General features: G+C 37.3%; 1 protein-coding gene across 1 annotated transcript; it reads right to left on the bottom strand.

The window, feature by feature from the left end:
• Nucleotides 1-93,852: 93,852 nt before the first annotated feature.
• CDH13 (cadherin 13) lies at nt 93,853-560,401 on the bottom strand. Its single transcript, XM_054389914.1, has 14 exons — nt 560,330-560,401; nt 468,168-468,279; nt 395,878-396,086; nt 364,300-364,416; nt 332,958-333,110; nt 284,366-284,510; nt 229,873-230,051; nt 182,010-182,150; nt 150,881-151,063; nt 149,269-149,522; nt 124,140-124,282; nt 111,180-111,413; nt 109,697-109,912; nt 93,853-96,116 (listed from the first exon to the last, which is right to left on the bottom strand). The coding sequence occupies exons 1-14, from the start codon at nt 560,372-560,374 to the stop codon at nt 96,109-96,111; spliced, it is 2,139 nt and encodes a 712-aa protein (XP_054245889.1). The 5' UTR covers nt 560,375-560,401; the 3' UTR covers nt 93,853-96,108.
• Nucleotides 560,402-576,716: the final 16,315 nt, after the last annotated feature.

Here is a 576,716-nt window from a genome sequence, read left to right as displayed (position 1 = left end):
CTGACTGCTATTGTCATCCATTCGCTGGTAGATAATGGCATTAAATTAGAAAATCTGGTAGAAAGAGTATTATTTAAAATAACAGAAAAGAGCAATTTAGCTCACACCTTTCACGTATTTTATTCCTGGGTGGTGCCCTACAAAAATATCAAGTCTAATAGGCAGACTGTCTCCAGGAGTCACAAATTATTACAGTTAGAATGGATTATAAATTTCAAGTAAAGCCTAGTCAATTCTACAAGTGAAATATTTCTTTTATTACTGACCTTTTATTGCTTCTCTCTCTCACATATATCTGTCTTCTTTTCTTGAGTAGAGGGGGTGTCACACTGCATTAATATTCTTCTCAGAAGCTTTTCTAGACAGCCCTATTTTCTTTCCTTCTTGCATCAGAAAATGTGAATCTCTTGTTTGTTTGTTTGTGATTTTATTTGTTTGTTGGTGGGCTTTTGTTTGTTGATTTTTTTTCTTCTTGTTGTGCCACTAGTGCTTCCTTGGCTATGTAACAAAACAGAGGGATAGGAAAGGTATTTTAAAAGGCAAACTGGGACATTCTGACATTTAAACCCCTCATTGTTTTTCTTTCCCAGAACACAGGGCTTCATTTACTATCACTGTTTATTTTAGGAGGGGAAAAAAAAAACATCCATTTCAGTTTAATGTTGCACTAGAAAGACAAACCTTTAAATTAGGGAACACTAATTTAATTTAACTGGGTTGAAATTACAAGAATGAAATAATTTGCTGTTTCTAAATAAGTATTCCCTGAAACATTTAATTCTCTGAAAAAGTTTTCTTTTCCAGTCTTTGTCTTGACTCACTTTGGGGAAAAAGAGTTGAATCATCTGTAGGTCTTGCAGTGTTCAAAATCTATTAGCCGCTCACAGCGTTCGAAGGAGTGAATTTCAAGGAGTGTGGGGGGTCTGGTAGGAGTCCAAATCTAAACACTGAAGATCTAGGATGTGATGGCCTCTCTGGTAACTGTGGTCATGAACAGTAAGCTCTGAGTCAGTTATGCATGGTTGTTTAACAGCCAGGTTGGATATTAGACACAAGCAATCAGAAAACTGCTGTGTTAAATCCACTTAGACACTGAAAATTTGTGTGGAGTCCAATCTGCACCACATAGCAGCAAAGAGGGTAGATAAAACCCCTCATGCCAGGTGCAGGATGTTGAGGGACAATATAGACTCTTCATACTGCATGAGGAAATCTTGACTTGCCACTGGCAACAGACAGGAAAGTTCTGCAAATCTCTTAAGTCCACACTGTTTTGCTGTCTGAATGAAACAAATATATGAAACATGCTATGCTGGAGAGAGACAAATCTCTCTTCTACCCTCAGGGACTGAATGCAACTTACAACTGCTGAGTGAATAATTAGTGGTAATTAGCACTAGAAATTGATGCCTTTGGAGATAGTCTGCCAAGTTTTTAAGCACTTTAATACTAATGGACTTTTTTTTTTTTCTCTGGGATAAATCTTTATAGAGGAAGCAAGTGCAAATTGATTTTTAAAGAGCTTGTCCAATGTTGAATTTATCTTATGAAAACATTGGGTTTAAAAACAATTACATTTACCTTCAGTGTATTTTAACGCTTTTTCCAGTGGATTCATTTCTCCTTAAGTATTTTTGCTGTCACTTTTTGCTGAGTTTCTTGGAAAATGAGTAGATTTGCATCTTTAGGAGTTGTTAGGGTAAAGTATGACACTATGACAAGTTATTTAGTTCCTAAATCATTCTTCAGATATGAAAAAGTGTTCTGCTTTAGTGATAATGGCAAAATAATGACACTGAATAGTAAGAGCAAAGATTTCTCAGTAGAATAGAGGCAGAGACCTGCATGTTAAGAAAATTGTGCATGTAATTTCATGCCTTCTCTGACCAAACTTTTGTTGAATGAACTCAGAATCCTTATTTATATTTCTTTTCAGATCCTTTCAGGTAAAATCAAGTAGTAAAGCAATAGGACTTGGAAACTGCTCCTCTAACTCATGTAGCATATGGGATTTGGGCATTTCCATGGGGAAATAAGCATTAGATATATAGCCAGGGCTTTAGAGTTGGCACACGAAGAGGTCAAGGAATCAGAATCATAGAATCAATCAGGGTTGGAAGGGACCACAAGGATCATCTAGTTCCAACCCCCCTGCCATGGGCAGGGACACCTCACACTAGATCAGGCTGGCCAGAGCCTATGAGAGAATGGCAGATTGTGCTTTTATTGCACTGCTTGGCTTTCTGCAGGGATAGGGATGCACTTAGATACAGAGTCTGGTTCCAGTTATTTATCTAATGAAGACTAAAAAGATAAATACAATATCTTCATTTCCTGAAGTTTTAGGCGCAGTGACTTCTCCCTGGAGTTACTGAAAAAGACATATATTCAAGACCTCAGAACTCTGATTGGAGAAGTGTTAAAGATATTTACAGGCAGTTGATATCAAAAACTCTAAAACAGCACAGTAAGAAATCTGTCTTATTATATTATATGGTAGTCAGGAGTCAGAGTACTACATCAGTAAAGTAGTTGCTTTGTTGTTGTTACCAGCAATCCACTGAGGAATTTCCGGAGAAGTCAGAGCTGAAAGGAAGGTTTGAAACATATATTTGCTAAATATTAAGTACATTAATTACTGCAAAAATATGTGACTTTTATAGCAGGTGGTACATGGATTCCAGGCTCAGTGAAGCAGTTCTATTGTGGTGTTTTTTGACACTGTTCAGATTGTGCAGGCATCATACAAATCAAATTAATTTCCTGCAGCAAGAAAGAAGGATCAGTTTTTATTTACAGGGGGAAAAGGTTCTTTTTTGCTGCCAGCTTGAGATGTCAGGGTATTTGTTCATGGCCTTGTAGATATGAGAATTGCAAAAAGGCAGACAACAGCTTCCCTGCTCCTGCCTCACTTCCATGTTTAGAATAGACATATTTTCTTATAGGTCATGATCCAAAACCAGCCAAAATCCATGAAATACCAGTAGTGATTTCCACAGTCATTGCATGAGGTTCTCTTTGAAAACTATGTTAACTCCACCAGAGGACATAATTCTCTGACCCCACAGGGGACCTATGTGGACAGGATACATTTGCATTTGCCTCAATGACAAATTGAACTTTTGTTCATGAAGTGCATAAAAGGAAGACAAGCCACAGAATTTACCTTTTGGGCTATAGCAGTGCCAAATTAAAACCTGTCACCAAAGTCCAGAGATCATTCTTTACAAATTGAGTTTCTGAGCAGACTGCATTTATAAATTGGATGGGGTTTGGATAAACATCTGCTTTGGTGTTTGTCTTCTGGATGAACACAGTGTGTACCACAGGCTGGGTTTCCATACACAGTCATAGACATGTGGACCATAACATGCCTGTGACAGAAGAGTGAGATGGGGCAAGTATGTAAGGCATGGAAGCACAAATGGTGTGTGGCTGGCCCAGCCTGTGTGTCATCACTAGACAGAGGCTAGCATTGGAAAATTTCATTCAGAGCCTTCTGTGCAAGTTTTCACCAAGATACACACACAAGCATTCTGAGATGCTCTGAGATTCTGTGTGTTTTTAACACTGTAATCCTTTGGGAGCCTGCATGTAGTTTTGAGTTTTGTGTGCTTCAGAATAGCCTCTGCATCAGAACCTCATTCCTCTCTGCTTATTACCAGGAGATATTTCAGACACACAGTTGTGAAGATGTGCCTTTACACTTGTTTGGACTCAGGTTCTGTAGATTGATTGTGAACAAAACATCAAAGGAGACAAAGAGTGAATATTGAATTAGTTTTGTTTATGCCAGCTAACACTAGAGGTTTGGGGATCACAAGTATATTGTATGCTGGTATTAGGAAATTCACTACTACATCAAAATTTCAGGTTGGTAGTCTTTTTGAGAGTGTCCATTTTCCTTATTTTCTAGTGAAAAACTGTACCAAGATCCAGCACTCTTTGCTCACATCCTTCCCTCTGCTGCAGCCCTCCTCCTTCCCCATTCAAAAATAGCCTTTGCTCTTAAGTACAGCATGATTACTCTACAGATTATTTTCTCCTTTTTTATTGCTCTTGACTCTTTATTACTGCTTGTTATAATGCTATTAACTTGGCCTCAGTTATGACAATATTCAACATCTGCTTGATATAACAAGCCAATTTCCTTTCCCTTCCTCAGCACAGCACACCTGGGCCTTGAATTATTCCCTATGGCTGAGTTGAAAGGAGTGTGAGAGAGTAGGTCCTTGTTTTTTCTGGGGTAAGAGGCTTTTAATTTGTGACTCGACATGGATCCTGTTATTATTGATTCTGCAGTATGCTTTTGATCCTCACTGTACATAGTGACTGACACTGCAATTGTTTTGGAAGCCCACTGACATGAGTGGTATTTCAGTAGGAAAAAAACAGAAGCAGGATTTAGCCTGCTTTTAACTGAACTGGATTGTTTGTTGAAAAATCTCCATGGTGAGAACACAGACATATAGAGGCCTGGCTGTGGCTTGACTGGAGAGCACATGTACCAAAGGCCAGCAGTCCTCTGGAGCTCCAGATATGTTTTCTTTCCAACACTGTTATCAGCAGGTTGGAAGCAGAGGGTCACTACTTTCTTTTACTCAGTGAAGGCTGTGCAAAATCCAGGATTTTTCTCCTTGTATTTCTGATCCTGATGCTATTTAATGCTAGTGAAGCAGAGACATATAAGAGAAAAGAAAAAGCACAGAAGAAATGGAAAGCATCAGATGAGATTATCCTGCAAAAACATGTTATCTGAAAACTGAGAAAGGGTGCATTGTTTGCAGAGAAATGCTTCCCCACCCCTCTGCTGATGGCCATGGCTTGCAGATAAAGACCACAGGCACTTTCTCTTGAGGGTTTATGCTTTTCCCTTTATTTAGTCTGGGTTTTTTAGTTCTCAGAAATGGAATGAAATCACAGCAATATCCCACAGAGAGGATAGGGAGGGCAAGGGAACAGGGACAGTATCCATACAATTTAGATTTTTTTTTTTTTTTTTTTACTAAATTGTGAAGTACCAGAGCTTCTGCACCTCATGCACTGATAATCCTGAACCACTGCTATGGGAATAGGCAGCATTTGTAAGGAAATAAGCAGCTATTGAAATTCTATTTTTACCAGTGTGAGACACAAGCCAATTGGAGAGTGAAGTTGTGACAAAGAACACATTTTATAGCCCCTTTATCCACCAAAATTAGCCATTCAGTTCTGAATTCCAGTACACATGAAATCTGTATGTTCTTATGTGCTTGCAGAGATAGATAACAGTTGGACTTGATGATCTTAACATGTCTTTTTGAACCAAAATGATTCTATATGCTAAAATTTCTGCCCTGGCGTGCTTTCTTTCTCTTTATTTTGCTTTCAAGAAAAAATTGAATCAAATTAAAATATGCAAATAATGAATTTCTAAATGTATGGTTTGATACATACATGTAAATGTAGAAAAATAAATTAATCTTCTAAAGGGGACTTTTTGACAAAGGGAATTTGACATTTCCTTGGTAAACTAGAAAAGTATCATTTGAAGTCATTGTAGTTTATCTGTTATGAATTAGATTACCTTCAAGTAGTTCTACAAATCTTAACTAATTGACATTTCAAATTGAAAAATCATTTTGCGTAGAAAAATGAAGCATATTTTGGGGAAATGTATTCACTAAATGTACATTTTTTAGCATTCAGAGTTGAATTGTTGAGGTTGCCTTTTTGCCAGTTTGTACCCCACTACAGAATTTCTCTTATTATTAAAAGAATATCAACTGTGGTTTACTTATAAAATTGAGATGGGGAGAAGCCCAGAGATTCTAAAATGAAGTGCCACTGTGGAATGATTGAGGCAATCTCACCTCACTTGCACCAAGAATTCTCTGAACTACTGAACATGGCATCCTCACTTCTTTTAAGGTCTTTTCAAGCAGGCAGAGTGCCTTAACAACAAACAGCAAAACCATATTTTGATATCCTCACAAAGATCTTAAATAAAGTCCATACATCCTTGTGGTTGTAAGTGCTTTGACATCAGGGGGATGCTCCTTTAGTTTGTCCCATTCTCTGAAGAACTGGGTTTTAAGAACTCAGCTGAAGCTTCTGCTGGTTAGGAAGCTCTGAAAGTCAGAAAAATTGCTATAAGGAGGACTACCTTATCTCCTTTCCTTGATACATGGTCTTCTGGAAGAGGAATACATTCTCTGTTAAAACACAAGACCTCTTTGCATATATATGCATGTGAGCAGAGGATCTGTTGGGAAGTAGAGAACATGTACACATGGCATGCAGCAGACAGAATTCCAAATTTTATAAAGAGTTACTAGGCAGCATTTAAACATCCCACTTTTGGTGGATACACTCATTTTCTAGTCACAATAAAATGATGAAAAGGTCCAGGTTTTTCTTTATAGCCCCCAACTCTTTGACCCAGTCTGGCTGTATATCTTGATGCCTGCAAGTGTGAAAAGATTCAAGGCAGAATATTTTCATCCTAGGTCAGTTTTCTCCAGTACTTAATGAATACAAAGGAGGCCTTCAGGAGATTTTGCACACACTGGAGAATGATATTGAAAAGTATTTGCTTGTGGCAGCTCTAAATGTAGCATTTCTCACTAAGAATCCTTCCCAGCTGTATACTATTTTCTGCTGCATTTCAAGGGACAAGAAGGAAAGGAAATTCTCAAATAACCAACTCAAGATGGCACTAATGGTTTCCTCTCCCCTGGGCTTCATGAGAGCAACTGCTGTTGAAGTTACCCATGTAACTCTGTGAGCCAAAATTATTAATCAATATTTGTCCATCTGAACTAAAAAAAAGGAGTTAATAGTGGGCTTTAAAACAGAAATCTATCACCCACATTAGATATTTTATTATACTTTATTTTATTTAATTTTATTTAATTTTATTTATTTTTTGTCATCCACTGATAGTGATGGTTATTTAAGTACACAGTTTTCTTTACATTTCTCACCACCCATCTTTTTCCCATATTCATTCATAATAATGTGATTATTAGCCACAATAATATCTGGAGTAGCTGATTGTACTGCTGGAATTGAGACTATACTGATTTTTCTGTAATGAGCTGCCTTTTTTTTTTTTTCCCCTAAGGCTGTTAGTCAGATATGAAATAGCTAAGAGTGAGGCAGCAGAAGGTCATAATTTGGGAAAGCTTTTTATTTTTAAAGAAATATTGATATAATGAAATTGATTGTTGTGAAGTTAAAATGAGGCACCAGGCACATTTTCCACATTTATTTATTTATTTATTTATCCAGTCTGGATGAATTTTGTGTCTCAGGCTTTGTCTTTTCAGAAAAAGCAACTTTTGCAGCCTGAAATGCTGTGATTTAAATTGCTGTAACAATAAAATGGATGTCTGTGGAAGTACTTTTTTTTGTTGTTTTTGAGGAAAGGTGAATGGATTTTTTTATGTGGCATTATTAAAAAGTAAATTTGGAAACAGGAGAGATACCTATATTTAAACACAGGCAGTAATTTGGCAGGGTAAAGCTCTGAAACCCAGAAAGCCTTAGGACTGTTTCAGCTTGCTGTTTGAGCACCTTTAGAAACCTCTGGTTCCTTTGCTCTCCCTTTAGGGCAGAAAAGCAAAGTTTACTCATTTAGATTTTTGTAGAGCAGCCTCAGGTATACAATGCTGGGTTGGTTTCATACTTTCATTATGCAAGGGGAAAGACACAGATCTCCAAACTCTAAACTTGGGTAATAGGGCTGCAGTGTGTGAGGTGGGTTAATGCTGGCAGCTACAGCCTCATCTGGTGCTCTGTGGTGTTACACCTTTATTATCTCTAAAAAGTCTTCTTTAAATGCAAATTTTCTAAAGCTTTAGTGAATCCTATAGCTGTAAAAGTTACCAGCTAGGCACCAGTAAAACACAGAAATGGAACTTCTCAGCTGGCAGAAGTTGTCATGGTTTCAGTGGCTTCTCTGAGGCTCTTGCACCAGCTATGTGCTCATGGGCAAGCAGGGGAATCGCAGGGGCAGAGCAAGCATGTTATGGGCTGGTCAGTTCTCCACAACACATGCTGAGAGTTTACAAAGGGAACGGCCAGGATAATTGTGTGGCTCAGCATGGCTGAGTCCTGCTGCGATGCCCAGTAAAAGAGGATCGATCGATTTCTCACTCGAGCATGAACAAAATTCTTGAAGTAGCAAAAACATCACCTTTCAATTTGGAATCTTGCTTTTCTCCATGACTTAAACTGTCCAACAACATGATGATAATTAGATGAAGAGTGAGTTGCACTTAAAAATCGTTTGACATCACCTTTAGCAAAAAATGCTGTCATGGACACATTGTTAAAGTACAGGATATAATCTGATAAACATGGTCTATTTCAGTCATAGGAGGAAGGCAGCAATTGGACAATAAACCTTGTCCCCACACTGTAAAATTTACTTGTTTGGGACATGAAAGGCTGAATGTACTTAAATATCTATTAAGATAAAAAAAGAAAGAACCTTAGATTTGTATTTTCTAATTCTTGTAGTCCAGGCTGAATAGTAAAGAGCTGTCATTCTAAAATATTTGTAATACATTGAAGGTACTACATTGTGTCTTTTCAGTTGAAATTGTATTAGCACTTTCAACTGTGTGCCTGGATTACATATTGACAGATAGATTGGTACTTGATTGAGAGAGTTCTTCCTGATTTTCATGCAGGTATTTACTGTACCTTGTGTCAAATTGAAGGACATAAAGACATTGAGCAGACTGCTGGGGGTGTTTATTTATTTATTATTTTTTCCAGATAAATAAGCCACTGTTTGCTTTGTTTCATTTTGTCTTTGTTTGGTGATTTTTTTCACCTTGTTTTGGTTTGTCTGTTTTTTTTTTGTTTTGTGGGATATATAATAAAGTTCTTTGTATTATTTTTGATTGATTTCAGTTATTAGATTATATAATAAAATCATCCTGGTTTTCCTTACTGTTTAGAAGGCCCAGCTAAAATGTTTGAGGTAAAAAGGATTTTGGTTGTAGATTGAAATACTGAAAACAGGATTCTGGTTTTCCTTAAGAAAGACTTAGTACATTTTTAGGACAGCTGGTTCACTGGCTGGTACATTGATGTCAAAATATAAAAGTAAATAACACTTGTGTCTATCTTCAATTTAAGATGCATTTTTGGTTTCTCTCACCTGTATTGATTACTTTTATTTTTTCCCAAACACAAAGAGAACTCCATAACTACTGTCTCTGTGTCTACATGTGCCTGAATTTCCTTGTTCTTCTCTTGAAAGTACTTCTTTTCCAAATTCATTATTACATTAAAGATGGTTCATGCAGAAGACCCTAGTGATCTCTTTTGGGGGCAGACTTTAGTCATTCACACAGTGTACTGTCCATCCTGCCCTCTGCTCCAGGGCTATTCCAGACCATAGAAATTACTCCAGATTTCTGGATGTCTTGAGCATCTGGTGACATGCAGCAGATCCAGTTTTCCATTCAGAAAAAAACAGTGTGTTGTCTGTCCAGTTTCCCTTTTTTCTTCCTTTTTTTTAATTTTAAATTTGATAGGAAATAATTAGTTTTCTGCATAAAATACCTGCATATTTGCAAACCAAGCAAAAAATACTTTGCAGACAGGAAAGCTTAGCTAATTGGTGTGTAATGTGCATTTGCCAGCTCATGGAAAATCTTAACGCTGGCAGAACTGTGCCATAACTATAGGGCATGAACAGTTTTGTTTATTTTCTCTTATTCTACGTATTTCATGAAGTTTCACATCATGCAGACATGGAGAACAAACCAGGGAAAATGGCTGGGAGCCCAAATCACCGATGGAAAGAAATGTTAGATATCTTTATTCTGTAAACAAACAGATGAAGAAGGAGCACCTTAAAAACTGCATTTTGTTAATGTCTTATTTTTCTCACTGTTCGTTTGTTTCCCTTCTGATTCCACAGAGAAATCTGGGAATTGATATTATTTTTTTGTTTGTTTGCTTGTTTTGCCTTTTTTTTTTTTTTTTTTTTTTTAACCTGCAGTATGTGTCTGTACACAGCTTCAGGTACTGTGTTCACTCAGACAAATCCCACCTCTCCTCTCAGGTACGATTTCTATATCCTTAACTGCATAGTTCATTAAATTAATTTTTGCTGCAATACATATATTTTCTAATGCTATTTGCTGCAGTGATGGCAGTACAATAATTCTCTCCCAGTAGAAACGTTATGACAAACACTATCGTTGGCACAGAAACAATCACTCTGGTTTGATTTGTGTGAAGAATTGACACAGTTCCTGGAGACTTTATTTTAATTTCCCTCAGATATCATGAAAGTCAAATCAAATCATCCTCAATTTATTACTATGTTTAACACCAACACAGCAGCAACACCCCCTACTCACTTGTTTGAAACTGCTTTCTAGAAGACATTTAAGTCTCTTCCACCCCTCCTCCTTTGCATAAAGCTGTAACTGTAAAAGAAAAAAAAATTCTAGTACTGGAGGATAATTTGAACAGCTTCTTACTCTACTGCCTCAAAATTGGCTCCCCAGCCTATTAAAAGGAATTGGAGTCTTCCCAATGCCATTGCGTACTCTAGGTCAGACCTGAATTTTCTGGAATATGCCATCTCCGCTGAGCAGGCAGGCTAGATTTGCATGGGAGAGTTTCATTTATTGTGCCTTAACCATATTGTTTGTCAAGCTTAATATTTTTCCTACATTTTGATATGTCTGAAGTATTTATCAGACAAACTTACAAATCAATTCATCAGTCTTTCAACTGCCAAGACTCTTCGTGTTTTCTCTACACATGTATACAGAATAAAATTCCTGCAGCAAGCAGTGATGGGAGATGAGCCAGGATATAGCTTTGACTTATACTTTGAATCTGTTCCTAGATTAAAAGTGTATGTATATGAAAACATTTAATAATAACCTTTTTCATGGCTGAGATGATGTGCTTAGTGTTTTACTCTCACCTGCTTGGGGACTACTGGTTTTATTTCTGAGGTTAGATTTTGAATGCTGCATTTCTGAAGCCACACAGATATGGACATTATTTTAGTTGATGAGCTATAGGGAAATGTATTTGCAGCTGTGCTAGAATGGTTATAGCAGTAGCACAGATTATTACTCATGTGGTCAGGTGATGATGTGGGAAACATGACTATAAGTTACTGTGTAGTAATCCTTTTTGTCAATGCAATTAGCTTGGAGACAGTAAAGATTCCCTACAAAAATAATAGATAGCATTTTACAGCAACTAATCCAACTTGCATGACTGGTATCAGCACTGCAGCTCATCTTGGTTTGCTTTCTAGCTGAAATCTTAGTCTTATTATCACTTTATTCTAAGGCAACCAAGAGAAGAAATCTCATGGTCTATATGTACTATATAGACAGCATGTTGCTGGTTGAGGGAACTTGGTGGCACAGGAAATCACCTGTCTTCAGATGGATTTAAAGAGGAGATTAGGTTATTATATGAGAATTTTGTTGTAGCAGAAATGATAACATTCTTGTAACATTGTTTAAGCAGGGAATCTGCAAGTGGAGTGGATTATGGAGGTGAGCAAGTGTCTTAACACAAGGGCAAGGTAGAAGGAATTTCTACCTTTGAATCATGAATCAGAGGCCATTTTTGGAGCTAGAATATTAGATGTGACAAGCTGTTATCAGAATGACAGGGCAGAAAGGCCATCACTTGGACTATACTATTGCACAACAGACAGTTTCCTTTATTAACTATTCTGGCCAGGCAGTGTTATTCTTTAATAAAGCTTGCTGGCTAATGTCACTGTGGAGGAATGTTCACACATAACTGTACATCCAGCTGTAACCCAGGTGACTTGGACATGCCAAGTGTTAGCAGCACAGAAACTTTACAACGTCTTTTCTTCAACTTTTGAAATGTTTAAAATATTAGACAAATCCAACTAACACATGGAGCTCACAGATTTAATATGAATCCTGAAACACTTGCAAGAAAGAAATGTTAACAATATTATTTCACAACTGATAAGATCCCCTAATCCCTTGCAGTTGAAAAATTACAGAGGATTTAAAAGACTTCATGCTCCAGGTTATAAATTGACAGTGAGCCAGTCACAGTGAGAAGTTCTGTCTTACAGGGACACTAAACCACTATTACTTCAAGCTTTCTAATTCTCTGAAACCTAAGTCTTGACAGATAACTGGAAAGAGAAGGCAGGAATGTCACTTGTTCCACCCCTATCATGGTTTAGTTATTTACTTAAATGCTTCCTACAGCATCCTCCCAGAGAGATGGAAGAATAATGAAATGGAAAGGAAAGGTGTCTTGAAAGCACAGTGAACTCCTCCTGAGAATCTGCTTCACTGAAGCACGAGGCTGATTCCTGAAGAAGAAAAAGCATCTAGTTGATGGGGAAACCACAGAAAAGAGAGTGTCCTGCCTGCTGGGCTGCAGAAGGACAGACTTCAGGACAGGCAAGCAGAGTGTAGTTCATGCTGTAGACTGAAGCCAGTCTAAAACTCAGTCCCATTAAGAGGTCCTGGTGCACCTCTTCTGCCCATTAGGTAGCACTCATTTACATCTAATTGAAAGCCAACTCTGAGCTGTTGCAGTGGTGGTGGTTTTATGAGTGCTAGTGTCAGAAGAAGGGGGAAAGTGAGCAGCAGAGAAAGGAACACTTCTGTTGGGGGCTGCACAGAAGGAAGTGAGTGCAAGTGTACTGCTAGAATTACCTTATGCTGTGAATTCTGAGTTGGGCCAGTTGCAAAAGCAGAGGCAGTTTCTAGGAATAAAGATTTACTGTAGTTTACTTCCATGCTAGTTTCCTTCTCAGGTCCCAGTGGATTTAACACATTTCTTAAAAGAATTTTCATAGGTATGTAGACTTTCAAAATTCTTTTCAGGCCATTTATTGCCTGAAATAATCATCCCCCAACCAGATTAAATGGGTCCATCAGCTGCAGACCCCAGCAAGAGCTCAGGTGGAGGTAAGATGTAGTCATTACACTGAAATGAAGGCAGCTGGGCCAACTTGCACCAGCTGAGAATCTAGTGAGGTGAGCAGAAATGGTTTCCTTAATTTAAGCAGTATCTGGGATAGAAAAAGGCACTTTACTGGAGAGAGCCTAGAAGCATCATTTCTCCCCATAAATGCAAGAAGCTTTCTATTTTGTGTCTCAGCTTCACAGTGAGATCTCCAGGCGAGGTCTCTGGTGTGTTGAGTCAGAACTCATGGGTATGTTCAAGAAGCATAATGTAATGATGCAAAGATGCTAAGTTCTGCATTTATGGAAAAGGGAATGCTAATTTAATGAGTGCATGTACCTCATACAACTAATTTGGGGTTTTGTTGTTTTTCCCAAGTCATAGTAGTTACACTCTAACTGTCTTCTTAGGCTCATTCTTATTCTAAGTCCATCAGGATGATTTTAATCATAAATGTTTTTCATTTAGCTATTTCATATGTATGTAGAAAACAAATGCAGTCCTCCCCTGAAGAAAAGAGAATTATTTTATCTAAAATAAAAACAAAATGCAGTCCTCCCCTGAAGAAAAGAGAATTATTTTATCTAAAATATTCTTTTTCCTTGTGGATTACCACCCACATGTAACAGATTAGCTGGCTCATGGTTTCAATACATTCATAAGGGCTTTCAGCACAGCCTATATGGGTAAACACTTTCCAGGCATTAATCAAGGCCTGTTAAGGGGTGTTTTACCCCAATGAAAAAGAGGAAACACATGGATCTGCCACCTGAAATCTATTATTCTCTGGAGGGTAAAGCTTCTGGAGTAGTTAAAAGGCTGCTTAGAAGGTACCAGGTTTGGTGTTGTAGCAGAACAGAAGTGCTACAAACCTAGAGTGAAATATTTGGCCAGCAAGTCTTCTCATAAAGATATTCTTTGGACAAGAAGTGTGTGCTCTCTTTGGACTCAACACTCCTCTTTCCTGCTGCTGGAGGTCTGGGATGAAAAAGAAGGTATGTGGCATTTCTCTTTATTAGAGCTAAGTGAGACATCAACTCATAACCTTTACATATTGCTAGGCCTGCAGCTGATCACCAAAATCAGAAAGCTGAAGTAAAATAGAGATTAGCCCTTTAACTGCTCTTTTCCCCTCATTTTTCTTGGGTCTTTCTGCAGTTATGATTTGGTTTTGTTTTTGCTTTTTTCTTTTTTTCTCCTTTGGAAGATAAAGTTGCTTATGGATAATTCATGAACTGAAGACTGAATAATAGTTGGATGAAAGGTTTAAGATTTTTCTAAACACTTTAATGAAATGAGCAAATAATATATAAGTACTTTTCTTCCATGTGTCAATCATTCTCAAAGTATGTTGGCATCTTAAATTTTTTTTACATGTTAATGAGATCTCATTATTCCATTAATGGCCTCGAGCAGGATTATCTGTATTTATTTTCCATTAGTGCTTATGCATCTTGGTATGCTTGAACAAGTATTAGAAAGTTAAGCTTTGTCTTGCCTTGGAAACATGGGAGAACTGAAGTTTCTTGCAGATACCTTCTCAGTATGCATATTTCAATGTTAAGCTCTAATTTTTATTTCTTATATATTTCTGTAAACTTTGTTTTCATTTTCCCATCACTGATTGGTTGAGAAGTTGGTGGGAATATGAACTACCCTGCTATCTATCAGCAACCTTCAGGATTAAAGATATTTTTTTGTATCACAAAAATTAAAGCCTGTGCAATGATTTAAGCTTCTCTTAAGCAAGTGGAGACTTAATCCAGAGAAAAAAGTTGGTTTTGGGTGGGTTGTTTTGTTTGTTTGTTTGTTTGTTTATTGTTTGGGTTTATTTTTTTTCCCCCCTTTTGGCTGTTTTTTGTGTTTGGAGGAGGTTACCGTGTTCTAGTTCATAAAGAAATCTTCTGTTTGAGGCAGGGACTGAAGCCAGCATTGTGTTAGCTAGTCCAAAGCACTGCATTTCAGTAGTACCTTCATCTTTACTGATTACAAATTGTTAGATTAAATTGAAACTGCTGCTTTTGAAATATAAAGTCCTGTGTGGTTTGGGACTGCAGTACTGGAAATTTCTCTCTTCTTGTTTTGTTCTATACTGCAAGCATTGCAATAGGTAGACAGACTTGCTTTGGTTCTTAGCTACTTTTGCCCAAAGCAGAGGAAAGGTGGTAAGAAGCTTCAGCTGTTAAATAGACTTTCATCTAGATTTGCAAAAGATCAAGCATGGTGATGTCCTTGTTTGTAGTGGGTCCTGTGGGATAAGTTTTTGAAAGAAAACTAATATATGTGGTGAGGATGAGCTATATGAATTAGAGTGTTCATTTTGAGCAAGAACAGAAACTTTCAGGTGAAAACTTCTTCAGCAAATTGTTCAAGCATGCCAGCTTTAGGCTTTTATAAAAATAGGCTCATGACTGGTAAGGATTCAGTGCTACTATTACAGGAAATCAGTAGAATATAGCAGTTATAAAATCTTTCAGCTTTTTTCCCCCCAAGTTCTTCTAAAATATATCTTAGGTTGACCTTATTTCCTCTGTCTGTGTTAAGGCATTGCACTTCCTGCAAGCTGACAAGGTACCACTTACTTTGGCCCAGTTATCTGTGGTGTTTCTAAGCTGTGTTAGCCATCACATCCTGTGATGTCTTAGAAAAGCACATACCTTATTTAATCTGTATATTTATCAAATGAAGCCTGGCGTGAAGTCATTGGCTTTGACAAAAGATTTACAGTGGTTTCAGCTGCCTTTGTGTTAGCTTCATGATGTTCTCTGAGAATGTGTTGAGCAGAATTGGTTAATTTATTTTTAATTTTTTTTCTTTTCATTAAAGCCTTTTGTCCCATCAGGTTTCTAATCCAGTTCATAGACTATTTTCAGTCCAACTATCTAACCCCTACTAAACTTATGAACGCTTTCAGCCTCTGTGAGATGAGTTCTATAGACTTTTACCTACTGCTAACTTTTCTGCTCCCCATCTTGGCTCTTGAACACATGAGTTGCTGTTTCCCTCTCTTCACTTCTGTTTTTCTGCTCATACCTCTTTCCACAAATGGTCTGAGGCCTTGATGAAACAGATTTACAGGATGACTTCTTGGCTCATGAGGAGGAACAAAAAGTGGTAGAAAAGTGGTAAAGAGACAAATATAACAGGCATGGAGAAGAATATGCTTGTTTATATTTAAGTCCTTAACCTTTGATGACTTTCTGGAGGATTGGTCAGCATAGCTGTTTTGAGACAAGATTCAGCATGATTCTGATTCTGACTTTTCATGAGACCTTTAAAAGTAAAACTTTTCTAAAAGTAAAATCAGATATGTTTAATATTAAACTTTTTTTGTTAAATGTATCATCCAAGATACTTTGAGCTTAGAGTAGCCAGCTTGGGCCAGTTAACAAGTGATTGTAATAATGCAACAGTCAAAACAACCAAACTCAACAGCAATCCCAAAGCACCTTTTGCTCTCAAATGTAGAATTTGGGCAAAAGCTGCCCATCAATGAACTGTTAGTAATTGACTATGGTGCTAACTAAACTTCTGTGCTCTAAAACTATCTCTGTAATCCCACAGAACATCAAAAATCACTCTGGTAGATAATTTATTCTTTTACCAGGGCGTGGGCTAAAAGTTTGAATTTTTCTCTACTAGAGTATCAGACCTGAATCGAGGCAAGCTGATCAACTTTCTGGTGTCTGTCATATTTCTGGTAATGTTTAGATACAATCTGTGGCTAATTTACCTCCAGGAAAGAGAATACTTCCTTCCTTGCAGCATTTTTTTCTTATCAACAGATACTTTAGGGCTTGCATTTTCATGTGACCTTGGCTTGTACTGTAGCTGTGTCCAATATCTGACTAGAGGGATAGCTAATTTGGTTTGGTGATGACTGCCTTTTGGAGATGCATTTCCAGCAGGAGGAGTAGGTGATATTTTAGTAGGACTCAGTGGAAATGTTGACAGAATGTAAATAAATGTTTCTGTGGGAGGTGACAGCTATGCTAGAATTTACAGTGCAAATCTAGTGGTCTAACTAGTGAACTCTTCTGTATATCTAGTGTTTTCCCAGTTTGGGTTCCTTCATCTGCCTACTTATCTGTAGGTGTTTTGCTGGAGCATCAGGAACATGTCAAAAATGTGAAATTGCATCAAAACAAAACATATTCTGCCATGAGAAGTTTGGGTTTGGCTTTTACTGAGTTGGATTATAAAGTTGTCTTCTGAACGCTGATTTCTTTAATTTTGAAATGACAGAACGTCAAAATATATGCAAGTCAGAGTCTTCTGTATCTAAGAATAGTTTCAAAAAGAGGTGGCAAAATATAAATGCACGATGGAGCTAGCTAAGATGGTCCTTTGACCGTGATAGAGTGACATAATAGAAATAAATAGAAATGCTTTCCTGAAAAAGAATTTGCCCTCTGCCAGTACATCACAGATGCATCAGCTGAGGCCCTGTTTTAAAAAACATCTGAAGGATCTAATGTTAGATTTGCCCCCTCACAGCTGAATTCATAAAGCAGAGAGAATTTCTCACAATCCTCCAGTAGGAAAGCATACTAGAAAGCATGTAAGAAAATACCTGTAACTCTTTTCCTTTAGTGCAGCATTTTAATAACTTTTTGAATGCAATGAGGAAAAAAAATCAGATTTATTGTGCGTTTCAAAAACCCTCACCACATAGTTTTACAGCATTCATTTTTTTTCCAGTGTCAGTCATCAGCTGTGCCGCAAATCTATTTGACTATTTTACCTTTCTCTTTCTTTGTCTCTGTTACATTTGTCAGTAAACACAATGTGGTAGATGATTTTTACCAATCAGTTTGCAGAAGATCTCATAGAAGTTGTAAATAAAGAGTAAGCTATTGGCCATTGTGGCATAATTTTACCTTTACCTCCCAAGTAAGGAAGCCAACTTAATTAATGACTTCTCTCCAGCTGGAGAGGTGCAGAACAGTATTTTAGATACTGGCAAATCAGGGATTTATTGTCCATTCAGAAGACTGTGAAGTGCCAAGGCTGCAGTTCTCTACATCTCAACTTACAGCTGAAATCAATACTGCACTTGCAGATTCCACTTGTATACTTTATTTATGGAGCACATATTTTGAACCTTTTTTTACCATGTTATTTTCAAAGAATTACTGCCACTACCTACTTGGATTTAGGCTAGTGAGAGCTTATTTACTTTCTCTTGAACATGAGACAACAACCCCTAGTGATAAGGAGATGTGTGGTTAGCAATATGTGCACCTTTCCTCGTGTGTGGTTAGAAGTAACAGTACATGTGAATCTGTCAATTTTAATTTCATTTAACTTAATTTCTCCTTCAACTTCCTCTGGCAGTGCTATTGTCTTGAACACATTTTGTGGCAAATAAAGTCTTTGGTATGTGTGAGAATATATCTGGAAAATGCTATTGAGCTTTCTGTGTGTAACTGCCATTGGTGATATATTGACTTACATTGACACCAAGGTCACGCAGATCTGGATATCCCTTTCCCCTGGAGCTGAGGTCAGAGCTCCAGCTCTTTCTGTGATATGCTGACTCTTGTGGGTTATGCTAGGTGTTATATTTACTAAGGAATTATATTTCAAATGACCACTAAAATGGGAAGCACTACTTCCAAATCCGCCATGTGCATCTTGTGTGTCTATGTCAACAGATATTTACTTTGGGCAGATGTGGGAGGTATCCAGGTTCACAGTGCTCTTTTTTTGAGTTACAGATACAATAACAAACTGAAAACATAATGTAGCTGCCCTAATGGGCAAGAAGATGAGATCATGCAGTGGGTTTTTGTCCATGTCTTGCAAAAAAAAAAAAAAAAAATCCTAGTTAACAATGTGCAGGAAATAGGAAACTCAAGGAATTTTTAATACAGAAGTCAAATGAAGTAAACTTTGCAGTCAAATAGCAAAACAAAACTTTATTTTCCCTCCTTTATTCAGTCTCACTTATTATCTAGCTGTAGTTTCTCAATGGTGTCATTGATGCCAAGGCATGTAAGTAGGGATCAAGCAGGAAATATCTACAGGCTTGTCTTTATGGCAAATATTCCTATTTTGTGGGTAGAGAGTCCCTCTTAATAGCCAGCACACCAAGGAATTGGTTGAGCATTCTGTCTGCTCAACTGTCTTGTCTGCTGGCTTACCAATGCAAGATGAAAACTGAAGTGTGTGCTGTATACAGATAGATTAGATCACTAATTATTTGCCATAACAACCTCTCAGGACAGATAAAACTTGGCTGTAATCTTCCAGTAAATCAGAGGAGCTCAGGAACAGGAGTCCCAACTACCAAACTCATCTCATGTTTGCTGCTGAGCAGACACAAACAAATCAATGGGGGCTAGATTTCAAGCAGTAAGAGAGAAATGAACCTGTAAACCAGTTCATTATTAGTCCCCTTTACTCTCATATTATAATGATATGGAGAACCTAAAGTTGTTTAACAGAATCTCTGTTTTTCCACTTTTGAACCATAATTTTGTCTTTTTTGAACAGGAAAAAGCAATAACTCCCCAACAAAATGGAAATCAGATGGGTATACTTTTCATCCTGTGCCATTAATGCATTCACACTCTCTGGATTTTGTGCTTTATTTGTGATGATAATGATGTTCAAGCTAGTCACAATATCCATGGATCTCAGGGTTTCAAGAAAAACAGCTAGAAAATTTTAATTAAATCCTACTTTTTTTTTTTTTTTTTTTTTTTTTTACCACCAGATGATAGTCTGACCCTTCTCATCCCTGCCCCTAAAGAATACTTTTAGTTTTTCTCTTTTGCAAACCACAGCGTATCAGCTTGGCTAAAAGACATTGTGATGGAAGCCTGGCTATAGATTTGATATATTGTAGGAAAGCTGCATTCATGAATAGTAAATAAGAGCAACAGTTTTCCAAATATATATTGTCAGAGTTGATTTCTCTCCAATAACATTGCACATAAAATGTTACAAGTGTAATGGCTATTTTACTTGCAGTTAAAAAGTGCATACAATTGTAATATATCAGCTGTTGTTAAAATGACAGCTGGGAATACATGAAGGGTTTTTATTCTTATCCTGTTTCAGACTCCTTTACTACTGGTATTTGCTGTTAAGGTGTTACTATTGAGGAGTTACTAGAGAGAATATAACACCTAAATATGTGAGTGTGTGTGTATAGGTGCACACACCCCCTTCCACACACACATTACATATATTTGTTCTTAGTGGTTCGCAGGCTGTGCATTTAATGTCTGTTACTGTCTATGGAATGACACAGTAACATCTTTCCAGTTCAGACAGACCTCACTGTAGACCCTCATTTGCATCTGTCAAATGCCTAGTGGCAACTGTTGGTCTAGGGTCAATCTGAATAGCTGTTTGTTTCCAGATCTCTTTGACTTACATGGCTGATACTTCTTGTTTCTCCAAAGATCACTGAACCATAGGAATTATCTTGATTTATCTTATCCAGTAAAGTCAGCTGCAGTAAAATTAATTCTTCAGCTGCACTTCAAAGGTATTCTAATACAGGTTGTGGAAAGCTCTAAAGGTCTGACAAAGAAATGCAAAGTGACTTATAAAGAAGGATTTCTCCATTATAAGCAGACAGTGTGCATTCTGTGATCAGTTGAGGACAAATGCAAAACTCTTTCTGCCAAGGCCAGGATTTTATCTACAGCATAGGATATTTTTAAGGTCTTGTCATAGATGTTTGAAGTTTTTAACAGGAATACCAATGCTGAAAATCTCTTTTGATGTGCTGTGCATATGGCACACACAGCACATCCTGTTCCTACTGCTCATCCTTGAATAAGCCATTGCTTAAACCTAATGCCTTATTTTCACAGTTTCTTCTTAATCCTGCACAGGAGTCTGTACTTTCAGAATACAGGCCAGAGCCTCTGAAAGCATCTGTGTTAGCTACTTCCACTTTGGTTTTAGAAGGCAGATCCTCAAGAGTTGGTAACTGCCTTTATTCATTTATAAACCTGTAAAGCTTCTTGGCTTTAGGACCAGTGTCTAACACTGAGAAATATGGTCTGAGACTACTGGATCATCTTGAAAATGTTTCTCCAAACTTCACCTCCTTGACCAGTAGTCTCTAGCAAGCACAGTTTCCTGCATAAAATAATTTCAACTCCTTTGTGTTGCCTGGGAAGGAGATGCAAGTGACCTTATTTCAAATTCATAAACTAAGGGTCCATTATGAAAGTGAATATAGTTGAATATTCCTGTTTAGTCTGAACTGGCTTGTCCTCCTGCCTGCATTCTCTGGGTGCTTTGATACTGCAGCATGCACTTTATCAAGCTCTGTTCTGAACTCTCATAAGATTTAATGTTTGATTAGTGAGTCATTAAATACTGTATAAGACAGAATGCAAACTGTATTAATTTCTCCTTTTGGTTCCAGTAATGATGTGAGAAATGTTTGGAGTCCTTGTGATACACCTTTGTCATGGGCATGGCAGAGGGAGTTTCTAAACATCAATTCCAACCAAGTATTTTACAACACATCATCCAGTATGTGTGTGTGAGAACTGCAATTGCTTATCTAGGGGCATTTATTAAATTGCTAGTATGATATTTGGCAAGTTTGAAGAGGACCTTTATACTTTGTCTCTGGCAAGTGCCTTTTCTGGTTGTGTTGAACTGAAGCAACTGACTTTCACAGGACTCAGTCCTCCTAAGAGAGAAGCAGCAGAATTTGACCTTGAACCAGGGATACACCACAAGACAGTTTATCACCAACATCATTCTTCAGGTTTAATTGTTCTTCTCTGCCTTTACTCTTCTTCAACACCCCACTCATGAACTGCTTTTCCGCAAAGTAGTTTAGAACCAGCTGTTCTTAACATAATCATGCTGGAATTATGGAAAAATCAAGCAAAGCTATGATCAAAGGCCTGTGAGGTATATTTTTTAAGTTATTTAAATTTTTCCTCCTAAGCAGACTGTAGGCTATTTTTGACAGTAAAATTGCACGTGCTTCTGTCAAAAGGGAAGACACTATTGTTTTGTGTGGTGTTACTTTAATGGTGCTGCTGAAAATCTTAAGCTCTGTTTCTGAAGCACTAGCTGTGAATAGGATTTCCTATGCTCCAACATGCCTACCAGAGATGTGTCTCTAGGGAAGTGGTCAGTGGTTAACCTTGAACAGTGTGCTTGGTTAAACTGTAGATGGCAAGCTCAAGAAAAACGATCCACTAAATCCAAATGTAATCAACTCAAATGTGTGCTGATGCCAGCTAATGTACGTGGGGGCAGGTAGCTGTCTACAGATATTGTTGATGGGTAAATGTTCCTTTGCCCCTGCTTCCTGTGGTGAAGGAAGAGCCAGGAGCCTCTTACAGGATCAAAGGGACTATGTGGCTGATTTTCATCTTGCTGAGCAGCAGTGGCATCTTGTGCTGCTCTGTCTTTCATTAACAAGGAAGCTCTTGCACAGGGGGGAGATGAAACACTCTAAAAAATGGGACTAAGGTGTGAGAAAAGAGTATGTGCTGCCCCATTATTTAAATGCTATTTCTTCTGCCTAACCAGCCAGAGGCTTTTTGTGGATCACTTATGGTTGCTTCACTGTCCACATAGTGACAGAAACAAACAATGTCAGTCAGTGCATGTTCAGTTGCAGTGAGTGTTTTAGTCTGAGCTCTGGAATAGGCTGCCCAGAGAGGTTGTGGAGTCTCTTTCTCTGGAGACTTTCAAAACCCACTTGGATGCATTCCTGTGTGGACTACCCTAAGTGATTCTTCTTTGTCAGGGGAGGTTGGACCCAATGATCTCTGGAGGCCCCTTCCAACCTCTAGTATACTGTGATACTGTTTCTCCAGAAGCAGTCCAACCAAAATTGTTTCCACCTAACCTTTGGGTTTCTTACTTGAGGGGTAATAACAGCGAAATCTGGATGCTAGTGAGTTGGGTAGTGAATCTCAGTATGAGCATTAATAAAGCATGTGCAAAGTGCTAGCTCAGATCACAGAAGCCTCTGGCAAGGAAAAAGTATATTGTCTTGCTGTAGGTGTAGTTGCTGGCATGGAGAGAAAAATCCATACAATAATAAGCACTCTAAAAAGTTGTCACTGTGTTGCATGAAAATGAAGTCTCTGAACTATTTTTGTTTGTCATTGTATTGAGTAAAAACTCAAAACCCAAACAACAACAGGAGGCACTTGTTTCTGGGCTGTTGAGAGACAATAGGTAGTTTGTGGAGGGAACAGAGGAGCTGATCTAGATGAAAATATGCAGGAGGGAAACATGGGGAGAAACATAGCTCAAATTGAGAAACGGATCTGAAGAAAGGGGTTATAGCTGGACAGGATGTCTGTTGGCTTTGTAATTTTGCACACTGCACAGTCTCCTTCTCTGACCACTCTCTGTTTGTATGCATTCTCTATTTACACACAGGAATACGTTACTGTTTGTAGGATCAGTGCTCTCCAGAATTTATTAATGAGGTAAAAAGATGTATTTAATTGTGTGTCCTAGAGCGATTGAGGATGTGTCAACAATTCCTATCGAAAGCTCAGTCGGAGTGGTGGCAATAAGAGCTTTGGCAAGTATCATACCAGGCTGGTAGAGGGAAAACCCCCAGAAATGTAGCTTTTTAGTATCCTAAAATGAGGAATGAGTTGTGAGGGAAGCAGGGAAAGAATCTTTGTTCAAAAGGAATTTGCCCTAAACCAGTATTTGGCCTCTGGTCTGGTTTCACTTGGAAAAAAACACATTGATATCTCTTGATTAGAGTTCTGGTTTGTTGTTAAAACTAACAACAGATCCCTTGCTGCAGTGGTTGTGAGGAAAATTTTGGAAAACAATATGGCCAAAGCTGAGGTATTTCTGAAAGTCTAATGGGTATGAATGGCTGTATTTGTTTTGGTAAAAATATCAATAGTCAACTTCCCCCTGCTTTTAACTCTTCTAGTCTTTACAGAAAACCATACACACTAAGTCATCCCTGCAGGTACTTGAAATTTCTGAAATGTAAGAAAACACAGCTTTACTGCGAGTACAGCCCCATTTTGTTGTATGTTTGTTTTCTTTAGTCTACTGTTTCTCCAAAGAGGGAGATTTTCAAAGTCTCAGAGCGTTGTCCAGTCTCTCTTGCCTGACAAAGAAATTCAGGTGTTGGAGTCTTAGCATGTACTATCTTTTCTTGAATATCTGAGAATTTAGTGTGATTGTGCTTTCACATTGAGGTCTTGCACAGCCACAGGTCTCAGCTTAAAGGCCAGATGTCTTCCTTTGCTTCAGTCCTTGCCTCCATTTTGAGCTCTGACTAACATGCTCATCTTTTTCTCATGAAAGCTGTTATTTATTTATTCCAAATCACTAAAAAGATGAAAGCTACGAATAAAAGAAAGGAATACTTCAGTATATTTCTTACAGTTGTGCTCATGGTGATAGAAGGTCCAGGCAGCAGGAGAGGGGTGGTGAAACTGGTGGTAATTTAATCCTCTGGTTTGTTGTAGGAAAGGGTTTTTAATTTTAGAAGAACAGGCTTCATAAAAAGAAGTAAAATTTTGAGTAGTCAAGGGACATAAAATTACCTATCACCAGAGATGAGTGGGAGATTTCCACAGGGAATCCTTCCAGCAGTACCAAGTAGTGCCAGGAAAAATAGCCTCAACAAATTAAAAAGTAGGCTCTGGTCAAGGAGTCAACAGACTTATGATTGAATGCACATCCCTAGGCAAGATGTGGTTGGGGAAGAATATGAATTGCAGATAAATACCAGAAGAGGATGTAAAGAATGTGAAGAAATTGTGCTGCTGAGCTAGTAGAAAATAAAGATATTACTGAGTGTAACCAGGTAAATGTATGGTGCTGATGCTCTTACTCTACATGTTTCCTAGACATCACATGGGGAAATCACACACAGAGGGATAACTGCTGGATATTTGATGGCCTTGTGTTGTTTCTTGCACGCAAAAAATCCCATTAGTCTGCAGATAAGGACTGTGTAAAAGGAGTAAGATGCAGGAGACATAGATTATGATTATGCACCTGGCCCACAAACAGCTCCTTCCTTAGAGCAAAAGGACAGAGTCATAAACCCAAACTGCCCTTCCTTTGTTCTTTCTTTGCTTTGGTGAGGCCTGAACTGGAAAATGTCAATAAATCCCAATGACTTCAGTTTAGTATGCACAGGTGAAAGAGAGGAGATCCACTGACAGTCCTCTCTTCTGTCCTCTAACTTCCTTTAGGTGATAACTTTTAATGTTTGGAAAAACTGCTACTGCGTAAGCTATGCTATTTTGACAGGTTGAGATGATGAATAAGACAACTTCATCTTGATGGGGCCACAGAAGCTTTTAAAGTCTGCTTCCTTAGCCCTCTGGGGCTTGGAAGGAAGGACTCTCTATAGCTGTCTGTGCATTTCTGCCCCTTGTTGAATGCTCTGCTCTGCCAAGTTCATAACTGGGTTCAACCCCTCAGCAGTGGGGGTCTTACTGGCTGCATGTGATGACCATGAAAGACAGATGGTTAACCATTCTCTTTCATCTCTTTCAGTCAAGGGGCTGGAGTAGCTGGGGTTGGTAAGGAACTTTCTGAATCAGTTCCTTTATGGGCAGTAAAATTGTAGTGGTGAGAGTGGGGAGGCTGGACAACTGCCTTTCTCTCTGGCATGGTGAAGATAGAAGAATATCCTGAGACTCTTGTAGCTGAGCATGAGGCCCTGTGACAGATGAACAGTCCTAGGACTGTACAGCAGAAGGTAAAGTTCACCCTTGCAAGTTTTTTAGGGGGAGAACTTCCTTGTTCTGAGAACTTCATGGAGGGATGCTGATTAATTGAAAGGTGGGTTCCTCAGAAGTGCACTGAAAGAGCTGTTGAAGTTGCTTGTCTACTAGGGCAGCTGTTTATTCTCTCTAGATTTTTTTTTTTCCCCCTGCTAGACTGTTGCAAGTTTCCTGAGCATAAAAGCATTAAGTTTGATCATAGATGTGAGAGAAACGTTTTGACAAGAGCAGCATTCTTGCTCAGCTTAGGCTGCTGTACAGAGTAGATGAGGTCAACATTGATGTCATAAAAATACTACAAATGCATCTTTGCTGGAACCATACAGTTGTCTTCATAGGAGCTTTTTTCTTTGCCCTAGTGACAGCAACACTCCCATTCATTTTGATATCATCTTTCTAAGGAAGCTTTTGTTAACATCAAGAATACTTTCTAACACATGCTCAGATTCCAGATGACTATCTTAATCCTTTGCTTTATCATTCTTGAGTGCTAAGGATAGACAAAGAGCCACTCAGTCGAGACTTGGCCACAAGACACTAGATGAATAGTCATATTGGTTGGAAGTTCTACTGCACTCTGGAGGATGAACATCTCTCATGGTCTTTTTGGCACTGTGTGGCAAACAAACTAAAGCAGAAGCTGTCTAATAATTTGGATAAGTTTTGAGTTTCTCTGTTCACTTGTGTGGTTCCAGCATTGGTAACTGCAGTGGATTCCTGTGTAGTCAGTAATGCAGAATGATGCAGGTATATTCTGCTCCTGAAAAATACTGAAGTCAAACACACTGGTCTGGCCCTGTGGGACAGCTCTGCAGTAGATTATAGAACAAGTACTGTTAAAAGTGGGATTTTAGCCTGGTTGCATGTTTTCAGGACTGTGCAAACTCTGCTGTAGAGATGTTTGCTTGTTTAAGGTCCCCTGTGGGATGGGGAGGACAGGAAACAATGTTTCTAATCTCTTATCAATGCTCCCTGCAATGAAACAGAATTATCAATGAATTCGGTAATTTTGGTAGATTTATGAACAGGAGATAACACAAATAATGGGTTTTCTATCTTCTAGTTTGATGGATGACTGAGGACTACTTGTATAGGACTCTACTTACTGGAAATGCACAAAAGATAAGGAAAGATAGAACTTGTGTTCTTCAGAGGGTTTTGGAGAAAAAACTACTTTAGTTAAACTCTATCTAAAATATTAACTTGAGTTGGTCCTAGCTTTGGCAAAAAATACAGGCTCCAGCTGAAGGACATCTAAGCCACTGACTGTAAAATTTTGGATGCTACAGGAGGAAAGATGATTCAACCTCTTTTCTATTTTACTTTTCCCAAACCATCTACAATTTGCTGTGAATGGAAATAAGTTCCTGGGTTTTCTGAATCCTCTAAGCAGGTGCAGGAGAAGACCTTTCTCATAAAATTTGGAACAAATAATTTTTTGCTACTTTTTTGGGGTGTGTTGTGTGTTCACTTCCTCCTCTTTCCCCTTTTCCTGTTTTGATACATGGGAAGAAAAATAAAGGGCAAGGAAAATAACACACATATTGAAAAACCAAATGCTTCAAAAGCTTTTCATGGAAAATTTTTCATCTTGCTGTGAGTAGGGGACTGAGCTGATATGACATTGGTTTGCTCAGAATCCCTGTCATGGGATCAGGAACTAATGACTCTTCTTTACTTATTGAGATAGTGGCATATTCTATTTACTGTTGTCCCTTGTACAGCTAGGGCAAAGGGGATGAGAGAGGATGGGATAATCTCTTAAAAGGCAGCATTTAACACCTGTCTAGTAGGAGATAATTGCTGCGTTCCTGGGGGATTAGGACAGTGGAATTTTATTATAGCGTAGTGAAACTGTACCCAGTTATCTCTCACCAGAAGGATGTCAGAATATTTTGTCACAGAAGACAGTACACAGAATGAAAGATGCATGAATAAAGCATGTTTGTACTTCTGAAATGTCATTTGTGCCATCCTCTCTGCTTCAAAACTAGAGAGATTTTTCTCAGTGCTGTCCTACTTCATAACTGTTTGGGGAACACGTCTTTATTGCAGTCATGGGAGTAATTGTACAGGAGGCACAACTATCTGTCATCTAACCTGCTGGGCAAAACCCCCAGTGTTTCATAGCTGTGTGGCTTTTGGATAGGTAACCCCAAAAAAACAAACTCAATCAAGTCTGGGTCATCATGCCTGTGTTGCTTTGCACTGAGCAAGCAATGTTAAAGATGGCTTGGGGAACATTTGCTGCTCTGGCTAGTTCCTGCTGACATCCTTGGGGACTCATTGATACAGTGAGCTGTAGGCCAGTGTGCCTGAGACATTTAGGAAAAATAACTTTTCATCATCTGTACCTAAAGTAGTGTCCTTAGTGTGTCTCTTCTGCTATATAGACACATTATTTGGCATTTTTCCATGTATTGTCCTACTTTTCAGTGATACCCTTTAAAGTGTACCTTAAAAATCAGGCCCGTGCATTTCAAAAGGCTTCAGCTTCACATTTCAAAAACAAGGTTTTGTTTCCCCTGAGCTCACTACCTGTTTTAGAATATCCAGAAACATTCTCACAAGCTGGTAAAATAAGAAGGTCCATTGCATGTGCTGTTTTCAGGCTTATTCTTCAGCTGGTAAGTTAAACATAGGTAAGAAAGGGAGTTATGGTTTTAAGTGTGAGAAGGACCCTAGACCATCTGCATTGGTGCAGGTGTCCAAACACTTTGAGTCATAGACCATGGACATATAATAGATAGGAGGAATAATTACATTAGGTAGGTGTGACTTGGTGAAAGCTCCTGTATAAATAACTGCAAAAATTTCTCCTCGGAGCCCCCTGGGACTTCGGGAATAATCCTGCCCAAGGGTGCCTATTTAGTGCTAAATAAATGGAACTGCTGCTTCTTGCCTAAGAGGTTTTTCTATTCCAGTGTCACTACTGGTTTACAAATAAAAATAACTGTTTTCAAATGCATATCAAGAAAATAGAGCTTTCCTGCAAGAATGAAAGCCCCTTGATGCTGTTCAGAGGGTGTTTGTGCGTTTTCAATAATTGTAGTTTGCCTATAGTTGGATGTTCAGATAATATCCTTAGATAATACACTAAGAAACACCTAAAATAGAAAAGGGAAAAGAAGAAGAAAATTGAGCAAAGAGGAATTCAGGAATTGTCATATACTCTATAACCTACAGATATGCTTTGCTAGTTGGTCTGAACACCAGTTCCCTTGCATCAGCAGGAAGAACAAGTTGATAGCTTCCTCATTTTGTTGTTCATTTGCTTTTCCCCTTTGAGTCTTTACTGCACATGGCTTATAAAATACTGAATTGCTTTTTCTGTAAGAATTCTGTAGAATTGCATCATTTGTTGCACAGCATATAGGGCTTAAGTCCTCCAGGGAATGTTGAGCCCTTAGTCCAATTACTTAATCATACTGTGATATAAAGGAAAATATTTTGTAATTTTACTGTCTGCCCTATAACATCTTCACACTTTAAAATTAGGTGCTCAAAATGAGCAACTACTTAAAACCTTGTTTTGCAGTTCACTTTTGCTGGAATGCTGCTTGAGCAACAAAAGGTGTTATTTTTTGACACTTAATTTGCAGTATAGGCCTGATTTCATCCACTTAATGTCCTTCCCTCTATATAATAGTCTGAGAACTAGAAGTTCCTGAGAGATTTGTAAAAGCAACAGGATTCCAGGGGAGAGGAAGAATTGTTTACTATTTTTTTTTTTTTTGAAGACTAGACTCAGAGTACAGACTGATATAGAGTATTTTAATTTAGCAGTGAAATAAAACTCCAGTAAGATTTACAATTGTCATTATAGCTGAATGACTACAGTTAATATAGAGTACTAACAGTACTGTGCCAGATTAGTGTTCTTTACATGAGGAAAAAATCCCCCAAAAACATGGGGCTTAAATCTCAATGTTAATTTGCCCTGCAAAGTGAAGGGAGGTGAACTGGATGATCTTTATGGGTCCTTTTCAACCTCAAGTATTCTACAAGTCAATAGTGTTGACTGGCTGATTGCAATGGAAGAAGACAGTTTAGTTCTGTGGACTTTATCCTGACCTTGATCTGCTATTTATTTTTCATTATGCACAGGCTTTTTATCATTTTACAGTGAACCTTGTTGAATAAAGTTATGGCTTCTGAAATATAACTGAAAATCTGAAGTCCCTGGGATATATTTGGTGCTATATATGTATAACTCCTATCACAAATGAAATTACAAATAATTGTTGGAAATGTCCCAAGAATAATGATCCTAAATAATTCATCTGCATCCTGAGATCCTTTGTACATTGTTTTCCATCTTGTTGATGTTTTCGGAATCACTCTTTTAGCAGGCAAGATAAGTCATGACCCAACATACCCTGATGGCCTGAAAACACCTGATGTTAGAATAAAGATTTAACCACAGTGGGAAGGGGAAAATGAACTGTTTATGTTACAGTTGCTTTCCTGTCACAGAGTGTGAATGGTGTTAATAGAGAGGGGACCTTAACTTTCAAAGGTGTTTTCAGCTAATGTGTCCTACTCTGCATTTGTAATAGGCAAGAAATATGCAATGCAAGTTGCTTATTGCATGACTAAATATAGTTTTGTTTTGTTTTTTAAAGTGCATCATCATAGTTTCTCATCAATGGAGCCTTGTGTCTTTGCATGCTTTGAATATGCTGGCTTTTTTATCACACCTTCTCTCATGCTGGAAACATTCAGCACTATAACACTAATCTCCTGTGAAGCCAAATGATCAGAAAATAGTGAATGATCTAGTAATCAGAATCAGCAAGTGGAGTTTAATTCATTTGCCTGTAGAGTGCTTGCCAACACTGTCATGTAGAGCTTGCTGCTGTTCCAAGAGCCACTTGTGCTTATGATAATTAGAGTTCCAATGATCTGGAACTGCTTGATTCAGCTAAAGTTTTGGCAGGTGGTTGACACACTGAAGCATATTTAAACACTCTGCTAGCCTTGAAAAGTCACTTCAAATTATTTGTGTGCCTCTAATACTGTTACAGTCATCAAAAAAAAAAAAAGTGGTCCATCTATCAGCTATGATGTATAGTTATTATTTTCTGTCACATAAACATATTACAGATTTGGGGGAAATAAATGGGTTGGGAAACCTAAATTGTTTAGTTGCATTTAAGACCTTTACTATTATAAATTAAATTATTCCTCTCTTGGTATGTCGCATGATCACTTTGCACTATCAGTAAGCATTCATAACTGGAATTGTGCCTGATGAGCAGGTCTAGATGTGGGATTACCAGAAAATGAATTAAATTTATATACTACTTCTTCTAATACCAAAATTCCTATGAAATCTCATAATAATCCTTCATTTCACTTTTGAGTTTCAGATTTAGAAAGCCTTGTTTATCAGGAAATGTCAAGTTTACCACCAGATGTCAGTTAAGACTTAAGTTGCTACTTTTTTTCCTAAACCAAATGGTGTTGAGGAAATGTAGCCTCTAACCGTTCCAAACAACTGCCAATGGACTTTTCAGAACTGTTTTTTATCCAAACATTAGAATAGCCTTTAGATGAATATGGAATAACACATTTATTCATATCAGCAGTAAACATTCACTGATTTTTTTTTTTTTTTTTTTTTTTTTTTTGCCACTGTGTTGGTGTAAGGTTGTCTCACAAGGGGCTTGGGGCTATGCTTGATCTTTTGTTGTGTGTGTGTCTAGTTTTGTGAAAACATGGATGCAGAGCTATCGTTCTTAATGTGCACCTCAGAACCCACCGAAGTTTGGCCCAGGGAAGTTAAACAGGCCTTGACTGTCATGAGGGCAAGAGGAAATGGCCTTACGTTGCACCAGGGGAGGTTTGAAATGGATATGAGGAAAACTTTCTTTACTGGAAAGGTGGTCAGGCTTCCTAGGGAAGTGGTGGAGTCATCATCCCTGGAGGTGTTAAAAAATCATGTAGACACAGCACTGCAGGACATGATTTAGTGGCCATGGTGGTGTTGGGTTGATGGTTGGACTTGATGATCTAAGAGGTCTTTTCCAGCCGTTTTAATGATTCTATGATTCTAATTTCACATATAGTCTGAGTTTAACAGACCTGAACTCACTCTCTGCTCCTGGAAATCTGTATGACTTGATGTTTGGGCTGTGTTCAAATTCAATATTCCAAGGCTAGTGAAATACAGGTTACATAGGAAAACAGTGTGATGAGTGTATTGCTTTAGGACAGAAAGTTTCCTGCCAGTTATGGAGAAGTCGTTGGTGTAAGACACACTAACTGAGGTGGCTGGTGGCTTTTTTAGCATGATCATAAACTTTCTTGCAGCGTCACATGGGGTACCTGCATTAAAGTGGCTGCTAACAACCTATTGACTTAAGAATGGAGGTTTTCAGCCTTAAAGGATCTCTCTTTGTAAAATTTTGTACATCCTTCTCTGTGATTAATTCTACTATGTGAAATCACAATAGTGTTTCATTTGCTGTCAACAGCCCTTTGTGATATGTTGTTTACTTGTCAGGAGTTCTCTGTGGGGAGAGAACTCCAAGTGCTGTGCATTTCTCATCCAATTCACTTGTTAGTAACACTAGATGCTTATTTAGGAGAACAACAGGCAGAAAAGAAAATTAAATAAGCTTGTAGGTTTTGTTTGGTGGTGTTTTTTTAATGGTTGATTTTTGTTGTTTTAAAAACTGAAAACTCAACACTATGACAAAGCAGGAGCAACTTGCATTCTACATTTTGACCAAGAAAAAAACAAAACCAAGCAATTTTTCATCATGTTGAACTGCTGAAAGCAAAAAAAACCAAACCCAAACCAAACAAAACACGAACAAACAACAACAAAAAAAAAACCAGTACAAGTAAGAACTTGCTATGCAAAGGTGCCCATTTTGTGGCTTTTTGAGTCATAATGTCTAGCTTGTACATACACATTTGATGAGGTTCCAGCAGGAATATTTCTTGCATTCATTAGCAATACATCTTTAATAAAAACTGTCCTGATCTACTAGTCATAACCTGTCACCTTGTAGGAGTCATCATACTTCATCGTGTGATATTCATTAAATACTAATTGGCACCATCATGTAGCTGTGTTCTGGACTTGTGAGGAGGCTGCAGCCCATTTTACTGCTGTGCAAAGCTTTTCAGAACAACATGCCTTGCCCCCATCGATAACTAGGACATAGTTAAATAGTTGAAGAGCAGACATAGAGGTACTGTAGTTTTAGAGTTGACTGCATAGAAAAATTAAAAATTCAGAAAAGAGTTCTTGGGAATGACTTGAACATGGGGACACTAGTCCTGATATTCAGTCTTTCATTTATGAAGAGACATCTGGGGAAGAGATATCTGATAGCAGACAGTTTGTTAATCTTTGGAAAAGGTACTATGAGATTCAGTGACTGAGGGTGAAAGTATGTAAAATCTAGCCTATGGAATCCTTTCTAAAGGGTGTGTTAAAGCTCCAGCAGCAGTGAAGTGTCTGATGCAGAAGTTGTCTGAAAATGATTGAGCCATGTGTAGGCAAAGGGCAGAAAGAGTTCTTTCCATGATCTTAAGATCAGTGAAGAAAGTCTGAAGCAAATCAGTTCAGTGTTTTAAGGATCAATAAATGTGCTTCTGCAGTGGAGAAGCCCAAGTCTCCATGCTCCTGGATTCAGTTCCTATTTTGCTGCAGGCCTTCTGCTCTGTAAGCTGATTATAGCATCATTTCTTGGATGTCAGACAATGGACTAGCCGCAGAGGTCGGATGCAGAAATGTCAGTGCAGCCTCCGATGTACAGGCTGTTATTTGCTCTGTAAGCTTAGATGCCCGGGTCAGTGGTGATGTGGGAATCACACTTTGCCAGGACCAGAAGTGATGCCAATTTTTATCTTCTCCCTTTTCCTCATTATGTCCTCCCTTCATGTCTTTCTGCTTCAATTTTTACATCACTGGTGTTTTCTTTGTCTAACCCTTTGTCCTAACCCTTCCCTCCTTCACTGTCCTAAGTAACAGAAAGCTGACAGTTGTGAAGTTAACTACAGTAAAGGTTGTGAAGTACTTGCACAGCTTCTATTGTGATAGTGTGTAAGTACTTGAGTGATAGCAAGATACACATAGGCACAAGACCTGATGACACACATACTTATTCTTGGTATCAGTAACATCTAAGCTTCATTCTTTACAAAGCCTGGATGTATAGCACAGTAGTTTCGTAAGTCTTTTATCCTTTCTGACTCTAGTACTCTCTGAAAAAAGAAGTCGCTTATTCTCTGTCAGTGTCATTCCCCCAAAGGGAGAAAATGCAAATCATCTTCCACTCTTTCTGGTAATAACATGAAAGTTGGCTACTAAGATCCTGAAATGAAGTCTGAAAATTGATTCTCTGTAGAAGTGCATGATGGCTGTCATGCGCACGAATATCAGGCTCCATGTTATGTGAACTGATTTGTAATTTTGCAAGTAAAGCAGCAATGGACTTTCCAATGCTCAGAAAGAGGGCTGAGATCTTGTGCTCTGTGGTGATTCATCTCAACATTCAAATGTCAATGTGTACAAATCATTCCATGCCATCAGTGCAACACAACTGGGAGAGAAATGTGCGTGCACAGAGTTGCACACGCACAAATGGTCTGAACCAGACCTTTTTGAATATTCAGCCCTTAATGTGTAGCATTTAATCACTAAATACTGAGGTTAAATAGAGCTCTTTTGATGATGATGATGAAATGATTAATAATGTGGTCTGAAATGTAGTTCCTAGGCTCGCTCTGGGGAGTGTTGCTTTACCGGTTTTGGCAAGATGGCTTCCTACAGCAACAGAATAAGAAATGCCAGTTGTAGCTGAAGTCTTTTAATACATTTCTTGCTTTATCTCAAGGTAACAAGCACTTGTTTTGCTTTTTTCTTTCCTTTGAGTTGTTGTAGTGCTGAAAATCTGTACAGGCATCCCGTGAGCCTTTGGCTTTCTGAAAATAATAACAGATCTATACAAAGGAAAAAAATTAGTCCTTTCCAGAAATAACTATAGTGTTTTGCAAGCCTTTTCAAAGTTCTGTCATACCTTGTCAAGCATGCTAGAAGTTTATTTAAATGCAATCTTCAAATTTCACTTCATGTTAAAGGAAGACTTGAGAAAGTAGAGTGGTGCAGCTGAAAAGAATATGTGCCTGGGCTTTTCAACCCTCACTGCAGGAGCCATGTCTTAAGTCATGAAGAAAGGGAAGAAAGAGTTCTTAGCAAAACAATTTCTTTACTTCTTATAAGAGGTTAACACCACTGTCATCCTTCTCAATGCAAAGTAACACACAGAAGGGCCACTGGAAGGATGGGTGGTGTTACCATCCTGGCCTGTACCAGGAATAGTGTGGCCAGTAGGACTGGGGAAGTCATTCTACCCCTGTACTCAGCACTGGTTAGACCACACCTTGAGTACTGTGTCCAGTTCTGGACCCCTCGATTCAAGAAGTATATTGAATTGCTCAAATGTGTCCAGAGAAGGGCAACAAAGCTGGTGAGGGGTCTGGAACACAAGCCCTGTGAGGAGTGGCTGAGGGAGCTGGGGGTGTTTAGCCTGGAGGAGGCTCAGGGAGAGACCTTATTGCTGCCTACAACTACCTGAAGGGAGGTTGTAGCCATATGGGGTTTGGTCTCTTCTCCCAGACAACCAGTAACAGAATAAGAGGACACAGTCTCAAGCTGTGCAGTGGGAAGTTTAAGCTTGATCTTAGAAGTTCTTCACAGAAAGAGGCATTGCCTGTTGGAATGGGCTTCCCAGGGAGGTGGTGGGGTCAAGGTCCCTAGAGGTGCATGAGAGAGTGCCACAGCCTAGTTGATTAGATAGGGTTTGGTGATTGGTTGGACTTGTTGATCTTGGAAGTCTCTTCCAAACTGGCTGGTTCTGTGATACCAGAACAAAGCAGAAGAGTGAAGAAAGCTCATACTGAACTGGAGGAAAACATTGTGGTGTGGTCACCAGAGGCTGGAGCATAAGCTGCTCTTGGTGCTCTCCTCAGACAGTGTTCTGGCCTGGTCTCTGGACTATGCTTTGCTACACTTTTGCAACATGCAATTTAATTAGTTTAGTTACAGAGGAGTGTTCTTTGGAGTGATGGTTTTCACACATCTAGCCATTTTTAAATGTCCTAATGATTTTAAAAAGGTCAGCAGCAAAATCATAGAGCAAGCTGATGGATGTCAGTAGTTCTCACGTGTGGACCTGCTTGATAGACTGCAGCAAGGACTGGAGTAGCCTTTGCACTGGTCTGATATTAAATTCCTGCAAGTTGTACTCTACTGTTTCCTTTGTGTAGAACTGAGGAAGAAAGCAGAAATAAGCCTTTGTTCTGACCTTGTTTTCTCCTGTTTTCTTTTGCTGCACAGGAGCTGCACCAGAACCTCTCTACTACAGAGACATCTGTCATATCTTGTGTTCATCAGCAGATTTGCTGGTCTTCATAAGCAGTTGCTCTTCTTTTTCAGATCTGTTTCTGGAGATTAATACGATTCAGTACTGGCATTACCAAGTATAGATCATAATGTCTGTATCTTGCCACTGTCATGACCAGCCTTTCAGATGGGTTTAGTTCTGCTTTTCCTACTGAAATAGAGAAAGCAAGACTGAGGCTTTGGCCTGAAGACCTGCTGTTTGACAACTTTTACTTTTTTTTTTTTTTTTAATTTTTAAAGCACAGTTAGTTATTATGCTAGGTGTCATTCTGACAGACTGTTGGTACATAAAGGTAATGTATGTCTTCCTGAATGTGAATGACTCCTAACTTTTGTATTTGAGCTGGCCATGGTTTTCAAACTGAAGGCATGGATTGTTTCCTTAAGGAAATGCAATGAAAAGCATCACTTCTGTTATGGTTTTGCTTGTGATAAAGTTGAAGGTAATATTTCTTATGTGTAGCAGGATCAAATTCCTCCTTTATTTGTATTTCTGGCAGAGATGTTGCAGCAGAAATCTCCTTGAGGCTGCATTGTCAAAAGATCTCATCTCCTATTTGAGAATCAGTTACCCAATTTTTAAAATCAACCCAGCAAGGATACTTTGAACATGCAGGATCTATAAAAACATCTGGAATTTTAAAAATCTTGTTCATGGTTTAGATACATAAATTGTAGCTTAGGTTTTTAGAACATCTTATCACGGCAACAAGTTCAAACATGGATTTTAAAAATGTCAGCACATCATAAACATTAAGCTCTGTTAACTTCAGCCTAATGAAGCCAGTAGCTGTTTCTTACATTAGAGAATCGTTTCAAATATCTCTGTGAGAAATAAACAAAGTGTTCTTTTGCAGAATTTTCATAATACAATGTCTTTCCTTTTAAATTTTTATCAAATTTACAGCTCCTTTATAATTCTTACTTTTCAAGAGAATATCTTAGAGGTTCAGATAATTTTTTACACATTACTTAAAATTATCCATGTTTTAGATGAAAAATTTGTTTTCAAAAGGATATTATAACATGGAGGGGAAAAATAATTATTTTAAAACTCATTTAAACTCTATTACGTCTGAAAACAGTTGTGAAAGATCACTTAGTGTTCCTGTAAGTACGAATTTGTACAACCAGTGTTTTAGCAGATGATATCAAGGATATGTTTTTTTTTTTTCTGGCAATAAAAACGTTTCTTTCCCTTTCTGAGCAATATCCTGGCCTTGATTCATGTATGCATCAGTTTATGCTTTGGTTTTGGCTTCATTGAGATGCCAACTGCAGCAGAGGCCCTGGAGTGCTTTGTCTGTGTATTGTTGGTGCTTGTTCTACAACAGTTGTCTCTTGCACTATGAAGATGGTTTGAGTTAAGGCTATGGAATGTCTGTCCCTGGAGAGGTGGTCATTGGAAAAGGTCTGTCTTTAAGCATATGTGTTTGCTGTACATGGCTTCATGTGGATAAACCACATTATAGACTTTTACACTTGCCCTGGAAAACCCTCTTTGCATTCTCACCAGGGAAATAATTAGTGACTGTAGAGGAACACAGTAGTACGTGGGACACTACATACAGCAGTTATCTGTAGGTTGCTGCTTGCTTGTCCTCCTTTTATTTTGCCAAAGTGTAATGCAGCACCGCAATGTCAGGATAATCCCTGACATGCCTTGCTGCTACTGCCACTGTTTCATTTTCAGCTGTGAGAGGGAGTGTGGGGTGGTTAGAGAGCTAAAGCCCACAGAGCACATCACCTTGTTATGCTGTCAGTGGCCAGGTGCCCAGCAGGTGGCTTGCCCGAGTTGTCTCAATTGTGTCAATCCCATCTTCTTTCTCTCTGGTGCTTCTGTGTGTGGGGGAACATTGCCTACTACCACTTTAACATCTAATAAGGAGTCACTTTCAAGTAGGAATTTCCTTTGGAAATAAATAAAAACATAGCTACCAGCTTTTTTCCTTGATGATGAAGTAAAGAAATATTCATCAGACAGCAAAAGCTATTTTTGTTTGCTGATTTTTTTTTTTTCTCCGAGTTTGTTGTGCCTTGCTTGTGCTGAATACATAATTAGTATTCAAATGAAAGGAAAACCCAACCTTATTTAAGAAATTTTCTTCATGTGAACACAGTATCCCAAGGTAACAGTTGCAGATTCAGATTTCTCTATGGCTTAATGGAAAAGGGAAAGAAAGAGGCTCTAGGTTTTAAGAGAAACTTACATCGCTGGTGCAAAAATGAACATTTCGTAGCTCTTTTCATATTTCTTCTAAGGTATTACATTCACACTTAGCTTGAACGCTGATATCCTTTTTCTATAATGTCTCTGGAATACACAGGCTTCCCTAACTATCCCTGCAAGTAACATCCTCAAGGAAGTTTGTATTTAAGCTGCAGCACAGTCCCTTTCTTTTCTCTTGGTGTTTTTGCTTGAATCCATTCTTTTGCAAAGATCTTTTTTCCTTATCTGCCCCTTGGACCATTTCACTGCTCTCTATAGGTTCCTTCTCTGCTTTTTTCTTTATCGTATTAAAAAAAAGGTAAAATCTCTCAGGTTCACTTTTAAAGCTATCTGCAGCCTCTCTTTGATTTAACCCTTATCTCAAGGCTGGTATCAAAAGTCAGCTCCAGAGGCCAGTCTCTATATCCTGGCTGTTGAATATTATGAGCAAACAACTCTGCTTTTCCTTCATTCTTGGGAAAATATTCCCATGCTCTCAGCAAAGCCACATCCTGGTTCTCTTTCAAAATTACTCATGAAAAACAAATTTAGTTTCTAAAACTCTGGTTTGTTACAATGCCTTCAGAACTCCTTAGCAGCAGCTGCTGCTGAGACAGACCATGGGCATGTGATGTGCAATTAGTACTGTCTTGTTTATTTCTGTTCCTTTATTTGTCTCAATTCATCTGTTTCCTCCTGTGTTAGAGTCTTGGCATGGGCCATCTTTTTCTTTTCAGTCTACATAGACTCTAACTGGTTCTAAGCTATACAGAAATGCAAATAATGTATGTATGTAATACAACCAGAAAGGCTTATCTTCTTTATGCTATCCCTAAAATTGTGTTCCTTAACTATGTGTAATATCAGAAGGTAAGGTTGTTCTTTGCAACATGAAATTTCTCATGTCTCAGAGAGAGATGTTGAATTTCACTGTTTTAAGTACTTCATTCCTTCTAACTCCATTTGAAAACACCAATATAAAATAATTTATTCACACCATGTTGGGAAGTTAAATTTTAGCAACTTTTCTTGGTTTTGGTTTGAGTATTTTCAGGTGTATTGAGGCATGAATAGTTTCATCTTTCCTGCTTCCTCCCAAACTGATTTTGTCTGTGGAAGATAAAAGGTAGGGATAAAATGATCTGATAATAATCACATTTTTGTGTTTTAGTGCCTGGACCTGGGCTGCTGTCCTTGACATCCACTCTAGCCCACCTAGTCTGGTGCCTAGTGGCTGTGGAGCAGTTGCACAGGTTAATTTTCCTTCCTTACCTCCTTCCCAAGGTTTTCAGTGGCTCTCAGGGTTAGAATCCCAGATAATGTACCTCCTTTCTTGTGCCATACTGGCCATGTAGTTGCTCATAAATAATGGAAATTATCTAACTGAAAACCAATTAAAAATAGCAATTAAAATGAGCAACGTCCATGTAAGCTCTCTGCTTTGTCTTGGCAGGAGGTTGTGTGACACTGGTGCGGGCACAGGGATGGGGTGAAAGCAAGGCACCCACCAGCAAACAGGGGCTGGCTATCTCGTAACAGCAGCCAGCCCTTGGATTGCAGCTGTCATGGGTTGTGGCCTCCAAGCAGAATGCTAAAAAACTAGATAAAACTGAAACAGCAGAAGAACAAAAAATAAAGAGTGGGCATAAGAACTGGATGATATATCCACCACCACAGTGCTCCCCCAATGAAGATGGGCTGGAATTGTCCATCTTAGCATTTGATTGTCACTTTGGCAGAGCAAGGTTATACTTGAGAAAGAACTACTTTTTTTGCAGTTTAAATCTACAATTTTGTTTGTCATAGACATAGGTAGAACGTTTACCTCCCCACTTTTTAAGTATTTAAATATCACTATCAGTTTCCTCTTCTCTTATTTTTGGCTTCAGTGACTTTTATTCACTGAGCAAAGATGAGATGCGTTTTTGAGACATCTGAGCCTCACTGTAAGTTAGATGATTGTGGTGTTCATTTGTCTTCCAAGCTTGTATAAAATTTTACTCTTGTCTGCTGTGAAAACATGCACATGCTAAAAATAACATGCAGCTTCGCAAAAAATTTCTTTACTGAAGTCTAAAGCTTTAATGAGGAAAAGAAATTATTTCCACATGCAAAGTCAAAGACTTTTCCAAGTCCTGCAATACTAGATGAAAAAGGATTTCATTGAGAAGAGTTTTTGCAACAGAAGGACAAATGTGCGATTGAATATTTAGTTAGGAATTCAATCACTGTATAGATCCTCCTAGGCCTTAATTATACTCTTCCATGCATGATCCTGCAAGCCTTATGGAAGCAAACTTTCATTAAAGTTGAAGAGAAATTTTTATTGCTTGAGAATTAATAAATGTTAGGCTGTTGGCCTGGCATTGATCTGCTTGTCTAGTTTTGTGTGGTTTAGGTGTATTTCTAATACTTCTTTTTTTTTTTTTTTTTTCAAAGCTGCCCCAAACACCCAGTTCTACCCAATTTCTATGACATTAAATAAGGAGAAAACTCTGCTTTCAGCAGTTATTCAGTTATTCATTCAGTTATTAATAACCAGTTATTGTTGCTGGTCATTATACTTCATGTCTTCAGAAAAAAAATGCTTGAAAGCGTATCTCCATCCCTGGAGATATTCAAGGCGAGGCTCAGCAGGGCTCTGGACAACCTGATCTAATTGAGGATGCCCCTGCTCACTGCAGAGGGGGTTGGACTGGATGACCTTTGGAGGTCCCTTCCAACCCAGACCATTCTATGATTCTATGTGACTTCTTAGGTTTGACAGAAAATTCCTGTGATATGAGGTAGTTAAAGTAGATCCAGAAAAACAGTGAGCAAGATTCTGCATGATGTACACAGACAACAAAATCTAAATCTGCTTGCAGAACTGGAGCAGGATGCTGTACATTGGAATGCTTTTTGATAGTGTTCAAACAGGAATTGTAAAGTGGTGGTAAATCTTGCTAAATATTTAGCCTCATAGGAACTGCAAGCAAGGTGCAGAATGTCTTCATGAAGCTAGCTGACAAGGCTTTTTTTGCATTCTTGTATAAGGTTGGGGAAAAGTAGTTAGAGCATATATTTCCAATACTAGAATGCAAAAAATCCTGAATTTTCTATATTTTAGCATAGAGTTTTCTTCCCCAGTATAGGGGTGTACTTATTTTCCAAAAATGCCAAGTAAAACATGATAAAATTTCATTGTCTCCACTTTCCATGATGGTGGAGGGGGACACTTTGGATAATCTGTATACAAATAGGAAAGATATTTTGCTTGTATGAGAGACATGCTGTGTTGTAGGATGGCAGGGTGTGCCTTCAGTACTAGAGATGAAGTATTGGGTATCACAGAATATGTCTGGATGGAGGAGACCTCAAAGATCATCCAGTCCAACCTCTGACCCAGTATTGACCCCCTAAACCATGTCCCTAATGAGGTAATTCCCTTTATCATTTGAATATTGTATTGGACAGAAGAGTAGAAGCAGTAAGAAATGATATTGATGTTGTGGTGGTCTGTTCACTGCTTCTACTATGGAATGAGTTACACATCCTCTAGCATTTGCAATTGAAATAATTTGGAAATTATTCACGTAAGTAATATTCAAATAATTGTGTATAATTGAATGTATTCAGCAAAGTTGTGATTAGAATTGGGTAATTTGCAGAGGTTGAAAACCAGGAAGGCTAAGGGTTTGTCTGTGAGATGCATGATCCGCTTACAACATTCACTTCAGTAAAATGAACCCAAGGATGTGGCAAAGGAGGAAAAGCATGTGGTCAGGTAAAGTACACACCTAGCTGCCCTTGAGGAGCAGGTGTTGGTCAGATGACTCTATGGCTCTGGCCCCTGCATTCTGCTTTGCTACAAATATGATCCTGTTTCTGTGCCAGCTCTTGGGGCTTGTGAAGAAAACATATTCCTGCAAATTTGCAAGGTGCCCTATCACTTGCCTTGTCTGGAATATTGTCCACTCCAAGGAAATAGGTTTGCTTACTGAGTATTGAAATAGGTATGTTCTTCTTGGGACTGGGACTTGAAAGAGTTCAAGCTAATTGCTGTTCTGCTCCACAGAAGGAGAAACACTGCCTGTCAGTCCCTGGTTCATTAAATCCAGCTTCCAGGGACTGTTTGAGTAGGAGGCATACATGTGGACCTATGCTGTTAAGTTTACTGTCTCCTGTATTCTGGGTTTGCCTTGGTTGTTAACTTCAGTTCATTGCATTGTTTTTCCTTTCTTGAAATAGCTGTTTACATAGGCACACACACAGAGATATTAAAAATGAAATACACCAACTATATGTAGAGAGGGGGCTGCTCGTTTTCTCACCTGTCCAGAGTTTGCAGCTCTTACTCCTATTTTACAGCCTAACTCTACTCTGGGAAAAAATATTCTGTGAAGGGGGGGAAAACCAAGATTACTGTTTGTTCTTGATTGATTGTGGGTTTAGATCTTCGAAGACAAATGTTTCCTATATACCAATAGGGGAAAAACTTTTATTGTTTTTACCATTTAGTCAAACTTTAAGGGGGAGGCCAAAAATTTTATATTTCCTGGTAGTTTCTTTTCCCATTGTTGCCTGTGTTACCTTTTGTGGTGCCAACAGCTACCTCTATTACAAAACAAAATAACATTTCCTGGACTCATGAGAGATTTAAACCATGGTACAGGGCTTCAGGCACAAATGTGTGTGCAAAAAGGTACCTTGAAAAACCTGACTTATTTAAAATGTCTTCAGTGTTGCTTAGGACAGAAGGGTTTGGTGCAGCACATAACAAAAATCACAGCTACTTAACCTATACTTTAATATTTTATGCATTTTCATTTGGAATAAGTCAGAGCCTGTTTATACGTTCTCAAGTTGGACAGCAAAAGACTTACCAGGGTATACATTTCTTGTGAGGTTCTCTGTATTCAGTCATTGTAAGGTGCATATGTCTGTGCAATGGGAAAAACAATGTTCAGTCACCAGTTGCGTTGGAGTAGAAAGGGAGCAGCAGCTGAGGGAGGAGGAAGTAGGAGGAGATAAGCAGAGGAATCCTGTGGTGTTCAGGGTAGTGTATTCCCTCATGCCCAAAGGTGAGTGATGTGCATCCTACACACTGTGATACGATAACTAACCTAGGAAGTGGAGCCTAGCAGGGGGATGCTCACAGACATGATTTTGGCTCAGTGCATCACCAACTCAGTCTTTTCAGTACCTTTCTGTTCTGGATGCCATTGAAAGGCACTAGAAACAGCTGACTTTTCTTACTGGTCTTTCTTGAGGATTGTTTATTAATCCAGCTCTTATTCTCAAACCTCAGGAGGCATATTGCACTGAATCCTTGTAGTATATTTGCTCATTCCTCAGAAAAGGTCCTGATCCACTGAAAGATCAGGCTTGCTCTGACAGATCTGCTTTATTTATGGTTACAGTCATTGACAATTACTTTAGTAACTGTAACTACAGACTAATTAGGAAGAAGCACTATTAAAACACTAAATAGCTAAGGGAACTAGAATTCTTTTAGCTTGTCAAATTGGTCCATTAAATCTGTATGCGTTGTACCTGTAATTGCAAATCTCCAATTATCATACACTTAGCAAAAGGAGTGATAAGGTTTTCTGGAGTGGAAAGTGATAAGAGATAAAAGTGAAAAGTTGCCTAATAATAACTTTTACTAAAAGCTATCAACAGCAAATGTATACTTCTGATAAGAACCAGAAGCCAAGAACTTTAAATCCCCATATCTCAAAGCAAGCAAAATAAGGGAAAGTAGAAATTGGAAGGAAATGTCATCACCTCATTTCTACAGGTGTTTTAAACTTGTAAGACCCTCTTCATGGCCTACATATATTGCTCCTCTTAAGTGCTGTATTTGTGTCCATGTAGCACTGGCATAGAGACTATGGCCTCCAGAGAAGTTTAGTACTTAATGTTACCTAGAATAGAGTCATCTTCCACAAAAGTGTTAGAGAATGACAGACTCAATCTAAGGTGACATTCTTATTTTTCACTAGGGATTGTTTTTGATTGTAATCATCTCTGGGAGATGGGCAGCTCATAGACATGGTTATAGTTTGTTATGAAAACAGTGCTACCTTACAGATTCTCTTGAAAGTCTTCTGGTAAGATGGACAGGAATGACAAATATAGAGGTATGAATTCAGGCACTGATGAAGGCTGAAGTTTATGTAGAGATGAAGGGAATTAGAGGTGCTTCTGTTTCTGCCATAATTCGCAATGGTAGAAAGTTGAATGAAGTTATATCCTGTCTCAGTACCTTTTCACTGGTCTGAATCTTTGAAGTGGGAGCTGGAGAGGTTTTTAGAAAGACTGGAATCAATTTGTGAGGGGGTATAAAGGTGAAAGATTGTGTAAGAGACCAATAATTCTGAGAAATACATAAAAGGAGGAGAAGGGTAGCCTTAAGAGGAGGCAAGATAGAAAGGATTGTTATTGTTAAGCAGAGCTTGCTTCACAGAAAAACAATAGTGAGCTGACTGCTGCTGCTGAGAAGAGGGGAAGAAAAAGAATCATTCTGTTCTGGGAACCCAAGAGGGCTTTTCCATTTTAAAAACAATTCTGTGCAAAATGAAGGCAAGCAAGCATATATATATACTCTAAATAGCACTTCAACCTCCTCCAAAAAAAGTCATCAGTGTTAAAATAGATGTCAGTACTCTGTGGTATTGCTTCGTTTCTTTCTTTTTCTGTTGAAGAATTGCAAATGACAAGCCTTACTTCTAATTGAGTTTAGAGTTGGCAAAGTTTTACATACAAAGGGGAGGAAGCTGATTATTTTTTTTCTGCTTGTACCAAAAAGAAAGGGGAGGGGGAAAAAGGATAAATTATATAGAAAAGAAGTAAACAAGAAAAGTGTGATCATTTCTGCATTTGACTGCAAATGAAGGAATGGTTTATTTTAAATAGCTGAGATAAAACTATAAAAAGATTTTTTTCCACTGAGAAACCAAAATGTTTGTTCCATGTGAAGGAAGGCTGACAGTCAAAATATTTACAACTATGCTTCTAATGACTTCTTAAGCTGAATTCTCTCCACTCCAACTGATGGCAGTCACATGTGATACTGGGGGTTTGTTGGCAGCTGGAAGGAGAAAGGGAGTTGGGGAGAAGAGAGACATGCATGTAGTCAGATCCTTGTTTTATGTACATGAAATCAACACCAAAACAAAACGTGACCCAAAATTTCTACTAGCTGTTATAAAATAAAGTTTCTTGTTATTCCCTTCCTCAGTGTGGGCTTCAATGTCTCAATCTGTTGAGTCATGTGCTTTGCCTGCTTTGAGTCAAGCACTTTGCCTGTGCTTGAGTGTGCCTGTGGCCCAAGACTGAATCATGGGCTCTGACTGCTGATCCACCTCTTTCATCTGCAGGAAGCAATTTGTTTGTTTATGTGTTTGGAGATTCTGTGGGATAAAAAAAACCCAAAAACTTCATAATAAAAATAATACCTGAGAGGCTGCAGATATCACTGGGGACTCATATTAGCTAATGTTTTTTATGAATTAAAAAATGAATCAGCAAAGTCTGCAGTGACACTTGCAACAAACACTTCTATAGGATTTAATAATCTGTCTTGGCCAATTTGAAAATTAAACATAAACAAGCTTACACTTAGATCTAGGCACTTTGCTCTTTTTTGGACAATATTTTTTTTTTTTGTTGTGTTTTTGCTTGGGATGTGAAGGTTGGCTTTTGATCATGTAAAAAGGTTTCTTCAGGGAAATCAAACATTCTTGGTGGACTGCAAAATCTGAGCTGCAGCTGCAAAAGGAGTGCTTCAGACTATTGTGTCATGTTAAATGCTCACAGCAGGAAGAGAGCCAGGTACTTGAACTGGCATGATGGATTCCCCTTCACCTGCTGCCTCTATCTCATTAAAGTGCTGTGATTAAAGAGTTATCAAAATTTAATACTTCAAAATGACTGCACAAAGCAACTTCTCCTTATGAGACGCTGTCTTTATAAACTGTCACCCACATACACAGAATTTCTCCAACAAATCTCTTCCTCTGTCTACCCCTTCCCCTTCCACACATCCAGTCCTTAAATTTATGAGGAAGTGGTGAAACTTTTAGCCAGCAAGAACCACTTTTGAGAACAAATATGGGCTCTAAATTATTTGAGCCCATTGGGCATATTGGTTATTCAACCTCCTCTTGTGCAAGAGGGCAGATGGATGTGCTGTGTCATTGCCAGCTATATTAATTACATACTAAAGATTTTCAATTTTTTAGGTAGAAATATGGATTGGAATTATACTAGGATTATTCAGGTGATTCTGACAAGCTGTAACTTGAGAGATGCATTGCAAAAAAAAACTAGGAGCAGCTTAGTTTGATCAGACATTGAATGCTGTCACCTTGCTGCTCTCCTCTTTCTCTGTTCTGTGCAGTCTGTGTACAGGTGAGATTAGTCCAACAGAATACAAACATTAGAATTTGATGCTAAACCAGATCATTCTTAGCATTTTTCTGTCATTAAATCTCAGTGAAGTAGGTCTGTCTCTAGCCTCATTACTCAAGAGGAAACGTTAAGAAGCCAAGTGACTTGCCTAAAGCCACTTGGAGAGACTGAGGTGGCAGTGTTGCATATAGAGTCTGTCTCTTGAATCCCAACACACTGCAACGTTTCCCAACCTGTGCTGTTTCTCTATTTATAACTTCCTGATGTGAAAAGTACCTCAGGAAAATGGTACCTGGCCTGAGGATCAGTGCAGACTGTGCCAGCTAGTGGTGTGGCCTATGGAAAATATTGTTTGCTCATGCTGATGAGGGCAGCTTGGAGCTCTCTCTGCATCAAGCTGCAGTAGCAAGGGAATGAAAAAATGTGTGTGGGGGGAAAAGAAACATTGGAGCCTCCAATTCATCAACTCTGCCTGCAGCTGACATAATGTGATTTTTTTTTTTTTTTTTCCCCTGGATAGCAATAGATCCCATGCATTATGCTATAGATTCTGGCAAAATGCAGCTATATAACATGGGTACTGATAAAGCTGGCAGCCAGTGTAGGATGGGGGTCCATCAGTGCTGCTCCTTTTGCATTGCACTTTTACCATTTTGAGGTTGGATGCCTTCTGTGTTTAGGTATAAAACATTTTCATTAACAAAGTTCCTGGTGGCAAATAATAAAAGAACAACCTTCATCTAAGAAGAGGAAAAACTTCCTGCAGAAGTCCTAAAGGAAACAAATATTAGAGTACTGCTTTTGTAGGCAGCAAAATTCACAGTATTAGTAAGGGATCTCAAATATTTAGGGGATATATTTTAAAATGTAATATAACAAGGTCTAGGCTATATTGCAGGAGTTACTCTAAAGGAGTCCCATGTCTAAATGAAACTTTTAAAATTATTGCTCTTCATGCTACCAGTCCTACAATATACTTGTTTTGTGAGTGTGCTAGAAACCTCACTCATGCAATGGCTGGGGTGCTTGGGGGTTTGCACAAAGATCTCTGGCCTCAACACCTTTTAGCCTGCACATGGGAGAAGAAACAGCACATGGAACATGGTGGGGGGAATAGAGACAAGGCAGTAGTGTAGGTTAACCTGGTGGACAGTGGTGTCGGTATGTGGCTGCTCACCTACTCCCAGAATAAGCCATTACAGGAGTGTAATGCTACCCTTTTGTTGTCATCAGGGTCAATCTAGCTTGCAGAGGTGATGTCAAATGCAGAAACATTTGAACCATATAAATCAGCTTCAAGTTGCATTAATGGCTGTTTTAATTCCCTGTTCTAGTACTCCAGTTTATATCCCAGTGTAAGAGATCCAAATTTACATGGATGTTTTCTCATCTGCTTTGACTACATACTCTCACAGATTAGCTATAAGGAAAAGGAAACAAATGCCTAATACATATTTTAGTTTATTGAATTTAAGGGGAAAAAAGGCTATTTAATAGAAATTGGCCACTGTACCTTCTGTCCTCTGTTGCAGACTTTGTATAGCAGCTCACTCTTCTTTGTCAGACAGGAAAGATCTGCTTTTACATGTATTATTTATGTACTAAAAGGTTATGTTTAGTTCTTAATTTTCTTTCCAGTTATTAGCATGACCTCTTGGATGCCCTTTTGTTTCATATGTCAAAATATTACAGCCAGAGCAAATAAAGGTTAATCTAGGAGGTGTAATAACCGTTGCAGCACTGAGCTTGCTGCTCAAAAGTTCCTAATATAATTTTCAGAGCACATAAGTGTGTATAAGACAAGCAGTTTGATTATTTTTATGCACAGACATCTCTAACACTACTCTGGAAGCACAGAGTAGCCTTGAACATGAGTATAAATGTCTTTGTGCAGCGTTCTATGCTAATACAGAAACTCTTTTACCCTTGGAGAAATGTAGCTAGTGGCAGCTTGTGCAGCTTCTAAAGGCTGATGTTTTCCACTGTAGTGTGAGTGAAAGACGATTACAAATGACAGCCAGGATGGTATCAAGAGGTTTGTGTAGATGCTGGAATTTCTAAGTATGTTGCTTACTTGTGTTGTAACGTGACCAAAACTGAGGATGTGGCTGTTAACTGGATATCCCAATGATCCCATTCCTGTTGACTAGATATGAGAGTTGTAGCTCTTCTGTGCAATAAGGACAAGCACAGAAGCAGGAGTGTGATAATGATGGCATGAATATGCAAGTAGATCTCAATGCCATCATCTTCACCACAGATGTTCCCATGCATCTGGGGTCCATGCACGACTCATTCACTTTGCACATGTTCCTACTCAACCAGCTACTCTGAATATTTTCACTCAATGGAGGATGGCTTATTGTTCAACCTTTATCATATTTTCCTCAAGTTCAGTAACATCTGTGTTACAGTCATTACAGACCTGGCACTTGTTCTGAGTAGGAGCTGATTTTTCTCTTCTGGTGACAGGCAGTGCTCTCTTTTTCTATCCCTCTGAACATGTAGAATGAAGCAAACACTGCCAGCAGATACTGTCAGTCTATGTTCATTCCACTGCAGTCTTGAAATTTGGTTGTCTTACCACTTCTGTGTTAAGCTGTGGAGTACTTGTAAAGCTGGTGATGGCCCCTCTCTACCAGGAGACCTAAGCTGTGCTTTGGCTAGTGTTGACCTTAAACTTGGTTGGCCAGCTGGACATAATGCTACAGAGTCAGGGCATCTTCTTACCTTTGATACTGTGAGACACTCCACTAATATACTGATTAGATTTTTCCACTATTTTCTCCATTTCTAGCAAATAAAAGGAAAGATGACATCAGCTAATTGGCTGAATGGTTACAGAATTCTCCTGGGGTGTAGGTCTGGTGGAGTCAATCCTATTTTGGGTAAGGAAGACCTAGAACCCTGTTTCCCTTTTATGAGAGTTGGTGAGTGATTTACCTGTAAGGTAGTTGTAAAAAAATGACCTGCTGCTTCCACCACACTATAAGGAGAAGTGAATGCAATAGCTGCCAGCCCAACATGACCTTATTCTGTTCATGTTTGAGTTTTGAAGCAGTTCCAGTCATGATATAGGAGCCTCTGAAATCTAGCAGTTGAGGAGTCGGCTGCTGAACAAACAGTGATGTTTGTAAGCTCTGACAATTACTATAAAAACAAGATTTGCAGCATTCATTTGGATGTGTACTAAGGTACCTGTCTTCCTCTTGGGAAGCAAAGATATAGTTTAAATAAAGGAGCTAAACAGCTCTGAGGATCCTTTATTCCTAGGAGCATGATTGAATACACAGATGTAGGTCAGATACCAAAACATGTTTGCAGTAGTTGGGCTGTTTAAAAAGGAGATGGTTCTTGGCTTGCTTGCTAGTGGTGTGTGCATTCCATGAGCAGTAATTGAGAATAAATATTCTCTGTGGAAGCCAGTAATTTATTTTGTAGTAAACTGATATCTGTTGATATTTTAACATTGCTTACAATATTTATGTGTACATTTGCATCCATGAACTGGAGAATATATTTTATCATAAGAAAAGCAATTTAATGTTAAAAAAGTAATAAAATATTAATTACATATGAAAAGGTTTATGTGGCTCAGAACACATACTAAGTCTTATTACAAATTTTTCATGCTGAATAAACTGCTTTACAAAGCAAATGGGAATGTGTTAGCACAAAATAACAGTGATAAAAGTTGGCTGCTCTCTTTGCTAGACTGGCAGGTAGAGGTAAGCAAGTTGCACATTGCAGATTCATCTCCTGTACAGCAAAGCAGGAGAGATATTGGTGTTTCACAGCTCTCTATCCTTGTTTCTGAGATGATCTGCTGGCTAAAAGCTTCCTGACTGCAACACGCTGTATCGCTGCAACATTTTTGGTTTAGGTCTTTTTTGCTTCTGTCTTGTTGGAGTGTTTGAGTACTTGCAGCTGGGAAATGTTGGGGTTTCTAGTTCATCAGAACCTTAATGATTCAAGCAGCAGTGTAATTGTGCAAAGAGTTGGATTAACATTATGACAATTCATTTAAGACTTTAATTCCTGTCAGGCAAATGACAATTTTGGCTGGTATTGGGGAGAATAGTTAAATGGTGTTGGGAAGAGCATTTTATTTTGCTAGCAGTACCAATATTCTCTATTAGCAACAGATTTCACTGCAAGCCATCAGCACATGATTATCCCTGGGTTGTGCATTAATTTCTGTGTTGAGTCTCAGCCTCACTGAATGTTTTATGTGCTTAACCAAATGACATCTGAATCCAGGAACTGCTTGCTTAGATGGATAATCTTCTGGTAGCAAATGCAATACATCTGAAAGTTGTTTGAATAATGTGCATGCCCTCTCAAGCAGAAAAGCCTTCCTTACTTTCCTATGGTTGAGAAAACTCATGCTTTTAACTTTGCTTTTGGTCAAGATGGTTTATTCTGAAGAAATAGTATAACCTCTTGCACTCTAACCCTTGTGAAGCTTGTTCCATTACATGTTCAGAGCCTCTGCTACAGGAATGGTGGTTCACCTTCTGATGTGCTCTGTGACAAGGTCATGTTGTAAAATTTGAGGCAAAGATGAAAGTTCTTTCCAAGCCTCTTTCCTGAGAGCTAAATCCATCATAAACCCGGGGCTTTCAAGATTTTTCTAAGCTGAGAAATGTTGAGCACTTGGATAAAGATCAAACTTTTCATTGCAGCAACTGCGAAAAGGCATATGTATTTAATTCACAGATGCTCTGCATGCATTTGGGACTCTCTCTCAGCTCCCATTGCTTTCCTACAACCACTGTAAGACTGAGCTAATTTGAGTAGCTGTTGTCATTCTTATGTAACCTGTGTGTTTCTGTGGGCTGGTGGTTGATTAATAATGAATATTGTGTACACTTCCTCTGAATATCTCAAAGCTGATGATTTTTACAATATTCCTGAGTGCTTTAGATTTATCAACTGCCAGTTAAAGTTTGTGCACACAAAGCAATTGTAAAATTTATGAAGGTGAATTCTTGGGCTGTAGCTAACTATGTTTTAATAACATCCTCCACCAAGTGATATAAGAGCATACATATTCTGTATGCATAGCTGTCACTGCATGTCCATTCCTCAGGTCTTCCTTGTCTTCCTGAGAGCCTTTATATCAAACACCCTCTTGGATGCATGCAGTGATACATACATTTAAATTCGCCTTAGTGCAATGATTTTTCTGGTATTTCCTTGTGTATTTGATGATAAAATTTTAGTACACTACTTAATTATGATTCAGTATGATTTCTGCTTAGTTATCTCTCCAAATTGTCAATATATTTCACCTATATTCCTGTCTCTCTGAGCATCCAAGAATAGTGATTAATTCCACTCTTAAAAACATGCTGTCATCTGGCAACACAAAAACTAATCTTAACCTCATAGAACATGATGAGTTTGAAGAAGGTGCTTACATGTCAGTAGTTAGCCACAAAATATGTTCAGGGCAGGTGTGACAAAGAGTGTATGTGCTCTCAGAGCTGAAAGTTGGCTTCTGTATGGCTACAGCAGCAGTGAGTCACTGCAGATGGAAACAGAAATTCCTTTATTCTACTGTGTGTTCTCATGAACATATTAAATTAATGCATACCACTGAATCAAGATGTTCAGATATTTTCTTATAGGAATGCTATTGGAATTCTGTGTGCTTGTCATAACATTGATCTAAGCAGTCTGCTCCAATGGATTTGTTAAACAGGTTTTTACATCAGCACATAAAATCAAGAATTTATGGCTTGCCATAAGGCATACAAAGTGAGATTTCAACTCCCTGTGGTGCACAGCACATTGTGCATCAGGAATGTCACTATTCCTTGTAACATCTATTACTCCAACCTGCTGCTAAAATGCATTCTAGACTGTGCTTCATGTATTTCAGGAACTAGGATAAGACAAAAAGATAGATAAATTGCTGTGGGGTGATGGCACAGAGGTCATAAAGCCTATCATTCACCAAAACTCTCTAATTGTGTTTCTGAGCATGAACCTTTCTAAAACCACTTTTGATAACCTTAACTGGGCAGATGCCCACAAACAGCAAATTAAGAAGTGAAAAGTCAGTGAACACTTAACACACTACAAATAAATGATCATCAGTCTGAAATGAGCTTTTCTTTCGTGACAAAAAACTCTTCTGCAAGCTCCATTTGTATAGAGCACCTAGAATTAATTGCTGCTTAGAGAGCTGCTTAGGCTGTCTTCAAGTGCCTCTCTACTGAAGAACAATTTTTGTGCTCCGTACAGCTAGCAACATTTACCTCACTAACTACTTAAGCTTCTACCAAAACTGTACAATTTCCTTTCATCTACTCAAATCTCCAATCCAGTGCTCTGACAATAGCAAGTGTCACCAAAGAGATACTGAGTATGGGTGTACTTTTGTCATATAAAAATGCTCTAACATAATATCTTTAAAACAAATTTTCATAGCAGTTTGTGTTACACATGCTTTCACCACAACAGCCACTGCTCCATTCACATCACAGTCAAAGTGAGCTTGTTGTCCTTTACAAAGAGGGGGAGAATCTAGTGGTGGTGATACTTTGAGTGTCAACAGGCTAAAATCATTGTGCAGATTTTAATTACAAGTGTGTTTCTCTGGGAGTCAAGGCACCAAATCCATCTTCACATGTATCCAATGAGCCCTTGAGCTGAATCCTGTTTTGCTGGATGAATTTCAGCCTTGTTTCGTTTTCATTTCATGCATCAGTGTACAAATTTCCCATCAGCTTCTTGCCAGAGTACTGCATGTGCCATGGTGGAGAACTGGATGTCAGGGTAGCGGAGAAAGGAAATTGTTTTTCATTGCCTAGGCTTTGGGAAGGGGTAGGGAGCTGAAAAGCCTGTTGCATCCTGACCTCAGTTTCATGCACTTCTCATGTAGATAATGCCCACTGTCTGTGGGCTGCTTGATGCCCGGTATGAGGAAGAACAGCAGCACTTAATGCACTGAGGATTGTCAAGTCTTGTGCCTTTTACAGCTATGGTCATCACTGTCTTTGTAACCATTTATCAGCAGAAGGTGTCAGGAATGCCAGTGTATACACAATATATACTTGTACAGACTTCCTAAGCAAGCTGCTACTTAGTCCTTCTTCCATCACATCCCATCTGAAGCTTTCAGCCTTCAGTTCTTTGATGCAATCCAATATAACTCTGGAACGAGGTGGGTAGCAATAGAGGTACTGGTTAGGTGCTGTCTGAGCTCCATATAGCCTTCCCTTTCTTGGCCTTCTGGGCTCTTGCAACAACAGGAATTCACTTTCTTTCAAAATATACACCCTCCCTTTTATGTTGAAAACCCATCTTTCAATTAGGGGAGGACAGACCTTGAATGGAGTGACGATTTCTTGAGTGAGGATCAGTGACTGCAATAGTTGGCTCCCTTTAGCCAGTCAGGGCTTCAAATGTTATCAGCCATCCTGCTGAGCAGAGAGTAGGATATACCCATGCTCCAGACTGGGAATACATTTCCCCTGCTGTAGTTATTCTTTCACTCACATTTGCTAAAGAGACACAAACAATTATAGTTTTGCTTTTTGAACTTCAGCTCCAGCCTTCTATATTAATAGAGAATATGGATTAAAAAAAAATTACCTGTTTTTATTCACCATTATGTAATTTCTCTCTCCCTCTCATTTATTTTGGCATTGATAAAAACTGAGGAGAGGTTGCTCTATGACTGTGTTGTTATTTGGCTCAGTTTCAAGAGAAGCATAGCTGATTGAAGTTTCTGAGCTAAAGGCAGCTGGTCTGCTTGCTCAGAGGGATTTCAAATTAGCCTGCCAGCCTTTGCATGGGTCCATGCTCTGCTTCTCACACTCCAAGGCTGTGTTCCAATTACTTCTTCAGAAGGGCTGATTTAACAATGAGGATAAGCATGCCAAAAAGGCATTTTTGGTAAAAAGCAAAGAAGCATGTTTTAGTTTGCTAGCTAAAATCAGCAGGTATGCTGCTGCTCTGCTGCTTTCTGGCTATCTGTCACAGAGCAGCTTCCTTCAAGAAATACCAAGTATTTCCTTAGTGTGACTGTTTTGTAGAAGGCAGGGAATAAAGAGTTCTGGGTTCAAAGGACTTGGTTCAAGGAGGAATACAGGAGAGAAGTCTGCAAGGTTGTCACTAAGCTGAATCCTATCAGCCTTACCCATCCCTACAGTGTAAGCTACAACATAGAGCCAGAATGCCCAAGGTCCAGGGCTCTGAGTCACAATTAATGCTATGTGCTACTGGCTATTGGGAGCTGCTGCCAGCTGCATATACTGCTCTCTTTCACAGTGGTGGTGGTGGTATTGCTGAACTGATGATTGTATAACTTTTTTCAATATTTATACCTTGAGATGGAGCAAATATATAGTAGTAGGCCAGAACTGACCTAATGAAAGATCAATCAGAACTTCACTGGGCAGTATCTAAGTGTCTGAGAGAGCTTCTGAAGCAGTGGAGGCTTTCATTGTGTCTAGTGACATAGCGCTAAATCAAATCTTTGTCCACAATACCATCCATTTGAGCAACAGGAATACAGCCACTTCTCAACTCGTTGAAGCAGTCACCTTAACACAAATTTCAGGAAATGAACAGGAAGACAAAAAGAAACCCTGGGAAGTGATGTGCTGGCAGAGGCTGACTGCCAACATTCCACCCTCTATTACTTAAATTGCTGTTTGTTGTGTGCAAAAGTTTGGTCCAGCAACTATAGAAGTTCACCCTGTGGGGAGAGGAGTTAATGAAGCCTACTTTTCCGTGTATGTGGGTCTATGCTTCACTGATCCAAATGATCTTTTTTTCTTTCTTTCTGGCTACACTTCTGATCAGACACTTAGGGCAAATTCTTGGGGTGCTTTAAATGGTACTGTTGAGGTTTCTCTCTCCTCGGAGCTGAGAGAAGCCTTAAAAGTGTCTGACCCAGTGTCCAGTAAAGGTCTGGCTCTCAGGACAGCCTTTTCCTCAGTAGATAACCTGTATAACTTCTCTTCTTCATGTGCTTTCTCTTCTCATAAAGCTTGCAGGAACTTTTAATCTCTGAGATATTTCCCTCATCAAATTTAATTGAAGCTTGATGGACAGGCTTAAAAGCTTTTTTGGTGGAGGCAAGGTAAAGTGGTACACACAGTCATATCTTATTCCCTGATAAAATACCAGGCTAAAATCTATAAATCATAAAGAAGCCACCCTAAATTTTGGAAGTCAGGCTCTGTCTAACAAGGGGGAAGAAGGGATAAATGCATTTGTTTATTCTCTGGATAATGTTTCAGACATCATTATTCCTGGAACCCTGCAGTTTGCCACATTAAGTGAAGCATCAGTTTCTAGGCACCCTGCTGACCACACAAGAAAGAATGCCAAGTCCTTCCCAAACCCAGGACCTTCACGCAACAAACAGATGTGCTGCCTGCAGTGCTGAGCCACCAAATATAAAGGTTGGATCAGTTTCTAGGAAATTAACATTATTTAGCCTTGAGCAAAGAAATCCCATCCCTGGTACACTTGTAATGATTTTTCTAGTAACCTCTGTTTCATCTGAATGTATTCCTCATTGTCACATCTAATTTTGGTATCTGTATAGAATCCGTTGCAGAGGATCAAACAGCAGAGGCTGAAAAAAGCAAGCATATGAGCATGGGTGATATGGCACAGAAGTGCAGTCTCCTTACTCTGTTGGCTCCTGCTCTGAGCACCACAAAGAAAACCACTTTCAAAATACAATACAATGACTGTCTGAAGCCTATTCAATGCAGGACAAACCTCAGAAGGGCCTGAGGTTCTGTTTGGCTCAGATAAGCTTCAGAAAGCATCCAACCGTTTGATGATTATCAAACTCTTGCATCTGCCTGACTGGGTTGGAAAACTTCTAAGAAGCTCCCAGGTTTCTTAACAAGACTTTTTTTTTTTTTTTTTTTTTTTTGTGTTGCTACTACCTGCTTTGGGCCAGATGTGCCCCCGGAAAGTCCTCAGTAGTAAATATGATTGACACACTAGAAAAGACCAAAATGGACAGAAGTGTTTGGCCTCCAAGGAATGTGGCCCCTCATTTTTGGATTCCAGCTAGGAAGAGATATTAGAAAAATATGAAGAAAGGAGGAACAGCCATTACCTTTTGGGTCTCGGTTACAGTAATAAAATGTCCACTCTTCCTTCTATTTGCAAAACTTTTCATCTTTGTGTGGCCAGTTCTACATCTCCTGCAGCCTGGGACAGTTTGTGATGTCTTTCTGCACCTCTAATTTCATGTGGAACAAAGAACAGATTTTGTCTAGCATTCTTACAAAACATTGTAATAGAAATATGTGGCATTAATTTAATTGCTCTCTGTTTCTTCCTTGGTTTTGGTCATTCTTATGAGATTCCTAGTTCCATGCAGCTGACTTATTTTGTGTTTACCTTGCCTTTTTCCTCTTTGCCACCTCCTTTTTCTCTGGTAGCACATAAGGAATTGTCATGATAGTAGAAGTTTTAAAGAATTTCCATTTAAGAACATACAGAAAAATATCCTTATCTCACATCCTGGAGGTTCTGAACCTCATGCAGTATTTGTCTGTGGGAGCTGGACACACACACATTCTCAAGACAGCAGGTGAGAGAAAGTATTCTCCAAAGAAACTGTAAACATTTGGAAATACCAGTTATCTTTCCAGGCTTTTCTGGTCACTGAATTCTAAAATAGTTCTTTCATTAGTTATGTTTGTTATTAGGCTCCCCAGCTTAGTGAAGTTAGATACTTAAGAAACAAAGAAAAAAAAAAAAACAAAACAGTTTTCCCTACTGTATTTCACACTTCATCTCTGTGCTTTATGAAGCAGTTCTGATGACTGAATTATCTTTATCTTGTCTGTAGCACATCATGTGTTACGATAATGTATTTTATAGCTGTAAGGCTACCACAGTAAGTCCTAGCCTTCTGCTGTACATCTTGAGTGTAAGACCTATACAAATGACTCATGCTGCTCTCTCTGAAACTGAAAAACAAATTGCCCTGGAAATGTGGATGTTACACTGGGCAGTTGAAAGATTCACTTTGGCCCATTCTAAGTTGTAACAGACCTTTGTTCCCCTCCTCTGGAAGATCCACAAGATCCAAGTTGCAGGTCTGCAGGTGGTGTTCTTTTAAAACGTAGTAATTGAAATGTGGAGTTTGGGATGCTGACACCCACACAACCTTTAGAGCAGTTTTCTCTCTTAAATGGTTTGAAAAAAAAAATCCAGACTTCATTAACATTAAAATCAAACATTTTGATTAGAAAAAGAAGTAATTACTTCTCAGTTAACAGATTATATTACATGTGGTGAAGCTCCAGACAAGCCTAGATCTGAGAAACATTAATTATATGTGAGTATGAAATGGAGATGGTTTTGCCTGTGGGAGTTTCTCTGGCCTTGCTTGTCAGAGGCTTGATTTCAGAGGCAGCGTTTGCACTGTAGGCTGAAAAACATATTTTGAGACTCAAATCCCTAAAACATAATGGATGTCAGGTCTCAAAACCAGTATAGGGGCTATGTGAGTGAATTCTGAAGGAAACACTCAATGGATAAACTCCTAGTTTTCATCAAAATAGCCATGTATTATTCTTGCTTTCACTATTCTATCAATCCTTAGTCCAGAAAGGCACTGTGCAGTCATGTCTGGGTTTTCCTTTTCCAAAGAGAGAGCAGTAAGATTGTCAAGCAATCTTTACAATTATTAAATCTGTTTCTTCTGTTTTTATTCTAAGTATGTAGGGCTTTTGGCCACAACTTTATCCTTTGTTTCACAAAAGACCCACCCGTTAAGTCAGTGGGAATAGTCAGGGTTCAAAGACAAACTGCCATATTTCTAGCTTAAAAAGAGTAATTCAGGTAGGAAGATTCTATATTAATGCTTTTCTATCTTTATTTGAATGTATTCTGAGTTCACAGATTTCGATATATCATTTTCTTTGCTAATCTGCAATAATATATTTCACTTTAAAAAATAAAAGTTGCATTGTTTTTTTTTTTTTCTTCAAAGAAATCATTTGCTTGCCTTCAGAACTGTGACTGAATTAATTCCTGGTATTATCAAGTTGAAGCATCATCTTTATTGGAATGGCAAGGGAAGACCTCAGGGTTATTCCCTTTATATACAAAAAATATCTCCAGCAATAACATTCAGCAGTGTTTTCCATGTTGTCTGTGCTATTTTAAGTAACTCTTGTGCAAAAGGATATGTTGCTGCAGCTATTTTGTGCACAACATACACTCCTGATGGAATTTTTTTCATTACTCCTTCTGTTGTCTGCATTGCATTACTGGAAGGTGACAAACTCATCTGGCCTTCACTCTGTTATATTCTGGACAAGTAAATGATAAAGTGACTTGGAGACTTTGTTGTGTAAAAATGATATGAAGAGAGAGGCTGAGGTGAAGAATGGTAGCATGAATGGACACATGTAAGCAATAATAGCATTTTTAGCAATGTTAATGCTAAATTTGACCTTTCTTTTTCTTTGTTTTGTTGGGGTTGGTTTGTTTTTTCAAGCAGTTGTAACAGGGATTTCTATAGCAGTTACAGCAATGCTGTCCTCAAAAGTTCAGGTAGGGGCTTTCTGGTGGCTCACTCAGGACTGTTTATGTCATTCGTTTCATTGTAGCTTTGCAACACATCCTCTATCAACCCAGACTAAAATTAACTGTCAAAAATAAAAATTCTAATTTAGATTCTTAATTACCTTCCTTCAGGTATGCTCATGGATCATTGGAGGTGAAGGGAAGTCAGCAATGATTATGTAATAATTTTGGACTGGCAGTATATTAAACAAATATATTCAGCCACAGAGGTTTATTGGGACAGCTCCCAAAGCTAGCACAGATTTCTGTGGCCTCAAAGGCACTTGAGCTGTTGGAGATCAACAGCAGTTGTTATGTACCTGCATACGAATTCAGTACAAGGGGAGGCTTTAGTCATGATACTTGAATGTAGAAGTGCTTTGTAAGTTTTGTTCTTGTAGTGCAGACAAGAGGCTTCTTTTTGCCATCTCCCATTCTATCAACCTGCTATCTAGTGCCCATTCATAGCTCTGTTGATAGTTAGATAAAATTCTACACTGCTGTCCCTCAAGGCAAAGATGTTTAATCAGCCTGTCATTTGGAAGACAAATCCTGCTAATGTTACCCGTGCTGATAGCCTCCTTATCTCTAATGGAACAATTTCTGTGGATAATAATCTGGAAGGGTTTTTTTTTTTGTTTTGTTTTGTTTCACCAGGAGAATGATAGCAACAGCTCTTCAGTTTTTAATCCATTTAGATAACTACTGTAGTCAGTGCATCACAGTTTCACTTTCATCTTATTGGCAAACTTCTGGTATGCTATATTTAATTTACATGGTAATTCCAGTAATTTAGAAGAACTGTTGAATCAAGAGGATCTCAAATCTATTGCTGGAAGCTAGCTGGTAATGCCATTCACCTGGCAACAAGAACAAATAGTGTGAGAGAAAGTGCTGCACCAGTGGCAGCTGTAGAAGGGTCCTTTCTCAGTATAGCGAATTCTCTTTTGTTATGCTAAGAACCAGTGAGATTTCGTGCATGATGTTGGATGAAGGCTTTATGTCTGTTTTATGTTTGGGTTTTGGTGGGTGGTGTTTTTTTTTTTGTTTGTTTGTTTTTTCAGATTTGGCAAAATGCTTAAATGAGATGCTAATTTTTTTGTTCCCTTTATCAAAACAAGTTGGGTTTTTTATTTTCTTTTTTTTTCTTTTTACCTTTCTTTCAATATTTTTTCCTTATAGTGGACTCATTAGCCACTATATCTCAGAGATACTAAATGAAGCTCCAGTGAGTTGGGTTACTGTATTCCCTTGTACCTTACATCCCCTGAAAGTGCTGGGGGTTATATAGGATAATCAGGGGAGAAGATATTCCTGTTTCATAATTACTGTATGGCACTTCATGAAACTGTAATGGGTTGCACAGGATTTTTGCACTGATTTCCTGAAGTACCTCTTAAAATAAGACAGCTGATTAAAGCATGTCAGCTTAAGTGAGAGTACATAATGAGGGTCCACGGTTTAGGATCTAGTACTAGATAGTTATTAAACATAATCTAGCCTTATAGCCCAACCAGGAGTGAGGCAGAACTGAGGAAATAATGCTTACAAGAATAGATTTCTTCCTGGTCTCCACAGGAAGTTGCCATCTGGTGTGCCAAGGTGACTACCTGCAAAGCTGAACAGCACTGTCTGCTTTTGCTCTGACTTAGGTGCAATATGACTATGCAATGTCTGACTAAATTGTTGGTTTGGATGAGCTTAGTTTAGCATGGCAGTGGATTGGAGTGAGGGAGCGTGTTGTGAAGACTATGTGCATACTTCTGATCTCTTTGTTCAGCTATTGTCTTTGTAAAAACTCTGTAGGACAAATTGGTGTACTGAAGCACTGTTTGTGAGGAGGCTTCCTGACCTTGCTGCAATACAGTAATTGTATGGAATAATATTTTACTTGCAAATGCTTCTCCATTGAATCACTTGGCTAAGTTCAAATTAAATCGGTGTTCAGTGTGAATGAGGATGACAGAATTTAACCATCAGAGAATAAAATTCTACTGCATTTTACATTGTACTCCCTACCACTTGCCCACTTTCTACAGGAAAATGAGTTTCCCTTGTTTCCAAGAATAGCATGCTCTCACATTTCAGCTGAAGCACATAATGGATGAATCAGCCTGAGTTTGCCTTTGAACCAAAAGGTTCATTAAAGTCTACAAAGTGGTGCTGGGTTTCAAAGAAAACCCAAATCAAGGCAAAACTCTCCAGTTTTGATAAGTTCTAGTTTGAATTTTGGGTGCATCTACAGAGCATTTGCTTCAGGAAACCAGACAAGGATCAATCCATCCTTTAATAAATTTTCCCTAGATACATGATCTTAAAGAAACATCACTAAATTTAGAAATTTATCTGAAGGCCATTGGAGTTGATTTGGAGTTTTTACCACTGACTTCACCAAGCTGAAGCATCCAAGTGTCACAATGTAATGTAAAAATACATTGCAGTTAAGGAAGCCATGTTTGCTGATACATGCCAAGTAGCTTTTTACCTTGTTAATATAATGGAATATTCAATTTGAACAATAGTTTAGTTTAATTGAGCAGTTATCTGATAATCTGCACATGTTTAATGGGGTAAATGTGTGAAGCAGGTACAAAAAAAAAAACCCTTCAGTGTATTGAACTAAGACAGCATTCAATGAACTAATGAGGTGCTGTGGGAGTTGCATTTCAATTAAAAATCTATGAAGACATAAGCCACTTATGAAAGTTGTTTGTTAGTTCTGCCTGCTTTCAATGGAAAGGAGAATCAGTCAAAGGCTCCTTAAACACATGACTGAGTTGGAAACGAATGCTGAAAATATGATTTAATGAAGATATAACAGTTTCTTTTCCAACTGCATTTGGCAGTCCAGTTTCTTAACAACCTGCCTGGCCTCACTTAGGTTCCACATAGAGTGACTTGGATTTTCTCATAATGCTTTATGAAAGGGCCAACTGCAGAGAATGACCAACATATGTCTTAATTCCTACAGGCACAGCAGAGACTACATGTGTGTCTGGAAAAAACATTAGGTTTATAGATTTCAAGAATGAATAACTCCTGATATGCTTGCACTAAGCTAAGGGGATTGATCTTCAATGGTTTTCCAGATATGCTGAGAGTTATTCAGCAATTTGAAACTCCAGAGGCTGCAGATAAAGTGGCCAAGAACGTATCTGATTGTCAGCCTTGCAGAAACCCAGTAAGGATATAGATCAGTTGTGAGAGTAAGAGGTTACAAATGGGCTATTTGAAGAAAAGCAAAGCAATAAGGAGATGTGCCAAAAGGAGTGCCAACAGTAGGACTGCTGTGAGCCTGAACCAATTTTTCTTATAAGTTTTTGAGATTGCTGTTAAATAATATTCAAGTAAAAGTCATCTCCCTTTCATGATGATATAACAATGCTTTAATGAGTTATAATTGTACCACTCAAATTTGTGACCAATGTCTGCCTCTTCCTGCATCTATCATAGGATCAGCCAAGGTGAGGCAGAATTCTTTTTGGAGTGTTGTCCTTGTTTTGTAAAACGGGGAAGAATTCTTCTATTTTTATAAAATTTGTGACCTGTCAAGACCAAAGGGATCCTGATCAGTCTGTAGATCTAACAAACAGTAAATGGAATTAACGAAGTCAGCCACAGTATACCCACTTCATATACCAAAAGCCTTACTGAGAGAGTGGGATGGCCTTAGTAGTATTTTAGAACTCAGAGAACTCAGATTACTCAATTTGATTGCTCTGGTGTTTTGCAAGCAAACAGATCCCCAACTAGTAGTAAAATGATATTCCTGTCTGGGCTCATCATCTTGATACGCCTCCAGAGAGCAAACCTGTAAGTTGTGATCACAGGTTCATCCCCAAAATCAAGTAAAATTAATCTTTTTACAGGGAACCTAATGAGGACCTTTCCAGAAAAAAGGTTACACTTCGTTTTCTAAACCTGCAGAATGATCGGAACATCATTCTCTACTAGAGTAATTACCACTCACAAGATTAATGAATTTAGAATTTGCTGTTACTTTAATAACCTGAATGCCTATGTATGCCAATTGACATAGGATTATTCTTGACAGGCGGGTCTGTAATTCAGCACATTACTTTCTTTTTCTTTTTACAAAAATTATGTGTTATACTAGGAGGAATTTTTTTTTTCATACTTAATGTGTCAAAATATTTGGAAAGCTGCCCAATGCATGAGTTACCCAAACACCATACAACATTAGTTTTAATGTAGATTATGTTAGTTGTTCTATAAATTACACAGTGATTGTATTTCCCATATCTCTACTGGTTTATCCACAAGGAATGTGTCAAGCATAAAGACTGTTGGTGCAATAGGCAAGCTATACAGAAAAAGGCATAAGCTGTGCTTTTGAAGAGGATCAGACCCTGGGCTGCAGATGGTTGCCATCCAATATTCTGCATAAGCCTGTCTCCAAACTCACTGAAATGAAAGGGAAAACTGACTTTAGAGGCCATTAAATCTGTATAGCTCTCTGAAAATAGCTCAAACCAAACTCCCAAAGTCTTCATTATGACTCTTGTTTTAGATTCTGGTTTTGTAGGTCTCTTTGGTTTGCATATAGATATAAATTCAAGAATGAATGAAAAGTTTATGTAGCCATCAGCAGCTCGCAGCATGTGCTGCTGTGTTTAAAAATTCACTCTTGCTTTACCTCATAGGCTTCTCTTACTATTACTTACTGCAGCTATTTTTCTCAGCAATTTTTTAATGTCAGGTGGGCCCTTGTATTGTTATGCTTAAAATCAACATTTAGTCTTTTTTAATATGTTCTGTGACAAATGTGGAGTTGAAAATATCGACCAGTTTAGGTGTTCTCAGGGTGGCAAAGTATTTCAGAGATACCTGCAAGTAATCTATGAAAACAGGTATTTCAGAAACATAATTCTCTTTGACGAAGTGCTTATTTTAAAGCAGAGATGTTATCTGTAGCCCAGCCTTGTATGCCTTGGAGTTTTGCATAATTTCTAGCAATCGCAGCATCTGAATTCTTCTCCATTATGTATTCCGCTGCTTAATTTATGAAGTGTGAGGAATAAAGCTGGTTAAAAATAAATTTACTTTGGCAATACTTAATCTTTTTTCCACAATACGTGCTATAATTAACATATTAATCTGTAACAAATGCTGGAAGTCTCTTCCTAATCGCTTTGCCATACATTTCATTTGACATTTCAGTTATATTTCACTGGCTGTGACCTATGAGCATAAAGCGAATAAAAAAAAAAAATCAATGACATTGGACATATTCACACTAAGAATCTGATTTTTGTGTAAGATTAATTTGATTTTGTCTGAAAAGACCCTGTAGTTGGGAAGAATGTGACTTACATGAGCGAAAATCACCATTTGGTAGATGCCAGGAAGAGGGAACAGAATGAGAACTTGGAAATGATTATGTAACGTTTTAGATGCGCTCTGAGCTCTCTCAGTATAAGTTAAGTGCAAAGCATTACAGAGGCACATTAATTTGCATCTTTATGGGGAATAAAAGGCTTACAAATCACAAAACCTGCTCCACTCTGGAAATGAACGTATAAATATGCTGGCATCACACCATGCTGTGGGTCAAATTCCCCTCTCAGCACAGCAGCCCTACTCAGTTTAACTTTGGGACTAGTTTGGAGAACTTTAATAAGATTGATTGACTGATTTGCATTGTTACAACGACAGCAATATTTGGGACTTTAGTTTCTCCTTTCAGTGTTGGGAATTAAATACAGCAGTACTGAGCTTAATCTGTAAGAGTTGTAGAAGCAAGGTGATTACAAAAGTGCCTCATTTGCTTTCATCAGGGTTGTGTTGTATCAGCTCTTCTCTCTAATGGCTGAGAGCATTTTGGTAGGCAAATTATTATAGTTATTTTTTATTGTTTGTGTAGCAATAGCAACTTAACGTGCTGGTCATGGACAGTGTTCCACAGTGACAGACAGAGAATGTAAGACAATGAGTTGAGCTGTGCCACAAGCAGTTTATAATCTACTATAAAACAACACAGGAAGACTTTACAACAGAGTATTGAGATGTTATCTACAACACAACATTCAACATGGCATGCCCAGCTAAGCAAATTAACAGATCTATTTATTAGTTTTGAATCCCTTCCCCCAAAGCCTTCACAACAGATGTTTCAATTATCCTAGAAAGGAAAACCTATTTTCTTTGAATTCTGATTGGGGGCTAAGGTATCAAATTCTCCTCTACTGATCCTGCAGGAAAGGCAGTCCAAAACTCCAGATTCTCAAGATTATTGTTCATCTGTGGTGGTGGTAACCTGGCAGCCAGCAATTACATTTAATCAGTAAATGATCAACAAGTAAAAGTTGTGATCCTAGGCTGGAGGACTAGGAAAAGGGCATCTTTACACATCCTGTCAGAGCACTGAGATTAGAAGGGAAAATTACATCATAAATTGTTTTGTTTGTGGCTCCTTCCTGTCATCCTTTCCTGAATTTCTCCTGCTTACTCAGATGTTGTTTTTCTTGTGGTTTTGTTGTTGGTTGTTGAGGGTTTTTTGCTTTTATTATCTCCCTGATATCCTTTTTTGCTAAAGTGTTTGTTTAGATACCTGTCTACATAATTTTTGCAGTTTATGCTCAGACAACCCTCTATGGCTTACTTAACATGACTGCCCTGGGAGCTGGTTTGTTCAGCTAATGTCCACCTTCCTTGTAGTAACTGAATGCTGGATAGGAAAATGCATGTGGGCTGTCCATGGCCCACCAAGAGTTCAGTGCTCTGTGTCCTCTGCTCAAGCACTCTTCCCTGTGAAGCTCCATTTGCAGGCACCTCTTGAAGGTGGTACCTGGGTGCCAGACACGTCCAGGTGCACATCGAGCAGCATCTTCAGCACAAACCCTTCAACAACAGCTTCAAGAATCTATGCTGCTGTGTTGGAATTATTGATCAGAAGCCTGACTAAATTTACAACGTGTAACATCTAGTGCTCTGTCCATTAGGCGAGTTACCAAGCCAGAGATGGGAACCAAACACGTCTCCCATGAGTGAGTCTTGAAAAACATCACTCATTACTTCCCACTTACATATTTCCCAGGCACTGATACATTATTTCTCTAATAATTTGTACTAGTATTTTTCTGGGCACTGAAGTTAAGCTCATCTCCAGTTTTCTGTATCTTCCTTCTGACCTCCTAGTGAACTTGGATGTGATAGTTGTCAGCCTTATTCTTCTAGGGCCTCCCCTCTTCTTTGAAAGCAAGCCTGCTCATGGGAATTGAGTTAATCATCCCATTTTGGCTTGGAGTTACTGCTGTGGCATGACTGGCATTTGATTCAGCACTTCTCTGACATTATTAGCATTTGAGAGCACACAGAAGAAACTACTTGCTCTCTTTACTACTTAGTATTCAAAGAACGACAGGAGCAGAATAGACAGGGATGTCCAGGCTTAGCAGGATTATAATTAAAAGAGAACAAAGAAACTGAAAATAAAGGTGAAAAATAAGAGGGAGGAGTGAGATGGGGGGTGGGGGGGGAAAGATGTAAAACATCAAAGGGTAGCAAGAAGAGGATCTCTTGATTTAAATCACTGATACTTTTTTTTTTTTTTTTTTTAGGTCATTTTTAGCTTAAGGCCTTACAGTCTCATCCCCTTTTTTTGCCTTAAACAGAAAAAGAAAGTTTTACTGCATGAGGCTGCCATAAAATAGAAACATTTTCTCATTCTAGGGCACCAAGGTATGTTGCATATGCCTGTACAGAAGTGTATTTTATAACTAAATAAATATGCATGTATAGATACGTGGCAACAGTTGCTTATGATAACGCGAAGCCTCCAACCTACTAGAAACAGGTTTTACTGATGAGACTGACTATAACTCATGGCAGTGACTGCACATGAAATCCCAGTGTTTCTGAATTGTAGTTTAGCTGCTGAAAGAAAAATTCATTAGGGCTTAGCACTGGGCAGCTGGTGCATCCCTCCTTTGGCAGCATGGTGTTACAAATCTCCTCTAATACTCGGGTTGGAAGGTGGCTGCCAATGAGCTCAGCATCAGACCAGAGACCTGAGAAAGCAAGGGGTTTAAGTCCTCATCTCTTATGTAATATAACACTCTCTGATAAGTGATTTGGCTTTCTGTGCTTCAGAGGAAGAAAATTATTCTCTAACTGCTGTGTTTGTAGCTCAAATGCATTCCAGTGAGTTCACCACTGAAATTCTGCTTTTCTTATGCTCTCAGAACTGCTGATTTGGATGGTTTTTATTTTGATTTTTCTTACTTTTGTTTAATGACATTTTTTCCAGATAGGGTGAAGTAAATAGCTGCTTTCCATTTTCCAACTCCTTTTCCATGGAGGCACAGTAGAGAGACTCATTCTTCTAAAACAGTTGAGTTTTAGGGGTTTGTTTATTTGCTTTGGGCTTTTTTACTAGTTGTTGCGAGGAATTCTAAGACCTTTGCTACTCTTTTTTCCCCACTTGCTGTACAGTGCATTTTTCAGTTGAAGGGCTCACTACAGTTTGGAGGGAATATATTGCATATCTTCAAAAATCCCTCTTTAAAAAGGGGTAACCTTCAAAAGGCTCTGAGAAAATTAATGTATGAAAATTATCCACTTATTCTCTCATCTACAGTCTCGTACTGATTTCTGTTTGAATACAGAAGAGGTTAATTTAGTTATGCTAAGCTTTTCTGTTGTTCTACTTAATGGCATCATATATAGCTTTACTGCAAGCAGTGCAGGAAACTATCAAAGAGCATCTTCCCAGATTTACTTTTGGAATATGCATCATACATTTTCTAACGAGAGATTCTCAAACAGCTTTGGAGACCTGCATTACCTGAACTCTGCTCTTGCATTTGTGTGATGCTTCTGGTTTATTTGCAGAGGCGTTTTTACCATGCTAGTAACATGCCCTTTTGCGGTTGGCAGGGATGAACCTCACTGAAAGATCAGGAGTGGTTGCAGTGAGTTTTCAGAAAAGGTGGCTAATGTGAGATGAGCACAGGAAGGAAATATGTCCTGCCAAAAGTCTGTGTTTCAGAACAAGTTGTCTGGTGGATGGAGAAGGTCACTAGGAAGAGTTGAATGCAGGTTACAGAAATGAAGCCTCTAAAAGCAGCCTCCCACAGGGAATTTGTGATAGTTTATGCAAGAAGGGGTGTTCTTTTTCCAAGTAGAGCATGGCTAAAAAGTATAAAATCAAAGGTAGAAGCATGTCACCTTGACAGCTAGAAAGGAGAGGTTGGAGTTGCTGCTGGGCAGAATTGGAGGAGAATGATGTCTTACAGCCCTCCATTGAGTACCCTTCCCTAGTGATGGGCACCACCTGTTCAGGGCAGGGTGACATCTGTAGCCTAAGCAGCATGTTTCCTTGAGTTTCCACTGCTTCTGGGTGTCCAAGAAAGAACAGCTGTTTTCCATTCAACTTTTCTGAACCATCTGTGTTTCTGTGTGCTCCTGTCGCACACCCAGCTGAAGAGCCCTACCTTGTCTAACCACTGTCAGTCCAGAAGATGATCTATGCCTCTGTACTGGGTGCCCTTCTTTGTACATGTCTAATTCTGCTAAATCCCTGTGGTGAAAAACAAGGCAGTGAACCACCCTGCACATCAAAAAGGAGACAATAAAGGATTGATGACAGAAAGTCACACTATGGGCACAGGTACGAATTATGAGATTATGGCCGTAAAGACAAAAATACCTGAAGGAATGAAGTCTGGTTGTTGAATAATGGGGTAGTGCCAAAGATTTTCATGTAGCTGAAGCAGCTTGTACCCTTGAGGGGGAAGTGTTTCAGTGTCTCCTGGGTGGAGGTAGAAAATGGACAGCATTTCTAATGCAGTCTGGTTCACAAAAGAAAAGATGAATGTTGCACATAACACAGTAACACAGTGAAAGCTGTGTGCCATTGAAGGTACAGAGAGAAGGAATATCATTGCATAACTCCTGGGAGGGGGAAAAAACAAAACCCCGTTGTCCTATTGGATGTGTTCAACAGCTTCTAAACACATATATAGTGGGTGATCAGAGATGACTATACCATAGGAGTGCATGTGCTTTCAGGTGCTGGCTATAGACTTAGGGGATTTATGAAAGGCTGATCTATTATCAACAAAAATAAGATGTATAAAAAAAAGGCCAGAGAACGGTGGAGAAGCTCTTAAGGAAATTAGGTGCAAATTTATCAGCATATCTCTGTAATGAATTTGGAATAAGAGGAGAATAAAATAAAGTAACTGAAGTCTGGAGCAGGGGTAGGATTTGCCAAACACCAAGATATGGTTCTGCCATTTTACATGGCTACACTGCACTGTACCATTGTCACTAAGCAACACTATCATGGGGCTTTGGGCAAATTAATTCCCATCATCCTCTTAATTCTCCTCTCAAAGACATTGCAAAAAGCTTTCAGGCTGTTTGTGAGAATGTTTTTACATTATTAGGAACCAGAGGTGGTAGGATTCTCTAAAGCAGTGAATCCACAGGAATTGCTAAAAGGCAGCTCTGAAGTGGAATCAACGCTTTAAAATCCCACCCATCTATCTAAACTAACTTATATACTAAGCTGAAGGATGCTGGACAAATGAAAGAGTTCAGAAAGCAGGGGAGGATGAAATAAACAAAATTTTTCTAGTGATGGAATGTTCATACATGGTCTTTGAAGGATTTTTTTTTAATGCTGAGTAATGTAAGCATAGTTCTAGGTTTTTGCTTTGCATCTGGAAAGCAGAAAGCATACACATGGAACTCAACAATGTCACATGCATATTCGCAGTGAAACAGGCCATTTAGAGCTTACATGATGTAATTAGAGGGAAGTGAAAATGTAGCAAGTGCAGAGTTTTATAACAGAAAATTACATCAACAAAGATTATAGTTACTACTAGAAAATAGGAAGTGTGGCATTTATAGGTAATGGTGGGAAAGTATCCAAGGTAATTTGAAAAAATACTGATGTGAGGATTGTAATATTTAATACATTTTTTCTTAGGGGAAAAAAACTCTTAATGTGGAAAGGCTAATGTCTTTGGGGTGAATTCATATCTAACAAATTATTATACCTCCACTATTTCAGGACTATGACATCCTGTAGCAACTAAAGAATGTAAAATGTAAAAATGTACTGAAAGCAGCATCTAGAAAGAAAATAAGACATCCTGGTATTTAAACACCCCCAAATGTTATGATCAAATATCTAGAAATGTAAACTTGCTGCCAAAGTGTAGCCTGTTAAAACAGTGATTAAAAAAAATGTTCCATAGGCACAGTTGTAGAATCTGAAATTGATCTGATTTCCTAATTTTGCATAAAGTTTTGTTATCTTTTATCACTTTAAATAAACAATTTTTAATGAGATTTCATTACAAATTAAATAAAAAGAACTCCACACCTTACCTAATTTTTTTCCTCTAGAAAAATGGAATTCTTATCAGTGTCATCACTGACTGAATCCATGTGTACTCCTGCACAAGGCTGTTTTGTAGTACTGCATTCTGCAACGTCAGGAACCCAGAGAAGCTTCTGGCAGCGTTGCAGAACTGTCCGTGTGTCCATTTTCTGAAAACTTTCAGTATTCAAGGAAAAGCCCTTTACCATGGAAAACACATTGTCTAACACAGGTACAATTTCTAATTAATGCAGGAGATTTTCACTGTGCATTGAATCCCAAATTTGGAATTATCAGAGAGGAAGGTAATTAAAGATAAAACTGCTGGAGATAAGTAACTCTTCAGCCATCTTCTGGGTGACATATGAGAGCATCTAAATGCTACTGTGATCAACTAATCTTCTATAACTCACATAACATGCAGATTAAGAACAGATCTAATGCTGAGCTGCACACACATGCTGAAATTTTGAGTCTGTGCATATAGGCAGCATCCCATTTCAAGTTTTTCTTTGGTGGGCCTTCTGTAAAAGGGCAATTCAGGAGACAGGAAAAATAATCTATGCTGTTAGATTGTTTATTAGCACGAGAACTTCACACAGTGGAAGAAATGATTGTTTATTGAAACAAGGCCTTCAAGGGACTCTTTAATTATAAAACAGCTTGATATTGTAAGGAAAAATGACACAGACAACAGAAAGAACAATTTGCTGTGGGTAGCAGGTTGAGTATAGCTTGGGGCCTATTAATCAGTCATGCATAACAAGTATTTTATAATGAAGTTAGAATAAACATACAGAAAATACTGCTTCTGCAAGAGGATTGAAAGAAACATTGCTGGGGTTTAAAATGTACTTAGCAGTTGCATCATAACAGCAGTATCCATCTCACAATAGATGAATAAAATTAAGATGTTTCTCCAGCTTAGGAACGCTCAGATGCAAAATAATTGCAAGTTCTGAAGAAACTTGATCATGTTAGCTACACACCATTAGCAGCTGCAGGCATTGGTACTGAAGCACCAAGTGAGTCTTTGAAGCAGCTGAGGTTTTTGCTGGGCATCTCCAGTTTCAAAGCCAGAGAGATGGAAATGGAGAATTTTGTCTGGAAGTTTTCTAGAGGGTAAACACAGACCATAGCTCTTATCTTTTTTGAAAACAGCTTAATAAGGGGGAAAGAGATGTCTTCTCATCAAACCTGTGCACAGTGGTGTAATAAAAAAAAACAACCAAAAAACCCCACACAAACCTGGAGAGGGACAGTTATCCATATGAGTGGTGGTCTTGGTCCTTCCAGAGACATGATTATGGTTTTTGTTTGTTTGTTTTGTGGTTTTTGTTTCTTGGGTTTGGTTTTCGGGGTGTTACAGGATTTTGGTGGTAGAGACCAGACTGCTTACAGTGGTACTTGCTGGCTTCTCTCAGGCTAGAATTTTAGCCACTCTTGTTTGCAGCACCTCCTAATTAGATGCATTGCACCTCATTAATCACTGCTAGGAAGTACCACATCTTGTTCAGCCTGAACCCAGAGTCTGATCCCCATCATTAACTGCCATCTGCTACTTTGTGATAGAGTTATCCTCAGGTTTCTCCTGTCTGACTTAGGTAAGGATGCCAAAATGGCATTAATAAAATTGGATGATCGTGTTGTCGTTAGCATGCCTGGATTAAGAGACTGTAAAATAGGTGATGTAGGCTGTTTGGTTTTGTTAGTCAGAGGCTGTAGTGACAAACCCCCCTGACTTTGTCTTCAGTCTTTTGTAGATCTGTTGCTGAGGCCGAATCAGTGTACAGAACTGCCAAAGAGGGTGATGCTAGGCCTTGTAGTCTGAGATCTGGATGGATAAAACACACCCAAGAGGCAGGTAGCACTGTGCTATGTATCCTTGCAGCCTTTTATATTTGTTATCATTGGTAGTGACAGTTCACATGCCACACTGCTTCATTTTAGCCCAAGGAATTTTCTTGACTCCTCTTGCTTGCCTTAACTGCAGAGCAGTGGATAGCTAGGGTAGCAGCAAAACCAAAAAAATTATGTGGTTATTAATGATGGCTTTTTATTTATTTATTTTAATACTAACCATCATCCTTGTACTTATTTGGACTTGTTTCACTGAGTTTTGTGATCTAACATCTGCCTACAGTATATCTGGTAATGTTGAATGATACATACCTGGCAGAAGCCTGGTAAAGAGCTAGGCTAGATATAAAGTGAAATTGCTGATCACCCGGAGAAAAAAATGTTGACAACAAAATCAATTGCCATAAGCCAACCTCCAAAGCAGCACCATCAACACTGATATTGCAGCAGGAGAGTGGAGTGCCAAGATTACACCTCAAGCCCAAATTCTTGCCTGAGGGTGAAGATACCTGAAATAAGACACAAATACTAGGCAGTATGCTCTATGTTATAACTTTAATCGTGGTTTTAATTGTTACTCATTGTTTTTCTCTCTTCTCCTTTAATCAGAGAAATGTTGTGCAGGTGACAATATCACTGGACTAGTCTTTTGCTTAACTTTAATTGCAGTATCAATAAAGCCTTCTGTGTTTGTGTCCTATGAGGTAGATTTCCTTTTTTCTCATAGTTAGTTTTTGAATATAACTACTACAAGGGCCTCCTGAGTTCTTCTTTAATGTCCTCTGCTACTTCAAATATGTACTTTTTTTTAATGACCTTGTACCTAGAAGTAGTTAGGGTTTGTGAGGCATATCTGGTAGGAGTGGGGTAGAGCTTGTCCCTGAAAGGGCCAAGTAGATGTACTGAGCATCTGAGGTCTCTCCTCAGTTGTCTGAATTGAGACACCTACATATATGGCAGAATCAGTACCCTAGGCAAGATAAGTGAACGCATGCAGTGAGTCTACCCCATCCTTTGAGGATTTAGCATCAATGCTCTCATGCAGCTATACCTTCTGAGAGTTAATGAACATTAGATCCCATCTAGATATATAGCTGCAATGCACTGAAATTTCCTTAATAAATTTCAGGATAGACTTTAGTGCAGAATTACAGGGTAGATCTCCAGCCATTAAAAAATGGATTATTGTTACCAATGTAACTCAGCAGCAGAGCACCCTTCAAGCAATGGCCTGAGCTAATTCCCCCAAAGAGTAGTCTCTGTTCCTGAAAGATAAGTGCCATAGCCTTGTTTCCCTAGGTTGGAGTTTTATGCAGTACCTTGTGTAGCACTGCACTGTTTTCATTTGTAAGTACTGTGGGGGGCTGTATCGACAGTATCAGAGAAGGTGTTACATCACACCTCATTTGGAAAGCCTTGGTGAGGGTTATCTCTGCCTGAAGCAAAAATACTATTAGGCTGAATATAAAGCTGTCAGAGAAATTTCTAATGAATTATGTATTCAGCAATTTTACTTCCTCTCCCTCTGTGCATGAATCGTTTGAGAGTTTGGGTATTTTTTAAGGAAAGAGGAACTATTTAATAATGAAACTAGAATAATGTTAAATACAGAAGTTGGGTGACAGATCTGGAGACAGACTTTAATCTGGTTAGATATTTTAAATAAACTATTGGCTACTGTTCTTTGCTGGTGAGTTTTGATTTGCAGATCACTTGAGAATGAGCTGTTGCAGGCACCTGGCAGTGAAGTTTCAAGCTATTTTGACTGGATGTTCAATCATCTGTTGTTATTTTTCCTCCCAAAATGGCTAAAGGTGATTCTGTATGGTCTCATGTTTTGTACCCTTTATTTCTCAGCTTGAAGACGAAATTTAGTTTCATCTGAAGTGCCCATTGCTCTGGTTAGTCATTCCCTTTTGATTATTGGTACTTTTTGAAGCCAACAGAAATGAAACACAAAAAGGACAAGACACACAATTTAATTGAACATTTGTTCTTAACTCAGGGACATTTGGCATTAAAATTCCTACTGTGTTTGGGAAAGAGTCCCCTTGATTTCTGAGATGAAAACAGTTGCATGTATCCAGAACTAGATGGTTTAGGAGACAAAGGTAATCATGAAACATGTGGACATGGCACTTTAGGATGTGATTTAATGGCCATAGTTGTGTTAGATCAGTGGTTGGGCTCAATGACCTTGGGGGTCTTTTCCAACCAAAACAATTCTATGATTCTATACTGTGCAATTTCTCTGGCTCTTGGGGACAGGTAGAAATGCAAACTCCTTGCCCTGGCAACTGCAAAACTGACAGGGTATGAAACCTCTCATTTCTTTGGACAAGGTAACAGCATTTATGCATTTGCTTCATTCACCTTACTGAGCTGTGATGTGTAATTGCATCAGATAGGCTCTTCTCTACTGAAAAGACCTCATGACTCTAAAGCTAATATATGACAGCAATTGTACTGAACACAGAGGTTTCAAAATTTCATTCCATGGACTATTGGTGAACAGTCAAGCGCCAAATGGCTGCAAGATGGTGGTTCACTCTGTTTCCAGCTGTTAATATTTTACCAAAAGGCAGTCAAACACATTGTATATTCTCCAAATAACTCCAGAGAAAAGTAAAATCAATGGCAAACATCTAAACTGCTAATACCAAGCTTGTTCTCTCTTCCCTATCTTCTCTTTTGTTGTGGTCACATACTCTCAATTTTCTTGAACTTGAAGGCTTGGCTGTACTTGACCACAATAAAGTTATCTTTGTATAGCTGCATTTTCCTATTGTAGAATTGGGAGTGAGAATTCTGCATTCCCTCTGGAATTCATCAAAGAACCCAGTTTAGTTCTCCTATCTTCCTTTCTTTAGCTTTATGGCAAGTTTAGAGACAGCAGACAAAAGAGGTCCTAAAGTGATTTTTGAGGACTGAAGAGAAATTAATGTGATAAATGGCTGACAACAAATTCTTTTACAATGTAGAAATAATTTAGTAGGGGAAAAACACAGTGGGTACAAAAAGCTGCTTTTGCTAAGAAAAGAAATAACAAGAACTGTCTGCTAGTTAAAACCAGATAAATCAGGAGTAAATTTTACTGAAATGCTAATATTTTTGGCATATTCCTGAACTTAAAAGGGGCCTGTGTTCTCTTTGCTTTCTTGAAATGGTTCCTGTTTTGGGAAGCAGCTTCCTAAACTTCAGCTAACCTCTGAGTATCCTCTGTGAGATTTGAGAAATGCCAGAATCATTTACTACCACCTAACTACAGTTCTATCTCAGATTGCTGGTCTTGGCTTACTCCCCAGCAACTATTAAACATTGAGCCAGTCATAAAACTCTTATTCTCCTAATTAGTGTTTTGAATTCTGCTCATCCTCTTTTGCTTTCAGCACTTTTGGCATTTGTGCCCAGCACTGGTTCATAGCCATTCTGGGCAGGGAACACCCCTATTACCTAATTTCACCTAATTCTTTCCCTGATGGGGAAAGAATTACCTCCACACTAAGATATTAATTACATCATTGAACTGGTGGTACAGGTACTGACTTGTTAATAACTACCACTAACTAATGACTTGGCTGCTGTTAAGCTCTGTCTGGCATTAAGTGGCAGACTCAGTGAAACAGCTCCACATGCCCACAGCTATCTAAAGCCCTGTAACCTTAAAACTAGATTGTACTTTCATCTTCAGAAACAGGTTTCATGTAATGACGTTTACTTTTCTTGTAGATGTCAGTGAAAGGGCTGAAGGATTTTGTCCCAGCTGCATCGTCATTTCACTTGCTCCTCAGAAAAAATACACCTTGGGGGTTTAAGCTTTTTCTTGAAGCACTAAGCTTGCTTCTATATAAATTCAGAGATGGAAAATTCTGTTTTAAGGTTTGTTGGCTTGCTTTTCTGTTTTGTTTTCCCTTTTTTTTTTTTTTTTTTTAAATTTTTCTTTCATTTGGGGTTCGGTGCTTGTGCTATATCAGCTAATTAGTTTTTAGTTGAATTAATCTTCAAGTGACACTAGGAGGTGGGAAGTTAATTTTCTTCATTCCTTGTGTCTTTATAACTGTCTAATTATTCATGAATGTTGCAGGGGTTATGTTCTAGAAAGGCAACTCAGCATGGGGTTGAGTAGTGCCCACACAGAGGAAGAGGGTAAAAAATTTCCATGTTTGACAGTCTTACAGCTGCTTTGAGATTGCCATTCTCCAGTTTTCATTTCTGTACTGGTGATACTGTAAATTATGAATCAAACAATGATTACCTGTACAATCCCCTGAATTTCCAAAGAGTTTTGTTAATATGCACTAAGACACCTCTCATGTGCTCAAGAGAAGTTACGGTCTCAGAGCCCTCGAGTTACACCTATGAAACTTGCTTATGAATCCAGGGGGTTGGCATTCAGGAAGAATCTCAGTTTTGTTCTTGTGAGACAGGTTGGAATAAGGCCTTTTTAAGAGCAGAAGAAATGCTAGCTCAGGTGGTCAAGAAGGATCTGCACAACGTAGAGAATGAGTGAAAAGAAAATTCTGCAGGCGCTATGGTTTAAAGGACAACCCCCCAAATGGATAAAACAAATAAGAAGTTAAATAAAAGGCTTGGGAAGAGCAAGGAGGTATAAAGATAGTTGTGGAGGAAATAAAGTAAATGAGGCAAAAAATTAGTAAAGTCTCACAAGATTATAATTGAATTTTGGAGATATTTAATACAAGAAGTAAACATTGGTATACAGGATAAGTGATGGCATCAGATCATGAGAAAAGGAAAATAGGCTTGGCTGCAATTATCTGAGGCTTTCTGGAAAGAAGGAAGATGAAGCCAGACAGGTAGTATCAGGAAAAGTCTGCATTATCTTTAACTGGTAGTTGCTACAGGAGTATTTGATCTGCAAGGAGTGGAGATGGTCAAACATGTTCAGTGAGTAACCCCTAAAAGTACAGGCTTAGTATTCACAGTCAGGGAGATATTTAGTTTCTTTGAACTTTTCAGCAGGAATTTTTGACTTGACTAAACACAAAATATATTGGTTTCATTTTGTTCCACTTCAGCCTTGGAATTCTTCAAGACTGAAACAGTAAAAGTAAAAAAAAAAAAAAAAAAAAAAAAAAAAAAAATTTCCTCATTTTCCTCCTCTTCCTCCCTTTTGACCTTTTGGGAGGAGAAAGCAAAACTGTGGCCAGTGTTGAGGCTCAAAGGGATGAGATGTTTGAGAAAGAGACAGCAAGGTTAGCCAAAGGGATCCAAAAGTCAAAAGCCAGCCTTTATCTCAAAGCAAATCAGAACAGAGCAACATTTGAAATAGAGAAAACTCAGGAAGACAGATTAAAATGACAGCTCTCTCACTGTTTTCATGCAGGACCCTTGGGGTCTTTCTTACTCTGACAAATTTCACAGTGTTTTTTGTCTGCAGTGAGTTCTACCTTAAGTCCTCTGGGACATGGTGTTTTCTTCTTTTCATCACATCTAAAATTTGACTCAGCATCTGCTCCCTACCTAGACCAAGGGACTTGTGTTGCCAACTTGTTTTCTGCCTGGTTTTCTCACCTTGTATTCTGGATCTGCTTTTCCTCATGGATTTTTTTGCTCTTTCAGGTGCATTACAAGACTTAACAAATCCTGTTTGTGCCAGAGGGTCTCAGCTTCCCCTGGGCCACATAGATTAAACACAAAGCTTTCCTCCCATCTACCCCACTGCAGCATTTTTAGCAAAGCACAAACCCAACATATGCCATCCATCTTAGAAACATTTTCTTTCTCAATAGCTGCTCCACAATGCTCTCAATGTTTACTTTGTTATGAAGTGAATACTTGGAATATCTTGTTCTTGTAGTTCTGTTTTGTGGTGGTTTGTTTGTGTTGTGGTTTGGCTTTTTTGTTGTTGTTTTTGTTTTGTGGGTTTTTTAGATTTTTGTTTGAGTTCTTTTGGTTTTTTTTTTTTTGTTATTGCTAGGATTTTTGGTTGGTTGTTTTTTTTATTCTTAAAGGAAAAAATTAATAAAACTTTTCATTATTGCTTGATCAAAAAGCCACCTATAGCCGTGTGCTAGTCACTCTAAAGAGCAGATGAGTTGCCTGTCTCAGTATCAGGTAAACAAATGATGCAGGCATTAGTAACATAATAACACCATTGATTGATAGTTCAGAGACTAGAGAAGACAATTGGATTTTCAGTGATGACAGAAGAAAAGCTGAGGATCCAGGTACAGCAAGTAGTAATAATAGGTGAGGAGGTAATTAGCCTTCAAACTTGTCAGTAATCCTAAGAACTATAGGTAGGACTACAGGAAGAAAACAGTAGTACTAGTTTTCTCTTTCAGTTAATCATGATCTATCCCAGGCAGAATTTATTTTTCAAATTAATCCAGTCAATTTCACTACATCCTCTCCTCTTGTTAAAATCAAAGCAATATGGCTTTCTATAGCTACAGAAAATAAGAAGCCAGATATCTTGATGATTTCTTATGAGATCTCTTTTCACAGTTACAGGTATGTTAGAAAGGAAATTGATGTATCTTCCTTTTTTACTTTGCATGTTCTTGGTACCACAAGCTGTGCACAGCATGCTTTCAATTAATTTAAACTAACTTTCCATCTGCTCCAACAAATGTAGGCTTTCAGTGAAAGACAGTAATGATGGAGTGACGTGAGGTACGCTAATAGCAGACACTAATGTGGAAGCCAGTCTTCTGTGGAAAGTCTAATATCCATAGTGCACTCTTTCTGCACCATAATAAAGGCTCACTTTAGTGAAAAATGATTATTGTTTTCAATATTTGCCTAACTGAGATGGGAAACTAAAGCTTTAGTGATGTAGAGAGAAATTTACATTTTACAGAGCATGGTAATGTGAAGAACAGGATGTATCAGATCGATTTCTTTTTAATTGCCACTTTCATCAAGCTTTATGTTATGGAATTATTTCATTATGTTTCTACACTTAAAAGAACACAACTGATGAATATGATTAGAAGTTGGAAAGCATTGATTTTTTTTTTTATCAGTTTGATCAGAATACTGTGTGTTTTGCAAATATTCTATTTTTCCCCAACAAATTAAAATTCCAACAAAGGTATTTAAATTAGAAAAGCCAAGACCACAGCAAAACAGCTATAATGGCAACATTCAAGTAATGACACAGACTAAATTATAGTAACTGTGTACAACAAAAGCCTTTTGCTACTAAATGTCTGTACTCTACAGCTATTACTGTAGTCTTTTGGGTGTGTGGGGGTAGTGGTTCTTGGTTTGGTTTGGGGTTTTTTTTTGTGGCTTGTTGTTTTGTTGCTTTTTTAAAAAATATAAAGTGGAAGCCTAACTGTGATTCTGACACCAGCCTTTCAAGAAATAACTATTTAAAGCCATGTAGTAATTAAATTCTACCTACAGCCCAATCTTGTTCCCTACTGGACCTCTGAGAGCAGGGCTATGGCCTTTTCCCCCTAATTTAAATTAGCACATGGATTTGCAAAGTGGAATTTTTTTTGGACCCTGGTTCCTCCTTCCCATATTTCTTACATTAAGTACTGTACTTTTAACCCTGCTTTGAGCACTTCAGCTGATTGAATAAATGCAAATCAAACTTCTAAGCTTGATGACATGCCCAGGGAGGTATGGTGGCAGCATTACTGGGAACAAGAGCAAGTAAAAGATAATAAGCTTATTCTTGATAATTTGTATCTCAACTCAACAGCCCTTGCACTTAAAAGCAGAATTCTGTAGAGGATAATTCTCCATAATCTTGTGCAGATCCATGGAAAGTGATGTCATATTTTCATGGCAAATGTATACCCAAGTCCAAACTTGCTTCAAAGACAGATGCTTCTCAGCTGCTGCAGTCTGCAGCTGCCATCTCTTCCTAGGTTAAACTCCCCAATCACTGACAGTGTTTTGCTGGTTGCAGTCCTTTTTAGATGCACCTGGATGGCTTAGCAGAAGCTGAATTACAGGTGTCCTCATAGCCTACTTATAGATTATACAGTATAACAGACACCAAGTGGATGTAGGAGATGTGGATGTAGGTCCTTCAAAGTGAGAAAACCAATGTTGTATTTCATTCTTTCCACAGGACTATGCAAACATTCAGACCTCCTGTCCAGCACTTCACAGAAGTGTGCCCTCATCATCAATTTCTGGCAGTTTTAGGGGAGACTGCTTGCTGGATCTGTTCCATTCTGCAGAGAACAATTAAAGGTTTACCAGGGCAAGGAGCTAGGTGAGTAGAAGCTGTTTAATTAGTTCCTTTTTAGTTTGCCACAAACCAACAAGAACTCTGTTCATCTGATAGCTACTTTTCTTCTCTGGATGTGCTTTAGATGGAACAATGGTTTCAAAGATAGAAGGATATATGACAGGAAAGTTTTGTAATACCCTTATAGGACCAGTTGAGACATAAATTAGAATTGGACATAGAATAAAATCCTTCACTGATATCTAGCAAAGGTCCTGTGTGCCCAAAAGCCTAACCATTTTTCCAGTTATACCTTATGATCTAATAAAAAGTTATTATCTTACCCTACAGACCTTTCCTCCCTGCTATTCTACAGGACATTTACACACCCCACAGTAGATAACATCCTCAACCTGAAATCCTTACCTAGAGAATTAATCAGACAGGCTTAATTAGAGCTGGCATGACAAAATATGTCAGTAAACCTGCACAATTATGGCCAGAAAGGCATTTTCAAAAGGCTCTGACTGCTGTGTTAGTCATGCTCATTTTTCAGGTGGAATATGCAACAGTATAATAGTTAACCACCATTAAATGTTTTTCCACTCAGGACTGTTTCACATGTAACTCGACCATTTAATCAATCTATCTCATTCATTGTTAGATTACAACTGGTGTGACTGCAGAGTGAGAAGAAAGGAGAAAATGAGATGCTCCATTAGAAAACACTGTCCAGAAGTGACAGATTAAGCTTTTTGAAATGAAGGCAATCGTGAATGATTTTAGGGATATTTTGTGCATAAATTGGATCATTAGCTAAAAAATAATCACTCGGTTCATCAAAGACGTTACCCAGAAATGAGGTGGAAATAGAAGTTAACAGGGGATGAGTAATAGAGGCAAGAGATCAGGCATGAAGCAAGGCAGGGATGATAGTACAAGTTATTCAACACAGAAACCAATGGCAACCAATGGCAATTAGCAGTAAAACAAATGCATTTTTCCCTCATAAATCTGGTGCTGGTGTCAGTGTGACTTGCCTGACTGCAGATTCAGGACAGAACATGGATCTGAAATGCTAACAAGAAAGCATGAAAGAATTGTCAGAGCATCACTTGGTGGGGGGGGGGAGGGGGCGGGGGGGGGGGAAGAAAAGGGAAAGCCCAAGATTAGGGGAAGAAAAATCAGAAGAATGTATCAGGAACAAATGTGAAGGTATAAATGTTTCCAGATCTTTCATGTGCTCAGCAGAATAAAAGTCCCTCATGACCCTACCTGTAGAGATCAAGCTATATAGTTGTAGTCTGTTGCTTCCAAATTGCACATTAATAGTCACTGTTGAAAGAAAGATGGTTTTGTCATGGGACTGTGTTGTCATGTCTTTAAAATCATGCCTGATTTATTTTACATCAAGCAGAATTTCTTATGTTGCGCAGAATGTGGTATCTGCAAACCTTCAGTGTCATATGTTGGTAAGTGGAAGCTGACAAAGATGAAGCAGTGTTTTATTACAAAACCTCCCTCTCAGAAGCACAGAAAAGGAGATTTCTTCTTTCTCATGTATGAACAAGTATGTCTGAATGCATCACTGTTGTATCTAAGGCCTAACATCAGCAGAGGAGAACCCTTCTATGTTATTTGTGCTAAAAACTGTTCCTAGCTGTAATAGAAGAAATTACAGGGTTTTTTTTAAGTTTAAAATTTCTTTAAATTTTTTATTGCAATAGGAGAAATTATCCTGAGTAATAGCTCAGATGTGTAATCATAAATATTTATATAGATGTATATATATATAATTTAACATGCCTGTTTATAAGACAAATTACCTGGATCTATTATCTTGCTTTTCTGCTTGTTTCTTAGAAGCTTAATATGAAACAAACCATAAATGTGTAGTGTGTACACACACCTTTGTATGGTGTATGTGTGTGAAGACCTCTCCGTTGTTTTTTGAGCTATCTCTATATGGGAAATATTTTCAGACACAGATTATTCTGTGTAGCATACAAGAGACAATAATTCAGTTATCAAGTATTCAATATTGTTTATTCAGTCATGTAGTAAAATATTATTGCTGTCATCTCCCTATCCTTAAGAGTGCTCAGTATGTGAGATATTTTTTGTCCCCATCCTGGAGGATATAAGGATAGAATTTAAGATTAAAAGCAGCTCTTTGTGACTAGAAAGACCTATCAGTCTAGATTCAACCCCTCTAGATTCAGAGGTTAAATTTGTCTAGTATTATAAAGTGGAAATAAACCATCCTACTGCCAAAATAGTGAAATATTCAGGAGTAAGACCATGGTTAATAGGTTATCAATTATTACCCGTTATTTGGAAACAGTTTGGATAAGGCTGGAGGAATTATAAAAAAGTCTAAATGAGCTCTGAAAAAGCCATCTGAATTTGGGTGATAGAGCTATCATAGTGGACAGGAAGGAAAAACTAATTTGATAATGAGGAATAAGCAAGCCAGATAAGTGACAGACCTGTGGACTCTAAAGAGTGAATAACTCTCTGGCTGTTAATGACAGTTTGCTACATAGACTTGTCCACAGTCGCAGCCTCCTGGAAGTCTTTTGGTGACTGGCTTTGGTTTGTCCTTGCATCAGCAGGCTGGAGAGGCCACTGTATTTCAGCAGAACTCTTGCAACTCTTCAACACCTTCTTGAGCAGCTTCTCACAGAGATAATATGCTGCCTCATGGGGTGATTGAAGGGCTCACAGATGCTGTGAGGGTAGCCATGAAAGTGATCCCATCACAGACGTTGCATCAGCTCCTGATGGGTGCATGAAACTTCTCCAGAGGGGCAAAGAGTTGTTCTGTATTAATGCTGTCCATGAAGCATGTTCCTCCAGACCTCCATGTGGTATACATGAGTAAGAGCTGGATAGTTTTTAGGGCTGGGGCACTAAATGAATATAGATATCTTTTAATTTTATAGTAGGCTCTTCATAATACAAATTTATTTATAATGCAGGTAACAGTTTAAATCATGCAATACTTGTAAAATACTTTAAAACATCGCTGTTATGAGAAAGGTTTTCTGGAGCAATCTTTGCCATTTTCTTTGTTCAGCTTAATATCCTTTAAAAAAAAGCAAATATATCTTACATGACTGTAACATCTTAGAGGTAATCACTAAGATTAAGCACCTGGCTTATAAAAATTGGCATTTTGATTCACATTCAAGTAAACAAGAACTGCAACAAATAACAGGTTTTTCAAAGGCAAAGTTGTTTGTATGCTCCAGCTCTTCATAGTCTTGTTTTTGTCTTGGTATGTGAAGACTGGTTTTAAATTAGTAAACAGGCTTTTATGGCTTGTGGTAGGTCTTAGATAAGGTGCAAAAATGATGCTAAAATATGCAGTGATAATTGAGCGTCAATTTAAGAACATGTTCCCCCTTGAACAGGTGCCTGTTGTTTCCTGTGAACTTGAGGTTATTGTTAATACGCTGTTAACAGGTTCCCAGGACTTTCCATGCAGTTCATTTCACACTTAGACGTTGCAATATTTGCAACAATTCAGAGTTCAGAAATGTCCATGGGACTTTGGCAGGGACAGCCAAGCAAAATGCTAATAAGCACAACAGAACAGAAGCTGAGCCAGGATTTGACTGTTGCCAGACTCCATCAGTACTGCACAATGTGGACATGAAAAGAAGAGTTTTTTAATCTCTTACAGCCATAAACCAATGGGGATTTTATTTGTTTATTAACAGAGAAATAGCAGAATTAAATACAAGGGAAGGCTTGAAAGAAGCCCATTGTGTTAGGCCAGTGACATCTCTCTCAAATGAATATCTGTGAATGAGTTTTGGTTCCTAACACAACTACGTAGCACAGTGATCTAGCAGTCAGATCAGTGTGTGTCATCCTGCAGAGTAATTTACAGTTCCTCAGGCTGTGAGGAAAATACTGATGAATGAAAGCTCCTCTGATCTGGAGTGGTGTGCTTTGCTGTAAACGCACCAGCTGTGTAAATGCACACAAAGTGTGAAGCAAGAGAGATTCAGCTAACTGGACATCCTGAAGCTTAGGTCAGTCACACATCAGATGCTAAGAATGTTTTAAACCTACGCTTCAGTTCTTGTTGTAACTGTAAATGGTAAAGTTGTGTATTGTAATAAAAGCCTGACCTCCAAGGGGCAGAATTCAGAGTGGACTTGCTTCTGAAATTCACATCAATATATAACAAGACCCAGACTTTTATGGGAACAGTCCATAAGCACCAACAGCATCATCAAACTTGAGTTTAGCTTTTAGTCTGAAGCCCATCCCAGGTTTTGGTGTAAAGAGGTATTTTTAGCAAATCTCTGCAACAGGGCCCTTTGCTGCTTAACTACTTGTGGGGTGCCAGTGCTATCAAAAATGAGTGGCAAGTCTTCCATCTTGACTCCTGTGACATCCTGCTCTTAAGTGGGCTAACTTTTGGACTGAGTGCTTTTAAAAAAAGGCTAAAAAGCTGCTTCAATGGTGTTTCCTTAGAGATTTGGCTTCCTTCTTCCATCTCAATTATAAGAAAGGCGGCACAATACTTTCATGAAAAGTCTGGTTTATAACTGGCAAACGTCTTCTGACTCACAAGAAATTGTACAGCTTGTAAGAACACTTCTTGACACGGCAGCCTGTGGTAAGAACAAACTAACAAGGATGTCCCATTGGGAGAAGATGCTACATGATTGAGGAGCTAAGCAGGCTGAGAATTTTCTATTATTAAGCCTTAGAGTGTTTCAAATTTATTTGTATAAAGGGAAGGCACAGAGGCCAAGAGCATGTGTCTATAGAAACAAACTGAGCGTTGATGGTATTATGGATAGGGTAAGTAATATATGAATCCACTTCTTTCTTTTTTTTTTTTTTTTTTTTTTTCCTTTTTGTAGGCCCACATCAGAAAACATTTCTCCCCCCAGATTTCCTTTGAAGCTAAATCTGAAAATACAGAACCCTCAGTGAGACCCTGATAATAGCAGAAAATCCATCTGGTATGCTGATGAAGATGACTGGGATAAGTCTGTGCTACCTACTGTCCCCACTGCCATCCTTCTCTCTCTTGAAAGGTATTTGAATTGTCCCAATTCCCATATTAATTAGTCTGTAATACAGTTTAATTGCATCATACTATTTTTTTTTTCAGCTCAGTGAACTGTGCTGTTAATGAGTATTCACTCTTTAATAACCAATTAAAGAAATAGCCTGTTATTGTGTGTGTTGGGTAATGAAACTCATTGCCTTAGCTGCTTACATTTGTATATATATGCACACATTTTAATACTTTCTTTTCAACAATGAATCCATTAAATCCATGTATCTGTCTTTGCTATGACTTCACTAAATAATGACATTTAAATGCATATACTGATTCCTTCTCTTATTTAGCCTAAGCAGAGCAAGAGATGAAGAGGAGCTGCAGTAGCAAAAGGTCTTTTCTTTAAAACTGAAGAACAAACAAACTGAAGCAAGCCAGCCTTGGATTGTATCCACTCAATTGCAGAAGAGAGGGCTGTGTACAGCACACATTTTCATTAGCTTCAGGTACTGAGTGTTCATTTGCTAAAGAGCAAAGTACACAGTGCCAAGGAACAGAAATTAAGAGTGTGAGAAAGTACTGCAGCCCACACATTGGGTAAGTGGTGAAAGACAATGACAATTAAAAGTAGGTTTATCACAGAACTGATACAAGAGTAAGCCCTGATGGTTCTTTAATAAGGTGCCAAGCCAGAGCACCAGTGCAAGAGTGATGACTGGATGTCAGTGGCACAGAAACCAGATGATAACTGTCTGAACTGAGCGAGCAAGGTGGCAGGAAAAACCCCAGCCAAATAAAAAGCCTCCTCCTGCTTACACACTGCTGTTCCATGTGCTGGTGGGGGGAGGGTACTAGTCTTGCACAAACACTGGCAGTCCAGCAGTGCATGGGGCCTGTGCATCAAAACTGATAAAAGGTGCAATGTCTGGCAGCAGTTTGGGACAGTCTGACTGCCACATGACCACAAGGCTACTTAATCTCCCTGGCTCCATGTTTTGGTGGCTGAGGAGGTGGTCCCTCTTGTGGGAAGGGTTCTCAGACTGGTGTTGACTTGAGGTATTAGCATGAGGACCCTCTTAACCCTGTCTCTTTGGGCACCATGCTGAGGTGGCTGTGCTTGCCAAGAGGGTAAGTCTCCAAGTGGCTCTGTTGCCAGGATGGTTTTGAACTGTGCCTGTTGAGTGTTTCTATTCTTGTCTTGCAGTTCTGTCCCTATCACTGAAGCAGAGCAAGAAAAGGGCACTTTGTGCTCTGACAGGACTAAAGACACAAGAGAACATAATTTGATGGGTACATGTGGGTCAAAATTCTGCAGTTGACTCTGCCAGTGTGATGATGAGCAGCTGCACTAAGGCCTTGGCAGGGCTGAGGAAACAGGGGATTTTTGCCCAGCTCAAAAGATTTCTCTCTAGAGCCATTGTTGTTTTGGCTTCTCTGTGCAGTATCCAAGACCAGGAGGTTCTCTTATGGATTAATGCAGTTTTTGCTACTAGTAGCAACAGCAAAACTTGCCAGGCACTGTGCATGGGCTTTCCAGAACTGGTCTATCTCTTCCATGATGCAGCCAATAGACACAGCTTACACAAGTGAATTATATTGCACCAGAAAGACTAAATCTTTGCTTTAGACTCATTGTCTTTTAATGGGGGTTATTCGAATTACTGCAATATATTGTTTATGCTTTGCTTTATCTGTGGATTCTGCCATGTTCTCTATGATCCCCATATGAATTAGCTATCCTCAATCTTTTTCTTTTCAGCAACACAGTATATGGAAGGTTGAATAGCTGTTAATTGGGGCACATTCTCTAGAGGGTTTGCTGGTTTTGCTCAATATGAAAGATGATGACAACTAAGTTACCTTGGAGATACAGGAAACGTGATCAATGTATATTAGCTCACGATGCCTTTAAATTTAAGACATAGTTTATAATTAGATAATGTTATCTATTTGGGGTGGGGTGTGGAGTTTCAGCAATTAAGCTTCTGGCTTTTTAGTGATGTGAGTGGGAATTAGGTGTTCAAATCCCAGCAAAGGCTTGGTACTAGCCACATGGATAATACACACTGTAACCCCAAGGCAGGTTATAATCCCTGTTTACTTGGTTACTCGGAAGGAGTCTGATAGCACTCTTGCTTTGCTGCAGCTGATCTAGTAACACAAGGAATGAGAAGCAGCTGATGTGATTGTTTGTTTATTTGCATACAAATAAGCACTGTTTGATTTGCTGTCATTTCCAAGGGCAGGCTAGGTTTGTCATCTTGCTGTAACAGATCTGCTGGGGCAGTGGCAAGGGTGAAACTGGCAAGATAACTGGAATGGCAAAACTAGCACAGTATAGACTTTGTTCCTAAGTGGCTTCTGGCATGAAGCAAGGCAACAAGGTGTAAACAACAATAAATACATTTATGAAGCTAAGATTTTTAAAGCCTGGTAGTGACATGAAGATTTAATTCAAGCCCTAAACACTGTTTACATTTTTTTTCATTATCATTCTGATAAAAACTTGTGGAGTCAGTTTGAAATGACAACACTGTGAGTGTTTTGGTTTAGGTTTGGTTTGGTTTTGTTTTTAAAATGTATCACAAAATGCTGCTTATGAACTTCCCCCTTCCCAAATCAATCACTCCATTATTGTAACTGTATTGCACTGTTCACAAGCCACTCATTAGCTGTGTTCTACATTCTGATTTTTTCAGCATGCCTTGCAATACAAAGTTGTGTAAACACTTTAGCTGTTCTTGTTTTAGACAGTTAGTCAGAACCAGTAAATCCAGACACAGAAAAAATGACAAGTGCCCCACAAAAACCTGTAAGTTGCAAAATGAGTCATAAGCAATAAAATATACTGCCATAGAATGTTGAAGTGTACTGCACTACAGTAACTTACTTGTTTTTGGAACCATAGGAGCAACGAAGGTCATCAAGCACTGGGAGGTGGATGAGTAGAGTCCAGCTAGAGGCGTGGTGGCTGAAGAAGAGCATCCCAATAGTTTTACAGCAGGAGGAATGACCCTTGCTTTGTTTCTGCAGGTAAGAAGGTTTACTGAAGCCAGAAGGGACTGTTCTGATTTACTATTGCTGGAGAAAAAAGTGTATCTGGATTGAACTGTGCACAGTCATCAACTAACAGTAGACTGCAATCCAGAACTTGTGGTGTTAGATGAGACAGAGGAAGGTTGAAGGGGCAACAGAAAACTTTCATCTGGCTAAAAATGATTCAGCATTTTCTAATTCTGTTAACATTTCCTTGCTTATGATTTGCCTTTGTACTCTTTCAAACACCTCTCTTGAGGTACAAGGCACAGCTTAGTTTAGGGCAATGGTCTCAATTGAGATCAAAGGAGATGACACCTTTTTGCTGTGGCGTTCAGGTAATGACCTCAATGACACCACAAGTTTCATGTACGTTCTTTCTTCCTCCACTTATTATGGACCACATTAAAAACCCCCTCTAGATTCAAAGTCTGGTAAATCATCAGTAACAGGCAAAAGCTAGAGGTGGGTCTTGGTGAAAGCAAGCTGCTGTGGCTTGTACTCAAATGTTTCCTTCAAGTGCTGCCCTCCCTCCCCCAGCTTCCTCTATGTTCAGATGTAGTAAAAGACTATTTTCAGGGGTTATGCTATCCTTATGTGTCTCTGTCACTTTAGATAACGTCCCAGAAAACCTAAAAAAAAAAAAAAAAAAACTTGCAGGAATTTTGGAAAACAAACAGGCTCCAGCTTTGTGCTGGAAAAAAAGATATTCCTGGTAAAGAGGCAATAATGACTTAGTACAGATTTTCTGCAGGATTTTCACTCTACCTAGCCTGCTGTTCTAGGTTTTGGTGGTTTTTTTTTTTTTATTCTGGGCCAGAATTATTGTTTATTTCACCTGCTATCTGGGAGCAGCTGGCAGCACAGGAAAGCACACCCTCACTTCCTTTCCCTTCATAACTGTGGATTATGACAGCTCAATGAAAAAGAAAATGGTATCTTACAAACCTTAATTTCTCCTTCTGGGAGCACAGCATGCTGAAAGGATAAGCCTTGTCAGTGAGGTCTGGCTCCTGGTACAGGAGGACATTAAAGCAGTGCCAGCTTTTTTTGGGTGGTCTGGCCTGGAGCAGTTTAGGTTTGAAGGCAATAAGGGCTCTAAGTTTTTGTAATAAGGTTTTGTGAATGAGGACAACAAGCAGAGCACATGAAGGTAGCAATACTTCCATAGGAGCTAAGGACAGGGAGGGAGCACATCAGACATAACTACAGACTATGGCAGTACCAACTGTAACCAGCCATGACAGCAGTGACAGAAATGTGGTCCTGTAGCAGCCCACAGTGGATCTTGCTGATGAATTTGTCCAGCCTGCTGGTTCTGTGCCGTCTGCGATGTTTACATTTTGTGCCTGACTCTTCTACAGAAGCTGTGCTGATGGTGGTAGGTGGGGAAGGTGGCCAGGTGAAGCAGAAAGGACATAGAACAAAAATCCATTAAAGCTCCTGCACACAGCCCAGCCTAGGGACATCTGACCCAGCTTTGGCTCAGTACAGCTCTTTGCAACAAAAGTCAGGCAAATTGTTGCTGTCACCTGAAAGGATGCTGAACGGTCTGCTAGAGCTTTCTGGTGTGGCTAAACCTTATTTACCTCTCTAACCTCCAGACTCACATTCCGTAACCATGGCATGCTGGGGATGAAGGCTGCAATTTATCTCTTTTTACTTAGAGCAGTGTGGGAGTTTCTTGTAGGGTATTCCAGTCCTTTGGCAGTCTCAAGGTTGTTTTGTAGTCTTCCTTCAGTCCTGCTGTTTTGCATCAGGAAGGTCTACACCCAGACAAAGGTAAAAGCCCATACATCCTTTATTTGAGCATTTCACAAATAAATTACAAGTTTCTTTGCAACCACATCATAAATCAAAACGTTTATTTACACCTCAGAAACAGCAAGCAATTCAGCAACTAGGGTCCAAAGGAACAAAACTGAAAAAATAGCTGAATTAAGGAACTTTAAAATAAATTTAAAAAAAATTTTCCTCCTTGCTTGCACTTTAAAAATAAGGAAGAAAATAATAATAATTAAAAAAAACCCTTGGTGGTACCTTAGACACAGCATTTGTTATGGGGAAAAATATGATTTCACAGGAGGATTCTGTCTGAAATGGCAGTAACACCACAGCTTGTCGATACTGCATTCACCTCCAAGTCCACCAGACAAGCCCTCACTCTGCAGCCCCAGGCAGGGTGTGTATGCAGGGACACACACTCTGTCTGCCTTTGGGCTATGTTTGCTTTCACCCCAAGCCATTGAACACAGTCATTTGCTGATGCAGAGGAGGTGTGTGATGCTCAAAGGTCAGATGACACTTTCCCCAGTAGCTGTCCCACTGAAAGCACAGTAATGCAGAATGTTGGCTATAAACCCTTCCCTTTCCACTACTGGTGGTGACCCACTGGTACATGGACAACTGAAAATGAGTCAGTAGACAATTATGCATATCTTCAAGTGATATAATTGTGTTCAGAGGGGACAGCTAAAGGTAGCACAAATGCAACATGAGAGTTGGGATAAGTCTGGTGTTTAGTGTTTGGGATTTTTTGCCTTTTTGCTTTAAATCAGACAGGTTTGGCAGATGTTTGGCTGTGCTGTCCCTTAACTCACGTATTCATCCATAATTCATGGAATTAAAAAGCTTATTACCAGTCCTCGTGTTGTATTAGTCTCCCTCCATCTGCATATATTATATATATATATTTATATGTGTATGTGTATATCTCTATATATCTACATATATACACACACATAGCAATTGTGCAACTAGTAACTTTCCACTGAGTATATGAGTGTATTCCTTTCATTTGGATGAATAAATCCACCAGCTTACCTTGATGTGAGGGAATAGAATGGTGTAGTCAATGGGTTATGTGTTTTACACAGTAAATTGGCTTTAAATAGGGTAGTTGCAATGATAATTACTAATGTACTTTTCATATTAATACTAAAGATTATAGGCCACAGAATTAATTGTGAAAGAAAACACTTTCCATTTGGTTATTTATATTTTGTTAGCATTGGACAGTGTATCTCAGAGTTTCTAGGGAAGATCAGAGTTTGATGTTCTCTAGCTAATGTGACTTTAATATAATTTATCTTGTAGTTGTTTGGGCTTTCTTAAATTAAATAAGATATTATTAAACCCATCCAGAAAGAAACAGCCTTTAGACAAACAGTGATGTAAAGCTATTTGTGTACAAAATTCTGCTGTTTCAAGGGGCTGAGTGTGTCAATAGCAACGGAGAAGAAAATTGGCAGCTTTCTTGGTATTTCAGACAGGAGGTCTTTGCAAGAAAAAGACCAGCCATGTAGAAGCTGTTAATATAACATATGTCTGTCTTTTTGTAGTGCTAAAACATTTAAGCTAGGACCCTGCAAACTGATCTGTAAGTCCTTAATTTAATAAATGAGGTTTGTACTATAGTGATCCCTAACTTAAATGACTACGCCAGAGACCAGGATGAATTATTTGACCACAGGCCACAGACGTTTTGGGCAAAACCAAATTATGTTGGGTGCCTTAGAGACCCGTTAACACGGTCAGTGAAGGAAGTGAGTCATCTCTGGGAGGCATCTAAGCTGTAGGTTTCTCTGTATGTCATAAAAAGACAGACTTTTGATAATACATAAGCACTCAACAATCCCATTGCCACTTTGCTGTTCACAGCAGACCAATAAAAGCAATATGTGGGGAGGTTTGGATGATTAACTGAATCTCAAACAGTTCTAGTAATGGAGTTGCTCTTCAGTTTACACCAGTGTAAATGTGATGAGAACAGGGCTCAGAAGGTGTATTAGCCAGTGTTCCACTCTTACCTCATTTTCCTTAGTACCCAGTAGGAAATTCAGCTCATGTCCCTTTGTTTTAATCTCCAGACCTACAGTTACTGAACAAAATGTGCATTAACAGCTGCAACATAGGCATATTGTGAAAGCACATGTATGAGGTGTACAGAAAGGGGTTCAGTTAGCAAGTATACCACAAATGAGACCTTTGTCTTGCTAATAAACACTTACTGATGGTTATACCAAATTTGTGTTTTAACAGCAGATACTCATTTCAAGTGAAACGATTCTTCTTTTCACAAGAAGTTTTGTGTATGTTATAAAATGACAGTAAGTTCCCTGCCTTTCTGACTCTAGGTAGCATTATGTGTCAACAAATATAGGCTGAGATAAACGCTGTAGTGACTTAAATACATAGGCAGAAGTAAGTGTTATGATATAAACCCAGTAAGCTTGGCTGAACAAATGTTGAACATAAGCAGCTCTTTAAAGAAATGACAATTTTGTAACTTCTCTACTTCTTTTCATGATATTGTAGAAAAAGTAATAATTTATTGTTGCTCCTTTGTTTCAGGAAAAGGGGATCATTTTTGGAACCAGCGATGACAAGCTTATTCAGGTAGGAAAACTCAGACTCTAATGTGGTATAATGCTACAGAAAGTGCCACAATCTCTGGTTAAATGGGGTTTGTTCTCAGGCATATAGAGAGAGAAACAATAACATGGCAGCTTCACCTTCTCTTTGTGTGCTTAGCTACTCCAGTGATTAGCTCCATCTGAGGCCTAGAGGCACATGGTCAAGGCTGAGAGGCTTTAATCTAAGTGTGAAAATAGTGATGAATGAAGGTTTTGATGTGTCTTACTGAGAGCTTCAGCCATGATACTGACCCTCTACACATCAAAAGCTTGCAGTGTTATCCAAGAAGAAAGAACTCTTGTCTTTGGGTACAAAGTGGTAGAAAGAATCTCACCATTATTAGTGTGGTTCTAGGCAGGAGGGATTTTTCCTTTGTTCCTCATTTTGGATGCCTTTGGAATGATCCATCAAATTCTGCATGAGCCTTGTTTTAGGTAAGAAAGGGGTAGTTTCTTCTGGTACTTGGTAGAAATGATGCTAATATCAATGGGTGTCTTTCCAGAGGTGGCTTTTGTTGGATAAAGAGAGGAAGTAAGCAAGTAGAAAAAGAGTATTTGTGGAGGAGGGTATTATAATTTCTTTTATTGAAGTTAGAGGTTTTGTAGATCAAAGCATAGGATGCAGTTTATCTTTGGGTGCATGTGGATGCACTCATTAAGTATACATGTTGAAAATCCAGGCTGTTATGCATTTGGTGAATATTTTTCCTTTTGAAAAATTTACCTGAAAATTATATATATAATTTTTTTTGAACGATTGTTGATGATAAAGCAGCAGCATGTGATTATTACAAGGCATGGGCAGAGAAAGAGAACTAGAAGCATGCCCATGTTAATGTTTGAGATCAGGCACTTTCCTGCTGAAACACCTGCAGCTGCCTAACAGCCCACTCCTGCAGCCCTTGCTGGACAGAAACTCCCACCAGCCCCAAGGTACTGCCTTGGCAATCGGAACCTGGAGTGTACTGCAAGAGAAACAAGAGCAGGGGGAGATTCTGCTTGGTCAGGACTGCAGGAGTTAAGTTGGAATAGAAAAATAGGTTTGTGTCTGAAGGCAGCTTGTATCTTATCAAGAAATCTACAACGTTAGGGAAGTTCACAACACAAACTAATTTTTCCTCTGTTGCTGTTGTTATTACTCCTGTTGATTGAAACAACAAGAAGAAAAAAAAGAGACCTGTTTTGTATTTGGTACAATACAGGAAGTCAGAGAAAAGCTATTGTACAGCAATTTTTAACCACCAACACACATTTAATATCTACTGTAGCATTATGGCAAAGTAAATGTATGTTTGGACTTTTTAATGCTTCCAAAAAGCTTTACTATTGAAACATATACATGGTGTGGAAGATATGCTCATAATCTCACTGTAGGAAAGACAACATATACAGTATGACTTGTAGGTACTGTAAAAATGCTAACTAAAGAATGCAACTGCCAAGTTCTATTGCATAAGGAAGCTTTCGTGTTTAAACTTTAAATAAGCAAGTTTATTAAAATATTCTAAGACACTTACCTTACCCTAGTTACTGGCAAGCTCTAATAAAAGCCACAGTCTGTCACTAGTATACTCTTTGTGTTAATTTTATAAAAATTTGGTGTGAGCTTTGATGGATCATTTACAATTTATTAACAAGATCGTCATCTTGATATGGTTAGAAGTTTGTTTTTCTCTGTTGTTTCTGACCTTACATGCTCACAGAATAAAAAAGGATTTGTAATCATATACAACAAACACCCTTTTTTTCCATGTCTGCAAACAAGTGTGGTAAGTTTACACACACAAAGAAATGCTCGTGTTACTCTTGACTGGAAACTGTGTGTACATGTGTATGTGTATATGTGTGTGTATATATATATTCATGTGTGTGATTGTATTTATAGAACAGGGCTTCTGTTTTCCTCCTTGTCCTGAGGTCTGCACTGTCAGCTGCACAAGGGCTGAGAGAGACACCAGTGCTTCTGAGAAGGGTTTTGCCTTTGCTGTTCCCATCAGCTTCCCATCCACCCACTGAACTGTGTCTGCAGGGCTGACAAGAAGGCTTCAATTTTGTAAACTGCCCTGCCAATAATTACACAGAGGAAGCTGATGTTAGTCCCTTTAAACCCAGGTCCAGCTCTCCTATGGCTGTGAATCGTGACCCATAGGGTGTTGGTCGCAGCTGACTGCATCCCTGCTTGCTCACAAATCAGCTTCCAGCACCTCCCACTGGAAGGGGAGCCAACCATTCTGCTCCTGAAGGATTGTGAATCCCCTTGGGGCACAGGGAGAGCAGCTCAGCTCAGCAACGAGGCAGGGGGACCTGCATTTCTTGTTTGCTGAACCTGAGGTACAAGACAGTGCAGAGTCCTGGGCCTGCTTTGTCTGCGTCCACAAAGTGGCTGTCAGAGCAGCACGACTGCCAGTGGCTCTCTCCTCCTGGCCACGCTACCAACAGCAAAGACAGTAGGTTTAGCCGTGGCAGAGTAGTTGCAATTCATCTGTGGCTGTATTGCTCTGCCTTGTCCCTTACACGCTCCAGATGAATATGTTATAAAAGCTAAACCTCTGTATAACTCTTCTCTACATATAAATATATATATACATACACTCATACATATACAAATACTAACCCACAGACAAAATATTTTCTGAACAGTTGAATAGCAACAAGTCAACAGATAGAAAAAGAATGGAGTCAATCTGTTTTCTGCTCCCCCAAGGTCCAGTTTAGATGTCATGGTCTTTTAACATTCAGAGAAAATGCACATGAACCTTGCGTCTTGCAAGAGGAACCCATTCATGGACGGGCGTTAGGGCAGAGACTGTCAAACACCATGGAGAGTTGGACAGAGTAGTGAGGTTGCAAATTAAACTGAATCTGGAGCAACTGAGGCCTAGTAGTGAAGAACAGTAACTGTAAACTGCAATCTTCAGAGCTGACGGTTTCTTTTCTCTCGTTGCCATGGCAACTCGGTAGGACAGCTTCAAATGTCAGGAGTTCTTACAGACCTAAACGATGGGAAATGTGTGTGATTATTACTATGCAGATCACAGCATCTTTTAACTTCTTGGGGGGTTTTCCCTAGTCAAATTATTGATTGAGCGCATGCACATTTGTCAGTAATTAAATATAAATTATCCTGGCTCAGAAGCAATTATTTGTGAAAATAGAAATTTCCAAGAGGAACCCCCAAAATATCACCTGGGTCATTCAGAGACCTTTGTAGTGCAGTTCAGGTAGATGTAGTGCAGAGGTCTGAGCATAAATCTCAAGCCAGGACCTTATTCTCCCTGTTAGATACCTTGAACATCTATATTAGTGCAAAAGTGAAAGTAAAATGCCAGTGAGTCACTCCCTTATGTGCATACACATGGACAAGGCAAGAGCAAACAAACAATTATCTTCTTAAAAAGAACATGTTGTAGTGTCTTATAGTTTGTGAATGTGCCAGGGAATAACAGAGCTTGCATGTCATAGTCATGTTGTTACAGAAACATAAATCTTAGGTGGACTGTCTAGTATTTTGTTTTAATAAAGTGAAGGTAGCACAGCCTGAATGATTTTTATTTGTTTTAGGTGAGCACTCTGATAATAGGTAGAAAAGAAATTCAGGAAAATGGAGATTAGGAGTAAATGTATCATTACTTGTAGTTAATAGGTCACTTTCCTCCAGTACAGCTTGGGCACAGTTCAGCTGTAGTTAGGAATTTGCTTTTTCCTATACTAGTTTTTATCAGCTGAAGGTTAGCTTCTTTCTCTCCTGACAGAAAATTGCTTTGTTACCCCACCTCCCTCTTCAAGCACCACCTCAGCTCTTTCTTTCATCTCATAGTTCCATGGTCCTTGCCTAGCCTTTTTCTACTGAAATTGTTTCTCAGCTTCATACTTTCTGACCTTTCTGCTGCATTTCACCCATTTAATCAGATGCCTGGAAATCTGGTGCTTCCTTTGGCTCCTGTGATGACTCCTGTCATTTTATTATGATTTCTCTAATCATTTCTCTGGCATGTCCTTCTTTCTCGTTTCCTCAATCCTAGGTTTCTGGGGAAACCCTTTTTGTCCCCACTTAACTTTCTTCCCCTTCTCTGTGATATCACCTATGTTCAGCAATTAATTCAGTGCTGACAGTTTAGAGATCTTGCTCTCTTTACCTGCTTTTCCATTTAGACTGAAATGTAGACCTGTAGCTCTGATACCTTTTCAATGTTTAGCTGACAGCTCTGCAGAGCTAAAACTGAGCTCTTAAATCTTTACCCTAGAGTACTCCATTTCTTTGATTGCTCAGGACAGCACTATCCTTTTGCCCCTTATTCAGCCAGAAACAAACTGAAGAATTTTGCCATGGAATCTCCTTTTGAGGTGTATGCATTTGGGCTATGTCTTAATCTGGAATTATTTTTTTCACTCATCATCCCAAAGGGCTTTCTCTAGCTATTCAAACAGCTAAATCTTCCTACCCAGGCTCCCCTCAGTTAGCTGTTTTGCAACACTTTTTCCACAGCCTTTGACAAATTTAAGCTACCACTCTCTCATTCTGCAAGCCTTTTGCTGCAGAGAACTTTTTCCTAGTCTGCCACTTAGACAAAGTCTCTGCCTCTCCAGCTCCTTCATGGGCTTTTCCTTACTGCACATATTTTCCTGGATTATGCTTACAGGACCTGTTTTTCACCTCATTCATAGCTCAGGATGGCAGCTGTCATTGACATGTTCTCAAAGTAAACGTCTGGGCTTTTTCCCAGCCTTTCACTTGCAGTAGGAGGAGCTCCCTGCAAGCATCTATAAAATGCTGTTTCCTTAACATCTGCCTCTGCTGACACGTCTACAGCAATCTTTGCCAAGTGTGCCAAGACCACTATAGGTTCAGCTCAGCCCTCTCACCAGCCTTGACTGAAGCTGTTTTAAAAGAATTATCTTACTCCAAATGTTGTTTGAAAGGATAGAATATATCTCTCTGCTCCCTAATGATGACTTGATCCTCTGGTAAAGGTGGATTGCTGAAGGACTAGTTTGGGACTTAAAAAAATCATCAGATTCAAAATCAACATTTAAAATTGTGTGCTGTAAAATCTCAGTAGATAATTGTCTTTGGTAGTTTCCAGTAAGGAGATTTGAGATCAAATCTGTCCTCATCCTTGCTCATGAAGCTGACACAAGATTGCTTATGTCCAATAGAGAAATTAATCTTTTCATTTCTGTGGTTAATATCAAAGTTTATCAGGTACAAATTTGCTGTCTAAAAATATTCTGATACAGCTCTATGAGGTGTTATTGGACAAGTGTTCTGGCCAGGAATCCCCTTAATACAAAATCTACAGAAATTAAACTCAGCCAAATTATTGTGCAGAAAACTCAATGATGAATATAAGCAGATCTGCTGCAATCAACAGAACTGCTCCTTTATAAATTCTCCAGGGATACGGTAAGCATCTGGTCCATATTTAAACCCTCTTTTCCCAGCTGGATTGCTAGCGTTCTTTATTGTTTTCTGTAAAGGAAGTGTAGCTTTCTTGTTTGGTTGGGGTTTTTTCCTCCCCCTCTCTCCCCCTCTTTTTTATGGGGAAAATAAAGAATCAAATGAAACTTCCAGAAACACTCACACGCTGATAAATAATTATTAGGGTTTGCTTCTTATTTGAATCTCATTTCTAAACAGCAGACCTAAGGATTACTGACTTTTAGGGTTGTGTTCTACTGACTTCAATGAGGTTGTGTTGATTTTTAAATTTTATTATTTTTACCCATTCCTTATGTATTTTACATTCCGCATGATTTAAAGGTTGCATCTGCCAACAGCACATAAAAGATACTAGTATTTAAGGAATACTGGGAGTGTAAAATGTGCAAATAATGTGTGCAGGGAGCATGTTTGTTGATCCATGCTAACTCTCTCTCTCTCTCTCTCTCTTAGGAACTTAATGCCCTGATAAGCCTGTGCCTGACAGGTTTGGAGATCTGTACACTAATGAGCATTATGCCTGCTAATTATTTAATTTCTTTTGTATTGGCCATTAAGAACAACCTAGTCTCTACCAGTGGTCTAACACTCGACAATTATGACACCCCCTGTGTTGTTTTAAACATGATTTCTGTCTTCCTAATTTGCTGCATTTGGCTGCAGGCATGAAAGCCACAAGGGTGAGGTGTGCATTGCTGCTCTTACGTGGTCACCCTCCACCTTTCCCTACAGGTATCTGGGGAATGCAGAAGCAGCACAAAGCTGGCACAGCTATATATCACTTCTTTGTCCAGAAATGAGGCTCACTGAAGTCTCTAATGTTATCTTCACCACTTTCTATCTTACAGGTCTCATCTGTTCTGCCTTTTTGACACTCAAGAGAGACAATCAGCCACACTCCTTTTAAGAAAACAGCCAAAGAGGTAAGGGTATTTTTATGTTCTTCCTGGCTAAATTATTGCTGTTACGGTTAGTGGGTCCTGGGTGAGAATGCACAGCTTGTTATCATAAATAGATGATGTTTGTTGGCGCTGGTACTTTGGTGTCAGAAGATGCTGTTTGCCTTTGCTGGTCAAGAAAACTGACAGCCATTGTATGTGTTCATCTGGATCTAATGCAGCAATAGAGTGGAGTGTAACAATCCCATAGGAATACAGGTCTAGATGTGCAGTTTAAGGTAGGGAGATTCATGATGTAGAAACTTAAATAGAACAAAAGCCCATTTCTACTCCCATTAATGATGTTTTTATAGAATAGAATTGTAGAACGTTAACTGTATTTGGAAGGTCAAAAGAGTTGTTGAAGTACATGGCAACCTCCCCAAGACAAATAGGAATTGTCATCTACTCATGAGGATTTGGGTGCTGAATTGGTTGAGAAGAGGAGCAAGCCACCCAGTAGATTAGGTGCCTATAATATTGAGTTATGACTATCCTGACCTCTCTATGGTCTGGTTTATGTGATATATGCAGTCTTTCTAGATTTTCTTCTGACTCTTTAAAACAAAGTTTGTAATGCCCCATCCTAGAAAAAAAGACAGCTGGTAGCATATAACCTCATTCCCTGTGGTTCAAGTTGCCAAAACCTCCCATTCCAGCAGAATCCTTCTAATCAGGCAATAAACAATCTCATTTGCAAAATAACAACTCAGAAAATGCTTTGGCACTTCCCAGACATACAGCTTTCTCTGTTGCTGCCTTAGCTTTCTCTGAACATATTTACATATTATTGACCCAATTCACTGCTTATTTTAAAGAAAAACATCTAATTTGAGTAATGCAAAGCCTTTGAAAGATTGTGCCTTATGAGACCAAACTAACTTCTCATTATATAGACTATGCCTCCTACCTTGCCGTTAAAAACTCATAAAAATTAAAGGCATCTAGGTTTCATGCTGACCCTCTGTGCAGGAATGAACTTTACCCAAGATGCATTCATCCTTTAAGTCCCATTTAATATAGAGAAGAGAGTTAATACAGCTGGAGTTTGAAGTTCAACTCAGGCATGCTCCATTTCGTTCAGATTTCTTTCAATTACCCTCTCATCAGAATTATTACATTAATCTTGGCATAATTGAAAGCCTACATTACATCATGGACTTTATCAAAACCTCAGTAATGTTAAAAAGGCAAAGTGAAAATGGCAGAAGGGATCAGAACCATGTTTCTGATTAGGCAGCTAATCAACAGCCAGGTACTTATTTCCTGGATTTATCATTTACAAAAGGACATTAATTAGATACAGAGTTATTAGTTTAACCTTCACATAGAACTTAGGAAAACAAAAATGGTTTTCATCTGCAGCACTGGATGATTTATTACAGTTTGTTTTCAATACCAAAAGCATCTCAGTGTTTGCACCATGTGCCTATCAACTGTAATATTTGGCAGTTTTGTGTGAAATAATAATTGAAGAGCTATGCTCTTCTATGACCTCTTCAGTGGTCAAAAGTGCTGCCTAGGCTTTGCTGCAAGTGCCAAAATCTAGTGGTTATTGTTTTTTAACTACTCTGGTACTGTGTTCTCCACAAAGGGAATCTTTTCTCCCCAAATCTTACTGACTTTAAGGGACTGAAAGAGTTATCCCCTGAAAACTATTGTGTCTTTCTTCCCGTAATTAAGAAATTCAGGTTTAGTATCAGGAATAGCAGTAGGTATGCTTGTGACTGGAGCAAATTAGTGATTGCACTGACCATAAATACATTGTGGAAAAATTTATAAGGAAGAGAGAAGAAAAGAAGTTCATTCTGAAAATTTGTAACTTTTACCATCCTATAGAATTTGTTTCCCATTTATGTGAGGAAATGAGTTCAAAGGTCTTAACAACAGGAAAACCACAGTATGCATTAGCCTGGGGGGTGTGAAATGAGTCTCATCATTCTCCTCAGAGCTCCAGTAGGCTCTCATATACCAGTGTCAATATTTAACTTCAGGGGCTGAAATGCCAGTGTGTGCTCTGCACTTGGCCCCAACTGGCAAGACAGTGGAGAAAGATGCCAATCCAAACTAATCAGCTTCTGCAGGGGAATAAGTTCCTCAGGCTGAAGTAATTTTCAAAGGGGATCTGGTTGATGCCAGGAGATGCTTCCAAGAGTGCCTCTCACATGGCTAACTTCTTTAACTGGAAGGTCTGAAACAGTGCTGGTTGCTCTTAGTCTTCTGACCTGTGGCAAGAGCATTTCCCACTGTTGAATCCTTGTTGCCACTAACCCACACCCACTCACTGTGTAATGGGCTCTCCTGAAGAAGGGCTCAGAAATTTTGTGTTTGCTTAGAAATTCCGAACACCTAGTCCAGAGCAGAGCTGTGCTTATCTCATAAAGCTCTTTCTAATAAAATCCCTCTTCACTAGCAATATGAATTATCTCACTGGGGGTGGATCCTAGGGTAAAGCAGCTAAAATCTCCTAGCTTATTGTTGTTTCTGAAATTGATATGAATTTTAGCTGGGTACTTCTACAACGCAGTGTCACCTTCATTTGATCAATAGGAATATAAATGCCTTTTTTTCCAGTTCTTTGAAAACTAAACAATTGCAGAGCTTCCTACCTGCTCTGATGCTCTAATCTGATAAATTTAGCTGAATAGTTGAAGTAAGTGAAATTTAGCAAGTGAAATAAATAAGTATGGATTTCAAATAGTATCATTGAACAAGACTCCTAATTTTTCTTGTTGGTGCTGGAAATGAATGCATCAAATGTAACAACAGGCCAAGCCTTCTAAGCACTGTATAACTGATTAAGCAGTCAGGTCTCATCTTCCACAGCAGTACAGCTTCATTTACAATCAGTTTTTAATAAACAGAACACGAACATAAGTAGTCCAGGCACATTTGGATCTCTAGGTGTATTACCAATCCCATCTTGAAATACTAAAAGAATCATCTGAAAAAAATAAGGTAAGAATGAAGATGAGAGGAAAGTAGTATGCTTGGATGCCTTGGAAAAGGGAAAAAGCAATTAGGAAATTGCTAGGTTTGGTTATGATAATGTCAACCTAATTACTACAAAATTTTTCAAGCAGCACTGGGTAAGCATGACAGCTCATAGCACCACACAGTGCCATAGACATGTAAAGCTTTAAGATATAGTCTGGAATATTCCAAACCTCAATGGCATTTTAAAGGGCTGTGTTAAGTACCAGCTGTCTAGTAGAGAGGCGAAAGGAACATCACCTAGGCACAACAAATCTCCCCTATTCATCTTCAATACAACATTCTACATATACAGCTGAAGAGCAAGCCAGCTGCATGGAGAGCACATTCTGAGGTGTTTGGATGTCAGAGAGTGGGGAGATAGCTGAGGACAAGGAGGGTTAAAAGAAACAAAAATCCCATGCTGTACAATGGCCATTAGTGACAGAAAAAATATTTGAACTGGTAATTTTTTCAGTTCTAGTTTTCAGTCACAGCCCACTCCAGTACAATTCAGATGATAACTATCTGAAATTATATATTTATATGGCTTTAAGAGGTTGTTCAGAAAAGAAATAGGAAGTATTATATATCACCAGTTACTGTTGAGAAAATAAAAGTGTAAAATGTTCATTTGAATTCACAACACTGAATGGTCTATCAAACCAATCTCTTTAACTGTTCATTTCATGTCTACAGAATGACCATCAGGAACAATATTACAGCTTTTAGGGAAGGAGATGTATCTGCTAGTAACACTTTTCTCTTTTGCATTCCAAACACGTCTTCTAAATGGTCATATTTTTTCGTGTCTACACTTCTGGAACATGTTTGGATGGCTTAAAATGTGCATAAAATGCCACTTCCCATTTAACTGACTCAATAAAATGTAATGTCATTAAGTACACTTCAAATATGCTGACATACAATTTGAGGGTATTTATATTTGTCATGTCTATGTGACTAGGTATATAAACATCCTGTCTCCAATTATGTACATACACAGGGATTTCTGTGCCATTTCATGCCCCATTGACTTTAGGTGTGCTCCCAAAGCCATCTGAACAACAAACTGAAGGACTCATCTGCAGAGAGAATGGAAGACTGGACATAGAGGTCTGTGTTAAGAGTGAGACTCAATCTCAATTCAACTTCTTAACCCCCAAAGCATTCTTTCCTTTCTAGAGTCTAATCAACCAAAAGCTTTAAGGAGAAAAATGGCCTCTCTCATACAGGTAAATCTAAGAAAGAATCTATGTTCACTGGTGGTTTAGCACTAATAATAATATGAACAAACCCATTTGTAACACAGGTAATAAGCATTAAATTAATAGTGGATATTGCTGCTGTTACTTGGCTTGAGAAGTGGAACTCACTAAACAGCAGCAATTTCCAAATACTTCGGTAGCATTATTTAGCTGCCACTTTAAGAGCCCACATGGCACCTGCTTTAATACAGGAACATCATTTTGAATAGTGCAAACCCACCCCCCAATCCACCTGTCACAGAAAAACTCTCCCCCTTTGAGTACTTTTTGAAATTCTAACCAACATTGGGATATTTTACCTCTCGGAAATGGGAAATTTTATCTTGCAAACTTTCATATTCTAGCTAATGAAACTGATTGCTTTTTAATTAAATGCCACTGCTCTGAAAAGTAGAAAATTGCTATAGGGGATTAACATATGCTGAGACAACCTAAAAGATTAAAAATCCCAAACAAATAAGAGAGTATTGTTTTTAGCAAATTTACTTATTGGGAATGGTTCCTCTGCAGCTTCCTCTTTGGAACTATGTGGAACAGGGGTAAACTTTTCTTTTCTTGAGGAAAAAAAACCCAAAAACTCCTACTGTGAAAACTAGACTGTAGTTGAGCCCTGAAAAAAAAAAATGCATCAAATGTCTAAAACTAAGCCAAGTAATTCACAATAAAGGCTGCAAACTGTGAATCTGCAGGTAACAAAACTGCACTTGTGATGGAAAGAGCAGTGACCTTAAAGGGCTTTTCCATTTGCAACCTGCCATGATTTGTCTTAGTCTTATGCAATCCAAGAACACATTGCTTCAGTCTTCAAACATTTGATGTTCCTGCACAAATAACATAGGACATACAAGAGATTACAGATGCTTCTGTTTTGAAAAATGAGCTAGGTAAAAGATAACACTGTGGTTTGGCTGTCTATGTTCAGGTAAGTTCAAAGCTACCAGTTTAATATACTTGGAAACTTTGTAACAGCGTAATACCACATGAGTAATTTTCAAGGGAGAGGGGGAAAAAAAGATATATTTTGTCTATTGACCCTACAGCTGCATTTTTCAAATCAGAAAAGCATTACAGTGGGGACCAGCTGGCATTAAGCCAGGAAATTAACAGGGAGCTAAACTGAATGGTAGCTCTCAGCCTTCTTTGCAATCACAGTGCAAACATCTGTGCCAGCCTCTGTTTTTCAACATACCTGAGGCCTTTCACCCTCAGCTTAAGAAATTAATTTCAATGTAGAGACCTCCAGCTTATTTAAATTCTTCATAGCAGTACTCTGCATCCCACCCCCACAGCCCTTCCCCCTCCTAGTCTCTCTCTCACTTTAGTTTTGTTCCTAATAATGGAATACTTATTTAAGCTCAAGTCAACTTACAATTTTGGCTGGCCAGGTGAGCAAAAAAAGTTTATCTTAGATGACTGACAAACATTGATATCTTTTTTTTTTTTCTTCCCTGCAGCATCAGTTATTTCAAGTCCAGTCTTTTCATAACAAGGAAATATAAGTAAAATATTATTACTACTATGCCAGAGTTAAAAAAAAAAAAAAAAAAATCACTCTGAATTCTACTTGTCCGGGACATGACTATTGTGCCTTTGGTTCTTCTTTTAGTCCTTTGATTCAATACATTTGAATCTGACTTGGTCTTTTATGTGGCATATAAAAGGCAATATGAAATGCAATTATCATTCTATAATTACACAATTAAGTTAAATAATTATTGTCAAATCTAAAGTCCAGAATTCAAATACTCCTTTAAATAATAATTTGTAATGGATGTAAAGCCTGCTTTTTCTAGATGGAGCAATTTTCCTCAATCTCCCACAGGGCCTAGGGCAGTTTTTGTTGCTGACTTCCTTATGACAATATACACATTTGTTTGTTCTTACCTTTTTCAGTCATCTGCATGCAACTTAATTCCTGAAAGTTCTTTGATGTATGGCTTTTACTTGGCTTGTTCTGACTGAGTTTCTTACAGAAACTTACCCTGCCATGCCACTGCCAGTGGACAAAAAGAACAGCTTTACTGACCTCAATAAATGTTGAGAAGACACTGCTGTTAAATATTTGTTAAACGTCTATTTACAATGATTGTTGTGAAATCTATGATACTTAAGCAAAATGTTCAAGGCCTGTATTCTCCCTTTCAGGAATTGGTTCTCCCTTTTTAAGGAGATCAACCAATACCTAAATAATCAGCTACCATTTTGTAGGTTGCAATAAGTGCACGTTTCCCCCCCCCCCGCCTCTATCTGTCCCTTGTCCTTAGAAAAAAGTATTCTTGACCTTTCCAGAGAGAACTTGTTTACAATTCTAGTATTGCTGAACACATTTTAGTTACATTAATTCTGAACAGCTATTTTGACTGTGTGATTTGAAAACTTGTGATGACTAATACACTACAGCACCAAGGGCTTACATGGACAATCTCAGACCCAGCACCAGACATTGCATAACACAATTTCAGTTCCTTGAAAAATAGATTTCTTTAGTTCTCCTTCATGACAAGGAAACCCAGGTTTCCTTTATTGTTCTGTTCTTTTCCTCAATCTGAATTACTAAATTCTAAATGATTCCTGAACATTTTGGTCCTATTTTGGCTCTAGTAGTAGCTAGGAAAAGCTGACAGAGGACAAGATGCTACTACACTAGGTCTCATTTTAAAAACATGGTGCATTAATGACATAAGACTTACTATTCTTTCCAATATTTGTTACTCTTTACTATTATAACTGTAAAGTCCTCCACCTGCCCACCATACATCTTTCTAGCTTGACTTCACAGATTCCCCGAGGTAACAAGTTAGTTTAAGTACAAAATATGCAAATATGTTCTTTCCCCCCCCAATCAACTCTCTATTCACCATCTTTTAATTCCACCAAACACCTTACTGTGTGTTGCAGAAACCCAGCAAACTGCACCCATTTGTTATATTTTATATTTTCTGTTTCTGGCTGACAAGAACTGAATTTTTCTCATTCCAAATACCTCTACCTTTCCAAGGGCTTCTGGGCAATGCTGCAGTCTGTATACCATTATCCTTCAGTATACCAAGCACAGTAGGGCAGCTACAGAATAGGTGGAACTGCTGTTCTTTGCATGCATTACAGTTTTAATCAGGCCCTTCAGTTCTGTGCTCAGATCCTTCAGAAATCTACCACATATGACTTCTGCCATGATTTACAAAGGAGTCACAAATTCTAAGTATAGATAAGAATTGCACCATTTAAATGATAATACCAAGACATTTTGTAGGGGGAGGATTCATGCAGGGCGCTTTAACCATGAGCAGCTCTTTCATACGGCTATCTATCCTCACACCAGATGTCAAATACAAAAAAGAAATACTTTGGCATGAATAACAAAGTTCATTTGACTGAAGGATTTACCTCCTAGGAACAAGAGCCTCATAAAACATAAACATTAGGAGGGAAGTGAGCCACGTAAGGGCTTTTGCAAAAATTAAACCCATAACTTGCCACTAGAAACGGGATGAAAATCTGTTCAATAAACACTAAAGTTCTCTTTGTTTTTATGGCATCGTAATCTTTGATTACTCTGATAAATATTTGGACTGTACAAAACATGGCAATGGAACTACTCACAGTTATATAAAAAAAAACTATCTGTGAAAATGAACTGGGAATGCAATGATACCAACACATTTTAGAGAAGTTCAAATACAGAACCACATTATTCTAACTGGCTCCTGCTTCACTCTTTTATGCCTCTATGTACTCATTTACACCTGAGGAACATGGTTATGGATGTTGTTATGCTTCCTGGCTTTGCATGAGAGTGATTGGGTAACTACCAGACATGGAATACCTGCCTTGCTCTCTGTGGCTGGGTGCATCCAAACCACACAACCGAATAGCAGCATATTCTACCAAAAAAAACTCCACAACACACAAAACCCCACAACAATGTAGTCCTGTGTTGAGGATTAGGTCTCTCTTTGCTGAAGTCTGTGGAATTCAAGCTCTCACTCACAACTGTGTATAAAACAGCTGCTGCCCAAGGGGACATCTTTCCTTCCCCTTTTTTTCAACTTACTCACTTTTTCTCTTTGTTTTGGTTTTATTGCTCAGACAATGGAGCAGAACATTATCCTGCTGGCAGATTAGTTGTGTAATCTTACTCCTCTTTGTTTAAAATGACAACTCTATACTTATTACAGTACTCTGAAAGAAGGCAAGGCTGCAGAAAGGCTCCAGGCACATTTGCATTTCCTCACAGTGCAAAGACTGTTCAGTCCTATTTATTCTTTTACAACAGGAGAAGGAATCTCTCTGTCATTCAGAGCACTAGGGGCCTGTGTTCTGCCCACAGCTGAGGTGGAGAAGACCTACAGTCAAGAACAGCACCTCAAGAAGAGTTTCTCAATACCTAGAACTGTTTTTTATAATTCAATATAAAGAAAATGATCACACTTTTGGGGGGCTAGAAAAAGGCACCATGATTACTTGAAAAGGAAAGAAAAAAGGTTTTCTCTACCTCATTGTATTCTGAGCAGATGCACTAATGTAAATAAAGTTCAAGTGCAAATTATGTCAGATAAGGAAGTAATTCCAGTGGTGAAAGTCATGCCTAGTATAGCACTGACAGCATTTATGAAGTGGTAGCAAGAATACAGCTGACTCCACAGTGCTGCATATTTACATCACTGGTGCGATAGCGTCACGTACTGTCAAATATTTTTAACATATCACTTCTACCAGCTCAAGTCTGCACTTGGTTCCAGCACGCTCAACCCAGAATAACTGAACCAAAGCCAGTGGAGATACTTCAGATGTCACTGATTGGAACAAAGAATGTGAATTTGCACTTAGCATTTATATAGTCCCTTTAATCTTCAAAGAGCATCACAAACATTAGCTAGTTCTAATTTTCTCACAACGACCTTCATGCTAACCTCTTGGGATAAAAGTACTATACTGTACAAAAAAACCTGACAAGATGTGTAATCAAGCACAGACCAAGCTTCAGATGCGTAAACTATCTCTGCCTTGACCTCTCTCTCTCTGTTTCATGGTAGATTTTATCCCATCAAGAATATAAGGCCTTTTGCCATGGCTCAGATATTAATTTACCATACGACATATTTTGCTAACATAAGGTGATGATGATAATCACTGAATAGCTGATTTATTATTGTAGCTATAGGATACAGCTATTACTCTTTGAATAGATAAGAAACTCAAAATAATACTGCACCAAAAAAACTTGCTGGAAGCTGCCACAGGACAAGCCAGGGACACAAGTAGGTTAGCTGTTGGATTTCATGCCTTTGAAGACCTACTCTTCAGTCATTCTGGAATTTCTTTTTTTTACTCCTTGCAATCCAAATTAGGAATTTTCTAAGTCTCTTTCAGAGAGCTTTCTCAGAAGCAGCAGAAGCTTCCTTTACATATCAGTTCTCTCTGCCCTCCATCCCAGATTTTCAATCTGATTATCAATTCTGGGTGGCTTTAAGCCCAGAATGAGTTCCTCATGTTCCAGTTGCTTGCTCATTTTATACAGAGGAATAGATCGAAGCAGACAGTTCTCATTTTTATGGTGACCCAGAACAGCTATTGTTACAGGAACACCTTTAATCTCCTGTTTCTGTTTTTGAATTGAATTCAAGTGCAGGGAGATGAAAGAAAGCGGCTCACAAATCTGCTACTACAGCTGGTACTTCCTAGTTTATCATATGCTAGCTCTAATTCTTTTTGATTCTTCTTTAAATTATTGCTTCTATGTCTCAATTTGACAACCAGGCATTCGTTGCTATTTTTTGACTATGAAAACTCCTTTCCCTCCTTCTTTCTTACAGCTACTTCCTCAGGAAAATCACCAAACTTACAGCATTATGGGTTCAGTATATGAATTTAACTTCTCCCTCTGCAGGCTTGCTTACACAGCATACAAACGTGTACCTAAATAATGCTTCGTTACTTAAAGAACAGTTACTTACAAAATAAACTGAAGAGTGAAAGGAGGATGAGGGTCATGCTGATATGAAGAGCATCACTTGCACTGCAGTCCATTTTGGATTTCTTGCAGGAACACACTTGTAATTTCAGTTCTGTGACGTTAGTCAGAGGTGGTTTTCCAGAATCTGTCACTGAGATGGGGATGTTGTAATTGGCCTTTTTCAGGTTTTGAAGCAGGATGACCTGGGCATGAGTATCTGCAAAGGATAAGGTAACAATTAGCCAATTAGTGGTTGTGTGGAAGGGAAGAGGAATCTGCATAGAGTATCAGACATGCCACAGTTACTAAAAGAAATTAACAAGAAAATGAGGAAAGGAAAAGATTAAACACTTAAATTAGTGGTAAGAAAAGGCAGTACAAAAATTCTCTCATGGGCTGAGTGTTCATTGCAAACCTTGCAAACTTATTACAAACCTCATCAGAAGACAGATTTTTAGGAGCCCCTTTGGTTTAAATATACTGTTTGGTCTGCAAATTATTGGCAGAATTTTCTTTGGAAACTAATACACTCATGAAATGCTGAGGCATGTCATTGCCCAAGCAACACTCGAGGGAAGAATATATGTTTGCCAAAGGAAAAAACATCCAACCCTTCTTGCACGGAAGTACATGTCAAGCTGCTTAACTGCTTCCTCAGCTGGACTGAGGAGGGAAGTAAAGCCCCCTCTGATCCACAGCTTGGCTCCACTTGAGTGGGTCACAACAGCTATCAGTACTGCAGTGAGTGTGCTCTTTTAGGGGGGTTAACAGAGTGGTTGGTTGAGTGTCTGGAGAACAGTAAAGAAAATGACTCCTCTACTTTGTCCTGCAGGCAAGTACAGACATCACATCCACCTTTAGATTTTTTTCTGAGAAGAATATGAAATGAACTGCTAAAAGATTTGATAGCAACAGAGATAAATAAAACATGCTAGAAAACAAAAAGAAATAATGTGCATTAAAAAGAAACGTAGAACTTTGTGCCCACAATTTGCCGTATTTTCTGCAACTGCGTAGCATGCGCTTTGATCCTCCTACCAATAGTGCACAGTCCCAGTGCATTTAGGTACTTGCGAAGACTTCAAATACTTACAGTCAGGAAGTTTTTCAAGTACATTGCTAAAGCCCATGTAGAAGTTTCATGCAGGCCTACAGAAAGCCTTGTGTATCTCACACAAAAATTCTATGCTGTGAAATGTCAGTCCTTGCAAAATCTTAAGTCATTGTTAGCCCTTCTTTAATGCAAAGCTGAAGGAGAAATGATTTAGTAAACATAGTGAGAAGAGGACAAAGTTGAGATTTCAGAAAAAAGAAGGCAGCTGATCTGAGCAAAACCAGAGTGCAAAGCAGCAGCAGTGGGTCCATCCTACAAGAATTTTGTGCATGATAACTCTTGAATTCACCCAGTTGGTGGCCTCAGGGTGAGTGTACTGGGACACAGAGGTGGAAGGATTAAATACTTAAGAAAACCCAAGTAGACTTACTGTTAAGCTTGGTGATTCTCCACAGTTTTTCTGGACCAGATTGCTTACTCAGTTCAAATTTGAATGGGTCTGTGTTGGGATGAAGGTCTTTGTCTGATGCTCCTAGTACCACTACCCTGAGATCTTTTGCATCGTCACAAACTTTTGCCAGGGTTGGATAAAGGGATGGGACATTGTCGTTGACGTCCTCCAAGGTGATGTGTAAAGTTCCTGTACCCGTAGCAGGAGGGTTACCTATATGAAAACACAAACATGTTTATTAAATCATCCTTCCGTGACACTTGCTCTCATCTGTATCTTCATGCTTGCAAAGGGAAATTATTTTTATAGTTCTTACCTTTATTATATGGAAAGTTCCTATTGTAAATTTGTTGCTGTATTTTTCAGAATGCAGCCTGATTCCCTACAGTATGGATAATTATTCTAAGGACACCTCTGGGAGAGGAATATTTTGAAGTTACAATGAAATTAGGACATGAATAGATATCTGCAAAAGAATCTGTTCATGAACACATACCAAGACAAACATAATAGAAAGCATCCCCTAGATAGACAACACGGAATCAAGAACTAGTAAGAGCAAGAATGACAGCAGAGAATCAATTCACATAGTCAGTGCCCATAAACAGAACAGGATCAGATCATTCCCCACCAGCCCTTAGGGCCACATTTTGTTACATAAGCAGAAGACAAATTTGTCAACACACAACTCTGGAAAATGAGATCTTTCATTTACCCAGAGCCACCCTGTTTTATCAGTGAAGTTTCAGCCTTTCTCAGATTATTTTCCAGCCTGGCTCTACCTGAAAGAACCAGTTTTGGAGGTGAGAATGTTGATTATTCACCACCGTACTGCTATAAGCCTTTGTGCCAAGGCTGTGACTGACAAAGCAGCCATGGCACTGGAAGTGTTTTGTAACAGAGATGTCTGCCCATGGGGAGCCAGACCGAGATGAGCACCTCATTTCACAGAGGTCAGAGAGGAGCTGGTAAAACTTTCAGTCACTACAGATGTGTGCCATGGTTGAGCCAGTAACCTACTGCTCGGTATCTTCTCACAGATCCCTTTGCCATCCCAGTTTAAGAGATCACAAAGTTTTCTACATGCACATTACCTCATTGTGTACCATACTTAGGAACTTCTCATTCGAACTGCTGCACTTCTGGGCTGCTTGTTTTACTTGTTTTTCTGGTTTAGTACACAAGATCTATGATCTCTGCACTTCCCTTCGCTATAAACCAGTTCAAACGGATTCAAGAGGTTGCACTTAACCTGTAAAGCACTAGTGCAATGCGTCATGGTAGTTTTAAGTTCAGCACAGAAAGAGGTACACTTTAGCATAATTACCCTGCCTATAGCAGCCCAATAAACTATGGAATTATTACTGCACTGTGAGTGCATCCTAAGGGAGAAGTAAATACCCTGTGGTCTGGATCTGATAAACTACTTACTGCAGTAGAATGCAATTAGTCCTTTCAATAACAAATGTTACTGATGTGACACTTCATCTGTTTCATGCACACATAAATGCATAACAAAGGCAGAATTTTCACAGTCCTTTAGCTTTCCTCCCCTCTTCACTTGCACTTTGTCATCAGAAGGGCTAGGGCTGAGGTCTTTAATGAAAAAAATTATTTTTCACTTTTTATTGGACTAATTGAATTTGCAGAAAGACTCCAATAGGTTTTTTTGTTCTTGATATATTATTAAAGTCATACTGCAGAATGGATGAAAAGACATTTGAGTATTTGAAATATGATCATAAAAGCCAGCCTTTCATGCACTTAATTAAACTGCTGTCTTTAATTTTGAATGCATTATTTCCACATTGGACTGATAGTGTCTTATGCACTGCCCTTATCTTTCTCTGAAGTCAGTAATATTAAAATCTGCCATTTGAAATTACAAAGCCAACAACAGCATTATGAATGTGGAGTTATTTTGTCAAACAGATATGGCTACATTTTCCCTGTCATGGAAACGTTTGTCTCTTTTTGGATGGTTTATGGGCCACTCAACTATTACTCACAAACAGAAAAAAAGAGAAAAAGGAAATTGCTTCTGTCCATTTCAATGGTTTCTTCTCTGGTTGGTTTACTTATAACGATTTAAAAAAAAAAAAAACAACCTTCTGGTGATTTATGAAAACCTCAAAGAAAAATAAGCAGATGTGAAGGTCGTAAACTGAAGCTTGGTAACATGCATGTCAAAAACACCAACAATAAAATGAATCAAGGAAACATGATCCCAACATGTCCATTGGGGATATGTGACTTTCATAGATTTGACAGTATTATGTGCTTGAAATAATTCAGAATTCCCACAATCTCCAGACAGCTTTGCTTTTGAAATGAAAGATTTCTATAGCATATTTTAATTCTGAAATAAGACTTCTCTTAATTTGTGTTGTAAAAACTTGCAGCTGAAAGCTGAATTAATGCACAAACAAAGACATAGAGGGCTATGTCCAACAGCCCTTGTGACAGCTTTTCAAAAGAGCTCCACTCTAATTTTTGTAACTGAACTGTTCTGGCCATTCCTGAAGCTCAGAACTTTAAACATTTAGAGACATTTGGGGTATGGCTAATTTCAATTCCTGCTAAGCCTTCCACAAGTGGCACAGCTGTGAATGTGCTATGACAAACACATGGACAAAAAAGCATTACTCACGTGTGTAAAAGCTACTAAAACAGACTGATGGAAAGCAGATTCCATACTGAAAGAAGGTGACAACTTGATGGTATTGAATCCTGAGTTTAATAATCTAGGCTAAGACTGAGAACCTTTACAAACAATCTTCAACAAGACCAAAATGCAAGGTCTTTCAAGTTAGTTAATGTCTATGAGATTGGAAATTTGATCAGCAATACTTTAAAAAAAAAAAAATACAGATTCATCTTAGAACTTGCTGCAATTGGAAAGGTATAACAGACTTATCTGAATGGCATCAGGACTGGTAATGGCTTTGTACCCTGGCATTAGGCTGCATACAAAGCTTCTAATGGCAGCCTTCAGTTAGGCTACAGCTAAGATGCAACGAGTGAAAAGCAGACTAACAAAAGTAGTTATCTTTTATGAGTTAGGGAGTGCCACAGAATATGATGGGCTCTATTGTCTGCAAACTAGAATCTGTAATGCAAGGGACTATTACCAGAAGATGATGTAGGTGTTAAATTGGATTTTAGTGCTATTAGCATAAATGACCTTATTGCTTCCCTTAGTTAAAAGAAATAGTTTCAAAGAAACATTATAGAAACAGGTAATTTGTATACTTCTGTGCAGATTCATATTAGAATTATGAAAATCTTAAATTATAAGCCCTCTGTAGGAACACACAACCAAGCAATTTGAAAACTGGCATTCAGTTTTGGTATGAAAAGTTCCCATAGGAGCAATGATGGCATTCAGGTATCTAACTACTCAAAGGAGACTACCAAGCAGGTAGTTAGTTTCTTGAAAGATACCAATTATGCACAATGATGGCCATGGACTAATATGACATTTCTCTTGAGTATCAAGACTTACATAAAATGGCATATCTAACAAGCAATCATATGGTTGAATGGCTGATGATGCATTTAATCTGAGCATAACATTAGTGTGGACAGGAAGAGCCGTTTCATGTTCCACTTTCTAGTTTTCCTACAGAAATGTGATGCTGCTGTGTACAGATTTCTACCAGGGTTGAGCTGTGCTCCATGAAATTAAAGACATTATCTGGACTGCTTTGAAACTGAATTAAGACATTCCTAAGAGTCCACGCTGAAATACCAACAGCTTTCCTTTATTTGAAGTAACAGCAAAACCAGAGTTAGGAATTGTCACACAGCAGGTGAGATTTTCTGATATGTCTCACACAATAAGAAACCTAACAGCCCTAAAAAGTCAGTGAAAGGTGAGAAATTAATTTTCAGGAGTATCCAAAGAAAAACTCATAACATGACTGAGTGTTGTCTACACAGCATCCTATTTGTCTGCACGATGCAAACACACCTGCACTTCCATCTTGTCTTCCTGTCTTCGCATCATGAAAGATAGAAGGATCCAAATTGCATGAGTAAGCCCACAGTCTTGTCTTAATGGGTCACCTTATCTTCTGCAGGCATATCTACAGGAGCTTTAAAACAGTCAATGCAGATGCTAATAGCTGTGTAGCCTCAGGTTCTTAGTATGGAAGTTGGTTTTATATGCTTTAACTCAAGGTGTGATTTTCATGGAGCATATATAACACTAAAGGAGCCTTGAGGAACACAACAGTAACTACACTGGTGCCTGGGCCATGTCAGCCTGCTATTTTCACATTCAGTAATGTTTTTCTCCACTAACTGACCTCCATCAACAACAGCAACAGAGGGAGAAAATTTAGGTGCTTCATTGGTGGACTCACAATGGTTATATTTAGAGACTCTATTCTGTTCTAGGAGTACCACTGAGCATAAGGGTAGTAAAGAGGTACCATCCATCTACACTAAATTGTCAGTGCATACTTACAGAAGCTGGTCGGAAACATTGTTCTAAACTGGTAGCACATTTTCAAGATGAAGAGTTGTTTAAATGCATCTCAGAGGGAAATAAAGATTGAAACCTTTTCTTCCAGCTTTCACTTTCCCATTTGCAGCAAATCTCAAGATTAGCTTAAATGACCCTGATTACATTTTCCTGGCATTCTTAATCTTCTAACTTCTGAATGTGTTTTCTGAGAATCGGACATTTAAAACTACAGTAAATTTAGATCTTCAAAATGAAGATGAATATTCCTTAAAGCAGTGGAAAGGTTCTTAAAAAAAAATACCATAATCAAGTAAAGCAATTGCTTGAACATTGCTTCCTAAAACATAAAATCATATTCTTTGGTCAACAGAGCACCCAGAATCTGAGTTAAACTGATGTTGTTCATCCTACCTCATGTTTTCTGAGTTGTGGCATTTTTAAATCACTCTTTGGAATACTGAGGTTACTTTCCTTTACAGCTAATTTTTTTTTCTCCCCAAAATTTGACACCAAACTTCACTTGATCTAGAACAGAACAAATTGCACAAGGGAGTACATGGCTTATCAAACACAAGAAAGTAGATTTCCACATGCTATGTGAAAATGGGCTTTGAATCAATCAGATGAAAGTCAGTTTACTTGTAAATAATAGAATTTGTTCAAGGGCACAGCTAAGGAACAAAACATCAATAATCAACTAACAAGAAAAACACCAAGTACAAATCAAAAAACATTAAGACCGGGGGCGAGTAAGACTGCATGCTTTCACTTCTATCTAGAAAGTTCACTTAATGGCATAAAAATCTGAACACAGAAAATCTTCTCTATTTAGAGCTCTAATGGTTTGGATCTTGGTCATTACAGTGAAGGAGTATTTATGCAAATGCCTTCACATAACAAAATCTAATTAGAAGCAAACATGACAAAAAGGAATTTGAACTGTTTGCACATTTTGGGTTCTTTTAAAGAACATCAGAGACTTTGGATTCTATCAGTAGTTATCAAATTCCCTGAAAAGAAAACCGAACCATTCTAAAGCACCCAGCTGCCACACATTCTAAGCCACAGTACTGCTAGAAGCCAGAACAATTTTAGGAAGAATAGAGCATGAATCATCCCTCTCCACACACTCAGTACCTATGGTAAAAAGACTTCAGTACTCATTTCTTCTTATTAAACTAAGCTCCCAGCACCATCCAATGAATACATATTATCCATGCCATGATGCAGAAATTACAAGGCCATTTAATTCCAACAGCAAGCAATAGGGTCTCCGTTGCTATATAGATTTCCTCTCAAGCTGACGGGATGGAAATTCATTTATTCTACATCTTACTAGAATATTTATACTTTGCCAGTTAGCACCAGTTTTAAATTCGCTTACACTATCACTTACATAACCCAGAAAGCTCAACTTCAACTTTTTTCACCCCCATTTCTACACTTTTAGCTGGCTAACAAAGTTAGACTGGTACAAAATGGGTGACCAATTGGAGTAAGAACAATTTTTCTTCATATCTAGGCCTTTGAGAACATGGGTTTGCCCGTTTGAGTAAATTACCTTTCCTCTGAACCACCATGGATAAAGCCTTCTCTCAAACATCTATAACTGACATTTGAATCATAGTCATATGGAGGTCAGTTTGGAACTGCAATGGTACCTATATAGTTTCCCTCATTTTACTCCCATGTAACTGATGATGCAAAACAGAGCTGTCTAGGATCTATCCTTGGGTATGGATTTTTCACCAATTTCTCCATTTTCAGCTTCATATTTGCCTGAAGGTGGATACTCAAGAAAGACAGAGTAAAGAAAGAGAAGCATTCTAGTTCCCAGCTTGTTTGGGGGAGCTAAACCATGCAGTACATGGTTAAGCTAAGTAATGCATTCTCTTTTTAATTCACTAGACTTCAAAAACAGACCGAGAGAAGTAATGCTTCATTCTCTCTAATGATACCGCTATGAAAATCAAAACACGCATTTCTGTCTCCTCCCTCATGTATTTTTTCCTCTCCATATGCTGTTTTTCTAATCATAAAATGTGTGCACACTAGGTGATTTGGCAGCAGGTACCCTGCCTTCAGGCACAAATCCCATTCAGACAGGCACAGTCCATCACATGTTGTGTTCAAGCTGAAGTCTAATGGTTCAACCAAAGCAGAACGAGTAGAGTGGGAAGATACCAAGATTTGGGTGTGCTGCTGAGAATCGTATTTGAAAACTGGTCTCATAGATGCCAGATGCTGACATTTTGTCTAAAAGAGGCCCCAGATTTCCCAGGAGTTGAAATTTCCTGTGCAGTTGGCATATAGATATTTTTCAAAATTTATGAAATAAATAGTCTCTAAAAGTTACAATCCCTCATTCATTCACTCAGATAATATATGCAGATCCTATTTTTGAGTAATTACATTTCAAAAGAGCACAGCTCTTTCAGCATATCAAATTGCTGCTGACATATGCCATCCGTCTTAAATACTGTTTTCAGCATTCTAATTTCTTTTTCTAATCATGAGTCTGTGATGACAAATTAAAACAATATTTTGTGTGCAATTCATATTTTACCAAAATTTAAAATGGCAAGAAAAGGATGAGTATCCAATTTATTTTCTCTTCTCAATTAATACAGCAATTAAGATAAGGGGTATAAAACTGGATTAATTGGGTTGCCATGGCAACTAATTGCCTAATTTCTTCAAAAATAGCATGTTTTAGGTGGAATCAATCTGTGGTAATTTAATTATGTACATCATGAAGCAGGAAGACAGGTTAGATACACGTAAGAAAAGGTTCCAGTTGCAAACTGTTACACATCTCTTTGTTACTCCAGTTCTTCTAGATCCCTGTTACTGTTCATTAACGATATCACATAATGATTTTCCTTTTTAATGATTAGGAGTATCAAGACTTGCACAATAAATGAGATTCAGAATTGCTTGGGTGTAGTTTAGATGGTCCTTGGAAACAAGGGAAAAAGTGAAAACTAGACCATGACTCACTCCTCCCTCATTTTGCTGTGCATGTGCCCCAGAGAAATTGAAATGGTGTCACTCACCTAAGTAATTTAGACTCACATGACTGGCCAGGTAGAGAAGCAATACCAAGTTTGGTGGTGGGTTTTTATTTTTTTTTCCTTCAAACTGGCTAAGGCAGTAGCTCAAGGCAAACCCTCATATCACTCCAATCTAGAGTCGCCCTTTTTATAGTCCTCCATATCTCTTAACCTTTACCTTGCTGAAATACATGTACTCCATTAAATAGAGGTCACTGCTCCTGAAGCTCATTTCCTGCTGCTCAGCCTTCCTGGTGGACATCCTGCTTCTGACGGTGGAGAGCTGCCATAAAATGCTTACACTGTCAAGTGCTGGGGATGGTGATGTCATGCAGGAAGCAAATTACTTTCAGAAAAGAAAGCAGTTGTTTTCCCTCATTCAGTACTGCTGTAAGAAAGTGCTTACTGTGATTTAGTGCATTTAAAGCTGTGCCCTTAACTCCATCTCTGAGTATCTTTAGCATCTGGAAGAGATGCCATTCCTCTGTTTAATGCGGTAGAAGTACTCATATTTCCAATTTCTGTCTCAATAATTCCCTGGTGGTGAGAATAGCAGGGTAGGAAGGTAGCACACCCATGCCAGACAAGAGTACCTGCTCAGTGGAGAATGTTGTTGCTAGCTGCCTTTGTGTGGGTGCTTCTCCACCAGGGTGGCATGAGAAAAGGGAAGCTGGTAACGACACTTAACCAAGTCAGCAAGAATGGCTGTTAGTGTTTCATCGCTTGTCAACAGTAGCTGACACACTTGAACAGCATAGCTGATTTTTCCACGTATCAGCCAAAGAAAGCTGACTAAAATTTTTTCTTCTAAAGAGAAAAAGCTACACACTGGGGACATGAAGGGAGAAACCAATTTTAGCTTTCACACATTTTTGAGACATCTTTAGCTTCACCTCCAAAATTTTCATGTTTTACTTTCTTCCTTACTCTTTCTAAATTGTGACTGAAATACAGAGGAGAAGACCTCTCCTGGAGGGTTTTTAGCATGACTGACCTTATGAGAATCACACACAGGTATTCTGCTTTATGATAGTCACCCCAAATGCTCCAGTGTACAACAGAATCTGTAGGAAGACACTACAGCAGGGTCATGCAGATTTGGAAGGTCTGTTCCAAGCAGATTTCTCAAATTTGGATAGTTTCTTGTCTGTATTTAACATGTGTGCTTTACAGATATGCTCCAAATAATTGCACTGTATGCTTGCAATACTGCATTGGTTTTAGAGATCAGAATGCTAAATTCAGAAATAAAATGGTCACTATTATTGGCACTTCTGTGAACTGATGTTTTTCCAAGTTTGCATAAACCCGACTTCATCTCATTATGAGCTCATTCTCAGATTAAACACAGTTCATCACACTTTAATGTGTTAACTCTGCTTCATGATATTTCCTACTAGTGTTTAATTTCTTCCTTAATAGACCAGACTATGTCCACACAAGTCTTTAATAAAAAGTTTTCAAATTCTAGAGACATTACCTTGACCTTTACTGAAATCAGAAGCACAGGGAAGATTAGAATATTCATTCTAAAAAGTCCTTTTTAAAGGTGAAATTTCCCCCAATAAAAAGGTCAGCATTTCCTATCTATAAAATTAATAGTGTCCATCACATTTGTTCTTACACATTGCTTCAATTATGTTTGGGAAGACACAGGAACTGTTTAGATCAGAAATAACTACCTTTCTCTGCACTTAATTTGGTAGTGCTGAAAAATAACGTCATGAAGTTCAAAATCAATCTCATCAATAGCTAAAATATTTCCTGCAGTAGAGTGACTCCATTTTCTCTGGTCCATTTATGGTTACTGTCCTAATGGTAAAGAAGATTTTTGTGATTTACTGGGAAAAAATAATAAAGAAAAAGATAAAGATGAGATGTATTGATACAATGAATTACTAAGCATGAAGCTCCTGGGTTCACTGCTATAGAAATCCTCAACATTTTGCAAATAACAAAAATACCCTGGCACTCATTGCCTGCACTGAATAATGCTAACAAGATGCCCGTGTCTGTTGAAACTAGTGAGAGATTCTCTGTTGGCATCAAAGTTTTGCTTTCAGCTCTCTCTGCTCTTCAAGGATGGCACATGAATGCAAGGCCATTTTAACAAAGTGATCATGGAATAAGATAGGACAACAGCATCTTTTCCGTAATTATATTAACTCTATGTGCTAAGAAAATTATTAGAAAATAATCTGCTTATTTACTGTTTTAGTGTGTATCTAAGGTCCTCTAACAAGGTCTAAGGTCCAAGGTTTTATGTGACTTTAGAACCTTGCCTTATTACAAATACTGTTAACAACTGGCACACAGCTCCCAGACAGCCTTCCACAGTAAGCTTCATGTTTGCAATCCCTTATACTGACAATTAACAATGTTAATGCTGCTGAAGCTCCTGCTAATGCTGTCAGAACTTGGGAGAAGATAGATTAGGTGTTGCTGTGGCCACATGGATGCGTAGACCTGTGACTGAGCTGATTTGTCCAGGAAGCCTTGCAAACACCAGTGTGGTGCTGGGCCTGGACTGAGGTTCTGTGTGTTCTTGGAGCTGTGCTGGGTGCCAATTCACACTGCTGTACTGGGCAGTGGACCACACCTGAGCTCTTCTGTATTCCCCAAATAAGAAAAGGAAAGTCTATGGCACCTCAGACTGCCTTAGTGCGTGTGCAAACACATCTCAGCTGTGACTTAGAGATGAAACAATAGGCCAAAGGAAACAAAAACCTACACTGAATGCATTTGAAAGGAGCCTCTCTGATTAAGTACAGCTTCTTTTACTCTCCTCCCTTTTTGCCCCAAGTCTGTTAGCCCAAGCAAATGACTTGCTCTATTGGAAAAGCTTTTGAATTTTCAATTTACCACCCTATCTCACCTGGCAATTCTTAATCCTGCCTTTGGCTACCCTCTCATAAAATCCTACCCCATAGTTGGTAATATTAAGTAGGCTACATTTACTAACCTGAAGAAAGCGATTTGCAGTTTGTGTACAATGCTGTATTAAAGAGAATGCCTATACACTTCTGTTCAATCTGATTTTTCTTCCCTTTTGAAGTTAACATAACCTTCTTTAAAAAAAAAGAAAAAAAAACCTGAAATAATCCTGCATTCATTTCATGTTATTCTGTGACAATTTGGCTTGTCATCTACTGTAATGTGCCTGTTGAAGATGGACATTAGCTATGACGGCTAGAAAAATGAAGGTTTCACAGCTTTGCCTGTTGGTATTATCAGTGGCCTGGAAATAAGATGGGGAACACCTTCCATGAATATTATCAATCCCAACCATCACTGCAGGGGACAAGGCAGACCCTCAAACCTGCCCACTAAAATCAATTATTATAAAACTTCCTTGGCTGCCTTAGCCATAAAGGCTAGATTGAGACCATCTTGGCAGCACCGGTGTGCAGACATCATTGCTCCCTCTGCAAAGAGAGGGATCCACACTGCAAGTGGACTCTGTGTGAGCTGAAGATTACCAGACTATCACAGGCCTGCCAAAGTAAAGTGATGCTCCCCAGCATGCCCCAGCACTGACCAGGTGTGACCAGAGGCAAACATCTGCCCTTGGTTGAGCTTCAAAAAAATGTGTAGATGTGGCACTCTGGGATATAGTTTAATGGCCATGGTGGTGTTATGACCATGGTCAGTGGTTGGTCTTGATGATCTTTTCCAGCTGAAACAATTTTATGAGTCTATGAGGCTCCTGCTCCTCTCAACTCCCACAAATTCCATTCTTCCAGATTTGCACAGACCAGCAGATAATTTTCCATTACCAACCTGCTTCTGATGTGTTTTGGAAGCTGTTTGGTAGTGAATCCAGCATCAATACAGACCACCAGGTTAATACCAGCTCTGTAAAGTTCTGCTATTTATTGCCACTTCCATGTGTGGCTGAGCTGCGTGCAGTGAAGTAGAATACTCCTCCTGAATGTTCACTATTAACACCTTGGCATGACAGTATTAAACACACACACATGGTTTCTGATGACTTCATTCAAGGCAGTCAATAATGGTGCAGCAGATAAGCTCCTGTGCTAACAGTGCTACAGAAGTACAAATAAACACTCTAACTGCCGCTTGAATCAGATGCTGATTCAATACCTCAACCAAACAGGATTCCTTTTCTAATATACATTAATACCTTCTCTGGCTGTGCTGTCCAGTGCACAGCCACCTTTCCCTTCTCTTGAGTTTCCAGAAGAGAAAAAGTTCTGGCAGTTAGGAGGGTTCAGCTAGAATTGAAGAGTTCAGCTAGAATAAACAAGCAATGCGTCTTACTGCCCTAGGCATGACAGAAAGTATACCCAAAAATCTACTTTTGTTCAGACTGGTTCCCACATCGAGAAATATTTATCTGTTCTCTTTGAGGATATTTGTCTCCATCTTTAAAACTTTTTCAACTTAGTCCTTCTGATAACCTCACAATAATATTGTCCTGAATTTTTTCTTTTCATTGTAAGAAGAAATGTCCCAATGTACCAGATTTTAAGATGCATTTAAAAACTCCACTATCAAGTAAAAGACAGAAATAAGCTAGTGCTACATTTTCACATGGAAGTGTCCTAAGAAAAATATGTCTGTGAAGATAGAGGCAAATCAGCATCTCAGCAGATTATTATTTTATGCTTACGGCTGTATTTTATTTTTCCTGTCAGTCCCTGCAAATATTCCCTGAGTCATGTGGTTACAAAAATGTACAATTACTCTTCTAAAAGGAGCATTTTAATATTAATCACCAAGGCTAAACCAGCTGCAGCTGTAAAAAAGCTTTAGCTTATTAGCTGTTACATTACAGACAAATCTTTTATTTATTTTGTGCTTTTAGCCGTGAAGATTTGGAATGTTCAGGATTTTCTCTTTTTCTGCTCCAAAGCCACTCACTGAATTTTCACTAGATGGTTTAATTGTGATTATATTTGGCAGAAGGAACTTTAATCCACACAATATATAAAAAATATTGCATTTTAACGAGAGTTTTTCCTTATGTTTCTGTTGTCACTGTCATTGTATTGACTAGAACAGAATTCAGCATACCAGGGATGAGTTGTTATTTAGGTGCCTTAGGCTTACTAACTGCTCAAGTATTATGAAGTAATTAGCTCTGATAAAGATGATTTATTACTTTCCAAGAACGTGCATAGATTATTTGCATCTAGCATTAAGATGTCAGTACAGTAATAATGGTATGAGACATAATCTTAAATCAAAGCTGTTCCAAGTCTGGAATTTTAAGTAAATTCCTTTGCTTTGCTTTTGCCACAGTGGTCTCTAATATCTTTAGGTGGCCATCTAACAAAGCACTGTAGTGTATGCTTCCATTTACATGTACATCTCTGAACAACAACAACAACAAAATATCAAGTAGGAAATAATCATATACTTCAATGAATACAATCCATAATAGTTACTCACCACTGTCTATTGCCAGGAAGAGAGCAGTGTATATGTTATTCTGAACATGAGGGGATTCCCGATCCAGGATTGCAGTGGTGCTAATGGTACCATTGGTAGGGTGAATTTCTAGCCAGCTTGCTGGATCCTTGTAAACTGAATACCTAAACAAAGATAACAAGTGGTTAACAAATCATATCTAGACAAAAACTAATTCATTAATACAAAAAAAAAAAAAAAAAAGTCTTTGCTCTCACTGGCTTTCATGGGATGGATTTCTTAAAAAGACCCAACCCAACAATTCAAACCTTGTGCCTTCCCTTTGAGATGGTTCATTATTTTCAGGCTTCTCTGAGATACAGAGAAGTCCAAATCCATTTCTTTTGATACATATGTCTCAAAGTTGAGTACAGAAATCAGTATGTAAAACATTATGTAGGATGTTTCCTACTGCTGTGCTACACTTCCACAGTACCCAAACACTTTCGAGGACCTCTGCATTAACATTGATATTTACAGACTTCAAGAATCATCTGACAGTCCTCCCTTTTCCAGACTCAAAATTCAATACAGCCTAGGAGCTATATTTTTTAAACTTATTTTTTTATTTTTTTTCCCTTACAATTAGGTATTTTGGGAAACAATCAATTGTGGGGCTTGATGACGACAAGAGTTAGCTATGGATTCGTTAGGTCTAAGGGGAGCTAATTACGTACAGACCTGGTGTGCACACGTTTGTTCTGCAGTCTGCAATCTCTATTTTCCTGCTTCTGATGATTTCAAATGGATGCTCAGAATCTTGGAACCATTTAACCACATACATGTTGTCTAAATCAGGATTTGAAAATGCTGTCTGTCAAGATCCCTCAACACAGAATTCACTGTTGTGTTTTCTTTGCATTAATTGGCACAAATATTTAGACCCTGATACTAGAAATATTTAGAGAGATTGTGGAGTTTATGCACCAAGAACTTCTCTGCTTGGCTTAAGCAATATAAATAAGCATGTTCATGAATTAGGGCCTAATTCTATACTCAGTTAAATATATTAAGCAATATAAAAACACAGAGCTGAATTTACTGGCACCGATTCCCTCTCCAGGGAAATGTGTTAATATTTTAAACCAAAACCCCAATCATATAATCAATACTTAATATAATAACCTGTAGTAGTTAATTGTTATAGGTCATAAACAGCCACACAATCTGCTATAGACATTTTAAATTGTAAGTAATTATTGTGAAACCTGTTATTGTTTAATGACAAGTCCGTGTCTCACAGTGACATTCACCTGAAAGGTGTCCTGTGTGATAACACTGCCAACAGTAATTTAGCAGTGCAACTATTTCCTGAGGGAATAATCCAAAACAAGTAAAATGAAATCAAACAGCAGCTGCTAGAAGAGGAAAGAATAGAAACAGTCAAAGAAACAGTCTCATTGAATGCGTATTTTGGAGGCTTACTTTGGTCTCTTGTGCCCTCTGGAAAGTGGAGAAATGAATTGTGATTAGTTGCTAGATTCTTTTAGCACACTGTTAAGAGTAGTCCATTATCATTGCTAATGATGAGGGGACAAAACACAGCTGTCCTCTCCAGCTGCCTCTGACCCCAGTCCTCCTTTCAGACCTCTTGGTCCAGTGTAACTTGTGCTTTTTCACTCTCCACTTATTTTGATGAGGCAGAGTTTGAAAGCTTTGGATTTCTGCTGGGATCTTCGAAAAGCTGAGGCAGGGCCTCAGCTCCAAGCTGTCAGAGGCTGGAGCTGGTCATAAGCATCATTCATAATTCATGCCACAAATTTTGCTGTGTTTGAGCAGTAAGTCTGATAATTGGATGAACACAAACCAAAAGATTTAGTGTATGGCCCAAGCTCAAATTTTGCCGTCAGATGACACTGCGAAAGGCTGCAGAATGAACTGAAGATCTCTTCTACCTCTCATCCCAGGAACTTCCCCTCCAGCTTTTGGAATAATGACATGGGAATGTGTCATTAACCAAAGTTTTTTTTTTTTTTTGTTTTTTTTTGTTTTTTTTTTTTTTCTTTTTTGTTTGTTTGTTTGTGGTTTTTTTTTGTCCCATATAAGATTAGAAAAGAATTAGAACTTATAACAGCCTCCGAATAATGAATTTTGGTCACAGACATCAACCTGTTCAGCAGAAAGAAAACTCAGTTGTGATAAAAGGAAACATTGGCTTCCACATGCATAAGTGACACAGTGCACACATAGGGACTCAGGCCAGAAACAGACATCTTTTGCCACCCACAGAGCAGGTGACCATTATAACTGGATTAGCTGGAGGCAGCGAATGACTTGAATTTATTTAGAAAACACAGGACTCCAGAATCTTTATGAATTTACCATGTGGTCCACAGGTCCATTTAAAGAAACTGTTGTATAGATTGACATTATACTTCATAGATCCATAGAGTGTTCTTATTTCAAAAGAATGATAGACTGAAGAAAAAATACTGAATTTTGTCTTTGAAAAGCAAAATTGCTTTTAACAAAAAGTGTTCTCTTAATTCATCAGAGAAATACCTCTCACCAAAAAAAGTCATCAGTTGCCTCAAAGTTTCTCGGATGTACCAGGAGAGGAAGTGCTATTATCCTGCAGAAGAAGAGCATGGCTGGTTTCAGAGGTGCTAACAGATAATGTTGTCCACATGACTGTTGCTCTTTACCAAGACTTTGCTTCAGGCTTGAAAAACAGAGCCTCCTCAGGGCTGCTGAACCAGACTGAGTTTTCCATGGAAACTAGGAACATGCTGGTGTTCAGGCAGCCAGTTTCAGGATTAAAACTTCAATATATATAGCCACAAAAATTTCCTCATTTTTGTGAGCTATTATTATGTTAAAATAAATTAAAGGACCAACTTGGAACTAGAGCCTTTCAGAATTTGTGAGAAAGAGACAAGTGTTGAAAAAATTTGGCTTATTCATAGTACCACAAAAGTCACTCTGAGTTTCATCACTGGCTTCTCCAGGAACGGAAATTATCCCTTGGGGAATAAGCGGGAATGAATCAAAGACAAATGCTAGTGCATAGTGAGATATTCCATCAAGCCAACATCTTCTTCCATTTAATAACCATTTAAACATTAATCAATACCTGAGCTTTATCTCCCATAAAAAATGAGTTACTAGAATAGTAACAATGCAGATCATTATTTCATTTCACTTCTTTGGGTTTTTTTTATTGTTGTTTTTATAACTTTGCAACAAAGGTATGCACAAAAATATGAAACAAGGGCAGCCTAAACAATTCCCAGTCTATTGTAAAACTGCAAATTCTCAATTAACCCTGAAACAATTTAAGAAGATTCAACACTTGTAAAGTAATGAGAATTTAAAATAGATTGTATTATCTTCCCTGATTGCTCTACAAAGCACTGTTGGCTGTGCAAATAAAAAACCTGAATTGTATAACCTGTGATTTGGCACAGGATATTGTAAAAGTAGTGCTTTGTCTTTCCCACCACATTTTTTACTTATTGTAAGAGTATATTGCAGTACCGTTAAAATGATTGTTCATATTTTTTGAGGGCTCTGCTAGCAAACACTTTAGAATAGACTCATTAAGAAAAGTACTATAAAAAAATAGAAATATATAAAGTTTCACACTCTGCTTTTGACTTTAGAGGAACATGCTGATTGCACAACAGTTTTGAAAACAGACCATTATTTTAGGTGGTTCAGCATGAACCTTTGTGCCTGCAGGGACAAACTCAGTTTTGAGAATCCTAAGTAGGTTGACACACCTGTATGGATAGACACAGACCTGTCTTCTCTGGTGCACCAGGTACTGCTTATTTTGGATTTATTCTACATTGCAGTAGTGAAATGCAGTGCTGCTTTGTGGAGTTTATTTCATGGGATTTTTTGATTTTAAACCATGCCAACAGCTTACAGTTCCCAAAGGTTTATTTGACAAATAGGTGTAACCTATTCTGATTGTGATCTCCTTGCACTAGGTTCATGTCCTTGCACTATTGATAAGCTGTTTATTGCAGAGGAAGAAGGGAAAACAGTTCCTTTAGACTGGAAATTGTCTGCTGCAAAGTTGAAGTATGCATACAAAGGCAGAGAGGCTATAGCTGCAGAACAAGAGAACACAAACCAAAATATGCACTTGGTCTATTTGGTGCAAAAGTGAAGTACATGGAAATAATTTAGGGCATTATACTGAAATCTGTCCTTCTAACACTAGGAAATCTCCTAGCAAAGAGCATCTCCTTCTAACACTAGGAAATAACTTGGACAACACCTCCAGGGATTGCCAGCAAACATGTAAGGTGCTGGTAGCTGGAAGCTTGATTAGCACAGAAGATCATCACACAGAAGAGTGGTGATAACATGGAGATAGAATTCTAATCAGAGACACAACCTTGTACTAGCCACACCTCAAAAAAAAACCCAAAAAAATTGACAGCCAAAGTGCAACAGCCCAGGGTGTCACAGGAGAGCAGCCAGGCGTCTAGGCACGGAGTCAGACAGCACTATTGGCAGGGACTTTCAAAGGTTGGTAGTTGCCAGACTTTTCCCATGTGGAGCAAGAGGTCCTGGCTCTTATGCTTTAACAGAAAGAGAAGGCAGGCAAAAGGAAGCAGTGCCAAGCCTGTGCTGCATGATGCATCTGACAGGAGTTAAGGTGGGCAGTATAGGTAGGCTTGTCAGGGTGACAGTTTTCAGCCTCATGCACCTGGAGACTGTCTCAATCTGACTGACACGAATTAGTGTCAGAAATCTTTAAAACTTATTCATACATTCAATTTCCACTTATTTACTGCTTTTAGAGATCCTGGTCCCACTGACTTAAATGAAAAAAATATCAGTTGAATGGGCCAAATATTTCACCTAAAGAAGTATTTGTATTTTGAATAAAACACATTAATATTATCCACATTTCTGAATCCATACCACTTCACCTATAATTAGGTCAACATATTGAAGTTACCCTGTCTTCCTCCTTCTGAGACTCTAAAATATAGCAGCATTTCCCCTTAATATTTCTAAGCTCTTAATGAACTATTCAAGTAAAATGATCAGTGGGGAAGGTAACTTTGTATTGTTTGTGCCTAGGAGCTCAGCATGAGCATGCCCCTGCATTAAAACTCTCTAAATGCAGACTTTATGTAGACTTTAAATCAAACTAATACAAATTTCTTCTTATTATGTCAAGTCCACCTGAAAAACCAAGAGCCACTAGAGCAAAATATGTCATGGGTATCTGGGAAAGCTATGAAGCAATTACAGCATAAATATACATGCCTGTATAAACAAAAGTGGTTCTAAAAGAAAGGCAAAAACACCTCCCAAAATGTAAGTGTAATATCAAAAATCTGCATTAAAACTGCATAGTGTTTCATATGCTTTATGTATGGATAACAGAGCTTTAGAGATTAACCTGCTTCCCAGCACACTCCATCTTTTCCACTGTGCTATCATTACCTTTTGCCTGCACTAATTATGGCAGCATATGGCACCAGAAAGAGTAGGAAGGAAAACCTCATTGCCCACAGCAATATTCCAGCTGAAATCTATTCCAGACTCATTAATGATGACACACTGCAATTTTTCTGCTCTGTGACTCTATGACAACAAAGATATTCCTGCTTCCATACTGGCTTAGGTTGTAAGTTTTGGGAGAACAACTTATATTTCATGTATGTATATTCAAAGCCTTGCACAGCAGCATCTCTAATTGCTAACTCATGCTGGATGAAAACAGTGATAGCAATTCTCTAATGTATGTTACGTCTAACATTCTCAAACTACACTAATACTTGATTTTGGAAAAGTATTTTTTATGCAACTTCCAGGCTTGTGTTTGGTTGTCTATCTTTCTTTCTTTTTTTTTTTTTTTTTAATTTTAAAATGTTTGTGTCAGCGAAGCCACTGGAAGAATGTCTTTGGAGCACTTGTGCTTTTTCAATTCTTTCTGCATGTTGATGAATGAAATGGATTAATCTCAAGGTGCAAGTGAATATACAGATTTGTTTCCCATTTAATACCCAAAATCTTCTGCTGCCACCTCTAAATGCTGTGTTGCACAGGTCACTAACACATGACCAATGATCCTTGTGCTTAATGTGACACAGCATGTCCTAATATTAGTAAAGGATTAGGCGTTATCAAGGATAATGGAATTCAACATATTCACCATAAGTTCTGGCAATCAAAGACTGCTAATAAGACTCATATTTACCTTATCAAATCAGCTTGAGCAGTATGCAGCTGTGTGGAAGATCTTAGCCAGTTTTGGGGAATGTTAAATATAAGAGAACTAATGAAGATCCCTGATGAATAATGATAATAGGTTTGTAATCCAGTGTTCAATACATCCATAAGATATACCAACATACATAGCCCTACCAAGACAACCAGCAGAACAAGTTCTTTAGCTGGAGCATTTTTCTTTTCACCTCTGTACTAAGAAGTAAAAGGGAAACAGTCCTGCATTAAGCTCAGTGTTGTCAATAACAACCTGTGAGCAGCACCAGCTCATTTAAAGCTAGCTTAGTTATCTATCCATCATGCTGTGGTCGCAACCTAAAATAAACACTTCCATTGCAGGGTAAGACTAAAAAACAATCAGAGGATTTCATATCACAAGGAAAACAGAATGTTACTAAGACAAAATGTAAGTGTTTATACATCACAAAAGCTGCAGGTTGTAAGAGAAATTACACAGACAATGGTACTGCTAATTAATTAAAGAGCTTTCCTAGAGCTTGTGGATTACTGACCCTCAGGGCTTCAGAAACTGTACATCCAACTTTGTGATTCTACAAAATGCTCACTGGAAGTTTAAAAACCTGTTTCAAATCTTAAATATGATGGTCTTTGCCCAAAACCTTGATGTACACTTGTTCCTTGTAAATATGTTCTGTTAACACAGAGTTAAGAAGCCCCCAACAAATCTTCAAAAGATGATATTCAAAAGTCAGAAAGAAAAAAAGCAAGCTAAACTGCCAGTTCTTTGTTCTTCCCACTCCCTGTGTTTGACTCATACACCACAGCTGGCAAACTGAGCCTAGTTAAGCAACTTCATCCATTAAATATACAATCATACAAAATGCAGGGTTTGAAGTTGGATTGAAATGTTGTTACTAAGACTGTAGGTATAAGCTAAATACGCGGTAGGGTATAAAATAACTCCTGCAGTGCCCTCCTGCAGACATTTGGACATGCTCAAGTTACTTTGGTCAGTTTATCTGAAATAATAATAAAAAATAAACAATACAAAGGAGATTTAGCTGAATACGCAATTATTAACCAGAATAAACATATCATTAACACAATCTAAATCCTGAATTAAATCACATGTTCTAGTGATATCACTGAAAAAGGTTTCAGGTGAGATGCATTTTTAAACTTACTGAAAACAGAGGATTTATGCAACAACCATTTTTCAGCTTCAAGGAACAGATTTATAGGTTTGCAGACTCTGTGTTTTCACAAGCTGGAAATGTCAGCTTAGAGTACAATTTAAAAAATAAATTAAAATCCCCATCGCTGTTCTGCCACAAGCCACTCTGTGCATTTTTGAACACTGAAAAATCATGTTTCTCTTTGATAAACTGGACATATTCCAGGGTGAATTCATTAGCTATGCACCTGTGCATAGCTTAGCTCTGCAGGTCAGGCATGAGAATCTGTGTAGTAACTCCTGCAGCAGTTTCTTCCCGAGGGATCCTCAAGTGTCTTTCCAGTTTCTAGAGTTTGTGTTACAAACACAAGCATACTCATACTTTATTCTAACCCTATCTGAATAGGCATCACACCTCTCTGGCTTCAATGCCAATCTGGTGCATAAAATAACATAACAACCCTCTCCCACGTGCATGCACATCTGTTAGGGTGCACAACAGGCACCCTATACATTACTAAAGTATACATTACTAAAGTCAGTGGTGCTGCAAAAGACTGGCATATGTTGCTTTTTAAAGTTTAAAACTTCATACATACTCATGGTTTGGTCAAACGTGTGCTGTTAATATCAGTTTTCCACTGATTCAGTCTCAAGAAAAACTTATTTTGCTTGGCCTAAAGAAATGTGTAGCTTGCAGAGAGCCACAGCTGGGATGTTGTGGTACAGCAGGGCTGAGTATACCTGTCTACATTCATCCCCTATCTGGGGCTAACCCACAGCAGTTGCTCTATCACCTGGTGACCCCTCTCCAGCAGAGAAGAGGAATCAGAAAAAGGAGAGGAGACCCATAGCTTGAAATGAAAACAATTTTTATGAAACAACCAAAATAATATAAAAAACAATATAATGTATACAAAGTTATACTCACAAATGTACAGTGGTCACAACCCCCAGGAAAATAGTCCTCAAGAGCAGTAGATGGAAGAGGGAGAGGGAGAGGGGCAGGGGCAGGGGCAGGGACACAAGCAGTAACTACCCCCAGTAACCTTCACCCTTTCCTCCTGAGTGTGATATTCATGATCTGGGCCACACCTATAGCTAACTCATGTCAGCTGTCCTAGATGACTAAACTGTTAACAGCCTGTGTCTGCTCTGGGATTCTCCCCCACCAAACCAGGACAGTACTACTGAAGCAGCTCAGCAACTTTTACTAAAACTCCTACTATTCTGTACAACAGGCTTCTATTTGAACCTTCTTTTTTTCAGTTACCCTTTCAGTTTATGAATAATATACAGGTATTTATGGGAAAAGAAGTCTGCATATTCACAAAGGCAGAAAAGATAATAAAATAGAAACTCTAGATACTACTTGGTCTGTACCAATATGGCATGACACTGTAACATTCCATTTCCAGTTTAGAAAAGTAAATTTCCAATTTAAAATTATAACAATATAAAAAAGAATCTAGAAATAATAAAAACTAAATCCTCCTCCTCTCAAAGTATATTTTCTACAGTCAACAAATCTTGGCAGGAATAATTTTGATTAAAAATCAAAATAAACAAAAATAAGAAAAAGCTTACTTTAGCGTCTTCACTCAGTCAAGTGCAGACCCAGCAGAGAGAATTAAATAGTGTACCTCTTGCAGAAATTATTTTTTGTTTCATTGAAGCAAAAATGAAGTATGGTCAATGCAAGCAAATTGGATCATATGGGACAGCACAAAAAAGGTCAAATGAGAGAGCTTCAGGCATTCATCCTTAATGCTAATGACCAATCAATATAATACCCCATATTATCCCTGGCTGGTTACTGGTATCAGAGGGAGCACGATACAAATTAGAGCAGATGCTACAAAAACAAATGTTGGTGCTATTCTGCATCAGACTCAGAAGGCACTGAGTTCCTTTTCTCAGACACTAGTGACCAAGCATTTTTCAGGCTGTCTCTAATGGTGTAGATTTTATCACTGGAAGTGGCCCCTGTGCCTTGAGGAAACAGTTTGCAGGGCTGCAGCCACATTACAGGCAGTATTTGCTTCTGTTTCCACCTGCAAGCCTGTTAATAAAATTACGAACCCCATCACCTGATCAAAAAGATTCAGCATTTCAGCTTTATTCTGCTTGTTGTATCAGTGATTTAGGAGGTTGGCTTTCATGACAATTGTCTATCTACAAAGATACGAGTAAAACAGAAAAATTAAATTAACTTCTGTTTCTAGTCCCCCGCCACTGAGAAATATCATATGAGATGGTTGAGTAATTACTTATTTGTGTGGACAAAAATAGGAGTAAATACCCATGCTAAATAGAAAGTAACAGGAAAGTCATTGCACCTAGAATAAGAAAAGAAAAAACCCTACCAACAACAAAGCTGACCCAAAACCTACAGCAAGTAATCAAATGAAAAGAGTAAAATTATACTAATGAGGTCGTTAAATAATTATGAAAAGGAAAATATTTTCTGTTAATACTGTACAGTCTTTCAAACTTTTCTCTGCACAAAGTCCTATTTTCATTTTCTTTTCCTCTGGGGCAAAGAAAATCCTAGAAGCTGAGGTATAACAAAATAACATCCACAAACTCATTTATGTATTTTTTAATCAGAAGTGATTAGGCCTATGGTTAAATGAACCCAGAGGCTATAGCTGTCTGAATTATTCCTGAAGCTAGGGAATAATACACCATATCTGGGACTAACACACTAGTATAATCAGGTTGTTACTGTTAGAATAATTGTCAACACATGCAAATCAGTAAAAGTTTGTTCATTGTAGCAATTGTGCCTCAAAAGCTAATCAACCTGAGATGAGCTGGAGGTTCTTACATAAACTACCAAGAGAAGGTTCTGGCAGTAAAACTCTATCAAGTTTCTGTACATGCCAGTTCCTTGCAACTGTGCTTCCAGCAAAAGCAGCTTCTCCTGCTGCAAATCCATTTGCTCTGTTCTCTTTCAAGCAGGAGTCCCAATGGCTCTCAAAAAAAAAAAGGAAATTTTTAATAAAAGTCCAGCAGATTCACTACTAAAATGTCACTATTGACCAAAGCCATGAAATAGCACGTTTCTAGACTCAGTGGAAGTTATTTTTTTCTAAGGGATGGGCAGAAAAGAGGTGAGAAGTGGCTCACTACTGTGAAGCATTAGTCTATCCGGATCAATGCAACTCCCTTTGGACTGCGGATCCTACTGCCAGGAACTGGCTGGTACCAGCAAGGGATTACTTCTGCCAGCTGCCATAAAACCTCAGTTCTGCCCTGGCTAATACTAAAGTCAGAAAGAAAACACCCTTGCTTGGAAGAACTCCCAAAAAAGGCAGGGCAGGGGAGCTGTGAGGATTGTCTCCAGTACATGTTTGCAACCTGAGCATGAGGGATATAAACATATTTACAAGATCCACTCCCAGCCCCTATTAACATCTATGAACTTGGGGACTCATCTCATAAGGAAGGAGATTAACGTTTCTGCAAATTAATTTTTAAAAGGAAAGTGTAACAAATTGGTGAATATGCTGAATAATCATTTTAGCACAGTTTATGTCCTATGTCAATCTAAGGCCTTCACATTACTGATGCTTTCCAAAGCAGCTGTGAGTGCAGCAGCTGTCCCCTGTGTACTACTTCATCATCGTCTTTCACACTCACTTGCCTCTTCTTGCTTTCCTCTCATCAAAACTTTCCAAAGAATTGCATTCAGTATAAATCTAAAAGACACAGGCCTTTCTCCCTACTGCCAGATGAGCAAGAAAAACCAAGGAGCATTTTATGAATTGGTACTCACAGATTTAGTAGAGTGCCTGCTTTTGATACTAAAAGCATGAACAACTTTTCCGATTAATTACAGGTGTTTGCTGGGAAGTGAAATGACAGAAGTGGAAAGATGAGTGTCTAAAACTGAACATGAGTGGTATCTCTGGGACTACATCTTCTGCCTGTCCCCAAGGTGTTCAGAATTATTAATAGCATGACTTTCCTCTATATTATCCCTTAATACATGTAATCATTTTTACCTCTTCAGTACTGGAGAAAATGCTAAGAAAGACTGCTGAAATTATGAACTTAATTTGAATTGAAACTGAAATACTCCCTTGATTTATGTGGGGAACCTGCACAGGAATTTGAGACAGGGAAAAAATATGAGGTATTTTTGTCATGCTCACTAGTAAAGAAATAAAATATCGCCAGCAGAAGATTAAATTATGATTCTCAAGGTGAAAATGGTGCTCTGTCAGTGTTTTTCTTTTATAAAGACTGCCACTTTTACTAGGCAAAGGTATGGCCAGGTGAGGTAGATGAACTGCAACAGAAGTCAGGAAGTAAGTACTGGCTAAAACAGTGCAATTCCAAACAAAGGGATCTTCTGAGTTGTTAATATAGTTGAAAAAGACTGTAAGCATTGCTGAATGAATAGATACTTAATGAGACCCTGAAAACTTAGTAGCCCAGTGAAACGTGTTTTACCACAGTAATCTGAATCATAGCCACAAACAAAAAATAGTAACAAGGTAGGCATTCATTATAAAATAAATTCCAGACTAACAAAGCTCAACCTTGAAATCACCCAACAACATTAGTTAAAGCTGTAAAAGGGATGTAACGAAGGAAATGTCTGCTCAGTCTGTCAAGTCAAAGCCAAAAAAGATAAAGTGAAAGGTTCCAAGCAATGAACAGCAAGAGGATGAGTCTCTGTCTGGACAAAGTGGGAAATACTCATCCCTTAAAAAGGGATGTCAAGTATTAGCCACGAATAACATGTAATTACAGTAAAGGACAGACCCAGTGACTCAGAAAAGATACCACATTGATTATGTGGCAATTTTCTTATTCATAATAACCCTATGAAACAAAAAAGTCATTATAAAGGCCAAATATTTCAAAGTTACTTGAGGCTTTGTACTAATTCCTTGAGACTTTTCTTCAAGAAAATAAAAACATTAGGGCTTCTCTGGCTGTATCAGGTATTTCAGACAAAAAATTTCCATAGAAGTATGACTAGTGTGATGAACCAGCATAAATATCTTCACTACCTTTTTCTTAGCTTAGCAACAAAAGACAAAGAAATAAGGGAGTAGCATAAGGACAAAATTTAACACAGAATAAATTGACTGTGCAATAAGTAGCAATTCAGAAAGAAAATCTGTGAAGAAGCTGATACTGCCAGAAAAGTAATCGAAGTAGTTTCCTGTGCTGACAGAGCTGGGGCATTCCTGAGTTGGCTGATCTTGCACAGGACTTATTTGTAAGATTCAGCTATTTTTAAGGCGAGTGCCATAACACAGGAGATGATAGGAGAGCAATAATGTTCTGCTGACTTACAAAACCCTCTGATTTCTTGGCAGGCTGTAGTTAGGGGCTTGGCAGGAAAAACAGCTCATTCCTGCTCATTCCTTCTGATTTCCCCATCAAAACACTGTCCTCCTAGCTCTGCTTAAACTGCATGTATGTGTGATAGTGTAAAATACACAGCTGGTGTAGGGTTCCCTCTCCACAAACTTAATTTGGTGAGATACTGGTTGCTAATGCTATAAGAGTGTGTTTTCCTATATTTGACAGACATAATCCTGAGTGACAAAGATCCATGTTGGAATCCAGATTTCACTGAAGTTAAGCACTGATCCTGGGAGTTGAGCTGAACCCAATCTAGGCAAAAAAACTGTCTTGGGTCTTTTTTTTTTTTTTCCTCCTTAGAGCACTGAGCCATTATTTGTGATCTTTGCTGAATGTGGAGCTGATCCCCAGAAGTATATTTCCCATTACCAGTTCACAATAACAACTGAGTTAAGAACTGACATCTCTTAGAGAGGATTTGTTGAGCAGGGAGAGCTGTGCTCACTCACTGCAATCTGCAGCATCATCTCTCAGTCCCACATGCCATCACTCAGCTGGCAGGCTCCCACCAGTCCTGCCTTGTTACACAGACCTGGGCATAAAAATCACACATTTCCCATTACCCTGGTGTTTCTGTACCTCTGGAATGGGTACTTGTGAGTAGAGCTTTATCAGCAAGGCTGGATGGTTTCACTAACCCATCTCTTCTACCCACCACGACATTGATGCCAGCTTTAAACCAACAAAGAGCCTCTGCCCACCACCAGATCTCTGAACCAGGGAGCTTGGCAGAAATAGCAGCAGTGTGCTGGAAATTCAAGTTTCTGCTGGTACATGGCACTGGGAGGAGGAGATGGAGGATGAAAGGCTCTCAAGCCCTTCTTGTGGACTTCCTAAATGCTACTTTTCAGGGTGGAGATATCTGGAGTTAACAAACCCATTCAAAATATTTTACAATGAAACAGATTCAGATCAGAATGATTTTAGCGCCAGTTGATGAGTTGGTTAATTCTTTGCTTCCTATCTAATCTACTAAGCAGCTCTTATAAAGACTGAATTTAAAGGTCAGTGGAAGAGCAGGAAATAAGGATTTGACTTTTTAAAGTAGCCTACATTTTCCTTTATTTCCTCTAAATTCCTAGTGTTTCTTCATGAAAAATATTGTATACACACAGCAACACATGCAAATAAATTTGCCCAAAGAGGATTACTGATGCAGAGATGAGTGAATCCCTCTGTGCAGACATTACTTTTAGAAAATTATAGACACATCTGCAAAAACTTGTACCAATTTGATGTAAAAAACATATCCTTACCATTGCTCAGCATCAGATACTGTTTTAAGTTGCATATTGCAGTGGACATGATAATGTTAATGTCATGTTAATGACTATATGAAAAATACATGCAAGGCTGTCTAAACTTTGCTTAATGGTCTGACTTTATCTGGAGGAACTGGAAATTCTTACAGCATTTTATACATAAGTGAAAAGCCAACAAATTAATAACTTTGTTTCCATAGAAATAGAACTCAACTAATTCCATAAAATATGTCACTTTGGTATTATTATCACAGCAATTAAGACGTTTGTCCTTTCAGTTCTTTAGTTTAGCTTTGTTTAAAAATAACTGCATTCATAGTAGGAAAATAAACCCTCTTGGTTCTTTTGTGTAGATATGGAGACCAGAGGGATTAATACCTACTACGAAAAAACACTTTTCAACCTTGTAGGATTCGATAACAAAGAATGAAAGGGTAGGTGAGAAATTCAGAGTAGTGTGTGAGTACAATGTAAGTATGTAATATTGAAGAAAAATTCACCCTATTATCCAGTCTGGAAAAAAAAAAAAAAAGGCACATTTATTCCAGGATAGTAATAACAAAAATTAGTTTTTTTTGTTTTCTTTACCAGCTGATTTTGAATACACCATGCACTTCATGTGTTCAGTTCTTACAGAAGAAGCATAATTAATTCTCTTTTATTCTTTTGTAATAACAGGCAATATCCTATCTGAGGTTTATTTGACTGAGTACACTGAACTATGTGAAAAACATGCAGCTGCTCTCTGTCCTAAATGTTGAAGCAATGTGTGGTATCATGTCACATCTTTTCCTTTATTTTAGGCCAGTTTCTTTTGTTTGCCTAACTCACTACCTCTAATGTCCATGACGAATGAAAAGAGGAGGGTGATTTACCTTTTCTAACCTTTCTGAACCAGATTCTCAGGCATTCAAGCTGTCCAAATGCACTTTAAAACCCATGGACTTCCCTCTTACCTGCCTGGTCCTTATCAGTTTTCAAGACTGTGTATGACCATGTCTTAGTTTTTTATTTATAATGCCACCAAGTCTAGGCTGTTCCATTTGTTACAGGTTGCTGTGCTGAGTTCCTCCCCAGCCCCTTTTTGCCTCTGCTTTTAATTTGCTGAACAAAAGCACTGTAACATCCCTTGTCTAACTGTTTTTACTGCAAAACAAATTTGATTCTGTTCATGTAAATATTAACAGAGAATGCTAAGAGAAAGTAAACTGTGCTAGAGATTCTGAAAAGGATGTCACAAGGTAGAGCAGGATTGGGAAAATGGCTTTTCTGTAAGTATTTTGACATATAATGTATGACATATGAAAAAATAGAAAGTTAGAAAATTAAAGGATATTCTTTACAGGGAAAATTATCCTTTCTTTGCTAAAAGGTGAGTTTATGCTGAAAACTCAGCAATATTCCTGTGGTGGTTGAAAGCTTTTTTTTTTTTTTGTAAGGGTAAGTAACCTGTGTGAATCTGAATGCTTGGTCTGGTATATTACCTGGTATATATACAGCACAATTTTTATTTCACATTCATCCTCATAATAACCAAGACCCTTTCAGATGTATATTAAGCAACATGACATGCTGGCCAGTGATGGAAAATGGGAAGGATTCAGAGGAAAAAGCTCCTCATAAGTATTAATTTATACCATAAAAAGAGCTTCCATTACATGTTATGGGATTAAGTACTGAAAAGACTGGAAAAGGAAGGATTAGAGTTGTTTGTTTAACCTTAATTTGCCATATTGACAGCTGCTGGATTGACTGCAGTGTGATACCAGTGCAGCAAATACTTTTTCCACAGTCTTCCACTATTTGGTTAGATATAGTTTTATTTTGTATTTGATATCTATCAAATTCAGTGCACTAAATATCTAGTGCTCTGTAAACTGAGGATATTTACTTCTCTCCCAAATTTCTTATTAACTATTATGTCTTAGTTACTCTATGCTATTAAACTCTACATTGGATGCCCAGGAGTTATTCTCACACACTTTTCTATTAACATTAGGGATCCAAATATTTTGCTAGCCACCTTCAATGCATGTCCATAGCATCATTGTGGGATGAAATTTAATATTTCAGTTTGATGGGGGGGGGGAAATTTGAAAGCCTCAAGACCTTTAAAATGAAAAGTATCTGCCTTTTTTTTTTTTCTGAAATGACAGAAACTGAAATGAAAAAAACTCACTTGACTGCACAAAGAAGGACTCCTTCCACAGGATACAGTTTTGCAGTGATTACAGCTATTATGGTTTTTTTCTTCTTTTTTACCTTGTACCAAAAAGCCTAAGCTCTGTAAGAGTTTCCATGAGTCAAATTAACAACACAATTGACATGGAGATACACAAAACTAAGACACTGTTGTTTTCTTTCTCTTCTAAAATGTGTTTTAAACACTAGCCGATAACTTAGAAGCTTCTAGGGCCAGAAGCAAATTTTGAGTGTCCCATTTTGAAGCTGCAAACCCTGTGTCCTACTAGGATAAAAATTTCTTGGCTTAGCCTTGAAGCAGATAAACTCGGTGGCTGCATTTAGTTCTTATGTATAAAATACTACCAATGACCCAGGGCTGAATCTCCAGGGAAGCTGGGCCTTAGGCAGGTAAAATTCTATTGGAAATTCCTCATTTGAAGGGGAAAAAAAAGAAACATTACTCTGACAGGCCCATTAAAATAGGTAAATGTGTGAAAGTTCTCCAGAGTTTGGACTATTCAATGAAATCTGGGTGAGATGGGTTAGTATCTCCAAGGCAATGCTATGCTAAGCACTACCCAGTGGAGCTGCCCCAGGGGATCACATGGATGATAATTATCTAGCTATACATAGAGCAGGCATGCATGTCTCTGTAGGCATATTTACCTAGAGCATAATGGTTATAAAATTAGGAAGAAGTCAGTCCCTAGCAATTCACCTTTGAACCAAAAATGAATCTGCAGGCTTTCAGCTGCTTAACAAAGTGCATAATTTCACTCTTACTCAGAAACTATTTTACAGAAATTGGCATCCTTATTACTAAGTTAATAGAAAAATTCCAATTGAACTCTACAAGACTTTTTTCCTATTACAGTAACGTTGCAGAGCTCCATTTAGTAAAAATGAGTGTTTAAACCTTTTGACAATTTCTTCACTGAACTTAAATTCTGCTCTGAGAATAACTGTCTGTGAGTCTGAAAGAAGATGGGGTTCTTTATAACTTGAAATCTACAAACTAGGAATGTCTTGCAGCAGAGGAGCAGCTGTAAACATGCAGCAGTTCTGATTATTTGGGAAAACTTCTGCTCTGAGAGGCGTTTTGTCACTGAACTGACTATGCCCATGATTATTCTGTCCTTATTCCAAAAACAGCAAATTAGTGAAACAAAACATTAACACCTCTTATCTTCAGAGCAGGGTAAAAAGCTATGTCAAAGTTACAGAGTTTTCCTGTTCAAATCAGGATGTTAATGCCAAACCACACTTGCTTTAGTGTCACCTGCTTTAAAGACAGAAATGCTAAACTCTACAGCTTTCGCCTTCATCTAAACCAACACTGGTCACTGAAATTACAGCCTTATGTATTTTTAGTCCAATGAATTTCTGTCAAAGCACCACTTAAAGATGAAACTACATACAAATATGCACACACAATCAAACTTGGCTGAGTGGGACTAAATAATTCAGTCTTTAAAATATTAACTGAAATTCATCCCACCCCCTTCCCTGTCAGTTTGCCTCCTCACAGAGCATCCTCATACTTGATAGCTAATTTATTACAATCAAGATATTCTTTGCCTCTTCCGGGGGCAAAATCCTGCCTTTTCTGAAACTAGAAGAGAACGGTGATGACAAAGTGTGTTATTGTCAAGATCTGACTTCCAGTGAAAGCATAACTTGTGACTGATATGTCCTATTGTGTTATTTTTCAAGAAGATCTGCAATATTGTTTAATCAGTGACATGAAAAATGTACCCTATAATTTCACAGTTCACAGCCATTCATTCTGGGTGCTGACATGGTTGAAATCGTAATGCGGCATAATATTGTTATGAAGGATAAAGGCAGAAGGTATAATTAAACTCCCCTTAAATGTTATATTCATCCTTATTAATCAAGAATTTGGGATTCTTAAGGTAATATGAAGGAAAGTTAAAATTGGTTTCTGTGGTTTATTTGATTACATGGATACACAGATTCTCCATTCTATCTTCTATAGTTTTAATATCAGCATATTAAGTATGACTTCTGCCAGCAGACTAGAGAAGATGGGAAATTTTAGGAATATGATCTTCTGACAAGTATTGTCAGGAGTGATAAAATGTGTCTTCAGGTTACTGGGCTCCCTGCAAAATTATGAATCACTGGATTGAGAATTCCTGGGACTTCTGCTTTAGGTAGTCTTTAATAATTTAATTCAGACACTTTTGCTATTTCAGGGACTAATCAAAGAGAGAGGCATTAATCTTTTTTTTTTTTTTTTTTCCTTAGGAAAGAAACACTTCATTCAGTCTAGGTGAAAATTTGCTCTCTGCTCTGAGAAGAGGGTAGAGAAAACATAGGTACTATAGCAACCTGTTTACATACACTAATCTTTCTCCCAAATCTTGGCAACTACTGGGAAGAAACAAGCAGTAAGATAAGATATTGCCACAGATAAGATAAAGAAAGAATGGGAGTCGCCCCACCTCCCTGCAAGGCAAAAGTTTAGCACCAACTGGTGGGATGGGATTGTTCTTAAGCACTAAAAATCAAGATATACAAAAGGAGACAAGGAGACAAGAAGTTCAACATCACAGACAGAGAGTATCAGTAAGAAGAGGACAAAAAGAAGCAATGAGGGAGACTTAGAGGTGTTCACCCCAAGGAGAAATGTGAGAAACAAGTGAGAAATCAAGGACTCCCAGGGATTCTCCAAGGTACCAAAAGAGAGGTGGTGACAGGTTGGTTGTAAATCCAGCAAGCCAGGGAATGCCTCTGCGTAATAAAAGGATTGAATAACAGACTTTGGGAAGAAAACTGTCAACATCTGTTCACTACTCTGAGGAGTAATAGTGTAGCTCTGATACTGAAGCTGACAGAGTTGAAAGTGGTTTTCTTGAATGGTCAAAGTTAGATGCTGTCTACAGCTTTTATAGGACCTGGCTTCCAGATTTGGCAGACGGTTCCATTCTCTCAGCACTGGGATGTTACTCCAGTCATTTACTTTCTTCAGTCTCATCTCAGTAGTTGCCACCAGAGACCTTTTTTTTTTTTTTTTAACCAGCTGTTTCCTCCACATTAATTCAGACTCAGTGATACAACCGTGCAGTACTGGCCAGCTACAAATCATCTTCTGAACAGGAAAAATGGGGCCAGATTTTACACTTAGCCATTATCATCCTTACATCAGTGTGATCATAAGTATAAGAGGAGAATAAAGGAGGTACAGTACCACTCCAGAAATTATTTAGCATCTTTCTCAACTTTCTGTAAGGCTAGAAAGTTTGCTGTTTGGGGAAAGAAGGGTGTGTTTACTTTGTTCAGTAAACAAAAAGTGGAAATCAGTTTGGTCGAACAATGACCAGAAAAATTTCCCAACAGACAATGACCTTTTTCATTATTTTTTCCCTTCAGATGTTAATATTTTGATAGTAACAAATGTATCTCTCAGTAGTTACCTACACAGATAGTATTAACACATTCAAGAATTTGTTTCAGTAAGTAGACTGTTGTGTAGAATACTGTAGAGCTAGCAGGTGACTATCTGCAATTACCAGTGACATGAGGGAACTGGCCAAGTCCTTCCTTTCAGAAGTGATTAAACCTTTCCAGCATTCCTTGCTGGTTACCTCAGTACATCCAGCTCTCTAGGGTTAGTATTTCTGCGTTTCAAAGTTTTGTAGGAAAGACGGAAGAGGAAGAACGTTTTGCTTTGGGCAGATTGCCCCTCTCCCTGTCCTTCATTCTAACTTAAGAGAGAGAAAGGAAAAGAAAAACAACATGCACTGTCCAGTATACAGCAACTTCAGATCTAGAGTTGAACTACAAATTCCCAGGGGCTGGATTCAGGCAGGCCATAAATAAAACTGCAGAGCCAACTTGAGATGCTCTTGGGTGTAACTTAGAGCGAAAAAGTCCAGCGCTGCATGCAAAGAGCATGGCTCAGCCATTCATTTATAACAATAACACTATTCCTCTCTCTGCACAAGGAAAACAAATCTCCTGGTGTTCAGAATCGAAGACAAGTCCTTCAGTCTCTAGGAGACATATTTAACAATGACTAAGTGTGTTAATTCATAAGCATTCACTTTTTATGACTTTCTATCCTTCTCTCATTATATAGTACTTCCGTAAGTGACTGCAGCATGTCCCAGAAAGACAGTTTATTGACCTCCACCTGCAACAAAAGTGCTTTTAAAAGGCCTAGTGTTCAACAAAAAAAGTATGCAAAATTGATCCCCTAAGTGTTTGTTAGGAATGTGATTTGAAGGCTCATCTTTTTTCAGAGGAGGTTCAGGACCTCTGAAAAATTCCTGGCAGAAGAAAACAAAAAGGCTTTTTGAATTGTTGTAATTCATGGCTTACATATTGACTACATGTAAGGTTGGTGACTGGCAGAAAAGAAAAGTTACAGAAGTAAACTTGCATTTTATTTTATTTTTTCCAGTGAGTTCTCTTTTGTTTTCTCAAGTATTTAAGATTTGGAAGAAACAAACTGAACCACAAAATTCACCTCAGTATAATTTCATCAAGTTCTTTACCATGAGGGTAGTGGAATACTGGAACAGGTTGCCCAGGGAAGTGGTTGGGGTGCCATCCCTGGAGATATTCAGGGCAAGTTTTGACAGGGCTCTGGGCAACCTGATCTAGCTGAGGATGCCTCTGCTTAGGAGGTTGGACTAGATGACCTTTGGAGGTCCCTTCCAACCCAGACCATTCTATGATTCTGTGATCACTCTTTTACACAATTTTTGGCAGTCATGTTTTTGACAGAGTATGCAGATCATGGTTGCCACTGCTAAGGGCTTGGAACATCTCCACTGAATTCCAGCAACTCCATAGGCAGTTGATATAACCTACATCAAAATATGGCCTAGCAGTAAAAGTTCCCAGTCCCAAAGTCAATGGCCAGTTCACTGTCCAGTGCCTCTTGGTGAAATGCCAAATGAACAAACACAATCACTTGTAATTCAGTGTCTCCTAGGTTCAACCTTATCCTTCCCATGGTCTGATATTAAAGAATAAAGCCTCTTTAATATATTTGGAAATGCTGACAATAATCAACATGACTTTGCTCCTGTTTCCAGACTAGCAGAGCTGTCAAGCACACAGCCAGTCCCCGGGCAGTGCTATAGCCATTGAACATCTAGGCTGTGGGTTACCAGGCAGCTGGGAAACTATAGCCTAGGTCTATCACAGGCTATTCCAGTCTGAAATGTTTAATCTCAAACAAATTTACTGGTTTCATATTTGTATAATTCCACTAAATTAATGATATGGTGATATAAGGACACCAGACTAAAATAAAAGGATGTCAACGTCCAAGCAAAACTTCCTGGCTTTTAGATTTCTACAGCTGAGACTCCCCCACTAAGAAATGTACTTATGCTTCCAGAAGCCACTTATACTGTGTGGGGTCAGCTGGATTCAGGTGCAGAGAAAACAAAACAAAACAAAAAACAACACAGGCACACACATCTCTCTTATTTACATATAACACTTCAGATATTTTTGGCAATTCTTGTTTATTCCCATGAAACTTACTGCAGTTTGAGTTCTATTTCTAAGTTCTACAGATTCAAATACTGCGTTTTAATTCTACTTAATGAATTAGATATGCTTTAGAGCTATAAAAACTTTTCTTGTGAAGATATTTCTGAAACACTGAGGCACAATGCTTACAGAGAATTAATACTGCAGTAATATATCTACATAAATAATTTAAAATCCAAGAGCACAGTAGGTAATAAAAATATATTACCATGATAAACCATGAAACAATGTTGCTTTAATTAAAAATTATAAATACACTGCAGTAAACAACTGATTTACACATAGTTAAAAGTCTAACTACTGAATATCATGGACTTGTTGAATCCAAAACCGGGAAAAATACTGAAACCAATCCCTTCATGGAGACAAATATTGAGGACTGTAACTCTGTTTAATTAAGATCTACTCTTAATAATGGATTTCAGAGAGTGAGATTCTTCTTTTAATTTCCCAAGATAGAAAAAGTTATTAAATTTGGCCTTTAACTTCTCATTGACATGTACACTTGAAACTTCTGATTAAAATTTCAGAGGTTGGAAAGAAGCATCCAAAATTAAACTCTTAAATCTGGCACAAAAATAACAATGATCCCTGATTAAGAAATCAAATTTCAGAAACTTCATTACTGTTCTATTAATAAATTGTTGGGTTATAATTAAAATGGGGCCTGCCGGATTTCCTTCATTTCTAATTCTAAAAAAGCTCATAACTGTAGAGGGAATTAAACACTTAAAATTGAAATAGGCTAATGACTCTAAGAAATGTGATCCAACTGGAACAGGTTCTTTTTCTATATGAGTGACCACAGTGGAACAAGTATTGTTTTCTACCTAAAGGTTAAATAAATGTTCAGGGAAAACTGTTTCCATGCTCCTTTCTACAACATCCATAGTCCAAAGCTCACTATACTCATTGCAGACTTTTCAAAGGAAATCATAGATCTGGGTATAGTTAAGAAAGTCAGTGTTTTAAGCAGGTATAATTTAGAATAAGTTTAAACTTAATGCCTACGTTATTTAGCTGGTCAAAATGAGCATGCAGTTCTTGTTTTCAGGATGATGTTTCTAGCTCTCCCTTGAGTCTTTTTGAAATGTTAACGTCAGTGAATCAGAGAAGAGCTGACACCACGAAATCGTGTGCAGACAAATAGCTAGAGCTCAAGGTACATGCTTCTGAGTAGCACAAATAGTTGGAGTCATATTTTTTTCATTGTAATACATTTTTACCAGCTTGTTTGAGCTCTTACATGAAATTCTTTCTCTGTCTGCAAAAACACTTTGAGATGAAGAACAAGAAAGAAAATTGCTTCAAAAGTACAGCTGTCTTTAGGAATTTCTACAAACTAAGCCACGTTTTTCAGAGACATACATAATCTGAATCTGATTCAGATACGCAATGCTCAAAGAATAAATTCAGTGTAGATGTGGACAATGGCACAAATGGTTTCTATACACTATCCATAGTACTTGAAATATATTTATGATGTTATATCTAGTAGAATGACTAAACGTCCTGATTACGAATTTCATAAAATTTCAGCCCCTCCTACAAGTCTTATATAGAAAACTGCCTAAAAATATCCTTTCAGTTAGACATGTTTCAGTTGCTGTAGGCTTGGGGGGGAGGGGAGGGGGGGAAGTAACAATACTAATTCCCTAACCGTTTGTTTGTATCCATCTGCACATTGTAAACTGATATATATATATACTATGTTGGGGGTGACTTACATTGTTCACATTGCACACAATATAAATCTGGTATTCGTTGCTTCTTCAGACAGAAACTGCTGCTTGTTCTTGGTCATCGATATCTAGTGTAATATCTCATTTAATAACCCTCTATTGTGCCTGCTTGGCTTTTCTTTTATCACTATATTCATAGTAAGCATTCTGATGATATAATTTATGGCAGCATAGCCTGAGAAACACAGTTTGGTCTACATTCTCTGTAAAGTTCCTGGACCTAAGCCCAGACTCTAAACACACACCTGCCTGCAGGGTCTTATGAGAAAATATTTTGGTCAGACCCAAACTAGTGAGGAACTCTGGCCTTTATACATACAGTTTTACACTGTCCTTAATTGCAGATGCTGTTCTCATATAGTGCAATCTTCCTTTTGCACTGCTAGTCGCTATGTGTTTCAGTAACAACTGTTAGAGTTAAAAGGATCTTTTCAAAACATTTTTATGATTTCTGTTATTTTAGCAAAAGGACACACAAGTAGTCAAAGTAGCCTTTCCTGAATCCTTCCACCATTTCCCAGATTTACATTGTATTTGCATTATTTTCTTCTAATTTATGCAGTCACCTGCTTAAATTCACCCTTGTCGTCATTTGAGTCCAAGGCTGTCAGGGCTGTCCTTTTGCAATGGCATGCTAACCAACACTTGTTACTGACAGAGAACATCTTCATGATCAGTAGCTTTCTTTTTTTGGTGTAGAACAGCACATAAGTCAACCCTGGTTTAAGAAGTTCCCAATAACTGCTAAACAACCGTGTGATAGTAGAGAAATCTACATCTATTGACAGTGCACATTATTTAGGTAAAGCTTTGAAGTCATTCTCACAGAGATGTTTATGTCCCTTTATATACAGGAGAAATATCTAGGGGAAATTAGACTCCTAAGAACAAAATCCACAGATGTAGATTTTAGTTGTAGTGCCTAACCTGCAATTCTCAAATGCTGAGAAAAACTGCCTGGAAAGCCAATTTAATATTAGAGAGAAAGTGGACAATCTTTCATTTGTCAACAAATCTTAAAACAGAGGAGGAGACCAGGTATATCCAAATATAAGATAATGGCACCACTTAATGCCTACTTTTGCTCATTGTGACATGGCACATGTGGATTTATATTGTCATAGCACAGAAATAATGATTTACTTTCATTTCTCAGGACAAGACCAAGTCTTAGCTTACTGCAGCTTCAGTGTTTCACTGGGAAACATTTTTTCAGCCCTTGCACATAGATAAATGGTTATTACTTCACTGAGAGACATTATAAATGACCATAAACTGACTTAAACTATATGTAAACCAGATAAATTATTTCTATACACATTGCCAATTTTACATGTTTTCTCTGGCTCTTGTGAAGGAAAAAGAATAAGCAGGCAGGTTAAAAATCATTTTGAAACACTATGCAAAATTCTGTCTTATTGCTCATGGGACCCAGTTGTTTTACTGCAGTAATCTCATAGTCTGGAAAACTACCACTCTCTGTCTGATGCAGTTCTTTATTTTTATCATACTGAATCTCTTCATTGCAGGAAAAAACCCCAAAACTGTCTCTTCTTATTATGTAGACCCCAGACAACTTGAGTTTAATTCTATACTGGCAAGCAAATCCTCAGGCACAAGACATGCTCACTTTCTGATGAATGAAAATGAGAAGGTACTGCTCTCACCTGATAGTCTGGTGTTGCAAAGTATCTGGATCAGTGGCGTTTACTGTTAACACAACGCTGCCAATAGGGATGTTCTCCTGTTTTGTCACTGTCATCGGGTTTGGGTGGAAAACTGGGCCTTCATTCACATCTTCAACAGTGATCTGCACAGTTGCTGTGGAACTGGGGCCATACGCTATGTCTGGAATCAGTGGGTCTTCATTTTCCACTTTGATCAGCAGCGTGTGAAATGCTGAAATCTCGTAGTCTAAAGGCTGTAAAACATATCACACAATCAGATTGCAAAGTGCAAAGACAATATTTCACATTTTTCCCTTGTACCCCATGGCAGACTTGCAGAAGATGGAATTATCCAGAAAGGGAAACCAGCATTGACTGCATCTGATACTTGGTCAGAGTTTAACATCAGACACAGTGGTCATTACAAAGTGCATTGAAAAGAATGATGTAATGGACATAATGAGAGATGGAAATCTCCCTCTATTCGAGAGCATAGAATTCTTTGCCATAGCTCATACCTATAATTTAATTATTACATATACATGCTTATTTGTGGTGTAATATGCATTTAGCAAACAAAGCAGTCATACTTGGTAGATACAATAAGTAACATAAGGATGTTTTCTCAACTTCTACCTTGAAATCAAAATCACCAAAACGGAAATAAATGCCATTTGTCTTTAAAGTTGAAAATGTCTTTTCTGAAGTCAAACAGAGAAAATTCTGGTACAGACTGCAAACAGGGCTTTTTTTTTTTTTTTTTTTTAAGATGTGAGATATAGGATCATCTTCATGCAAAGACATTAGAAATGTAGGACCAAAGACAGCCCTCCAGACCAGTCCATTACTTCCTGGGTATCTGCAGCTGTGTTCTCCGAGAACAAAATGTGGCCCTTGAATTCTAATCTTACCCTCAGTCACAGAAAAAAACCCTTTGTTGTAAAGTCTCACTATTAATTAGGGGACTAGAACACCTCTCTAATGAAGAAAGGCTGAGGGACTTGGGGCTTTTTAGTCTAAAAAAGTCTGATGGGGAACTTGTCAATGATTATAAATATTTAAAGGATGGATGTCAAGAGGATGGGGCCAGTCTTTTTTCACTGGTGCACCATGACAGGACAAGAGGTAATGGGCACAAACTTGAAAGAAGGAAGTTCCATCTAAAATTGAGGAGGAATTTCCTTGAGGGTGGTGGAGCACTGGAACAGGCTGTCCAGCAAGATTGTGGAGTTCCCATATCTGGAGCGATTCTAAACTTTCCTGGACACTATCCTGTGCAACCTGCTCTAGGTGAACCTGCTCTGGCAGGGAGGCTGGACTAGATGATGCCCAGAGGTCCCTTCCAACCCCTATCCTTCTGTGATTCTGTAATTGTGATACTTACTGGAAAATTAGCTGTTAATTAAGCCCAGTGGCAATATAGTTAGCAACAGACAGGTCCTTATGAAAGAAATAAGTGAAGAAGGAAGTGTTATACATAGTGTTTGGACAAGGGCTGGATGCAAATTATACGTTTTAGAATAAGTTCTATTTGCTGTGCCTTCTCTTATGCAGTAAATCCAATGAGTGGGCCTTACAGTGATAGTACAGTACAACAGCAAATTATTCTTACTTTGACAACAGAGAGCATTCCCTCATTAGTCTGGGGATTGGTATGGATTTCAAAACTCTGCCCTGGATTTCCATTAATAATGGTGTAGACAGCTCTCCATGCTCCAGTTGCTGGGTCATCTCGGTCACCAACAGTTAAGTTTACTATTACACCTGTGACTCCCTCCTTTACTGTGGCTTGAAACTAGGAAAAAACACAAAGGAATTGGTTACTATTTTCAATTAATGACACATGAAACTTCCAAGCCAGCATTAATTATTTACCACAACAGGAGAAAGATGCAATCCCTGACTGAATCAATGCTATAGACTCTAAATAACACATTCTGACTCACAAAATGTAAGGTAGCATATTACAGCTGCTCTCCACTTAATAGATGGCAGATAAGCAGCAATGTGATGGAAATCAAGCTTTGGAAGATTTTGATCACAAGAAGACAGTTCATTTCATATTGCTGGAAAGTGAATCCTGATAATGCATACAGTGATACATAAGTGCACATGTTATCAGAGAAGGAACTATGCTCTCAGCTGTGCAGAAAAGGAAGATAACTAATGTAGCCCATTCTTGCCCTTGAACGTAATTATTTGCAAACAATCCAGTCTTGTATTTCAGACTATTGTTTTCAGAATCCATATTAAGTTTTCACTACACTTTCATCCATACATAAAACATTTATCACAAAATGTTCCCATACCCATTTTTTTGGAGAGTTTAAGAGACTCAAAATAATTGGCCCTGTGCTATCACTTTGTCTGCATAACTATAAGTCAATGTTACTTTCTTCTTTCAGTAAAAGAATTTTTTATGACCTTGTGAAGTCTGTTGCACTGCTGAGCTGTTAAGCTAGCCAAGCCCTATGAGAACATTCTAATTTACTATCCAGACAAACAGTGTACAACATCATTCTTATTTATGTAGGAAAAACATTAAGCAAGACACTGGAAAAGCTTGTAAGGGTCAAACTTAATAATACTGCTCACCTTTCAAATACTTGAGGCTGACATACTAAAAGCACTGTATAGAAGAGTGATAAGATAATACCTGATTTATGGGTAGATAAACCAGAATGATAACATACCTAATCCTGAAAAGTGCTGCACATCAGCAGTACTATTATAGATCATTAACAAATCTTAGCATTTCTATGGATTAAGCCTTCAAAAGTCCAAAATTACAAACTTTAATGACACAAATGGGCTTTTCTGTACGTGCACTGCTTAAAAGCTACGTCGTCAGTGACAATATATCACTCGATGGCAAAAATCACTCAAGTGGCTTCATGACCTAAGTATACTATATGTCTTTTTCTTATAGACCATATGAAGATATACCACTGCAAAATATTTTATGAGAATATTGAACTTAGAAAAAGACATTGTGTTAATATATTAAATTTCACACTCTGGACAAATAGTAGGTAAAATGAATTTCCTCGTAGTAAAATATAGAGGAGACAACTATGCTCCTGTTCTCAGTTATCTTTTATTTCATTTCTTCAAACAGATTTTACTTTCCAAACCCTTTTTCAGTTTAGCTTTATAATATGTGTATATGCATTCAGTTCAAGCTTTCCAGCCTCAACTTGATTTTATAGAAGTATGACATTAAAGATTGGTTATTTCTAGCTTCCCTGGTATAATTAAAGGTTCTTTTGATTTTGATAGTTAATATGTAACAGGTTGTGATTGAGCTTTGTTTCAGACAGATCATTAAGCTCATTTGCAGTTTAATTAACTCTAAATGAATAATATAAGAATATTTTCACTTGCTTTTAAACAAATCAAAAGAAAAGCTCTATTAAGAATCTTGAAAATAATAGAGGAATGATTACCAAGATTGTAGTCATAGAATCATAGAATCAGTCCTTCCTGCACAGCAAAGTGCTGCCACTGGAAAGCACACTTGGACACCTCTTACTCTGACTGAAAATAAGTGATTAAACTGGTTGATATTTTTCTATTATTTTTTATTGTCTCAGTTTCACCATGTGGAAAATGAGACATCAGAACCATAAGTGCCAGAAGTTTTCTCACATGTTCAGTACCAAACAATTTCTATTTAGTGGTATGAGGGTGACGAAACTTCCAAGGAACCAAAGCCTAAAAAATCTAACCCTTAAATATGACTGGGCATCTGCTCCTAATTCATATTGATCCTTCTGAAAAAATCTTTTCTTTAATCCACTAGTGTGATTCAATTACGTCTTTAATACTCCTTAGATCACCTTGGGAACAGTAAGACCTGTTAGGGCAAAATACTGAAAGATTTGGCTATTTTATTCAGCCCCATAGTCATGAAGCCAGTCAGATAAATGTGTTGTGCTGTGGCTCCCTTCACTCCCCAACCTGACTTTTATTTCCTGTAACCCTGCTCAAGTGGCAGTTGTAATGGATGTGCCTGGTCATGTAGGTTCAGGGGAGACAGATTAAAATGCAATAGCCAAGGGCTAATTTGAGCAATACACCCATCAAACCACAGTGTTGGTCCATGTCCAGCTCAAGCCAAATTTGGAAGAAACATCTGTAGTCAATATGTAAATATTGCTGGAAGACAACTATCTTCACAAATAGTGGACAGTACAGGGCCCACTGAGCTCACCTTCATGGTAGTAGGCTGCATGCCAGGATTCCCCCTGGAGTAGGGATGTCTCTCAAGGTTACTGCTCAAAGCTGAGAGAATCCTTATCGTGCCACATACTTTGTAAGTGAATTAGGAATAATTTGGATCCAGCTACACCCCAACTCCCCTCTGAGGAGTTTAGAACACCAAGGGCTCTATTCCAAACCTCATGACTCAGCAGGATGTTCTTCTTGACAGTGTTGTTCAACTCTGTCCTTTAATGCAGTCAACACTCAAGTGCACCATGCCATCAAATTTTGTTAATCACCATCTCATTTGCCATTGAACTTTGTTAACTCACTGTCTTACATCAACAAACATATCGCTGCCTCTCTCTTACAGGTGAAGACATATATTTTCCCCACCAGTGCCAAATTATAATGGAAAAGGTTGCCATGAAGTGCCAGCTAGTTAAAAAAACAAACAATGAATGCCAGTTTAAGGATATCTAATTCAAGGATATTGCAGCTTGGGTTGTCTTTCTTGTATATTTTTATGAAGTGCTTATTTAGGAAGGATTATTATTAGGAAGGATTCTCAGTAGCTTCAACTACAGTGAGTTAGTAGTGCAGAAAGGGCATATAGACTTGCTGGAGCCATAAAACTACAGATCAAGGAAATGACATCTACCTGTGAAGGCCGTGCCAAGACAAATAATTTGAAATGTAGGGGTATGCTCAGCCCCAGCTTTCTTTGCATTCTAGAAATGACCATATAAATACCAGTACTTTGAAGCTGTCTGGAACATTAAACTAAAATCTGTTCAAGATGGATGAAAAAGCAGAATGATCAAATCACAGAAGTTGTCACACGTAGCTACTCTGAATTTATAACATGAAAAGTGTAATATATCACAGATTTGTAACTGCAAAGGACAAATATAGTCTATATTATCTAGAAAGTGAACCCTCTTGCCTGCCCAGACACCTTTTCATAAAGAATAGGCTTCCTCGTACTTAGAAAACTGTGGTATATTTATACTGGGTCACTTTCAAAAACAAATGTTAATAAGGGAATTTTAAAACTATGATAAAGACAAAAATAGGAATTAGATTTTGAAATAGAGGGAAAATAACTACAGTTTCATCGTATTTCAAAATGAAAAGTTTACATTCTCAAAGCACGGTGCTTAACTGGGAGAATCTGATCCAGAGCACTAAGAATAAAACCCCATAGTGGCTAACACATATAATTGGATCACAAGTTAATTGATTTTACTCTTTTTAAATAGCTGCAGATCCCCTAAGCACCACTATAAATTAAGAATAAAATAGATTAATTCAGTACTTTATTTAAACTGCTATCATCTGGACTCATATTAAAAATCATAACTTAGAAGGCAAATACCCTGGGCCAGAGCTGCATTTGGCTATATTCAGCTACCCTTACTGAGCATTTGAATATGCAAGGTTAACTTGCTCTGTGGAGTGATAACCCATATTGTCATCTATTGTGTTTATCATGCCTACAGTCTAGATACTTTAGTAATTCTGTCATATTTAGTGTTCTATAAACATAGGGGGGAAAAGTCTGATTCCCCTATTTCTGCATCCAGAGCTTATGAAAAAAATGCACAGAGACTGATAGCATCTTAGAAAGAAACAATAAGTGACTGTAGTAAGCAGTCTATGCTCTGTCATCACGTTTTTTCTAGACAAATTAGACTTTTAACAGGGAACTGAAAGACATCAGGGAAATATAGTGATAAATGTAGACCAAGTGTTTCTGTGGGAGTTCCAGGGTAGCTTGTGGGGAAGTACAAACAGCCCTGAAAGTGTAATTAGTGAGCAACACTTGCTGTCATAATGGACTGATAGGAAGTGGATTTTAACCACTGGACATTCTTGTGGGAGATCAAAAAGATAGTTTCACTATGCATGGAGGTTTCTGAGAGTGAAAGCAAGCAGCTTATATGTCTTGCAACAAAGGGCTCAGTAAAAGGATGGCTAGGAGATGAGCACCATTCAAACAACTGTGTGAGAGTACAGCCTATGTAACGGCACCCCGGATAGCTCTGAGCAGAAGAATCTCAGTTCAGCAGTCAACTCCACTCCTCCCCTCCCTACATCTTGCAAGCCTGCTCCAAACTATATGCAAAGATTAAGAAGATAAAATGAAAAATGAAAGTTCCAAACTGGCAGGAATTTTATCTTACTGAATACAGGACATTCAAGATGGCTGGTATCTACTGAGAATAATTAGGCCTGCATCAAAGGCTAGCCAACGGGAGAAGTCAAGTGGGGAAACAAATCGAATCACAGCTTAATTTTAGTAGCTGTTCCCTAGAGAAGCCAGAGTGCAATAGAACACTGCTTCAAATCCTCCTCCACACTGAGCTTTATGGTGAACTGGTTGGACAGTGCAATGACAACTCTTGCAACAGCAAAATGGCTCTGTACGGTCTCAAGATAAACCAGTCTTGTCAGATTTCTGCCACAGAGCAGATATATGAAAAGATCATCTTGTGAAGTGTTAGCACTCAAGAATCCAGACACTAGCCCCATCTTACCCTCAAGTGAAATGGAAATGGTATCTAACCAGTATAAAACCTGGGTTCTTATCTGACAGCCTTATTTAAAACTTCTGTAGCTTCTCAGAGCACAGAGGAACAAATGAAGTTGACTGCATAAGAATCATCTGAATGTCTACTGTCCAACAACAGTATGAACACATAGTAATAACTTTGATACCTCCAGGAAGCCACTGAGAAGCTGTCTCCGAGAGGGGTACTGATATCCCCAAACTAAAGAGCTGCCACAAGCGGCAAATGCAACGCAAGATAAACGTGTCTGGGGTTGGTGATCACTACCAGATAGGTCATTAAGATTCTGCATGCTGTGATTCCCAGTCAAGAGCAAACAAATTAAAACTGCATGTCAGTTTGCTTTTATCAGGGCATATTCTTTTTGAAGGTATTTGGTGCTATTATTATATGTTTGCTTCCTCTTCTATATATCATAAAAGATAAAAAATAATGGGATATATTAATTCATGTCTCTATTAGAGATTCCCTAGGGAAATTTTATTATTGTATTTGTCCTCCTCCACAGAAGTCCACTGCTTTTGCAGCCACATTTTGTCTATGTTCTTGAAAATATGAAAACAAGATTATACAATCTCTAGCAGTCTTCTTGCTCTTTGTCAGTGTCTTTGGCTTTGACACTGTCATTCAGTATGTGTGCACCTGAGTGGCCAGTATTTGTCAAGGAAACAATGTATTTTCCACAGCTCTGTGTCTGGAACATCTACAAGGACAAACACATTTTCACAGTGATCACAAAAGTTTGCATTCTCAATCAATCAGGAAGGAGTATCTCACAAATGTCAGTCATGAACATTCCTTGTGGAATTCCCTGGGACGCAAAGCCCAGCTTGTCAGCTGACAACAAACCTTGTGATCTGGCTCTGGGAGCTCATCAGAATTCACAAACTGGGCAGGTGAATTGCTGGTTGGAAACACTTAGTATAACATAGCTGCACTGAACAAAACGATAGTGATGATTATTTCATCTGGTCTGCTTTTGGTGGCCCCTGGTGGGCTGACAGAGGACCTGACCAACTGCCCTGTGTACTGAACTCTTCACGTGTGCATTTTAATTGTCAGTCTTGTGGTCAAGGCAAATTGTAACTTGGTTCTACATTCTCCCTAATTTCTTCTACAGATTTTGAAGGTATTTTTCCTCTTAAAACCATGCATAGTCTTTACTAAATGGACACAAATAGCTGCCGTATGTCACTACAGCAATAGCTGTGTTGAGGTAATGGATTAAATTGATGTAAATTGTACAACAGTTGAACAAAACATGAAACACTCTGGAAGCCATCTGGATGAAACTCTATGTAAATATAACAATGCATTGTCATATCATGGCAATGATTTGAGGCTGTAAACTGGATGCAAAGCACAAATTAAAGCTAGGAGTCATGTAAACTTGTTCGTAATTGTAATTTCTTTTCTGCTTGCTTCCCATAGCAGTGCTGAAACCCCATCCAGACTTGTTGCTGCACTCTTAGACTCTCGTTTCTGTCTTCCAGAAGACCAAAAAGCCATTCATGGACAGCAAATAAGTGATGGTGAAGGATGCTTGAAAATAGCCACTTTTTGGAAGTTGTTTTAAAGACTTTTGTTTACACTAGATTCAGTCCAGCCCAGCTCATGGCCTCAAGTGAAGGCATAAAGATAAATCTAACATGTATTTATTAATCATACATTGAATGCCTGCTTGGAAGCCCGTTACCTCCAGGGTATACATCAAACATAGTACATTTCTCTGAAGATTCAGAAAGAAGCCAAACATGATTTCTTTATTTCTAGAATATATGAATAATTTTAAATGAATCATTCGTCGTTGCATTTTTTCCCCTCATTCTTCCACCTATAAATGCAAGGTGCAATTAATTATTTCTAAAATAAATCAAGTACCCACAAATACAAGGGACACTTCCTGAATGATGTTCATAACATGGGAAAAACCCCAGTACTTTCTCCAGGTGGAGAGAGGACAATGAAAAGTCACGATATTATTTACTCCACTGAAGGTACTTTTGACAAAAACTCAAAGAAATAATGATGTTATTTCTTATCTGTCACAATTCTTTCCCCCAGATAGAACGAACCTTATGTTTAAAACAGTGGCATCAGAGAAAATGATCTGACCAAGCCTGAAAGAGCAGACTACACCTATTCACCTGTTACAACATCAGTGTTGCCTAGGGACTGGGGATAAATCTGCTTTTCACATTTATGAGACCACTTGAGCTGTATTCAGCCAACACAGCTACATATTATTTCTTCCTCAGTGCACTTCTCATCAAGAGCAGTGGTAAGCCTATCTTCTTTCTAAGATGCTGGATGTCTTCTTTAAATAGAATGAACTTTAAATAGGATAGACTTAGTTGCATTTTTCTTTCTTTTTCACCCACAGCATTTTAGGAGCAAAAAGGTTTTACAGACTTTTCCTCCCATCAATCTACACAGTTACTCTTTAATTTTTAGCACAGACTTTGTCATACCCAAATCGACTTCTCTGATGGTTAACATCTGAGCATATATGGCAGACATTATAGATACTTCCCTACTAATAGGAAAAAGTGTGAAAGCACACTGACTGCCAGTCTCAGTTACAGGTGGGATGCATTTGGGCCACAGGTCAGAACCATAAGCCACAAATACCTTCCGCTGGTTCCCAGACTGTCACATTTTTGGGTGGTTGTCTGGAATGGATTCAGAAAAGAGGTCCTCTTTAGTTGTTGAAGTTGCTACCCATACCATTTGGGAGTCCTAACAACGGGGCAGATGAATTCACTCCTCTCTGAACATTGAAGCGGTAGATAAAAAGAGAATTTAATCACAAAAGAAAGATTGTTTTGATGGCATGAACTGTAATATGCATGTAAAAGACCAATTCATTTGCTAGAAAGCTTGAGAGATATAGAGGAATGAAGGAGAAGCTAACTGTAATGGCCTTAGTCTCTGCCCAGGTATGAATGAATGCATTGTAACCTTGGTACTGATGGGGAGGGAGCTGGGCACTGCCGAAAGCCTCAGGAGATGAGAGCTACTGGTGACTTTTAAATTATTGTCATGCTAATTCTCAGGAGGTAAAGAAGCGATTTGGAGACTTCTTTTTAGGAAGATAACTTCCAGGATATCTTTTCATACCTGTAAGAAGCACTATTTTAGTGCTATAAAAAAGAAAACTAGTGGAGCAGTTAAAAAATAAGATAAAATTAAAAAAAGGAGAGTAGCTCATTCTAAACAGGTCAAATAACAAATATTTCCTGGAGAAAACTGTAGAGGGATCTTGTTCATCTGTGTAAGTTCTACTACAGTTATGAATGAATGTTCCATGAAGTCCTAATTTCATAATTTATTACATTTTTACTAATAGAAATATGTTCACTTTCCTATTCTGTGTGGACTTAGCAATGAGTAAGATGGGGATGAACAACAAACATGCCCTTAGAAGTGACAAGTGTTATAACTGTGCACGGATTTGATGAAAAAAATAAAATGGCAAGAAATGCATTCTGATGAGCAAAAGGTTTATACATATCTTGATGGTGAAAAAGAAAAATTAAAAAATTAAAAAGAAAAAAAGAAAAATTAGGAAACCATTACCTGAAATGGTGTAACCTGCTCTTGGGTGTGACTTTTCTGTGTGTTTCTTCTGCTTCACATGAACACCAAATAGAAGATGCTTTTTTTTTTTTTTTTTTAATGCACAAAGTATAATTTAAATGTATTTTGTAATACTGTTGGCTGTTTTAAAATTTTTATATTCTCCAGTGACTCAGCATCAGTAGTGACAACTTGGAGTTGAGCACTATTTTCTGAATAAACTCTAAATTTAAAGAACCTAAGTGATAAGTATATTATTAATTTATTCTTTGGCAATCTGCTGAAATGGTTATTTGTTCTCTGTTTAAAAGTATGATAATTATTACCTCTCAACTGCATGTAAATAAGGAAATAATACATTACCTTATGAAGGTTGTATATAGACACCAACTTCACAGCAACTGTCACAATGTTTTGGAATGCAGTGAGTTCAAGATCAGGTTTAAAATGCAGGTTAAATACTCTTAAATGATAAATGGAACTGAGTCACAATACAGCAGCTTTTCAAAATAAGATTGCATTGCCTAAAGAAATTGCAGATTACAAGAGGGCTCTTCCCTTACACACCTTCCAGAACATCATGCAAACACCTATGTTGGTAGCTTAGGATTCCAAGATTGAACTGTATCCTTAACAGGTTAATAAATTAACCTGTCTTTCCAGAGAGGTAGAAATTACAGTGTAAATGAGACTGCCTCCATGACGGAATCTTTGGGCTCTTTGATAGAAAGAAACATATGCAACCATATGAGAAACCTTGCATTTTCTGTCCTGAGAGGATACTGCTTCCAAAGAAGAGCTATTCACTGTGCCAGTTTACAGCTGATCATGACCCATGCTTCCAACAACAGATGTTTTGACAGTGGTTAAGCTTCTTCACATGGTCTTCGGTGAGCACTGCCTAGCAGCACCATTCGAAGCAACTTGTATGTCTAGAATATTTTAACAATGAACTTCATCAATTCCCCAAATTTCTGGCATTTTAGGTTGTGCCAGCTGATGGGGATGAGATGCCCTAGATGTACAAACTCTTCCAGCTGAGAGCTGTCTGAAGTCAGCCCAGTTTGAAAACTCTTTTTTTGGAAGCAGATAAGAACTCTGCAAGGTTTCACACTGTTCCAGTGGAGGCAGGAGGTATAGATAGAAGTTTACATGCAGTATTTTCTGCAGTGATACAGATTTTGTCTGAATTTAAAAAAAATGAAGTCTATAGCCAGCGTTTTGTTTTCTGTGGAAAACTGAATGAGGAAAGGAGAATTTGGGCTGAACATTCTATATTTCAATCCATCTGAACACAGAAAGTATTTCAATTCTGCCAACAAAATGATGAATGATGTCTACTGTACATAGTTTCTTCTGCTATATAGACATGATTTTTTTCCCAAATTACCTAGAGTACCTCCTCTTTGCACAACATTCATTGAGCATAAATATCATTACTATATCAAAAAGCTCTGATGCAAGAAGAATCATTTAGAGATCATAGGCACAGGTGAACTTCCATGATTAACAGTCTCTTTCTTTTCATGTTTTCCTTCCACTGCAGAAAAGTCTTCATCACATTTGGACATCTAGGTAAGCACACAGTTCTCATTACCCTGATAGGGAACAAGATCCTAGCATCTCCCTTTCTGCTAACACAGATCAAGAAGAAAAAAATAATAGAAATAAATGCAAACTATTTGACTAATATCTATGGAGTGATCAGAGCCTCCCAAACAGCACTTTGAGAGGAGTTCATTTGCAGCTGGGGTGACCTGCTTTGAAACTGCATGAGATTTAAGGGTATATGGAGACACACAGTGCTGAACAGTGACTGAAGCACAAAGCATCAGATGTGTGGTTTGGTACTACAAAGATGTGGAAAAGGTGAGGAAACAAGCAAAGGTATGCTAAATGGATTTATTGCTTTCTGCTTTGAGGATACCCATGGTCTCTATCTTCCACTGCCTAGCTCCTTTGCCAATGTTTATTTCATCTTTTCTTGAAAGAATAATATTTGTAATAAAGGAAAATGAACCATTCCTTTCATGTGTGTTTATTTCATGTCTAAAATGTCATGAAGGGAACATTCAGAGCCCTTTCATTTTCTCACCAGAATTTGTGTTATCCTAACCATACATTCACTGCACACGTAACTTTCTTGGGCACAAACACCGCTGCAGCCTCACATGGAGTAGTTTTGCTGTAAATTCATAAGTATCCATTTGGATATCCAAGGAAGATCAAGACTGATCTAAGGATTTTTATATATCCTGATACAGAATTCCCTTTAAGCTATTTGGAGAATGTGAGTGAATACAAATTTGGTGGCAGTGTTCAGGTTATGTGTCTGAGGACCAAGAATTAGGAAAGAGGTTTAGGCAGACCAAGGCACTTCACTTGTGCTTTGGCTAGAAAAAAGTGCATGTGCACCAGGAGGTCTATGTAGAGTGAATCAAGCCTGTCAGACCTATCTTGTGTGGGCTACAGAGACTACCTGAACAGGAATAGCAAATGTGGCCTGTCCCAGTGGCACTCCATGTTTACTGTGCCTGTGAAGACCATCACTGTATAAGTTCATGGAAGGTGAGTATCATCATGTCTAGCACAAATGTACACCATGGCCAGCCCAGGTAGGACCACAAAGTCCATTGGACCTATGAACAAGTAGTCATTAGAGGTGACTGTTGCTGGGACATGCAGAATTCATACAGTTTCTTCATCCTGGTCACAGCTAATGCTGTGGTATGCTTGGAAATCCTTGAGCAGCAGCTCAAGTCCTACAATTCCAAAGCAGACCAGACTTCTAATACAAATAAAGGTAATTCTCAGGAAATACAGGTGACACAAGTGAGGTAAATAAGCATTTGTTATTCTTAGTGGTTTATACCAAAAAAGCTTTGCTACGGGGTTGAATGCTTATTAAATTAGGATATATATATGAAGAAAGTTAGTTTATTAAGCAACTGTGCTATTCCTCTCTCTTAAGACTGCTTCCCCTTCTCTGTAGCAAATCTCTCCAAAATGTGCTAATACATCTGTATCAAAATTGCCACACAGAACTCTTCCCAAGGAGAGCAAGCAAGTACACTAACAATTAATTGGATCCTAACACATTTCTAGATACAGATTTTTCAACTGAGCTTGCGAGTTCTAGGGGAAATCATTTTAAGGGACAATAAATACCACTTTATTTCTTTACACAGCAGTATGATATACTATAAGTAGCCACTCTTTCTTCCCTTGGAAGGCAGAAAAAATGCTGTGCTGGCAGGTAGCTTGAAACATATAGTATGTCTTGCTTCTGAGTAAGCTCATAATTAGAGCTGAAACATGAAGAACAATTTCAACGGAGCTGTAAACTCCAACAGGAGGGAAAACATCTGAGGTTAGAACCAAATCTTTTAAAATCTTGCTAATGTTACTTTTGTGCTGATGTTGATCATTATATTTATTACTAAACTGTGGGACATTCCAAAGCATTGACATCTGACTTCACTTACCCAAAAAGCAATCACTTTCAGATATTCATCTTGGTGATGAATATGTAGATACCTAATTTTAGTGAATTAAGCCATGTTATATTAATTTGGTGGTCTTTAGGATTTATAATCAAACACTGATGACATCTGATTTATGCCAGTATAGGCTCCCTGAACCTTACAATATTCTTGTTCCTTTGGAGCTCAGATCTCAGCAGGCTGATTACCCTCCTGATTATCCTGAGTAACTGGGGTCAGGGGTTAGCTAGCACCACAGAACACATTTAATTCAATCAATTCAGTTAGTGAAGCAGTTGGGAAAAAAATTATTCCAATTGCTGCAACACTGCATTAGAAAATTTGCCCAGGATTCCTCTGCTCTAAGTGATGAGCATTTTTGTTTAATTTCTAATTTAGTATTCTGCTGGGTTTTGCAACTTCAATTACTTGTGATATTTTCACTCATAAAGTCAGGAGTGATGAGCTCGGAGGGAGAAAGGAAAACCAGAGGAAGCAGAGCTGCTAGTGTTAACCTTTTCTCACAGACACACTCTCACAGAGCTTTCATAGCTCTCCTGTGGTTTTTCTGGTTGCACACTAGTGGTGGCTCAGAAATGTCCTCTTGGTTCTCCCCATTTTTGCCCTTTTGCCACTGCCAGATTTTAGCTCTTCTTTTACTTTTGGTAGGTTTTTAATATTGTTTATCTGAGTACCGCTTCAGCTGTCTTATAAGCAAAGAAACTTTGATGACTTGAGGTACACCATACATTCAGAGACAGCTCAGCACCCCTCTGTGTGCTCAGGTGGAGTTTGGGGGAGCTGACTAAAGATAACTGCACTGTACTTCAGTCACGTGAAGCAAGTACTGTATCTGAGATGAAATACAAAAAGGACCTCTTGCTACTCCCTGGGAGCTTCATGTCACTTCTCACATGAATACAAATGTCCAGCAACTCAGTTTGACTCCTGCTGGTTAGTTTTGCATCCTGTATAACAATCCCAAGTCTGCTGACATGCAGATACAATGTCACAAGTCCTGAGGCTACTGCCATAGTTACGGACTGCCTTCTGACTCAGAGAAGAGCTGGTTATCACAGTTTCAGTGGACTAATGATGATGGAGAACTTCCATTACACCTCAAAATGTGTCAGTGCACATCACTCACTCACTTCCACAACAGTCAAGATATCTGACTATATTTGCACAAGGTCTGCATCAGCTACAATACTTAAATATCTTTCTGCCTACACGTGGGACCCAAGTGCTGTCCCAGTCTTCAAGTTCTAACTCCAGCCTAGAAAACAGTGACACAGTAACTGTGCACTCTGTAATAGGGCACTGTCATTGCTATTGACAGGCCATGCTTTGAGTTTGCAAGGACTCAAACCTTAGTCTGGAGGTTTGTCAGGCTTGCTCTGCCTGAGCTTTCCTTGACCTGCCTTCAGCTTTACTTGATTTTTCTGTAACAGTATTTGAATAACTTATTTTTACACGTTGATCTTTGTACAGTTCCACCAAAGTTTCCAGTACAGAGAAGCAGAGGCCTTGTAGGATAAAAAAAGTGCTTTGAGAAGTGGTGACTTGGGATGCACACAGAGACATGCAGTCATGGGAAAACAGCCGTGAAGCACAGACCTGATGACACTGGGGAAACCGTGGATATAAACAACTCACCATTGTTTAGTTAAAGAAAAGCAGACCTGGAGCTGGCCAAAACTGATTGTAGGGGCAACCAAGAAAAAATATCTAATAAACATAAAGGAAATCATATATAGTAAATTTGGAAGTAACATGGAGCTTCACACAAACAGAGCAGTAAGAAAAGCATGTTAGCAAATACTTAAAAATTACCCCAAAAAGGGGGGAAGAAGAAATGATCAATGTGAACATCATGTTCACCCTGCCAAAGGACACCAGGTGCTGACAATTTGCACTCCTACAACAACCTTTGGAGTAAACCCACCAACTTTATGTGTCAGAGCATCCAGAAGCAGTGAAAATAATAGGAAACAGGGTAGGAGCTAAGAAGGGCAGCTACAACTATTTTGCAGCTTCCATGTTATCATAACCAAAAAAACTTTCTGAACAGGTGTTTTCCTGACATAATTCAATCTAGATTAATTATGATTCCTTGATTAGGATGGACTTGGTTTATTTTCAGTTTTACTGACAATAAATTTCTTGGATTTATTTATAAAATGGGCTTCCCCTTTGCCCATCAACAAGATTTTGAGTGTAACAATGCACGACCATGGTTAGCCATTATTTGCAATGGTTCTTTAGAAATTAAAGAAACCTTCCTGAGTAGGATACTTTAATAAAGCAAATTAAGTCTTACACCTCCATTTCCCCTGCAAGCAGCAGAAAACTGCAATTTAATCTTCTGCTTGCCCATGGAGAGGATCCATTTTCTCTATGTTTCTTTGGGGTTCCTTGGAATGAAAAATGCTATATGGTTATAAAACATTCTCTTAATGAAACTTGCTCTGAACTAACTCTGGAATTGATGAATCTCCTCCTAAGCTCATGTGTACCTTTGCCCATGGCACAAAGTCTGACACAGCTGTCAGACTCCCTTACTTTAACAGAAACTTAAATTAGGAATTGCAGCATAATTTCAGGTCAGAAGTCAGGTGTATTAGCAGAAAGATGTGGTAAAGATCACAGTGTGCCTGAATGGGACATAAAGCTCCACATCCAAGGCTTATAGACTCTCAATTGTGTATGAAATATCCTCAGCCTGTTCTATAACAAAAGCCAAAACACATACAGACACCCAAATGATATAATGAAATTTTCCATACAAAACACAAACCCATGTGTAGAAAAAGATGACAGAAAACAAACCAGTACCAAAACCCCATCACACTGAAATGCTCAAAATATACACACTCTTCTCCTCCTGTGGTGAGAATGAAAGAAGAAATCACATACAGCAGATGTTAGCTTTGTCACTTGCTCTGCTACTGGAAAAGAATCATAGACAATTAAGGCAATTTAATGTTGCAAAACCAGCAAAACTGTGTTGAGATGAGTAAGAAGTAGAACCATGTGCAAGGCAGGAATTCTTCCATCTGCTTAGCTCTGGGGAGACCCAGATGCATTGTAGCACCTGATTCCTGCCCACAGCGTGGAAAGCAATGAGCAATCGGAAAGGCAGATGTCTACAGCTCATGGTCTTGAACAAATCTTCACAGCAAATGCACACAGGGCTGTTGTAGATAAGAGGATTGTCTGTGCAACACCTTCACAGTGGACAAGGCCAAAAAGCGATGGGCTTCAGTAGAGGCAAGGAAAATTCTCACCAGACTTTATGATAAATTTGCAGGGGAGCTGAAATACTGTAGCAGATTGCTGGGAGATCACACAGCCTGTATCAAAGCTCTTGAGAAAAAAAATAATCAAATACTGGAAATCACACAATTAGCTGGGAGGGACCTTAGGATATCTTGAGAACCCTTTCACTACAGATTTCATGATAAGCCCACATCCAAGAATCTGTAGTGAACAGAGAGCAGAAATAAAGACTTTTGTGTAAGTTTCAAACATTGTTAAGGTCCATGGTGGTCTTTAACTTCAATGAATCTTGCTGGATTGGAAAAAAAAAAAATTACAGGAAGGAGATCCCTAACATATTCTGGTCTCAGTCTCAAACTCTCCATCATACAAGACTCATTACACTGTATTTGATGCTGACAGCTAGAGACCTGGGGTGTAACTGTAAAATCACATTTGCCCTCCCTACTCTAGATAAAAAAATGAAAATTATGCCTCTGGCACTTGCTTTACTAGCTGGCCATATTCTTTTTTTGGCAAGAAAAAGTAAGGAAAGGAGAGAGAAAAATAATTACTATCTCAGCTTGGGGAAGGATTAAAAGGGAACAAGAACAGTAGAATCAGATACTCAAATTTAATTGTTTTGAGACTCTCTGAAATGTGGCCACTAAAAAAAAAAAAAAAAAAAAAGCCTGCTCCAGTTACAACTTCTCCATTCTTACTAATGAATTAACAACCCTTTCATAGCAGTCCCACACGGGCAGACTGTTTCTGCAACTACAGAGAAAGTTTCTGAAGAAAATCATACTTTTTTACAAATCTCAACCATTACTTCATCATTTTCCTGAATTGTCTGGCGAAGATGTATTTAAAGGCCTACATTTAAATTCCAGAACAGCTATGAAATGAAGAAAACAGATTGATTCACATTCTGCTCCATTACTCTCTTTGCCAAATTGATTTTTATCAGAGACAAAAAAAAAAAACAAACAAAAAACACAAAACCCCCTGAAAACACACAATCTGAGCCTGATAATTCTGTTGTCAACTTCAAACCATCAAATGTTTTTATTGCTTGCTTACAATAAAAACCCTTGGAAAGAGGATTCACAGAAGAAACGTTGCTAGAAACCCAAGAGCATATTATCCACTCATTCACAGAATTAGTGCAAAATATCATCCTTACATTGCCCACAAACCTTGCCAGCAAATAAGAACAGCGATAGGCTGAGCACACACTGTCTGGGAATTTTACACTCATTTTTTTCCATGGCAACATGTCTGTTTCTTGCTCTTTGAAGCCTCTATAATTTTATTCCATCGAATCTCTACACTGTCTTGTTCTGTTTGTTTATCACTTCCAGGGAGCACCTGCCATGCTCCTAAGCTGCCACAAGACAAATAAAACACATCTTCATGAGTGCTTGGGGCCAGCTGATATGCTCCTTAGCTGTAAATTTCACCATTTTTACCCCCAACCTTCTCACCTCTCCCCCTTACCACTCACTATTGGTGGTCCCTTCTTTGGTTTCCCAACTAGTTGCTAAGAAATTGCATGGTCCCTGCTAGCATCATAAATGCCAACCAAAAAAAGATTAAAAGCAGCTCTGTGCCACCTCATTCTGTCAGAGAGAACAGATAGCGTCCTCAGAGTCTACCTGCCAGTCTTCAGCTTAGATGGCAAGGGAGATTTCCAATTGGATCCTGGGTGTTCCAGTGCCTAGGTTTTGCTGAATAGCCTTGAAAAGATGGGATTTAAATCGTATTGAGGATATTACTCTAAATTGAATGAAGTGGAGAGTATACTTCTCGTTTATATCCCCAGAGTGATAAATGTGAGAGTGTAATTTTTTTTTTTTTCTAAGGCAAGGAAAATGGGAAACCAACACGGATTTCAGACACATGAGAAATAGCTTATGAATTTAGATGATAGTTCAGCAGAAATAAATTGTACATCTGTTCATTCATTTTAATAAAGCAGGGAGATGACACACTGCTGGAGCCCTTTGAGAACACTGGTATTTTTAAATTATGATCCTATAATAGTAGCATTAACATTTGTAATGCTGCCCATACTTTACGAATTTGAGAAAAATAAATTTATGGAATATGTGAGACTCAACCTCTAGTCTGGACTCTGGGCATTTAAAAGTGAATATGGTCTGTCCTGAACACTTATAATTTAATCCAGGACAGACATTACATTACTATGTAACGCAACCCTATGTGTAAGTGTTGACAAACTGTGCTTATGATTGCTTCTGAATAAATAATTTAGATGTGCAATGTGTAGCTGAATGCATTTATTTCTGCTGACTGGTACTCGGTGTTTGCACTTATAAGCAGCTACGTTCTAATATATCCCTTTAAAAGCAGTCTTTTAGAGAAACAGTGTAGGTGCTTTTCCTGGCTGTCCCTGTACATGGAAACACATACCACCTTCTGCTGAATTCAGGCAGGAATATCTCCTTCTTCTTGCATCTCCCGTAACACAAAATGACAAATGAAAAAAGTTATGAGCTGAATACAATTGCTTCATTGTTTCTATTTTACCATTATTTAACAAGGATGAAATACAAATTTAAGAAATAAACAAGAGGCTGCAGGGGATGTCATATTTTAAAAGCTTATATTTTGACTTTCCAAACTGATCAGCATGTGAAATAATAAATTAAAGAGTTCAATAATTGCTGTCATGTTTCCTTCAAAAATACAATTAGTAAGACCATTAAAATTCCCTTTTAATCAATTGCATTAAAGCAATTGCTACTAGAGCAAGAGGAACCTAAATCTGATTAGTTGTTCACACAGTGTATCATTGATCAACTGAGATAATCTTTATTGAAGAAAATGGAAAACAGGCAACCCTGACATCCTTGAAAGCTGAAGTTCAGCTGAAATCAGATGTCAGAATCTGAGACCTCTTTTGGTAATCCTACAGTTTCCCACTAACATGTCAAATGAGTCAAGAGTTCTTGCTTAAATATTTAATCTTTCTCAAATAAAGATTTCAGGGAGGCTGTGCTGGAACCCAATATTGTTAAAAGAGGTACCTTACTGCTAATATCTATATCTGTATCTACCAGCGTGTGAGCATGCTCTATATTGCTCACTCCACTTCCAGCAGGCAGTCCAAAAACAATCTCCACAGGCAGTCTAGGTAAACAAGACTTATTGTAATTTGGTTCTTTCGTGAATACAGAAGAACTGAAGAAAAGAAATACCTCTCAGACACAGAAGGCCCCCAGGCGAACACTTAACCATTGACAGAAATAGGAGAGATTTATTGATTGGAACTGCATTTTAATCATATGGCTGGAGGAAAGAAAACTGTTCCTAGAGACTGACGGTTAGCCCCAGCATGGGGTATGATAAAACTGTTTCTGCCTTTAATATAGGGCATTGGCTATGTTAGAGCAAAAGAACATAAAAGAGTTCAACATCTGCAGGCAAAGTTGAATTTATTTACTCACGGGTTCAATTTTTATTTAAGATGGAAAACTTGAAAAGGTCAGAGCTGCTAACTTAGAAAGCATGCCTGTCATTTGTCTTCAAACATACACTTTTTCCTGAGCTTAGTTCAACGCTGAATCAATTAGTCAATTACAGTGTTCTCTGCTTTCAAATGATAGTTTGCTACTTTTCAATCATACAAGTAAAACCAAAACAAATTTCATTTTGTTTTAAGCTGTACTAGAAAATGTAGTTTTAGGACAATAAAAAGTCAGTTTAGGTAGGCAAATGTCTGTAGGCCTGTGTTTCTATACTTATAGATATTCATATGTATAAATCCAGCTTTACATTAGAGTCTAATCCTGCATTCATGTCTCCATGGAGTGCTCTGGATGGGAGCCATAGCTTACAGGCAGCTAAGAATATCAATACTATAGAGAAATTTTTTCCTTGATATTATTTCAGTAAAAGTCAAAAGTTGGTTTAGATTTAAGCTTATTTAGCAGGATGATTTTTCTTATGTTTCTTTTGAAAGTTTCTCACAAAACTACTTATATGTTTCAAAATTCTTTCAAACTAAAACATTGCTTTCAACCCTTTAAACTTGTTGAGGACAGCCTTACCATTAGTCTTCTAAACGAAGAAAAATCTTTGACCTAAGAACATCTGACAGTACTACATAACGTGTAGGCACTGCTGGCCTCAGTGACTGAATGTGGTCAAAACAAATGAGCTGAAGAGGAGGAAATAAAGCATAAAAGAAAAAAATGATATGATGTGTGGAAGCAGACACTGATGGTACTTGATTTATAGAAGGCAGGCAAAGAGTGTACATGGACTTTTGCAAGTCATAAGCAAACAATCAGTTTAAGTCATAAAAACAGAAAGGTGGTTCTCAAGGGAGGCAGGCAGTGAGGGGATGAAGAGTTCACTTAGGGACAAGCATCAAGGAATGGAAAAAGAGATGATCTGAAAATAACACTAAAGGAGCAAAATTATGAGGACAGAAAGAGGATAGTGAGATGACAAAGGTAAGAAACAGAAGAATTTTCCACATAAAAAGACAGTGGAAAGTTGACAAAAATAAAAACAGAGAGAAAGGAGGCATCACACAGGAAAAAGGAGTCAGTGGATACATCACTGAAATTAGTCTTGGTAGATCTGAAGCAGGAACTGGAGACAGAAGCAGAAAAGCACTTAAAGTATGGTAGCCTAGATGCTCAGGCTCTGAGAGGCAAATGACAGACTCAAGGAGTTTGGAAAGGACGGAAAAATGACTTGCTAAAATTCAGAGAAGGGTCTTTACAGGCTACTGACTAAACAGGAGCCTTGAAAGGGAGAAACAAATAAAATATTAGAGTTTTCTGTTGGTTTATTGTTGGGGACAAATTGTTTTGCTTTTTAAAAAGAGAATGACAAGGTAAGCAGAAGGGATTTTTGAAGGATGATGCAAAAAGACAATAATAAATTTTAGTACTGGACAAATATAATATCAAGACTAGGTAAGTAAGTAGCTGGAAGAAATCTGCCACAATATATAGAGAAGTAAACAAGAACATCTTTAGAAAAAGCTGCATCAAGCTGAGTGCTAGAGAAGAGGAGGAGTTACAATATAAGCTCAAAAAGATTGTCCATAGAGCAATAATGTTGGAGGAAAACACAGGCTCAAATAACCAGTTGGGATTTATTAGGTCAAAGTGCAGAACGGGAAAGTGAGGATAATATCAATACCCTGTGTAGTTTTGAGATTGTACTTTTTCATGGTGACATATGGACTGGGAACACAGGGGAAAACATTTGTAAAAACAAATAACTATTAAGTGACTGTTAGGCAGCCGGATAGATAAAGGGCTACCCTTTAAGCAAATCAGCATCTGGACTCTAAGGCAAACAAGTCCTGGAAATAAGCCAAAGCAGAAGCACAAGGATATGAATAAATTACACTCCTGAAGTATTTTTCCCAACAGTGACTATAACTGCAAGGAGTTCTCTATGAATCCCCTAATTTGTTTCTTTTTCTTACATGTACCAACAATGTTTTAATCCCAGAAAATTCAAGATATTATCAGCCCTGTAGAATGCTATTGCTTTCCAAATGAATGTTTTTCACAAGCACTTACTAACGATTTTGCTTGAATAAATGCACAGCTCCCTGTAGCATGTTGATTTTTATTGGTTCACTATTTTAATGTCTCAGAGCAGAAGGGAAAAAAAATATTTTGTCTAAATAATCCTGACATTTTGATTCATATGCACAGATGGTTAGCAAATTCTGTAGTAGCCAAATCAGTTTTAATGTTGCTGACTAAAACCTTAAAATCTCATTTGTCAGTGAAGAAATTAATAAACTGATCACAAAACTCATTCCACTCTAGTGGAATGACCTAAGCAGTCATATAACTATTATGTTTGTATGAATATACTTCAGCTTTATAAATCCCTTCTCCTCATACCAACTGCAGCTATGATACCAGATCACACATATTGTGTAATTGCTATTAAATAGTGTTTTGTCTGGTGAAAATTGAATATGTTAAGATCTATAGTGTGTTATCTTGTTTAATCCTACTTTTAAAATAGAACTCCTACAGATGTTAGAGGCATATTAACAGCGTGGGTTTCTTAACTCATGGGATTAGAGTGGTGTTGTGTTACACATCTAACAGTTCCTTCAGTTATTACTCCTCAAATCAGCTGTGCTGTATCAGACAAGGAGATTTAGACTCCTTGGTATTTCTGTTCAGATTCCACATGCCAGGAACTGTACCCCTTTTACAAACATAAAATTAAAGTCCCCTTAAACCACAGAAAATTTTTGCTGCCAGCATCACAACTGGATACGCTCATTTATTCCTCACAACTTGTCTACCAGTTTACATCCTGTATAGGTTGAATGAGCTAATGGTGATTTAGCAGCCACTCTGCAGTGAGTGTCATACATGGAAACCACAGTGCTTCCACACATAAGTTAAGGAGTCTCAGTCAACTGTATAATACATAGTCAAATGAGGTCTCCCAAATACAGAAGTCAAAAGTTAACTGAAGGAGAAAAAAGATTGATGTATTCTTTCAATTCTTAATCTGAAAATAATTGTGTGAAGTTTCTTTGACGTCTGAGTCACCTGCCTGCACTCAGTGTTGAAGGTGGAACTCCTTGGGTACTTAATGACCTACAGCATGCTAAAACCCACTCTTGGAGGAGTGAAATTAAAGGAAATTTCTATGGAGTGCTCCATAGCACTTTTATTCAGAAGAAAAAACAACAAGAACAAAATATCAGGAAAAAGACTACAATTTTAAAATTCACACTAAAATTGAAATCTCTAAGAAACAGTTATGAATTCATTTCAAAGCAACTGCAAAAATTCCATCTGGAGAGAAAAATCACATAGCCATTCCCAGCAATGGCTGCTAATAACTATGTTTGTACAGCTTCCCTATATACATGGTCCAAGACAAGGCCTGGAGACATTACAGTATCTTTGTTTAGCTTGTGCTTTTCTCAAGAACCTTGTCTGAATCTTCCTTCCTCTTTAATTTCTGCTACCCAGCTACTTGCCCAAACATATTTATGCTAGATGTAGTCAAAACTCTTACTGCCACTGTTTGCTTTGTAATCCAGACCTTAATATCTGTGGCAAAATTCACACTTCATAGACCACATTTTGAGGAAGCAGATTAACCTTCACTACTTGTAGAAGAGAGCAATAAATTGTGGGTTTATGGCTTTTTAGTTGCCTGTAGTGTTTGGATATTTGCTGTTAACAGAAGCAGATGGAAGAAGTCTTCAGAGGATAGTCAGCACTGGAATGGTTTTGTGGTGAGAATTTACCAGCTGTAATGAGAATTGCTGTTATTACCACTGAGTTGCTGATGACCTTCCAAGCATAACCAAAGGGTTACAAAAGGCAAGGACTTCACACAGAAGTTTGTGTTGGGACTGCTCAGATGAGCAGATCATAACAAATCAAGGAAAGTAAACAAAGAGCAGGAAAGGAAGACAGAAAATGAGGAAAGATAAAAGGACTGGCAAAAATACAAGTTTACAAGTGAGCTGACTTGGAGAGCAAGAATGCTGGGGAAAAAAATCAGATCTGGTGAAGCAATGAAGTGCTCCTCCCCAATTTCACACTGTTTGAATGATCATTTCTGTTCATAGAACCTTTCCTGTACTTATACAAGTGTTCCTCAGCTGTTTTCAGATTACAAAGCAGGCACTCTGTTGTTTTATGTACCACTGTAATGTGTTTATCTAGAGATTAAATAGACAGCTTCATGTATTTCATGACCTTGGTGGAGAGAAACAAAGCAATGAACTCACTCCTCACAAGCAAAGATAAATGTAGAAGTCTGCTGCCTACTGCTATGCAGTGCATCCAGCTCTAATTATGTGATAAGTGGATGGACTCAGTGTTAAACATATTTTGCAAAAGTTCTTGAACAAAGTGCTTACACTGGTTATGCAGATAGCTTGCTGAAAGCCACATGAATGCAAATTATTCTGCATGCACTATGAATCTGTATGAGTACCGGAAACCCTGGTCTTCCAAATCATGTTGTTTAGCTGCAGTCCTCTATTCCCACCAATAAACAGAACAGGTGCATTTGTTTTTCCTTCTCTCTCTAGAATTATGGTATTTTTACTTGTAATGGTACAGCAGAGTATTTGATTTTAAAGTCACTGGTAATTCAATCCTGAGTGGTGCTGAGCATTTATTATCGCATGACAAACCTCAAAGCAGCTAATTCTGATAAAAGCTGACACAATATTGAAGAAGTATCCCCCCCAAAAAAAAAACCCAAAAGAAACTTCAGCAGGAATTAAATGTCTTTACAACTACTTTGTAAGTCAAATAAGCTCTTCTTTTTACATTTGATGTTTAAAATTATTTCATAGAAAAAAAGTCTAAATTCCTGTGTTATATGGGTACCTAGATTTCTAAACTGCTTATGTAAAGATTTTAAGTTCTAGAAAAGGAAATTCAGATCAGGCTATGCAGAAATTTTTGTTAATATTTATGGAGGAGCCTCTTGATTGTCAATCTCTGAATGTTTTGAGAACAGGTGAGGCAGCTGTTTTATAAGGATGACACAGGAATAGCAATCCTGCCTTAATCCCATTTTCTCTTATCTTCTTTGCCCCAGAGAAATTATCTTTGAATTCTTTCACATGTGAAAACCATTTGTTTTCAAGGAGGTTTTTGGGCACTTGGAGCTCCACATATGTCAAGTGTGTTGGGGATGTGCTACAAGAACATGAAGTGGAAATAAAGTTGAGTGAAAAGGTCAGTACACATATCTAGTGTGGGAGGTTTCTGAAGGGAAAGATATGCTTCAGGAGACTTACTAGCTGTATTTACAGCTCTAGAAAACAAGAATGGCCAAAGAGCTCATCTCTGATGACCCCTAGCTGTCATGAAACTGTTCCTTATTGCCAAAGTTTGCTAGCAGCTGTAGAGGATTTGTCCTGCTCTGTTGAGTTTCACGTATGAATTCTGCTTGCTATGCATGTGAGTTTGTCTCACAGCCCCAAAACAGGAGCCAAATGGAAATTCCAATACACATTTTGTTATTGTGATTTTGCTAAAATGGTTTTATCCATTCCACCAAACTATTTCTCACGACAATGTTGTACTGGAGACAGTTTGCTTCAATATGAAAAGGCTGCTAGAATTTTAGACTGGTTCCCATAACATTTAGGCCACAATACAGTTCTGTTTCTTAAATATCAGCCTGGCAATGGCTTCTCATCTGTTCAGATCTGCTTATTGCTGCTCAAGTACCTAATCAGTCATCTGGCCTTTCAGCATCCAGCATGAGAGAATGGCTTGTGAAATGGGAAAAAGCCAATTCAGCTCGATCTCACTGCCTTGCTGAGCCATGCTGACACCTCCTCTTGGATCTTTTGCCTCTGTTCAGTTTGGTTTGCATGTTGACTTCCCTCCTAACAGGAAAGTGAAAGAGGATAGTCACCTGGCCATGCTCCTCATCTGTGTGCTGGTCAAAGGACAGCACTCTTTTGGTCAGCTTTGCACACAACTGTGGGCCTCACTAGTGATTTCTCCAAATTACATATAGGGGTCTAGAGGGGAGGGAGTTGCAGGGGAATCATCTACCATTAACAGAATTGTTAATGTCCAAGCATAGGGTCCAGCTCAGTAAGATGCACAGAGAAAAGGTTAACTGGAAGTCCCTAAGGGCAACATTTGCCTTGTAAAATAAGATTAAGAAGGACCAGGGTTAACTTTCATATCACAGAAGGTGGTAGAGGTAGGATTTGGTTTTGTTTTCAAATATATAAACAGAATGGACAGATCTGGCCTGTGTCTGCAAGTTACATAAAGCACGGAAAATAACAATATTATGTCTCAGAATTTTTTTAAAATTATGGAAAAAGCGAGCCAGAAGGAACCTAAAAAAAAGCAATTTTAGTTCAATATCTGGTCCTCAATATGATTTAGCCAATACCAAGAACCAAGACAGGAACTTTCACAGCTACAAGCATGTTTCTCAACAGCCTAAGCTGAAAAATAAATCTCTCCCGGTGGTGCTCTGAAAGTCTCATATCCTCTTTGAACCATAAGCAGAAGGAGATATATATTGTACTCCAGGGATTGTTTTACCCCAGTGGGTAGCACAACTGAATCAGAAGACAGTGCTGGGAGTCATCATAAATCATGGTGACAAGTAACCTATTCACTTACAAGTCTCTATAGGAATTGATGAATCATTTATTAAAGCACACATTAGTCATTTATTACTCTTTTATAAACCATTTATCAGTAGATATTCAAAATGTGAGCAAATCCTATTTTTCATTTAAGACTCACAGCACTGGTACATTTCAGATTTCACTGTGCTGATATTTTGTCAAATTACACAAATTTTATTCTCTTCACAGGAAACAATCTTTATTTAACTGGGAAAATAATTTCTACGAAAACACATTTAAAAAAAAAAAAAAAAAAAGATAAACCAGGAAAAATATTTTCCCAAATATTACTCTCCCTGATGTGGCAGAATTCTTACTGTTTTACATTTCTTTGCCCCAGAAATGTATGAAGTTGAAGGTAAGGATGGAAGCAGCAGAAGGAGCCACTGGCCACTGTTTCCTGGACAAAATGAAGCCTCTGTTTCTTGTGTGCAAGTAGGGACACTGGCAATTCCCACCACTTTTCAATGTATGACTAGATATGTGCTGCTGTTCCAAATCTGTGGTGAAGGACAGATATGAGAAGTAGGTGGGCTGCAGAAAATTATACCCTTAAGACACATCACTGCATTCTTTTCTGAAGTGCCTGATAGCATTTACCAAGGAAAGACAAGATATCCTATATTAAGGAAAAATAATGTGTTACTAAAGAGCATCAATGGAATCTTTTCCCTTGGAAACACACACTTTAAAAAAGCCAGGACAGAAACAGAAGAGGGTGAAAAGCCATTTTTGAGCATATATTTTTCATTCAGGAACGGTATGATAGCAAAGGTAGGATCTGATGGACTATTTTGTTTCGAGGAGAAAGAATAGATAGGTGGAGGTTAAATCGGTATTGTTGATATGTTGAAAAACGTTTTTTCCTCCACTTGGCCTTAGGAAAGGTCTGGACAGAGCCATGTCTACAGGAACAGATTTGGGAGAAGCATTTGCCAGCTTGTGGCTTCCAGCAGATGCTACAATGCTGTTTTCATCACCTATAGAGTAAAATCCCTGTTTTGCAGACATATAACTCTGCAGTGGTCTGCTACCAATTGTTAAAGTGACACAAGAAAATAATTCTCCTATCCTTATTGTGCTAGGTTGTGTCAGTGTGACACAGTTTCAAACCATCACAGAGGTATAGAAACAATACTGAGCAGCGTTAATGTTCACTCAGTCTCTTTCCTGCGCATTTTGAATATCCTGTAGTACACAAACCAGATTTTCCAGAATGATCAATTCCAGCTCCATGCTTTGCTTCATTTCTTACTTTCACATAAGTAAGCCCTTCTTGCTGAACAAAAATCAATCCTAAGGCCTTAACTTGCTGGAAAGGAAATGCCAAACTGCTCTCTGTGATACAAAGTACATGCTGTATGCACTAATAATTCACAAAATTAATTTAAAAAAAGCTTTCATAATATAGAATAAACTTCATACATTTTAAAACTTCCTGAAAAATAGGCCAATAACTTTTCAAATATCTTTTTTTTTACTTTTTAACTTATTCACTGTAATTTAAATCTGTCACAGTATCCCAGCTATTATGGCCTTTTAAAAGGTAGACCTTGTTACCTCACCTGGGATTTTTGGAGGAGCTTTTAAAACATTGTTCTTTTGGGGCATTAAAGACGAAACTATTTAAAGCCCTGGAGGGAACAGGGTACCATTTACACATATGAATGGATTTTTGTGCTGTGCAGAGCTTATTATGAGCAGTTAGGGTAAATATACATGAGAACAAGACTGGTATTGCAGAGGCATGTGGGGTCAGAGGGCAGTAACAAAATAATTAACAGGACTGAATCCCACAAAGCAGTGTCTCATACATTAACCCATCGAAGTACCTGACATATATTTATAACTTCAAGGTCTTAAACCATCCTTCTGAAGTTAATGGAAGTGCTGTGTTGGATCACAGCCAGGGTTCCTCAGCTTCTCCTATGATTATGCCCTGACACACAATCAATGAATTTTTCCCTAAGCTGAAGGCCCCAGTTGCAGCAGAATGGCAAGGGTGTGATATGCAGGGGTAAAAAATAGCAGCTGGAAGAACAGATTCACTGGACAAGTCCCCAATCTTCCAGCAAGATCTGTGTAAACACAGCAGAGCAGCAAGAGAGAAGCATTTAAAGCTTCCTGAAACATCAAACAAAAGTCATGCATGAGCATTCTGAATAGGTGGGTAAGGATCTGGCTTCTAAAAATCTGTTTCTGGGTTAAAAAAAGAGTAAAAAATTGGTCAAATGTCTAAAGACAAAGTTCATCTTCAGTGGACAGAGACATGCTCACGCATAGCTGAGTTTACCTTGCACTGAGAAATAAAATATGCTAACACACATAGGACTACTTTGAAATAGAAATACACAGAAACATAGAACTTTGGAGAAAGCTATGAAAAAAAAAATCATTATACGAAAAAAATGGTTATACTTCTGTTTTGGCATTAATATTATTGAAATCACACATCTTTATTAAGATGTATATAACAATGCATTCTACATTCTTCAAAGCACCCCTTAAGTCCATTTTGGGATACCTGGTGCTGTATTTGTACAGAACTATGTTCTCATAACTTTTGTTTTCACTGTGTCAGATCAAGAATGAATTTGGCCCTTGTGCTCACAGATGAAGAGAACACATTGAAAACCTGGCCTAACTGAGCTACACCAACAGCATATGACCAATACAGGTAGAGCTATTTTAGGTATAATTTATACTGCCAGAAGAAAATATAGGCCAGTAAAAAAAGCCTATGTTTTATAAAAGGGAAGAGCACACTGAGAAAGAGTATATTTAAAGAGAAAGAAGACAGATGAGAAAATATGTCAAATCCATAAGAAGACAATCCTAAAGCAACCAGTCTTGAAGTAAAGAAAAGAAGATGCACTGTGAAAGTAAACCTTTAGATCTATGGAATTTGAGCTGTCTAGTTCAAAAGCTATCTTGTAGAATATGCCTTTTTCAAAGATTTTCAAACTCTTCAAATCAATAGTATTGCATCATGGGATATGTGACTGGTGTTTAAATACAGTAACTAAGTAGTTTAAGCAGTAAGCTAAACAAAGTGGCATTAACTCTATTAATAGAGGGTGTCCCTCCTTTTCCACTACTTATGTCAAATAGAGCATATGTTTCTAAAAGGGCCTGACACCACACGTCTAAAGGATGATTTCTCCTGCCTTATTCGGGAATAAGAATATCACTTAGCAAGGCAGGGGGAAGATTTCTGAGGGCATTAACATCTTTAAATAGTGAAAGGTTCAAAACCATGTCATGAACTATTGAAAAAAAAGAGATGTCTCTATGGGAAATTTAATGTGATATGAAGTTCAAGAAAACTGCGTAAGACTGGACTTTTCAAACAGAAACATAATGCTGTCTCTTCACAGATGTTATTTTATTTCTATACTGAAACCAGACTTGCAAAGGGTACAGAGTACTTTTTACTGTCACTGACTGAGCTGAATTTGTGAACATTTCTGAATATCCACAGAAAAAGACATGGTCTACTGGTGCATTTAGGGCTTAGCAAGCACCCAAGTAATTTAACAACCTAACTCAAACAGGATATAGAATTATAGAAAGATTTCTTCAAAATAATTCTATTGAAAGATATTTGGAAGTATTTCTTCAGCAAAAGAAAGCTCAAAATTTGGAAATTCTAGTATGTGGGAGTCTGAATGACATTAATTGTTATCAATATTGATCAGCACAATTACTGCCTATTTCTAAATACACTGAGTTATCATTTTACATTTTTATGTTCCAGAAGGTTAAAAAATTACAATGTTTTAAATATATTTTAACAGTCAGGTAACAGCTTTCAGAGCATTAAAAGCCTGATCTAATGGGTAATTCTAAGGGACTGAATAGTTTGATCAATGCCATTTAGTTACAACTTAATTACTTGAAAGGTTTGGATCAGGTTCTCCATGGTAGTTTGTAGATGACTGAAATACTTCTGTGTCAGAGGATTTTACTTTGGTAATTAACAGTTGTTGCCACTGATTAGTTAAAAATAGTATTCTTGGCCAAAAGGGGTTGGTCTCTTCTCCAAGGCAACCAGCAACAGAAGGAGTGGACACAGTCTCAAGTTGTGCCAGGGGAGGTATGGGCTGGATATTGGGAGGAAGTTCTACACACAGGGAGTGATTTGCCATTGGAATGGGCTACCAAGGGAGGTGGTGCAGTCACCGTCCCTGGAGACGTTCAAGAAAAGACTGGATGAGGCACTTAGTGCCATGGTCTAGTTGATTGGATAGGGCTGGGTGATAGGTTAGACTGGATGATCTTGGAAGTCTCTTCCAACCTGGTTGATTCTATGATCCTATGAAAAGTTGTTATTGTTTCTTATTGCCACTTCTGTTTTTATTTTTTTTCTGGAAAACAAAAAAAAAAAAAATCTTGTTCTTCCTTTTTTAATCAGATTATCCAGTTTGCTCTTCTAAAATAAATAATTATTCAAGGGAAGTTGCATAACTTTTTTTCAAAATTATCTGTTGTAAAAGCACTAATACAGACCATTAAAACAAAACTAACAAACAAACAAAAACCTTACAGAGAAAAGCAAGATACTTTCCTTTTCTACTTCTAATATCACCTTAAAATCAGCATCCCTTATGCTTACTTCTTATCATCTGGGAATATTGTCTAAAATCTGCAAAGCCTCAGGAAATTTTTACAGCAAAATCTAAACCAGCTGTTATTTGGTAAAAATTTTTGACATTTTCTAATTCCTTCCAAACACCAGAGGCAAAAAAAAAAAAAAAAAATCAATCAGACTAATAATAAAAGTAGGAGAGGGAAGAGAGCAGTACGAGAAGGGCAGAAAGTTTGATAGAGGTTTTACCTAAAACCAGAAGCTTTGCAGTAGCACTATTACACTCTCCTGCAGGCAGTGAATACCTTTTGTTTTGGTTTGTTGTTTTTTTTTGTTTTTTTTTTTGTTTTTTTTCCAGAATTTTCATCATTCTTCAGTGGAATTCAACCTGCAGGGGAAAATCCCTTTCCTTGCATATTTGACCCAAAGGTTAAATTTAAAACTTTTCAGACTAGAGCTTTCATTATAGAACTATCAACACTATCTGTCCCACAGGTGAAGTACTGAAGCCAGGACAAAATGTGTTGCTTTCATCCATGCTCCTGACCATCAAAAGCCCTAAGCTAGAAGCAGGCAAGAGGGAATTATACATTTCCCCCATAGGAGTAAAGGAAGAAAGTTACTTCTAGCAAACATATTTGACAGGTTTTCATCTTGCTAGCCAACATCCAAACACTGTCTCTCACCATAATTTTTACCTTGTGGCTGCACATTGTTTTGGAAATGATGCATACCAAGTTATTAATGTGAAAGAAGAAAAGAACAGCTCTGTCCCATTTTGTTGAACTATGTCTTCAAATATTTTCTTCCATTAAGGAACATTTTTACACTTAGAAACCTGCTAATTACAATTACATGCACCATTTTGTAGAACATGGATGACAAATTCTTACCTCCTTCTTTGTAAATTCTGGTGGATGGTCATTTTTGTCATCAATAAGAATAGTGGCAGTTGCTGTGCCAGTTAGTCCCACATCAAGACCACCCATATCCTTAGCTTCTATAACGAGCTCATATTTTGTGCTTTCCATAGTCTGAAAAAATAACAGAAGGGCAAAGGTTAAAAAATTTCCCACATCAGGTTCCATATTCTTATTAATTCACACTGAAATACAAAAAAAGTAAATAGAAAATTTAGCTGGGTCTGGTAAATAGCATAGAACAATCTCTGTTATCACAGTGTTTTACAGCTTTCTATGAGCTTCAGCTATTACAGTGGAAACCTGATTTGGAATACATTATGACAAGAAGCAGGTGAATATTGGTAAACAGTGCATAATCTATCCTGTTATTTGAGAAGACTGGGAAAGGGAAGAGAAATTAAAATATACCTGCTCTTTAAAAGTAAGGTCTCACTTCAGTGCACCAGTATTTAGCAGCTTGCCTCATCAGTGCTATGATGGGTTGGTACATAATTAAATACTAATGTCACGAGCTACATATAAATACACTTCATTTTATTAAATCACTTTCACACTGTGCATTAGCATTTAGAATGGTAATTTAAGTTTGCTTCACTGTAAGAAACAAGAAAACAGTTTAAAAAATGGACAACAACTGCCAGTTATTGCATGAAGGAAATGTGGAGAGTAACACTGAATATATACATCTATAATATCCAATCCATCTTTTATGGCTAGTTATCTGACTGTCTATATATGGTAGAACCAAACAGTACAGATCCATAAGCAAAAGCCATCCCTAATTTTCCCCTCCTGACAGTCATACCTTGGGGGGAAAAAAATAAATAAATAAAACGTGGCCACTTCTGCAATGGGAATGTGCCAACATTTCTAATTCACCTCTCTCATCAGGCATGAAAACACATCTGTTTGCAAGCTGGACAACAGGATAGTTATACATCCCATCAAAGAAAGCTGCTGTCAGCATCAGAGCCTGCTCCCATGGAAGTCAGAGAATTTTGACATACATTTTGCTGGACACAAGACTGGAGACCTAATTAAAATGAATATTTTCCCCATTTGTATGGCTGCCTTATATGGAACCATCTGCCCCAAGACCATATGTGATGCATCATCAATGGAGAACACAGATGGGAAATTACTAGAGTCACCTTTAAAATTATATGGCAAGAATATCATGCATGCTCAGGAAGGTTTTTTTCCAACTTTCCTTGAAACAGAAGTCTGGATGTCAGGGGCAGAGCAACATAATGACGCCTGAAGGGTTGGTGGGGCACCACTGCTAGAAGATTTTGTAACCTCAGACCAGTTCTGTCAGCTAATTGTGTTTATGTGAACCCAGGCTACATATCTTTGACATCACTCATGTCCTTTATCTAACACTTTTACAGAGAATTACCATGCAGGGAGATGACTTGCATGGAACTCCGTATAGCAACACAGTCATCTCTTGTCTACCACCAACATGCTGCTTTATGAGGCAGAATCAAGGAAGCTGAAATGGGGCTTATCCCTATTATTTCACCCATTAAAAATTAAAAAAGACTTATTCCTCATCTCTAGCTTAGCAAAGCAACCACTCAGATCACACAATCTTCTCTGTAAAAGATCTGAAAGCATTTAACACATAGTGCATTTTGCATTATACATTTAACTGAGTACTTTGTAATACCTTTCTTGAAGCCTGAGTTAAGAGATCCCAAGTAATTTGTACTTAAATCTTGAAGTGTTTTAGGCCATAAGAGAAGCAACCATATCAGTTGCTCATCAGATCAGCTATTACAGAGCAACACATTTTCATGTAAAATCAATGAACCATGCCAAAAGATATACTTAGTTCTAAAAACATATGGACTGCTGAAAAATCAGATGCCACTGTCACACTGGGCATCCTAAGAAATGTATTTCCTTACGTCCTACTACTTCATTCCATGAAATTCATCTCAGAAGGCAGCAAACCCAGACAGGATTTTGATTTATAGCAGCATATAAATATATGCAAAGAAATATTACCAACATGTCTCTAATACAAATTCAGATTCCAGAGTGGAACAAAATTTACAGTTTTCATATATCTATTTTCTCAAACATATTCAATGTATTAAAGCCTGAATGGAGCTTCTCTCCCCTCCCCGAGATGCAACCTTTTCATTATTTTGATTAGGATGTTGTTATTATTGTATGGAAAACTTGCAAAGTCATTTATCACTTCAAGTTTATAAGCCTCTTTGCCCATTTTTACTCACAAATTGGTCTTTTTTTTTTCCCCCTTTAAAAACTGTTCCATTTTCTATTGCAAGCAAGTCCATTTATGCTGGAAATTGTGTCTACTGCAGCAGAAATTCCTAGGATAGGAGTCCTCCAATGTTTAAGCTTACAACAGAACGTGAAAAACTTTGAATTGTGAGTAGTATTTCATATCATTATGTGCTATGCAGCACTTTCTACATCTAGTTCTGTCACCAAATATTTGCTTTGTTAGAGAAAGCAATTCCTAACTGATTCAAACCCAGGAGCAGAGGCATGTTCTCATTAGATGCTCTCTTTACATTAGGAGATTGCATGTAAAGGATTTTTTAGCATATCTCATAGCCCAGGTAATTCAGGCACAAGTAACAATTACTTGGATCTGTGTGACTGATCACACTATTGGTAATTCCTGGGACACAGGAAAGGGGATCTTTGGGCAGAACATGGCTCCCTGTGCACTTACTAACTCAGGTACTCAGCTGATGAAGAACTCTGTGAAGAACCAGGGTCTTTGCTGGGGGCACTGCTCCAGGTAGGGGCTACCATGGAACCCCGTCATTTTTTTTTTGTTTTTCAGTGGGCTTGGGTCTTTGACCCCAGTGCAGTCTCTCCCTGCACTTGCTCCTATCCTGTGAAAAATGAGTGCTCCTGGAGGGGGCAGTGAAGGTGTAAAGCAGCCTCACTTTACCTTCTCCATCCCTGCTACATGATACAAATTAGAGACAAGTGCAGTACCCATACTGGGAGTATTTTGAGACCCCATGGTCCCTCAGACTATTGTCCCACCATGGCATTGCCTGTCATTAAACCCTGGCCTTGTGCTCCTTGAAGCAGTGACCTAGCCTATGAAGTACACTCTTTCAAAACCAACCCAAATAACACCATTCCGATAGTGAAATGTTAGCGATATAAATATGCAACAACTTTCAACAGAGTGAATCTATAGCTAAAAAGGATAATAGATGATTTTAATAAATGAACATTAAGTCTCTGTTTGTGAGGCTTATTAATTATCAACAGTGACTTTGTGGAGTACAACACTGTGGAGAGAGTTTGTATAATTACAGCAGGAGAAGCATTCCTTTCCCCATAAATTTTCACTCTAGTCATTTAGCCACGGCAGGGGTGACGCTGGCAAATTGTTTGGTTTGCCAAGGAGGTGAGCTGTGAGTGGTTTTCTCTGAAGGTCCACCCACTGCCATTCTCAACAGTGTTAACATTCCTATCAGATTTCACTCCCCTGCTGCCGTTGACATAACTGGTTCAGAACTAGTAAGCAAAAAGAGGCCAGAAAGGTATTTTTTCAGATTTCTGATTCCTTACAAGGCCAGCAGGATCTAATCACAGCAAAGGGGAATAAACAGTTCAGTGCAAACACACACAGATGGAAAAAAACACCTGATTGCTTTTGGGTAGCACTGAAAGAAACCAGGTAGCAATGGCTTTCTGCTGAGGTTTAATCTTTTAATATTTCCTACAGATACAATAGAAAACTTCCAGAGCCTCAAAAGAAGCAACGCATGGATAGTACTTCACACTGCCAGCAGTGGCAGCCCAGGGCTATCGCTTGCATGCTGTAAGGCATTCATGTGCCATTTAAATTAATCTGGAATTGACAGCATCTTCCACATAATAGGACTTAAAATGTATGACGGAAACAAGTGGAGCTACTTAAATGATTACAAGAAAGTATTAGGACCCTTAGGTGGCCACTGAAATTTTCAAACTTGTCCAAGTCTCAAATTTCCAGTTATGTACATGGACTCTCAAAGCTTTGGTAAAAAGCTCTCTCTGCAAGTCCAAAGCATTTAGAAGTGTGACCATTGTGTCTCTTGTTTATTTATCTTTGAAGGTAGAGCAATCACTCAAGTAAATTGATGTTTTCTCTGGCTTTTTCCCATCTATCTTTAGACAGTCAAATGAAGTGCCTACTTTTTGGAGCATTGCTGCCAGTCAAAGGAGAGAAGACATTTTTGCATTTACCTGCACCAATGATCTCAGGAGATCAATGCTCCCTAATGTGCAAACCTTAATGCATGACTAAAGCTGGCTGAAGATCTCAATGGCTTGATAAAGATCACAAAAAATAGCTTGAAAGTGAGGAATAGAAATCACATTCCGGCACTGTGTTAAAGAAGCACATCCAAGCAGTAAATGATTAGTTGTTTATCTACATTTGACAGCCCTAGTAACTTTGTCTTTGGTTGTGGGAAAAGATTGAGAAAAAAACCAAAACAACCTAGTTTTGCTTAACTTCTGTAGTTCAAAACTTTCAATCAAGCCTTTTTATTTGAATATAAAGAAAAGCAGAAGAAGTGAAGCAGATTCACAAGAAAAAGGAGCATGAGAAAACTCTTGTAGCAAAGATCCATTTTACCACTGACACCTGAAGCAGTTGTTAATAAACTTAATCTATGAAGTTGGCATATAGATGGCGTATGTATGAAAACCACTTCATTCTGGCTGAAAATGGAAATCCTGGGCACAGTCAGAATCTGTCAGATACAACGCACATTAGGAAGCCTATTTACTGAAATAATGCTTTTTGGTTTTCCAGTAAAACTATCTAGTTATTTTCAGTAGATAATATATTTCTTGAAGGACACACTGTGGGGTGTTTGGAAATCCAATTGTGAGGCTGAAGTTCAACTAAGAAGAATTTGGATCAAGGCTTAATCTTCTTTAACTTGTGAAGACGGACTGAGTTGAGAATTTTAGGCTTCTTTAGTCTTGTATTTAATCTGCAGTTTAAAGATGTTTAAATAGGAGTTCAACATATTTTCTCGTAGATCTTCACAACACTGTTTTACTACCAGTGTTTAAATTATATTTTGTAGTTTCTCTTTTAGTGAATGCTAGGATCCTGCTGGGGATTTCAGGCTGTGAATCTCTGCCTCACATCAGCAGCCAGGTAAAAACTGAAGATAGGCACCAAGCAACACAATTCCAGAAAACATGTCTTCAGTGTTTCCTCCTGGTTGTGTTTTCTCCTCCTCATTAAGTGTCTTTACCTAGGTCTTCATCCAGAGCTCTCCAGTCATTTTAAGATTACTTAAGATTACCTACAAACTGCATGTCCAGAAAAGGACACACTTACACCACAACATCCAAGACTTACTTTTGTGCTTTAGTATTTCATTTAAAAAACCCTGGGGAGAATAGAAATTCCCCAAATTCAAAAAGTACTCAGTTAAGACCAAGCCAAACACTGCTGGGAAGCAAACAGCGTACAGAATGTTCAAAACTGTGTAACAGTTTTAAGTATTTTTTCAGTCCATCTTAACCCTTCTTGGCAATAGAAGAGTTTTTTGGTTTTGTTTTCCCTATTTAGTGAATAGTTGCATTTTCTGTAACAATGCAACAGTGCCTCAACTCTTCTATTTATAATGCTGTATATAAACTATGTATTCATGCATAATACTATCTCAATAATGTGCTACCATGTCATAGTTGCTACTAATACCTTTATAATATAATGCTAACCCGAAGGAAAAAAATCATAGGATCTAAAATTTTTCAGTTCATGCTAGAGAAATGCTTATGTTCATTTTGGATGATCATTGTATATAGCATGTACTGAATATGTCTTATTAAGACACAATCAATGTTCCTGTTGAGTAACAGTATCAACATTGAATCTCACATTGTTCCAGAGTATGCTGTCAGGATTTTGCAAACGTAGAACAAAAAAATGAAGCAATGTGTCTATTAACTGCTCTAACAGACATAACACTCTTATAATTATAGCATGAGCATTTATTTTAAGTGCCAATTGCTGCCATGTAAAAAGGGCAATATACACAGAGGCTTTGCATTCAGACCTTGAATTACATTTTGATAAATATAAAACCCCAAACAATTCAGTAATGTAAATCCTCTTTAAGCTCACCAATTTCCGATTTTTTATATCGTAGAGGAATGTCTACAGTTTAATCATTGTAATAATGTACTTCTGTTATGAAGAAAATCAATATCTATTTACTACCCATGGGAAACATACAGTAGTTCATGGGTAGATCTCGAAGTAAAAGGAAAAACTGAATTTTCTCCTTGAGCAGTTGCCGTTAAAAAAAAATGAAAGAAATTGCTCTGAAGGGCTCGATACAAATAGGTTTCCTGGCCAGAAAGATTTGTTTCCCGTCAAAAGGAAATCTGTAACTGCCTAATATATAGGATGTATAGGATCAAGACTTCACAATGCTAACATAACTATAAAGCTGATATACATGGCTATATGCATTATACTCTGTGTTGAAATACAGGTATTGCATGCACATATTTCTAATATTTGGTGTAAAATTATCAGTTTTGACTGATATGTAAATTAGGATTTAGAGTTGCCATTGAATTTGTATCATTTTGTAGAAGGCTGCCAACCATGAAGATGTGACAAGCTTTGCTTTGAGAACTAGAAATCTACAGGGGAAAAATATATTAAAAAAAAAAAAGCATGTATGTATATGTTTACTGCTTACTCACTGTACAAACATGTACATCAGCTCTTACATCCAAGTACTACACTAGCTGTGCAGACACTCAGTCAATAAAGCATCTTATTAATAAAGAATTTCTCCTATGGTAGAGATCACCAGTTTCTAGGACAGAACACTGATTGAAACTCCACTTAGACTGAGATAATTCTATTTAAATTGTTGTTGTTAGTAAAGCTACTACCAAAAATAAGCTCTAGGAGAATAGATATTTATTATTTTAAGCAGGATCCCTAAATTATCACTTTAAAGATACAACATCATTGAAGTTAGTACCTTTATACTTATTTTTACCAGCCAAAGACAATTGCCTGAGTATAATTTGTTTGGAACAGAGTGACATGTTGATCTGCAACAGCTACTCACTACATGTCATGGATTGGGAAAAAGAAATATTTTCTACATCTACTGTGCTGGAAGTATTAAGTCCTATATAGTTTTGAATAGGAGTAGACAATAAGAATCACAATGTGCCAAGGAAAATACTTATTGTCAAATGTATTTTTTTTTTTTTAAACACAAGCTATGTTGCAGCCTTCTTTATGGACCAATGTATGTAATGTCACCTTTTTTTCTCCAGGAAAAGAAGTCCCATTGCTCCTCATAATTAAATGGTACTGAAGAAACCTTTCATTCCAGTATGAAAGCATCAATTATTACATAAGTTGTCATACTGATTTTAGACCATTTAATCACTGTGTTATTATTACATACTCAGAGGTGTCAGGAATACAACCACCACATTCATCTCTCCTAAACCTTCTGTCAGCATCAGACAATAGGTAAAGTGAGTGTCTGCTCCCCAGCATTAGGTCTGAATAAAGAAAAGAGAACTGCATTACAGTCTGTATGTAACTATAGGTCCCAATACATGCAAGCATTTTCTTTGTGTTTACATGTCACTAAGACTGTTGTTACTGTTATGCCCTAACACAGATTGGAAGTTTAAAGAATATGTATAATAATGCTTGCTAGATTTGGATTCCTTCAAACTGTCTGTTATATCATAGCCCAACTTGCTGCCCACAAGGCTTGCTGGAGTTTTCATATCCTTCCTGCAGGCAAAGGCATACCGTTTAGGAGATGGCACATGGAATTCTCAGAGGAAGGCGAGTTTGGAGCTACAGCAGTTGCAAGTTTCTTTTGGAATTGTTACACACAAACATAATTTGGCCAGGAAGCTTGCCCACGTGCAAGCAGCCTTTACATGATCCATAACTCTCCAAGGTTTTGACTTTTCACAAAGTGACATGCTGCCCTAACACATCTACCAATGTGCCACATATTCCTAATGTTAGCATTTCCACAGTGCTTTCACCAAAAGAACCTTCAATCCTTCCTGTACATGAAGCACCTAGTGTTCTGCTAGCCTGATCCTTTAATACAGCACCAAACCCTTGCTGAGAGCATGATGTTACATCTGTTCCTTACTGACTAGATACCCACCAGTGTTTATATTCTGATTTTGATGCTGCATAGAAAGCACTGAACATTACTCATATTAATTGCAACCATTTCAAAATTGTTGATGGAGTGGGTGGCAAATAGTTTCCCTGATGTTTAACACTTTACAAGACTTAACATATTGAGCACTGTAACAATGCCAGAACACACGATCAGATCAGTCTGATAGCTGTAGCAGCCACCATTCTTTGAAATTCCTGATTAAGGCACTTGTAAGGAAATATTGGCACTGCTGTACATTCTGCCAATTTATCCTTAAACATTTTTACAAAGACAACAGTTTGAACAGAGAATATCAAAAGATCTTATCCTCAAAATGTCTGCATCAGCACATCCTGATGAAGATTCAGTTCTCCTGTCTGAGAACTCTTGATGGTTCCAGAAAGTACTAATCCTTGAGCTAGCTGTCAGGAGCATACAAGTCAAGAGTTTCACAAGAGCCAAATGTCTCAGGATACTCACTTTGAAAAAAAGTCCCCAAATTCTTCAGAATGAAGGTAGTTTTCCTTGCCTCGCTACAGGTATAATCACATTAGCATCAGGGAAACGTTGCTCCCAAGAAATTGCAAGAGGGTGTCTGTGCCTGTGTTTGCACAACACAGACTCTGAGAAGGAGTATGTTCTAGGCATGTAACCCATTGTGGAGAGGGATCAATCCATGCTATAAGTATTTCATACAAAAGCAGTGCAGCTGGCCAGAACTCCCCTCTGTTTACAGGAAACGATTTGCTTTCTTAAATTTTGAGGACAGCAGCCAATATCAGTTACCAGTGATCTCATTGATAAACACAGGTTATACCTGCAAGCCCTGAAACACAGGAATCCTTCACTGAGCAAAGAACAAAAGGCTTGCTCAAGCATGCATATCAGTGCTTGAATTTGCCACTTCTTGAGTCTGAATCAGGTTCAAGAAACCCTGATGTGTCTCCTGCAGGCTATGGAGGAGAATACTGAACAATTCCAAAAGGTAAATACCACCTTTCATGAAAGTGTCCCAGAAAAGGCATCTCCGAAGCAGGTGGAAAAAGAATTACCTGGAATTTTATCTTCTTGAGCTGCCAAGAACTGGGTCAGAACAAGGCAAAGTAAAACTAGCAGTGTTTCAACATAACCTTATTTCCAACACCTCTCTTTTCTCTCAAAATCAGCTCTGAAGCAAGCAAGCCAATAACACATCTTAATTCCTGGAGGCTACAGGACTCTGTATGTCCAGAGTGCACTTACTAGCACACATTTGAGGGAAAAAAATCACAGCAAAATAAGTGAAACTTAATGCAGATTGTTTTATTATCTGCCAACATCAAGCAATCTATAATCTCACTAGAGCTAAATTTAGATTAATCAAGTTTGTAGCACTGAGGTCTGCCTGGATATCAGTGTGACATTTGTACTAGTCTACCTCACAATTCCAAGACATCACAGACCCCTGCAGTGCCTTTCTTCACCTTCTCATCAAACATCAAATCCTAGATGTGTGTTCATCCAAGTTAATGTAAATACATCCAGCTGAAAACAGCAATCCCAGAGAAAGCTGCTTGACCACATATCCCTGCAGGGTTTGCGTACACTGTTACTTTTGCACTGATCACAAAAAATGTTTTGCAATGAGCTTTCCTATTGTTTACACTTGGTGTGCTTCAATTTCCATCGAGTGTGGCAACTAGATTTCCTTCAGCTGAAATTCAGCTGGAGAACGTGCCCTAAGCATCACCTAATTCTTTACAGCTATGAGCGTGATTCAGTCTGGGGGACCAGACTAGAGCTGACTGAAGTGGCATCTGCAGTGTACAGCATGGATGTTGGGTCCTCAGCATCACATATTTGCTTTACAGTTTTGCTTCTACTGGTCTACTCTATCTGCTAGTGTAGAAATGGCCATTCCAGAATAAACTAGACAGCTAAGAAGTTTAGAGAATCTAGCTACAGAAATTTCTTATCCCCGACCAGGCAAGGTGACAATAGCAGAGACAAGCGATAGATGTCCTGAAGTTCCAAAGGCTGTGAAACATTTGTGGCAGCTGCAAGACAAAGATGAATCATCTCATAAGCCATCTGATAATACCTGATACAGAGGGCTCTCAAGAAGGTGTCTCATCCTTCCTCCCAAACATCTACAAAAATTTAGCATTATTCCTGTATCCAACTCATAGTGAACCACAGCATGAGGGTGGTGAGACACTGGAAGAGGTTGCCAAGGGAGGTGGTAGAAGCCCCACCCCGGGAGTTTTTTAAGGCCAGGCTGGATGTGGCTCTGAGCAACCTGATCTAGTGTGAGGTGTCTCTGTTCATGGCAGGGGGGTTAGAACTAGATGATCCTTGAGGTCCCTTCCAACCCTAACAATTCTATGATTTCTTTACTATGGTCTGAGACTGATCACTAGGACACGTGTTTCTTGAGGAAATTTGCACAGCAGCTGAAAATGAAAGTTTTCCTTGAGTTTCAATTTATAATCATCTCAGCCAATAATCTCTGCCTAGGTAATGAAAGATAATAAGTTTTATGATACCTCCCTAATGCCAAGTCTTTACCTAATCTGTTATCAAATGAATCAAAATGAAGCTTACTGGGTTAATGTCAGAAATCACATTCTCACAAATTAGGTGCACTTAGATTATATTTCCCTCCATAAACATTCCAATTCCCACAACAGAAAGCAATGTTCTAAAGGTCAGGATGGAAATTGTGTTTCTACTGTGTAATCTGCTTTGCAAATTTGTACCAGTGGTCAAAATGCTCAGAAAACTCAATTACTGTCTTGCTATGACAACCATACATCAGCAGGCCCAGGCAGACAGAGGTTATTTCTAAAATTAGTACCCTAATGCAAAAAGCATATTGTACGTTTCCAGATGTACAACCTTTGCTTGATGTTTGTGTTGTTAAATATTAATGGAAGTACTGCCTATTATTTCAGGTATATAATCAGGAACACAACATTCTAGTTAAATAGGGGCATTTTAAATTGCAGCTGGGGAGGGAAAAATCCTCTCCCTGTCCATTTGAACCATTTACCATTTAAATGTGGTGTTCTAATCAAAATAGTCATCAAACATTACTTTTAATCACCTTCACCATTTTTTCCTTTAACTTTAACTTTTTTATGCAAATCTTATTTTAGAGCTTAATGTTCTATTGCCAGTGATAATTCCAGGTAGCCTTTGAAATAAAGGACCCTGCTGAGAGTGTAATGAATCAGTAAATGACACTAGCTTTGCACATGGACAAAAACAATTCTAGTGGCTGCATTTATACTCTCATTGGGTTACACCCGCAGAATATAAATTGATCTAATTCTAAATCATCCAAAGGGAAATGATGTAAAATGGATTTCAATTACACTATTGCTGTTTTACAAAAAGCTTATCACACTATGGGGTGAAAAAATCAACCCCACCATTGGATTTACTTTCTGATGAAAGTCATAACAATGGAATTTTCCATTTAAAATGTCTCCAGTCAATTACATTCTTTTCTTATTTAATCTGACATATCTTTTTATCAGCTTCCTTTCATGATAAAAAAAAAATAATTAAATGCCTTATTTGGAGTTCCTATACTTTCTACTTTGTTTAATAAATTCAATTTTTGCTAAACTTTCATAATCCCACTTACATTTTTAAAGGGCATCCACCAACAAAACAGCTGTCCCCGACTCCCCTAAACTCAGGCCTTATTTTCTTGCAGTTAAGTCAAGATTTATAGCTTATTCCCACTTGCAGACTTAATCTGTCCTTGCCTTTGCTCAGATTTTTTATTACAAAATGTTCCTTTTATAAGTTTATATATATGCACTAGAACTGTTCACAGCTTATTCTTGTAAATCAATCTTCAAATGTTTTTCAGATTCACTAATAATTCAGTTTTTAAATATCAATACTGAGATGTAACTTACAGCGATGTAGAGGAACACAAACATTAAAAAGTATAGGAGGATCACACATGCAGAATAAGAAGAGCTTTTTAAACTTTAAGTCTCATTTCTAGGCAGTTCTTGTAAACTAAAAGCAATAAAAGGGAGAGAATATGTGAGGCACTGCTAGCAGGAAAAAAAGTGTGAGGAAAGAACACTTGACTCCCTTAAAGAACTGTGGAGACATCCCTAACATTATTAAAAGAACTTTACAAAGTCAGAAAGTGCAACGCTGTAGCTGTGTCTGTGGTTCTGAGAAGCACATGGGAAGAACTTTGCGACAGGGACGGTTTTCAAAATTGCAATCCTGCCATGCTCTGCTTGTTTTTTGCTGTGAAAGTGAAGGATTAGTAATTTATTACTCGTTCAGAAGCATACTGTGGTCCATGTGTCAATGGCATGTTCTTAAATTGCATGTTTTTGTTGTCTCAGCTCTGCCAGATCCACACCCATGTCTTCTGAAGAGGTATTGTGTGCAGTTCCTTCTTGTTCCTCTATGCCTGGAGGTCTGATCCAAGTAGCATCCATCTCTGAATGGATCCATACATCCTTGTATTTCCCAGCATGACATTTTAGCATAGCTCATATAGCACAAGACAGATATAGAACTATAACACAGAAAAATTCTGTCTCTAGTCCAAATGTTTTGATAAGCAAGTCTGCCCACAAGCAAGGCAAGAGCTTTTAATAGCACGAAACACAGCAGGTCGAAATCCTCTCAGTGCAGTGCATCTTGGACACATGTAGATAAATGCAAGTTTGAGTTACTGTCTGAAATCTCATAAAGATTTGTGATTATGCCAAATGAATGACTGAGGCACCCTTTTAAGTCTCTACAGATTAACATTTCCTCTGGCTAGAACATATTCCAGAGGAACATATGAAACCCAGAATTCATATTTCAAGATGTCCTTCAACATCTGTTGGGCCAACAGTACATTTGATACTGACCTCAAACACATTAAGATCTAATTCCTGATATTTCTGCAGGTCGGAGGTTAGTGCCATTTTGGCACCGCAACCTGTACTGGATCTGAGAAACTCTTATCCACACAATTAATTTATATGTACACATGTACGTGTACATCTACATATGCATGCCAAGTGAAACCAACCAATGAGTCAGAGTTGCAGGATCAGATTCAGGCCCTGGAACAACTTCAAAGTATTTTTGCATAAAGGAAATCAAACCATAAAATCTAATGGGATTTAAATATAATTAATATTGAATACCAAAAATTAGGATGTATAATCATAATGACAATTCAATTTTAGCAAGAGTCCCCCAGCAATAAAAGCATTTAAAGCAATACCCTTTCTTTCTCTCTCAGCCAAAGTGTTTGAAACTATGATTTATACAAATCCACTACTTGAACTGAGATCAACAAATATTAAGCTCATTATAAATTTTAGTATTATTTGCATACACTTTATTGAGAGAGGAAGAAAATAAAAAGACATTTCAAATTTACCAAAAAATATTTCTGCCTTAAAAGCCTATTTAGGTCACTTTAAGTTAAAAAGAATTCAAGAGGTAGAAAATGCTGAGTTAACATTACAATCAACAGAACTGATTGGAAGGGAGGCTACAAGTAAAACAATTAGCTTAATAAACAGATGGAGGACACACTTTGAAAATTACTGCCTTTGTCAAATGGTCAGCATCATAAGCCTGGCAAGATCCTGTTCATGGCAGCAGGGATGCAATTACTTCTGAAAATGTAAAATAAAATTTATATTAGATATGAGTTAACTTACTAAAGCAGAATTATGGTATACAAATGAAAATAAAGCAGAACAAAAGAATCAGCATCTATGTTTCTCTATCTGAGAATTTCAAGGCTGGCAAGAGATTATCAAGGCAGAATTCAGTTATTTTCCAGTATTCCCCTTTTCCCTGAGCTTTGCCTTCTTCACTTCTATCCCTGTTTCAAGAATGTTTCAAAGGAGTTGAATGAGAAGCTCACGCATTCAGCTGTGCTTCCTGTCAGGAGAGGTATCACAATGGGAGAGAAAATCGAGCAAGGTCATCTCTCCATGGGAGTGAATCTGTCTGCAGTTCTCCAGGCTTGACAGGCAATTGCTTAATAAAACACATGATTCCCAACTAATAATGATATATGCAGCATGCTAAAAACTGTCTGTAAGGTCTGAATGTGCCCTGGAGCATAGTGTGTCTCTGGATGGATGTGTCATACTTTCCTGGGACTTAGAAATGCAATGAACTCAGCTATTAAGATCAAGAAAATCTTTTCTTAACAAACAGTTACGTTGGCGGTTTGCAAGATCCCAGTGCCTCGGGATAAGAGCCATGAGAACAGTGCCATAGGAACTCATTCTGCTGCCTGATGTTGAATCTAGTCTGGAGATATACTAAAACATCTACAGAGAGAGTGGAGCAGGGACAAGTTACTTGCCTTTTTTTTTTTTTTTTTTTTTTTTTTTTTTTTTTTTTTTTTTGTGAAAGAGGAACCTGCAAGAGGGTGTCAGAGGATAATGAGTCTGGACTCCACTGATCTCCCTGGACCTAGGGTTTTCCTGTTTGTAGGACAGAGTAGATAAAATGAATTTATAATAGCTATGGAATTTATCAGACATTCTCTTTTTCCCTGTATTATGATTCCAGATGGTGAAGAGCAACGCCCTGCCATTTCAGTAGACATTCAGATCATTTATGACCTTGTGTAGACCATACAGATAACTAACACCTTGTTATTTGGTCCATGCTGCAAAATTCAATATGGAAATTTTCCCTTATACTAAGAAGATGAGCTCTATACTGGAAAATACTACAGCATACGGAAAAAAAAATACATAGTTGTTAAGGTGCTTTCCAAATAATAGCATTTTTTCATTAGTCCTGGACAAATTAAGGGTTGTGTTGAGTTTAATCAATATTTTTGAGATGTGGTCCCACAGAATCTAAGTGCTTTAACTGGAATTTTGTACAACTGAGACATTCCTCCATCAGTAATCAACCTAGACAGTTGATTTTATCTTTTAGGTAGAATATAACTTCTCCGTAGCAGCCCTACATTAAGACAACATTGAATTCTGCCCTTAAAGTTTATTTACAAATGTCCTGTTTACCAGAGGTCAATTTATGTGGTCCTGACTGTGCCCAGAATAGCACTAGACAACTCTTAGGAAATAAAAATACATCTATTCCCCTTCAAGGTTCAAAATACTGCAGTACCTTTGACTTTGTAAGTAGTAGCCCTTTTGCCAGGAATCTCCAAAAAAGAAAAAAAAAAAAGGCTATAAATCAAGGCACCTCCAAATGTAATGCACTCTTCAAGGGAAACTATTGCAAGATGAAGTGAGGGCACAGCCAGGATGGCTTCAGTTCCACTTGGGGAGCTAAATCCATCAGGTGCCTACTTCTGCCCTCTGACATACATGCTGCCGGCAGGAGCTGCATACGGCGTGGTAAGCATGAGGCATCCAATGCCTTCTAAATTCACATGCTGCTGTTCCATTCACTCATTTCACCACACTGACAAGTTACCAGGAAATGCAATTTGCTCACAAATACAAAATGAGATGTCTTGATTACAGGCTGAAAACGAACAGGACAAGGCCTATGAAGAAATCCACACTTACAGTGAGCTGTACTTCATTAACTCCCATGTAGGCAAGATGTATGGGTTCAGTCAATCAACAGATTTATGAAATAATCAGTATAGGTTAAGCAACTTTAAAAATAGCAAGATCTTCATCCTTACACGTGCCTTTTGTAACAAGTCTTCTAGGATTCAGCTATTAAACAACATAGTTTTTAAATCTGTCAAAGCAATATGCTACTCCTACCATGCATAGCCATCTATTTAGCATGCAGCCTAATATCCAGAAGTAATAGAATGTGTCTTTACATGATGATCTTGATGTCCACCACAAACATCCATTAACTGCATACAGCAACATCCCACAGACAGGCTAATTGAAACAATGATAAACGGCATGACTGAGGTCGTGCTGGGAATCACTCATAGACTTAGAAGTAGATTGAGAGAGTTCCAGTTCCTAGTCTTTAACTAACCACTTCCTCTCTCTTAGTTATAGATGAAAAAGATTGAGTCCTTTCCTATATTTATTATGGCTTGCACAACTTCCTTGCTTCAGATGGTTGATCCTTCATGTTACTCTCTTGCTTTAATTATTGATCAACTTGCCTGGCAGGCTGAAAATCTGCAGTCTGGATGTTTGTGCTCCACACAGATATAACATTATGGAAAAATAGAATGTGTTCCCCTAATTTCAGCTGGTCCTGGTTTCTGTGATTCAATGGTTTTCTTTTTTGACTATTATAAACTTTACTGTTTCCGTAAAATCAAAACTTTCATTGCTTTAGTGGGCAGCAGGGATGACAGAGTGTCAGATCAGGTTTCTTGCTGACTGCTTGTTACTGACTGTAATTGGAATATTCAGTTCAAATTTTTAAAAGCAATAAGCTTTGGGGATATTTACATGGCTAGTTTGGTTTGAGTATATATTTGCTTATTAGATCTTCTAAGGAATCAACATTCAAATGCTTATTTTCTCAAGACTAACTTTGAATCCTCTAAGCCTCTAGGAAACAGTTTGTTTCTACCATGTAATTGCTATTTTTTACTTGATGTGACAAGGCTCTCTGATGATCACATCAGTTTGACATGTGAGTGTTCAGAAGGATGGAGCATTTTTTTGGATCTGCTGTTTTTTACCTGGAGGATAATGCCTGAGTTTCACCTGGGGGGGGAGGAGGGTGGGGAAAGAAAGAAAAACAAACTGAAATGCTTAAGCCTCTTGCCATAAATTTCCTAATGGCCAAGTGCCACCTGCCAAGTTTTTGAAGATGTAATAAAAATATTCTAATATTAAGGAGTTCATCACATACAGTTGAAAAATATTGTATGTCAACCTTTGAAGGCCCAAGAGAAGATCTCTGCTATTCATGCTCTTGTAAGCTCTGCACACTTTCCCATTCTTTATCCAGAGAGCTTAAGGACCATGGATTATTTGCCTCATTGGTTATGGTTCTAGGAAATAAAACTATGGGAAATATTCATGATGATGCTTTCCTGTATTGAACTTCCACTTGGTTAAAACATTAAAAGAAGCTGCAAGGAAAGTTAAACCTCAGAAAGAAATGGCAGGTGCATTTATGAATGCAAAAGACAAACTAAAGGCCCTATTTCTCTTGGTTTGAAGTGGCTAAACAGTAAGTGCTCTTCACTATTGGCTTATGCCTCTATCCACCCAACAGCTTTTCATCCACTTCCATTACCAGAAGCTGATGGCATGGGGGAGGTAGGATTTAAAAAAAAAAAAATTAAAGAAAATGAAATTATTGGCAAAGAGTTATTGTCATAGCCAATATTTCAAGAAGAATGATACTGAGTTGTATATTGTGGTTTTATTTTGTTTTGTCATGTGTAATTGGAACATAAGGCCAAAATTAAATGGCAAGCCTTGATTTGCAGACACTTGAAACAATGTCCCTGTTGGATTTCTTCCTATGATATTCACAAGATCTGCAGAAAGCAGACAGATTAGATTGTCTGGAGGCAGGGAGAACAGCTTTTTCATTTCATATAGCTATATATGCCAATATAACATAGGAACCAAATTTCAAACGAAAAAGTATGGTGCACTTCACTCTGGAAAACTGTCACCTGCACTGTCGCTACCAAAAATGCTTTAAAGCCTCAGTGATACACAGAATAATTTTTATTCATATCTGCAGTTTGACTAGCCACTGCCTTTGTCTTGTTCCAATAAAAATCAGTGTGAATATTCACCAATTACATTTTTTACGTCCTAATGGCTAGTACTCTCTTCTGTCCATAAGATATGGCTGTTATTCAGAAACATTGCCATGGGTCAGCAAGGAACTGACTTCACCTCACTCCATAAAACTGATAAATAACTCTATTGAATATACAATACCTTAAGCACCGGTGAGTACATTTGATGACTGCCTCATTAGTAATACAGCAAAAAATGCTTCAGGGACTTATGGTGACAAGATTACATCCTTTCTTTAGATTTAAGGGTGGCAAGAAAGTGCCAACAGAGATCTAGGAAGAGCAATAGGGATTTAGTCTTCCTTGCTTCTTCCTGAAGATAAGGTTACTTCTTTCCCTGCACTTTTACATTTTATCTTTAAAATAAATTAATATCTTCAAAGGCCAAAACTGAGGTCTCATTTTTCACTTTGACAGCTCCTGAAATGTAGATAGATTTTGTATCATATAGAATATTTCCCCTGGTTTAGTTTAGTCTTCTTTTGTTCTAGTGTCGTACAACAAACTACTGACTCTACAATGACCCTATGAAAAACACAAGAAGAGAAAACAGAACTTTCCTAGCTGGACAGGATCATCACCTTCTCATCTTGAGGAAACTGGTATTTTTTATCTTATTTTCTTCTTTCCCAGGAGCTCCTTTTTAATTGGTTCTAGCAAGAGGTCTAACAATCCAGCATTTTCTTGCAAAATCCTAATTTTCTAGAGCTGTGATTCCCGAAAGAGGAAACAACTTGTCTACGTGGTGCACAACAAAGTGTCACAGAGGTGACAGTGGGCTTTATTTAATACATACATCAAAGCATCAACACAAATGTGCTGACTTTGCTAAACACACAATTTCTTCATCTAGAAACTTGTTCTAAGTACTGCAATTTTGATTTAAATTAATTATTAAATAATAATGTGTGGTTTACTAAACAGTAGTTAAAATTTAAATTTTTATTAATGCTGTGAATATTAATCCATTCCAGTTAATTTGTTTTAAATAATTCTTGCAAAACATGCTTTCCTGATATTCAAAAATTGCTTTAACTTATCCTGCAAGAGAGACTGGAAAAGGCCCCTGTATGTATCCAACAGTTCTCAGTGTGATTTATTTTTGAGAAACTAACAGCATATGGGCTCTAACAGCATATGCTATAATGGTATTAGGAACTGGCTTGGTTTTCTGTGATGTTTTGCAGACACTGAAGACATGAGGTGAATGTAAAACTTGACTGTATGGTATCAAAGTGATGAAGTATTAGCCAGTAAAAGAGAAAACTTCCCAAACTGATGATTGACTAAGGATGTGTTTTCCTACAGTCATTTTACGTTGTATAATGAAACGATAATATGAACATACATTATTCTGTGTCTTCATTAGACATTTAAACAAGCTGTAACAACAGAAAGTATAGACCACAATGTGCACAGCAGAGCTCAGTAGGTGATTTATTATCATCTTAAACAGAGGCAGAATTAGACTTGGCATTGCAAACTTGGATTCACCTGCATCAGGACAACTGTGTCACTAATTCTGACATTAAGCAACATTCAGAATACAAAGTAATGGAATAATATTTTCCAACTGTTTCAATTTATTCTAAAGCAACGGGCATGTCATGACAAGAGAGAAATTAATTAAAAATTTCAAAAAATATCAGACCATTATCTGTTGTATCAATTGCAAAGTCATTCAGTCACACTATGTAGCTAGAAGGCTGGAATTTTATATTGTCAGATTAAACAGAAAACACAAATCAATTGGTGCAAGATGCAACACTGAAAAATTTATGTAGCAGCTGGAGAAAAATGAAGCACAAAGTGTTTAAATGTTTCCCCAGGTCACAGCGCAAATTTGTGTCAGCAGATGATTCTAGTATTCTCACTCCCAGGACAAAGCTGTAATTGCAAATCTATGAACATTGGAATAGCTTCTGATTCCTAATACAAACCAGCTACTTATTTAGCAAAGGCATTCAGTCCTTTAGCCTACCCTATACAGACATTAAAATGAAGCATGGATACTGGCAGCCTAGGTTTATATCTGGGAATAGAAGAAGCAGGAAAAGAGCATTTGAAGGTGGTGTCATCTATTTACTCTAGTGAACACAGCTCAGATACTAACTTGAAACTAGAAACAAAAAGAAGGACAATTCTTTTTCAGTGGTGGACAAATTTTCAAATTCTGTTCAATGTTGTGCTTGGGAACACAGAATTATACAGGATTAAGAGGAGGCAACACAGAATTCAGCAGAGGAGACTGGTATGATCCACAGAGGTCCAGGCTTAAAATCTCTTGAATCATGGAACAGTTTCAGTTGGAAAAGACCACTAGGATTGAGTTCAACCACTGGCCTAACACCACCATGGCCACTAAACCATGTTTTGGAATGCCATGTGTACATATTTTTTCAAACACCTTAGGGGTGGTGACTTCACTGTCTCTGTGGGCAGCTTGTTCCAATGCCTGACAATGCTTTCAGTAATTTTTTTTTCCTAATATCCAATCTAAACCTCCTCTTGTGCAAACAGAGGCCATTTCCTCTTGTTCTATCACTTAATAGCAGGCATAAGAGACCAACCCCCACCTCACTACAACCTCCTTTTGGGTAGTTGTAGAGAGCAATGAGGTCTCTGCTCAGCTTACTCTTCTCCAGACTAAACAACCCCAGTTCCCTAGCTGCTCCTGATCAGACCTGTTCTCCAGACCTTTCACCAGCTTTATTGGCCCTCTCCACTGTCTGTAACTTTACATCTTTAACACAGGAAAGTAAGTAAATCAAAGAGGATTGCCTCTCACATGGACTGCTTGTGCAGCTAAGCTGCACGTATCTGGGCAGACCTGTCCATTGCCATTTTTTGTCATTTCCTTTTTATTCCTCCTTTAGGAACGATTTTGTAATGGGATATTCAGCTTAGACTAATAACAGTCTTTAGTGATCTCATGCTTTGGCACTGGAAATAAGTGAATGAGCAATTTCAGATATATTAACAATTTCTGACACTGGAAGTGATTGAAAAAAACTGCCTACCCTGACTTCTATGACCCATCAGAAGATGCTCCTCACTTCATGCAAAGCTGAGATCTTAGGATTGTGGTTGGTTTTAAACGTTTTAGTCTTTGACTCTATGAACCATCATTACATAATATGTAACAGGATCTCTACTTTCTTCTTGGAGGAAAAAAAATCCCACATTTGTATACAATTCAATCATCAAGAGTTAAAAAGACTCACAAAACAGACTGAATTCTAACTGAAAATACCAAATTTAAGTCACATATGCTTTAAAAACAGTCTTTCCTTTCATATTTGCACATCTGAATTTTGAAATACTACCACCTTATTCCACCAGACTCCTTCCCCTATTTTTTTGCCTTCTACCTGAACTCAGTAATAGCTGTCCCTGTCTCCTCTTATAACAAATTCCTCTGATTTACTTTTAAAAGGGGCAGAACAAACAATAAGGACTAGCTGAAGACGAAATCGGAGGATAATGAAAATTCAGTCACCAGCAGCTTAAACTGCAGTCTATCACTGACCTAACGATGAAAGACTGTTTAAATATTATAAACCTCTTGTTAGGAGTTAAAGATTAAATGAATAAAAATTCTGCCTCATTTAGGTCATTTAATCTGTCATTTATTTTAAGTTATGTGAGAAATAAGTTAAACACTTCATAATCTATGCTGCCAGAAATTCCTTTATATTATATATAACCATGCACTCTTCACTAGCAGACAACAGCCTTAAGCCTGTGCTCATCAGATCTGTCTATATTTATGGACTTTAAGAAAAAGAGGGACAGGTCCAGCAACAGCCTCTGTTGGTTGACAGTACAGCAGGGCCAGTGGCTTCCACAGAGGCACCTGTTGTGCCATTCCAAAATGATGTTTTTTTTTTTTTACATACCACCTCAGTTATAAACACTTTGCAGGAGAACTGGACACCAAATACCACTGAACTCTAGGCTTTTGTAGTCTTCAACGCAGAACCTGTCACTCTTTATTGATCCTGGTCTGAATATTGTTTCTGCCTCTGCTGGAACTGTCGCTATTTTGGGAATGAACTGGTTTTCTCCTCTAAGACCTACCAATCACCCTGACTCACCAAAACACCCCGAGGCACATCCAACAACAACAGAGCAAGGCACAAAAAGGTGGTCCCAGAGTGTGCTATTATGTGGCAAAGGGCAGTAAGGGAGAGATGTTGGTTGGTGTCCTATAAGGACTAGGGATGCTGCTATTACCCTCCATTGGACCTAATCATCCCTGCCTCCCAGCAGAGCCAGTTAGTAGTAGGGCACAAATGTGTTGATGTATCTATGCTGTTTGGAGTCCTAGCATTAATTTGCTCATTGCTAGTTCAAAGCTGCATGATGTGTCAGCTGAATCTCCACTATGTTGTGTTTCTTCTAATTTGACTATTTGACTTGAATTTAATTGCCAACTCATGGAAATCCAACTGTTTTATTTTCTCTCTTCCTCTTCTAAATATTTTGGCCCAGTGAGTCTTTACTAAAGGTGATTTAAATGGACAAAAAAAAAATCAAGAAAAAGAAAAGCAGCAGTGTTAATAGCTTCTCAAAACTACGTACAACCACAGGGTGGATGTTCATCTCCCTAGGCTACTATGCAATGCCATCTTATCTCGAGCTGTCCTGACTTACTGAACTTCCCAGCAGAAGTCTGCTTCAGGTTACCACTTCCGATCATTTCTCCAACACAATTCCCACTCTGCCACTGTTCCTGCTTTCCATCTATGATTCAATTAAGAAGGACAGCTTAACCATGTCTAGTGTCTTAGTGGCTCTCTATATTAGCTGCAGCTGCACTGGACACTATCTAACGTCAGGGACTGGCAGTCACTACCTTATTGCTTCATGGATTCAGAATTTCTTGTTGGCAAAAGTCATCTTCTTCAATGTACTTCAAACAAATGAAAATACGCTTGAAATAAACAGGAAAAAAGAGGTGGAAAAATTAAATTATTATTTTCCACCCTATCAGAAGATACCAATCTACCACGGTCAGGGTAGCTTCCATTCTTGGCTGTTATTTATTAGCATTTTCCTACGTAAACAGAGGGGGAAAAAAACCACCCTCTTATATAAAGTATGGATAGAAAAATTGGCTGCTACATGTATGACAATACTGACTGATGTGAATGCCTATATATACAGAGGGTATCCAGAACTTGTGATAAATTGTATCTCCAGGAAGAAAGACTGGTTAAAGAACAAGACTTCAGATTAAGTGCAAAGAGCCACAGGGCTCTCAAAAACTTGTAATAAAGACACACACAAAAAAGAAAAATTAAAAAAAAAAAATCAAAAAGCAACTATTACAGAGGAGTTCAGTGCTTGTGCAAATTCACAGAAGAATTCTCACTATTACCAAAAGCAGAAGACTGACCCTGTACATTTTTCCATGCCATTTAGCTGCTAGAAGACTGTGCTCACAAACAGCCATTCTACAAATCATCACTGACATCTCTCCAAAGACAAACACTAAGCTCTCCCTTAGTGCTACAAGGTACTGGCTTCCTAACAAAGAAAATTCTGTAAGACAGGAAGACAATTGCCCATAAATTATCTTAGTGGAACGCCAGCCAAATCGGAAGTTTGATGTGCAGAAAAGAGCGTGTGGGAGATCACGGTGGGGACAGAGACTTAAAACTAGTGCATTAACTTACTGAACTTTCTATAACAATCTTGTGTCCCTCTCTATTTAAATGATTTTCTATTGAATTGCTCAGCAGTGCCTCCCCATTAAGGCCTGAATATGTATAGACACAGCAGGTGGTTTAAAAATAGCTCGAGTGTCTCAAAAAAAAAAAAAAAAAAAAAAAAAAAAAAAAAAAAAAGTAGAATGTGTTAGGTTGTTTAGGGAGAATTTTAATGACACCTACAGCAATTTACGCTTGACAAATTTTTATGTTTCTGTGGTGCAAAAATACCCAAAATGAATTATCTTGTTTATCACTGGGAAAAGGACAGTAATGAAACATGCTAATTTGGAAAGCAAAATTAAATTCCAGTCAAGGCAATATTCAAACAGGTGCCATTTGAATTACATTTGTTACACCTTGGAATAACATTCTCCAATATTAAAGGCAGAAAAGTATCACAGGCTCACCCAAGACTAGTGCTTCAAAGCCTGCATGCAGGCTTTAGACTGCCTGCAATGCACTTCAGTGAAATTTGCCTGTTAAACAGTTAAAGAGTTTTTTTCCATAGAAGAAAAAAAAAATCTCTAAAACTGATTATTTATAATTTCACAGTAGTTTTGATATTGTTTTGGAATATTTCTGTATGCAGTTATGATGCTACCATTTTCTAGGTGTAAGTTATAGATACCCTACTATTTTACTTATAAGATCTTTAATTAGGAACTCAGAGATTTAATTGCAAGGAATGGTAGTATTAAACCATCTTATGAGAATGTAATGTGTCACTGTGTTAAGACATATTTATTGCTTTGGATCTGCAGTCCCTCCTGTGGCCACCTATCATCATTTCTTATTATCACTTCAAATCATACAAAGTGTATCCCCTGCTATGCACAGAAGGCAGGTAGGTGAGTGGAAGTCTATTATAAAAACAGGCCTCCAGGGAATTAAAATTAAACTATGATATTTTATTTAGGTTTCAAAAAGTAATGCACCTAGTTACAGCCCCACTTCTAGAAAATTTTTAACATTATAGGGACATCCCTATGACATGACTAACAGCCCACAAGCAAGAGGTGGAGGTTGTACCACCACAAGAAGTATATGTTTCAAAGTACTGAAAAAGTAGGAGAGTACCAACTACTACAGAATGGCATGAATGACAAAATGCCTTCAGGACAACACAGCTGTATATATATATATAGTAATCCTGAAAACATGTTGAAAGTATAACAGCTTCCATAGTACCTTCTGAATATGGACTGTGGCTCTCAGTATCCAAAGGACAGAACAGAATTCACTGCTTGGCAAAAGACTGAGTATATCTGATAAAGCTAAACTAGGAAATTAGGAAACACAAGATAACTCTAGTTAAGAGCAAAGCAAAAGATTCTTCTGTGTTGGGTATACTATTGTCTATTATAACCCAATTTATTAATTTACATTTAGCACTGAGAGCAGGCTCTTATGCTGTCTACCGTGCTGCCCTCTTAAATCTCTTCTTCCATGATGCTGCAGCTATTTCCTTCCATGATGAAAAAAATCCAGGGTTTCACCTATATCTGTATTTCCCATTGACTTTGCTTTTCCTATATGTTTATCGTCATTTCTTAGAGGAAGGATAAAGCAGTTTTTGTATCGTATGCATACAGTTATGTGATATGCTGGGGTCCCAGGTCCAAGGCTGAGATTCCTATATGCTGGTAGTAATAACAGTAAAACAGTCCCAAAGGTGGAAGAATAACCCATGTGGAGGTTCAGGTAAGACATGGCAATAAGAACTGCAATAAAAGCACCATCCAGATATTCCTCTCAGCCATGATGAGGATTTAGACTTGTGTGCCAGTGAGAGGTGAAATTCCCTCCCCCCCCCCACCCCCTCCCCCCTCCCCCCGACAATAACCAGGCTAGCCCAGTCTGGAAGCGAATGAAAGCTGTATTTACAAGCAGAACCTACAATCTATGATGAAATGCAATGAATATGTACAAATATACAAAATTCACAACATTTACAAATATATACAATCAACAGGAAAGCACAACCAAGCTCTCTTTGCTTCCCCGCAAAGGGGATCTTTCCCAAGGGGCCTCTCTCCCAGGGGCTTCCCCCCCAGGCCCTGCTGGCAGAAAGCAGAGTTAGTTAAGCAGAAAGTTGTTAACTTAGCTGCCAAGGTCAGTGTGTTATCTTCAGCCAGAAGAGAAGAAGAAACAGCAGCCAGACACCCCAGCAAGCTGCCCCGACTGCAGACTCCTCACTTTGTTTTGAGTAGTAGTTCTTAAACATTTCTATCTATCCAATGGAAGTGTTTAGAACAATCATTATTTTGCTTTCTTACATCCAATTGTGACTTATTTACACTCTTTCACTTTCTCTGCTTGAACTTTGAGAAGAAAAATTAAAAAGACAGTTTCAAACCATCACAACTTGACAACATGATTTGCCTTTGCCAATCATCACTTGAAAGAGTGCCTTCTGAAGGTGTTTTCTATTGCTCAGCTGGATATTTTAATGACTAATGAATCTCTGATGCTGGTTTTGAGCCCTTTAGGGACACACATCTGAACACAACATAGCTGCCTAGGATAAACTCCCTGCAGCAGTATTTTGAAAAGTTTCTTAGTTTACTAATGGTGAATAGTTCACAGAACTGAGATGAATTTAATCTTACATTGTTCTGAATGTATTAATTTTTATATAAAGCATCATCACAAAACTGCTGGAATGTGTTTTGCCTGAATTTCTACAGTAGTGCAATGCAAGAAAACTGCACAGATCTTTTCAGTAATCAAAGCTATTTCCCCACATACACCAAAAAGGGCAGTACCCATTTCTCAGTAAAGACACAGGAGGACTTATAAAGAGCTGTCTTGGTTGCAGATATGACAACAGCCATACTACAGGTCAATAGTATGCTATATCTTCAACAAACAGTTACAGAACCAGTTTTTTAATCTACAAGTTTTATACTACAGAGAAAAAGGAGGCAGATGGTGACCATGAAAAAATGAACGAGTACAAAATTCTACTTGTTATAGGTCAGGGATGGAACAGGGTAAGAAAATAATGTTATTTCAAGATTGCTTTGAAAATCCTAGCCCCAGTTCCTCCTTCCTATTTTAAAGTTAGAATTAAAATACCAAGCTCTCCTGGGACAAGAGGAAAAACATGTCACTTGAGAGAGAATTTCTAATGGATCCTAAAGGGAAAAAATCACCAAACGAAATCTAGGAATCTAACCTGGAAAGCAAAATTAATCCATCAAACTGAATTTGGATGGGGGATAGACATAGTGCAGAGAAGCAGGTGCTCTTCACACACTTTCTTCACCCAAGGATGTGACAGGCTCCCAAGTCAGCTAGGCATTGAGGTGGAGAGAAAATCACCAATCTCTGAACTATGCCAATATTAGAATACTAAATGTAACAGCTAGGGAAAGGTTTGAAATGTGTGATGGGTAGGGAGTTGGAGGCTTTTAATTTTAAAAGAGAATTCAGCTTTGTTGGGCAAAGTGCATTTTTTAAAAGTTTGAAAAAATAAAAAGTTGTCTCCCTGAGCATTGTGCATTCTTGGTGGGGATCAATTTTGCTCTCCCTCCAGCAACTTTCACTGCCTTCTCAGTCTGGAACAAAGTCACACAGACCTCCTACAAATTCTCTTTTTCTCCATAATCACTGAGGCTTGGCTGGAGATCTGCTCCTTGCACTTTTTGGGTGTCTCCTGTTGTTTCCTGTGTGCGAGGCTCTCAGCTTGCAGTCTTTCTATTATGCCTGCACTCCTGATGCCTCTGTCACCAAATGAACACACTTTGTTGCTCTCCACTGAGAAAGAAAAAAAACCTCCTGTCATTGCGCTGCTCGTGTGGCCACATTTCTCCACATTGCCTGGATCACAATGTGCAGCAAACAAGACAAGCTCACCACAGAGCATCCCTTTTAGCTGTCAACGTACCACATTAACAAATCATCCTGTTCCCATCCAAGAATAAGCAAATACAGCAGAAATATCTCCTGCTCCAAGCAGTTGCTATGAAGAACCTTAAGAGCGATGGACAGGGAACTAAGAATAAGAGGAAAAATTCCAGGCTGAAAAGCAAAACATATGATGCTGAGCAGCAGTTGTGAAACCAGCAGTTATCTTTCTGAATTCTCCTTAAGTACAGCTTAATGTTGTGATCACATTTACTTTGAACATGTAAGAGCAAGAAATAAGTGTTGTATTCAAGAAACTTATTTCCATTTGTTACTGTAGGAAATTACCAGGGCCTCCAAAATACAAGACACAATTTTTGTTCTCATTCTAACGAGTTTGTAAGTTTATTATTAAACAGGCACTTAATCAGAAAATACTGCTCTTTCAAGAACATAATTTTAAATTGGAAAGCCCCAGTTTCAGTGAAATATGCATGAAGAAAATTTTTCAGCACCTATATGGTCTCATTAAAAATAGACTGAGGTTCAAGTCCTTATATGGAAGATTCAAAGAGATTTCCAGGTGAGTATTTTAGCTATGTCACAGCTGGCTTTCATTTTTTAAGAATCTCTACTTCATCCTCATGCTGATTGAGATAATCACTGAAAACTAAACAGGACAGGAAAGGTGGGATCTGTCCCAGTATAACTAAACCCTTGATTTATTCTAAAATGTCTTTGTTTTTTCCTAATCAAACTTCTGTCTTTAAAGGTCCAAGTAAGGAGGTTCAAAAGCTGAAATGAGCCCCTGCATTCTGATGAGGTTCACTAAATCTCCAACCCTATAACACACAAGAATTCAACATAAATCACACATTAAGTCACTACACTGCCAGATGGAACCCATTTGTATAGTGCTTAGAAGACAAGGACCTTCATTTCATTTGAGTGTTGCTTCTTATTAGTTACAGGTCATTCAGTCACAAGATGTTTCTAACACCTAACACAAACCAATTATGACAGCACATTCTGTGCAGGGATGAAAGTGTTACAGTCTTGTTGAGTGGTAAGCATTGCTAAAGGGGTTCTGATTAATATGCAGTTGAGCCTGATTTGATTTGCGCATAGCAGAGCAGTTCTTGTTTCAGCGTGCTGCAAGAAGGATGCAGAATCTCCCGAGCAGTTTTTGTTTTGAAAGTGACAGAAGTGTACAGCACTCCTGAAAGGGAGAACACAGACAGGCTCTATTCTGTTTGATGTGCCGTCTTATGTCTGGTTTTACTGCATTTAAAAATTCCATTTCATTATGTTCATAAAAGCTGAATCTATCACACTGCTGAGTCTAACAGCTGTGTTGCATATAGATATTCATACCCAGAGGCAAAACTCTTTTATGGGGCATCTCGTGGGATCAGACAGAGAAGCTCCAAATGTTTCAACTAAGCAGTAGTTGGGATGACAAATAAATATTTGAGACATACAGACATGTACTCAGACTTTTCACTTTTGATTTCTAAATAAAGTCTATAAAATGTGTAGCTGTGCCTAGAATCAAATGTCTTATACCACACACACTGAAACTTATTACCTGCCTTTTACAGCAGTATCATCTATTTAAGCAGACAACTAAATCTATGTCTGTTATCAGTGATACACAAGATTAGGTTTAACAATTATTACTCCTCCTAACCTACATATGAAGTGACTATAACTTTGTGTGGTATTTTCTAATCCAGCTGAAGTAGAAGCTATCTAAAATTGTACAAAAAACTTGTCACTCTTTGTGTCAGTGTGAGCCCAATTTTCTAGTTATGGCAACCTATTTTCAAAATGGTGACCTAACTTGTGCAGGTGCTATTTTTACTGTCAGACAAATGGAATATCCATGGCAAAGTATTGAGCTCTTCATTGCAGTTGAATGATTGCGTTGCCCAAGTACAAACCTGAATTGCAAAAGTATAAAATAATGCAAGAAGTCTCTAACTTCTTTCCATATTAATCACAATATTAAATATCTATAAGGCACTTAAAAAGAGAAAATGAATTCTCACAGGGTCTAATTTAGAAAACTATGTAAGTATAGTTATGTTCAGTTTTACTTGCATATTTTTATAGTTATTTAAGTAAATTTTATGAATTCAAGTTTCATGGCTGATTTTGGCCTAGATCTTCAATACTTCCATGGTTTAACCTTCATCTTCCCTCTCTACGAAATCAGTGGAATGATAATTGCTTCTGATCTCAGAGGCACTGAAAGATGTTTGCAATATGGGGAAAGCACCTGGGAAATCATGAATGAGAGGGGCCACAAACAGTAGGAAGATTTGGAAGCAGAGAGTCATCAATGTTGAGACCTAACTGTGCTTTCAGCTTAGCTGCCTTTTTTTGTCCTTTTCTGTTCATTTTAGTTGTTATTTCTTTCTTAATAGATTGCTGCAGCAAAGGACTGGAAATGAGTAATAAGAGTAATTTGCTGTTTTCATTGCAAGACATCACAAGTTATATTTTCAGAGAGAATTGCAGAAAAAGCACACACAGAGTTCTGGCCATGAGCAAATCCGAGGGAAGGTTAAAGGAAAATGCCAAGCCTGCAAGTAGCTCACTCATTCAACAAAGAGACAGGCAGCAAAGTTCAAAACCTTATGAGGGTGAGGGCAGGGGAAAGAGTGACTCTAGGCTATGCAATTGCAGGATGAGGGCACTGAGGAGGTCACGGCTCGAGTAGAAGGGAAGATGACTGTACATATTTTTGCTAACAGAGTGATCTGTCTTAACCTTTGTTGAAAAAAGGGACAACCAACACAGGGAAACTGGAACAAGGCTAACAAGGCTGAGTAAGACCCAAAGAAGATCTAAACAACAGGGACTATTTTGAATTAAGTGCCATTGCAGAGCACTCAAAGTTGATGGAAGTATCACCATCATGCCTCCCTCGCTTCAATCAAAAACTCAGATTTCCTTTCTCAGTCCAAATCTGGTTTGAACACACATTTGTAACCTGTGCAAGCTCAGGTTGCATTTCAGCTGCCACTTCTCTCTCAGTTCAATTACCACTGGAAGACAAATGTATTGGTTGGCATCCCTGGATGACCCAGTGACACTCAGAAAGCACGAACCCCACCAGGAGAGCATGGGAAACACAACCCATTGAATAACAGCCTGGTTCCAGCTGGCACCAATGAGAGAAAGCACCATATGGTTTCAGGGGAAAAAATCAAGTAGACTGGGAACATAACAGATCTCACATCAGAAAGTGCATTATCACACTCAATCCAGATTAACAACAGATTAAAAAAAAAGATATGGTCCATAAACAGCTCTATATGAGCCGAACATACATTCTGTAATTATTTTGATGAGCGGCTTAAATGGAGGTTATGCTGAAGTGGTAGAGGAAGTCAATCCCTCAAGATACAAACTGGTATTACATATTTCCTAAATCTTGGTAGGTAGAACAAGTACCAGTAAATACAACAAGTGCTATGATCATATTGTTGCATGTATAAAGTAGTTCTTTGCTATTCACAAACTAGATTTTGATTTTGCTGCAGCAGAGTAAATTCAATTTCAATGGTGTTAGAAGACTTAAAAGGCTTGAAGTACACGTTAGAATATGAATTATGTAAAGTATCCCCTAGATGGAGCAAGTTAGCAACAGCCATGGGCGTCCAACTGTGCTGCCACACTCAGCTTCTCAAACGATTTCTTCCCAACCAGTTCTTAATGAAGGACAATCATTTTGTAGTCCTTAAGAACATGACTGATCATTTGGCATCTACAAAAAATCCTCAGTATATTTCTGTGCCAAAAATGTGAAACATTCTTACTCAATCTACAATCTCTGCCTAAAACAAACTCCACAACAATATGTTGTTAGCATCACAGAGCCTAATATAGCTACAAGAGTGTGATGTTAGCTTTATAAATGCTCTTTTAATACATCAAAGGCTCAAGATGAATGGAATTTCAAAGAGAAGCCCAGATATCTCTTTCAGTTGTAACATTTCAAGTTCTGAGGACATAATATCATTTTCAACATCTCTAGTCCTCAGCTCCAGGGAAACAGGAAACAAATAAAAATGAATAAATAAAAATAATCATGGCTCTAAGGCAAGCAATTACATTTATTTGTCGATTATAAAAATAGGTTTAGGAGACACCAGGGAATATCAGTTCTTAATGCCTCATAAAGCTCTGCTAATAACTATAGATATCCATGATTTTGACCTTTCTATTCTTTAGAGTTATTCTGCCTTCTGTTTATATGGCCTGATAAAATTAATGATGCTTCACCCTCTAACTAAACTTCTCATGCTTAAAATGACATCTAAAAATTATTTTGTCTCCTGTGTTTTATTTGTTGTACAGGCCAAACTTAACAAGAAATCAAATGGCCCAGTTAAAAATCAGGTCATGTAGAAAAGAATTTGGAAGGTAAGAAACATCTGGGACAGACCTAGAATTCTCTCTTTTAATGCAGTCAAATCAAATCCCTTCATAAGCAAACCCATCTAACATTCTCAAAGAAGGAAAAGGTTTGTATGAAAAGTCTCATGAGAATTTACAAGCTTGTAGAGCATTTCTTCTCAACTTGCCTTTGATTTGTTTTGTTTTTCCCCAGAAAATACTATAAATACAACATGTAATCTCAGATGGCAAAAGGAAGGGATTAAAAATAGGGGGTGAATATTTTCATGAAAAGGGTTGTGTTTTCCAACATTTCAGTTCACAGAATGAGCATTTCTGACACCCAAATTAAGAGAAGAAGAAAATAAGAAAAGCATCAGTTTCTATGAGGCGGAATATTTCTGAAATGAAAGATACAGAGTAACCAGCGCATAAGAACACTAGCAAAGATGAATCAGCAGAACCCTGGATATAAGAAAGCCATTATATGTGTGAATCTGCCTACACACACTCTGGTTGTTAATGCCAAGAGCCATGGACTAACACCTAATATCTGCTTCTGCTTTCCTCTGCCCAAGACCCATTAAGTTCAGCAACCACATGCACGGAAATCCTATTACCTGCACTCGTGCACATCGTGCTGCCTGCACCTGAGGCTCTGAGTCAGCAAAGGGACCAAGTGATTACAAGTCTACTATAAGTTTAAGGCAAATCATCCTTATTCCGGTTGTAACCTACGCTTTGTCCTCACTAGAGAGCAAAAAAAAAAATTTTTTTTTTTTTTTTTACTTATTTTAATTATTTAGTATAAATGGGCAAAGTTTTTTCTCATTAAAAGCATTTTGTGGTGTTTGTGGTGTTTTTTTTCTACCCAGGTCAGGGTGTCAGAACAGGCTCTGCCACCATCAGTAACTAGGTATGGCTAAAGCCTGACCTGCAAAACTTAAAGATTTTTTTTCTTCTTACTAAATTTTTCTCCTGTATTACCTACATAGGGATAACAACACACCAGCTTTCTCTCCACTAATGTCCTGGAAAACTACATGCACTCTCAATAGAATGGGTTTTGTGTTCAGTGTAAGAATTATTCAGACTACAACGACCAATATTTACACATTTCACGTTTCAGCCTTGCTTCACAAATCTGGAACATGGCTAAAATTTGAGGTGCATGTGTGTGTGTTTTATTGAGTAATAACACTAATCTTATACTATGCATTTGTTTACATAACTACCATCATCTTGAGTCAGGGTTTGTACAGCCTTATGTAGTCATTTATATATATGTGGAGTTGAGATTTCACTGTAATTCGCTTAAGGGTTAGTCGTCCTGAATACATTTTGTTATTTTATATGAAGCCACTGTGATGTGTTTTACATAACAGTTTAATCCTACTGATTTAGTAAATTTCAAGGAACACTAATATAACTACTGCATAAGCACACATGATAGGCTTGGAAGGTCCCTTCCAAGGCTCGCCAGTCCCTTCCAAGCCTTTCTATGAAATCATATATAAAGAAACAGTAACAAAAAAGAAGGTTCTGAGCTATGGTGGCCTAGATCCATTCGATTTAAAACTATGAGCTGTTTAACAAATTCCCACTTTGTTGATGAGGCAAAGGTTCAAAAGACTTCAGCTGGTAGTAAAGGAAACACATTTCATTGATGAAAGTTGTCTCTACACCTGTGATCTAAGGTTCAGCATATTTTTTTCTAGGTAAATATTTTTCAGATCTTTTACATTATTTCCTTATCTACTCAGATGTGTGTAAAAGGAACAAGCCAAGTGAATGACAGGCTAAGGAATGGGGCATCTTCAGAGGAAACAACAATTTGAACTTGTGAGAACCTATCCTTCTGCATATCAATAGCTGATTAGCTGAAAATGGATTTTCCCCATGATTAAAGGGGATGTAATAAAATGTATTTCTGTCTTCCTCCTTCTACTAACTCATTTGATATCCTTCATATCCTTTGTATCTGTAACGCTTGTCTTTGAGGAACATTTTCATGTAAATTATATTTTAAAATATTACTTCCCCTCTGATGAAACCTGGAATATTGATATGATCACTCTGTTGTCATTTCCTTTTCATGAGATAACCAAGATTAAGCCAGTGCAATTGAGTCTGACATCCAGGTTGTCTAAAATTTGCTTCTTGCACCTTTCTTTGACCAACTGTGTGGAAATAATTTAATTTCAAAGATGCCAAGCAATCCCACCTCTTAGCAAAATCAGTGCATTGAATCTCTGACCCCATTTATTTGATTAAATATGGGGGGAAACATCTCATTGTACCCATTTTGATTGGAAATTTTGCCTCCACTCTCTAAAATTCTTCCTCTTATTGCCACGTGATCTCATCCACATGAGGTATATGTTCACCACATCCATCAAGCTTCACTTTGATTGGGTTAACTTCATCTTTGTTAGGGTGAGAAATCTTTGGCCAGAAATTGTGTATCTTCTGGAGGAATATGCCCTTACCTTACTGTCAGGCCCTAACGTACTTGCTGTTCTGTTCTGATCAAACTACCAGTCCACTCTTATAACAACAATAACCAAAGGAATATTCAACAATATTAAATAAACAAAACTACAAAATTAACACAAAACATGAACTTTTTTTTTTCCTTCTTCAATAAACCATTAGAGACTTCCACCAGGGCTATCTTCTCTTGAAATTAAACTGTGAATGTCAATGCAAGTCTTTGTACGGTTCCTTGGAACTAACACCTCTGGAAGCATAAAGAAGTTACCCTTAACATTCAGCAGTATTCTCTCTATCAATGGATAGGGTCAGCATGCAGCAATGCACTTGCCAAAAGGTTTCTGTTTCTACTTAATCCCTCCTTCTCTCACATACATTTTGAGAATCTTGAAGTATTATTTACCTGCTGGGTTTTTTTATGTGACTCAGGCAAACACTGATTTCATTGGCCTTTCCAGATTTTTACTTTCCAGTAATATCACCATCACTTGTTTCCACCATAATAGGAGCTGGTTTGTTGGTAACAAAAGAAAGTATGGGAAGAATTCCTTAATAGAAGCTTCAGAAATATCTATATTAAAAACTATGCTTAGATTTCAGAAAAGCTTGCACTTCGATTAAGTTCAAAGTCTGGGACTAAAACCAAAGCATTTGTTAGTGTCCATTTAGAGTGAGCAGATGTGAACAAGCGTAGTAAGACTGAACAAATCTGGAAACATGATTTCTGAGCTAACTGCCTGGAGCAATTTCCAAAGCAATTTTCTACAGTGGAGAAGAAGCTTCGATGACTCACAAAATCTAAAACAATGTGGATAAAATAACATTTTAAACCCTTTCTTCTATTCTTTTGCCACACTTATATGTGTTGATTGCTTTTTTTTCTGAAGCACTCAATTTATATATTTTAAAAGACTTCAGAAGTTTGATGCTATCTAGAGAGATAGAGGGAAGTTTGTGATAACTTTAAATAGCACCTTCTTGTATGAACATCTGCATATTCAGAACTGAATGGCTCTTCATAAAAGTCATCAGAGCACAGATGCTTTTCACCTGTTATTTTTCCGTTACATCCACTGATGTTCCCCACACATCTGAGGAACGTTGCTATCTACTGATTGATTTATAGGTGAACATTATTTAAAGAATTTATTTTCACAGGTCTTTTAAACTATATATTCTGTTTTTAATTTCTTGCTCTGTGTTTTTGAAATCTTAATCACAGTTATAAGTAAAGATTCAAAACTATGTACTTTTAATTCCTCACTGTAAAAATTGTCCATTTATTTCAAAATACATCTTCAAAAGACAACTCTAAGTATAGGAAATGAAAGATTCTGAACATTGAAAATTATTTTTTTCTGAGCAGGACATTGTTCTTGAATGGCATTTGGTTTTTTTGTTTGTTAAAGCACAAACATGGAAGCTATTGGTTCGTTTTGTGTTCTACTTCAAAGAATACCAACGCACAATTATTTAGAAGGTGATTTGATAAATTACACACAAGTGAACTAGCCAAAATTCTAACTCAGTGGACTATATTTTGTGATTCATTATCTTCCACAAATTTCCCTATCCTTGTTTCTGTTCCGGCTGGTTTTCCTATAGTTTTGCTCTGATATATTCCAGAGTGGGGAAGTTGACCTATGCTTTACTATTGCAGAAGTACCTTTCTAAATCCTTTTGCTTCCTTTATATTTTTCACGTTGAAGGTTTTTTAAAAAAATATATTATTTTCTTAAATACATGTTGTTCATTGAGAAAGAGGCATTCATCAGAAGGTGAGAGACACTGAAAAGTTATTATTATCAGACTAGAACTTTAGAAGAATAAGGAAAATAAATAGAAGTAGATGAGAAAATAGCTTTAAGATAAATAGCTCAAAACCAATCTTTTTTTTTCCTCATTCTGCCATCATCCATCCAGTTATTATTTCAAGATATAAATTTCTAAAGTACCAGCTACCACAATATTCTGTTGCCAAACACACAAGTATTAACAAAGGAATAAATCAGTGTGCCACCAGCACAGGAGTCTCTAGTTCTCCCAAGGAGACAATTATACAGATGAAAGATTGTTTCCAGAGATGGATTACCCAGGAAAAGGTAGATGTGTAGATAGGCCATTTGAGGTTTTCCCTACTATAGGAAAGGACAGAGCAAAAAGATAAATCTTAGTTGTCCTTTTCTTGGTCAGTATCTACCAACATCAGCATGTTACTGTAGAATTGAAATGGATGGTTCTGCATTAGCTAGGTCCCAGTCTAGCAACTCTAGAAGAGTATTCAACAACTACAAAAAAAAAAAAAGGAATAACAACAGCAATGAGATGTGCTCCTCTTAATTCATGTTACTTAAGAATCAGATGGATGCAGACAGTAGTAGAAGTGTTCATGAATCTTTTACACATAGATAAAAAACAAAGCTATGAATTATGTGACTGGTTGAGGCTCTTTGGAGATGAACCATTGTCTTTTATCTAGTAGGGATGTTGTTATTCTTTTCTGCTCTGACATAGATTGTTGTTAGATAATATAATCCACATACCACAGAAATAAAATCTTTGTGCTCTTCAGAGTTTCAGCTACTCTGAGCTAAAAGCCAAAGGAAAGAAGAAAATCCTTGAATTATTTTCAACTGAGTTCATGTGAGTGAGATTTTTGAACACCCATAATTGTACCTCTCCAGATGTTTGCATAATAGTAAAAAAAAGCCACATAGTGGCACTTCAGAGAGTAAGTGATCATGCAAACCAGAATTTGTCCTGGAGTCTTTTACTCCCTAATTTTTCCCATGCTGTTTTTTTTTTTGCAGTTTTTTTGATGAGATGAGCCAGTTACCCTTCACATCTGCAAGGAGAAGGCTTATTCTATCTAACATTTTAAAGCCGAACCTGGCACACCAAATGTCAGTTGAGAGAAGCAGCCATTTCTAATGGTCTGTGCAATACCTCTAAAATCCAAACCACTCTTTCATCTCTTGGTATATAAAAGCACATCCTTGCTCAAAAGACTAAATTAGGTACTGTGAATCCCTTGACAAATTCCTGAACAACTTGCATTTACTATCCATCTTCTTCTCCACTCATTACTTTTTCCTAGAATTCTTACAAGAGCAACTATTAATTTCTTAGCCTCTACCTTCCATTTACAACAGATTCTATTTTGCCTGCAGGTCTGAAATCAGCTATCGCATCTTTGTGTGGTTACCATTGTGCCTTTATAGGAAGAGGAAATATATTTATATGCAAAAAGATATAACACACTTTTCCAGTTTCCTCCATATTTATAACTGAGTGAAAAATATGTTTAAAATTATATAAAGTATTCCAGTATGTTCTCACAGTGTATTGCATGATTTATTTTAAAGATACTATTATTTTCTGACATGGGCTGTACAGAAAACAGCAAAGTGTTTAGAAAGTTACCTTCCTCACTACTATTTATTGAAACCTGGAATATTCTGTTTGACCTATTACACTTATCAGTAACAGTCTGAATTACACTGTATAATTTATCTTCTCTGCATAGGTTTGAAAAATACAGGCTTTGCTCCAACTAAAGTGCAAGGCATCTCCTGCTTATCCATTTCCTCAAAATGTCATCTAAATTCTTAATTTATATTCAAAAACATCAGTGTCAGTTTTCTGCCTTCCATCTTCATGAAACAAAAATTACATACTTCTTTCTATCATTTCAGGGATGAAAAAAAAGAAAAACATGTCTTGCTTTATCTATTGGAAATTAATATCCTCAGTTTAATTTAAATCCCATTTCTTCAAGTAGGAGTAGCTTACCAAGTCACTAAGAGCACATCATCAAACCTTTTTGCCTCCCCAAAATAATACTGACATGTCAGATCATGTAATCAAATCCTCTTTGCCTCATATGGAGGCTGATTAAATACGATATATAAACTATAGGGAAGAAATGACAAGTTGATGCATTGATATTGGTGGAAAGTGCCTAAAAGGACAGGAGTGTCTATGAAAATTTCTGAACTCAGGTATTTGTATTCTGCTCCTTCCACCTGGAAGGAGACAAGACCAGCTTTACAGCTGAAAAGAAATTTTGCTCATTTACACAGCCTTAAAATCTTGATGTTACCTGCTTATAAATCTATATATACTTCAACAGTTGACAACTACTAGTTCAAGGATCCCTGTTAGCCAGTAAGTTTTAAGTCCTCCCTACTTCCAGTGTACCCAGAAAAATGAATTTTAAAGAATGCCTGTTACCTGAAGACAGATCCTAGTTAAAACTCATCCACTCCTTAAAAAATTAGGCAAGATGGAAAATCCACTGCAGGCTTAAGGCTATGGTCTATGGAATTTTCTGCTATGTAAGAAATTTTTTTCCTTATTCAGAAATTGCCTAGTGAGGGACAAGTGTTTTGCCAGCCTTATCTGCTCTTCTGTTGCTGGATGAAATGGAGCATAACTCTTGATGCTTTGCTTGGGTTTATTTGCTCGGGTTTTGGGTGAGAGGTGTTGAAAATTCTGGTGCAGCACTGTTATATGGTGCCTCTATACTGGGTTTCTAAATAAGAACCTAGGCCTTACACATGCTTGAAAGAAGGAACTATTTGTATCAATAAAATTATGTTCATAAGTGACAGCAAGTGGTGGACCTAGGGGAGAGGATTACCCAAAGCAACTGAGCTACAGAATGGCTCACCACGGCTGAAAAAGAAAGGTTTTACTTCTTGTCCCTCTACTCAGTCTCACGGTTCCATCCCAGCAACAGTTTTGGGATGCAACAGGAAGTTTTGTGAATAGACTTAACTCGGCAACCCTGCAACTGTCTCTTGCTAGGTCAGACACATGGACTAGACAGACATATGGAGAGAACTAGCATGGAAGATGGGGATAGGAATGCATTCTGCTTGAAGCACAAGAGTGCATCAGAAAAGTTACCGGGGGGGGGGGGGGTCGGGGAAGAGTGGGAGGTGGGGGGAGTTGTAGGGACAGGGCTCACATTACCCTGCTGTAAAAGGAACCCTGCCTCACCACCAGCTCTTTCTTCTAGCACAGCCAAAACAAATGAACTTATAACAGTTTCAAAACCCTTCTGCTTGGATCTGGGCATAGTAAAACAGGCTTGAGAAAGCAATCTGGTTTGGAGTGCTGAAATCTTCTAACTGAACTACACTGATAGCTTGTCTGAACTTCTTAAAACTCTCTCTTTAGCCACATTACTAAAAGTAATGCTTTTACCTATTGTTATCTGAAACTGCTACATTTAACAGTGGAACAATGACAGTGCACAGAATCTGGTAATTCTTTTTTCCTTTAAGGCAGGAACATGATACCTTAATGTTATAATTAGGCTATAGCAAGAAGTCAAGAGTTCAGTGAAAAGTCCTGCTATCTCTAATCCCCTTGTTCAGTTGCACAGCTGCCTTGGGCCTGCTGCAAAGTCTGCTGTGAGAATCAATGGAGACAGCTTTCATTACTCATGAAAGCCCAAATCAGATCTTTATTACCATCAGCATAGACTTTGCTGTCCTTCTCCTCTATTCTCCAACATTGAATCATGTTAGTGGAAGTCTCTGGAGTTCCAGATATTAGAGGTATACTTTTGACCAATTCTCCTTAAAAACTCTCTCTCTCTTTTCAATACTTTCCATGTGTCTCTCATGGTTCATTTAAAAGGAAAAAAAAAAAAAACAACAAACCTAGGGAAACGATGATCTCCCTTCAGTTTGTCTTCTCTGTAAATTTTGTATTTTATCAAGGATGCGCTAATGAAAGTATACAGAGGCCATTCAGACAAGAGAAATAAGGGTAATGAAAGATAATGTAGACAACAGGATTTCTATTGTTTCTTATGGTGAGATGACATTGCATGAAAATGCATTTCAGAGCAACATTTTTCCTGAAGTCAATCTTTCTGCCAAAGATTCTCATGCACAAAGTGCCAATGCTAAGGTAAATATCAAAATAGCCACCACAGAATCACAGAATTCACTTGTGTAATTTTTTCTAATCAACCCACATATTCTTTTTATCACTATGCAGACCTTTCTCCTCTCTAATGTGCATGTTCCACAGAATCGTTGCCTGGATAGGTATTTAGAGATGCATTGCTGGACCCTTTGGTGCCTCACTGTCTGATGATGGTTGAATCAAGTATTTTGCCAAAATTGAATTAATGCAGGAGCGAGACCAAGCACCTATATTTGATCCCTTTTAAGACAAGTCACTCACTCTCAACACAAAGTTACCATCTGTGCTGGCCATGGCATGACAGCCACTGTCCTTTGTGATATTTAGATTAAGATATTAACAGGAGAAACTCCTATCATAGGAAGTCTGAAAGCTGAAAATGAAAGTGTGTTGGAAGAAAATTTAATTAGGATCATTAAGCTCATCTGAGGAGTGTGGAATGAGTGTGAATGAACTTACAGAGCTATAGAGGCTTGTATCTCCCATAAGAATATGGCTCCATAACTTTTCTTCAACATTTTTAAAGCAAATTCAGCTGTAAAGAAATTGTGATAAACCTAAATTGAACTGAAGCAGCATATCTAATTTTTACAGTCTAGTTACTGCTAATATCAAATATTCATTTTCCCGACAAGCAGGTAACTATAGCAACAAACACCACATGGCTGTATGCGAAGCTATTGAGGACACAAAAATAACATTAAAAAAAAAAAAACAAACAACTTTACATTTATTTCCCTTTCATTTTTTTCATTTTAAAGCTTCTTCAGAATCACCAGTGCAGCTGTCAACTATTTAAAATATCTGCAAGTGATTAATTTAGTAAAATATTATAGAGACATTGAGCAACTTCTGTACACACCCAATAGAAAGAATCCTATTCCTTTCTGAAAACTGCAAACAAAAATAATTTCCAATTAAAATACTTTCCGACAAGAAGAAGAAAATTAAATTTTAGCTCTAGGACGAAAGCAGAGCGAGGAATGTCATGTTTCATTTTCTTCAGCCTGTCACTTCAATTCTCTTTCAAGGAGGACTTATTTTCAGATGATATAATTACAACCCTGAAACAGCAGTTTTAAAAACACATGACAGATGTTTATTAAATTGAAATACATTTGCAATAAAATTTCCTTCCCTTCCTCTTCAGTTAAGAAGCAAAGGCCAGATTGTAGGGCCCCTTTCCTATTACAGTCCCTTAAGGATGAAAGATCTTCATGATTGCCAATGGAATTATTCCTCATTTCCAAGTTTTTACCTCTCCTCCCCTACCACCACTACCATGTGTTTCATCTGTAGCCTGCATGTTGCCTGGCTTGTCTAAGTGTCCTTTCAAACTTGGTGCAAGACAGCATCCTCGTATAACTACTTCAAAGAAAAAATAACATGGCAAGGAGATTGATTTTTTTTATATTGAAAATAACATCTGATCTAGTGCAAGTTGTGATCCTGTATTCTAGAAATCATTAAATAACCAGTGTCAGCAAACAGAGTCTGAAGTCATCATATGTTTTATATCAAAATCAAAAAGTACACATTCATAAACGCTGTTCCATGGTACCATCAACTTAGGAGGCAAATTCATATTTCAGATGAACGTATCTATTTAAAGATGGTAGTATAACATGGCACAAACAGAAAGTGTTTAGAAATCACTTCTCCAAGTGAGAAATATCTTCTTTTAGGAGTGATTTATACATGGTATTGAAGAAGTCAACTTATCCACATGACTCAATGACTCCATCTAACCCCCCCACACAGACATTTTAATTCACATCATGGCAATTAGATACTCCGGTGTAACGGATAAGTACAATTTGGCAGAATTTGGAACTTTTTTTTTTTATGGTATTAAAACAAAATTTACAAACTGCCATATTTTAAATGATTTTTACTACAGGTTCCTGATTTGATATGTTCATCCTTCATGTACCTTTGTAGAAAAGATAATCTAGTCCCCACTTACTGTCAGATAATTTTCTTTTTTTTTCCCCCTCAAACAAAACCTATATTGGATTAAATGAAAATGGAAGCTGATAATAACAATGTAATGAAAGATTTGCAGAAAATCTGCCACTACAGCTTTATGCAGATCATACTTTTTTGTTTAAAATGAACAGTTTTTCTAATGTTCTGGCAGTGGGAGTCTTCACTATTCCTAACCCAAATGATATTATTCATAATTTGACGTATCATTTTTACTTTTATTCACCTCTTTCACACAGTCTCTTACAGGATTTAAGAGTGGGTTAATGAGCTTTCTCAACAAAAGTGTAAGTGAAACTAAGAATTACTGGTACATCTAGTAAAATATGATTCTTTCTTCCTGCAGAGATTTGAAGCCAAATGCTGGAAAGTTCATCATAAACATAACTTTAAATATGAATATATATCTTCACAAGCACTTTCCATTTGTTCATAGGCTAGGCATTATAAATGGGAGCTTTCTTTTCCCTCCTATTTATCTAACGTTTGAGATATAGTGGACTATGAAATAACCTCTTGAAAAAGATCTGAGACCTACTGCTTCTTCTTTGACTCACTGCTTATGTTTGCAGGTGTCAGAAACCACAGTACAAGAAATGCATTAATCAAGGGAAAGAGATGAATGCTTTGTTTATCTTGCATTATAAGCATAAAAGAAATCTGAGAAGTTGCCATATCTGTCACTAAAAAAACCCAAACCATAGAATTGAGGTGCAACAATGGAATTTATTATATTGCAAAACAAGTCATAGGTGTGCAAGTGGGAATTCTGTCACAGAAGACATGAGAAAATGATACAATTACTCCAACTCAGAGCTGATATGCTCCAAGGTATATGTTTTCCCACAATCACTGTAAATATGGATATTTCAGAGGTTAATATGAAGATCAAATGTGGAATACATTTGCTGCAAAGATTAATATCTTTTCATTAAAAATGAGAGTGCACTGTTGGTTCAGCATTTGCATTTAGATCGAGTAAGTAGTGAGTATATTGACTGCTTAAAACACATATCTCCAAAATGGAAAACATGGATAAAGAGGGTAGTGTCCATATGCAGAAGTGGACAAGCTTTTTCTATTTCCTACTGCTAACCCTTCAGAGAACTTAAGCCCTATCAACAAGAGGGCTGTGATTTACTTATCACAGTTGCATACTGTAAAGATGCATTTATGCAGCATTCGTTCCTTCATGAGAGCAGTATTTTGGTGAATATGAATTGGCAGGCTGCTGTTGACTTGAAAAATTGCTAGCTACTGTACTGTCATGCATGAATATGTGAACAGGAATGTGCATTTACTAGTTGTTATAAATTGCTTTTTCTTGAAGTTGTTGTTTAAAGCTTAGGCTCATCTGATTAAGTGGAAGGTTCAGCAGGTTATGACATTATTACAAGTGGCCCACATAAACATGAGCAGGATGGGCTAATGAAATCGCAGGTTTCTCATTGTTTATGGCCTAAGGCTTGCAGCACCAAGTTTCCAGTAATAAAGTGATCCCAATATGATTCAAATAATGGTAGACTGATGCACCAATGGTAGACTGAGGCTGGTCCAAGATGTAGCACTCACATATTGAAATGGAGGCATGCCTTGTGCAGGCACCCTGAACGTCAGTCTCGCTGGAGAGCATACATCACATTTAACTGAAACTAGCCAAGGGTTTATCAGAATCACAGAATAATCAGTTTTCTTGAGGTCCTTAAAAACATGGGCAGCATACAGTCCAGCATGTAGCACATATGTCAAACTTTTTCGTTAACCTTAATTCAAATTAAGCACAGTAGTTCCTAGCAAAAGTAAAAGCATATTGCTCCTCAAACTGCGAGAAGTAGATATTTCACTCAGCAAATGTGGTGGCAGTTTTCTTAAAACACTTTGGTCATATAAAAGTTATACAAATCATACAGCTACTCTCCTGCAGAGCAGAGGGGTCTGTAACACTGGCAAAACAGCACTGTGTGGCAGCAGAAAAACTGATTACTGATCCATAAAGGAAATTCAAGACTTGAGTCTATAAGAGCACAAGTGTTTTCTCCAGTAGGCTTAAGGAGCATTATTTTTCTTTTACCGCAGGGAAGTGTCACTTTGAAGTGGACTCTCCATCCCAAAATACAAAATTCAGGACATTTCCTCAAAGCTTCTTTTTTTTTTTTTTTTTCATTCTTTGCCCCTCCTATTTTTTTTTTAATTATGTTTTTTCCTCTTCTTTCTCTTGTTTTTGTTTCCTGTTCTCTTTTTTTGGGTCATTTAAACTATACACTTTGATGGAGGGTATCCTTCTCTCTGAATTTATGAATCAAATGTATTCTCCAATGGATATCTGGAGGTATAATTTGCCCCTTAACACTCTTCAATCTTTGTTGCTGACACATTCAAGGATATCTAACTCCCCCTAGAGAAAAAAAACACATTAATCTTCAAAAATATGTCCTTACCTGCCTTCTGAAAATGAAAATGGATGTTCTTTGATAAATTACCTGAGGTCTGCTGGCAACCCTGAGGATCATGCACTTTTGGAAACAATTGTGTATCTAAAAATTTATAAATAAAAATATTCTGGTATATAAATAAATGTTCTGCATGGTGGTAAGTCTTTCCTTGGAGGCATGAAGTACTGGGACTCCCTCTGCAAATGTCAATAGAAATAAAAAACACTCAGCAATTTGCTTAATGTAATCTGCAGGATTCCTACACACACATTTTATCTGTGCTGGAGACAATGACGTTTTTGTTTGATGCTTTTGTAGGTGATACTACACTATGGAAACAGCTCCAAAACACACATTCACCCATACATGCTAAACCAAACACCCACTCAATTACTATCAAAGTTAAATAAATCAAAGAGCTCAGTTGGGGATCTGGAAATGGACAGGCAACTCAAAGAAAAGACCCCAGACAACCTTTCTGCATCTACAGAGCGCAAGAAACAAACCAACCCTAAAGACAGAATGGTACCTTTCATGTTACAAACTGCCTTATGCACAAAAGAGCTTTGGAGCCTTTGAAGAAGAGGTCACTTAACACACCAGGGAGCATTCCCATCTCCGTATTCTCAATTTAACAAGAGACTTAATAAATGCCAGCCTCAGGAAAAGAGATTTTGAGGGCTTATAGGAATTTAATAAATTTGTCTTCATTTTGAGCAGATACTGTGTATCTAAAACAACAAATATGCACAGTTGACGTTCACCAGGAACAGTTATTTTTTTTTTAATAAAACAAAACTTAAAATAAAAGAAACGTGTCTGCTTAGACTGTACTTTCTATTCTAAAATATCATCAGAAAAAAAAATTATTTGATTTTCATCTCCTTAAAATTATTAACTTAGGTATTTACTGATACATACTAACCTCCCATGTACATTCACTTGGATACAAAATCTGAGCTTTCTAGATGGCCAAAGCATATTTTACTTTAGGAAAAATATCTGTATTTTGGATTCTTTACACTGAAACAAGAATTTCTGAAGCGATGCCATAGGAACTTTTCCGAAAATGTTGAAGCATGGAAAAATAACATGGGCTACACTGTATGTGCAAAACCAGCCAGATGTTTGTGTGTCCACATCTCAATATCTCACACTGGACAATGTCCCAGTCTCCTGGGCACAGTTCCCCAGTTCCATCTGATGCACAAACATGAAGTAAATGATCCTGAAAATTAAAACAAACAAAACTCCAAACAACTTATATGTTGTTAATTTGTCTTAGGTGAAATGGAAAGTTTCCTAAAGTCATCAAGATACATGCTGTGCTGAATGGAAAATACAAGTAATTTTAATCAGTATTTTAACATGCTTTAGGAGAGTTCATGTCAACCTCTGGTATGTATGCATAGGACTAATGATTAATGAGAAAGTTTTCTTCTCTGTGTCCATCATAGAGAATTATTATTTTTTTTAAATTCAGTTTCTTAACTGTTGTCTAAGACTAATATAGCTTTTAACAGTACACCTATAAGGAACATCTAAGAATAATCCACTTTTACCTGGTACTCACTTTCAAGATTCAAATAAAGACTCAAAGATTCAAATAGAAAACAAATAGAGTTAACAAAAGATATAAAAGTCACAGGCACACCCAGTTTAAAGTTTAAGTGAAATCTAGGTGAAGTTTCTGGTTTGAACTGGCATTCATGAATAACCACAGTCACCAGGACCAAATTTTCCAAATGGAAATAGAAAACAATCCTTTTCCCCATTTTTTTTACCTGACTAGACAATATTAAAGTGGACTTTAACTGCTTTTACTGCTAAAATTTCACACAGCCCTACAGTTTGGCTCATAAAGTATAAAGCATTTGCAGCAACAAAAAAATTACTTTGCAGTTTCAACAAGTCTGCAGTTTGCCATGTCACCTTCAAAAGAAAGGTATTGAATTGACTATTATGAAATATCATGAGGAATTCAGATCTTGCTTTCAGGATATACTACCCGGCCATAACACCTGTTCAGCTGAGGACAGACTTCTTGTATGGAGGCAGCATCATTATTTCATGAATCACCAGTGACCTTTGGAAGATACCAGGAAAAGCAGGCATGTTCATTCCCTTCCATTGATTTTCTAATTTTGAGTAAATTGGTTTAATCTGAGGAATGGTTACTTGTTAGGAAAAAAAATAGCTAAACTGACTTCAGAAAAAAATTATAAAACCTTTGAACTGAAACAATGATAGAAGGGAAACTTTAGCTAAAAAAGTAGTGATTGTATAAATCTTGGACCTGATGCTACAGCCAGCCACACACAAGCAGGAAAGAATTAGACTCTCTCTAAACTTAAAAGGTAGATCTACAATCTCAGACCTTAACTTTGCTGTGCTATGTGTCTGGAATATGTGTTTGGTTTACCCACTAAATATCTGCTGTTTGAAAAGCCTGCATTAAAGCTACTTGCCTAAAACACAAAGTGGTATGGGGCTCATTTTCATCTGGTTAAAATGAGAAATAACATGCTGAATGCTGCAAACTTTGGACAGTCCAGAATCTAATCAATTTAGAAGTCAAGTTCAGTACATCAACACATACTTGAAACAGCCAAGAAAAAGACTTAGTCTCCTGGAACCTAAGAGCTCACAGTGCTACCTAATTAAAGGAAATGGTGATTTACAGAGAAACTGTTTAGGTCATCATTGAATTTGTGCCCAGATCTCATATATTCTGATAACTAAACCTCTATTTTAACAAATTTCCTCTGCTTTATTATTTTCTGAGCATGAAATGATCATACCTAAGCTTTCTTTAATATCAATTTATGCTCCCATAATATTAATGACCTGTAATAAATACAGATTTTGGCACTGTGGCAATTTATCTTAAAATCACATGGAAACTACCTGTCCCCTTACTAGATCACAACATATAGCTTCTTACACCCAAATCAGAAATTAACAAAACCCTTAAAAGACTCCTCAAAGTTGAGCATCTGAATCCCGACTGCTGCAATACTCTAAACCTCTTTTCATATCGCAAAGGAAGATCACAGGCACAAATATTGAAACATTAGACTAGCAACAAGAAAAATCTTCACTTACCTCACGATCCAACAGCACAGGTGACACCACCGTAACAATATCTCCTTTTTCTGGATCAATATAGAACATGTTAGGTGACGGTTTGGTAGGGGTCTGTTTGAGGATGTTGTACCGCAGAAGAGCATTGTCTGTGCTAGAGTCGTCAGCATCAAATGCTGTCATACGCATCACAGTCGTTCCTAATGGGACAGGTGGAGAGAAAACGGAATGCAATTAGCAAGAAAGATTGCCTTCACTTGTGAGAACCAGGTGGGTGCAATACATAATCCTCTCCCCAAGACTACTAAATAGCTCCACCTGGTCTGCCCTTGTGTTTGTGGTGGTGTTACTAGCCTTTTGTGGCAAGAGAACCACAAGTAATTAAAACCTACTGGTACAGACATGGCTGAAGATGTTTCCATTGGAAATGTCTGCAGAGCAGAAATATATCTCATTCATATACAATGATAACCAGGGATTTGTATTCTTTGTGAGTGTCTTAAAGCATAAAACACTTAAAATCAAGTAAAAATGAACTATTGTGGCAAAAGTAAAACAAAACAAATCCAGCTTTATTTATAAGCTGACATAACAACTGCCTGGCTCGCTGTTAAACAAACACCACTGCCTTGTTTAGGTGTGTTCTTTACTTTTGCTATACTTCCCAGAGCACAAAGTGTTGCCTCTTGTTGTAGTGACCTTGAACGTAAGCTCTCAAGGGTTTTGCTTCATTGCTACTTCAGGAAAAGTTCCCCCTTGAGAAAAATAACAGAGATCTGAGAGTGTGTTGGTTTTATTCAGCAGTGATTAAAGGTCAGACAGCTCAAAGAGGAGTTTACCTCTGGATACTATGCCACATTTTCCAATATTACAAGATGATCCTAGTCCTAATAATTTTCACCTACTTTGTTTGAGACTTCTTCTTCAGAAAACAAAAAAAAAAAAAACCAAAACAAAACAAACAAACAAACAAAAAAGGAGCAGCTTTCTGTTTTAAAGAATGAAGATTCACCCTTTCCACAAGGGCTATTTTCTAGATATTTATCATTTGTCAAGTATTTTTTTATATTCATATAAGATAATGTGTTTCATTAGCATTTCCTAAGTCACAAGAGTTCAGTGAGATAAGTAAGAATTAAAGCATATCTTCAAGAGATCTTAAATAGTGCCCAACGGAATGTGAAATTCAGTGGGTTTCGGTATACAACTCTTTCCTGAAAAATGCAATTAAATAAGATGTTATGCCAAAGCACATTAGACTATACTTATGTGCTGGTTTGGGGCCAGACAGATCGTCTCTTGCCCCCGAAAGGGACAAAAGAATGAGACTCACACAAACGGATTGGAGAGTGATGGAAAAGTTTAAATGGAAAAGCAATTGGTGAAGCTACAGAGAACTACAAGCTACAAAGCATAGTGACAAAGAGTATCCCAAAGTGTACAGAACCCCTCACAGAATTCCCAAAGCTTCCCAATCCTTCCCTTCTTCCCACCTGAGGGTAAACCCAAACCCCCCAGGGCTCTTTCTTCCCCCTCCCACTGCTAGGCAAGTCTCAGGCTGGCCAGGTCTGAGACTGCCCCCCCCCTCCATTCTCCTCCTGGCATTAGGCCTAGACAGGCCTAGGAGGCCTTGAGGATACTCCCCCGGCATTACCCGATAAGAGAGGACATCTCCCATGGGAGCAGAGAGGGAAGAAAGAGGAAGAGAATGACTTTGCAGATGGCCTTATAGGGTGCAGGACTTATGGGTAGAAATACGTCGTTTCCTGTGTCCACCCCTGTGGGTGGGCACCCAGGACACCAGAGGTGTATCTCATGCGGCAGTGGCAGGGGGCACCCAGCCTAAACTGCCACAACTTAAAAGAATATACAGTTGCTACTGTTATTAATCTATCAGAAGAGGTGACGCTCAGCAGAGATTTAGAAACTGATTGAAATATATACTCCAGTAGAAATCTAGCAATCCAGTTGTCCTAGACAGTTCTACTGAAATATTTCTGGTGATAAGCATGTGGAAGGCACTTGCAGATTTTAAGATCTCATTTAAATCCACAAATCTCTAGTAACTCTGGCATAAAACTGGCTTAATACAATGGCTGAATATGAATCTGATTCTGATTTGCCAGCTGCAGTTCTTCAACCTTTCAAGTCACTAGACATTATCTTGTTCTGTGTAATCATTCCTCTGGTGCATACAGATAAGAAATTCCAATAACTCAAAAGAGCAGAATTTTACATTCATTTTGCATAGAGATGTTAGCTCCAGGAGAAAAGCTGTAGAGAATTAGACCCATTTGTTTCTGTGTTGCTTCTGTCAAAGATTTGGAGAAATTGGTTTCTAGCTGCCATCAAAGTGGCATTTACATTTAAGCAAAAGTTATTTTGTTCTCACATGTTCATATAACAGATGTAAAAATGCACATAAAATTTGAGGATGTCTTTAGATATTATGTATTAGTGGAGTATGAGTAAGGTTGTACCCGTTTTCTGTTCATGATATGGGAAACTGCACCTCTTTAAACATTACCTATAAACTCACATTGCTACAACAACCAGAGGAGCTGCTGAAAAGCAAGAAAAAAAAAAAAAAAAGAAGAAGAAGAATAAAAAGATGCCCTGGCACTGAGCTGAAAACTAGTGCTAGGCTTCTGCAGCCATGCTGAGAATGCTTGTCCTCAGAAACACTCAGAAAACTTTTGTGTTCACAAGCAGGTTTGCAAACTAACCAGAGTTCAGTGCTGTCCTCTCATGTCAAAGCACAGAGCTAAAAACTCTGTATCTCATTCCAATAAAAGAAAACAAACAAAAAAAAATCCACATATGTAAAAAGCTGGAATGGGTTAGTATTTGTGGTTGGTGCCTCAAAAAATCACAACAGCTTTAAACCAGCAGCTAAAATATATGCCAAGAACTGTTTGGTAGCTATATTTCCAGGGAAGAATTTTTCTATCCTAGTTGAGGTGTTCACAGAGGGAACACACATGACCATATATTTGGGATTGGACCAACATTGCAAAATACAATGCTTGTAGACATATCTTTCCTAAAAATACACTGACACACATTTTTATTTTAAAAGGCTCTGCAGCATACATCCAGTCTAAAAGAGTTTAATTCAAGATGCAAACTTCCTCAGTGTTACTCCTTCATCATGAAGTTTTATTCTTCATAAAAGATTCATTTCCCCAGACCCATAAACTGACTACTTCTGATTCAGTGTCATTTTGTAAATACTTCCATTCCTGGCATCAATCAAATGCAGCTGGCTTTCAAACCACAAAACAACAGCTTGCTACATTATCATGTTAAACAATATATATTAACTTATCTAGCTGGGAAAGAAATGTCTGCAAAATCAGCATCTTTATAGTTCTGAGGCAGTCTCAATAAAGGTATAGCTATGCTGTGGTATATTTCAGTATTCATGGTTTATTTGTCACACTTTCTGGGCAGTTTCACTATTACCATAATGACCAAAAACCTCTACTTGCACCTCCCAGAGTTCCTCATTGATCAGACGTATTTCCCACTAGCCAAGTCATTGCTCCAGAGGCTTCAGCTATCAATCTGTTGATTGCTCATTTGGACTGTACTTTGGCTTGGAAATATTGGCAAAAAAATCACCCTCCTGTGAGGCATTAAGAAGTAAAACACAATGCTACACAATTCTGTGGTGACTGGAGAAGGTGGTTTATTGGGGAAAGAGATGTAATTTATTTATTTATTCATCTGCCTGGCTTACAAAATGCACTGGAATGTAATGGAAATGAGACCTTTTTCTAATTTGGTGAAACATGAACAATTGTCTTAAGCCTACAGTCTTAAAACAAGACCAAATTTGACTGCTAATATTTAAAATGTGGTCTAGTTTAAGGACTGAACAATTCTACCTTTATGAAAGCTACGTTGCTAAAAACCTTCACGTGGAGTTTTCTCATGTTATTTTCACCCCTTTTGTGAGTCCCTGCTGTATGTTCACTACATTAAATCTTTTCTAGATGTATTACAGAAAGGGAAGAGTCTACTTTGCTAATTAACATGACTGGATTGCCAAGTTTTGTCTCCACCTTCTTCAGAAGCTCAGGTGTACCTCCCCTACACTGCTCAGCTGCACAATGGCATAATTTCAAAAAGTAAAGGTATTTTAACCTAAGAAAGAGAACAAAATGAAAAATGGGATGAAAAAAAAGAAGCAATCCAGAGGGCTACCTATATCTGTAGAGTACATTACATTTATTTCTACAGAAAAAAATAAGACACCAGCTTTCAGAAAATGGGGTGAAGGACAATACCCTCCCAATACTACACTCATCATAACTAATTACATGTCTGACTGTCATTTTGTACAACAAGCCACAGGGAAGCAAAACAAACATAAGAAGAAATCCCATTACGGTGCTAATCAAGAGCATTTGAATTGCCACTGCAGTTATTATCCTATGTTTGTTATTAAAAACTTGAAGGCATTGCTTAGTAGAGAAGACATTTAGGAAGAATTAACTAGTTCAGGTTGCTAACATGTCTTATATCTTGCATAATTTTGTACACTGTAGGACCTTTCCATAGTGTCTAATTTGATGTCTGGCAAATTCAGGGTATGTATATACGATTTGAACTCAAGTTAAATAGCATCACAGATCCATACACTGGGCATACCAGCATATTGCAGTCAGGAGGAGTGGAGGTGAGTGCTGATGAACTATCAGTTGTGGAATGAAAAACAAATTTTTGTTTGGTCTTGATATATAAAATAAACTTCAGTAATGCTAAGAAGAGATGAACTGTTAAAAATTGCTACCATCTACAGAGAACTGATGCAGTCAGAAAGCATACAAATTGAATAAGAAATAATGGGGCATTCCTAGTTGAACATTATTACCAAGTAGTAAAGATGCATGGACAGGTTAACTTCCAGCAATACTAATATTTAACCTTTTTTTTCTCATGAGTAACACAGCTTTTTTGGCAGAAAAAATTATTCATTCCTGCAATGTTTTGAGTTAAGTTAGTTATGTACAGTACTGTCCCCAGCCATACTGTAGGGTGGGGCATCACATGAGTGAAAATGGTGGTAAGAGCTTTCAGGTATCTGCTGCTCCAGGTAAGGCATTGATGTATGAAATGTCAGTAAGTAAATTTGCATAGTTATGTGACATGGATGCTGCTTTGTTGTATTGTGGTTAGTCTCCAGTGCTATGAATATTTCTTTCTTTAAGGTAAAATTGTTGGGTGAAAACACTGAAAATTGCTATCCCACAAAGGATTCCCAAATCATGCCTATATCATCAGAACATACCAGGTTATGAGATTTGTGGTACCATATGTATACTGAAACTTATACTTAGTGCAGATCAGGGAAATTATTAAGCAAATAAAAAGAGTGTTATTTATCCTTTCACAGTACAAATATTCCCATAACAGATATTGAGTGTTCAAAACGTGAAAACTGTGGTCTGTGATTGGGATAACTGACATTTTACACACTGTGAGTCTTATCTCACCAAAAAAAAAAAAAAATTGCATTTAGTCTTTGCATTCGTCTGACTACAGATAGCATGAAATAGGCAGTTCCATGAGGAATAAAACTCCTCTGTTTTAGAATACATACCAAACTCTTCAACTTTTTAAAATATTATGTTCTTCCATTTAAAAAATAAAATGATTTTCCATTCTAACACACAGGGTTCCTGAGAAAGAAAGTGCTGTGATGTGTTCCTGAATCAAGTTTTGTCCTTTCTTAAATGTGACTCTAAACCTCTGACTAACACAAATAAGGCAAGTAGGAGAGGAGAAGAATAACGACTGATCTGCTGCTGTTTGAAGCTCCTCAAATTATACCTCTCCTAAAACTCCATTTACTCCCTAAATAGCGCCCCCCCCCCCTCCCCCCAGTTCTACTCGACCTATTTTTAACCCTTCAGGAAAGTAGTCTTCCTTCCTCAGACATGGGGAAATCATCACCCTTGTTCACTTCCAGCCTCCTCAGATGGACTAGGAATTACAGATTTAGTAAAAGAGGACTTGGAACAATAGAGCCATTGCAGAAAACCCACATCACTTCCTCCAGATAGGAACAGGCTACAGATTTAAGAAAGCATTCAAACAGATTTTTTTTTTTTCCTAACTAGGATTCTGCTTAGGTTCTGGATCCATAGTAAAAATGTTGCAATCTTGTGCCTGCTTCCCTTTTGACCACTGAAGACTATTTTAAAAAGGCATGAATTAGCTCTTGGATCATGACCATAAGCCATAAAAAGTTCCACTGTTCTAATATTCTGCCAATTCATAACATAATCTTATATGTCAGATAATAGTTCATAAAGCAATATAACATTCTCCTGAAGTAAATGGTTTAATGTAAATGATGATACGCATTGAACATCTCGCAGCAGGCGAGTATGACAGAACAGTGATTTATGTGTGAAAGAATAGCTATTCAGCATACATAGGGTAAGATTCAGCCCTAGGCACATTAAGAAAACACAGAGAACCCACATTCTCTCTGGAGTTTGGCTAGCACTAGAAGTAAATCAGAAAAATCCCAGGAAATGAAGACTAGATGAAACACAAAAACATCTCTAAATCCATCCCTCTAAAACAAATGCAGGACTGTTCTTGAAAATATACAGTAGAATACTACTTTCTTTTCTGAGAACCTCCAAGAGAGAAACTGCCACAATCCCTGTGTATCTCAGCACCATGACAAGTGAGTTTGGCAGACTCCTGCCAGAAAGCTAGCTCAGATCCTGGAGGAGATAGGCCAATGCCTATAATTGCAAGTCAAACTCTGAGCCACCACTGCACCAGTGGAAACTGGGGACACTAAGCTCTTTCCTTTATAAAACTACCAGAAGTAAAAAAGTCTGAGACTCAACACCTCTTGCCTGGATAGACTTGCTCATTCAGTCAGTCCTTTGATCTGAACTGTTTGACAGATGAAACATTTTGTGAGAGATGCTTACAACTCACATGATTCAGCAGGCTGTCTTCCCAGTTCCCATGTAAAATTGGAATTGCCTGCAATCATTCAAATTTGATTTCAGATGTATACAAGCTGTTTAAATGCAGATGCAAACTTTATAGTCAATAACAGCCAAGCAAAGAGCTTACTAAAAATATATATTCTGCATTTATCTCTGGTTTATAATCCATATGTTTTCTTTTGGCTTTTCTCTACCTTTTTTAACAGTTCCCCATCCTTCTACTCTTCCCTGTTTACTGGGTGGTGTAGTTCTGGCCAAAGCAATGCAAATTGCTAATAGACAGCAATTTTTAAAGTCATATAAAGATATGAAGCCTGATGTAAATTTCATATCCAGAAATACCCATGAGAAATTATCTTTTGAATGTGGTAGAAAGCTTCCCCTAAATCTCAAGGCAGAAAATAAACCAGATAAAATTACATTAGTCATTTAACTTTCTCCCCAAAAAGAAGTTGATATCCAGTTTCTCACAGCCTCTAAGTAGGGAAGCATTCTTAATCAAGATAAACGATGAAGAGAAAATAGATGTTTAAGGGACTTGACTTAAGTTAGTAAAAAAAGGATTGTTAATTATTTGCATTCTAAACTTCGGAGAGAACTGAAAATCTTTCACTTCAAAGCCACTTTCACCTCATCTCCATTCAGCCCTGTCAAGAAGTGTTAATATGCTGGATATTCACACAAACAGCAACAAGAACAGACATAGACTGTCTCCTTGGCTCTTATTAAACAAAACGTAGCTAATCACCGGGAACCAAGTTCAATTCAACTATTCATCAAGCCGTGAAAGCCTCTGAATTTGCAAATCTAGGAGCACTTAGCACCTACTGGAGCCAGGTAAATATACTAGCCATGTTCTAGACCATAGCCCTTTAACAGGATCAGGGTCCTTTGGAAAGGAAAGATGGGTTCACTGGTAGGGAAAAAAAACAGTGTGCTTTAATAGGTCCATCAATATCGACTGCTGGAGACCACAGACTCTGAGGGCAAATCTTAGCCAAGAAATATTCAAGGTAGCACTTTGGACTTCTGTTTTTGTAGGTTTATTGTAAGGGAGAAATTCTATACAAATAACAGTTCCAATACCGAAATGTTTTCAAGTCACATTTTCTTTTTAAGATAAGATGGTTTCTAAGGCAGGAGTGAAACTAGTTAAATAAAACTCATGGAAATGAAAGAGATCAGTGACAAATGTAAGTTTTAAATCAGTAGTATATTAAAATCTAATAACAGTTTCAGAATGAAAAGGAAATGAGAAGAGTATTTTTCCTTTAATTCCAACAAATAATTATTTCAAAATGAAAAATGAAGAAAAAAAAAAGGCAATGCAATGTATTGGCAGTAAGTGTCTATTAAAAAAAAAAATACAGCCTGTGTGGAATGGGTGATAAAAAACCAAAACAGCCTACGTACTCTGTGTGCATACTCTGCATTAGTACTTGTTGAAGAACAATAACAAAATGGAGAGATTTTTTCCATGGTGATAATGTTTTCATAGGTTTCAACAGTCTTTTGATCAGGGCCACACTTCATAAATGGAAGATCTCATTCTTTAAATTATCTACTTTTGTACAGGAATTGACTGGCTTTGTAAAAATATAATACAGGCAGCAATTATACTCCCCTGTTGCAGTGGACTTTAATCAAAACTACATCATTACTTTACAGAAATCACTTAAGACTATCCTTCTATGTCCAAGTAAGATACACTGGCATCTTTCCTGATTAAAAAGTAATAATATTACATGTTAATAAGATCTCTGAGAGCAAGATCAATCTTCCCTGATTGGAAATGCTTTTTGAGACAGTGGGCCAGAACTTCTGTTGATCTAAACCAGCCCAGCACCACTAAAGCAAAGATTTATATTAGATGATGTTATGGATTACAGGAATGACCTTGAAGGTCTAATATTAGGTATACAGCATTACACTGCTTTATTCCCTTTTTATCTTCCTAATTTCTCACTTCAGTATATATGAAATGAAAGAGAAAAAGCAAATGGATGATCTTTGCACCTCTTCTATATTAGATTCTTCTTCATCTTGCTACCAGCAACTTTTTTTCACACAGATGTAGGATAACAATTATACACCAGCATACACTTAATCAGTAACTGCAATTAGAAGTCCTCGTCCTTATTCTTTGCCACTTTAACTATATGACTGACTGTGTGTTAATCTCATGTTACAAAGCAGGGATATAACTGTAACACCCACCTCTATTATCCATGACTCTGTCCCTGTGATTCAAGTCATCTACATCAACACAGAATTAATCCACCTAAACCAAGGGTTCTTCAATATTATAAAAGTAGTGCTAATGAAAGAAGAATCAGACCTCATCATAGGAGGCAAATCTTCTTACATAGTTCCTAGCTTCATCTTCAGGAATGCTTATTCTAATGTATCATTTCATCTTGGTATTGATTTCATAGTCTAGTCCCAGCTATTTAATGTATTAAACATCTGAAATTTTTTATCCTTGGGATAAGTGTTAAGTTACAGGATCTTTTGAGGTGAGGTTTGGTTGGTTCTCCCCCCCTCCCCTGCCTCCCGCGCGGATGAACCACTGGATAAATTATTTGGTTGGTGTCCCAGTGTCTGCTCTCTTGAATTATCAAAATTCATTCTACCCAGACAATGTTTCATGCTGAACTTCAATGTTAGACCAAATAAATGAATCGGGCATCCAGAGAATTACATAAAATCCATTGCATTTCTCTCAATAAATCAGATCAATGATGCAGTAATTCCTGTTAAAACTACAAACAGAAGTCTTAAACTTAGTACTGAACAGATACTTACGGAAGATCAAAAGGTACGGCTTGGAAAGATATCCTTTCCCTTACAAAGCATTCCTTCTTTCCCCATGTATTCTTCTGAACCACGTTCAATAGCTTTCTACACTAACGGAACTCACAGTGAGGGAGGAGAAAAACAATCAATTATTCTTGAAACCCATACTTTGAATTGGTCAGTCTAAATTCAAGTCCATAGCTCATTCCTTAATAGCATCCTAGAATAATAGAAAAGGGAATTTTTATCAGCCGTTTCCCCTATCTTGAGATTGAAATATCTGCATACAGTCTTTGCAACCCTGCTCAAAATGCTCTTTTGGTTAAATTATATTTTAAAGCCACTGGTAGCTGAATTTAATAAATAATTCACATGCTGAAAGAGTGTGCTCTATGATTTTAAAACAGGTCTTTGAGACTATCATAAATCACAGGTTTCAAAGCTCTCTACATATATGTGACAAGAATATAATTTGGACTGTGTGGTCCATGTTTTCAGAAGGGGTCTTGATATCCTTTCCCAAATTAATTCATTAATTTACTAATTTCAACAATTTTTGGGTTAGACAGTGTGATTAATTTCACTCAGTTACAATTATTTTAGGCCCAGATATCTAGTATTTTAAAGTTCTTAACAGTCATTGGAGAGGGAGTGTCAATTTCATATGCACTTCATCTCATTCTAAGCTAAATATTTAGGAAAAATGAGATGAAGCATCTTTAGAAGTGATCAATTCCAAGGAAATCTACCTCAAAAAAAAAAGATATAAAAATCTCAGGCAGTTTAAGAAGTTGCTACCACTCTTATTAATTCTGCCCACTATTACAGAGGTGGAAAACAGGGCTGGAATAAGTGATTCTCCTGTACTTCTACTTTCAGGCACCCCAGAAGACTTTCTCTTTCCCACTTCACGTCTACTTACAGCTGAAGAGAAAACATAGTGGTAAGAAGTTTATTAGAGACCTGGCCCAGCTCTGTGCTGGACAGCTTTACACTCTGCCCAGTCTGCACTGACACTTGACCTTTGAAAATTTGAGGTCTGCAAGGATTAACAGTAGGCCATGATATCACTGTTCTTACTCTCTCAGAATTGATGCATCATGTTAGGGAAGGGCCTAAAGCAGTAAATCAAGTTGTTTTAACATTGTGTGCAATTGATTTAGTATTGAAAGGGCTACATTATGTCCCTGTAGAGAAAATATGGGTATGGAAAAGGTTCTGTATATCATAAAACATCTAAATATTGACTCTGGAACTCCTTAATGTAAAATTAATAATTAAACACAGAACAGCTGATGATATATCACTGTCAGAAATTGGATACGTAAGAGATCAAAGAGATTTGCAGAGCTGTGTGCAAATATAGTGCCATTTAGTCACATCCTTGTACAAGTATATTTACATATATGCTTGTTGTCCTTCTTGAGCACAAAGAAAAGAAACATCAGTCAGTACTATATTGCATCAGGATGGAAGACCCAAAACCATTTTAAATGGCAGCACACCTTTCCAACACGCACTTTTACAGAGCCCTCAATTTGAACACGCTTAACGTTCAAGTGGGTCACATGGCTTGCAGAGAACTGATGTCAACCACAAAAGTCTAATTCACTGAACCCTTTTTCCTTGATGTATCTCTATCATGCCTTTGTTAGCTGAGGAGAGAAGCAGGTTTGTTCCTTTACTATCAAAGCTGGATGGCAGGAACCTGGAAGGTTTGAACCATAACTGAAGAATGTCCATAATCTCTCCTTCTGCCAGGTTCTTGCTCCCTGGTTTTGAAGCTGAGCTTCCCACCTTACAGAGAACTTTGTGTGAACTTGGAGATGGCTCAGGCATGGGGCATCTTGGAGTGCAAATGGGTGAAGCTGTATGTGTCTTTGGCTATCCATTCTGACTACTTTTTTCCTGTTTTCCATATTGTGGTTTTGTACATACCAGTCTGAGACCTAAACTGAGGAAAGACAGAATTATAATCTTCTCTCTGGTCTGAAGACCACCAGAAATGGGCATGGCATTATACTGCAAACTAGTTCTTGTGCAAAGTAGATAATTATCTGTCCCAAAACAAACATCTGATTTCAGTTAGGACAGATTTTTAAGCAAGGACATTGAATACATACTAGGAGTCCAGTCCTATTTTATTCAATGGCATGTATCAGCCATATAAAGAATAACAACTGAGATTTAATTTCCATTTTACTTTTCAAATTCAAAATTCAATGAAATATTATCTCCCAGGGAGAAGGTGTGTCTTGTTTGTGTAAAAGATGCACACAATGAAGCCGTAACAAGTGAATGTCCATCCCACCAATCTTACTTCCCTGTTAAATGTAAATGGGACTCAGGAATACGCAGAATGGCCCTGTCTTGGGTTTCCAGTTGACTTCAGAATTTCCAGTGTTGAAAATGCCAATAGCAATATACCAGCAAGTTAAAGGCAATCTGAAAACATGCATAAAGACTTATTCTCACCCCATCTCTTTCACAGTTTGGAGTGGAGCCCTAGTGCAAGGAAGATGGAAGAATGAAATTTCAAAATATATTAACCTTCAAGATCTCTAAGAGTCTGAGTGATTTTCTTCAATGCAGAACTTCAGTTTGAAAAATCAAGAAATATTTTACTTTAAACCCTTTGCACTTCTCTGATTTATTAATTTGTTTTTCAACTAACTTATATGAAATCCTACTTTCTGTGGTTGTGAGCTGTAAATCTCTCTGGTAGTCAACAAAGTCAAGGTCAGTACTGAGTCATAGTTTGTGCCTCTGAGATGCCTGCTAATATATTTCCCTGACTCTAACATACACTTCACAACTGGATGAGATCATCAGTGTATTTATATAAACTAAAGAGAAGAGGACAACAACGTCCTTATTACAGCTATACTACAAATTCCTTGACATTTGGCAAGGCCAGAAACTTTTGAAAACCCTCTAAACTTAACATCTGCTAAAGAAAAAAACTCCACATAAACAAACACAGAAAAACCCAACCCAAAACTTATCTTTAGATCATGACTACTTTATGTATGTTTATCTACAGCAAAATGCTTATGACAGTTATAAGGGAATTACAATGATTTGTATCTATGAATTATATGTCACATTTGAAGAACAGTAGCTTAAATCATACAGTCATGACAGATCTTGAAAGTCCAAGAGGAATATAGGTATTCCAATGAAATGGACCAATGTCAAATGAAGTTATGATGTGTTTCTGTTACATTACCAGAAACATGCATTAGACAGCTACAAGACCTTTTGTTCAGGGAATTCACTTGGCTTTTTATTCAAATGCACTACTTTAAAGAGAGAACAGTCTGTAATTTCATTCACTTTTTTTGCCAATTATAAAACTGATGCTAATCCCAGCAGCATTCTGTTAAGCGTATTGTATTGTCTAACAACCAGATCTGATAACGATCTTCTTTGAGCTGACAAAGTGCAACTAAGAGTTAAACCAAATGGATAATTTGCTAAAGCAAATAAAAAGTGGCACATTTTGCATCTTTCTCAGTTACACTGTGATGACACAGAATACCAATAAAGTTTAAAAAATAAAGAGAACACTCATGTGCACTCATACAAACAATGACTTTTGAAATTTCACGACTGGTGATAAATTGGTTGTGTTGTCAGAAGCACAGAAATGTAGGTGCTGACACTTCAGGTTTTTGAATGGTGCTAAGAGTGTAATGTTCTCAGAGGAACTGAGCTCTAAAGATATAAGGCATGGGATTTCTTTTGTATATATTTTCTGAATTCTTCAGACTTTCCCAGGTTAATAAAACTTCATCTGTATTAAAATATACATAAAAACTTGCTCCAAATAGAACATATTTAATAATATATATATCAAGACTTTAATAATACATATGAAGGCTTTGTAGAGAAACACTTATTTTTCTACACTGAATACCAGGGACGTTTTCTGTCCTTGAAGTGATCATTGTTTGAGACTAAGTTTGATTTGAAAGTTCTAGATACTTTCAGATCTCTTGTTAAAAGAAATCCCAGAAAGAAAAATCTCCTCTAATGTTCCATACAGTTTTTGCATTTAACAAACAAATAATTTGTGCATTACTTTCCTGCCTTCATAACATGCCATTCTCTCAGTTTCATGTACCATGAAATATTGTAGCCTACTAACAAGTATTTTATTTGCTGGAATCAAACACTAGAACAAACAATAAGAGGAGTTCATAAATCTCCTTCAGTGAAAGTGGAGGCTCCTAGAGAGAGGTCCTATGCAAACTGTGCTGTAGGCTGACTTCTCTCCACTTAATTTCAATTCTCTCATAAATTAAGTGTCCTTCAGACTCCCAAGTGATGAGGAAAATTGCTTTTGTTCATGGAAAATCACAATTACAAATGCTTATTTTGATGGTAACTGATAATACTAGAGCATTTCTATCATTGTCACTGACATTTTGCATAGAAAGATAACATAAAGCAGTTGGCTGAATAACTTATCTGCCTGTGTCTGACTGGAATAGGTTCACCCTGGTGCCTGAAATGGAGTTCAAGCTAAAGCTGTCTCCCCCTGCCCTAGCTGGGTGTCTGCTGCTGGTGATGGAACAGGAAATAATAAGCAAAATTCACACCTGGTTTCTGTGGTAGATAACATATAAAGTGATGTTGTTCTTTTCCTAGACTTTGTCCATAAATCAGTTATTCCTTTTGCAAAGTTAGCAAGTACTAGAAGCTGCAGAAAAGTACCAATGAGGTTTTTATTCCAATTTAGGAGTAGTTCATGATGTGATTCAGCTGTATCCCACTTGCAAAATGACCTAGTTACGCTAATTTCAGAGGGGTTTTATCACATTTACCTGTAGAAAATTAATTGATAAATGTACTGTTGGCATATCAGTTATGGAATCTACTGTATATACTACTTGAGCTTCACATATAGACACTTCCTGCTTCTTCAAAACAACATTCCTGTGGACATGAAAAAAGTTTTATCATGAATAATTCAATTTAATTGAATGTATTCTTACAGTCTGTTTAAAAAATCTTTTTAAACTAACGCTTTGTTCACCAATATGCCAAGGTCTGAGCACTGGATAAAAACACCTCTGAGCTGTTCTGTGTAGGACATCACAAAGGCACTTCTTCATCGGGCCTTGAATGGAAAGTTACAAAGTGGCACCCATGTACGGCAGTTGGAAAGCAGTTAGCAAAAAGTATTTAAGAAAATATTTCATTCTCTGGTTGTGTGTGTGCTTCTAAAGCAGTGAAATCTATGTACATATCTCCAAATTAGATTACAAATTAGGCATGCTACGGATGTTCATAAGCCGTAATTAAAATCAACCCAGTGACCCTTAGCTAAACATTTGTGAAAGATTTATTCAAAATTGGTCAACCATTTATAAGACATTTATATAGAAACAGCGTATAAATGACTACTACCAATTATTCAGGCAAGCTTTATGAAGTGCTTTCATTTTATCTCCTGTCCTAGTTACTTCATTTGGAGACACTGTGATACTGGATCTGTGCTAATTTCTTCCAAGTTTTGACTTCACAGTTTTGGAATGACACTAGGAATAATAGTGCAAGAGCATTACAGGCTCAGAACAGCAAACGAAAGCTTTATGGACCGACAGTATATAAATCAGTAAAACTGCAATCTATTTAAATGTACTGCAAACAGATATATTTTAACATACATACAATTATAACCGCTTGTGCTTTTCTTTGACTTAATTTCATTTGGAATAGTACTATTTAAATATGTAATGCAGCAAATTTTATGTATTATATACACAGGTACACTTTATGTCACATACACAAGAGCTGTATAGATTTAGGAATAAATAATAAATAAATAGGCTTTAATGAAGTTAATTTTAGTTTATATCAGTGCCGATATGTTTCAAACTCAGGTTCTTTTCATGGATGTTTTCATCTGCTGAATTATCCATATTGATCTGGCTTGACTCAAATACCAGAAGAAACTGACGAAATAAGCTGATGAAATTGGCTGCTGTAGCCAATGACCTTCCCACAAGTCCAGCTTCCTGTACATCTCTAAGATGCTCAACAGCCAACTGATCATACAACCCTACAGAAGATTGTACCTACCTTAGTGCTCACTCTTGCTACAGAGTGCAACATGCTTGCTTTTCCATTGGTCGTATTTCAGATACTTATTTATTTAGTACTCTTTCATCAATAACAAAAAAATATAACTGTCTAGAGAAGCAAAAAGCAGCTCCAGAATTAGAAGGTAATACTGCAAGCTCCCCTTTCATGCTCTTTTGGTGCATTCCAGTAGTACTCTGGAGAGGCTGGAGTATTGGTATCACTCATGGCACGTACAATGCTCAGCTATGCTACTGACCATCAGTTCCAAATACTGTTAGGGTTTTTTTTTTTACTCCTTCTGATGCAGACTTTGGGAATAAAACTGGTGCTCTGTATTAATCTCACACAGTTTACCAGTAAGACATCGAAGCTTTTCACTATTGACACATTAGCCTATTAATATGTTCTTGTACCAGTGAACTTAAAGAGTCCATCAAATTTATGAGAAATTCAAGTCCTTGTGATATTATTTGTACTCCTGCTCTGAAAATACATTAATTAAAATCACTGGAAACTGAAATGTGACATTACAATAAGTATCTCTATTATTACAAAAGGCTGTATTTTCTCAGCTCTGCTGTAAGAAACTAGCTATCAGAATCAAAGAGTCATTAGTCCAACCCCTGCTGCTAACACAGGTATGTCTAGATTAGGTTGTATTCATTCCTTACAAGGTTTATCCAATTAGCATTTATTAAAAATGCACAAACAGCCGTAAAATAATTAGAAAAAGTAAGATACTGACTTTTATGTTCAGAGGCACCATAAAAAGCATAAGTAAAATTTCCATTTAATTTTTCAATTCTTGTGCATAGTAAAAGAGAAGTAATTACAGAATACTAACCAGCACTAGAATTTAGAGAGAGATAAAGATGTTCTGATTTCTCCATTTTGTTTCAAGTAGGCAAGCATACAAAACCTAAACAAAAGATGTAAAGATCCCTCTTCCTCTGTATAAAAACAGCTTCATTTGCATATTCTCCTACACATCTAATTTTCCTTCACAATATTTTGGAATGTTTTCCTGATCAGTGAATTCCCTCCAGCAATGCAAAAAGTTCTGTATTCAGCAATGAAACACTTTTTCAAACCACGAAACGAGGACTTGTGGTACAAGTATCCCTGGCATCCTGCTGTAAGATAAAATTATTTAATTCCTTCCTTTAAACAGAATCTATATAATCAGTAAAAAATTTATGCTTTTGCAACAGAGCAGGTGAGAATTTTCATCAGAGGGGTATACTTGTGCTTACAACTAACTGCCTTCAAACATTGTTTAGACCTGCTTAAAATGTGGAAGAGACTCACCAGCGTTCTCTACTCTTCTTATCCTTAATGGAAGAGAAAAAAAAGTCTTTGAACAGAAATCAAAGAAAAAGCTAAGGCAGCCAATTATTATCATCCTGAGTGTATATGAAGCATGACCCTAGTAACTACTTCACTGACTTGTGCTGCTAACAAAAACTATAGCCTGTCTGGCTCCAGTAGTAGACCCTTGCAGAATGTTGTGACGTTCAGGCTTGGGTGATTCATAAACAGGCACAGCATCATACCAGCTGCTCGAAGAAAACATAAGATTCCCTCATCCATACTAGATGTTATTTACTCCCTGACAATAGAGGGATTCATGTGGAAAAGGGTTATTTGCAGGGTTCTAGAGTTGTGGTAGAAGTGAGTGACCTCTGAGTCTTTCAAGAATCCTTGTGATGGCAGTATCACAGGAAAAGATGCTGACAGAGGTGTCATTCAGACTCAGTATGAGAACAGCTGCAGCACTGCCCTTAAAGAAAGGCTGTGGGTAAAGCAAGTATGGTTAGAGCTAAACTAGCAGCAAGAAAAGCTCTTCTTTTTATGCCCAAGCTATCCTATGCTCAAAACAGATTAAAGGGAAGAGTGAGCAGGAAAATTTAAGAAGACATTCTAAAAAAATCTATTACTCCTGATTCTGAAATGCCAAATTATTTATCCTTGCATAACTTTCTGAGGCTGTTTCACCACACAGAAAAGGAGTGAAAGAAGAACTGTTGATGGTGATCAGTGCATGAGGTGTGCGGCCGTACTGCTTTATGAATCTCTTTACTTCAGTGTACTACACAACAGGGTAGTGGCTCAGGGTCTCTTATGGCACTGCTAGAAGAGTTACATAAACCAAAGCATATTTTCTTATGCACAATCAGTGCAGAGAGGATAAGCCAGAGGTTTTAGAAGGAAATACAGACCTCTTGAAATATATCAGCAGAAGATCAGCATGAAATAGGACTGCCATCAACCTTCTTGCCCTTGGATATGCTGAAGGAGTATTGCTTTGGCAGGTTTCAGCCTCCTTCAAATATTAAGTAACCACAGGATCTGAAGGTCCTAACTTTAAATCCACATTAGAAAGCAAGCTGGTTCCCAAGTATTGTCCAGATATGTATTTCCAGGACATGTGTATGTCTGTGAATGGAGGATGACTTAGAAGAGGTGATGATAAAGGATCAAGTTCTTTGGAAGATGAACTATATTATACAGAGTAATGCAGATTAATTGCTAAATAAATATTACTACTGCTAACAGCAGTAATATTAACACAATGAGCAGATAATTATTTATTTAGTTTCTACATTTCCAGTTTGTTCTATTTATTTCACAACTGCACAAGCTTGAAAAGACTTCTTGAAATGAATCCTAGAAATGAGAGCTCCAGAAAACCAATTAGATCATGAAGTTCAAATCTACATCATTATGCTGTTAGTTTCTTGTTCTTCTGAGGCTACAGAGGTGGTAACATTAACATTTCTTTTTACAATCATTTCCAATAACCTTTTTTCTGACATTAAATCCAGATTTTCCTTTCTATCTTCCTACAGCAGTGACCAGCAAATAGTGCATTTATAGCCTGAGACTCCCTAGATATCCAGCAGCCCCACAGTGCAGTACAGACTGTTTATTCTCATCTACTTGAAATCACAAGCACTGTTTCTTTTTCTCTGTACTGTTCTTTTTCAGATCAATGATTTTCAGCTGCATTTTAATTACAAAATCATAAAACAATCTATTCTCCTTATGTATATATAATGCAAACTGCTCCAAGAAATGTGTATAAGAAATGAGGCTCATTCTGAACATATCAACTGAAAAGGCTGATTCAGCTTTTCTTCTAAATGCAGAAGAAACGGACTTGATTCTCAGCTATATAAAACTAATACTAAAGATTTTTCAGGAAGGGGAGAGGAGATGAAGATGCAATATTTCTTTGTATTTCCCCAGTCAAAGGACTAAGCAAAACTTATCAAAAGCAGCCTGGTGCCCCACCATTTGCACTTGTGATGTTCTAAAATCTCTGTATTGCATGCTTATATCATTATTTCCTGTATTGAGAGGAGCTATTCCACAAAGGAGTGTTCAGATGTTAAATTCACTGGACAACTCTGAACCCAAGACCAGGTAATTCTTAAGAGATTCCCTATACTATGTGTAAGAATTTAAATTCCCATTGAATTCCAAAGCAAACAAACCAGCTTGCTTTGAAAAAAAACAAAAACAAAAACAAAAAACAAACAAACAAACAATAAAACAGTATTGCTTTAAATGATTGAATAATAGAACTTGAAAAATCAGAAAAGCTTTTGGGCACATTTCTCATTTGAAGGGCTTGGTACCCCAAAGGTAGATTTCTGTTTCCAATTCTGTTGGAGAAATAAAAAATAATATTTTCCCTTACAAACATATATTAGAATCATAGATTGGTTTGGGTAGAAAGGGACCTTAAAGATCATCTATTTTCAACCCCCTTACCATAGTCAGGGACAGCTTCCTCTAGACCAGGTTTCTCAAAGCACCATCCAACCAATATGCTACCCACACTTAGACCATCACTACCAAAGGCTACTGCCTTAGAAAATAGTTGTCTACTGAAATCTTTATCCAAACATGTTCTGCCCTTCAACTGTAAGCCAGGCAAAATACATCATCTTTGGTCATTCAGCCCTGTGGTGGAATCTCAGTAGTAAGGCGATTTCTGAGTGGTACTACTTCATGTAAAACAATTGCATGCTTGTACCACTGAGGAGACTGGCAGCCCAAGTGCAGACAGAGGAACGCGTGACTACAAGGTTCCAGGCAGTTCTCTCTGAGCACGAATCCTGCAGTCATGCAGAGCAGAAGCTAATGCTCTGAAAACCATCATGCCAAACTGTTGATCTCCATTTCACTTACTCAGTGAAGGCTTTGGAATGCACATGAGCATCAAACTACACACAACTCTATGGCATTTCTGTGGGTAAACTACCAAAGTTAAATGTTTGTGTAGATATGTAACACAAGCTTAGGGAAATATTTGACTGGCTACTACTCCTTTGTACTCTTCCTGGTTAGCTCTTTTATCAAGACTCATTTGGTGGGGACATTTACCTGAAGTAAGACAGGGCAGAAATAAATGTTTTATAATATCAGGCTTTTTGTTTGTAAACTTAAAGAAGACACTAGTACTGTATATTTCAGAGAAGAAATCTACATAATGATGGTTGTGATAAATTCCTGAAAATGAAAACTGCCTAATGTTTTTTGCTACATTTCTACTTTGTCCTTGGAAAACCTGACAGTATAATAAAACATATATTTATTTTTTCTTTCAGAATCTGATTAACTAGCTTGTTTCCAGTAAAATTGCTTTCCCTTGAGAGGAACATTAAGATTTCTTTGCTGCAATCTTCATCCATTACCATTGATTATGGCTTCATTAAATATGAAAATGAGGATTTACTCTTTACAACAGATATCATTTTCTGCATAAGTGAGTAAAGATTTTCCTCTGTATGCTTCGTTCAGAGAGAAGCATGAACAAATATTTTATTTATGTACTGTTTTGAAGGAAGAAATTGCCTGTGGCAAAAATCTAAGCACAAATCACTGGCAAAATACTCTTTCTGTAAAGGATGGAGCAACAATATTAAAGTTTAGGACAGAAACCACTCCCATCCTAGGCACCCTCTGTGGCACCAAGAGGTTAAAGGCAATAAATACTCATCAGTGAGATGAGCTGATGAACAACACAAGCCCTTACTTGTGAATCAATCTAAGAATTTATGAAAAGGCTGGTTGAAGACAAAAAGCTCTTTCAGTCAGTGTAAAGCTAACTTGTCCAGTCAGTTTGGTAATCAGAATGGTTCTCTAGCAGGTGTGATGGCTTCATCTAAAACATCAAGAAAATAGCCATTGTTTAAGGGAAAACAGTAGAGAAAACTACATATTAATGTACCAATAGAACTTAAGTAGCAAAAAAATTTTTTAAATAATTCTTTTAATTGTCTTTCTTGCTAAATATTTCTTTGGAAATGTCTAATTGAATTCTGTCTTAAAATAAAGAAAAAAAGAAAAAATATTTTAAGAATCTCTTCATACTGAGGAAACATCTGTAATTTCTTTAATTAATAAACTGTTGTATAATCAATAATCAGCACACGATGCTTTGAAATGTTAAATCCCAGGTACAAAGGCAATGCTTTTCCTTGTTATTTTAGCTGCCCAGCATCAGGTGAGCAGGTCTTGTACTGACTTCTTTAAACCAGTTCACTCCCAGAGTGTAATGAGATATTTCAAAGATCACATTCAAATCCTAGCGCTAAAAATCCTACAAACATTATAAGCAGACAAATTCACCAAAAGTTTGCTGTAAAGTGTATTCCCAGTTTCTGCGTTTAGCAAGGAGACTTTTTAAGGAGCTGATCTATAACTTCAGGGATCAATTTGGATGAAAGCACATCAGATCAATAAAGGAAGAAAAAGCAAAGAGAGAGAAGAAATAGAAAGAAATAGAAAGGTATTACTTTTAAGAGGCACTGCATACTTCCCCTTACAAAAAAACCCGAGTTATTCTCATGAGTAGACAGCCTTGCTTCTGGCTTCCCTCTAAACCAGCAAAAAGTGTGGTTTTAATATTCATGCCACTTGTTATCTTCACATCACAGTGCCAGACATAGTTTCTCTCTTAGGGCCAAACACATTTCTACTGGTACATATTCAACTGCGCTCAGCAGCCTATGGGGAAACACTAGATAATAGATTAGAAAATAAGCCTACCTCTTACAAGAATAATCCTTTACATGTTACAACACATATAAATACCAACACTTGAGGAGAGACTCAGTCACAGTATTGTGAAGGCTTCAGCTTTCCCCATCAGGAAGGATACTTCCCTCAAGCTTTGATCCAACCCTAACCAAAACCCACAGGAATATTTCCACTGAGACCAATGAGATCCAATAGGACCTACAGGAAGCAGTGATGTCAAAGTATTGTGTCTTTTGTGTCATGCATTCATAATTAATATTCACAAATTCCAGGTGAGAGACGTATATTCACCTGTGACATGTCCATGATGCAGGCAGTCCAGCAATTACTCAAAGGTGACTCAGTGGGAGGTAGATTGTAAATAGAAGTTTTGTCTCAATTTGAACATCAAGTACCTTGTCCTGGGTTCTCTCTAGGACTCCCTAGGACAACCAGAGGGCATTTCAGTTCACCTGTCATGTAAAAAGCTAGTATTTTGCCCTTAGTATTTTATAGGATAAAAAATTATACAAATTTGAAAGCAAGAAGTTAATTTCTAAAAAATGAGTGCTATGACTTTAATGCCATGTAATAAACTCTGTTTGAAAGAAAGTGAAGTCATTCTGTCAAAAAGAATACAGATTTCAATCAAAAGCATTTCTTGAAAACTGACTGTAATGATCATAGCCAAAAAAAAGTGTTTCACCAAGACTGTTTGTGATTTAAAATGTTACAAACGTATTAAAAGATTTTTAAAAAAATTAAAATTGCTGGAAATTCAGAAAAGAAGGGTCCTAGAGAACACTAAATACCAACACAGCAGACAGTGTAGACAATCTCAAAGCCTTGACCACTCCCAACTCCATTTCTTTCAAAGGAAAGATTGAAGACAAACTGTAGGGATGAAACTCCAGAGCACTACATGCAAAGATTTCAGTAGCAATAATCTATAGTTCTGAATGAGAAATGTTCTTCTCTGTTATTTGACATCTAGAACACATGGTTTGACATCAACAGTACACTGTTAAAATAAGTTTTCGATTTCTTTTTCCAGTGAAAAGGTGAAAACCAAATACCAAAAAATTACCAGTGACTTTTCCTTGTGGTAGTCTCATAGTCTCTTAGAGTAGTCTATGTTTTCTGTGTAACGTTTAGTCACTACAAAATAAGAGCTAAATATTCAGGTGCAATAATCAGTGCTTATTAAAGCATTGATACTAAAGTAAGAGCAGGGTATCCCCACAGTTACTTACACAGGGAACAGAACCGTAATAAAAGAGGTAGAACTTTAAGGTGTGTTGAGTAAAGCACAGTAAAAACAACAGGAATGTCATTACAAAAATGAAATGGCAAATTATCAATCAATTCTGCTTTTGATCCAAGACAGAGATGAGACAGAGTGAGGGATGGACTTACTGAGTTCATCTATGTAAGACTATCTCTTTATATTTCTTGCAAGGATTCACAAAAGCTGGTTTATTGGTGGAAACTCAGCAAAACATATAAGCAGGTCTTAATTTATAATAGCTTCAGTGGAGCATCAAAAAAACAGATGCTTAAGTATTTATTTGTTTATGATGCTTTTTAATACTTTCTGTTTATTATCATCAGGGATATCCTTTTACAACTTGCTTATATCTACCATGAATCAACAACAATTAGCATTAAAAGCTATACAATATTTATCACACCAATGTGTTGACTGCCCAAGGAAAGAAGCTAAAGAAAACAAGGATTTCAATCTTTAAAAACAAGTAGCAAAAGATTTAAATGTATTTGGACAAATGTGTTTCTCCAGAAAGGTACAATTCTATGAAGTTGTTGTCATAATATGATCAGAGCAGCTCTTATCTGAAAAATAAAGACAGAATAAAAGTATAAAGGATAGCATTGAGCTAAATATAACACTGAAATGGGAACAAGAGGATCTTTGGAACTCTGATAAACAGCTAATGTGACCTCAAAAAAACCCTTACAATTTTTTCATTATGGTTATAGTCCCTCACTTGAAAAATATAAGCATCACATATGAGGACAATCCAGATGGTGGGCTGTAAACCAATGTGTAGACCTAATTAAGTGAATTTTTAAAATACTTTAAAAAATACTCAAAAGGCAAATAAACTGAAAATTACTACAGATATACACTTTGAATAATATGGAAAAAATGTACATAGCTGCATAGTGCCCTGTATAATTGGTTGCATTATTTATTCCAAAGATTTGTTTTGATTAAATAGCAGGAAATCTGAAAGAAAAAGTAATTATACCTTGACATAAAAATTAACCCATTTGAAATCATTTCAAAGAGCTGGATTTTCACACACCATGCTGAAATCTTCCATTATAAAAGCAAACTCTCTAAAGCACCTTGCACTGGGTCTCCCAGCTTTGCTGGTTTTAAAAATATGCCTGGTTCTAAAGCGACACATTTTCACTGAAATTAAATGAGGTTCCCAGTAGGGGGTGTTAATATGAAAGAGGTTTTGGTTACAAAACCTATTAAAAATGAAAATAGTTGGGGATATTTTCCTTTAATCTCACATTTTATTTTGCGATTCTTCTGATTATTCGAAGGTTCTATGCTTCACTAACCACAATAATTCTACTAGCTTTTCCTTAAAACTTTAAAAATATCACTTCTTCCAATATATTTACATATGTTATATAACAAACAAACCAACCAACCAAAACAAACTAAAAACCCTCCAAAAGCAAAAAACAACCTTAATGACCTAATGTGATGGGTCCTGTATTAGCTGTCATAAAACAAGTCTTGATTTTGAAATACAACTAGACTAGGTCCAAATGTTCCTTATAATAAACACACTGAAAGTGTGATAGCTTTTACATAACACTTTACCAAAGTGACCCCCAACCAAGACAAAATAAATGCACACATATTGTAAAGATCAAAGTCTGATAGAATCTCTTATCTCCACTTCTTCAGCTAAAGCGAGACACAAAAGAGCAATGAGCGAGTATGCATTAAGGGTATAATAAATTATTATCAAACTAAAAGAAAATCACAAAGGTTTCAAAAAGACATACTGATCAGCTGGAGACTTGAGAGATCAAGGTAATGATGAATTTTCAGTGAAAACAACATAGTTGGATCTGAGCTTGATTTTTCTCATTTGCACTTCAATAAAAAACATTTTCTTGGGAATACTTTTTTCTTAACAAAGAAAAATAGCACCAAAGGTATGTCCAGTTACATACTCCCACTAGACATTGCACTCAATAAAATACTGAGACATTCAGGACTACAACTTGAACTAGCACTAACTATAAGGACAAACAAAAAGGACTCACGACAAAAAGGAGCATTTAATCATGCAGTCACCATTAATGTGCTCCTGACCCATCACCTTTTCAAAATCAGAACTCTCCATATGTGGACAAACCCCTCTTCTGCCAGCTTTAGTTTGACAGAAGAGCAGCCAGATGATGGGATGGAAGTTGAGGCCCATGCTCTCCAAAACTTCTAAACCCAAAAGTAAAATTCAAATGTTACTGGATTATCAGACACTTTTTCGTAAGTGATTTTAGCCAATGTCCTATAGAATCTATCTCCCTAATCAGAAAAGCCACGAACAATTACCACATTTGTAATGAAACACAAAACCAAGGTCTCAAAATTTCTCTTCAAAACACTCTGTGCCTATTCACCTCTTCTGCTTTGTGTCTCTCACCTGATTGAAAAACAGCCAACTGAACACAACACTGGTAGAAAGTCCATATACATTCTCAGCTTTAATTAGAGTCCACTACTGGAAAACTGTCACTTGTGTTGATCTTTAAAGCTCCATGGTGAATGCTTTGCGGATGGTGCTTTCCTCCTGGGTACAAATCCCCCAAGATATCCCAGCTATCAGGAAAGGAACCCACAGAAAGGAAAATAATTTTCTATTAAGGCAGCTTGAGAGACCAATAGGGAAAAAATGAGAAAGAGTTATTGGAAAGACTAATAGCACAGCAGGTGTTGTATTAAAAAAAAAAAAAAGTATGAAATGAGATAATAAAAAACAGGTTAGGAGAAATTCATCCCCAGTGAATCACATTTTTAAAATACTTGCAGAAACAAACAGAGTTACAATATAAAATCCCAATTATTTAGAATTGAGGTATCTTCCTGCCTCACATATTTACCAAAGAACAATAGAGATTCTGAAAAACCTTTTTAAAATATAAAGTAATGAGAAAAATAATTTTCTCATAATAAAATCCTTGACAAACAAGTTATAACTGCATAACAAAAAATCAGCTTATTAAAACTTCCTGATTGCCAAAACTTCGTGAAAATGCACTGAAAGTCAACCTTGTTAGAGTTGTAGAAAATCTGACTGCTGCTAAGAGATTCCAGTTAGAAGTTTGTAGAAAAGCTAGTAATGGAAAGCTGACTGACATACAGACTACATTTGAGCTATTTGTTTCATGTTTCTTTTACTTTCGTGGAAGTAAACATTTTGTGGCAGACTTTTCAGTATTTCACATGACAACAAGTTTATTCAGTGTGTTGCTGAATTTTGAACTGATTGCAGAACTTACATTGCAAGAGGCAATCTACATTTGGGAATGAAATTTTAAATTCTTTTGATGAATTGTTGCAGCAGGTCAGCAGGCTGTTGCAGCATAGGGAAGTGATGTTTCATTTGTCCTAGTACACTAAGAAATGGAGAAACTCCCTTTTACTTCCTGCAATGTGCCTCCTTACTTTCCTCTCAAGGGCTGCAGCTTTTATTGTGAAATCTACCCTAGAGTCCAAGGCTGCTAAATAAGATGTGAGTGGTTACATAGCTCATTCTATAGCTTTACTACAACAGGCTTTCCTGTGTCCTCTTTCAGACAATTATCAACTGGTCAACACACAGTCAGATCTACCAATTTGCTGCCATGATGCAGGGCCTCTTGCCATCAGTGATCAGCACGTTATTCTCAAGATGATGGTTCCCCACTACTCTCTCATCCATGTGATTGTCAGCTGGGTTAATGTGATGGAGAATATATTCTTGAATGCATTGCATGCATGTAATAATTTATTTTCTTGGCATATCAACTGGCTATATGTCATTAAAAAATAAATTTACTAAATGGCAGATGTGAATGGCTGCAATTTATTCATTCTTTCTGCAACTCAGCTGTCAAAATATCAACCTAAAATTATGTTGTTAAAATAAAATATATCTCTATATATATATTCAACAAGAAATAATTATTTTTCCCCCCCTAAGGAATAGAGGCTGAAACCACATTTAGCCTTAAACAGTTTATCCAGTTTTAAAATTGTTGTTGAAGAGATAGCAAGAAAGCCTTAGGAAAGTATGAAGTGAAATATCTGTGTCAAAACAACAATTTTATTCCATGGACTCTGTATAAACACCGCTGATTCTGTATTGCACTAGATAAGGGCATATCAGAGAAGGACCTAAAGAATATACTATCAGTCCCCAGACACACATCCACAAAGTTTGCTCTTGGAGAGCTGTAGAATCAGTTCCCTTAACTCATTTGACAAAAAAACAGAAAAAAAAAAAAATAAAGATCACAAGAAATTGTCAAGAAAGAATGCCTCTTGGCAAAGCATCTAACCGAAACTCAACATAGTACTTAACAGTCATCTTGAAATGACAGAGGAAGATATGGATATGAACTATTTGTTTGAGATCCATGTCTCTAGGTTTGCACAGTGACTATATCCCAGTTTGGTAATGATTGAATTACCTTAATCAAATTGCAGTCATGGAAAAGTTAAACACACAAAATAACATTGTAGCCCATATGGGTGTTAAAGTCGGGAGAGCAAGAGTAATGTAGTTCAACCTCTTTGAGGTTGAAATGAGTGGTTCTCAAGAGCAGAGAGTAATTAGATTTTTGTTCATCTAGAATTCATAAACACTAGTCTGTAATAATTCTGAGTCATGTTTCCACTATCCACATGCCAAGCAAGCCTGACCTCCACACACATGCCTTCACTTAGTTTGATCCCCATTTCTAGACCTACCATCCTGATTCTCTCTAATCATTTGCTAGATCACCTCTATTTCTCTGTCACATAACTATGAATTCAATTTGTGAGGTGCAAAGCAACCTCAAGAAAAAGTCCTGCTCTTTTCCTTCCATAGAGCAAAATGGATGCATTTCAGCATCTTGAAGGATCTGAGCCTTCAGGTGAAAATGAGAAAATTGTAGGAAAATAAATTGTTGGGATTTGAGACTATAAGGCCTCCTCAGAAGCATAAGGCACAAAAAGATGTCACTCAACAGCAGGACAAGGCTTTAGACTCTGCAGATAATTTAGACATCAGTGAACTTTGTCTGTTTACAAATCCTGAAAGAAATAGAAAATAAATTCCATTAGCCACCTGGCAGCTTGAGGTTTAGTTTCAATTCAGGAAAAAATGAAAACAAAACCAAAAAACATCCAACCCAAACCAAACCAAATCAACCAACCAACCAAAAAACAACAACAACAAGAAAACCCAACCAAATCAAACTGGAACAACAACATCAACAACAACAAAAAAGGACATCCTTCCAAAAAGGCTAAGGATAACCCGCCTGAAATTGTGAGCAAAATTTGAACTCGGAAATCAGGTGTAACCCATAGAGAGATCTTCTAAATAGAGTAAAAAGATCTCTGCTTGCCCCTGCAGTGTCCTTCAGCTGTGTCTTACTCTTTTGATATAGCACAATTACTTAGAAATGTAACAGAGTCTGTGCCAAAACCTAAAATAACATCTGTATAGTAAGTCATGAAAGTGATATGCCAAAAGCCACATGAGCCTCCAGTCCACATAGAAAATAAACACAGCACAGGACAGATGGCAAAACCCTTAAAAAAACAAAAACAAAAACAAAAAGTCAGTTCTGCAGAAACACTGACGATAGGTGACCATCCACACTGTCTCTATACAAATAATGGTGAGATGCAATTTGTTTGAATTATATCCTAGGTGAAAAGCAACATCAGAAGTTAACAACCTGATACAAGGGAGATCAAAAGGCAATTACTCCTCATATGAGCAGTTATTCTGCACTTAAAATTTCTCCTTGCATACATTATATAAAGTTACAACTGCTTCTTCAATTCTAAAGACTTGATCTTTTCATGATCATCCATTTTGGTTGCTGGAAGTTTTTCACTCCCATTTATAATAACTGGAGAAGAACACTGCTAATAACTGATATCTGCAACTACTTTTTGTATCATGAGTTAAATATGTAGGTGTTCTTGAAAGTTCTACTTCAGCAGGTGAGTTGTACCTCTACTGGAAACATGCTGCATGAAGGATTTGCACTAATCTCACATAGTAAAATAGCTCCTATCGTATGTGAGGCTTTCATATCCCTGCCTAGTAAACTTACAAAACCAAGATAAATGCATAAAATTCCCTAAAATCAGTAAGAGATTCATACCAGAAAGAACTACAGATATTTATATATCGTGTATCATTTATTACTAACCTAAGTTCATTAGTTTGTTAGAACATTATTAGTGTCAAGCTTAAATATTATAGTCAAAAATGGTCTGCAGTGACATCTGTCCCTGAAGAGGAAATCTGAAAGCAATTCATAACCAGAAAGCCAGAATCCATAAGCAGGCTTAATGAAGCCTAGAAAGCTCCAACACTATAGTTACTATGAACATTTCAGCAAAGTTTTAACTAGCTTGCTGGCAGGAAGCTATTGTGAGCTTGATTAAAATATGAGTGAAGTGCAAGTCTGCAGTCTCTTTGAGATGTTTTTCAAATGATTACATTGTACAACCAATTCCCCAAAGAAAACACACGTTGTTTAAACAAGGTTGCTGCTTCAAGAGGCACGAATATTATCTGGAGTTTACTAAGTCAATCACAGATATCTCATGATCAAGAGGTAGTGAAATCTAGAGCAAAATACAGCTTAGCCCACACAAAGGATGACTGAAATCCACAGACACAGGATTTAACCTGCTGACTTCAAATGAGAGCTAAGACATCAGTGTTACAGCAGATGTGTACGCTTTTTCTTACTAAATAACACAGAATGCAAACAGATAAAGATCTATTAAAATATTTTTTATCATTTGACCACACTAAGGTACATTAAATGTGATTTGGGAAGAATGCTGCTGCAGTAAAACTGAAATAGTTCAGCAGCAATTTCAGCATCTCAAATCATGCATCCTAAGCAGACCGTGGAAAATTATCGTTGTACTATTAAAAACAAAGCATGTTCCAAAACGATTTGAGCACTATGGATGAAACACAGCTTTCAGAATAAGCATATGTCTTGAAACAATATCCTTAAATCTGAAAAGCTGTAAAAAGATCACACACTAGTTGTTATAAAGGTGTTTCTTTTGAGTCTAGATTATTTTGTGATTTATCTTAATTTTCCTACTGTAATCCCAATTTCAACCTACAATTTCACACCAAAATACTAAGCAGTTAAGAAAAGATTACACCAAAGTGCTTTGGAATTTCTCTGTCCTTCAGATAACTGCAAATTTAGCACCAAAATGGCACATTAGAGCACTGGACCTAGTGGCTGTGGTTCTATCTTGATTTACTAAGTGTTGGAAGAAAAGTAGAGTATGATGCTGTGTCAGAGACTTGCATGATGATTCACAGCTGACACTGAACAAAATGTGTTTCTGTAACATCAGAAATAAGGGTAAAATATTTCAAGGTCGATGTTTCCTTCAAACAACATCTATGTACTCTCCCTGTCCTAAATGATAACTCACAGTGTAACTTGGCACTCAGGATGTTACAGCTGTAGTCTGCAGAAAAAGTCATATGTTGTCCCTATGCTGGAGCATTACAAGTGGAAGGTACTTCACTGGTGGTCTGATGATGGTGGTGAGGGAAAGAGGGCTTAGATACCAGCTGTTCTGAGAGAGCATTTCAAATACAGAATGTAGTGGAGTTCTATCTCTTGTTTCTATCAAAAATGGCAAGATAATGGATCCAGCCTGCCGTCGGAAACAAGGTGGACTCAAATCATGGATCTGGATCACTCTGTTAGCTCTAATGAAAGCAAGGTGATGATGTAGTTTGCTGGCTACTTGGGATGTTGTCGCCATAGCGTGAGTGATAATGCTTTAGAAAAAACCTACCTTGTTATGACCATACACTTTCTGCAAGTCTACTGTAGTATTTGGCAATTACCTAATTGTTCAAATTACTCCCCAAGTCATGTGCTCACAGGGAATTATCAGCCAATATTTTCTATCATTTAATAGTTTGTCCTCTCATTCCTTTTCCATTTATTTTTCATGATCTGCAACATAGAGCTGTCTTTGTCATATGTTTAACTTGATATGTAATATTTTACCTTTTATTTAATTGCTTTTTGACTCTCAGCTGCCACGGTGCCCTTTTTAATGCAATAACAGACAGCAAGGAATGACAGAAAATCATGAATTTTCAAGGGTTGCTGCATTGTTTTTTCTCTTGTAAGTCTATTCCTTATGATAAAAGAAGCGGTATACATCTGTTCTGCGATAGAGAACTCATTATCATTTGAGGCTTCTATTAGCTACTAGCTGTGCAACATATTTTTTTTTTTAAATGATGGTCATTTGCAAGTGAAGTAAGAGATCTGTTGTATGCATTTAGCAAGATATTTCCTTTGTCATTCATAAAGTTGGAATGTAGGCAAAAAAAAAAGCTAAGAAGTTACAGAAATCAAGAAAAATAATGAATTTCTTAGGCTTGTTGACTAAGATGAAAATATTGCAAGAATACTGGAAAAAAATAGGATTTCCTTTTAAATGCATACTTTGCTTTCCAAGGTGGTGAGAGGGGGAGATAGTAAAACAAGCTAGCAAATCTGGGTCAGTTCCTATGAGCACAGAACTTAAGTAACCTCACAGGAACAGCCTCCCAAATTCCACTGACAATGTAGGGTGCTGTGTCAGCTGTCCAGAAGGTAAAGCTACTTCTTCTGCTTTGTGAGGCATCTTAGTAACTCAGTGTCTATATTAGATTAATAAATGCATTTGGCATCCAAGATGCCCTGCAGAAGATAGAAACAGTGGATGTACTGGATTTAAATACATAATCAAACAAACCCAGCTAAAAGAAAGCTTCAGAGGCTGCAATTCCCTAGCTACCTTCACACACACAAAAACCCCAAAAACAGTTAATGAGACATAGAAACCAAGTTCATATAGATGAATCCCATAACCATAAATGTATAGACATCCCTCTTGTTAGGTATTCTTTTTCATTTCTCACTTACAGTTTAAGGGAAGCATTAAAAACATAGAAGTTTTAGCAGATGGCCTTTTTCAGTATGTTTAATACACTGGAATGATGTCACCTTCAGTAGTTCTTGAATATCATTAGTAGGTGTCTCCCAGCCTCTCTAGAGGTCTACTTCACAAGATGCTTTAATTATTCCTAAACTATTCTTAACAGAAATTAGCACATCAAAGCAATGAGAAACCAATGAGAAAATATTCCCTTTGTAAAAGTCCTCAAGTTCATGTACTGAGCCTGTGTGATTATAAAAGGTACCATTTCTGTAAAAGTGCTGTAAAAAGAGGACACTGAATGATAAAGTTGGTGGTTTGTTTTTTTTCCTAGCTTCTAAAAATTTAATTAAATATTTCTTCACAACTCAATGTTTTACAGCTTGACTGCTGCAATGCACTGTTTCAAAGTACATACTTTTTCAAAACCAACATAAAGCTGGTGTGTTTGCTTCATCCAGCTTCTGTTAATGTCAAAAATTAAGCTACAAAAAAATTAACATTCTCACATAAGAAGTCCTTCTGAGTCTGGTTTTCTCATTACTCATATCTCTTGTGTACATGAATGTGCCAAATAAATCTCTGCCGATATTTAATGACACTGAGCTTGAATTCACTTTTTAACAAGAGCTTTGTCCATGTAACAGTGAAAGAACTTGGACCTCTGATATTCTGATTCGAAAAAGAGTTCCATGGTGAGTTAACATATTAAAACCAAGTAATGAGAAATAGTCCATCATCAGTAATTTGATAATTTCACTTCATAAAAGAGAGATCCTGATGACTCCTTTCATTCAATTTCAGAATTGAATGTGTTGTTAACAGAGATGTCAAAGAAAAGGAGTTACAGATCATTGGGCATTTTATGTCACTTTAATGTTTAAGGAGTCAGCTGAGGAAATATATCAGGTTATGCTTGTGTTCCAGTATTTATAACAAAGCTTATGGGCTAAATGAAGGACCAGGTTTCATTTTTTTAATAGATGCCTGCAATATTATTTCCATGGCAAAAAATTATAATTAATTTCAAATATTCATTTATTATGGATTTTAACTTTAGTTTGAATCAACTGCAGAGATACATTTGCTTTGTTTTGCTAAGCAAACTGTCTGCAGGGAAGATTAACAAGGGAAACAAGCTGTGAAAGAGATTCATGCAGTGACTTGTGGATTTTAAGATTAGATTGGCTATTTCTTTTTATGCAAAATGTAAACATATTTGCAATTATTTCTGAGAAAGTGAAGTGCTCATAAGACAGGATTAATATGGCATACTACTGTATGATGACATATAGTTGCATTTTGCCTTTTATTTGACACTCAAATTGTCTGCTGTAAGAACTGACACCAATCATGTCAGCTGAATGATTATCAAGACTGGCAAATGACTGCACCATATTTTGTTGAAACCAAAAGCAGCAACTGATGGACTGTTATGTTTCTTTAGTTTTTATGAGAAGGAACATAAGTTTGATGCCTGGCTATTTAGCAATTATTATTCCTATCAAGTTTGATGTATATATCAGTGAAAGAATCTTGTGTGTTTAGATTTACTTTTACTCTATGGCTCTTGATTTTGACTGATAGGAAAAAAACATACTGCAATCTCAATAAAAAAATCATTATATGATGGACTTTATTACTGCTGGCTGTTAAATTCACTGACTCAAAGTTGAGTAATCTCACCAAAGGAGATTGTACAAAGTTCCACCCAGATGGTATAAATTGTCTTAGCCCATGTCTCCCTGAGGAGAGGGACTTGGGGGTGCTGGTGGACGAGAAGCTCAACAGGAGCTGTCAGTGTGCACTTGCAGCCCAGAAACCCAACCAGATCCTGGGCTGCATCAGGAGAAGTGTGGCCAGCAGGTCAAGGGAGGTGATTCTCCCCTTCTACTTAGCTCTGGTGAGACCCCACCTGGAGTACTGTGTCCAGTTCTGGAGCCCCTATTACAAGAAGGACATGGACATGCTGGAACGTGTCCAGAGGAGGGCCACCAGGATGAGCAGAGGGCTGGAGCTCCTCTCCTATGAGGACAGACTGAGAGAGTTGGGGCTGTTCAGTCTGGAGAAGAGAAGGCTCCGAGGTGACCTTCTTGTGGCTTTCCAGTATCTGAAGGGGGCTCCAAGAAAGCTGGGGAGGGACTTTTTAAGATATCAGGTAGTGATAGGACTAGGGGGAATGGAACAAAGCTGGAAGTGGGGAGATTCAGGCTGGACGTAAGGAAGAACAAGTTCTTCACCATGAGAGTGGTGAGAGCCTGGAATGGGTTGTCCAGGGAGGTGGTTGAGGCCCCATCCCTGGAGGTGTTTAAGGCCAGGCTGGATGAGGCTCTGGCCAGCCTGATCTAGTGTGAGGTGTCCCTGCCCATGGCAGGGGGGTTGAAACTAGATGATCCTTGTGGTCCCTTCCAACCCTGATTGATTCTATGATTCTATGTGTGCAGCAAAGTTGGGAAGACACCCTGCTGCTTCCTGGGCAGGACAGACAGCAGTTGTGACAACACCTGGGACAACACATAACATAACGACAACTCTTACAAGTGCACTATCTCTTGAATTGTGAGAGCAAAATGGAAACTGGGTAGTCCTGGATCTACAAATTCCACTGAGAGTTAAAAAACTGTTACATAGCATTGCTTTCAATATTTTACTGGCTTACAGTGAAAATGGAAAAAGAAAAAAAACTCAATAGTGTCATTTTAACACATACTTGCTAGTTGGAAGAAATGGAGACAGCTAGTTTTATAGAACAGTTAGCCTTGTCCATAGAACTCCCAAATAACCAAGTATAAGAGGAGAAGCCTGCTACTCAGTATGAGTTACATTATCAACCTGGTTCTTATTGAGTGGTTTTATTGTGCCACTTCTAAAGAACTGTTATTTATAAAAGGTATTGCAGATACAGATGACAACTTGAATAAGTACCTAAGTTTCATTTTCAGTCTGCTATTAACTCACTTGTGGAATATAACACAGAAAAAAAGAAAAGATTTAAAAACAAGACCTAGCTGCTTAACTTAAAGTAAATGAATAACACATGCCACTGGCCTTTTTTTCACTGTACTCCCTCTGTCCCTTCACATCATCTGCCTTTTGCAATAAATAAGATGCATCCTACAGGACACAATTCACAACAAGGTAAATAGGAAAGGAGATGCAGCCATGTGTACATGGAATGAAGACAGCCAGTGCTAACAACCAACCTTCATTGTGGCATTTCCTAGCTTTTCTTTTGAACTATGATAATAAAAATCTTCAGTACCTATTTGAGTAAAACTTTGTGAGAATAATTAATATATTAAAAAAAACCTGACCATACTCTAACCTTTTTAATTTCACAATGTATAAATCAGAAATAATATAGATTATTATCTTCTGCAAAGAAACTCAAGTCCTCTTCTCCAAAAATGTTGATAATTCTGCAGTATTTCTTCTAGAGATATATGCATTGAAAGTTACAACACAAAGATCAGGAAAACACAAGCTACATGCTCATCTGGAAGATGGGTCTTTAAGCTGTGTTATTAATTCTGCTTATTTTATTACTATTTACCATTTCTTTTCACCTTCCCTTGTCCTGTGAAACAGGTGGGTAGGATGTCCAAAAGTGTATAAAAAAATGGAACAAACTCACTAATGTAGTTCTACTTCTTTTGACATATTGGGATACTTATATCAAGTATTTATTTAGAAGTTAAAACTACATTTTGACTTTTAGCTTTTCATTGCAGAATTAGGTGATTTTTTTTTTTTTAATGGTAGGAACGTTCATGCCTTTTACCATAGTTGTTTGTTTAAAAAAAGGTAAAATCCAACCCAAATCTAATCTGCTTAAAGTCAGAAGTAGACTGTTATGTGCAGGCAACTACAGGATGTGTTGTTGTTCAATACAACAAAAAAAGTTGTATTCAAAACTAATGAAATCAAAGAATTAAAGTATATTTATAGGAGAATAGAAACCAACACTGACTTTTTTCCCTCTCAAATTTTAAAATATATTTTTCAAATGTAATGTTCTAAACCCAGACCTGTCATTCAAAATAGGAAGAAGAATATTTGTTTCTCTTCTTTCACTCCTGTTTTAAGTTAAAACTAGCCCTCAAATTAGAGTAAAAGAAAAAATGTGCAGAGTTTCATTGTGCCAAAACTGCAAATTTAAGATCCTGCCTGCCCTATACACAGACAGTGTATCATGACTGATCACAGCTTCCAGTGACAGCAGTGAAACAAGCAAATAAATGAGCAAACCAAAGGTCAACCAAGAGCAAAGAGAATTTCAACTTTTCCATTCTTTCATTTCACTTTTCTGTAGCACAACATGATCATTGCTAGAATTAGGTATCTGTGATGCAGTAGCACATGATTTAAAAGTGCATAACCAACCAAATGCTCACCTTTACTGAACACATGTCACAGGCATCTAGACAGTGAAAGCTAATCTCAGGAAAAATGATTATTTGACTTGAGGAGTTGCCTCTTTTAGCCCGATGACATCCAATTTAGCGACATTTAGATATCTAGGATGACATTTGGTTTATTGATGACTAGACATAGTTTTCACAGCTCACACCAGTTCACTGGAGGATTAACCATCCTTTGGAGACGTCTATTTCTTCCCTCTAGAGGGAAGTAGAGGACTAAGCTATAATACGCATTGCACTCATTAAATCCTCCTGCTTTAGAGCTATATCAATTTTTCTGCCTTATTCTGAAGCTGATTGCAGAGGTACGTTGATGTGTGACCCAGGATCTTCCATACTTAAAATTCTTGTTTTGTTATTATTATTAATAATAATTAATAATATTAATTATTATTATTACTACTACTACTGTTTGAGGGTTTTTTTATTATTATTATCTGTACTTGGAAGTTTGATGCAATTTTTGAAAGATTTTTAAAATGGAACTTCAGAATATTGAGTTTGCAGCATAATTCCCATTGTATTCACCATAGACTGAAAGAAATGTTAAAAATTAACCCCAAACTTTTCTGAGCATCCTTTATGCGTCACTATTGCTTCTGTTAGAGCAATATGGTGTGCCAACACGATCAGCGACAGCTTAGCAACTGTTTTAAAAAAGCAAAAAGCATTATTAACTCACATAATATCACATACAAATATTACATCTTCCTCTAATAATTAAAAGGAATTATTAATTTTCTACATCTTTCAGCAGAATTCTGCATGGTCTCTGTATTAAAAGCTATAAATACTAGTTTCAGCATTATTCAGCATTTAACAAACAATTTACATAATGTAAATTTTTATGTAGCCTTTAGGTAGGTCTAAGGAATTCCGATCACTACGCATTTCATTCCCTTTAGCATTGCAGCTATTGCATGACACTAGGAAGGTGCTCAGAAGGGTTGATATGTATTAATAAAATAAAATATCAGATGAATTTTTAAAAACTCAGAACACTCTCCTAGAGTTGCTTAAGTATCCCTCTACGATCCCTCTTCTGTAGACCTTTATTTTCATTGCTAAAGATTTGGGACTGTACTTCACTGGAGCTCTCCCAAATGTGTTTTGGTTTACAAACCTCAGCAGCTTATGGCTTCCATCCATAGGATAACGTGATTGATAGTAGAGAAACAATGAAACTTTTTTTCCCCCTATACTGAGCAATGCTTTTTTAGACACAGATAGGAATGGTAAAGTATGAGTTTAATATGAAGTACTCTCTTGAAGATTGCAGCATTAAATATTTCTTTTTCACCATTGGGTTCATAAAGTTACTCATAACAGAAAACCAACAGAAAACTGTATTTGAAACCAATATAACACACTGATTTCTTTCAGCTTTAAAATATACTTCCCCCCCACACCCCCTCCCCAAATCTGTATATGTGTATAGGAGTCAAAGAAAACGAGGTTTTAGTGTCAGTCTCATTAGCTTTCATTTTAATGACAATTTCCATTCCTAGCATGCACCTGAGGCATCTTTTCTGTCCCTGTGTGAACCCTTGTTTCAAACACAGCTGACCACCCTGCCAAGCAGTTGCACATGGTATGTGAACTCCTAGGCACCAAGAGAAACTTCAGCATGTGAAGAGCTTCACACTGGTTTGCTTGCATTCCTTAATGAACATAAAGAATATACCCAAGACATTTAACAATTGAGCCTTACACACTCTTAAATTTATGTCTTGCCTAGTAAGTGAAATCATCAGGCAGTGTTATTTATCACATTTAGCTTTGTAGATCCAGAGTTTGACCTCAGAATCAGGACACTAATAAACAAGAGTATTAAAATCAACTTATTTCTTTAGTGTCCTGTCAAATTCAGGTTGTATTTTTAATATTTTGCCTGCAACTTGGAAGTGTGGAAAGTGTTTTTTTCTGACATATTGTCTTGCTTATAGAACTAAATTTATAATAAAAGTATGGATTAACTTGCAGCTCTCTATTGGCAATATTCATGTTTCCTCACAGTGCACTGATTTTCCAAGATAACTAAATAGGAATTAATGAATAACATCTGAGCAGCAGTCATTTTAGACATAAGGGAGAAAGTTATGGTGTCTTCATCTCAACACAGAGCAGAAACCCCAGAGCTCATTTAATCTTTTAAAAGGAAACTGCTCCAGGAGTTTAAATACTGCATAGGCTCTTTACTGACCTGTGGCAGAAGGACAGAGTTCCTCAATGAAGTGCATCTGCCTCCTAGCTCCATTGACTGCAGTAAACTGTTAACATTAACTTTTATGAGCAAAGGAGCTCATGAATGTGGTCAAATCAAACATTCTTTCAGAACCTAAGAATAGTAAAAATCCTTGTGGTTCTTTGGTGGCCTTTATTCTGTCTAAATAAGCTGTATTCTAGATGAAAAAAGGTGTACCTTTCTGAAACTATTAGGGGAATCTGGTTTAAACTATTTCTATGTCCTCAAAGTTTTCCATTACAGTCTTTACAATAATCTAACTATAAACTGGGTCCTGGGCTGGAGCAGACTAGTTCCAGAGGCCCTTTGTCCTTCATTACTTTGTGATTCTATATGGACTAACTCATTCTTTACAGTTAGTCATTCCAAATGGCATGTCACAGCTTGACCTCACTTACAAACTCCTCCCTAAGTGTTTTTCCACCTGTGTTTGTTGTCAAATGTATGGTAATTTACACATGCATTATATAGTGAGGTAGTAACAGAAAATACACTCCAAACTCCAGTCAGGCCAAATTTAACTACATGTTTTCTATTAAACCTGCACACAGCTGATGCTCTTTTAGTTGACCTCCTCTGTTAACATCTGTAAATGAATTTGTGTGACCTGTAAAGGGTCATTTTCACGCTTCATAATAAATTTAAAAACTGACACAGATAATGCAGAATTATTTCTCCATCTCTGAAAGGAATGTTCATAATCTGGAACATGAAACATTTTATTTATCTATAATAAATACTAAATCTCAACCACACAGTAGGAATTTATAAATGAAGACATAAATACAGATACACTCACCAGGTACATGATGAGTATATCTAAAGATCATCATTCACCTTTCAAATCCTACAGAAAAAAATCTCCATAGCAACTTGCAGTTACCAACAGTGGCAGTCATTTTGAACCATGCAAAAAAAAATTATTAGAAAGTAAGAACTTATATTCTTGAAAATTAACTCAGAAAGTCAAAATTAGGAGTAACAACTTCTGCATCCTATGCCAGTGGTCTCCCAGACTGCTCTGAAAAACTCAAGTGAGATGCTTAAAAGCAAAAATATAAAGCTAGAGGTACGCAGTGTACTTCATAAAAATTAATAACCACTATCTTATCCCAGCTTTCATGGGATCCACTCTCAAAGGTGTTTTGCAACAAAAGGAACAGCATATGTGTATCTGTGAGCAAGTGTGCATTTCAAAAAGTGCCATCTACCAACACATGGAAATGTGCATTTCTTGGCAGCCTATGGGCAATGAAATTCTTACCATGTCATAGATATTACTGACAAGGTTACAATTTACATCAAAGCTGAGATTTTCAAAGTCACTGAATATATCCAAGATGCTCACTTTACAAATTTTGTTACACATATTTAGAAACCACAGAATTTTGAACCTTTTAAAAAATAAATTAAACAAAATTGAAGCTAAAAAATGCATCTTCTGGGGTTTGCAGTTTAGTACGTGTGAGAAAATACATAGCATATGAGATGCAAAAGAGATCAACAATGCTGTAAGTAAATAATTTCAACTCTTGACTTGTATATACTTAAGCCTGAGCCTTTTTATCTCAGAAACACTTTGTGATTATTCCTCAACAAGCTCCATGTGAGAAGCAACACAGAGTCATAATGATGAGACAAGCTTCTACGGTATAAGATGTAAGCATCCTAGACTTGAGTCAGCCAAGGGAAAACAAAAAATACTACAAAGATATCAAACCACAAAACTTCTCTCAGAACACTACAAACATAGTGGTCATAAGAGGTCCCACATTAACTCCTCCTCACAGCTCTCACTCATTATAAGCACTTAAGTAATAGTCTCTCCACAACTGTGGTGAGTGGACAGTAGAGGGGAGTGAGTTTTTGCTGTTTATTGCCACTAGGAAAAAAAAATTACAATAACATTTATTGTCATCTTCTTTCCTTAAGAAGTTATTTTAAACTGGAAAAAGATTTTCATTGTAATTTTTGATCAGAAAATTCATTTCCTATATCTCCACTTTTGCAGTGTAAAGCAATCACATCCTTGAGAAAGACGCATTTTAGCTACTGTATGAGAGCAAATGCCAAGCAAATGGCAACTTTTACCAAGTCTGCAGGGGATCTGTAAATGCATCTATAAATGAATCCTAAATGGATCCACAGACTAAATCCTGCCATTTGCCCTTCACTTATTTTGGATTAAACCAACTGGTTCTAATTCTCTTAGAAATTTGACACATTTTAGAATTCTGGGGATACAGGAGGCAGAGTTGGTAAGCAAGCACAATTCTCAGCTGGCCCATTACCTTCAGCTCACAGTTGGTTTTAGTCCAGGATCACAAAGAACGAAACACAAAAGCTGGTAATTAATTTGCACACTTTTAAATCAAATGTGAGGAGAAATAAGGATTACCCACCCCTGCAAAGCTTTTTACCCCTTTATTCCACACACTAATAAAAATGAAGATGACAGTTTGAACTCCAAAGCCAGAGGAGAGGAGACTTTAAGGGCACCCCATGGCAACCACAACTCCGTCGAGCAGCTATTTCCCACTATCTCTTGTACTCTGAAGACCCGTCAGATAGGTCTGGAGAAAAAGTGTACTTTAGTACACTTAACAAAACAAAATAAGCCAAGCTAATATTGGAGAACAAAGCTGCAAAAAGATTTACTGGGGAACAAGTCCTTGCTTCTTAGCACCAAGCCATTAAAATTCCTGGCAGAAGCTCCTGGTTTGCCAATGGCCCACTTTCCTGCAGCCTGTTTTTATTTAGAAAAAACTTCAGAAAATCCTGAATATTAAACCTTTCTTCAAGCTATGATGATCATGGAGATTAGCTCTGATCTGCAGTTTTAGGCCATATGTAAATTTGGTATCCGTAGGCAGAGTAGCAAACCATGAAATACCCCTCTCTTTTCCCTTTGGCTAGCAATAATAAGGAGACTGCTCTACAGACCCTCATTAATATTGTCCACACCATCTACTTAGTGTTCAACAGGTTGTAATTCCTGGACCTTAGCCTACAGCCAAGGTATACCAGGATTTGCAAAAGAAAACAATTTAAACATTGAAATCAACAACAATGACAAAGAAACCTTTATTTCATTCAGTTTCTCTTAGTTAATTCTAATGTTTTCCACTTTTTTGGCTGCTGCAGTCCAAAAAAATTTAGTAGTAAATAAGCAGCTTCAGCACTACCCCTCATCACAGAGATGCTTATTAAAATGCTAAAATAGGTATATTAAGAAAGAAATCTTTCCTCTACTCTAGCATACATTGTTTAAAACCCTCAGGACAGGCTAAAGCAATACAAGGATGTGCCAGTCATGAGAAAATATAATACAACTATGTATGCAACAGTATATTTAACATAGAATCATGATGGGAATGGAGAAACTCCCTGATACAGTCAGTGCTGTACAGCATCTCTCCCTGGATGAGGTGTGAGAAAAAAATCCCCTTGCCTTTCTCAGAAAAGTTTATTTTATTTCATTTAGTAATGAGATGTCTACAATCAGCAACAAACCACACAGAACAAAGGTTCCTTGAAAAATGGTTTCCAAATTGTAGTACATGACAGGAGGTGGTAGAAACAGCAGTTTGAATGCCTCTGTGAGGAGCTTCTCTGAGAACAGCAGGAACTTACCTGTTCACACTGGTCTGTAGTGTACGCTAATAATACTGTAACTGCTGTTTTATTCTGTATAGTGATGGAGGAAAATGTTTTAGATTTTTATGTCCTTCCCCTATGCAAAGCAACTGACAGACAAACTGTAATCTGGAAACCAGGAACAGGGGAAAATTAAAAGCTTTGCTTGATTGCTTTCAAAAGGATTCTTCAGTTTGAAGAAAAAAAAGAAAAAGATAAAAAAGAGAAGCAAGCTAAAACTTTATTCAATAGCAGTGAAGCCTGAAGCTGATCATTTCAACCTTCTTGGATGCAGCTGTAGCAATAAGAAAATAAGAGCCCAAAGGATGGATAAACTATATTATCTTAACTAGCAAAGGCAAGCCTTCAAAATATGAAATGGGAAAGGAAAAACTATACTATTAACTTTTTTCTCTGGCTAAGAAAATACGATCGAATTTTTAATTCTTTAGTTCTTATTTAGTAAGCCTGTAGCATAAACCAAGCCTACAGAAAGTGTAACCTCCCAAAATTAAACTGTCAAATAAGCAAGATTATAACAAACCCAAGAGGCATGTCTATCTTTTTGTCTTATAATTGAGTACTGTAGATTTTTGTAACCAGAAACTCTGACAGAGTACAGCTTAAAATCAAGAGGCAAAACTGTTTAAATTAAAAAAGAAGTTTGCAAAACAATGCTTGTGTGTCCAAACAGTAATGTATGCAATTTCATGATCCATTACGCTGTCAGTTAAAAAATGCTGATGTGCCTTTTGCTTTGTTTATGTTTCCCAGAGCTATGGTCTCCCTCTGCTACAGATGGGAACCGAGTTCCTATGCCAAGTTCTAGCCAACCAGATTGGGGGCCTGTTATCCCATCTGCACAACAAGTTGATATAAGAGTACTGCCCATCACATCTTTGTTAAATTTATTGTAAACTTTGATGGATAAACTGTTTGTTTTACTAACATTACATAGGTTGCTTGTGTAGATCAGTGATGAATAGGCAGTGCAAACCTCCTTAATTCACGACTATCCCATAGATATTTCAGTATTTCAGCACACCTCCTTTAACTTAAGAACATTATTCTAGTATTGGTTATATGTTCTGGTTTATACAACTACTCATTCAATGGCTGGCACCTCTTTCACTGTCAGAATTTCTCACAGTGGTTTTAGCATGTGAGCTCTCTCTCAAACAGCACGTGTCTGAGTAGTCCTCAATGTTATTCATATAACTATTGCAGAATTTAACAGATGAAAACCTTAAACTACTTTTATTTGGTTGTTGCTGATATTTGTGTTACTATATCCAAGTGTAATGTAGATCAAGGATACTAAATACCTCAATACCATTTTTCTGGCTTGAAACAATGAACTATTGTCTCCTAGTGGAAGAATCGAAAACAAGTTCATTGCAGGATGCTTCCTCATATTCCATTCACCCTGGCTTCATTCCAGGGCTTGTTCAAAACCAGTCCAATCCCGAAAACTTTTACAATTGTTCTGACTGTAGCACTTCAATAGCCTGTGGGAGTAAGAACCTATTCTTGCATATAGAAAAAAAAAAACACCTCTATATTGTTTAATAGTTTGATTTGCTATTACCTGCTACTGCATAAGTTTTATTTTAATATCATGCAACTGCTGTGATTGCATTTTTATAATTGGTGCTCTACCCCAGAGGACAACTTTTTGAAGAGCTACCTAGGTGCTGATTCAGAGAATTTACTGAAGGCGCTTTGGGTAGAACTACTCAGTTATGAAGCTTCCTAGCAAAGCTGCTGCAGGTGCTGAAGAATTCAAACTACAAAAATCAATGCCATAATTAATGGCTCATGCAACATAATATAAAAGAAAATTCAGATAGTGAATTAAAATTAAATCTTGGACAGTATTCAGCTGAGAGGCAGATACCATTCTGAAATTTGTGTGTATTCTGTCCACAGGTCCAGAACTACGTTAACTTTTTGGTCTGTCGTTAAAAAAAAAAAAAAAAGATATATTTTTTCTTACTTGTTTGAAAGCCTGTTAATTTTGCTTACTAACAGGACTTGACTTTTAAAACTAAATATAATTTCCCATCTGTTTTTTGGTGGACAGCAATGGAAAGCTGCTGCACAGAAACATGCTTGCACTTTGTGCAGCTATGAGTACAAACAAATATCTGCTTGCAATGGTAGGCATTTTCTGTACTTAAAAGACAATCTCAATTATTAAATTAAGGGGTTACATTTTCTAGAAGTTTTGTTCAATGTGTGTAAGCCAAGTGAACTATTTTAAATATTTCTAGTAAGAAAAAAAAAAAACACTTATCATACTATAAAAGAGTAGTTTACCTATCATTATTTCTTCTGTTTGCTTTTTACTGTTCAATCATTCTCACTAAGATTTCCTATCCTGTCACAATAGTTTTCAGTCTTCCAAATGTAATATACAGCAATCCTTACACTTTGTGGGACTACCAACTGCAATTTAAATCCCAAACACTATATTTGATGGTGTGAAAAGAAAGACTGAGGGCAGGAAATAAAGGGAGAAACGGGAGAAAAAAGAAACAAACAAAACCAACAACAACAAACAAAACCCAAAACAAAAAAAAAAGAAAAAAGAATGTAGAACCAAAAAAACCCCCCAAACATACACCAAAATAAAACAGGAACCCACACTTTTAAACCAAAAATTCTTTCTTTTCTTTTTCTTTTTTTCTTTTTTTAAAGACACAATATTAGTAAAAACAATCAGATTAGCTTTCAAGGGCATAAATAATCTTGCCATTCTGAAAAGTTAAGGTTTTTATTCAGCTATGTATCTCTTTCACAATAAAGGTAGTATGGATCTGTCTATTGACTGATCCTGGCATTCCATACTAAGGCAAACAAATCCTGCCTGCACAGACAATTTATAGGCTTTTTTTCCATTTAGCACTTGGAGCAGAGTGATACTGTCAAAGGAAATGATGTCTTATTGTTATAACACCTGGTAACACTATTCCAGGATTTAAGTCCGGTTGAGTAAGAGGACAAGGAAGGGGGCGTAGGATTTCAACTACTGTTATCTACTGCCATCAGTCTCCAAATCATATAATAAATTTATGGTGCATGATTGCAAGTTATAAGGATTTATCACCCTTTTAATGTACTTTAAAAGGCTTGAATGAAATAAAATGGTGTGGATGCTGACAGTCTACTGACTTAATGCACAACTTGACATAGAGCCTGCAGGGCTTCTGGCCCACAAAGAGGTGATGGGAGCACGGTCTCCAGAAATGGTGATTTAGAAGTATATCAACACAAACTGAGATTTTATACCACTAATAAAGCCTATCAGGAGGGATACAGTACCCTCCTCCTCTGCAGTGTGCCACACAGCAATGCATTTCTTCAGATAATGTTTTCTTTCAATTATTGATTATATGGATGAGACTGTCTCACGTGTCTGAACTGCTTGAACCTGTAAAGCTCATCTTTCTCTTTTCTGAGAGGACAGAAGCTGATGCATAAACAGGTGCAAAAGCCCAGGTGCAAAAGCCACTGCTAAATTTATTAATGCATAAATTTCGTTTTACAAAGAATTACTGAACTGCACAAACTCACTTGAGACCTTGTTTTTCAGTACCCAGCAAGGACTCCAGCATTTTTTTAAATTCATTTGTTCTTTAATTAAGAAACATGTTGATTTTTATTTAATGAACCTGGGCATTAATGTAAAAAGATTAGAAAGAACTATCATTGCTTTCACTGCTCTGTTCATGGAAGCATGAATATTCTACTACATGAAATGTCCAAGACAGACAAAGACCATATGCTTTTATAACCTTTAACATTAAGCATTAAGGCTGATCTGGTCATAAGACTAGTTTTGGTATATCATTGTTTGTACCTACAGAAAAGGAGGTGAAAACTCATTTTAGCAGGAGGGACAATGAGCAATCACAGCAGCTGTGCAATAAAAAGAAGAAAGTCAAAAGGAATTTTCAGTCTGGGGCTGAATTACAGGGTGGCTCATCATTTTTCATCCTCACAAAGAGGCCAGTAATTCTGACCTGTTCACCTAAGCTGATCTGGAGCCTATTCTGAGTCTAACCTATTTCTACTGAAAAATCAAGAGTAATTGAACCTTGGAGTGAACTGCAGACTCCTGATTTCAGACACTCGTATCACATACTCCATTTGAGTGAACTGCTAATTGCTACACATGAGATTATTTTACTTTGCTCAAAATGTACTGGTTTAATCATACTTGCATAGCTGGACCCCTGCTAATTACTGAATAATATTTTAATAACTTATTCCTCTCAACTTCTCCAAAAAACACAGGCAGATTAGACTGGACATCTTTGTCTGCCAAAATACAATACTTCACTAATAAATATATATCTTCTCTTTACATCATGTACATACACAGTTACTAGAACCTATTAAGCCCTGCTAAAGGATTAGACAAGAATTTGTATGTCTGTATATGTTCATCTCTCTGTAATATATTCATATATATATAGAATACACACACACATATATATAAATACACAGATTCATATACAGCTGTATTTTATCCCACACAGTTTTAAGCACAGCCTCCTACTGTGTTCCACAAAGCAGTTGTGCATCATCAGGCAACTGGCTACTGTTTGAAACTTAAAATATTGACATTACAGATGTTGCTAACTAGTTCACATACATAGACTAGTTTACATACACAGACTAGATCACAAAAAAGTTCAAGAGAGTGAATACATTTTGTCAAATGCAGATGATTAGTTTTAAGAAGATATTGCTGAAAGGTTGCCATCAACAGCTTTTAAAGTATGCACAAAACTGTGAACATTTGTACCCTTAAGAACTCCTATGATGAGTTATACCCAAGCCCAGCATCTCATCTCCAGCAGTGGAGAACTAGGAAAAGTAGGTAGAAATGGCTTGGTTTTCCCCAGATGAGTTTTTCTGTGTTTGTTTGCTTCCTTTAACTTGGAGGTTTCCTAGGCCACAGTTTCTGGAAGTACTCTTATGCTGAAAAGAACAAGTTGCTGATGAATTTTTCTCCCTGGATTTATCATAATCTTTGAACCAATTTATACTCTTGTTTTTCACAACAGCTCATAGCAATAAGTTTCATAGTGAAATGTGTAACATTTGACATTTCAAACCTCCTCTAAAATCAAAGTATTGCTGCAATGGACATTACTGTGAATCAAAAAAGGTTCAAAGATATAATATTGAGATTATCTTGAGGTGGATTTACTGAGACATTTCAGCTTTGCAGTTCTATGTTTTCTGATGATGATTAAAAAAAACAAAACAAAACATTTTCCTATGAAATAATGACCTCACTCGTTATGAACATTTACCCACCAAGAGGCAGAAACTGAAAATAAATTGTTAGGTCTTAAACAATGCTAAAATACTATCCATAAGAGAGGTTGTCATGAGTACTTAAATTTTCAACAATTCTTTTAGTTAGAGCTCTGTTTTGCACATCGGATATAAATCTAACCCATGCCTTTACAAGTTTTGTTTGTTTTTAAACAAAAAGAACAAATGAAATTAGGATGGAACCTTCTTTTGCTTAGCTTGAGAGAAAAAACAAGTGACTTGGATCATACGAGTATAATAAATAAAAGATGGGTGAAATATGTTCTTCAAGGTTAGCAGATCATGCCCACTCAATTGGGACTGAGACAGGGTCTATCAGGCAGGCTCTTAAGGATTTAATTTATGAGGGAGTAAGATGCCTATAATTAAAATTCACAGACTGCTGTAGTTTATGATCTGGTACTAGAATGCATCAATATTCCCATATTATTCTCATACAAGGTGTTTACAAAATGCATATATGGAAGCTTCAAGAAAATTAAATATTTCTTTCTTATTTTCCTACGTAAACCCAGTGGTAATTTTTTTTTAAAGCCAAATACCCCAAAGAGGTCAGCATATTTCTCTTATTAAAAGAAATGTCAAGAAGCATTCATAATTATTTGTTTTCCTTACACATGGTAAGCAGAAAACCATTTCTGCTACTGTCTTGAACTCAAGTTTTCCATTGTTTTGGGGCCATCGTTATCGTCAGCAGTATTTCCAGCGTGTATCTTTATTGAAAAACTACACTTTAAGACCCATCAAAATGTACAAGTTTGCTGCAATTACATTTTTCTGCAATCCTTATTCCAACATTCCATATTTTATTCTCATTATGGTCATGAACTCTATCTACACTCAAACTGCTTTTCAAGTATTTATCCCCGACTGCTTTCCTTACGTAGCATTTTGCTATAGTGAAATAGTTTCATACCACAGTTGTATTCCACTAAACCAATTGCGGATTTTCAGTGTGGAACTCCTGAAAGTTTTCTCAATCTCCCCATCATACTCTGAGTAAAATTCAGCACAGTGAGAACCATCAGCACAATAAATATATGCAGCCCATACCTTCCTTCAGACCTAGATCATCAAATGGTGATTAGTGCTTGCTCTGAAGTGGTATTGATGTTGACACCATTTTGATTTTCTATGCTGTTTAAGATTTGGTATCTTGAACCACCCCTCCAATTGAATCTTCCAGGAAGTATATTCTTATTTTAAAAATATGTGTAATGACCAAAACAATCCCACATGAACTAATGCATATGCTCAAGAACTCAGTAACTTTCATGACAAAAAAGACTGAAATGTCAACTTAACACTGCTGCAGAAAAAATCAGAATCCAGATGTTACCTTTACCTAGATAAAAAGAAACTCTAAAATTCTATCCTTTATTATTCTCCTCAAAGAGATCTTTGTGAAAATTATATATATATATATGTAATTTTTAATAGTAATTTTTTGGTTAAAGGAAAACTCTTAAAAACATCTTTGTATTTTCCTTCATGTTATTGGATTTTTAAGTCAAAATGAAGAAGTAGGCTTGGAAATTCAATATTATATTACAGCCTTGGATTCTTATTCCAGAAACTATCAGGGATTACAGGGAACAAAACCTAAAGTCCAGAAAATATTGACATAATATTTGAAATGTACCAAAGATGACAACAGGTACATATCAGACAAAGATGCCTTATACTTCTGTGTTACTTTGCTAGGCTAGCCTGTTGGTAGTTTACCTTTACTGGTAGCTTTTGATTCTCATTGATCATACCCAATCTCATTTACATTCATTTGTGCACTAATCTTCTTGTTATTGTTAGGTTAAGTACAAAACCCTCTGTCCTCACGGGTTGTTCTTGATAAGAATCCACCATCTTTTGAGCCACTTTTCACTTATCTGAATCACAGTCACAAACCACCATACCAAGCACAGCTATCAACAATACTCAGTTCTTTGGACCCTTCCTCAAACTTTATCCATTTTTACAAATTATTTTATGATACTGAACAAACCTCTAGGCTACTCTTCTTAATTCCTTCTGTTCCCCCTCCAAATGTCTTCAATCGTCCATTCATTTCTAACAACTATTTGTAGACACCTATCAGATCTGCTTTGGGCTTCTTGGCTGGAATGCAATGTATTCAGGCTATTTGCATCATGGAAAACAAGTTAATCTTAAAAATTTAATTCCAGAGCAATTTTCCCAAACATTACAGTTAAGATTTTACCCCACTGGGCTTGAAGCATATTGTACAGTCACATAGTGTCAAATGTGTTTAAAATAATTTCTGTTAAATGCCTCCAGCAAATGAAATGAGATAGCTGCCAAGTTCATTTAACCACCCTTCACTTTAAAACCTTTAAATAGTGAGACATTCAAATGGTTCTGCCTGTCTATGTAATCCGTAAGATTACAGTCACTCTCATAGTACTGAGGTAAGTTTGCAGCAGGACACAGATCCTAAATCTCAGAGCTGGTAGCTGGATAGATCAGAGATCCATAGAAAATAAGCTGGGCCATAACTTAGAAAACACAAATGTGAGAAATCAACAGTACAGTTAACACAAACCCCATTACAGGAAGTAAAAAACTACTGTAAGTGACATTGGATCAGGCTCTGATATTATTTCCCTGGTATATAGGCACTGGCTTTAGTCTCATACAGATATTAGAGACTTTATAAATAAATATTTTTTTTAAAATCACAAGCTATTTTTCTACTGGTCTTTTCTTAAAAAAAAAAAGAAAAAAAAAAAAGAAAAAGAAAAAGAGAGAAATAAATATTCTCCAAGTTTGTAGTTTGTCCAGGAAAAAACTTCCTAATAGAAGTCTGAAAACTTCCACAGTCACTTTAAGCATACCTTTGAGTGTACTTTTGTTAGAATTTGACTCTAGGCTATTTCCAGGAAGATAATAATTTTCCAAGTAAACACCTAATTAACTGTAGCTAACTATATCACCAAATTTCTCCAGGAAAGATTTATCTGGAAAGAAGTATGTTACTGTATCACCTATTGTTCACATATTTTTATCATGAATTATAAGCTCTGGCAAGTCCTAGTTTGAAATCCAAATGAATATTTATTCAGGTAATGCATATGTAAGTAATTATGCCCAGTTATTTGCCTCTCTAGTAAAGCATTAACACACAAACTGCAAATGTCCAAATAATCAGTGATGTTTAGTGTGAGTTCAAAAAATCACACACTTAAAGAAGTGAATGGCCTAAGTAAGACAGAAAACATATTAAAACCACTAAAACACATCCTGATTGGACTCTGCACAAAAGATTCTTTCATTACTCCTAGACAGATTAAATAAAAATTACACAATATCTCCATGTTTTGTTTTGCTTTCTTCTGCTTGTACCTATCTCCAATGGTACATAGAGAAGGGTCCTTGAAAGGTGCTTGACACATTTCACTGTAACTTCTGACTTTCCCTAATTAGAGCTGGGGGAAAAGTAATTTTGGATAACAATAAATAACTAGAACATGTCTTACAGCAATATCAAGGAAGTACAATATAAACATTCACCAAGATTCATCAGTAAATCTCTGATATTTCTGATGAACAATAGACAATATGTGAGTGCAATTTTAAAGTCAAAAAGTGGAAAGTCACTAGAAAATTCCATTGGAGTTTTGTCTACTAAAATTTTAGCCCCACAGGAAAACACATAGGAACCCAGCAATGAATAATTTAAAGTGCGATAACAATATCATCTGAATTCCTTAACAAGGACTCAAGGCAAGTTTCATAGTCCAGTATATCTATATTTTTCCCTACATAATTATATACCTCTCCTTACTGAGTTGTTGGAATCCATGGACATTTACCCTTTGGCCCAGTGACAGTGAAGCTAAAGCCAAAATACCAATATGAGCATTTTTCACTTTTCAGCAGAAGACTATTTGAGTGAATTGGTTTGATTCAGAGCTTGAAGGAAAGTGTCTGTGATAAGAATGCTTTGCATATAATGCAAATCCTTACTTTTGGAACTTCAAAAAAGAAATACAATACAACTGTAATAAAAAAACAAGGGATCAGGAATCATACATGCAAACACAGGCACACTGAGATTTCTATCAGGCTGTGCAATGCAACTATTCATTGGGAGCAGCAAAACAGTACAACCTGATGAATAATTTTAAGATATATGCTATAGAATTTGAAGAACTATGGAAGACAAATGTAAACAACATGAAATCCTGGTTGACGGGATGCCATCTGCATAGAGACTTATGACAGGTTCTAGCTAACACTGATTCCACAGGTTCATCTTGCACAAAATAATTTTGCAAGTATTGGTGTTCTTGACACCAGGAAAATGAGGTTATGAAGTTTAATAGGGTGAATACCTAAGGGGAAGGAGGGAGAGGATAAGAAAAATATAAAGCTGAGAAAAATTATTCAAACTTTGGACTAACATGGAAGGCAATCAAAATGCCAAATGCTACAAGCATAAACAGCAAAGTGCAACAACAGAAAACTGATGAAAACAATTACAGGATAATTCACTGCAAATTGGACTGAGAAACATGTCTACCGAATCAGAAGCATAATCTTCAATACGAGGAGTGGAAATAAAAGAAGGAAAAGCAAACAATTTATAGCTGAGCAAATTTGCCAGTTAAAAATAAAATTTTAAAAAATCTTTGACAGAGAAAAGAAACTGGATATAGAGTTTGAATAAAGAAAGATTATATAGCAGATAACAGTGAAATATTGTCTTATAACGTGAAATTAACAAAGATATACAAGAGACTAAATGTTGTTTATGAAGGGCACATGGTACATAAGGTTAAACTTCTGCTTTGGTGGAAAGAGATGAGGCTGCTGAAAAACCTGCAGGAACTCTCAGCTCATATCCAAAGCTCATATATTACCAGTAGGATTAAGGCTTAAACAGTGTTGAGTTCATGCTGTTTGGCACAGCTTCCTTTTACTGACATAAAGGATTTAGGGGCTGTGAATGTACTACACCATCCACTAAGTGGTCTAGAGATGTGTATCTAAGTGGGCATAACCTGAAGATGCTGTAGTTGAAAATGTAGTAAAGTTGGTCCCTTGATCCAGTTAGATAGTCACACTCTGCTACATACTATTGACTGATTGAACAAAGGAATCCATGACATTTCTTAGCAATATATTCTGTTAAAATACAGCAGGAATGAGAAGTGGGGCAGTCTAAGGAAGTTTCTTTTGAATTCTGCATAAGCAATCTATATCTGAAATAAATTCAGAGTGTACTACAAAAAAGAGCTGGTATTTGCCTTGCAGCCATACTTAGAAGTACGAAAGACATTTCTTGTTTGAATGAAAAGACCATCAACTGTTTCATGACATGCTTGTCACAAGTAAGGTAAACGAACATTTACCTGAAAACTCCTTTTAATCTGATGAAGAGGCCACTCATAATGCATTTCACCCCTACGGCTTTTCAATAACAAACGACAGCTATATGTGAACATGCAAAACTAACTGAAAATGTTATAGGATTTCTAGAAACTACATAAATAATAAAATAAGGACAAAGAATAACTTCTAGTCCTATCAGTGTGTAATACAAGGAAGTGAAAGGTAATGACTTTCCTTGTTCAGAGTAAACAAAGCACATACTACCACATTAAGCTTCAATGAATACTAAATATTCATCAAAATATCATATACTTGATTCCATTTTCATTTAAAAATATTTCAGCATGCCTGTTCAGCCAGAACCTTCTCTCTATACTCACAGCTTCAAGTGCATGAGGAGGATAGGCCTTGTGTTGAGTGATACACAGAAAGACACCACCCACAACTCTGATCTCAGAAAAATCGCTGCCACTCTGCTGATATTAACTGGAGTTTCTACTGGTTTAGATTTCTTTCACCAGGATCAGAGTTAATCCATAGATAATCTGATCATACAGTTGCCACTTATGAATGCCATGTAGATACTTCTGTAGCAGAATGCAACAGCTGTTTAATAACTCATAATAGAGCTGCACAACAGCTGAGGACAGTTGAAGAAAATGAAGGCTGGATGCCTTCATCTGCAAGAAGAGTTTGTCTAGGATAGTTGTACCCAAATTGAAATTTGGAACAGTATCTCAATGAATTTCATCATTGGGCAAAATCAACAGTGAATTTAATCAGAACATTTTCATTACTTCAATTCTCAAAGCATTCTTTTATTTTGTTGCAAGTGTTGCATCTACACTTACAAAAGTAATATTGTTCAGTATTTCACTCTTCCTTATGACAGGAGCATATTCATAATATTATTTCCATTTATTCCTATTATTTACCTAGCCTCATACTATATAAAAATAAATCTTACCCTTCCAGCAGCTAACCTTCCAGGGAAAAAGGTGGAATTCCCACTCTGAATAGAAATTGTACATGTTATTTGGCCTGGATCTTAATCATATCCTAGGGGTTGTCTTCATTGATTCCAGATATGAATTAAAAAATGTAAACCTAAATTGAAGTTTTCATTCCAAACTATGTTATTTTACTTTTTTCCCCCCTTCTTTTACATCCTTTAGAAACTTGGCTGTTTTTCAAAAATCACTGCCTGCTGTCTTAAAGGGCTGCTGACACCTCTTTATTAGAGGGGAATGTTTGGTGAGCCACAAAATCAGCAAGAAAAGTTGTACAATATTATAATAATTCATTTATCAGTAAAGAATTTGTTCAGGCATTATTTATAGAAATATGATCAGCATGGACTTACCTGTAGGGGATCCCTCCATGACATGGCCAACATAGGGTCCTTCTTTGAACATCGGCCTGTTGTCATTTTGATCAATAACAGAAATATCCAGGCGGACTGGGCCATCAATGGTTTTCCCACTTATATCTGTGACCTCAACTTCAAGCTGTATGAACAGAGAGAAGTAAACTCATTAGTTCACTATCAGAGTAAGCAAAGACCAAGTAAAAATAGTTTAGTTCGGGGCTGCTGCAACCAGACCCTGACAGTGATACCACTTGCAGTCCATTTTTCCAGACTAGGGTTAGAGTGATGTTTCAAACTAATCAAAGGATACAAAACTCAAGTCAAGATAGTCCTTGGCACCTTGAAAATGCCATATTCTCTGAAGAATGGAATTACTAGAGTATAAGAAAACAAAAGAGTCCCTGTACATTTGTTACTAATCATGTAAAGATTTGGTTAGCTTTTGTCTCTTTTTCCAATTGTGTTTAGAGTGGGCACCTGAAAAATATCACAGCATACTGATGCATCACCTAATGCTCACTTAAACACTTTTTTTAAAAAAGGCAAAACAAAACCCCCCACAAAATTAACAAATAAATAAACCAACCAAATCCCACAAACCCACAAAAGACAATAATGCATTGGACATAATAAACACATTTTCTCAATGATGATGACATGAAGCATTATCTTAGGTAATTTTAAAAGTACTTCAGCTTTTCTAATATGGTATGGAAGGACAGAACAACATATATAGACTTACATAAGCTGGTATATATACATACACCCACTTGCATCACCTGTAGGCTATAATACCAACACATGCAGCAGAAACTTCCTTTGGACTTCCCTTACTTGCAAAAACTGAAGAGAAAATTATACTGTATATCTTAATCCTCCAGTCCACTTGCAATGGAAAGTCACAATGAGTTACCAAAACTTAATCAGTCATTAGGGCAAACCCTATCAAAACTTCCTAGATAATAGAAAAGGTCTGTTTAGATTGCAGCTGTATGCTGTACCTGCAGTTCCCTCCCCTCACAAAGACATCAGCAAGAGACATATCGGCAACACAGTTTTTATTTTCACCTACCCTATCCATCCCTGATCTCAACTCTTTAATAGAGTTAAACCAGCCAAAAAATTAATTTGAGCACAAATGTTAATATCACTCGTTTCCAGTCTTTCCCTGAGAAAGTGGTAGCAGTAGTGGCTGAAAGTCTCTGAGTATTTTCTTTATTCAGTTAATTTATTCTTCACTGCTATGTCTTAGACCTGTAAGTTATTTATAAGTTAGTAAAAACTCCTACTAGGGAAGAATTAGGTCAGAATTTTAATTCCTTATTAAGATGGATGGCTGATTATCACATCTCTCTGTATTTTGTTACGCTTATAAACATATTCCACTTTTTTTCTTTTTTTTTTTCTTTCAATGTACTGTGTATGAGTAGGAGTATTTGTTATGAGTAAACTATCTACTCACTATTTGCTTACTGTAAATACTGTAAATAGTGTCACAGGCCAATTTATCTTCAGTTCTCTAGCAATTGTTCTTGCAAACCTTTCCCAAATCTCATTTTTTGCCAGGTACGTACAGCTTAGAATCAAGCTAATACTCTGATGTGGCATGTTGGCTCAAGGCGGAACACACCCCTCTGATTTCCAGGGCTTTTTTAACTCTACTCCAAAGTAAACAAAACAGTTTCAGAATTGTATACAAAGTAATGGGCACTAGGAAGGAAAATTGCAGTCTTATTACTGAATTACATTAAAGTTAGATACAGTTTTAGATACGGTTGGAAACTGCTGACAAAAGGAATCACAGAATAATGTGGGTTGGAAGGGACCTTTGAAGGTCACCTAGCCCAACTGGCCTGAAGTGTGTAAGGACATCCTCAATGGACCAAGTTGCTCAGAGCCACATTCAACCTGACCTGGAATGTTTCCAGGGATGAAGTGTCTAGCACCGCTCTGGGCAACCTATACCAATGTTAAAACACCCTCAGCTTAAACAATTTCTTCCTTTTCTCTGGTCTAAATTTCCCCTCTTTTAGTTCAAAACCATCATTCCTTGTCCTATTGCAGCAGGCTGTATTAAAATGTCTGTCCTCATCATTCTTCTTGTCCCCTTTAAGTACAGAAAGGCGGCAACAAATTCTCCCTGGAGCTTTCTCATCTCCAGGCTGAACAACCCCAACTCTCTCAGCCTGTCTTCACAACAGAGGGGTTCTAGCCCTCAGATCATTTTTGTGGCCTTCTCTTGAATTGCTCCAACAGATCTGTCATGTCTTTCCTGTGCTGAGAGGTACAGAGCTGGGTATTTTATCTTAGTAAATGTTGACTCATCAAAACCATGTTAATTGCTTTGGGAAATGGAAGAATAGCAATATTTCTCTGTGAAATTCCAGCAAATTCATTTTCAAATTCAAGATAATTTGTTCTTAATCTATCTCTCAATATTAAGTGAATATTCTGCTCACTGGAAAGAACAAAGGCTTTGCTAAATTTAAAAAAGTACTTCAGCTGCTTTATCAAAATTATAAGTCATCTAAAGAAAAGGCTGATTTAACACTAGTGTGCTTTTTTCCCCAGACTTGCATAGATTAAGGAAGAGAAGAGAAGGTTCTTATTAATGACTGAAATAGATTTACTTTATCATTGCCAAGTTCACTTTGTCTGAGATCAAGTGGTCAAAAAAGTTGGCATGATAGGTCTGCAGGAACAGTTACATGATTGCTGCTTCATTTTATTAAGATGACAGAGTATTTTTTTTTTTAATTTTTTGTACAAAAACTTCCAGGCTTGTTTAAAGCATTATGACTTAACTCACTAGCTCTCTTTAAACCCACTCCTGTACATTGTTTTCAAAACAAAACCTTGCACTGCTGAATATATGACCATTTATCTTTCCCTATTTTGTCAAAGAAGCTGCCTTATATCCATAAAGCCAAACTGCCCTCAAAAAAAACCCAAAAAACCAAAAAACAACAAATCAAAGAAGAAAAAAATCAGCAACAAAAATGTGCTTAACACCCCAACTTAACTTTACTTAAAACACCCCAAACATGCAAGAAAAAGAAATAGTCAAGTAAAAGACAATATTGGCACGCACATTAAACAAACAACAACAAGAACAATGACAACAGCAAGAACAATAATAATAATAATAATAATAATAATAATAATAATAATAATAATAATAATAATTCTTTGAACAGACTGTAAATAAAGCCAGGTAGAAAATTAGATTGTGCCTAACTATCAGAAGAATGAGATTTCAATCTCTCAATAAAGGCAACAGGCAGCGAAGCCTATCTAATTTTAATGTAAAACTTGACTGATGTGTGAAAGATATTTCTTTCATTCTTTTGATAACAAGAGATTGTAATTGAACATTCAGAAACTATCTAAGTTCCTACCTGATTATGACAGCATAACTAAGGAAAAGTGGTAAGCGTAAAGACAGATTTGGACAAGTTGACAAAAAAGAAAAAAAAATTCTGCAGAGCTCTGCTGCTACAAGATATTAAATCCTGATAAGATTGACTATGCTTTCAATCTCCTAACTTAAAAGGTATGGAATTGTGTTCTTAATGATGAAGTTATGTTCATCACAATCTAAGTAATCATCTTTTCAGAAATGAGTTTAAAATCCCAGTTTCGTTTTTGAAAAAAGTGCACATGCAAACGACAAAGAATAATCAAGGGTTTACCAGAAGTGTTGCACCTCACAACACAAGTCTCCATGAGAGGATACAAAGAAGACTTGAGCTATTCCTTCTAATACAGCTTGGAAACACTGACAAAATTAAGTGCACCAACAAAAGAGGGAAAAGCAATATAAAACTGAAAACTGCAGGCAGCTACAGATTTTAACTTGTCTAGACAAATCCTTGCTCAACACTCTCCCATCTCAAAAGGGACAATTTCACTTTCCACCCAACATTCCTCACCATATCTGAAGCAAAGATCTTCTTGTCACCCCAAATATGATATTGCCAGAAGTTTAGCAAACATTCAAAGCTGCACAAACCTTTTTAAGCACTCTGCTTTATTTTATATAGTCTTGATTCCCTTCCACTCTGCACTAGCAACAGCATTTAGAGGCAAAGATAACTGGTCTCATTCTTGTCATTACTTAAAGTAAAAGGTTTCTCTTCACAGAATGGTTGTTTTCATTTGTTTATTGCTTTTGGTGAGCAATTCTGCATAGCCACCTTCCTTCTCTGCCCATAAATGCCTGGCTTTAGTTCCAGCCAGCCAGACAACAGCCCTACAAAATCACATTAGAAGTTTAAAGTTTTACACAAGTAGATCTAGGCTTTTAGCACTCAATTAATATCAGAGTCTAATACAGGTTCTTTAGCCATGAACTGCCTTGCCATTTTGTTTGTCGCTGACAGAAATGTCTCTCACCAGATCTTTCCACAGAATCTCTTCGACACCTTCCTCATACCCAGATTCTCCCCACACAGAAAGTAAAACCAAACCCGTTGTTCCTGTGTGTGAGAAAGCAGCTTCCAACAGCAGAAGGTCCCCATGCTCAGGTCCCCGTACTCATTGGGGGCTGAACACAGGTGTGGGCAGTGAGCGCTGCAGAGGCCTCCCTGAGGCGAGGTCATGGCTCCCCTGTGCCGGTTTGTGCCAGTTCCGGCGGTTCCAGCCTGCTCCACGCAGCTCCAACCAGCTCCGTCACAGAGCAGGGCTGAGCCCCTCGGTGCCTGTGGTGGTACCTCTGGAAACCCCGTGTAAGAGAGGGCAGAATGTTGATGGCTGCTTCGTCCTCATCTCAGCCCCAGGAGCTCTTCATCCCATCTCTCAAGCCCCCAAAGGCCAACCCAGCCCACCAGCAAAAGCAGACAAGTAAAACCTGACCAAGGCAGCGAAAAGGGGCATCACCCCGCTTCAATCAAACCTCTGAAAGCAGCACTGAGCCCTTACAGAACACTGCCACAGCACTACCGCCACAGCACTACCGCCACAGCACTACCGCCACAGCACTACTATCTCACAGCACTACTGCCACACTCTCAGTCATTTCCAAGTATCATCATTTGAGGTATCAGTAATTTTGTGGTATCATTCTGAGGCCCTGCCCCTGAAGACTTTCAAGTTCAGGTTTGATGGGGCTCTGAGCAGTCTAATATAGTTGAAGATGTCTGGGCTTACTGAAGGGGAGTTGGACTAGATGACCTTTAAAGGTCCCTTCCAGCCCAATGCATTCCACCATTCTATGATCTACAGGTGCAGACCACTGCTGACTTTATTAATTCCTAGCTTGATAAGAATTGCTATTGAGAATACTTGTTTATCATCAGTTTATGAGTGTGGAGTGACAGTAAAGGCAGTAAAGAAAGGCAGTGGACTTGTGGACCTTTTACGCAGGCAATTTCCTGGTAAGAAAAAAAAAATGTTGGCCATCTCTGGAGCATAAAAAGTAGTAAAGAAATTCTCTTTATAGTGAAAGATTTTAGTAAAAAATTGATTCAATTATTTAAAACAACTGTGAAAAGGCAATAATTTAGATACAAGGAAATTCATTACAATTAAATTTTCCTGTTTTAAGAACATGAATAAAACATTCGCTAACTTTGTTATTGCACAAGAAGACATGGAGGGAGAGGATATAAACCAAAAATACACCATTTTTACTAGGAATGCATAATTCTGATGACATAGTATCAATTACCTCAGCAAGGTTGTACAGATGATGGCAAAACATGACACCATTACTTGCAATAGGAGAATTTAGTTTCACATTCAGAGTTAGAACCTAGGTGGGGAGGGATTACCAGTTCTAATGTAGTTGGCTAAAGTAAGCAGACAGTTTCATACTATTATTATAGTACAAACAGCTAATCCTATCACGAATGTGTATGTGCCTGCCTTACCACACTAAAATGCCAAAGTTGGTATCACAGAAAATACAGATTTAATTTGAAAACATTAATCTCTACAAAGCCTGTAGAGAATTTCAGGACTCTATAGATTTCACCAAGAAAACTAATTAAAGCAACGACGTAACCTTCTGTGAATGCTTAAATTTTTCTCTGTAAACCATGGTAAGTGGATAATATATAGACTGTGACTGTAAACGATCTACAAATTAAAGAAAGCAATACTGTAGGAATTAAGAGTAGGCAAAGATTCCAAGCCAATCGTTCAAATAATTTAATTATGTTTACCAGTTGTTTAACTTCTATTAAGTTCTTTGAGAACAAGTGTAGGGTTCTTTCTGCACATACAAGATAGGATGGAAATACTGCTCACTTTAGTGAATTTTCCAAATTAAGCATAAGTTGTTACAGTATCAGATGATTTCTACAGTTGCATTGTTATCCAGTTCTACTGAGGAAGTCTGAATCACTGATATGCAAATTAAGAAGGGGAAGCTCATTTGAAAAATAAAGCCCACGTGAGAAGGAAATTCCTCAAGCTACTTTTAAGTAGTATTCTCCCAGAGAGCTGCATATCCTTTGCAATGACCCATCAAAATACCACTGTTCTGCACCTCCCAATTAGGTGGAAGAGTGATGAACTTTAGCAAAGGCCTCACTGAATTATTTTGCAATCCCAGAATTACTCTGCAATTATTTCATAATTCCTGTTTTCATAGTATTACTACCTCTTAGCTGTATGCATCAATTAAATAAAAATGTAAAGAACCCCAAGACTTCTATCTCCCAAAAGAATGACAAAGGATGAATTCTTCATTAGGTAAGAGTCGCCTCATGTTCTTTGATCACATCAGATGTAAGGCTTTGTAGACACATTTATAGAAGTTTTCTGAAAAGGCAGAGGAATTTAATATTATAAACAGTCAAAGATGTCCTTCTCTTGCAGTTTTAAAGGCAATAGTCATTAATCATTAGTCTCATAAGCAGACCGAGAGGTCAATATTAATGTCATTCTGATTTTTGAAGTGTAACATAAGAAGGTTTTTTGAGTAAGTATTAAGGAAAAATATTTAACTGGTACACTTTATAGGATTTAACTTTTTTAATTTCCTGGAACTTAAGCCTAATTAAGCAAAAACCCTGTGATAGTATGAATGTATACTTACTTGCCCTACTAGACTTGAAGAAAGCGAGATTTAATTTATGCACTCACACTATTACAGAACTCTTCATTGGAGAAGTAAGAGCGAAACAAACTGGAGTGACTCATCTTACTCTCGGTAACAAGAACACACATCACTAGAAGAGCAAAGTAGTATATGATTAATGAAATTAATTGTACTCAGATTTATATTTGAAGCAAAATTGGTTTTTTGGGGGGAGTGGGAGGAGGTCAAGAAGTGAAGTGATAAACCGTAGGAGTGAAGTAATAGAAAAAGGTAATGTTGAGGAAAGAGGAAATGATGATGAATACTGTTAAACTTTCCTTGAAGGCCTTGTCTAAGATGAGTAAAATTCCAGAATACTCTACAAAACTAAACTGACTGTTGTCCCATGGTCTAACCAGAGACTGTAGTACAGTACATTGGTGGCAGGAGCTGTCTAGTGTCCACCTAATGCAATTCTGACTAGTGCCTGAAACCACATCCTTCTCTACTGCTGCTGCTGCAAGATGATCCTTAAATTCGTTTTTGAAAGCTGAAGTTGCGTGTGAGCCTCTCAACAGAAGTGTTTATCTATGTGCTACCATAAGTCATTTTCAAATTGTTTTATTTATGTTTTTTTTCTTTCTTTCTTTCTTTCTCTTGAGAATTTCTACTCTTCATCCTTCCCCTGAGGTGGAAAACACAGCAAATTTTGTTATTACCAGTTTAGAGTCAGTAAGGACCAGCCTTCCAAAGCACATTGCACCTGGAACTCCTGTTTGCTTAAGAGGACATCAGAAACTGTCCATCTCTGAAAAACCTGGCTTTGGCCATCCAGAAAAGCTAGGTCTTGTGGGAAGACTCTCCCTCAGTGTGAGCATGGAAATAAATCTTGGATGATTCAACAAGTGTTAACAGTACTTGGAAATTTCCAGGTTCTTTATCCTGCAAACCATGGCAGTATCACAGTCTGTCTTGCAGCATCAGCAAGCTACTTGATTTGCAGTTCACTTTACAGAATATGCCTCAAAGATGTCATCAGTGAAATATATACATTGCTGTAAAATGAAGCTAAAATACCATATATTTAATATTTTTATTTTAATATGATAAATTCCTCCTCAACACTAAGCTAAACATTATGAATTCACTATTTAATTGAATGTATGTACTATAATGCTATTAATGTCACAGCAAATGTATTTTTTTCCACAGCCACGTGTCTCTGAATCACAATATTTCTAAAAAGGCTGTTTTGTTGTAGAATTTTTTTCTGTGTCGTGGGCACTTAAATGGTACCTTTCCTGTGAACAAGATCACAAAGCATGAAAACAAAAAAAACACACAAATATAGAGAATGATGTCATAAACCTCAGAGAAAAGAGTACATTAAAAACACACTCACTGAAAGCTTATATCAAGATGACCTTGTCCTTTACTGCAGGACAACACTAAACCCAATTTCAAAAACCTGAAGTTTTTAGCTCATTAAAAAATAAAATAAATAAATTGGAATCTTGTAGAATCTTTCTTGTGTGTCAACAGAAACAATAACCCCACAGAATGCATCACTTAAGCTCAGACTTTTCACCACTTTTTCTTGAGGATATTTTTTAAACAAAGTCAAATTTGGTCATCAAGCAGTAAATGGCATTTTCAGATGTCAGTTTGGAGCAGACAAGACCTACTTTTGTGAATTCTTGTCATTATTATTTAAAAATTTGATTAATTTTTCACATTTAAATATTTGTAAGAAGTAATTCTTAGCACATGCCACATTTCTTATCATACTCACAGAATATGTTGGTTTGTATATAAGTAAATGCTAGTAAGCAGTAGTTTTTCAAAGCCTAAGTCCAATTTATGCCCTAGATTTACCCCAATCTGGTAAATGTCACTGTCTAGGGACATTACACTCTGAACAGTCAGGTTGCACTGCAGAAAAATGGGTTTACCTGGTTGGTCATGCAAAAGTCACAGTGAACAAAGGAATTTGGAGCAGAGAATGGAAGACACTGGCATTACAACAAACTCCCACTTCTTTTATGTAGGAAGCCTACACCACACTGCATATAGCAGGGCATGTCAGATTGGGTAGCCAGTAACTGCTCCAAGGTCCTGCCATCCTGGCAGAGCTTCTCTGCCAGGCTCTGGGTGCATGTGCAAGCCCTGCTGCATCTGTGAGCTACTGAAAAACAAGCAATAGAAGTACTTTCAAAAAGGGTCTATATCACCATTCCTATTTTAGTGGTGGACATGAAGAAGAGATAAGGAACGCACACTGATTGTAACATCCTGATTAATTATGATAGAACTGATGGAACCGACTGACGCAATACAGAAGAGCATTTCAAAAGAAAATCAATTACATAAATAAGATGGGCAAAAGATGGAAGAAGAAAAGGAGATGAAATGACTTCACCAAAGCTGTATACCAGACAAAATTTAAATTGAGCTAGAATCTAGGTTTTTTGATCTCCAAATACAAGACTGAGCTAAATTCTCTCTCTTGCTGAGCGAGTGATGTAAAATTAGATTTACAAAGGCTATTAAGCTACCAACATGCTCACAGTATGATTTTTCAAAGTGCCTTACAAGACTGGATAATATATCCTATTAAATCAAAACACCTTTGAAAGAGCTTTGAAAACCTGATTGTCCTCTCAGTGTCTCATTTTTCTCCCCATTAAGCACTGTTCTGCAGATGTATAGACACAAAACCACAAATAAAAATAACTTTCTGCATCGTCAAAACGGAAGCCTTCATATTTCTAAGACTGTCTCTTATAGCTAAAAAAGTGGAATTAAAATTACTTCTGAAACATATTTCTTGTTAAATGTTATCTATGAGTTTTGAAATTAGAATGCCTACTCTAAAAATAACCTCAGAGAGCAAATGAGAAGTAAAGGACATCCCTCAAATCTGTGAAGCAATACAGCTCTTCAAATGAAGCCATGTGCACTTCACACAGACCAAAAGTATTACAGATGATCATATAAATACTAATTAAAATCTTCCCATATCACAAAAGAACACATGTTGAGCCCCTCAAAAAGAGAAGGGAGGGGTGGGGGGAAGAGAAGATATCAGGATTCACCAAAGCAATCAAGCCTAATCACCACAAAAATATTAAATTAAAGAAAATCAAAAAGAGAGGAAGTAGGGCTGAAATAAAGGATTAAGACATAAGCTGTGCCAGAATTTTTAGGCTCTATGCTGCACCACAAAACCAACAAAGACATTTACAAAAGGAAAAGAAAAAGAAAAACAGTATTCAGGCACTGCTCACTGCTCTTACTGCTTGAAAACAATGCTAAACAGTGTGTAGAAACTGGGAAGAGTTTAACAAATTTGATCTCACAAGGCTTCAAGAAGTGACAGGGTCAGAGAAAGTCCATAACTAAGCAGACCAACAACAAAAAATCCGAGATCTAAAATGCATCGTGACAAGAAAACTGACTTATTTAGGCATAAAAAATAAAGGACAGTGTAAATGTCAGGTATGTATCACATGCACATATCTTTTTCTTTGTTATTATTGCTTAACAGATCTGCTCCTACAAATGAGTAGGAAAAGGTCTTAGAAGTCAAGGATCATTCAAGCTTCTACCAGCCTAGTATAGATGTAACCAACGAGGTTACTCTATTTTAAAGCAACCAAACAAGCCATTACAAGGGCACTTGTATGGAGGACTTTACAATCTGGAATGAAGGGCATGCAGCATACTGCTGCCTTACTGCCCAAGTTTCTGATTCTGTCACCTTTCCTGGAATCACATCTGATCCTCTTTATACTGTCAGTTTCCCAGTGAATAAATACAGCCAGGAGTCCTTCAAAGCTCCATCCAAGAAGGCACTAAGGGTGCTTGGGATAGAAGTGTCAATGAAGAGAAAAAGAAATAAAAAAAATCTTTCTCTTCATGAGAAATGTGCCTGTTTTGCAAATAAATCGCTCCCCTCTTTAGAATTTGAAATGATATCAATATATTTTATATACTTGTGTTTGCCACAGCCTCATAAGATGCAATATTTTTGTCTTTTTATCTCACATTTTAAAAGTTTGTCTGTAGAAGTCAGGTTAAAATAACTAGATGAGATACATTCGTATCTGCTTTATAGGGTAAATCTAAATCTGCTAATTTCTGCTACTAAATCTAATTCTGTGTTCTCAATCTCTGACACCTTCTTGCGTATTCAGTGCACCTGCATTACCAACTGGAAGCTGCCTGTTAAACTACAGACCTTACACAGAGCACACCTACCCTTCCTCAGCAGGTTCTTCTCTGGTAAACATTTTAAACTTTCTTGACTCTGTGTGCTAAGCTGAAGATAACATATTTTAATGCTGATGATAGAAGGTCTGGGTGCTGGAAATGCCATCTACATGATTTGCTACCTACAGCGTGTTTAGTTATAGATGTCAGTAAAGGTGAGTTTATCAATCTTCCTCAAAGTCATTGTAAGAGGTTGTAAAGTGTTGGACTTTAACAGTTGAATTTTGGTATCTGATTAGCTAAATGTGTCACAGAAGTATTCACAGTTAGCACTTTGCTTTCATTTCTGCTGTATTCTTTTGCCTGGCCTTAGCAGTTACAATGATACATGAGCACTGAAGGTTAAAAAGCATTGTTTGTCTTTCCCTATTATTCTGACTAAATGAGTTTTTGCTGATTTTGTCTGCAGACAGCTCTATTGAAATTCACATTATACCCGGTTGTTTTTTTCTGTCAATTGCAGATACTTTCATAATTCAGACAGCTGATCTTCCTGGTAACAACAGCTAAATGGATTGGAACACCCCAGATCACAAATGTATAACAGTTCCTCTGTTTCAGTGTAACATTGTAGTTGTTTATAATATTTGGACAAAAATGGCAGGGTATATATTCGGTATAGGAAAAAAAAAAGAAAGAAAAAAAAGAAGGAAATATTTTTTTGTTATTGTAGAAAAATACTTTGCTGAAATATGTAATGGAAAGATATGCCAAGGGCAGCCTGATTTGAAATGAAAAGTTGTTTCTAACTGCCTGTTTTCTCTCTCAAACTGATCTTTGTAACTCCTAATATGTTGGACCATCTCTCTACACTAATTGTCAATAAAGAAATATTTGGTCAACTAGCCTCAAATTAGCAAAATTAACATAGTAATAGTCTCTTCCCATAGCTCCCAAAGGATCAACAAGGGTCTGCCGCATAGTGACACACCAAAAGACAAAATTTATTTCATGTTCATTTATTTTTGCTGCTTACATTTAGCCAAGGAATCTTCTGAAATGCTTCACTGTTCTTCATCTATTATGCCAGCATTACCTGTTAAAATTATTCATCTTAAGGTGTAATTAGAAGGCCTAGTGTTTCTCATTAGAGATTTTTAGTCAACTAGAGATCTTAGTCAACTTTATATTACTGCATCAAGCATGTTAGTAAAGGCATCTGCTTGGTACAATATACGTTCCGTCACCATGTCATTGCTGTGCCACATTTATGTAAAGTTAGATCTCGAGCCAAATCTACAGACTTACTGATTTTTCACTCTCTTTCAGGATTTTATCCATGCTACATTTTGACACCTGTTTTATTTCTGGAGATAAAGTAGACCTCTCTTTTTCTCTCCCTCATGCTTCTCCTAAAATGCAAATTATGAAAACTTCACATAAGTGATTTTCTGAATTGCAAGACTCACACTGTAACCATCAACTTTTATCTGTTTTTCATCCCTTTTGATAATTTATAACTCTTAACAGAAGTTATTTTTAATCCAAAAATACAACCAAAATGTTTTTACAAGGAAAATTATTATGGTGCCACTCTCTAGTTGCATCAGTTGTATCAGTCAGAAAAAGAATGCATAGGAAAACAAAACTCCATATTTAGCAACAAAAGGAGAATTGGAAAATCAAAGTTATTGCAGCAAAAATAAAGTCTGGATATAGTTGGTTGCAAAATGCTATTTGGACCAAAAATTGCAAATGATAAAGGCAACTGTGAATTACAACAATCAGCAAGATTCTTCTTCATGCACATGCAAGATAAATGATTAAAAAATTAATAACTTCCAGAACTCATCACCACAAGATGTTGCAGTAAAATTTGCTTTTCTATTGTAAAGCTGTAACTGAAAAACATCAAGAAAAGTGTTTTTATAACAACAGAGAGAAAAACTAACGGAATACCAGGAGTGAATTAGTCATATAGAAGTATGGCCTGTTGCAAATAGCAAATAAATAAAAGCAACTGTAATTTCAAAAGGTTTGCTATGATAAAACTGGAAAATTAAACATACAGTAGAAACAAATGTGCAAAGCAGTAGAAATATTGCATCATTCTGAGCTGTTGAAGTCAACTGCGGCATCATAGAATTGTCAGGGTTGGAAGAGACCTCAACCCCCCTGCCATGGGCAGGGACACCTCACACTAGATCAGGTTGCTCAGGGCTGCATCCAACCTGGCCTTAAAAACCTCTAGGGATGGGGCTTCTACCATGTCCCTGGGCAACCTGTTCAGTGCCTCACCATCCTCATGGTGAAGAACTTCTTCCTAACATCCAGTCTGAATCTACCCATTCTCCCTAGTCCTATCACTACCTGACATCCTAAGAAATCCCTCACCAGCTTTCTTGTATGCATCCTTAAGATACTGGAGCCTAATTTTTTTCCAAACTTTCAATGACCTAGAACAAGAAGTCCTTGAAGAGACCCTCTGAAGTTTATTCTCAGGAGCATCAGTGACTTCTTGCATAGACCAGGCTGTTCAACCTTCACATATTTAGTCCCAGAGTGGCATTGTGCTCACAAAGTAATGGAAATTCATCCCATGGTATTTTACTCCATTATACTCCCCTTGAGCCTAGCTGTGTCAATTAAGGGACTTAACATCACAGCACAGATTTTGTTCTAAAAATAATAAGCCTAGATATATTAAAACCTGAACCTTAAAAAAATAAAAAGGAGGTATTTTAACAATACAGTATGATTTTCATTAAATCTACTTAATTATACCTTCAAATGTCACCATTTTTAACCAACATAATTACTAGTAGCACAAGTGAGTACAAACAGTATCTTATTGCACAAGTTGCTGTCTAAAATGATGAAAACCAAGATTGTACCTAGTATTTTTCCTCACCCAGTTTTGGTGTCACCCATAACTAGGTCTAGTCCTGTCTCCTAAAGTTGATATACACAGTGTGCATAATGATTAGCCTTCACTGTTCAGTAAAATACTAATTAGTTGTAAATTGCATAGAAGTTCTTCTTCACTCAGTTCTGCCACATCACCAAATAGCGTTCTTCCCCTTCAACTTGGCAAGGTCACTTTGCATCAATATATTGCTGGTTCAAATACAAGATAATTTCTTTTATTTGGAGTAACTTGTTTAGAAATCCATCACTATTAACTAACTCGCTAGCTCAATGCAAAACACATACAGAAACTCAGTCCAATCAATACCAGGAGTTTGATTTTAGAACTCATATCAGTGGCAATCCATCAACTATACAGAGTCTATCAAAAAGAATAAAATGATTCTGTTTGTAACTGAGGTGCCTTGCAGAACTGAAGATTTGTTATTATGACACCAAGCAAATTCTATGGCATCTGAATAACAAAAAGCACCTAAAACTGTATAAGCAACCATATTTATTATATACAGTACCTAAAGAAATATGGAAGTTGCAAGCAATAAATCACTATAATATGATCACTTGCCATACAAAAATTGTTCAGTGAACACAGATAGTGAAGACACAAATGGAAAAACGTGTTGCATGAACTGATCTCATAGAGCTAAGTTTACCATTTGGGAGAAACCCCTTCATAAGGAATGCAGAATCAGCTGGAAAAAACAAAGCAAAACAAAACAACATGACAACAACAACAACACAAACAAACAAACAAAGAAAACCCCTTAAAATTATTAGCTCTGTCTATGAAAACAGAAAGATCTTCAAATATTTTCTCAAACACAAAGTGGGCCACAATTCATTATTTAAGAGGCTCTGCATTTGATTCATTTTATGTCAAAGAAAGAAATTAAAACTAAAGGAAAACTAAAGGAAACATACTAAAATCTAGAGTAAGCTGCTAATTTTTCTGTATGTTAAATATTTTACAAATGCTATTGTGTGTCACCTTTCTAAACCAGGGCTGCACAATCACCTAACTTTTCAATAGATGGCATCCTATATTCATCTACAAATGCCTACACACGTCATTAAATGGAGACAGCCCAGAGAGAGAGACAGATGAGTGGACTGAGCTTATTCACCTGCCCTAATTTTACAGATATCATTAAAAAAGCATGTTTGTTTATCAGAGGATAAAGGAGTTTCATACTAATCAATTAAGAAAAAAAAAAGTGGAAATTTTAATCACAGAAAGTATGCCTAAGAAAAACTAATTTTAGGTGATCAAACTTTCATCTTTCTCACTAAAAGATCGAACAACAAAAATGTCTGTGGTTTGCCTCTTCAGCAAGGAACCAAAACTTTACAAATGCAACATTTTCCTGCAGAAAACTTAAAAAAAGGGCCTTCAGAGAAGGAAGCTCTGCCTGCCTAGTAGAATGTTGGGGAAAAATCTTATAAAAATGCATATGACTAAACACAATATTCATAGCTCATCAAATCCTGACATGTTCTGGAATATGGTAGTAACAAGCTACACCACTTCAACTGAGTTTGACAGCAGGTAAATTATATCTTATAAGATTTCAACTAAAATGAAGTTGCTCACCAAAAATATCTTGATCTAGATAGGATTTTCAATGTTAGAAAAATGTTCTATTACTAAGAAAAAACAGACAAGAAAAATGACATTAAGATTTTTATTTTTCCCTGCTTTATGTTCTGTTTTACCCAGCAGAAATCACAGAGAGCAGAAGTGAATGAATATATGGAAACTTCTCTTCCTTAGCCTTCTCTTTGAACACGTTCTTTTTCAGAACCACATTTGTCTTTTAAAATTATCCATCAAAGGCTGTAATTGAAGACATTTCAGTCTTTGGATTTTGAGTTCAGTGTCAAATAGCCTTCAGTCATAAACCCAGTTTAAGCTTTTATATAATATTTCATATTTGCATAATATTGTTCATAAGTAAGTAATTTATTTAGTAATAGATGTAGTTATATTATTAACAGATGTCACCAGTAACCTAGAAATTGTCTCACATTTAAATCTATTGGATAAAAAGCTATTTGCAGTTTGCAACAGTTGTAAAGACCCAGTTTTTACCCCAAAATGGTTTTATCAGTGATTTTGTTGCTGGAAGTGTCTTAAAATCTTCAGTATTTTCTAGAAGAATGTGAAGTACTTTACTATGATCTTGGTGTTGTAAATGTAGTTTTGCAACCTTTTCACAAGAACTAGGATTTGTTAACAATGTGACACTTGGACAGCCTGAAGGTTATGGAATTCAGTATTCTTCAAAGTCCTTCTCACAGAGAGAAATCTACTATCAGTGTTCACTTTTGTCCAGTCACATGGCAGACATGGTTGTTGTCTTTCTTGCCATAATGAAGCCTTTATTTGTCTAAGCAAGTTAACATCTAAATATCAAGAAGCAAATAAAAAAAAAATCATAAAATTCAAGGAATAGAACATGGTAATTCTGCATTTACCAATGTGATAATTGGTAAAATAGCCTAAAGAAATATGTCTCTAATTGTCATTCACCCTTCACATCACCTATTCTGTGACTTCCAAGAAATTTCACTTTACTCTTACAGGGGCAGGTTTCTGTGCATACGTGTTCCATCAGGTAAATCACACTCCACATCTGCATATAATTCTCAGTAACATTTCTTGGACTTATTTCTTGTTTCTTCTACCAACAATCACAGAAGCTCATTTACCTTATGCAGAATGTAATTAGTAGGTATCGTATTTATTTGACAGCTTTCTCATTTTCTCAATTCTACGTAATTTGACAGGGACCATTACAGATCCGTAACTAGTCTTTCAGAATGACTTTCACAAGGTTAGTTCACTTATTAATTGACCCTTGGTAATGGTAATTTAAGAAGCATATTAATCTCATCTGTCAGTTCTAACACATACTAGATGTATAAAATAATTTGTCTTTTGCAAGGAGCCTTGCAAACAGAAATGAAGTGTCTAAATTTTTAATTAATATGCATTTTCTTCAACAAATGAGACTGGAGTGAAAGGAGACTTCTTTTCAGTGGTTTTCTTCATTCTTTTTTAAAGCCCCTGTATTTTCTTATTTTGAAGATAAACACCATTTCACCAGTCAATAAAGCCTATGATCAAAATCATTTTCTGCAAAGGACATCCTAGTATTCTCAATACAGATCCTTAAAACTACAAAAATACATGAAGAAATCATTCAGCACTTCAGTATCAGTGTCTTATTATTACATATACAGGCTAATTTTTTCTGAAATTCAAGGGGATTTGATTCACTAGGAATACTAAAAGAATGAGTACTATTTAGAAATTAAGAAACTTTGACCCATAAGAGATGCTTGGAGTTGTAATCTTTTTAAGTCTTTTTCTAATGCATCATAGGTAGAGCAGAGCCTGCAGTTTGTGTCTAAGTAACAAGTATACCAAATTCTTAATCCAAAATACTGGTAAGGGTCATGTGTAAGTTTTCCTCCTAAATTTCATTCATTAACTAAAGAATGGGACCAGTTAGCAGCAAGGGGAACAGAGAGAACAGTGTAAAGAACCAGTTGCGTCCTTAGTATGTGATCATCTGCACTTCATAATGTGAGTAAAACACTGCTCCTCACATAAACACTCTCAAAAGGCATAAGCATTTACTGGTGAACACGCACAGGCCACGCTAAGGTTTGAGCACAGATTTAGGTAGGACAGAAGTCCTGAGGTCTGTATGTAGAAGCAGAGAAATCAAGAAAGTACAAGGTAAAAGCTGAGGTCCTCTTCCACTTCTCTGCCACTTTTCCTTACGCATTTGAAGAATTAAGAGACCTGAAAGCTGATTTTACAGAGTAGAGCCTTACGCTGTAACCTCAGGGAAGCTTTACCAAGAAAACAGGTCAAGCCAATATTTCTTCATTACTCTACAACCTGTTACAGACTTAGCTATCTTTTACTTCATGCCCTCAGTAGACAGCTACTGTTAAAATAAAGCAGGAGCAATGCCAAATCCTACCAGCTCTACAGGTTATTTTACTATATAGACATCTTGCCAAATTTTATCATGCAGAGCAGATAATTATTGCAATCAATTGGCCCTAAACACACTCACAGAGGGCCTTCAGGAATAAGAAATGTCTGGAGTCTGCTGAGGATGGGTAACTGCCCTAGGTGACTACATTCAGTCCTCTGCATGAGGCCAGGGGACCAAATGTTATAGGAATTCATCTCACAGTGCTTGTGTTTTCTACCATGGAAAGCTACTGTGGTTTAGGAACAGGAAGCAAATGTAGAGGACACTATACTAACTCTATATATCACTGCACATGGGACTTATTCCCCACTAGTGATGACTATTTGTTATTTAGATTAATACAATTCCAAAGTGGAATAACAGACACAAGATGAAAATGTTGCCAACAATATTGTCAAATTCTGCCTTGCTTAAACTCCCACAAGCTCCACATGCATTCAGATCAGGCCAATAACGTGTTAAGAAGTAACAACTCAAAGAACAAAACCATTACAAAAGATATAGGCAATAATACTGTGATTCCCTGTTTACTGAAACTTATCCCACTGGAATATTCAAGGTACTAATAACTTTGATTGTTAAAAACTAGAGATAGCTATACCAAAACCATAGCCTTGTCTTCACAGGTGCACAAATATCCCTTTCCTCATAGTCATCCTGCTGGAGTTTGCTGACACGTATTTCAGATACTTAACAAGATGGTAACTATTTCATTTATTGGCTGCATCATCACATTCTCTCCCACCTTCTACATAGTGTGTAAATAGATATTTAAGCAAAATAAAAAACAGACAAACAAACAAATCAACAAATTACCCACTTGACAGAATATAGAGTCTCCTTGCTCTGGATTGTTCAGAGTCATTAGTGTCAATCACAAGTACAAGTTTTAAGGCTGTGGAAATGAACGCTTCTCAAATGATCGATCATCATATGGAACCACTTCAAGTTTTAAAATAACCCCTGAGCATACACAGTAGAGTAGAAACTTACTACAAAAAACAATGCCTGCTGCTTCACTCACAAGTAATAAAAATAACTCAATTTCTTAACTTTTAATCTACCTTTTGAAAAGCTATGGGTTTTTGTTGAAGATCACAGATGTTAGTGTACAAAAGGAATGATCTTTCAAGAAAGGATATGGACTCTCTATGCAGAGGTTAGAAGTCAGGAAAATCACACCAAACTGGAAAACTGGTAATAAATTATCTTGCCTTACTGCTTGTGATTTAACCCACATTGATTTTTGCCAGCTAAATGTTTGCATTTCACTTGGGGATCTGAATCTAAAATATTTCCGAAGACTTGCTGGTGCCAGAAAACTCTGCACAGAGAGGACAAGCTTTCTGCTTTGTTGCAGTGTATGATCCTACCAGTTTATAATACAGCAGCAAAGAGCAGAGATGGCCTAGACCATGTATTACATTTTGCCTCTGTTATTACAAGACTGGCAAACTACACTGTAATCAGAAACACTTCTGCTGCTTGAAATAGTTACTGGGGGCTGGAGAAATCAGCTGTTATTCACTGTTTTCCACAACAAGAGAGAAACTAACCACATTGTCAAACCAAGTAAATTCTTAAAGCTTTACTACATGACTTCTCAGTCCTTAACTTCCATCCAGTGTCCTCACCTACAGATCAATGTCTGTATCAAAGAATAAAGCCTGACAAGCAGAAGGAAAGGAACTTGGACTTTCAGTGAAATCACTTTCACACATTGTAAGGTCTCCAAGTAACAAAACTCCATATTTTGCTGTTTGTTCACTTTTAAACTCTGTGGTGGCCTATTATCTGATGATCACTTGTCTTGTATATTTGACAGGCAACTCATATGCCCAAACAACTTTCTTCCTGTCCTATTAGGAAGAATAACAAAAGTACTCACATACACACACACAGAAAGAACCTAAACAACAATACCTTAAGTGTTTCATCTAATTTAGATAAAGTATAAACCTTTTTATACCAGAAGCAAAATTTCCGTCTTAAAAATAGGCTGCATCTGAAACTCAGAAGAGATAAAGTCCCTATTTAATAGCTTTTGTTTTTTTTTAAAAAAAAAGCTTAATTACTGCATAAGTGGTCAGCATCTTCACACACTGATTTGCAAACATCCATGATTGCAAAGTGGTATGCATCTTTAATAAAAGAACAAACTATTACAGTGATGCTATACAAGGTATTAGTACCTAAGGAACAGAAGAACAGAGACCAGGATGGGCCAAAAGCAGATGCATGGAGCCAAAATCAGTGGTGAGGACGTAACACTTGCACTCCACACTGCTTGCACCAGCTTCCCTCTGATTATGAGCTTAAGCTTGAAAGGTGTGCTCTCAAGCATAACTTTCAGTTTGCTTTCATTCAAAAGGAGCCCATAGTGTGATCTCAGAGTCTAATACATGATCTGAAGCAAAACAGTAAAAGTGGCCAACTGCAGACTCATTTCAAAATCTCCTTCCTGAGCTAAACTAAAAGATAGTTGCATAGTTGCACACAACTTGTCATCAGATACACCTTCAAAATCAGTTCAGTTCTAGATGATTCCTGTTGCTGATCTGGCTTATTCATATTAAAAGACAAGCTGACTGCAGGTATGCAGGAAACCTTGTACGTAAAGTTTTTTGTCCTTCACGGAAATGAAACTCCAATTGAAAACAGGCTGTTATGTAGAGGGGGCTTAATTTATGCCTCCCTATATGAGCTGAAATAAAAGCAGCTCTCAGAAGAGTCTAAATATTGAGCTTCATATGTGTGCAAGTTAGAATTCAAGCTTTTAATGTTCACTTTACTTTCCTGCTTTTCAAATTGTCCAGGAGGGGAAAAAAAAAGGGAACACTTTTTCATATAAAACATGCATTTGATTATCCATTAACGGACAAAAGAAAAATAAAAGAGAGAGAGAGAGAGTGGAAAAACAGATAAAAAGCCCATGTAAATCTCTGATGTGAATGGAAGCTTCAGGAAATATAAAAGTCAACATGGAATATACCTAGATTAAATGGACTTTTCAGTTGTGCTCTTTGAAAATGAAGTGGGCATAAATTTGATCTGTCTCTAGTCACAACACTGTAGGTTGCTTAGTTATGGACTGTGACAAATAAGTCTAAAAATCTGTGAAATCTCTTCCGCAGCTTGCAGGGAAAGGCTATTTCAAGATACCTATGTAATGAAGAGTTTAAGAACAGTTTTGTCTTTTACCAGAGGATGGGAATGCTATGCATACATGCAGAGATTAAATGTGAATAGGGCAGAGGAAGGGATAAGCAAAAAAGAAGGAATAGATTTATAAAAACCCAACCATGACTCTCTAATGAGCCAAGCCAATTTTGTAAACTGAGCTTTAAAATGTAAATTGCCCTCATTCCTTCAGTAAACTGTCAGCACAGAATTTAAATGTGAAAGACACCATTTCTAAAGACTGATGACTAAAAATCTATACTCTCTATTTTCACATTATTTCACCTTATTGCTGCTTATTATTTCTATTATGGTAGTAGCAGCAATGAATCAGGATCCTTACTGGGATGAGCAGCATACAAACTAAACTACATGGTTAGAGACAGGCACTGATCCAATAAACTCAAATTCTAAATTTAAAGATATCCTTGTGACTGCAAGGAAAACATCACATTACTGTTAGGTCAAATTAAAATTTGATCTCTGTGTTTAGTTTTGAAGTAATCTACCAAAAACAATTATTGCATGGACACTGTGCCATGATCTAAATCGGGAAGAACAAATGTCAAGCTATTAATACTATCAACAAGTCCTTTGTAAAATTCATGGATAGGTTTTCCTAGACCTTGAAAAATCTTTACTTAGATGTTTCATCATCCACACAGGAAATGCTGAAGTCAAGTTGGCCATCCACATAGTAAGAGAGGCTATAGATAATAGGTTATTGAAAGAGAAGAGCTTGGAAGTAGTATCACTCTGCCATGGCTTCAGAAAGTGAAAGCTAGCACAATGCTCAAAACCTGATTACTTCACCTAGAAAAACATCCATAAGATTAGCTGTAAATCCACCAGTGGCCAGGCATCAAGAAAGCAAAACAATAGTTTAAAGGCATTGGATGATTGCAGCACATGAACAGATAATGAAACATTTGGATGGACATATAGGAGAAATTTCCAATCAGAGCAGTGAGAGTCTGGATGAGGTTTTCACTGGGAATTTGAGTTATGATCATTCTGGTGATGTTCTCACTCCTGCTGTACTTTCCCTTCCCTTTGGCACAGAGGTTTTAAAACACAAAAGGAAGAAAGAAAGAAACAAAATCCCCACAAACAAAACAAACAAACAAAAATTAAAAAAAGAAACCCAACCCACCTTCCTTTTAAGTAATAGAAATGGGACGTTTTTTCCTCCTCTATTTGAAGACAGCTCCCACGCACACTATTCTGGCCACTGTGGCCAGTGATTATAACTCCTTCTGCAGTCTTTGCTCTAGATACATTTGCTCTTTTTTCTGCAATCAATATTGGCGAATTTCTTCTCTACTGCTGTGAACTAGTGGATTTTGCAAATGCAGAGTAGTTGTTAAAAGTGATAATGGTAACTAAAATGCAAATATATTTTCAAAATTAAAGAAAATTAATACCTAAGACAACAAACTGACTATTGTACTGACTGAGGGAAGTAAGAAATCTGACGTGGACTGCAGTAAAACTAGGATCACCTTGGGTATGTAATCTAAATATACTGCTTGTCATATTTTACTTGCACCATATGGAATGGAAATATAAAAACTTCATTCTCACTCCAGAGCAATCAGCCTTGACTACAGCCACACCTAACGTCTTTGCACAAACAGATGGCAAGTCTCTTAATATTTCATGGCACTGCCCCTCGTAATTGCAGGTTTTGCACAAATAAACAAAACACTCATTACACAGCAGTTTGCATCTTGCATCAGAATAAATCAGTGGTAACATTTAATGTAACACTAGTGGATAGAACAGAAGAGCAGCAAGTAAGGATTAATATTATTTTTAGAAGACTATGCAACAGACATATACTGCTTGCATAAATTCTTTCTTTTCAATAAAGAATGCCTCTGGTGAATATTCTTTTTAGCATTATAAATGTAACACTGAATGATAATTACTACTGTAATGACCATAATGTCTAATGCACTACTTGCTATCACTTAGTAGTTGAGTCTTTTGATTGTTTAGTGCCCTCGCTTCACTAGGGTTTTTCAATTACAAATGGGTTTTGTTGTGTTGCATTAACCACCACACTAAGTATCATTATCCTATTAGTAAAGATTGTTTACAAAAATTGTTAAAATATTTACCATGAACAAGACAAATATTTAAGTTCAGCAAACTAAACTGAAGCAAAGGTAAAGGTCTACCCAAACAGTCACAAGTAATTAGTCAGTAAAGTAGTAAATTACTTACTGATTCTGCTTTTCAGCTGATTTGAAAGACATTCAAAAATTTTCCAATCACAAGCTGTTTTTCTGGATTTTTAAGATTTAGACATGAATCAAGCAAAAGAAATGCAAGATGAAGAATCACATTCGTATCTCCTAATTATCTGTGGATTCATCTCTCTCAGCTAAGAGTTTCACATTTAGACTATAGTCCAAAGACCATAAAAGCCAAGAGAATTCTCCCTTATTCCTTTTGTTACTCTGTTTGCTAATCTAAATTCTGTTGAAAACACAGGAATATGCCTAGTAACAGGCTGCATTTGTTCTTGCCATAGGAGCAAGACAAGTCTCTTGAGGTAAGGACTGTAGATTTTTATCATCTCTGCCATTGCTATTTGGACCTGCAAAAGTCAATCAATCTGAACATTCATTTTACATCATTTCGTATATTTAGAAAACTCATGCGGAAGGACACTTTATGTGACTTACATTTAATTTCCTCAAGCTCTCTGCATAAACTTGTGATGTGTACATCTGATCTGTGATGAATGTCACTGATTTCAAAAGTGTATATTCAAGCAGTAAGGAACACCAGAAGTAGCAGAAGCAGTAAAGTCTGGATATAATGTAGGAATTTTTACACAGGAGGAGCTGTATGACTGGGATGGATTATCTTTTTTAATGTTTCTTTCCCCACACTCTGTTTTCCTTAGTAGCCACAGACTAAAAATAGGAGTCCACAAAAAGAGTGTTTCTGACAAGTGGCAAACTATCTTTAAAGTTCTTTAGCAGCACTCAAAACAATTGCTACAATATGACACATGCTCACATTTTCTTTTCAGAGTGAAAGCAAGTATGTGTCTCTAAAACAAGCTGTGAGTAATTACTTCTTGAGGTTCTATTCATAAAAAACATCTGGTTTATAGTCAGGTCACATTTATTCCACATATGGCGTTTGTGCAATTCAAGTTGATTTATTCTGTTCACTATGAGGGAAAATTGTATTTTTTCCCAGCAAAGACCAGAATTTAGCTGGGGTTAGGTGAGTGCTCCTTCACTCTCTTAAGTAAAACTAACAAAAATTACTGATAGAAATTTGGTATTGGAATACCTTTGTTTCCTCTCTGAGCTACCTGATAATCCGTGCACTATGGTTCACAAGTCCATGTTTCACCCCTATTCAATGGCTCATCTAGGGATCACCAGCTACTGAGCTCTTGTTGCTAAGAAACAGTACTCAGTTATATTTGAAATATATATTATGAAAAGGTGATGCTTTTCTTTGTGAATTAGATATGCTGCCAGATTGACAGCCATGGAAACAGGCTGAGTGGTATGTATTGTTTCTTTCAGTGTTTTACAACAGAACCAACCCTGCTACCTGATTACAGCGCTGAGAAATGGGAAATGTCTGTTCAGCTGTTGCTAGCATGCTCAGACAGCTAAAAGGTGTGTTATGCCAGTTAGAGTCAGCCTTTTTTCTAAAAGATACTTATTCACCTTAAGCTAGAAGCTGAAACTCAGAATCCTCATTGTCTGAGAAAACATGGAATTGATACATGCAGATGATACCCATGTGTATGTGTGTCTCATGTCTGTCTGTCTGTGTGCTACATGTGATAGCAATAGGCTGCACTACTACTGTTCTGGAGCAGACCTATTGCCATGGTGCTGCTCTCACTGAAGGAAATTATTTCAACAGGACCATGCTGTTGCTCCTGAAGTCAAAGAATGTACATGCTGCATTCACACCTTTCCTCTCTACTCAAGCACACCTCTGTAAATTTTACCAGTAAAGGTATAAATCCAGATGACTATTACAGAAAAAGTTAGAGTATGGTTTGCTAAAGGACAAGCAATTATTTTGTCCTAGGTATAAATAAGCAAATAAATGAATATGTAAATAATGTAATAATTCATGGTATCTTGAAGTGTTTCTTTTGACCCTAAGATTAAAGACTATTTTGCATTTCCTGCTCAAAGAATATTATTTTTCACCAGCACATTAATACTAGTCATAAAATACATGTTGGGAAGGGTTAACTGATCTGGAAAACATGCATAAGATGAATCTTTTCTTAACAATGCATTAAATTATCACTCATTGAAATACAAGTGGAAAAGACGACCTATTGAGTTCCATTGAATCCCTCCAAAAGAATTTTTTTCGCAAGAGTGTTCGTCTTCTTACAGATTATCTCTTGTGCCTTAGGTATAACAAAAGTTAGGAGTTCAACAATCATGATTTACCATATCGTGGGTGCTTCTCAGGTATTCGCGTTGATAAAAAGACTTTTCCAATGGAAAGCTGTTCAGCATGTTACCTGTAATTAATTCAGACTGAATTGCCACCTCCTGAGCTACTGATGATTTTGGTAGTTCAGAAGATCCTATTATGCTTTGTATTATGGCACTTAACTGAATTTTCAGTTCATAGGAAGGGTACTCTATATTACACAGTAACACTGCAGTAAGGATTGTTGAAGTGTTGCATATATTTATTGGTTTAAACCAGGAACATGCATTGCCACTGTATAATATAACATATTCTGTGATCCTCTTACTTCAAATAATGGGAGTTAGAACAAATTAATGCTCTGAAGAACAGAGCTGTCTGAGCTTTCCCCTCAACCACTAGACAAGATACAAATAGACATTTCTGGGAAAGAAGCTGATAAGTAAATGTTATTAATATTGTCAGCATTCTTGAACATGACATAAATGCTCTCTCAGATAGCTTCCACGAGAGTGGAGTCACTAACATGATGACAGAATCAACTTCAAATTATTTCATCTAGAACAGTGAAAATAAATCAAATAATAAACTGGGTTACAAATAGTTTGTGCTGTGTATACAAGGAGTATCTGATTCAAGGTTAAACATGTATTTTAAATATTGAAGTTAATCAAACATTGGCTGCAGAAATAGTTGAGTTGGAAAGAGAAGAATCTTTTACTGTCTGTTGGGCTAACTCCCTTTAATGTCCTTCTCTTCATATACACAAACTACTATACGCTTTTTCATCAAATTCTTTTGTGTCACCCATAAATAATATGGCTACAACTATTAATTTCTTCACCATATAAAATGTGTATATAATTCTAGCCATTTACTCCTCAGTACAGTATAAAATAATGTAAAGAGATTACTGAAGTTGTCTAAATCCTGGCACCACTGGAACTGATTTCCTACAGTGCTAACAGGTCATTCAAACTGTTCTACCCTCCAAATCATTCCCAACATAGAGATGTGATACTAGAGACAGAACTAGGAGCATAAAATACATAGCATTATAGTTTATCATTTCCACAAAATAAATTTTCATCCTTCTTCAGCCCATTATACATAAAAATATATGAATGGTGAAATACACATTTTAAACTGTGGTCATTAAGAAGGTTACAGTCTCAGAGGAATATAACAAATTACTTGTTTCAGCTTTGTGTTGCTATCCAGTTTATCAGGATACACATTTTTCTAATACCAATGACTTAATCAATAGTTTAAACTTTGATTCCCTTTTCCTAAGGTACAACCACCTTTCTCAAAATAGGTCAAAGTTTCTCTAATCACTCTCTATTTACATTTAAACCAAATTCCCTTCCAAGGAAAGATATCCAGTGTGTAGCTTTAACAAAAGTTCAGTGTGTTAATGAGGTTAACTTAATGAGCTTACAACCATTACAAAGCTTTGGTACAAAGCACAAGACCAGCTGAGATGCATTTTAGCATACATACTAAATAAGTGACTTCATATCACACTATGCTTTGTTTTCAAGATGAAAAAAAATTATACCTTAAGACAGACAGAGATCACCAGGACTTCCAAAACAAGAACACAAAGCCAAAAAATCCCCAAGATGAAAGAATAAGCTGATTACTGTCAAAATCTATGTTCTTACAACCTGCAATGTTATAATCAGGGATTTCAATAGGGGTTGAAACACTGGGGCTTCAGTCCCTAACCAGCTTACAGGCTGCAGGTAAAACAGACATGCTGCCTAAGTATGAGACTTGCCATCAAAATATCATGCTATAAAGATAAAACCTAAATATTCAGCTGCAGTATCACAGTATCACAATATATCAGAGGTTGGAAGGGACCTCAAGAGATCATCAGGTCCAACCCCCCTGCCAGAGCAGAGCTGCAGTAGATGCAGATGATGTAAACAAAGCAAGCAAACAAACAAACAAAAACCCACACAAAACCCAAACCAAAACACAATAAGCAGTGCAGGGGCTTATTAATTGTGCTTTAAACTAGGTTGAAAGGGGGGGAGGGGAAAAGCCAGGCTTACTGTAAGCAAGCCTGTGACAATTGTGTGGCGATGTGTCAGCTCCACTGCTATCTCAGGGGAGGTATTGGCTCCAATACATCAATAAGGATGAACTTCTGAAATCAACAACTGAAAACAGTTCTACAAACAATTACAGAAAATATTTCCTATTTTCAAGAGGTAAATACACTTCAATCTATCAAGGACATTATGATTTAATTGCCCAAAGATGAAAAACTAGGCCTTAGGAAAAGCTGCAAGATTTTCTTGGAGGCTTGTTACTGGGCCGGGTAGGGGGTTGGTGTTTTCTGACTTTGTAAATATTTAACAAACAAGAGAAAAGTCTACTGAGGTCAATTACTGCCGATTTCTACTTCAAGACTCACTGAGGACCATTTTTTTCTTAGCCTATCTGGATCAAAGCTAAGGCTTTTTGATCCCAGAAAATATTTTTTTTTTCAATAAATTCAAACACATAGAAGCAGAAGACAGCAATATTTTAAACTTGTCAGCATTGAGAAATAGTGTTGCCATCACCTGGGCTTACTCAATTGATCAGCACAGCGAGACACTGCTGCAAAGCCTTTTTGCTAATAGTAGAAGTGTCTAAGAATCAAGGATTAGCATTTTCTTTGGACAGTTATAGAAACAAAGAAAGAGACTGTCCTCCAGCTACAATGCAAATACCCTTTTTGTACAAGTCTTTCTATATTAAAAAGAATTCATAATTGGAAGCTGCATTTTAAAGTGCATTTCATAATCCATAAATTATACCATTCTGCTGTGTGGATATGATAACCATTGCCAGGTTTGGCATGATTATGAAAACCAACATAGTCTAAAAAAATTATTTAATCTCTCCTTTATTGCTTCTACTTTAAGACCGTGGGCAAATAAAGCATCTAAATTCAGTTCAAGTATTCATATTGGCATTGCTAAATATTTTATAAAGGACTTGGAATGGATTGGACAAAGGAAAAAAAACAATCCAAATCAATTTCAAAATGACAATTTTATTTTCATGCTGCTATATATTTCTTCTGAGTGAATCATAATATACAAGCTTGTAAGGAGAGGTTTGCTGTGGCTGAGTCTACAACTAAATGAGAATGCAAAAAGCAGACAAATAAGAGAAGAAAAGACTATTTCCCCAGCCACAGGATCGTGATGGTTGGTTGTCACAGCAGGAGCCATGCTGTGTTACTGAGACTATTAGTCTCTCTTACAATCTGAGACATAAATGGTCCATAGAGAATTCATTGTCTTTCTACCCAATTGAAAAAGAAGTTAGTACAAGAGAGAAACAAAACCAAACCAAAGTCTCAATTAAACACATGAAAGTTTTTCTGTCAAAGTTTCAGAGAAACGAATGTATGGCTAGGGCAGCTGAAAAGCATCAGTATTTCATGGAGTTCCAAAGTGAAAGGGAAGCTTTTCACCTCTTAGCAGAAGTAGATGGCAAGACATGGGACTTCATAGCACCTGCTTATTACACCACACAACTTCATCAGATGTGAGCAAAGAAACTGGATCATTCTCTGGCAGTTCAGTGAAGATTTTCTCATACAGGATTTACTGGCAGCTCAGATATTACTTCAAGCTTGTTGTAAACCACCTGGTTTAATCTTAACATCAAGAGCTGGGGATTTCCTTTATGAAAGTTTTCAAAGTTTTTCAGAGCCCGTAGCAGCTCAGTATATTTCATATCCCATCTGTTTTCATGTTTGTTTCTTCCTCACAAGAAACTCTTCTAGCATCACACTAGGGCACAAGTTGAAGCTGGAAAATGCAATAAATTAATATTCTGGAAAAATAGAGAAGTGAAGATGCTCTCACTTATTTCACAGTAAAAGCCCAAGAGAATTAGACTTGTAATTTTTCTTAATTTTTCTGCAAAAATAAAGAATTGTTTTATGACCACAAAAATTGAAAAATACTGATCAAGTAGTTCTGAGGGTGAGGGAAGAAAGAGCAAAAAGAAGTAACTGTTAATGCAGGCAGTTTGCAATAGCAGGATTCCACTTCAAGCATTATCAAGTATTTCCACTGTTCCATTAGTAAAAGCAGAATGGTGTATTTCATGATGTATTTTCTTTGGTGGTCCATTATGCCACCTTTTTGGCATCTACTTCCATTTATACTATTGTACAAAGTCATCTTAGTATTCTACAATGTTGTAATGAATGAAAAAGTAGCAAACATTTCACTTTATCTAAGAAGAGATCTTCTCATTTCAAGAGCTCTCGGAACCTCTGGACGTGCCTTTCTTCCCAGACAGATTCTTCACAATTTTTCTGGAAATGGCTTGTTATTTGTGCATTTCCTATGATTTTTTTTTTTTAAGTGAAAGATGAATTAAATTTTAAAGCAGAAGAAGAAATCCTAGAACATGCACTGTACTGTAACTGTCCTGCTTTGTCCTAAAATTGGATCAACCTTTTGTGTCTTTAGTATCTGAAATACTTTTTTCCCGTTAGGTATAGAAATAAAATTATTAATAATTAATCCCTGTCCACAAGACTGGACGTTAAGTTGCACAGTATAATCCATCTTGGTATAATTTCAAATCTGCAGACTTTAAAGCATTACCAGAATTCCTCTATTATAATTTTCCTTAGGTCTCCCACAGGCTTCATTTTGTGACCACAATATTTTCATTTCAGTGGCCTCTCCTGGGTTTCACCACCATGGCTTTTAACACAAGATATCTGCAGCATTAATTTTACTGCCACTAACAGAAATGTTGCCTTCTTGGATGCTTTTTTTTCCCACAGGCTTTAACTACAGATCACCTTAAGTTCCTAAAGGACAATCCCTCAACCACCACAACAATGATAAAATATTTAATCTTCAATTGTTTATTTGGCTGCAACTAAAAGTTAACACACATCATATACATATATTCAAAGAAATCTGAAGTGGACTTGTTATAACTGATATTTTTTCTGATATTATTCACTGCATGTCTTCTCAAATGAGATTACAATCCAGCCTGCATTATTTTCAGGAGATGGTTTACCCTATAGAAGTTATTCTCCACACACCCAATATGCAATTTTAAATACATGGATAGTCACAGAGTATGGATTAGACTGAACTTTTAAACAAAGACCAACGCAGATGGAATGAAACTCTTCCTCAACTTCATATGAGGCTTTTAAAAATGTATCTTTAAGCATGCATTCACCAACTCACTCTACTGAGGTCAGTTGTTTCATTATCCCACTTGTTGCATTCAGCATCATCCAGAGATTTGAGGTCAAACTGCCCTACTTTTTATTTGAATTGAGCATACAGAAAATACTTGGAAGGTGACAAAGACAAAAGCTTTCTTATATTGGATGAACCTATGACCTAGTGAAATGTCTCTAAAGATAAACAAATACAAAGCAACCCAGATCTGCTGGCTGTGATTAAACAAAAAGATCTGAATACAAATATACTCACCACCTGCTGTGTCTGTTTTTAGCAGCCAGAGAAAGAGGAGAACCTCATTGTACTTTTTGAAAGAAGACAGCTTTTCCACCTTGGTCTTTATTGACCTATTTGTGTGAAAGGACTTCTCAGATCTAGGAAAATCTGCCAATATATTTATTATCAGGGTGGGGGCTTCTGTGCTTATTTTAGATTATTGCCCTGCTGTGTGATAGTGTTTTAAAAAAACAGTGGTATATCTCACTGGTGTTTTCTGAAAATTAAAATTCCTGATGCCATGCTAACTAATTTCCACAGGGAAAAGAGTTTGCATTAGTAAAAGGAGTAATGAAAATATTTCAGAAGACAAAATTCTGTTAGGCATCTGGAACACCAATTCTCTTAATTGGAATTGTTTTAAGTGACTACACTGTTACTAAAAACATTCTGCCTTTTTCAGACTATTTAGCCTTACAGAATAAACGACTGAGGAAACTGGCAGCCGACAATAAATAAGGATAATGTAAGACAGTTTTAGTCTACTTAAAACTAATGAAAAGCAGTAATTTTACTGCATTACTTCTCAGCATAAGAAGCCTTTCCAAATATAGAATTATTTGTTCATCTAGGTACTTAAAATAAGATTTATCTGTCTGGAATTAACCTGGTCACATCAAATTTCCTGATTTTTAGATGGAATCATAGTTCTTAGAAACAAGCATTTCATATCATTGTATTTGTACCATTCTGTACAAGCCATGTGAAGGGAAAAAGCACATAAGGAAAACAAGAATCCTCACCAGTCCATTTATACTGTCATGCAACCACTTTACTATGTTGTAGAAAAGAGCCATCTGGAAAACTTGTGGGACAAGGAACAACAGTACATTTTTGTTATATTTAAAACAAAGTTTCTTATGCTTCTTAAGGTAAAAGAACAGATTTTTAATAATGCTTGAGTAATGTAATTCTGACCTTCCTTCTATCTGTGAGCTATAAATTATTTTGGTCACTTGCCATTTTATTGGCTGAAAAACTCCTTGCTTTCCCACTGAATGCAAAGATGAGTTTTTAACCACAAATATGTGTTCATGAATCCCTATATTTAGCACAACATGGATGCTAAATTTCAAACTATTCTTTAATAAGATTTAAAAGTGTTCTGGATCAAAGGGTAAACTAAGGGACTTTGGAAATTCTGTAACCCACTGTAGGGATAAGGAAAAGCTTAGGATGATTTCTAAACATAATCAAGGGAAATGTTTCATTTTTAAAAGGTACTAGATCACATATATAAACCTTCTGATGTGTTAAAATGACATCCGCTGCTGAGCTTTTCATCAGCCAAAATAATTCATGAGCAAGTGACTATCATGAGAGTCAGTTGGAGCTTCCTGTAGCATCCCATGACGATGCTAGAATAATAAAGTCAAGGGGCATGTCCTTGAAACAATCCTGCAATAATCTTTGTTATTGAATAGGATCAAATGTTTGTATTGATCCAATATAGAAGCTGGGAAAACCTCCAAATTTATATTATCTTTTCTCCAAATAACAAAATCTGACGTCTGTGAAAACTATTTGTTGGGCTTCTTGAAGGAACACACTGATAATTTCTAACATCTTACAAAAAGATTTAAAAAGCAATACAACACAAAACATGTATGAAGTCATTCTATATAAGTGTTCCTCTGAACAAAAGCCTATACATTTAATTTCAGAGTTCATCTTAATAAGTATTGAAAAATGCGTTAGAAGATGGGGCTTAGACCAGTGGACTCCAGCATATATATTCATTTTCTGCATGTATTAAAGAAACAGCAATGGTCTTTTACATCTCGTGCCACTTGCACAGAACACAATGCTAGTGTATGCCATGACATAAGGAACAAGTCTGCTGAGTTTCCAAAAGAAAAGCTCAAGTGAGAAACAAAGGTGAGTGATCGCTAAGCTACTCATAAGAGGTGAAGATAAGTGTTAACAAAGGGGAGAGTGATAGCTGGGGAACACCAACTTGTCAAAAGTTTCAGTAGAGGAATAGCCTGAATTTATTGTAATGGGAAGAAATACAGTGAGTAAAACCATGGTAGCATGGTGCAAGTACCTGGTAGTGGAGATAATAGCAGCTTCATTGCAGTCAACAGGAAGTACAAGGTATTTGTGCTGCAGAAAAACTAGGAGGACCAAGTAGAAAAAAGATGACAATATTGGGTTGATTAGTAGGAGGAGGTTTGTGTTGCCTATATTAACAGAAAAGGGGAAGTAATGATTATTTCTGAACTGGCAGCAAAACATCCAGGAGGACATATCAAACAGAAAGGATTTGCTATAAAACTTCATCAAGATAGAGATGGAGCTGTCAGTGTATACACAGGGGATGCAGAGAGAAAAGAGGGTGAATACAACCCTGGGAAAATGCCACAGTAAGGAGATTCATCAGAAGAAATGCAGACAGAACAGCCAGAGATAGGACACAATTAGAAAAAGATGGATTCGTGAAAGATGAGGAAACTGAGATTTCCTTATCCAAGTATGATGAACAATGTGAAAAATAGTATCTTTTTCTTAAGATGAACTAGAATTTTCTGTTTTAGTAGCACTCTTGTGAAGGCGACCCTCTACTTTGCAAGGTGCTTGGAAATGTCACCACGTGACATTTACATTGTGACATAATGTAACCAATTTAAACTTTGTCAAGCTTTTAAAAAATAAACACAATTCTACAAGCCTACTAAGAACAAAAACTTTCAGTGATGTGAAAACAATCACAGTGCATTTCCAAAGTGCCAGTATGAGGCACAGTAATTGAAAGCACTGTTTAAATAACAATAATATGGATATGAAACACGTAGCTGTAGTTTATAACAACACGATGTGCTCTATACCATTAACTTTTAATTAACTCCAATTTTGCCACAATTAAACTCAATTAAAGCAGAATGTCTGACATTGCAATTAACTGTATATTAACACTCCAGATGATGTCACATTGAATTAATGTCTCCTGATGGTGGACTCTCTTTCCACGGATAATGGATTTACCACAATCAGACTGGTAATTGGACCTGGCACCACATCCATTGTATGTATTTGAGATAGAGCATCAGAAATAGTTTCCTGAACAACTGTGCTTCTCAGAGATACACTGACTTCAAATGCAACTAGCCAAATGCTCTATGGCACTGTATATTCTGTTATCATCCCTATATAGAAAATCTCTTAAAAACTTGGAAAGCTTGTTTTTTATGTTCAAAATTTTACATTCACTTCTATGCTCTCTTACTCATTGTCATGGGTTTATAATAACAGTGAAAGTTATTATATAACAAAAAAATGCTATAATACATGTTGAAAAAAATCATATCTACTAGTAGGCACCACATTTAATGCAATACATCTTCTTTTGCTAACAGTTTATTTTCAATAATCTATTTCTTCTGTTCATTTTCGTATTAGAAGCTCAATCCTATCTCATGAACAGGCCTCCTGAAGTGATTGTGTTTCTGCTTAATATATTACAGTCTGAATAGGAAGCAGTTAGACAACAATTAGTCTTAGCTGAGTATCAGATTGTTGATGCAATTATGTTACCTCAAAGAGAAATATTAAAATGACTGTTTCACTGTCAACCTCACCATGGCTGAGCAATACACACATGACTTAAACCATTTGGAATTAGTCACAGATGAAGCCAGCATTTATTACTAGTAAGTGTACTAGTGTCCAGCTTTAAGAAGCAAATCCGTAAGAGTAAGGTGACAGCACGGGTCAAAAAAGAAAATTTATCTAATACCTTTAAGAAAATATTTATTTGAATCTTTTGTGTTCCCTAACAAATGTTAGAAAGTAGTCAGAACTCAAACTAACACCCCACAGGCAAGTGAAACAGAAATACTGGCTTCACAAGGGAGAAAATGAGCATTTACTTCCCTGAAGAGTTAACTCTAAAAAAATGCAGAAAAAAATTTACAGAGCCATGTATAATACAGAAACTTGGAAGATAATCTATTGCACTGTTTAAAGAGATAAGTCTTGTTTTGAGATTCTTAGTACTTAAAAATCTAGCAGTAAGTGAAATTAATGGGCAGTAGAGTTACTTAAATATTAAGTGCTTCAAGGGTTTTGTGTTTTAAAAATGATACATTTCAGCTCCAATTTTAAAGATCCTTTGGCTTCCTTTCCTACCCTCCTAATTCCTTGATTTCATTCCTGTTTAGGATAGGGCAAACAGCTTGTGCAGAAGCTGTTAAATTCTTCATGCTACTCACACAGGACAAGTTTTGTGGTATTAGAAGGAAAATATTTTAATTAATAAGAAGTTTTGATAGGTCTAACTTAAATGATGCTCATAAGCTTCACATGTATGTCTTAGTTTCTTTCTGAAAAGGTAAAAGAAAATTGACCTGATGGATACAACCCACCATAATTATATCTTCTCAAAAGTTTTAGGATTCAGAGTAGAATGAATAATTGGTTCAAATCATAGCTTCTACATTTGACATAAAATACCATAATTTATGGTGCTGAATAGCAAAAATTTAAATTGAGTAGCTAATATCAGCACATTAGCTCCTCACATAATCTGAATAACAATATCAGCAGGAGAAAAGTCTCCTTCAACAAAGGTTCAGCTTTGAGTCACTACTGATGCTATACGAGCAGTAGCATCTATTAAATCGCTAAAACTACTTTGGGGATTAGAACATGCTCGTGGTGTCTGCAGAATAAGGTGATTAAAATGTGCATATTTTACAAAAACTGCTGAGATCAAAAGGTCAGGTTCTGTGGTCATTTCCAATAACACTGGACAAGCAATATCCAGACAAAAAAGGATAAATGATGGAGATTAAGTGCATTCAGAAAGATAGTCACGAGTGTTCTAACAAAGCCCAGGGAAGGACGGAAGAGGGAATCTCATAACAGAGTAACAAAATACTGTCAATATGATGAATAAACATGCTTATAAAATTCTTGGCATTTTATCTGTCATCAGGGAAGTTTCTGGTTAAGCCTCAAGTGCAAAAGTGTGTGTCTGAAGTATGGCCTGAGACTGCCAAAGGAAAGCTCATATTGATACACTCACTACTAATTGCAATTGGATATAAATGCCCATATTCTCATTTTAAATACTTTGTGCAGAATCCACTCGGAAAAAAATCATTATAAGCTAATTATGACATTTATTTGTAATTATATTCACTGAATCACATCTTCAGTATGTTAAAAATATCAATGGAATTTCCTCTGTAAGTTGAAAAACTGCAAAAAAATAAATCACGTCTTTTTTGCTTATTAATTGCTACTATTCTAAGAGTTTGATTCACAGAGAAAAAAATATATTGAAAACTGGTTTGCACACAATACAAACCTTTGTCTAATGCCTGTAATCAGACTTTGGGGAAAAGATTTGAAGACTTTCTAAGAGATACAATTTTGCCTTTAATTGCAATTTTAATTTAGAATTCAACTAATCAATGCACTAATCCCACTCACTAGAATTTAGGAAACAACTTGGTTTCTATATTTCAACCTGGGTAGATGAGACAAGAATTGGTGTAGGAAATTATTTGTACACCTACATCTTCAAGTTCGAAGCATGTGACGGAGGCACTAAGCACAGCATTGACTGAATCGACTGAATTGATTGCCAAGAAAGAAATGGAGTAAAATTAAATGCATGTCCTCAAATACCTCAAGTCCTTTAAAGCATTTTCTTTAATAAATGCATTACAAATGCCAATTGCAAATAGGTTTAACAGGAACTTAATATTGGTACCATTAGATGACTTAGTATCTGAAGATGAATAGTGAATGTTAATTTTGCAATTTCAAACTTGTAATGCTGTGTGTTTTTCAAATTGATGCATTGTTATTATTTTAAAGGTTACTAATGCAGTTACAGTCTCCTGCTTCTGTACTGCCACATCTATGTTCAGCAAAGCTGAATGACGAGCAAATTACATGTTTGGAGAATCAGTTTGGTGGCTCTTAAAGCTCATAAACATAGCAGATTGTGCTTTCATTTGCTAGTTTCACATATAGCAGATCCACAATTCAGTAAGGTCTGTGGCATCAGATATACCCTGCAGAGCATCCCATCTTTTGTACTTAGAAACATGTAAGGCCTGGTAAGTACCAAAACTTGCTGTTTTTCCTCCAAGTCTCTATTGGAAGCTCCAGACTTCTGACTGAGACACAGACTGTAGTCCTCTCTAAGAAAAATCTCCAGTTGCTGGGAACAAGGCCTTCAGACTTGTGATCCTAAATGTTGAATGAAACTCAGTCTCTCAGTGTACAGTGGGGGATAATTGTTGCACTGATCATGGCTAGTCAGTAGGGTGTTCTGCTACAGCAAATGTTTTCTTCCCTCATTAGAGAGGAAAATATAAAAAACAGTAGATTCACATAGCATTTAGGGAGTATATATTATTTTTTAGAACAATTCTTTTACTCCATTTTTCTCCTCTCTACCAGATTTCCCCATCAGCAGAGGAAAAATGGACATTTTTTACAAAATGTTTTAGATAGCAAGAAAAAATGGTGGTTTAGAACTGCTATGATTTTCCTCCCTCTTAGTAATTTCTAAGTAGTAAATCAGAATCCTATTATTTATTAAATCTTCTAAAATAGAAATATAGCAGCAGTATGCTGCTTTATTTGTTCCCATCCACAAATAAAATCATATCACCTGTGTGTTACATATACGTAATACACTTGAGAAATACATATAATAACCAAACCTTAAATAGGTAACAGATATTTTCATTGCATTGCATTCAAATATCTGAATTACCATTACATACAATAACAATGAAGAATAACAAGAGAGAAGAGGTTGGGAAGAATTCCACAATGAGCTGTCTCTGCTTTACCAATTTAAACTGCCAAGACAGCTGCGTAGCAGGGTACACTATATAGCATGTGCTAATCACAAAACCTGGAAGACATTATAATCACTATTTCTCCAAGCCTTTCATGCATAGAACTGCTTCAGTTTTCTGTCTCCATACCACCTTCTGCAACATTTTACTCATGTGATTTCCCACTCAGAAGCCTTCAGTCCCAACTGGACTGTTTTATTACATTTTGCATTAGACTTCAGGAGGCTTCAAAGCAGAACATTCATCAGGCCATGCTGCTAGCAGCCTAAAATATTTAGACAAAATGTTTTGAATCTGATAGGAAAATGTCCTGATGGCACCACTTCTGAAGGATTAGGATTACAGTTAATATGTATCTATCCTCACAGCAGACTTTTAGTCTCCATGTGCACAATGAGTTTTACCAGTAGCTACTGAGACGTCTTTTATCCTCTAAAGAAAAATTATAAGCAAAGCCTTTCCAAAAAAAAAAAAAAACAACAAACCCCAAACCCCAAACAAAACAAAAAAATCCCCACCAACCCCCAAAAAAGACTGTGAAATCAAACATATGGTGTTTTACATGAACTGTTGTAAACAAATTATCTGTTAGAAAATCTTAAACTGAAGTCACATCTCTTGTTAATGAGCCACTTGAAAATGAAAAGATAAACCAAGATGTTCACATAAATATAGCTTCCTTTTAAGGAACGTGCCTAATGAAGAAATAATTAGTAACGACCTAAGTAAACCAGGACAAACACAGAAAGATTTTTATGTCTTACATGCTAGCAAAATGATGCCAAGTAAAATTTCCATAATATTAGAAGTCTCTTCACACAATGCTCTCCAAACGTTCAACTGTAGGCCCCCACACTTCTCTCACTGACTTACTGTTACACATTGAAACTACTTTAAAGAAGGAAAAACATGAATACAGAAGAATCACTTGTTTTCATGAATGTTTTCACCACAAAAGACTAATAAAGGGGAAAATGGAGATTGTCCTAGCTCTGCTTGCAACTCCTGCATTTTTAGGACTTTCATTACAGGTAGTGGTCCTATCTATCGAGTCCTGTCATATTTTTATTTTAAAGAAATAAATATGTAGTTGCCAAAAAGATCATGGAAGTTCAGATGCTGTAGATTAAAAAAAACCCAGAAGCCAGATGAAAAGGAACTAAATGCATCAGTCAAACTCTCAGGAAAGTTTCGAGGCTCTGACATTTTAAATTCTTGGGACAGGTAACATTACAGATGGAGAGAGCAAAATGCCTAAGGCTCAGCACAACTGAAGTCTTCACAAATAACTGAGAAATACTGTAATTAAGAAATAATGACAGTGCACTGGCAATTTCATGCTGCTAAGCATGGGAACAGGATTTCCACTTGACTGCAATAGAAGTGAGATTTCAGTGGAATAGAAAAAGTAGCTGTGTATAAATCTGTAAGGATACACTAAGTTTTATAACATGGTACATTTTTACTTATGCACTGGCACATATTTTTGGGTGTGTTTGTAAGGTATTTAATCAAGGTATAGGAGAAAATCAATCTGCACACAAATACATATACAACAGTTTGTATTTTAAAGTGGATTTGTATATGAATTAGCCTTGTATTGTTTGATGGGTAAATGTTATCAGTCAGAACTCTTCACAAAACATGCATTTTCTTACATTTGATTTCTTGTAAACACCAGGATTCATCTGTGATACAAGAGGAAAACGGATTTTATTTATGCTCACACAGCATCAATTTGTTAACTTAGGTCTAGCTACGGGGCCAAATGATGCTGCTCACGGTACCCACAGCACACAACTCAGGAAGAGTTAATTGCCATCAATGTGGTAACAGAGAGACAGCTGATATATTTCAGGGTAGGGGAAGATGAACCATAAACTGTTCTAATTTCACTTTTACAGATTAAAATATAAAATTTTACTATCACCCACCCACAAATGGTCATCTGTCTCATCTGTGGGCCTGAGAATAGATGAATCCTACAGTGGACTAAAAATAGAGCAGCCAAACAGCTTTGAAGATGACAAAGGCAAGTGGATCTTGGACTTCAATCACTCCAATAATATTTTTTTTTCTTAAATATAACACAGCAGACTCAAAGTTTTGTATCTTTTCAATAATGGACACTGCATGACCTATTCTGCCTTTTTTTCCTCAGTCTCTCACAGACATGGAAAAAATACATAACAGCATGTCAAAGTAGTAGCCACGTGAAACAATTACATCACATTAGGGCTCCTAAAAATTGATGCAAGAAACAGAAGGTGCAGAAAGTTTAGATTTTGAAGACAACTTGACTGCACATTCAGGTGGACCATGCTGTTTGAATAATGGGATTTGTTGTAGTTTAATTCCCTTAATGACATTAGAGAAATGTGCACAATGGAACAGTCTCCACAAACCAAATCATTGAAGTGTGCTTATTTCTTAATTTCTGACAAATTATTTTCATGCATTTTGCAACAATACTGCACCACTCCACTTTAGTTAACACTTACCTCTGCAGAAAATTTACACATCTCTGCAGTGTTTTGTCAGAGACACATGCAGCTTTAAAATTATGGCCCATTATTCTACAATCATTTTACAGAGACCAAAAATTAAAATTACAGTTCTGAAACCACAGAACTAATTATTATATCAGATTTCTGTTATACAGCTCCCTTTTTGAGGCTGACCACTTTTGAGCAGAGCACAATTCCAGTGGTGACAGAAATAAACATTAGAATTAGTTTTAATAAACCAAATGCTAGGAATTTCTAGCCAACAATATACTTCTTAAATTGATATGCCTAATTTGCTGGGAAAGATACACAGTCTGAAAAGCACTGACATGGAAACGAGGCTCATTTTTCCACCAAAATTTCTTAGCATGACATATTAAGTACTCAGGCTGTTTCATTGAAATCAAAGAAAAGGCAGAGTCATGTAGTAAGTAATCCAAAGTCAAGGATTTCCTGAACCCAGGTTTCTAAAGGAATTTAGTCACGAACACAGCAGATTAGAACGGATAAAGCAGCACAGCTTTTACAAAGACCGTGGAAAGGTTCTCTACAATCACAACACAAATGTATGCTTAGATGATGCTTATGCATACCATACTGCTTAGAGAGAGCATAAAACAGGTCAGCACATCTGAATAAAGAAGTGCAGAGAGTGTAGGAAAACTGTAAGTGAATGATAGGAAACATCAAGAAAGACAGGGGGAGTAGAAAGGTTATGAAACAAAGCTAAATATGGAGGAAAGAAAGATGTGCAGGGAAGTGGAAAATGAAAAGAAGATTGCAGGAGAGGATTAGATAGATAATATGATTCTACTCAGATACATAAAGAACAAGAGAGAACAACAAAAAAAGTGGTAGTTATGACAGACCATACCTCAGCTTTCATTAAAAAGCAGAAGCTATAGATTGTTACAGACCCACATTTCTGAGATTAAGAAATACGCATAGCTATTTTCCAACAATTAGAACATTCAGATTCTAAGTTTTGATCAAGTGTCTAAAGAAGACAGAATTATTTCTTTACTGGAATGACAGATATAGAGATCTGAGTAACCAAACTTCAAAAATTTCTGTATTACATTCTGAATGTTACTGTTGGTGGGGTAGAGCTTAAAATAGTGTTGCAAAACAACAAGGAGACTTCAAGACTTGAGCCACAGTGCAACATTTCTTCATGCTCAGCAAAGGATCAAGAATCTCAGAACCTTTGCACTTTGTCCAGAAAACAAACAAACAATATCTACTGAACAAGAGATGAAACAGGACCCTCCTCAACATTCATAAAAACAAGATTAAGAATTTCTACCTAATCTATGATTAGCTGGCAGAATACCAATGCATCAAATTAGGTTCAAAAGAAGTTTTTCAGCAGAAAACAAGGATTTCTAGTCAGGTTGTTTGACTTGCGCCAACCTAAAAACAAGATGTCCCCAACTTTCCTCTAAACTTCCAAGCAACACATTTGCTACATGAGCATGACCAGGCATATCTGAGTACACAGCAGACAGAAAATGTGACAGATTGTACAGAATTAGGATGCACCAAGTAAGGGGCAGTACAGCCCTAAGCTGGAGGAGCTCACCTAGTCTTTCCCTCTTTTCCGTTCAGACCTGACATGCACTTGTGAGAAAGGCATAACTTCAGCAGTCTCTGTAAAACTGCTCTCACGTCCTAAGACTGGGACCAATGACCAGTGCTTGCTTGAAAGGGAAGAGTTCCTCCTTTCACTACAGAAAAACTTAAGGTCTGGGGAAAGGGCAAAGTGTCTTCCTAGGTATTTGTGTTCCACCTACAACAGTGAGTCTTCAGCTGTAAGACAAATAAACAAGGAAAAGAAACAAACTGATCATGCTGAAGAGAGGAGTAACATGATAACTCTTAAATGCCTTGAAATGCAATTAATATGTAATAAGAAATGTAGTTTCACAGACTATTAACATTATATGACAAAAAATTTATTAGTATCCTCATTTTATTGAACACATAATTATTCTTTCCGGGAACGGTAGTCTATTAGGAAAAAAAAAAAAATTAAAAACAAAACAAACCCCACCAAAACAAAAGCAAAAACACAAAGCCATGAAACCAAAATTAGTCATTTGTTAGTGTCTCTGTAAACTCAAATTTTCCTTTATTTCTTAGTGCTGAGCAATTTTACTTCCTTCTCTTCAGTGAGAAAATATTAATTTTGACTGATGTTTAGGGTCTGGCTTATTTTTAACGTGGAAATCCAGGCCCACTACCTTGTCTTGAGAGTTATAGGTTATAAACAAACCTTTGCTGATTTTTCCCTTTAATAAAACTTCACTCTGTTCCTCCTACAAATGACATGACAGTGCTGTTGAACAGCAGGGATGTCAAAGTCATGCAAGCAGTTTGATCTAAGAATAAAGTATTTGCCCTCCAACAAAACTAACTGTTGGCTTTTGTGTGCTTTTCACAGGAATGATATGAGGATGCTAGTGGCTTCTAAAATGAATCACGGTACCCTGCTGATATCTCATAACATTAAGATCTACAGCATATATTGAATAGGCTATTTACAGTAAAAATGAACAAGATATGGTAAATTATAGAGTTTACATAAAATGGATATCTTTTCCCCCCAAGACAAAATGGGAGAATATACATAAAAATAACATGAATTTTAACTTCATTTCCTGACAGATTTTCTTTTTATCCCATAAACCAACCTTGGGAGAAAGAGATATTTCCAGTAGCTGGAAATCCTATTTATATCCCAGCTTGCAAGCAATTATTTAAATCTTTCTTTTAAGAAATGTGATTCTGTGTAAAATTTATATGGTCAAATATTTGATTTATGCACACAGTGATCACCTTAGTGTTGACCTTGGTAAAGAATCAATGCCAACAAATTCCCCATGAATTCTGGAGTGTGTCCAAATAGATCTCATGGAAAGATCTAAGATTTGTGTGTCTGTAGAGTTTGTTACCGATGTTGCATTTCTGCTTGCAGGTTTAAGACAATATCTGTTAATACTTAATCTTGACATTTCATAATCTCAGTGTAAAAAAAAGAATATTAATTATCTTTTAACAACAAATATCTCCTTTTTTTCCAATTTATGGCATCCTAGAGAATACCTTCTGTGTCCAAAAATCAATTTGTTAGAGAAAAATAGGAAGAAATTTTTTTTTTTTACTAATCCATCACTCTTAGTTTTTAAGTGAAAACTGTTTTTTTTTTTTTAGGTTGACAGATTAATTTTTTTTTTCCCCTTTCCCCACACAAGTAAAAGCAGTGCTATATCATGAACAATCATGCCAGAAACAAAGTTCAGTACCAGGCCAGTGTTGTCACAAGATGGAACAAGTTGCCATAAGACTCATGGAGTCCTCTGCAGCATAATGCTCTGTTATGGACAGAACGTTTTATTGGAGATTACAGATGCCAACAGTAGCTTGTTAATGAGAGACAAAGAGATGTATAGAGCCTCATATCAACAACCTTAGTTTCATTCAAGGTATCTCAGCCAAGCTATGCTGAGATTCAGGATCACGGTATGATAAATCATCCTGAAAAGGATGTGGCTGCACTAAAGTGGATTTGCAGAGCAGGCAAATTCGTTCTCCTGTGCAGGATAAATTACAACAGTTCAGTTCTAGGATTTTGTTACAGTAATACTTTCAGAAGCTGCAAAAATGCATTCAAGTGCTTAGAATTTTTTTCTCTCAGCACTCCTTGACACTTGATGAAGCCAGTTTTCCTCATGATTGTGAAGCATTAAACACAGAAATAGGTCATTAGAACTGCAGCATCACCCTAAATGTTGGGCTCAATCACTGAAACAACAATCTCACATAAACTAGACTGAAGCACAAGAGATTCGGTCGCTGTTGATTGGTCTGAACTCTTCAGCGTGTTCTCAGCCTACTTCCAACATACAGAAACAGAGCAAAGCAGAGCAAATACTCTTAATTTGCTTTTCAGTCTTTTTAACATATTTTCTAAATCTCTCAGTCTGCCACTACCATTTGCAAGGCATCTTTTCATAGAAGTGTTATCTCTCATTACAAAAAAAAAGAAAAGCTGAAAGCTGATTTCACACCTCTGCTTGTTAAGTATTTTCTAAAACAAATAAAGCTCTTCACTTAAAAAATAATTAAAACTAACTCTTCATTAACAGTTCAAATTGCCTAGGTAAATTTTGTCACAGCTCTAATTTGCACAGTATCGTTGAATAGTTTTATCAAGCTTCTTCATTTCATGCTTGCAAGGGATCACTTTCTGATTATTTCTCTTCCTCACATGTAGACTTGGCAAGCAGTTATGTAAAAAAACCATCAGCAATGGCATCATCCTTTAAATCTTGATACTCATTTGAAAGCCCCCAACTGACCAGTTGGCACTTTGCCACTGATGCTTAAAAAGTTACAGAACTTGATTTTACTTCTGCAGGGATCCCATGTAGTGGTAAGCAATGGGAAGCAAGTTTATACAACTTCAGGCTTTGTCCTGTACCCAAGGGATAACTAACCAAAATCTCATGCATTTACTATAAAAAGCTAATGGAATATTGCTCCCATTTCTTCTGAGCCTACTTAACTTTGGGTAAAGAACAAAACATATTTTTTTAGCTCAGCTCAGCAATTTTTGTTGTCTCAGTCGTGGCAATCAATATATGAAACTCTCCCTCCTACTATGTGCATGAAAGCATTGTGCCTACAAATACATTGTCTTTGTAAAAGTAAGTTTTTAAAAATGAGCTCAGTGGTTTTAATTAAGAGGTTACTCCATAACCACTGTTTTTCAGCTAGTGTTCATTTGCCTTCTATCTGAAGCTTTGTTGCCCAGTTCACTAGTCTTTTATCAACACTTAGCACAACTTGGCTTCATTGGAATCTTTTATTATTTTTAATGCAGCTCTTTTTAGAAGCACTTGACTCTTTTGCTAAAGATGTAACTGAAAAGTCACTAATATTTCTGCTCTGCTGGAATTAGGAAAGATTATGGTTCTGAAGTGAACTCAGAACTGCATAGGTTATCAGCGGTTTTTGGGTGGTGTGTATCTCACTTATTTGGACCAGAAATCCATATTAAGTCTCCCCACTAAGTTCCTTCATCAGTTTTTACACACCTACACCAGGACTCCAAGGTCCTTCTCCATGGAGCTGCTTTCCAACAAGTCAACCCCTAATCTGTACTGGTGCATGGTGGTTTTAATTCTCAGGAGCAAGACTCTACACTAATTCTTGTTGAAACTCATGTGGGTCCCCTTTGCCCAGCTCTCCAGTCTGTCCAGATCTCACTGAATGGTGGCATAGACTTTTTGTTTATCAGCCAACCCTCCCAGCTTTGTATCATCAGCAAACATGCTGAGAGTACACTCTACCCCTCATTCAGGTCATTGATGAAAGTATTGAATAAGACTGGACCCAGTACTCACCCAGTACTCACTAGCTACAAATTTCCAACTGGACTCTGTACCATTGATCACAACTCTCTGAGCTCTGCTGTTTAGCCAGTTCACAATCCATCTCCCCATCCACTCTTATATGTCCATATTCTGTTTAAGCCCCATTTGCAGACCATCATTTAGTAGTTTCATCAACAGGTCATATCAAGCCCCTCCTCCCCCCCCCAAATCATTCAGTGTAAATCTACTGGTTTAATGTGATCCAGAGAACTCCTATCAGGATGCACTTTAGCAAACCTCTTAGATGAAAACAGGAATTAGTACACACTTTTCTAAACCCATCTGTCTCTGCTGAGCTTAATAATACATCCTCTTGCAATTCTTCATAAACATTCACTCAAAATTGAAGCTGATTGACTTTCTCTGAACTTTAAAGAGGAACACACCCAGATAATCTATGTTTTCCCAAGAGAACAGCCAACAGTAGAATCTCAAGCATTCAATTATATTTTTTTATTGATTAAACATTCTTAACAAATTTAAAACATTTTGAGGTACATGGATGGTAACATCTGCAAGGTTCTATGAAATATCATGATCATCAAAGCTTTATTTTGTGTCTTATTAACATTTTCTTCATTCTCATCCCTTGAGTATATGTTCACCAAATGTAGGAAATAAATTGATGCTGAACGCAAAGCAGCCCTATGTGTAGCTGGAAGAATTTAATCTTTTTATCCTTGTCACACCACTGACAATATATATATGGGAGTATGATGGCTTGCAAATAATTTTTTTTTCCCCCCAGAGTGATCTATTCTTTCTTTGTTTGTCCTTCATTATGAAATTTTCTTTCAGGACATCAATACTGGGTAAAGGCAAGCTCAAATGAAAACAAAATCCAGAAACAGTTTTAAGAGAAATTTAAGGGTCTTCAAGGTAATTAATCTTTTGGTGCACTGAAGGAATTAGGGAGAAAATCCTGCTGCCTTGCTGACATCTTGATATATCTTTATTGGAAAGCAATGGACTGGATTAAAAGACAAAGTAATCAAGTTAAGAGTTCTCCTACAGAATTTTCAGCTATGTTTTGCACAACAGGATGCCAGTGAACACACTGAGCAGAGTACTCTATAGCAGGTTAGAAAGCACTACAGCCTATTAGGATATACATTCACACTGCTCTGGATAATCCATTACATTGCAGTATTTGTATATAACTTGCATTGCTTCGAGAATGATGTTCTAGGGAAATGGCTTGGGTTTAATTTAATCTATGCCAGATCAGATAGGAGGGCAATTTGTGGTTTGATGCATTAGGTTGAAAAGACTACTATCATTTTCCAGTAAAAAATATTCAAGGTTCATATTGAACACTTAAAGGTGGAAAGCCAGTGATAAAGTAAGAAACAGCTGGTAAATGAAGACAAGGAACAGTGTTAAAAAGAGAAATGGCAATGCTTTTCTTTTAAGAAGGACATCAGTAACTACCATAAATCCTATGTGCGAGTGGTTAGCATACATTGCACTGTAGGCTCGAATGAGAAATAGATGTTTAAGTGTTGAAAACCAACATATGGTAAATTTTATCAGTGCTGTTTGAGCAAGCAGGACTAGTCATCTAACTGGCAAACTCTTTCAGAGGAGGAGAGGAACAGCACCTGAAAGCAGAAGTATTGATCACTGCAAAGCAGAAGACAGAAGAAAGAGGTCAGGGCTGGCAATCCGAACTGTCACCAGAGCCTGTCCCCACTGTGGCCTGGAGAAGTGCATGGTCACTGCGACGTGAGGGTACAGTGCCCTTTGCTGCAGCACAAGTGGCAACATGTAAATATGCTAATCATCTGTCATTTAGAGTTCTGCTGCTCATCTCTGTTGAAGTGGCCAGACGCAATTTATCTGGCTGCACATTTCAAGTGCTAGAAAGAAAACATTAACTGACAGATCCTCTATTTATACCACACATTTCAGGACATTGTGGGGCAGCTACTTTGCAGATTTTAGAGATTGTTTATTAGAATTTCAGTGGGGAGAAATATAACATTTATTGACCAGGAAAGGAATCTTTAATAAAATCTTTGTAGGAGACATATACCTCAGGGAGATATATCTGGTAATGTTTTCATATTAACAGAATCTTCTTTATCTCTACTAAAAGATATCCATTACTAAAAATGGAGTTGGATAGTGTGTTCCATTGACTGCTTGACAATAAAAGAGAAAAAAGATAACCACATAGTACCTTAGTGGCAACTTTCTGAAAAGATCTCCTTTTGTCCTAACACTATTTTGTATTCACAAATCAAATGCACACACAACATTCAGACAGTATTTCTACTAAAGATAAATGACAGAAATTACATGCAGAAAGCAGAGCAGAGTTTCAATTGCATATAAAAATAAACACATTTACCATTTCCAAAGGACAAATGCTGCTTCTGAAAATTTTATAGGACAGTAGCTGCAATTTAGTCTTCAGTAACTGCAGCCCTTTCAAAAGCAAATGCATGCTCAGAAAGTATATGGTAACAACAGGAAGACAGAGATCCTTTGCTGTGAGTACTCACCTCATAATTGGCAATTGCTTCCCTGTCAAGGGTTCGGGTCACAGATACGTCCCCAGTGATCTCATTGATTCTAAAGATTCCCTTTGGGTCTTGATCCACTCCCCTACCAGAGAGTCGAAATTTTGCTCCCTCTGCCCCCTCACTGCTGATGACCTGCATGACAGAGAAGAAGTTGTAAGCTATTATGTAATCTTTCAAAATCATTCTAAAAATACATAAGCCATTTTGATCTTTTACTTAATGCCAGGGTGTACTTCCTGCCCAAAATAGATAACTATGAAATATGGTGCATGGTAATATACAATTATGAATATAGTTTCAATCATTCAGAAAACACTGGGCAATTCTTGTGTTAAACCCTGGAAAAGCTCCTCCAGTCCTTAGACAGTTCCTATCTTCTCTCTACCATATTTTATTTCACTACTTGGAGTTTCTATTATTCCACTGCTACTGTATAGTCAGTGTCTAAAATGTGACATTTTATTTAATTCTTTTTCTTCTGTTATATTGATAAAACAGCTACAAACCAAGGCGGGGCGGGGGGGGGGGGGGGGGGGGGCGGAATTAAAAAAAAAAAGAAAAGAGAGAGAGAAAGTGGAAAGACATATTCCACTGTGGGGCATAAAGCATTCATTTCACAACCAAACATCAAACATCTAAGGAGCCATCACACCATTTTTTCTGATTAGTCAGTCCTTTTTGTTAGTCATCATAAAGTCATTACAAAGAAGACTACTTTCAGGTTGTTTGTTTTGTTCCCCATCCTTTTCCCTTCTACACTCCTCCTTTCCCAGGATTTTAAACCAAGGAAAAATACTCCACATGAAAATATCTGGGTGTCCTGCCCAGAACTCTGCCTCCTCACACAGATGGAATTCCTCCACTTTCCAAACTTATATGTATTTATATACATATTCTATTTATATACAGAAACTCCTTGTTACTATCACTGCTTTATTTCCACATAAGAAAAAAAAATCCCTAAAAATCCAATTTTAAGGTTGTCTTACATTAGTGACAGAAGCATATGTAAACTTGCAGAGCTACACAGTGTTTGCTATAAACTACAAGCTTTGCAAATTTGTATTTGTACAGCAGAATCTAGAAGGATTATAAATTAATCTTGCCCTTTAAGGCTGACAATCTTGCCAAGCCATTCCTTCCCTCTGTTGTTCATGCTATTTTGTTTCTAGCAGTTTTATATTGTTAATATTTCCACATAAACAGCAAGTCAAATATTTATATGCTGGTCTGAATTACAGCTTAGGAAGAGGAAGGGGGAAAGTGGCCTTAGCAATCTGGACCTGCTCCCATTTTGAGATAATAAATATGCAGGGTATATAATAATGTCCCTGAGGAAGTACATGTTTATTGACCTATTGCTGTGTGTTCAGCAATGTTAGTTTGCAGATTACTGGCAGTGAGATTTTGACTAAACTCCATAATCATTATTCCTTTATTTTAATTAGGAAAAAAAATTTATGAAATAGAAAATCAGCATTTTCAGAGATAAAGTTTCAATTCCCAAACCCTTTGGTGAGGGGTTAGATTTCAAAGTAAAAAACTATTTCACTGTTTGTTTTTGTTGGTTTTTTTTCCTTCCAAGTCGGAAACACTAATGAATGAAATTTTCTTCTTGTGTATTTTTGAGTTCCATGCCAAAACAGAGGCAGACGACGCTGCAGGTGACAAAAGGGCAAAATAACTTTGTAACTTCAGGTTTTCTAATGAAACTCAACCTTAATGATAGCCATTTAAACGTTACCTGCTGTTCAATTCATTTTTTTACCAATCTTTAGTACTTTTTTACATGAAGCCTGAAAATCTGTTTTTCTTAAAACAAAGCTGTGCTTTAAAGTCTTTAGTGTCATGACCATTGCTCCCTTTTATAGGGAAAAGATTAATCGATATCTTCTGCTCTGATTTCTGAGACTTATTACAATACATGTGCACCTTCCCATCCAATCCAAAAACATTTGTTTAAAATTCCTGAAGTCAGCCACAGGCCAGCACAGAACTCTGATTCAGATATGTCTACACAACAGACATTTCTACCACAGCCATCACAGAATAATAGAATCATAGAATGGCAGGGGTTGGAGGAGACCTCTGGAGATTATCTAGTCCAAGTCCCCTGCTAACCCAGGATTACCTAGATCAGGTTGCACAGGAATGATGCCAGAGAAGGAGACCCCACAACCTCTCTGGGCAACCTGGTTCAGTACTCCATCACTCTCAAAATAAAGAAATTTCTCCTTAAGTTCAAGTAAGACCTCCTGTGTTCTAGTTTGTACCCACTGCCCCTTGTCCTATCACTGGCCACCACTGAAAATAGCCCTACTTCACAGTTTATGACAGATTTGAGGTGTTGTAAAGGAGCAATACCACAGTTGTAACAAGCTATAGAAAGAGCTTTCTCCACACGAGACAGTAATGCAGGAGTGTAATAAGAACAATAGTAATAATGGTCCCTGCAAACCTGACTGGTGGGAAAATTTTCTCTCAACTACAAATCTTGCAAAGATCTTCACCTCGAGTTTGATAGGAAGACTTCCCAATGTGGGACCTGAAAGATTTGTGCTCCTTGGAGCTATGACACATAGGTGCCATATTTCATCCACCCTGTAGCTGCAAACCATTCTTCAGCAGTTACCAGTGTAAATGACTGATGTGTCCATTCAGCTTTTTTAAGGCTTCAGGAAGTCAAGGCATTCAGGGTGCAAGCATGTGCAGAGCCTTCTCTCTTATTTGTGCATTGGAGAATCCAACAGAGAGCCATAAGGATGATTAGGGGACTTGAGCATCTCCCCTATGAAGAGAGACTGAGATCCCTGGGGCTGTTTAGTCTGGAGAAGACTGAGAGGGGATCTCATCAATGTGTACAAATATCTGAGGGGTGGGTGTCAAGTGGAGGGGGCCAGGCTCTTTTGGGTGGTTCACAGTGATAGGACAAGGAACAATGGGTTCAAGATTGAACAGAGAAGATTTCACCTCAGCATGAAGAGAAACTTCTTTACAGTGAGGGTGATGGAGCACTGGAAGAGGCTCCCCAGAGGGGTTGTGGAGTCTCCTCTGCAGACTTTCAAAACCTACCTAATACATCCCTGTGCAGACTACCCTAAGTGATCCTGCTTTGGCAGGGGGATTGGACCTGATGATCTCTTGAGGTCCCTTCCAACATCTAATATACTGTGAAACTGTGATCTGTGCATCTAGTTACTGCACAGTGACTTATGCTTGATATAGGAGTGAGCAGCCCCTGCTAGAGAAGCTCCGTGTATCTCTGCATTATTTGTTCAAGTCCAACGGTGGATGCACAAAAAATTGTTAGAATATGATTCTTCAAAATGTTTCATCAGCCACAAGAGGGAGCTGCATACTCCCAGGAATGTAAGGAAGAACGTTCCCATCTCCTAATGAAGCTACTTGTATAATGGCTGCATAGTTCAAAGAAAGTGCATTTCCCAGTTCACACTAAGCCCGGTACAGTGAAAAGTTTAATAAAAATCAGGCTTAATTTGCCATATGGTTTGGTGCTTCAACAAGAGCAAGGAAGAAGAAACAATAGGGTTGTCTGACATCTCCTCTGGCAAGACTGCTACCTTCAATGCTGTCATAAACTCAGCATTGTTTATATGAAGCTTTCCTAGCTTACAAAGTATGTACACAATGATACTTCACCAATTTAATGGCTGAAAAAAAAAAAAAAAAAAACAAGGCCAGGCTATTTCTGCTGGAATGTTTACTTGGGGATGTTTCTTTTACATTTCTAAAATATGTAAATTACTTTCCCACAGTTATTACTACCTGAAGTCCAGATAGAAACACTTATTTCTGCCCAGTTAAGGTAGTACAGACTCCAGCATCACCTACTGAGAATACAGATGAGCCAGGCAGACTGTAGCTGGCCTCCCACTTACTACCTATTGCATTTTCCCTTGTTCAGAGTTCACATTTCGGAAGAGCTTTGACATTGCCTGGACAAACGGCATAGACAGAACAGATGCCAGCTCAGCATTGCACAGTAACATAGACTCTTAAATGCTGTTTCCTCACCCAGACTCCAAAGGACAATATTAGATGTAGAGTTGCACGTTATTCACTTCCCCACACCTGATAACACTTTCCCATGCCAAGGGTACGTTGGAGAGTAACTGCACTTAAAACTGAAGTGAGACATGCCAGCCTTGCAGCACCACATCTCTAAGACCCCAGACATGCCAGGATGTTTAAAATTATCTTTTTTTTTTTTTTTTTTTTTTCTCAAAAGGCAGAGTCTGTACTATTCTGCTCGACTGAAAGACACTTTCAAGAAAACAGAATGTGACTTAGCTGACAGGATCTACTTTTTGCTGAACCATGGCCAAAACATATTTACCAAATGTTATTTTGCAGCTGACATTATGTATCCCTTCCAGCTAAACTCATTTCAGCAATGTGATTCCCCTGTTGTTACGGGTTTATCACTAAAGTAAATCAGAGTGTTCTCAAGAGATGAACAAAAATGGAAATACAAAAAGCCACGCTACGCCCAGAGAGAGATGTCACAGTTCTGCAGTCCCAGCAAACGTGTCCTTAGCAGCACCATCATTTACCAGTTTCAGTCTTTGCCTGAACTACTTCCATTGTTCTTAGCTCTTGACAACAACTGAATTAGAGATTACCTTCATTTTTTAATTAGGAAACAAATCCCACCCTCAGACAGGAATATTTGGTTTATACCCCAATACTTTTCATCTCAGAGCACTACAGCATCTCTGTCATGTTTGTTTATTTTTTGGGACATCTTTTGGCTTTGGTGTTTCCCCTCTCCCCTATCCCCCTGGGAAACAAATATATCCATGGGATATTTAGAGGTGAGCTGTTTTTCCCTTTTATCACCATGCTCCACAAGAGCAAAACAATGGTTTAGGCCCATTGTTTAGATAGCACACAAATATTTAAACAGGCACTTCCTGTCCTGCCATACTGAAAATTACTCTTTGCAGTCTGAGGCTCCATCTGCTCTGTACTGAGTAGAATAATCTTTCAACCAAAACAAATGTAAAATATTCCCATCGTTATTCAAAAGCACTAACCAACAGAAACTGCTTCATGACTATAAGCTAAATATATAAAAACTGTGGTCAGAAAGCAAGTTATGTAATTTTCCAAATTTAAGAATTTATTAAGTCTCTTGGTTCTGGTACCTCTATATTGAATAACTAAATACTACATAAAATAGTTAAGGATGAGAACCAAATTCTGCACTTTGAAAAAGGGAGACATGTTGGCCAAATCTGGCCTTTACTTTCCTTCTGACATGAAATTTCTTCAGTATTCATTCAATAGATAGGTGACAGCGACAGCTAAGGACATCCAGGTAATTTATTCACATAAGTAATGGCAACAGAACTTTTAAAGCTTCTCTGAGTGACTGTGTCCTTTGTTCATGACAATTAGGGATAAACTGGGGGTATTCAAGCAGCATGTGGACCTGGCACTTAGGGACATGGTTTAGTATTGACCTTTCATTGCTAAACCAAGGGCTGGACCAGATGATCTTCAAGGTCTCTCCCAACCAGATATATTCTGCAATTCAGTGAAAACCTATACACTATGTATGACAGCATAAATTTTTTGTTAACACCTTTTTCTTGTTCACAAACAAGAAATAGCCTTGCTATTAGCTTCATTGTATTACCAACCAAAACACATCTGGACAAATGCCCATTCATTATCTTATCCAAAGCAAGTATAAACAATATTCACAAAATTCAAGTAAACAGCCAAACACAATTTAATCAACTCAAGATGCTTATGCAATACAATAATGCAGGCAATATCACAGTCCTAGCTTCAAAGCCTTTCTGGATCAGTTTTCAATCTCCACTCTATGCATGAGGCAAGATTTTCAAAGCTGTATAAATCTTCCAGCCCATGCGCTTTCACTGCAAAGCTTAGACAAGCCAGTCAATCAATCACACAAACTCTAATATTTGTGCTTGCACTGGAAAAGCACTCCAGAAACCACGAGCACTGGATGAAAAGGGAAATGCCACCAGCAATAGGAACTAACAATACTGACTCCACCTCCTATGACAGCCAAGGTAAAGGAACACAAAGACAAGTTGAAGAGTTTGGTTTCTTGGGGAACCAAAGCTGGCAACAACTACGCTTAGTACAGCAGGCATTGCTTCTGTGTCATCAGCTACAAGCATTGTGCTAGATGCTGTTGACAGTCCCAGTAAGAATACACATATATATATTTCCCAGAGAAAGGAAAATATTTATAGACAACAGATTTTATTTAACCTAGCAAAGAAAGCCATATTTTGGTTGTTTTAAACTTTAAAAATCTATTTTCTATGTCAGCTCCTCAGAAGCCAGTTTGAACATGACTGGAAAGTGTCTGAATCTTGCACTTTAGTGTACACATATAAGCACGGTGGCCACCGGGCACAACTACTTTTACAAGATTAATCATTGCTACTTATTTGCATTCTTTTGCATTAGTTCTCTTAAGACTTTTATGAATTCCAGAAAAAAAATTTCTGACACTAGAGAACACATGCATTATATGATGGTTTAAAACTGTCTTTTTAGTTTTCCTTCACAAAATTAGAGCCGAGAAGATTAGAGAATGTAAATAAGTCACTATTGGGTGTAAGAAAGCAAAATAATGTACATCTGCAAACTGAAGCTTTTTAAGAGCTGTATAAAATTTCTGAAGCATGGAGTAGTGGCCGTACTAGTACCTTGAATGTGGAAACTCGTATACTAACTATCAGCGATATATTATGGGAATAAAAAAAAAATATAACCAGGAATTGAAGTTAAATGAATTATGAAAATGAAAAGCCATACACCAATATTCTCAAGGTTTTTTGTTTGGTTGGTTGTTTTTTTTTTTTAACATCTATACTATGGGTTTTTTCAAGGAAAACATTTCAGGTAGTAAGAGAATCAGGAACAATATTGTGAGAATTAAAACATATGGTTTTAGAGTATTTTTGATGCATGTTCGCAAGACAGACTGAGGGCTGCAAGTGGTACAAATGATCCTTGCCTGAAGCAATCCAAATAAAAATGCATGAATACACTTATCAGGTCCCATATTCAGACCTTTATGTCCATGAAGGAACTAGAACTCATTATTGCTTGAAATGCAGGTGCTATAGTTAAGTATTTTGTTGCACTGGGGATCTGCTTCCTGTAGAAGCTACTATATCAGCTATTATTTTGTTATATCACTTCAAATGCAGTGTTTTAGTAGCTATAATAAAAACAACTCTGAATCTGAAATTTGCCAAAGTTAATAAATTCCATAGTTTTTTTTTTAATAAATCTTAATGTATGAAAATGACACAATACATTAAAAACAAGTGAAGTTGTTTCACCACTAGTGTTCATTATTTGAGGTCTTTTTAGAATAATCGACACAGATTGGATATTTGATACTCAGCTGAAGAATCTTCTCAACATAATGGCTTTTTTTAATTGTAATTATGTGTAAACTGTTACAAAATTCAGATCAGTTTTGTAGTAGGACGCACAGGTGTCCAAATGGAACAAAATGAATTTATTCATGGGGCAGTACTGCACACCAGTGGATCCTCTTAATCTGGAATTCATTACCATATCTGGACACATGCAGCAATTTCCCTTGAAGAATCAGTTGAAGCACTGGGCCATGCAGAGTTCACCTACAATTGCACCAAACTCGAGGGATTAACCTATATAAATGTCTAGCAGTGAGCAGTTGCTCATAGATTGAAGTAATTCAGTGAACACATCAAGATGTGCATTATCCTTTGTGGCAGCTAATTCTTTAGCTTCCTGTTATTCTTAATGTATAAGGAGCAAGAAGATTCATTATAAATTTTCACATCCCTCTTTTCTAAGAAATAGCTGATTTCACACAGCTGTCTGTAAGCTGGGGATTCAGCGCAGAACAGTTCCCCCCTAGTGAGAGCACGGACTTTATAAACACAGTTTTTTGTAATCTCAAAGGAAAATGACCTAGAAGAGCAGCTTGTTATTGAAGGTGTGGCTATTTGCTGGTTGATTTGGCCCTTCAGTACTCATTTAATCACCACATTTTAATTGCTGTTTAAGTTACTAATTTGCAACAAACCCTGTCAATTGAAGGAATTGAGGGCCACTGTCCTGAGTGACAGCTGGACAGAGTAGCTCAAATATTATGGTTAGTTGTTAGGAAAAAGCTGACTGTGATTGACAATATTAAATGAAGAAGTCCTCAAGAGATGCCCTTTAGGAAAAAAAAAAAAAAAAAAAAAAGAGGATTACTTGGATTTATAGAGGTGAATTATTGCAAACTTATCACTGATCTAAAACTGCAGAAAGGCAGAAACATCATTGCAATATTTAATGGATTCTAATTTCAGAAATTCAGCACATAGGACAGAATACATAATGTGTAATCACCACATGTGTAGATATATCTACAAGAAGTGAGAGGAATGAGGAGAACAGTGCCAATTTACTGTACATTTTCCCAGATATTTCACAGCATTATCTACCCCAAATAAGATCAAAGTCTGAATTTATTTCTCAAGACCACTTTGGCAGCATCCAAGGAAGCATAACATATTCTGGTCTAGCACCAGACTGCAAGAAACAGCAGCAACCCAGCTGCATTGTGCCCAGGCCAAAATAATCTGCTGCTTCGGTCTAGAGAAGTTTGCCCTGGGTTGTGTGGATAATATAAAAAAATCTATTTGCTTCCTCTCCCTGCAGCTACAACTGCTGCCCATAGGACTTAGCTACCAATGTTATCTTTAGATCCATGCAAGCAGCAAAGAAAGAAATCAAGATCTGGATTAAGTGGAAACTTCCAGCCGGGTAAAGTAATTGGAATTGTAGAATATGACAGTGAAGTTGCAGAACCAACCTGAGGAACTAGAGTATTAAAGTGAGAAAAGTGGAGCTGGAGAGAATGATTCACCTAAAACCACTCTTGAAAATTAAGATTCAATTTAATTTGAAGAAATATATTGGAAGATGGTGTCTAATTTTATTTTTGCTTTAACTAGCAACCTGCTGTGTCTTGACTTTTGAAAGCATTTTGCAGTTAAAGTGAACCTAAAGGCATAATTACTTTATCAAAAGTATTTAAAAATTTTAATTGAAGATATTAAAAGGGAAATATCATGATGAAAAATTTTGATTCCATTACATGAAGTCAATTTAATACTTCTTGGTGCTTTAAGAACCTGCTTAGCACCCAATTCCCATTTGTAGCAAACAACCCACAGATCTAATTATAGATTTTCCTCAGTCACTAGTTCCCTAGGAAACAAATCCATGGCTCGTGTCTTGTACATGGAAGGTCATAGTAGGAAGATAAATATTTTTCTGTGTATAGAAACTTATCTAGAGGTCACAGGTCTGCATCTCAGCAGATGCTGGCACTTCTGTCAAGGACAGATGTCAACTGTATTTGATGGCTATCTCAGATATTTAAAACTTTAGACATTTTGATCTGATGAAGTGCTTAATACTTCTATTGGTAACAATACTCCATGATGCTTTATGCCGTAAAAAAGGGATTTCAATTTTCATCCCCTAAACACATCTGAGTTTTTAACAATGGGTTCAGCTTGTTTTTTTATCTAAAATGATTGACCATTAGAGGTCAATTCAAAAGAGTTGTAAGTAGTTATAACTTATCAGAAAAGATAGCCAAAATTTTAACTTCAATTCATGAATGGTAAATATAATTTGGTTTTCTGATACTGGCCTTAACAGCTAATGTCATCACAAACCAGAACAACAATTTTACCTACATACAACTGCAATAGCCCTAGGGTAAAAAGAAAAAAAAAAAAGTTACTCTACTTCCAATTTCATTCTTATTCTTTGCTGTAAAAATATACAAAATATAAGTCATTGGAAACTCAGATACAACTGAATGCATAACTTGAACGGGGTGAGTTAAAATGAATTCAAGGTGGCAAAGACAAGCTTTATCAGACTTGTCCTCATTTCTAACAAAAAAACACTGTTCAGCTCTATCCTGACCCATCTACAGTAACAGCTTAAACGATAAAAGGGGGCCTACAAGAAAGCTGGGGAGGAACTTTTTAGCATGTCAGGTAGCAATAGGACTAGGAGGAATGGAGCAAAACTAGAAGTGGGTAGATTCAGATTGGATGTTAGGAAGAAGTTCTGCACCATGAGGATGGTGAGAGACTGGAACAGGTTGCCCAGGGAGGTGGTAGAAGCCTCATCCCTGGAGTTTTTAAGGCCAGACTGGATGTGGCTCTGGGCATCCTGATCTAGTGTGAGGTGTCCCTGCTCATGACAGGGGGATTGGAACAAGATGATCCTTGAGGTCCCTTCCAACCCTAAAAATTCTATGATTCTCTGATACTGTATGCAATTAAACAACAGTTCCAGTCACACTTAGTACAATATTGGGCCTGAATTAAGATCAAATAAAGGCTTTAAGCTAAGTCAGCGTGTCCTTAATCTGTGAGAAGCTAAAAAGAAGCCTACATTTTCAGCACATCTCAAGCAACATGCAGTAACTCTTGACAAACACCCCCCAAGCCCTACCCCAAGTCTTGACCCTAAGCCTTGTTCTGCTTGTCTGTGTGAAAAGGCAATAATCCAAATTCAAGCCCACAACTACTGCCACGAACCTGGGCTCCTTTCCTCCCTAGGTCATTAAAGGTGTACATCAATGGATGCAAAAATACTTGATTCTGAGAAATTTTTGCTCCTTTTTTCTTTTAAATTTACATTCTTTCCCCACACCCTTAAAAAAATAATATTATATTCTCTTCATCTTTCTTTTCTTTTTTCATCTTTGCAAACACTGTCAGTTGAGCTACATTGCTTTTGCCTCTGTACATCTAATGAATTGAACTCTCATTAACTAGAGGTGAAAAAAACCCCACATGATTGGTGAAACTGCTATCTCTAGACAGTATTTCAAATCTCTTAATACCTCCAAGTCTCAAATAGATATTTCTTTGCTGAGTGAGCTGTAAGTCAGTTTACTGCACAGAGTGCCGCAAGCATGACTGCCTAGCCAGGGAACCCTTGTAGAAGTCTAGGATCTCCACATACATCATGTTTGCCAAAAACCCCCAGGAAATGCAAGTGCTCACTACAGCATAAAAGTAACCTCATTCACCAAGGCTCAGGCAGCCCCAGGCAACATTTTTTCCTGCATTTATGGGAATTTCACCTCTTCATGCTCCCTTCGATCACCAAAGGATATGCTAGCTTTCTTTAGTTGTTAATTTCCAGATGGGGCTGATAACCTTTTTAACACCAGTCTGGGATCACCCTATTTGTAACAGTAAACCATTGATTGGAAGTGATTTTGTTAGCGATTCCATAAGCTGACTTCGCCTCTCAGTAAAGTTTCGGATTCCAAGTTTATCCAGCCACGGAGTTGTGAAATTATTTGGTTTTATTAACGATAGTGTCACCAACAGAGCATGGTGATTCAAACCTTCAGTATTCTCTTTTGAGCATTTTAATAACTAGTTTGTTCTTTTCCTTTTCATCCTTCTTTTCCCCCATTTTCCCCCAAGATAAAGGTTTAACATCCAAAGTACATTTCACAAATATTACCACTTTATGATTAAAAAGTTGCTACCAACTTGGACTCACTTTCCCATTCTTAAAAGGTTAGTTTTTAACCTTACTGAATGCTTGACTCTTGCTAGAATTAGAAAAGTAATGCACCCAAGTACAGGTTCCAATGTACAAATATCTGGATAAAGCTGTAATTAGTGACAGTTACATCTATCACTTAAGAAGCTTTCAGACGACTATATAATTGCAATGCAGTTTTATATGCATATCACTTCATGGAACCATGCTAGAAAATTATGGATTCAATCAAGATGAAATTAACTGAAAAGGACACACAATTTCCAAACCAGTCATTGTCAAAATGCAGAATCTGAAACCTGGATTTAAACTTCTAAAAGCTGGGAGATCTCCTGAATAATGAAACAATTAAGTTTCAATAGTGCATTTGGTATGCTCCTGTCCAGCATGTCCTCCAGGTATATCATTACTCTCCTCATGAAGTTAGAATTTAAAGTTATCTAAATTTAATGTTCTTTCACTGTGCTACAGAGCTGTAGACTTAGATGCTCAGTTAATAACAATACCTGAAACAGCCTTCCAAAACAATACCTGTATTTGACAAACCTGGACTAAGAACAACTCTTAAATTTAATAAAATTGGAAGTACAAGACTCTGTAGTAACTTAAAATTTAAAAAAAAAAAACCCAACAATTCTACACTGTGAAAAGCTATATAACAGGAAGCCAGAAAATCAACCCTAGCTACTCTAGCTAAGTAACATGTCTCAGCACCACAGGTTATCACAAATGACTTCCCCAAATATGTCAAATGCTTGAAACAAAAATACCAAAAAGATTGAATGAGACTGAAAAAATTACAACTCAGAAAAATAAGCATTGTCTTTAAGCCTGATCTCTTGTATGGCTGAGTCCAATATCCCATTCAAATTCCTCAGTGCTGAACTTTCTACTGCCTAGCAGAGAATTTAGAGTATACTAGGACATGAAACTATTAGTACACACCACTCAGTTTTATCAAAAAACCCTTAAGTAATTTTGCCAGTGGTTATAAAATATATGTTTTAACAGTCAGACATAACAGGAGCTATTTTTGTTGCACTTACAGCCATAAAAGATAGCAGTAAGTCTAAACCTGAAAAAGAACTAGAGAAACTCAAAACACAAATACCCATGAACAATCTTTAAGGCTGTTTCACCACCTCTCTCTTTTCCTTTATTTACTTTCATTACTTCAGTACACTTTAAAATTAGTTTCAGTAAACAGTTTCAATTTGGTGTTGCAGGACATAGTGTGACCATCTTCAAGTTTATTAATCAATAAAAGAAATCTCTTTTAACTTCTGTTTGTTCAGGCCTTCATTGCTCAGGCTGTGTTTGGAGATCTAACACATTGTGGCTGTAGCTAGTGATAACGTTACATACTCAAAAAAAAGTTGTAACTACACCTTGATAAATATGACTGCTTCTAGTTTGAAACAGAACCAGTGTATCAAGTAAAAGATAGAACTGATGACTTAAAAAAAATAAAAATAGGTAGTTTTAAAACTATTACTAATATTAATATTGGTAAAAAACCTACACATACTAACTTTGAAATCTGAATATTTTAAACTCACTTTGAATATTTTAAAACTACAACTGGAGTATCTACCAGAACAAGTTTTGTTTGATGTTTGTAAAGACAGTAATCAATACATGAAGCAGAATCATTACTTGAGTAGATAGAAAAATTGAAGAGTAAAACTCAGGTATTAACATTTTATCTGGATTTTTTGCCATTTATTCCAGAATAATTTATTTCTGCTCAACAGTTTTCAATAAAACTATGCTGCACTTTTAGATGCAACATGCTAAACAATAACTGAAGGTGTTTGTAGAGTCCCAGAAAATGGATTCTTCTTTCCAAGGTACTTGACAAAAATGTAGAAGGTCTTTAGAGTGTACTTTTGAAACCTGCTGCTAAATTTCTAAGACCTCACAAATGGATCAAGTGTAATCATAAAATTTTGGTAGTTGTCATGGTTCTCATGGCTCTTTTACTGGTACCCACCATGAACTTATCTCCATGCGTACATTGTATAAAGGTCTTCACCCATTTGCAGATTTCAAAAGGACTCTCTCCAGCAAAATCACAGATATGAATATTTTATTGTCTATTTGCATCAAGATTTCTCAGTATACTTAATTCTCAACTTGCATTTTGAAACAATATCAACTACCCAAACTGAATTTATACAAAAATTAGTCAGTGCAGGTTAGTGTGATAATTCATTCAATTTTTAGAATTTCTTTCCTCAAAAAAACTAGAAGCTGACTCAGCAAGCCAAAAGATGTCTTTGTTCCCAGCAAAGTCATCTTTGTTTTAGTCTTTCCTTTTATTGACAGAGATATTTATATAAATATGCATGCACAAACACATGCATGTGTGTTCAAAAATTGGCATCTATATATTAGGATACAGTTTAATGTATGTGCATGAAAACATTAATGTCCTTTCAGGAGATTCACTTCAGTTTGTACAACTCAGGAAGAGAAATAACAGACCTAGAAGCTTGCAGGTATCAAGTCAAATACATGCTCAGAATTCACAGCTACTGATATGAATCCTTGCTTCAGTTCACTGCACTAAACCAAACCTCATATCAAAGCTTGCAGTACTGCAAAGTACAAGTGCTCCACTGAGGAAGTAAAGCACAAAGAAGTAATAAAGTTCACCTCATCTTAGCAGAGCTTCTGTGCTGTGGAAAAAGGCCCAATTTGTAAGAGAATATATGAGCACTATTAACTATCTTTTTAATATACTAAGATACAGATTTTAATCCTAGAAATGTTTACAGCCAGCTTGGATGGGGTCATGAGTAACCTGGTATAGTAGGAGGTGTCCCTGTATGTGGCAGGGGATTGGAACTGGATGATCCTTAAGGTTCCCTCCAATCTACACCATTCTATAAGTCTATTACAACAACAGCACTGATCTAGTATTATCCTAAGTATCCCAATTGCTATTACTACATAAAGAATGATGGTTGATAAATTCACAGACTGATACTAACGAGTAAATTTAAAACATGTCTTTTTAAATAAAAGATTCAATTTATTTCTGTTGCCTACAATTATTTTATTGTTAAACAAATACCAATTAATACATCACTTTTTTCCCAAAAAGGAAGAAACAAAACCTTTCTAAACTTCCTAATCCACTTGTGACTAAATACAGGAATATATTTACCTTAACTGTGGCAGCATTATCTTTTGTAACTGAAAAGCAAGATGATTTCCAGTCACATAAAAATGCTTACCATAACATTGTTCAATGTCAAAAATCACAATTTAAAGCCAATGGTAAGATTTTGTGAATGTTTAAGCTGTTAAATTATTAAACTGCTACATATATCAGTTTGGTGGATAGTGGCTATGCATTCTCTATCTTGCAGAAGGTAAATTTAGCTATTAGTGTAGAAAAGAAATCAGTTTAACACTTTTGTTGAGATGCAAAAAAAAATAGAATAGAAAAAGACATTCAAGAAAAAAAAAATCACACAGAACAAACCAGAGCCAAAAAAACCGACAAGCAACCAAACAAAGAAAAAACCAACAAAACACAAAACCAAAACCAAAAACATGGAATGTTTGCCTTATGCAGGGAAAAAAAAAAAGGTCTGAACTTATCAGATTATTAGCGAGTCTCATATGAAAATAGAATAAAAATATTTGGAGATTCTCTGAAATAATGTTCTAACACTTATAGTGATGAAGGCACAAGAGTGCACTCATCTTCATAAAGAATTCAGCAATGTACTTAAAATATGCCTTTTTCTCTTCTATTTTATGGATCGAAATCAAATACTTAGGATAATGAAGCAAGTTAATTTCCACAGGATCAGACTTTGTTATTTAATTTTTACTGAAAGTTAAGGCTTCAGGAATATGTTTGCCATTCTCAAAAATAATAAAATATTTAATGGTATCAGCAATTATTTACTTTTTGGAAATTAGTCAACAACACATCATGGAGTTAGAAAAATAGTTCCATTTTGTCTGCTAATTTCATTAATAATAAAAATCACCTCCATATGTGTGTCCCTAAGGCTATGCTTTATGTGTCTAGAATACAGAAAGATCTTGAAACAGACCCAGGATTATCAGCTAACAAGAAAAGCAGAGACGATTTTGAAAGTGATATTTAGAAAGGACAGTCAGGTCTTTTCAATTAGAAATCCTTCAGTTCAATTTCAGACAAAGAAATCAATACACAAGAAAACAGATCTCTCCTCAGTTAGGACTACTTCTCCAGATCTAGCACTTTGGAGCACCTTTGAAACGTTCAGCTGATAACAGTACATCAGCCCTAAACCAAATTTAGAGAGCAGCACAGTTTAAATGCAGCATTATGTTCAGAAATGTAAACCTACAAACTTGTCAATTTATAGGGTTAAGACTAAGGATATATTCCCATTACTGCCACAGGCTTGAGTAATGCACTGTCATTTGCCTGCACTGTGTATTTTTCACACCAAACCAAAGGAACTGAATCATCTTACAGCACAACACGTCTGTCTGCCATACACTGACACAGAGTTGCTGGTGTGCTACAGTATTTCACAGATGTCAGGTATATTCTCTCTGATTAAATTCTGTTTACCTATCACAGCACCATGTTTTACTGAAATCTAGGTATTAGTTTTCTCATTCATAACACATAGCATCCCTTTGCCTTTTATTTCCTTGAGAAACAGGAAATATATATAACTAGAAAAGAAATATTAGAAAATTCAGTTGCCAAATTTAACCCTTCTCTAGTGCCTTGTAGAGGAAGAAGTAGAACTGAAACCTGAAATCTCCCAGTTAAAAAGCCTAGCTTCACGAGACTCAAGGACAACTTCTGCAGAGCTAACAGGTTTACCTGAAAGCAGTCTAAATGTCAGCCCAGCATCACACATGTGAATAGCAGAAAGGAACCAGAGAGACATCCCTTTTCTCCAAGGGACTTCAAGTCACAGTAAAGACAAGGAACTACTTTCTGAGCCTTCTAAGAACTACACAGTATCTAGGACCATATAGAACGTCTCCAGAGGCTTTTGGGGGGGCTACACAGAAAGGTGTACTGTGGAAGACACAGAGGTTCTTCTTGACCACTCTGTTTTTCTACCTGTTTCAATAATCAGGCATTATAATATTCCATTTTGTATTATAGGAGAGATGGAGGTGCCTAAATGCTCATAAATGTCAGAAGAAATAACTGTTTAACTCCTCTTTCTGACTGGTTTGCACACTATCATGCTGAAGGAAATGAGGCACCTAAATTCCCCTGAAAATGTGGCCTTAGTAACTCAAATCTCACTGCTTTCAGAAGTGTTTTCTTTATTTCTAGCATTGCCTACAAGCTTTTGAAATGCAGAAAGACTCTATAAATAATAAAGCAATATTTGACTACAAATAATGAGTCAGACATTCTTCACCCTTTCTCTTTACTTTCCAGATACATTTGCATGATATATATTGTATTTAGAAGAATAAAAACTTAAACTTGAGATGGTTTGTGGGAATAGAGAACTGCAAGGGAAATTTTTGTGCAGCCACCCTGAGATCTTTTTGCAGTTATCTTTGCCAAGAATGGTAAAAATGGTTTGCAATTCAGAAATGAGCCATGCACTGCACATCACACAAGGACAGTTGTAAGTCAGTCCTAGGATATATCTGCCCCCATATTCTACCTTTTAACAATGACTGATACTGTGCTGTACCAGCACCAGAGCCCAAACAATCAGAATCATACCCTTTAGTTTCCACCCTAGATCTTTTGACAATATCTAAAATATCACAATGCTTGACAGAAATAATCTTTTTTTCAATCCACAGAGCACTATCATATCCATCCTTAGTTGTTTCTTTTCCAGTATGACAAGTCCTGTTCTTAATTTCTTACCTCCGATTGTCTACTTTTGCCTTCTCTGAAGCTTCTCTAAATCTACTATATTCTTTCTAAAATGGCATAAAAAGAACACAAAGTTCAACTTTCTATCTGACATCTGGTGACTGCTGAGGACTGCATTGACTTTTTCAGAGAACAATTCAACAATGCTTTCAGAACAGCTCCTGAATTTTATATATGATTAATCTGTGGTTATCAGCAAACTCAGTCACTCAGCACTGTTAGATCTTTTTACAACACTATAATCTTTTCACTATTTGTCACTCTCTTGAATCATTTTGGATGATATGCAAACTTTGTCACTTCACTGTCCCATTTTTGAGATTTTTTTTTTTCATTCTGTTAAACATCACAAATCGCTGTATAGATTCTTCAAAACATCCACTGGTAAAAACCTTCCCTATGAAAATCTATTTCCACACTGATGTTTCAATGTTTTTTGGCCAAAAGAAGGCATTCCTTCTTAGTAGAGGACTCCAAGTATGGTTTAGTGAACAGACTTACCTACACCTTCGGTTCCTTCATAGATCTTAATACATTTAGAGATATGCTTTCCCTCTAAAAGAGTCGTGTCGACTGTTCACTTCACAATCACCCAAACATTTCTCTATTTCAGTGACACTTACAGCTTGGCTTTGACTGATTCCCCTGGGATTCAGTAGTCTGCGTTCCTAATGCATTTCAAGGATTCCTTAGGTGCTTTTTCAGAAGGATGGGCAGTATGGAACAGGTTGGCCAGGGAGGTGGTGGAAGCCCCATCCCTAGAGGTTTTTAAGGCCAGGCTGGATGTGGCTCTGAGCAACCTGGTCAAGTGTGAAGTGTCTCTGCCCATGGCAGGGGGGTTGGAACTGGGTGATCCTTGAGGTCCTTCCAACCCTAACAATTCTATGATTCAATTCTATGATTCCGTGTGGCACCTACATTCCAGTGCAGGTGAAGCCAATGCATGTGAGCCAATACATGCCACACTTAGGAATTTAGCAATTCCCTGTTTGAGGTTCTTTTCAAATTTAATCTTTACTATTCTACAATATTAATTTCTCTGGTTTGCTCTGCACCCATTTCTTTTGACACTTCAGTTTGAGATACTCTTTCAGAATCCTGTCCCCTTCCTTCATTGAGAACATCTGCAATGTGACACAGTATCCCTTGTAGGGAACATGAGGGTTTAAGAAATACTTAAGAAAATTTACTGGTAGTTTATAGGCTACTCTTTCAATTCTACAAGACTTTCACTTTTTAAGGGAGATTGGGGGTTTTGAGGAACACTTTGACAATCTTTTGAAATTCCAGTGGAGGTAGAATTCTTGATGTTAACTGTTTTTCAGCTATTTGCTTATCACACAGATTTAGGAAACCCCAAATCTGCTGACAGTAAATTCATGACTGAAACCAACAGCAGATCCTGTTACTAAATTATTTGCAATAAGATAATTTCCTTAGGTCTCCAAGACAATAAGTTCTTACTTTGAAAGCTGCTGCATAAGTGTCCACATGGTTTGTTACACAAGGAGCAGGGACTCCTTCCTTGAGACATTAGACAGAAAATGGCAACCTAGCTGTATTTTGCCTCTAGTCTTTGATTTAAAGAGCTGTTGGGAAAAATTCAGTCTCCTTTCTGAAAATGTAACTAACTCTGACAGTCCAATAAGAATTTCAGATTTTTTTTTTAAAAAGAACATGAAAAAATGTAAATATTTTTGCTCTTACCTCTGCTGTAAATAAACATTGCACTAGAATACATTATACTTGTCTTCATCTTGCTATAAATTACATGCATATATGTGCACAGGTAAATAATGATCAGTGAACATATTCTTAACTTGTTCCCAGAATTAAAAGGCCACGCAGCATGGGAAAGATTTCAGCATAATAAAATGTGGTCAAAACTTATTCTCTTATTCACAAGAAAAAGACCTGGAGGACAAATGGAGAAGCTATCATGTTCAGAACAGCTGGTAGTGAACTATATCTGTATCCTTTTTTTCATCTGAGGAGTTTGAAATCACCAAGGAGGTGATTCAACTCATCTGAGGAGCTGGAATCTTGGGGAAAAATAAATGCAATCAATTTTCTACTACTTAAAAAGAGGGTCCTTCATCAGTCATCCCCTAAAGGACACAATATGCCTGTTTTTAAAGACTTCTCATTAACAGATAATTGCACATTTTTTCAAAAGCATTATTGACTGCATTATGATTATGCTATTTTTGGTTCTTTTTAAAATAATATATTGAATAATAAATACTCAAAGATTCTCACAAGAAAATAAATTAATAAAATTCAGTAATGGTGCTATATGACTTAAAAAAATAAATAAATTCCATGATTCTATTAATTGAAATTAATTTCCATGTTCCACTGACCCTTAGCAAATTTAGATTAGAAAACCTAACAGCACAGTAATAATGGATGAAGCTGATTTATTATGTTTTCCTATTTGCACAATTTCAGTATGCTTTGTATTGTTCATTAATTTTTATTGGTGATAAAATTCATATAGATCCTTATAGTTTTTCCTTTACATAATTAGCAAGCTCCCCATTGCAGATCTGCTGTTTGAATATACCTGATTTAATCATTATTCTAACCTTACAAGGAACAACAGCTTCTTCAGTGACATTTAAGGGCTTGTCAAACAAACAAACAAAAAGATTTAAGTGATTCTGCTTGTCTGAGCTATTTCAAGTCTATTGTGGAGCTGCAATCAATTTATAAAAAAGATAAAATAAAATAATCCAGGATACAAATTTCCTATAAGTTCCACAGAAATAAGAGCAATGTAAAGTGAAAAGAGCTACTCACACCTGCAGAGACTGAAAGGTAGAAAGAGTTTCCATTTGGCACAAGTGTATTCATTGCCTAGTCAGGCTAACTGTAGCTCCAGGATGTGCATTCTTTTATCCCAGTTTGAAATGCCAGAAAGGAGAAAATAACATCAGTGGTGCTGAGGGCACTGTGGGATGATTTAGGGTCATTGCACTTGAAGTATTACACAGATAAGAAGAAAACTAATATTTGTAGGAAGCCACTCTCTGTCACTTCACTTGCTCATGAAAATACTTGGAATATATCGTAAATCAAGTTTGAACATGGATTTGTGTTACATTAGTATAGCCCCTGAATTCAAGTTCCAGCCACACTCAGTTAGATCTAACACTTTCTCTTTTTTTTTTTTGTTTGCAATTCTAATAAGTACAATATATATTAAGACACGTGTTATTGGATTATAGGGATCACTACTACTTTCAATTTCTGGACTTCATTGTTGTAAAGATTTGTATTATCAAAATCCATTCTCATTGCCAGCAAGCTCAATTGAAAATGCAAGCTTAATAGTTCCATCCATGCATTGTAGAAAGGAAAAGTAAAACTTATGAAGTAGTGAAAAAATACTTGGCATATTGAAAAAAGAGACAAATTTGAACCTTAATGAAAGTCCTGTTTTCCAAATGTTCTTTAATAATTTTCCCTATAAACATAGTGAAATAAATGATAACTTGATATGCACATTATCAGCTTAGTTCATGTTTGTTTCAAGTGTCCCTTTTACTCCTACAACCTGTCTGTCTGTGCTTGGGTGACCTGATCAAAAGTCCTTTCTCACTTTGATTGGGAATTTCTGTTAGCTTCAATGTGCTTAAGTTCAGATATCATTGTATTTGCTTACCAGACCACCACTCCATGGAAGTGCTGTGTGGTGAGGACAGGCTTACAAACACTGTAACATCTCAGCCTAAACAGCAGCTCCAGCTAAATAAAACTGCTAAAAGCATGTGCCGGCAGAATTGTGCCAATATTTTAACAGTCATTTCAATTCTTAGATAGGAGTGGAATAAATATTTCTTTCATGTTATTCACCTATATATAGGTGACTATAGATACGTGCATTAATGTTATTCACTGCTGTCTATTCATTTATCCAGAAATGTAAGACAGAGAGTAAGGTGGCAGGAAAATCAGATATGGAAGAACAACAATGTGACTGATACTTGTTGACACAAGAGCAGATGAAATGGGGAGACTTTTCAATAGAAGCAATATATACTCACATCAGCATCTTATAGATTAAAATGGGAGGAAAAGCACATACAAAGTCAATAGCATCGACCAAGAAGAGAGTACGTGGAAGTCTGGCTACGTGTGTACAAGCCTGTTCTCATTTGCCGTTATGCATCTCTGAGCATGCGTGTGTGTGTATAAACAGGGTAGAATTCCTGCATTTAAATTCCAGAAAAATTAATTACAGTAATCAGCATGACTTCATAAAGAACCTCGGAAAATTCAAGCTATATGGTGGCCAAACCAAAAATCAATGCTCTTACTACGTTAATTACAGAACACTGGAAAGAACTTTACTAGCAAGACCAGCTTTCAGACCAGAGGGAAACAATCTAAAGCTAGGAAGATGTACATTGAGTGGACAAGATCAGGTTGGGGTATGCTTAAGCAAAACTAGACATACAGAAGTCCATGGGTCTTCGGGGGATGCATTCACATGTGCCAAGGGAGATGGCAGATGTCTTTGCAAGGCCACATTTGATAGTCCGGTGGAGCAGAGCAAATGGGAGAAGTGTCCAAAGACTGGAAGGAATCAAATGTCACTCCTGTCTTCAAAAAGAGGAATGCAGAAGACCCAGCAAACTACAGGCCAGTCAGGGTCAGCTCGACCCCCTGGAAGTTTGTGGAGCCAGTGGCACAAAGTCTAGTGGCAGGTCACTAACTAACAGTGTACCCTAGAGTCAATATTGGGTCCACTCCTGTTTAACATCATTGCTAATGATCTGAATGTTGAGGCAGAGTGTATTCTCAACAAGTTTACTGATGACATAACTCTGGGAGATGTGGCTGATGCAGGCTGTTTTCAGTGGTGCCTGCTAATGAAATAAGAAGCAATGAAACAGAAGGTTCCATCTGAATATCAGGAAATCTTTTTTCCAGTTTGAGAGTGACTGAGCACTTAAACCGGTTGCCCAGAAAGGTTGTGAAGACTTCCACCTTGGAGATAGTGAAAAGCCATTTGGACACAGTTCTGTGCAACTTTAAGTGGCCCTGCTTGAACAATGAGGTTAGACAAGACAACCTCCAGAAATCCCTTCCAACTTCAACCATTCTGTGATTCTGTTCTATAGACTACACATGACTTAGTCCACTTCCGAATTTCACAGACAGGGTTGCAAACAAAGTGGTAGAGGTGATTAACCAGAAAGGCTAAAAAGTTTTCTACTTAAGACAAGAGCAACAGATGTTTTGGAAAGGAGAAGCAAAAATATCTATTGAGTTAAATCACAGCTGCCATTACAGATATTAGAGTCATATTCCTTCACTTACCCTATTGATCTGTTACTATACATTGCTTAACATTGCAAGAGAAAAAAAAATTCAAAATAATTGACCATGTATGAAGAAAACCACGATCCAAACACTGAAAGGTTAAAATTAGTTAGCAATCACTAAAAAGACCCAATAGTTAGTTATTCCCTGAGTGACATCTCTTTACTCCATCTTACAGAAGAGCCATATATAATAATAAATACCATTTTTCCTTCTGGAAATGCTCTGCCAAACCGTCTTTTCTTAATACCACTTTAACAAGCCACAGTGAATAATATCAAATTTTTTGCCAGTCCAGTCTGCAAAATGCCTTTATTAACGTCTTTCATTAATGGAAATACCGAAGTTGACAGTATTACAGTATTCAGTGTGTAAATTGGCAGGGATAAGTTATTTTTCTCCCTAAAATGTCATTCATTTGGGTATTGCTTTATATTACACTATACAATTGCTAACTACTGATTTTGCATAATAACAAACCAAAGGAATGATTTGGAACAAAACAGAAAAATGATTGGGATGAGAAGGTATAACACTCAGATGACGGATCACATCCAAGGCAGCAGGAATCAATCCATAGCTACCAAATAAATATCTTAATTGATTTAAAGGAAGCTGTGTGGCCATTTTCTCTCCCTTGACTTCTGCATTTCACAGATCTCCTCTTCTTGATAGTAATATATTAACACAGGAGACTGATGCTGTAAATCTGGGTAAGTCTGCTGCATTTGTCATACTGCTTCAAAGAAGGTGTGACTGTAAGTAAATTTGTAGGAGAAAATTCTGCCAATGAAGGGTATTAAGCAATCAGAAATCCTGGATCAAAACATCCTGTTTTACCAATCTGAGATTACAGAATTAAACCCTACATCTTGTTAATATTTGGCCCCACTAACAATACAGATATCAGTATTTTCCTTAAAAGTATACATTCAATAAGAACATATTTTTTTCAAGCTGGACGGAATAAGTGATTATTTCAAAGAAATACCCAGGTGGATAACAAAAACATTGCCATTAGTCAACTCAAGATAAAGAATTACCTTAGAAGTTTGCAAAGATGAAAGTGATCCAAAAAAATTGATATAGTTTGCTAAAAACAACAGAGAACTGGGTTGGAGAATAACAAGTTAATAACTTATTCTGCAACCCTAGAAAGGGCTTTCTGTTTGCTGCTGTCAACACAACTCTCCATTCACAGTACACTCAGTAAGACCAGGTACAGAATCACATCCTACATACAATTCTTAAACACTAGTCTGGGTTCATTTGGCTTGAAGAAATTGGAACAGGCCCAGAGTTTTGGGGAGGTTCTTGGGTTTGTTTTTACAAAGATGACTACAATTAACCATGTAAGGGGACAGCGGGGAGGGGAAGACATTACGGAAAGGTGTCTGACATTGGGCATCATCAGATAAAATAGCTGCTGCATCTAAAAATAATTCAAATATTTCCCCTAAACTTGAGTCTAAAATTCAGTTAGTGTGTCAATTAAAAATATGTTGCCAGGGTTTTATTTCATCTTTGCCTAGGTAATTTACTGGCAGGGACAGATTTCGCCTCTACCTTCATCTACAATACAGTTTAAGATACCAACTTCTGAGATCAGTTAACACAAACAATGTGACAATTAAACTGTAGTATACTGTGCTGAACAGCTTTAGAGCATAAAATCTCTTCTGTTCTGTGCTTTCCTTAAGGTCATTAGCATGATTTGTTATGAAGCAGGAAATTAGGTACTGGATATTTCAGTACTGGGCAGAAAATTTAATTCCGTCATTACCATAGAGCTGCTTTATCTCCAACAAACTTGTCACCATAGTAACTAGATTAGAAAGTACTCCTCAAATGTTTAAAAATTCTTTTATTCTTATTAACAACACCAAACAATTAAAAATAATGTCAATTTCTTATTGTTTTCCAGTTTTCCAAGGCATCTGCTGCTCAAATGTGATTCTTCTGAAAGATCTTAAGTAAACAGGAGTATTTTAACAAGGCTGTCCATTAAAAATCTGTTAGTTTAAAGATAAGAGATGTGTTCTGCTGGAATTGTTTGTGTGACTATCAGTATTTTTCTGTAAAAGATAAATCTTGAAGAGAGACCTTTCAGAAAAAAAGAGATAAATTTGAAGTGCTTTTTTCACTTAATGATTTGTTAGAACATCAAATACATATCCTTTAATGAAAATTAATACGCTGTAGCTTAATAATTCATCTACTTGCATTGAAAACCCTTTCATTTAATGGAGTGCTCTTTGTTTCATTACATTCGATGCTGATGTAGGTTGGTATTTTTCCGTGAAGGTCAGAAGCATGCCATTCCTTCATGCAAGCCACAAATCAGATCAACAGTTAAACTCTGACATCTCCAACAGTCCCTTCAGGTCCAGCTCAACAGGGTATTACACATTTTCAAGAACAGCAGAATAGCAGGAATCCTCTAGGTATCTGTGCTTTCAGGATTAGAAGCAGCTTTATTATGCAACTGTGATAGTATATTTATCAAACTTTGTATTTCCTCCTCAGTACTTCTCTTGAAAATTAATTCCTTTTCTCTGGGGAACAGAAACTTTTCTTCTAATCTCATGCTAAAATTTATAGCCATTAGTTATTAAGCCAGTCTATTCCTTTTGCTTTAAATCACTATGCTCACTTTGGATCTACAGAAAACACTTTACTGTGCTAGGCTGAACAAATTGAGCTCATATATATTTCTGCCAAATTTTACTGTAGTAGTATCAAAACTTGATTTTTCTCTAATTCAAATATTCTTTCTTGCTGGATTAGGAAGAGCTTTGTTTATTAAGACTGTCATTATTTCATAAATGCTATTCATCAACAATCATTTTCCCTTTTCTGTACATCTTTCTACCACTCTTTGTTTGCTACTTGTGTTTCTATATCCACATCTGTAGATGTGCATTTTCTTGTGTAGAATGATAGCCATATTTTAGTTCTCCTTTAATGCTCTCAGATTTTGATGCAAGAAACCAGAATTCTTTGTACTTGAGTAATTCCATCTACTCTACACCCTGAAGTGCTTCCCAAGAGCCAATCATTCCAACACCTCCCTGATGGTACCACTTTCTCAGTTGTCATTGAAATACTCTTGCCTTTTGGACTCTTGCTGATGACCATCTCCTCTTTTCTGAGCACACTCTTTTGAGCAGTCCGACCATTAGATTTGATGTGGTGAAGATTTGGAAAACACCAAATGGCTATTAAATGATATATTTTTTGTTCAAATACAGTAAATTTTTCTTGTAGACCCCAGACCTACTTCTAGTTCCACAGTAAGAAACACATTCTCTTGTTTCTACATCATTTTTAGTCACTGATATGAAGATTCAGACCAAGAATTTGGCTTCAGACCAACTGAGAAGTCAGTAAGGAGTTCCACAGATCTTCCAGGGCTGGAAAGGGTTTTAAATATATCTCCTCTGTTGTGTACTCATTCTGTTCTCAGTCAGGATGCACAGTTATCTTCCAGACTTGGATGCTCATCTTGTCTAGGTCCTTCTCTTCCACCACTTCTTTAGTCTCCTCTTTAGACTCTTCAGATTTTGCACTAGAACAAATGCACTTCTTAACTCAGCTTTTATTTCACTGTTCTTGTTCATTTGTTGTCTTTGACATGTTCTTCTCTAGTCTGCAATCCTTCCATCTAGACTTTCTTCATAGGCCAGTAGATCATGATCATCTCTCTTGCCAATTCTATCACCTTCTTCTCAAACTTTTGCCTGAAGTTTGACATTTTTCCAGCTGCATCTTTAGTACTAACCACTTCTCTTCTGTGAAACATATATGATATATAAATAGCTTCAATCAGATAGCCACTCAAAAATAATAAGATTCCAGCAGCTTTTCCATCCAGTTATCTTCAGTTCTTCAGTTTCTCCCCCTCTTTTTTTTTTTTTTTTCATATTTTACATTAACAAACAAGCTGTGTTTTCTCTTTTGCTTAAACTCACAGCTCAGAGGAGAAAAAAAAAAACCCTCCACGAAGATCTTAAAGATTTCTAACCTATTTCCTAGCCTACAATGCTTTAACTCCTGAGCTATTCTTTAGGTCAATCTTTCCATCTAATTGTCATTTAGCAGCTGTCCATCAGCTGACATAGAAAATGGGGATCATATACAGTATCTGATATAAAATATCTAAATAAATATCCTCTCCTTCCAAAAGGACAAAATAGACAAGCATCAAAAAAATCAAACCACACCAAACCAAAAAAAACCCACCACCACTACGCATACACCCCCTGCAGCGTTTCTTAGTGGCCAAATAGGTTCATTCAGAAGCTTCCTACAAAGTCTCCTGTGTAATATTTTCTGTCTTCTGGCCTTCACTGAGCATACAAAGTTTTGCCAATTTTTACCTGGTCACTTACTGTTTCCAGATATTTTGTGTCAACAACTAAAATATTCAGTGTTACGAAAAACAACTCCTTAAAATCAAAGAAGAACATCATGGATTCATCATATGTCCATCAGTAAATTCGATAGGAAATCCTTTCAGCCTGTGTTAAAACACATGCTTTGTAGACACTCTTCTCTCCTTATGTCTGGAAGAGGAGATAGAGCTTCTTGGAAATCCCTGTAATCCTTTCCTGCACTTTGAGCTCTGCATTAGTGCAAAGATCAAACTGGGAAAAGTACCACCATGCAGTTTACCACAGTTACAGTGTGTCTGGATAGCGTTATTAAAACAGCTGCATAGAACCACCACTTTTACGTTAGTCTTAGAAAACATTTCCATATCGTGGTGGTGAATAAGCTATCACCACAGTTACAAAATAATCCTGCATCCCACTGTTTTGTACCTCATTTGACTCGATATGGACAAGTAAACCAGAAAAGTAACATATGGAGAGAGACTAAAAATTGAATATCACATCCCTGTGCTACATCAGCAAGAGCTAAACAAAACACATTGATAATAGTCAACAGTTGTATCCTGGGCCATCTGGTCACAAAGACCTATGTTACTGAGATTGAATTAAAATATTTTAGCCTCACTATTTTCTCAGGAACGAAGGCTAAAATGCAAAAGTTTAAATTCTGCTAAAAGGTGAGATTCCTCTACCATCAAGCACAGCATGTCTATGATAATTATTTAATTACAAGATGCCCTAATGAAGGGTGTGCAAATGGACAGGCAACAATCTAATTCCTAAGCAGGTATTCTGGAAAGCCAGTAACAGCATTGAGAACAGTCTCTACGCATGTATTTCCTTGTTAAGCTAAATACTAATTTGAATTTTTGTAATTAATTTAATCAAATTTTTTCACTTGTCCACTGTTACGCCTCCTTCCTGATTTATATTACCAACCCTTAACTAATGAAGTATTCTAAAATCCCCATTTTTTTAAGTGCTATTGTTTTCTAATTGAGATATAAAGAGTAGTTAATTGTTCTCCCCTTGCTCTCCTATTTTTGCAGTTGTGCCCTGCTCCCAGCTAAGTGCTAATAAGCAGTTCAGCTGTGCTGCAATCACTTCCAACCAAGAGGCAGTCAAGTCAGATGAATAAACTACAGTGGCAGTTTGCTAAAGCAGGTGAAAGGGAAAATAGCACACTCAAGGTGCAACTGCAAACCCAACTTTTGTTCAGACATTCAAAGCAGACTGCATGATGGTATCAAACAGAACTAGTCCTATCTGAAATGATCACTATGCTGTTTTTCAGCATAAAGTTCAGCCAAAGTTTCACATTCTTGATGAGCAGAAAAGGTAATATTCCAATAACAAAGATGAAAGCAAAATAAAAGTTGGGTTTACTTTTCACACAGGAAAATAGATGGTTATGCCACACCTCCACACACGTTATTGTATTGGAGTTCCTTGTATCTAAATTATTTCATTGCTATGTTTATTGCTATATCTATACGTAACATATGACTGTCCCACAGCTCAGTCTCAGAGAGATTTGGTTGGGAATGTCCATGAAATAGAAGTTCGGAAGGATGCTGCTCACAGGGCTGGGCAGATTGAGTGAGTCCTTGAAAACCACTCTGGTATGAGACAAACTCTTCCGTACCCATCACGGCACACCTAAATGAGTCCTCAGCCCTGGCTGCTGGCAGTTACATGACAAAAGTTGGATACTGAATCTGCTTTCCTTTCTTCTTCCTTCTCATTTAAAAAACTCTATTATAACATGCAAATTATCCATTCTCTGTATTCTTTCTTCTGAAAAACAATATAGAAAACCCACAACTGCCAAATACATCTGCAATGCCCCGTCACAGTGATTACAAAAGAGCAGAGACAAGAAAGCTTAAGTTCAAAAGAAATCCACACACATCAGAGGCTGAAATTCATCAGTTCATGTAGTGTCCTACTGAGGCTTCTGAAGATAAGCACAAACATATTGTGAAAGAGGAATTAAATGTGTTCCTTGTGCCTCACAGAAGTGGGCAAATAAATGAATTTTTACAAATTCATGAAGATAAATACAAGTTCACAATAAACATATAAAGTAAAACGAGCAAGATGATCAATCTTTTCTACAGCTGAAACAAGTGCATGAATTAGGTGTATAAGGTTTTCTAGATTAGTACAGACTATTTTGTATGAACATTTCAAGACCTATCTTATGAAGTTCTGTGACATATCAAAAAGACATAAAAGAATGCTATGATATTTTTAGTTAGAGAACAATAGACTTTCTTCTCTACCATCAGTATGTCTGAGGCTTCAAACCTTTTTATTTATGTTTTGTTAAGCATTCAGTTGTAAATTACTGCAGTTAACCTAGAATATTTCATTTCATTATTTTAAACATCTCTGATTTTTCTCTCACTTGACACATGTATACTGCTTGCAATAGACTATGGCCAGAATAGTTATGTCTGGATTCCTAAATTAGAGCTACACTGAAAACAAATTACATTTAAAGACTTTAAAATTGATGACAATTCAAAGTATTTCAAGGTATTGCTCATTTGTAGTTGTTGTAATTAAAGCATTCGTTGAGGATAGGTGTCTCAAAGCCTTTGAAAAGCAGACTTCCAGATGCTTTTACACTTATGGTTGTACATCACCAAATGCACTTGTGCTCTCTGACTAACATTTGAGGAACAAAACAAATCAAGATGACAAGATGCTAGGAAAACATTTAAATACAAATAGGACCTGATTCATCTCATTTTGCTGAAAGAGTCTTGTTACCAGGACTCGTGTCCTAAACTCCCAATAAAAATACTTAATGAAGGCAATTGCAGAGGACGAGTCAGACTTCTTCAGATAAAAAAAATCACTGTTCATGAGCAGGAGAGGAAGTGGGTAGTGAGAAATAAATCAACAACAACAACAAAATGCTATAAATCTGTGTATAAGTAGCTTTTTCAATTATCTCACTGCTTTAAAATTGTACAGCAGAGGCATTAAAAAATAACTTTATCATTCACTTATTTACCAACGAGATTTATTGATCATTAATTCTCAAAACCTGAAATGTGAAGGGACAAGTTCAGAAATGGCTTTAGAAACTTTAGGGCATGTTAAAAAACACTTCAGACAGACAGAAAAAAGCTTTCAAAAATTTATGAGATCAGTGTAAATTGTTGATGAAGAGAGGAGAGAAAATGAATCTTCACAGATTAACCTTTCTTTCTCACTAATAGGAAAATAAACTTTCCTAATTATTAAAGTAAGTGATTAGGTGCTGGCTGGCCAAATTACACATTGATGCTAGAGTAAAATTCTGCCCTCAAGCTGTACATTGAGCTCCAGAAACCATATTGGTGGGAATTAGGGATGGAATCCACAGCTAGATAGGCCATGATGTCACTAACACACCTATCAGAGTGATGCATAGGAGACGCAAAATATATTTATGTAAGTACAACTTCTGGTGCATTTGAGCAATTATTGCTATTTTAGATTTAATGATTTCGTATGCACAGCTGTATACCTGGAGTTCTGGAAAAGTGACTGGTAGAACTGTCTGTCTGCGGACAGGAGAAAAATTGTCCACTTTTATATCAGACCTTTGGAAACAATAAAAACTGAAGTTTGCAAAGGCTTGCTGTCATTGAACACTAGAAATTAACAAAGAAATGAACAAAAGACATTTTTAAATGTAATACTTTACAGATTCCAGCTAGGTCTTGATCACAGAAACAAAATAATCCAGACTATACAATGAAACTCTTCCTCACATGCCTGGCCTAGATTTCAGCCCCAGTCTAACCCACAAATACACAAGCAGACAGCAATCTCTACTGTATGTAGTAGCTGCATGAACATACACATCTCTGAAAATGTTTTTTACTTGAATGTATGCTGTTAATGTCTGCCATGAATGCAAAGTCATTTTCATCCGTCTACACAATACAGACAAAATCAATCTTCTCTGTTCAGTTTTAGTTTGTTTTGGGTATTTAGTTTCTTTTTTTTCCCTGAGATATTACTACCAACATAATAGGCATTACAAAACCTTAGAAGAAATAGAACAATTACTTAATACCAAAATTTGATGCAGCTCTTGTTGACTTACCTTTCCAACAGATCTGGGGAATGGTGGTCTTTGATTTTCAGGAATTAATATTGGAGTTGCCAAAATAGCCCTTTTTTGTCTTGGAATTCCAAGGTTGCCTTCTGTCTTAAAGATTTCCTAAAAAAAGAAAAAGACCAATTACAAAGACTTTAAAAAATGCTCAGTTGTTATTTCTGTTCCCTGCATCTTTAGGCAACATTAACATAACTATCAGATTCTAAGTTTTATGTTTTCCAGCAAAGAATGGTAATGTATCAAACTATTTTTTAAAATCTGTCAGGTTATTTCATGCATTACAGTGGCAGCAGACAGGCCATGTTCATCTTGTGTTCCTATAGACTGATTTTAAACCTAAGCAAGTGAGTCTACTGTTCGAAGACAGAGAGTACTTAAATCATATACCTTAGACAAGGTCTGGCTTACCTTAATTACTTATATGAGACCTGTAAAAGGCCACACTTTAAATGTCCTACATAATATTTCACATCTCAAGTTTCATCTACACCTGGTCACTTCTCAGTCCAGGCTTTTAAACAAACTGAACTTAAAGCTGAATTTTCTGAGACTGTTCCCATGAATGAACTCTCAATAAACACCAAAAGCTTGTAACTTAAAAATAAAAATAGACACCAAAACCCATGTGTGTCTTGGATATTTTTTTTTCTTAGAGAAAACTTCATGCTACTATATCAGAAAGGAAAAATGCAGAAGTAGATCGTACACAAGCTTGTCTTTTTTGTTCTGCATTTTCTGGAGTATTTAGTTCTAGCTGAGCTTCAGGCAATTCAGCATTGATGAGCTACAGCAAACTCTTCACAGTGGCCTCTGGCCCCTAGAAAGCTCTGTCCATCACAGCTTAGGCTTTCTTGTCCTTTTGCTCTCTCATCCTCTAAGTGCTGTCTCTGCATGAATTCAGTTTCCCATTGATCCCTCTTACACTCTAAGACCCTTCTCTCCAATAGTTACTACCAAGGCCAAAAACAGCTTCTCCCCATTTCCCAAAGCTCTCCCTTTGATTTGGATCTCTTTTTGGGGAAAAAAAATCCCAAAATAAACACACAAATTTGTACTCTGTTGGGATTTGTGAAACTGAAGAAGGTTTAGATTTCTACTGTTCACCCAGGTTATCATGATAGCTTTACAAGAGACATCACAGGTTGAATTAGATGCCTAACTCCAATAAGGCAGTTGCATCCTACAGATAACAATTTGCTCTGCCCTCTCATTGCAGAAACTTGAAAATCATAAGTTTTTTAAATCCATGTTGTTGTTTTAATAGATGGTATTTAATCACATAACAAGATCTCCATCCCTAGACTGCATCTTTATAAAACTGCAAAGCTGAATAAATTTTCTTGGTGCCATGATCTGGATATCCATCACTCAAGAACTCCACAGGCTGATCCTGCTGCTGTCTTTAGAGGTGCTTCCTATCTAATGAACCCATCATCACCAAAGATGTTACCCTACTTAGAATCCAATCCAATCTTAGAATCAGCCAGGTTGGAAGAGACCTCCAAGATCATCCAGTCCAACCTATCTGCCAGCTTTGGCATCACTTTTCAAATTTGGCAACAGAAAGAAGTGAGGGAAACTTCAACAGTTCACTTTAGTCATGATGAAGTCCAAGAGCAGTGGAAACCATGACTTGCCAGTTTCCATAACTTTTTGAGGTTCACCCTGATAGCAAATTCCCATCTCTTCCAAAGGCTTTGCCACTTCTCTTTATCTTTCAGTCTGCAGGCTACCTGGGTCCCTATTTTTGTCTTTCAATTCCTCTCCCAAAAAGAATTTTCCTTAATAAAAATTTATGAGAAAGTTCAAGATAAAAACATTTGAAATGTCAAATATAAGGGGAAGAGCTGAATTCTGTCCAAAGGCAAATACACAGAGCAGTAAGCTTTCAAAATCACTTGCACTGTAAACACCACAGACAGTTTGGCTGGCATGTGTCTGTGAGATTTCTAAGGAGAGTAAAAGTGACTACCAGTATGTCTGGAAGAAATACCAGTTCTGTAGCTCAGCAGCAGCAGTACTGAGCTGATGACAGTTTCAGTTCTGCTAACTCCTACATTCATAGTTGCCCTTCAGCTAATGGAAATGTAAGGAAGAATTCCCAGATGCATGTTCCAGGGAAATGATCAAGACATTTATTCAGATTTACATCTCTTTGTATCATACAATGGTTTGGGTTGGAAGGGACTTTTAAAAGTCATCTAAGTCTGACCCCTTTCAACTAGATCAGGTTGTTTAGAACCCTGTCCAACGTGTTTCTTGAATAATTAATGCTACTTTCTATGTTAGTTTGAGAAGTAAAGGGAACTTCAAGTTATTAAATATCTAGATGTCCCAATTTTGGTAGCCATAGACCCATAAGCAATTAATTCATTACTTTCTCATGACAGGATATCCTTTACATTTTGACAGAAGGTCTACAAATGGAAGAAAAAGATGAATTATATTCAATGAGTTGCCACTGTACTCACTAACACAAAGAGATTCTAAAGGAAAGCAACAGGCTAAGACTTCAAGCTTCCAAGTCCAGATCTCTGAGCAGGACTTTGGAATTAAAAAAAAAAAAAAAGAAAAAAAGAGAAACAGTATTATTTGTTTGTTTATTTATTTTTCTAAGCATGACTAATCTGTTGCATGGAGAAGAAAGCTTCTGCAGATTGGGCAATGAAATGCAAGCACTTCCCTAGGTATGCTGGGGAATTTCTTCAAGGTTTCTTTCTCTCTTTCTCATCATCCCCTGCTGTCTAACAGCAAGATGACTGATTAAATGAGTAGCCAAAACCTTCACAGTGGAATACAGGTAAACAGAAAAGAAAAAAAGATACTTCACCAACACATTTCATAATTCACTGCTGTTTGTGGCTATCATAATTATTTCCCTGATATTAAAGGATGGGGTTTCTTTATTCAGGTAGCTGCAACTGTTGGTTTGGTCTTCAAGCAGTATATAAGACAGAGTCTAAAACTGTATGTGTACTTAGCACCTGATTCAACAGTTAAAACACTAAAAAGATTCTCACTCATGGCTGAAAATATTACATATATAACAAATTTTACTGAATTCACCAATTTAATTTCTTGAAGAGGCAACTTACGAGGAATATGAAATTACACCAGTCAGAGCTGGTAATTTAGCTTCAAATTTTCTTAAAATATTGGGCTAGTATTACAATACAAAACCCACAAGAGCTTTCCCTCATCTTTGCTGGAAACAGCTGATCAAAGACTATAACCCCTACCACATCCTTGCAGCAGCCATGACTCCAGATAACTGTTTGTGTGGCAGGAATCAGGAGCTGGCAGTCTGGACCACAAACAGAAACCTAAAGTGTGTGTCCAGAAATATCCATTCACAACCAAAATTTAACAAAATTTAATATTTACATGTATTATAATAAATATGGGCTTACATTAAAAAAAAAAAAAAAAAAAAAAGCTGGTTGTCTGAATTTTATTTTACTTTGAACTGAAGTGGTAGGAGAGAAACCCTTCTAGGTTCTTTGTTACTTAAATGCAGTATAATTTTTCCAGCATTTCCATTAGGCTTGTATTGAAAGATTCCAGTCTGCCCAAACTTTGATGCTATACAAGCTACAATTTCCCTAGATACTTTGAGAATTTTCCACTCCATTCTGGTTTTCTTTCTTTTTACCAGGGCTTCTTAGGATCACTGCAGTACTTGAACATTTGAATGAATGACCTAGTCTCTATCTGGCAGCAGGAACCATTACTCTTGGCAAAGAAAATGTCATTAGAACTTGTCGTGGGAATAAGGAGGTTGAATACTGATATCAATTTGTCAAAATAATGGTAAGAAACAGCACTGGAATGGCAATCTCTAATCCACTTTGGTGACCAGGAAAGTGGATGTGTTTCTTGCCATTTAGTTGTTTTCATACACTAAGCCTGACAGTGTAAAATCAGGTCAGTTTCTAAGACAAAAAAAAAAACAAAAACAAAATTAATCAGATATTTGTTGTAATTCATCTGAAATAACAAATGAGATGTGGTATTCAGTGGTATATCAGCCTTCCTACAAAATAACATCACTACATAAGACTTAAAAATTAAAACTGCTTGTGGACCGACTTAAGAAGAAATAATTTATATGTAATTCTCACAATTATATGAATTGTGAGAAAAAATATGAAATTTCACAATTGTGCTGTAATACTTAGTTACCATACGTATGTCATCTCTGACATTGGAATATTGTTATTATTAGCAACATTAGTAATTAATGGTTTCTAAAACATGTCAAACCAGAAAAAAAATTTTCTCATGTTGTTAATAACACAAAAATCTAAGAAATATACTGGAATTTTATTTTTAAATTCAAGACCAACCGCTTAAATAATTAACTGAATGATTAAAGTTAAGAATTGCAAAGGTCAGTGGCATACACACAAACATCTGCTCATAGGTCATCTGTACTTGGTGTCTGTAAATGGCATCCTAAAAATCACAGTATGCACTTGAGAACATCAAATCAGATAAAACCTAGCATGCTAAGGGGAATCAGGTATTTCAGAGCATGTAAGCTTCCAGACTTGGGAATCACAGTCAGATATAACATCTGGGTAATGGAAATTACTGGTGGAACTTGATTTAATTACCCTGGGTATTTCTAGTTATAATTGTTATCTAAACAGAGAGGCAGAACCCTATACTGCCTAACTGATAAAACCATTAACTTCACAGACTCTTGACTACAGCTCCACTCCTGTGCCACTCAGGGAGCTATGCTATATGTAGTTTTTCTATGATGGAGATCCCTTTCATCTTTTGAGACATCAAAAATATAATAGGGAAAACTTTATTCTTGTTTGAATATTTCAGTTGTGTAAATCACCACTATTTTAATGCTAATTTATTCTAAAGTATTTTTGTAATGCATATGTGACAAAATGTCAGCCATCATGGAGACAAATCTTAACTTCTGTTTGTGAAATGATACATTCCATTATTGCCCTGAACATCTGCAGTATCTTTTATGATGGAAAAGTCCTGCTCCTATCTTTATATCTACTTTATTCTATGTCAGGGATTTTTTTTCTAAGATAACAATGGACTACATGCCATTAACTTCCCTTTTGGACACGTTAACCATGGGAGTTACCCGTTCTGAGATTAACACAGAATGGCAACCAAGTGCCTTTTCATCTTTGAATTATCATTTCAAAATTTCCTTGTCATCCTTGTCATAATGAGCGTTATTTTGATTTTGAACCATATGTGAATCACCCCCTCTTTTAGGAAATCTCGTATTGTTCCACACTGCTCATCAAATATAATGAGGTATCCCTTGCACAAACAACCAAATATGCTCTGACTGCATCTGTCACACAGCATTGTAAATACAGGCTTAAGGAAAAAGACAGTTGCTGACCTTATGCCTCTGTCTTCACCAGGACATACTAACAATATATCACTCGTTATCATTAAAAATACCTTTCCCCCATCTCTACTGTGCCTACACTGGTTGCAAAGCAAACAAAACCAGATTGCTTTTATAAATTCAAAATTGGAGAAGATGTCCAAACCCTTCAGCACTTTGGGTAAATGTAGTATAAATAAGGAATCAGAGAATCATAGAATTGTTAGCTTTGGAAGGGACCTCAAGGATCATTTAATTCCAACCCCCCGGCCATGGACAGGGACATTGGCAGAGGCCAATGGGATAAGATTTAACAAGGCTAAGTGCAGGGTTCTACACTTTGGCCACAACAACCCCAAGCAGCACTACAAGCTGGGGACAGAGTGGCTGGAGAGCATTCAGGTTGAAAGGGACCTGGGAGTGCTTGTTGCTGATAGGCTGAACATGAGCCAGCAGTGTGCCCAGGTGGCCAGGAGAGCCAATGGCATCCTGGCCTGCATCAGGAATAGTGTGGCCAGCAGGACAAGGGAGGTTATTCTTCCCCTGTACTCAACACTTCAGTACTTGTGTCCAGTTCTGGGCTCTTCAGTTCAAGAGAGATTTTGAGGTGATGAAACATGTCCAGAAAAGGGCGACAAAGCTGTTGAGGGGCCTGGAACATAATCCCTATGAGGAGAGGCTGAGGGAGCTGGGGGTGTTTAGCCTGGAGAAGAGGAGGCTCAGGGGTGACCTCATTGCTGTCTACAACTACCTGAAGGGAGGTTGTAGCCAGGTGGGGATCGGTTTCTCCTCCCAGGCAACCAGCAACAGAACAAGAGAACACAGCCTCAAGTTGTGTCAGGGGAGGTATAGGCTGGATATTAGGAGGAAGTTCTTCACAGAGAGAGATTTGCCATTGGAATGGGCTACCAAGGGAGGTGGTAGAGTCGACGTCCCTGGGGATGTTCAAGAAAAGACTGGACGGGGCATTTAGTGCCATGGTCTAGTTGATTGGGTAGGGCTGGGTGATCGGTTGGACAGGGTGATCTTGGAGGTCTCTCCCAACCTGGCTGATTCTATGACACCTTACACTAAATTAGGTTGCCCAGAGCCAAATCCAGCCTGGCCTTAAAAACCTCTAGGGATGGGGCTTCTACCACCTCCCTGGGGGCAACCTGTTCCAGTGTCTCACCACCCTCATGGTGACCAACTTCTTCCTAACATCCAATCTGAATCTCCCCATTTCTATTTTTTTTCCATTGCCCCTAGTCCTATCACTACCTGACACCCTAAAAGCACTCGCTCATCCAATTGTTGAGGCATACATGCATTAAGAAAAGGGTCCTACAGTAAAAATTTACCTTGAAAACAAGGGGGTTAGCTTTATGTGTCTTGCTGCAGGGCATCCAGCTGTAAGTATACAGAGGAAAATGAACACGTTTTATGCCCAAGTTCTGGATTGCTCAAGTGCTATGAAATTCATATTACATCAGTGCTGCACAAAAGCAGTTTCATGATACCCTAAAGCAATAATGCTGTATGTTAAAGTCATGTATAATGTTTAATAGATCTAGTGGCTACTATCCCAGTCCCACATCTGAGGGGATGCATAAACTACACTTCTTCCTAATCCTTACAGGGCTCCAATCTGTGATTTCAATTCAAACCTCCCCAAAAGTTTTTTAAAGCTCTATTGCCATGTATTTCTTATCCCTCAAATTCTTTAGCACCTCCATTCCCTCCACAAAACAACTACTCCTCTAATTCCAACCAATATTTACTTTGTTATTCTTTTCTAAATTCTGCACGATCCTTCTGTTCTTCCTGTGTACTTCCTGCATTCCCAAATAATACCACACTCTTTCTTGCTCCAGGCCTCAGTGTAATTCTACAAGTCTGTTTTTTCTTTGGAACACATTCATTCCTTAACATTTACTTTGAGGTTTTATTCTCATGAACGCTGATGTTACAACTCTACCCAAACTGAAGTCACCTTGTATTTGCATTTTTGTTTCCAGAAATACCTATTGTTTCATGTTCTTATACCTCCTTTTGGGAAATTTGTGTCTTGGCATCACCCCTCCTAAACCCCCCTATTTCAGCAATTTTTATCAGCTAACCAATTACATTCTCCCTCCAAAAGTACAGCCAGCGTGAACATTTCTGAAATCTTGGCATATTTGGGAACACTGCTGGTAGAGGCCCTTCAGCTCATCCAAGACAAGAAAAGTAACAAGAGGTCCTCATAATACCGTATCTTTACCCCTTCTTTCTCTTTGGAAGTATTGCAGCAAATACATTTCATTGACATAGATCAGTCCAGAGCTGATGAAATCCCACCACCCAGGACCCTTTTCCCCTCCCCTGCCATTTCCCCAATGCACAGCTATACAAGCCATTCAGAGCCTGTATAAACTCTGTCAAATCACAGCTGCATAAAAACTTCAGTGTCCATGGTGTAAAGCAGCAATGCAAGGAGCACACCAGCAGAAAGAGAAGCCCCTTGTTAAGCTACCAGCTGAACCATGGTTCCAAAGTTTCTGGATCCTTGTTTCACACTAAATACAAGCAAGTCTTTATTAAAAATGAGAATTAATTCATGTCACATTAGACAGACATTTATACACACTAAAAATTATCTCTTCTTTCTCTCTCAATAGAGCATTGATCCTGACAAACAAGAAAAAGTCTTATTTTCCCATGCGTAAAATTTGCAGGGTGAAGGCTGGGAGGGTGAAGGGTGGAGTTGAAGGACAAAGAATTCAGCCTTTGGCCTGTGATTTCACAAAATCCAGAGAAGAAACCACAATGCAGACTGACTGTATCTCCTACAATCCTGTACATTTTGACAAAACGAATCGTGCATGTGTAGTTGGTTGGGCACACCCAGATGAATCATACTCTGTACTACACAGGTCACATCTAGGAGTCATGGAAAAAAATTGTCAGTTGCCTCATGATGAAAATCAAGACCTGTTTTACTGAGTCTGAGGAAGCTGTTTCTTGTTGCAGCAATCAAGGAGAGTTTAGCTGGGAAAGAGTATCAATACTTTTCTTTCTGTTAGGACTGATACACCCCTGTCTATTTCTAACGTTGCATTCACTCTCATGACCACTTCTTTCCATTAAACACGAGCTGTGTTGTCTACAAGAAAAATAATATGTTACCTAAGACTGCAAAGCAGGAATAGATCACATTTTGGTCACAGATCCGTACAACAAAAAGTCTGGATATGTTCTAATAGATTTGACTGTGTATGTGTGGTGCTCTATTCTTGTGCTCTCTTATACAGGAGATGCCAGACAGACAAATGAAGTAGTAGTCTGTGGTGAAGACAAAATGCCCACTTAGATTTAGGCTACTACAAAACTCAGCTAGATTTGAAATTTGGTTGAAAGAGCTGAACTGCTCTTGCATTAATCCACTTCACTGTTTGGTCTGGCTACTTAGAACAAATTAATTAACAGGTGTCAACAGAGTCCAAAGAGCTGAAACCATGGTATATTAATCCACTTCACCACTTGGGCTGTATTTTTACTCTTCAGTACAAACAAATTGACAGTAACTGTCTGATACCAAAAGCTTAATTCCATTCTGTGATAAAAATAGAGACAGTGTTGCAGTGTCCTGTGGACAGCTTCTTCTTAAGACTCAAGTGGTACTGAATTGAAAAATACAAGACCTGAGCAGGCCATGGGTTATTTGTTCCCACTGTAGTGGGAGATTCCATTAAATTCACATGACAATGTCCCTTAGTTCTAAACCTTTCATTATTTTGGACAGTCTCAACGACACACATATTATTACTGAAGAAGAAAGCAAGCAGGTGAACTTCTGACTTAAGTGAAAGGTATCTAAAAATTCACATGCAATAAAAAAGAACTTTTTTAAAAGTATAACTGTCAAGACACTTAAAACCCCAATCATTCATTCCCTTTTTATTCCAAATTCAACTTCTACAGAACTTGTAAAATAAGCTAGTTAGAAATAGCAACATTGCTTGATTTGCTGTATCTGTTTTGGGGTGGGAAATCAAAGCCCTTTTGTAGAGCATTTACAAAACAAAAGTGAAACATGGGAGATGGAGACTCAGACATGGGACAGAGATCTCGGTGGATTCTCACATTTCTTCATAATCATATGCTGGCAATTAAATCTAATTCAGGAAATTCAAAGATGGTACCTGTCGGGAATCAGGAGCAAATTAATTGCTATAGTGGAACAGATCAATGATTCATGAGCTGTAACATCAAGCTGCTAACAATATTAATTGCCACATATTTCAGAAAAAAGAGTCTACAATGGCAAGAGTTATAGTTTACAATGGTTTGAAATTTTGTTTTTCCTGGATCATGACTGCTGAAACTGAAGTTGAGTACAGCTTCACAATACATGAAATGTGACATTGATAGTTCAGTATTGTCTATCAAAATTCCTTTAATTGTATCTGAGAATTTTGCCCTCACAACCTGCAGCCATAGTAGCACAGAAATATTTATACTCCCTACTTCACACCGGTTGACTTTTATCTGACTGTCTCCATGGGATGAGAACAGTTGCCACCTACACAAACACCAAGTAAACAGGTTTTATTCAAGTTTCCTGGCCAAGAGAAGACAGATCCAACATTACTTGCAGTTTGCATGCCATCTGTTTGGCAACTGCTAGGACTACTGCCTTGTTTTTGTAGCACTGGCCATGAGCTGCCTACCCTGGGTTTATGGTCAGTGGGAAGCAACATACAAGATTATTGAAAAGAATAATACTCTCAAAACTGTCAGGGCAGGGTTGGAACACTCCATAACTCCTTATTGACTACTATGGAAGGACTGAATAGGAACAGGTAGTCCAGCAGTCAAAGCATTCACAGAGGTTAGAGAAGACATAGATTCAGTATTGTTTTAATAATTGCTTCTGGGCGCTTTCCAGTGAACCACATTATTTTAGCAGACCCCACAGAACTAAAAACTCTACTGAAGTCTCTTGATTTCTGATCCAGTGGCTTTCTGAGAGAGAAATGACACATTCAAGCACCTGAGCTCAGACCAAAACAGAATATTATCCTCCCCTCAGAGTTCACACCTTACTTTTTTGTTCATATTTCATATTTGTTCAGTTGAAACAGGTAAGTTTTAATTTATCTATATGCATTGTCTTGCTCCCAAAGTCACTGAAGTCATTAAAGTCAGACCTCTGATGTCTGCTGCCTTTACTGACACACAGGAATTTAAACAGGAGAATTCTAGAAGTAAAAACCTGAGCTCTCTCAGCTTGAGCTAAGTCAGCAAAATCTCTCTGCTTCTCATAATTATCCATCATACAGCTAGCCCCAGCAGAATCTCGACTGGACTCTATTTAAATGGCATTATGAATTCGCAAGATGAATTCTTCAGTTCTCATTGCACATGCCAAGTACAAATGTTCTGCTTCAAAATGTGACCAAAGAACCATTGTGTGTATCAGATTATGCACAGCATGTTGCTTCTATGAAGTGCAGAATTTCCAAGGAATGTAAGAAAATTAATTCTGCTTTGTGTTATTCAACTTTCTTTGCACCATTCTCTCTAGTGTCTGTAGCACTGCAACAAAATCAAACTATCAGCTTAGTGATTAAGGTTCTGGTTGCTGTTCCCTGACCATTTGGAATGAAGCACAGTATCAGTTTCTTAGCTTTATTTTCCTGAACATATCTCATAGATACAGGTTAATAAATTGCAGCATTCATAATTGGACATACTTTTATCCCTGCTTCAGTTTACAAACTGTCCATTAACAGAGCTTGAAATCTGTGAACAAATACGTTATCTACCATTATATGCAAGTTTCTCAGATGAGTAATTTTTGATCTTCAGATTGCTCAGGCAGTTGCTTAGAAACATTTGTCTGTATTAGTTACACAAGTCATGTGGTATTATTTTTCTTTTCAGATTGGATGGCTTCTGTGAATAAGCAACAGAGCATGAAATGCAAATTTCATGATATAAAATTCAAAACTTGCTTTCGGCAAGGATTTGATTTATTACATTTACAGCACAAGATGAAAACAAAAAGGTTATCTCTGTGATCTGAATGACTTGACAGGGGAAGTAATGCCTGTGTCACTTGGAGAACTAGTGGCATAAATTGCAAAAACAAACAAACACAGGCATTGGGAAAAAAAAAAAAGGATTGAATAGGATCAGTGGAAAGTGTGGCCTAAGAAGCTTATTTGATCATTCATAGGAACAAGAAGATAAAGAATAGGATTGAAATTTGGAATAGTCATCCTGCAGAATGAAATGGAACCTGTGCATTAATTCAGTCTATTAGTTATCTACATAGCAATCATGAGTTTCTCTTCTACTGATTAGTATTTTTCAGGGATTAACACTTTCCTAGACTAAAGGATAAGTAGTTAAATGGGAAAAAAATCCTCAGAGATTCAAGTAAATTATTGTTATTTGCCTTTTCAGAGCTTGGAGCAAGCAAAGAAAGTGAAGCAAGTAGTCTTGTGTTTATTGATAGTAACAGCCAGGTCTCATTCAATGTGACTGAAAAAGTATTCAGTAGTATTTCATTGTCAATTATACAGAAATATAGAGTATGAGAATCATTGAAACCCACACCTTTTTGGTTATTCAAACTTCATAAAAGAACCAATTGTATTTGCCTGTTTCTCCACGAACAGTAATGATTTTTCTTCTGCACTGGATGAAATGGTTTGTTGCAGCAAACTCAGTGGTTCAAAACTAAATATAGAATTTTACTAACGGAGGCCACTTTCAGTTCAAAAGAACCAAATATGGTAAAGCTATGTTTCTGAGCACACTGAAACTGTGACCCAGTGTACTTCTACAAAGTTTACATTCAAAATGTAACTGAAGTCGTGAAAATCAAGCCAAACAAAACCCTGAATGAGAAAATGTTGCTAAAACAATGGAGAGAAACCTATAAAACAACAGTGTTTTGTTTTTCAGTAAATATTTAAATCCAGGATGCAAGGACTGATGGACAATAAAACCGTTTGAAAAAAGAAATTCTACAGTTTTTCTGCATTGCAATGCTGCATTGAAATCCAAAAGTATGTGGTCTGAATATATCTGAGGCTTTGCTGAATTGTAATGCTAATGCATTGGACTATTAAGGCATCAGGCCTGATTTTTAGTGACACTTGTGATAGTCAGAAGAGATATATTTCATCCCACAGTTAATTAGGTAAAGTCTCTGACTAACTTTCCTGGTACTCCCTTTCAAGCCAGCAGCTCTGCTAGAAATTAATTCCAGTGAGTTCTAAATGACAGCAGGAGGGCCTAGCAGCTGAAACCTGACATCAGTGCAAAATATTTGTGCTACCATTGATTTAAACCAGGCTTTGTTCCGGGTGCACTATGACTACCCGTGATTAAGATCAAATCCTTCTGCTAGCAGAAATAACACTGAGCAAATGTGAAATATGTAGGCACTGTCATTGCTTACTGTTTAACAGCTTACCTCATAAATCCTGGTAAAGGCATTCCACAAAACTAGCCAGAAGTAGTGTTACACCCCAAGCACTTCCCTCAATATTCAGTCAAATGCCAAAGTGTTATCAACGAAGTACTAAAACACTGAATATGAATATGAAAATTCACTGAATTTGAATATAAAACAAGGTATACGTTTTACTTTTAGCAAAACCAAGTCTTCAATCAATCCAGTTTTCTCTGCTGCATACTTTCAATATTGCACAAAAATGTGCACATTTCTTAAATACCACAGAACCACTTTTTTGCTCCCTCCTTTCTTTAACATGCATCTCAGCCAGATCATGCTCATCCTTTTTCCTTAGCACATTGCTCTCTTCATAGCAGCATACAGAAAGTTGGTTTAAGGAATATGAGCTTAGAAACTGACATCCTTTTCTCTCTTTTAAATAAGGCAGGGAAAAAACCTAAATAAAAAGAACCAACATCCTGAGCTAAGATTAAAAACTGCATTTATATTAAAGAATGGTGTCTTTTTACCATTGAAACTGAAGCTGTAGATTATTTTGTGCTGATAAAGTACCACAGTGGGCAAAGAACTTTCTCAAAATGAACAATTTACCTATAAGAAAGCAAACAAGTTCATATAATCCATTTATGGTTGATTCAGCTTTAGAGGAATTTCTTATATAAATATATCTCACCCCAGGGAATTGTTTTGCCAAAATAACTGATGAAAGTGTTTGAGCATCTTAACACTGATAATTAATAGGATTTTTCAGTATCATGATGGACAATGACATCTTTCCATATACATTAACCACCATATCAAAGAAGAGACAAAACCTTGCAGACTCTAAGAGCCAAACATATCAGAAAATAGAAAATTAATTAATTTGTCACTTTTAGTAATGCAAAATCAGTGACATGTTTTAATGATCATCAAAAAGTGTTTAATAATACTTTCTTAAAAACAAACAAACAAAGAAACAACATTCCAGAGCTCAGCAATTATCACTTTAAAAATCTTAATTAATAGTTCAGTTGTTCAGCTGACATTTCTGATATTCTGCTATTGTGCTGGAATGATTGGCTAAACATAATCAAGTACCGTTATGTTGTTATACACTTAGATAGCAATCACAAGTTTTGTTTTAAGTTTAGGTGTCAACTGATCAAGAAGGATTGCCACAGGTAGCTCTTTCCCAATCTCATGAATAATACCTTGCCAACTACAGTTCTGCACAGACTTAACAATTTATAGTGAACCTTACCTGCTTTTGTGGCCCCATAATTATTTTTATTATGCTTTGTGGCAATGTTGGCTGCCAAAAAAAGGTTGTCCTAAAATCCCAGTGTGAGAAAAATCAATTTTCAGATGCAAATGAGGGTGCCATAGGTGACATTTTTTATACCCAATAAATTGCCTGTCTGTGGCTTTGAACTAATGGAGACATAAACAAGAGAGATTGGTGCCAAGGTATTGCATTATAATCTTAGCGAACTTTTATGAGACTCGTGCTATAAGCTGCAAAGAGAAACTAAAAGAGAAGGAGAGGGCATGAACAATTTGAGGAAACCTGTAAGAATAGATACAGATTTTCCCCCCCACCCTGAGCTCCCATTTGCCATCTACCTATGTTTCCTCCTTTTCTAAACCTTCAGTGCCATTCACGATCTGTTCTGTGCCACATCTTTTACCTGATTATTATTCTTCATCTATCTTTTTTATTACACAGATAAAAGGGTTACAACAAGATCACTCTCTTTCCCTCCCTCATCCCCACCTTTTTTTTTTTTCTTTTCTCTGAATCACAAGCACTTCAATTTTTGTATTAATGCATGAAGAGATATAGTTTAGTACTGTGTTATCAAATCTATGTACTGACACCACAACTTTCCAAGGAACTAAAAGAAATACACTGAATCTTGCATTACCTTTAAAAACAGCTGGGACTTGCAGTGACCCCACTGAACACGTCAGATACAGCTACATTTCAAAAACATGAGGAGGGCCGGATTTGCACAAAACAAATAGCAGGGGGTTTATAGGCTTGTCTGAAGCTTATCTTGAATAATCACAAACTTCTTGAGCCTATAAATTTAGGTTTGAAGTCCTGAGACATATTTACTCTTGCAATACAAAACAAAATTTTTAGGCTACGTTGATAATATTGTTTCCAACTATAGCTGAAACAAAAGATGTGATTACATACCAGCTTTTCAAACCGCTTCAAAAGATGTAAGTTCAAATCTTAAGCTTTTGAAACTTTAATCTTGAAATAAAGATCAATCTTTTTGTTCTTTCATCTTTTTTAATGTTCAGAAAAAATGAACAGTGCTAAAATGACAAAGAACTGAATCCTGCATTAGACTTATTTCCATGCATACCCGGGTGAAAGACTGGGATAGTAATTAATGGAAAAAAAAATAAAACCCCCTTTTCAACCTCTTATTGTGAACCCTCAACAAATAGTAGTATTGTTGCTCACGGTTTAGTTGTGCTTTGAGATCTGTTTTTTATAGGGTAGGAAGCAGAAAAAGATAGTTTCTTCTGTTGCACATCTAGTTCCCTTTGCTTGAAAAATTCAGAGCTCCCTTTCAAGTCCATAGAGCCATGTGCCCCTTGACTTTGCCTGTCAGCATCATCAGCATTACAAGGAAGCAGAACAGGCTTCTAATACTGTGCAGGCATAACTCTGGAAACAGAGGTTGAAGCTTTTGTTTATGCCACTTTGGTTGGCTGGCCAAATACCATGAATGTATTCCTCAGGGGCAACAGTTTATTCCCATTGCCAGAGCAACGCCTGGCAAAGCATGCATATGGAATGCAGGGCAACAAGCCACAACCATCTCCACCCTGTCCTTTCTGCAAAGAGAAATAACCATGGAAAGTACAAAACATACTCTTCCCTGCCTTTTAAGGTCACCACAGAAATTTACTTCACAAGCTAGCTTCTCACAAGGGAAAGCTTCTCCTTCTTCTATGACTCCATTTCTTCATGGTCTTGTAACTCATGCAAGTATTTGGAAAGAAAATTTTTGATTCGAAAAGTCCACCAGTGACTTTGGTGGCCAAATTCCTTAATCAGATTGACTATCTGTATCACTGCTGGTAATGCAGCAAGTGCCTAGCAGAAAATTCCCAGGTGGTAGAGATTTACCCTCTAGTAAATTGACACTGCAGAAGAGTACCATCATCATCTACAAGCACAGCAGGAACTTCAGGGGTGAACATATTGCAGATCAGAAGCACATACCATAGATTAGAGCTCAGTTCTACTTTATTTTGCAGTTCTTCCTTTCTGGAAGCAGCTTCATATTGTATGGGCACAAATCCTACCCGTAAGACTAAGAAATAGACCCAAGGATTTTCTGTTTTTCTAACACTGGACCAGTTTTGACTAGATCACAAGTCTCAGCAGAAGTCACCAGTCAAAAGATCAATCGCATTAGATTCATCAATTTATCTCTGTTCAACAGCAAAAGAGAAATTGGAATAATATATATTATAAAAAAAACACTTCAAAAAGACAAAGGAAAAATTTCTTAGATACCAGATACCTTCTTTGGCAGTATATCAGGGGCAGAAGATTTACAAACAAATGTAATGGAAAAGCTATTAATGCGCACAGGAATTTAAATGCAAAATAGAAGATATATTATAGCATAGTTTTATGAACGCTTACTAGACTTAGAGACCCAGTGTACCTTAGATTCAGCATGCTTTAAGTAATTGTATTCCACATGTAAACATTAAAGAATTAAATATACTAAAATTAATTTAGACATGGTAAAAGTTTCTATGAGGAGCCTCCTGTTATGTCACACCTGCAGACAGTCTGCTTTATTGACAGTTACTCTAAGAACACGGCATTCCCATTTCCCAGTGGTGGATGTGAAACAGTCACCTAAGGAAACTCTTTCATAATTAGAACAAGGCAGGTGCTAAACCTATCCCTTGGCTTATCTATGTCTTTGTAGCTGGAGTTCATTAACTTGTCAGCACTGATTCCTCTTGAATAGGGAAGTGAAATGAAAAAAATGATGTGCAAGTCAATATCAACTGTTCTCATTTAGCACAGTGTCAGATATAAAATATTGAGAATGAAAAAGAAACTTTCTTTTGGAAGAACATGCTTAGTATACCATGTTTTTATAAGAGAATTACTCCAGTGAATTAAGCTAGTGGTCATCCCACAATAAAAGTTACATCATGTTAAAAGTTACAGAAAATAATCTAAATCCCACTTTTATTTTCAGTTATTTTTAAAATGTCATTAATTTAAATAAATGGGAGGAGCATTTGAGAATATGTATTTTATTTTCATTATCTGTCACAAAAACTGTATAACATATCCATGTATATATTGAGAGAGAGAGATATCCACTAAAAGGACTTCCACATAACTCACCATTACACCACGAGTTCTTAGATATGTTTTTGGAAAATATATTTCACACATGGAAATTACACTTATTATCAGAAGAGAATACAAGTTAATCTTCATGGACATGTGAAATAATAGTAATGGGGTGTCAAAGGCCAGAGGAAACCTGGAGATGAGCATAGGGTAACAGCAACAATCTATTCATATATCCTGAAATATGCTGAATTGCTTGTTACCCTTCTAGAAAGAATGGGTAAAAGCCAGTAAGGTCTACCTGGTAAACTGCAAGCCACATCAAGACCTCCAAGATGCCACTGCTTCTGCTCCCTGAAACTGAACTTAGATGGCTTGGAAAAGAGTTAAATCAAACAACCAAGTGTAACAGCCATAATTTCAAAATTACTAGGTCTCTGCCAGCAAAAGGCAAAGATCCCCTCAGTCCTGTATCTAAATATTTTATCTTTAATATACTTAGTGAGTACCTTCATTTTGTACACAGAAATATGATGCAGAGTGAAGACTGTCAGTATTGCTACACTTCTTCCTTTTGTCATTCTGTTCGTCTGAAAGCTCTTTGGACAGATTCTTTTACTGCATGTATGAACAAAGTTTCACAAGCCACAGTTTTTGCAAGTTCTTCTATACCACTACAGTAAAATGAAGGAGAAAGTGCAAATGATTAATGTTTTTCCTCACTCCCTTGATTCTCTCAAACACATACCCTTACACTTAAAACCAGAGTCTTCCTTTTGTCTAGAGTCAAGATTAATTCCCCTCACCTTTTCTCATTTTATACTTTTAAAGACCAAGTCTTAATCAAGTAATTTATCTAATTCACAATTTTTCTGAAACATATTTTTAGTTAATAAAATGAGCCTGAATACAGCCTAATGCACTGAGTACCAACTAAAAGAAAAGACACAATAATTATCAGCACTGACAAGGAATTGGGAAAGCCATTAAACAAAACCAAAATAATTTACCCCCTTCAAACCTCTCTTTCATATTTTTGTACCACCAAGAGACAAAGGAATCTTGTCCCTCAAGTCAACCAGCTACTTTTCTGTTTAGCAGACAAATATTAAAGGAACTCCTTCCCTTTTATGCTTCTAATTAATTTCTCATATTTTTCCTTTAATTGATTTAAATAAGACATGTTAAAGTAGGAAACATTTCCATTTGTGATACAGATGATTGAACTTTTCTGGCAGATGTCAAATTTATTAAGCATCATAGGACTGAACAGAATCTGTCTTCTGCTATTTACAAATTTGAGATATAATTTTAAAGCAATTATAGTCAACACACAAAATCTGAGATTAAAAGCAATTGAATAACTGTGAAACTTTCGAGGTCCTTTAAAGAGCTACTTGATCAAAAAAAATATTGATTTTGCAGGAATTCAGCTGAAGTCACAAATGGCTTCAAAATTAACTTTTTTTTTTTTCTTTCCTGTTTCATAGACAAAACATAACTGGTATACTGTGACTGCCCACTAACATTATGCACAATTAATATTATATAGATCAACTTCATACTAATAGTGTTCAATAGAAAAGACTACATCGTATAAGAGTTCTATTAATGCATTTGGTTTTCCTGGCAATTAAACGACATGGGAAGCACTAACAATTAACATCAAGGTCACCCTCAAATAAATTTTTGTTTGGACACTACTCAGAGCAGATTTATGAGTAAAATTCAAAGCTCATTAAAGTCGGTGGAATGACTCCTGTTGGCTTAATGGGGACTGCACTTGGTGTACTGCTTTCTATGTTTTCCTATGACGGAATTACACGCTTAATTACCCGGTTTTGTGAATAACCATGCCTAAAATCAACTCTGTAATGTAAAGTTTGAAGCTTTACCTTGTATATGCGTGCAACTTTGTCAGCAATCACTTTGTTATAGATTTGAGCCAAATTCAGAGCCAGGTCTTCCCCAACTTAGACTTTAATAACCATACCAGCTTCAAAAGGATAATTGTTGGGAGTGGGGGGAAGGGAGCAAACCATGTAAGGGCAACACAATACAATGGCACAGAGAAAACAAAGTTGTCTGCTGATAGGGCCAGAATGTGAGTTATGCTTCCCTACACAGCTACGCAAGTGATGACACATAGTTAGAACTATCCATAGTTCCTTTAACAAAGATTGGAGAAATCTTCCCCCTTCAAGTAGTTCATATGGCAACAGAATAACCATAAAGGACAGGAAATGGGTACAGCTTTGCGTCACACTAAGCTAATTGCACATGAGTCGGCAATTTTTCCCTTGACCTGCTGCTGAAACAATTCACCTCTGTTGAAGACCCAAACAAGGGCAAATAAATAAAAATTGCTCTGTATCAAATTGAAGGTGTTGACTGAAAGAAAGAGGACAGAGTAATCAATTGTATCAATTTTAAGATTACTTTAAGTAGCAGGAACATGACTTTATTGAAAAACGACCACATATTGTTCTTCATAGGAAAAAAAGCACAACTTATCCATATTCCTGTATCATATTTCTAAGCACAAAATTAGAATTTATGTACTGAAAAGAACATGTTTTAAAGTTTGTCTTGTAAGATATCTCACACTAAGGTATTAGTAATGTTTCTGCAATCATACCTGGAAATTAAATACGTGTGAACAGTTCCAATGAACCTCTCATTATGGAGGTTCCATTTTTATATAATTAATGGTAGAGAATCAATGAGTCTATAATTGACCACTGTTGACTGAGCCAGCAGCAAAAAAAAAAAAAGCTAAACAGTGAAATCCACATTTCCTAAATGAGGAATTGAGTCTACGTGGCTTATTTGTACCATCAATTCTGCTGCAAAGTGCTGGTAGGATTCTAAATCAAATACAGAATCCTAGCGTTATAATCACCTTAATCTAAGATAGAAGTTTATAGTTTGCAGCAAGAACAGCAATAAGAACAGAAGATCTGGTGTGAACAGTCTTGTTGCCAGATGCTGGCACGCTGGAGCAGGAGTGAATACACCTGGTCCCACCAGGGGTTTTGTCTACCAACACTGTCTTTCAGCAGTCATGAATTTCCTGTCAAACAGATTGGCTGACATTTTGTTTCATCTTCAGGGAAAAGAAAAAAAGTCATAGGTGTGAGAATATTCTTCTCATACAGAGAAGAAACTGCAAAGAGTAGTGTTCATCAACCAGGAAATTTGAATTTACTGGAATTTTTGTTAGTGAGTTCAACAAATATTCAAATCAAAATTATAAGCCTCACAGGAGCTCTCAAGAGCCCTACTTCATGAGGGCTGACATCTGACCTGTGCTTGAAGGAATCTCTCTGCATTTTGATATAGACTTTTAAACTGTTAGCTGTGCAAACATGAACAGATTTTGTACTAGCTTTCCTGGATTATGGGGATGTCAAAACAGTCAGGTGATACTAAAGTGTACTAATCTCAGTGCAGGTATAAAACCTTCAGCATCTCCTATGATAGATTAACATTTCACAGGATAATAATCTTGAAATCTCTACACAAAAACTTCTGTGTTGTTATCTGAGAATGAAATTTTGGTGCAGTCTTTCAGATTTTAAAACCCTTGTCCTGTTACTATTCTTCCAGCTGAAGAGAGGATAAATCTTTGTACACCACAATAATGTTCAATACTGTAAAAAAGCCATCAAAGAGCGAAAAAAAAACACAAAAAAATCACTATGTTAACATACAGCATCAAACAGAATCTAGTAATTGGATTTCTTTTTATTTTTTTAATAGCTCACAGATTATCACTAAATTGTCAAAGAGAATAAAATCCTCATCTGATGTATATATTTTTCATGTGTGCTCTATCAAACCTGAAAAGATGTTGGTCATCAGGCAAATATGAAAACGTTTTACTCTGTGTTGTTTCTTACTAGCAAAGACCTTAAAGCTCCAGAAAATCTTGTCATTTATATATTTATACTCAACCATGACAGGAGTAATCTGAAGAAAGACTTTACACACATAAGAAAAAAGAATACCAGATTTCCCTTTGTGACTACATAGGTCATGTCACAACTTCTTTGACAGAAATCATTTTCCAGAAGTACCCTCCAAAACAGTTTACCCATTCTGCCTTGATATTAGCTATAGGGGTATTTGGGCACATAAAACATCCAGTAGTCCTCCAGTGTGATTAGTACCATTGTACAGACAAATGCACTTTAAATACAGTTAACATGTAACCTATTTGAGATTGATGATGCAAAAAACCAGGACTATCTTGAGCAGTAGAAGCTACAATATTGGACTAAAATTTTACAGTTTAGTCCACAAGAAGGCCAGTACACCAGCACTCATTTTAAAAGGATTATAGTCTATTCCTTATCTTAAAAAGCTGCATATAGTAGATCCTCAATTCATTTATCTCCAAACCACAAAGTCATTCTAGAGATCGAAAAGAAACTACAGACAAAATGATTTCAAGATAATTTCCTGCTGAGTTCAAGTCTATGCCAAATTCTTCAGCAAGTATAGAAGACCAACACCAATGATGTTAGCTTACATGAAGGTAAATTAAAATGTATCTGTTCACAGTAGTTTGAACAGTTGCTGGCTAAATGACTTTGTTGTTAGAACTTGAATCAAACCAGTTACAAGAACAATTAATAAAAATATTTTAACAAACCTGTTCCTATTCACCATGAATCTTCTTGTATATACCAAACAACAGCCACAGTGGGGCAGTAAAGAAACTAGCGGCCAAACTCAGTCTCTTATTTTCCACCACTACATATGCTTGATGTTTACTTTAGTGAAGAATCTTTTGGGGTTTTTTTCTCACAGTAATAAAGGACATTGAAGAATTCTAGTGGTAACAAAAGTATTAGCAGGAGCCAATCACTGTTCATAGCAGCACTACTGGCCATTTCAAATTAACCTGCTTTCCTCCACTCTCTTCCTGTGCAATCATTATCCCTATGTGCCCCTTCAGTAAGAGGGGGAAATATATAAGCAACTAATAAAACAAGTTTTTCTAAGATGGATCAACTGGTTAACACAGTTTATTCAGTTTGATTTGGTGGCGAAATAAGAAGTGAGGAACTGGACAGTTAATAACTCCAAGATGACTGAAAACATTACCAGAGCTGTTTAAGTAGATGTCAAACTATATTACACTTTAACGTTGTCATTCTTTTGCTGAATATTTCTTCAACTTGCCAAGTTATTAGAGGTACTTGAGAAAAGTAGCTGCAAAACAAGATGCAAAGGAAGACTTTAAAGTAACAGAACTGTGATGATCAACAAATAAAGACTTTTATCTCCAGAAAGAGACATCTGTCCTTGCAGTGCCAGAATCAATTCTTGAGGGAGGACAAATGTAGACTTTTATCCTGTGATGCTCCATTAAGTGCCTAAGATGTGGGTTGAGATAGGTGTTACTATAATAACCATAATAAATGTTCCTCTGGGTTTGTGAAAACCAGCATGGAACTATTGGGGCAATCATTAGGGATGATTATTGATGTCTCTGATGGAGAGAAATGGCTAAACTTGTACTCAGGAAATCATTTTTTCATGTGAATAATTCCTCCTATTACGGCTCTCTCTCAAATGCATCCTGTTTCTGGAAGCTGATGGAAAAGCTTATAGCGGTAAAACACCCACAATATTTTGTGTTTCTGATGCAAAAAAGAATCTTGAGTTTAGTTTTGAACACAGCTTAATTTGATCTCCTCTTGTAATTGTCACTGTTCCTTAATAAATCTGAGGTAGGTGTCATAGAGTGACTGCATCATTCCTACATGCCAGATGAAAGACCAGCTGTGGAAGAAATGGACAATTTTTCTTCTGCACCAGAAGTCTCAGACATTCTTCTGGTTTCTGTAACATCTCTTGTTCATTATGGATTTGAGGACATTAAGGATCTCATAGCAATTTTAATACTGTAGAGAAATCACCATGCCCTTTTCCCAAACCTCTTATTTAAAAATGACTCTGTTCCTATACTAATGTGAAAAAGGATTGTGAAATAAGCGTCAATAATAAAGATGTCTCTGCAAATATATCTTTTTACAGATGTATGTATACTGACACATAAACATACATATTCTTGCTCTGTGTACTTAATAGTTTAAGGATCTTACAGTTTGAAAGCAGCTTTATAAATGAAAATTACACATCTTAAGAGACATCTACTTATCCTTTATGATCTTGCTTAATGATCTACTAAATCATGCTTAGCCTGTTGCTTTCCAACTTACATCCTCATTTGCTACAATGAATTTTAAATTTAAACCTTTTCCAAATGGTTCCCTTAAATATTCCCCACAGCTCTGTCACAAATTTCCATACAATTCCATCAGTCTCTGGAGATTATCACAGACAGTTGGCATAGTTTTTTCTGCCTGGACTCAGAACAATAACAACTTGGGGAAAAAAAAAAAAAAGAATGTTAAAGCATGATGGTTTATCTTTCATCCATCAAATTAAGTGGATTTTTTTTTTTTAATGTATAGAGGACAGTTAGCATCCTACATCATAAAAAGAAGCTAATTCATCTACCAGTCAAACTCCCATAACAATATTTTAGGGGCAAAAGGTAAACAGGTACTTTCTTGGCACTCCTTGCTGGGTTGAAATTTAGTTCAGAAAAAAAATTTTATCAGTCTTTGAAAAATGTCTGCTTAGATTTGTGGAAGCTTCACCATTAAGTCTGATTAATGAAGGTAAAGACCTAAATATGTTTTAAAAGAAAACAGTATAAAATTGGTTGATTCCAGAACTGCTTTTGGTTCTAAGTTTCCACAAAAACCTTAAGTTTAATCCAGAAGCAGCCCAAGCAAGAATCAAAATGTCCTGTGGATGGCACCTGGTTTCTGCAGGGAGAACTAACAAAGAAGCCTAAATGCAGTTCAGAGCTGAAAGGGATTATGATTTTAGATATTTTTAATAAAATACATTCCTTTTGAGTATTCTTGTCCACCATCTTTCATTAGACTATTAATAAGTCAGAGTAATTAACAATTGTATTTTTTTTTTTCAAAATCATCTACTTTCACCTTTGAATCACTGTCATTCTATACTTGTCTTAACTCTGCTTGCTGCTGGAAAGCACAAAGTCCCTTTTCCTGGATAAATACATCCCTAACTTCACGTAAAGTCTGAATGTAGATGGCTCGTAAAGAACTGAACATCCACAGAAGCTAACACCTTCTTGTTTCACAGTCAGTTGTTCATGTTTCCAGTCTATAAGACCATTTTTCTCTCCTTAAATAACCAAGTACTTCTAATTTATATGCTGAAGTTGTGCACTGAGGGAAATAGAAGGAAATCCAGCTCACATATTTGATCTAAGCGTTTATACATACAGTGAATAAACTTACTCAACACTCTTTGCCCAAAAAAAGGAACATTAAGTTAATGAAAACCACCAGTGGCCCATGTTCTTTATAGTATTTTCTCTAGTATTCAACTCAATATGTAATTGTTGCTATGGCAACTGCCACATCTCTTGGCACCATAAATAAATGGATCTTTGTCAGAGCAAGCTCCAAAGCCAGTGTATATGAAACCTGCATTTCTTTGGTGGTGGGCATCTGTGCAGCTAAGCTGAGTGTATAAATTCAGTCCAGGCCTGAGGGAAAGCACAAGCCTATCATAGAGATGAGGCTCTGATGCAGAGCTGAGTAAAAGGGGGAGCATGGCAGTACATGAAAAATCATAATGTCTGTTCACAGCCATGGGACTTGGAGGGCCACTCAGAAACAGTTTACCAATGAGGTACAGCACATTGGTATGGCACTGTCAGACAAAACTCATGCTTCAAGGGTTTGATCTAAAGTCTGCTGCAATCTGATTATTTCAGCAGGTTCTGGACCATGATGAAGGGCAAAAAGAAAAAAGAGGAAGCAGGTGACTGGAATTTCTATGGGAAATAGCTTATTTCAGTGGTTAAGGAGATTTCTTATATAAAAGGAGCTCTTTGTTGTTTCCTCAACAGCAAGTGGTCTGCACAGAGGATTTGTATAAAAATATAGCCAAAAGGGCAGTTAAATGTTACTGTAGAACAACCCATCAATGAGAACAAACTCTTGCTTTTATTGACATTAGGATGTATTCTGTGAAACCTGCATTGTAGCATTGCAAACTTCAAAAAAAATAAATTAAAAAAAAAATTAGATCCTTCCACTAGTGGGAACAGTCAGTGACCAAAATACCATCAACAGACAGGTAGTAAATTCTAAAATCACTTACACCTCAGTCTGAATTCCAAGATAATAGGTGTTTGTGGTATGATAACAAACAAAAGTAAGAAGAAGCAAGAACAAGTTAAACACTCAGTGGCTAGTAGGAGAATGTTACTATATCAAGCTTTCTGCCAAACTGAACACAATTCATCTTCTCAAGATGAGTTTTCTTTTGTTTGCTCTTTAAGAAAACCCATCTTTTTATGCCTGAAGGCTACCATCACATCCAGAGGCAAAGCATATACACAGCTTTTCTGAAAATTCTATCCTATATGCTGTTTCCATCTGAATAATAATTCATAAGTACATTGTAGATATTGATGCATCCCTGTGACTTACTCTATTTTGTGCCTCAAATGAAATGCAAAACATGATATTTTATTTATACAGTGAATTACTTTTTTTTTCAGCATTATATGCAAAATCTAATAACATGAAACTTTTTCAATCTGTTTGTCAATATCTCATTGGAGAGTCCATTTTCATACTTTTGCACAGTCATTTTTAGCCTATTAGCAACTCTGTTCTAAACTGAAAAAATGCTAATATACATTAATGGGAATGATTGCTTGCTGTGTGGGAAAGGCTGGTTTTTGATCTTACTTTCCAAATAAATTATTGAACCACCAGATGACTAAAAGCAACTATTTACTTCCTTGTATGAATATTTTTTTTCTATGAAGGAATCCTGCATTCATAATAAGATTATTGATCCTTTATCATCTGTTACAAGGCAGAAAGCCATACATGAAGGATTTAAGGCTCTAGGCACTTTTTATCTCATATCAACAAAATTTGCAATCTCTATCCTGCAGGGATAAAGCAAAGAGTAAGACACAAACAAGAAATGATAATGCTTAAATCCAAGGAGCTTAGTTTCATTGTTTCTGTTTGATACTTTAGAAAACAAAGGCATGGGTATAAAACACAACTAGCACAAATGTATATTCAGGCAGTGACTTGGTAGGAAATAGAATTTAGGTCTACAAAACAGTTGGCAGTTTTTGGCCAGGTTGCCTTTCCTGTCCCTACTACACTGAACAGAGCAGAATGCTAATATTTGGAACAGTGATGGTCAGACCAAGGGGAAAACAGAAGAGGCCTATCTGACTAGTCCCTGGCTGTTAAGAAGTGGACTGGACAGAGTAGCAGGACTAGAGCAACTTCATTTCCTCCAGAGTGAAGTACTGCTGGAGACGATTTTAAACTCTGTCTTAACATGCTGTCTCAGGCTGTGATCTTCCCTCTTATCTCTTCTTTTCTTTCTCCTATTCCTTTTCCATCTAGTGCCTCAAAAAGTGTCCTGAGGATTTGACAGTTTTTGTTTAATCATTTCATCCTTCTATATGGAAGACTGCTGAGCACCATACAGTGAAGACTATGAGACTGGAATTTCTGAATATCTGCCTGCCCTCTTATCTGCTTTAGTGATGGACTATTGATATCCCCCTCCACCCCCCTTGTTTCTGTGATGTTATAACAAATAAAAGTTCTAAAAAACTCCCTTTGCTGTGAGAGAAAAAGGGCTATATTTTGCCAACACACACAAAAAAAAGGCAGAGAAATACTTCTTTCCAAAGTTTTCTTCTAGCTCACGGTGTACTAAGGGTATATTCATTAAAACCAGTATCTGATTAAAGAGGGAGAAGGACTAGCAGACAACTATTTTATTTAGCCTTGGAGGACACAGTTCAATTCCCAGTTTGCTGCCTTTTGCAACTCACAATCTGTTATGAGACTCTACAAAAGATTGGTTGTATTTTCTGTCTTCCACAAAAACAGAATCTTTAAATAAATCAATCAATCAACTAATGGATGGTCAAGTTGATGACATTTCCAACTTGTGGTTGTCCTATTATTTTCCTAAAAGAAACTAGGAACTGGGTAAAACGTAAGGTAAAATAATAAATAATAATAATTTTCACTCATCAGTCAGTTTGTTCCAACTAGAGTTTGCAATTTTTTTTTTTCCATTAGGGATCTGAACCTTAGCAATTCTCTGAATTATTCAGAAGGAACCTAAAGTTCACTTGAGGAATCCTGGGTGAATCAAAACGTTTTTAACATCACCAAGCATTCAAGTCCTGATGCTGTGAAAGGGTATTAAGCAAACACTGGGCAAAGCAGAGCAGCAGCACAGGTGCGCATGCCTCACCAGCACTGCCCCATGGTGAATACAAGTGAACTGAGTTTCTTTCACTGAGGACTCTGATTGCCTGAGAGTACAAGTGTGTACAGACAGGTAATTATTAAAAAGGTGCCACATTGTAAGTTGCACCTTCTATAGGCCCATGGCAATGCTTCTGTGTATTCCACACACCTCTTAAATGTGACAGTAGCTTTTTTGTGAATGCTACTCTCTGTCAACACAGCAACCAATAAATCCTGCCAAAATCATGAAAGGAGGGGGACACTAACAGCAGGTTGCAAAAAGCCATCTAAGTATAATCTGATGTTCAGATTTTTGCTCTCAATTGCATATACACATATCTGTAGGCACAGACATTCATGGTTTTGAAGGTATTTTGCAGAAACATCTAGACATCTGGAAAAGCAGCAGTGCTGTATCTGCTCTTCTGTCACTAGACCCTGCAAAAGATTCTGTGATCAGAGAGGAACAGCCAAGTTGGCTGATGATGTTGAGGAATCATCTATCTTCTCCTGTTGTAGTCAAGGCCTCCCTTTGATAGAAAGCTACAGGCTCTTCAGACCTGATGTACTTCTGGCAGAAAAGTAAGAAAACATGCCCTTTGGATTAAAAAAGCAGAGTTAAATACCTAAGTGGTGTTCCAGCAGCCATATTCCAGACCATGCTATGGCCGTGAAGTTAGTTTAAGTGATCACATAGGACCGAACTGATGAGTGAGGCCAGCTGGAATCTTCCTACATCTTCAGCACAAAAGTCACAAGTCTCCATTACTAGAATTCCAAACCATTTTCTGCAACACTCCAGACTGCACCTATAAATATTTTCAGCGTTACTCTGAAGTATGGTTGGTAGCAATCTGTAAATTTTAGAAATTATTCTCTTTCTTCTTAGGCTAAGACTGCCAGTCGGCACATTAGAGATCATTGTTGTCAGACATTTCCAAACAGACCGGGAATCCGCAATTAGAAACGTTAACAATGGGATTTCACAGATGTAGGTTACACACTTTCAGAAAAGAAATGGCAGTTGCTGGCAGTGGGGAAATACTTAAGAACTACTTATCTCCTAATTAAACAAGGTACTGTACTCTAAGTAGTGAATGCTAAGCAATGCTCTAGCATGTGCTCATCTTAACCTTACAAAATTACAATGAATTGCAAAGACTCTATCTGAGCATTTCTTAGGCAAGACTTCTTGAATAAACAGATGGAGAAGTTCTGCTGTTTCTATGCTGACACATTTAGACTGTGAAAGTGCAGGATTAAGTTCAAATTTATCATAAAATCACTTTAGATAGGACACTGTGATCTTTATATCCTTCTCAAGTGTGACAAACAGAACGACAACTGTCTGTGTTGTGTTCAAAACAGGCAAACAACAGCTGAAAGGATTGGTAAAAAGTACTGATTTAACAGCCAGAGAGAGCTGCATGAGGCCAGAGTAGGACAGCCAGCCCCAAATATCCTTATACTCTCTTGAAGGGGGGGATGATCCTCACTAGATGGATTTCTTAGTACGGATTAATGCACCATGTCAACTATCAATGACTCTGCAGATGCCAAGGATCACCATACTAAAAGGGTAGCAATCTAGTTTTAAGGTGAATATCAAAATCCATAAAGAAATGATGAGTGCAGGTAGAGATGGAGACACCTATGAGGGAAGGTGCAGTGGCAGAATGTGCCAGATTGTGGTGGGGTGAAAATTCGCCCCCAACATTAGCTTTGCTAGATCAGCTCAGTTTGGAAGCAAATGAAAGCTGTATTTACAAGCAAAACTGCAATCTACAATGAAATGAAATGAATATGTACAAATACACAGTATTTACAATATTTACAGGTATTTACAATTAACAGCACAAGCACCCTCCTGTCCAAAAGACCAGGGGAGCTGCAACAGCTTCTCTCTCCCTGCCTCCACCTTACCCCCCTGTACATATGGGAAGAGAGAGAGAAGCAGAGATATTAGACTTAGCCAAAATAAAAGTGATGCAGCCAAGGTCAACAAAGCCGGTTAGTATCTCCCTGAGCAAAGAAGCGAGAAGAGAGAGAGAATTGTTTTGGGAACCAAATCTTATGGAAGATATCTCTCCCATGGAATTGTTTAGAATAATCATTATTTTCCTTTTTACACTCAATAGTGACTTATTTACATTTTTACGACTTTCTGCTCAAGATCTGTGAAAAATTTTAAAGGCATAGTCTAAAACTACCATATATATAGACTGATTTTCTCTGTGAAGCCACATGAAGTGGTTTGAACAGAATCCAGGACTGCAGCCAAATTAGACTTGACTTTTGAATGTAATCTGGTAATAGATTTCAACACTAGGCATTAATTAACATTGTTGGAACATTTTGAGGGGAGACTATTCAAAACCCAAATATGACATAACGAGAAAAGGTCACTGACAAAGCTATATCAGTCTGTGTAAATACACATCTGCTAATTCCTGCTGATGAGACAAGATTTCCCCTAGAATATAACTTCCATAGAATATCTCCCCTCAAAGATGTTGAAGGGCTAATTTTCAAAGAAAATAATAATAAAACTTTGGAATATAATTCTCAGAGTCACATCTTCACACAAAAACTAATCCCCTGAGGTTTAATTCCAGGCCTCCTCTCAAAGGTGTCTCCTCTGTGGTTTCAGCAACCTCTGACTGAAGGAAGAGAACACCCCATTTTAAAAATGCTCCTAAGATTTCAAAAACTTGAGTGAAAACAAAGACATCTGAATGTTCTTGTGAATGCACCAGAAGGAGCCTCTCTTGCTAGTTTTGAGAGGCAGGACAGCCAAGTGATCAGCTCCTGCAAGTGGAGCTTTCCTACTCTGGCAGTGCATGGTCCTAAATGCATAGCTCTGCTATGCAAGAGACTCTCTCAAGTATGAGTTAAAATTTAGGTTTGTGAAGAAAGAACATATTTGAATAAAATTAAATTCCATGTAAGTGTTTTGATCAGACCTTTGTAGTTACACTTTCTGGTATTTTCTCTCACACTGGATCAAAACCTTTCTTCAGCCCTGACTTACATGTTTGTTCAATCTTCCCTCTAAAGTTTGTTGGTTTCTTTTTCCTGGTTGTCGCTTGTTTTTGTTCCATTTTGTTGTTGTTGTTTTTATTTTTTAATGCAATATTTAAATTACACTAAGCCATTTTACAAATGTAATAATAATGCTGGCAGTTGAAAGTCCAAATGCCAAAATAAGATAATAGATCAATCATTTTTTCCACTTCCTTGAAATTACTGGTCTGTAAAGGTACCAGGCTTAATTGTCTAGCAAGTCACCGACTTGTCTGCCTCTCTCCTAAATGCCATGACACAGATGTGAAGGCTCACATTTCCTTTTGTTACTTTCATGGTTGTGAAGTAAACAATTCAATCACAACAATTCAATCATTTGTGAAGCACTTTTCCCCATAACATGAGGTTGAGGATAATTTTACACTGAAGCTCAGAAGTGGAAAAGAACTGACATTCAATGGACAGAGTGGAACAAATATCACTAATGAATAAAGACAGAGCGTAAATATGTGTTGCTATATGTTTGCAGATGTTTATGTAGATTTACACACAGCCATATCAAATAAGCAGACATCTAAGAAAATTTAGAGTCCAAAGCATAGAATTCAGGTCTAAATATCTGGGAATGAAGTGAATGTGAAAGTTCCGTAAATTCTAAATGACACATTTAGACTATGATTTTCTAGGTTCAGTTACAGATAGACTGTGGTTCTCTGGGATAATGTACGTCAGAAGAACCAGCCAATTTCAATACTTGGGCTCTTTCAAAAACAATCTTTATATATATTTGACATTTACACCTGAAGATGAAATGCACTTTTCAAAACTTGGAAAAAAAAGTGGTTTAAATTAAACTAAATGCTAAAACATTGCAGCAATATATGGACAAGAGAAGATTTTTTGATCTCTGATAACAAATTAAAACTTCTTACAGTCCTAGACGGCATGTGTAAATATCCAGCAGTATCTCCTTGGCACTGTCTTCTAGTGTTTTGATTTATCTTACCTTCAATGCACCACGTCTTTCATTTGCTCCAACAATCAAAACTTCTGCCATATCCTCAGCATGCTCAGACCGTGCATGTACAAACACGGCTCTGCCAGCTTCTGATATATTCTTTAGTGCAACTAAAGACCCATTGCGTTCCACCTTAAAATCTGGGTTAGAAACTTCGAAGTTCAATTTGTTATTTCCCTTGCAGTCGTCAAATTCCACTGGGAAAAGAAAAAAGAAAAAAAAAAAGAAAACACACTATTATAATCGTGCACTTTGATAGACTTCAAACATCTTTATGTGACTAGTTTGTCTGCAGATCTGGGGAAGAAATGTCTCCCGATCTAAGAGGAAAAATTTTAAAAGAAGTTTTAAATTTGTGTGAGTAATTCATGGACAAATCTTACAAATATGTACTTTCAGAAGTAAGAACAGATTTTGTCCATGCCTACTGGGAAGAGGTAGGAAAGAAATAAAACACTGATCGTTTTGTGATGACTCCGATCAAATGAACAAAATGCACACCTAGTTCTACAAATTGAGTAGTAGCAATAAAGATCTTGTTATCTTCCTCATCATAAGCCTTGGATTTCTACAGGGTGTTCTGCTGGAATTGGTTTACAGAATATTCAACATCATAGTCTGCATGACAGAAAAACCAAAGTGAAACATTTCCCACTAACTGATAGGATAGTGATATAAAGCATCAGCTGCACTATCAGGATAGCTAAGTATTATGAGAATTTTTAATTAAAGAGTAGCTGTCAATAACCTTTTTCCACTTTACATGGAAGACTTACATTATTTAGGAAGGCTGGAATAAATAGAAATAGAAACAGGTCTCTAAAGTACAAAAGTTTGAGACTTGGCCTCAGGTTCCTTCTCTGAGTGCAACAGGTTTACTTTGTACAAAATACTGGAAAAACAGATCAGTGATCTAACTACCAGCTATATAATTAAGAGGTCTTCAACACAAACCTCTACTTGTCCAGTAAAAGTTTCAGGTTTTAACATTTCTGAACAATATAATTGCATGTGAAGCAGTTTTTTTGCAGATAGCCTGTTCTGCATTCTCTACCTGCCCTTGAGTTACTCCAGCTTTAGACTATTCATTTATCTGTATGCTCTTGCTATTTTATTTCACATTTAATTTCTATTGGATCTTTAAAAACTGCATTATTCTTTCAGAAACAAACAGAAGTACAGAACATCAAAGACAATGTAATTTTAGTAAAAATAAAAACCTTTTCATAATGGTTTAAATTCACTGATAGTAGAGGGCCACACAACACTCCTGGGAAGCTACACACAAATCCTCTTCATCAAATTTTTCATCTGTTTGCAGGCATACCAACTTGAAGACACAGCTTCTAAAGGACCTCATGGAGATCCTTCCTCTCTGAGCATTCACTGGGAGTCAACCCCAAAGCAGAACCATCACAAGTAAAAAGAACTATGAACTGTTTCTAGTTCTGGAATTTGAGTACAACTTAGTTTTATGACAACTATTGATGAGAGAAGTTAAATTAAAATTAACCCAAAAAGTAATTACTCAAATGTCTGGATTGCAGAATAAGGTGAGGGACATGATTTGCCGAATTTGCAGTGGTGGGTTGGCCTTGGGCTACATCCAGATGCCCACCCAACCACTCTCTCCCTCCTGGCCTTTGACAGGGTGGGAAGTGAAAATAAGAAGAAAAAGCTTGTTGGTCAAGGTAAAGATAGTGAGACCATTTACCAATTACTGGTACAAGCTAAAGAGAACTGACCTGGGGAAAATTAATTAATTGCCAAATAAAATAGACTTATATGTTGAGAAAAAGCAAAAATTAAAAGCAGTCCTTCCGTCTCTCCCTCTGTTTTTCCCAGGCTCCATTTCACTCCTTCACTCCCAGGTCCTTGGCCATCTCTCCTGAGCAGTATGGAGGAATGAAGGATAGGGGTTGTGGTCAGTACCTAGTGGCTCCTCTACCCAGCTTCTCCCTCCTTACACTTCTCTGCTCCTGTGTGATCTCCCTCCATGGCCTGTAGCTTCCTTCAGAACAGACGTACCAGTGCAGGGTCCTCCCAGGGCAGCAAGGAATCCCTGCTACACCACCTGGAGCTCTTCCTCTTCCTCCTAGGTCCCTGAGCCCACACTACTCTCCCACACCTTTCCCCCACCCTTCCAAGCAGCGTTCTGCCCCTACACCACGCATGGCACCACCTGTGTCTTGGCGGGCTCAGCTGCAGACCCACCCGGAACCAGCTGTAACCATTCAGAAGCAGCTGGTGCTTGCCCGAACCGGCTGCTTCCAGCACGGGCCAGCCTGGCTTCTCCCCACAGAGGCCCTGAAGCCCCAACACACCAACAGGATCCAGAAGTGGGATGCTAAAAGAGCAAAGTTGGGATCCTTTGAATTTGTGCCTGGCTATCCATTTGCTGAGGTGAGTCCAAACTCCCCACTCCCCACAGTCCCATGCATAGCAATTTCCCAGCACCTGAAGGATCAGCTTCTGCACGAGTTTCAGACTTACTTACATATTTTTAACTAAAAACCGCTCCCATTTCCTATGCTCTACTTGAGGGCAAGAGAACTATTCTTGGACTCACAGGGGGATAACAAACCACAATTTCATCAGCCCATTTTCTATTTCATTGAATTTTGCTGAAAGCAAGAGAGATTATAAATATAAAAGAAACAAAATGCTCTTTCCCCTTGGATACTCCAGTGCCTCCAGACAAGCCTATCTTGGCCTGTCATGCCACAGCCCTCTGCTTGCAAAGTCTTACACCTCAGTTAGAGCAGGGGGGAACACACAGAGCTTGGGAGCAAAGGTAGCAGTTTAAAACAGCTTCACAGTGCCCAGACTGTGCTGGTGTCCATGCTGCTCTCCAAGCCTGAGAACTGCTTGGGAACTGTGGGAAGGGTCTTTGCTCACAGCAGGAGTTTGATGGAAGGCTCTCTATTAGCAAGGGCTCCCTGGTGTAAAACCACCTGATGCAATTTATGTTAGTGATACGACAGGTGGTTAAACAGATTCACTGCAATCTCCTAAAGCTATCAACACACAAAAAAGATGAAATTTTTCTGTCACCATAAGTGAGGGAAGTTGAAATTCTCTATACTAATCATTGTATAGATTTCAGCCATGACAAATTTTGAGTAGATTCTCTTCTAATTTATTTTCTTCCTTGCTTTAAAAACAAACAAGCAAAACAATGAAACATGGTCTCAGGAAGGTACTTTGCTGTACCGAATAAATATGTGCTTCTCACTCCAAAACTGCTGGTGATCTACTGACTATTAATAGCTTACAGCTGGGAAAATTTGGCATCACTCTAAGAAATTAATTATGTCAGGAGTAAAAGGTTTATTACAAAAAAAAAAATGCCTAACAAAAGGTATATTAAAGCAACCACTTAAAAACAAATTCTGTAGATCAGTGCTATAGCATCACGCAGTCAAACACTGCAGTCACATTCAAATAGAAGCCATGCTGTGCTGTGCTTCTAAAGAGAGGTGAAGCTGGCTGGGACTGCACTTCTCCAACTTTGCTGCTTAGCTCTCACAAACTTTGAGATTCCAGCATTGCTGCCATCTGTGTGCATTGCAGAAATACAAAGCCACATGCAGATTCAACACATGGAATCAGGAGAAGTATTTGGTTCTATATTCTGTACTCCGTTAGAGTATGAATTTGACACTTTTAGACCTTTTATATTTTGCTCATCTATTGACCTTGCTTTATGAAACCCTGCAACTTTTTCCAACATGAGCAGGAGTTGTTTGAGACTGGGAAATGGTTTTCTTACCCTATCTCATCCACAAGCACTGGTGCTTTCAATTCTCAATTCTGACACAGAAACAAGAGTATTTGGTAAGGTTAATAGCAAGGAGAGGGAAAGAAAATGAAAAGACTCTGAGAAGTACTGATATGTAGGAGAGAAATTAGAAGTGGGTGGAAGTGGATGAAGTGGTCATAAGGATAGAGAATACTGAAGATTGTTTGGACCAGGGGCCAACAGAAATGAAACTGAAGCCAATTGTTAAGGGAGCTCAGAAATGTAGCTTTAGATAAAATTCCTAGTCTGAAGTTAGGAGCAAATGTGTCAGAATGAGGATGCTTTCTGGACAGGGACAACCAGGGAACTTCACACAAGATTTCATTGCATTATCAGTCCTTCTCACTGGGAGTTTGCTTTCTTAAACTCATGTGGCTTCTAGGGAAAAGCCAGTGGAGATATCCTAAATTTACAGTATTTGAGTTGCCTGTATGAGGCTCCAGTAACAGCTACATAACCTAAGGAGCAGGCCCTGACACTGCCCACACTTTTCTGCCCTGAAGGAAATAAAACCTACACATTGCTGATGTTCTGATAACCATAGCCTGTTAAATGCAGAACAAAGAGGATTTTTAGGTCCTGTTCTCCAGTGAAAACTTGCTTTGTACACAAAGCCTGTCTACAAATCACTTTGTAAAAACTGTAAAGAGTAATTAAATCATTCATTCATTCCCGTGTCTTCCAATAAGAAACTAGGTAGAGTTTTGTGGGTAACAGATGTGGGAAGGTTCAGATGGATATTGAAGAAAGCTTTCCAGATGACCTTTAAAAGAGGGTGTTGAGAGCATGCTAAATACCTACCATTTCAAGGTTTTAACATGGGGCTAATCAAATACCAGTTTAATCCAAAAGCACTAAGACCAATGTCAGTACCTGATCCTGCTCCAAATAAAGAGCATGGACTAGGTGAAAAATTAGTCTTTTCCCCACATAAAATTGTAGATACAATTAATTTCCCTGGTCTTTTAGGTCTACATTAGGCCAATATATGTGAGGATCAATCAAGAAAACAAAAGCTATCAAATGCAGCGAGGTAACCATTGTGTCTTCCTTCATTTCTTAATCTTGTAGCTGAGTCCTGGACACTGAACTTTTTTCCAATACTGAAGGAAATTTGGGCATGGGACTAAGAACAAAATGAACACAAATGAACACAAAATGAACACACAAGAAAACAGCTCAAGGTGTTCTAATGAGAAAATCAATGGTTAAAAGTGCCAATTCTGAAGAAGAAGGCATGGATTTCTGTTTTCAGAAGTAAAACTTCCTATTGCAAAGAGTTCTAATAAATTATTTTTGGGCTAGCATTTAAATGATCCTCAGATATCAAACAAACAAAAGTAGTTACTAAAATCTATGCCAGTTGGATGGATAACGCATGCTCTAAGGAGTCTGCCAAGGTTCATGGGACCAAACTGACCATCTGCCTGCAATGAAAAGGTGGTATCCCAAGATACAACTTTGTTGTTTGACGCCATGATGATGTATGGTCCTTATGACCATGTATGATGATGTTTGTGATGCTCATGCATTTGTCGCAGAGGCAAATGTGAAGAAAGCCATGAGATGGACAATACTGCTCAGACTACCCACCTGCATTGCAATAGATTGGATGAATGTCAGCCTGAGGAGAGGCCACACACACTACAACCTCCCACGTGCTCCTGCACACTCACTGTGTGTTGGAGCTTAAGGACTTTAAATTGCAAGCTCCCCAGTGCAAAGATCATTTGTTCACTCCATGTCTGTACAGCTCTTGCAACAAAATCATTCACATTTGGTACTCAAGGTACTACAGAAGTGCAGGGGAAAAAAACAACCCAACCCACCCAACCATCCAGCCAAAAAAAAAAAAAAAAACCATATAAGTAACTGTTTAGATATAGCCCTGAAGTGTTGGTAATTCTGCACCAGACATGACTAGTGATTGTGTCTCACTGTCAAAAGGCAAATAGGCAATTAAACCAATGATCTAACGTTTCTTTACATGAAGACAGAGTTCTTCATTTACTGATGCATATATGACTCTTTTGATGTTCCTAGTCATGCTCCAGCTGCCAAATGAACATCTTTATTGTGCTTAATATGCCACATGGTATGAAACAAGCTCCAGAACACCTGTGCAAGAAAATGAGTATACTGCCAAGCATCTCCCAATGAAATACAACATGCATGTCACTCATCACTGTCTCTTCATTTCTCAGCCTCCTGTATTAGACTTTTATTCCTTTTTATTAAAAAAAGCTCATTCACATGTGAATTGCAATAATCATTATTTGTAGCACTTGCCTGTATCCCAAGGCTTTAATCCCTGACTTTCAGTTAATCATCATCAAAGGACCTGTTTGAAAAGAGATTCTTGTGCAAGATCCCAGGTACATTACTGTAATGATGGGAAATTGGAGTTGTGGTTGGAAATACTACCCTTTATAGATCACAGCATGATATCTCAAGTTCCTGGGATTCAACATTTCAGTGAATTCCATTCTCGCTGTTATGATATGCCACATATGTGAGGTTTCCACACAACTGTGATATTTATGATAATGAACCACAGATGTTTTAAATACCATTTTAAAACATTGAAAGGTTAGCAGTTGGATTTCTTGTAAGCTATAAAAAAGAAAACAAGCTGAAATAGATTTTTATATATATATATATATCCAAAAGCTTATATTAAGCTGATATATTCCTCTTACAGAGGAAAAATCTGATTTGAATTCTCAGAAGTTCAATTGGTCTTGAACAGAAATACAGAATCCATTATTTTCTCTCTGATAAATACAGAGGTATTTGGAACAGTTAAATATATATATTTGTCTATAAGCACACAAAAACTTACTCTGCATGTCTCTGTATGTACAGATATTTATATTCTTATGTTAGCTGAGATAGCTAGCAAAGAAATGGCTCTTAAGTGAGGAAATTTCACATTGAAAATGCACACCATACACACACACACAGAGAATTAATTACTATATCAATAAAGTTTAGGATCCTTTTTGTAACTACAACCTAGCCTTGTTCAAATTGGTGGGAATTACAGAATCAAGCAAATATTATCCTCTGTATTTTTCTTATCTTTAGCAAATAACTTTAGATTATATTTGAAACCACATGTTAGCAGCCACACCTGTGAGAGGTCTAGAGATGTGACAAATGTACATCACACCTGCACACAGGCAACTCACCTTTCCAGCCCACCAGGGACCCCTCAACTCTGCAAAAAGTACTCCTAGCTCAATGGTATTAACGAAAGAGAGAAGTTAGACAGAAACTGGCAAAGCTGAGCTTCATTATCTACAGAGAGAAAAAAATGATGGTTGAAGCAAAGAGAAATGCTTCAGAGTGCTCTTCTTGTGTATAAAAATTCAGAAAGTACCATGACCTAGCCAAGCTCTTGTTAGCAATAAACATTTACACCAAGAGAAAGCAGCAGGCACGTAACTAAGGAGATGGTGACCAGCCGCTTAGACACTGTTTCTCAAACCGCTGAATGCCTGACTCAGGTACAGGGTATCACACAGCAGCCCAACACAAGCTGATAGAAATGCAAAGTGTTACGAGTATTCAAGAGAGAAATTATTCTGTCAGTGCACAGAGGATGAAATATACTTGGAACCAACACAACTGGACAACCTAAACTCATCCAAGAACAAAAGAAGAAACTTTTCAACTAATGACAAAGGCAGCAAAAAGCAACCGAGTGCTGGCTTTTCAAACCAGCAATATTGTCAATCAGGAGAAACAGCTTCTCTCCCTTCCTTTGAGATACCTTAAAATCATCTCTGGAACACAGGTTTTGGCAGGGAACCGACAGCATGGGTTGTTTTCTGCATTATCAGACAAGATCAATGGTTAAGTCAGACAAGTTTTCCCTTAAGGTATGAGGTTATCATTATTTCATATCTAAAAGTGCTCTGGAACAGGCTTCCCAGGGGCTTGTGGAGTTTCCCTCTCTGGAGATATTCAAGACCTGCCTGAATGTGTTCCTACGTGATTTGGTGTGGGGGATTCTGCTCTGGCAGGGGGTGATGGACTGGATGATCTTTCAAGGCCCCTTCCAATCCTGAAAATCCTGTGATTTATAGCTTAGAAAAGCTAAAATATTTCTTTGCACACTAAAATCTTACCGAATGTTTAAGAAAATGAACAAAATTAATTTTATGAAAATCCTTTTTGCAAGGTTTTTCATCAATTTAATGTTAAATTCCACCTCTGCAGCAGAATTGATACAGAATTATTAAAAAAATAAATCCAACAAGCTCTAGTAGGTTATTATCTCCCACTGCATGTTTATCATTCTCTTCCATCTATGTAATTTCTTTGTGTCCCTGAAGTAAATTATAATTATGACCTATTTAGCATCGAGATAGTCAGAAACTGAGGAACTGTGAGTAACAGTGCAATGTTTATCAAAATACAAGAACTGCTTAATATAAATACATGTCTCTGTTCAACTTCTCTGGAAGAGCAAGTACTAAATGACAGATTTTATCCTTGCACAAATTTATAACGTCTAGAAAACCAAACTGATTACCTAAGCTGGCACGCAACCCCAGGTAAATTGCGTATGATGACCAGATTCGTGCATAGCACTGTTACCATGCAAAAATTAGGCCAACAGTTCATCCAGCGGGCACTAGGGTGTGTGTATCTGCCCTTCAGAGAATACCCTTTCTGCAGTATAAATGGCACATACTAATAGTCACAGGCTTTTTTTCTGTGCTATTAAAATGCTTTGCAAGAATTTACAGAGATAGAAGATAAGACTCCCACAGATCAAGACAAGAGATTCCACACAGAAATCATCTGAAGCCATTAAAAGATGTGACATTTTCAGTAGTAGAATCACACCTGTCTATCTCCTGTATTATCTAGCTACCAACAATAGTTCTAGCAGAGCTGGAAATGTTGCTGTCTGAGATTCTGTAGGGCAGCTGACCTGAGCCATGAGTGATAGCAGACTGAAGGTTCTCTTTGCCGTCCTATGTGTGTGTTACGTGGTTCCAGAACGAGTGACATGCTCCCTACTGCAGAACCACATTAGCAATGCGCTGCTCTCTCTCTTCACCTTTTGCTAAACTCAGTGCTGCACTCTGACGTCTTTTCATGTCTCAACAAGCTCTGCCTCTCTTCCCCTGGCAGATCACCACACCCCAGGACTAAATACAAGTGTCACATCAGGAACTCTGAGCTAAAGTTGAACAGCCCTGCCCTAAACCCAGAAGCATGACAACAGGCATCAGGACAACAGGTTGCTGTTTGGGATTCCAGTGAGTATTTTCACAGAGAATAGAGTGTTGTGTGAGGAAAATGGCTCCCTCAGCACCAAACTCAAGGGTTCCTGCCTTTTTCAGCACAGACCTGTTGCTGCTGCTTCTTGTCTTTTACCACTATTTTCCCTCAATGGCATCTCATGATCTTTGGCAGATTTGTTCTACCTACAATGCTCCGTCAGCAGTCTCTGGCTGCTTGAAATTAGAGGAAAATACAAATGCTACAATCAAAACTGAAGGCATTCCCTCCTTCCCTCAGCAGACTTCATCAGCTCCCGTTACATGATACCTTCACATATCATTTTGCTGCCTATTCTCTCACTTAGGGCAAAAATCTAATCAAGTGGAAGGAGTTGTAATGAGTTGCTCTCAGCTGGAAGTTATCTTGACTTATTCATTACAATGTAGACACATTATTGACTCATCTCTTGGGTCAGTGTCTGTGTTATAAGGCATGGTAACACTATAGCTTCTGCTCTAAGCCCTAGAGAAAAAAATTACTGTTTCAACAAAATTGTGATGTCAGTGAGTGTGTCTGAAGAAAAATGTAAAAATCAAAATTTTAAATGTAATGGCACATCAGAAGTCATTGATCTTCTGAGCACAACAGATAGTTCAGTTTCAATAGAGCTGTTGCCTCTTTGCAAACACAGAGAACCCTTGAACTGATACTACATTTGTGGAGCTATGCTCTCAAACTGTCACCTCTGTGGTGGAATATGACATTGCTTTATTAACACTGTGTTGATTCTGAATGGTGTAGATGACCCCAAATCCAGAAGCAAGATGTAGAAAATAGTCTTTTTAACTTTGTTAGTTTCAGTGAAGGAGTTTCCCATTGCAATGCAAATGATCAATATTATTCCATTTTAGCAGATTTACATAACATTTTGCTAAGAACCTCAGGAGAATATAAAATGAAAATAACTTCAGATTCTTACATAATCTTCACAGCCTGAGTCTGAGACACAAGCAGACAGAATCAAAGACATTCAAAAATATTTAATATATTTTGGCTCTGCAAACTGCTGTGAAAAATTTGTCAATATTAAATTAATTGTATCCTATAGTGGAGGAAGGTGGGACAGAAGTCTGAGTTTGTACAAGAATTCCCCATGGGATATACTGGATAAATTCCTTCAAATGCTGGCTGAATACACACAAAGAGGTCATACACTACTGACCATGAATTTTCTTGGCTTCTCTACAAGCACACATCTGATCTTTGAGCAGTCACTCTAAGTGCTACCGAAACCAAATTTCTTGATATATGTAATTTATTGAAACCTAATCAGTTGAAGTTGTATTCGGGAGAAGAAACAGAGGCCCAGGAGACTTAACCATGTAAATAAATTGCTGCCAGCAGATGTCAAAAAGTAACAACAAGCAATCACTCACAGGAAATAACTACAGTGCAGCCAGCACAGAAAGCACCTTATTTATGCCAGTATGTGTTTAAAATGTCTCCAAAGCCACAAATTTATTTGGTATGGGTTTCAGTGAACTATACAATTAGGTCATGGGGATTTTATCCCTCAAGTTCACAATTAAAACTGTTTCCCTTCAAGGCTGGTTTGTCATAATTACAGTGATCTGTAATTTCTTAATGTGATTTGTCATAACTTCTTGGTTCTTTTTTTTTTTTCTTAATGGCACAAACCTCTGTCAATGATCAGCTAAGATCATTTTTTTCTATGAAGCTTAAGTTAGTTTCAATTAAATTAGGATACATTATTAGATGAACAGAAGATTCACTAAGTTTTGCACATATTTAGTTTACCTGAAGTTTGGGCCCTTAGTAAAAAAGCTTACTGGTGGACAGAAATTAAATATTGAACCTCAGTGGAGGAGGAGATATTTTGTCTGCTTCTTTAAGAGGGAACTACAAATAACCCAGTGATCTAAGAATAAAGTTACCCTCATTCTATAGTAAAAAATTACCTTTGTTATGTACCAAATCCATAGCAGCCACTCACACCCTTATGCATTTTCTTTTTCAGAGATGGCAGAGAAAATATTGCTTGGTATATCTCTCTTGCTTTAACAGTACATTGAGACAAGAAGTCAAAGTGCAGGAGCTTTTCATTAAATAAGCTATCAATACAAAGTGCTTTTTTACACATTACCTATGGATACTGTGCAGAGGCAATATTGTGTCTATTTTCTCAATCTCGGGTCTTCTCTGTGAAGTTACAGCTAATCTGTACCACAACTGTGGGCTGCACAGACTGCTTCCTTACCTCAACACTGATAAGAAGCAAAACTACTGGTCAGTACATGCTAGGAAATGTTTAAAACCCCCTACATATATGGACTTTAGATTAACAAGGAAAGCTACCTTTCAGAACACTGCTGGATTTTAAACTTGCTCAATTTAACATCATCTCTTTCAAACAGTAGCAGCTCTTGACTAACAGTTACAGAGCCAAATAACCTTGGTTTGAATTTTGACTCTCACACTAAGATCAGACAAGTAACACTGCTGAGAACAATGTAATTAAAATTGCACCATGTAATCTTGCTCTGCACAGCCATTCCCAGAGCAGTTCCCATTCACATCAAACACAGGCTTTTATACTTTAAAGAAAGAGAGGCTTTGGCATCTTCCACAAAAGAACTGACCTGAGGGAAAGTATATTCTGTCAGTCAGGATCTTTTATAATCATCCTGAAACTTGTTTACATAGATAAACTAAGGAAAGAACATCATGCTATGGAAGTCCCTTCCTCTTTTTAATAACTAAGATACAGTGAAAAACCCCAAACAGATAACACGTACAGAGTAACAGCAATTATTTGATGAGCCAGGTGACACTGCTGTTCACTTTTGCTACTTTAACAGGTGGCATTGCTAGACATGCTAACATTAAACAAGTAGAATTGTATACAAAGCAAATGATAAATAAAAGTAGTGTCAATTCCTTAACACAATTTACACTTAAAATATGCACTGTGTTTGGTAGTACCATTTGGCCTCTTGCTGCTTTACAAAGGAGGATATCTCCCCCTTTTCATGTAGGACTCTGTACACAACACTTCCAGACTGAACTTTACACCAATTCAGTCACAAGGTAAGGTTGTGATCAATGTAGTCTTTGATTCCAAGCCTTTTTGTCAGTTTCAGGAATATGGATCAGGTTGATAACTAACAGTTTCTGCAGAAAGCTGTGACCAATGAATAGATTTTTTTCCCTTACATTAAACAAATAGTCAACAACAGGATACAATTAAAAACTATCTGAGCCAGCATCTCAGATATGAACACACTCAATGGGAACTGTTTGTAGAAAAAAGCCCATCTCTAATGTGGAGATTAAGGACATCAGAATACTCTTACTGAATAACATTTCCTTATAGTTATATAGGTTTATATTTCTTACAAGTATTTTTTTTTCATATGGTGATCTCACTGGAGAGATGATGGCCTAGGACATGGTAATTGCAGTACTAACCTGGTAATCAATATGCAACTAAAATTTTATTACTGAGTATTCTCTTTAGATTTAATAAATTACAGTTATCCTAAAACTAGCTGAATTCCATCCACCATCATAAGTGCCAATGCAACAGCATTTGCCAGTCATTCGGTGGCAGATCTACATCCAGTCCATTTATATTTAAAATCTAATATTTGCTTTCATTTTTCCCAAGTCAAATGGATGAATAAAGCACCATTTCTCATTTTCCCTTCGTTTTCCTTGCAGTTGGTATAGGTACCATAGATTGCTAGTGCTCTGATGACTGTACTGAGGATTAGGGATACAGGTTTTCCACACCACTGCCTGCGTTTGCAGCATTATAATGTAGAAACATTGGCACGTTTATTTGAATAACTGTCTCTTCTCTTTCGCATTAGAATAGCCATAAAGATTATAATGCTTAGGAAGTTTAAAGATGTAAGATAATAATCAGTCAATCTTTACTTTGCTTCTGGTCATAAGCTCATTAAAAAAAAATAGCCAAAAAAACAACAGAACAGCCAAAAAACAACAGAAAACAAAACACTAAATCTGTACATTTTTCCAGCTCATGTCCTCTTCTAAAGCATTAGTTTCTTGTGACAAATAAAACACCCTCCTTCTGTGCACTGATATACCTCATTTGTGTGACACTTTGCTAATGGCTGCAGTCAGGACAGACAGAATTAATTTGATCACTGCGATTCGCCAAAAGTTTTCAAGTGACACAATGTTATATATTTATACACACGGCTGCTTAACAACTTTGTAGTAGTTCTATCCAGGAACTGGGGCGTAAACAAAGAATTATGCTACTTCACAGAGTGTAGATGAGACATTTATAGATTTAGGAACAGAAAGGTTATCAGGATTCATCACCTAGCAACAGATATTATATCATCAGCTCCACTGTCTAGCAAGTAGCTAGCAAGAATCCAGACTCCATTGACTAGTGAGTTAACTTGGTGGTTTGAAGTTTAAATGAACTCTATGGCTAATTAAACTCAGCTCAGTGCTTCTGTAGGCTGTGTGTTTGCATTTTAGAACATGCTTTATTCTGGAATAAACAGTTGCCATTCACTCATAAACAGATGGGTTACATTCAAGAGCCGACAGATTTGGAGGCAATGAAAATACTGAAATGCCATACACTTTCTTTGAGTTCCTAGGAAAACGAGAATGCTTACATAATGCATGTAAATACAATGCACAGAAGCAGTTCTGAGAACATGCTGAGAGCCCTGCAGGCTCCAAGAATATGATCAAACTGTAGTGTTAACATGGCTTCCTCAAGGCAACCTTGGTGATGATTCCAGGACAAAAGATTGGTTTTACAGCTCTACACTTTTCTTCAACATTTCAAAATGATGCATGTAATTATTCACTAGAATCATTTGAAAATAGACTAGAACTCACCTCAATGAATATTAACTAAAAATAAAACTAGTTTTCAAGTACCAAAAGCTTTGTGTGTTCAGCCTGCTAGACAACTTTCATTCCTTCCCTCCCCTTCTCTCTTCCCTCACTGTTTTGCATAAATATTCTGTTATTACAAACTCCTGCAGTCTTGAAACTGATTATATATATAATTATATAGGCAATGCCTGCTATTGTATTTCAATGTAGAGGAGCAAGGTAGATCAATGTAGATACAGGTGCAAGTGTTGCCAGCATACTTGAATTGCTCATCTCACATTATTTTAGGGAAAGCAAATTCTTAATCATCACCTCCAAGACCTTTTTTTTTGCAAACTTCCTTATTAAAATTTCCTTGGAAAAGTGAAAGCTAAACAACACCAGATTTCATTACAACCCTGATAGATGTCCATTAATATTTTGAAGTTCTGCCAGAGTCAAGTCTAGAATTAGTACATTCTCCACTACAGAGGCTTTCACAGACGACTGAATTGCAAACTGGCATAAACATCAAAGAGTTATCTTAGGTGTATCCCAATTCCAATATATAACAACATTCCAGATTCATAGAATACTTTAGGTTAGAAAGGACCTTGAATATCATCTAGTTCCAGCCCACCTGCAATAAGCAGAGCCACCTTCCACTAGCCCAGGTTGCTCAAGGCCTCATCCAACCTGGCCCTGAACACCTTCAGGGAGGGGACATCCACGACCTCCCTGGGCAACCTGTTCCAGTGTCTCACCACCCTCACTGTAAAGAATTTCTTCCAAATACCTCATTTAAATCTGCCCTTCTCAACCTTAAATCCATTCCCTCTCATTCTATCACTACAAGCCATTGAAAAAAGTCTCTTCTTGGCTTTCTGTAGGCTCCCTTCAGGTACTGGAATGCTGCCATAAGGTTTCCCTGGAGCCTTCTCCAAGCTGAACAGCCCTATTTCTCTCATCTTGTCCTTGTAGGGAAGGTGCTCCAGCCCTCTGATCATCCTTGTGGTCCTCCTCTGGACCCTGTGCCAGCAGCTTCCTGTCCCTCTTATGCCAAAGGCACCAGAACTGGACATAGTACTCCAAATGGGGTCTCACAAGAGCAGAATAGAAGGGAAGAATCACCTCCCTCATCCTGCTGGTCACAGGATTTCCTTGCAGAAAGAATTGCAGTCTTCACTAAGCCCAGGCTTAGTGAAATTTGTTTACCTGGCCAATCACAACAAGCACTCAAGAAATAAAATATAAGCTCTCTGCATTCACCCATATCTGTCCTTGTAGACCAAGATTTTATACTGTTTGCATACTCAGTCTCTAGGCTACTCTGCATGACTCACATCTTGAGAACACAACTGAACAAGTAGCAAGGATGAATGTGTTCAGTTCTTCAAGTATTTCTCTTATAGTAATTTACAATTTACATGCCTGCCTTCCATCAGCTCTTCTGCTGACACTGTCTTTCCACAGAAAGCTCCCATGCAGTAATCAACAATAAATTATACTGCTTAACTTAGTTACCTTTCCAGAGATGTTTCCCAGTTCTGTATTCCTCCTCCAGCCTTCCAAACCACAAGTAAATAATATTTTACTATTGCACTCACTTGCTATTTGAGGATACTCTGTATTACTGTCTCTTTTTCTATTAAGGAATCTTCCTTTATAGATGTGGAAAATAAATCAACTTTTATCCTGAGTTATCCTGGTCAGCTCCAGGGCTGGTGCAAGAATTCAGGTTGTCTCTCTCCACTGCAGAAACCTGTGTACTGGACTTAAGTCATAGAGCACTGTTCACATGTAGTGGTCTGAATCAGGACACTGTGAAGTTGCACCCACTCCAGAACACCAGGCATTTCGACACAAGCATCAGTGCTTATCACAGAATCAGAGAATTTGTTGGGTTGGAAGGGACCTTTAAAGGTCATCTAGTCCAACTGCCCTGCAGTAAGCAGGGACATCCCCAACTAGATCAAGTTTCTCAGAACCCCATGAAGTCTGACCTTGAATGCGTCCAGGGATGGGGCCTCCAGTACCTCTCTGGGCAACCTCTTCCAGTGTTCCACAACCCCCATAATGAAGAACATCCTAATATCCAAACAGAATCTAGTCTTCTATATTTTAAAACCATTACCTCTCTCCCTATTGATGCATGCCCTTGTAAACTCCCTCCCCAGCTTTCTATAGGCCCCTTGTAGTGTTAGCTTGGGAACAAATCCAGAACTGCATTGATAGCTGATCAGCACTAATACAATAGACTCAGAAAGTTAACTACCACCTGAAAACCTTGTTTGACAATAGACAGTATTACAAAGACTATCACTCTCAGAAACCACAAAGCTTTTTGAAGCAGAGGCATGTTAAATTTATTTCACTGTCTCCTTGTACAGAAGCTGTCAGTTTTTTTATTTGCACTGAAATGGGGTTTGGCTACAAGTATTGAAAATTCATTTGTTCACAATGCTTACTATGACCTACAGAAATCAGGCAAAGCCACAAAAAACTCCCTCAGAAGTTTAATCTCAAGGGCAATCATATGGAATGCTCAAGGATAAAATAAGTATATCTAAAATTAGTACTGCACCTTGAGCATCCAAATGTTGAATATGGACAATAACTAGAAACTAATATTTGGAAACTTGACCTATTACATTTAATTGTTATTGGGAGTTGACTAAAACACACCAATGAAACTTCACAGAATCACAGCAACATTTTGGTTGGAGGAGACCTCTAATATTATCAAGTCCAGCTGTTAAAAGTGTATCAAATAGCTATCAAATATCATAACTCTATTCCCACTCCTAGGAAGACATAGTTTAGATAACACAGACCAGCCCCTTAGCAGGCAGACACCAGTTCTCCTCTAGTTAGCACAAATTATAAAACTTGGAAGAGCATCAGCAGGAAAAATTAAGAACTGGCAATCAGATTCCATAATGTGATACGGTGTTACAATTAAGAGATAAATGGAAAACAAATTCACACATATTCAAAAAGAAAACATTCCTGGTCACTTGAGTGAATTCTTTAGATCCTAGGCTGTAGGACAGATGGAGATTTCATAAATGTTGAGTGTTTGATTCTGCATGAGAGAAAAGCTGCACCCAAATCAAATGTTCCTATTGATCCTAAAGACAGATCTAACAGTAGGTCTACACTTTTGGTTAAATTCTACCTTCACCAGTTATTCCAAACACAATTTTCATTCTAGCTCAAACAAAATAGTCTCTTAATTATTAAGAAGATTGATCTCACTGGTCTGTAAGGTGCAAGTTACAGCATCACCCAAATAAGCTAATGTGTAATACTACTTAAGAGTTAGGGCAGAAACAGAAGTTCAGCATTTTAAAATTAACTTTTTTTTGGTAAGTCTATTTAATCTCACTAAACCCTCAGTGCCCTCTTAAAAAAACACCTTGCAACCAGTAAAACTATAAAGTGTTCTCTATCTTGTTTGAAGTACCAAGGCAAACTGGATAAATTACTTTTGTAAATACTTTTTTACATGGACCCAATATCCATTCTATGTGGAAACAAATGCTGGTGCTGTGTAAATTAATTTCTTGCTTATTAAAATGATATCACATTCCCAAAGGCACAGAAGGGAATTAGGGATTTCTCTTTTCAGATGTTACCTCCTCCATAAATCTTAAAACTTTATACATAATTAATTAAAAACTGACACAGTGTATAGCTCATCATTACATATACTAGCTAACTTTTCTCATTAAGGCTACAGATTTTGCAACTGCAGCTGCTGCATAGCAAATAAAACTACCTGTGTACAGATTCATGTTGTTGTGTTTGTGGAGTGTGGTTATTTTTTTCCCCCTGGAAGATATGTACATTTCTGCATTTCTGCTACTCCTTTAAGACAGCATTTACCTGTGAAGCAGGAGTTCAGATCCAGCATTTTAAGAAAACCCCTAAAAAGTCACTTCTTAGCAAACATCAGAGTAGAGAAAATCATTCAGAATAATCATTTATTTATTGGATTTGCCATTTATTTTTCTATTCACCACCAATTGCTAAATTCTTACATGTAAATTATTCATGAATTTCTGCCAATGCTTCTTCCATTTAAATTACTATGAAAATGTAGTTGCAATTATTCAGATTTCAACATTGGCTTTGTCAGTTTTTTTGGAGCACGGGTTCTGCTCCATGATTGGTTGCAACTTGCCAATTTGGAATATGTTTCAAGCATTACACTTGAGTACACACTTCAAAATTCACTTTGTCAGTTCTATACTTGCAATTTGTGCTTTGAATATAATGTTTTCTGACATTTCCATACTGACAAAAGCTCTAGTGTAGAGACAGTTATATCCTGCTTCAACGGACTTTTCAGTGGCATTATTTCAGTTTTCAGTGCCAAAGCCATTACCAAAATACACAAGACAGATAGTTCTTTGACATCAACTGCCTCTGTGTTTTCTACTATTTATAAAGGTGCTTCCAGTGCCTGTGTCAGTAGGGCTCTCAATAACAGTCTTGAGTGGTTGCTGCTCAAACTGTACTTAAACTGTATACAGAGCACATTAAAGGGGTGACACATTGGGTCAGATACCAAGAATCCAAAAGAAAGGTAAGGGGATGGCAAGTAACAGTCCTTCTAAGCAGTAAGTTCAGACCTTGTCTAGTCAGTTGACTCTCTCCATTCAGGAGTGCATACTCTGCCACACAGATCTGTTCATAACTTTAGAAAAAGCATCAGGTCAGTTGTGGCCAGAAGTCCCTATTCTCCAGCACCTAGAGCTCCAGCATCTACAGAGCAAGAAGCCCTCATTACTGCCCTGACAAATCTCTGCCAAAAAAGAGGTGGTGAAATTTAAGGACATAGAGATCATTCACTACCAAATCAAAACAAAAATCCCTAATGTAAAGTAAGCCCTTCTGATTCTTCTTCTTCAGCTCCCTTAACGTGTTTTGCTTCTGGGTTTTTTTCTGAGTGTCACTACACCCACCTCAAATGCAAGTGGAAGGGTGAGTGTAAAAAGGCTTTCACCTCAGTGTTAACATTACTGAAGATCATCACATTTTCATCTAAAATTCTCTACAGCTATCTGTGTCTCTACATGTGCACCTTTATAATTAAACTTTGGTTTATAACAACTATCTCTTGTGCACAACGACAGTCAAATGACCTGACTATCACGCTGCTGAACACCAATCAGAAGGGAGGCAGGCACAAATAAACAGAAGTACAGAAAATATTTCAAGTTGTAAAACAGTAAATCATCATTCTTTCAAACTTTCAAGAGTTTACTTTTCCCCACTGGTTTTTCAGAAGACATGCCTCGGAAGAGAAAGATGATAATTGAATCTCCCAGTGTAATGCATTTTACATTAGAGATCTTGCTTCACAAGATTGAACAATGTTTTCAAGCCAGTAAAGCCACACTGCTTACTGTAATACATTCCTCTCCTCTCAAAACAGTAAGCTCCAGCAGTGATGGAGAAGGCACTCAGTTGAAAAGATCCAAATAAGAAAGTATCACCATATGAAATAAGGATAGATTATGGACTATGTACAGACTGCTTATTTCAGGAGTTTACAAAAGAAATGTATCTTTATAATGGTACAGATAAATCCCAGTGAAATAGTAATACAATCTAAAATTAAATCTAATGTAATCTCAAAAGTCAACCTGAAGTTACATTAGTAATTTTAACTGGGATTTATAAACAAAGCATTTTTTAAGAGGATGTGTTTTGTATAAGTTTTTCTTTGAAGTCCCTGGGCAGCACATCAAAGAAGGAATATAGAATGTTATTCTCTGGGGATGTTCTCAAAAACTCATCCTGACACAGAAAACTGCACTGGGGACACATTTTGTCACTTCTCTCAGCAGACCAAATGCACATAGGCAGGTTCTGTCTATTTCCTTCAGTGAAGATTTGGTCAAATCACAGCTGATAATTACCTTTTGGTACACAGAACAGCATACATGCTACTGAGCTGGGGTTTAGTCATCTCTCTTCAAAAACACACAGAGGAACACGTTATGTGGCTCAGAGAATTACCCAGTGAGCCATCTTACTGGGACTGTTTGAAGCCAGTGGAAATTCTCAAATCACTGCATCCTGCTTTTCAAGTGGAAAGCAGGCTCAAGCCATGATGCATGAAAGCAAAATGGGATGAAGAAATGTGTGCTGCATGCAACTTCTTTCAGTAGCAACAAGCTTTTATTTTTTTCTCTTCAAAAAAGTATTTTGACTGTACTTGGAGGATCAACCAGAATGCTTTTACAGTCCAGCTGCTGGCTAGAGGAGCAGTTAAATTAAAAAAAAAAAAATCTAGATGGTGCACTGCAAAATTTTGTGCAAGGCACTGATGCCACAGAAAATTGATTTTCCTACAGGTTCTGCAGGTTTGCACTACCTTTTGAAGTACAGATACTAGATATATTTTGCTACATATATTTCCCTGAGCTGGAGCCCCTATCAGTTTTATATTTTGCTGAACATTTTCCAGCTGATTAATGTTATGTTTACCAAACTATAAATACAGGGTGGTGCCTCCTTGAAGAAGTAAATTAACTTTTCTCCTCTATTTTTCTAAATTGTTTTTGCTGTGCATTTCAAAATAAATGGTGCAGACATAAAACTGAAATAGAGCCTTACATTACATTTTACATAACAGATTTTCAGTTTAACAAGGAGCAGTATCAAAATAGTTGTAACCATCCTGTGCACAAACATGACTTGGATATTAACCATACACATGATGAGTTTAATACAACATTAACTAGTTAGTCAATAAAGCCAAAAGACAGTATCATTAATCAGATGACATTATAAGAGACTTTTCAAGCCGAGTCTGAAGTTTAGGGGTTTCTCCATGTCCTTTCTAGGACATCTCATCTGTGTTGTCACAAACACAGCCTGATCAGTTTGCTTACTTGTTTGCTTCAGAAAGGAGATTCAGGACACATGGTTCTTTGACTGGCTTTATCTGTACACCTGAATATTTCTGCCTTTACTTCCTCACATGAAGATGATACTAATTCTTGCCTCTGAGTTCTTCTGTACCCACTAACAGACTTGATTAATAAGTTTGAGCTCAGATCTGTAATGTCAAAGGGGGTTGTGCATTGGTCTCAGAAGGTTTTAATCAGACTGTAATTAGAAAATGTTCTGCTGAATTGATATGAAATTGTGCCATTTCGCCAATGCACAATTTGTGCCAACACGCCAGTCTTCACAAAGCTGTTCTTCCTTCTCTTCTTTCCTTATTTTCAGAATTATATATTGGTAGTGTCCAGAGATGCCAGAGAAAATGGAGAACATTCCAGTGCCAGGTGCAAGGACACATATCGTAGATGACGATTCCTGTTTGGCCATAATGTCACATGGATTCTTCATCACTTTGTGATGTGCTGCAAATGCCATTCTTCAAGCTTAGACTACATCAACCTGATGTCAAAAAAAGTCTTTGGTAATGATTTTACTGATTCAAACCAGGGCTTCTTTCCAAAACTCATTACATAACAACTAATTTCTCATATCTCATTCTGACATTTTTTACATAGTTTAATACTTTTCCCCTGTGCTAAGCACTCTGTATTTTGTGCAGTGTACAGCTTATAAACAATGCTAAAATTAATTTGTATCTCATGCATTCAGCTTACCCCGAGTTAATCATTCTGCTGTGTGTTTACTTAGATAAATGCCTGACAATGTTATTGACACTTCAAAGAAAATAAGCCAGTGCTGCTCACATTCACCAAAAAAAAAAACGAAAAAAGAGAAGGATAAGATCAAAAATAATCTTGTCTTAATCCAAATCCCATTTCCCTAAATTTGCAAGCATTGTAGTACAAATATTTCCTTGAATTATACTATTCTGTCCTCCAAACAGCAAGGAGCCATGAACAGCACACTGATTAGTCAGGCCCTGTTCTGAATGGTGTTTAAATTATTTGTTTTTCTCACACCTCTCAACAGTCTCTCAGTTGAGAATGTTGTTCATTTTAGTTCTAGAATAAGCTGCATTCCAAACACACTGATGACTCCTAACATTTATTAGGGAAAACAAATTATTTTCATCAGAAATAAAGAAGCTAACATAATATTAGGAAATAATGCCTCTTTTTCATTTTTCCACTAAATGAACTTATTTTCTTGCATCTACATATTTAGATCTTACATTTAGACTTAAGAGGGTTAAGGAAATATTCATGTTTCTCTAAAACTAATAAGGCAATGCTTACTTACTTGCCTTATCATAAAACTTAAAAAAAATCCTAATTTAAAATCCAAGAATTTTGTTTTCTTTTCATATCAGACTACAAACGTTTCATAGAAGCGTATCAGGTTTGTTTTGAAAATATGGAATAAAACAGTGTGTCTGGTTTTCCTCTTTTTTATTGCACAAGTTCATTTCAATCTCTTCTTCACTGCAATTCAACAAGCTCTTTGGGGTCCTAGATACAGCATTCATAAACTCATCCAGCACTGATGTTATTCAGGGTCTGGTAAATATATAAACAAAGTGTTTTATTATTGGAACTATTATATGTTTTGCTGTGTTTACTGTTATGTTCCTACTTAAACATTTTTCCATTATTATTTCACAACATTTAGAACTTTGTCCAAATGTAAAAATTAGTTTGTGGTTGTTTTGCATTTGATTTTGTTTTGGGTGGGTTTTTCTTTTGTTTGTTTACAAAATGTATGAATTTCTATCGGAAAGAGATTTTTTTAAGAGCAGACTTACTTTGTCTTGTGGCTATTTAGACCACTGCAAGGCTATAACAAGGTGAAATATGAAGAATAAGCAATGATGTGTGCAGAAAAATAAGACAAAACATAACATTACCCAACAAAACAGTTTCTTAGCCTTTAAATCTGACAACATTATAAAAGCTAACTTTGTAATACCCTTTAGGCTGAAATCTTAGGTAAAGAAAACAAATGGTTATTTTCCTGATGTGGATGTCTAAACATATATTCTGCTGGCCATAAATAAATTTAGTCACTACATAGTCCTTTAAAAAAAAAAAGATGAGAAGCACTGCAGCTGTGTATTTGATGTGATACTGAAGGAACTAGCAGCTGGGGGAACCCAAAATCAGTTTATTGTATTTGGTTCTGCATGGGACCTAATTTAGTGTTTCTAAATCGTGCATTACACTTTCTGCAACATTACAGGAATAATATTTGAATTGGTAAGAGCAACATACCAGGTTCAAAGATGTTAAACCCAGGTTTAACATCTAACTTTTTGTGCAGAGACTACAGCAAAGGTCTAATTCCAGATTTTCAATACCAATTGCCAGTTCTGGGGACCCAGTGTACAGCAACACACATTAATTTCTCTCAGATTGACCCAGTGAATTAGAGAAACTGGGATTTCTCCCTTATTATCACAGCTTGCTCATTCTAAACAAGCTGCTGCTATTGCAGCCCTACTTCCAACAGGCATTTTTTCCACATTAACAGGTGCTTGCAATTATCCTTCACATGAAGGCACTCCATTTCATTTGGTGCTTGCTTAATGCTTTGTGTTTTAAAGATGAAAGATTGGTAAAAACAGAGTTGTCAGCAGCCATCCTAACTTGACAATATATCCCACCCACATTGTGCACTTGATTGCAGCAAGGCTTTGCATAACATTGGGGTCTGCGTCTATGGAGAACACTCAGGGAATACTGTTATTAATATGTGCTTTCCAGGTCGGGTTCTGCTCACTTTGTTTAGGTGAGGGGTTGTTTGAAAGACCTTATCAACATTAGGATGACCTGCAACTGTGCTTATAAAAGTTTATTGGGAATTGAAGGTACAACTCCCACTTCTAACATGCAAACCCCTTAACTAAGTATCCACATCCACAAGAACTTTCTGAAATATTTTTCCACTTTCATGTGTTTGAATTCCTTTGAAATTGCTTCTGCACAAACATTGGGATGTACAATTCTAAAAGCTATCTTACACTAGTTATTCTGTATTCTGTCTCTAAATATGTGATCTCATCCAATTTTGCAGAAATATGTAATAGATAACATGTCAAATGTGGAATGTTTCTGCAAATATCTCCTTTGCTAGAAATATTAACAACATAGGCTCCACTTGAAACATTTCCCCATGCTTATTAAATATTTAATGAATTATGAGTGAAGAGTTTGTGATGCTCCCATGAATCTGAGTCACATCTGGCAGTGAGATCTGACTTGCCTAGTTTCTCCATGACTCTAACCCAGTCACCACTGTCTGAATGCATAAACACCAGTCACGTTACATGCTCCGATTATCAACTCCAAAATCCAGAGCTTATCTTTCCCTAGTCTGAACACTCCACAGAATACATATTGATGTAACACTGAGGCAGCTCTGCATGCCCCTCCTCCCCCAGGTACAGATGTGTATTTGTGTACCCAATACACCAGCTGGGTGTTTACTCACCACATTCACTTGTGTACTTTTGAGAATTGCATACACTTAGGAACCTGTGCCTTTTTTTTTTTAATAAAACCAGACATTTTTGTCTTCCCTAACTTAATGGTAGTGTTGCATACAAGCAGCTAGGATTCGAGGTAAGGCTGAAAGGTTTTTACCTTTCAAGAATGCTGCTCTAAGTACCAATTTGTGGACTTAAAATCACATCAGCTTTTCTTTTGTTATCTGAGATAAACATCAGCTTTCTGCATTTATGTAACACTTTCAACAACCGATCAGGCATCATTAAAACCTAGGAAACAGACCTACTTCAGACATCGAAGATCAGGTGAAGAGATTCATACAGATCCACCTAAAGAGACAAATATCTTGTGTTTATCTCAGATGACAGAAGAAAAAGTGAACACTGCAAACTTTTATCACTGATTCTGCAAAACTAAAGAAAACAAACAAAAAAAAAATAATCTGTCAATTGTCATTGTGTACTTCCACCATGAGCCTCTAACTCATGCATGGAGAAAGTGCAAACACAAACATGTTTTCTAGAAACTTGACAGCTGCCTTCAATATTGTTAACTTGAACTTGCTCTTCTTTCCATATTAGTGTAAAGAGCACATTATAGTCTGTCTTTAGCACCTTCGTTTCCTTGTTGATCATTCTTAATTGATAGTTCAGGCTTTATCAGCTAACATTTGCCTTTTAAAGTGTTCCTGATACCCAGAAGGTGACCAAGAAATTACAGTTGGTGACTGTAGAAAATGCTTTCTAAAAGCAATGTGATTTTGTTCTCAGCAGCAAAAGTGTGCATTATTAGAACAGAATTCAAAACCAGCTTGGCACTCATGGTACAGATCTAAGCATCCCAAATTCAACCCCATGACTCCACACAGTCATCAAGTCACCCACCCACAGAATTGTTCTTCCAGAAAGAGGCAATCTTTGCAAAGAAGGAGGGAAAAGGAAAGCTTTCATCAAAATACCTCCAATGGGACTGAGACAGCAGCACTACAATGCACACAAAAATGGATCAGTGTGCTCAGCAAGTTTTTTTTGCTGACCATCCTTCAAGGAATGGTTAAACATGAATTCACAGGCTCTTCCACTTCTCAAGGCCTTGAGATGTAAAAGGAGGGCTACTGAAGGCTGCTCTGGTAACTGCTATCTGCCATGCTTGCTTTTACTCATGTGGAAATTTTTGTGTAAAGGGGAGGAATGTCTTGGTGAATAGTGGTGAACAGCAAACAAAGGAGACTTTTGAGGTCTAATTCTTTTCCAGTGAAGCACAGAGCACACATGATTTTATACAATACTGCACAGTGTATCCTGAGCTTATCACACAGTAAGAAAAAAGTACAAAGTTCAGAAACAAGATTTTTTAGGTGTTAAGAACACATTATATATATATCATCATTTCACTGGTTCTTCTGCTCTCAAGGTCACATGATTGTGAAATTCCTAAGTAACACCAAGTCTACTCTTCCCTTGAAGCATTATCACAGCTGAACAATAAATTATTTTGAAACCTACATTGAAATATCTAAAAAAAAAAAAAAAGACATGAAAAGACATGATAACTTCCCTTCTACTCCTTATACACTTTGAATAATATTTTAAAGACCCTAGAAAACAGAACTTTGGGAGTCAATTTAGAAGAAAGAGAGGCAAGAGAAAATTTAAGGATTACGAAAACACAAACTATGCCAAAGGAATAAGACTAGAAGCTCATAATGAATTATAATATCAGTCTTCAGCACTCACAAGCCCTCTTTAGTACCAAGAGCCAGCTATGGGCCCTAAACATTTTTGGCACAGTCTCTCAAGATTTAATTCCCTTAAGTCTCAAAGTATATTCAGACTTCACACTCCTGTTTCTACACTTTCAACTTTAATTCCAAACAGCTCACCTAGCAGGACTGTTAACTTCTCCCACAGGCTTGGACAGCTCCAGGAAGGAGCAAAAATCGCTGAAGATTTATGGACAGCACTGCACAATGTATACATAAGGAGAGGGGCTGTCCAGAGATGAAAACAGGAGGAGACCTCTAGCTGTCACGACCTTCTGTAGCATGCCATGTTTTTTATTGACTCAGCCATTTCACAAATGTAGAGAAACAAAACTTGAAACTGTTCTTTACAAACTGTGGCAATGGTTTTGAGGTTCTTCATACCTCTGGCTCTTATTTGCATGTATTTGGGTGAATCACTAACATTCCGTGGGAACAGAGGTGTGTGAGAGCTTCTGTTTCACTGCTAGCTTCCATGTACACAGTTTGCAGAAAAGAGGCCTTTTTTGAAAATGTAGACTACAAAATAGCATAATGGTTTTGAAGTAATAGCAGCTATTAAGAGAAAGAATAAGGAATATAATAAACTTTTGCCCCTTGAGAAATAACCTCAGGGTCAAATTCTGCTGTCCTTTGTAAGGCAAATATTTCTCTTTGCATCAAGGACACAAGGGTTAGGATTTCCAGCTCCTTTCTTCCTCTAACCTACAAAATGATACAACTAGGAAAATAAACACCTCCATCTGACTTTTATACTCTTAGAGGAAGAACAATTCTGTCTTTTAGGAATTCATGATGAGAAAGAATGCAAGGTCATGCATTATAAAGTAGAGTAAGAAAACAAAATCAAATATTTGAACAGTTAATTTCATTTTGCCTCAAGCAATTATTCCATAAAATACGTTGCTATAGAAGATGGTAAATGTGAGTGTTCTTCAGCAAAAATTAGTACAAGATCTCTATAAATAAGCACATAACTATTAACAGGTCCCTTTATTAGTGTTGTTATTTTTGCTCTAGATATCCAAGTTTAAAGTCTACTGACTAGAAGATGCTGCCAAATGAAGTGAAGAGATAGTAAGGAAGATCATAAATGCACTGGTTTGTGCATTTTTTAGTAGGGAAAAGCTTCTTATTAGTTTTAGAAAAAGAGTTGATTAGTTTTAGAGAAAGAGTTGCCTTGGTGACTATCCTTTGAAAGAGAACTATGAACATAATGGCCTGTCTGTGCCATCTCATCAATTGGACTCTTCCCACTGGCTTTGTCATCAGGCTCTACACTGGACTCTCTAACAGAAGCATATCCCCTTACCACAGTAATCAGCATATGTGTGCAGAAGAGATCAAAATTGTAATCAACTGCAGCACTACACAATTCAACTGATTTCATCTGCCACTTCCATCTATATGGACTGCTGCACAACTACTCAGTTCTATCTGCACCTGCAAATCACAGACTTTTCATTGTTCAGGGCTTTCATCTACAAGATACACCTGAACAAATGCATTTTTGATCAGTAGCTTTTTAACCAGCCTTTCACTAATATATCAACAGATATCTTGTACCTTGTCAAAGCCCCTAAAAGTTTAGCAGGAGTCAATATTTCCCTAGACCTGAACCAGAAAAAGTGAGAATCTTCAGCTGTGCACCTTGAAGGTATTATAAGACAAGGTAAAAATAAGTAGTCGTGACTTCCTCTCTGAAACTTCAGGTGCCAGCTTTGACTGAGTTAGTCACTGCTGCACAGAGTTTAAGACATACTTCTGTGCAGCAGGCAGAAAGACATACACTTCGAAGGTTCCTTCCCCCTGTAATTTATATTAGTTTGCAACTCTACAACCAAAGCCCTCCTCATTCGCAGTAAATGCATGAAATCACCTGAAACAGAGGAAATTGGGACAACACATTTAAGCTGTCTGAACAGAAGGACTGAAAGGAAGGATGCAGTGGGCGTTGTTAGGCTGGAGAGAGTAGTGCAACAGCAAGAGAACAGCTAGAGGAGCTGCACTCCCTGCCCAGATTCTTGCCTAGCATTTCCAATTAGCTCGAGGTCTTTAAGCCTACATGAGATGAGAAACAAACCCAAAAATATCTCAAAGCTAAGCAAAAAAGCCAAACAAACAAAAAAACCCACTAAAAAAAACAACAACAAAAAAAAAAACCAAGCAAAACAAGCAAAACCAAGCAAAACAAAAGCTGTCAAAACAAAACCAAATACCCTTATAATCGTCATCATTGTTTCTCTATGAATGCTTTATTTATTAAGCAAATTGGACCCTATCAATCCAGGCTTCCTTTTTCTAAGCCTAAATATTAATTTACATCTGTCTCTCTATATATACATATTTATATTAAAAAAATAAGTAGTAATTTCTCAGTGCAAGTAACTAACAATAAAAAGGCTGATCTGCTGGTATGATCAACTACAAGGCTCACAGTAGCAGCATAGTTCTGTAGCTCAGTCTGAAGAACTGATACAAGGGTAGATCTGTTCATAAAGTCATATCTTCTCAATTTTACTTCTTATTTAAGAAATAATTAAATTAATGAAAAAAATGGCACTTAATTCCAAGATGAATTTATTTTCAAATTACTTTGGGTTTTGCTTCTGGTTGGTTGTTTTTTTTTGCTTCATTCCAAGAACAACTTTACTATAAATAAATTAGAAAGCAGATTTCTACACATATGAACAGCCATAAGGGGGGAAAGTATCATTTATGGTAAATTTTGTTGTTAAAGAGCAAAACAATTAGTGTTTTAAGACGTTGTATGTAGTACTGTGATAGTCTTTTACTATTGATTGCTAGATAGTGCCAAGGACAAAGTTTTGAGGCGCTTCTTAGACTTGAATCATGTTTCATTTTGGATTCCAGAATGGCTATTTAAAAAAAAAAAATAAGCCCCCTTAGATTCTGGCACAGAAAGCATAAGCACATGCCATTCATCTCTAGAGTAGAATCAAATTAAAATAACACAACTCAAGTAATTCAGAAGAAAAAGACTGATTTAACTCTCAAAGTCAAACAGCTTCAGCTGGAGTTAGACATAACTGCAATATCTGTGGGGCTTCTGAAGAAAGATCTCCAATAACCAGGATTTAGAAACTCAGGACCGGATTTCATAAGAATAGTTACAAATGCAGCACTGTTACATTGAGGAACTACATCAGCTCTGAAATCTAGTCCACAAATCAGAAGAAAATCTGCAAAAAGTAATACATAAATGATTTGAAATTATTGAGAACCACCATCAAATCCCATAGTGTAGCTCAAAATAAGATACTGCTGGAATTGCTCTGGTAGTACTTGAATGCAGCCATTGCACCATTCAATATTTTACTAAGTACAGTTCCCAGGGCTACAATTTTAAAACAGACAGTGCTAAGCAAAAAGAGAATTGAAGGTATTCTATTAAAATGAAATTGCTCCAGTGGCCAGTCTTTAAAGCCTCCCACATTTGTATTAGACAGAATAAGGCTACCTTAATGCTTTAGAGATATTTAAATTTAAACCAGGATATTCCTGGACTACACTTGCTGAGGGAAAGTATTTCTTCTAAAAGAGAAAAAGGGTAGTTAACGATCTTTGCAATCCTGGTGACTGCTTATACGTTTGACAGATACATGAGGATTTCTTAAAGATGAAGGTAAAATAAAGGTACAAGAAATTCTGTACAGATCCATCCTCAAAGAAGGTGACAAAATGATTCAGAGAGGTCCAATAAGTATATTCTGTGCCCTACTCACTCTAGATACATGGTACAAACCAGCCTAGATGAATAGGGTGTTTTTTAGTCAAGAAGCTATGTTAGGAAATAAGTGACAAATGAAAATATGTATACAGGGAAACATCCTTAGCCTTGCTTTGAGCTTGACTAATACCTGATCTACATAGTGATTCAAGTGTTGCAGTTAGCAGTGATCCTTAAAATGATCCTATTAGTATGGACTCAGTGGTACCTGACATTACACTTTCCCCACACATTTTACGTAGCAGCTGAACCGTTTAACCTTTCCCCAAATTTAAACTTTCCCCAATTTGCATAAATAAACACCTGGCTTTACAAAATTCACATAGAAGTGGTTACAACATCAAAAGATAGACAAGAGGAACACATTTCTGCAAACAAATCAAGAACACATTATAAAAATTGTTACCTATGGTATAGTTGCATCTTCAGCATCCACAACCTGTGTCTAACATAACCTCAGTAGTTGGGAGCCCATCACAACTTCCAGACCTTCCTGCAACCCTGAAGGGAAGGCCCAGACTTGAGAGCAGCTTGCTGCAACCCCCTCACAGTAAGCTGAAACATCCCTAATGAGGAACTATGGTTAATGCAGCTGTTCAGCAGTTGGCCCTTTTATCACTAGCCAGGGAACACTAAAAACACCACAGCTGAGACCAGAGTATGAAGATCTAACACAAACAACATGCCCTGGTAGACATTAATCAGACTATACAAGTATAGAGAACTGATTAAACTAACAATTCCTCTCTAAGGCTCCATGATTAAAGCAGAATGAAAATACATATAAAGTGAAAGGCACACAAGAGGACACTGAATACAGTGTAGGTGTCAGCACTGTTAAGACTATATTTTGTGGCAGTCACAATAGCCAGTTATGGAGCTGCTTTTTAACATTGGGCAGTTGTATGACACAGGCATAAGGCTTTGAAGCCCCCCAGTTATTTCATGTGAGGCCTAAAGGAAATGTATAGACCTTGTATGTGGTCAGTGAGGTCAGATACAAACTAATTTCCTGCCAACACACCTAAGAACAGCCTGTTCTGAAGTAAATGCCGTTTTCTGAAAGTAAAACAATAGCTTCTATTCACCTCTGCTCAAGAGAGCTTCAGCCAGCACTCATTGCTCTTTCATCCAGTTGTCCCAGCTGTATCACCTAAGAGAGCTCCCTCATTCAGGAACTGTTAATTTGTGATTCTGAGAATTAATAAGTAGCAAAGCAAATATCAACTCACAAGGTGCTTTCAGTCACTGTCTCCTGTTTGGCAGATGTTAAAGTGCATCTCGAATACTGAAAATGCCATAACAATATTGGTTTATGTAGCTCTGGTTTGGGGTTACTAGCTTTTTTCTGTATCTCCCATAACTATTAACAAAGGCATAATGATGGAGCATCCTGTAGTCAGGGAGCATTTCACTGTGGTATTATTTAGCACAATGTCTTGTTCTGATTTATCTTGCAAGGGGCAGGGGGGGTGAGGGGGTGAGGATAAAGGAGAGAAATCACACCATAGTCTGTCATTTCATCTGGTTGTTCCCATTTTCCTGATTGGTTCTTGAGCTCCAGCAAAGACTGTCCAGATGACAGAACAGCCAGAAGGTGTCCAAACCATGGGAGTCTTTAAGCTCCACAAGTGTCTTTGGATATAATGTGATGACAATCTTGTCTAGTCAAATTCAGGATTCATGCAGATTTTTCTTGTGCCTCTATGTATTGTAATGGATATAGATTCTCGTCCCATGGACACAGCCTTTGTTCTTTTATAGCTTTCTCCTAACAGCCTCCTGTTATACGTCTCTGACCTTTTCCAAAAATGTTTGTTCCAAAGCCTCATTTCCCCACAGTAGGAGCTACTCTCATCCTGCACCACATTTCCTCTCTCTTGCATTAGATACTTTTCCCCCCACCCCAAATAATTTTTTAAATTTTCCTTTTCTCAGCTCCTTTTATAGCTTTCTCTCCTGCTGTTACTAGATAAATGACTTTTAAAATTCGTTCACCACTGAATATCTTTAAATTACTAAACCTGTAAAATTTCTATTGTGCTGCACTTCCCTTGTGCCACTTCATTCCAGAATGTGCTCCGGCATACAGATGATGCATTAGGCAAGGGGACCTGGGAACAGAACATGGCAAGTATAGAGTTGGGAACTTTGTGTTTGCATTGAATCGTGTGAGATACACATAATGGATATTGCAGCACTGTCTTCTTCAACTAATACACTACTAGCAAAAAGAGAAGTATGCTGATGTGTATTTTATTAACATACATAGGCCAATGAAATATTATCACTGTGTAACAGTCATTTTAGGTATTTTAGAAACTAGTATAAGTTCGCAAAAACATGCCATCTTCTGATTTTGTTGTGATCCTGGAAATACACCATTTCACAGAGAGTGAAAATTAAATTAGCCTTAATGTCATGTTCAAGTTGTGACTATTTAAAGTGTTTTCTCTCACTGACTTGTATTGTACAATCCTAGCAAAAACGAATGTTTCTTTTAAATGACTGTTTTTTGCTTTAAACTATTGTAGGGCTCATTTTTAATTGGAGAAAAGGCAGGTTCATAGACTCAATGATCTGTTTAAAAATTTCTTAAGTGGCCTATAATTTACAACAAGCCTTGGCTCTCTTTCTGCTCTTAAGCATAATCTCCTCTAAATTCAAAAGAAGTGAATTATCAGACTGCAAAAGAACTGATGACATCAACATATAATGTATTACAACGTTCCTGTGTATGTAACCTGGCTGAAAACAAAAATGAAATTGGCAGATTTTGTGTGCAGCTCTGCTCTGCAGTCTTAGGACATGGAACATTTTATTTGCAAAAATCTAAGCAGGAGCTCAAAGAATCAGAATCAAAATCAGCTAAGATTTACAGTAGATAAAACAAGCAGATTATTTGTCTTTCTAGAGAAATGCACATTTTCAAAAAAACAAATAAAATTATTCATGTTTCTGTTGTTCACTTACAGTTGAATATTTCTTCAGAAGTCCTCAGAATTTTGATGGAAGCCTTGAGTGATACAGTCTTACTAGATCTCAGCTAACTGATCCAACACTGAGGATCAAAGCCTTCTTTCTATTTAAATATTGAAGCCTGTGTGATTCTGCATGGTGCTAAGCACAAGAAACTGCCAAACAGAGTCTGGAAGATTCTTTAGAATATGCAGCTTGAGTAAATCAGTGTAAATTTAATTAATTCACCTTATTAAACCTATGAAAAAGCTTACCTGGGATTTCAGAACTGTTCTCCCAAGATGAAATCCTGTTTTCTCCTAACAAATGTCATATTAGTTGATACTGTTTACTTTAGATTAACCTAATTACACCAAACCATGTGAAACAAAACTATCACTAGGTTGCTTTTTTTTCATCTGGGTCATAAATTCAGTACCTGGAGCTGGTTCTCAACTGTAAATTCAGTGGACTCAGAGCAGTTTCACATGAAAAGAATTGTGTCAATAGATATTTTCTAAAATGTTTTCCTTAAATAGAATACAGTGATCACCCCTAAAAGGCCATGATTTTATAAGTGGTCCATTGAATGTCATATTTAAGGCTAATTAGAAGAAAATTATTTTTCTTAATACATATTTTTGTTTTAAATAAAACAATTTTGCAAAGGCTAAATTGTCCTCTGTGCTATATAGGCTACATCACACCTAGATGCATTTTGAATTTTCAAACAAGTGCAATAACCCACCACAAATAGATGCAAAACTGTTCTATTATTTGCTAAGTATAACTGAAAAGAACCTAGTCTAAACTTGTATTGGAATATGTGTAAAACATTCAACGTGTCTGAAAAAACATTAATGACTGTCATGACTGTACTTTTGCCATCTCCTATCAAGCAACCAAGAGGCAACAAAAATATTCTACAAAATTTTGGGTAACTCTTACAAATGGAGCTGGAGCTGCACTCCAACACATTTATGTAAGTACAGCACCACTAATGCTATGAGTAAGTGGGAAAAAATGCAAAGGAAATCTATTTTGGTATATAGATTTAGAACTAAAAATCATTTGTGTTTTAAAATAATGTCAGTGAGGTCTGCTGTGCCATTGATTTTTATTTTTTTTTTTAGCAGAAGTGTCCATTCAATCCAACAGGGGAGCTCTGCTTGAAAATAAAAGACTATAGCATGCCTGCTATTTTTAGGACCAACTGATGTAAATCAGAATAGTGATTATAACAGATATATCCTGGTTTACTTCAGCTGAACATTTAGCCTTTAAAAGCTGATGGAAGTCATTTGTATGGGTTACAGAGGTATCATGCAGAACAGAAACAAATTCTGAGATTGCATTATTCAAATGTCAGCAGGTAAGCCAGTGCTGTAGAAGAGAATTTGCTTCTCAGCCAAGCCAACAACGACTGAAAGTTGCTTTTTAAAATGGCTACCTCAAGCTGTTACTGTGGTGGCTTGCTTACATGTTGATTTTATCTAATGTGATTTTACAGGTTTGTTTGTGACTGTAACAGAGGAACATGTGTTCAGTTTCTTATTTTCCAACCTCATCGGATGCTAATACAGTGGTGAAAAAAACTTTAACATAAGTTAACAGAAGCAAAATAAATTAAGCTTAATTTATAGCTCCTTTAATAAGAGAAAATACTTATCATCAGAATAGATGTTACTTAAGTGCCTTGTTTGGTCTCAATGCAAAAGGATACGTGCACTGAATGAGCCAAATGGAAATGAGGAGCAGCAAAGGATGTGGCTATGGGTGTGTCACACATCCTAATGAAATTCTGCAATGGATCTTTTCCCATTATGTTCAGTTCATCCCGAAGAGAGTCTCCCACAGAGACTCCACTTCACCTTTATGCTTCTATGACCATTTTAACTTCCAGGAAGATATTGACGAGGTAGTCACTGAGGAGCAAAAGTATGACTGGAGGATTTCAAGGCATGCCTTACAGTGACAGGCTCAAGAGAAGCAATTAGTTCACCTTATAGAGTTTGCCAAAGAAATGTTTGCCAGTTAGCCTGACTACAAGCTATTAGCAAGCAATGAAGGGCGTACAAAGGACACTCCACTTGGCTTTAGAAGACAAAGTAAAATAAGATACTATGTAAAGGCTGAAATTGAATTGCTTCTCAGTTCTCCAAAACAGGTAATTTTTCACTTCTTTTTCTTTTTTTCCAAATAAAAATGTTCAGGGTCAGATAAGAACCAGTTCAGGAAAATCACCTGATCCATGAATATTTGGGGTAAAAGTAAGTGTTTGGAGGAGTCCTTTATGGATATGTGATTCGTGAGCTTCCTCTAAAGGAGGATGAGTAAGATGTTAATTAGTGAAAGCAGAAACATTTGTTGATGTCACAACGTAATTTCCAATTCTAAACGAAAAGGCAAATCTCATTAACACATGAGAAGTAAGCAGAATCCAATAAACAAATCTCCCTGATTTAACACTTATTTAAAATAAAACAAAGCTGAGATTATCAATATGCATCTTATTTTAAAACACAACAGAGAAGAAAACATGATGTTTAGAATTAACCAAAACCTGACATTTCCACTTTACTGTAACTTTAGCCTATGCCCCCCACAGGGCAAAATGCAAAATAGAAATTAAATGGTCCAAGAACTGTAAGAGTAATGTTGGTCCATGTGATATGAATTTGGTAAGAAACATGTCACATGAAAAGGCATTTCAAGAACCTTCACAAACATTTCCTACAATCACATTCCACATCTCACTGCAATCCTTCCCCCACCCTTCCAACACCATTTCACTGAATCTTCACTGCACTCATAATAACCACATACTACTTCTCTGCTCAACATGTAAACTCCACAGATCTCCTCCACTTCACTCCAACAAGAATAGACATTCTGTTTTGGCAGGGCTTGATGAAAGTGTGCTGTGGTCTTGGCAAATGAGTGGTTTCTGCTTTGAAGTGAAAAAGACTTTGATAAATCGATTGAGACAAAACCTTTAATCTCCAATCAAGAATCTAATTCCTTGCATTACTGTAGTAGTCAAGCTCACCCTTCTTGCTGACCTTCAGCAGTAGCTGTCTTGTGCATTGCAGGAGGAGTACAATAGACAGCTTCAGTGGCTTGCAGAAATTCAGGGCATCTCAAGACAGAAGGTGAGGCACAAAGCCATTTGTAAGTTTACTGATACAGTGAAGATGCAAAACTCACTGGAATTAGACATCTGGTACTATACTACCTCATCGGTATCATTTCATAGTTTAATGGAATGTGAGGATCAGCTGCAAGAGAGGGTTCAAGGTAAGCTTCCTGCCAAGAGCTCACATTTGTATCAATGAAGGCAGTGACTGGGAAAAAAAATCAATCAGGGTAAAAAAATATGATGGCATTTTCAAAATCTTGCCAAGATTCTGTACCAAAGCTAAGACACAGAGAAAAAATAGAAATAGAAAATTAATTATATTAGGATGAATTTGCTACTTCTTCAGGAAACCCTCCCAAGTGTCCCAGTCATATTTTAAGACATTTTTAAAATGCGTTTTGTGATATTGTATGTCACAGTTTGAAAGAGACAGCAGAGTCTTTTCTAGTCTAAACAGTTTTACAGTACATTATATAATGATTAGAGATGATTGGCACTTAAATAGGGAGTTTTACTGATTGATTATTGATTCACAATTGGGAGATTTCATATCTCTGTTTCTTATTTTAATGTTAAATTTCACCCTTGAACAAGGTTATCAGTGCTACATAATCTCACATGTCAGATACAAAAATAGCTTTTAATTAAAAATAACCAATCAATACAATGCTATAATAAAATTATTCAACAGAAGCACATCCCTGTTTCTTTTACATTCTGATTCAAAGTGATGATTCAGATATCTGTTGCGATACCACATTTTCTGCACTTCTGAATCACAGAGTGATAAAAATCAAAAGGAAAAAAGCAATTAACTGGATTCACAATTTTGCTATTTTATTTGGTTTTGTCAGTCTATTACCATGACTTTGCTGTACCCAGCATCTGTATTGCTTTAACAGGATATTTACTCACATTCATAATTTAAAACATATTGACAAAAAGTCCCAGCAATTGGTGAGTAGGGACTTGGACCTTAAATTAGTCTGTGAAGGGATCAAATCTGCTTCTACTTTTATGTGGAACATAAATGAAGTGTGGTCTTTGCTTCGGTATCTACATTATTGTCATGAATATAATAAGTATTGATTGTCTGAACAGAGGCCCCAGAAGCACAAACACATACACAGTTAAGGGAAAATGATTCTGTTGTTCTTGAACCCATCCACTAAAACTGTGATCCCTTGCCATTCATCTAGCTAAATAAAGGATAACACAATTTGAGATAATTATCCCCTGTGCATTCGTGGTGTATTTGATGCACAACATGCTGTAGTCACTCTAAAATTACTTTATTTATCAAGATCAACAATTATAGCACCAGAACAAATTATACCTAGGAAGTGTTCTGTCCACTAGGCTGATGTCCAAATGATTCTGTTAGCTAGAATCTCCCTCTCATTCCTTCTATGCTATATATAACAAAACCCAATTTCCAGACCTGAGCAAAAAGAGATGAAAGGCAATCTGTTGTTGATGAGGAGACATGGGAAAGCCACAGATGATAGTACCCTTCTCTTAGGAAAAGGTCATGTAATATTAAAACTATCAGCAAATTTGCATCATAAACCAAAAACAAATAAAAAAATAAAACCATCTCACCCTAACATAAAAATTTATATCCTCTATCAGAGTGTTGTCACTTCTTAATAGCTGATTTGTTCCTGCAAGTAAAAACTAAATTATTGCACCTTACTTTTACGCATGTGACAAATGTAATCATAAAATGCTAATTTTTTAAATTTAGAAAACAAAAAGCTTTCTTTTTCATTAGAAAATTCCTCATAAGTAGAGCCAGGAAATGTGAGAAGTTAGCATTTCAACCAACTTGTCCTCCAGCATAAAGTGAACAAGCTCCACTGGTACAACTGAACACGTGTCAGGATATGAAGCTGTCCAGAAAGCCAGGAGGCATATGTCTTGGCCTCATTGAAGTACTTGCAAAAACAGCATTTACCAAGTGAAGAGCTATCTTTAAATTCTGATCCTCTCAGTGACTATCAAGCATTATTTGCCAATTTAATAGAATGCTAAAATCCATGTATTATATAAGTACACTAATAATCCTGCTGAAGTCAAAGGATCTATCTATGCATTGAATATTTAACATCAAGTGAGGCACTCAAGCATGTATTTAATGTTAAATGCATGGGCCCTCACAGAATCTAAGGACTACTCACTAGCTCATTTCTTTGGGTAAATTAAATGATGGATTAAGCACTCATGCTGAGCCAAGAATCAAGCCTTCAGTTTTTTTGCCCTAACTTTTTATAGACAATAATATATGAAAACAGTGGTAAATTTATCCTTAGTTCAACTTTCCAGACAATACTATGTTTTCTCTTTTTTTCTGGCACAGGATGATTCCATGATGAAGATATTACTGAGTTTTACTTATTCATTGCAAAACCTACTTAGCCAGCAATTTTCTGTTGGGTTTCATCATCTACTCAGAATAAGGAACAATACTAACTAGGTCATCATTATATACTGCTTTAATTAAAATCCAGTATTCTCTAGGATCACTAAAGTCAGTTAGCAAATTATTTCAAGAAAGGCTTTGGCAAAAAGGGTAGATGCTAGATCAAATGAACATTTGACACAAATCATGTCAATACCAATCCTATGTATGGAGGCCACTAAGAAACTTTCTCTTAATGATGTATCCTAAAATTATCTTTTAGAAATTCTTTTTCTCTCTCCTTTCTTTCAAAATAAAACCTACATCTTGATAAAAATAATATTTCTTTCACTCTTCCTCAAAGTTTTATCTGCCTTTGATCTTTTGAAGAGTCCTGAAATAATGATTTGTTTTCTCTAGAAATACTTCTTCCCCAAGGATGAAGAATAAATTTATTTTTCTGACTATATTATATTCAATAATAGTCAAATAAAAGTCAAAAACAGATGTAACTTCTGTACATGTTGATTTTAAAAGTTTAACATGTAAGATCCAAAATATGCATCTTAATCCAAGATGAAAGAGCAATTGCTACAAAAAAAAACAACGATTTACAAAATCATTTCCTGACAATAGTATCTGAAATCTTACAGTAAGGGCCTGACTGAAAAACCACTGAAGTCAAAGGGAATTTCTTCTTTTATTCCAAGTAGAATGCAGAGTAGGTCTTTGTTTTGTTTTCCAAAGAATCCGGTTTAGGCATCACTTATAACAATGAACAATAAATACGAATAAAACACTCTCACAGTACAGGTGCTCAGTGTGTTTGGGGGTGCAGAGAATAGTGCCCTGCATTCAGTGAGCACAGGGCCAAGGCACTCATCAGCAGACTGCAGAGGGAGAAGTGGAAGGTGTTTAGGTGACAGTTCCAGCAGGCTGGCAGCCCTGACACAGGAAGGCAGCAATCACCTTTTTACAGTTCTGATGGGCTGGTGTCTGGAATATTGCACTCCCCTGCACAAAACTATTGACAAGTCACTGAATTGAAACACAAATAATCAAGGGGCTAGAAATATTGATCCAAAGTAATGATAGAGAGAGTCAAACATATCAAGCTCGGCTGAGAGAAAACAAAAGGTGGGATCAGATAACTCTGTACAAACAAATGAAAAGGGCAGCTTTCAGAAAGAGAAAAGAGTCAGCTAAGGGCTTTCACAAAAAAAAAAAATCAGCAGCAGTAATAGGAAAAAAGGAAGGGTGTCATCCTCATCTCCTTCCTTTTAACCCCAAATCTCCTCTTCCATCTGCAGAATTTTTGCACAGAGAATGCAGAGGAAAACTAGGTGGTAGGTAAGAAATAACTGACTGGGAACTGACCAGGCCATGCAGAAAGCTGCCCGATGCTTTCCTCCCTGTTTTGTAGAAACCACTTGACTTGGTAATTAGGCTGAAAACTCTTCTAGGTAAGGCACAGCACAGTGGGGTCTTTATTTGAACTGATGTTCTGGTTATGAATAATGCACTAAGCTAGTTAACAGACTTGCTAGAAAGCTTTAGGCTGGCAGCATGTCATTGCCATGGAGTTTTTCCTGTATGTAAATGCAAACTTCACCACAGCAGAGCTCTCAAATTAGGGATCTAGTGTGGAGAAAATCTAATTTGGAGACTTTCTGAAATCTATATGAACATCTGTTTTATTACTATACTAGCAATCTGTAAACCCTTCAGTTGGGCAAATTCCCTTGCAGCAAGAACATTAGTGGAAGAAAAGCAACAACAGAAAGTCCACCAAATAGCCTTCTTCAAGAAAACCAACATGTTTTGTTGTATTTATAAACTATGAATGGAATTTAATTTATTAAATCACAACAATATTAAATAGCATGAAATAAATTTTCCAGTGTTCATTCATTTCACTTAATAAGAATAGTTAAGGTAGATATTTTAAGTTGCTACAAAAGAGAAATATTATATGAACTGAATCTGAGCACACTAATACAATAAATAACAGTAGGATCACAACACAGAAAACTGCTGTTTTCCCATTACACTCCCAAACATTATGTTGCTATGAATATCCACTTATTTCTAAGCTTGTTTTTAGCTATACAGGGTCAAAGGTGGGGTTTAGAACTAATTTCTGGGATTCACATAGGAAAAGATCTGTTTAGATTGCAAATTCTCCATGGACAAGAAAACATGCATTTAGACTACCCATCATCCAAAGAGATGAGTTTTCAAATAGAAACTGTGAGTTTCCATTTGAACGGAGTTTGAGTGACTGAGAAGTTCCAGCTTTGGGTAAGACAAGGACCATTCACAGAATCACAGAATCACAGAATCAATAAGGTTGGAAAAGACCTCATGACCACTAAACCATGTCACCAAGTGCCACGTCCAATCCCCTCTTGAACGCCTCCAGGGATGGTGACTCCACCACCTCCCTGGGCAGCACATTCCAACGGCTAACAGCTCTCTCCGTGAAGAACTTTCTCCTCACCTCCAGCCTAAGCTTCCCCTGGCACAGCTTGAGATTCATCCTTTTGCTTAATGGTGTAGAACAATTTACAACAAAAATAATAAATAAATCAGACCAAAGCAGAAACTTCAGTGAATATACAGATTTTGCCTTTGAGGTGACTAATCCTGATTTGAAACAATACAATTAATAATCCCATATCTCCTTCACACACTACCCAAATCCTTGCAGGCCTGCTTGAATACATGACTGTACCAAAAGCCTTGCAGCCACATATGACATTTATTTGTGTCCTTAATAAGGACAAGGGGAAAACAAAAAGCAATAAGAACTGTAAGTCCTCCATATCCCCTCAAAATTGCCCCTACTTTTCCATAAGGCCCAAGCAAAGAGCAATATAGGTCCTGCTGTTTTAAGTGTGATGATTAAATACAGGAAGAGGGAAAAAACAGCCTTCCAGCCCAGCCAGTCACTATGCTTTCTGCAACCTGCACATGGTTTTCAGCCAAAGCAAAGAATAAAGGGTCCAAATGAACAGAAATTGTGTCCAGCTTTGACTCTTCAACCATGTGTGTGTTTCATATTATGAGCACAATATATCACCTGAAGTGTGTAAACCCTATGTTCTTCATCTTGAAAGCTTATTTTCTTGAAATACGAGCTTTGGTACTAAAAAAGGACTGTGTTTAATTGTACAACAATGGGAGGATTTAAGGCAAAGCTCTGAATAATGGAACTTTATCCTCCTGCAAACAAGAGAGCTGACACAATATATTCAATATTATAAATCCTGCAGTGCTGCCAAAGTTATAATAAGGCATTCTTAGAGAAGAGCCTAATGATGGAAGAAAATACAACTTTTTTTTTTTTGTCTTTACATGAATTCATAATTTTCTCAGAATCACATCTAAACAGTAAAGTGCTACCTTCAGGAAAATAAATTAACATAAAGCTGTTAAGTTGGTTTCAACTTTTTTTTCTAATCTGCTGTAGATTATGCCTTCTTGAATATTGCATTACACGTAAGTATTAGAGCTTTTAAGACAAGCAGTCTGAAATATATGGAAAACAGCTTTGGTGAGTGAGATTTGCCTCAGACTCCTGTCTGTTGGATTTGTTTAAATAACTCAGATAAGTTCAGTTTTGTTAACTGTGACGTTTACAAGTAGATAATGTGACTTCTGTTGTATGGTTTTGAGGGTTAAAATGTATCTGCTAGGAATAACCCCGGAGCACTAAGAACACACTGAAGTGTGAGAGGTTTGGGTTCTTTTGACTGAGGAATGATAGGGATTATTACCCTGACTGATTCTATGATTCTATGATTCTATTAAGTCACTCAATTTTTCAGTTTAATTACCCACAAAAGTTGTTTGTTGACTAATATCCTTCTCTGTTATGAGCAGTTAATGTGACTTTTCCAGCTAGGTCTCAGCATGCACAAGAATATAACTATGCATTGGGATGCAAAGAAAATAAGTATTTCAGAGAGCCTCATGTGGAAGTTAAGCTACTTTTGGCATTACCTTATATAATTATTGTTAGGCCATAGAATTGGATAACCAACACTTTGTTTCCAGAGGCAATAAAATTCATGAGAGCATGAAGCTTTCAAAACTGTGTGTTAAAAAGAACACTGGTCTGTATATTGTAAAGCAAATCTCCATTTATCACTGGAAGCCACACAGAAAGGTATCTTCAGGCAGCAGCAGGAATTAGATACTGTATAGCAAGATAAATAGTAATACTTTAATAGGCTCACCACTCTTACTGTATTGGGAAAAAAAGAACAAAGGTAAGGACTGCCATTGCTTCTGTAAGACCTAGTGAACATATTAATTTCTGCTGTCAATAGTAATTAATTAAACCATGGATAGGTAATGAATTGTTTCCTTCTAGGTCTAAAGAATAAATTATGCTGAATCATAAAGATTCCAGTGCCACAGATATTTACATCCAAGTTTTCCAGGGGCAGAAGACTGAATCCTGCAGAATCACGTATAGCTGGAGTACTTGTTCCATGCATGGAGTTTGCTTTTTGTTCCTGTCTTCATTTAAACACACCTACTGCATCCCATGATAGAGATTTTAGTGGTTAGTTCTGGCTTAGAAAGAGCTAAACCTCTCTCACTCAACCAAAGGTAAGAATAAATGCCTCACAACTGGGTTTAGTGGAAGTTAATTCTGAACTCACTGTGTATTGACATGCTGCCTCCAAAAGGCCAGCTGTTCCCTCTGGCTTCACTGAGGCTGCTCAACCTCCAAGCCATGTGGGATGTGGCCCATGGTCAGTGAGGTCAGCCTTGCTGCCAAATTACAGGAACAAACTTTTAACAAAGTCCAACAGTGACAGGCACAAAAAAATCCCTTTTAATTTACTGATCTTTCAAAGAAGTTTTGGGACAGATCAGATTTGAAGTAACAGCTATGAAAACAAGAATTTGCCCTTTCACAGTGCATTTTTTCAGAGGTGGCTGTGGGCAAAGCATCACATTAATAGAATCATGACACAAAGACCCAGCAGATTCTTATTACTCAATTTTGAGCTATAACTTTATTCTTGACTTTAGAGGATTTAACTAGACTTTTGTCATTGCATGGAAGGGAACAGAATTAGAGTCATAGAAACACAATCACTCATGAAAGCTGGTGTAAGAATTATCCAAGACCTCTAAAATGAGAGGACAAGCACCCTGGTTGTTATAAATCAGAGGAATAGTACCACTTTCAGTAGTATTTCACCAGTTTATAACAGATGGAAATGTCCTTTACAAAGCACATGCTTTGGTAGTTCTGGGGACAGGGGGTGGTTGGTATCAATTAAATGAATGTATCACTATAAAAACAAAACAATAGTTAAAGCAATGACTAATTATGTCCTGAAATTTTGTATGGGCAGGAGTAAAAATATTGAATAAAACCCTAAAAATTATTATAGCCTCAAAGCATTATTTCTGCAGCAATGACAAAAAATGTGCTCAATAATTCTCAATAAAGTCATGACTCTGAATAATTTGCTAGGATAAAATAATGTAAGATCTTAACTTCATAAATACTGGTACAGTTTGCATCCCTGAGCAAAATATTTTGCTTACACCATCTCAACAAGGTCGGGGTTTGGTTTTTTTTCTACCAATTGGAGCATGCAGCTTCTGTATGAGAAAGGATTTGAATAGTGTGGTAAAAATGCATTGCATGTTTGTGGCATTTTGCAATGGTCACATCAACAATGTATTAGTTCAGTGACACATTGGGCTATTAACACAATTCTATAATTATATGGTTTAAAATGTATTGTTAAACAAAAGCCATAATCATGAAACAAATATATGCCATGTTATTGTTCTGAAACAACCAATCTAACAAACATTTCACTCCTGAATAGAAAAAACAAATGATCAATGATATTAGATATTAAAAGTAAGGAGCAGCATCAGGAGTATCTAAGGATTTAATGAAACCATAAACACACTGATAAAGTGTTTGGTTTGCTACAGCAAAGAATTTGTGTCTGAGAAGTTTAACTTTGACATTTCAGATAAATACAAAGATTAAAAAGTGAGGCCCCATTTTGGATAAAAATACCTATTACCTAATCTCACTTCATGAGCTGATAGAAGAGACAAAACCCCACCAGTCTATCATGTGTTTCTTTTGAACAGCTTTTAATTTAGAGATCTGGAATTGAATGTCTTTGGATAGGCACTTGCGAAGTGCCAGAGTGAAAGATAAGGAAATAGGGTATACTTTACAAAAGAGTTTGTGAGCAGCTGTCAGGGGAACTTCAGAAGCACTGGTGTGATAAAGGTGGAAGCCCCAGTGGAGTACACCTCAAAGACATGTTCCATGTGCTAATCTCATTAAAAAGAATTGCTTTAATTAAAAAAAAAAAAAACAAACCAACAAAAAAACCCCCACCAAACCTGAAAACCCCAGTGTTCTAAAGTTCAAAACATGCTTTCTTGTGGTTAGATAAAGTCCAGTGAGAAATACTGAATGCTTCTGTAACACATTCAAGGAGAAAGCCCCCAATAATTAAACAATGCTATGAAGATGCCTTTTAACCACATCTAACTCAGAGATCAATCCCACAAGATCTAGTGCTTTATGGAACTGAGGTAGGAAAATCTTCTGGCATCAAAAGCTTTTCTTCCTGCAGCTTTCCAGGTTTAACTTGGCTTTCTCATTTCCAGTGGACAAGAGAAGTTGATGGATTGTAGGGAGCAGTATAAGAAAAACAAGGTGTTATCTAGCAACTGTAAGCAGTTGACTCAGGAACTGCTTTTATATTGCCATCAGCACACAGAAGCATTCACCTATTTCTGTGTATAACCATAAAGCACAGTAAATCACAATCTAGGTCACTAGGGTGCAATGAATACAGATGGTACAAGAGATGGACTAACTTTTTTGATTAGTTAGCTCTTTATAGAGATAATGAAGCTAAACTGAACTGAAAACTGCTACGAGATCTGCTTGAGCAGGAATCTTGCTCTCTCCACTTCTGAGTTGAAGATTAGCTTGTGAAACCAGACGCTTATGCACTTCTTTTAATTATGTCAATTATTATAATATGCTTCCACCTGAACATTTCATTCTACTAATATTCCAAGAGCATCATAGCTATAAAGTAATATTTGTTATTAAAATTCTGAAGATACCTAGACAATATGACTTAATTGAAGCAGGACGTGAATTAAATTAGAACATTTGTATGAAAAAAGAAGTATTTCTGTAAGATCTGTCTTAAATAGCCACATACCTTTCAGCACTATTTTGAACTGACAATGAAGTCACAGCTTTTGTGAACACAAAGCGGTCAAAAGTGCTCAGTGGTTTGAGAGTACTTCCCACTGATGGAGATAACCACACCAACCAGGTTTGTTTACATGGATTAATAAAATGGTTCACATTTACCAGGCAGCATAAGATTGTGCCTCGTTACACCAAAGCTCACTTTGTCCCAGCATCTATCATCAGAATTCTGGACACTGAGTCTTAACACTAATGCCTCATCAAAATTAAAATCAAGCCCCACGAAATCTGGCTTCTTCCACATTAGCCACTTCCAAAAGAATACAGATAACAGTAAAAAACTCCCACACTTTAAAATTCTGCTGTTCCATCACAGCAGTTTTGAAACATTTATAAACTCAGTTTCTGTGTATTCTAATCCCAGTGGCTGGTGTAACAACAGCCTGAGGATCCTAGGCTGTCAGGAACAACAAATTGCCAACAAGAAACACGTCCTGTAAAACACTGCCTGGGTAGTTTATTTAAATTTGAATCTGTATCTCTGTTCTTGGCACATAGCATTAGTCATGACTTAAACCATTAGTAACAGAATACTCTTCCCGCCTAACACACAATGCAGTAACAAACACTACTACCATATCAGCAGGAACCAGGCTTTTTATCAGCTTATTTTAAAATGCTAGTTATTTGTAAAAATAAAATAAAATTAAATAAAAAATAAATGGAGTGTGCAGCAATTTTCAACTGGTTATCTAGCTCAGAGAGTGACTACAGGAACCAGAATATTAAAGGTGGTGGGGTTTCTGTTGCACTGATTTTCATGCCAGCAGACTTGGCATGGTGCAGGAGCATCAGTACATGATAAACTACAATGTCTTTCATAATAGGATGGTTTGCATTAAAAAGGGAAAACAACAGAGGCTTGCTGGGTGTAGGCCATGGCATGCAATTTTTACTGTCTTGGAGCCAGCATGATTTACAGCACACTGGTTTATATCTAACTCTACCAGCTTTGTTTAATAACCTTAACTGTCCCTTTTGCTGAGAAGAAAGCACCCACAAGCCAGCTGTGCAGTCAGCAGGGGTTTGCTGTTTTGCTGTGTTCATACCTACAAGAAACCAGTGCAATCCAGCTTCAAACACTGGGAGAATTAATTCTCCTAAAGAGACCAAAGGAAATGCACATAAAATGCACAGAAATCTGGATTTTTTTAAATTCAGACTTATAAAACAACTCTAGCAGGGGCTGAGTGTGCTTGATGTCACTGCCTCAGTGGATGGGTGGGTCACCTTCAGAGATAATAACTACACAATCTCACAGTGGTTAGAGTCATTCTTTGACGGTACCTCTTCTCTCTCCAATGATAAAACAATGACTTAAAGTCCTGGTACACCTCATTTTAGTATCTCAAATAATTGCTGTAGAAAGCTGTGGTGTATTTATGCATGTCTACACTATTTATTTGCTCTCTGTGAGGTGCCAATGACTCAAGTCTAACTATGCCTTCAAGTCCAGAAATTAAGCAGAGATAAAACTTAGCAGCAGCTGGGAACCTTACCTTTCAACTACAAGACATTTAGCAGCCTCCCAAAAAAACCCTAAACTCTCATGCTTTATCACAATTTCAGTGACTGTGTTGTCATTCCTTACAAAAAGATAAAATAAAGACGGTCTCTGGCATGGCAAACCACCACAAACAATGGGGCTCATCATAGAAGAGCATGAACATGAAACTGTGACATGAAGCTGTGACATGAAGGAGTTGGATTTAAATGACAAAACCACAAAAACGTGTTTAATGGCAAAACACAACTTTCAGTTTCATCAGGCACTGAACATTTTCAGCACCTTTTGCTCTTTTTAAGCAAATACTCCTGGGTTTGGTACTTGGGCAGTAACACAAGACCAACTGGTTTGAGGAGTCATAACAATTCTCTGTTCAGAAATTCATGACAGCCTATGTTTGTGGATGTCACAGTAATAAATTCCTCAAAGCAAACTTGTTACAGCTTCATAAAACTGACAGAAGTCTGAGTTTATATTTTCCCTCCTTTCACATGGTCTTTTCCTGCATGTGGAATGCATTTCTCCTAATCCAATTACCTCCATCTCTGATTTACAGAATGGCTAACCACAGCATACCTGTTTCCTTGACATGGTAACCTTGCATGCTTGTCAGGCTTTTTACCATCGCTGAACAAATCTACTTAGATCACACAAACTCCCTCTCACTTGCTCTCCCTCAGGGTCCAGTTGTGGTTTAATGCTTTCTTTTGAACCAGGCCTTAGCCTTGCGAAAAGCAAACTACTTGTAGCCTGAGTGCAACTTTGAATAAGGCTCTAGTACAATCAATAAGTTCTCTGCTTTTTTCTCATGGATTCTAGCTGTCATGCTTTTGTCTCTTCTGCCTGCATCTTTCAATAAACACCTTTGATTTAGGAAAACACATTCTGAAAAGATAATAGAGCAGAAAAACTAAGAGGCAAAATGCCATACTCATCAGGACAAAATTTTGACCAGTCAAACAAGCAGTTTGGTTATTGCACAGAGAGTCGTTAACTTTTACCTGTGCTCAGATGTTTAGAAGTGTCCTGGCTTGAGCTAGAACAGAACTAATTCTGGTCAGTGATTTCACTTTTCAGCTCATTTTTCTCCTCAGTGACAGCACTTTCTGCAGTTAAGGGTATATCTTAGCAGACAGTCTGCTCCTAGAACTGATAATGCTCAGTGTTTCTAGTTGCCACAAAGGACTGGAGTACAGAAGGGCTCTTGCCCTTGTGGACCCAGGTCTCTACTAAACCTTGTACCCCAAGTAAATCTTGTACCCTTGACAACAAGCAAAATAAATTAAAATAGAAAGACAGTTAAGATACCAAACTTTAATTACTTGGGATTGAGAAAAAAAACCCAAAACCAAAAAACCAACACAGCTATTTGAAGCTTAAAGCATTTTAAAAATGAAATTAAGTGTTAATAACAAATAAAAAATTTCCCCTAAAGTGCAATAGTCTGTTGAAAGATAACAAGCAAAGGAGAGTTCATAAACAAATAGTAAATTTGATCACAACAGACCTGTTAATTTGGAATGGACTCAAATAAATAGACAAATACACATTTATTTGCAGGCAGAATTTTCTTTTGTGTCCTGAGATTTTATTAATCACTCTGCAGGCAGTATATATATCCCCCAAGGTTTTCCATGTATTTCCTACTATGTTTATTAGAAAATAATTACCAGCTGCCTGTTACTGGCTTACATTTGTGGCTTTGAAGAAACTTAGCTTTCATATAGTATCAAAATGAAAACTGCAGCTGTGTCTTCCAACAGCAGTTATAATTGCTTCAGAAACCTTGATCAATTTAAAATACGTAGCTCTGCTTTGAACTAATAATAGTCACTCTAAGCAGAAATATTAAAAGTGTGGTTCAGATATACAGTAAAGGTGACAGGCAGAAAAACTAGAAAAAGCTGCAAAAAAGAGTATCTCTAACTCCATGAAAATGAGATTAAAGAACGAATCTTAAAATAAACATAAAGAGAAAAGCTATTAGGCATCTAATCAAACACAAAGCTGAAAAACATATTATACTATATTCGTGATCATCTGTTTTGATAAAAATGGGCTGTGGTTACTGTTCAATATGCACAATGTTTATTCACACTCCTTTTGCAAATAAAAAGTAAACCTGTGAATATAATTGCCTAAAGTAGAACCTGGAAACAACAATAAAAGATAAAAAGACCTCAAAACCCAACAACAAGGTAGGAATTGCTGTTAAAAGACAAATATACCAATCTGAAAAGGATCTTGGTTCTCAGCTTTACAATTTCTACCTATCACTTGTGTGTGTGTGTCAGTGCCCCCAACCATTATATGAATACCTATCTCTGTATGCATCGCATGCTGCTTAATGAACCTTCATAGTCTTTATGTATCACTGCAGGCTGAACTCTTCCCTCTGGAAAGCTGACTACTTCCCTCTATTACTCTTAAATACAGGACATTTCCCATTTAAGTCTCAGAAGTTTTCCAACTTTACTTTCCCTGGAGAATCATTTGGGCTCTTTTAATAACCATGCTTTATCTATGCACTGGCCTTGGAATGATTTTGCCAGGCATTCCTAAGAGATCATGTTTCTGGAGCCTAATCATTTTGCACACAAGTGCTCTCTGTAATGGCATCTCTGCGGCTAGCTGGCAGCAGGTCAGCATTTGAACCAGTGGCCTGGCTGAAGATAGGACAGCTGAAAGTTTAGCATCCTTTTATGATACATGATAATGCAAATGTCTGGGCTATCACAAACATTTATCAACATCCTCATCCTCCTCCACTAGAAACAATTTTCAATTATTGTGTGTAACAGCTGCTTTTCTTGCTTCTATGGCAAAATAAGATTCTGATCCTTGACCAGTTAACAAAAGAACTGAGCATTTCAATTTGTTTTGTGTCATGATTGCTGGAGTCCCATGTCTGTCATATTTGTTTCTTTAGCTCAGTACTGTGGAGTTCATCTATAATTGTTAGCCATCACTGTTCCCCAAACTGCTGAGACAGTACCCTAGAAACTCTTAGCTGTTCTAATGATTTGAGGCATTCCAGTCAATACTATTTCTGTGACTTCTCCTTTCCCTTTAGAGGCAAAGGAAAAGGAAAGAGCATGCTCATTGCATTGCCTCCCTTTTCAGGTGCACAATGTAGCAGTAGTTTCACTTCTTTTGTGTTTTTCCAGTTGTCCAATAACCTCTAAGATGCCAAAGTCAGCACAGTGATTGTTCCTTTTGATTTTACAGTTGCTTTATTTGTATGTTCAAACCCCACCCCACCCCACCCCTTCTTGGCAGTGGGTTGTACTGGACTGCTTTCTGCCACTATGCTAGTCATGCTGCATGGGCAGAAGGCTCCAAATTTCTAATGAAGAATGATCTATCAAGAAAATTAGCCCAAATAGTACCACATGTCAGCCTGATTTCTTGGTGCTTGCATACTCTTGCATCGTCTGCTCTCATTCTGGACTCCTGTGCAGGTTGCTCCACCAGTTTGAATACATCTTCTTTCGTAATAAACCACATGAAAGGCTAAAGCACTCAGCACAACATATTTTAGCATGCACAGGAAAAGATGCAAATAGAGAAATTATGTGCCAGGTATGCTAACTGTAAGAGAGCAGTAGATGTCTCACTGGTCCAGTCAGGATCAAATCATTCAGCATTTGTTTCAAAACAATTTCATAGATACACTATATCTCTCAATTAGTACATAATTGCAGAGCTTCCTTTTATTATCTTCCACTCCCCAGGTAAATCAGTAGTAGGAGGGACATTCAGTCTCTCTAGACAAACTACAATTCAAAGTATGACTTGGAACAAGCAGACAAAACGATGTTGTTCACTCTCCAATTATTCCACTGCAAAAGATGCCTTTCAGTTGACTGTGCAATGTCAAACTGCCTCACTCGAATTGCAGAGGAGAAATTATACATGACCTTTACCCCTATGCTCTGTCTTCTCTATCTTGAAGCTTTTTAATACAATTTAGCACAATTATTTAGAACGATTTCACAGCAATACGAAGCCAACATTTTTTTTCTACAACCTTCTAAAAGGCATCTAAGATATAAATTAATTTCATGGACACTAATTTTTTACGGGGAGGGGAGAGGAGGTGGGAAGCTGAGCTTTCATGTAAAGTCACCTTTGGTATTTTGCACCTTTATTGGAAGAATTTATTCTTTATTTAAGAGACAGAGTTTTCTCACCTTCCGGAATCACACTTTATTGAGAGAGAAGAATTTAACACCCCACAATTTTGAGGCAGACATGACATGAAGCCACAAAGAAAAGAGATTGGTTATACTTGAGCTGGGATCTTTTAAAGTATTGATGCATTTAGAAGGCTGTATCCACAACGCCCAATAAAGCAAGGTGCAAACACATGTTTTATAGTACTACATTTGAACAAAGTCATCAAATACTTCCAAATCAAAACCAGTTTTTACCCAGATAAACATGTTTCTTAAAAACGAGTAATACTGCATTACTGAATTTCAGCTGTCCTCCTACACCAGTTGATCTGCACAGCGCACAAAATTTGTTTTTACAGAAAGAAAATGGGCATTTTTATTTCTGCTGCATATAAAAATATGTTTTCCTAACTGAGTTGAAGAGTGTCTTGCTCTTTTTAGTTTGAGGTTTGCTTTTCAAAATAAAATAAAATGTATTCTCAATAAAAATACAGACAGCAACAAGGCAAAAACGTCTCAGATGTAAGATGTTAAGAAAACTAATAAGTTTCAAATTCTTAGTCAATCTTAGATATACCTACACTTATTTTTCCATCTACACTAAGCCCATAAAGCTACATTAACTGTAATAATTACAGGAAACAATGATTAATAGTTTAGGAATACTTTACAGAATTGTTTGCCAACAATGTTTTACATGTTGGTGTTTGTGTTTGGCTATTTGGGAGGAGGTTGTTTGCTTGCTGTACTGTGGTTTTGTTTTTTTTTAAACCAACACTAACCAGAAAATCCAAGGAGTGGCATGGGGCATGTACAGTGATCTGAAATTTAGAAATGTGCAATTCAGGATTCTCGTAAGTGTAATTAACACCCCAGTACAGAAGCTAGAAAAAGGAAATTGATTTACTCTTCTAGAGAGTAAAGTAATTCCTGAAAGGTTGGCAGTATACATAGAAGTAAAATTTCCTAACATACCTTCTATAACCTAATAGAACTTCTATATATAGAAATATATAATACAACTTCTATAACCTAATATAATTTCTAATATATCTTCCGTAGCCAACTGCGTATTTTGAATGAGGATAAATGATTAAATAATTAAGCAGGCACACAAGAGAGACAGTATTGATAGAAAAACACCCTCTGGACTGAAAGCACATCTATGAGCTTCAGCTTAGCCTAATTTTTCTCCTTCAGAATGGCCAGCACTCCAGCATTAGGTTGTAGAACAGGACTCTGTTTTCGGCTAAGAGATAAGAATGACTCTTTCTTCAAAATAAGAGAAAAGCAGCTAAAACCATGCTTGTATAATGTGTTCCATGACTTCCAACAACATCAGCAGTTCTTCCCTAAGTGTTTTGAAACAAAGTGCCAATTTAGATAGCAAGTATTACAAAATCTCCATTCTCAGTTTTGCTGACATGGAGCCTGTATCTTTACGCTCACAGATGCTCACCATTACCACAAACGGCAAACATCTAGGAGAAGACAAATGGGCATTTTGAAACTCGATTTAGTTCTTCTAAATTTTAAATGGAAACTGAAAAAAAGTACTGAACACTTTACTAGTCAGCTTCAAATGTGTACCAAATAAGCTTTTTGGGTAAAAATTCAAAAGAGCAACAGTATCTTATCTTGTATTTAGATTTCTAAAAGGTATCAGAGGACAGTTGTACATCCTGAATTAAGAAAACGCACAGATGAAGTCATCTACAGATGATGACTTTCTGAGCATTACACATTAAACACTATCTTAGAGAATGATACTACTGAATTTATACAATGTATGAAAAAATAATTGGCTTTTGAGACCAGCAGAATAAAGCCATGAAAGAGGCAAGGACATTCAAACTTTGTCCATCTAGAATTATTAAACAAGCAGGTTTTGTCAGCGTATTCAGCTTATTGACAGACCAAGAATTACACCGGTTCTGTACTAGTTCTAATTCAAGCTGAGTACCCTTAAACTTGCAAATACAGAGCAGTTGTGAAAAAATGGCTACAAGCATTTTAACTTATTCATCACACAGCTGAGGACCTGCTGTGCATGTACTGTAGTCCAGGCACACTAACTTAACCAGTTCTTCAGTAAGGCTACTTATAGCCAAAATACTCCTGCCAGGCAGAGATCCACTACCTTGCACATCTGCAGCAGCTCTGACTGCTGAGAACATGAATATTGCTGTTCCTCTTATTAGAAACCTGAAGGACATGCCTGGCATGTACTAGCATTGCCATATATACTCAAACAACAGCTTTCACATAAAAAAACACTACTTGCTAATAAAACTGGTAAATTTAGTCTCACTACTAGCTTGGAGTCCATAGAACTACCAGGGAAATGAGATCAATCAATTCTGAGATGCTTCATCTGTATTTTAAAATTAAGAGTTCACTAGGAATCTTGGGAGGCTTAAGGACTGTAAGTTGGAAAGGGGCTCTGAAGAACAGAGTCATTTCAAATTAGGTCTCCTCCAGGCAGACTGAACTGGAAGAGAGACTGAGAGCCTTTGTAAGGGAGCAGTCCAAGAAAGTGGCCCCATCTCCAAGGAGCCAATTCAACAAATCCTACTGACTGCAGTGATAAAGCAGTGATGTTAATTAGTGTGTGCCTGGAGGGGGGGAACAAATATTCTAATCATGATTTTGGTTTAAGTCTTCAAACACAGAATGAGTTATATTCAACAATATATTTCACACAACATTGTCCATTACTTATAAATTAATGTTATCCTCTGCAGAGTCTGGTGGGTTTTGTTCATAGACAGCCAACAAGAATGGCAATTAAAGTGAAATGAAGTATGCAGTGATGAGTACAAGTTACAAACAAAATGCTCCCTTTGATCCAGTAGGTTGAAAGACCTTCTGAAATGCCTTTATCTTGCGAGGAGATAAACACCATGTTTTAGAACCTTTTGTCTTATCTGATATCTGCCTTGAAACTTTTTTCAGTCAGTTTTTAATGATTCTCTATGTAATTAGCAGCACCAAAGTAGAACCTGATTGACAAGCTACCAGCAAGTTGTTTATACAGTGGGGAAAACCAGGAAAATTATAACAGCATGAGATGTTTATTTAACTCCCTATGCAAACACAACACAACCTTGCAATACTGTAAATGGTGTAACAATGAAAGAGGTGTTGCTGAAAGTTAGCAAGGCCTCCTTCTTCCTGGTTCTGCACAGAGCATTCACCAGACATGCTCCAAGCCATCAGAAATTACTCTCAGCCTCCACAAATGCAAAATCAAGTGCACCTGCTCTTTATTGCAATCACCATACAGTGTAATCTGGCAACTCAGAATTAATGTTTGAAGAAACAGTCGTGTTAAACACTAAAAGTCTCCCCACCATGCCTAATCAAAGTACATTAAAATAGTTCATAGTTGTGTTGTCACCATGCCAAGCAGCATAGCTTTCTTCTTTTAAATATAGATTCTTAAAACTTACAAATGCTTCTCTGTGCCCACTCTAATGGGAGACAGGTAGCCAAAGAGTCCAAATTTTACATTTATATGGTGGACAGAGAGCTGAATTCCAGGGCGCAGACTATCAGAAATACTTTAACAACTTTTGAGGGTCTTGTCTCAAATGACCTACCCACATGACATCTGTGGCTTCTGGGGAATAAAGAAGTCTCCTCAGTTCTGAGTAAGCATGTGGTCTCTAGGGTGATATTTGTTCCTCATTTTCTAGTGCTCTGACCATCAGGAGTTTGGATATGGACCCTGTTTATCTTCCCCTGCAGCTCAGCCCATTTTTGCTATTGAACTATAGCTTATGATCACCAGGATTTTGATCCAACTCATCAAAATAGTAGGATTTCACTCTCCAAAATGTTACCTTACATTTGATCTGTCTCTATGTTTTATGATTTCAAGAAGAGCATGACTCAATATGGAGAAAAAGGAGAAGAATGTACTTATCAGAGCAGCAATATCACACAAGAGCAAAACACATTATTTTCACTCCATTTCTCCCTCTGTTTAATAGCTTGACTTTTGTACACAAGCATTCCATAGCTATAATACAAAGAGAGCTACAGCACAATGGTTTTTCTTTTAAAAGGACATCATTATATTAGCAGTATTTGATGCATCATGACCACAGCACATATTTTTTAGAGATAAGAGTGTATCTAACATTTTTCTATAATTCATTGGCATCAAGAAAGTCTAATTTTTGCTTTCAGAAGAGCATCTGCAAAAGATTGACATAACTCAAGCAACCTTTGCAGCTGCAACTTTCTCTAAGAGTAGAGCAAAAAGCCATGTTTGTCAATATGCCTGAGTAGGATTAAAAATGAAAAGAAATTTAAAAAATTTAAAATCCCAAACTCCAAAACAGTTAATTATTGAAAGTAAATGTTTCATGATCTGTGTATGGCACCCAGAGTTGAATAGATCGTTAGCTAAACTTCCAGTCAGCATTCCACATCAGCATATGTTTTCCTCATAAGTGCTTACATAAGTTTGCCAGCAATCTCGGTGACTTAACTGGAAGTACTTATGCACATTGTGCAATAAACAGGGCCAAGGAAAAGCAGTGATTTTTCTAGGGCCTTAACTTCCTAATAATATGCATTTCCAACTGTCCTACACAATTTTTAGGGATCTTCCTGCTCTTAAAATTTTCCTTCATATCAAATCCTCAACAGAAAACCACTACAACTGTCACAAACTGTTAAGAGCTACCCCCACACTCATAATGCCATTTAGTACAGTTCCTTTAGTTTTCTTTTTGTGTTTCTCTGTTACAGTCTAATTGTATAGTTTGAGAGCATCCGTAAGTCAAGGATCACACACAGCAGTTTGCATGAAACCACTCTGGTTTTAAGAGAACTTAATGGTGTGGATATGGGCAGTGCAGCACCAGCTGGCCCTAGTGTCACTGAGCAGACCCAGGCATGTTCAATTTACTGCTATAGCTGTAGTGCATTAATGAACAACATGGACCAGAGTGAATTCCTGTCTCCTGTCTTCACAACACACACATTGTGCTGCATGAATGGTGCCTGTAAATTAGCTGACAACTGAAGATCAATATAGAGAGAAACCAGATAAATAAAAGCAAGCCCTGGTAGAAAACAATGCAAAGATCTTGAGGGAGCTCATAAAAAACTAAGAAAACAGGTGCTGACAGTGACTTCATGCGGTTCAGATCTGACATAACTATTCAGGCTAATTTTAGTACAATGAGCTCAAAGTGTCCTTCTGGGTATAGAAGTCCCTTCAGTGCTGGGTTCCCAGCATTGCAGCAATGACCTGTGCACAGGACAGTGCCTTCCAAAACCCTGAGAAACATCCCCACTTAAAACTCCCAAGCCTTGTGTGCCCTATTCATGTTCATCTTTCAAGAATATATTCAATTATTGCAATATTTTCAGCATTTTATAGAGTACTCTAAAGCCAGAAAAATGTACTAATCTCTATTTATTTCCAGCAATGATCTACTAAGATTCTCCCTAAGTGAAAACAGATGTAGGAAGACATTCCCTGCCTCAGAGGTCTTATTACCTCTAGCAGTTAGATTACCAGCTACAGGATGCTTCTGTATGTGTTGTAAATAGGATACAACTTCAATAATCAACCTCTCCTCGCTATTTCTCCCCAAATAGGTTGTTTGGAGCTAGGTTCTGCATCTCATTTAATTTTAGAACAAGAGGGACATGCTGTTTGCAGAAACCTTCTGGTCATATCTGTTTGCTTATTTTTGGTCTGTGGGTGGGATGGTGCTTGGAGCATTTGAGCTCAAGGCAGCAGGTGGATGTCAGGGACCTCACTTTCCCTGCTGTACTAATTTCTAAAGACTGAAATAAACATAAAAGAAAGAAACACAGCTCAGGAAAGGTATTCAAGCACATGAAATGAGTTCAAAAGCTTCCTGGAGGGAGAGTCTTCCTGAACAAAGAAGCTACAGCACTAAAGGAGTAATATTAATTAAAAAAACCTTAACAGAAACTGCTGGAAGACACTTAACGGGAACCTATCTTCCTGGAAATCTCAAAATATGGCCATGGGTGGAGACTGGGTAAGGAGCGGCAAATGCTGGAATTTCTTCCATAGAAAATATTTTTTAAAGATATAATAATTTTTGTGGATATAGTACTGAGTTTGTTGCAGTAGGAGTTGCACACCTGCCATAAGACATGATTTCTCTAGAGTAAAATCAAGAGAGCTGACACAAGCTACTGAATTTCATCCTAGAAAGCCCAGTGTCTTCCACATTTTTTGTTAGCATCATTACAGTAGTAGTTATTAGTAATGATGAGAAATAGTATCAATTGTGATCTGAGCCCACTTTCCATTGCTCTGTAGCCCCTGTGTGGCTTCTGCATCCTGTTATAAAAATCTAACACCAACTAGTGATTTTGATACTTTGATTACTAGGGCCCCCAGTTCAAAGTATCCTCAGGTATACTTGGTATTCCAAATGCTACATAACTCAACTCTCTTCACCCTAAGATGAACAAAATTTTGCACCTGCCTAAGAAACCAAACTACTCCAAAACTGAAGCAATCAAGCTCATTTGTTAGTTCATGTTACTGAAAAATAGTCTTACAAAATAGGCACTCAAACCCCCTGCTCCAGGCCAGCAGATGTGCACAAGTGCTCAACCTGCATCCAGGCTGTTGTCTGATCGCAAGTGCAACAGGTAGAGATGCAGCTATTCATGACATGGAACACAGCAATATGTTTTCAAATCACACAACAGGGTTAAAGGAACTAAATGTATAGTATGTGAAATGAGTAAATAAATCTCAAGAAACTGAAGTAAGATGAGCAATAATTGAAAATTTTTGAGCACACACATGCATGGACCAGTTCATAGGAATATTGTTAACTGCCTTTCAAAGGCCACTTTATTCTGTTAAGATCAACCTCAGGAGACTCAAGACTTTGGGGCCAGTGGGAAAGACTACAAAACCTAGCCACATTTATCATATTTAGAAACAAATGGAAATTGATTTTTTATTTATCTTATGAACCAAAACCTCTGTTATCTTTCTCTCCCAGTATTTAATCCTTTTTTCCCTAGCAATATAAATAATGAGACACACCAATTATGCTGAGGGTAACCTTCTAAGAAATGAGAGATAAATACCATGACACCAACTTTAGTAAGCAGTACATGTAATTTCTCTTGTGCACAAGCATTAATGAAGATTATATGACAGTTCTAGACTTATTGCTGTGAACAGGCAAGGTATAAATTATGATAGGTCCACATGGATTACAGATGATTTGAAGCAAATCAAAAGCATTAACTTTAATAAGGTGCTTTGTCTCTTTTAAATGCCACTCTTACTTTCTGTTACAGCAGCTACTAAAAATCAATGATCAGAGACTTCTGCACGCAAGAGAGCTGTTAACCTCTGGAACTTCAGCCAAAGGAGCCCATGCAACCAGAGCCACAAGTCCATCTCCCATTCTACCCTTCTGCAACATTCTGTAACACACAGCATCTGCAGTAGTTCCATCAACAAATTTACAATTAACCCCCCCCCCCCCCCAATTTATTTTTATTTTTAAACTCAACTCTACAAGTGTCTCCCTGAAAGCTACAGTCATGGTTTGCAGTACCCTGCATACTGATAAACCTAGCAGGACCACATGAACAGCAAAGCTAAAAATATAATGCCATGAAAGAGATTGAAAATTGAATCAAAATACTTATTATACTTTCAATAACATGGCAATAGTTCAACTCAAGCCTCAGCCAGCAACCAGTAAAGTCAATGAGTGTTTTACTGAAATCAAACAATATATGATTAGGTCCTCACAGAACTATATGTAATAGTATATTCAAAACTGCAAAGACTTGCAGGTTGATATCTAAAAACCTATTTTCCTTCTGGAATTCTGCAATGAAGGTACTGTAAAACAAAAAGAATCAATACATAATTCAGTATAATGGAAAGATTATTATAAAAAGTTATTAAATATAGCTCAAAGATTGTGGATAAAAAGAATTAAATCCCTCATTGCTTCAATCACGCAGTACTGACTTGTACCAAACACACTGATTCAGACTACAAAAAAGAAAAAAAAAAAAAGAAATTCAGATTTCAGAATGGAATCTCTAACACAGTAAAAGCAATAACAGCATTATTTTGCAAAGGGAGTAGGAAAAGCTTCTAAATCTCCAAATAAATTTGGGGTTTGTGCTCTTATATTAACTTGAAATTTAGTTTTTCAAGCAGCATGCCAGGACAAGCCAAGAAAGTGTTTCTTATTTATCTTACCAGTTGTGCTTTCAGGCTAGCACCGTTCCTGATAATAACTATTGCAATTCTTTGTCTTCCCAACGGGATGGCAGAGAAATCTAAGTGCTGACCCACACACCTTAACACCTCCCTGTCGAAAGTTAATCTGAAACTGATTTTACTTTCTAAAGGTAAACCAGAACTGCATTAAATCATCTACAAATGGCATTCACAGATCAGTGTTCAGCACTTTCTGTAATTCCTGTAATGAATATATGGGCTTTCTACCAAACATTTGGAAGCTACAGATCAAAATAGTCAATGATATTTCTATCTTACTTAGGGGAAAAACATTAATGTGCATTTCCTTCAATTTTGTTTCAGTTCCTGTAAGCCCTCTAATTAGATTATTTAGCACAAAATTGGGAGGGAAGTACACAGAACAGTATTTGCATTCATTACAGAACATAAGAATTTGCATAGTTCAGTTTTGACAGCAGAAGTACTGCAAATGCCACTGCCAGTTTCAGCATGGCTGAAAAAGAACTTTAAGATCAGGTTCATTTATCAGAAGCAAATAAGATACTGTTAAGACAGAAAACTTTTAAAGATAATTTGTTCATCCTTGTTCTACTCCCTTCTTTCAAGGAAAAATTTTGTCATTGTTTTCCTACCTGAAGCCTCTGAAATAAATACAGCTGAGGAAGTTCATGCTTGGTAAATCCACTGATCTCATGGAAATCAATCATTGTCACTTCAAGTAGAGACCTTAAGCTTTGTTCTGAAAAAAAAAATCAAGCAAAATACCAACCACACTTGTCTCCTGCTGGCATGCAAGACAGCAGGCCCAGGTAACACTGCTGCATAATCTCCTTCTCTTTTGCTAACACAGCTCTTAACAGAGGAAGCCAGATAGCAAATAAACCAGAGTATGGCTTGCCTATAATCTATTCATGAACAAGGAGCAGATGATGTGCAAAGGAAGAGATGTTCAGGATCCTTCAAGGGCATCCATGTTGCTTTTCTCATTTCAGAGCAACATCTAAGTCATTAATTTCACTGCAAAATTTCTACTGTCATTTATCATTAATAATGATCACTTTAGGGCATTCCAGAGAGGATATGCAGTCTTGTGTTCTACGGAAATCAATTTACTGACACCATTAGAGCTGTGCAAATAATTTATTTTTGGTTCAGCTGCCAAGCAGAAAATGTTGAGGAAAAGGGTTCCACCAGAGTCAAATTCAAAAGACAAATCCATTTCTTGCCAGAATGACAAACCTCAAACATGAAAAGTTGTTCAATGCACCAGGAACCATTCCTTCTGACAAAGGTTGGATTTCAAACAAACATAGGAAAAATAAGTAAGGTTCCAGAATTACAAAGCTCTAAGGTGGGGGAGGAGGAAGAGCTGTGATGTTCATGTACCCAGTAGCTCAAATATTTCACTACGAGCTGAAGCTGCTCAGCTTGCTCAAAGCTGTTGGAGCCTACACTATCCCCTCTTCTTTTTAGAAAGATCTCCTAACCAGCAAGCTATGTCCAACCCTTTTTGTGGAGCCATTTCAGTTGTATCCAATTAATCATTGCAGGAAAAAAAAAGAAAAAAAAGCAATTCACAGGAGTGAAACTTTAGCATAGGGCTTGAAAATCCAAAGAACAAGGTTGCTTTCCTCTGCTTCCTGCTGAAACAAGTGTTGAATGTTTCTACATACTTTGAAATCATTATATCCAAATATTCTCCATCACACAAGACAGTTCCAGTTGCAGCTCCTTGGTTACTTATTAAAATACCCATACTTATGCTTTAAATCACTACTGCTTTTCAATTTTTTACTTCATTTCTTCTTCTTCTTTTTTTTTTTTTTAGTCATTAAGAAAATATAAGCACTGGACTGAAACAACAATCTTCACTCATGTGGAGATAGGGAAACTACCAGGCTGTGGAATAATTCTTCTAATCCACACAGAATGAATCCCTTTAAAGTATAGCAGTTTTAACAGAATGAAGAGGCAAGAGAAGGGTAAAGTGGGGGCACATCTGCATAGTTTAAAGATTTTTTGCTCCCTTAAGTATATGGCACATGCATTCTGGTGTGCAGCTAGCGCTCTCACTGGCTGTCTCCCACCACTACTAAACTGGCAATGCTCTATTAAACTCACACAGATACCTTCAACAGAGGACGAGCTGAAAGCAGGAGCTGCCACTGCATTTTCTAAACCCCCAGCTTCAGCAGAAAGATTGAATTATAGACCTGGTACTAGCGACCAGTATAAATAGTAAAGCTAGACAGTGAAAAATTTTATGACTTTTACCTGTAACCTACCAATTCCAGTCTACTCATGGTAAGCCTGGCTTTTAATCTTAGTTAACAAATATTTATATCTTTATTAAACTTTTAAATCTGTCAGTTCTCATAGGGGTAGTGCCAGTTGTTCTAGCAAGGTCTATCCCTCCAACCCACCCTTCCCCTACAGGAGGCCTGCCAGCAGCCTGACTTCCTCAGGCCCTTGCCTATATATCATGGACAGCAGGACATGGTACCAGCCTGCTCCACCTATTTTCAGTGCTCATCCCCAAACAGAACTTCTTTATATTTCAGAGGTCATTAAGAGAATAATAAAAAGATCAGTCTGGATTTGTTTGTTCAGCTGCTTACAATCCAGTAGTATTTGCAGCTAGGAAGCATGAGCGTTTTGGCCCAGAGTTACCCAGGAAAACCAAACTTCAGCAGAATTAGCTCTCATCCATGGAAGCTAACCTTCTTGGTGTATTTATGGGTTTAAGCACAAGCACTCCAAATCATCTGTTTCAGCACAGAAAACTCGTGTGCTAAGGGAACATGCATGCCTTTTCTTTGCATGGCTGCATTGGAAAGAGTCACCTTACAGTTCTGCCATTGCCAAGCCTCTTCCAAAGGACAAACATTATGCTGAAGCTAATTGAATTTAAACCTATGGCACACCAAAGTAAGGTCAAATTTCCATATAGAATGTAGAGGGAAATTTAATTAAGGTGCTGCTTAAACACCTTGCTAAACCAGGATCTAAAGCACAGCTATGGTGTCAGAAAGAGTTAGTCAAATGTGCCCAGTGCTCAATCATTGTACAAGTGATTTAATTTCAATTAATTGTCAGCATTAACTGTAGTTAGTATCAAACAGTTCTGGGAAATGATGCTGACTTGTAAAAACAGTAGTTAAGTAGGCGATGCCTAATATTTCCAGAAGCTTTATTTTATTATTTATTATTATTCCAGAAGATTTATTATGTGTTAAAGCTTCTATATTTCAGTTTATTCTAACTCTATTGGAGAAGCTCTTACAGACAGTGCCTCAAAGAACAGAGGTGCAAAGTTATAACAGATTTTTTAATAAATTTTCTTATTTTGATTTATAGTTGACAGAAGCTGCTCTTCTATTATGCCAAAAGCCTTCTGCCTACCTGCATAAGATCTGACATTTCTCATAAGAAACAACAGATCTTACAGAACATTTGGAGCATTGTATTTTATTAATCAGAAGAGTGATCAGCTCCATTATTAAAGATAATTTTAGACTATTTCCTGTGTCACAGACCTAACTTTTAAAAATTTAAATGAAACAAGTTCTTTGATTGCAAATTGCCTTGTGCAACTCCCACAATGCTGCTTTCATTTTTCTAGAAAAATATTGTGAATTCATTACGTCCTGTTTTCTGCTGTCACATCTGAGTTGTTTCTTCACAATTACAAGCCAGGCTGAATACCACTTTTACCTGGAAGAGCCAAGATTAGAAACAAAGAAAAATAAAACCAACCAACCAATCAAACAATAAAATTAATAAAAATCCCCAAAACAATAGTAACTAGACAACCAAACAGATTCTTAGGCAACTGAGTTCATGGTCTTTTTATTCAGCCACGATGAATCTCTGGGAAGCTCTGACCACAATATTTCATGATACTTAATAGTTGCCTTCCTACATGCCATACCACTTTTTGGCATCCAGCATCATGTTTGACACAAACTCACACACTAAAGAAACTCCCTTATGCTTCTGTCAGGCCTGTGTGGTCTTCAGGTTTAAGTAAACCTTTGGCCAACAGCCATGAGATTGAGCATTGCACACTGAACCATTCTGCTGCAAATATCTCATTTCCTCCCTCAAGCACTAAGACAGCAGAAGAAGCCTCTTCTTCAATGCAAATAGAGCAATTGTTTGAATTGTGCTGTTCCCCACAGCAATAGGGATTACTTTTAACCTTAAATGTGCCTGTGAACCATTAAGTTCAGTTTGAGTCCTGGAATGTTTCATTCTCAGAAACCATTATTCACTCTTAGTGCTTCCTTTTTTCCCACAGCAGATCTGACATATAGCATTATGCCTCACAAAAATAGTCTCATCTTACTAACAGCAGATATACAAAATGTGTTCTGTACATAAGATCAGGAGTGCAATTAAAGAACAGTAGATTTGAGCAGGCAATGCTTCACCTCTCAAACTAAGAGCAAATAAAGGTGATATAGACAATGAAAAAAAAATGGGTTTGGTCACATAAAAGGAACTTAAAACTTTGGCACTCAAATATCATCAAATTTGGTTTTCAGTACAGTATATGAAATTAATTTAAGTATCCATATGTCTACATCTTCAATTCAGCTTTATAAGAAAAAAGAAACATTTATTAAGCTGTGCTATTTTTTTTCCAAAAGTATGCACGCTATTTTTATAATTCCTTGAATTTAGCCTCCTACTGTATTTATTCTTTAAAGTTGAAGTTACATTTTTGTATAAATTTGGTATTAATGTTTTATAAAGGTCAAATTATAGTGGTCTCCCTACTGTTTTATTGTTGGAACTTGGAGCTGTCACTGCAATTAAAATTTCTGCTAAATAAAGTCTGCAGGAGTCCTACTTTTAACCAGGCACTTTGATTTTCTAACAAATCAGAACACATTTTCTGTTGCTACACGTTCACTGCCACACAAAAGAAGGTAAACAAAACCCACAGGCCTGAATGCATTTACCCAAACAATGTTTCTCAGTAGCACGGTTAGTAGAGAAAATAAATATATTCCAGTTACAGAATATAATGTGAATAAAACTAAAATTCACCTATTTTTTTTACCATCTGCCTTTCAGTGTTTTGTCAAAATTGTAGGATAGGACAACTCAATTCATACATAAATCTATGTCCAGTCAAAGTGTTCACACTGCTGTTAATAAGGGACAGAGAAGAGATTTGAAATTTGTCCTTCAGAAACATAAACCTCAATCCATGGCTGCAGAATGGTCCCATACATCAGTTTTCTTACCAGTCTAACCTGTATTTAAGTTCTGGTGCTTGCTTGAAAGCTGCCCACAGCTTCAGCATTGAATTTCTCTTTGCTGTTGGCTACCTGTAAGCTACTCCAGAACTGCTTCTGTTTTCCTCATAATTTAAAGGCTCCTCAGTTCTGCTTCAGTTCTCTCCACAGCCACGACAGAGAAGATTACACTAATTTGTTGTTTTTTTTTTTTTTTTTTTAAGAAAGGAAAGAAATCAAAACTTTTGTTGAAAGTGGAGCTCCTGTCTAAAAAGCAACATCTCAGATTGCTACAGAAGTCATCTTTTAGGCTGTCTTGGGGTTCTAAGTCAGCTTTTAGGCTTTCTTGGGGTTCTAAATTATATTTCCACCTTGTTTGAAAAGATAACCCCTTACAGACAGAGATTCTTTAGCCAATTTCTTATTTCAGCAAATCCTGCCATTCACAACGGTTGATAACTTTTTTTTGAGGGATTAAAAAAACCCCAAATATTTTAGTTAATATTCACATCCCAGAACATGACATGCACTTGCTTCACTACATACAGCTTCACTTGTCTTCCTAAGCAGCAGCAGCAGTACAGGGCATACACAATGTACAAAGTCATTCCAAAATGTCCAGGGTTTTCAGAATCAGTCCACACAAAAAAGTTCTTTCTTTCCCTTATCTAGAGGCAAGAGGTCAGGTGGATAAGCTGAACAGAATCAGAAGACAAAATCAAGAACACTAGCCTCCAGCTAGAGGAAAAACCCAAAGTATTCTGATAAATTTCAGAAAGACTTAATGAGTTTACTGTTTGTGTCACTTATTCTCAAAGCGAGTCTGGGAGACTATATGCCAGAAGAAAGCTATGCAAAAATGAGAAGTGTCCATTAAAGCAGATGCATACAGACTGCTCTGTCCAGAAAAGACTGCTTTAAAGAAGAAAAAGGAACAGAAAAATTCTAAATTGAAGCATGAACATAATTACATTAGAAATGTTATAATTTGATTTGGATTAAGAGAGAGAAATCCTAAAAGCTAAGAATTAATTGTGAACTGCATCTACAATTATTTTCCAGAACACTTGCATGCTTTAAGATATCACTAGCTTGAATGAAATTCTGTGTTTAAAGAAAGATTTAACCTCACATACTCCCATTAATTTTTGCTTAATGTCCACGCTGCAGTTTGAAATGTAATGGAAAAGGTTAGCTAGCCATGATTCTTTTGAATGATGCTTTCCTAAGATACCCAAATTAAAAGTTCTGTCAGAAATGCAGTCTGTGAAAATACAAAGCTATATACTACAGACATGCATTAGCGTCTCAGCATGTAGTCATTTGTGTTGTATCTGCTTGTCAGATATGAACCACAGCTTCCTCCTGATGAAGCTGGGCTGAAGCTGAGGCTTCTTCATCATGAACCTGAAGTCATTTGCCCCTACCCCTGATTTCCTCAGGAACATGACCCTGTTCGATTGTGTCGGCTATAAGCAATTAGTGTCAGACTTTGCTTTCTGAGTTTGTCTAAAGCTAAGCTACCTACTTTTCTCCTAAAAGACAGATTTTGGCCTTCTGACACTTTTAGACATCTACAGAGAGCAAGGCTGCCTCTTGCCGTGCATTGTTAATCAGTTAGGGAATAATAGTTTAGTTAATCTGATTATTTTTTGATTTGGAATTGCCAACTGGAAACAAACAGAAGTCTTCCATTGCAGCACCTGGGGACATTATTAATACAAGGTTTGCAATGCACTGAGCAAGAGACCAACTGAGCAGTTGGTCAGTGATTCAGACTATTAGAAGAACAGCTGGCATGTTTCAGCCAACCACAGCCTACACATATTTTAAAAAAAAATATTATCTGCAAAACATTATGGCTCCTGGAAAGTCTCCAGAAACAAATCCAATCTCAGACCAATTCATCTTCTACTTTTGTCTTCCTGAATCCAGACCAACCCATTAAGAGAGCATTCACTGTCACTGAAAAGATCCCCACCCAATTTTATTTATTTCTGTTTTAACACTAGAGTTCCATGGGTTTTCCTCAACAAAATAGATAAGATACTTTGAGATTAAATCTTCATTTCCTCCACCTTGGAAGTGCAGTCAAAAGGAGCTTTCACCAATATATATTTCCCCTTCATTATAGGAGCTGAGTACATCCCTGAAAGATTGACTTAGCCCTGAAGATGTTTTTCAGAGACTAAATAATTCACATTGTTCAATCTAATGTCTTACCTTTCAAAAACTAGTTTAATAAAATGTTTATGCATAAAAACCAAACGCTCTGTTTTAAAGTCATTTCCCTTTCAGCTCCTTTTAATAAGCTGACATGCACTGTTTGAAAGGCAACTGTCTGGCCACCTGCCACTCAACAACCATCTTTTCCTGTTCTGTTTTGTTTTAATCATGGGTGACAGCAGTTTAACAGATTATATGATACCCTGTTATGTTGCAACATCAATCCACATCTACTCAGATACACATCTGAGATGTTCTGTAGTACTTAGTCACAATATATATTTGCAATACACACGCAGAAAATTTTCTTCCTCTGTGTGAGAATTTGGCACCAAACCTCAGTTAAAAAACAATGCCTTAGGCAATTAAGTGCAAAAGAATCTTTACTTTGAAGATCCACCTCACTCTTCCTCCATGAACATGATAGAAAGTTCCCAATCTCCCAATCTCAGAAATTATTTCTCACCCATTTTGCATACCCCTGGATATTTCCTAGAATTTTAGTAACACAAGTTTGGCTTCCTACAGCCTTTTGAATGAGAATCATGTGATTAAGAAATGTCCCCAATGTCTGTCTTCAAATCCTAACCAGTGTTTCTGTCTACATGGTATAACTGACCCCCAGGTGCTTGGTGGCCTTAATCGTGTATTCAACTGCCAGAACTGAAGTTCTAGTATTCAAGTTCAATACATGAATACGTGCACTTTAGGATATATTTTGGAGTATAAAGATACGTTATGCTACCAGGGTAGAAAATTTCAACACATTTCTGTAAAGCTGCTGCCCCAAGTCAAACACTGGAACCAAGTCATTTTTCAACATTTTCTACAGTACATTTCTTAACATAGTGAGTGATTTATGTGAAATGAAAGTAATTTTAAGATGTTTCTAGAATTCAAAATGCTTTAAAGACATATTTATTTTGAAGAGCCACAACTTTGTTTCAACAAGTATGTACTACAAATATGTACACCTGAAGAGGTAAAAAATCTTGTTGTCTTGCTATTTCCCAAAAGTTTACTTTTCCCTGCAAGAAATGAAAACTAAAATTTTGCATTACTTGAACATGTTCTTTTCCAAGCTACAACTACCAATTGCTTACAGTTCCAATTACCTCAACCCTGTAATATTCAGCATGAATTGTTAACACCAGCATATAAACCTTGTGTTAAAACTCTGTAGAGGTTTTGGCCTATTATAGTACATTGAATTAGGCTGCCACATTGGCTGTATGTGAACTGGAGAAAAAGTGAAGCAAGAGATGATTCAAGCATGTATGGCAATACACACTGTGCATCAGACTAAACAAGAGAGTAACAGCAGTAATATTGACAGCATGAAACAGGCCATCTGTACAGTCAAATGGCATGGTAATCAGTGGAAAGGGTGGATGTGATAAATCACAAATCTCACAGAGCATCATCTGAAAATCAATAGGAAATGTTTTGATGTGAGAATCACTGGCACTGTGATTCATGTGCACACATGATATTGTAATAGTAGGAATGGTCTCCTCTGATCTTTCCACAGGCATTATTCAACAAAGGAGTCTACATCTTTGCTAGACAACAGAAGAACTGCCTTTAGGCATTAACAAGCAGACTCTTGTATTTTTCCATCATATGGATAAACAAGGATTTTCAATATGATCGATAGAAAAGTCTTTGTTAAAGTCTACAGAACAAAATAGTTCCCAAATGCAGAGACAAAGCCCTGATCTCGAGCAGCCCAAGCCCTGAAACATGCAATCTATCACGTAAGAGATGGAAGAGGTCAGCCATTAATTAACATTCAAATTAAAGCTTTTCAAGTAAGGGTCAAAACTTCCTTTGTTTTGACATTTAAATCACCATCAATGTACTCCGCAGTTTAGCATTCACAGCACATCACCTAATGTTTTATGTTAATTGCCTCGATTTTTCAAGTGCACTATTTGATTCCCTGTCAATTAAAAATACCCCCAAAAGCCAAGACTCGTGTATGTTAAGTATAAACATGATTAATGTAACACAATTACATTTCCACATCTGAAGACTCTGATTAGGAACTTTCTATCAGCTTGGCATGACAGAGCATTGTCACTTCCAGCAACCTGTCAGCCTTGTCAAAGACAAGCTTTCCAATGGGGAAGTATTTCAAGACCTCAAGTGTTTCAGAAAGGTGTAAAACCTGTAATTAATTGCTATCAATTATCATTTTATCAAGAACATAGAAGTCTTTGTGATAGTCTTTATTTGCTTGCGGAAAATGGTCCAAGGTTTAAGCTAAAAAAAAAGCTAATATATATATATGGTAAATGTATTACCATATATATATATATATATATATATATATATGGTAAATGAAGAAAAATCCAGTAATACAATTGCTTGGTACATTAATAATTATGTGGTCACATCCTCTAGTATTTCCAGATAGGGAATCTTTGAATCCTCTCCCACAACATTAAGGAGCATCTGGTTTAAGAAAACTACGCTTTGGGAAAAGAATTGGGCAGACCAAAAGTAGGATAGCAATGCCTAGTTTTGTTTATGGTCATAAAACCCACAAGTTATACAAAGATAAAGGGGTCTGATGAGGATAAGGCACAAAATTAGGCAAAATAAACAACAAGATTAGCGAGATAAAATGATCTAAGTCTGGAAGTTTCTGTTATTTGAGATGCGATATTACCCTCCACCCCAAATAAAAAGCAGTTCAGCCTGAAATAAATGAGATAAAAAAAACGAGAAATGGGAACAGAATTCCAGTGAAACCAACAGGAAGGAGGATATGCCTGAACAACCCCACTGATGTAACTGTAAATGCTCAGCTTATAAATTGGCTCTGACAATATCTTGTACAAATCAGGACAAGAAAAAAAGATAAAAATTCTCTATCTTCAGGTTGGGCTTTTCTCCCTTCTTCCCCTCAGTGACTGTAACACATAATTAACGTACTAGTATGTAGAATTAATACATGCATAAGAACCAGCCATAACCTATATTTAATTACAAGGGAAATCCTAGCAATTAAATGTACCATAGGTCCTTGTTTAAATTGAAAGAGGAGGGGGGAAAAAAGGACAAGTGAAGAAAAGAAAAGACTGCTTTCTTGCACTTCAGAAAAGAATTAAGGAGCTCCTAGGCTTATCAAGGACTACAAAAACAATCACTACTATAGGCCTGCTCTGCTAGTTCGCTCTATTAATTTACACAGCCCTGGTAAGCCTCACGTTGCAAACCAACTGCTAAATTACACCACTCTTGGGTAATGGGTATAAAAAGACGCAAGAGCGTGTAAGGTGTATTCAAACAAACAATTAAAAATACCAATTCTGTGGACAGCTAAAATGAAGAAAGTGTGCAGAGCTTTACTGCTACTGCATGAAGGACATGCTGTTTACAAGTGATTGAATTAAGCAGAAGCAGGCATTGACATTCTGCCTTTGTAGAACATTACATATTAGGCCAATTTAGTGTCTGCTTATTAAAATAATTTAATTCCAAAGATTGTTTCCAGGCATTTCTAAATCTCCTCCTGCACTTTCCTCCTCTTTGCATTAATGATGGTGTCTTAATTATTGTGCTAGTTTCACACTAGTGTGATTTGCTGAGTCACTGCAGAGCAGCCCAGTCAGCTTTGACTTAACCAACTCATCTTTTAGGTGTTTGAGAGGACAAGCACAAATAAGCAGGACATCCAGACAGGCGTGATGCAGCCTCAAAGTTCCGAAGCAGACAAAGGATACAACAATTGTTATTTTTATCAATTTACCACTAACTCATTAATACAGCTTTTAATTACATCTGTTTGCAATTTCCTTGCTTATTAAGTCTTATATAATTCTTACAATCTAAGAATTTTAACCATATAGGAATGGTGTGTTTGTTAACTCTTTAAAATAATAATTCCAAATGAACAAAAGTGGCTTAAAGAAATTTGAAGTTTGAAATCTCTCTTCTAAACAGTATTACAACCTCACATACCTGTGGACAGCATTACTATTTATGATCTGAATTTCCTCTGAAAATGCAACTTGCACTAAGTAAGATCAAAATAATTAGTCTGAAAATGTTATCCTAAAATATATTAAAGGCTGAATTACTTAAGTTTAAAAATAATTTCAATAGATTCTGGCACCTAATTCTGATAATTCATTTAGAAAAGTAAGTGTTGTTTTAAAATAAACGTGCACGGATTACACTTCCATCCAAATGTGTACCAGTGAAAATACATCAATATTAGTAGTAGTATCTGGAGGGAACTAAGATGGGGAATATGTGCATTTAATGAGTAGTACTGCTTTGCATTTCTTGGTTTCACCATATTACCCCTATGCATCATATTGTGGGATCTAGATATTGTACATAGCACCGAGCACTACTGTCTCATGCTGCATAACTCAAAGAATTTCTGTTTCATTAATAAGCAACCAAAGACAACAAAGAAACTCTTAGTAATATGTATCACATGTGAAAACTTCGGTGTGTCTGGAATAGCAGCACTAAGTGTTTGTGTGTTCGAAATCATTGACAGTTGGATAAGGTACTACCTTAATATGACAGTCCTGAAGTTCCAAAGCTACAGAAGTGAGTGAACATATTGTGTTGCTGGCTCACTAAAATATTTTAATGAACTAACACCAGGACAGTTACATCTCCTTCAGTTTAATGCTTTGAGTATTTGGTGCCAGATTGGATTCTCTAATGAGACACCTGGTCACTGGAAATATTACTGAATATGTCAGTTGTACAAGACACATAGTAACAATTTGCTACTAGTGATGATCAAACTTCATCCAGCCTCTTCAGAATTTCATGTAAATACTTGGACTTGCACCATCTTTGAATTAAACTTCTAGGATATAATCTACTAAATCTGAGTTGCAGAGATGAATTAATAGTCCTGATTTCCAAGATTATAGGAAAAGCACCAAAGGAAAAAAAACTAAGTAAATTTGTTAAAAAGTCAATTTCAAGTCTTCATGATACTTCTATTGTCCTAAATGTTTATATACAGTATTTTGTCATCTCTAATACACGGAACAGATTAAAGTCTGTAGAGATATAGGATTAATACAGGAGAACCCAGAGAGACCATGGCAATATTTGGAATTGTATGTACAAAAAAAAAAAAAAAGTTTTCTGAAAAATGGCAGTAGTGACAAGAGGACATAAATAATTCTGAATTTTACACAGTAGTAATATAGGAAAATAACATACAGTTCAGAACTGGCTGGTCCTCTGTGAATTCAAATGGCTCCTCAATATAAAAAACCTTTTGCTGGAATCCAGGGACACATTCTAAATCTTCTGCACATGCAAGCAGCAGAACCTGAGGAAAAAAAGGAAATGGACTTTTAACATCCTCTTATGCATTCATAATATTGGCTTCTGGAAATGATATTTGGTTTAGGTTCAGCACTCATAAAACAAACATTGAATCAATGCCCATAAAACAAAATATCTATCACATCACACTTCAAATCTTGCTAAACAACTTTTTCTGAAAAAAATTATATATGTGGGCTGGCATAGAAATTACAGGATAGAAGCTTTCAAGGCTATTACTTGTCTTTGGGAAAGCATAGAATGTAGTAGTGCTCTCAAAAGTCACTAGTGAATGCAGATGGGCTTAAACACATGCCTAAATTAAGCACCTCTAGGTAGCTTTAAATAATTGAAAAAAAAGAATCTGCAAACTTAGTTTCAGTAAGTTGATCACCAAGGAACAAAAGGAATTCTTTACTCAAGAGTCAAGTTTCACATCACAGGAGTCTCCCCTATAAAAGAGCTTCTTTGCTAATGTAAACTTTAGCTTTTTTCTTTCTTTTTTTTCTTCTCTTTCTTGACATTGATTGATTGATTGATGTCATTGACATTGATATATTGATTTTATTGGAGATTCTGGACTCCACAGAGGTTGAGAAGTCAGTATGCCTCCTTTGGTCAATCTTCCAAGACATCTGCAAGCAAACTGATGTATTCAGAGGCTGCCCTTAAAACTGTGCATGAAACCTAACTACTGATTATATAAACGAGTAGCCTTATATGAATTTAAAAGGTCACACACACATGTATTTTCTGCACACATTGTCTGTGTGCACAGGTGCATTTTTAAAGTACTTATCTTTCTGTGTCCTGGTGTAAATGAATGAATATGTATAAAAATGCAATCACAACAGAAGGAAAAATCTTTCTGACTCAAGATGCAAGCCACGACTTAAGCAGACTTAAAAAGAAAAATAACCAAAGCAATACACACTGAAATTTAACTACAAACTCTTCCCCTATAGGATTAACACAGCAAGTAAGAGGCAAATCCTGTTCTGATTTCCTGCTTACTAGCATCTAAAAGTTGAAAATCTTGTCTTATGAAGCTAGAAGTGAAAAGCTTGCTTTGGACATCATCTATGTCACTACTCTGAGAAGGGACTACGTTTTCTTCCTTGGATTTGTGACAGCATAAGTTGACTCTGAAATCTGGGCAATCTAATTAGGTCATGAGTTAACTTCAGTAAGCCTGGTAGAGAACCCTCACATAATACAGGCGTAGCAAATAGAAAACCACCTTTACTCCCTTTGAAATAATTACAAGACTCAGGCTTGGCCTTGCTGTGAAATGGAACATTTTATTCCAGTTGTGCAATTCCAGACACTTTCTTCTTCTGAATGTGTCAGATGAGATGTTAAATTTGTCACCACACTTAAAGGTTTCAATTAATTATCTTTTAAAAGCACAATTATTCTTTTAATTTATTTTTCTCATGAAGAAGCTTCTTCTGTTGAACTAAATGTGTATCTCATTAAAATAATTTCTGTTGCGTCTCTTCACTTTGGGGAAAAATGTCTTCAAAAATATCTTGAAAAAATAAGCCAAGCAGATACATGTTGAAAGCAAAGTGAATATTGTTCAAAGCAGAATACATTCTGAATTTAAGCTCCATGTAGATTTCAAGGGTTTTGATACGATAAAAGGGTTTATGGGATGATAGTTTCTAGAAAAATACTTCAGTTAAATACATTGAAGGCAATGTTAACTATCATATATGTAGAATTGAGAACATATAAATACGTCTAATCAGGTAAGTACTGGGAAATTAGTACAAAAGGATCCTTCACCCACTACTAAGAAAAATGCCATATTGAAAGAATATGACAATTATACAGCAAACATCATTTGCTCATGAAAATCAGGGGGGATAGAAGTCTTAAAAGCAAATCAGGGAGTCATGACTACTCAGACATACAGATCCTATATCCACTGACAAATCAAAGTTTTTCATAGCCTACTGCTTTTCCAAAATGCACCAAGACTCATTTTTAACATCCTGAGAATTTGTCTTCCTGAACTGATTACCAGTCACTATAAGGAAATGTCACTAGTTCAGATAACTCCTGTGCAAGTTTGGTCACTTGGCTAGGACTCTGCTTCTGATGAGGTATCAAACCTATGAAACACCTTTTATTTAGTTAATAGAACAGCATGCACATGCTGCTCACCTTGACTGACCTCCACATTTGTCCTGAAAGCTGCTCACATAGAACATGGATTGGAAAACGAAAGATGGCAATTTTCTACCTTAATGCAGAGGAAATTCATAAAAATGTCTTGATATTAAAGTACCCTTGGGTATTACTGCATTTCAAAACCTAGGTGTTTTCTGCCTCTTCTGCTGATGACTGAAAGTTATTCTCTGAAATGACTTCCCAAAACCCTTATATCATTTTTGACTCACCCAGTTTCACCACATGAAGAAACTCCATTCAGATTTGACTGGCAACATCCTCACTCTAGAAATGAATTTTCTCACCTTTTACTGTAAACACTCATTCTCATCAGCCCTACCTGTATGAGATCAACTATCACAAAAATGCAAGCTTCAAAATATTAATTGCATTTCAGAGACATTCTTAAGGTGCGAAATTCATCCTTTATTTAATTAGAGAGGTAAAATCACATATGAAAATCATGTGCCCAGACATGACTTGTACACATAAATAAATGCAAACCATCTAATTTCCTAGAGCAGTATGCTCAAGGACTACAATCTACCTTTGACTTAAGGACAGTAACTTCAAATGGAAACAAACCAACATAAAACCACACAAAAGAAGAGCTAAACCAGAAATCAGTCATTTTTAATAATAGAAATAATCCCAAAAGTTCGAAAATTATGAGCTGTTTCTTGAGAAATCAGGGGTTTGTTGTGGTTTTTGCATTTGTTTGGAATGTGGAGTTCTTTTGGAAGTATGGGTTTTGGGAGTTCTTTTTATTTGACTCATTTAATTCAGTGAGTACTGAAGATTTATGCTTCCAAGCTTTTCTCTGATACCATGAGAACCAGAAACTTGCTTTTTGAATATGAAAACTTCAGATTTTCATATAAAATATGGTGATCCTAAAAGTTGAGAAGTGAGAGGAAAAGTAATCAGAATAAAGAAAACTACTAACACTGAATAAAATCACACATGACAAAATATTTTTATCATGTAGATCAAGCTCTTTGAATCTTAAAACCCTTTCTATCTTCAGGTTCTGTAACTACAGAACACCCCCACCCCCCCAAAAAAAAAAAAAAATTGCAGAGAGATGATGGCATCTCGCCTTCACTGAAATCAGTAAGAATTGTTCATCGAGTTCAGGTTTTCACTCAGGGTTTAAATGAAGTAGTTATTTGAATGACATTAAGAGAGGGATACTTAAACAGAATCTAGAAAGAACTGCTTCAAGTAAGGCTCTGATTCTGCATTATGCAGACTCCAATTGGAGTGTCAGCAGGTCCTAAGGCAATTGCTTCATCAAATCACATATGGGGACTGGACATGAAGCTCTCCTTGTCTTCTGCTGAGGTTTATTTAACAGCAATTTGAACAGAAAAAGAGAAAATATCAAAAGCTTGAATATCCTATCCTCTGATTGGCATAATTAACAAAGGTATTAACTTTACATGAAAGTATGTTGAATTATCTCTGAAAGTGATTTCCTTAAATATAACACACAGTTCTTTTACAACAATTTTCTATATCTAGAACACTATGCTTTGCAGAATTGTTTACTTAGTATTTATTTTGGAGGAAAAGTTGTCACTGGTTTGGGCTAATGCCTCTCTTCCTGTAATCAGGAAAGAAATTCAGAAGGAGTATTCACAGTCTCCACAGCTCTACCTCTACATCTGATAGTGAATTCTAGTCATTTCTAGTAAGAAATGCTATTAAGATTTGGCATTAAGATTCTTCAAGGATGACAAATCTTCTTTTAAGGGGCCTACAGACCCATTTACTACATAGCTCTGTCCTAAAAGTGAAAGTCACACATGGAGTACTGAAGAGTGATCTATGAAAATGCAAATTAGAATGACTTTATTGGATCAAATTAATTCGGTTCTCCTGTCACTAAGTGGTGTGATTGTGGTAGGCATCCATTAACAGGAAACAAAATATGACAAACTCTTTTGTGAGACTATCTAGCAGAGGAGCTTTCATTTTATGAGCACTTCCCTTATGAATGTAGTTTATTGTAAGAATTTTATCACATATTCAGTAAAAAGCATGCATTTTCCATGATACTGGAAATCTTGTTAAGTTGTTCAAGAAGCAATTCCTTAGCACTAGTGTCTGAACAGATAGCTACTTTCCTTCTGGAATTCAAGATCTCTGGAAGAGGAACTATCAGTTTTAGGATATGAACTCAGGATCTGTTCAGAACCCAAAGCAATTCCTGAGTCTCCACTGCTTAGGGTGAATCTTACTAAAAATTACGGGAGCACTTCCATGGTACACATATTTGAAGCAAGAGTTGTGATGATTCTTCTGTCCCCAGGCACTGACCTGCCTGGAAACCAAAGAGTTTTTTCTGGTTTTCAGCCAGTCACACCTGCTGCCTGAATCCAAGTCACTAGGTCACTCTGCCAGTGCCCACAGAAAACATGGAAAAAAATGTCTGGGTGTGAGACTGCACCACAGTCTGAGTAAGCTGCCATAAAACTGCACCCTAAATTTGAGTGTAACAACCCCTACTAGCATCTCCCATATATCAGAACTTCAGATAGCTTAGAGTTCCCTTGACCTGGGAATCCAGAAAAGCTATATATAGGCCTAGAAAGAACCACCTCTTGTGTCACAAGCAGGAACATACAGTCTCTCTTGTCTGGATCACTTCATCCTGATCATAAATAATTCTTTCTACATTCCACACTCATGGACCCTTATTCTGATAGTCATTTCATAGCTTCCAGAATAAATTTGTTCATGGCCAATTTATAGCCATTTATTCTTGTATAAGTTTTGTCTGAAAACTTAATTAACCTTTCTTCTCTTTAAGTCTTCCATTTATTAGACTAGACAAACCAAGCTCTTTCAATCTCTCCCTATAAGGATATATTCTCTTGATCATTTCAGTAACCTTCTATTGTGCCTGTATAAATTTGTATATATGCAAAATACACCAAGAATCACAGAAAAGTGTTCTTTTCCTTAAGCTTGAAATATGTTCCCTAATGATTCCTAAAATTTTTACTTTTCCTTTTAATTTTTTTTTGACATTCTGATGGATCACACCCATTCTGAAATTAACTAACACAAAGAGCTGAAAAATTTGACGCTGATGGAGATACTGCCAACATTTAGCTATGATAGTGTTAAGCAGCTTTTGCAAACAGTCAGGATTCATCTTTATCAAACACAAGCACAGATACAAACCTTCATGCATTGCTAACTCCATGCCATTTCTGACCAGAGCGGAACCAACTCTGCTCACAGGTGGCAAGCATTGTACAGCACGGAGTCTAAGCATAACCTTGCCTCTCAATAGAGCTTGCTAGCTGAGACTCAGGATTTGTCAATAGGTGATGGCCTCCAGGCTCAAGATGCCCTGTGCTAGTATGGTTCAGAGTGCAGGATCAATTTATTGTTTCATCTATGCAGACATATCTGAGCATTGTTCAGATTTTCATAATCCAGACAATAACTATCATCCTGGTTCATGAATCATAGAAAAAATTAGTTTAGAAGGGACATTAAAAAATCATCTCATTGTAACATCCCTGCCACAGGCAGGGACATCTTCAAGGCCCCATCCAGTCTGGCCTTGAACCCTTGAAGGGATGGGGCATCCACAACTTCTCTTGGAAACCTGTTACACTGTCTCACCTCTCTCACAGTAAAGAATTTCTTCCTTACATCTAATCTAAATCTAATCTTTAATCTGTCATCTTAAAGACACCACCCTTTATCCTATCACTAGATGCTTTTGTAAAAAGTCCCCCTCTGGCTATCCTGGAGGTCCTCTTTAGGTACTGGAGATTGCCATAAAATCTCTTCTCCAGGTTGAAGAGTCCCAAGAGGTGTTTCCAGCCCTTCAATCATCTTCACGAGTCTTCACACGTCACAGGCCCCAGAACTGAATGTATTACCCAAGGTGAGGTCTCACCAGAAAGAGTGGGAGAATCCTTTTCCTCAATTTGCTGGTTACAGCACTATTTTAATGATTAATAATAGAGACCAAAATATGTTATTTGTGTTCAAAGTAAGCAATATTTTAAATTACTCAACTGTTTAACAGCAAATACCTACCCATGGTGATTAATAACACCATTTAACAAATAAGACTCTTCAGACAAAAGGATGGGTTAGGCTTCAAGGTTATTTTTTTGTTTGTTTATTTTAAGGCATTACAAAAAAAAAGTAATCATGTTTTGCTGAAACCCATACACCACTGGAATGAGATTACAACTGGTTAGCCTATTTAGAGAAGCTGCATAATAAATTCATTTTACAGGGCACAGAATAATGCAAATGAGCTATTCAATAGCACGTCTGTAACAACAAAAGAGGCATAAAGAAGAAACATTGAAAGTCAGAGTTCTGATCAGGTTATACTGCAAAGGTATGGAATTACTGAAACCTAGAAAGCACCACAATAACTGGAGCAAGATCTGCTTATACCAAACAGTTTAGTTATTTATCACCGAATGAAATAAACAGGTTGATCCTATTTTCCAGAAGTAATAACTTCATAAAACACTTAAGATGAATGAAAACACGGACCTTTTGGTGTTTTTATGGCTTTTTGTGGGCTTATTTGTTTGTTTGGTTGGTTGGTTTGGTTTTTGCTGTTTGTGGGTTTTTTTGGTTGTTTGGTTTTGACTTTTTTTTTCTTAAGGAAATAAATTAAGAACTGCTTAAACCTTCACATGCACTTGCATGGGACAAAGTCATTAATTCCACACAGCAAAACACTGATGTGGCAAAAGCCAACAGAGAAAAAAAAAATCATATTTCTTACCCGTTGGGTTTGGATAGCATGGCTGGAAACTGTAAGGAGTATGATACATGTTTAATTTCCCAACAGTGTGATCACGATCAAAAAAAGTTCAACCTTCCACCTATCGTTTTCTTTATATTCCACAAAGTTACAGCATAGAGCAATTATTACTGCACCACAGAACTGAACTTTGTGTAACACTGGACATCTGTCTTCTGCGCTGCTAAGCTAAAACCAAAAAGGATCTTCCTGAAAAGTCTTTCAAGTAGCATGGGCATGAGTGTTAAACACACATACAGTGCTGTGTTCATGAAACCTCCATAAACTTTGCTCTTGCATCCCAGCCTACCAACTATAACTGGAACTACCCAGTGGTGTCAGGAGTTATAAGTTGGGATCATGAAAAATATGTTAAGCAATAAGAGAATAAGTCTTACATAATCTCAGAAAACTAGACCAAAACCCACGTAAGTGATAAGTGGTTTGCAGTTGGCAAAGTTTAGGGACATAAATAATATCAGGATGTACAAATAAGTGTAAAAAGTCTTTTCAGGTAACAGAACAAAATATTGTTACCTCATGTACATAATGTATAAAGTATAGAAGAGGGAATGAAACTTCGAAATCAGCAAGGTATGAAACAAAATACAAACCAGAAACTGTTCATCTATGTACTGGCTTTTGCCCACATGATAAAAGAAAACTTGAAAACCTAGTGTAGTGAGTAGATGAATGATCCACACACCAAAAAAAAAAAAAAAAAGTAATTTAAACTTTTATTAGATGTACAGACTGAGGTCATTGGGATTGCAGGATTGCAGTCAGTTATCCTACACAGTAGCACCACACTCAGACATATTAGCTATGTTAGCTTTATCTCACAACCATAGAACAGAAATTCCAGGAAGGAAAATGGAGGCAAAATGAGCTGTTACCTGCCTGGGTAAACCTTTTAAGTGACATGTTTCTACAGATCATAGAAGATCAGCCTGTTAAGCTGAGCTATACAATTAGACTGCACTAAATTCATTCAAGCCCTTTTGTGCTTATCCCTGCCATATATGCCTGTCAAAATAAATCACCTCTACCCTCTTAACCTTTGATAGAACTACAGCAGGGGAAGAAAGATATTTGAATGAAATGGAGAAAAATATGTGCAATATAAACATATTCCTATATACATCAAAATATATACCTACATATCTTTGAATTGTTTTAAGAGGGATTTTTTGATAGATGCAGAGGATTTATAGCATAATGTAACATTCTTTCAGACTAGGATTCAATTCTAAAGCTCACAATAATTATCTAGAGTATTTTGTATTATCTTGTTCAATACTGGTTTCCAAGTGATTTTACTTTATTTTACTGAAGAACATTAAATGCACCTTACTAACGGTAGGCCTGTTACCATACAAATTTTTAATTCATTGAATAGATATGATCCAAGTTATTGTATCACTGCTTATTTTACCAGTCTTGGGTTTGTGCAATAGGCAGCAATTTTCAATCTCCTAGAGTAATCCAGAAATAAACAGAAAAGGATAAAAAAGGCTCAGGTCTTTTTGGCAGTGCCAGCTGCTACTTGAGGAGTATTTTAAATTAATTGCAAGAACACAGGCAAAAATTTAAAAGAACTTGTAGTAACTCTTCTGAGTTTAAAGAAAGCACACCCCAGGGGAAAGGCAGCAAGTAGTTGTACATTTTTGAGCACATCACAACGAAACAAAATCTCTAAAGCTTACAAACTCCCTTGTGTTAACAGTGACATTACATCAAGACTGACCTTTCCAAAGAAATAAAGCCCATTAAAGCTCTGAACATGATAACTATTAAAGAGCAACACTTAGTAGCCAGAGCAGAAGGAAAAAGAAAAAAAAAAGGAAAAAGAAAGGAAAAAAAAAAAAGAGTCTGGTAAATTAATTAAAACATAAATAATATGAAACCAAGACCTTAGTCTATAATCCTCTCTCCTATAATTGCTTGCCATTTAAAATCTGAATGAAATCTTTTATGTGAAAGATACAGCTATTGACCTTGCATCTGTTAGGAAATCAAAGAATATCTTGAGAATGAGTTGAGTACTGGAAAAGGCCTTAGTAACATCTTATTGAATATCTACAGTATAATCCAAGGAATGATGCTGCTGGGAAAAACTGCATGCTAACTGTTAAATATTTCAGGGCTCTTTTTTTTTGGTTGGTTGTAGAAAGCATCACCAAAAGCTATCTGTACCATAATAATAATAATAATTATTTTTATGTGAAGGGACAGTTATTACTCTTGAGGCATAAGGACATTCCATGAAACATCTACAATAACATTTGCTTTTGAAATCCACAGTTTAAATGAAGTTAGGTTTTTGTGGTGGTTAGAAAACAATAGTGTAGGCAGATACAGGTAGTTACAAAGTTAGGTCTATAGTCTCCACACAACATACAACAGACACAAACAATAAACATTAAAAATGTAAGAGACTTTGGAAAATACAGACTTCTGTTTTGGGTCTTACTTTTACAACCTAAATCTACATCTAAACATAAATCTACATCTAAACATAAATCTACATCTAAACATAAACTTGTCACTAAAGTACTTGAGAGAGGTCACAATCACATGTTTAAAATTCCTGGTCAGAAAGCATGTAAAGACATGGTTTTACATCTGTCTAGACTGTCCAGGTAAAAAAAGGTCCAAAATAAATTACAAGGAGCCACATGGAAAAGACAAGGGGTAATGGATACAAATTACTCCTGGAGACATTCTGATTGTACCCAAGAGGAAAGCTTTTCACAACAAGGACAATCAGCCACTGCAATAATCTCCCCAGGGAAGTGGAGGATCCCCCAATACTGGACAACCTTAAGATTCATCTGGATAGGGTGCTGGGCTATCTATTTTAAACTGTACTATTCCCAAGAAAGGTTGGCCCAGGTGATCACTGAGGTTTCTTCCAACCTGGTACTCTAATATTTTGCATTTGAGGGATCTCAAGAGGTCTATTTTTCAAGCCGAGAGAAAGGCTAAAGAAGGATTCTGGTACTTTATTTATAGGGCTATATTCATTTTGCTTGAGCTACATAGACTAATGAAATAACATGAGAATTCCCACACCAGAATAGATGCTTCTGGTCACGAAATATCCTACCATTACTATTTGCAATGAGGGTTAATTTATTCTTTGCAAGTTTATAAAATCAGATTTTTTGGTTCATTTTTACAAAGCAAAGCTGTTGAGTTGTACATGAAAATAAGAAATCTTAAAAAAAAAAAAGGTAAAAAGAAAAATAAAATCAAGGATTCGGTAATTTAAAGGCCCTTTTCCTTATACATAGCAATTTAAATTTACTGAAGCACTTCAATCTTTTTTTGGTAAGTGCTTCAGCCTGGAAGTGATTGGGGTTCTGTGCTTACACAGTATAAAGCAATTTAAAATTATTCAACTGCTTCAATTTTATATAGGTACTTTTATTTGAAAATGATTGGGGTTCTGATCATGCTCAGCACTGAACAATTTCAAATTATTTAAATGCCTTTTTTTAATCAATGCTTCCTGTTTAGGACTGAATTCTGGAAGGCTACAATACATTATTAGGCAGTTTAAGATACACAAGAATTCTATATTTTACACAATCTTTCATCTCTTAAATAAGAATCAGTTTAAGAGTGAAAGCATGAAGCACTGCACTTCAAAATAAATCAGCATTGTGCAAAATCAGGAACCTTTTCTCTTTTTTAAATATTATAAGAGTGCCTTTTGCCATACTCAAATTCCCATGTCTTACTGGGACATACATACATTCCCTTACTACATACTAGGGAGCATGAACATTTCAGAAGCTACTTCACTAAACTGAAGTAGTTTCATAAGGGGAACAGAGTCTAAAGATGGAGTCCATGAAAAGTAAAAAGAATTTATTCCCACAGCATCTGACTTACTAAACTTCTTGTCAAGCAAGCTTTCAAGTGCCCTGTAGCCTGGATACAGTGTGCTCAACAGCTTCTGGTCAAAGTTTATTGTAAATATTAAGTATTTCAAACAGAAAATCCAGGTTGGACTTGATGGACATTGTTTCTGAATTAGCAGGACTGATACACACAGCCCTGGAGATTTGGGGTGTTTGGGGGTTTTTTTGCTTGTTTTTGTTTTAAATTGATCGAGTTATTGCTCTCATTAGTCAAGAACATGTTCTGCTTTTAAGGATTTCCATATGAAAGGAGAGGAAATTAAGGTCTAACATTTGAAAACAGCACTAGAAATGCACAAATGGAGAATGGAGAAAAACAGCTGACAGCTAACATTTGTTAGTGAATCCTTGACCTTGTTCTTAGTATTCTTCATTAATACACTGCCTATACTCTTACATTTACCTCCAAACTAAACTCCACTGCAGGTATTTTTGTACTTTCCACCAAGATATTCAAATATGAATGTTATCTAAGCTCTGCTTTAAAATGTGACATCCTGGAAGGGAAAAGTTACTGACTAATTTCTTCAAAAGGCTTGTCTTTGTTATTTCACCTTTTGCTTTTTAATTCAAATCACGTAAAAGAAATAAGGTAATTTCTCACCAAGAAAAACAACCCAGTGTTCATCTGCACATTCATTTGAAAAGACAGTAGCTAGTCTTTAAAGATATGGGCATGCTTTACTAGTTATAGGCTTTTAATTCTGTCTCTCCAATTTCAATTAGTAAGCAAACACTGACATCCTCAATTGTACTACATGGAGCTCCCCTTTATCCAGTTAATCGTGTTCACTGCAGCTATTCCCTAGGCTGAGATCTCAGAGTTCCTAGCTTCTGTAAATCCTCAGTATTACATCTTTTTATTCAGAAACAAAAATACTAACATATCTTATCATTCAGAAACATGTGTCCTCAGCTCAGGAAGGACCGTGTTTTCCTTTCTCCCAATAGTCAGCTCCTGTGCTCCAAGTACAAAATTAAGTTGCAAAGGACTGCTAAACTCATCTGAAATGTTTTGCTTAAGTTAAACCTCATGTTTTAGTAATTAAAGAAGCTGTGAGAAACTATAATTAGACGAAGAGTCCAACAAATATTAATCACTAAAGTAATATTCTATTATTAATAAGCAGCTATTCACAGTAGGAGCTTCTCTTGCGAGAAACAAGATTAGGAACCATGCCAAAAGCAAACCAGAAGGCACAGTGTATTGGATTATTTGGTGCCTCATTTCTATTTATGAATGCTTTCACCTATAGATTAGTTATTTTGTATTGGTATTTTAGTGGAGAAGGCATAAGCAGGCTTCAGGCTGTGATCCTGGATCTATTGGTTAGTCCAAATGTTCCCAGCCACTGTGGTAAGAATTTCCCTTCCTTGATTCTAATCCAAGCCAAGAGATAAACTCAAAATGCACACCATGGACAAACCACTTAACCTCCCTACGTTCCCCCATCTCTAAGTGAAAACAATATAGTTAACATACATAATTAACATACATAGCAGGGAAGCTCTGTGATTTTCTTAACTGTTTTTAAGAGATCTGAAATCCTAAGTACAGCATAAATGCTGACAAATATTATCTGAGACATCATTAGTAACCACTTTGAGCATATAAACACAAGAATCATATCAAAATACCAGTTTCTAAAATGCTAAGCTGGCTTTAGCTTCCTGATCTTTCTAACCCTCTCCTGTATGTTAGTTAAAATCTAATAATAGCAGTTTCATAATAGGTTTCCTTTGAGGAGATCAATTTTAGATCTTTTGCCCTTTTTTTTTTAATTAAAAAATTATTCCTAAGTTACTCTATTAAATACAGATACAGAACAATAAAGTGCAAGACTACAATTGTATCTGGTGGAGAAATCTCTAATGCAACAACTTATAAGAAAACAAGTATCAATGAAATATTCTTTCAATTTCTGAGTTATTTTACAAGTAGTTGAGTGTTCCACTGCTGTCCAGAAGAATTATTTTTTTTTTTAACGCATGTTACATCACAGAATGTTACCTGAGCTCTTACAAAATAGATATAGTTTAGATGGATTCTCATTTTTTAAATCAATTTAATAGATCTATATACACCAGTAGCTTCCTTATGTATTGCTCTCACATGTCCTCATCAGTCCTAATGAGAAATATTTCTTCAGGGGACAGAAGGAGGAAATATCTACAAAGTGTAATATATAAAATGTAAAAATTCCATTATATTTTGCTTGCTAATTAGGCTAAATATGTGTATTTATATAGAGATTTTCAAGCCAAATATCCAGACATTGGGATCCTTTCAGCATCACTGAAAATTGTTACCAAGCCCTACTTTTAGGTCTGTAATTTCTGGCACAGGTAAAGTTATTTTTCTAGGTCCTGTTTCCAGAAGAATTGCCTTTCATACCGGATGAAATGCAACTTATCAATTAGAAGAGTCATTTCAATAAATTCATGTATACTACAATGTTACCATTTCCATTTTGCACTTGTTAGTGACTTTACAACAGCAAAAGCTTCATTAGTAACTAACATAAAGTCAATGTTAATATACAAAATTGAAGAATAAAGCTCTTACAAGAGGTTTATGCTCGATGTGATACTATGTTTCAAATTCACAAAGGACATAAACTAAATATTCTCATTTATAGTGATCTACATTGTAAGGGGGGGGGGGGATTGAGAAACAACTCCATAATGCAAAGGAGGAAATTCTATTACCTTCTGCCAATAATAAAATTGCAATCCCTTATTGTATCCATTGGCTGCAACTAAAAACCAAGTAGCAACAGAAACAAATATCGGAGCAGATAACAGAGCAGATGGAAAATGAGAAAGTGTTTGTTCAGATGACAGGGAAACCACTTATTTTATTACTTTTATTAAAAAAAAACAACCTGCAATCCCCAAAAGCCAGTACAGTAGATTTGGTAATAGGTATCTACTAGTAGAAAAGTTCCCAAAAAGCAAGAAGCTGCTGTTATAATTTATTCCCATGTAGTGAGATGAGAGGCACTTGCAGGGCTTGAGGGTTTCTTTAATCAACTGGCAAAGAACTAAAGGAAGGACTCAGTGAAAATCAATTAGCCCAAGGGGGAAGCACACTGCAACAGAAAGGACTTGAAGGAGAAATGGAAGGGGAGGAGGGCAAAAAAAATATAAATAAATCTCATGCTTGCTCTGAGAGCTTACAGAAAGTGTTACACAACAGTGATTTCTGTGATGGTTCTGTATTCAGTACCATAGCTCATAGATAACATCTTAGACCATATGCTTTCATATCCATTACAGCCATCAGTGTTTTCTGGCATGTAATTTATTTCACTAACATAGTTCATATTGTCTCCATGCTCAACAAAAACTGTTAAAAGAGAATAAGGAAGAAGAAACAACTGCTCTTTTTTCATAGCTTGCTCTAATCAGCTTAGAGGATAGAAAATCCTCCTGCCAACCTACAAGGACAAAATCCTAACCCCTCATGAAAATCTCATCTGTGGCACAACCAGAACCCCAGCTGACTTATTTTTGTTTAAACTCTATGCCTTTTCACTTGGCAATTTACTTCTTGTTACTAGCTAGCTTCTATGTCCTAGATTCGGTTTCTGTCTTTTTTTGGCTTCAGTTTCTCCTTCCTTATCCTACGTCCCAGAGGGTGCCAGGATTATTGGACAGTTGAAAGGGGCACATGTGCATGAATTCCCTTCACAGCTATGACAAAGACAAGAGCATCCATTTCACTCTAAGCAGTGTTCAGTTGCCAGCTATAAAAACGCAGGTGGTCTGTGTACTTATAGTAAGTAGCTTCAGGCTCTCGTACAAATACATCCACAACCACACTGAACTCAGGTTTCCACTGGAAATTGCCCTACATCTGACAGACTACAACCAGACTAATATTCTTGATAACCTTTACCTCCACAATGATATTAATTCATTCTAAAGTTTATTGCAGTAACACATTAAAGCTTGAAGAGGTAGAAATTATTAGCTTAGCTAGCTCGTTAGCAGATATTCATTTCTGACTTAGCTGAAGGATAAATGAAGCAAGAAATCAGTATGTTAAAAGGTCTGTCATCAGTTAAGACAGAGAGGAAAAATTGTCAGGGAGTATAAAACTTCTGCTGGATAACTGATACCCATCTTTCTGCCTGTGAAAATCCTAAGGAACAAATAAGAAGGTCAACATCTTTGAGGCAGGTCACTATTAAAACACTGTGATGAGAGAGTAGAAAACTAGCAAATATTAAATAAGGGCCAGAAATTAAACTGTTTTTTCCCCCCCGAGCCAAGCACAGAGATGAACAAGACTTCTCAAAGCAAAACAAGACAAAACAAAAACCTATCAATTCTGTGAATATTAATGACATTTTTTGTCATTTGTTATGCATAACTTAGATGAATTATTCTATAGAAATAATTGAAATGTGATTTCCTCCACTCTCCACCCCCCTTCTCCACTGGGTGATAAAACTGGTTTAGAGGGTTATACTGGAACAGTGAGAAACCAACAAAACATTTTTCTTAATTTGGAAGTGCGTGGGGAAAACAACATTCTGGATGTATTGAATCATTTTGGTTTACCATTTTTGAACAAAACAAGCAGTTAAAAGATTTCCAAATCAAATAACTTCATTTTTAAGAAACCATATTTTATGATTTTATTCATAGTAGCTCAACATTGTACTTCAGCTGCTGCTTTATGGTCTAGAAGCCAGTAATTCTGTCTCTGTGTGATAGGGTCTCCATCTGAATGACAGCTCTGAACTTGTTTCTCCCATTCAGCCATACAGGAGAATCAGGTCCATGAATGAGACACCTGAGCTGTAGGGAACACAAATCACTATTAACCTGGCACAAAAGAAAGTTCTTGTTTACTGATCTTTCAAAACTGAAGTTTATCAGCTAGAGATGGCACAAGCTAAAATATATTCCAATTTCTGATTTACAAATGGAGGGGAAAAAAAATAGGATCTTTGGAAGATAGCAGAAAAGCTACAGGTGAAATAATCTGAGTTGCCTGTATGGCTAGTCTTCAACAACTCAGGAAACCACGAGTTCTTAGTTACTTTTGTCATTGTTTAAAACCATTTTAATATGCCATCATAGTGGCAATTAACACCTTCATTAGTTCAGCATAGCATTCTACAGACGTACCAAGCTGGCACAAGCAACAGTACATTAGGGAGGCATCCCAACACAGGCTGAAAAACTCTAATAGGAGGGATGATAAAACTTAAACCCATGAGGAAAATTGCACAGATACAATGGATTTGCTTCTAGTGACCAAACTCCATCTTTCTGGTAAGGTATGCAAAGCCAAGCACTGACTAGGTGAGGAGATACTTTTCCAAACTCCTGAATGTTGTGGAACTCTTAGTAGTTTTTCTTGCAACATCATCAAAAACAAAGAAATTGATGTTGGGAGAGGAAATGGTAATGCTAAGGAGTAAAGACAGGCACTTTCAAAGTAGATGCACATTTTGAAGTGATTCAAGTATCAACCAAGCTGCCTACATACAATTTTACAAAAGTATCAAACACCAAATGTCACCTTGTTTCATGTACTGAATCACATAAAGTGTTGTAGTTGCTACTAATGAAAACTAACTTTTTTTTCTTTTTAATTTAAACTTTAGATCTACACATGAAGAGTGTAGCAAAACTACAATAGCATCTCCAATTTACCTGACCTAGTTTCCTACAAAGCTGAATTGTAAACTATGCTTTCTTTATGCTTAAGTGAATGCTCACCAAAGTGTATTCTGGCAAGCAGGAATAATGCATGAACTCTGAAGGTATTGCAGGATGCCTTCCTTCTCTATTATCCTCCTTAGTTTGTATTCCCCATTACATTTAGGGTCCCCTGTTGTGCCATAAAGAACGGCGAATCTATCTTGAGCATAAATTAATGTGAAGCTATTGCAGCAGTTTCTTCTTCCCCTATGAATTTTCTACAACACACCTCTTTTAAACATGCAAGTAATTATTTTGCCATTACCTGCTACTAGAAGAAGGGAAGTTTGACAGCAATGAATTGAACTTGCCCTTTGTCCCTTTCCATTGTATCTACTTGCAGCAGACGGCACTAAAATGCAACTCAATTAAACACAGCCCTCTTGTCATAAAATAAACAGAAGTTCTCACAGTGTGAGCAGGAAAGTTTTGCCATGACACTCCTTGTTGCATTTGACAGGTTTATTCAAAAGCAAATATTTCAGTGGGGAGGTCTGTCATTCTAATCCTGCTCTTTACGTGAGAGCAGCTAATGCAATTTCAGCTACCTGAATTGAAGGGCTCTTGCTTCCAGATGTTCTATTGTGCCTTGCAGACAACAGCTGCTATAAAACTGACACCAAAAGACAGGCATTATGAGTATTTTCCCATCTTTAGTTTCTTCCTGGCACAGGGTTTACCATTTCCTTGTTGATTCCTGTAACTCTGATAGGCACAGTAGAAGCCAGTGCAATGTTATCCTTCTATAGGTCTGTCATAATAGTGACAGAAGAGGGCAATTGTACTGAAAAAGGTGGCAAACTTAAGTTACTCCTGAGCCATTGAAAGGCTGTTTAAAAGATGAAAGAGAGATTGATTAAATGAATCAAGTCTTGAAGAAAATTGTAGACTTTGTACTTCTAGGACACAAACCTCAAATCAGAGTGTCACAGATTGGCTACGCTCACAGTGATTGCAGACATCAAACTTGCAGGAACACCCTGTCAGAGGATGTCAGGGCCCCAGAAAGACAAGGAGCTAGAATGGCCAAGCCAGTATGAGCGTTACAGCCAACTAAGGAAGAGACCTGCAAACAGGCTCTGCTAACTTTTGGCAGCACCCTAAGATGGTATACAGTCACATATGTTGCCTGCTCGGTTGCACTAAGGCTAAGTGAAAGAAAAAACCCCTAGTAGCAAACCAGACACTAGATTTTCCTGTTGTTTGTATTAACATGGGCTATCCAATAAGCTGGGTTTATTTCATTAATAATGTATTAGTTGTTATAATCAGCATAATGAGACTTTTTTTTCCCCAGGCCTCTATAAGTATTAAAGAAATAAGCCTTGTCACAAAACTGTTGAGGGCTTTCTAATTCCATTGGAGAACAGCACAAAAATGCAAATAGAGCCATGGAGGAGGAAGAATAGTGAAAGAAGAAGAATGTTTAAGTCTACATGTAGAAATACTTTTAACAGATTCAGATTTGTATTTGTTTTTTCTTCTTAATATCAATTAATAACAACATTTTCTTCCCTCTGCCTGCAGTTTGTAATGTGTAAGCAGTATTTATCTAAATATTCAGTTTTTTTCTTAACCATGAGCTTCTGCTAGGAAATACAGAGCTCTCCTTATAACTAATAGACTGCTCCACAGGACTGCTGAGCATTTGAAGTTCTCTCTAAAGTCAGTGGAGGGTATAGGTACCCACTTATTTTCTATAGCTAAAACTCAAATAGGTTCACACATGTGAAGGAGAATAAGCATTGCCCCAGAATAAGTGTACCCATTCTAAGCTCATCATGCTTTGCCCAGATATAATTGCTCTGACATAAGCAATCTCTATGTAACAATCTCACATATTTATGTTTTCTAATTACCAAAATCATGTGGAAAACATTCTATTCTATCAATTTCCTCCTTTAGAATAGAGGATACATTATAAAGAGCAAAATCAGATCCAACCTAATCAGGAGTCAATGACATTTGAGACATGGCATCACCACAACTCATTCAATTCAGCAGCAGCAATCTATTTTCTAAGTGCAGAGATGCATTCATATACAATTAATGGCTCACAGAGTGAGATGGAAAGAAGTTGTAGTGTCTCAGATTACGTAGAGAATGATTATCGTTCTCTACGCCACTGGGGAAAAAATCTTCTTATTTTGAAGTACTGTAAGTGATCTCTTTTTCTCCAAAACAAAAAAGTAATTGTTTCTGATTTGCTTGTTATCAAAGCATTATGATGCATCCTTTTCTTCTATACCAATTCAGGCAATAAACATACATAGCCATCCAGATATGCCACTTCTCATCCTTACGTTATTTTCTCAGCCTAGTGTTTTGGAAAACAGGACTACAGCAGAAAGGATAGTGAATAAAAGTGCAAAGCTGAGCAGTGATGCTAATCAGCAATAGAGATGTTCTTGCAGAGACTTGACTGCAGACTGCACCCTCCCTCGTTAAACATACTAACTAATGTGAGTGAATTAACCACCTGGTCTGTACTTAAATTCTTTTTCAAGCATCAATTTTCTTGCAATTCCTTCTCCTGTTAATCTAGTGTTGAAAGAAAAGAGAAAAATATGTGTACACCCTTAGAATATAAATTGTTATTAGATGGTAATGTGGTGCTCCATCTGTATGAGATACAGTTTTACCAACTGCAAAAGGACAGGAGGACTGCCTTGTAATTCGGGCACTGTACTCCAGTTTAGAGAAGGGGGTCACGCCTCCAGCATTTGTTATCAAATGTCTTTCGGAGTGGCTGGCAGATTTGTGACTGACATCCATGAGGTTTGGGTGGGGTCCTTCAAAACTTTGAGAAAATGTGAATAACAGCTGCCTTCTCCACCTGCCCAACCCCCATCTGCCTTATTTAGTTAGTAGTCTGGGGGACAAATTATCAGTAACGTCTCTTGGCAGCGCATGGCCTCACATTTCCCAATCTCAGTCAAGCAAGACACAAGAAATCCTTGAGGCTGAATCTAGATTCTTCTCCCTTTTCTGCAGCATAGCACACAGCTCCTGTTATAATAAATCATTCTCTGAAATGGTAACTGACAGAGTAAAACCACTTTGAATAGTAGCATATTTACACCAGATGTGAACATAGGTCACCAGAAAGATGTTAACATTAAAACAGATGGAGAATCAATGAGGCAGAGATCTATAGGAAAAAACTTCTGGATAATAAAAGCAGGAAAGAAGGCTGTGAGTTAACTCTGGAAAGGGAAAGACACTCTGAGGGAATATAGGTACAAAGTTGTTATGGTCTCTATGATCTTCCTTTTTCTACACTGGCATGAGCTGCGTTTGAACTGAAAGATCCTAGGAACTATTCCAAAACTCATGGAATGCCATTGAATTCCATCCAGAGAATATAATGGGGTTCTGATCAGGCAAACAATATTTCCTCATAATTAAAAAAAAAATCTTAAAAAAGAATAATATTTCTAAAATCATGAAGTAAGAGTAATAAGCATGCTGGCATCTGTCATGGTGTTTGCCATGAGAGATAACAGTACATACATTGTACAGACTAATCAATTTTGCTCCAATGCACAACTGATTGAAAGTTTTCATTATACCCTTTGTGTAGGAAGAAAATGGATAGTAAAAGATTAAATATTGCAGGACCTGACAATAGAAAAGTAATATAAACAGAAAGATTGTCTTAAAATTAGTAATATGTGATATTCTGAAATATTTATTTAATAAAGTAATTATTTTTTATACTTAGAACTTACAGAAAAATATACCCAAACAAAAACGTACCAACCAACCAAAAAACCCCAACAACAAAAAACGCCAAACATTACAAACAAGCATGAAAAGAAAACATACCAAACTGTATTATCATGTTCTTTCTGAGACTTTGTAAACTTCATTCAATAAATTATATCAGTTTGTGCCCTTCCTCTTTGCTGTTTTACTTACCTACTCCCTGAACCCACAGCAGATGTTTCAAAAATGCCTATTTCCATCATGGACCAGGTTTTAACACTGGAAGGATGGGTGCAATGTATGAGAACTAGATAACCAGTTACACACTGGTGATGCTTAGGTAAACTGATGATCCAGGACTTATTACTTCTTGAAATTACTTTTTTTTAGATCACTTGTGTCAAAGCAACATTAACCATATCCAAAAACTGCATCCAGTTCTGGAGCCCCTATTACAACATCTGTTTGTGCTGGAACGTGTCCAGAGAAGGGCCATGAGGATGATCAGAGGGCTGGAGCACCTCTTCTATGAGGACAGACAGAGTTGGGGCTGTTCAGTCTGGAGAAGAGAAGGTTACAAGGAGACCTTTTTGTGGCCTTCCAGTATCTCAAGGGGCCTACAAGAAAGCTGGTGAGGGACTTTTTAGGATGTCAGGGAGAATGGAGCAAAACTAGAAATGGGTAGATTCAGATTGGGTGTTAGGAAGAAGTTTTACACCATGAGGGTGGTGAGGCACTGAAACAGGTTGCCCAGGGAGGTGGTAGAAGCCCCATCCCTGGAGGCTTTTAAGACCAGGCTAGGTGTGGCTCTGGGCAACCTGATGTAGCAGGAGGTGTCCCTGCCCATGGCAGGGGAGTTGGAATTGGATGATCCTTGAGGTCCCTTCCAACACGAACAATTCTATGATTCTGTGATTCTGTGACTGATCTAAAGTCTAGTAATACCACTGCAAGTCTCTCCTTGGATCACATCACTAATTTCCAGGGCATGGATAAGAACCCTGCAAATTCTTCCCATTGCCAATACATTCACATCCAAAATTTTCTTTCTAGGGAGTCCCTTAAGATCTCTTTTGTCCTAGTCCTCTTTCTTTTCATAGCTTTAAAAACATGGTTTGAGAGAAAGTGTCTACTTATTTCCATGTGCTAGAAGCATGATGGCAATCTACACAAAAAGAAAGCATAGTATTTAAGGAATAAAGCAATGATGCTAAAGATGTGTTTGTTGCTGTATTCAGTGTTAAAAAAAAAAAAATCACAATAAACCCCCAAAAACACACTTACTGCATTTATGACTTTTAAATGACATGGCTTAGGAAAGGTCCCCCAAGTGTGAGGACAGGCTGACAGAATGGAGAATAATAATTTGCAAGAACAGTCTCTGAAACAAGGTTCTGTACTCAACTGAATAATGAAACACCAGTAGCTCCACAGGCAATGTTTTTCACATTCATAGGACTAAAAAATAAAAAAAGGGGGAAAAAAGAAAAAAAATAAAGAAAAGATGCCTTCTTTGCTTAGGCTCTAAACATTTCCTTCTCATCCACATGACCTTTCAGCTAACTCCTTTCAACACTCCCCATTACGAAAATGTTCTGTATCACAATAATTTGATGACATCTTCCTTCATTGCCTCAGTGCCTTAAAAAACATTTCCTAGACACAGCAGTTAGGAAGATTAGGAGGTTATCTAGTTGCCCAAAGCTTTCTTTTTCACTTGGAGCATACCATTAAGCAGCAACCATCAAATAGGTCTCTCCTTTTTATGCTACTGGGCTTGTAACCAGAACACTTTAGCCAGGCTTGTTCACTAATCTGTGACTTCTCCTGTAGCCCACCTGCTATACAGTAAAGGAGTTTCCTTTTCCTAGATCACTTTGATAAGCCTGTTTCAATATAAAGTCTATCTGTGTGGCAAACAAAAGCCACCTGTGAAAGGGAAGGGCTGACTTTGCTAGCAGAGGTTTCAGTCCCACGTGTTGGGTGCCACAGTGATCCTCTGGCACTACCTTTGTCTTTGGTAAAAGCAGCTGGGAACTGGGGATGAAAAAAAAATGTATCAGACTTGGAACTTCACTCCTAAGGCAGCTTCCTGAGTCTTTGAAAAGAGAATTCTATCCAACAATGCTTCTTCTGCACTTTGGGTTCATGATCACAGTAAGGAGATGTAATAGCTAGGTGGGAATTGGCTAATATTAGGGGAACCCCTTGAAGGACTGTGATAAATGAGAAAGATGTAGCAAGAGAAGGTGTGCTCAGAAGTCCTGCTGCTTTTGTGAACTCTGCAGCAAATCACCCGAGTATTAAAGCTGAAAACCCAGGTTTTGCATTGTTTTTTTTATTTCCATCCCCTGAAATTCCTACATATAGAGCTCTTCAATAGACTGAAGTCCTACATGACACATAAGTCTTGTGGCTTCTGAGACTGCTTTGGATCCCTTTTAATATTACAGTGATACCATCACTGGGAATCTTTCAAAATAAGAAAATTTAAATCTCCTTAGAATTCTGCAGTTCTTCAGATGACATAGATTTTAATCATCCAGGTCTTAAGATGACATCCATTCTAAATATGACAATGATCATCCAGGTCCAATCTGCTACATAACAAAAGCCAAATATTTTTCTTCACCTTCTAGCTCAAGGATTTTAGCTGTTTGCCAAGGATGAGATGTTTTTTCTCATTGAAACAGCATACTTTAGTGACTTAATTTCACAGTATCCACAGTATCACAATATATCAGAGGTTGGAAGGGACCTCAAGAGATTATCAGGTCTAACCCCCTTGCCAGAGCAGGATCACTTAGGGTAGTCTGCACAGGAATGCATCCAGGTGGGGTTTGAAAGTCTCCAGAGAAGGAGATTCCACAACACCCCTGAGTACCCTGTTCTAGTGTCTGTCACCCTCACTGTAAAGAAATTTCTCCTCATATTGAGGTGAAATCTTCTATGTTCTAGTTTGAACCCATAGTTCCTTGTCTTATCACTGTGAACCACCCAAAAGAGCCTGGCCTCCTCCACTTGACACCCACCCCTCACGTATTTATACACATTGATGAGATCCCCTCCCAGTCTTCTCTTCTCAAGACTAAACAGCCCCAGGGCTCTCAGTCTCTCCTCATAGGGGAGATGCTCAAGTCCCCTAATCATCTTTATGGCTCTCCCTTGGATTCTCTCCAGCAGTTCTCTGTCTCTCTTGAACTGAGGAGCCTGAAACTGGATGCAGTATTCCAGGTTCCCCAGCCCTGCTGGACACCTTTCTTGATACATCCCAGGATCCCATTGTCTCTCTTGGTCACAGGAGCACATTGTTATTCCATGGAGAACTTGCTGTCCACCAGCACTCCAAGGTCTTTCTCTGTGGAGCTGCTTTCCAGCAGGGCAGCCCTTGACCTGTACTTGTGCCTGTTGTTATTTCTCCCCAGATGTAGGACCCTGCACTTGTCCTTAAAACTTCATGTGGTTTGCCTGCACCCAGCTCTCCAGCCTGTCCAGGTCACGTTGGATGGCTGCACAGCCTGATAGGGTGTCAGCCAACACCCCACCCCACCCCCCCCCCCCCACCCCAGTTTTGTATCATCAGGAACTTGCTGAGAATTTCAGCAAGGGTTGTGAAAGTGTTAGGTCAGAGTCTTATGTGATGGAGACTAAACATGGAGCAGAGCCAGTGTCAGGGAGCAGTGAAATTCCCAGCAGCTGCTAAAATATTAACATCTTCTTCCTACTCACTGGAAGATGTGACTTACCTGCCTCAACCCTGAGGAGCTTCCCATGGCATGGGGTTTTCAGGTAAGGGCCACAATAACTCAGAAGCAGTCCATGTGATAATTTCATCATGTAATGAATTTTAACAATAAGACTACACTACACTAAGCTGCTGATATATCAACAAAAGACATAACAAAGCCCATAGAGGATGATATTTATTATTGTTTCTTCTTGCACAGCATGTATGAACATACACGTGCCAAAAACTAACTGCTACCCACTCTGCAGTTCAGAAAATAGAATTTCAGGGTCTGGTAGAAGAATCTGATTAGAAGAGGGTCAGCAATGCACAAATGGGAAAACCTTTGACACAATACAGAGCTGACCAATTAGTTTTCAGCATAGTAGCTTTTTATGAGAAAAGGCAATTTTACCAAAAATAAAACATTTCAAAAGCTTGCAGCCCAGAAGGCCATTCACAGCCTTGGCTGCATCAAAAGATGCATTGCCAGCAGATCCAGAGAGGTGATTCTACCACTTTACTCTGCTCTGGTGAGACCTCACCTGGAGTGCTGTGTGCAGGTCTAGAGCACTCATAGGAAGGACATAGACCTGATAGAGAGGGTCCAGAGGAGGGCCACGAAAATGATCAGGGGGTTCAAGCACCTCTGCTATGAGGACAGGCTGATGGAGCTGGGGTTGTACAGCCTGGAGAAGAGGAGGCTCCGGGGAGACCTGATAGCAGCCTGTCAGTACCTGAAGGGGGCCTACAGGAAGGATGGGGAGGGACTGTTTACAGGGGCCTGGGGTGACAGGACAAGGGGCAATGGCTTCAAACTGGAGAAGAGCAGATTGAGATCGGATAACATGAAGTTCTTCATTATGAGGGTAGTGAACACTAGAACAGGTTGCACAGGGAGGTGGTTGAGACCCCTTCCCTGAAGATATTCAAGGTAAGACTCATTGAAGCCTTGGGCAGCCTGGTCTAGTTGGGGATGTGCCTGCTGACTGCAGGGAGATTGGAATGGATGCCTTTTGGAGGTCCCTTCCATCCTGGACTATTCTATGATTCTATTTAAAAGCAATTTCAGAAACACCAAGAGAAATTAATGATGTGTTGACTTGCATGGTATTGTGTTATATGTAGTGCCAAAACATTTAATATTTAAAATCAAAATACAGTGTTTCAGTAATAAGAAAATACAGTATTTAGACAATTCCTGAGGATTTTTGTTTGCTTGTTTTGACATTTAAGTCCCATAGCAATTTTTACTGGAAAAAATTTAGAACACATTTTTCTTGAAGTGTTTTCCTTTCCCCCAGAACATTAGTTCTGCTTCCCAGCCAGTGCTAATCCAATCCATTTAATTGAAATTTTGTTTCACTTGATCTCAGAAATTCCAACCCAGATGCTGGTGTCATCTCTAATTGTAACCCTAAGAATCACAGAATCAACCAGGTTGGAAAAGACCTCCAAGACCATCAAGTCCCAGCCTTACCCTGTCTAATCAACTAGACCATGGCACTAAGAAACATGCATTACCTCTGTTAATTCAATAAGCAATGGAAGGTTCCTCGGCATCATGACCAGCAAAACAAACCTTGGTTATAAGCCTCACAGATACTTTCTAAATGCATGCACCTGTCTTTGAATTGCTTTTCATGTTTACTGCACAATTCTCAGGCATATTTACCTCTGATTTTCAAAAGCAGCCACTGTCTTCCCCTAAAGACACTTAGAGTTTTAAAATCGACTGTAAATGAGGCATGCTGACAAATCCTTCCATCATTTAGACACGTTTATACAACTATACCTTATTCTCCAAAATCAGCTAATTTTGACTACTTTGTTTTTTATTCAGTGAGGTTACATAGGTGAAAAAAAAAATCTAGATGCAGATCATTGTGCTTTTAACAGACAATGCACAGGTATGGTTTAATCCTGCAGGGCTGTGTCTGCCCCAGGAGAGAAGTGTTCTGCTAGCATAGCTGAGCTGACACAACTGTTGTATTGGCAAAGCATTAAATGAAAGCAGAATCAGGCCAAGAGTGAACATTTCTGAAATAGTCCACCTATCACTCTTTAAGGTGGGATCCCAAACAATAGCACTTTGAAAGCTAATACAAGGCAACAATAGAAAGTGGCAGCACACATCAGCCAGCCTCTGCTGCAGTACACAGGGAAGTACATAATCAAATGAAAAGCAGTGCAAGGGACCTGCAATCACACACATCTCACAAAGGTAGGAGAACTACTCCATCCCTCCTGCCACTGCAGTTGTGGAAATTGTAGGCTCACCTCCTTACTACAAGAGTTCAGCTGAACTCTTAATAGAAATACACAGCACATCAGAAGTGATGCCTGTGAGTACTTTCTTTGAGACCATTTCACTAATTTGTTACAAACGATGACACCCGGCTGCCACATCTGAAAATCGGCATGATTTCCCTCAACCCTTAATTGTCATGCAGCATATAATACACCTTACTCTGATATTCCTGGCAGGAGACAACAATATTAGCTATGAAATCTGTAGGCTTCTGCCAAATTCACAAATACTGGCAGCAAAACCTGTGGAAGGGGCAGACGGGGCTGGGAAAATGAGAAGTAATTTAATGCAAATGTTCTGTAGCGCTCCCCAGGCTCCATGATTAGGGATGTCAAAAAATTTAAGTGCTGCTTCTGGTTAATATTATCGAGAACTGATTATTACTCCCTGCATATAAGGTTTTCTAAAGTGTATTTTTTTTATAAGTCTCTCATTTTTTTCACTAAAGTGTTATTTTGCATTGTGTTCAATAATTCCCCTCCCCCCCTCAAAGTGAAAGCTAATTGTTAAGTTCTGATTCTTAACCATATTTCCTTTTACTTAACTTACTTTTACTCCCTGGTGTAGCAATAATGGTTTTTTTTTTTTTTTTAACATAAAGTGAGGGGGAAAAACATTTGCTAATGCAGGTAGGCATAACTTATGCTGAGGGCCAGATTGTTTCAAACACATACCATCTAATTTTCTCAGAGAAATTTTAAAAAGCCCATTTAGAGATTGCTTTTGAACATGAAAGGACCCATGTGCACAGGGTGAGTGAAAGCTCTGTTTCTAAATTTGCCCATATTTCCAAAAGCTGAAAAAGAGGATTGTACAGGTCACTGATTCCTTGATCTAGATACACCTTACAGCCACATTTATGTAACAGAAATAATCCTGATTAATTACTGAAGCACTTCAGGATTAACAGCTGTGCTCTCATGCACAGATGAATAGTTCATTAGAGAATTTAACCTAACTGCAATACGTCTAAAGAAGAACAAAATACATTGAGAAAAAAGACTAGTGAGATAAGCATACTCAGCAGTCACCTGTTAAAACAAACGGAACAGAATTTTACTTACTTTTTTTTCTTCAAAAAGAGTGTATTTCTTGAATCAATATAGAAAAAAACTGCCAGTGAAAATTGCTGCTCTCTTTGATATATAAGCATCCTATTCCTAGTGAATAAAGTCTTCAGTGATAACATGCAGAAGTTAATTTTCCACAGAAATAATATCTTCTATCTTCAAAACCAAAGATTTTAATGTAAATACAGTCTGCAGTTCCTTCAGAAAGGTCCTTGGTTTGGTATAATTTGGATATTCTGGCTGAAATAAAGATCAGTCTCATACAGTGTTAAAGTGATGTAACTCTGCAGGTAAACATTGTGGCAAAAATCTGAAGAGAACCAGTATGAAATACTGTGGATACATCCTGTAAAGTAACACTGTTTTCCAATATTTGATCTTCGTATGCTGAAATCTCAGTATGGAACTACCATCAATCATAAGTGTTATGTTCCATTACTCTTCAGTTGTCCACAAGTTCATACCTAAGAATGTGATTCAGCCATTGATAGTCTTCTAATCCACAAAGTGAAATGTTTCTTTAAAATGATTATCCAGACTGATTTTAGAGCTGTAGATCAGGTAAAGATGTACACTCAAAAAACACACTTAGTCTTTGCTATTAAAATAACCAGGAGAACTAGGTCAGATACAGACATACAGTCAAAGCCTAAAATAAGATGAAATGTGTGTAACAGAACACACAAAGAAGGGTCATTTATGAGAACCTGGTTATCTTACTATGTGCTCAAATATACTTAGACTGGTCCAACTATCCTCCAGTTAATTAAAAAACAGCTTTTATTGAAGGGAAATCTGACCCCTCAATTCCCGTTACAGCCACAAAACTAGCTTATGCTCCTTTTTAAAGGTGTTTTATTTATCCTTCCTTATTTACTAAAAACAGTCATGGTAAAACTCAACCAATACCTTAAATGCTTTATTTCTAGCAACAACATAGTCTAGATAAAGACACTGCTGGAAACCTGATGGAATGAAAGTGATTCATTAATCACTAGTGCATAAGTGCAAGGGAGATGTAAGGCTGTATTTTGGTTGCAAAAGAGGTAATTTACAGTTGCCCACATTCCTCAGAATCGATCCAAATTTTGTAACAGATGCATAGCAAATCAGTCCACAATCAAATGTTCTCTAATAAGGTTAAAACTTTCTTTTTTTCTTTTTTTTTGAAGTCAATTCACGCACAAGTGGAGGTTTGCTTATTACCCAAAGTCTAGTACTGAATGTGAAATTAAGGATAAGTTATTCACCAGACAAACACAGTCTCTGTTATTGGAATTCGAAGTACAATTAATTAAGCACTTGCTTGGAGTGATTCATCCTACCCCTCTCTCCACTGGTGCTGCAAATGCTTGCTGTGGACACCAGGTGTATCACTCTGCTTTACATATTAACCTGATTCTGGACTTGCTCATTAAACACTGTTTTCAAGACTAAATAAAATTTTCCAGAATTTCATGGCTCCTAAGATTTCCAGCCAAAGAAGCTAATACCTACAGATATATTCAAACTCAAGGCTGCTACTATACACCACAGAAATATATGGTACCGGAGGATAAATAGAATCACCTAGCTACAAAGTTCTGCTCCTTTGTTTTCACATTATGTTCACCAGAGTTGGTTTTGGTTTGTTTGGGGTTTCTTTTGTTTTGTTTTTTGTGGTGGTGGTGTTTTGGTTGGTTGGTTGTTTTTTTAATATACAGTAGTCACAGGTGCAGGTTTGGCACACAGGTACTTCCTTGATGTATTTTGCTGAATGATGTTTGGGGTAAGAATATTTTGACCAACAGCTTCAGCCCAAGTGGATACCAAGAAGATCCACTGAGCCACCTGCTTTCTGCTGTCCTCTTAGCGATGTGCCAGTGGCTCTTGTCTATGCCTCCAGAAGCTTTAAAAAGATGAATCCCAAATCTCAGTGAGTTGGTGAGGTGAGGTTTTATTTGTTCTCCATACAGCCCCTTGTTGGAATACACAGTGGTCATTTATCTGCAGTTATATTGTTGAACTAAATATATCCTTGCCAGAATCTCCTGAGATCACACGAAGGCACACAACCAGATTGAGGGCAGAGGTGTGAACCCCATCAGATCTGAATGGTCACAGATTATGTTTCTTGCACACCCTACCCAGCTGCTTAAGGTTAGGTTGGTCTAACTAGGAGCTACTACTAGAGTTCATAGCAAGGACCACTGTGCCTCAGAACAATAGTAGTGGGAGCTAGGCTTGAGTAACACAAGTGCTAGCATTTCTTACATAGAGAAGTGTAGCTTCCCAACTGGAAAGGCTCATTGATTTTATAGCTTCAAACCATCATTTAATCCAATTTTATCTCTCTCTTCTATGTCAACAATAATCCGTAGTTTATGTTTGAATGTTCATTTGTTGTCATTCATCTGGTCAATAAAAAGGAAAAGATAAGAAAGGGTAACATGGAATTTTGACAAATAACTGGCAGCTAAAGGGTGCTGAGCTGTAATGCAGAAGAAACAATTGAAAAGATTAAATAAAGATCAATAAAAATAATAAATTAATATAAATAAAACCTAGTCTTTTTCTGTGACATCAACTCTGGAGTAAAGAAACACCAAAAAGCTATAACATTTTAAATCAGCTTATTAGACCCAGAACACCTAACACTTCATTCTGCTGGATTTACAAACATGCATCATTCTGACTCACAGTTCTAAAGAACTGAAAACTTTTTTGCTTAGTAGTACAGATGTTCAGAAGATTGGTTTTGACTGGTGTTAGGTAGAGCCCTTCCAAGAGAATACTACTCAGTTACAACAGCATAAACATCTCCAAGGCTCATGAACCTCTACAAAACTGTAAGTGTCTCTGGACAGATCTATTCTCCTATACGAAAAAATAATCTCAGATTTGGTCAGTTTCCATGTTTGGACTATATAAAGTAATAAGGTTGCTTTGCATCTTTTGCACTAATTTAGACAGTAAGAAAGCAGTCAGATCTTTACAGGAACCAATCAAAAGAAAACATTGATTTGTGAACAAAACCAAGTAGTCAAAACACATTATCTTTACTCAGCTGCCAAAACTTTAACATCCAGATTTTTGTCCAAATAGAACCCATCATAATGTAATCATTAATCAGTCTGATTTAGAATAAACATTTGCAACAACTGATTACTTCTGTGCATAACCATTTATCCTTTCAAATCTGAAAATGTTTCCCCTACTATTCCAAACAATGCAACTAATTCTGCCAGTATGCTGGGGCTGGGCAGAAATGCCAGTGATTCATCTTGAAAGGATGGAATCTTGTCTCAAATAAATAGATCATATTTTCAGTATATTCAAAGGCTACAAGCCACCATTCCTCTCAACACGATAGGCATCTGTACTCAGTTACACTGTGACTGTGACTTTAAGCATCATTTCTCCTGAAACAGGTGTTGTGTCATTACAGAGTTTTGTTGCTCCAATTATCAGATCAAATTTCCATACACTGAAGTTTGAGACAAGAGAAACAACTTCATGCTGCACAACAGCAGGAACTATGGAAATAGCTGTCATGAATGCAGAAGAGAATTATAACTGTACTTGGTGAGTGTCATTTGAAATAAGAATTGTAAGAGTTTGATCCGAGAAAGATTTGTTTATTCTTTCAGGCTGTATTACAAATGAACTATTTTTGTTCAGGTTCAGACTTCACTGAGAGGTTTCCGCTTGAGGATGTCCCATTTAACACTGGGAAAATAGCCCTGATGAATCCAAAAGTGAACATCTGAAATGGGAGAAGGGGAAGAAAGCAGCAGAGTAGGTGAGAAGAGTATTTTTGTGGAGTATTTTTTTACTGTGAAAGTGTCTACTCCAGTTACAGGCAAGAGCTCAGCATGCATAGCAGGGCACCAGCACTCATACACTGGCAAATGACACGCTCGTAGTCCCTGTAAGTGTCTTTGGGCGTTTATCTCATTACTGTCACACCAGAAGGCAGCAGAGTCACCAGCAGCCAAGGCTAATGTCCCTCACAGTTTGTTCCCACTAGGTTGAGAAGGGGCCAACGTATGTCAGGGTGCTGAAGAGGCAGAAGGCAAAACAGAATCATGGCAAGTTTAATCGCAGGGGCAAGAGGATATTTATTTACAGCTGCCCATTAGCAACAACTTTTTTTTTTTTTTTCTGTCATGGGCAAAGGAAAGATATCAGAAGAGATAAGAATAAGCCATGCTTGGGAAGAAGTTCTGACCAACTAATCTTATATAAGGAGCAGGAGACATTTGTTTTGCACTGCTGATTGCTAAATAGTTCATTAAAAAAACAAACAAACAAAGACCAGTCTCAAGTAATATTGTAACTGGGCATAATTCCACCTAATTGAAAGCTGAACATTTCACTGTTAGTGTCATTGAAGGACTGAGCCAAACTACTTTCATGCAAACAATTTTTTTTTTATTTGCCTTAACATACAGCTTGGTATGTAAGTGGCAACACAGAAGCAATGTCAGAAGGCATCATAACAAAGTGCCTACAGAGCACTGCTCAGCATCCACGACATCCCTATATTTTTCTAGAATTAGATGTACTTTTCTTCATATTTGAAGAATTGATTTGTGTTTTGGCACTCAGAAAGAGAAAATTAAAACCTTTACCCCACCAAATTTAAATAATGCTGAAGTTGCAGTAGGAGACAATGAAGCCAACATTCCACATTAATAATGGAATCCATTCCTTATTTCTGCAGGCTGGTTTCAAAGGACAAGGGAAAAATTTCATCAAAACATTCTCATTACTTTGTCCAAGTGCTACATCTTCCACAGGGACCCAGAGTTACTTATGCTTTTGCATAAAATATCCAGTTACTTCTTCTTTTACATTCAGTCTAACTCAACTCTAAAATAAAGCCATGTGAGAGGGTCTCTGCCCCAGGGAGCTTGTAGCATAGTTATATTTTGGGGAACAGGCAAAAATTTTAGTTGAGATTGAAGTTGTTCATTTTTATTAGGAAAATAATATAAAATAAAATAAGAAGGATGATGTAGTGTTTCCTTTCAGAGAAATTCTAAGAGAGGATTTTAGCATATTAACAGTGGACCCCATCTGCAAAATATCTGTATCCTTACCAAGTAACAAAGTCAGTGGAGATCACTATCATCAGTCTCTGCAAGGATCCCTTGAGAAAACTACCAATACAGCTGGCTATGAGCAATTAACTTGGAAAACCCTCTAAGGAGGTGTTCTGATTGCTCCACATCACATTTAGCATGATGGGGTCTCAGGGAATGATTAAGACATGTCTACAATGTAATTAAATAATTATTTTAAAAGCTCAAGAGTCTTAATTCTTCTTCCTTCAGAAAAAGACCACCTTCTACCAAAGTATAGAAAGAGAAACAAAAGACTCTCAAAGATGTCACACAGAGCTAATAAGAAAATGTAGGAAAATAGAATGTTCTTGTAGATCTTCAGGTAGAATCTTAGACCTCTATGATCATTGAGTTCAACTGTCAGACTAACACCATCATGACCATTAAACCATACACCAAACAAAGAACTGAGAAGCACAAAAATCTCTTCACTAAGTGTCCACTGTACGGGTAGCATAGCACACTGGAGAGGTGCTTATGAGCCACGTACATAAAGCTGAGACTGGATGAACGGTTATTTATTGGCTTGTCCCATGTTGCTACATGGCTTTCTCAAATTCCTGCTGCTAGATTCTTTAACAAAAAGCTTAAAAGCCATTAATATTCTTCCTGTTGCTACATTTCTGTTCAATTGATTATCTAGTTCCAAGCAGGAATGCTACATGTTTGAGAAAAGACAAAAGAAAAAGCTGGATCTGGGAATGGAAGATAACACAGTTTTCAAACCACAACTTTCACACCTGAACTGCAAGATTTACTTGACTCTTCCCCAAATAAAACAATACAGAGGCACATAACCTGAGTAGTGGAACCTGTGTATGCAGTCATATAGTCTCGCTGTGACCAGCAATACTGTTCTTACTGGGTACAAATCGTTTTCCATGACAAAATTTGGCCTTTTCCCCACTTATCTGCCTCATCTGTGAAAAAAAAAAAAAAAGTTTGAAAGTGACAAGGATTTTCCTGACCAACCATTTTAGAGACTTCTTTGCAAGTTAGCATTTTTCTGTTGCTAGGAAAAAAATTAAATGAAAACCTGTCTTTAGATTCTGAATTGACACTAAATAGAGGGGGTTGGAAGTAGATGATCCTTGTGGTCCCTTCCAACCCTGACTGATTCTATGCTTCTACGATTCTACAGATGTAAGTATTGGTTTTATATGACTTGAAGGCATAGATTTACTAGTAATAAAACTTCATCAGTTTCTATAATGAAAAAGTAAAGTCCTAACCAAAGGAGCTGTGTGGATGCATGCAATATGTAAACATGTATGGTCACCAGAGATCAACTTTGATGAAAAATTACATACTAGCAGCTATACTGCAAAAGTGATGAAAGTCAAAGCAATACAAACATACATAAATAAAAGAGGATCCTGATATTTAATATGAAATATGCACACATTGCATTTCAATAATTATCAATAGTAAAAATGAGATTTAGCTCTATAAATGTCTAATTTCATTCTTATCAATTTATGAGATAGTAAAAATGTTATCAAAATATTCTGTAAAGCTATAGCAGAAACAAGAAATAGCACTAATCCTTTGGTAGCACTCTGGTTAATAAAACAAAACAAAAAAAGCATAAAATTAATTCTTGCAGTTAGTCAAGAAAGAACCTTCTTTTAAGGCCACACTAACATCAAGCAAAAATATAGCCTCCTCTTCCCTTTTTACAGATCACAGAATGGTTTGGGTTAGAAGAGACCTCCAAAGACCATCTGGCCCAACCCCCTACAGTGAGGAGGTACATCCCCCAGTAGCTCAGGTTGCCCAGAGCCCTGTCAAGCCTGACCTTGAATATCTCCAAAGATGGGGCCTCAACCTCTTCCCTGGGCAACCTGTTCCAATGCTCCACTATCCGCATGGTAGACAACTTCCTCCTAACATGCAACCTGAATCTATGCTTCTCTCATTTCAAACCATTGCCCCTCATCCTACCACCACAGTCCTTTGTAAACAGTTCCTCTGCAGCCTTCTTGGAGGCCCCTCCCTTTCCAGCCACCTCGTAGACCCCCTTCAGGTATTGGTAGGCTGCTATTAGATCTCCTCAGAGCCTTCTCTTCTCCAGGTTGAACAACCCCAGCTCCCTCAGCCTGTCCTCGTAGGAGAGGTGTTCTCACCCCCTGGTGATTTTTGTGGCCCTCCCCTGGACTCAATCCATCATGTCTATGTCCTTCTTGTGTTGAAGGCACCAGACCTGGACACAGTACTCCAGGTGAGGTCTTACGAGAGTAAAGTGGCAGAATCACCTCACTTAATCTGCACACTGTTGACTCGTGCAGCTCCTCAGCCTCTCAAGCCCTTTTCCACAGGGCTGCTTTCTATCACCTCATCCCCCAGCCTATATTGATAATGGGGATTGCTCCAGCCAAGGTGCAGGACCCTACACTTCACCTCGTTGAAACTCATGAGGTTCATCTGGGCCTACCTCTCCAGCTTGTTCAGGTCCTTCTGGATGATATTCTGTCCCTCCAACATATTGACAGCACCACTCAGCTTGATGTCATCTGCAAACTTGCTGATGGTACACTCAATCCCACTGTCTATACCACGAATAAAAATAGTAAACAGTACAGATCCCAGTATGGATTCCCGAGGGACACAACTCATTACCAATATCCATCTGGATTTTGAGCTGTTGACCACTACCCTCTGAATGTGAACATCCAGCCAATTCCTATCCACTGAACAATCCATCCATCAAATCCATATCTCTTCAACTTGACAAGTAAGATGTTGTTTGGGACCATGTCAAAGGCCTTGCTGAAGTCTAGAGAGATCATCATGAAGGGTTAAATTCTGCCCCAAAACTTTTGCCAAGTAGCTGATGTGGGTGCAAAGGTGAAATTAGATGCAGAATTTGCTCCTGCAGTGCAGTTATTTGCTCAGTTACCAACTCAGCAGTAACACCTCTTTGCCACCAATAGGCATCAGTGCTCCCTTGTTTTAAGCTGAACAAACACCCAAGGAGACAAGATCCTTGCTCTCAGGAGTTTAAAGTCTTGAGAAACAAGAGAAAAAAGAGAATGACAACATCTTCATTGCAAGTCTATAAAAGATCAAGAGGCTTAAGCAAATTCATACTGAGGAAACAAGTAAACAACTGCAATTCAAATAAGCTCATAATAAAAGCAGGACACAACTATATTGCACCTGCAACTTCTTCATGGATCCATGTTGGTCATTAACTCTGTCAATGTTCAAACATCTGTGACAGCTCAGACATTGCCCAAGTTATTTTCAGAGCTGGTGCAGTCTAAAGAGCATTTTAAATCATTCCTTCACAGCACATTTCCTGACTCAATGACACAGGTAAAAGAAAACCATCTGTTTATGTCTTTTTTTTCCATAACCTCATTTGCATGCCATCAATAAAATTAATATTATATAGGCATTTATATCAAAATATTTCCAATTCTTTTAGCTAGAAACACTCCAATTTGTAGACTGCAAGCTTATTTCAAACGTAAGTTTATCCAATATTACTTCAGAAGCCAAATAAATTGGGGGGGGAAAAGACCAAACAACCCAAACCCACACAAACCTACACATTAGTTGTGATGGTCACTTAATTATATCAACAGCTAAGGTTATATCAACAGCCAGTCTCTTTTTTTTTTTTTTTAATGGCTGAATACAGCAATCAAATCATTCAAGTGAACATTATAATGCTAAAGAAAAAAAAATTATTATTATTACTTATTTTTATTTTTATTATACATATACATATATATATATACACACGCTATCGAGAATCATGATTCTGCTTTTGGTTAGATTACTCATGGAGAGGCAATTAAAGTACCTATGATGTTGTTAAGATTTTTGCTTTTTCAACGTCACACTTTGTTTCAGAAGCAAATCTGATAAGGTATCTAAAATTATCTTTGAAATTGTGTTCATTGCAGTTACTTAGAACTACAGAAACACAATACTTTCACTAACATCATTTATTTTTTGACATCTAGGAGGAACACTTTATTTTCAACACTTGCACAAGGAGATTAATGTTATACTCTGATTAATTCAGAGCGTCAGGTTCTCATTCCTGCTTGTTAAATATACGCTTCACACACTAGAAAGCAACACTCCATAAACCTAGACAATTCCTTTTCCCAAGATAGTTATGTTGACTCAGCAACAAATATGGGACAAGTTTATTGCCTGAGCCATATATACCTGCAGTACTCAGTAGGAATGCATTGTGCTATGTGCCACAGTCCTGGTCTCCTCGGTGTCCTTATCAGGTCTCCTGAAGAGCACAGCAGCTCCCACCCAACTCATGTGTCAAAATTTCCTCAGGGAGAAATCCCAAACACACAGGGAAGCATGTGGCAGGATAAAGCCAGGCACCTAATGGGTGCACACCTGCAGGGCAGCACAAGGTGGCTGTACTTGCTATAGTTTGTTGTATGTTTCAGATATTTGGTACTTGCAAACTTTCATCTACAGTAAATGGGTAGTCACTTCCTCAAAGTATTAAATGAATCAGTCACAGATTAGCTTTCAAACATCCATGTATTTAGTCCAACAAGGCTAAAACCAAGCCTCACCATTCACCTTCCTTAACGTCTCTCATTATAAGTCTCCTTGACATCACCATGATGCTTAAAAAAACCCCACAACACCAAAAAATACCACCAGAAACAGAAATCACTATTGCCCATTCTAATTAGTCAATTTAATTCCTATCTAATTCCTTACTTTATGGTTGCACTGAAAGCTGCTTTGGAAAAGGGTCATCTCATTCCATCTGAATCACTTCCGTAGATTAAATACTCCTTTACTTCCTACAATTATAACCACTTTGTGGAGGGTTTTGATGATCATCCATCATAATATGTAACATAAAAATATCAACCAGAGATGAGTAGGAGGGAAACAGATAACATTCTACCATCATAATTTGCACCCAGACAACTCACAGGAGCACCAGCTACTACATAGAACTGGAGGCATGGCAGAGCATAGGCAAGTTCACAGCTACATAAGTAACTGCTAACATTTAATGTGGAAAGGTGACAAAATGATGTGCATGAAATTGTGTTAGTATTAGCCAATGACAAGTGTATGGCCAGAGAAGTGAGAATTTTGTATTAAAAGTGGCTTTTTAAAAATTACTGTTCTGAGAGATTTGCTCAGTTCAGTGACTTTACCTAAAAATTCTAGTTTAAGAAATAGTCATGTTACTCTTTTAGGTCACATTTTAAATGCTGTGAAGTGAATAACCTACTAAGGAAAGAACACCATGCTGTTCTTAGAAGAACTTGTCAGTTGAAGCACCAGCTGCACTACAGTGATAAAACATTAGGGAAGGGGGGGAAAAAAACAATAAAAAACAAACAAACAAAAAAAACCCCCAAGCAACCAAACAAAAAATCCCATCATCTTTTCCTGTTGTTTAACCTGGCAAATTAATTGAGAGGACCTTCAGTGGACAGAACAACATGTACAAGGCAGACTTGTTGCTTTATCAGCAATGCTACATCCCTCTTCTTTATCAGCTGCTTGCAACTGTAGAAGGGGTGGAACCAGGTGAATTCTTTGGCTAGGATCCAGGCCACTGCCTGCACTACCATCATTTCAATAAGCCTAGAAGAGGCTGACTGGATGGATGAAAAGAGCACAAGCAGGTTCTGTGACTTTCAGAGACAACAGAGTCACTGGAGAGGCTTGCAAATCAAGGTATGGTATCACTGCTGGAGAGTCAGGACTAAGAGCTCCACATTCACAGCCACAAGCCCCTGAGCTGGAATCAATTTGAGGTCATTACAAAGTATAATTTAGAGTCTATTAAAGAACTTTTTATAATCACATTTACCACTGATATACATTTTTAGCCTTCATAGTTAGCCCAACTACTTAAATATGGCATGCATTAAGGAATCATATTTTAGGTGAAACAAGGTAAAATCTGGTGCCAGAAAAGAAGGAGAAAAAGCTATTTTCTTTGTATGAACAGTAGATAATATTTAGAGGCAATCAGTTTAACTCCGAGCCCTTGAAATGTTGCTTGAGTAACTGTGGAAGTCTCCTCCTGCACATCAGGCTGATGAATACAAATCAGCCTTCTGATGAATAAATAATCTATTTAGATATTAAAAGTTTTATTGATGTTAATTCTACTCTTTTCCCCACTGTTTGGACCTAAAGGTAATCATAGTTCATCCTCCTGACTTTCTCATAGCTTTTTCCCCAAAAGTTATTTGTTGTCTTGCATTCCCCACCATACACACCCACACACACTTATGACCCTGGCTTTGTCCAAAGTACTTTAAAAAGTCAGAATAAAATATCAGAAATTGTTTGGGTAACTAAGAACTGACTGCTTGGTAAAGAAGGATGATGTGTGCACCTGGAGTGCCAGAGAAAGAAATTTGAGAGGAGGAAGGCTTGATGATCAGAGTCTCTATAGTTATTTACATAGTTACTTACATAGCCTAAGGCTAAGATATCTCATATTCCCAGCCCTTAGTCTTCCTCACAGAAAGTTTTGTTAGTCATTTCTTTTAAACAAATCTACTATTGAAGTCAGTCAGGAGTATTTGGATTACAACCGCTCTGAAGTAGCAGCTCTGTGCTAGATTGTGTCCAGGCCCAGAAGAAGAATAAGAGTGACATCTGAGGCAGAGTAGAAGGAGAATTTCTCTAAATGTGAATTACTTATAACTACAAGAAGAAACAAGTATTTAGTTGTCTTGAATTCCTTTCTCTGAATGTTAGAATGACCTATATATAAAGGTGTCCAGTGAAGTGGGTACTCTTATCCTAGAGAGACGTTTTGCCTCTGCCCCAGATTTTTGAGATCACATTTAGCACTCCAGAAGAGCTCACAAAGACATGCACTACTGACTGCAAACCACAAGACATTGTCTCTTCATTAGCAATGTGATCTTCTCCACTTAGTCAGAAGGGACTATGTTAGTGCACACAGCAATGATCATTTCAGCTAATTAATTTTTAGCTGAGATGCTCAAGCTGACAATTTCTGAAGTCGTTCATCTGTGAGTTGGGATGTGCTTCCCCAGCAGGCCTTCCCCAAAGTGTAAATCTCTATTCGTTCATTCCCTCCCCCACCTCCAGAAGTATTGATGAGAGTCTTAAAACATTAAGGTACTATGTCACACATCCTTAGACCTATAGTTATCTTACGGTTAGTCCTTTCAATGCATCTACTCCTATCTCCTTATCAAACCTATTGAGAGTGTACTGCAGCCATTCTACATCCACAAGGATGTTTATTTTATTTTTTCCCAGGTCAGGATCAGCCTGAGATCACACAAAAATGCATTCATTATTTTGTGGTTTACTTATCCATGTGAAACCTTTCAATTAGCAAATCAAGTTTTGGTGGAAGAAAAAGAGTTAGGTCTTATTCAGGCAGAGTTGTATATGTTACTGGTCTATGTATTTTTCCATTGTTTCTGTGAGGGAACAAGCAAAGGCAGGAAATGATTTGTAACATTATAGTTGAATATAAATTTCATGTCTACATAACTAAAAATTGCTGAACTGTGACCAGTTCACTACCAGAAAGAAATATGCCTTCTAATAATACAAAGCTCAACTCAATTATTCTTTGTTGAAAGAGCAAGCTAAGCAACTGCTGTTAGAACAAGTACTTTCTGACAGAGTTGTTTAGCTATGTTACATTTCTTACTATGAGCACTAGTTCTATAAGACTCCCTCTGGCCACCTTTTCACCTTGGAGAATCTCTGGCTTTCCCACGATTTCTTTGCATTTCTTTTATTACTGACTTGAAACGGTAGTTAAAATGATTGCAACATCTGTCCTGTCTGTGCAATATTAAAAAGGCATCAAAGATACTTTTTAAACCTTGGTTTGTTTTTTTTTTTAATATTGTGGTTCTTGTAAAAACCTTGCTCCAGAGCCTTGATCAGCTTCAGTCCTCAGCTCAAGCTTAATGTATCTACTCAGATATTTCAGGTAGCAATTCAAAAAGACACAAGATGCTCACACTTAAGAGTATGTCTTTCCCCAAATCTGTTTCAGAAGGGAAATCAAATGACATGCATAGCGATTCAGAATTAGTAGGGAATAGATAAAAGACTTACTGAGTTGATAATTCACTTGTTTAACACATATCCCACCTTCACTATGAATATTTCAGTAAAATGGATTAGTTCATGTGAGCATAACATATAAAATACACTGTCCTGTAAAAGGGAAATTCTCATGTATAACCATACTTCAGCCTGTTCAATATGCCACAAGACAAACCAGTATATTACAATTTTAAGTGACATCCTCACTACCAAGTAACTTCCTGACCATGACAAAAGATCCTCAAGTTTATTACAGCTTTATCCAAAAATCATCCTATGATGCAAAGCAGAGACAATTTTCACACTGCTGAGGCACATTTATATGCCTTATTTTTGCATGGAATAAGCGTGATTGTGTTTGTAATTTGGGTAATTGTGCATGCACAACTGGCCAGCTGCATGCAGAATCACCCAATTTGCACATGTTGCCTTAATTGCCACTTGAGTTATGACATTTTTGAGTTTTGTGCATGCAAATATGAGCAGAAAAAGACTCATTTGATAAACAAAGTGCTTTGCGTTGTGTTTCAGTCCTTTCTAATCATTTAGGGTACTTGAGGCCATTTCTGCTGACAATTTAAGCAGTAGATGTATCCTGAAACCTTAAAGCAATAATCAGGGACCATCTTACAGTCATTCAAGAATAACAGTTGGGTTTGGAGGCTCTCCAAGAATTCTCCTGTTTATCAAGTTATCCATGACTAAGTCATATATGAAGCTGAAAATAGAATATAGAAATATGTCTTTTGGCATGCCACACGTGAGAATCAGTCAGATTTACTAGGTTGAGGAAACCTATAGATGCCTAAACTCAGATCTGAGTTAGCAATCACATGCCATAGAAACCTTCAGTCTCTTTATTTTATGTGTAGTAATATATTATTGTATGCCATTATAAATGAATTCCACTGTGAATTGTACAAACACCCAAAGGGACACATTTTGGTATTGGAAAGACTTCTGTGTAAGAGATTCATTGGGTTATTTGATGGGGTTCATTTTAAAAAACTCTCAATCACCTCAGTAGCTTTTTTAACCTGCCCCAAATTCTCATTCTCCACAGTTCATCTGGCATTCACCTGTACTATGTGATGAGGTTGGCGAGCTCTGTTTCCTTGAATACAGATGTATGACTGGGCAGAAAGTTTTTTCCAATAAACGGGATTGGATTTATTTAGGAAAATACATTTCAAGTATCAGGATGGGTATGGCAAGAAGCCATACTGGAAACAAGAAACCCCTTCTGAAGTTAATTTCAACTGGAACATCTGTCTCTGTAACATGTTGTTAATAATCTCTGAAATTATGAACAATTAGTTTTTTATTCAGATTTTTTCTTTCCATGTAGGTTAAATCTACAGAATCCGGATGTATTCTCAGTTTCTGAATTCATTGTAGTAATACTTAATTGCAACTGGGCAGTACGTTTGACATTTTGTTTAGAAGAAAAAGGGGAAAAAAAGGAAAACAGAAACAAAGATCTTCCTGGCCTGTTCAGATGGACAGGGAAGTCTGTATCAGATGTGCTGCATTTGTTTTCTGTCACAAGAAATAGTCTGAATAAACTCAGACTGTCAACTCAATAACCTCAATGTAGGCTATTCCCTAGAAACAATATCTCTGTCTGTATCTTCACAAAATTAGTCTTAGCTCTCACTTGGTTACATCTGCCCTAAATCACTCATATTGCAATAATGCTGCTTACCACTATAATTATAACAGTCAACCTGCACTCCCTTCTGTAGATGTTTTCTAGGAGAAAACAAAGAGGTGGGTAATAGATGCTAATTGATAAGATGGTGAGGTCAGATATACAAAGGCTGCAATTGCTAATTCACAGCTAGTAATTCAAACTGTCAACACATTAAGGAAAGAAGGATGAAACTGATTTCTTCAATATCACTGGACATAAAACTACATTTTCCTTTTCTTTCCTACACTCTATACACAATTAATAGACACTGGTAGATTTACACAGGTATAAAGACATTAAAAAGTATATGAATATTAAAATAATCATTTTATAGAGCCATATAGGCCAATTCTCATCTGAGACACAATTCTATCTTTATTTCTTATCTATTATACACAGGTATTTGAAGAACAAAGTTCCAGGCTCTGACAGTCATCTGCCAAAAAATACATGGTACTCAGCCAGAGACAAATATTGAATTTTAAACATGTAAAAAATATTTCATAAAAAAGAACTTGTACTCAGAAACTTCCTGCAGAAAAAAGAAAATCAACCAAGATTCCATACACTTGAAATAATCTCATCCAAACTTTGGTTTCTTCCCATCTCTTGTGTTTTTCAGGTTTTGTTTAACCTTGTTTTAAATGTTTTTAAATTCTTTTCTCAATGAGTCATGGTACATTGATGCATTTTATTAGTGTTAAATAACCATCTGAATAAATAACCTCCTTTACTGTTTGGTTTAGTTAAGGCCCAACAGGGACACAGCAAGTGTCTGTCTTTGGTAGGTCTGCCTGCACGTCTCTGAAGTTAAACCCTCCAGCTTTTTGCAAAAAAAAAATAAAAAATGCTTCAGTCAGCATCAGTTCCAGAATGCTTAAACTCCTTGTGGAAGGGGTAAAAACTCAGACAAAACTCTCTTCCATCACCTTCCAATTTTAAAGAACATGTGGTTTGCATATATGTAACCCATGCCTCTGGAATTTACTTTTAAGCCACAAACTTTGAAGGACAGTAGGTTTCATTTCCAATCTTTGCAGAATTGGAAATTATTTTTTTAAATAATAAATAAATAAAATTTTACACCCTCATGAAATATACACCTTCATTCTTTCATCCAAAATATCATTGACGGTCTTCTGCTGCATTTCACATTGTTTTTATAAATGCACTTTGTTAATGGCACCACATTATTTTTACCTTTCCCTTTCCCCCAATGTTTCTCATAATCCTATTTCTTAGTTTCATGGATGTCAGTTTCTCCAAACATGCCTTGCTCACACTCCCTGTAGTAGCAGTGATAATCATAGGCCTTCTAGTGTTGCGTCCTCCACCAACTTTGCCACTGCCAATTTAGCAATTTCATGCTGACAAGACAACAACCTAGCTTAGCAAAGGCAGAAGCTGATCACCATCACTATCCCCAAAAAGCCAAAACCAAACAAACTGAAACCACAAAATATTAAACCATTTATTCACCTAACAAGCTCTAGAAGCCAAATAACGAAGGAAACAGAGGGGAAAAAGATTTCTTCATTACTGTCACAGCTTTCATAACTGCTCGTCCAGTTTCTTACAAGTATTTGCATGGACTCATGTAGAAGTAGGGTGAATTAAAAACGTTTCTAAGCAGTATTAAGAAGGCAGCCCTATTATATTAAAAATATCTCAAGCAGTATAACAAAATAGGAAATATCTTACAGAAAAGCAGCAGAACTCAGTCACTGGAATTAGGAGCACTATGCTGATGGGAACCAACTGAGAGTTTGGCTCAGGATAGTTTATTTTTAAAAATACAAGTCGTAGTTCAAAATTATAGGCTAAATTCTAATTATCCATGTAGAAAGGGAGCAAGGAAGCAAGGATTCTTAAGAAAAGAGTCAGAGTGAGCTCAGTGAAAACATCACAATCTACTACTGCGGGGGTAATGCACAAAAATTTCACATTTTTACATTCAAGCACATCTATAAAGGGAGGACAGCAAGCTACCATTTATGAATAACAAGAAGAATCAGTCAGTAATAAATGGAAGTCTTTGGCAGTCAGAGGGAATGAAAAATAAGTGAAAAAAAAATAATCTAACCAAAACACAAAGTATATCAATTATATCACAGAACTAACGCTCCTGCAAGCTCCAAGATGCCACTACTCATCTCCCCATCTCCTTCCCATAAGGTGTAGAGACCTCTGCAAATATTTAACTATTCCAAAGAAATATGGTAGGAAACAAAAGGCCTTCAATTGGGAAACATTTACACAGGGACAGATCTTTTAAATCCTTGAGTTTCAATGCTTCTGCAGTGAGATATCCCAAGATGCCCACTGCAGGTCTCCAAAACACAGACCTCCTCTGGTGACATGCATCTGTCCCAGTTAAAGTCAGCAGGATGCCACCTACCCTTCCTGTGTGATCTCAAAACTTTACATTAAAACGTTTTTCTACCCTTGAGGAGATCTTCATATAAAGCCATAAAATACATATCTTTGAGTTATCTATGAATTAAAAAAGATTTATTAAGTGCACTTTCTGAACTCTATTTTTAGAAGCCTAGGTACGTATAAGTTGCCTACTACCACTTTACACACTTTGGCTTTCACTGTTAAAACTTACTGTGCTACTATAAATCTGACACCCGCTGGGATAAAAATCTAAATTAAGCATTAGGCATTTTTACCAGCATGATTTATAAATGCACTAACCATTTCCTAAAAGAAAGGTTTTATCCCATACAGAACAGGAGACACTTTTGATTATTCTGTACAACTGATGTCCAGTAAGTCTGAAATTATTAGATTTACACATGGTGGGGAGGGGACACACATGTAACTGTCACTTATAATTTATTCCATTGTCCTGAAATTAAGTTGAACAATTTGTTTTTAATGGACTCCTAAAAGAATTTTTAAGTACATTCCTTAGACTTATTGTAGTTCACCACCACTTTCTTTCAACATATGATGGATAGTTTCCATTTAAAAGTATGACATTTGTTGTAATATAGTCTAATACAGTTTAAATTACTTTTCTTCCAGGAGCATGTGTTATTCAGAGTTACCATTATGAAGCAGGAAATAGTACATTATGTTGCTGCTTTATCTCCTTTTATGGCTCATGTTACAGTTGCATCCATTCAGGTACAATTACATTGGGGAAAATGATTTAACATTTGTATTAAGAACAGTCCTGTTCAGCCAATTTATTTTAGTTTTTGGTTAATTACTAAAGACTAGTGAGAATAACCCAAAAACAACTACAGTATGCAGACATTTTAATTAAGAAAATAAAACATATTTCCCTGAATACATGTACTCACAGTAAAACAGATTTATGGCACTGTATTTATAGGCAAAATTATAATAACCTTTGTGTATTACATAGATTAATTGTAACATAGGTTAAGGAAATTTTTCCCTAAAGGCTTTGCTTTTAGTATTAGTTTGCTTTATGTCTGAATTATCTCATGTTTCACTGAGGAGAGTTTCACAAGCTGAATTTCACTGGGAAAAAAACGTTATGACACATGCATGTAGCACTATATGAACTAAGAGCACCAAGTCGCTCAGCTTGTAGGTGCTATCATGTTGTATAGGACTCCAAATAGCTGAATATCTGTTCAGAATTAAACCTTTTCTCTCTTCTGCTTCTAATGTAAATCCAAGGTGTCTCTCCCCTCCATTATTATACGTATACAAACAATAAAAAGTTGTCCTGTAAATTAAAATCTGTTTTGTTCCTATTGTCAGTAAGACAGTAAAACAACATTTTTATATATATAGAGTGTAACCTGTTGGACAAGTACAAAGACATTTTAATCAGGATGTAATAGGTATTCTTATTCTGTTCATTAAGATAAAGAAATGTTTGGCAGGCAAATGTTTCATTAGGTTGTAATTTGCTTTGATATGCAAATTAAGATGTAATTAATTTTGAATTTCTGAAGAGGTAGAGGCTATGTGCTAGACATATTTCTATGTGTTGAGCAATGAAAGTTCAAGTAGCTACCCTTGCCTCCCCCTGCCAATAAACCTCCAAAATCCTTGTGCGTGTATTCTTAGAAGGAAGTCTTCCATGCCTGTCTCTTAGATGTTTAATGTTCTTAAAAATTTATTTAAAAGCAGTTACTTAGGAGGACACCCCTTAAACATTCTTTTTTTTTTTCCTGTCTCAACACTATTCTGCAATATTAGAGTTTTTGAGACAGAAGACAAAGCTTCTGTAAATAAACATGGCAGCAGTAGGACAACTCTATCTGTTTATACCAGCTGTGAACCTGACATACATACTGTGAAAAGAGCTTGAGGTTAAGTAGGGCTGCATATTTGAAATGAAAGAATTGAGCATATGACAGAGAGGTATCTAGGGTTATTAACAGGCAGCTAAGGAAGCACAATTAAAGCCTTATTAAAATATGACTTAAAGCATAGAGACAGAGTTTGAAATAACCTCTTTGGCTCAGCTCACTACAATAGATCAGCAGAAGTTAGTTACTGCAGCAAACTATGAAACAAGTTGTAACAGCACAGGTTTGGGGAGCTTCTGCACATCCTAAATTATCACACACGACATCAAGTAAAGGGCTCAGTTCATGGCAACTTCAGAAACTACACCAATGTCTGTCTGAAACTACACCAAAGCTTGGTCCAATGATGATACCACACAACAACAGCAGTACCATGGAGCACACACCCTGTAGCAACACTCTTACAGAAGCTAAGCAGGGCCACTTGAGAAATGGGTCTCTTTTTGGCACTTGGGTGTCAAGAGATCCACAGTCCAATCCCTGGCAATGTTTCTCACTAGAAACAGGCCTAAGAACTGGAAGTTATGCTGGAGTCTGCCAGGCTGCACACGCTCCATACCATAGCTGCTTATCCCTCTAATACATCACAAATTATGAGCAGCTGCTCAGCTGTGGTTAGATTTTGGCACAGGTAATTGGTGTTCCTCTTTAAAGATGTTTTGTTACTTTATTCTAACTTTTCCTCTTCATTTAGCCCAAAGCTTAAAAATGTGGCAGATATAAAAGGGTACAATATTTGAGTACAAAATCTTTTATTCTTTTATTGTTAGTCAAACAGTGACTGAACTCACACCAATTTAATCAGTATTTTCAAGGGTTTCCTGATTTTAAGAAACCCCATATATTTTGGCAGCATTTTAAGAAAGTTCCACTAAGAAAACATGCACCAAAAATGAAATAACTTTATCGAAAAAAAGAGTAGAATGGGAACATCCATTTTTATTTTTATTTTTATTTTTATATTTTTATTTTTAAATGAGTGTCTCAATAATTTCAGTATCTCAGGGCATTAATTTTCAACAATGAACGGAAAAAAACCCTAAAAAGGCTAGTTGCAACACCAATAGAAACATTCTACAATACCTCCAAATTTTATATAAGTAGTTTGAGGCACATTTTAATAGACATTTATTTTAATTTCAAGCCTAGCTGAAAGTAATCTAAAATGCTTTGCACAAACAAACCAAGATTTTAACCAGCTCCATCCTTATTATTTTGGAAGAAAGAAGACTGACTGCTTTTCTTCTCAGAGAGGTTTACAAAGTTGAATACCACTGTGGAATGAATGTATAACCACATGCTTTCATGATTTATAGAACAGGGAACTTCAGAGATTACAAAAATAGTGCAAACTGGATGGGAAGCAGCCAGAAATCTAGAGAAAGTGAGGAGGGACAGAATGAGGAGGAGCCTTACCAGGGGCCAGACTTCTACTTATGTCTTGCTACTAGGCTAGATGTGTAGATATTTCAAGAGAGAGGGAGGGAGTAGAAAATTATTCAGTAAGGAAACAGCAGGCTTGAATTTGAAGGATGTGAACAGGCATGAGAGAAGAGCTTTAGGAGTGCCTGTTAATTCTAGACAACAATTTTGGCTTAACACCCTGAGAATAATCGCAAACATGCGAAGAAGTTAGTACTGCATTCCAAGAAGTTTGAGCCATGTATGTGCTTAGGCCATCATAACAGTTTGCTTCTTAGCTGATGCATTAACAGCTAGAATTTTCTTGCATTCCCTTTCACATAAGGAACAGAACCTGCCATAAGCCTGCCTGCTGTACTTGTATACTCTCACATGAGTGCTTCAATAGCAGATGTCACTGAAGAGCAGCCAAATATATCTTTGGATATAATCAGTGGCCTTCAAATTCATTAGTGGCACTTACAGATCATCTGCAGCTTTTGGTCTTTCAGATATAAAGGATTCATGTATTCTGGAGAATAATTTATCACACAAGTATAAAGTGTTGAGATCTATCACACAGATTTTGCTATACTTGCAAACAAAAGTACAACATTCAAAAAAACCCAAGTCTTTACACATTCTGTTCCCCCATCTTTATTTTCACTATCTGAAATAGGAAGATGACACAGATTTAATGAATTTACATAGGTTTTGTCAAGATACAACCCGAGAGGAGAGAGTTGAAATTGAAAAACTTCAAGTTTTGACAATGGAAATAATGAGGAGACATTCACAATAGATAAGGAATGATTGATACTGATCTACAAAGATTTACAAGTGTGATTTGTCATGTTCTGAACAGGGCTGATTTTATGCCTGTCAAGCTCAATAGAAATACTCTCCTGAACTCCACTACGCTTAGGTGCAAGCCCTTAATCTGTAATCTTAAGAAGATCTACAAGATAGAATTTCAAGGTAGAAATGCCTCAGTGGAAATGGGATCACAATTTAAGTGAGTTGCTCCCTAGCTTTACAAGTTATATAGTGTCTGAACCATCAGTGCAGTCTTCAGAAAGATTAATATTGATTGACAAGCTTTATTTCAGGCAAGATTTGAGAGAGAAATTTCCATTCGGATCTATAGACACACCACAGATGTCCCAAACTAAAACAGTTTATTCTACTCTCAAAACTCCTTGAGGCCACGACTAAATTAAAAAAGTTGACTGAATATCTTGACTGCTTGCAGCAGAAAAAAGAAAAAAAGAAAAAGAAAACAATAGAAAAGAAATAATTTCATCATTGTGGTTGTGGGTTTGGTGTTGTCACTGCTCCTATAAGGGATCACAGATGAATCTTATCTGCAAGGGAAAGAGGTACATTAAGCCAGGGGGGCAGGTACTAGTAGCATGCAAGCAGGATGACATCTGAAGTGTTATGCTTAAAACAAACAGCACCAAAGCTCCATCACAGTGATATTCTTGAAGCTATGCCAACAGCCTAGAAGAAAAATGAAGTTGTTTCTTCTGTGGCACTTTCCCTTTGATAATCTTCAAGTGCATTGCAAACATGAATTAATCAGTTCTTAAATCACTCAGAGCTCAAAAAGATGGCTTCCCCTGTCTTACAGACAGGGGAAACAAGATAAAAGTGTTACGACTGCTTGTGCTGTGGAAGTCATAAGTAGCTAATGTAACCCTACATTATCCCACGTTTGAATGGAAGAGCTTTGAGATAGTCTACCAGAAATTAAGGAACACCGTATTAAAGGGTGCCATTTAAGTGGTCATTCTGCATTAACCTACATCATGCATTTATTATCAGCCTAATTCTGCTACAACAGAAACATTTAGGAGCTCTATTATAAGCTTACACAGTTGCAGAGAAGAACCAATAATGCATGCTTTCTGCAATGTCACCCTCAGCCTTTTGCTGCAGTTCATCATAAAATGCTGTATGGAAATTCTCATTCTCTGGTCACTAATTTTATTATCATTTCAAAATACCCATAAAATAGCATAGCTTTAAACTAATTTCAGTAGAGCAAGTGACCTACTTAACTGTGTGATGAATTCTTAGTTTCACCACTATAATGTGTGTAGCAATGTTATTTTTTGCTGTGTTACCTTAGCAAACAAGTTTTAGCTTTAATGTTCTAGTCAAGCCAAGAACTTCTCGTATACAGAATCATTTCAGTATGTATTTGCAAAAGAGTATGTCAGACATTTAGTTGATAAAGATTTAGCTTTCCTTTCAAGAGTTTTTGTAAGAGAAGCAGTGGTGCAGTTGTAGTCATGGTCTTGAAGTGTAACTCAAGAAACAACAATGAAAGCACATGGTTTAGCTTACAGAGGAGGGCCACTTAACGTGCTTTCAATAACCCCACAGATTTTATTTTTGTTGTATTCTTATTACTACTTGCTGTATTCTTATTACTTTTGAATATCTGGACTAAGGCATGAATTCATACCTTTTGTGAAAGGTCATGTTTTCTCATTTCTACTGAAAATATGTATCTTCAATATTTTTGTTGTTGATAACAAATAATAGAAGGCATAAAGCTTCACTTTATATAATAAGCAGAAAAGGCACATTAGGAAAGGAGAGAAGCATATAAATTTAATAACATGCTCTAATCTGCTTCAAGCTTGCAGCATAGCAAAAGGAAATAGATCCCAAAGAGTTTTCAGGCATCTTCAGTCAGCTGATGGCTATGGGCCCATGTGATAAGTTCTACCTCATCCCCTGAGGCTTTTACATGGAAATTCAATGTCTTTATAAAAGGAATATAGATATGACAGCAACTTGACACTAAGATGAAAATACAAAACTCCAAGTGTCATACAACTTCATAAGTTTGTCTCCTTGCAACTCTTATCAGAAACTCCTTTACATACATATAGTTAACACCTCACTATGCATCTCCTGCAGGTATATATCAGAAAGGTTTTTTCAGCAGGTTAACTGGACAACAGAGAGATGCAAAAAGCCTCCCTTTATTCCTTCCTAGGCTCTGTGAAAAGGTGTCTAAATATCATCATTGACCTGAAAATCTTAGCTATATGGAAAGAGATGAGATGAAATTTTAACTGTTCCCATCTTGAAAAAGTGGAAAAATATCTATGACAGTCACATGATTCCATAGGTACTGTAGTTTCTGCTCACACAGAAAGAATATATAATTAAAAGAATATTATATTGTATTGGTCATCAGACCACAGCTAAGTGCTGTAATGCATGAAGCATGCCAGAGATGTTTCACTCTTTTGCTCATTCTTGGTTTGCTTTTTTTTTTCCCTTTTGGTTACATTATGCTAACCTCTGCAAAATGTTTTTTATTACTTTATATGTTATTGGGCTTTTCACCTTGAAATTGTTGACAGGAAAATAGAATGCTCTGTGTTGTATTTTTAATCTCTATTCAAATATACATCTTGCTGTTTTTCACCCTGTCAAGTTAATCCCTTGGAAGTCTCACAAAACAGCAGCAATAGCAGCTAGGTATAAAACTGTAGAACTGCTCAGTATGGGACAGAGCTCAAACGTGCCAAGCATCTGCATGGAAGGTTTGTTTCTCTCTCAGAATGGGGAAAGAATCCCTTTGGTCTTTTTGTTTGTCATCTTAAAATGAAAGCTGTCTCAACGATAAGGTGACTTGAAATAGAAAGCCTTGCAAATGAAGCAGCCTGCCTTTGTGCTTTCTAGGATCAAGTGGAGGGTTTTTGTTTGCTTGCTTTGATTGTATGTTTCTTTACTCACTTCACAGCTATTGCTCTCTACAATTTTAATTATAAGCTGTATAGAGTCTAATATTACTTTTTTTCCTCTTTTACTACCTCTCACTCATGTTCTGAAATGTTCATAACCATCTTATTACATGAGATATGACAAAAAAGCCTTTGAAAGAGATGGTATATAGAACAGATTGTATCACAGGGCAGCAATCAGCTGTTCTATTCCCACAAGCATACATTCAGGAGATCAATAGAAGAATTGAGATTATGATCCCTCCACAGATCCACAGAAAGGTGTAGATGAAGGTCACTCTTTCATGAGGCATGTACAGGACACTATCACTCTGATTCATTCAAACCACATACACAATTCACCGATCAGGATTTCCTCACTGCAAAGCAAGGAGATTCTTCTGAGAGTATTGAGGTGTATTGTGCCTTTTGATATACCAGGTTTGAAGGGCAACTAAAGTAACTCCTATAGATGAAAACTAATTGCTTAGGTTTCCACAGCCACTCTTAGAGAATTTGCATAGGGGTTACAAAGAAATATTAATCAACGTTTCATGAAGTATAAATCAGGAAACAGAGAAAAATACTTCAGTTTCACGTTTAAGATTGTTCACCGCTGATGCTACATTATTTATTTATTTTTCCTCATGTTATTTCCAGTTAGATGCATTCTACGCCAAAAAAACCCGTGTAGCTTCAAAACAATATGCATGGAAAGGGAGTCTTGACATTTTAATGAACATCCCCTTCCTCTTCTAGACATGTGCAGTCAGGTTCATGAGAAGAAGACACAAATTTCTCACCCACAGAACTGCCTTGGCCAGATTAAACAGACATGTGTCAAAAAATAGTCCTTGCCTAGACTTAACTAACATGAAATCTTCAGCAAAACCAGTTTCAACACAACACTAATTTCAATACCCTTTGAATTGGGACCTACGTTTTGTAATGGTTGAATGAATCCTGAAACCATTGCCTCTGTTTGAAGCTGATGTTCACAAAAGGCAGAAGCTGAATTACTCAAATAGATTCTCTACTGGATTTTCACTACAGGCAGTCTGTTCCTCTCTTTGAGGAAGAGCACTAAGATAAAATTGAAATTGAATTAATAGCAGGCATTATGTGCTAATGCCATGACAATGATATTAACTGGACAATGAGTATAAGAATGCATTTTATGTTAGGTTTTAATCCATTGCCATAAGACATTTTAATGCTTCATTCTGTCATTTACTAGCATAATATTTGCATGTATTCACATTCAGTAAAATACTGAAATCTATAGACAATCTGACAGTCTAAGAGATAAAGTGCATAACTGAGGTACCAACATTAAGCTTCTATTTCTTGCATTTAAACCTCTCTACGGGACATAATAAGTGAAGTTTCTGGGATAAAAGTCTATTAGCATTTCTACTGACGATTAATGACTGTCTCTCAACTTGAAAAATGGGCTGTTTGGCTCAAGTTTGCTCTGAATCCTCAGTCAACCAAGCAATATTAACATTTTTCTATAGCATCTAAAATCAGGGGGAAAATGCTTTCAGAGTATATATTTTAAGCAAACCTACAGGCAAGGTCATGGGGATGCTCCATCTACATTACACTCATCTGAGCAGCCATTCACATCTATCACATAACATGCAATTAGAATTGCTGGAAGGTTTTAATTTCCCTTTGAATGATTCACAGCTGTTAAGCTCCAACCTTTCTGTGGGAATATGCCAATCTGATTAAGGTTTTGTCAGAAAAACGTTCTTAAGCTGTATGTTGTGGGTAGGTACAGATAGACATGCTCCCAGGCAGCCAACAAATCAATAGCTCGAGCAGATCAGTTAAAGCTCTGCTAGTTTTCTTTTCCTGCTGGCTATTCAAGAGTGCTTATATTGATTATTTAAGAAACAAATGCAAAAAGCTTTAGAAGAACTTGGGGTCATAACAGTATGCCAAAGGAAAACCATTAACATCTCAAACATTTTCATGAGAAAATTGTTTCCCATGAAAAGTCACGTTAAAAGTACTTTGACCTGAGCTTTACAATTCACAATCAAGTGCTCTGCTGAATCTTGTGAGAAGTTCACTTCCCACTGTTAGTCATTATGAGATCTTAACATATGCATGTTTACTTAAACCTTAAGGTAAAGTATATATCATGAACAGAGAAATTGGAGATTATGACTCCATTTAAACCTGCCATCACTTCTGCTTAGTAAATAAAATCTTTCACTGTTGTCTTAGTTATAACTCTGTTCCCATTCCTATACAGATAAAAATATTTATGGTTTTACAAAATATGTTGTACTGTCAGCTCTGTGTATTGCTGTATCAAACATGGATGGTGCATTAAGATTACACAGGATGGACACCTACAGGAACTAAATTATGAATTCAAGCAATACAAGTTCAGTCAAGTCAAGCTTCATTCTGAATGCCACTTAAAAGACTCAAGTTCCTGTATGCCTCTTGGGGACAGTAGCTGTGAGAGCCACTAGCTTCAGAAAACAGATTGTGCTCTCCAGAGACCTCAGGAACCCTGTTCCCATTTGTGTCAGCTCAAGCAAAGAAACAACAAAGTCAGATTCATCCCTTTGCACGATCCTTTTGTCACTAGCAGACATCTAGATTACAGGCAATTGTCAACTTAGTCTTAAGGGTAGCTCTAATTCAAGTCCTAAATGTGGAGTCACACTTTATGAAGGAGAAACTATCCAAACCAGGGATGGAGTGCTTGGAAAAGATACCTTTGCTCCTCCTTTTCATTAAAGACGTTTCTCCCTCTTCAGAATTATTTTGTACTCAGTGATGCATTGTATAACTTAAAGCAGGAGTTGTCATCAAATTTGCAGATCTATAAATCAGAATTTGTCAGTCTCCCACAGGATGATTTGTACAACAGTGTACAAAAGGCTCTTTGGAATGAACACAGTTACCTGTATTGCAAAAGGCAACTAAAAAAAAAAAAAATGAAAAAGAAAAAGAAAAAAAGGAGCGAGCCTTCAGTTGGCATTCAGACAGACTGCAGAAAGTGCTGCCAGAATGTGAATACACAAAAGTGCCACTATGCTAAGGACAGCTGACGTAAAGAATATTATGCAAGATTTTTTTTAATATCATTGACCATGTGTAACTGCAAAGAATTGATCATTTCCAGTAGAAATGAATTAAATTGATACAAAGGTTTCTGGAATTTTAGGAAAAGAATGCATTCCAGGTAGTTATGTTTTTTTAGTCAGTAAATGTGTCATAATACAGAACTAACATACTTTGTTCCAGTCCTTTGCCCAAAAGCTTACAGTGTTTTTATTTGTATACTATGTATGGTCAAGACATGTACTGCTAGCTTCAAGTAATCAAGTAAATTTTAAACCCACAGTTTTTCATTGTAAGAATGTCCTCTCCCAGTCATAGTAAACTCAAGATTCTTGCTTCACTGCTGAGGGAGTACAAACAATAGAGAAAGGAGCAACACACCATGAAAAAGGGTATTAGGAAATCAAGCTAAAGGGGAGCCACAGTACATAGGGGTCTGAAAAGTGTAGTGATGCACAGGAAATTCATAGTCCTAACTCCCATTACCACTAATTGAATTTATACATTCCAACTCCAATTAACATTAGTACAAGTCATCCCCTGATTCTGGAAGGCAAGTAGACTCTGTGAAGTGGAGAGAAGTAAAACTTGAGGAAGAGACAACAGTGAAAAAACTCTGAGAGAAAGTGTCTCAATTTCAACTGCATCTACTGAACGAAAGAAGATAATGAGAACAAAGTGGGGTGCAAACAATTTTCATGTCAGCATATAACATTTCAACTACTTCTTCCTACTCAGCTGTTTGACAAGCTTTGAAATAGGCTGGGTAACTGAAAACATGAGAATCAATGAGTATGCAACCTAAGAAAATACACCACTATGTTATCTTTTTCAAGAGGCATCTAAATATTTCTGGTCTATTCATACTCCAAGAAGAAATGGCTGTGGAGGTATGTTTCAATTTTCAAAACCATCACAATAACATATGCATATCACATTTTAAATTATGGAGAGCCACAAGCATGTAAATTTTCCCATTACACTAAACAGAGAACAGGCACAGGCAGGTTAAAGCTATGCATTTCTCTGAAGTTCACCTTTCCTGTTTTTAATAAGGCTAAGACTCAAGATCTGCATTTGCTCTTCTTTCCCTTCCCACCCAAGAAATATTAGCACCTTGAACAACAGTGACCAGGACAACTAAAACTCAGCTAAATTAGAATTAGAGTAAGTCAGCAAAAGTGACTCTGTGTCTGTAAAACTCCTGTATCTGTCATTACTGATTACTCAGCAGATCTGTGCTTTCCCTGCAGAGCCTTGGGATTTTGCAAGTTAGTCCATACTGAGGCTTTAGAGAAACAGTTTCACCTTATCTGTTACAAACTGGGATGAGGGGAAGGTGAGAGACAGGACGCGATAACAAAGATGCTGGTAGAAGTTGTTTATAATAGCTGTAAACTACTTGGGGAAAAGATTGCCCTCCTACATCAGGAAAAGGCAATTTTCAAGCAAGATAATGTAGATGTCATAATAACTCACAAGGTGCTATTCACATATCTATTAATCATTCCATGTCCTGCTTTGCCTGTTGTAACAGCAGGGATAACCTTCTGAGGATAACTATACCTCTGTTTGTAAAAGGTTCAGTAGAGTGCCAGTGACAAGTACTTTGCTCTACTTTCTGGTGTTATAACTACTGAATATACATTTTAATAGCATGCCCAAAGCAGAGCATAGGTGGTAACAATGGTCAGGTCAAAAGCAATTCCTAGCTTGTTGAAAATATGAAAGCAATTTTTGCATTCAGCCTTTGGGAATGGTGATGAGGATGTCCTATCACTGTCAGGAAGGAAGTCAATTCTGTCTAGATATTTGAAGATATGGCTGTTGCAATTTCTACCAGACTCCAGTATTTCAGTTCAAGAGAGATACTCACACTCTAAAGAGAGATCCACTTGAAGTTCATTTCCATTTCCCAGCACTAGAATGAAAACCTTCACATGCATTGGCTGTGCTCTAGCCATAACATAAATTGCTTTAGGTTTAATATTTTTGGCATTTTCCTTCTGTCTTGACATCTTTATGCAGGATCCCACTGGGGTTTCCAGGAGACTTTACTGGCTAAAGGGAAATGGGCAGTATTCTGCATGCACAAAATGATTCCTACAGGCACCTAGATGCTTATGCCAAATGAAAGACCTTGCTTTCTATGTTGGGGGAATCTGCCCAGTGCAATAGTGCAGGGAAGATATCAGGTTAACCAGGTTAATGTCATCCTCTTCACTAGCTCTTTCCTCCTTGACCCCAGGAGAATAAAAGGCTTGTTTGAGAATCAGGGATACTACTTTATTTCTCAAGTCTGTTTCACTTGCAACACCTTCAGTTTATTTTTAAACATAGCTTCTTCACCCTAACAAGAGTGGATATCTGCTGTGAGGTACTCAAAGTCTATCAAAGGCACAAGCAGCTATACATCACCAGCCTTACCTAAAGCATGCTCTTAAATGCATACTTAAGTGGTACTGGATGCATAATCGAGCAGGTGCCTCTTCTATGAAATCCATTAAATTATGTCTATCAGAGAAGTCATCTGTCCTGGTATAGTTTTGTGCTTTCATCATAAGGATTAAGTACAAGGTAGTAGTACCACCAATGTTTGTACACAAGAAACATCAGAAATAATTTGGACCATATTTCAGTAATAGCTGTTTAAACAGAACAGCTCTGTCTCAAGCTAAATCCAACTTGCCTTTCCTCCAGGTGTATAATAAAGATTATTATAAACTTTAGTAAAAATGCATTTAATTGAGGATTGGCAGATAAATCTCTATGATAAAAAACCACATACAACCAGATAACTAAGTTAATAGAATAAAAATGCATATTGAAGAGAAAAAATTAACAGACATCATCTCTCAGGTGAGTGCCCTGCTATGAAGCCAAAATGATTCTAACTCTTAACCTTACCACAGCAGTCTAATCCTCATCAGAAATTCACAGATCATGTTTCCTGGTTTTTAAACAAAAGCCTAAATTAGCATAGCATCAGTATGTGGTCCAGGTATGATAAAATAAGTGCATTGAGGGAACAAAGCTACAGTCTGAGAGCAATTGCTTCTCTCTATTTTTAAAAGTAATTTTCTAATACTACAGTGAATTCCACAGCTAGGTACTGATAATTTGGACATAATCTACCTCAGGCAACAGCAATGCTGAGAAGTGACCTCCTCTATCCCAGTCAGCCCCAATTAGGTAATGTGTGAAGATGCCTTCTCATCTACTGAAATAAGACTACACACATTTTTGCAGTGTCTGCTATAAAACCAGAGAGGAGGCTGAAATAAGTCCTGATGCCAAGGGATTATTTGAAACAGAGTGTTAAAGCCAGAAAAGTGAAAAGATACAAATGTAAATAATTTTATTAAATGTTCAGTGAGTAACTTGAGAAGGATAAGAAAGAAAAAGCTCATTTGTTTCCACATTAGATGAAGGGGAAAAAGAATCATAACCTCTTGTCCTCAGATTAAGTATCAGACAAAGGAACAGTACTTGTATTGACTAAAGCACAGCAGTTATTCCACAGAAAAGATCTACTTATCTAATTCAATTTTTGCTTCTCAAAGAGACAGCCAGCAAGTCACTGTCAAGGTATTTTGGCACAATGATTGATATATGCTGACAGCAGCTGCTCAACCTGGAAGATCTGGCCTCCTAGAGTGCAAGGATTTAGCTTTCCTACCAGCTGCTACATGCTTCATTCTCATATGCTAGAGCTTTGAATTAGTGTAAATAACCAAATCTGTTGTTAAATTGACAGTCAAGTGCATCATTTTTATTGAAGTTTCACAGGGGATATTGGCAGGTTGGAAGCAGTAAGGACATCCTTGACGTCCTGTTGAGGGTCGAAGTCATGGCTAGTCGGATTGAGGACACTGCAAACAAAGAGCATTTCTTTGATCAAGATGTAAATTACGTATCTTTCTTCCACACAAAGTGCCTGTTCACCATGTCAGTATCAATCCTTTGCAATAAATATTAAAATTTTATGTACATGAATACTGACCAAATCCCAAATGCTTCATTCCAGCAAAATGCCATTGACATTTTGGTCAGTATTTAACAGAACACTAGAAGGAATGCACTTACAGGCTTTTTCAGATGAATGCACAGGCAGTTTGGAATGAATCGTGTATGAACATTTCATTAACTAATTTTCTTTCAGTTCATAAATATGCATAAATATTTAGGGCTCATTCTTTGCTATTTAAAGCCTGATCTAAAGTCCTTTAAAGTCAATACAGAGATTTCCATTAACTTCTCTAGAAGCTGAACCTGCCACCTAAGCTGAAAGGATAATGAAAATGAAAAAAAAAAAATGCATTGAATATTTTTAAGATATGATAACACATCAGGGGAAAAAATGTTCTGTCAGCTCTAATCAGTAGTCTCGTCTACGTACATTATAATCTATTGGGTTTTTTTTTAATTCAAATCCACTGGTTTCCATGACATATTACAAGATCTCAAATGAAATAGGGTGGCTGTTGGCTGCGGGGTCCTGTAAATTTTGTTGATATCCTCTTTTTGCTATGTCAATCAAGAAGATACCACTAAATAAATTCAATTCTGTTACCAAAAAAAACCCCACTAAACACCTTTAAGTACACTTAAAGGCTAAAGGTAGTAAAATAAATAGCCTGTTAATCCTCCAAATGCAAATAAAAGCTCAACAACCAAAACAGGCTATATCTTCAGGAAATTATATGGAAAATGCATGCAGCGACCTTTAAAGTGGCAACAGTTATGACATTTTGTTTGCATAATAAATCTCTCAATAAACTTTTCTCAGCATAGACTATATCAAAGCATGACACATGTCTGTATGCTTTGTACTCTAGTGGTCAGATAATCCTGTACTTTTACTTGTATTGTTACCCGCTCAACACTCATTTATTCCAATTCTTCTTCATTCTCCTGGAGCTTCAGACTGGCATCTGTAAGACTTACCCATAGCTGCTCCTAATTGGAGCATTGTGAAGTCTGTCACTTTTTACAAGCAGGCAGACAAAACATCTCAGTTGCAGTCATCCAATACAGCATTCAAGGAGCCAGTCAACTAATGCAGTGGTAAGCAAGTATTTAAAAAGACAAATCCTGGTAGTATTTATTTACACACATACAAATGTATTACCCAAACTATTAAAAGATACCAATCATGCCACTTCAAAAGCTGTAAGCTGTATTACCCAGAAGTTGTACTTGGCTAAATCAAGTCTGCTTTAATAAAGTCTTCATCTATGAGGTAGGTGGGCTTTAATTAAGTGAGCATAGAAGCTTTTCCAAATCTCTAGCACTTTCAGTTATTTCAAAGTTGCTACATGACAAGTTTTCTTTTTGAAACTTTCTTTCAAAACAACAAAAACAGATGTTCATTTACCACAGATGATGATTTATGGGACTGTAGCTAAAATAAAAATTTCACAGTTGGTTTGGTCTGGTGTAGCTTCAAGTCTTTCATACCTACCTAGTGCAGATATAACCACTATGTACAGACTACTATGCACACCACACTGAAGACACCAGAAAGAATGCAAGTGATTCAGTTTCTTTTTAGGAACTCTATACCAAATTGACTCACACTGTGTGTCCTGTGCAGCTCCAGTGCTGTAGTCAGAAACTGTCACAGGGCAAGGTTTGATAGGGTCTGTCACTCCCTGCTGTGGAAGAAGCTGATTCTGAAAAACTTCATTTCATAATATTGCTAAACTCTTCAAAGATGCTAAAGCATCTTATTTTGAAATTGCTACATGACTGTCTCATCATGCCTCAGTTCTATGTGAAATAGAAAAGCACTGCAGAGCCAATGCCAACTTCTTTTGTGAAGTAAGGAGGATACTATTTTTTTAATTAATTCAATAGTCTGAGTAAATTGCAGGTGTGGAACTTGCTATCATTTCTTACTAATGGTACTTTTTTCACTTCAGTCACATTGGTATTGAGGGCAGAAGCAGGAACAATAACTGCATTTTATAGTAGCAAAGCTGAAATTTCATTTTCATGCCAAAGAAGGGGAAGCCTTTTTTCAGTACACAATCAGGTGACATGCATACAGCAGAGCAAGATGGAAATAGTGTCAAGAGAGTAGGCAAGGAAAACAAAAAAGGGCAAAGCAAGACTTACCCTCTCTGAAAAGAGACAATTAGAATAGAAAAAGAAGAGAAAGCAGCCAAGAGACAGCTTTCCACTATTGATTGTCCTTCAGTAAAAGTGCATTACAGGTTCCTCAGTTCTCATCCTGAATTTATTTTTTGTTAACAGAAGAAAAAACAAAAAAAGAAAAAAAGAAAGAAAAAACACTGATCAGGTTCAACTGTTTTGAGCCTACTCTTCATGCTAAAACTGGACAGTCTTTTAAAGGTTTCCAAACACTATAAACTATCTATTTCACCTCATCTTACACAAAATTCAGCAAGGCCACCAGCATCTGTGGGACTAGTGACTTACACAAAGAATGTGGTCCAACAGTCCCTAAACGCTTATCTAACTACGACAGATCTAAAATCCTAGAATTCCTCTCCTGAATTGTTATTTCAGAATTCACCAACTGCCTCTCCCATCTGTTTGCACTGAGCAAGAGAATTTATTATTTTTCTAAGATCTTTTGGTAAAATGTTCTTGGTAAGGCATTCTCTTTTCTAGAAATTTTCTTTACTTGGTTCATGTTTAGCTTCTTAATTATTTGTCAAATAATCCTTTAGCATGTTCCATGGATTTTCGTTACTTGGTTAGCATATCCACTCATATTCTGACCATCTCCTTTTAATATGTTGGGCAAAATATTACTCTACTCTTAGTAAGACATTTATGAAATAGAAGCTGGATTCTCAGACAGGATAAACCTCCTCTTGTGAGCATACAGAGAGACTCCTATCATCTGCTTAAAAAAAAAAAAACAAAACAAAGTTAAAATAAAAAAATAGGAGCTGTAGCATCATGAAGACTGGAGAAATGATGCTGCACAGGAGTTTCCCTCTTTTCACTGGTTCTTGAACATCACCACACTCCATATTTTGAAAGCTGACAATCAAAACTTTCCTGGTTAGTCAATATGAAATACCATAAATTGCTGGGACTAGCATCATAGCTGCTATGAGCAGCAAGGAAGATGAGTCTCCCATTCTTACTCCCAGTTTTCCCTTACCAGTGCAAGTAAGTCAGTGACAGACATGGATTTATTTGCCCAGCATTTCATTGTAAGGGTATGGGAAGTCAGTAAATACAAAAGTCCTCACCTTCCCAAAGCAGACACCTAGATGAAGAGACTATGTCTAAAGTCTTCCCACACTCCATTCCCTATGCAACCACTGGGAGCTGGCTACTAGACCTCACTGCAAAGGTAGAAAGGCTCAGCATTTCTTGTTCCCTTCTCCCAACAGGCTTCAAATATTACATTTCCAGATTTAACTTGGCACATTAATAAATTTCTGGAGAAAGGCTTAAAACTTAAGACTACAGATGATTACAGAAAGAAGAAATATAGCAGTCTCCAAGTGAATTGCACACATCTAAGACTACAAATTGACAAAACCTGACAGATATCTTTCCAACCTGTAGAAAAGTTTGGCAATACATATATAAAGTTTTAAGAATAAACAAATTACACTTTCAATAAAGCACGAGGTTATTAAAGGAGTAGTATTAGATAATGGGGTGGACTACAAACTGCTTGAGTCCATGAACAGACAAGTCAGACTAACATGCTCACCACTGAAGAAAACTTCTAAGATAACTAGATCAAAGAATCCTTCTGTCAATGCTTTTGACAGTCATGTTATTTTGAGAATAACTACTGATCTTCCTCTACCCTTCAGACTCCCTGTCTCTCATTAAAAGAATTCTTAGATATGAAGAAGCGTTTTTCAGAGGGCAAAACTGCAAAGAACATGTAGCAAGTGATGAGTGTCCTGCACAGAGACAATGAGGAAACAGAAAGTAAACTGGTTACAATGATAGATTTTACAAAATTAAATGACAAAAATAAAGACTAATCTTGCACTGTGCTGATTTCAGCTGGTTACGTCTGTTAGAACCTTTATCAAAATCGATCACTGACATGTAACATTGCATGTAAAACCTGCATATTTCCAGGTAGCTCCATTTGTAGAAACCTTGTACTATAAACCACTGTAAACAGTTAACTAATTTGAGTACAACCCTGTCACCCAGCCTAGTAACAGCAATATCCCAGATGTTTTGTTTTTACAGTTAAGGTTATAAAACAATGATAGCTAGCCTTTAAACAGAGCTTCAATAGCACATTGCTAGAGCTTAATGCAATTTACAAGAGATTTCAGTATCATTTTCCACATCTTTATATGTGGAACATGAGGTTACAGAGCCTGCAAGCAAACACCAGAGGCAGTCACCCCTAACTCTTAGAGCAAACCCTATGCAGGGTTATATCAACTTCTAAAGACAATTTCTTGAAACTGCTAATTAAAAGCAAGTGCAAGAATGCCATCTCCCTTTAAAGCTTCTAAAGAAAACATCTCAAAACTCTAAAAACAAGGAACACTGGCTGCATTATTTTTTATTCTGACTTCAGGTTTTAAACCAACCGATGCTTATATCAGCAGTATCTTGGCTCCATCTCGGTCAAGCAAGCAAAACAGAAAACAGCAAGCTATTCTCCCTAGCTGCCATGCCCCTCACTTTTCCATCCATGACAAGCAAAATTATACCAGCCTGACTGCCACAGGCTCACTGTAGCATACACTGACATTCACACCTGTTACTCAGCATTCAATTAGTCATTCATAGATGCTGAATTTGTGGCAGCAAGGTCAAAAGCCAAGTTTGAACAGGTATTAGTTTATTTGGCATGTGAACAAATACTCAGCAAAAATGCCAAGAAACCATTGAGATAAATTGTCAAATGAGCAGTCAGACAGGGGGGAAAAGCCTATTAAAGTTCTTGCTGGTGAGAGCACAGCAGAGCCAAGCATTCCCAGTGTGAGCATCAGAAGCAAGACTGTAAAAGGATTTGCAAAGCATGTGGTTTGTCAGCATTTGTTAATAGATGCCATACTGTTACCACTAGAGCTAGGCAAGCCACAACACAGAGGCAAACACTTGCAGCTGTGTTGTGATGAGGTTACACCCTGCACTCAATGCAAGAATTTACCTGTGCCTCAGATGTCCAGAGCTTGTCCTGAGGGACAGCAGGAATCACTTCTGCTGGGCTAAGTGGATAATTCAAAAGCAGGGAGAATTCTTTCCTCTATCTGTAGTGTGCCAGCAAATCAAATAGATATGGAAGAGCTCAACTGCATGGTATTAATCTGTGTATTCAGAAAGCATTGCAAGGAAACCTTGACTCAGATGCTTCTGAATCTGTATTCATTGTAGCATTAGCTCTTTTCTGCTGTATAGTTGGGTTATTCTTTCACAAATATCAATGATTTTATTGCATACATGTTCTCCTATTCCCTCTCTTTTCCATGAAGTCCAGTCTAGTTTGATGTCATGTACATGTGACACAGGTTTTGTGATTTACAAATATGAAAAAAATGGAAGAAGCATTGAATGGTTTGGATTAGAAAGACCTTAAAGATCATCTAGTTCTGGTTACTCAAGGCCTCTGGGCTTGTCACATAGGATGACTGGATCCACCTTTTCTACTTGGCAGATTTAGTGTTTGGTCAGCTATAGGTGCTGTTCGTGGTCATGTCTCACTATTATTGTGTGCATGCCTCAACGCATCCTTGTTACCTGCCGTGTTGCAGCCTACAATGCATGCCTAGCTACTGCATTAAACAGGCAAAAAGCTGTTGCATAACAAACCTTTGTCTTTTGGGGGGAAATAAATAAATAAATAAAAATCAGTTACCAGACAGAAAACAAGGAGTAGATCACATGCCAAACCATGCTAAGTGTCTACATTCACTCATGTATATTGAATCAACTTAGGACCCTCTTAGTGCTCTCAGAAGAGCAATGCAGAACCTGCCACATCCCGCTGGGTATGATGATGCATTACACTGTTCCCCAAATACTGGTTTGTATCTGATTTCAAAGCTCCCTACAGCATCTGCCAACACTCATCCCAAGAGTCCTGTCCTTTGACCCAACTCATTATTTTCCAGGTGCTAGCAGTAGTTTTCTTCCTGCTGTATAAACAGCAGTCTCATTAGAGGAATACAACAAATAAAGTTGGAAAAGGCTTTTTGTACTAATAGTAAAATCTTGCACTTTGTATTGTGAGAAACACATTACTGAACACCAAAATATAATTATCCTAAATTAAGATTATTCTAAGGTAACAAGACCCTGTCATAAACTGGGTTCTATAGCATATTGCCACCCTATTCTTTCCTTGAGGAAAGGATGTAGAATGTAAAACAGCTAAGGATACTGCTGATCATGTTTTACTTCTGAGCTTTCTTCAAAAATACAGCACCTCACCTAAAAACTAGTGAACTACCAGATCATGGTGCAGGCTACAAATATTTAAGCTCATGACCCAAGTCAAATGGAATTTGAGGCAGTAGCCTTGTTGCTATAGACTTCTATAAGCTCACCCATAGTGTGCATTTGATTTGCATATTTTGGCACTTCTTTCCTAGCAAGAACCATCTGAACACCGAGAGGGTTCACGGGAGTTCCCATAGAAGTTGTGCTTACAAAGGCACAAATTTTTATTTTGTAAGAAAACTCCTCTAGCAAAGAATGAACAGTAGTCTCTACTTTCCTTGTTTGCAAAGCATATTGCTGCTTCTGAATAACAAATCTGGGTCTAGTTGTTAATAAATAACTGCAGCTTGTAGCAGACAAACTATGGAATTCTATGTCATTTTCCCAATGGAGAGAGATATTTATGATATCTCCACTTGGCCTATATTCATTTAAGTTACAAGCTAATGGGGGCTGACAGCACTAAAGCAATCTGACGTCGAGTGTAGCAGGCAGAGGTGCATTCCATGTCACACTACAAAATAAAGAGCCATGCCTTTATGTACCCCAGTATATCATGCAAATGGAAAAACACACATACACCCCATATTTTCCACTCTAGATTTCAGATGTTATATCAAAAGCTAGTTTAGCTGAGCTGTAAGGGATGGTACAAGGTCCAACAAGAAAACATTGGGGAAGTCTACATAGTGAAACCATGAAAGTACATAGGACATGTATTCAGTTATTACCACAATAAGAAAAAAGTTTAAGCATACTTGCTTGATCTCTTCTCAGACAGTTCAGATGTCTGCAAAATGCTAAACTAATTGGCTAGACTTTTTTTTTTTCCTACTCATTAACTGTATCATTGAAGTTAGGTATTTTCCTAGTTCTCACAAAAAGCAGAGCATAGAGAGCTTCCAGCAGCATTCTCATTCAGCATAACCAGTCTCTTGGGTCTTGCCCTAAAGACCCTAGTGAAGGAGTTCAGAGGTCTGTCACCACAGCCCAATCTCCCCTTTTCATGCTCATAGGGCCTTGAAAAATAAATGAGACTGTAACTTAGATTATTCATGCTACAGAGCTTATCAAAATTAGGCACAGATTTATGACACCGTGAAAAAAAAGAAAAAGGCTCCTAATTTAGATGCTTTCATTTTCCTTCTAAAGGCTCAATTACCATCACAAGGCCTAGGTATATAGCTTAGGCTCTTAAATCTGGATGGTATGAATACCTCTCCCTCTCCTATCTTGCTCTCAAAGCCACCTTTTATTCACTAATTGGCAAGTGCCAGGAGGAAGCAAAACAGGAAACACCACCAGGAAACCTGCCTCTGAATTAATACAGGTGTCAGAAGTATGTTCAAGAGATTCAGGTGTAGAGACAATATCAAGAGTGCTTCATACCAAACTTGCTCAGCCTTACCTACTGCCTCAGCAAGCTCTTTGGGACTTGCATTAAAATATTTGTTATTTATACACAGTGGTAAGGTTTCTTGGGTCAAGGGCTGTGCACACACAAATTCAGAGGCAAGAATCACAGGCTGTAGAAATTCATCCTAGAAGGAAACAAATGGTTCATAAAGGGGTATAAGATAGCACTGATAAACATTACTTGCCAGCAATAGCACAGAGCAGTTACTGATTCATTATCACAGAGGATAATTTTAAAGAACAGTTGTATGAGGACAATAAAGTGGTCTTGCAAACATTTGCAGATAGCTCCTTCAAGGTCATAATAGCAGCATTGGAGAAAGTATTTGCATCATTCCTTGCATCACTGGTGGAAAAGATAGCTGACATTTCAGTAAATAGGAGCGGAGACTGTAAAGTATGGGCATAAAAGTGCCCATATTGAGTGAAGATTGATGCAGCCCTTCCTAAAAATATCTGAAAATACAAAGTCACTGTGTTATTCAATCAAGACCTCTTCAAAACTCACTTTTGCTTGCAACAGGCATATTAAGGGCTGCTAAGAAGCTGAGAAGGCTGTGTTACAGTCATAGAAGTACTTGCATTGTGCTCTCCCCAATAAGATCTTGCCTTTTCTCCTCAAAAGGAAATACAAGAACTGTTTCAACAAAGATAAACAATATACTGGATCTCTGGTACCAAATCTCTGGATTGTGCTACAATTTAATAGGAAAAAAACCCAAACAAACCAACCAAACAGTAGAATTCTAGAGATCTCTATATTTGACTTAGAGGTATTTAAACCTTCATTTAACAAAGACATGGAACCTCTTCAGAATACAGACAGGCACAACCCAAGTCCCACTAGCTACAGCCAACTTCTAGGTCATCAGAATCCTGGTGAAGGATCTGGAGAACAAGTCTTATGGGGAGCAAATGGAATAACTGGGGTTCTTTAGTCTGGAGAAAAGGAGAATGAGGAGAGACCTTACTTTTCTCCACAACTACTTTAAAGAACGTAGTGAGGTAAGGGTCATTCTTTTCTCCATACTATCAAGTGACAGAACAGGAGAAATGTTCTCAAATTACACCAGAGGAAGTGTAGATTGGATAGCAGGAAAAAATTCTCTACTGAAAGAATAGTCAGGCATTGGAACAGCTGCCCAAGGAAGTGGTGGAGTGTTCAAAACACTGGAGGTGTTCAAAAAACACCTAGACATGGCACTTCAAGACAAAGTTTAGTGGCCATGGTGGTGTTAGTTCAATGGCTGGACTTAATCATACAGGTCCTTTCCAACTAAAACAATTCTGTGATTCTATGAAAAGTTGTACAGTAGGTCGTCCACCACAATACTACCCACTTACTGGAGCACAGAAACAACAAAACAGAAGGTCTGTATTAGCTTGTTAGGAACAGAAAGTCAAATTCAAAGCTTATCTGCTCCAAGTTTATACACACTGTCATCAAAAAGTCATAATGAGTTATAGAGAATGAAAGACATAAGGAGAAATGCTGACAGTATTAAAAGTCTTTCCTCCTGTTTTTCAGATTTCAGCTTGTGGTTGTAGCAGGAAGGCATTTCCTTTGGAATACATAGATTTTGTTCTTTCCATTTTTAAAAGGTACAATAAGACCACAAGTCAATTTAAGCTTCTAATATAAATAGGTCCATGTGGGGAGTCATCATTTTGCAGGAAGAGTATCACAAGTAATCACCACAGAGACACAGAATACTCAATGATTTAAGAGGCCTCTGGAGGTCAGCTAGTCCAAACTCCTGCCCATAGCATTGACTTCAGATCATACTACTAAGGGGCTCCTCCAGCTGAGTTTGAAGTCTCCACAAATATCCCTTTCTAACACAGAAGTGTGGTAATACCTGCACCAAAGCTCTCCCAAATAAAGGCTGAGTTTTGCTTGCTTTGGCTAAGAGATTAGAAAAGCAGCCATATGTTCTTGGCATGATGATACTTGGCAATGCACTACATAAAATAAAACTTTGCCATCTTAACAAGCTTCTCTGGAAGGTTTTGAGTTAAATAACCTAAGCTGAAGTAACTGTTGCCTTTTATGGGCTCACTGATTACAAGGAACTACAAAGATCAGAGTTCCATTCACAATCCAAGAACTCAGGAAGCCCAAAGTTGTCTATGGTCTGTATTCCCTCCACAGAGAGCATTAAACACAACCTCAGTCCAAAAGATCCAGCACAAAGAAAAGGAAATAAAAAGTCTGCACAATGTGAAAATGTTTAGGAGCAGCTGGTGCTGTGCATTAATTCTTGGTCTACACCAGCTAGCTCTCATTAACGCCTTAACAATACCCTGGCACATTGAGGAATTGTCACAGGGCAGAAGCCATTGCTAATAGGTGTTCCACATGCAGAGGAAGAGAGTTTAATATTAGTCAGCAACACCGAGATAGTTGGCTAGTGATGCATCAGTCCTAAGTACATTTGAAAACAGCTAATGTCACCTCAAGATCTGTAGGGTACAGCTCCTTCTATCTGAGATACTGAAGACAATTTTGTCTTTTCACCGTGACCTCCTTCTCCTGATTCCGGGAATCAGTCTTTACAAGTGACAGAGGAGGATGGCAAGGTAATGGTTTCATATTCTCTCCAGTTTCTTGTCTAATGTCAAGAGTACTCACTGACACTCCATTTCATTCTCCATCCAAAAGCTGACTCAACTCTCCGGTTTCCTCTTTCCCAGGAGAAGAACCAAATTTGTTACTACAGACAAAAACGATCTTTTTCAAGCTGCAGTAGCTGTAACCTGGTGATGATTTGTTGCATTTGCTGTTTGAGAGAGCATCGTACTCCAGAGAGCAACAGCTAAGGTTTAGTTGCAAGGCAACACACTGCACACACCACCAAGCCAAGATCATGTAAGCACTTAGAAATGAACAGAAGTACCCTATGTATGCTCATACGAGTACTTATACATTTCAACAATGAGTTAAAACTGCAGGATTTAGGTCACAGTTTGTTGTGTACTTCCAAGCCTTTAGAATAAGGCTACATGCAAAATTATGCAACTAGTTAAATCAAGACAAAGTAGATTAAGTATGAATTGAAATGTCATAATTTCAGTTTTTGGGCAACACTTGTGGTGAAATCCTGACATTACTGAAGCCAAGGGAGTTTTATCATCAGCCCACTGGGAGCCAGAATGTCATTCATAGTGAATAATAGAAAATTACTGATATTTAGCATCCTTCAGCAAGAGGCTATGATTATAAATTATTTACACTTGAACATCCATACTGCATAATGTTGCTAAAATCAACCTCTAGTTAAAGCACCTGAATCATCCATTAAAAACTGTCACTTCATTGTAACAGAAAATAAGGAATTTTTCTGGTTAAGTGTTCCTGGAATTAATCAAAAATTGTTTCTACACAGCTACAGATCTATTTGTTCAGCAACACATATATTCTGACTCAGGGTAGGCACAGATCAAGATGCTGGATGGGTGGGTTTTAATAGCTGTTGGGAATAAACAAACATCAAAAGAAAAACGATTCCCCAGAGAGAAATAAACTTCATTATGCTCATGTTCTTAAAGAGTCCTCTTCTGTCCTTACTAGGAAGTGAAGAGGAAAACCATTCAGCCAGTATCATAGTAACTGTTTGCCCCCATTAGGGATCCTTATCATAAATACAGAGTGAGAAACTCCATTCATGTGTCAAATATCAACTATATTCTATCCTTGAAGTGACATTATTCTGCACAAGCAGCTTAAACATGACTGGATAACTGGATTGCTAGGATATTGTTGTCCTTACTAGAAATCATACCCTGAAAGAATCAGGAAAGGGACAGCTAAAAACAAGGAAATTATGCTACTGCCACATGTACTTTTTTGATGCTCTGTATTATTCTGAGATCCTAATCTGCTTCTGTATAAATCCCACTATTGACTCCAGAATACTAAAGTCATAATAATAACTCCAAATAATACAAAAGATTATTTGGCTAACATCTCTGGTTTTTACCATGCCAAAATTCAACAGGAACAATTTATAGAGACATACCACATGAACACCAATGTGACTGTGCACAACACAAGTGCACCACACACAGTACAAGTCCTACCATACACTACATTCCTATTGCTAGAGGTGTCTGAAACGCACTGGATAAACAATACCCATGCCAAAACAAAACCAGCTAAAATCCTCACGTCAAGGAGAACCTCAGCATGTGCAAGTGATGCTACATCATGTTGTCACCCTCAGTGAGTGATGCCCTGGGGCAGGAAGAGAAAGCTAAACACATGAAACTTCAGAAGGGCACCTGGGTGGTATTACAGGTTACAACAGAAACTGCAGCAGCCCAAAGGCATGTTTTCTCTGTCTGCTTACTGTACGGTCCACGTGACAATGCAGACTGCACATTTCCTTTGAATCCCAAGTTAGAAGAAGACAGTAAATGCAGCAAGTGAACTGCGGAAGGGAAAACCAGGTTTGTCTGTGAGGTATTTGTTTTTCCTTCTAGTGCTCAAGGGACAGTGATTCAATTATATGGTGTATTAACACAGTCAAGGCACTGGATAATTTTTCCCTTGTAGGAGTAGGGATTGAATAAACAGTATGAAAAGTTTGTGATCTGTTAAAATTGCATTAATAGGATATACTTCACTACCAAAGCACAATGTATTTAACGACTATAACTCATTTTAAGATTTCTTTTAAAGTTTCTTTTATTTTAGTAGAAAAAAAATCTTTAGAAATGTCACTATTGGTAGAGCAGATTTTGTGCAATTCTCTGTTTCATTTGCTCAAGTTTTGAACAATGTCTTTCCTACCCATTCTTTATTTTGACCAGATCTATCTCCTAGTGCATCCACTTCAAAACTAGTACTTCCAGGAAAATTAATTGTGACAACTATGGATAAAATCATGTTTTGTTTATATTTCAGGTACTAAACAGCTGCTACTAGCTATTGCTACCAGATGTTCTAGAATTATATGCAACATTATGCTCAATTTTAACTTTTACAAAATTACAAGCTAATAAAAGATGACACTGCTGTAGTCAAATGATTTATTAAAGGAAAAGCCATTAAGTTCCTTTTAAGCTTCACACCCTACTACACCAAATAACTTGTCATTATATACATCAGTGAACAGATGCAAATGTCTGTACCATTTTGAGATTTCAGTACTATCCCATGTACCAATTATATATCCAGCTGCCTTTTGCTTTGACAGCCTCATGCACATCTGTCCATCTTAACCTGAATGTGTGATAACTGTTCATTTCATGGTTGAACTACCTGCAAGATGACACAAGCCTGGTTTTCACACAGTTCACACAAGGATCATCTTTTCCTGCCATGCAGACGAGATTGTGCACAGCTAAGGAAACAATTTACACACTGAAAACTCAAAAGTTAAGCCATACGATTATCAAGTAACAGAACATGAAGGAGCTTTAAAATCAATTTCATCTGGACATCTCAATTTCCAAATAATTTAAAGAGTTGGAACATTTGCTGTGTGATTTTGAGGTGGGAGTGGAATGGATATGTTTGAACTAAGTCTTATATCCTGATGATAACCAAAGTAAAGGCTTTATTTTATACAAGCTCCCCAATGAAAGTCACAGAGCTGCATGTAGTAGTCAATGTAGCTAACAGCCTTTCCCACCCACAATTACAGTAAACATAAGTAGCATCAAACAGGAGTGACAGCCAGTAATTATAGAACTGAAAACTGTTGTAGATTCACAATTCTCTAATGAAACTGGGCACAAATACAGTAAATCTAAATAGCTCCTTTCAATGTCTTAAGACGAAAATACACACATTAACTGGTCCACTGAGTACTTTAGAAGTTTGTATTAATCTGTGTCTAGGCAAGCAAATAAAATACTCCACCTAATTCTACTCTCACATGTAGCGGCAGAAGGTCTTCAACAAGTAAAGGAAATTACCACAGCTTAAAGCTTTCAACAGAGCCCATTAGAGTCAAAAGCACTCTGGAAACATCCTCAAACTGTATTCTAAATCAGGAGCAAGTTCACTTAAGTCAATGAAATCAAGTACAGAGTGTCTCCAGATTAATTTCATCAGTTAAACAGCTTATAGTGGAGACAAGAATATATGTGTATTACTTCATAAACTTGTCATTAGTACATAATTAAGAGAAAAATGAGCAAGCACCAGAAAGGAAAGGAAAAAGAGAAATAGTGAGGGAGATCAGTCAGAGATAATTGTTTACAACTTGAGATATCAAACTCTCAGCTAGTGTACACTAGTCTAGCTCCACTGAGGTCGCATAGTCACACAATTTACACAGCTGAGCATCTGGCTCTAAATATTTAACTGTTCAAAATGCTAGTGTGCACCCTTGCATAACAGAGCTTCTGACTAATCACACTGGAGGTAACCACATCTTGACTGTGTAGTTCTAAATTGAGTAATATTACCATTAATAACAGTACCTAATTAAGACATCTATAACATTTTTAATGAGAAAAAATGAAAGTCCTTCTGGAATTTTTCCAGTCAAATTAATTCCGAGGACTTTGGACGTTGTTACAAGTAATGTTACAGGAATGAAAATTAGATCTAAATTAGGACATGTCACTGTATTTAAAAGTTGGAGAGAAGAGAAAATGCATTCCATTTCCTCCTTTATACACAGTTATTTACTATAACATCCCACCACAGGGGAAAATAAAAAACAAAACAGAAAAACAAAAACAATCTGTAGTCTCTTCTAAGTTGTTCTGCATGCAGCTATACCTGACACATCTCTAGGTTCTGCACCGAGTTTGGCACTTTTGCTTTCACACTCCTTTCATCAAGCTTTCTCTTGCAAACCATTATTTCCAGAATCTTGAAGTGACAAATCCTACAATTTATACAGGCCAAACCTTTTTGGATTCCAAAGTTCACATAGGTTATGCTTGTCCAAATAAGAAATCCCTCTGTTATGATGCATTTTTAGCCAGGGAGCAACTGTGGCTAAAAAATCCATCCTGCTAGACCTTTACAGGACAGAAAGAATCCACATGGTCCCAAATGATGCTCTTCAGGAGATGATCCAGACATTTGAAAGACAACAGAGCCTGGTGGGCTTTTATTTGTACCTCTAATAGACTAGTCCTACTACATGTGCATTTCTTCCCACAGCGTCTGGTTTTTTATTACTTCTTTTACTGTAAGAATTTAGCAATCATAATCCCACAATGCCTACTATGCACCTGGACGAGCTTTACTTTGAAGATATAAAGACACTCGATCCTCACTCTTCAAACTAGCTTGTTTGAGCACCTGCTTTCATACCAGTAATGCAAATTTAAGTGTGTTCAAAAATAAATACAGGTTCAAATATAAAAGCAAAAGTCATGACTCTGTTCTGAATGGATTTTCATGAATATCTGAGAGTCAGTGTAGAGGAACTTGAAGTGAAGCACAAACTGAGCCTATTTTAATTTTTTTTTTAGTCTCAGGAGTTTCAATCTTAAAGCATGAATGTAAATTAAGAGAATAACAAGTTACGAACCAAGTATTATCCTTGGGAGTAAAAAACGCTATTGCAGCATGATAAAATCTGCAAAGCTTACCTTTGCTTTTGCCTCACCTACATTGTGTGTTTTATCCTACATACATTCATACATGGCTTCACCTTTGTATATATATATACATCCACATCCACATAAACTGTATATTCATATACATTCTCTTGTTTGTGGTACTTAATCCTTTCACACTTCATCTGCCTTCTGTACCGTAAAATGTTTCTCTGGAGAATCAAGCAAACAAATAAAAAATATATCAATTTCTTATTCTGAAATTTGTTCTGTATTAGTAGAGAAACACAACAGTATATGTTTCAGGCAGGTCAGCTAATTAGGAGGTTTGTCCTTGAGTGAAGAGATTACACAAAAGACTTTTCTAATGCATTGTATTAACACTGAGGATGCTGTCAGTGCTTAGATCATATTTTGAATGAGTTTACAGCCTACAATTAGAGCTTTGAGAATAGCAAGGACATTCAGAAATATGCATGTTCCCTAAAAGCTCAGGAAGGTTTATACTCTTTGAAATCATAGTTTACAAAATTCTAGTTTAATTGAATTTTAAGGGCTTCTCAGAGCAAGAAAATCAGATTTTTATCTTCTGTTAATACCATAAATATTAAAAGCAGGAAATAAACAAAATGCTTAACTGTTACTGATGCTTAACAGGCATGCACCCTGGATTTTCAGAAACAATATCACAGTCACTACCAAAATGATGACAAAGTTTGAAATTCAAGCATTTGTTTTCAAGATCTATGTTTTAGGTGACATGCAGCGTCTGAATTGCAAAAAGTGTAAAATAAATGTGCCAGTATTGATACACATACAACTACCATAAATACAAATTCATATTTAAATTGCATCACTCACATTGGCCAATATTAGTTTCTTAATAAGTGTTTCACGTACAGAAGTCTGATGCAATATTATTCAAATAACTAATTCTTAGCTATTAGGTTTAACTTTGTTTGAATCATGCTACAAATCTGCTGCAAATTATTTGATTTAAGACTTCTAGCAAATATAATAATCTTTAGAATCTTAAGTGAAATATCATATTTCTGGGCTGCACAGGATACTACACATAGAAAGGAGACCACCAACTGGGTCATGTGGGAAAGTTTGGGCAGACAACACTTCTTACGGTTTCCTCCCTCAGACCACCTCAGAGTAAGACTGCAAACAATGGGAAAGTGACTTCTGTGGCATTCTTAGCCATCTGAGAATTCAGTGTCTACACCAACATTTCACTACGAATCATTGACTGAGCTCAGAAGTAGATGAACACATTATTCTGACGAAGGAGAAAACTGTGGAAATTTGTTCCTTTGTGCAAGAGAGAAGCATTCCTAGTAGACCACCTCCACTCTGCTTTGATCACACTAACTGCAGACAGCATATGGAAAGAATGGGAACCTAATCCTTATAACAAATTTAAAGCATGACAGAAACATGGATACAGCAATTGTCACATGTGCTGCTGTGTTGTTTGACATTGCATCTCTAAGAGTACCTACAATTTTATTTCACAGTTCCCCAAATGCCTTTGCACATTAACACATATCAGGATGATGAAGGGGGATGAACTTGAAACGAAGGACAGCCTGATGAGTTCTGTGAGCATTTTCAAGATGGTTTTTATCCAGCAGTGGTGAACCTGCCAGAGTTCACATGGATCCTCATAAAAACTGGTGTTCAGTGTCTGATTATTATGATATAAAGGGCAGAGAGGAAGGATGAGGTATAGTATAACAAATATAGGAGGAATAAGAACTTATTGCAAGAAATAGCTTTTCTGCTTTTATTCTTAGATTTGTAAGCACATATCTAGTTTTAAACGATCACACACAAGACTTAAGTTGCCCAAAAAAGAAAATGACACAGTACTACCTCCTGAAGAAAAAAAAAAAAAGAAAATAAAAAAAAACCACAAAAACTCAGATGGAAAAAAAACCCAGAAAATATTCTTAAAAGCCCATTGATCCTAATCTTATTTTATTTCTAGTGAAGCATCAATGTCAATAATCTATTTCATTATTGAACAAGAACAAAATGACAACAGACAAGCTTCCCCTACAGGTGAAGTCATTCTGTTAACCACAATTCCCCAAGCACACTAAAAATACATCTTCATCATCACAGGAAGACTGCTATGTATCTTTAATACAAGGATTAAATACTGGCATTTAAATGCACTGCAGAAATAGAGGGATAGATTTTTCATTAATATATATAATAGCTACTGCAATTAAAGTTTTAGTTCTCATAAATAGAAAGAGTGCAAGATTCTTTCCAAGACTTCCCCTCAACAAGTCATGTTGCTCTGGGTTTTCAGTACCAGAGACAATCTGTCCTGACAGGCCATTTACAGCTCCTGAGGTGTGACTGCATCCTACTTGTTAAAGACTTCCTGTAGGACTTTGCACAAGCTACTTCTTGCTTGGTGCTCTAGTTTTCCTTGCTTTTAAGTGATATTATCATCTAACTTTTCACAGAAGCCAGAAAAAATAAAAAATAGACACAACATAGAGAAAATTAGTTCCCTTCAGTGTGTAGCGTTATTCATAGCCCCAGTGATGCAATTCTGCCTTGAAAGATACACCCACCAGGTATTCTTAACTATAGTAAATAGCTGTAAAAGGCAATTAAGAGAAGGCACTCTGAATATAGGTCTTCTGCCTTTCCCCTGTATTTGCATTACTCTACAATTAAGGGCTTGGCTTCATGCAATTTCCATGCAGCTTTGTATTCACAAGAGGAAGTGTCCAACTTTAGTCATATCACAAGAAGGGGCAAGTGTCCAGCATCTCTTGAAACTCAGCTTATCTGCCTCCGAGCTGTGCTATTAATATCCACAAAAGGGCACAGAGGCTCTTGGATTAATTTCTCGCTCTTCAAAATGCTGGCATCTTTTGACTAAGAACTTGTAGATTTTTTTATTTATCAGTTTCTGACACTCTGGGCCAAACTTATCAGAATCCTGTACTGATTGGCCTCCAGCAGTCCATAAAAGTCTTACAGTAAATCCTGTAGCTGGAGATATACTGCTGGTACCTTGCTGGATGCACTAGACAGCAAAAAGAAATAAATGGCTAGTGCAAGAAAAAACATTAACTTAGTTCCACAAAGTATTTGAAGATTCTTTCTTTTTACTTTTGGTTTCACTTGGTTCATAGAGAAATTGAGAACTTCTGAAGTTCTCTGCAAAGCACACTTTTTGCTCCCAGCTAAAAGAACCAGCTCTAGGGCAACTGGTCTAAGAGATGTACTAAGAATCTCCAGAAATCCTGGAGACCTGACTTTAGGACAGTAAGTCATTGACCCTCTCAAAGAAAACAGAATTGTTTCTTTATGTTGGCATACTTTTTCCTTTCTTTCTTTTTTTTCTTTTTTTTTTTTTTTTTAATAGTAGGCCAGAGACTGTTCACTATTAGGTTTTATCTTTGAAAATGGGAACAGTGAGGCAGAGGCACGTTCATTAGATCTTAGGAATCTCTGGATAGAAGAAAGTCATCTTTCTAGTTGTTGAACACACAGAGGACGCAGTCATGGGTCCCCAGACTGATGCTGCAACTCTTAAGATCTTGACACTAGTCAATTCACAGCCAGATATACTGACTCTTGATTTCTAATGTACTTTATGTATTGCAAACATAATGTAGCACTGAACATCAGGGACTTGATGGCAAACAAAAGGTTAATGCTTTCCAAAGTGCAGTTACTTACAAGACCATTCTGACATTTCAAAAGTCAAGAGAAACTATTATTAGTTGTGTCTAATAATATTTCAAGTTCCCACCCATGGAATCTGTGTGCAATCCTCCATTGAACTGGCAGCCTTTGGCAGTATCACTGCGACATGATTTGAACCAGGCAAGCCTCAAAAACACTGCCACAGTGCTCTGTAGCCAGCTTTAAAATATCTTCACTGCTCTAGGGAGATGAGTGATCCTTTTGGAATTGGGTTTTGGAAATGTAAACTAATGAATCACTAACAGCTTTAAAGTAGACAAAATGTATTGCAACACAGCATGTAGTGCTGCAGAACCAAAGGAAATCTGTTTGCAGTGCTTCAACAGACGCTTGAAATCAAGATGCTCGAGAAGGATGAAGCTGTTATGAGAGAAGCAAATCTCCAAGGGCTGCGAATGCAGTTGTCCTTGACAGGGCCAGCAGCTGTTCCTGAGTGTTGGAAGTGGAATCTGTCCCCAGGCATACTAGCCAAGCACAGCAAGGCAAGTCACAGCACAAGGGAGGGTGTTCACAAGGAAACAGGGCAAGGGACAGAACAAGAAACAACCCTCTCCTCCTGGGCTTGTTGGTGCATGTGCTTCAGTGCTAAACACAAGGATCAGAGATTACTTCTGTCATTTAGAAAGGTTCACTTCCTACACACCCACCAACCACAGCTGCCAGGAAATCTTGTCAGTAAGATTCATGCTATTTTTGGTAATGGGACAAGACTGACAGCAAAATTTGTACTTAAGCCAAAGGTCAACCTTATGCATGTGGTTGGTGAGAAACGGCACTGCTTTACGGTTCAGGTTCTTAATGAAGCAGCAGTATCTGGAGAGGTTAAAAATGTATTAAAAAATATGAAAGTTAACAAAGATTGCTGGATGAGGGGAAGGCCAAGGCTCAAAACCCTCCTCAACCTAAGGATACTCAAAGCTACAGTTATTGCTTAAGAAAGCTCTCTGCCCTACTTTGGTCCAGCCAAAGCTAGGCTGTTACACAAATAAGGTGTCATGGGCCAAAAGGAGACTGAGCAAAAAGGAGCATAACTTTGAAGGGAATAGTTAAAAGCTTGTCTGGGAAAAATTACAAAATTGGTGTATTAGTGCTGCTTATCCAGGACTAATTATATATTTTACAGTAAAGAGTTACTAAATAAGACAGAATAGTAAGGAATCCCTTCCTTGAAAAATTACCTATTAAACTGCATTCACACCTTCTAGCTTCCCCCCACCTTTTTAGACTCCACACGTACTACATACTTTTCAGTTCACCACTCCTGGTTCAGCAGGAAGCCTTCATAATAGCACTGAACAAAAACAGGGATTTGTTTACAAGTGCTAGCTAGCTGATCAGATAGCTCACCGTTTCACAAAGGCATGGAAGATGTGCAAATTCAGACATGCTGATTATTATTTAAGCAGATTGCTCAAGATTTGCTATTAATGAAATTCATGTAACCACAGCCACAGGAGGCAACTATACAATGAACCAGGAAATAAGACAGTGGGATGAGAAGAGAAAAAATGTTTCTCCCTGCTGCACTGGACTTGACCAGCATGCAAGAGGTATCAGGGTAGTAAAAATAAACCAAGGAGGGGTTATCACCTACAGTTAAACCATTTCGGAACACCACCACCCCCACCCCCACCCCCCCCCCCAAGAAAAAAAACCAATCCCAATTCTGGTGCAACAACTTCCAAGTGGTTTTAGAAATGCCAAAAATAGTGGTAGCAATACCAGATCAGAGACTTATCCCAGGTGCTGCGTAGCCTTTCCTCCCTTCCCTGATGCAGCTTAAGAGAAACATTTACCCTGATCATTTCATTCAAAACCTATCTCTATGCCCAGAGCTTGGCACAAAATTCTGCACACTGTGTACATCTCTAGTTTGTAGGCAGGGAGAGATGTACTGTGTGTACTTCCTCTGCTTTCAAAGCAAAGGAATGCTCTCACAAGTCAACAGTTTTGAGGCAAAAGAGGGAGGATCTTCAGTTCCCATCATATTTGGAAGTCTATTCAGAGCTATACATTTTCCCCAGGAGCAGTCCCAGCATGGGGAGTGGAAGTGTAACAGGACTGCCATGCCCCTGAGTCATCCACACAGCTATTTAAAAAACCCAACCCTTCTAAGAAGGGTGAACTTCAGGCAATGCTGAACCCTGCAGCAGCCCATTGTAGCTTAATTCAACAGGGGGATTTACACCATAGAGCACCCGTGGAAGTACTTGCCTTTTAAAGTTGCTCACAGCAGTATTAAGAGGTGTCTGCATCCAAGCTAACTAAAGTTGTAGCTTGCTGAAGATTTTGGCAGAAACTTTCCCCAGGTACCTGAGCCTTATTTCTGTATTGGCACTACTGACTTAAAGTGACAGTTGCAGTGGTATTTTACACTTGAAATACAGTCTCCTGCCCATCAGGAGAATGAACCAAGACCAGTGTACCAATTATACAAGGACAGCTTATTAAACAATAAGAATTTAGGGATGCAGCAGATTTGAACTACAGGCCAACCACTGAACTGGAGAAATCAACACTGACTTGTACCTCTACCTCTACTCCAGTGTTAGACCAACTCACATACACTGTCCTGGGAACAGCAGGCATAGAACAGCAGATCTCAGGCCCAGCAGCCTTTGTGCTACCCAGGCTTCGAAGGCAGAAATATGAATGCTTATTTGTTTGGAGTCATTACACATGTGCAAGGAAAAACTGCAAAGAAACTATTTTTCTATTTTTGTTTTCCTTTCGATGTTTTGAAAGGTCAAATGTATTTGCACTCTGCTATGTTCTCTTTATCAGTGCTTAAATTCAGGCACTGCCAGATGAATCATGAGTAGTGCAAACACCCCAGAAATAGTGTCAGAAGTAGATCCATTGTACATGAATCGTATGCTCATTTCTCAGTAGAGGGTTCTTTCTGATTTAAGCATAGACGAACCTGCAGAAAACTAACAGTTAGTTTACAAATGTGCCTGAAACCATCACAGTGCCTGAAGTTAGGTCATACTTCCTTTGATCTTTGCTCTTCAGCTGGCCTTTAAGAGATGTCATGAAACAAGAGAAAAGGGATAAGTGTGTAAAATTATATATTAGCAAAAGTGGTAAGGGGAGGGAAATTGCATACATTGGAGCACTCATCTCTCATAACAGCTGCCCCCCACATGCTCATTTCAGCAACACATTGCCTGTTTTGTACTAGCATTTGGCTGACTTCATATTTATTGCTAGAAAGCCATAACAGAGCTGTTTTTCCTCACCAAGGTTCTCTGGCTCTTTCTTACTTTTCCTTTTTCTCTGGATTACACCTATTTCCACCAGCATGCATTAAAATGTATGCTTGTGTTACACAGAGGACATGTGGAAAACCACCTTTCTGATAAACATAAAATTGTTTCAGACAGTTCAAGAAGTTTCAATATAAGCTGAAATGTGGTCTCCACCAGTGAAGGTTGATTTGGTTTCACCTTAAACCCAGTTTGTCCCTTATTCTTTCCTTTTTCATTCCCTCCCCAGACAGCTAGTCAGTCAAAGAAGGTATCACCCAGGTTTTATTTGATGTGCGGTAAAAAGTTTCTGAGAGCATCAGGAGAATGGATTTAATGAACACAAACACAACAACATCAAAGCAGCAGGCAGACATAAACATTGTCCATTAACACATACAGCAAATGATAATAAAACAGTCCCAACAAACATAAAATACAGCATGCAGATGCACACAAATGTGCACAAGACAAAGTACTGCTGTTTCTTGATGCCAGCAACTCAGATCCAGATATGAGCAAGAGCTCTGGATATTGGTTTCAGCCTAAATATCAGGTAAGATTGTATGTAAATGAAGATCAGGCAGAATCAGACTAGATTCTGTGCTCCATTCCTGTATACACCTGTTAACCGTACCACAGATAAAAAGGCTACTTTCCAGATCCTAACAGCTCAAAAAGTTACTGGACATTGAATAACACCTTGTTTTTTTCCATTGATTTTGTTTTCCCTCCCATTTTTGCGTATTAAACTTTGATCCTCTTTCGTGTATTCCTCAGTCAGCCAAGGAAAGGGACAAGAAGTTCAGCAGCTTTCAGCATGATTACTAAATAACTATCCCAGCACTTCTGGCTTCCAGCAATCACCGACTTAAAACTATTAATGGGACAGATAAAAATAAGTTATTTTCCACATGTGCAGATAGAACTAGACTGCCTTAAGGGACTGAGGAAGAAAGGAGTAGGATAATATGAAAGTAGCAAAAATGCATAAGATTTGGGCCAGATACACAAGTACTAACAATACAGTGCTCATAGTTGCCTATCAGATTAGCTACAGGTTACAATTTAATACTGCAATAACTCTAGGCAATCTGAAGATTACCCAGTGAAAGTAACCAGGACCTATGTAAAATGCTGAAGGACAGTGACTCTTTAGGTGTCTGGTTTTCCTCATGCTGCAGGGAAATTGCCACCATCTTCTCATCTACCACCAAGAGAAAAACATCTATAAGCACCAAGAACAGGGATGAACTTTTCAAGAGGATCTGCTGAAGCCCACCTAAGAGAAGCTAAACCACAGTAGTAAAATGTATTAATCCTTTCCCACAATACTAGAAGTTTTGGAAGAAATGTTGAATAGAGAAACCAAAAGCATTCAGACTATTTGATTTTTTTTTTGAGCAGATGAAGTGGAACAGAGGAAAAAAGGTACTTTGAACAAGGAAATAACAGGAATGGTGATGCTTCCAGTCAGCGTGGTGGTAAGGCAGGGAGAATAACTCATGCTGTGCATGATTGTTTTTTCTTCCTTCATATCCCAGCTAGACTCCACAATACAGAGCATGCAGAAATCAGAAGTCAAGAACAAATTGGAAAACATACTTTATTCAGGTTCAACATGAGTTATGGCAGACAATCAAATCAATTTCTATTTTAGTCAAACTCCTTTAGCCACCCATAATCAATGTTTAGCTCCCACACACAGCAAGAAACAAGTTCTGTGCCTGTGTGCCTTTGACTAATGAAAGAACAGAAGTTTTGAAACAGGAATTCTTGGGAAGCAAGTGTAAGAAAATTGAATCTTCATTTCAGAGGGACATAACCGCACAGGAAGAAGCATCTGTTCTGCAAAGTCAGAGATTGGGATACAATAGTCCAAATAAGTCTAGAGATTCTCATGTTTTGGCCTTGTAACAAATGGACCATCTACATGTCATCATCATAAATTCAAACATTTATGTATACCTCACTAACAATGAACTTTAGGATAGTAACCATACTTCCAGAAGCTGCACATAGAAGTGTAACAGCCATGACCAGGCAGGTCACCTTCTACCAGAGAAGCCCTGGCTTTTAGTAGCTCTACCTCCTCCAAACAGAGATAAGAAAGCAAGGTGGGATCACTGAACAGGGGGTGGAAATATTCTGCTGTTGAGACCATGTCTCAAATTTCAGTGGAAATATCCAGCATCTCTTCCTTTCCCAAGCACTGGAATCATAGCTCATTGTGCATTATCTTCTCCATCTTCTACCTTTAACTGTTTTGGTCTCAAATGCTCCCAGTATACATAACACTGACAGCCTCATCCTCCTCCTCTGCTTCAAAAGATCATTTTGCCAGCAGCCATCACATAAAGAGCAGTTGTAAGCAAGCACACTCCATTTTCCTTATGCCTGAAAGAACTCTCTAACAGTTATGAGTAACTAAACATTTTCTCTTTTTAGTTCCCTCTATATGCAAAACGCTAACTGTACAGAAAAGGCAGTTTCTTTGGCATATCATAACTATATTCTTGAAAGTTGAGCAGCATTATTAAACTAGTCCTACACACACCAGCTTCTGATTGGCCCAAAGACTGAATTTATTCTGGGCTCCCTCCAATCAGCATTAATCTTTCTCCAGCACAATGAACTGTCACTACTGAATCAACACCAGCAGCAAAGTGACAGCAGCCTCCATCATTACTCAACTAAGATAATAGAAGTAAAGTCATTGAAACAGGCAGATGTTGGAGGCTGTCTCCTGTTTCAGAATAATGTTCCTGTCGTAACTCAGCATTTATTTTAGGGAAGCAAGGATAAATTCATTACCATTTGCGGGTGTTCAGCTATAATAGTAATAGAAGCCATGTAAGCCTCCCAGTACATACACAGTGGAAATGCATATGGCATTGATACTAATCATCCTTCACCTAGATAATGCAAAGCAGGGTAATGCAATCAATCCATATCTGCTGGAGACCTGCTTCCATATTAGTGTGAGCAACAGTGTTTTGCTGTTGCAAACTCAGAAAACTAAAGTTGAGGTGTGCAGGACCTCAAGTCATTTCTACAAGACATAAAAGTGTCATGAACTATTCCCAACATCCTTAACTTATTTCCAGGTAACACATTGTATCTAAAACTATCATCTAAAGAGATGCTCTCATATAAGATTGCAATAATCAATACTCTGACTGCGTAGCAAACCGCTACTAAACAGCATAGATCCAACAGTTAGGGAAAACTTTGGTGACATTTAAAACTGGAGATTGTTCTCTTCTCATTTTAAAATGAGATCTTGTAATAAAAACATTAGAAGAAAATAAAGATTCCAAAACTAGAAATAAATGTCTGAGCCTTATTTATTTCTGAACCGCTAAGCTTTGAAGACCATCTTTACACTTTTTGTCTCACTGAATAATGTCTCCTGAAACAATATTACCATGTAATGCGGAAAGATGATCAAACCAAAGCTATTTTAGTGTTCAGATCAGAGCTGTATACGAGTAAATTGACAGGATTATGGATATTCATAAATCAAGATTTACAGAGTTCAGAGTCCTGTTCAATCAGATCATGAATTATAAAAATAAGACATTTTGGAGAAGAATAAAAACACTTAGCCTGGCAAACAGTACAACCTTCAGGTAGCAGGTTAATACAAATACACAGAACCCAAAACTTATTTTCATGTTGTGTTTGTTTGGTTTGTGTGGTGGTTTGGGGCTTTTTTGGGGGTTGTTTTTTTGTTTTGTTATGTTTCAGTTATAGTCTATTTTAATTTCATTCTTATTCCTCTTTACCACAGGTTTTTCATTTTGTACTTCACCTGAATAAGGTTGGTAGATAATATCCATGACTACCCAGCACTTGCAACAGCAGTTATCTTGGCAGAAGGTCAAACTGAACACCTTTTAACTTGGCCAGTTATCTAACTGTACTGAACAGCTCAATCCTGCAGCTGAGATATCCATTCCTGCTGTGTAACGCAGTTGGTGTTGCTCAGCTTCCTCTGACAGAGCTCTGAAACAATGGGTTTAACAGGGAAGGAAATGCCCATCCAATTCCAATAGCTAATTCCATCTCCTTTCACTTAGATTAGAGAGCAAGTACCAGATGCTCTGGATTTCCTGCTTTGTCAGCTATAGAGCAGTGCTATGTTCAGCTCTCACATTTTGACATAGCAGTTTGTTGTCTGATAAAACATGGTTCCTCAGGGAAAACAGAGGGCTGTCTCCAGAGAAATGTGTAAATATACCTTATTTGGCAGTAGGGAAACTCAAAGCCAACAAGTTTGTCTATGTGAAAATACAAGATCATGAGTAGACTGTTCCCAATATTTTTTCTTTTCCCAGGCAGGCTGAAAGTTAAAATATAGTAGACACACTTCAAAGCCCATCTTACATCAAGAGAGCTGTAACATGGTAGGGAAGTGACAACTTTACATGATTTTCCCCTACCTCCATCCTTGTATGCTGTCTGTACAAACTATGGATTGCACCCCTAACTCACGCACACTGGGATTGCTCCCTAGTGAACCCAGATGAATTTACAGCAGCTTGGAATTTCTGCCTTTATACAGTGAATCTGTGGACAGCTTCAGGCTTTCCATTTGCTCTTATGGGTTCAAAATTCCCTACGTTTGACTCAGAGACTTTTGCACAAGAAACCTTTCTTACAGTTCCAAGTTGTGCCAAGACAACGAAAAAAAATAGATAAAGTGCCTGTAAAGTAGATGAGCCAATTATAAGCGTGATAAGTGTGTTGTAACATGCTTTTTGTACCATAGCAATTGAAGGAAACTCAATGTTCTAACAGTTTTATGGATTGGTTTGAAGCAATATCTGAAGTTATTAATTCTTTTTACCTCTGCCACAAATGTGTTACTGTCCATGTGGCAGACAGCCAATGTATAGAATCAGTACTCCCCCAGCTGTGTTTCCAGCCCAGCTTGCCAGCTTTGCCCTGGAGCAGACAAGAAGCATTCACAATTATCATTGCTTGGGGAGGAAAAGGGGATAATCACAAGTAATAGTCTTCAGCACACAAGTAGCAATAGATGAGAAATATACTTGCAAGTGAGCAACTCTTATCCTAAATTCAAGTTGCATGTATATTTCTTTGTGTACAGCCTGTTAACAGTGTTGTGACAGCTTAGGGGCCTAGAACCGGTGGGTTTCAGTATTTTGAGTCCTTGTTACGCAAAACTACCACAAGGGTCATCTGTCATGATTACTCATTTACTAAAGACTTCTTCAAACTTCTAGAAATGCACTTTCTCTCTGTACTCCTATTAACACAGCCTTCATATACACAAGAATTACTTGCTCTTCATTACATACCAGGCTGAGAAAGTCCTTGGGAATTAAATATTAGCTTTTATAAATATATACATTGCCAGTAAGAAATTAAGCACTAGTTGTTCACAGCAAGAGAACCAAAGAGTTTAGATTGAAATAGGGTTTGGTGTTTTTTTGATTAGTTGGTTAGTTTGGGTCGGGTTTGGTTTCTGTTTGTTTGTTTGCTTGTTTTGTTGCTGGTTTTGTTGATTGGTTGGTTTGTTCTGTTTTTCAATAAAATTATAGTTTGGGGAGTAGAACCCCCAGACTAGTCTGAGGAGAGCTGAATATTGGACCCCAGTTTAGAGGCACTTCTAGAGCTTGAAGATGGGTGTTCAGCTCCCTAAAAACAACACTCATAAAGATACCAAACTAAACATCCATACATGGATAGCCATAGATATCAGAAGTTATTTAAACACTTTAATCAGCTTTTCCAAGTGGTTCGAAACACTGATAACCACTCTGTGCTGAAAAGTTTCACCCCACTGTTAGTAGCTCAAATTTATTTTAGTCTGTGCTTAAAACTGTTTTAACCAGCTCTATCAAACCAAATCTTAAATTCCTCATTTTTTTTCCTTCAGCCAAAACAGTAGAATATTGGATAAGTTAATAGTGAAATGAGTTCCCTTCATAAAAACAATAAGGCTTTCAAAGATTTAGATTACTCCATTTGACACAGAATACAGTCCACATCACAACATTAAAAAAAAAAAGGTAATAATAATAAACAAGTGGGCAAATTTCAAAAACTTTGGATTATTTAGGCAATGGTTAATGAAGCTAGTTTTTTATTTCACTTCTCTTTGTCATTTGATATCCTACTTATCTGCATACACTAACACTGTGCTAGCTGCAGGACACATGAAGCGACAGAAGAACAGTCTCTCATCTGGGCTATCCAGACTTGGTGATTAGGACAGGGCACAGTGATACCATATGGCCATAATCAAGAACACACTACTGTCATCCAGAGTTAGCTCAGAAGAACTATAGCCCACTTAGTCTCCTAAGCATGATAAATCCCTCTCATTCTGTCTCTCCTCCCCAGTGGAAATGGTAGATTTGTCTTTTTGCCTGCATAGACGAAATTTTGCTCGTTAGAATAGTAGTGGTATACAAAATGTCAGTTTGGTGCTTGTACCTATCAAAGACAGAATAAAGACATTATTTCCACGAAACAATTGAAAAACTCACATATCTGCCTCAAGTTCCCCATGAAGCCCCACTCCCTTATGCTGGCCTGAAATCTTATGCCAAGATCCTGACACGCAGCATATTAATCTGCAGCTGATGGGTTGTACCAGACCTGTGATGCAGTGATGCAGGAAGAGTGTACCAGTCACAGCTCTGTTATCTGGCTTGCCTCTACGTATTAAGAGAATGGGGAAAGCCTACTTACTAACAACTAACAGGAAGAAAAAGAAATCCAAATCTTTACCACAAGGGGTGCACAACAAAGTGGGTTTAACTAATGCCAAAACTCTAGGAACTTTTTTTGGCCACTTTCCACCCACCTGTTGTAACAAATCTCTCCTGCTTAGAAGTAAGGAGTCTGGTCAGGTCCTATGTAAGGATATTGTTAAAAGGTTAGAGCTATTGCCTAAAGTCAGAATAATTCGTCAGGGGCCAACTTCATCCAGTATTGCACTGGATGGAAAAGGCATAGCATGACTGCTGGAGTGGCTCTGTGTTTGGGGAGATACCATCTTTTGAATGAGATATGCAAGGGAAAAATCCTTTTGACTACATAACCAAAGACAATGGCCTGAAACTGTCAGGAATAAGCATCAGCCTGCTCACAAGATACTCATCAGCAGAAATAACTGACATCTGAGTTTCTCTAACAGTTTAAGCATTTTTAGAAATCCACTATAGCACAAGAAGTATGGCACTTTCTAAAACTCTCTAAATAATAAGCAGTCTTAAACAAGACCTACAGCAACACAGTACAACAGGGAAATGCTTGGTCAGAATTTGAGTATACTGTTCTATTAACAAACTGGGTGAGACAGGTTTTTCTTTTTTCAGGAAGCTGATCAATTTCTTTTGCTTTGAATACATGGGTGCTGACTTTCAAGCTGTGCATGGAGCCCTCTTCTGGAGAAATTTGAAAAACTGAAAACTTAATGCAGCAGTGTGAGCTATGCATATGGGAAAAGTTTTGAGAGAAATTTTCTCTATTTGATAATGACAAGCTTGTATAATCTATATATTTTTTCATCTGGCTTAGTTGCAACCCAATGGAACATGGCAGTTATTGTTAAAGCTATCAAAAAAAAAAAAAAAAAAACAAAAAGTGGATTTTTCTCCTCTTGTAAGCTTTACTTACAAATTTTATGTTGATTCATTTACATGAAATACATAACATACAAAAGCAAGCTTGTGAACAGCTTCTGTCTAAAACAAATATTTTGCATATAGAAAATTAGAAAATTTTCTCTGGGGAAAATGTAAAGCACACTCTGATCTGAAAGATTTAAAAATCTGTCTGTATTTACTGCTTACTGCTGCTTACTGTCCACTGTATAGTGAGCTGCACCAGAGTACACTTAGTTTTTATTGTCAGCTTCAGATCAATAAAGCTGTATATTACAGATATGCTTTGTAGTATTAAAGGTGATTCTGAATTAAACAATTGCTTGAAACACATTCCTCAGCTGCATCGGCTAATGTTAATTTTCCTCTTGATGAAAAGAGGACAAAGAGTCGATAGCAGTGTAGATTAAATCTTTGCAAAGGAAAAATTATCACCCACCTGTTTACTACAACTTTCACAAACATACTTAATAGGCTGCTTTGTTGAGGTGAAAAAGTTATTCCCCAGTCCTCCATCCTTTTAATAACTCAAAATGCAATTTTTAAAGATACTTAAAAGTAGGTGGATTAGATGCAACCAAGGAAATGCAAAACCAAGCAGACTTTATCTTTTAATAAAAAACAAACTTTTTTGAGTTTGTGTTGTTTAGAAATCATTTCTTCAAAACTGAGCTTTGCTTGTTCCACTAGCATTGTATGATATGAAGCTCTACTGCTAAGAGAGAAAAAAAAAAGACAACTTATGAAAAAAAATCCCAAAATGTGTTACAACCACTACACAGCCAGATGGCTGCATTTGTTTAATATGTTGTTTCTCACATTCTTCTGTTTACTTTTCCTGTCACATGAAAGTTGTTCATGTGGTGTGTCAAAGAGAAAAGCCAAACAGCATTTCAGTAATTCCCTTTTCTTTCCCTAGAATGCTTTCTTCTTCAGCTCATTCTTTAACCTGACAATACTCAACAACCTTATACCTGAATCAGAATCATCATGTACACTAACTTATTTTGGTCTAATCCATTCTCTGATTCTAGATTACATCTAAGAATTAATGAAAGTAAACTTGTAGATGTTTTAAATCGCAAGGCAGAGACATTGCCAGATAAACCTACATGCACTAATAAAGAAGGTATGGTGCAGTTTAAGTATTTAAATACAAAGCAATGCTTAGCCCCGCAGCGCACTAGAACTGATCTTAGCACAGCAAGAGAATAAACTCTGAAGTATTGCTGAAAGTTATCAACAAAGTGCACAGCTGTTTTCAGAATCAGGTGTTCTGCACTGTGTCGGGTTTTAAGCAGATAGTGATGTTACAAAAAATAAACAACCCTGCTACATGGTTTAACATGCCTTAGAAGTCTGTCCTTCCCTGTGAAATACATACTGCTCATGTCCTACAAGGGTCTGCTACAGAAAATCCAAACTCAAGATGATTAAGAAAAGCAGGCAAACTTCAGTCCAGATAGCAGATCTCAAGCTCAAGGTGAGGGAGCACCAACTCAGTATATGCACAGGATACCTTTGCACTTCCAGTGCTCTCTCCCTCTGTTCCCTAAGCATTGCCTCCCACTGGCAGATTTGCCAGCCCAGCTGCCTGCCCAGGCTGGATCTCATCCCAGTTTGACAACTTCTCCTCCCCGGAGCCCTTTGGCCATCACCACCAGAGAGCCATCCAGCCCTCCCCCAGGAGCAGCAGCCAGTCTCAGCAGAACTGGAGAGCTGCCCAGTGGGCAGCCCTCCTACACAATTCAGAAAGCCTCAGCCCTACTAGGGAGGCCCTGCAAGAAACTCTGTGTATACAATCACCAGCACATGCTGCTCTGGCTCCTCAAACTCATCTTTCACCAGTGCATTCAGGCACCACACCTATGATCCAAAGCTGCTGCTTTCATTTGTTACACTCCCTGAAGCAGGATTGTTAGCCTAAACCCACCCAAATTCCTGTGTGCTTGCTCACAAGTCCCCAGTCACTGAGTCTCCTGCTGTCCCATAACTTCAGCCACCCACGCTCATGCTTTTATTCCTTATCAGGTTAAGCCAGGACCTAAAAATCCCAGCCTTGATCCACAGCATATATGCATCTAGTTCAACCTACTCACATGGTCTTGGTGTATCTCCTCTCAGCTGTAAAGCCTTCCCAGCTTCTCCTTATCATCCTGTTTTTAAAAAGCAGACTAAATTCCTACTGGAGACTGCAGTTATAAACCCGAGTGCCCAGACTCAACATCCCAAGCACTAGTTTGACACTCTAAATTAATCTACCAACCCCCTAAGGGTTAACAAAAGCACTCAATTGTAAGTCGAAAAAGGAATTAACTTTTATCTCTACTTGGTGCAGAGGATACCAGTGCCACTGTCACTAAACACAAGAGTTTACAGAGCTCCTGAGACAAAAGAAGGATATATTTAAGCTGGACAACAACAAAGGATTTTCAAACACCACCCCCCACCCCCCTCCCCTCCCCCTGGAGCTTCCAAAAAGTAAGCCCTTTAGCAGCAGCAAGAAGAAAAGAGAGCAACCAGAAGCTATGGAGAAGTCAAAGCCCAGTGAGTACCTCTGCTTTGACAGACAGCAGCAGCAGGGCTTTAACAGCTCCGTGTTTTTAAAGCTGGGTGTTTTTTCCTCTGCTTTCTGGCAGAGGGGGATCTATTACATTTAATAAGAGCAAGGCTACATAGCGAGTCAACTAACAGAGTATTACACATCTATCAAGTGAGTAGGGGGAACGGAACCTTTTGCAAGGTCTGGTTTTATTTTTCCTCCATATTCCCCCCCTCATCTTTATTTTAATAAAAAGCAATAAATAATGTGAGCTGCCTATAACAGCCTGTAAGACTACCACTCGGCAAAAGCCACAGAGGGAAGAGGCAAATCAAAGTTGCAGCATTTGATATGACAGAAAATATTGCTGCTGCAGCTGCAACCGAGACACTTGAAAGATTCCCCCCACCACCCTTCCTGAAGGGAAACAAACAAAAAAAAAGCTATATATCACACAGCAAATTTGCTGTAATTGTAAATCAAGCAACTACGAGATTCTACATTCCTAGCAACTGGCTTGTAGCAGAGATCTCGCATCTTTCAATAGTAATTCAAGCAATGTATAATTACTCAGAAATCAGACCTGAATTACAAATACTTTCAAATCCAAATGCATAAGAGAAGGAAGATGAAATAAAGCAAGGAAAAAAACCCACACATTTCTTACCTGGGACAGCAGAAAGGACAGAGCAAGTTGAGTTTTGTGCTGCATTTTGCCAGACTAGAAGGTACCAGAGGCTTTTTCATTCATGCACTCGACTGCACTGAGCATATTTTCACTGTGAAACAGCCTTTGAGAAGAGACTCTGCCTTGAGAGCCAGCCAACTTCCCAAATAGATCAGCAGCATCATCACTAAAGCATTGGATAGAGTCTGATGACCAGAACCAATGGCTTTACAAGGATGATTTCTTCACAAAGCATCCCCATTTTGCATCACACATATTGGGCAAGTACCTCTCATAAACACAGCACCTTTAAAAAGCATTTTGCTTTGGTGTATTTGTATGTTTAGTTTCATTCTAACAAATCATGCCTTACAGATCTCAATAGTATTTTCCCTTTTAGAGAATGGAATTGCATAGAGAGAAATAACAGCTACTCTGAGCACTGCTGCAAAGAGATTCTCTTTATTAAAATGTTAATAAGGTATGCTTTATTTTCAATAAATCAAAAAAATGACCACTGCAGTTTTAGTTACTTCCAAGCCTTAGAAGACCACAGTGAAATTTTTCAGTGCACTAGAAATACAGATTATATTTTGTGTTTTCTCCTCAATCTCACAAATCACAATGAGGACAGATCAATTCTTGCCTGCAGAAAAAATCTATCATAAGGCAATAGATTTTATTAACTGCTCAGGTAATGGCAGAACTGGCTTTTAATTCAATGGTCTTGAATTTAGAACCAAGTTTCAGAGGTGCATGCCCTTCAATTACAAAAACTTCTCCTGTTTGGAAGAAGGAATCTGATGTTTCAAGAACTTGCTTTCTCTGAATTGGTTATGTTGCAACCCAGCAAGCAACACCAGACAGATGGACCAAAGATTAAAAATTATTTCTTCTTTCTGCATTTCCAACTCCACCTCTTTTGCCACTCCCCATTATCACAATATTCCAGTCCTTTTTTGATTTGTCTTCTTCAAGTCACCAGAGAACTTAGCAGTACACTTCCCCCATTTTCAGTAGGGTCAAAAGTCTCCTTAGCTCTCATGACTGATGTTTTTCCCTTGCTGGCTCATCTAAGAGAGCTACATGCCACTACCTTCTGCTGTGTCCCACCACAGGTGGCTGCTGCACTGGTGGAGATGAGCAGAAACATGGGTTGAGCAAGACAGGTAGGCTATGCATTCAAAGGATCTCTCAACCACTTTGAGTTCCTCAGCATCAGCAGGAGCTTCCTGCTGTGAAGAGAGTTGTTTGATAGTTTCCCCAACCACTGCGAGTCTACTTCTCACACCACATCTTCTTTTATTTACAATGTGAACCAAAACTGAGGGAAAACACTTTTTCTTTCCCAAATCTGAACCTTCATATGCAACAACAACTCTGCTCTAGTACCAGTATAAATTAATACTCAAGATGGATCTGAATTCAAGCCCAGCAGGAACTACGAGTAGCATTATAACGCTCTATACAACTGCAAAAAGTTCACCACTTATACATTAAAAAACAAAGCAAAACGAAAACCAACAACAGGTAGGTTGTTTTCTTTTCAAGTTTTGTTTTGGGTTTTTTTTTTTTTTTCAGCCAGAAAGATAGCTTAGCATGGTTAAAAATAATTAAAAAAAAAAACTTAGGAGCTCTTTTTGACCAAACATAAGCAAGCAACCACCTCCCGCTGCTTCTTCAAGGTCCCAGCTTTCTATCAAGTGTAAGCCCCAGGCTCAAGAGAAGCATTTGAGAAGCTCATAAACAAGGCTGTGGGTTTTTTATAGGGCATAGCCTGCAGACAATGGCACCAGCTGTACCACAGTATGCACGACCTTTGTATAGGAGCACTGGGATTTGGACAGTCTTTTAAACACCATAAGCAGGGGCCAAAAACCTGAGTAAGTTACCAGAACAACCAGAAGTAGGTGGTGGCTGAAAGAAACAAAGGCATATCTGCATCCTGTTTTACAGGAAAGGGATTCATTAAAAAAAAAAGTCATGGGGTAGATGAATCACTCCAAGATAGTGTTTGCAGTAACATGATATTTGAGACAGTATGAGCAGTTAGTTTCTGCACAAGACACAGCATGGCCCAGCAGTATGAAGACAGTTGCATTCCTTCCCAGTGCTCATCCATACAGGTCTGGCCACCTTTGGGAAAAGGCCTTTTTGTCCTGCCTCAGGAGAGGTAAAACCCAGCACACAGGAGCCCTGGATGCTGAGCTAAAACCCAACACACAGCAGCCCTGGATGCTGAGGTAAAATCCCGCACACAGCAGCCCTGGATGCTGAGGTAAAACCCAACACACAGCAGCCCTGGATGCTGAGATAAAACCCAACACACAGGAGCCCTGGATACTGAGGTAAAACCCAACACACAGGAGCCCTGGATGCTGAGGTAAAATCCCGCACACAGCAGCCCTGGATGCTGAGGTAAAACCCAACACACAGCAGCCCTGGATACTGAAGTAAAACCCAACACACAGCAGCCCTGAATGCTGAGATAAAACCCAACACACAGGAGCCCTGGATGCTGAGCTAAAACCCAACACACAGCAGCCCTGGATGCTGAGGTAAAATCCAACACGCAGCAGCCCTGGATGCTGAGGTAAAACCCAACACACAGGAGCCCTGGATGCTGAGCTAAAACCCAACACACAGCAGCCCTGGATGCTGAGGTAAAACCCAACACACAGCAGCCCTGGATGCTGAGGGGGGGTTTAACTGGGGCCTCCAGCAGTAGGAGGTGGGAAGCTGCTGCAGATCAGGCCCAGAGGCCTAGGACAAACATGTGGCCCCTCGCAGGTAGGCTCCCTGTGGGGACGGTATCTTCTGGCATCAGGAGCAGAATCTGCTTTCCTAATTAGATTATTAATGGAAAGTTAGTAGTTTATTAATTAGAAATTAAAAGTTGGCTTCTCCATCCTTCTCAGCCTTAGGTGACAGGAGAAGGTTCGAACTCTGTAATACATCTCTGAGGAGCAGTCTGGGAGGCAAGGCTCCAGGTGCTGGAGGATGGTTGCTCTCTAATCCTGCCCTTGAAGCAATTTTGCTGCACAAATGAAACACAACATTGTGGGGCCGTGGAGTGACAGTGAGAGAAAGTGTAGCCTCAGGATTAAGGCATGGTCGGAGGAGATGCTCCGGGGTTAGGTCTTCCCTTTTAGGGTAAGCTATGTTCCTCTTATCTGCTGCCTGCTTATGTAAAATGCATTGTAAGTTTAGGCAATGACAGAGAGGGGTCTTGGTTTAAGATCAAAGAAAGCACCTGCTGAGACCCTTTCTAGATCCAAGCCTACATTAACTGATGGGTGTAACATTCTTGGCAGTCTTTAGATGCAAGGTACCATCACTTTCACATATAAAATCTTGAGTTACCTGACATCTCAGCTCACTCTCTCTCCATGACATATTCCATCAATAGAGGCCAATGCTGAGCTGAGGCTAACATGAACAATATTAATTGCCTGCAACACACAAGCTGTTGTCAGATATAGACCCATTAGCAGACGAGGGAGTGACTGTATGCTGCCAGAAATGCCTTTTGACCTTCAAAAGATTTGCCCTGACTATTTTATAAAAGCTGAGGATTAGCTGCTATGAATCTGTCAGAACAAGGGAAGTTTAATTTCACATTAAAGTGAGTCACATAAGAAACCTGGATGCAAAAGAGAGGGACTAATTTCCCTTGCCATTGCTGGCAATCTATATACTCCTGGCTGCTATACCACACTGCAGTTTCTGACTCCTTCAAGCTTGGAAAAAGGCTTTAGCACTGGGCAGCAGCTGGGAGAGTGTAAGCTTGAATGATATGTCTCTAGGACAGAAGGGAGAAAAAGGGCACACCTCTAATGTGGGAGCATAAGAAAATTAAAGACTACTCAAGTCTCATCAGGATCAACCCAATCCAGATCAGCATCTGCCCCTAAAAGACAGGTATAGTTGAATTTCTTTTAGGGCAGAACTCCAAGAGGAGTTAAAAATTCAGTTAAATAAACTAATTCAAAGAGTAAGTTCAGCTGCAGTATATTTGGCATTGCTCTTGTTATTAGGAAAATACATGTTGGTTAGGGTTATCTGAAATCCTACTGAGTTCACTCCAAGAATGCCCAGAGAATACAAGAAAGTGAGCCTGACCTGCTGTGTTCATCAGACATGGCACATCCCCTTCCTTCTGTACCTGCAGGGCCACCACCATTCCTTGTGGACAAGAAATTGTAGTAAATGCTCCTGGCTAGGGCCCGATTCCATAGCAGGAGCAAAATCCTCTCTCTTTGCCTGACATTCTCCAGCAGGAGGAAATGAAACAATACTGTTTATCCTGAAGGATGGAGATTTTGAAGACCACAATAGAGTTGATATAGTGAAGAGTTAAGGAATGTGTTTCCAGGCAATGTGTTTTTCTGCTCAACAGTTCTGCCAAGATAGGTTTGGGTAGGGATTCTCTGTCTTAATGTAGCTGAAGTTTCTTTAAGAAAGATTCACAAAAACACCAACAGAAGAGTTTTGCAGTTTGAAAGTGAGCCCACAGCTTTTCATTATGTACCCAACTCAGTACTGCCATAATACCTCAAACTCCTACCAGCATTTCTTGCTCTAGTGACTTACTGGCAACAGAGAGTTTGGCATTAGTGTAGCTTTCTCTAAAACCTGTGAGACTGTTGAATGCTTTGTCTACTGTTTTCCTGCATCCTACCCCAAGCTTTAGGATAGTAAATGGGGTTTGTTCTCTTTCTTACTAACAGGCAAGTCACAGGCAGCTAAAACTGATAGTTCAGTGAAAAGAAAGAGGATGTGCTTCATTGTCAGAAGAGGACTACAATTGGTGAGTCAAACAGAAATCTTACATTTTAGTCTTAAGAATATCATGCCTTTTCATCTCCAAATAATAATAATCTTTATTTATCAGGACCACAGTCTTAAAGTAAAAGACACTATTACTTTTGGGTTTGCATCTCTGAGACCTTTAATCATTAAAAAAATAATCCTTATGTTCTACTTTTAAAATTGAGATAATGTAAAGCATTCTAGAGTGACAATTTGCAATGACGTACATCTAATGTTCTAATCCTTACTTGGACCAAAATCAAGCTGTTCCTTAACTCATCCTTCATCTGAACTAAGCTGGGGAAGTAGTGAGAAATGCCTTAGGTATTTGAGGGGTGGAGTACTTCATGGAAATGTGTTTACTTTTATCCCTTTCTCCCAGTGGGTGGCTGCATGGAATGAGCTCCAGCTCTTCATCTGACCTCAGCCATCTAATTCTGTTTCCTAGAGTGGTGGCAGGTATTTTCCCATGTCTGTTACAGACCTATGCCTTTCAGATGAATCATAGCAATTGAGTTTGTCCAAACTATAAAGTTTCTAGATGGTTTGGTTAAGCAGTATTCTGCAATAATTAGATTGTTGACAATCCTACAGTCATACCTATGGGCAAGTAGTTGAATACTGGCTTTCTACTTGCCTGCTTTTCAGTAACACAAAATTATCTCATATTCATCAGCATATTTATCCTTCCCATAGCATAAGGATATGGCAAAATATTCCTGCAATGTTTCAAAAGAGGGAAAAATAAGGCACAGGACACAAAGGAACCTGATTAAGATCATAAAGGTGGTCAAACACAGAGCTAAAAATTGGAGTGCTTGCTAAGTGCCCTTAGGCACTGGCCTTTCCGTCTATTGAAAGAACCTGTTGGCCTTCCTTGGGGGACCTGGGAGCTTCCTCTATTATTGTGCGAAATCAAGCTGAAACACAGTTTCATTAAAAAGTCTTCATTGGCTGATCTGTTCCCATTCCCCACATGTGCCTCTCTCTGCTCATTTTAACACCAGTACTCCTTTGCCTTTCCTCTATTCCTGTGAATGTATCTGGCCTAAATACAGGTGTTCTAGAAGCAATTACAGCTCTATTGGAGAAGAATAGGATGCATGGTAGCTCACTAGTGGTTTGCCCATATTAAGGGAATGACTCCTTGTTTCCCCTCTGACCTCACCTATTGTCTAGGAAATGAATGGATCTGGGAGTGAGAAAATTTATTTTGGCAACGGGATCTGTATTTTCCAAGGCTATGTTATACTGAATTCTGCCCAGAAATACAAATGAGAGTAATTAACCAAATAAATCCATGAAAGAGCTTATCATTCGCTATTTTGGTAGTAACTATACCCAGTCAAAGCCATTACTGGAAAAATCACCGTGCAAGTTTATTAGAAAAGTTACTCTTTTATACATTAATAAACATAACATTTGCACAGGAAATGGGAGAAAAGGCAAGTTATCACTGTCAGAAGTTCTTCTAAGACATATCCAAACTCAAGATATTCATCATGAGTTATGGGAAAGTTAATATTGCAGGAACAAATTAACCACAGAATTTTAATGGCTTTATTGTGTCACAGTTTCTAAAGCCCAACCAAATATCAGCTAGGAAATTCACATGTGAGAGATATGCACTTAATGCCCACAGTTATGGATTTTTTAAAAAATCCTTTCTTATGAAAGGGTCATTTAAAATATTCCACCATGAATATACAGCTTACTTACGGGTAGTACATTTCACCATTCTTACCCAACCAGAAGCCAGCTTAATCTTCTTTTTACAGAGAAACAGTAGATGCATAAGTATATTTTAGGAGGAATAAAACAGGAGAGAGAGAGAGAGAAGAGAAGAGTCAGTCTTTTACTATCTCTGTGCACAGGACTTCATCTAACACAGGCCCAGAGCTGTTAAACCTCCTGACTGGGCATAGCCACTTGCTCTGTATGTGTTAACAGAGTGGTGCACTGCTCTGTTTCGTGTTATTTTCAGCTACTGTGTTTGCCCGGGCCACTGCAGCTCTGCAATTCACTTATCATTATCGTAAAGACGTGGTTGAAAAGCCCCTCCATCAAAATCACAACTGTATCTGCCCTTAGCATAGCAGTAACCAAGCTGTCTTGGGTTAAAAATGGGGTCACTTACTAGGGGATTGTGTCCTAGCAGCTGCTTCAGCAGAAAGACGTGGTTGTAGAAATAGAAACCTAAGCAAAACCTCCCTTATAAAATGAAAAGGCACATTTATGACCTGACCTAGAAGGATGAATTGGGCAGCCTGAACTCTGTAATGGGGGCAAGCTTAGGGTAAGCCAGGGGATATATCCTTGTCCTGCTGAACTCAAAATACCTTAGATTTAAGCAGCATCAAGATTTCACCCTCCATCCTTAAACTGGTTTTTTCCCTTTCACTATCTTTTCTCTATGCAACTGTCATGGCTCTCAAGCAGATAAATATCTTACATGCTTCTCAAGGGTGTCATACGCTATTTAGTATTTTCCCTCTGGTATCAGCACCTGTTAAGCAGGGAAATAAAGTGATTAGTCTTACATGTTTGGTTTCAAAAATTGATTTCAGGATACATTTCCTTATCATTGGTAGATGTGCCAACTTGAAATAATGATATCCTCTTCAATGATAAGTTTTCTTGAAAAGTAGGAATTACACTAGGAATTTTTTCTGGATTTCCTTTTCTCATGGAATTTTCTACACCTATCAAACCACAAAGCTATCTGATATCATGTAGCCTTAGAAAAAATTTGTCTCTGCAGATCTAGACATGACAAGAAAAAAGTCCTGTGATGCAGGGAGGGAAAAAATGTTTGACTATTGAAATAACCAGAAAGCTGTTTGTTTGGGTTTTTTTAAGTTTGAAAAGAATCTGGTACTTTAATTGACCCAAAAAGGTCTTGAAGATCAGGTTGGATAAAATAGTAGCACTGTACTACTGTGAAATTACTTTAGACCTAAGCTAGGGGCATTTCAATGAGTGACTAAAATCAGATAGGTGCAATTTTAATAGGTCATTGATTACCTTTAAATTAGCTGAGTATTCCATTGTAACAATGCATGTAAGTATTTCTAGAGACAATTATTGGTAAGTATATTGAAAGGATCCTCAAAAATGTACATCCATACAGAGCTCAGCCTAAACCATGGGATCCTTTCTGCCCTCCTGTATCCAGAATGCACTTTGTGTCTGTTGCATTTTCAACTTCTGTCTTCTTAAGAAGGAATGCTTCTTGAACTACACTGTATACACCAAGAACATCTGATTCTTACATTGCTTCTTTACATGCCTTTGAAATATCGTATATTATGCATGAATTCTTGGTTCATCATGTATCTTGAGATCTCTTTGTATTTTGTTGTCTTCAATTTTGTATCTTTCTTATGTAAAATTCATCAAGCCTTTGTAAATATGAAGAAAAAACCTGCCCTCTTGCTTTCTCCCTTGGAATTCTAGAAGGTTACATTGCCTCATGCTCAGCTGCAATATCTCTCTTGGACTTAGTTTTTAACTGGTGTGGTACCCCAAGAAGGAGGCAGTCTACAGTGTTTTACTAGATTCAGCCTTGAAGTGAAACAAATAATTTATTTTGAACTAATGAAATTGGATCCTTTAGCACCTGAACAAAATATTCCCATACTATCTTGCCTTGGTCAGGTTATGACCATTAAATTACCTGACTTTTGCTGACTGGGCCTCTCAGAGGAGGCAAAACCAGATTGCAGTAGGTCATTCTGGGACTCTGAGGCATCACTTAGCTGTTGTACTGAGGTTCTTTGTCAGCTGTTCATGTGATAGACCATGTATTGGAAATTTGCTTTTGTTGATGCAGGAAGAAAGCATTCAGCTTTGGAGGAACGGAATGCTGTGAGAATGACCCACATCCGGGTATTTAATTCCCTATTTTTTCCTATCTTTTAAATCAAATTAGGACTTTGGTAAATCTAAAAAAATCATGCTGGCCATGCTTGATAAAAACTAGTGCTGCATATTCTTGTGCATGCCATACAGCCAGTATCAGCAGGTCGTCAGACCCCTGCGAGCTGCAATCAACTGGCATATATTAGAGAAGCTTTGGGCATGTTCTGCTTTAAACTGAACCCAGCACAGACAAGCCAGTAGATCAAAGAAGCCACAGTCAGCTTCACAATATCTTTTTTCCTTATGCTGTGGTTAACAACATCAGATCAGGAAATCCCCTGAGCGGCAAATAGTTGGAAGCTAGAAGAGCACTCAGGGGAAAAAAAATCATATGATAGTGGATTGTTCCTCTTCTTTCCTAGGCATCTGTTTATGGGCACAGTTGCAGTTGTTCTCCTTTGAGACACAAGTGTAAATGCATTCCTGAAAAACTTTAAAAGAGTACCTAAGAAGCTAAGGGAGCAGAGCAGAAGGAAGTGAGGCTGGTGGGGTTTTTAATGCAATAGTACCTCTGTAGCAGCAATGATGGTTGCAGAGCTTGTCAACTAGACGAGAAAGCAGGAGCAGCTCTTGCAGGTAGCACTCCCTCCCTAGGGAAGAGCAGGAGGTGGGCAAGTTTACCTTTCTTACTCTGCTGGTGGTCACAAAATGTTGCTCTTTACTTTTTTTTTTTTTTTTTTAATCAGGAGAAAGGGCCCTTTTGTCTCCTCCTATCACTGCAGCTAATGCAGCAGCTTGCTGCTCAGTGGGGAAATTAAAGGGTCTGTGCAGCTGCAGGGCACGAACCGTGCATTGCCAGTGGAAAGCCATGTTCTTGTTAGGATAGTGTAAGTCCAAGTCATGCAGGTGAGATGGATGAAGCTGGTACAGCTTTTCTCGTTTTAGGTACCGAACAGATATTAGTAAGGGGGGGGGGGGGGGGAAGCACAAGAAATGGGAATTATTCTTCAGTAGTAGAAGTATTCTACAGAAATAGAGGTATTTTCTAAGAAGCTATTTTTTCCCTCATTTAGAGAATAAAAGGAACATTTTTTTTTCTGACAGCAGTTTAAATGTGGTGAAATCAAAAGCATTTGCTGAGAGATTCCTTCAAGTGATTTATGCCTGGTTCCATGAAATGGCCAACATGAACTCCTAAAACGCATGTGCTGCATCCTATGCAGCAAGATTGTACAGCTTCAGCCCTGAGGAAAGTGGCTTCTTCAGACTGGGGATGCAGCAAAGGTATTAAGAAGTTGAGAGGTGCCAGTTTTCCTCCTTTCACCAGGTCTCAAAAACATTTGATAGCATCAGGGGAACAATCACTCTTATTAGAAATATCAAGTGAAAGCCTTGAGTAGGCTTTTGGAATGGCGTTGTGGGTAGCACAGTGTGGGGACAGTCCCTGAGTCTCTAACTGAAGTTCAAAACTATCTGGGAGGAAAGGGAGTGAGCTGCTTGTCAAACCTGTCTCACCCTTCCTGGGAGCCCAGCACATGCAGGGTGCTGTAAGAGGGACACTTCTTTATAAAACATAGCTTAAGGTATTGATTCCATGGCTGAAACCCAGCCTACTCCTGAAAGATGCTACGATTTTGTGCCATGACAAAGAAGAAACTCTTTCTCAAGTTTTTTGCATCTTTTTATATCCTATTTGTATTTCTTCCTTTTAAGTAAAGAGGGATTAAAATAAAATCCAGGCCAGAATGTACAATCTAAAATACTGCTTTATTTTTGGAAGAGAGACTGTGGAAATGCTGACTCAGCTATTAGAATCAGCACTTCTCAGTTTCTCCTGGTTTTGAGACCAGAATTTAAGTAGTTAAGTGAGATACACTGAAATGAAGGGGCACAGAGTAATTTGCGAGCCAGTGGGGAGGAAGTGCACCTGTGATAGGAAAGGTGTTCAGTGGAAGCAATGGTGGTAATTAACTCTTTCAGTCTGTTGACCCTTGAAAGCCAGAGATACAAAGTAATAGCAATCAAATGTAATTAAACACGTCAAGTGTCTCAATAGATGATCATATACAATCGAACTCCAATAAGAAGAAATAAATTATTAGATCCGAGTCAAAACAGATGTAAAAGGAGCTAGTCAATTCAGCAGAAAAAAAAAAACTTCAGTGTATCTACTTATTTCAAGATGAAATGGAGTTTGCTAAATAAATAAGTTGACTAAAAAGTGATAAAAGCTGGTCTCTGAAGTAAGTAATCAGATCACATGCTCTTAGGGAAATGTCATTATATATCTGTATAACACCATTTCAAAGCCTGTAGTTTTAATGTTGCCAGGGTGCCGTCAACCTTAAAGTAGAAAACAATAGTTGTTGAAGAACTTCCTGAGAAACAGCTTTTAAGCCTATAAAGCTGAGAAGAGAGGTTTAACCACAGATCAAGTTAAGAAGGAAGAAAATAATGAAACAGAATTGCAGTGTAGACAGAATGCTGTTTCAAGATTTAAAAACAGTCACAAAGAATAGCTGCAGACAATGTTTCAGCTGTATATTTTATTCAAAAGATGTCAGCGCATAAATTAGGAGCCCTATTCTACCATGACAGGTTATTGGGTCACTAATACAGAGAAAGAAACTACTAACAACATTTTCTGTTTAGTAAACAGGAGTGAATAGAGGGGCATTTCTTGATCAGTAACTTTACAGCAACTTGAGATAGGTGTTGTCTTTGTGCAGGCATGCAGCCAGCTAATACAGGAGTTGATCCAAGCTTTTTGAGCTGAAGTGGAAGCGAGAAAATACGTACTGACCAAGGCAGAAGTGAAAGTAGGACTACACCCGGCTACCTTAGAACTTGTTTTTCTAGATGGTTAAAAAAAAAATCCAGTATAATCTCCCCCTACAAATTCTGCATCATTGTGAACTCTTCTGCACAGTATCACTACTTGAGCAATGATGCAAAAACAGAAACAGAAAAATGAGTAATATTGTTCTCTTTTAACCAGAGTCCTCAGTTCTGACCTAATATTGTTGGTCTGTTGGAGAGATTTGAAATACTGCGGTCTGGGGAGTCAGTTTTCCAATGGAGTATTGGTAGAGTAAGTTGCCACTCTGTGTGAGCTGATGTGACAGTGTCCAGAACCACTGCCTCCGTCAGCCATGCCTCTCAGCATAATCCAAATCCAAAGCAGAAAGCAAGCTGGCTTCTGCCTGCCTGCTGCTGCTTTTATTCAAAACACTTGCAAAACATAAACCTCATAACAAGAATAGACAAAACTGACTTGTATACAGGAAAAAGCCCTAGAGGTCTAACTGTGCCTGCTGGTGACACTTGCCCTAACTGGAAACTGCATTTCTATTGATTAACCACAGAGGAGTAAGGAGGCAGAGTGCTAATACATCCTGAGGGCATTGATTAAAGAAATCAATGTTGTCACATATTTATGCCAGATTTTGTTTCTTGGCATACCTCTTATTTTATGGTTCTGTGGTTACACAAAAGCCTGGTGAGACATTGCTGCTTCAAATACCCGCTGCTGAACATGAATTTTTCCTGAGTTCATGTGGCTTCATGGGTTTTAGCAGCAGTAAGTTCAGTCAAGCTTAGTTCCTGCTCTTCCACTTTGTAGGGAATTTATCCCAAACCATTTCTTCCACACCAAGAAATACATTAACCTTAGCCAGCAAGTAAGATGCTGTCAGAGACGACAGGTTGTTTCGTTCCTTACTCTTTGCTACGAAACGAGCAGCATGAAAACACGTTTAGGCTGATACATTTTTCAGGCCTTTTACAATATGTATGCAGCTGCTTCACTTGACAGAACTATCCAAGTATTATAAAGCATCTAAACATTGCATCTTTATCTCCATCCTGGACTAGCAGGCAAAAATATTTTTATTCCCCAGCAGAGAACTTCAGCAGGTGCTATTTGTCTACAGTTAAGTCTTCTACAGAAGTTCATTCTTACTTTCTGAATTTGCTTTAGGCAATTTGTAATTCTGACATGAATTTGTAGTGTTGACCATTACTCATGTGAGTAATGCGGATGACCTGGTTTCACAAAATACTTTGTTTCTTTCTATACAGAAACTAAAAGGGCCCATGGTTTTCATGTCTATGAACATTGTTCTTCATCAGGGAAGTTCAGGCAAGAGACCAGCTTTAGTAATGATTTTGGTAGGAACAGCACCACAACTAATATTTTGTATTTCATGAGAAGATTCCCTTGGTATCCACATGAACAGAACCAGACAGACAATGTACAATAGCACCATCTGGTGACTCTCAGTAATCATAGTGTTGCCCCCAATTCCCAAAGACAGGATCCACTACAAAAAGAGAGAAATATCAGAATATACATATTCTATGAAAAGGCACAAGATTCAGTAAGAGATTATTTTAAGTTAAAGAGGCAGTCACCTCCATAGATGTGTAATTTTCATACTGCATGAGGCGGTAACAGTAAAAGAGATGGTTCAGAAAGAATTTTGAGTGTCTATTTTTAGTTAAATACTGTGTGATTTTCCATCCCAAATCGAGCACATTTCAACAGTTAACAAAATATAGAAAAATTCATCCAGGACCAAAGAAAATCATACCTGGCTAGTATTTAACAACCAAACATTCTGCACCTAAACAGTTCAAATGAACTGGGTCACATTTATGTTTTCATTGTAATGTTGTGCAGTCCCTGGGTAGAAGGGCCATATGTAAGAACATTGTGTGGTGGGATCACTAGTGAAATTGTTACAGAAGATATCCTTAATGGATTTAATAGATATACCAAATTATTTTGGTTTGATTATTTTCTTTCTGGCCTAGCCCAATCTATGAGCTGAATTTTGTAAATACACAAACTATGTGTGGTCACTTTCTGCTGTGAAGGGAGGTTACATGAAGCCCTGTGATCAGAACCAACATCTAGGCAATATGCTGATGCTTGGTTAGCAATCTATCTTCTGAAACAGGAAAGACTGAAAGGTTTCCTGTAGAGCACAGGGGAAGCATGAAAAAGCCAAGGAGTTTCTTTCCATAGTTATACGGTTGGGTATAATTTGAAAGAGTTGCAGGAGAAACACGGAAGAAAAACTTCCAACTTGCTATTACCGCAACTGTGTTTATCTTTTTCTGAAAAAATCTGGGATAGTTGAACACAATAAAAATTTCTGCAGAGCTAAAGCCAAAGGAGAAGTCTTAGGAATTTAAGTAGCAGTCCTGGAGCTGATAAGTCGTCACTGGAGAGTGAAGCCAGTAATCACAGGGTCTGAATGATACCCTTAATGCATTTCCTGCTGCATATGGATCCCAAAAGATTTCCATTTCTCAATTCAAGTCAGCCTGGATGTAAGTTTGGTTCTTTGCTGTGAATTCTTCACTGACAGCACTGTGTGATTTTTACATTGGCTAGAAACAGTCTCTTCAGGTCCTTCTTCCTGCATTCAGTCTTGCTTAAGGCTGCATATGAAGGGACAGTCTTGCTGCAGAAGATTTTTCAATTCAGTATGTCTCAAGACTATAAAGAAAACATTTTGATCTGTCTCATGTGCTTAAGAATAAATTATTGTCCTTTTGATTTATTATATATGAACCCAGTATTGCAACAACCTGCAGCTTGCAGGATCTGAGAGTTTTACTATAACATAACATGCACCACTTCTGTTTATTTATGTAAACAATCTGCTCTTCTACTACATATATATGTATATTCTTTTTATGTGAGGGTATAAATTGTAAATGTTCAGAGAATGTGATAGGAAACCATTGACTAAATGCCATACATCTTTCCAAATCAAAATAAAGAACTAATAGTCCTTGTTGTGCTTGTCAGCTGTAGCCAAGTTAACAATATGATGATAAAAATAAACAAGCTGTTTCACAAATTGGCTGTAGCATGCTATGGAACTTATAATGCTCCAGTTGTGATTGGCCTTTTCTGCTGATTTTTCCATTTCTTGGGCAGCAGAGCTTCTTCCATGTTGTTTGCATCTGAAATAGAAATTTCAGAGACTGACTGTGGCTCTGTACTACGGGTAGATGTGTATATATGTGAAAGAATCTTTGCACATCATTATATCCTCTGAGGATGTGAGCCATAAAAATTTTTGGGCTGTGCCAGTTCCTTCTTTTGCAGAGAAAGGCAGATAGAAAATGTTTGTATAGATGGAGAAGATTTCTTCAAGGAGACAGAACTTTATTTTTGTTCTGTAATGTCATCCTCTGGTGAGCTCTTGACTACTTGCCTGGGATCCATGAAGCATCATTTTGAATACAGAGAGCCATTTCAGGATGATGTATTGCCTCAAAACAATTGGCACAAGCAGAGTAGTACATTCTGGTTACCACTTTTTTCTGATCCCATGTGTGCTCCTATCCCTCACGTTCCTTTGCTAAATACACAGGGGAATAAGTATGTAGGTGTAAATATGTATTATTTATTTGTTAAGCCAAGAACAAGGTCTGACACATAGATGATTTGCAGCATTTCCAGCATCTTACTATAGGGAATACATTCAATGAGAAAATAAGCATTATTTACTTCTCTTTAACAAATGGTAAGATTTTAGAAGGAAGTACAGCAAGTGCTTGTAAATACAAAGTCCCAGCCAGCAGCCCCTCATATTGCTTACGTCCCCCAAGACACATTCACGAAGGCAAGGTAGCACCCAGAGAATTGGGGTGTTGGAACAGAGATTTACAGACAGCAAATTATTGCTCCTCATACAGTGTACACGACAGGCCTGGCAGTGCTGCAGTGGTTATTTTTGCTGCCTTTTTATCTCTTATCTGTTAAAAGTGTTTTGGAAATTCCCTCCTGAATCAGCTTACATCTTTACATACTTAAATATTTAAATGGACACAGGATACTGTTCCCTGAAGAGTTTTCTTTCCTCCACTTGTGAACTTAACATTGTATTTTCTGTCATTTTTAAGTAGCACAGCGATGTCCTCCAAAATCCTAATCACGATTATAACTGAAAGGAGGAGCAACCTCACAGGTATTACTGCTTTGAACATCAGGACATAAAGCTGTGTCTGGTAAGATGCTCATATAAAGAGCTCTAATAAGCTACTTCACAGCCTTGTATCTGCTCTGCCGCATGGGCTGTGCAGTGCACTGGAATGTGCACAGGCGTGACAATGCCTTGTTCCCATGATTGATGGAAGGTGTTAACAGCTACTGCATCTTGCAGGGAGTGCTAATGTAACCCCTCATATTTCTAGAATCGCTTAACTCCAGAGCAGTTCTTAATGTTTCGATATAATTCTTCTCATCAATTCAGACCTGTTTTTCAGATGGCTTCTGAATCTAGTAACTAGAGGAAATTACTGTTTACATGGGGAGAGGACTAGTTAGGAATTCAGCCCATCACAATTAAAAATAGAACCTTCAATTAATATATGTTCCAGCTCATTTTAGTTTTGCACCCCTTTAGTACTAAGTAATTTTTGTGAGATGGTTTTTAAAGAACAGAATTTTGAATATTGCGGGGGGGAAGTGAAGAAGCAAAGATCATTTTATTTGTGGTATAGGTTTCTTGTCATGGCCTAAACCCTTAAAAATTAGGGTTTCTGTGGTCAGAGATAGAAACATACTACACACTGAATTTCTCAAGCTTATAAGCCACTTGCTGAAAGTCAAAAGTTTATTGAAGGGTGGCTGCAATTTAAAGTTGTCTCCCCTAGAGTATTATTAGCATTTGATGGACACTGATAAATGTTA

This window comes from Indicator indicator, chromosome 19 (assembly GCF_027791375.1).
Source record: "Indicator indicator isolate 239-I01 chromosome 19, UM_Iind_1.1, whole genome shotgun sequence".
Classification (NCBI taxonomy): domain Eukaryota; kingdom Metazoa; phylum Chordata; class Aves; order Piciformes; family Indicatoridae; genus Indicator; species Indicator indicator.
This window is presented reverse-complemented; position numbering and strand designations above follow the sequence as displayed.

Bases quoted from the DNA above. Each gene is read 5' to 3' on its own strand.
- CDH13 (XM_054389914.1), bottom strand. From the start codon at position 560,374: ATGCAGCACAAAACTCAACTTGCTCTGTCCTTTCTGCTGTCCCAG. The intron at 364,417-395,877 runs GTAAGATAAATC...TTCTTTTTTTAG, and splicing joins AAAGACGTGGTGCATTGAAG to GAAATCTTTAAGACAGAAGG. The intron at 284,511-332,957 runs GTGAGTACTCAC...CTGTTCATACAG, and splicing joins AAGCAATTGCCAATTATGAG to CTTGAAGTTGAGGTCACAGA.